General features: G+C 40.6%; 15 protein-coding genes across 41 annotated transcripts; 5 read left to right on the top strand and 10 right to left on the bottom strand.

The window, feature by feature from the left end:
- The first annotated feature begins 9961 nt into the window (after positions 1 to 9961).
- Positions 9962 to 16141, top strand: slc60a1b (solute carrier family 60 member 1b). The gene is made up of 10 exons (XM_085146362.1): positions 9962 to 10754; positions 10853 to 11051; positions 11289 to 11531; positions 11663 to 11823; positions 11978 to 12101; positions 12242 to 12415; positions 12568 to 12715; positions 12811 to 12881; positions 13026 to 13146; positions 13277 to 16141. The coding sequence occupies exons 1-10, from the start codon at positions 10525 to 10527 to the stop codon at positions 13384 to 13386; spliced, it is 1581 nt and encodes a 526-aa protein (XP_085002488.1). The 5' UTR covers positions 9962 to 10524; the 3' UTR covers positions 13387 to 16141.
- Positions 16142 to 20874: 4733 nt separating this feature from the next.
- Positions 20875 to 27402, top strand: LOC146494432 (CMRF35-like molecule 3). Its single transcript, XM_085146361.1, has 4 exons — positions 20875 to 25670; positions 25765 to 26133; positions 26918 to 26969; positions 27122 to 27402. The coding sequence occupies exons 1-4, from the start codon at positions 25634 to 25636 to the stop codon at positions 27222 to 27224; spliced, it is 561 nt and encodes a 186-aa protein (XP_085002487.1). The 5' UTR covers positions 20875 to 25633; the 3' UTR covers positions 27225 to 27402.
- Positions 27403 to 31363: 3961 nt separating this feature from the next.
- Positions 31364 to 36218, top strand: LOC146494431 (cell division control protein 42 homolog). Of its 2 annotated transcripts, none has more exons than XM_085146360.1 (6): positions 31364 to 31572; positions 32107 to 32256; positions 32345 to 32417; positions 32506 to 32615; positions 34045 to 34242; positions 35098 to 36218. In XM_085146360.1, the coding sequence occupies exons 2-6, from the start codon at positions 32152 to 32154 to the stop codon at positions 35185 to 35187; spliced, it is 576 nt and encodes a 191-aa protein (XP_085002486.1). In that variant the 5' UTR covers positions 31364 to 31572; positions 32107 to 32151; the 3' UTR covers positions 35188 to 36218. The 2 variants fall into 2 exon arrangements, with proteins under 2 accessions (XP_085002486.1, XP_085002485.1); XM_085146359.1 differs by lacking the exon at positions 35098 to 36218 and adding an exon at positions 34413 to 35016 and having other exon boundaries at positions 31406 to 31572.
- On the bottom strand, positions 35738 to 39777 carry LOC146494430 (F-box only protein 6-like; the record flags this gene model as incomplete). Its single annotated transcript, XM_085146363.1, is given in 5 exon segments — positions 35738 to 38562; positions 38632 to 38764; positions 39280 to 39375; positions 39477 to 39591; positions 39705 to 39777. Coding segments are annotated over 5 exon segments (609 nt in total), but the record flags the coding sequence as incomplete, so codon positions are not given.
- Positions 39778 to 40179: 402 nt separating this feature from the next.
- Positions 40180 to 46980, bottom strand: LOC146494429 (F-box only protein 6-like). Of its 2 annotated transcripts, none has more exons than XM_085146354.1 (7): positions 46541 to 46980; positions 46186 to 46302; positions 44489 to 44738; positions 44276 to 44390; positions 44062 to 44157; positions 42633 to 42768; positions 40180 to 42548 (listed from the first exon to the last, which is right to left on the bottom strand). In XM_085146354.1, the coding sequence occupies exons 2-7, from the start codon at positions 46297 to 46299 to the stop codon at positions 42402 to 42404; spliced, it is 858 nt and encodes a 285-aa protein (XP_085002480.1). In that variant the 5' UTR covers positions 46300 to 46302; positions 46541 to 46980; the 3' UTR covers positions 40180 to 42401. The 2 variants fall into 2 exon arrangements, with proteins under 2 accessions (XP_085002480.1, XP_085002481.1); XM_085146355.1 differs by having other exon boundaries at positions 46604 to 46980.
- Positions 46981 to 52028: 5048 nt separating this feature from the next.
- dnajc11a (DnaJ (Hsp40) homolog, subfamily C, member 11a) lies at positions 52029 to 60589 on the bottom strand. Of its 2 annotated transcripts, XM_085146344.1 has the most exons (16): positions 60456 to 60589; positions 59525 to 59654; positions 59322 to 59395; positions 57789 to 57890; positions 57546 to 57674; positions 57296 to 57418; positions 57077 to 57150; positions 56788 to 56977; positions 56618 to 56703; positions 56301 to 56417; positions 55769 to 55924; positions 55573 to 55642; positions 55311 to 55368; positions 54157 to 54299; positions 53828 to 53957; positions 52029 to 52477 (listed from the first exon to the last, which is right to left on the bottom strand). In XM_085146344.1, exons 1-16 carry the CDS (start codon positions 60525 to 60527, stop codon positions 52452 to 52454), a joined length of 1680 nt encoding a protein of 559 aa, XP_085002470.1. In that variant the 5' UTR covers positions 60528 to 60589; the 3' UTR covers positions 52029 to 52451. The 2 variants fall into 2 exon arrangements, with proteins under 2 accessions (XP_085002470.1, XP_085002468.1); XM_085146342.1 differs by having other exon boundaries at positions 52029 to 53957.
- Positions 60590 to 62211: 1622 nt separating this feature from the next.
- camta1a (calmodulin binding transcription activator 1a) lies at positions 62212 to 340910 on the top strand. Its single transcript, XM_085146299.1, is given in 25 exon segments — positions 62212 to 62362; positions 66097 to 66198; positions 74862 to 74950; positions 74952 to 74966; positions 184157 to 184224; positions 216519 to 216654; positions 277195 to 277266; positions 304322 to 304475; positions 309111 to 309251; positions 309861 to 312178; positions 316102 to 316228; positions 316675 to 316809; positions 328044 to 328249; positions 328377 to 328573; positions 328680 to 328758; positions 328881 to 329229; positions 329613 to 330091; positions 330889 to 331067; positions 331556 to 331799; positions 332651 to 332722; positions 332833 to 332853; positions 332976 to 333175; positions 333506 to 333580; positions 333943 to 333973; positions 335712 to 340910. Coding segments are annotated over 25 exon segments (5547 nt in total). The 5' UTR covers positions 62212 to 62337; the 3' UTR covers positions 335745 to 340910.
- Positions 340911 to 341310: 400 nt separating this feature from the next.
- LOC146494426 (urotensin-2-like) lies at positions 341311 to 343489 on the bottom strand. The gene is made up of 4 exons (XM_085146365.1): positions 342704 to 343489; positions 342237 to 342347; positions 341578 to 341621; positions 341311 to 341483 (listed from the first exon to the last, which is right to left on the bottom strand). The coding sequence occupies exons 1-4, from the start codon at positions 342807 to 342809 to the stop codon at positions 341370 to 341372; spliced, it is 375 nt and encodes a 124-aa protein (XP_085002491.1). The 5' UTR covers positions 342810 to 343489; the 3' UTR covers positions 341311 to 341369.
- A 2576-nt stretch (positions 343490 to 346065) lies between these two features.
- Positions 346066 to 365786, top strand: ccdc187 (coiled-coil domain containing 187). 6 transcript variants are annotated; one of them, XM_085146307.1, is made up of 14 exons: positions 346320 to 346692; positions 346986 to 347081; positions 353792 to 353854; positions 354629 to 354767; positions 354953 to 355043; positions 355578 to 355610; positions 360810 to 360888; positions 361406 to 362725; positions 363210 to 363331; positions 363436 to 363507; positions 363591 to 363725; positions 363870 to 363964; positions 364034 to 364143; positions 364224 to 365786. In XM_085146307.1, exons 2-14 carry the CDS (start codon positions 347033 to 347035, stop codon positions 364370 to 364372), a joined length of 2457 nt encoding a protein of 818 aa, XP_085002433.1. In that variant the 5' UTR covers positions 346320 to 346692; positions 346986 to 347032; the 3' UTR covers positions 364373 to 365786. The 6 variants fall into 6 exon arrangements, with proteins under 6 accessions (XP_085002435.1, XP_085002434.1, XP_085002433.1 ...); XM_085146304.1 differs by lacking the exons at positions 346320 to 346692; positions 346986 to 347081 and adding exons at positions 347088 to 351116; positions 351681 to 351745 and having other exon boundaries at positions 364049 to 364143; XM_085146309.1 differs by lacking the exons at positions 346320 to 346692; positions 355578 to 355610 and adding an exon at positions 346066 to 346224 and having other exon boundaries at positions 364049 to 364143.
- On the bottom strand, positions 365419 to 371262 carry tnfrsf9a (tumor necrosis factor receptor superfamily, member 9a). Its single transcript, XM_085146357.1, has 7 exons — positions 370121 to 371262; positions 369421 to 369540; positions 369160 to 369297; positions 368992 to 369064; positions 368766 to 368878; positions 368528 to 368686; positions 365419 to 368429 (listed from the first exon to the last, which is right to left on the bottom strand). Exons 1-7 carry the CDS (start codon positions 370239 to 370241, stop codon positions 368308 to 368310), a joined length of 846 nt encoding a protein of 281 aa, XP_085002483.1. The 5' UTR covers positions 370242 to 371262; the 3' UTR covers positions 365419 to 368307.
- A 112-nt stretch (positions 371263 to 371374) lies between these two features.
- On the bottom strand, positions 371375 to 396254 carry LOC146494423 (segment polarity protein dishevelled homolog DVL-1-like). Of its 3 annotated transcripts, XM_085146335.1 has the most exons (16): positions 395140 to 396254; positions 390405 to 390474; positions 386593 to 386714; positions 383928 to 384046; positions 380375 to 380513; positions 379914 to 380007; positions 379697 to 379766; positions 379440 to 379579; positions 378912 to 378988; positions 378406 to 378473; positions 378203 to 378280; positions 377959 to 378093; positions 377224 to 377391; positions 376894 to 377109; positions 374442 to 374936; positions 371375 to 374333 (listed from the first exon to the last, which is right to left on the bottom strand). In XM_085146335.1, exons 1-16 carry the CDS (start codon positions 395307 to 395309, stop codon positions 374326 to 374328), a joined length of 2169 nt encoding a protein of 722 aa, XP_085002461.1. In that variant the 5' UTR covers positions 395310 to 396254; the 3' UTR covers positions 371375 to 374325. The 3 variants fall into 3 exon arrangements, with proteins under 3 accessions (XP_085002461.1, XP_085002460.1, XP_085002462.1); XM_085146334.1 differs by having other exon boundaries at positions 371375 to 374936; XM_085146336.1 differs by lacking the exons at positions 383928 to 384046; positions 386593 to 386714; positions 390405 to 390474; positions 395140 to 396254 and adding an exon at positions 380915 to 383680 and having other exon boundaries at positions 371375 to 374936.
- A 1031-nt stretch (positions 396255 to 397285) lies between these two features.
- Positions 397286 to 405553, bottom strand: LOC146494422 (matrix remodeling-associated protein 8-like). Its single transcript, XM_085146353.1, has 10 exons — positions 404995 to 405553; positions 401896 to 401922; positions 401486 to 401791; positions 401270 to 401371; positions 400707 to 401168; positions 398103 to 398258; positions 397926 to 397956; positions 397773 to 397852; positions 397630 to 397683; positions 397286 to 397530 (listed from the first exon to the last, which is right to left on the bottom strand). Exons 1-10 carry the CDS (start codon positions 405008 to 405010, stop codon positions 397505 to 397507), a joined length of 1260 nt encoding a protein of 419 aa, XP_085002479.1. The 5' UTR covers positions 405011 to 405553; the 3' UTR covers positions 397286 to 397504.
- A 136-nt stretch (positions 405554 to 405689) lies between these two features.
- On the bottom strand, positions 405690 to 409815 carry aurkaip1 (aurora kinase A interacting protein 1). Its single transcript, XM_085146358.1, has 4 exons — positions 409704 to 409815; positions 406752 to 406857; positions 406188 to 406651; positions 405690 to 405977 (listed from the first exon to the last, which is right to left on the bottom strand). Exons 2-4 carry the CDS (start codon positions 406801 to 406803, stop codon positions 405861 to 405863), a joined length of 633 nt encoding a protein of 210 aa, XP_085002484.1. The 5' UTR covers positions 406804 to 406857; positions 409704 to 409815; the 3' UTR covers positions 405690 to 405860.
- Positions 409816 to 410813: 998 nt separating this feature from the next.
- rap1gapa (RAP1 GTPase activating protein a) lies at positions 410814 to 467948 on the bottom strand. 17 transcript variants are annotated; one of them, XM_085146329.1, is made up of 26 exons: positions 467854 to 467948; positions 442899 to 442934; positions 430138 to 430231; positions 425573 to 425608; positions 424511 to 424558; positions 424025 to 424063; positions 423515 to 423706; positions 422610 to 422713; positions 422065 to 422143; positions 421913 to 421966; positions 421450 to 421533; positions 420400 to 420500; positions 420113 to 420242; positions 419064 to 419219; positions 418916 to 418987; positions 418746 to 418832; positions 418473 to 418613; positions 417097 to 417228; positions 415390 to 415467; positions 414312 to 414421; positions 414094 to 414216; positions 413782 to 413917; positions 413533 to 413644; positions 413018 to 413085; positions 412747 to 412794; positions 410814 to 412441 (listed from the first exon to the last, which is right to left on the bottom strand). In XM_085146329.1, exons 4-25 carry the CDS (start codon positions 425588 to 425590, stop codon positions 412786 to 412788), a joined length of 2073 nt encoding a protein of 690 aa, XP_085002455.1. In that variant the 5' UTR covers positions 425591 to 425608; positions 430138 to 430231; positions 442899 to 442934; positions 467854 to 467948; the 3' UTR covers positions 410814 to 412441; positions 412747 to 412785. The 17 variants fall into 17 exon arrangements, with proteins under 17 accessions (XP_085002455.1, XP_085002439.1, XP_085002441.1 ...); XM_085146313.1 differs by lacking the exon at positions 467854 to 467948 and adding an exon at positions 454168 to 454545; XM_085146315.1 differs by lacking the exons at positions 425573 to 425608; positions 467854 to 467948 and adding an exon at positions 454168 to 454544.
- Positions 467949 to 469927: 1979 nt separating this feature from the next.
- Positions 469928 to 480187, bottom strand: nt5dc2 (5'-nucleotidase domain containing 2). The gene is made up of 14 exons (XM_085146341.1): positions 479718 to 480187; positions 477647 to 477831; positions 477479 to 477553; positions 477320 to 477375; positions 477143 to 477236; positions 473752 to 473880; positions 473145 to 473205; positions 472949 to 473051; positions 472743 to 472844; positions 472541 to 472622; positions 472373 to 472459; positions 471305 to 471445; positions 470883 to 470947; positions 469928 to 470532 (listed from the first exon to the last, which is right to left on the bottom strand). Exons 1-14 carry the CDS (start codon positions 480091 to 480093, stop codon positions 470271 to 470273), a joined length of 1818 nt encoding a protein of 605 aa, XP_085002467.1. The 5' UTR covers positions 480094 to 480187; the 3' UTR covers positions 469928 to 470270.
- Positions 480188 to 482890: the final 2703 nt, after the last annotated feature.

Here is a 482890-nt window from a genome sequence, read left to right as displayed (position 1 = left end):
TGCACCTGCTTTATGTTTTACAGTACTAGCAAGAGCATAAAATACTTTATAAGACATTTTGTCTCATGATTTTTCGGCATTTGACTTTGCTTTCTATGTGTTCGTAAGGCCAAACTTCCATACAAGGCAACTTTATTCCACAGAGATAACAAAATGAAGCACAAGCCCAGCAGGATTTCTTGAGGTTCCAGTCATCTGACTGTTTGCACACTTAGATCAATATCTCACTGGTATTGCATATGCTGGATATTCACATGACCTCTGACAGAGAGCATTAGCTACTTATTGGAGGAAAGTGTTTACTCAATCAGCCATTTCCAGGTTCAAAAAAAGACCATTGGCACCGAGCTTCAGGGAGCCTGTGCTCGTGCATGTCTCAGCATAAATTAGTAAAGCCCCTGTGTCAGTCTCTGTCCAGACGGGAAGGTGAATCTCAGCCACAGGCAGGATTAGCTTTAATCCCTAAACATCGTACGTGGTCCTTCTCAGCTGGGAGCCAATTCAGGCAATCATCATTGTCCAGATGTTTTTAAAGGCTCTTGATTATGGCTATGTTTTATCATTTTTAATGCATTTCCCTGTTTTGTAGCAGAGAGGTATGGGCAGTAAGCAAACTTTCTCCAAAATATATAGGTGCAAAGATACAAAAGCACAGCAAATGACTAATATTGAACGAATTGACATCTGGACGCTGATTTTGACTGTTTATAAAAGCTGTGGAGGTATGTTATCCTATGCTTAATTGTAATTAACCAAAAACACATGCATTTCACTGACAGACAAGACAGCCAAAACACGCTGAAGTACTGCATACAACATATGAAAGCGCTAGAACATTACTGAAGCTGCTTCTTTTCCTCACTGTCAGCCTTGATGAAAACAAACGTCTATTTTGGCCGGCACACTTCTTAAAGTGATGGTGACCTGCATTCATAGTGCCCGATGCATTCCTGCGCTATAAATCTGACTCTTACCTCCTTCTCCCTCTCCTGCGTCCCTCGCTGGACCAAGTATGGCATCCCCTCAGCCTAATACTGTATGGAGAGACAATGGGTAGTGGGGGGGAGGAGTTACTATGTGAGCAGGAGCTAGAGTGGGGAGACAGAGGGAGTAAAAGCAGAATGAAAACTGGGAGAGAGAGAGAGGTAGAGGGAGGAGGGGGGGGGGGCGCTCAGGAGGGAGATCGTTCGCTCACAATACTCTCAAAACACGAATGTGATGAAACGTTACATGAATGGCAATTCACCCCCCACACCACCCCCTGCCCCCCACCGCCACCCCCTTCCCACCACTCCTCAAATACGGTAAAAACAGCAATCCAAAATCTGTCCTCATGTGGGAAATGTAAGGAAAAACAAGAGACCAAAAGAGAATGGGTCCTGATTTTAAACAAGTCCCTTTCTTTGGCTTTCTTTGAATGAGTTCTTAAGATTCGTAGTTGGCAGAGTGCCCATGGGTCCTGGATGGAAAAGGATAAAAGAGGGGCTGAGGTAGGGGGGCTGTCTATTGTGTTTGTTCCCTTCCTTTCAGTCTTGGCACTCCAGTTGATCTTTGCAGCCAGTTTGCTGAATATTCCACTCATTTATTCCTTGGTGGTATACGGAAGATTACATTTTTTCTTATTCACAATGCCCGTGTCTTCTCCCACTGATGACACAAACTTTGTCTTTTGTCGTTCTCCACGTACAGCGTTGACGGTCTGGGTTTAAAATTTTAAGGCTTTAAGCCAGTGCTGCTCTGAAGAGCCTGGTGTCTTTAGAGTTTGTCAAGCTTTGTTTGGGCCTCTTTTCTCCCTCCTTTGTCTTCCTTATAGTCTATCACTAGTAGAGGGAGACTGCTGTTTTGCCTCGTGAATCTGAGCTGAAGACAGCAGGTGCTGTTGCCCCTCTCTGAGCCACACTCAATCACAGCTTTCTCCCCCTTCATCCATTTCCTCTACTAATACCCCCCTCCCCTGCCCCACATCGACAGGGGGAGGAGGGTGGGTTTGGATAAGGAGAATGGGCTACTGTATAATGAAACACACCCTGTGAAAAGATGCAGTTTGCTGAAGGTTTTAATTGAGTGACGTCACATTGGTGTGGTTAGAATGGCTTTATGAGCCATGTGGCACAGAAGCGAAGTCGATCATGTAAACAGCGTAAAGGATTAATGCAACTGTATTGCTTGTCAGTCACCACTACTGCTTGTGCTGCATCAGTGCCGCAAGAAAAGCCCTGTTTTCACTCAGTCTACACCCCCCACCCCTCTTCCTCCTTACCCACAAACCCTTCGTTCCCTCTCGCTGTCTTTCTCTCGCTTCCCCTCAAATAGACACACAGGCTTGGTTCATTACTATTCACCAGGTTTCACTAAGACACGCATCATTGCTCTGCTCTCTACAACTGTGTCGGGAGAGGCGTGGGGGGTGGGATAGGAGGACAGGGAGAAGAAGGGAAAAGCAAGAGATATCTTATGATAGAAAAGCATAAATCTCTATTGTTTTCTGTCTTTGGACATGTGTACAAACATATATTACCAGACATCTGTATGTATGCATGAGTTGTTCTCTCCTCTGGCTGACAGAAAAATCTTCAGGGGGAATACAGCTGGTTCAGTCCTCAGTGAAGAAATCTGTTATCCTTTGTGTGGTTTTGAATTCATCCCTTGCCTTTCATTGACTCTGCTGAGATCATACACTCTGTCACAGCATTCAAATTATTATCTGCACTGATATACTGACAAATTATTTCATCCATGAAAATGGGCACAGTGCTTGATTTTCTTTCTGTGTGTTAGCTCAGTCTAAGGCATCTATAGTCTAGAGCACTTCACTGTGAAACTAATCCTTTGTTATGCTGCTTTTAATTGCATTCTTTACTCAGCTGCTGTCGCTAGATTACAATTATTCACAGGGAAATGCAAAACCATAAGACAGGAGGAAGCTATGGAACAGTGCTAAGTGGATTTACTGTTAAGTGGCGCTGCAGCGACTCGTTAGTCCTCAAAAAAAGGTATGACAATCCTATGATTTGATGCTATGACCAGAAGTTCCCTGATATTAGCTTAACAGCATTAGTATTTGAATAGTGTATCTTTACTGTTTATTGCTGAAATAGCCTTTTTGTGAACAGCCTTTTAAAGATGTAATAGGCATTTTCTTATTTGCACGACCAATTAGTCAGTACTGAAGCCACAGTCACTTTAGCCCCTACCATATTTCTCATGAGCTGAGCCTGAGTGGCATCTGATGAGTAATATATTTAAAGATTAAATGTACTATTGCAAATTAGAGCCCATCAAAGACAGTAAAATTACTCTAAGAGGTTTTAATGTGGGGCAGCATGGTGGCTAAGACTGTTGCTTTACAGCAAGAAGTTCCATGGATTTAAATTCACCATCTGCCAAAGCCTTTCTGTAAGGAGTTTGCATGTTCTCTCCATAACTGTGTGGGGCTCCCCAGAGTTCATAGACATGCAGTTAGTAGGGTTTAGCTAATTTATGATTCTAAATTGGTCCTATCTCTAAATGGCTGTCTGTCTCTCTGTGTTAGCCCTGAGACAGACAAACTGTCCTGGGTATACCCTGCCTCTTGCCCTATGGCAGCTGGGACGGCCTCCAGCTCTCCCATGACCCTGAATTGGATAAGTGGAAGAAAATGGATGGATGAGTGATTTTAATGCCAACATTAAAGCATTAGATGAAAAAAAAATCCAAACAGAGAAAAACCTAAAAATAAATGTTTAAAAGTGAACGTGAATTAGAAATGCATTTTTCAAATGTTTTTGAATTATCTGTCAAAAACAGATGTCATACTAGAGCAAGAAGTGGCATAATTAGCTATTAAACAGCTATCAACAGAAGTAGCGCTGCTCTACTGATCTGAACTACACAAGCTCCAGATGTGGGATCAGCAGCTGTGCTTTGAGCTGTCCTTGGTGTGGAATCCTGACTGAAGTCTTTGGATAATCATCAATGGTCCACTGAACTTAAACATCAATTGACATATTATTAAAGCCTCAACTATTAGAGGAAAAGGGTATTACTCAGTCCAGTTCTTTACAAAACCCGAGTGACATCCTCAAAGACGATTTATACTCATTAGAACACAAGAAAAGCCTTTTTTAAAGATTCATGATAAACTCTGGAGCTACATTAAAACAAAACTCCCACAAGGCCAGGCCTTATTTCTCTTGCTTTCTTCTTTTTACTAATATGTATATACTACTTGTGCAACCCAAAATGTTTTGTTTGAAGTTTTTTTCTGTTTCTTTGTTATCATAATTAGAAAACTCTTTTAATTAGTATACCTGCTAAATGTTTACTGAGGATATATTGCATCCATTTCTTCTGCAATATATACAAGAAGCAACTAAAAATAAATGGGTTTTTTTTGTTTGTTTGTTTGTTTTTTACAGGATATGATTATCCATTTTAATTCAATTCAGTTCAATGAAATTTTATTTATATGCCACCAAATCACCAAAACTGTTGCCTCATTGGACAATAGCCAGTTATTGTTGCCATTAATGTTGCCATAATAGTTACTGTCAAGATCCCAAAAGGGATGTTATGCAGGGTGGGATAGAAAATACACAGAACTGCAATGATGTGTAAATATCTACCCCTAAATTCAGACTAATCTAGCTTTTCAAAATGTATTTTCTAATGTTATAGAGAAAGATCATTATTTTGTTTAATAGTTCACAAGTCATGTTTGATCACAACAGTCGTTTGACTCAACATATTTACTTTTTTCACACTGGCAAATATTGGAATTTTCTTCCACGGTTGTCTGTGTCACAAAAGTTGTTCTCACTTTACTTGATTAAATCACTGTGGTTACTCATAATGAACACGACTTTGTTTGAAGCCAATTATGTTCAGAGTTTCAGTCTAAGATCAGCTGAAAGTTCTAGTTTAAGTGCTGTATACGTTCTCTGCTGGGGGAATTATAGTTCTTCTCTCATTTGTATTACTCTATTACTTATCTGTATTCTTTATTACTTATTTGTATTATTTTATTGCTATTTGGTACTATTTTATTACTTGTCATTCTGTTGTTTTTATGGAAAACAACCTCGCCTCATGTAAACATGCGATGAGAATGACAGTAAATCTTCCTTGAATCATTGAATCCTTTTTGACATTGATTTCTGGTGCATCAATCTATTGTCTCATTTGCAATACTTTTGCATTTAGGTTTTTTATGAGCATTTTGTCACGATCATTTGATAATAACTGATTGGAGCAGGCAGTGCTCAAATGTGTGAAGAAGAAGAGTCATACAATGCATGAAACACCCCTTTTTGCATGAGTGTACAAAGATCCTGAAGCAGGGAAGCCTGTGGTAACAGAGACTGGTGATAAACATTGTCGTGATACCAGTTATCAGTGACTGGGGTTTTTTAGGTTTTGTCATTCCAGCTAACACAAAGAAAACTTGGCTATGTTGAACTTCCTTTCTTCCTTAGTATAGCCCTCTTCGTAGTGCACCTCTCTGTAATGAAAAGTGTTAATTAGTGTAAACCCTGTAATCACTTTCAAATAACCTAATTTATTAAAGCATCATTTAAAGTCCTGTAAATAATTATAATTACACTAGATTGGTATATTCAAGCACAAAGGGGGTTCACAAGGGGGCGAGATCTTAACTGCATCACCAAATGCTAGGTTGAAAGCACAGAGCTTCAGAGAATGGCACTGTTTTGGCCTGCACTCATTTCTGTTTGCATACCACATTTCCCTGGCTCTATTTTGAGCCTGAGGAGATGTGAGGGGGTGCACTGCAGGGCATTTCCATCCAGGGCTACAGGGACTGTGGGAGAAATGTGGATAGGTGACCGATGTATTTCTTATTGCCTCAGAAGGAGACTGTGCCATGGCTACTTTAGCTTATCACTTATAGCTTTGTTAATGCATGATTTATGTATGCCTGCCTGAGTCGATAATTGTATACTATGTCATTGTGGCTTCTTTCTTATCATACTCATTAAAGTAATAGTTTTACGTGATTATTTTTAATGTGTATAGAATTTTGAAGATGTATTTGAGAGTAGCATAGAATTAAAAGGGGTTTCTCTTCTATTACAAAACATTTGGTCCTTTGCTGCGCAGGCTTTTTGGATCCTAAATGAATGGTATATAGTATAAATAAGCAAATACTAGAGGTGAGAGTGAGGAGAGAAGAAGGAAAACTAGCATTCATCTCATGATTCCTGTCACACTTTCCTGGCACTGTCTCTGGCCTCTGATTGAAGATTGGATAAATGTCAGCTTATGGAGATGAGAGAGAAGAGCAAGATAATGCTATTTTGGACCTTTATATAGCAGCCATCAGCAACTATGTACTCAACTAAAAAAAAATGCTGTTCTGGAAAGGTAGACAGTAAAACAGTAAATGGACTTCATAAATATATAGTGCTTTCTGAACACTCTCTGTTCTCTGCATTCCTTTACAAGTAAGGGGGAGAATAAAGAGGACAACTGCTTAAAAGGTATCATTTTATACATTTAGTTATCTCTGAATTTGTTCATCGTCATATTTTTTCATTCTAAAGAGTCAATTGAGTGTTTACATGTTTTTTTCAGAGGCAAACCAAACTGAGTTTACCTTGAATGGGATGAAGGCAATGCTTTTACACCATCTAGTGTTGAAAGGTTGAAGACAAGCCTGCTGTTCTTGAGTCACTTTGTTCTTGCACTGGAATGTTTGAGTTTCACTTTGCAGAATTTAAACCATCTGTTTAAGAGGGTTTCAGCAAGTGAAATTAAACCAAACAATGGTGGATTCTAGTTTAGATTGTTATCTTTCATCTATTTTCTGCTGAAAATGTTCCTGTGTCATTTCTGAAATTTTTATATAGTCACGTGAAAATCAAAGTAGACCCTCTTTTAATCAATTTTAAATCATGCTTTTTATTTGTTTTTGTTTCTAATGTCTCTGTAAAGCACTTTGAATCACCTTGTTGTTGAATTGTGCTATACAAATAAACTTGCCTTGCCTTGCCTCTTTTGATTCATCTGGTAATTAGGTTGTATTTACTTCATTTTAAGACAAGCTAACACCACGTGTCACTTTTTATTTAACAAAACGAATCCTAAATTTGCAAGTAGTGTACATCCTTACTGCTTCCAAAGGAATAAAGAGGAGAAGTAGCAGATGGGTGATGGTAATCAAATGCACTTAAATAACTGATCGTGTTTTGGCATTTTGTTCATTTGGTGCATTCAAATGGGTGATAACACAATGCCAAAGAGGAAAGATATCAGCAATGATCTTAAAAGAACTATTATTGCTGCCCATCTATCTAGGAAAGATTATAAGGTGATTTTCAAACTATTTAAAGTCTATAACTCTACTATGAGAATGATTATTTACCAGTGGAAAACATTCAAGACAATTGACAGTCTTCGCATCAGGACCTGCGATGCTCAAAGAAACTGCAAAAACCCAAGGGTTATCTTAGGATACAGGCTTGAGTTGGCATGGACAGACACGACCAAAGTCGAGATATCTGCTCATAATGCACAGTGCAACAGCATAAAACACAGCATATCTGCACAAATGCCTCATACCAGCTGTCAAGCACAGTAATGGAAGGGTGATGATTTCAGCTTATTTTGCAGCCACAAGACCTGGGTAACTTGCAGTCATTGATTTAACAATGAAGTCCTCTAAACACCAAAGTATTCTACTGTCAAATGTGAGGCCATCTTTCCAAGAGGGAAAGTTGGCCCTAATTGGGTCATGCAACAGGACAAAGACTCCAAGTACAAATCTACAACAGAATGGCTGAAAAAGAAAAAAAAAATCAAGGTGTTGCAATGAGCGGTCAATGTCCAGACCGCAAGCGGCTTGAAACGCTGTGGCAACACCTTGAGACAGCTGTGCATAAACGAATCCCAGCAAACCTCAATGAATGGAAGCAACACTGTAAAGAACACTGGGCCAAAATCCTTCCCCAATAATACAAGGGACTGAAAGTCATACAGAAAGCACTTGCTTCAAGTTATTGCTGTTAAAAATGGATGTACAATGTTTCACACACTGCTTCTACATGTCGTTAAATTAATATTAAACAAGTAATTTAAGTAATTTTAAAACCTGGCATAAAGCAGATGATTTTTTATTGACCCTACATGCAATGCAATACAAAAAAATAAAACAATATACGATTGAAATGAGCCATTCTGCACTGCTGATTCCTTTTAAAGTATATTCCAGTGCAAATAGAAATGAACTTTACATCTTTTTTAAATGTTGGCATTTCTTCTAGTACTTGTCTGAGATTTTTAATTAGAAGATCTGATACCTTTTTTGCCACAGGCAATGTGAAAACTTGAAGGCTGCAGTCAAAATACACTCACAAGAGACTTTTCAGTGAAGTGGGAGAGATCTTATGTTTGGCAGTCTAATGTTAATTAGATGGGATTAGGTTGCAGTTTAAAAGCTCATAAAAATATATATTTTTGTGGTTAAAAAAATGTATTAAAAGCAATTTTAAACCAAGAGAACGTGCATGTGAACCGGCTACACAAGTATACATTTTTAAGGCAATATAAAGGCAGATGAAGTATCTCTTCCTAAACTAACCAGGGTAAATAATAATTTAATTCAAAAGTAGATGTCATGCTTCAGTAACCAGAAACTGCTGTTTATTTTTAACACTCCCTGACATGCCTCTAAGATAATGTTAGTTGACAATTACCAAAAGAAGCTGCTGTATCTCCAGAAGAGGAAATGGATGTTAATGAATGCCTGCACGTATTTCTTATTTTAAAGTAACTGACCTTCATCTCCATGTCGAAGACAAATCAGTTACACATCTTACAGGGGCTAACTGTGAATCTTAATTACAACACTGTGCAGAAAGGTACAGCTACAGAAAAATGTGACTGTTTGTGAATGTTCTATATAAGAGGTGCAAAGACAACAAACACAAAGAAAAGAATCAAGATTTATTTTTTTTGAAGATGAAGACATCTTCAAAAAATGACTGAAATGACTGAAATAATGCATGCATCACAGTTTTGTGTTCATGGGGAAATGCAGTCACTGTAGATGAAAATAAACATTCAAATGATATACCAGATGATGTGCTGATTACTGATTGAATAAAATTGGACTAAAAAATACTACAAATAAATACATTTTTAAAAAAAGTTTTTAGTATGTGAATATATAGTTCAGTAAAGTACTCCTAGTATCTTTTACTGCACCAGTGCCTGTTATAAAACCCACGATTAAAGTTGAACAGAGTCAGTTTTAATGAAAAACCAGTGTTAAATTTGCCTTCGCATTTTACAACCTTGCCGGAAGCCCATATTTGGTCACAACTAGTAGAGATTTGCTTCTTTTATGCAATCATTATAGGGATTAGCTATTAACTCCATTCATCCCTCCATTCATTTTCTTTCGCTTATCCAAATGTATTAAGTCCTTTATTTTATTCATACACCTCAAGGTTAAGTACTTCAACAGCTGACTCATCGCACTTCATTACTGAATTCAGATTGGGGTTTTTTTTTTAAATCCCAAAAAACTCTCCCAAAAATCGAAATCTTGTTGGAGCCTAAAAGTGCAATTTGTCTGCTAGTTTCTCTGCAGGTTGACATTAGTTCATTAGTGGAGGCCAAGGTAAAGACTGCACACATTAACTATCCCTACTTGCCATCCTGAACGTTATACTGGGCCGGCACTACTGCCAATATGTTCAAAGTGCTGCACAAAAAAGGGGCAATGATTAAATTAACAGTCAAAAATATTTCATACTGGAATGAAAGAAAAAGTAAGTAAGCTTCAGTATCCTGTGACAATGAATGTCTGAAAAAATCCATCAGACTAGACAAAGTGTGCCAGTGAACTAATAGTTATAGGCATATTTATATAATATTGCTATAGACTATATATTGACTTTTTTTTTTTTTACTCAATTCTAAACAAAAATTATGTTTCTTAAAGATTTACAATACAATTTAGAAGCCTGAATGGATGGAGAGTGACATTGTCTTATTAATTATAGATACAGAGATTTTATAACCAACAAATACTATAGGCCTATTTGCAGTGGGCAAAAATGACAGTTGGCCAAAACACAATTTTTGTTTTGTTAACATTTTATATCATATTGTGATGTTTTTATTACACAAACTTCTTTTGTAATGTGTCTGAGGTTTCCAGGTGTCAAACAAAAGACAACTTGTCAGTGAGACACACATGTATAATTGCTTCCTGAGTGACACATTTTCGTCCGTTTTCAATGCTAATCATTGACACAATTCAAGTGGGGGATATTTTTGTCGGAAGAATCTCCACTTCATCCATTAACTCGAGAGGACATCCTTTCCTGTTAAGCAATACAAAGTGGTTAGGGCTTAAAGCTTTAAAAAGGATCAAGAAACTCATTATGTTGCAGCAAGTATCCACGGAAACTCTGTGAAGCTGCTTTCCCATAACGCGTATGCAAAACTTGGTTCTAAAAGGAAAAAAAAAAATCTTCTTGAAAGTGTCACTGAGCTACATCAATTTTTATTGAGCCCAAGATGTTTCTGGATGAGCGGATTGTAACTCTGTTCAAAAGGAATGCCCATCACACACTCACTTACTGGAGTGTTTTCTTCAGCTTTGGACTCTGCATTGCTTTTCTTGGACCCACGATTTTAGACTTGCAATGTCAAACAAACTCAACACTTAGTCAGATCACCTGGGTGTTTTTTGCCCAACAGTTCTGCTTATTGATTGGCAGCTCTGTCGGTGGTATTTTCAAGAGAACGTAAGTATCGCAATCTCGCATCTAGAGTCTGTGCTGTCTTATAAAAGTCTTGAAGGCCTGCATAAATGACCTCTCGTTCTCTCTTTTCTTTTTTAAAGGTTGTTGACCGCTCTTGCGGCCTTATTTTTTTCTGCTCTTGTCATCTCTGTAATATTTGCCATCATCCCTCTGTGCAATAATGTCCTTGTTTTGGCCATTGCCATGGCTGTGTCTGGTTTGGCAATGGGTGTCATTGACACTATCGCTAACATCCAACTGGTGACCATATATCAGAAGGAATCTGCCGTTTTCCTACAGGTGAAAAAGTACCGACATGATCAAAATACTGAAATTCAATGAGCCAATTCAGATGTGTTTGCTTTGTCTGTCAAGTATTATCGAGATATTATATAGAGACAATGAGAGAATATTTGCAATAGAATATTTGCAATAGATTCTCAATAGGAGTGCACTGTGAAGTTAGGTGCTAGTAATATACTGTGTTCTTCAAAAACTGCAGTAAGTAATGTCCTTGGCCTTTCTACTTTTTTGCAGGCTCTTCATTTTTTCATTGGGTTTGGTGCCCTAGTGAGCCCACTGATTGCAGATCCTTTCCTCTCAGAGACAGGCTGTGGGAATCACACAGGGAATGAGACTGAGGTCATACATCATTTCAGAAGCATGCTGAGAAACAGTCCAATCGTAGAGCACAGCATACCTCTGAGCAACCTGTCCCATGGGGTAGAGAAAGAGGAGTCCAGTGTGCACTATGCTTTCTGGATCATGGCACTTCTTAATGTAAGAAGCTGAACAGATGTACATTGAATGAGAGGAGCAGGGTTTTGTTTGTTTGTTTGATTGTTTGTTATTGTATGATTATTGTTTCTTGAAATAAGGGGGAAAAAAGTTGTATATTTTTGTACTTTCAGCTGCCTGTGCCCATTGCAGTCCTATATCTGATGTATCGAGAGCAGCTGATCCCATGTTGCCCCAGTGGCACGCCACGTCTTTTGGACAAGGATGAACTAGCAATGGAGAGCCAGCAGGGGGCCGAGGGCCCAGCTGTGGAACAGAATGAACATGAAGCTGGGGGTAAGGATATAGACGGAAAGATTTTTGCACTGGGACTATTTTAAAGTGGAAAAATACACAATTTTCATGATTTTCCAACCAGTTTGGATAAAAAACAAAGGAATGAATTGCACTTTGTGTGCACCAATCTGTCATTTTGTGACTTTTTGCCCTGTTACAGGTCATGGGAGTATCTTTAGCTGCTGTCAGAATGATAACCTGCGCGAGCTGCCTTTATCCTTCTTTATGATTCATATTCTTGGTGGGATGGTGCTTTTTATGACTGATGGTATTGTGGTGAGTGAGGAGTGCAGATAAATGACATGGTGTTCATTTCACCTAATATTTTACACATAGTTTTATGTGTGCTTACAAAAATTGCTCCACATAAATCCCAGAGAGTAGAGCACATGAAAGAACATCGATTTTCATTGCAGGGTGCATATGCCGGCTTTGTGTACACCTACGCTGTGGCACCACCGATGTCCTTGCCTCATAAGACGGCTGGTTACCTGGCCAGTATCTTTTGGGCAGCTATTACTGCTGGACGTTTGCTGTCCATACCACTCTCATATCGTTTCCAGCCTGTGAAACTACTCATATTCAACCTGGTAAGGCCAATAAAAAATTTAGAGGGCCATCATCACATCGTATTGCATACATAATAGAAATAAAATACGCTGTAAATATCAAACACTTGGTGATATATTAATGCTAAATGGAGCATATTTCCTCTTCTTTGTTTTTTGTTTGTCTTTTACAGGCAGGAGCTATTGTTACTGTGTTGATGCTGCTCATTTTCTACACCAGCAGCATCTTTCTGTTTGTCGGGACCTGTTTATGTGGCCTCTTTCTGAGCAGCATATTCCCTTGTATGCTTGCCTACACTGAAGACATCCTTGACTACCAAGGTAAGATGAAGTGTTATCTGCGCATTAAGAATAACTCAGCAGTAGAATGAGTGCAAGAGGCGAAGTAATAAACTATGCATGCATTTTTTTTACAGGTTGTGCAACTTCTGTCCTTGTGACAAGTGCAGGGATGGGAGAGATGGTAATGCAAGTTCTTGTTGGCTCAGTAAGTGTGATGACTATCTTCATTATTAAAGAGAGAATGTGCAGAAGTTGAAAAATGGGCTTTTAATTGCAAAGAAAGAAAAACAAGCCCAGTCGAGATTTAAGATTCATGTTCAGGAGTTAAATTTTGCTGTCTCATCTGCAGATTATTCAGACTGAAGGCAGCTACAGCTTCCTGCTGTGTGGAATGATAATTGCCTGCATTGGTTTTATCCTCTTTATTGGTCTCTTGCTGTTCCATCGAATGCACAGAAATTACCTCACAGGTACAGCATCAGCCAGAATCCTCAGACACTCCTTTGAAATAAATAATTGTGGGTGTGCTGAAAGTTTGTTTGTTTGTTTGTTTTTCTTTGCTCATCAACCCCCTCTCCAAACCCTATGCCATCCAAACAGGAACCTCAAAAAAGTCAGCCATGGTGGAGGAGCCAGCAACAGAGCAGAACGGGGCAGTCAAAACAGAACAGATAGACAACGAAGAGAATATTCAAGAGAGCTCGAACTGATGTGTATTTAACCGCCGACTGGTAGAGACTGAGTATTGCGGTACAAAAAGTTCATCAAACAGTGTGTGCAAGTGTATCTTTTTTTGTGTGTTTTTGCAAAGCAGTACTGTTTTAGATGACAGTCTGGTCTCTTAGATTGTCTTTATAAATTACAACCTGCATTCAGCAAATTGTGTTTTATTCTGTTTATATTGCATTTACAATGCAAGAATTATGAATACAATTTTTTTTTTTAAATCTGACAAGTACACAAGTTATTTTGATGCAGTTAACTGACTCTAAATGTTTATTTTTGTTTGCCCTTAAAACACCAGCCCCAGGTTTTATATTGTTTAACATCCATCCAACATGAGGACTAGTGACCAAATGTCAAATTGAGTCATCCAGCCTTTGAACAGTTAGTCAATCTGTAACAAACCAGAACAGAAGCAGCAGCAAGAGCTTGGTCTTTCTACTGCTGCAGTTGGCAAACAGTTCGACAAGTCCCAAGTACATGTTATTAACCTTACTGATCCAGAACCCACTGTCCACGCCACTGATCAACATCAGAAGAGCTTCCACCACTGGCTCCATTAGCTGTGTTCATTCTGATTATTAGTGAAGGGGACTTGACTGGGGTCAACAGGCTGGAAAACTTCACAAATAAATAGTTATTGTTAAGATAGTTCTGCTTATGCCTCTGGATTTGTAGGGTGAGAGAGCGAGGAAAACCAAACCCAGCTTACACTTTAACAGAGCAAAGTACATCCTGCACAGATCAACACAAGTTCCTATAGACATTGATTCCGTAATATATTTTCTTCCACATTTGGGCTGTTTTTGAGGAGATTAATTGTTGTGTACTTTCCTTAGCTATTAAAATTGAGTTATGGGGTTTGTAGTCATCCATAAAAGTAGTTCATACTATGGCATCTCCAAACTTGCTCTTTGTCAGCAAGTCAACCTTCAGGTGACCAGCAGGGAGCGATATAGACAGCATCATTATCATGATTAAAAACTTTATCTGGAAAATGTGAGATGAAATACAGCTAATCAAAAACATTTGTTCTTCCTTCCTATTGCAAAATGACCCTATTGCAAAATGGCCCTTCCTATTGCAAAATGGGAAGCAGATTTATGAGTCAGCTTAGACCAAAACGTCCTGTTTCAAATATGCTTAAAAACTTTTAAATTGATTAGAAATCCCAGTCTACAATTAATACAAAAAAAAATACTACATAGAGCGCACTATACAGGTCAACGGATGTTCAAGATGGGCTTTACGTCTACCAGCAACTGCCCACACTGTCAAGGCAATACACTAGACAACTACATCCACGCTTTTTGGTTCTGTCCACCAGTTCAGAAGTTTTGGCACGGGATATGTGAAGACTTACCAAAGTGTCTGAAATGTAACATTCCAACCTCCCCTCCAGTGTGCTTGTTGGGCAACTTGGATGATGTCACTACAGAAATGAATACAGTCCGCATGGTTTTCACTGCGGTATGCATTGCTAAGAAAATGAACTGGAAATGAACTTGAAAAAGAAAAATAATACTAATTCTGACCAATATAGAGACCATCTAATAGATCACATGAGTCTTGATATAGCTTCTGCCACCACATTAGATCAGTACCTCTGGGCTCCTTTTATCAGCTCCATCCCCTAGTAGGGGTGGGGGGTTGTAGTTTCGTCCCACCTTTGCTATTGTGGTTGATGTGGGGAGTAGGGAAGGCCTTAGGGCTTGTGGGGCTGTGGTCACGACCTGGTTAGGGGCACTAGTGGCTCTTGGATGGTGTTTTTCTGGTGGCTGCATGCAGCAGGGCTGGGGGAGGGTCTGTGCTGGCGGACATAAGTTACTGGCCTGGTAGTCTGGCTGCCCCTGGGTGGGTCTTTGGCGGGCATGGGGCCTTTGGAGTTCTGGGGGTGCTCCGCCTCCGGTCTGGGGCTTTGGCTGGGTCTTGGGGGCTTGGGTCCTAGTTGTTGTGTCACCAAGGTTGCGTGCAGGTGTGTGCACGGGGGCTCAGCCCTGGCGCAGGGGGCCTCTGGTGCATCGGGCGAACTGGGGACCTCTTCAACTGGCAGGGAGGTTATTACATCCTTGCATGAGTTCTCTACTCTCCAGGAGTTCACCCTGCAGGTGGGGGAAAGATATAGGAGAGGTGGTCCTCCGTTGGTCCTCCTTGGGCTCTCGCGCTCTGGGGGCCTCTGGATCTTATCCATGCCTGCTTCATGCCCTGGGGGACGGCGCTATGGCTCTCCACAACCTCTAGCAGATCGTAACATGCAGAAACCTTTTAAATACAAGCACGCCTGTCCACACAACTATGCACACAGGTGTACACACAGGTGCTCACAGACACAAACTACACCTTTCTTGGCTGCTGTCTCAAAGCACATTGTGCGCTGTTGGTCTTGGGTGCTGCACAACAACATTCAAAATGTAGTATTTACTCTTACTTACATTTATTTAGGTTATTGCAGTGATGTTGTGTGTATTGTGTTGCTCTCTTTTTGGTTGTTTTCTCTTTTTTCTCTCTCAACAGGTGATCCAGGTGATTTTTTTTCTGATTTTTTTTAAGTGCCGTCTCTCGCTCATCTTCCCCTCTGTTTTTCTTTCCCTCCCTCTCTTTCTTTCTCCCTTTACTATCCCCCAGTCATGTTTGTCCCATCTGTAATAACTTAAAATAAAATAAAACAAAATACAATAAATAAATAATATTAACAAAGGTCAATCAAATGGACCAATGCAGCAAGGCCGTGATGATCCACTTGGTAAATCCGTTGGGCATCTTTCTTGGCCTTCAGACAACAATTTTGATGGCTAAAGAACCAAATGGGACAGGCAAGAGAATTTCCTCCTATATGGCAAAGATAAATTCTTCACACTTAATATATGAATATCCTGAATACGTATAGGTTATGGAGATTAGACCATTTTAAGTTAGTTCAGTAACTCATCACAGCCAAAAACTGCCCTGACAAATGAAAAATAAGTATTCTCTGTGTGTCTGTACTCTTGATCTGGAAGTTCTTGATGATGTCATAGCCTATGGATATGCTATGGTTTTTCTTTGTAGTCATATGGCAAATCCCGAGGCTGACTCCATACTTCAGTTACTTCATCTGTCAAAGACTCACAGATTCGTGCTGTCACAAAGCAGGGCATCAGTGACAGCATGAAATGTCATTAGTTATTTAATCAGGAGTGTGTCTTACTTTAAACAACCAACTTATTCTGAGGCCGTGCATGTGCTTTTGTATATATAACTGCAACTATATCTTACAGATACTGTGTGTGTGTGTGCGCGTGCGTGCGCTTTACAAAACACCCATTTTCAATGAAGATTTTCGAATACTCACCACAGCTAAATAGCCACTCTTATCCTAGGAGCATTTGAAGTTACTGTACTCACAAACCATAAAATTCATATGTCATAATATTAATATCCAGGGCCTTAGTGGTGAAAAACAAGACCTTACAATGGCAACAGGTTTAGGTTAATTATTTCAGGGTCCAGGAGTTCATTTTTAGAGCCATTTCATTCAACTACAATCCATTATAATGCTTCAAATGCATACTGGCCACGCTTGTCAATATGAGAAGCAGAATCAATGGTGTCCTTTCCAGCCAACACAGCAGCAGACATAAGAAGACAAGCCTTGTTGCACTGCTTGGTCTCATTCTAAAAGTCAGGTTTCATCTCCCATTGAATGTCAGCAGATATCAAATATTTAGTGCTGAACTTCAGATTTCATGATTTTTAATATGTTCAGGTGGTGAGCTGGACACCCCGTGGGGTTTTATTGTGGCATTTTGTCACACTGCTATCAGGTACAGAATTATTTAAAGCTTACTGACACTAAAAGTACAAGTGGAGTTGAAGACTAGACACTCCAAATAAACAGATAAATAAATAATGTTATAATAACTCCAGGAAAACTGCTTGTCCTCAGGAGGGCATTGTCTGAATGCTGGCTAGTCTCAGTCAATGTCAAACGCATACTTCCTCAGGAATTAAATAATTGAATTAATGATGGTCTGATGGTTGGAAGAACTCATGCTGGGGTGGAGGTGGACGTCAAAGCAAGTGGCAGGCAGGCTAAAGCAGCTTAAACAAAGAGAGCTGCCAATTAGTATCAGCTATTTGTGCATTTTCTTATCCTAGCCAAAATCTTATCCAGAGAGAAAAGACTTGCTTGCTGTTTCTGCCACTGAATCCAATACTTTGCACTGCAGTGACAACTAAACCACTCCCATACACCTAACTGTGTAAAATATTGTTCCTTCCTAATTCCAAACAAATTATTTTATGTACTCCCTCATTCTTCTGGCCATTGATCTGACTTTAAAGCACCATGTTTTTTAAACTCCCCCAAAAAAATAATAGCAAAGGCATATAGAAGATAAGTTCAGGCTTAAGTGGGTGTCCACCTAAGTTAAAGACTGGATGGTTACCTTGGAGTGGAAAACTACTTAACTAGGGAGATGAAACACATATGTGAATCTTAAACAATAATTACCAGGAGCACCTACTGGACTGAAACAACAAGATACTTTTACTTGCAAAGAAAAGCGTCTGGACTTCTTTAAGTTGCTTGAAGACGTTTCACCTCTCATCCGAGAAGCTTCTTCAGTTCAGAACTGAAGCAACTTAAAGAAGTCCAGACGTTTTTCTTTGCAAGCTCCTTTGACTACAATGACCTGGATGACTGAGAACCTTCACAGACAAGATACTTTTACATACAACCACAATTCCCAGCCAGTACTTTGCAAATGAATATCTCCTACTAGGAGTCAACAGGCTGACTCACTTTTATAGACACCTAATTTAACAAAACATTACAAAATGCTACATCTGGGAAATGGGTTTATTTGCAGAAGATTTAACAAAAACATGTGACTGCTTATCAGGATTTCAGGCACAGTCTCTACAGGCATGGTTAGTCCTTGTGTGAAGGACTCTTCTATTCAAGGAAAACACAATTACAAAAGTAGTTCAGCAGCAAATAGCGAGCTGATATAAAATATTATACAAAAACCTCAAAAGACCATTGATAAATTTGTCAAACCTGTTTGTTTAGAATGCAAAACTACAGTTAATACTCTCATCTAAGAGCTTTTTACTTTTTAAATTTCTAAAGTGTGGAATAAATGACAAACCAATGCCAAGAGACAGACCAAAACAAGATGAAAGATGGATGTTTATGATTTTGCGAAAGTGCAGGGATTAATGATATGAAATATGCCTTTGTGTCATGCTGTAAATTTTATGTCGCTGTTGAGCAGTGACATAGAACATTAAGAGTCAACTCACACAAACAACAGACAAAATTGCCTTTGAAAACCTATTTAGGTTGCAGATATGTGATGATAAATATGTTTGACAACTCTAATCACGCCTAAAGAAGGGTCATGATATGTCATAAAGAATGATTTGCATTCAATCCAGTGCATTCCCAGGGTAAATGGAGACCTTATCTAGTCATTTCAGCTTCTATTATAATAACCCTCTATATCTTTAACTGTTTATATAATTTTAAAGAGCTGCTGTCAGTGGAAAGCACCTTGGCTGAAACAAGAGCCTCAAAGCAGAAGTAGTCCCACTTGAATTTGCAAAACAATTTGCTGATGTGGCTGCAAAAAGCCAAAGGTCAAATAAATGTCAAGCAGGCTGAGAGTAGGATGTTTCATTTATATACTGATTTTTTGGTTACAAGTGAAAAACAATCCAGTTTAAGCTGTCACTAAGGGCATTTTGTCAATTCAGAAGAGTTAATTTAGTAGTCTACTTGAGAATTCTTACCTTGGGGTATAAGTCAAAGACCAATTTGTCATATATTATACACATACATTATACATTTCTTCACAAAAATATAACTCAAATATCTTAAACATTCACAAACCTGAAATGAGTTTCTTTGTATCTGGTAGAAATGATTCGCTATGTGTTATACATGAAATTTATGTAGCTAAGGGTTTTCAGAAACAGATGTGCACATGGGTGTTGCAACCACATTGCTAATTTAGTCACAGGCACATGCATGCAATGGGATAGTTCTGTTTTTTGTAGGCTGACTATCTAAGTGTTAACACCAAATAGCATCATTAAAGGTTCCTCTCAAAAAGTTTTGTATTAACGGTTTTTTTATTATGAGGCATAATATACAATGTGATATATCAGTTTTTAGCATGTTGTCACATTTGTCTTATGTTGAGATCGGGGCTCTGAAGAAGTTAGTTTGTGTGAGCAAAGCTCTAAACTGAAAAAATAGCTCTGTAAATTTTTCATACCTTTAAATACTATTGAAAGGCAATTTGTTATTTGCTACACGTGGAATACATAATAACAAATCAAAATATTAAAATGATTTTCCCTTTAACATGAATAATCAAACTATCAAGTCTACTAAAGTTCTACAGTACAAATGTAATGGGTACATAAAATATTGAAGCCCATAAAAGGAAACTGTAAGTGTGATTTTTTATTATAATACTGGCATCCGTTCCATCATTACTGAGCCATTAGAATGTATAATGGTACAAAATGGCATAGAATCAAATTAGAGGAATAAAAGCCTGAGGAAAACCATACAAATGCAATATATGTGAAGCAATGGGAGAACTTTGTTTGTCCCACAGCTATTCATATCTTCAAAATAATTTTAAAGATTTGAGAAAGTCTGATGAGGCTATGCAGCAGACTGTTGTTAGAGACGAAGAAAACAACTGGATTAGGAAATCAGTCTGTACATTATGTGGTGTGACAGGCTGATATTTAGTGCCACCTACTGTTGGAATAAATCAGCTTAAAGTACCCCTTCTGAATTTCTCAGAAAAAGGATGAAATGTTAGACAGTCATTCCAAAGAGATGACAAAGAATAAAAGGCAGATTTCTGATGCTTTAGATGAACATAAAAATCATTAAGAGCAAGACAGACAGATGGATGGATCTGGTCACTCCCAACAAAAAACTTAGCATTTTCATCTCTGCCACCTCTGACTCAGCCTCCTATCTTTTTGTTAGTGCCAGCATCTCCAAATCGTCGGATAAATCGTATCAGATCTCACTGACACCTTTTAAACTTCGCTGTTTGTACTTGCTGCTATCCTTCTATTACAAATCACCCTTAATATTCGTCTCCACCCACTCCACCCTGCCTGCACTCTCTTGTTCAACTCTCTTGTGCTCTGTCCATTGCTTTGCATGGTTTACCCCAGGTAATTTAACTTACATATGGAAATAAAGCAACAGAAATTATTCACAGCACTTTTATTTATTTTTTTTATTTTAAATCAACAGAACGACCGAGTTTATATGCAGAGGCCACGGTTCTTCTCTTTTGTTTCCATAAAGTATAAAGTCCCAGAAAACTGAATCTCACAAACAATTAATATACAGCACTCTGAAAACAGTTCACACTGTAAGCATCTAGATAAATGTATTTCTTTTTCTTTTAGTAGAAGGCTTTTGAGTAGGTGTATCTTATTTTTGTAGAAAGTAGAAGAACATTTGGTTACTAAGCTGTTACTTCATATAAAAGAAACTCAGTAAATTTTAAAAATGCTGGAGACAATAATGAGGAAAGCATTAATCAATCACAGGGTTATCAAGGTGAGCTGTTTGGCCAAAAGAAACAGCTGAGTGTGTTCTAAAAAAAACAAAAAAACACACATAAACCTCCCACAAAACATTGGAAAATGGTAAATAAGCTGGTAAACCATGGAGCACAAAATATTGGACAACTGAAATACGTTTTGATGGTGAAGGAAAAAAAACTTTTAACCACTTTTAAGAGACAAAAATTCTGATACAACTGAGGTTATTGTACTTGGCCATAGAAATCTTAGAAATATTTATCTTAGAACAGTGTGATGAATCTTGGAGTCATTTCTGAAGAGGATATTTCCTTCAGTGCACATGTTAAAGACATATGTAGGACTTCTTTGTTCCATTTGTGCAATATCTCTGCAATGAGTAACATCCTGTCTCGGAGTGACGCCAATAATTAGTTCATGCATTTATTACTTCAAAGCTGGACTACTGTAATTTGTTATTGTCGGGATGTCCTAAAAACTCCCTGAAAAGCCCTTTCATTTGATCCAAAATGCTTACCAGATTCCCAATTTGAATTCGGGAGACAGACACCGTCTCTATTTCTATGATTAACCTTAAAACTTTCCTTTTTGCTAAAGCATATAGGTAGGGCTGGATCACATGACCTTGAATCCTCCCTTAGTTACGCTGCAATAAGTGTAGTCTCCTGGGAGATTCCCATGATGCACTAAGTATTTTCTTCAGCCACTTTTTCCAGTTATAATGTGTTATACAGCTCTCTTCATTTAATCATTAGTTATTATTAATCTAGTCTAGTCTTTTGTCCTGTCTTCCTCCCCTCACCCCAACCGGTCACAGCAGATGACCGCCCCTCCCTGAGCCTGGTTCTGTTGGAGTTTTTTCTTCACACTTGCTCATAGGGGGTCATATGATTGCTGGGTTTTTCTCTGTTGTACTATTTTATTGTCTACCTTAGAATATACAGTGCATTGCAGTATAAATAAAACTAAATTGAATTGAATTGAAAATGATCAGGACAATGGAGAGGGTAAAAAAAACACACACACACAAAATACCTCATGGCCCAAAGCATACTCTGTTATCTGTCAAACACGGTCGAATTTCTGTTAGGGTTTGGCCATATGGCTGCCAATGTAGCTGGCCCCCACTGGCATTTATTGATGATCTCACTGCTGACAGAAGCAACAGGATGAATGCAGAATTATATGAGAGCAGTCTGTGTGCTCAGATTCAGCCAAACACATAAAACATATTGGACAGCAGTTCATCATTCAGCAGGACAAGGATACTAAACAAACAACTAAAGCAAATGAAGAATATACAACTACTTACTGGCAGGAGAATACACAGCAGTGACAAAATCTTTCTTTACTTGACTGTCAAACAAAAATCTCTTCCTCATACATTGCAAAATGAAGGCTTTTCTCACTGTTACATTCTGTTTCCATGTTTTCTTATTTACTTGCCATGTCCTACAGCAGCTGTGACTCAGTAGTTAGAGCCTTCCAGCCACCAACCTGATGGTTGTTGGTTTGATCCTAAAAGTGTGAGTGTGTGCATGATAGATAGAGAGCCCTTAAAGGCATAGAGTAAAGCAGTGAATCAATGTGTAGGTCTCTAGAAATAAGGGTGCTATAAGAGGAACTATGGTACTGCATGACATTAGGATATTGAGACAACTATATGAGGACAGTGTTAGGCTGTGTGGTCAGAGCGACAGATGGGTTTAAAGCGGTGGTGCGATTACATTAGGAAACCATCAGGAAGCCCATTCATGTTTGTGAGGTTGCCAGATTAACAGATGAGGTTAGAGAGGAGTTTGTGGACTATAATGTTTGCAGATGACACTGTATTTATGGATGTAGTGAAGAAAGACATGCAGAGGGTTGGTGTTGTGACACAGGAAATTACTGGGGATTCGTATTATTGTATTATGTTTGTATTATTGTAGGGTCTTTATCCTACAATGCTAATATAAAGCACTTCAAGGCAACTCTTGTTGTGATTTAGCACTTTAGACATAAAATTAAATTGAACTGAAAATTGAGATGGTGAGACGGAGTGAGATGGTAAATGGTAAATGGCCTGTATTTGTATAGCACTTTACTAGTCCCTAAGGACCCCAAAGCGCTTTACACGTTCAGTCATCCACCCATTCACACACTGGTGATGGCAAGCTACATTGTAGCCACAGCTGCCCTGGGGCGCACTGACAGAGGCGAGGCTGCCGGACACTGGCGCCACCGGGCCCTCTGACCACCACCAGTAGGCAACGGGTAAAGTGTCTTGCCCAAGGACACAACGACCGAGACTGTCCAAGACAGGGCTCGAACCGCAGATCATCTGCTGTGGCCATTCCTAAAGGGAGCGGCCAGATGAAGAAGATCGAGAAGGTATATTCTTTATCTACCTTCTCGATCTACCTAAGATTCCTACCTAACCTAGCTAAGATTCCTAATTAAATTATCTATACTAAAAAGTTATGTATTGTAAGTATATATGGTGATGATGACCCCTCATTCTTCCACACTATTTTTAGTGAACACCTAGATTGCTCATTTGTTCTTGGGGGCCACCTCAACTTTGGACTAAATGAAGAAATGGACAGGCTCAATACAGCAGGAACTCAGCACAACTGGCTGTTCACAAATATAGTTAAACAGTACATGAGGCATTCCGGACTTTGCGACACATGGCGTTCCCTTTACCCCAGCCGTGTATGTCCATGACTCCTACTCTTGTCTGGATTATTTCCAAGTCAGCAGCTCACTGTTGAATGACACTTCAGACACTGAGATACACCCGATAGCTGTCAGTGATCATGCTCCTGTATCTTTAATTCTAATACATAAGAAGATCATTCCGCCAAGTAAAAGCTAGAGATTTAATACATCATTGCTTAAAGATGAAGATTTTATTAAATATTTTTAAAAAGAGTTTACTTTAGATTTAGACTGTAGTGACCTGCCTGGAACATCAGCATCTGTTCTCTGGGAAGCAGAGAAAGCTGTGATGAGAGGTAAAATTATTTAATTCTCATCACATAAAAAGAGAAAACAAACATATTCAGAAATTATACGAAATCATCAAATCTTTAGAAGAAGCCTATGTGTCCTTCCAGGAATGAGAAATATTTAAGAAAATATGACAAACAAAACTAGAATTCAATGAAATTATTAATTAAAAAACACACACACACACAATTCTTAGTACAAAGACCTAACTTACTTAATTTGATAGACCATTCACATAGTAAAAACACTGGAAATTTTTATTTACAGCTTTCAAAAATTTGGTTTTGGAAAGTTTTTTTTAAATAAACTGGTTAAAAGTATTATATAATTCTCCAACAGCATGTGTCAGGACAAATGACCAAACATCCTCCAGCTTCAGTCACCAGAGAGGCACAAGGCAGGGACGCCCACTCTCCCCTTCACTGTTTGCAGTTTTTAATCGAACCACTAGGAGCAGCAAATCAGAAGGAAATAGTGATTAAGGGCATAAAATGATCTGGCTAGATGGAAATCGGTACCCATATCACTCATGGGAAGGGTTGCTTCAATGAAAATGATGGTCTTGCCAAGAATCAATTATTCATTCTCAATGATCCTGAGTAAGCCACCACCAGACTGATTTTGATCTCTGGAATCTTCTATTTTTAAATTCCTTTGGAAAGATAAACCCCCACGCATCAGCTTAAAAACTCTACAAGGACCAAGGATAAAGGAGGACTGGATCTGCCTAACTTAAACGGTACTTCTTAGCCAACAGGCTACAAGTCATCTCAGGATGGTTAAAACATGCCCTGTCAGATGAGCCCTAGCTAGACGTAGAACAGGCACCATGCAATATTATAGAGATTTCTGACCTACAATTCATTAGTTCAAACATCAAACAACATATATGCTTTAAAAGTATCAATATCAGCTCCTCTCTGACAGTGTGGTGGGTGTTTCTAAAAATGACTGGGTCTTCATTAATCACATCCAAACCTACACCCATTTGGAACAACCCTGACATACAACAGAACAATAATATGATTAACTTCCCAGATTGGAGTTGTAAAGGAATTAAATAGTTGAAACATATATTTGAAGGAACAGACTTTATTCCATTTGACAGATTAATTATACAGTATGGGATTAACAACCTTTCCTCCCCATCCTCAATTGAACCCCTCCTCCCACACCATCCCACCATCACACATGCAAGGCCTTTAGGTACAGGTGCATCACTGAGGTGCAGGAGAGGCATTTCTCCTTTGTCCCCTCCTGCCCCTCTGTACCTCAGTTTTATTCTACAACTTAGACACTCACATTGCTAAAACTCTCATACATATTGGGTATGGGCACACTAAAAAGCATTTTCCAGCAGGATAAAAAATGTATTATAAGATGAAGGTGATTACTTTAATCAACTTTGACTTTTTCTTCAGTGACACTTCCATTTATGGGACTAATACAGATGAAAACTCGCCCTTCATTCAAACATTCTTTCTTTTGCATTGTTGCCTGTTGTTGCCTAGTCCTGTGTCCTTGTTTATCGTGATGTCAAGAATTTCCTGTCATTTGGCTGTGGTATTTTGAGCAATGGGAGAGTATGACACAGTATGACATTATTGCGCAAGACCAAAGGAGAAGTTGCCTAGCTGGTGTTTTCTTACCCTTTAACTTTTCATAACGACCATGAGGACCTCTGGAACATTTGTCTGCCTATTTAATGGTAATCTATCAAAAGTACTTGCCTTGCCATTTTTTTCTTCAATTGCAAACTTATCTGATTAACATGTGATGTTAAATGGTTTGGGATTTTGCAGGTCCAGCTTTCTGTTTGTTGTTGTGGATAATACAGCATGCAGCGGAATCACTTCTGCTTTCAGCTCCAGAGGTGGTAAAAGCAACAAACAAGGGGTCTGTAACGGTGCCTTGTCAGTATGACCTTCAGTACAACGAAAACACAAAGTACTGGTGCAAAGGAAAGATATATGAGTTTTGCAGGATAGTGGTAAAGACACCAAAGAAGCGTTCTACCAACAGAACCTTCATTGCTGATGATAAGGAAGCCGGAGTGTTCAGTGTGACTATGACATCTATCAGACAAAGTGACAAAGATAAGTACTGGTGTGTCATCGCCACTTCTGGAAGAAATATCTTTACTGGTGTTAGCCTCCTCGTCTCCCAAGCAGGTAAACTTCAGATTAAGACACTTTATCATCAGATGTGCTATTTCTGATTCAGTAGTTTCTTTCTTTGATTACACAGAATAATCACCAAACTTTAAAGTTGTAAATGTAATCTATTACTACTCTAGAAAGGCCAGCTCGAGTGTTGTCTGAACCTTTTGGCTAAACAAGTTAAACAACACATTGTTTGCCTCACAATCATGTTGTTTGTGATCTGAACGACCAAGTAAGTTTCTGAGTAAGATTCTTATAATTTTCAAATCTAGATGACCATCTATATTCATCTGAGACACTGACAATTTATCAACATCTTAATCAAAGACTGATCATAATTGTGGTGGGGGTTTTTTAATGTTGCTCTACCACAGCGAAATATAACCCAACCACAAGTTGTACCTTTGATTTGACCTTCTAACTATTAGCATATGAGTCTGAGAACACCTAAATTACACTGCTTGTCATCTAGTAGGTAGTATGGAGCAGAAAATGCCATAAACTTGTATATAAAAGATGATTAAACTTTAAGAAAAGCTACATTGTAAAAATGGTCATTTCTAATATTTGAATTTTTCCACTTTCAAATTTAATTGTTATTTCTCATTATTTCCATTAGCTTATAAGATATTATGTTATTATTAGATATCAGATTATTTCTTGCTCTCAACATCTGTTGAAAACACCTGATAACACTCTGAACTGCTTTCTAATGCAATTATAAGGGGAAAGTCAGTATTAATATCATGAATATCATTTACTGACTTTTAATGCAAAGTCTTCTTATCCACAGTGACAACCCCAACTACCAGCACACAAATTACTCCAATTCAAGATGAAAAAAGGTGAGAAGAGTCTAAGGCTATTAAACTGTTTACTATATCACCATCAACTGTTTATATGTAGTAGTAAACATTAGAATAATCATCTGTCCAGTACAAAAATAGTAACAGATTGTAGTACATATAATTTATTTATTTATTTATTTTAAATCTAGTTCGTGGGTGACTCTACGTTGGATTTTCTTTATTTTGATGCTGTGTTGTTTGGCATCAACACATATCGCTATATGGAGAATAAAGACTGCAAGGAAAATATGACTATGACAACCATTTTACCCTCAGAACTTATACATTAATAGATTAAGTCTTACACTGTCATCATTTTCAAAAGGAAACATGGGTAAATTGGTATTAACAAAATCCTACTAAAACTATTCTTCCAGTGGATGTTCATTCAATGTGTGACCTGAGCTGAAAATAAACCAAATGAAAAAGAGGCTTTCAGACTCTTTTGTTTTTTCTAAGTATTTAAATGATTTAAATGTCATTCATTTTAATGTCAGTGCCTAAGATAACTTTAGGCTCAACTATTGAATATCCTATTAGCTTAAAATTAACAGCCCCAAATCCTAGAGGGCCCTTGGCTTTCACTTAATTTATTTGCAGATCTCATATGGGCGAACACGATGATTGTTATTCTCTTTGCGATGAATCTCTGATATCTAAGATTTCTGTCAATATTGCACTCCAGAGATCTGAAAACCATGTGGAATAAAATTTTCTTCATATTCAAACACAGGGTGAACTATTGTGAGGAGCTCCTTCTAAAAGTCAAAACACTCACAATAAGTAGGTTGGATCATTAGGATCTCTCTAAAGTTATTTGAGGATTGCAATAATAGTTTCACGCTTGCTTGACTTTTGCTTCTTGCCCTCAGTAATACATAATAGTCTAACAGGTTACCTGGAGCTGAAATGTAGAGTTACTATCCAAGTTAATTTATGTAAACTTGTTAAAGTGATAATCAAAAGTGGATTACACTGAAATTCCTCAAAATTTTTCCATATTATGCACACAAAGAGAAGCAGTGATGATTAGTGATCATTGTCAAGCAGATTTGATTACCCTGGTAGTAATGGCTGTAAGACGTTGAACATCCATGACTGTTGTTCATTGCCATTACACCCCTATACAATCTAATTCAATAACCCTGCATTTAATCTTATTTTATAGAAAAATATAATGTTCAGTTTATCTCAGAGGCATTGAATCATTTATTCTCTCGCTGTGCTGCAATATGTGTTGCCTTTGATATTGTGTCCCTCGTGCAGGTGGGGGTGGACAACAACATCTCTGAAACCTTTTTAACTGCAGATATCAGGTATTTGTCACACGTTCCAGTAGCTATGTCAATGTAAAAGTAAGTCAGTATTCAAAATATCAGCACCATAGCACTAAAGCTGTCTGACTAATATCATTATTCACACCTGTGCTCTTCCAGCTGTTTGTGTAAAATAATTTCTGTCATGAGAGAAGAAAAAACACCATTACCTTCATATGTAAAAACGGACTATAAGGTTTAGGTGAAACATTTAATTTTAGTCTTCTAGGAGGTATAACCCAGACCAGACAAGAAATACATTGTTTAATGCAGTGGTTCTCAAACTTTCACAATGAGTATCACCTTATAAAATATATGGCTCTTAAAGTACCACCCTTATGACCCACATTATAGTACAGTAGTATAGGCCTATTTAACACCATATACAGTTTACATGAGACAATTTTATTTCTTATATGTTATTTATTTTAATCGTCATAAACAGGATGTGATAAGTGATAATAATAACAACTGTACTGCATTAAAACATTCACAGCAGGTGGGATATCCGGTCTTTAAGTGATGACGTGACAAACCCGGCTTCCTGTTTTTAGCATGTTTTAATGCTTTGTATCTTGTTCCATTTATTCTGAACAAGCCCCTAAAAAGTTAGTGATCATTGTCGGCCTCTCTCAGTTTTTATCACCACTATTCAATTAAAGCTCAGTTTTTAAAACCTTACGTAACTAACTAACTACTGCCCAGCCCATGCAGCAATATATTAATGACTAACCTCGTATTGTAGTTTGATTATCTCAGTTTTTCTCTGACTGAAGTTTGGTCGTTTACAGCATCCTGCCATGTGATTACATTTGTCCCTAACCATCGGGAACCATTGCGTTAACTTTATCAAGTGGAAAAAAGTTAGCATTCATCCTCTGGCTTCACTCTGTTTATATTATGCTAACCACAGCTGTGTAGTGAGCCACCACGTAGCACATCATTATATAACAGCTAGCCCAACTTCAGTAACCGTAAAAAACGGTTTCGTTTTCTGTCTTAATTTATGTTGGAAGTGATAGCAGAACTGTACATTTTAATTTTTCAGAAATCCCTCAATCAGAACATGGTATATTATTTAATCTTACAATTTTGGGAGAGACTTCTTGCATACCACTAGAGGGAACCCATGTACCACCAGTGGTACGCATACCATAGCTTGAGAATTACTGGTTTAATACAACACATCTACAGTACTGTACACAAGTTTTCAGCCACCCCTTGTTACATTTTATTCAGTTTCCAAGGACCCATTTTCTCCTTTTTTTTTTTTATTCCATGCTATTGCTTAAAGTCTTAACCAACAGCAAAAGTCAGGCTTTCCAAGAGTCTTTCAAAGTTCCAATTCAGAAATTAGCTGTTTTTTTCACTTATTTTAGGAGGAAACTTTTTCTGTTTGATAAGCCACTTAAACACTGACATATGGCTCATTCAAGAATAAAAAAGACTTTGAACTCAAGGGCTGAACCAGTGTTGGGTCTACACATAACCAGAGGTGTGAAGCAACAAAGTACAAATACTTTGTTATTGTGCTTAAGTAGAATTTTCAAGTATCTGTACATTACTTGAGTATTGATTTTACTAACAACTTTTTACTTTTACTCCCTACATTTTAAACAAATATCTGTACTTTATACTCTTAACATTGGTTTAACGCATTTGAGAGGAGTTATTATTTTACAACACTGCAAGCCTTCAAACTTCAAACTGATTTGAGCCTGAACAGTAACATGTGAAAGGCAATTATGTTTGCATTTAGTCACCAAGGAGATGCGGCATAAAAAAAGATGAAAGATACAAAAATCTGTGTGTGGCATAGTCCGGGGTTGAAGGGGGATGGTGTTTTTATTCATTTATTTTTTGGCACAACATCCCATAAACTGCAGCTGCAGTACTTCAGCATAAGACAGGCGAGCATAAAGGCGGTAACATCTTTTAAGTGACAGAATCCGCAGTTCAACTCATACTGGAGTACTGTTAACACTAGTATCTGTACTTTTCCCACCTCTGCACATAACAGACAACATAGCAAAGAACCAATTTTTGGTTGCATTGCTAGATACTTAGTTACTAGTAACTAAAATAAGTTACTTAGTTACCAGTAGCCTGGTAAGTAATTTATTCAAATATCTTTGCTTTGCTCATTTTAAAAGGCATAACATTGTAACTTGGCAAATTTGTTAACTGTGTCTTAAAAGCAAACAAAAAAACAACAGCAGATGAACAGTATCTGAGATTATTTTTCTTACAAAATGAGAAAAAAGAAAAGAAAAAAAAACATTGCAAAGACTTGGTACAGGACCTGAGTAATGCATCTGGACTTTCAGCCTCATCAGAAATGTTCTCAGTGGAAGGGTTTGTGTCAAGGAGTCATTCTTGTCGAAGGAAAAAAAAGGCTGAGGTCTAACAAACTGCACAAGAACTGGGCACCAAAGCATCTGATTGGCAACAGCCAACAAAAGGCAGCCAATATCCAAAGAATCCAAAGAAGAGCTTTATATGTCATTCAACAAGCCTGGAAAACTATTTATGAAGGCTGGTTAAAGAAACCGTAAGAATGCTTGCCTTAAAGAGTTGATGCTGTGTTGAATAATAAAGGTGGATATATCAAATATTGACTTTCAAGCTCACTGGTGTTGCAAAACCTCTGTTTTGCCATTATTTCTGTATTTTCATGTATGTTTCAAGACATTTCAATAAATCACTGCTCTGATTTCCAATTTTCCTAGAAAATGGATGCTAAATAAATATAATAATCTTCTTATTCATACGCATATCACAATCGCATGTAAATTTTATGAAGTCATTCGGATACTGTGTCGTGTTTACCTCCAGGAGGGGATACAAGGTGAGAGGACTTTAAGAAGATGACATCATAACTTCTGCAGCATGAACCTCGCGCTTAACCTCGTCTCGAGATACTACGTATTTTATAACAACGTGAGAGGAAGTCACCTTTCAGTCTAAAAGCAAAGAAAGGAACGTTTGAAGCGTCATGCAAAAGAGTTTGTGCATCATATTAAACCTATATACAAAGAAAACGCCTTAGAATAAAAAAAATTACTTTCAGGTTTAGAGAACTAGGTTTTACAATGAATGGGTTTTGTAGCAACATGTAAATGTTTTACTTTGAAACTGTTGTCCGGTATTATTCCGTCTCGCTTGAAAGTCGTAGTGGAAGTCGCTACTCGCATACTGGCTGTACCAAGTTTTTGCTCGCTGGTGCCAACGCCCGGCGAAACAGACTGCTTACGTTAGCTAGCAGTGACACAAGAGGGACACGGGTACGTAGCTAAAACATGTAACTGGCATATTGGGAAGTTGTGCAGTCGTCTGATTTTGTTTGTGAACTACGCTTTTCTATAGTGATCTCATAGAAACTAATGGAGCGTTTGTTTACACCCTTACGTTATCCGACTGGCTGCTAAACTAGCTAACAAGTTAGCATTGCGTTAGCAGAGTTTGCTAAATGATGCGCAAACATGATTCAGTTGCCAGTAATTATTTAAGTTGTTATCGCCACATTTTGTGACTAATCTAAAAGAATGTTTACATACACTAAACGTGGGAAGGTAATTAAATGAGTAAGCAAGTCATTAGCTAACGTTAGCCATCAGACAATGTTTTTGATAGCTGGGTGTGACTCTTAGCTGTTTAATTCTAGAAAACTCCGCTGTTCCACTTGGGTTCCATCGTCTCATTGAGAAGTTATTCGCAGTGGATACGACAGAACATTTTAATAGCTTAACTTTGTCTCTAGGTGTCTAAAATATTGAATATTGGCCTAACCCTCGTCAGTTGTCACCTCCTCCTTGCAGGTAACGTGATAAACGTGATTGCCAGCAGCTTCAGAAAGCACAGAGATGCAGACTATCAAGTGTGTGGTGGTGGGTGATGGAGCAGTGGGAAAAACCTGTCTGCTGATTTCATACACCACCAATAAATTCCCCTCAGAATATGTACCAACAGTAAGTTTTCAACAAAAAAAAAAAATGTTTTCACTTCAATGTGCATCGTGGTTTAAAATATTCTGACATGTAACTTATTCTATTGCAGGTGTTTGACAACTATGCAGTAACTGTAATGATTGGGGGTGAACCATACACCCTTGGCTTATTTGACACTGCAGGTACAATTCATTTTAGTTAAATGTGTTAGTCTTATTTAGTCTATCTCTTGATAAATTATTTATGTGTATGTGTGTGGTCTCTCCTTAGGTCAGGAGGATTATGACCGGTTACGACCTCTAAGCTACCCGCAGACTGATGTCTTCTTAGTGTGTTTCTCAGTTGTTTCACCTTCCTCGTTTGAGAATGTTAAAGAAAAGGTATATGATTTTATTCTAAATACAGATTCTTTTTTTTGTTATTGAAACCCCGTAACCTGAGAAATTCCAAAATGGTCAAAATAGTAAAGAACATGAAATAGTGGTAATGAAGACAAAGGTTCTAAATACAATTTGGGTTTATGAGTTCTTTTATTGAGTTAAGTTACTTTAAAAAATGAAGGAAAAAGGTTGTTATTGTCTGTGTTGCCTCACTCTAAAAGCAGATCAGGTTACCACAGATAATGGTCCTAATAAAAGAAGTTGGGGGAAGTTTGTTTTTTGTTTGTTTCGAGACCCAGATAACTCTTGCTGCTCCCTCCCATTTCTTTCTTTCTCTCTTTCTTTCTTTTCTCAGTTGCTGGATAATTTATACTTTGATCACTTTGGAACAGGTTTTGTGGGGAGAAATGCCAAGTCACTGATATGGATTCACCAATAACCCACTAGACCAATACCTCTAACCCTCATGTAGTGGCCTCCCACTATAGGATAGCCGCCCAAAACAACTTTAACTGGTCTAGATAAGTAGAATTGTAAACAATATGCAATAACTTTAGAGATAAAAGAAAAATGTATTGCATACAGAGCAGAAACACTGCTTGACCCTGGCCATTATTGACCCTTTCTGAGCCACCATGGCTACTTCTAATGAGGATCATCCTGAGCCATCCGTGGTGTCCAAGGTTATGACGAGCATAGTTTAGCAATAGTAGTGATGGTTCTAGTTTTATTATTGTGACTTTTTTCCCCCCTATCGCTCTATCCTGTAAATAATATCAATTTGGACTGAATAGAGCCTCACAATTCCACATAACCTCACAACACGTTCATACACATGTAGCTCACTCACACGCACTAATTTTAATGAAATGTGAAATATGCAAATATATACCCAATGTATGCATGTTTTGTTTGTTTTTTTTGTTTCACATGTTCTCCTTCGTTTTTTTTCTGTCAGTGAACTAGGTTACAATGTTGTGTTGTGATTTCAAGACTGTATTTTATTTTATTTTTTATCTTTTACAATCTATTGTAGTATGTAATTCAGCCATACATGTTATGTGAAAATTAAGATAATATGGTTTGGTTAACACATTCTCTTCTGAAGACACAAAACCCAGCCTTAGGGGGTCTAAAACTACTGTACTCTTACCGCTGGTTCTAAGACTGGATAAATGGGACTTTAACAGCAGGTGTAAAATCTATGCTAAGTCAATTTTGGACCAAATTAAAATGTGACAACCCCTTGTAAAAATAATGGAGAAATTGAAAGTGCCTATTTTAATTTTAGAATTTTAGGAATTGTAGAAATATCTGGTTAGTTTGTGGGTTTCTTTTTCTCTGTGGTCCTCCAATAATAGAAAAGTTTATGAAAATGCAGATACAGATCCCTGTTTTTGATGAGTTTGTTTTGTTTTTTCCCCACCAGTGGGTTCCTGAGATAACTCACCACTGTCCCAAGACCCCTTTCCTGTTGGTAGGCACTCAGATTGACTTGCGTGATGACCCGTCTACAGTGGAGAAGTTAGCCAAGAACAAACAAAAGCCAATCACTCCTGAGACAGCAGAAAAGCTGGCTCGTGACCTTAAGGCAGTCAAATATGTTGAGTGCTCTGCTCTAACACAGGTAAGATCTCTCATTACACAATACACTAAAAACTGCTGTAACAAGCATGTTTCTGAATGCAATCTCTTAACATGGGTAGAAGTGCTTATGTTTTGCTAACACCACTTACCTAAAAACTCCCATCTAACACTGTGTACCTGTCTTTCTTCCTCCTTTTCCTCTTGCTGTAGCGGGGATTGAAGAACGTATTTGATGAGGCTATCCTAGCTGCTTTAGAGCCCCCCGAAACTCAGAGAAAGAGAAAATGCTGCTTGTTCTGATGTCTTCTTGAATCTTGCTTTGCCTCTCGATCGTATGCTGCTCATTCATTGTAAACAAATGTCTGTTACTAAAATAACCCCCATGCTCTTTCAAACTTTAAACCTCTGTACCCATTAACCTTTTTCCTTTGTTTCATGTGTGCTTTCTTTTCAACTAATCTCAATAATTGTCCATGCTGCCTAATGACGTTGGTGCCAATCTTTAGTTCTTCACCTTGCGGACAAGTCTGTGTAACCTGACATGTCTTTGAGGGGTGGTGGGTTGTTTTTGTTTTTGTTGGGGGGTTTTGTTGTTGTTGTTTTTTTTTAAGCAAACATTCCCTTACATCAGCATTGAGCTCATCCGTTGTACCCTATTTAAGCATCAGTGCTACTGTCTTTGACAGTAATATCTTTTTTTTTTTCTACTGCAGCATCAAAATTTTCACAGGCTTTTGTCTTTAAGACAACTTGATCACGAGGAGAGACTTGTATAATGTTATTTCAATAAATGAAAATTTTGATTGCCATGCTCCATTTTTACTCAGCTTTCTTTTGCGCTCGCATATTTCCAGAAAATGGCTCTGTTTTGAATATTAATGTTTTGTTTCCACAGAAAGGATTAAAGAATGTGTTTGATGAGGCAATACTGGCTGCCCTGGAGCCACCTGAACCTAAGAAAAGACGTAAATGTGTTCTGCTCTAAGTTTCGCAGCAGTCTTCACACCAGTTTCCAAATCTAGGTTAACATACTGAAGAGGTTTTCTGCACAAGCACATTCCACTATAAGTAGAGATATTTTTAAATATTAGCCTTCTCACATACTTAACCTTAAAACATATTTTGTGTAAGGCTGATACACTTTGTCATAATTTGATGCCATTGAAATTTTGTACACAATGTGAACACTGAATGCTGACACTTAAGAAAATTCTAAGGAACACTTAGAAGTAATGTTTTGGTTTGGCCACGTTATCTTTGCAGAGCTTCTCTTGCAAAAGAAGTAATTATGCAAAGATATTTTTATAGAGCTCCTGTTTCAAGAGTCCTATAAAATAGAGCTTTAATAAAATCCCTTAAAGTTATAAATTTGCATTGACTTACTACTTAGGTGTCTGTAGTTGCAACATACTGTAAATCCTGCTGTCATAAAATGCTTGTTTAGGGAAAGCTCCACTTAATCTTCTCAACATAGTCTTAAGGTAAATGTAAGAAACCTAAAGAAATATGGAACTTCTGGGTATGTTTTTATCTTCGGTCTGATAAAAGTGGAAAATCTATTTCACTGTTACTATGAGTTTGAGTACAACTATATCCCAGTCATTTGCTTTTTCTGACAAGCATCAAGGAGACAATGTATGTCCTCAGTGATCATCAACAGATGGTAAAGTTAAACTTTGTGGAATGCTTGGCCAGTGACCTATATTGTAAACTGCAGCACCATTAACAGGTTGAGATCCCGTGGAAGTTATTAAATTACTTAACTGATAATTATTGCCTTTGACTATCCATTCCTAGATTGTGGGCTTGAATTTAATTTGTAAATATAGTGAAAGTAACTCGTAACTTATTGACTGAAAATTTGTATGTCACTAATGAAAGACTGAAAGAACCTTAGCTGAAATAACATTAACCAGAATATATTTCTCTCTTATTTTTTATTCAATTTCACAAAGTTGGGACTGTATTTTTGTTTGTAATAAAGGTTCACAATAAAGCAGTATTATGATTATTAAATCCTACTTTCAATATTTCATTTTGTCATGTTATTAGATGGTTCAAACTTGAGAACCTGCCTATAGTTACACATACATGCGTTTGAACTACCAAAGACATCAAAACAGATTATTCAGTCATTTTTTGATACAAATTTTTTATTATCAATAAGGCACAACAGGTCAATGCAAACATAGTTCTATTGTTCGTGAGCCAAATAACACTTCTAAAGTATTACAATAGAATTCAGATAAACCCAGGATAATCTCATTATTTGAGGCATTATTGCCTCAAATAATGAGATCACCCACTGACGCCTTCATGCAACTACAAATATGTTCTCACCCAAGTTTTAAAGTATATGAAGGAAAAGTCAGACACAACGTTCAAAAAGCCTGAGAGCAAAGCTGTATTTTTTTTTTCAGGAATTGCAATAGCTCTTTGGTATTTAACCAACCTTAGCACAAAAATATGGTGATGTTAGAGATCCCCCATTGTGGAGTTTGTAGTCACTGTGGCTACATTACATGAAGAATGTTTCAAATGTTTTCTACAAGCCTGTTTAGATTTATACATGTGCACTGGTGGGTGAATAAAAGACATAGTACAAAGTAACTGTAAAGCACAACAATACACTTTCATGAATACAGTATATGGTTTAATGTGTTAACATTTAAGCTCACATTATCATTTCCAGTTCTCACGGAAAGTACAAAAGGCAGGTATCTTTAAGGCAAATGCATAGGTTTGGTTTAGGGCTGTAGCAATAATGTAAACAAAGTCACACCGCCAGACAAGCAAGTCAAGGTACACATTAACCCTTTCATACATGAATTATGACCTCAATCATCATCCTCATTTTTTCATAAGTATTTTTATTCATCTTTAGGCCTGAAAAGATGAATAAAATACTTAAGAAAAAAAATCCTGATTGAGGTTATCATAATTCATGCATGACAGGGGGAAATAATAATTACAATGAAACATGTCATACAGGTATAGCAACATTAAACAACCAGTGGGTGGCAGGGTATGGAGTGACACATCACTGTCCAATGTAGTGGTGTATGTGCAAGTATACAAACAACACTGACACAAATACAAGAAAACAGCCTTTGAATAGCTGCAGTGACCACTATACGTGAAAGGGTTAAATCACTGGATACTCAGTCATCTCACGGAATACAAACATAAATTGTATAGAAATCATATTTTCACATTATTTGACAGAAACCTCATATAAATCCAAAAGGACAGGTTTTGTCCCCAATAACTGTGTAGACAGTCTAAAGCAAACCAATCACTCAGTGGAAGTAACTGGCTCCTGGTTCAGTAAAACTCAGGTGCTTGTGTCTGAATTAGTAGATGTTTTCATAAATGCCTGAAATTTTCAGGTGTCCCATTACATCTGGCATAAATGTAATACAGCATTTCCATAAAGAAACAACAAGAAATCACACCGGAAAAACAACACGAAAATACAGTGGTGGTAGTTTAATGGTGTGGGGCTGTTTAGCTGCCTCAGGACCTGGAAGGCTTGGTGTGGTAAATGGAACCATGAATTTACCAAAACATCTATTTCCCAAAACATCCTGAAACAGAATCTCCTGCCATCCATTCATGACCTTAACCTAAAGCACACTTGGGTTCTGCAGCAGGACAACGATCCAAAATACACCAGCAAGTTCACCTCAGAATGGCTTAAAAAACACAACAACAACAACAAAATGAACACTTTGGAGGGGCCTAGTTAAAGTATTGATTTAAATCCGGTTGTGGCATAACCTTAAAAAGGTGGTTCATGCTCAATCAGGAAGGGGCAAACACTTTCTCAAACAGGGTATACAGGTAATAGCTTTTCAGATCTACATTAAGTCATGCTTCTCATTGCACCATAACGTCTCAGGATGATATACACACACATATACAAAACTTTCTATTCCAAACCTTGTGCACATATATTAATCATAGCTCCAGAAACATGAATGGATGATAAGTAAGATGTAAGAAGATAATGTACAATTGTAGGCAAACTGTCAAAATATGATGCTAACTGTCAATATAAAACAGTCAAAAAACTGTTTTATCCATTTTGTTGGTTTAAGATGCAAAAACATCTAAATTAAAAGCAGGTTAAATAAGTTAAACATGATTAGTATAATTTCAGAGAAAGTTAGTAAGCACATGTTAAATGAATCCCACCGACTACATATGTAGTCTGTGTGTCCAGTGTTGGAAATAACTCAACAGAGCTGCCAGTAATGTGAATTCCGAAATGTCCTTTCCACCACCTTAAATCCTTCCCTCCATGTGTAAATCAAATGCATCTCACTCATGGTCCATATTTATGAAACACATAGGTAATCTGAAAAACAAATAATCAGTCAGACAAAAGTTGTCCTTGGGTTTTCATGCAAGCGTATTGTTGTCATACATGTTTCCATTCTTCACGTCCCGCGCCACGGTAAATAGTCTCAGGTAAAAAGATCTCAATAAGCTGCTTCTTTTGATCTAGCAACTCTACCCAGATATCATAACTGCCCCCACAGTCGAAACGTGTAAGAATCCTAAATAAATAACACAATACAATGAAAAACAATCAAGAATACTTTTTTTTTTAATCTACACCATATTTGATACACAAACATGTATCAATAATCAGTTCGTCTTAGACTGAACTTTATGAGTACAAACTGTGCCTGGTGAGTCATATGTTTAATATTTAAACCTCAAAAACCTCTAATGACACAAAAACGTCTAATTACATAGTACTTAGGTTGGGAAATAGATTTTTTTGTAATTTTTTTTAACATTAGTGTTATTTTCATGTGCTTTTCATTTTTATCCAATGACATTTCCCATTTTATATGGAACATGGCCTTACTTATGAACAGTTACACTCACTGGCCATTCAGAAATGCCTCAATTTTTCATGGCATAATTTCAACAAGGGACTGGAAAGATTCCTCGCGGACTGTATTCAAATGGTCTCCACAGTCAATCATTTTGCTTACATCTACTTTTCTTTAATACGATTAGTTATTAATAAGCAGTCTGTTAAAGACCTCATGTTTATTCTCACCAATCAGATATTTTGATATGTGGTTGGGCATGATCCATAACAGATGGACTGTAACCTTCCTTCTCCAAGTCAATCAGCTGTGACTTTATGCACATTCTGTGGGAAACAAAAATGGTTTTCATGCTACGTAATGTACACACACACATTAATAAAGCAGGATTAATTGTTCAGATGCATCAGTACTGTTAAATACTCACTCAAAAGAGGTCACAAAGTTTGCTTTGATTGTTTCATCTGGATGTGGTTGCCTAATTTCCTTAGCAACCCATCTATCACCACCATTTCTCAAGATCTCCCAGCTGCTTAGTCTTTCTACAAAATAAGTAAATAAATAAAATAAGCCGTAACGAGAGTTTAACGGTTTTGCATTTATTAAGATTGATCATGCCACCTTGTTAAGTAAAACTTGTTTTGTGGGTTCTTACCTGCTCCGTTTGGATTTTTGAGGAGATTTCTTCTCTTCTTGGACAAGAAGTAAAACAACTTCCAGTCTTGTTTTTTGTTTTGTTTTTAAATGAATTTAAACGGTCTGGTTCTGTGGTTAATTCATAAGCTGGAATGGAAGATTGCTGCCACTCTCCCTTCTTGGCCTGTGCACTGAGAATTCTGACAGTTCATATGACTCAGTATATCAGGTATGACTCAGTTAAACTAAATTTGTAAGCCAGAAAAAATCAATATGTTGATCAATTCTTAAATAAGCTCGACTTAGAAGAAAGAGACCTAATGTTTAATAATCTAAATTATTAAATTTAGGGGGGGGGGCATCATGTCATCCATTTATTAAAAATGTGATAAACAGCAGATTCTAAACTTTTCTTTTCTTTCTTTTCTTTCTTTTTTTAAAATTTATTTAAGATATGTATTGGAATGTTTCATTCCAAGACTGTAACATAACACATTATTCATTTATACTGCAAGTATATACGAATTGAACATTTTATTTGATGGGATTTGCAGTCGTGTCAGCATAGACTTAAGGTAGATGCAAGAAGCCTCATAGAATATGGCGTTTCAACGTTATGTTTATCACAGCTCTGACAATATCATAGAAACACAGTAAAAGTCTGTAAAAGAGTCTGTTTCTGACCATATGAGCAGACACATACACATTTGTGGCCTGCTAGAGGTCATTTTGCAGGGCTCTGGCAGTGCTCCTCCTGTTCCTCCATGCAAAGGCGGAGGTAGTAGTCCTGCTGCTGGGTTGTTGCCCTGCTACGGCCTCCTCCACGTCTCCCGATGTACTCGCCTGCCTCCTAGTCGCGACTCCATGCTCTGGATGCTACGCTGAAAGACACATCAAACCTTCTTGCCACAGCTCACATTGATGTGCTATCCTGGATAAGCTGAGCCACATGTCTGGGTTGTAGACTCCGTCTCATGCTACCACTAGAATGAAATCACCGCCAGGATTCAAAAGTGACCAAAACATCAGCCAGAAAGCATAGGTACTGAGAAGTGGTCTGTGGTCACCACCTGAAGTACCACTCCTTTATTGGGTATGTCTTGCTAATTGCCTATAATTTCCACCTGTTGTCTATTCCATTTGCACAACAGCATGTGAAACTATTTGTCAGTGTTGGTGGACAGTGGACAGTTTGATTTCTCAGAAGTGTGATTGATTCATCTTCTTCTTCATCACTCACTGTCACTTTTAAGTATATGAAGGAAAAGGAAAAGTGAAATAAACCCTTCAAAAGTGCTTGAGAGCAAAGTTGTAGTTTGTTTTTATCCCGGGATTACAATGGCTCTTTGGTATTAAACAAAACAAGAACATCAACAAAAGGTGATGTTAGACGTTTGTAGTCACGAGGAAGGATATAAATGTTTCATGTTGTATGCAAGCATGCATTGATTTACACATTTACACTTGGTCTCTATATGGTGTCAAGACCAGGAAATAAAAAATATAGAAACAAAGTAACCGTAAAGCCCAAAACACTTTAATTTTTGTTTTCAAATTTCACATAGTGCTATATAGTATATGGCTTTCAAGTTTCCCTCTTAAGCATGTGTTAACATTTAAGCTTACATAATTATATCCAGTTCTCACGCTACAAAATGGAAAGTAAAGGCAAGTATGTGTAAGGCAAATATGGATTAAGTCACATGCTGGCTTCCAGACAAACAGGTCAAGGTGCACAAGAAATCACTGAATACTCATTCATCCTACATCAACAACAGAATGCAAATATAAATCACACTTGCATATTATTTGACAAAAACTCAAAACTAGAAGGACAGGTTTTATCTCCAATAATCACAGTTAAACTAGCAGACAAATTAAACAAGTCAATCACTCAATGGAAATAATTGGCTTCTGACAAGATCTTATACATCCAGTTCAATGAAACTGAAGGGGTTCTTATGTCTAAAGCAGTAGCTGTTCTCACAAATACCTGAAATTTTCCAGATAAAAATTTAACAAATTTACAGGACAACACAAAATGTTTAATTTAATCAAATTATACAAATGCATCTTACAAATCATTACAAAGTATATTTTTCCAAAGATTTTTTGTTTTAATGTTGATAAACATTGACTCATGAAAAGTTGTGGAATTAGGTTAATTGGTAACTCTAAATTGCCCACAAGTGTGAATGTGAGTGAAAAATGGTTGTCTGTCTCTGTGTTAGCCCTGCAAAAGACTGACGACCTTTCTAGGGTCTACTCTGCCTCTCGCACTAAGACAGCTAGGATAGACTCCAGCCCCCCCCCCACAAACCTGAAAAGTATAAGTGGAAGAGAATGGATGGATGGATGGATGGGCTCATGAAAACCGGAAATCCAGCTACAAATTAGTGATCATTTCATTTTGAATTTGGGTAAACTTTGACATGTATTTGTACATGAAATAGTACTTAGCCTGTCAAATTAAATAATACTCAGTAATCTTCAATATTGACATCACAATGACAATCGCACAAAGCAAGTGAACAGACTTTTGTTTATTTAAGGTGTTCTGTGTGAAACATTAAAGAAAATGACTTTTCACTGGAAAACTTGTAACATACAGAGATTATAGCTCTGGAAACATGAATAGATGGTCAGTGAGATGTAAGAAGATAATGTGCAATTGCAGGCAAACGCAGGATGGAAGAACTGGACAAATTCCAACAAGCTATGTGTCCACTGCTGGACATATTTCAACGCTGCTGTCTGTGACACGTATTCCATACCATCCAGCCCAGAACTGTGTGTCCTTGCCACCATGGCTAAAACGAATGTATCTCACTCCCCGTTTATAGTCCCGGAATACATGGATTTTCTGAAAAATAAATATCGGTAGACCAAATATGCTGGTGGGTTCTGCACTGTTACTAAACTTTATTAAATTTCACTTTGTACATACCTGTTTCCACTCCTGATCATTCCACTGATCAAAGAAAACAGTATCGGGAGTATACGACTGGACAACATTCTGCTTTGCATCCAGCAACTGCACAAGGATTGAATATTCACATCCACAATCCCATCGTGGTGCATACCTGTAACGAGGATGTATTTGTACAAAGATTAGGGATCACCAATCATATCAAGCTACGTTTTTCTCTCTTATTATTCAAGCCTTAAAAGGGATATATTCCTATATGTTATCAGTAAGTTTTGTTTAGTTCCACTGTTTCAAAAACTAAAAAACTTTTTACTTTGGGCATGACCTAAAGGTTTTTGTTAAGTGCAAATTTTTTGCACAAAGTAGGGTTTTCAAACTTGATCTCAACACCATTTTCAATATCAACAGGAAAATTCTGACCGATTGCCACAACAACAGAACTATTTGCAAAGAAGTCATGTCTCAAAAAATGTAATTTAGCAAAGCAAGTTTAGAGATATTATTTGTTTTACAAACTATTTAGATAATTTCATTACAGATCGAGAAATATTTAAGAATGTATTAATAAACCAAAGGCCACAACAAACATGACAATACTTAACATCTAAATAATTTAATTATTGTATAGAAAAACTATATTGAAAATTTAAAAATTAACTTTTCTACTATTGCAAAAGTAGAAGTGTATATCATCTTGTCCACATCTGCCTGCAGTCTATCTCTCATTCAATGTTCACACAGCTCCGCTTCTGTCTGCAGTTCTTTACATCCTCAGTGCTGCTCTTCAAGCCCAAACTTGTATGATTCGGCTGCTCTGCTCCAGGTTTCACTCTTTTTGCTCAGATTAGTTCTGCACACTCTGTGATCAGTTCAACTACAGTTTCCCCGCTCCTCTGCACAGACAGCAACCTGCCCGGTTCTCTATGTGTCCGTAATCCGCATTGTCACATCTCAATTTTCCATCCGCGACACATTCAGCCTGCAGTCATTTTTCATCCTTTATCTAACTACAGTCCGCTAGCAGCTAGGTTAATAATAACCAATGGCAAATGTAGCTATCAGTTAATTGCTGATAGAGAAATGGTTAATGTTAACGTATGCATTTATAACAACGGGAACCTCTCGAAATTCTTGAAAAGTTTTGTTCAGTGTTATGAGGATTTACTATTTCATCTATCAGCGAGAGGAGGAGCTATGTGCCTGACTGTCTGCATTGGTCCTGTTTAAAGTTGTGTGTCAGCTAGAGAAGGCCCAGAGGGCTCTGTTGGTACCAGTGCTGTTGCAAATAAATACCTTAATTTTATATATTTTTTTTTTCATATTGATTATAATCAAAGTATGATTTGAACAAATCTAATGTACATTTGAAATGCTTTTAAAAAGTGTACCCAAATCCTTTTTGCAACAAACTAAAAAACTGTCAGTATGTCATGTGTATTCATCTTACCAATCAGATATTTTGATGTCTGGTTTGAACTTATCCATAAAGGTCGGGCTGTAGCCCTCCTTTTCCAAATCAATTACCTGCTCCTTTGTGCACATTCTGCAAAAACAGACATGATTTTAAAATAGTTTAACATTTAATACTAGTACATCATTTGAATTAAGCATATAAAAATAATTGCCATTTATTTTTTGGAGGACTACTGGTAAATACTCACTGAAAAGAGGTCACAAAGTTTTTCTTGACTACTTCATTTGGATGTGGCACCATAACGTCCTCTAATTTCCACCCATCACCACCATTCTCCTTTATCATCCAACCTGTCATTTTTCCTAGAAAACAAAAACCCACAAAGGTTTGCATCTCATTTTATTTTTAAACACACAAAAACTGTTTTTCATATCAGTTGTTGAGCTTCAAGGATTCTGACCTTCTCCTCTTGGATTCTTGAGAAGATTTCTTCTTTTCTTGCATAAGAAGTAAAATAACCTCCAGTCTTCAGGTGTTTTGGAAGAATCACGAAGGTTGTATCCTTCTCTTCTACATCTTACTCTCCATAAAGATTCACTGTCAGCCACTTCTTTCCACTGTGAGCACACCAACCGACAAACATGAACCACCTGGTCGGCCGGAACATGTAGGAAGATTTCCTCCAGGATCTCCAGAGGAACAGGGAAGAACTAGATTTTAAAAAAAAAAAAGCACTCATAAGAAGGAGCTTTAAAAAAATAAGTTCAGTTTTCCATCACTGCACCTGGATCAATAGTCCCAGCTGTTTACATAATCTCACCATTTGAACTACATCAGCATTTTACAATATTATTGATTTCCACAGACAACACAAAAAAAAAGAAAAAGAACAAAACAAAAGCTTTTAAAAAATTAACTTTTCCAGCACTTCATGAACTTTCATTCACAGGGTGGCTATAAAGCACATTTGAATTCCTTCTAAATGAGGTTCCTTTGTGCTTGCACTGAAATAGTAACTATTTAAACTGTTTTAATCACAAAACCTAGAAACCAAAGATGTGTATGTCTGGCAGACAAAACCCTGCCTCTGAATGTATTTTTCTTTCTACATAAGGATTCTTGCTAGACTGGAATTATAAAAAAGGAAATGTTCTGTTGTGCTACGATTGTTTTCTTTTTCTTCTGATGACAGGCAGCTACTGATGACTTAAGCATTAGAAAAGGTTCCCCAGATGGTAAAAAATGTCAAGTTGGCCATGTTGCTTGTTTAAGTGACACAAATCTCCCTTTATTTGTTATGATGCAAGTTCAACCATCCAGCTAACAAAATCCCAGTTAATTCTCTTCATCTGGATGTATTGTTTTTTTTTTTATTGGGACAATAATTTCATCACTCAAAGTGACTTTTTCCATTCTCCAAATCTGAAGATGTTTCTGAGTCACAGTCATTATGTGATGATGATCACATCAGTGTGATGCATAATCCTCTCTGCAAAAGTTTTACATTTGTGCCAATAGATGCAAAACCTTTGCACCTCTTTACCCACAAGATTCCAAAACCATTTTAGCTTAAAACCTGTGATTGTTCAGGGAATATAAAAGATTAAATAAAAAGACATCAAAGGCTCCCATCTGACCCACTGGATGGGCCAGTTTCACCAATATTTCATTATATTTTGTATTCTTTCTCCTTAATGCAGATTTATGCTTCAGCAGGAATTATAAAAAGGAATTGCAAACCCATTTGAAACTCGGTAACCTGGCGTTCACGTCTCTAGGGGGCAACCCCAAAACACTGTGATTGGTCTGTTGAGTACCCCTGTTTCCTCTCATGTACTTGGAAAGTGTTTTTGTGTAAGTCTTTTTTTTCCTTCTAAATTTAAAGGGGGGTTTCCCTTCCCGCTGTCACAAAGTGCTTCCTTAAGAGGAGTCGCGTGATTTTATGGGGGTTTCTCCAGTACTGCTGCGTCTTTACCTGACAATATAAAGCGCAATGAGGCAACTATTTGTTGTAAACTGACACTATATAAGTAAACCTGAACTGAACTTTATCACTTTGCTCTTTTCCGTTGCTGGCTGATGGACAACAAACAGCACATGCAGAGACAAAGCTCATTCAGCAGTTACCTTGTGTTTAAAGTCCAGTAAGGCACTCACCTCTTGAGCCGAGGACGAGGTTGCCTGCTGTGCTACAACGTAGCTTGTGCCAGACTTTGAACTCGCAGTACCATGGCTGTGACTTGCACCCATGACTTTCGTTTTCCTCTTCATGCCCTGCGACGAACCAAGGGCTGTAAAGTAGCCTGATGTTACTGTACCCCCTCTCTGTCTTCTCCAAAAACAAGTCTTTTCTAACGTCGTTGGTGTTGACCCACTTGTAGCCGACAACGCGGAAGTGCAGCTACAGATAAGGTCCAACTGCTTTATAGATTAGAACTCATAATGTTACAAGACTAAATTTAACCAACGACAAGTGACTCATTTAATTTCTACAGTCAAAGTAATCACTTACGGGAATACATGGTTTGTACTCTCATGTTACGTTGCCCTTCCTGTCAGTTGCGGTGGTATTTACCTCGAGACATTCGAGCCGCCCTTCATAGGCGGGGATATGCTCTAAAATGCTACATAGGTAGTTCGTCCACAACAGTCACTCCCACTGGGATTGCACTCTCTAGCACGCAGTAACTGAAGAACACAGACTGATTATGTTAATACCGTAAAACACCGGGGATACTCCGGAAAACATTCCTAGCTAACACTCTTCTAAGCCTTCTTGACGGAGACTTCCGCTATGGGTCATCCGGGGATTTTCCCCCTTTTTTAAATGAACAATTTCGAACAGCAAATAGGCACTATTCATCAAATCGTTTCTATCAAATAATTTACGCAGCTTATTTCATATATAGTGTAAGAAAGTTTTAAGGTATTTCTTTTTTCCAGCTTTCAAACAACTTGGAATAGTTTTTTAAATATAATTTTTAATGCTAGAAAAGTAAATAATGAATGATAAAAAATAATAACAACAATTAATAATAATTAAAATGTTGTATTATACAAGTCTTGATGCATGCTCAAATATCCAGGTAAGGAAATTCCAGGATTTCACTTCACTGGGAGAGAAATCACTCATTCAAATGACTTCTCTCCCACTGAAAAGCGCAACGTCCAGATGAACAGATTCAACATTCTGGGTTATTATCCAACATTTCACATGTCTGCATTGCATAAAATCACGCAGAGATCAAATTTTCATTTTCATCTCTACGTCTATGGGTTTAGAGGATCAGTTAAATTTGTATATCCGCTAGGGTTAAATACTCACTCAAAGAGGTTGCAAGTTTGTTTTGACTGCTTCATCTGGATGTGGTCTCCTAATTCCCCAAGCAACCCACTGATCGCCACCATTTCTCAAGATCTTCCAGCCATTCAGTCCTTCTAGAAAATAAACAAATAAATAAATAATAGTAATAGTAATGGTGTTTTAAATGTTTTGGATTCATTTGAAAATGAATCATACTACTATGTTAAGTAAAGTTCATTTTATGGTTACTTACCTTCTCCATTTGGATTCTTGAGATTTCTTTTCTTTTTGGACAAGAAATAAAACAACTTCCAGTCCTGTTTTTTTTTAACTACAGATGGGATGCCCTTCTCTTCTGCACCTTTTTCTCCACAAAGATTTGCTGTCAATCACTTCCTTCCACTGATGACATACTAATTGACAAACACAAACCACCTGACAGGCAGGGACATTTAGGAAGATCTCCTCCAGGAGCTTAAAATAGAGAACAAAAACAGAAAGACAAAGAGAGCACACGGACACAAGGACAAAATATAAACTGGTAGAAAGAAGTCAGTGATGTACACTAGTAAATGCATAAGGACTGAAATGTTAAGTGCATCATGTGCCGTTCCCAGCAGCCCGAGTTTATAACAAAACAACTAAGAATGTTTCAAGGTCACTGGATTCTGCCCTAACTGGGTTTTATTAAAAAGGACATTTTTAAACCTAATTTGAGGAGATGTCTGTAAATCAAATCGAAACTGGGAGCTGCTTACAAGGGAGAGAAGCTTGATAGCTGACTGCTCTGACTCACAATTTGCTTTTGGAACCACAAGCAAACCTAGAGTAGAAAGACCTCCACTGGGATGATATGATATTATAATGAGGCCTGGTCCCAGTAAGTATTGCTGTTGAACAATTTTGGATTCAATGGAGGTCTTTCATGGAGCTTTTTAAACAGCCTAATAATAAGGAATTACAACACAAAAAGACTACAGTAGTGCAGATTACTACTATTTACAAACCATGTTGGGTGTGACTGCTATCAGAACTGAAATCTGATATTGCAAAGAGAAGTCGAAGCGACAACAGTCTGACACATTTTAGACTCCTTAAAAACATGAATCATACGAATCTTGGTGCACTATATCTACTCCACCCAGCAAAGCGGGGGTGAGATATATCATAATTGTACCCAAGGCCAATGTTCGCTTGTATGAAATATTATCCTAGCAATGTTTATATTTAGTTAGAAACAAACTTTCTGGGGTCATTGGGGGGTTTGAGGCATTACTTTCCCAGCCAAAATACAGGAAGCGCATTTATTTCCAACTAAGAAGTTGTTTTTGTTTTTATTAAGTGCATATTTTTCCTTTTTAAAGAGTGGTGTCTTGGGCAAAATGTTTGGCATTTACATTCAATCAAATGTAAAACCACTATATCTCCAACAACCAACTAAAGAACGGCTGACTTGGGTAGGAGTGGTTGCATTACTCTTCCAGCCAGCAGCTGACTGTGGCCTAACAGTAAGTGCTGGTGAAAGCACAATAGAAGTAATTAAGGTGCATATTTTTATTCTTCACTCTAATCTCAGTAGTGGGGCACTATAACAATGCGTTTACATCACTACATAAAAAAAAGTTTGTTTTCTGTAAATGAAAAATAACAAATTTTAAGATCATTCGAAATTTCGACCTAACTTTTTTAAGAAACAAGCTTCCGCATGAGGCAGCCCCTTCGATTTGACATAAATAACTGAAGAGGGAAAATGTTATTACTTGTGGACAAATATGGACTTTTTGTATCAAAATGTGCGAAACAGCAGAAATATTCTAAGTTGTAAGTTCTGAAGCAAACAAAACTAAAAATGTTACAATTATGCACGATCGTAGGATCTACTGCATTGCTATGTTTTGTCTGTCCCTCCTTATGAGGATCGTCTTTTCACCTTCATTGCGGTTTGATGAGAAGTTCTTCTTTCCTACAGGACGTTAATATCCAATCGAAGCAGGTTGCTGTCAGATTTCGTGTATTTGTGGATAAACTGCCATGATCGATTTCCGGTGTATTGGCTATTTTGCGCGAGGAGGATAAGGTGACTAAAAATGCAATTAACGCGGTTTATTTTGTTTCTATTAACCTGATCGGTTCTACATTTCAAGTAACTTTTAGGGACTCTTACATCTGCATTGAGAGATGAGGCTGACGCTGTTGCAGCTGCTGAAGACTTCTTAGGCGGACTTTGGTCCGGGTCGGAGCTGCTGCTTTCATCCATAGTGCTCCTCATGTCTTCGATCTATGGAACGCCAGGACTGCCATAATGAATTAATTAAATACACCATTAAATGATTAATTAAATGTGTCAATAATTAATTAAAATGGGAAATAATTAATTAAATAAATAGTTATGACACATGTAATTAATTAATTATTGACACATTTAATTAATTATTTATGTATTTCACATTTTAATTAATTATTGACACATTTAATTAATTATTTAATGATATATTTATTTATTTCATTTTGGCAGTCCTGGCACCTGGCTCTCATCATGAAATAATTTTATCTGTCAACCTCACCCATCAAACTCAGGGGGCGGGGTTAACGCTGATCGACTCAAAACCATTGCTTTGGCCTGGTGGCCATTGTTTTTAGCACACAACAACCAGCATGTGGAAACTAACAGAACTGAACTTTGAAAAACCCTGTTTGTGTGTGTCACCAAATACAGTTTTAATATTTTTTAACCGAGAATGTAGTGGTTTAATCTTCATGTGTCTGGTCGGTTTCTCAAGATACAGCCTCTTTGCAAAAGTGCTTCGATGATTTCGGAGATGTCTGCCCAGTCTCACGGCAAAGCGGGGGATAGACCCGCTCACCTCGCAAGCAATCGAGCTGTTATTACCACCGACAAAGCGCAGGCCCCGGTACACCTGTAATAATCCCCGCTGACACGGACTTCTTTTACTGAGGTTATATTTATGAGGGTTTTATTTCCTGATGTTCTTATGTGTCCTACGTGTTTCACTCGCCAATTCTAAATTATAACTAACATTAAAAACATGTTTAAGGAGGAGAGAGAGCAAATAAATTCGATTAACAGCTGATCTTTGGGTTTTTGTTCAGTAATCAGCGTGACCTGTGTATAAACGCATAAAAGAGATAACGTTGGTGTTTCCGTCATGTAGTAACTGCTGGCTTTAACTGTACAAAGGTTGTTCGAAACTATGACACACATACAGACTTCATGATGTTCGGCTAATATTTTTATTGTGAATATTAATCATGAGGGTAAACGGCCCTGTACACCACGGAGCAAGATCAGCATATCCACGATATCTTCAGCTCTCTGAGGTAACACAGAGTTTCCCAGCTGACTAATCTAACTGTCATCTACGAATAATTCACGGGTCATATCAATATGATTTTACAGAAAAGCATCCTTAATACTGCCAACTATTCCAGAGACGTGAAAATCTACAGCATAAAGAACACAAAAATATAGCAGTCTAACGCAACACTGTAACAGAGATGAACCGTCAGTTTGTCAAAGTGGAATGAAAGCGATTGGTTGAACAGGTGTTCGTGATCTGTGTTTTCTGCATTTTCATCAGCGTAAGAGACTCAGCAGCAGATTAGAATAACAGTTATACATTTAATAAATTACCAAATGAACGCAAGAAACAAGCAAACTTGTTCCGACAATTTGAGTTTGTGTTCCCTCAGCTGCAGACTCGCTGCTGTTTAAATGTTTGAGAGGAAGATTAGATATAAAGCAAACGTCAAACATAGACTCAGTCTGCGTTCACATTTGATATGAGGCCAGGACGGATAATGGTTGTGTCCTGTTTTAAGATCATACATGTAAAATTGTTGTCTGACCTCCGTCGATCCAGCCGCTCAGAGTTAACTGAAGTTAACCTGGATAAATTATAGTTAAGGAGTATCACAGATAACACCCACGTGAGCTGTGTGACTGTTCACCACTACACTGAAATCAGTAGGCTATTACTGAAATACACGTGCTATTTCATAAACTATGATATAAATCATACATAAATAATTAAATGTGTCAATAATTAATTCATTACATGTGTCATAACTATTTATTTAATTAATTAATTCCAATTTTAATTAATTATTGCCACATTTAATTAATTATTTAATGGTGTATTTAATTAATTCATTATGGCAGTCCTGGCGTTCCATATTCGACAACCAGTCCAGTCCATGCTCGGTCCTCTGCCGAAAGAGCCTTAAGTAAAGGAAAACTGAAGTGAAACAGACGCCTAGATTTCAGGAAGTCAACTGACGTGGTTTCCAGTAAATTTCACGTGTCATCCCAGAGCCCGTTAGTCATCCCGAGCAGGCAGAGATCATGCTGTGACTCAGGGTTCCAGTATCTTTTACATTCATCCAGAAAGTGAAAGAACTGCGTTTGTTCACGGAGCGACATACAAATGCCTTCGGGGTTGTGGCAGGAGGGTCATCCAGTATGAATATCTGGCTAATCAAACATGCTGAAATACCCGCACGTGTGAGTCAGGGCCAAAAGAAGGCGATTCTTCTATTTCTGGTAAAAACGAAAGCAAGTTGACTATTTTCTTGGCTACAACAAAGTAAAGACAGTTCATACCAAAAGCATGACAAAAAAAGGTGTTTTGGTTGTTTTTGTGTTTTTAAATAAAGGGGCAATAATAGTTCAACAATATGAGAGAGATAGATTTTAATCATATGGCAATTAAACAGAGGTGCATTCATGTCTTCAGTCACACAGGCACTGCAGTTTTTGTACAATACAGTACACAGAACTCTGTTATAAATTACAAGCAATACCAAAAATAAATGGATACCACAGAGCCGGGGACACCCGGGAATTAAGATGGTAGCCATTGATTTTGGTGTCACATCAGAATTTTAAGCAGGCCGCGACCCAGTCCATAGACACAGATTAATCCAGTCTGTGATGATTTTATTCCTCTCTGCATATTTAAATGAATATAAACACAAAAAAGTAAATTCACAATTTCTGCGTAACAGAGACTTGAATCCATGTCGTATCTAAAACAGAGTTTTATCCATCTTCTGTTAAACAGTCAAGAGGTGAGTCTTTTTGGTCAGTGGGAGAGTGCTCCTATGTGTCTGCATCAATCCTGTGAGCTGTAAAGTAGAAATAACGTCCACAAAGTCAGATCGGGCACGCCCAGATGGCAGATAGCCTAGCACGGTATATCTTAACAGACATTTTCAAATAAATAAAAAACAAAGAAACAAACAAAGAAAAATCTGATGTTTAACATATCAAAAGACTTTTAGATTTACCGTAAATTTACCCTGCAGTCTAAAACTAGGACGGGTAAGACAGAAAACAAAAGTATGAATCTGCAAGTATGTTAACACTATAGAAATTGTGGAAATGCTGGTACTGTACTCACTTCCGGCCACTTCGTTTGGTACATCTTGCCAGTACTGGGCTGGACCCTATTTTGCCTTCTGAGCTGCCTCGATTCTTTGTTGCATAGATTCAATAAAGTTCTGGAAACGCTGCTCAAAGATTTCGGTGCATACTGATGGCATTACATTTAAAGATGCTGTTAAATATTTGCTGGCTTCGTATTCATCCATGATGCGCATTTGGTGTTCGACAACATCTCAAAGATGCTCTACTGAATTGAGATCTAATAACTGTTGAGGCTGCAGAGTATAGGAACCTCATTTCCATGTTCAAGAAACCGGTTTGAGGCAATGTGAGATCTGTGACATGACACACTATCCTGCTGGAAGCAGCCATTAGAAGACTGGTATAATGTGGTCATAAAGGAATGGCCATGGTCACCAACAATACTCAGGTAGGCTGTGGTGAAAATCCAAATCATGGGAAATACCTACAAGTTTATAAACTCAGCAACAGATTCGTACCAGAGTAAACAAACTATAGGTTTGAAAACATCCTAAAACTCTTTAGACCAGGCAAGTTTTTCCAGTCTTCCTTTGTCCAATTTTGGGCTGGTCTGAATTGAAGACTCAGTTCTCTGTTCTTAGTGGACAGGAGTGACACCCAGTGTGGTCTTTTGCTGCTGCTTCAAGTTTCAAAGAGCTGTGCATTCAGAGATGCTCTTCTCCATACCTTGCTTGTAAGCACTGCTCAATTTGAGTTGCCACTGCCTTCCTATTAGCTTGAATCAGCCTGACTATTCACGTCAACATGCCATTTTCACCTAGAGAACTCACTCTCACTTATCTTTTTTTAAACCCCAGAGATGGCTGTGTGGGGAAAATCCCAGTGGATCAGCAGTTTCGGGAACACTCAGTTCAGTCAATTTGGCACAAATAAATATGCCACCTTTCTCCCACCGATTCTCCTCAGCAGGTCATCGTCTACATGTCCGAATGAGTCGAATTCCTGATATGTGACTGACTGTTAAGATATTTTGCATTTAAAAATGACTGAAGAGGTGTACCTAAAAAAGTGGCCAGTGAGTGCATAAGCATACTGTCCAAAGGACTTACATTGCTTTGGTATCCTGAGTGACTCCGTATCTCCCGACAGGACTTGATGCATGACCCCGCGGAATTGATAGAGCACCTTCAGGCTCTTCTCCTCCCCCACACAGGGGTCATAAAAGCCAGGGAGTCCTGACTGGAAAGGGAACACAAAGTCATGCAGCACTGCCAAGAGACTAAATAACGTAGCGAGCCGTGGACGTCAACTTGTGAGGCTACTCTATTTTTCTGCAGGAAAACACTTAATTCTTAAAAAATTATTGGAATAAACACTATACTTGTAAAACTGACTTTTCATGTGTTACATTTTGAGTTTGGAAGTCTTGACTTATTACCTTGGTAGCCTCAGTGAGGATGAGTTTTGAGTCTTTCACCAGACACTGCAGTGGCACGGTCACATCAATGACCTTTGCCCTCTCGTGTTTTCTGCTGTTGTCTGTGACGAACTTGCCGTACCAAGCGTTGAGGATAATGAGACCTGTTTAAGTAAGCAGCATCAACATTAAAACCTTTCTTCTGCAATAAAACATCAATAAAACACCCGTTTAGTATTAAGAGTTCAGAAAACCAAGGTTGACTATTAAACACAAATCTCTATTTTCACAGTTCGAACGTTATGTGCCAGCAGTTGCAGCTAAAGAGTCTATGAAGAGACCAGTGAACTTTTTTTTCGTCATTTGTAAAAGTAATTTTGCAAGTGCGCAATAAAAAGACATAAAAACACCATAATTCATTTTAATCACAGGCTGCATAAACAACACTGTAACCATTTACGAGTGTGGTCAATTAACTAGAAAAGAGCAGCTGCATGCCTGTCACTACACGCACACACACACACTGTTATTAACTGTTACTTTATAGGCCTGAAGTCTAAAGGACCGCCGATGATACTAAAAATCAAACAATCTCAACTGTGACAGGTGTCATAAGGCAATTATCGCTCGTCAAACTCCCATAGGTGAAAATTGTGCTGTCTGCTCAAAGCTTTTTGTTCCTCTGCTTATCAAAGACAAACTGAAAAAGAAGACTAATTATCACCAGTTGAAAAGAAAGTAGCAGGGTCACAAAAATCCACTAAAAACTACAGTTCTTTATTAACTGTTTTAGCTTAATTTAAAAAGAAATTGGTGTGAACAATGCAAGTTACCTGATACTCAAAGGAAAGTCGGTTTTAGTGAACCTCTGAAGACGATGATTACAGTGTTTTCTATGTTTTTTTAAGTGTGTGGTAGGATTTATCAACAAGTAAAAACAAAGACTTTTTTCCTTTTGCTAATAAAGGATTATTTTTATTTTGATGTAGCCAAACGCTGCAATATGTGAGAATTTACACTTTGTACTGAGCAACATTCAAGCCGACATCAATAGATTTCGCTCAAAACGTACAAAAACAGCTCTGAATCCAAAATAATTATGTTTTTTCTTAACAATCGGCTAAAAATAACATTATTTTCAGGATACCGCTTTCTTTAAATATTACTAATCTTACCCATCCGAGACTCCTCAGCTTCAATAATCCTGCGCACTGACTCCTGCATGAGCAAGACCTTTAGATATGAAAAGAGACACAAATAATGAGGTTTTACATTGTGTGGATTAAACTAATGAATTTGACTAATGCTCTGCATTTTATCTAATCCCATCTCTCTCTACTGGCAAGAATAATACTGCTTGACAGACACAACACCTGCATCGCTTATCTAACGTTGACAACAACGCAGGATCAGCACCGCAGCTTGTAAAATACTCACAGCAGCTTCTGCCTCCTGTTTCTTTTTGGCTATATCAGAGGCCGAGCTCTCCCTTTGCTTCTCCAACTCTCTGTTGAGTTCAAAGATAAATGGAGAAATAAAATGAGCTCATAAAATCTGCCCATAATAATACATGTGGCGCTACTTCCAATAACACCGCTTGCGTGAAACAACTAAGGTAAAGAAAGTTTCTTACTGTTCCTTCTGGGCCCGCACATATGGCCGAATAATAAGCTGCTGCATGGCGAGGTAGAATACCAGTGGTCCCACTGTGGCGTAAAATACAGCACTAGGCAGGAGTTGGTCAGTCAGGTGAATAGGGAAGAAATACGTCTGGCTGGCTCTGTTAAGTCTGTGGATAGAGAGTTGGTTTTAATATTTCTATCTATAGTCGTATGCCTGAGGTTGAAAACACAGCAAAGTGAAAACACTGCAGAACTCCAGGTCAAGTGGGAGAGTGAGCTGTGCGCTGTTTCTCAGATGATTAATTTATGTGATATGCTCTCCTTAAGTCTGTCTGTGTCTAAAAATAAAATGTAAGCTGTACATACACTTGCTTTTAAATCATACCCCAGGAACACCTAACATCATATTGTATTGAATCCTGTGTTAACATGTGCAGATACACACTCCCAATTTGTGAAAAAAAGGAGAAATGGCAACAAGAAATTGAGGGAAACTCGGTAACCTCCAATGAATGGGAAATTGGAACAACGAGTTACACTTACTTAATCTTGAGGGAGACACCTTGGGGCACTCCCACGCTGACTGTGGCCCCCAGGACACTGTGTCGACTGATCTTCCTTTCGGCACCGTATTCTACCACAGTCCCAAAAAACCCTGATCTGCACCAAAAGCGCAAAGTTACAACCACTCTACCCATCATTTACTTTAACAGGCCAGTTCCCTGCACAACAATTATCCCAGCCAAACTTCATTTAATAGAAACATTAATCACTCTAGAGTTTTACACCACAAAAGCAACGTTAATATGACCTACAACAGGGGTTCCATTATGAACACATATTGCTCGTTAACAACATACTTTACTGAGCCCTTAATCTTCGTCTGGTCTTCATCCTGAAACTTGTACTGGTAGCTCATCATCATAAAAGTGTGAGGAATGCCAAGCTGCAGAGATAAAATGTGCGTGTTAATCTTGGTGATACTGAACCGGCTGTGATTTTCAGTTAAATATCACTCCTGGCTCCTAACCTGCATTGCGAAGGTGAAGTGGCTGCTCTTAGTGTCCCTCACTATGCTGGTGTTCATAGAAGACTGGATCCCCCAGCGCCACTGCAGGTACCCCATAGTGTTCTTGTCTAGGTGACGGGCCAGCACCGTGGTGAACCCAGGACGCACGCCTCGAGATGAAAACTGGAGCCCGCACTGAGCAGTCACAAAGCTGAGACAACACGCAAAATAAAGAAATCGGTGAAATTGTTCACGTTGTTGCAAAAATATTGAGGATTGACTTATTTTTCTCTAGCACTGTTAAGCATACAATCGAGGCGTCAAGTTGCGGAATATCTTCATTCCGAGGAAAGGTCCATGAGTGTCTCCGGCTCCCAACTCTACCTGTTTAAACACAGACAGCAAAAACGTCTCACATCTTAAAATGTCAGAGTGTGTTATTAAAAACACACACACGCCTGTTTTGTGACAAATCCCAGCAATTTAAAGTACTAGGGAGTGTGCAATGCCCACTGAAAACACAGCATACCTCTCCCCACCCCTTAGCTGATGTGACTCTTCTCAAAGCCAGGTTAATAGAGCCGCCTCCGTTTCCATTGTGTGTTGACAAGGACCCAGACAGAATGGCTGTGTCTTTTGTAGTGAGAGGAGCCTGCAATAGAATACATAAAACTGTGAGTCCTGTTATTAGCATCAAGTCAAACATCTTTTCCAAAAGCCATCACAGATTCACTTAATCCAATATATAGAAGAGCAAGAATCCTGGGGCAACCAGTTACCTCTATAGATTGTGATATGTGCATTTTGTTGATTTCCACATGTGGGACTCCACCTCCAACCATATCTTCAAAGTCCTCTTCATACCGGTCAAAAAGGTCTGTGGCGTCAATACCCACACTAATCGTTCCCTGCAAAATTATCACGAATCGATACAGTGTTTATTGAAAATTCATAAACTATGCACACCATTCCTGGGTTTTATTCACTTCAATGCGAGGTTTGTTATCTTCCCTTGAACATACCTTTGGGTTGGTCCTTTGCTGAAGTCTTCTCTCCTCTCGCTCTTTCTGAAGACGCTCATACTCTTCTCGAATCTCTGCAGGGGTTCTTTTCCTTTCCACCACCTGCAGGCAGAAGATATGTTATTTGAATGTAAACTGAGCAGAACTGACTGGTTGCAGATACAGGTTTACACTTGGAAACATAAATAAATAAAAATAAATATATAAATCACTCTCCCATATATTCTTCCTCTGTAAATATTTGTTCTTTCTGCATCATACTTTGTACAGTCCAGCATTATTAGATGAAGGCAAAGGTAGAACAGTTTCACACAAAGGCACCAATGCTACATTTTTTAAGGATGTTATTTTTTAATGCGTGCCTCTTGATGTTTTCATCAGCTTTCTCAAGATGTCGATATCCAGCTAAGAGATATTTGAACACTAACAAAGACAGGAGGCTTTTTCTTTTTGAATTTCTGAATACTGTTTTGCCAACTTGCAATGAATATGGTCAGACGTTACAAGGTACTTTTGACTGCTCCCTTATTGCCCATGGGGTTACCACTGCAGATGGATCCACATATTTGATTTGGAACAGATAAGACTGGCACTGGAATTACACTAGCTTGTGAACCCCTGAAGACTGAGTTTGTGTTTTGGACCATGCATCTTTTCTATGAAAGACAAAGACAAACCACAACACCACAGAGTTCTGAAAATTTAATTACAAAATCTACTCTACGCTTGGTTTCGACTAACAATGCATGTCATATTTATCATGAATTCAATATACAGTATTTTAAGAATGAATAAGTTGACTCTTGTAATCGGTATTGTCAAAATTCAGAACGCTACAGAGCTGGTATTGAAGTTTGCCGCACGTGCAAAGGAAGTTATAGGTGTGTCAGTGTATATTACTTAATAGCAAACAATAGTTCAACACAACGACCATTCTTTCTAACTATGAATGTGATGTATGCTTCAGTGGGAAATCAACCATGTAGGTACATTGTAACCGCAAACCCCTCTGAAACCCTACGATGTAAAGACAATCACAACCTGACATGCACTTCCCTCCCCGTAATTACATGCCACGTCCACACAGCCCATAACTAGTGATTATCATTGATTCTTTCTATTCATTTCTAGCTACTTTTTCACAACAATTTATTTATTTATAAGTGAGAGGATAACAACCATTGCCTCAATATAAGGAATAATAATCACAGTATCAGATTATTAGGAATCTCAAATGTCAGCAATTTCCTGGAATGAGACTGCAGAAACTATTTTAACTGAATGTGAAAAAATTAAGGGATAAATATGTTTGAAGACACCAGACATTGTGGACCCAAGGGAGAAAAAAGTCCCAGCATTTTATTTGTTTCTATCGTTGCTGACACTGGATGTAAAACATGACCACAAGGCACTCAATCAATCAATGGATCACACAGAACAATAAATGCTGGCAGCGACATCAGCCACTCAACATAGGATATGTCATAGGCACTGAAGACGTCTAAACAAGTCACAAGTCACTGAGAGACTCACCTCCCATCCTTCAACATCAAGTCCTCGCTTGCCATAGATATCATAGATGGCACGTGCCTGAGGGTCACTGAGCACTAGAAAGAGATTCAAAATGTAAACCATCAGTATGGTTTCTTTACGTCAAAACATACTCAAGAGCATCAGCAGTTCAACACAGGGTTGAGAAGGGAATCAAAAGGAAATGGGATCAATGCTCTTCTTACCTTCATAAGCTTCGTGTACAAGGTTAAAAAGGTGCTCTGCTTGTCTCTTTAGTTCAGGATCCCGGTGTTTGTCTGGGTGATAGAGCATGCATAATCGTCTGTATGCCGCCTTCAGTTCCTCCTGCGTAGCCTGAAGGGAAAAAAGACAGCACAGCATAGTTACAACATAACATAACGTATTAAACATATTAAATATGTTTAATAACATATTAACGTTATTAAACATAACGGATTAAAATTTGTTTTTAAAAATGTAATCTAGCCTACCATTACCCCCAGCATATTTTATGTTTTAAAATCACTCGGAGTGATATTTTTATAACAGATTCGGAATCAAAGTTTTTACCTTCCTTGCTTAAGAATGTGGAACTTATAATAACACTTATAGTTCAGTATACTTATACACTTTAGCCTGCCAGCAAATTGTTTTCTTTTGCATAACGAATTTTCAGATAAACACGATGCTTTTTGCTGCTACAAGTAAATAATCACGACCAAAAACGTCCGATTCCTGCAGACTTAAAAAGTCCATTTATACTATAATCAGCACTGCGTGTTGCATGCTGCAGCTCCGAAGTTACATTAGCTACTTAGCACTCTCCAAAGTACATGACATACATGTGAAATTGAGAAAAAAACAAAACAATTGCCAGTCCGGAAACATCAACTCTTAGATTGCCACATAAACACACCGGTTCTCTGTTCTACACAAGCAACATATTACGCTGCCAAAGCTGTCACCCCACGACTCTTCTGTGCTCACTGAAACAACCGAAGAGTTAATCAATGTCGAGGGTCACTAGTTAGCTGCCTAGCTAATGTTTCATCTATGTTTGGGAGCAACGCTTTAATAACAGCAGTATAAAGTTTTTAGGACGACCGATGCTGAATCCGCACACGCAATCATTCAGATCCCAGCTGCATATTGTACCTCTCTTCTGACATTTAGCAGGGAATAATAATCATCACTGGCGAGCTCATCATCGTCTAAGGGAGACGCCATGTTCACACCCGGTCATCTCTTCTTTGTGTCACTTGTGTCGTTCCAAGTCTCCTCTTCGCGCTCTGTCGCCCCCTGGTGTTGGGATGAGCGACAACTCCGCGGCCGTTTCCTAAATGCTGACACATTGCTACGCGGTCCTGTGCATATTTAAGTTTGAATTCATTAATTGCAGTTGATGTGCTTATGAGGAATAATGCGTAGGAAAGAAGTATGAAGTAACCCGGCTTTTTTTTGCTTTTGTTTTGTTGTTGTTGTTTTTGCACTGCAGCCATCCGCGAATTTACTTTAAAGTTACTTTAGTGTTCATTCAAGCTGATTTATTTTATTTCAGTTTTACAAATGATACTATATAATGGCTAAATAACGTGCAGGGGAGAAATATTATGTATATACACCGAATGTTCTTTTTTATGTGAGAGAAAATGAATATTGCTCATATTTAGAGGGAACGTGTATGCCTTAATTCTAAAGGGATATTGCCTGCATCACATTCAGCTATAGAAGCAATTAAGGCAGGGGGTGAAGAAAATCACATTAGGTCTTTCATTAATTACTCTCCTCGCAATAACAACAAGCCGTTGACTGCACGAGGCGCAGCAGCAGGCAGCAGAGGAGCTGTTCTTTCAGCACCACCTCAAACTATACACTGCATTTCAACGCTGACGGCCAGCAGCCTGTTAAAGGCTGTCCTTGAGTGGAGTACCGCAGTTGAAGCGATTAAGCACAGTGATCTGTAATTAGATTGCCTCTAGCCATTTAACGTATATTGTCAAGCATGTGTGATTGCGCCATAATGATAGCAGTTACAAGAAAATCCTGCGTGGCATATAGCGGGTAGAGTTAAAAGTTAACTCTGGACCAGAAACAGCTGTTTACACGGACTCCACCGCCGGCAGCCTCCCTCATGGTGGAACAAGAGGTGGTATCCACATCTCCTGGAAATCAATGCGGTTTTCAGTATTGTGGTGAAATCATTTAGACAGGCCTACAGGGGGAAAAGTAGTCTGCAGGCTCCCCAATGTAAACGGACACATGATTGACAGACTGCGCAGAGTACTGTCCAATATGTCTCAAATGCTTTATCATTTGTTTCTTTACAGGGCTGCATATTTGTCTTCAACTCAAACTCGGTGTCTTAAACACGGGGAAATGAAACTAAAAACAAAGTGCTCCATGATGGATGATTATGGAAAATTCTCTCTTTTTTTTTCTTTTCTGAGGCTGAACCTCCAGTTATTAGTTGTACGAACCAGCTCGTATCTCCAGTATCAGATTAGATAAGCAGACTTTGATTAAAAAACAATTAATGAAGAACATTAAGCACTTAATTTCTTCTAATAACTGGTTTTGCGTCACTCGGAAATGCCAGTGTAAAACAACTTGGGTGGGGTGGCTCAAAAGGGAAGCATTTAATATTCACAATCTAATCAGTTTCTTAAAAAAAATAAATAAAGAAGGAAAATTATGAAAGCAACCTGCCAGACATTAAAGTTTTCTTTCCCTTTTTATAATACCGTCTTTTAAAGACCAGCATTGCCTGTGAGCTGTAAAAATATATTAAATAAAAATATTTTGATTTAAAAAAAACCCCAAACAAAATACGGCTGGTGGTGCCAAGGTGAGGTGAGATGTGTTGTTTTTCATCCCGGAGCCTCTCTGTCAGTCACCGCCTCACAGCCAATGATAAGTTCGCCTCGGTCGGACCGACTCTCCGCTTGCTCCTCCGGTCCCTCCTCGTGCTGTCCTCGCCGTGCACGCGCGTGGTACCCACGGTCGTGAGGAGGAGGAGGATGTTGCGCGTGAAGGGGAAATGGCTGCCGAAAACAAGCCGGAAGGTAAGAGAAATATAATGGGATTAATTTACTAGTATGACCGCGGTGTGGGTTTTGGAAGAGCTGCAACTCCGTGCGGAAATGACACACGCGTGAAGCCGAGCGGAGAAATTTTCGGTAGAAAGCGGCTCCGCTATTTTCCTCCGAATAGGCTGCTAAAACGTGGAGACATCACCTAGCCAGCTAATATTAGCTTGCATTCTAGCCAAGCTACTATTCCCATCGTAGCCCACATTTAAAAGCACGCCACTGGGACGAATAGCGTGGCAAAAGTGCCGTGTTTACCGTTTATTGTGCTCGGGTTCCTTGTCAAATGACGAGCAATTCAAGTTGTTAACAACAAGGCTAAGTTAATGACAACATGTCATTGGCATCGACCAACTTCTTCCCTTATTACCCAGCTTTAAAAGCGGCTTGGTTGTGTTAGTTTATATGTCAATACGGCTCTGTTTTCGAGCCGCTTTTTGCAGCTTGTTTTGACGGCATTGCAATAGGCTAATTATTAAGACATGTCTGATTTAAAATGTAGCCTGTAAGTCTTGTTTTTTATCTCTCTTTCTTTCTTTCTCCTCTTGGAGAGGGTCGTTTAGTCCCCCACCTCTTGAAGCGCGAGAAATTTCTTCGGCTTTCAGCGGATAGTGTTTATGAGCCAGAAGTGATGTATTGTTTTTAAACGAGCGAATATTAGCCTCCGTTTTCCAAATGCCAATTAATACTACTTGGCCTATATTTGGTCCGAAACACGGGCATCAAAGCGTTGTGATGCCTACTCCGCTCGCAATGCCCTATCGCACTTGAAATGCCATCACACCGGAGGAAGCAGGGAGGATGGAGAGTAGGATTTCCAGCAGCCTGCCTGCCCATTACACTACTTTACACATAGGACAAAACGAAGACTTCCCTCCCCTCCTCAGCTGACTTCACACGGCTTGCTAACTTGAAATGAAATGCACTAGACTTAATTATTTTCCTTCTTAGTGGAATATTTTATTACAACCCATATGCATAAGAGATTTGATCTCATTCAGACAGGCCCATGGATTTTTTGGGTGAGTAATTAAACAACGCCTGCATGAAAATAAAGATGTGATCCATGATTTTTAAACGGACCGGTTTTCCTGGCGCCTTTTCACCGATAATGGTATTTGAAGCTGGCTGGAACCAGTTACTTATTTACAATCTCAGTGTTTTTGATAAAGATGAAATGTGTATATGTTAAAATATATATTTTCAACAATAATCTTAGAATTAAACGTGTGATTATTTACATGTTATAGTTTTTGTGTATTCATACGTTTTTGCTATTGTTACTTTAATTGATTTATTGATAATTATCTAACTTTTTTATTGAACAGAATACAGTGGTAGATGATTCAAATCATATGTTCTTGTTTTTTTTATATATATTTGCTGATTTATATAGAGCTTTAGGGTGCAGAAAAGAGTCTTTCTAGGTTTTTCTTTTTCTTTTTAAAACTGGCTGCTTGAATTGAGAAAGACAACATTTTTTAATTTAAAAAAAATGGTCCAGCTGTTTCTGAGCTGTTCTTTATGTTTTTTTGCAGGGTTTAAAATTAAACAGGCGTCTGTCAGTCTTTGGTGTCAGTAACCTCAAACACAAATTCTTTTTGATGTAGAATTACTATAATGTTTCAAATTGTCTCGGTCCATGTGAGGAGAGATGATAAAACGCTGGGATTTTAGTTGTTTGGATGTCAGTGTGCCAACCACTAAAGCGAGTCCCACCAGGGGGTGGTATTGAGCTACAGAAGCACACTTACATGAGGGATCAGTCTGCGGCTATGACAAAAAAAAAATGAAGACATCTGGTTTTGTGATAGTAATGACTTCACTATGGTGTATAGTCCTAATGAATTCATCTACATAGCTGAACTTAACAAATAGACTGTAGCTGATAATCACGATGTCTCCCCCAACACGAGGAGCTCTCACTGCAAACCTTGACTTGAAAGTCCCATTGCTGAGCCGGTCAAGTTATTTTCAGAGTTCCTATGAGGCCGGTCAGTGGAAAAAGGAGGAGGAAGGGGGGCATAAAGAGACAGAGAGTGCTCCATACCTTCATGTAAACGCTATATACTCTCATGCATACCTGGCCGTTAAAGCTTTTACATAAGGCTGTCGTGAATCATTCCACTTGAACCAAGTCTTTTTGGCTTTTCAGCAGGAATGTAAAACGTTTAAACGAACACAGCTTTTACAGTTTTTACATGACGTGTTCCTGAATGTCTGGCAGCCACTAAGAGAGCTCAACAGTGTTTCCTTAACCTTTTGTCCTTGTGGTATGCGGGCAGCACCGATTGCTCTTAGCTGTTTGGCAGGTCTTATGATGGCCCATAACAACTGAGGGTTACATCTTGTGTTAAACCCAGGGGCCATGACCCAGCCTCACGTCGTGGTGTAATGTTTACATCCTGGGGTATTTCTCTCGAGCCTAACTGATCGTCTATCCCCTTGGGGTTATTTTTTTCCCCCCTTCACACTCATAAAAAGCTCTGTGTGTCCGTTACTTTAAGTACAAAGCCTGGAGGGCACTGAAAGGACATGCTTGATATGTCTCACACTGACACTGGTCTGGATAAAACTACAGCCAGTGGTCTTATGAATCCGCTAGAGCAGAAATTCCATATAGATATTTCAGTACTACAGCCAAATGTGAGAAATAAAACATGGAGGGTTGTAAAGAAAAGAAAACACAATGTGAAAATGCAATCAAGATATTAACCCCTGAATTGAAATCTTATGTTATTTTTCCCAGCCTAGCAGAATCATGTAGCACACTTTGATTAATATAAAATCAGGTAATTGCAAATCCAATGATGAAGGGAGTGTTTACTCACACTTAAAGTTCATACAGGTGTGTTAACCTGCATAAATCCAAGACTAATCCAAACAATCAATAAAGGTTGCTTTTTGAAATGTAGTAAATAAGACCTGCGGTTTCTGCCCGTGTAGGAAGGGCTTTTTCTCATTTTTTTAACGCAGGCACAGTTTGAAAAGTTTCACGATCTTATCATTTCACTCAAAGTTCAGGGTGAAGCAGCAGGAAAACATCAAGCAAACACGCAGTCAGCCATTAACTTACAAAAGTGCTTGTGCAGCAATGGCATAAATATTTTGCTGCTGTTTTGTAAAGAAGGATGAATTTAACCTCCTCGTGATGCCAGACGACTTGCTCTGCCAGTTTCGTGTGGAATCAGGATATAGCTACATTTTTCCCAGGCTTTTAATTGAATCAGTGAAGTATGGATGGGTGGGACCCAGATCCAGTCTGTGGTCGCTGAGACGTCTGCATGTAATAGACCTTTACCGACAGCTTTGCAGGGTCTCCACTGATTGATTGTATTGATTCTTCCAGCTCACCAATGACACAATAAGAAGTGTTACTGACCCATATCAAAACAGGCCAGAGCTATACTAACCTATATCAAGGGGCATTTTCCTTGTAGAGAGAAAAAGATTGAGTTGATGGAAAGCTTCACTGTTTTAAACAACCAATAGACAAATTCAATATGTATTATTACCCTGATTATTGTTGGTGTTATTATTATTCCCATCACATTTTTCCCAACAGCTCTTGTGTGTTTTAAATGCATTTCAAAAAACTGTGTATAGTTTCTGTTGATGTTGCTTGCATGGGGGAGTTTGCTTAGGTATCACAGGCTGGGAGAATGCTTCTTTTCCTCGATTTTCTCTACTTTTCTCTTTGCCTCCTGAAGGACTGAAGAAAGTTCGTAATCCGGATCGAATGTACAGATCAGCAGTGTGTTATGCTGGCCATGGTCCACCTAAGAATATCAGTGATGACACAGAGACGAACAGTAAGAGTCAGTTATTAATACTGCATTGCTGCTGCAAGAGGCCACTAGCTGGCCAATCTATTATTCATCCATCAATTCATTTATTTACTTCTTGATTTCATCCGTCCCCATGCCCCCTCCCTCTTTTATTCTTCTCCAACACAACACCACCTCCGGCTGTTCTGTTGATTGAAGTGTCTGCTTTACAGGATCACGCTGTCAATAGTTGAAGTGTTGTCGTTAACTAAGAGTGATTTCAGGTTGAGGCCAGGGGATCAGGACCTGAGCAGACCCTCAGAGAGAAAGCTTACGCTTTGATCCATCAATTATGACCCAGGACTTGCTTTTTCTTTGCTTTTCTTAAACCTGTATTTGATGGAGGGGTATCAACTCAGGTTAACGGTATGTTGTAAAAATGCTGGAAAAATAAATAGTGTATGACCAAATATAAAAGAAATAGCATCCTATATATTTTCCCTTTATGGGTTAATATTCGTCTCTGTCTCCCTCTCATTTCATTTGCACTCGATCAGAACTCTAGATCAGACATCATAGAGGAGGTTTTTATGACTTGTAAAAGCCAGCTTCTGTAGGGATTGGTTCAGTGCGCTTACAAGTCTGTGCACAAGTGTTATTTTCTGTCATGACCAAAACAAGTCAATCAGAAATATAGGCCAAAGTGTTGACTTTATTTGTGGTGATTTTCCCTTCATTCCTCTTTAGAGAACGTGCCTGAATTTTAGCCTCTGTCTTTTTCCATTGAAAAAACTGTCCCCTCTAAAGCAGATTGTTCCTCTGCAAAAAGGAGTGCCTTCATTGTTAATGAATACAGCAGTGTCTTCACTGCTGGGAGACTCTGTTGATCTAGGCTAGAGACTGGGTAATTAAGTGTGCTCATGTATTGTCATTTCTAAATAGTAAGTCTGAAATCACCCCCAACCCCTTGTTAGACTCTTCACTCGATATGTGTCACTGGAAGAGCTTTGCTGCACCAGATCTTTTTGGTATTTTTAACAGAGAATGTTTTGAAAGATTTAATGCCAAGGGAGTGCCAGTGCAGATCTATGAAACAGTGATGCAGACTGTAACGGGAACATTTTTGATAGACTTTTGCGTTACCCTTTCATGTGTGACAACTGTGACTGACAATACGTTTTGCCAGTGTTGCTGTTTTCCCTCATGTTATTGCATGGTATTACAGTATCCTGTTCCCATGTCAGACACCCCGTTTAATGTGTTCAGCCTGGAGGGTTTTCTGCCTACCAGGACACTCTGTAGCAGAATACAGGAGCTCAAACAAGCAGGTAAACCATTGATCTGAGTAATCGTCTGAGTAATTGTGGGAGTAGTTATGATACAGAAAGAAGGCTTTTGTTTGTGTGCATGTGTAAGCTAGAGGGAAAAAACTGAAAGAGAACAAGAGCAAGAGAGAGGGAGTGAGAGTGAGAGAGAGACCTCACCTCTGCTCTCCTTGAGATGGGATTTTTATGGATGGGTGAGCGTGGTGAGGGCTGAGAACACATAAAGAGTCATTTTCAGTTTGTTGCAGGCAGTTAACCATGTGTACATGTTTGTTGAACTTTCAGTAATAGGCGCAGGCTTTTTTTTTTGAGCTGTTTGACTTTTTGACAGTCTTTGCTTATTATGCTACATTATAGTATACTATTAACTACACAGAGACAAAGTGTGTCCAGCATATGGCCATTGAGGTAATGTAAACAGTGTAAATGTAAATAGTGAAAGCTGCAATACTGCACATGTTGCATCTTGTAGCACAACAGCATAAGAAAATGTTCCCAGTGAGATTCAGTCCTATTCAGATCTCTCACTGGCATGCAGATGCTTTCTCCCTTTCCCAGCGGGGAAAAAAAAACCTTTAGCGTTTTTTACAACAGCTGTTGTGTGCATTCCCGGTCAAACAATCATCCTTGATTCTTTCACTAGACGCCGTATAATGGTCTCTTTGCTTTACGTTTATAGTACCATAGCTGTGCTATAGTGAAGTTCACCAGTTCACTTTTTTTGCTCGTGGGCAGTTTGTAATTTCACTAGATGTAAGAGTGTTATCGAACAGGCTATGGGCCAAATGATAAAGATAATTGGTTTCCCCGTCCTACACTAAAACATGGCTATTTTAAGTCTGCGTCTACATACTCCTCTCTGTGTTCCCATCAAGAGCCATCAGGCTGTGGGGAGACCAGCCCCTGGACGATAGGCATTATTGTCGTTATTGCCAGGGAAATTTGACACTACTTAAATTGTCCTGTGTTGTTTTAAAGCTCAGCTCAGGATCTCCCACAAGTACTAGGCTATAGACTCCCGTCTAATCAAGTGTTTGGTTCACTACTGGACAAGAGCAACCACTTTTTCTTTTAGGTACAGCCTAATCAGTGATATAGATTAAAGGTCTGCATGAATTAAATAGTGTTTTTGTAATATTTGGAAACATTTCAAGCCCGTTAAGATTAGAGATTTCAAATCAGTTTAATTAGTGAATTTAGACTTTCTGTGTGGAAATAAAAGAGAAACTTGAGAAAATCGTTTTTGTTGTTGTGTGATATATTTAAAGCTGTATCAAGTTAATTAAAGATCAGCAGTCGATTAATTTTTTTTAAAGAAACAAGCCATTTTAGCTGTCAGAATTGTTAAACGAATGTGGAAATCACAGCTTTTGACCAAAAATAGTTTGTGCAAGGATTTGGGGGATTAGATGGATCACAGAAATGTGTACACATCTTTAGGCTACTGAAACCAATATCCCGTTACAGTAAATGCATTGGCCATAGACTCATGCAGGTTAAGCCCACTTTTTCTCTTTCCTCTTCATTTTTTTCACATCTCACAACTAGATTAATTGGTTTTAGTTTCCAGCGTGTTATCAGTTGACCATTTCCCCCTGGCTGCATAAGTTCATCTCTGCTTCACATTTGAACACACTTTGTCTGGATTTTCATCAAGCTAACATGTTCCCCGTTTCTACCCATGGTGTGAGCTGTAGGTCCACTCTGTCACCTTCTGTATGTCTGGTTATTATATCTACTGCATGAGACATACAACACATTATACATTTCGCTACGCATTTCATGAATTTTCTTACTGTCTGTGCATGCATTAACTGCATGTGTGCTCTAGTATTTGTCTGCATGCTACAGATAGAAAGCATATATATCTTATACTTTTCTTCCTTCCTGTCTATTTTAGCAGGCCTATGCTTTTATGTTTTCATAGCCCATGGATATCTTACCTACAAACTGAAACATAATGCAGTTAATTTTTTATATTCCTTTACAAGCAGTTGGAAAATTAGCTGCTTTAGGAAAAAACCATCACTGCTAGTTTCAAAAGATGCAACAAATGAAAGCACCACACATTAAATGGTGTTCAGGAAGTCTTGAGAAATGTCCCTTTACTTAATAAAAAGTCACAATAAATGCACGTATTTCTTCAAAGATGTTTAAGTGATCAAGATGTGACCATCATTGCAATTTTCATGTGGAAGTCTGCATCAAGGCAAAACCTCTTTGCATATGTTGTTTTTTGTTTTCAGTACAGCACTACTAATTTGTTTTTTGAATACAGCGCTTTGTAGTGGATAAAAAAAGCACATTTTTGCCTCTGTTCGCTTGACATTTTGTCACCTCAGTTGATGAAATGTGTCTGAACTTATCTCATTTGCCTAACCACACTAATTTCTAAGCTAAAGTCTTTTTTCAATTTTTGGTCCAGCCCAGTGGATGGCTGTCATACAACATAATGATAACAGACACTGCCATAGACCTAATTCAGTTTCAGAGCACTTCTTACTGCACAGAGACGAGGGCCAAATATTTATCCACAGGACTGTTTGTTCTTCTCTGATTCACCTCCCATGTGTTCTAGGTATAGCTACAAAAGAACAGTTAGACTCCTCTTCACATCCATAAGCCATATTAGCCACTGAGCTGTTGTGGAAAATGTTTGCATTCAAAGTTACTTTGGGTATGCACCACCAGCAGCGATTTGTTGAATGATCTATAGCCAAAACATTAGCTTGCTATTTCTCTACAATGTGGGCACAGATTAAAAAGAAAAACTGTCACTCCCAGTGCGCTCTGAGACAGAGACGGAAGAGAGAGGGTTTTGCGTTCAGGGCTCAGATATTGATTAAAGATTTGTTTTTGTCAGCCTTTCCAGTCTCATGACCCTCGCTCTCATCTCTAGGGTGGGGCTGGAGCAAGCTAGCATGACAGATACCCTTAAATTTGGCCCAAGTGTTTGCTTAGCAGCCAGGATCAGCGGTAATCCAAACATCATCACAGAGAAATATATATATCTTTATACCCATTTGTCAAAGGGTGATGTAAATTATACAGCAGCATGCACAGACTGCCACTGTTCAGCTCATACATGGCCTGTGGTGGCAACATGAAAGCTGCAGACCTCTAGTCTCTATATTGAAAAGCATTCCTCTCCCCGTTTAGCCTTTTGTATGTGAGCTCACTCATCAAGACCTAGAATGTAATTGGCTCCAGTGTGCCAGCTCAGCTCAGCACATCCTCTCGTGTAACAAGCTCTGGTATCAGCCTGTCTTGCACTTTAGTGTTTTACAACCAAATAGTAGTTTTCTGTGGATCCTTCTCTTGGCTAATGTACAGGCAGTCATTAAGGCTGCTGTTTAAACTCCAAAATAAATATTAAACCTTACAGGGGGGTCCATGGGAAAAGCAAAGAAGTAGAGTTGTTTATAGACTTTGATCAACTTCTGGTTAAGAAAAAAGAGCTACATTTACATTTTCAAAGCCAAATTTTAGTGGGTAAGTTCCTGTTTATCCACTGATCAAATCAGGCAATTTGATTAAGAAGAGCTTGTCTATATTCTCTAAACCTGCTAGGCCCCCTCAGGGCTGTTTTTGTATCACACACAAACTACGGGATATATACAAGATATCCATTCCACATTCCACAATGGACAGATTTTTAATTAGTAAACAATACTTTGTAGGAACGCTCACAGTTTCTCCTTTGCATCAGTGGAAATGCCCGGTGGAAGAAAGACATACTGTAGCTGAAATATTGTTAGTTCTGATAAATAGCAGGTGACAGAACAAAAAGAGTTTAGAGTTATTAGAGTGCTGTAAAAGGAAACCTCAGTAATGAAGAGTTCACTTTTGTGTGTTTAAGAGCCTTGTAAGAAATGTTTTTTAAAAGACCCCATTCAAGTTAGACAAGGACTCCCAGATTAGAGAAGACCAAAACTGAGCATCTGAGGAAGTGCCACATCTAAAAAAAACATGGTTTATTTAACAGCAAAAAGCACAGAACGCTGTTTGAAACATGACAGTAGTTAACCTGTTCGTCAAAGAATTGCAGTCATTCAAAACCCAGAGACAATAGCCCTATATATAATCTGATGTTTTGGTACTGTAAGGTCTCTGGTGTTTTTGTACCTGGTGTTAATAATAGCTTCCATAGTAAATGCCTTGTTTCTCTACAGTTTTATATTAAAATGGAAGGAAAAAAAACATTATCGCCGGTCCACTGAATGAATGATGTTAATGTCAAATACTAAATAAAAGCAGCAGAATTTCTTTGTGCTTTCTGTCTAGCTTAATTTGGACATTATGAAGATTTAGTATTAAAGTTAATAAAGCTTAACCTATATGTTTTCTCATAGATCAGTTAGTACTACTGTTAAAGGTTTAGTTGCAAATCCTTTGCTGTCAATGAATAACTGAAATCCACGATCCGTAGACATAAACAGATACTTGGCAAATTCCCTGGAGATGCTCTGCCAGGTCTGTATTGCAGCCATACTCGTTTCTTGCTTGTTTTGGGGACATTTTGCCTTCAGTCTGGTCTTCAGCAAGTATAACACATGCTCACTTGGATTGAGGTCAGCTGACTGAATCGGCCAGTCAAAAACATTACGCTGACTGAAAAATAGTGAAAGTCAGCAGTTAAAGCCCACAGAGTGTGTCTCATTCAAATGCATTGTCCCAGGGAAACTGTTCTAAATGCACTGCATGTATGATATATTGATTTAAAATTAAATACAGAGGATTGAAAGTATACTTTTTTCAGTATAAAATTAAGATTTGTTAACACCAAAATAAAAATAGCAAAATGCTTTTAACATTCAGAATGTTTACATGTAGCACATTAGTAATCTAATCATTCTCCAGTTTGGTGGTAACCTGATTTCAGAGGCATCCTTGTAAGGTTAAGGGATTAGGAGAGATCCAGTTAACACCTTGTTAGTCTTGCAGGGTTTACATAGGTTGCTTTGACGCTTGGGGGGTTGTTAGCTGACAAATACAAGACTGGCATTTTCAAAGTAGAAAGCAGTTATGTTGCAGTTGTGTCACCCTTTTCATGTGCGCGGCATACTGAGCCGAGATGCTTTTTGCATAATTCAGTGGTCTCTGGCAAAGTTGTAGAACCAAAGGTGCTTTGCTCGAAAACACATTGTGCAATGACCGGTGTGATTTTAAGGTTATGAAATGATTAAAACCAAGTGGGAGATTTTATTACATCTGTCAAGGTCCTCTATGCTGTTCTCATCCAAAATATTTCAGCCTGCTGGCAGGTTGAGCAGACATATCCTCTTACAGTAGATTTCTATCACAACTCTCTCGGTGAGGAAATCCTCGACATACTTGAGCCTGGTGTTGATGGTGTCATACGAGGGTGTGCCAGAGGGGAGCATTAACTCCCGAATAATCTGAGGAGAGACAGACTCTTCGTATGTACGGATGTGAGCTTTAAACAGCAAATCTTTTAGGAAGGGTGATGGCTAAGACTTTCTACTGACCTGTGAGGTATCAGAGTGTGGATTTAATGTGTTTTTTTTAGATCTGTTTCTTGCTCACATTTGAAGTTGTTGCTCCGAGAACGAGTATCCACATAAAACAGCTTCTTTTCATCTTTTGTCTCTGCCTCTGATCATTCACTTGCAGCATGTTATCTAGTTTTGACAGTGAAACTACTCTGGTGGTACCTAGGAGCAGATGCTGTGTGCGATTCTTAATTGGGTGAAAAAAATCATTACAGATACCTGTGAAGCTCACATAAAACAGGGTCTACATGAGTCTACATGTAAAATAATAGGTACAGACGGATATAGCAGATACCACAGATATGCTTGCATTCCTTTGGGAGCGATGACGTTCCACCTTATGGATTATGGTATTCTTGGGATCCATCTCTATGGATCAGCTGAGTTGAATTTTCTCTATGGATGTTTCTGGGCAGTTGCACTGTACTCTTTCAGAGATATACAGCAAGCAGGCTGCAGACACTTTTGGTATAGTCTCATAATGAAGTGCACTACTGGATTATTTGTATTGGCTTTATAGTGGTGTTTTGCTTTGGTTGAACTTTTTCTCTATTTGTCTGATATCAGCTACCCCAGGGATCCATAGTCAGCACTCATATTCAGGCTTTTTTTTTTTCGGTCTCCCCCTTTACTTGCCCATTACGCCTAACATACAGTTATATAAATGTGAAAAAATGCAGCTCAGTCTGTGATGTTTGCTTCTTGTTCTTCTATATTTTCAGACTATATTGCATTACGGATAAATGCTGTATTTTGCATTACATTTAGTGAATGTATTTACATTTAATTTGAACTCATAAGCACTGAATAACAGATTTATTTGCACATGCTGGGACATTACCTGGATTAAACAGCTCAACATCCAAGGTTTACAGTGTAACAGACTTTAAATCCATTAGAAAAAAAGAGAGAAGAAGCTTAAAGTCTATATGAATAGAGGACAGGAATAATGCAAACTTTACTGGCAGCTACAGATACTAGACACTTCTTATTTTGCCCTTTCTTGATTGTAGACTATTCTCTCAGACTTATACAAATCCCCATCCACACAAATGAACTGTTCCCTTTTCCCACATAGACTGTTCCGATTTTATTCCATCTAATTGTACATTATTGTTACTGATACAAATGGATACACTGACAATTTCTCCTGTTTTTGTTTAAACTTGTTATCACTTGTAATATCCGTGCTTAGAATATTCTTATCTTTATGTAATTTACCATTTCTAACATATAGCTGTTTATATTAGATTTCTTTATGATATTGTTAATTTAATCTGTTTTGTTTTTTTTCGTTCCCTAAGCAAATATAATTTGTCCACGCTTAAGTTATCTGCATATTTAAGCAAGAAAACAGCGATGGAATGAAATGAACATTTGAATGCATCCATGCAAAAGGGTCTACTGTTTCCTAATTCTTGTGAACTGATTGTGAGAAGTAAATTGAACAACATACATTATGATGTAAGCATTGGGCCTGGTAATTGTAATTATTTCCCTGAGTAATATACCACATTATTTGTGCAGCACACAGATTCCCAAAATCCCCATACACTATGAAATCACTCAAGGGTGTTTATTGTGTCTAAATAATGAATAGATACAGCCTTTACAAGTTGACACTGAAAAATTTCTGGTGAGCTCCCCTGATAGAATGCATTTCACAGTAAAATAATTTAGTCAACCGCAAAATAAAATGTATGCAATACTCTATCCTTAGATTAATTTCCTAATTCAGTTGGGGATAGTTGTTTTACTGTCAGCGTTTTGCTGCAGAGAGACTTGCAGACTGATAAAGAGGGATATGAGCAAGTCAATAAGGTAGGTGAGCTTGTGCTAAATATTCTTTTTTATCATGCTCTTTTTGTAGATGAACATGGACATTTGAAAATATACCTGCCCAAGAAGCTGCTTGAATGTCTACCAAAATGCACGTCGCTGCCAAAGGAGAGACACCGGTTGGAACACTAATGAGGTACGGACAGCACTGCTAATCATACCTCTTCCACTAAATCCATCTCTCTTCAAAGATAGCCGTACATAAGACACTGTTCTCTCGGGCCCTTTCCAGACATATAAATCATATGAAATCTCTCTGAAATAACAACTGCTACCTGTGATGTTCACTTTTACACCAAAATACACTGAACAATGCTGGTATACGTTACATGCTTAAATATGACATATGAAGACAGTGAAAGTGTGATTTTAAATGTACCTATTAGGGTTTATTTCTAGCTCTTGTGCTCCCACTTCACATTACACCTGTTTCAGCATGTATCATAACTTTGCAAGAATTTGTATTTGCATTAATAACTATATTTTAAATTTAAAGTCCATCTTCATCTTATATTGACACACAGTTTCCTCTGATATTTTTTTTTTTAGATGTACAGCAAAGATAATTCAATGGTTTCAGTTGCAGTATGTTGTGCAGTTGATTTTCTTTTTATTTAACCTCACTTTTAAACTGAAACATGTCTCCGAGCCTGTAATTTGTGTTTACTAGAGATTTGGCAGCGCTCATCGTGCATGAAAACCCTGTTTGTTAATGTCACTTGTAAGTTTTATTCACAAAACTTCACCCAGCGAGTTCAGCAAGCAGCGAACACGTAAATAGTGTTTTGCACTGGCAGAATGAAAGTGTTTCATGTTTGCATCACATTAGGTAAGGATGACATACCACATTGTACTTTTTTCCCATATAAATGTTTTGCTTTTTAAGATGTTAGAGATGGCCTTTGTTTTCCTTATCCTTTACCAAGAGATCAGACAGTTTTGGTCATCATTTATTTATGGTACTAGACATTAAAAAAAATATCATTATACAGGAATTTGAAGTCTCTCTGGAAAGTAATCAGTGTTTACCACAAGACTTTTTTTCCAGATCCAGACCCACGTAGACACATCCCAAATTAAAAAAATAAAGCATGCTAAAATGTTGAAAACAATAATAAATGTAATTTTCAGCAATCTTTATGATCCATTATCCACAGCGTAATTGATTTGCTCTATGGCAGTATTTTAGAGCGTAGACCAACGTCTACACAAGTCTTAAACACGAGTCCCTAACAGGGACTCGTGTTGCTTCATTTGCCTCGGAACTCATTGTCAGCCTGCTTCTTTCTCAGGGGATACGTTGATGAATTTATCGCTTTCATTTTCACTATTGATACATGAAAAACTTTCTTCTTTACAGAGAATAACTGGTAGCAATTAGATTTAAATACACTCCATGACAAATCTTAAAACCAATATGCAAAAATCAACCATCCATGCTCTTGATTAACAAATTGTGACCACATAAATACAGTCATCTGCAATGATGAAAGTTAATTGACTGAAAAACAACCAGATGATAAGGTACCAGACAGGCCCGTTTTGTAGAAAAAGGATATTTAAAAAGACAATCTGTCAGTAACATACAATTAAATATTATTTCACAGTGACTTTGTGGAGTCAGTCTTTTCAGAAAACACTTATGAGGGTATTAAGATATCTTACGGCGCTGATTAATACAGTAAGACCAAAGCATCTTTCCTTGTACTCATCACTTCCATACTCGTGACTTTTCTTATACCTCTCTTCCAGTCTTCATTAAGTTCTCTATCATATCTTTCTCAATAGCCCAGCTGTAGTTATAAAAAATGTACAATGTGTGTGTGTTTCTAATTGGCTGGTGTTGTAACTTGTTTGCCCTGTTTGACCTGCATTGTGCTGTAAGCATTCTAAATTAATTAACATGGCTTTGAAATTGATCTCAAAGTGTAAGTCTAAGCATTTGCTCATGAACGCTGTCGGCCACAATTGTTAGCATGTCTTGTCATTTATTACCAAATTAAATCATAACAGACATATTTGAGAGAAAAAGGACCATGTTGTGTTACTGGCTTGCATATTCCTCCGTGGATTCTTGGCAGGATGATAGAAAATTGTGGGGGGAAAAAGAAATTAGCAAAAAAGATGGTTCTCTTGGTGTTATGGTATGCATGCCAATAGTGTTTTCCAGGGCTGAAAAGAGCAAGGCAACCTTTCCTTAAATCAAGGACATTTCTTTATTGTGCAGACCATGCAAATCAGAGTGTTTGGGCCTCACTGGTGGCAGACAGGCAGGAAGGGAGGGATCAGAGAGGCTCTTGTCGGTGCAATTGTGTGACTCTTAGTGAAAGTGACACCTCATCAATTCTGTGCATATTTTTGGCACCGGCTCAGCATGCTTAATGCACTAATTTCCCACATTTTATGTTTAAGGAATATGAGCAGTTTGGTAGCTTGGCTTCTAATGTTCATTTGAGCCATTATTGTGCAACGTACCCCACAGTTATTTTTCTTTCATAGCGCTCTTTAGGCTGGAAAGTTTGGCCTCTTGTGGGAAAACTACAGCTATAGTGGGTTATAGCTATAGCCCACTATAGCTGTAGTTTAACATGGATGGATAACTTGGATGTGTATGTCATTTTTAAGCAAAAAACCTTCTTGTTCCTTGACTTTTAGGGTTCTTGTTTTATGCTATAATTACATGGATAAGTTTAGTTTGTTGAAAATGGACAAAACAAGATATTTAAATTCATTTAAATGCACTAATAAATAAACATCCTAGTTTTGGGATTTTAGTCTGTTGTTAGGTGTCTATGAGTATATATTATAATTATAATATAATATATATAATGCTTAAATAAAGTTTCATGGTATAATTTAAATGTTATTATTGTGAAACTATGGGTGTTCCCATGATATGGGATATGATATGATGCTTTAGGTGCTTTAGGTGTAAATGCTACAAATAGGTCATTTTGATCCATTGATGTTTGGTTCTTTGACAACATGGTGATGTTATAATATCTGATATAGATAAGAACCTGCAGGAACCTTAGCTGCACCTGTGTGCCAATTTCAGTTGTTCAGCTCCTGATTGTTTCGAGTTTGCAAACAAACGATTAGAGATTTTTATGTAAGCTAATAAAATGTATGCAAAGATTCATCTGTTTCCAGATTTTTAGGGTTTTTCTTGTTTCATCATAGAATTACATGGGACAACTTTGGATTGTTTTGTCCACTGTCTAAATAACGAGATTAAAGAAATGTGGATTTTTGTTCTGCTTTTGTAACAACACAGAACATTAATTTGATATAAATCACGTAATTTGCTATTAAATCATATCAGCTGTAATTTGCATAACAGAATTTATTTAGCATTTTGTAGTACATTAATCGTGTCTCTTATTTATGCACATCCAAACATCTGGTGAACCCCTGATTTTGATTTATTTCCATTCCTAACATGTCTTAATAACTACTTATAAGTTGCACCTAACATAAAAAGGATTTTTTATAAAGAAATTGGTTGCTTATCCTTCTTGCAGCCCACATCTCATTAGAGTTTTGCTGTTGTTTAAGTCTAGGATTATTCTGTTTTCACTGTTTCAGAAGCTCACTTCACACATCTCTTTTTTTTTGTGAAAGTGAATGAGGATACAACTTGCTGGTTGAAAACTTTAATCTGAAAAGAGAGCAAGTGGGGGCTCTGGTGTTGCCAGTGAGGTGAAGTGAAGCTAATGTAGAACTATTCATTTCTATCATTCTCATGATTCCCTTGTGTATTTTCATGAGAAGAAGGTGTGTAGGAATTCATTTCAAGCATTTACTGGAAAATTAGATAAACCAATCAAATCAAAATTCAAGGCAGAGGATGGAAGTTTAGAAGGTTGAATGGTACCCTTGTCAGTAAATCACGAGTAGCGTGCAAGGTATGGATATGCTATCAGCCTTTAAAATTATCAATGGAAAGAAGTACCTGGCTGCTCAAGAGAAAAACATGTTTTTACTGAAGAAATGGAAAAGGAGGTTGTGATTGAAGTAACACTTTTTGTGTTGCAATAATCAGTGACATTTCTGTGATTTCTCATCTGTCAAAAATGATTCAAGATCTTAGCACACTTTATAGTGAGCAAGTTGCAAAAGAAAACAGAAAGACTCCCATGAGTCTATGCTTACTTTATTTGAGCAACTGCTTTTGAGGCTCTCGGGTTAGACAGAGGAGCGAATCTTCACAGAATTCATCTCAGGTCTACAGCCAGCTGCTATTGTCTGTTTTGCTGCTCTGGCACGATGACCCCTATTTTGCTAGACATTTCTGTTGAGATTAGAATCTTTTTAAAGAAGGACATCTTGCACAGGAAGGGCTTTAGGCTTATATCCTTTTCAAGATCAAACAGAGTCAGCCTGATGTTTGGTTATGCCGGCATGGAGGTTTCAGTACTTGAGTTTGTGTTGGGAGAATTGCTATTTTACTAGGGCTATTTCCCAGATGGACTTTTTGGGGTTTTTTTTAGGTTCACTTTAGACTTCTGAATCAGGCTGTATATCATTATAGGTTTCAAAGCAAGTGTCCATGGGAGCTACCAGTAAAAGAAAGGAGCTGATTTATTTAGGATTGACTTTTCTGCTATACTGTCTGACTTTTTGGTCTAAATGGCAACATTTATGATGTGCTATTGGAGTCTTAAAGACAAGAGTGAGTAATATTTTCTACACCAAAACACGTTGGATTAGATCTCTCAGTGTTAGCCTCCTTGGAGAGATTCTGACTTTTAATAAGTAGTTCAAGTGTGACATTATGAAGCATTGACAAACAGAATAAATTTGCCAATTGTAGAAAGAGTGGACTATATTCCTTGTCACTCCAACGTTGAAAAGACGATGCAGAGGAGTACGGCATGAAGCCTTGGTTGAGGGAGGACACTGGGCCTAAGCTGGTGTGACACCCTTAGCCTTTAATGAACGGCACAACGCTCTGAGTACTGTGAGCTTCCTCTCAGCTTAGAGGGGACTGCTTCTGAACTGGTGCTGAACCAAAACAGACAAGAGAGCATCAGCTCAGGCCTCCACCGGCCTGCTACACATTTAATGCCCCTGTCGTCAGGAATAATCCTCTCTGCCTCACGCCGCTGCCAGCAGCAGCGCAGCGTGGTGCCTACATGCAATATGCCACCGCTCAGGACAGAGCAGGAGAACCAGTAGAAACACTTAGTGGACTCACCGGGCAGCGGGCGTAGCAAGCAGGGAAACAGTGATCACAAACCACAATAAATGAAATTAACTGCGATATCAGATACACTGTCAGTAACACTATAAGATAGGTACAATAATGACAAGCACAATTGGATGCAGTGTGGCGTAATCATTCACTCCTTATCTCCGACTAAAACATAATTTCTGTTAACCCACTCCCTGCCACTGTGGTATCTTGGAACCTGCTGTTTTGATTTTACACAACAATGCCCTTGCTTGAATACAATTACAGAGGGGAAATGAATCATTCTTTATGAATTCATTTGTTCTTTGAGAACTGTAATGATTCTTTTTCAGTGCTTTTTAAAAAAAATTTCATTTAAAATATGAAAGGATAGCACAGCGATAGCTCTGAATCTCACAGATGTATTATTGTTATCTTTTCCAGCAAAAGGGTCATTTTAGCTTTTAAAATCCTCCATAATTTCATGCTTGTTTCCCTAGTCTGTTGGAAATAAATACCACAACCACCCAGCTTTGTGGCTTTCTCACTCCAACGTTATGCCCTAAAACAAAATTAATTTCAGGAAGTTTAGTTTGTGTGGGCTGGTGTCAGGTTCATGACCAAAACAAAAGTTTTGGCTTCACTTGCTGTGCTATGTGCAGGCGTGTCAACTTTTTGCAGTTTTTGCGTGCATTTATTGTTCAGTGTTGCTACACTCACATCAACAAATGGTCAAAAAAAATGAATGTTGCTCATGCATTTTTATTAATGTAAGTCCTTTGGGCCACCTTCTTCTCTGACTGTGCTGTGTTCCAGCATGCAGCAGGGTTTCCTCCAGGAAATTGGTTAGCGCAGGTGGTAAGTGCTGTCCCCATCTAATCGCACCCGTAGGTGATACAAGTCCAGCTGGTCAATAAAAACTTTAAACTAAGCAGCAAAGTGCTGTGCAGATTATTTATTACAAAGGAAATGTATGGTGCTGAGCTGAATCAAACAGCTCTTGAAGCGACTCGTTCTGTTATTAGTGTAGTTACTAGATGACAGCTGAAAACATTGTTTGCTTGATTTCCCTGCATTTTTAATAAGAATGATTTAACGTTTTGTAAGAATAGATCAGTTTCTCCTGACATGAGTGAAGGCACTCTTTATTTTAGATGATATGAGATGCTTGATTTAACAAAAACACTACGGGGAAAAACACCATGTGCCTAACATTATTTTGTAGATATATTAAGCAGACAGAACTCAAGTTATAACTACTGCTTTCAATACTAGCTCAGCCAAACAAAACAAAATAAATTGAGATTTTACTAAAAGCTTCAGAATTGAACTTAAAAAACATGTTAAAAGGCTTGAGCATCCCTTTCAGAATATCCCAGCCTCTTTGAACACTGTGTGAATGAAAGCTTTCTGTTATGAAATAGACTTATTTGCATTAGAGTGATCTGGTTAAGAGTTATTTCATTCTTCATTCCTGGTTCTGATACATTTCAACCATTACACAGACCTGACCTCAGCCGTCGGTGTTTTCTATGGCCGCTCACCTAATAGAACACAAGGTTACGCTTGATTAAATGTTTATTTTTATTTGAGCTCCTTGCCATGCAAGGCTTTCTCTGTGGAGAGTAATTAAAATGACTCCCACCAATTGCAAATGTTTACAGAAATGTTCATTAGCTACTCTGGGGCAATCAGTGAAAATTAAAGGTCATGCTTTTCCATCTATCTGTTTGTTTGTGGTTGCCTTTCTTTTCTTTGATTCTACTTTCTGGGTTAGATCCAATGTTATGTTTTGTTTTTTTTCCCAGGGAGAGGTACCGATAACATGTCAGCGTGTCTAGGTGAGAATCTTTTTAAAGTAAGGTTCAGGTTTTATTTATATCAGCTCGTCATTGAACTACTCAGTTGAGGTTTAGATGGCAAAATGCCTCCGCAGTTTATTCCGGCTGCTCGGGGAGCACATTTATTTAGCCACTATGCTGCAGTGTGTCAACTTTTCACTTTTCTTTTCAAAGGGTTTTTAATGGGAACACCCAGGATAATTTATGTCTGTATGTGGCGTGGAATGATTCTATACTTTCATCTGCTGTAGTTTCCACTCAATTACAGTTTACTAAATAATATATTTTGCTGTGCTTTTTTCATCACATTTGGCTTGCGAAAGTAGACGACAGGAAGATAAGGAACTGGTGGAGTTTCTTTGGATGGCTGACTTCATAGTAACTTCCTGTGAGCTTGATAGCTTTACTGATTGCTAGTGTTGTAGCGTACTGTGAAGTGTCAATTGCGAGGCCACGATGTAGTGAGGCTGTTGTAATAGGAACCCACCAGTCAGGTCATCCAGGGGGTCCTGTATGCTACAGGAACCCTTTGCTTTTTCCTCTGGATGTGCACATCAAGGCAGGGGTCCTCAGTATCCTCTGAAGACAGGGGTATCCACTCAAAATTGCATGACCTCTATTGTAGCAGATACAGGTCACTCCACCTCCTGTGGGAAGCCTCTAAATTGAACCCAGCTTGTGTCTTCGATTTCTTTCTATTTCTCTCTTCCTCTGGTTTCCCTCCTTTACTCTTATCTTCTGTCTCTTTCCCTTTTCCCTCATGTGTTCACTGAGCTGCAAAGCTATTCAGGCATAGACAGAAAGATTTCTACCTTTCTCTCCGAATTGCTTGGTCAGGATTTTTCTGTGCAGAACCGTTTTGTAATGGAGTTTAACTTTATTTACTAGATAAAGGAAAATGAGTTCTGCATTTGATGTGCACATCTATGCTTCAATAAACTGTTATATTGTTCTATATACAGTAGATGTTCACCTACCTACCTGGCAGCCATGACTGGAATTGCATTGTATTATTATATTCAATACCATGATATTTTCAGTAATCTAAACATTTATTCTTGGAACTTTTTGAGTGTATGTTTTTGTTACTGAATCTGAATAATAAGCATAACTGAATAATACATTTTTCTACCGTGGCCGCAGGGTTATTGAACATGTCTATGCTCATCAGCAGATAAGGAGGTTGCCCATACTGTGAATGATTGGGAAGGTGATTCAGTGGAGTCTAAAAAGTTTTATTTACATAGACTGTAGGCAAGTATCTTGTCTTTTCTTTCGAATTTAGAAGCTGTAACCAATTAAAGGAACAATGTTTCGTTACATTTCTCAGATATATATTCAGAAAAAAGATAGTGTATGAAAACAACATAATTTCCCTGATTTCAAATATCTCCAGCACCAATTAACTGATATGAAATTAACAACAAGCAGCTGCTTGTTATTTAAATTGGGGAGAAATTACAGGGATTTGGCCAAAATGGAAACAAAAAGAAAAACCTAGACTCAAGTGAAGCTTGAAGAAAACGCTGCTGCTCACAAAGCGAGTACATCAGAGAAAACAAGTAATGAAAGGGACATTTGGTAACACATTGACAAGAGTAGATAAATAAGATGTATGGAAAGAGACGGCAAACAAAATTAATGCCAGCTTTACTCTTACCATTGGTACTCTGTGGAATACAAAAAATGTGGTTTAACATCCTTTGAGAAGTGTGTCAGGAGATTGCTGCATACAAGAAGGCCGCTGCTGCTAGTGTACGCTATGAAATTACTATGTTTTGAATAATGCATAGTGCTTCAGATAAAGTATTGTTCATGACCAGTGCAATATTGTTCAGTGTGTGTACTTGATGCTTTGGGACCACCGCCTGAACAATTAAGTACAATACATGCTGACATTATAGTCTAAGAAAACAAGAGAAAGACACGGTTTGATTTTTTTGTATCGCAGGTTATAGAGAATAAGGTTTTCTACTTCAGCCTCAGACTATAAGGCAATAACAATATGAACAACTGAACAATAGACCAAACAACTCTTTTTTTTTGGACTTCGGCCGCTTTTTCATTCATTCATTTGTTTCATTTTTAGTCCAGTCCTCGTACCTAACCATGACAATAAGGTGGCAGTGGTGGTACATTTAAGTAAGATACAACTGAAAACTGTACTTACCCAGACTGGCTGACTGGTTATTCGAGTAAAAGCTTCTCCACGAATTCATGCTCTCATAAAAACTAATGAGAGACATGCATATGTTTTCACATTCATTTCAGAATAATAGATGACTTTCACTCCCCTACTGTCTCTTTTCAAGTCGTATTTTTTTTTCTGTACTTACGAGCAACCTGATTAGTCAAACATCTCTTTACACATAATGCTGCCAGAGCAGAAAGAAGCAGCTTTGCTCCAAAAGAGGCTCTTACTGTGATTAAAGTGGCACCTATAATTCTAGCATGTGTATGTAAACACTGACATCACACATTTAAGTTTGCTGAGATGTGTAAATCTACTCTGTATCACACACACATTGTGCTCCCCGTGTGGATTGCTAGATCTACCATATGTTCTAACTGTGCATACTGTAAGCAGAAGTGTGGATGATCATTCAAGTAAAGTTTGCTTTATTTAAACTAGGCCACACTTAGAATACTTTCTGTTTTGACACCACACAACCTAGTTTTTCTAGAGCTGACACTGGCTTTACGATATAAAACTATTTGTGATGTGTAACATCCTATCCAATAAGTGGACAGATAGTAAAGTAGTAGCAATCATTTGAAGTTGTTTTCTTTGGACATTGGCTGCTTTTTCATCCATTCATTTGTTTCATTTTCAGTCCAGTCCTCAAACCTAACCATTTTAACACTGACATATGAATTATTCAAGCATAAAAATGGCACCATACTAAAGGAATGAGCCAGTGTTGTGTCTACACAGGCAAGCTGAATTTGTTGAATTTAAAAAAAAGGCCCATGCTAGCACAGTTTGGCAGGCATAAAATAGTATTTTTGCCCCAATAAGGTGATTCCCAAAGAGCTATTAGCTGAAAACTTGACATGTCTTGGCATAGTGTATACTGTATTCTTAAAAAAAAACTGAGAAAGCTTACCTTTCAGTTGATATACTGTTCGCTCGTCAGAAATGGTCTCAGTGGAAGGGTTTCTGTCAAGAAGCCTTTCTTAAGGAAGGGAAATGGGAAGAAAAGGTTGAGGTGTCAAATTACACAAGAACGGGCCTTAAAATCAGTGGTAGAAGGTCATTTCATATTGTTATCAGGGTGTACTGAAGAGGCTAGGAGAGAGGTCCGGCAGTGATTGTCTATAGCCGTCTGTAAAACATGGTGGAGGCTCTGTCATGGTTTGTGTCTGTACTTCCAACAGCAGTGTAATCTTGTAAGAATTGATGGAATTGGGAGTGCAGAAAAGTCAGATTTCGAACCATAATACAATACCATCTGATTGGCAACAGCTTAATTTTTCAGCATAACAGTGATCCCAAACACACTCTTAAAACCGTACCAGGGTAGAAAAGCACACAGTGGAATATATCAGTCATGGATTTGCCTCCCCCCAACAGCAGTGTGAGATCATCTTGACAGAGAATGGAACAAAAGGCAGTCAACATCCAAAGAAGAGCTTTCAATATTCTTCAAGAAGCCTGGAGAACTATTCCTTAAGACTACTTGAAGAGAATAAAACTTGCTTCACAGAGTTCAGGCTCTGTTAAAGATTAAAGGTGGTCCTATCAAGTACTGACTTTCAAGTTAGTTAGAAATGTACAACCACTATTTTTGCCTCACTTACTTCCTTTTATATTGGCATGTTTTAATAAATTTTCACACCTATTTCCCATTTTCCTAGTTCAGACACCTCATTTTATCACAAACTATAGGAGCCAATTGTTAAAATGCAGACTTAACCAGACGTTGTTTTATAACTCAGTCATGTCTTTGATAGAGCATCAATCTACTGAAACATCGTCTGCAAAAACAATTCAAATCAAATATTATTCAAATTAAAGGTAGTTATGCATAATATTATTATTGAACTGAACCAGACTTTCTGAGTGTGTTTACTATACAACTCCATAAATTCATGAGCAAGTTCTTTACATGACCTCTTACCAGTTCTGCAAAAGTTTTTCAAGGCTTAATTATATGATTAATATAGCTAATTACTAAACGTATCTAGACACTATATTTATTTCAGTTTTATAATATTCTTGGTATTTTATACATCTTTTATTGTGACAGCACTGTTTATACATTTTAAGCTCACCAGAATCTCTCTGATGGAGCACATTCCTCCGAACAAACACTAACTCCTTGTGGAAATCTCCAGTAAAATTGTGCCTTTGCTAGGCTGAGGTTTAGTTGAGCTCACATTTGGAAGGCTTGCCCTTTCAGTTATATTTTTGTTGTCCATTTTTAGATGTTCTAAGTTGTTTCGTAACGCTTCATGTAGCGCAGTATTTGTTCGGCTCTATTGCTTGTCCCATTTTGTATTTCACCAAGGTTAAACAACAGTGCTGGCCGGCAGAAGCACACCATGTATCTTTTTATTTTCGTTGAGAGAGTGAACGCAGAGAGAGAGGCTACTTCAGCTATTCCTCAGAGGAAAGAGGATCTTTTTTTAGAGTATCAAAGGAGCACATCATTTCCACACAACAAAATGTAACATGTTCAGATGGAACTGAGGTCGGAAGATACTTCATCTGGCACCGGAACGAGGAGGCTGCCCTGACTCAGAGTGTATGTTTCACAGACGTTCTCCAGGAAATCCCTTTGATTGTTCTTTGGACTCAGTAGGAGGCCGGGTGTTTGGGTAATCAGTAGAAGGCCACATGGGTTCTTCCGATTCATGGCATCCTTCCTGCTTACCCTGCTCACTTTTTGGTCCATCTCTTTCTATCTCCGTCTCTCTCTTGCTGTCTCTCTTGTTGTGTGTTGGTCTTTGATCTCTAAAGGTCCTTGAGAATAAGGAGCCAGCAACAACAGCAGGATGGGATTCTCTGTGGGCCGGTTTGGATCCAAGCCCATCATGCCCTTTTCTATCTGATGGACAGCTCCAGGCATGACTATGCCTCTATACCCTACTACAATAGTCCTTCATCTGATTAAATCCTTGCTCATTGTCAAAGGAGAACTAGAACTAAGGCTATCATTAACTTTGTTTGTAAGCAGCAGGGACAACTTTAAAATGTAAGCATTTATAAATCATTATATGTCTTAATAATTATTATTTTTTGCTTAAACAGAAGGGGTGTTACGCTGATGCTTGCAGTTCTGAAGAAACCTGTTTAATGGCACTAGACATTGTCTATCTAAATTTTTATTTTTAGATCTCCTATTGCATGTGAGGCATTTATAGAATTAACAGACAAGGAATCTGAGCATTTGGCAGGCTGACATGACTGTGAATAGACAGCTGCTATTTGCTCCTGTCTAAAATCTGGCTATTTCATCCAAAGGCCATGTTGACTAACTTGTTTATGAGTCCAGTCTCAGATCTTAAAATGAGAGTGCTGTCAAATCACATCTATCCTATTTTAAATGAATATACTGGACTGAACAACATATTGATATTTTATGGCACAATTCTCTTGTACTCAAGTGAAATAACAAATAAACAAATTTAATACAAATAGTTGTCAAGCATGTCTGCAGACCTGAAAATACAATGAATAACTATTTTCTGAGTCTTCGGAGTATAAGGTTCTACTTTATTTTCACTGCTACTGTTGAAATATATCTTACTTTGTATCATTATTCCTACACAGGTCACCCTGACCTTTTGGATTATATATTTGTATTTCAGTGACTCACAATAGTAAAGGTTATTCCCTATAAGTTCATTGTTTTTTCTTATCAAAGCTGCCCATTCAGGCACCTTGTAGAATCCTGGTCCAGTAGGATTCAGACGTTTTTCGTTGGAAGTCCTTGAGCCCTTTTGTTCATCTGGGCAGTATGTGAAGTCCCTTTTCTCTTTGAGATGTTTACACATCAATAAAACTGTCTGAATTTGAAAAATAAAGCTGACAAGGACATAATGATCTGTCCCACAGGTCCCAGATCCAGGACTGAGCAAGTTCTCAGAAACCTTTTTAGCACAAATAAAGTTGCAGAATAAGGAAACTCTCAGTGGGTTTTTGTGATAGATCATTTATTCTCTTTTTTTTCCAATGGTCCATTTTGTAAAGTCATACGTAGGACACAAGTGAAAGAATCAACTTTGTGCGCTTGCTCTGTGTGTGTGTGTGTGTGTGTGTGTATATATGTATGTGTGTGTATATATATATATATATATATATACATATAAAGCAGTTTTCCAGTGAAGAATGAATTATACTAAACTTTGAGGAAAGTGTACACTGAAGTGATGAGTGACAGCAAAGTGAGGTGTTTATTTTATTATCTTTCTTTTGATTGAATTCCATTCTCCTTCATTGTTCTATATTCTGTGAATGAGCTGTATTTGAAAAATATATCTGTCAGAGAAAGCTTATGGAATTGCAGCAGAGGAGTTGATTGTGAGCTTCTCTGTCACAGGCTCTGTGGTGAAACGTTGCAGTATATGGTTTCTGCTGCTACTGGTGCTACAAAGAGGGGAACAACTTTAAACTGATCAGATACACCTTCCATTTAATATAAAAGTCTTAATTAAAAAACTGTATAAATAAGGATTTTTACCTAAAATATTTCCAGTGCTCTACTTGAAGCTACGCAGCATATTTAATCCCTCATATGTCAGAACTTGTAAAGCACTGAACCTGAAACTTACTTGAATGAATGTACCTTACAGATAGCCAATGTGGCTAACACAGCACTCTTATTCTTGCTTAGCTGTGGCTTTTACGTACTTTGACCAGTGACAGAAGTGGGAGCTGTCTTTTTCATCTTTTCATTTTACAACACTGAATGTCTTGGCTTAATATTTAGATATCGAGGTCAGAATAGTTTGTAGCTTTTTTATGATGATGTATACAGGGGTCGTTGTTTGACTCTACCATGCTGGTTGGTGTTGATTGTTTTGGTGAAAGACAGCAACGTTTGCAGCGTTTGCTTTCCAGCTTGAGCCTAAAAGGTTGAGGTGTCAACACAGTGTATAGCTAGAGTCCATAATAACCCTGTCCCCCTCCCCTCCCCTTGCTTCCACTCCCCTAGCCTGTCCTTTAGCAGAACCTTGAGGCACCATTGAATATTCTGCACTGCCTTTTTAAATCTCTGTTGATGAGGCAACATAGACCCACAGTGGCTCTACTGTTCTCCCCACCGCAGGGTATTTTTCAAAGTCATGTTTATATACTATAACTAGAAAGCAGAGAGAAGTGCTTTGATGGTATGTAACAATGAAAATGCTTAGAAATCTCTCCCTGGAATGGAGGCAATGGACGCTTCCGTTGGGCTGTGCTTCCCGTATGACATGTGCACTTTTCTCAATAGGGCATGCTGGCAACTGTATTTCATGCAGTGACTCTTGGGTCATATTATGTGTATCCAATTGTGCGTGGCACACTGAAAAATGTTAATTGCAAATTCAGAATGCTACAGTGAGCTAATATATGTCTGAGCAGTCCTGTCTGTACGTAGTATATAATTATATGTAATGGCAGAATTATGTAGCTTCTCAGTCTTGAGGAATTCCATTGTCTGAGTTTTGAAAAACATATATTTTACTTTATTTTATTTACTAGGCAGTATTTTTGTGAGATGTATTTTTTCCCACAAAGTGATTTTCTTGAATCTGGGAGAGAATTTTTTTTCTCTTCTGCTTGACTGAGGAGTGATTTATGTTTATATTTGTTTTCTTGTGAAATTTCAAGTGCTTTATACATATCTCAGATTCTGTCAGATGAAAAAGGAATCTTCAAATGCAAATCTGATTGTGTTTTAACTCTGCACTTTGCTGCTTTGCAGCTTATCTTTGAGAGATGATTGTACTTTACTATAAAGTCAGCTGCATACACATCTTCATTAAATGCGGGTTGATAAACCATGAATTCCTTCAACCACTGTTTTTTCACATTTATTCTTCTTTGCCTGCAAAGTACAGCAAAAACACCCAAAACTAATCCTGAGTATTTATCAACCAAAAACAGTGTTATCACATGACTCTGATGTCTGATGGTGTCTCTGTGTCTCTGGCGACCTTTAAAAAGACAATCTACTGTATTGAGTTTCCAAGTATCGTGTATAGTATGTGTAATTGATCATTAGAGGATGAGATATGTTCCAGTAAGACATTCCACAATGTGTTTTTGTGTGGTTTTGTGCGCATCCATCTGTGTGTGTTAAACTGTGCCTCTATTGCCATTCATGTAGTGTTGGGGTTAGGTCATAATTTATATTAGCACCGCCATTGCATTTCCACAGCCCATGAATAATGTAAAAGTTAGATATCCCTTCATACAAATACAAGCCCATTATCGCTCCTGTATCCTTGGTAGACGTAAGACGTTTCATAGTTTCTTCCTACAGATTTGATTAACCTTATTGCATGGCATCAGCATATGGTGGCCTAAAGTTGAGATAGACCCCTTTCAGTGGAGAAAGAGACCTTACTGTGACCTTGTTGGAAACAATCAATGGCCTTTATCTCCCCCAATGCATAATAAATCCTACCAAAGGGATGGTCCACACATCCCTGTAATGTATTGACCTACACCACCAACATTTATCAACCGGACTTGCTGGCTAAATAATTTAGCTTTTGAGCTTAGACTGTACTTAGTGGCGCCTAGAACAAGTTTGGCCTGCCAAGTTAGATTGATGTTTTCCACATAAAGTAAATAAATGGAGGAATGGAACTTTATTAATCCTATCAAGCAGAGAAACTGCAGTCCAACTTTTCATATCTTCTTGCTACACTGAAAATACAAAAACAGCATTCACAGGCAGGACCTGTTTTATTGAAAAGTTCAAACTGCAAGGTCAGCACCTGGGCATGTTTGATTCCACTAGCTCACCTCACGGACACTACCGCTAATAAAACACCTACGCAGTTAGTGTTTGGAAAAGTCAAACTACTTTGTGCCCAGAATGTAACCTTTCATCTTCTTCTGATTAGCCATTTTATCTCAAACTTCTTTCCTTTGAAAAACACAATATATTCCAGTCTACTCGAAGACAAACGAAACATGACCCATGGCAGTATGTCTTTTATTAATTTTCTACACTGTACAATAATGTCATGTTTACACAGTTTTTAACTGTCACATCAGGCCCTCAGGTCATACATCCTTGAATCAACATAACAGCTTAGCAGAGTAAACCTGCTTTCTTTTAGAGCATAAACTACAGCTCAAGGCAGGAAAACACCCCAAATCTAGATTTTTTTCTTGAATACACCCTCATGTTCTCTTTTAGTGCTTGGCAATTTTTAGAAATATTGAATATTTTTTGTTAAAATTAGTAAAGCTGGTGATGCAGGCATTTATTTATCAAATCTTTCTGAATTATCATTAGATGTACAAGGGCATCGCGTTCTTAAAAAAACAATAAAACAAAGCTTTGAATTCTGAGTCGTTAGAGGAGAACAGAAAATTCATATTCATATTTTTCAGTGTTATTTCTTTGCTTCTTTTCCCAAAATCCCCACTTTTCTGCTTTGCTCATGCTCCACTCCCTCCCCTTGAGTATTTGCACTCTGTATTAATAAGAAATTGATGTTGCCGATGACTTTTAGTAAAGCAACCCCAGACTACCATACTCAGCATGAATACTAAACAAGAGAAAGGGACATGTTGAACCTTGATCCAAAACCTGCCTTTAACCAAATCATATTTTCCAAGATGAAAGAGGGAATTGTTCTGATAGGCTGATCAAAGCAGTGAATTTCAGTGTACAATAAAGGAACACCTGGAAACCTAATGAAGAATTCTGTTAGAGTAGTGAGGGCACTAGGCAATACATAATGCATTTGTACATAATGTTTATGTAAACATCTGCTTGGGGGTGTTCTTAACTTATTTATTTTATTTATTTCATTTGCCCTGCTGAAGATGTGCCGATCCTAATGGCCAAGTCCAGAGACACGAAGACTTATTTCAACCAGTGCTTGGTAGAGTAAGCGTACCGCACTGGTTTGAATGTGGCTGTATTAGTGATGGTTGAGGGTGCTCAGGTGGACCCAGATTTCTTTCCATCCTCCTCTTTTTGAGATTGCTGGATTATTAAATACAGAAATATCTGTTTAAATGTTGCTGGAAACACGAAGAGGAGAAACAGTCAAATGGTCAATGGTCACACTGAGATAGAGTAAATAGATACTGGGTCTTTGTGGGGAATGTTTTGCTGTCATTGTTTGGGTATCCATGTTCCCTTAGAGGGAAGGGTCTCTGCAAATCAATACAAAGTACTTCCAGCATGTTTATCCTTTAATGAAAACTTTCTTTTCTGATGGGAGCGGTCTCTTCCAGGATAACAGTGTGTGTTGTAGCCATGGACATTGTTAAACCAATTTGAGCACCTGTGGGAGATTTCTGCTCAACAAAATCTTAAAGAAGTTAATCAAATATCAATTAAATTAAATACTAGAATCACAGACAAAAGAGAAGATCTAATGGTACATGGTGCTCACTTTATGTTGGTTTTTATCAAGGTTTAAAAGAATAAAATATTTGAATTTGAGTATTTGATTTTTGTCATACAGTGATGCGAGCAATACTGTTAGGAAAACATAATTTTCACAGGACTCTTTTCTGAAAATTCATACCAAAGTCAGACAATGCAACGTTCAGAGACGCAGTGAACTGCATCTCAGACTCTACAGCCCTCAGTGGGCATGTTAAATGTTAAAGTTCATGAAAGTACAATTAAAAAAGGACTGAAAAAAGTGAGGCTTGTTTGGAAGGATTGCAAGAAGAAAAAAGAACTGGGCAGTGTGGCTTAGCTTGCAAAGCTGCATCTAAAAAACATAAAACTTCTAGAACAATGTCCTTAAGACAGACATGACCAAAATAGAGATGTTTGGTCAGCACTACGTTTGGTGAAAATGCAAAAACACCTCATACCAACTGTCACGGTGGTGGAGAGGTGATGATTTGAGTTTGCTTTGCAACCACTCGACCAGGGCACAAGAAAATTATCCCAAGCACCCCAGCAAATGTGCAACATAATGACTGAAAAAGAAAAGAATCAAGGGGTTTCAATGGCCCTGTCAAAGCCCAGAACTCATGCTGTGATTGGCATGCTGCGTGGGACCTTAAGAGAGCTGTGCATAAACAAAAACCCACAAACCTCAATGAACTGAAACGGGGTTGTAAAGAATAGATGGCCAACATCCTGCTGCAATGATGTGAGAGACTGATAAAGTCAAACAGAAACAGTTACTTCAAGTTATTGCTGCTAAAAGTAATTCTAAAATCTATTGAATCATGGGGTGTACTTAGTGTTTCACAGCATTGCACGGAGTCCTGTGAAAACTTTCCTTTTCACATGACTGTACATTTGATCTGTATGCTAGTTTAAAGACACACACAACCACTTAGAAAAGTCCAACTCCATTGTAATGTCGTGGGCAATCATACAGTTGTACATTCATTCATGAAATATCTTTATTTAAAATGAAGGAGGCCCAAACAAAATTATGCATATACATAGTAATTTACGCCACTACTTCTTCAGTGTTTCTCAAGATTGATCACTAGTATAAGCCAATAATTCCAGCTATGCTGATGTAAGCTTAAGATATGACACTGTGGCTGAAAGCTAATGTCTGTATTAGATTGCGAAGAAAACAAAACAAAACAAAAACAGTGACATTTTCAGACAGATTGTCTTGGTGGTGTGCAATAACGCATCAAAGGAAGGAATGTATATTGTCACTTGCATAATGAACTGCATGGGCTTCTTCTTCCAAACCTGTTAGCTCGACATGCTATCTTCTGCCAGTGTGCTGACATGATGGCTTTTCCAGTGAGTGAGCAGGACTGCCAATAGTGTCTGGGCTGGAATGGGCTCATGGTGTAGAAACGAGAGTGAGGCTCTGTGCTGCTCTATAAATACCCCTGTCAGGCTAATATCAAATCAGCCCCGCTCACGAAAGGGCTGGCGTGAGTGTTCGGGCTTTTTTTCAAACACGTCTTCAGAGGTCCGGAGGGTCTTGAAAGGTCAGTGTCACGCTCAATAGCACATTCGTATGAGTAGGTTTGTGCAATGATGTTCATTGTGATGGGTGTCGGAGATAAAAAATGTGTGAGAAAATAAAATTGTCATTAGAATTAATTATCCATGGGGTTATGGGACAAAGCTGTGAAACTGCGGCTCCCAACCGCTTGTGTCGTTGCCAGATGAACAACTGATTTAGACATTCACCGTACATGTGCTCTTAACATACACTGCTTTCCAAACACTGCCAAAAATGTCTTATTTGATGCCCAACACGTCCACAAATTCTAATTCGATTTAGAGCACACGCAGCCTGCTCTTTTTTGTTATTTTACTTGAATTATAGCTTTAAGCCAAGCTGCTTAAATGACAAAATGTCTTCTTTGTCTGTTCCCTCCAGAATGCCACTTTTCTCTACTGATGCCACTATTGACAGGGCATTGCATGTGTGTCTTACACAACTGTTACGAAGCACAAATCAGAATTGATCTTTCGTTTTTTATTATTGTGGTTAAGGTTTGGTTAGATTTCAGCATAAAAGTGACTTGGTTAGTTTTAGGAAAAGATTATGGCTTGGGTTAATATAAATAATGTATAAAGAAACCACCACTACTGACATTTTGTTGTCCCACACACACTCACTCAGCCTTCTCTCTCTTTGGGCTTTGTGGTATTTTAACACACCACATTACTTTCTTCTTTGCTCCTAATGGACCAGAATCCTAATTCAGCTTGTTGCCAGATTTTAATCATGTGTCATTTGTGGTGTACGGCGGCTCCACGGTGTTGGTGTTTACATATTGACTTAACAAGCAAAAATTCCCTGGTTTGACTCCAGAAGGAGACACTGCTTTAGTGACCCCTTGTGAATAAGGGAGCAGCTGAAAGTAGCTGCTTCTTCTCCTTTTCATTTTCATGGTACATATGGGGAACTATCCTCAGCACTGCTCTTAATCAGTCCTGTTTGTTAGCCTCATTACGTTCTGATTTGTTTCTAAGTTGTTTTCCAAAAAATGGGTCTCGCGTGGCTCTAGTGTTGGGGAACCCCTGATTTAAAAGGCAAACACACCTGCCTGACGCCACTGCCACAGCTGCTGGTGCCAGTGATGAAGAAGTTTCCAGGGAACGGATGATAATCCTGACACTACATCCTCCTAAGTCAGTGAGGCATGCAGTATAGATATGGATGTGTCGCTGGCAGATTGGGAGGTAGATTTCCCATCTACACCTCCTGTGGTGGCTGGTGCCTCTGGGGAGCTGCTATGTAAATAATGAATGCCTGTGGGTGTGAAACATGCACAGATAACCTTCAAGACAGGCGCGGATCAGTGCCTTCACATTAGCTTATAGGATTAAGGTTAAAATCTACAGAAACCTCTCCATAAGAAAACACAAATCTAGCTCACTGAATAGCAGGTTACATCAGTACGTTGTGTTCAGTGATAAGGAAAGGTGGAGGTAATCATGAGGGACTGGTAATAGTTCAGCAATCTGATGATGGAAATGACAGAGCGCCACAAGTCTGCCTCTCTCCACCTAAAAAAAGATTTAGCAGTCTGACAAGTTCTAGAATATGTTTTGAGTTAAAATCAAGCTCAACTTGTTTAACAAAATGCAAAATTCATGAGTCGATGGTTGACAAGTCACTAGTGTATTTACACGACTGCTGAACTTCTCATATAAAATAAATACACAAACTTTAAGTCGACATGCAGTGCACTTCCTTTGTCTTGTCATAAGTTACCGGTCCCAGTGTTCAAATAGATGGCAAATGTAATCTTAGAGAGAACCTCCTGTTTCGATGCTCTGTTAAGAGATGAACATATGTTCCATAAGAAAGGAAAATACTAAAGGAACAAAACCATTGCCTCTGTTGTCCCATCTGTCTGCAGAAGGACATTGTGCACCCAACAGTGGCCTGTTAACTTCTCTTTCTCACAAGTCAGCTCTTGCTGAGCAGCCAAAGATGTCCCACAATTTCCCCATCTCCATGCTCCCAAATTGCTTTAGGTATAGTGACAATGTCTAGTGCGTATTCCTGAGAAGAAAACCCACAATGGATGACCCTCAAGTCAAAATGAGGAAGCCTTGTTTGGCAGTGATGCACACGTATTATGAAAACTAATTTTGTTAGCTGGGGATGGTGAATTTGAACATGTGTCCTTGTTTCTTATTATTTTGCTGTGTGGAAGAACTGTACCTGCTGGTAGAACTCATTAAACCAGAGTAATTAGCATCCACAGCTGTAACACAATGACGCCTATTTATCAAAGATATTGGTACCTTCGTGCTTCATAATGTGTTTTTGTTGGTCTGTCTGTACTTTCCGTCTGTCCCTCTGTTCATTTGACCATCAGTACAACTCTACTTTTAACAACACAACATATTTTCTTGCATGTTCAGCTGGCATTGCCTGAAGGTCAAGGATGGATGATGTCCATCTGTCTTTGATTCTTTCCCCCTCCAGTGAAACGTTTATGGTCATAGTTGGAATGAGGAAATAGAGGGTGAGTGAAAGAAAGACTGCAGCAGTGATGAAGGGTTTGGGCATCATTGTTAAGCTGTGCTCCAGGCTGGTCTTGAAGGACGGTTAAACCTGAAGTCCAAACCCAGCATGGAGAGAGGGTTGGAAGCTAATCCCTCATCCTCAGGCAGGTGTATCACAAAGGCTAAACATATACATAGAAAGACCGACCAGGGGAGAAAGTTGGGATAATTGAAGTCCGCTAAGAAATGAGCATTTGGACCCTAAGGGGGAGTCAGCTCTGCTTTGTGGTATTACTTCTTAATGTTATCAAGGTAAAAGAGATGGGGGATTCATTCCCAACCTTTTTAACATTGTTTATTGCTACCCTATTTGGGAATTTAAGGGCGTATTGGGGTGGGAGTCCTTACAGCACTAGTGGGTGAACTGTATTTCCTCCATGTTTACATTTTTCTAAAGCTGCTTCAGGCAGAAATGTGGCTACTGGTACAACTTGTTTGCCATCAGTTGCAGTAAAACTGAATCTTAAGATGAAATGAAAAGTTTCCACGAATCCATGTGTTCTGATAAAAAGACACGTTAACAATTCGAGCCTTCACTGACCCAAAGAGAGGGAGGATGGGTGATTATTTCTGTTACACGAGCCCTAATCATTCATGACACTACCTTGTCTCTACAAGGTGTCTTTGTCTTTGACTGTCCTGATTCCCCTCAGCAGCAAAACAGCCAAAGTCAAATTGAATCCAGAAAGGAGGATTTTAAACGGAAAGATAAGGGGGCAGATATGCCTTAATCATCATTTGCTCTTGATTAGAAAATCAATGGCCTTTGATGCCAGAGTGCATGTCTGCCTTTGGAGTTAAGAGTGTGACAATGACAATGTGGACTGGAAAATTGGCCTTTTAAACAGCTACTATCTCTTTGTTGTTTGGAGCCCCATTCTTTAATGCAGTGAAAAGTCTCCTCTATCACATAATGTCTGCCTGTCAAAGAAATTACTTTTTCTTTCGCTCCTGTGTGAAACTTTGTTAAGAAATCCTTTCGAAGCTTAGAAAGCACAGGGAATTTCTTAGTTTGTAGAGCTGACTTTCACAGTATTTCCTTGATTTATGTAACAGATGAGAAATAAAGTTGTCACTCAATTCTCTGTGGCAGTTTTGAGATATGCCAAAGAGAGAAAATCTTTGATGCCTTCCCGGTTTACCTGTCAGAAAGGTTTAAAGGCACTGTGTCCCAAGTTATAGTATTGCTAGGCGGTTGCAGTCAAAAAGTCTTTGCACCTATGAACTGCATAACGGTTTTTGCTCTGTGTTGATATAAAACAGAAATATACAGTACCTAAAGCATTAACTTACTATTGCTGTATTTTTCAATACGCCTTCTGGCAAAGTGGTGAATCTTTGCCTTCGTACCTTCATAGCACCTCGAAAATGAATATTTGTAACTCTAAAACAGCTGGTAAAGAAGTTGAGCAAACCGTCTATCCCATGAATAGAATATTATCTGTATCGTATCTCAGCCTACAGTGAATTTTATGTATATTTCATGCCTTATTTAACTACAACAGTCGTGTTTTCACCTCTTATTAATATGCTGTGAAGGATTTTTTTTAAACTCCTCTTACCAGGTATCTTTCATTCCCTTGTCCTCTCCAGTCTTTGCCTTTGTGCCATGCTGTTGTACTTGCTGTGTTTTTACCAGCTCTGCATATCGATCCTGCTTTATCGCCAGCCGCTCCCTTTGCAATAAGCCTGCAGGAATATGGATGAGGTCTGGTTGGCAGGGGATGCACAGCTGATTAATATGCTCTGCGTGAGGATATGATGAAAATTCACATTTATATGTCTATATGAACACTGTGATGTCTGTGCACGGAAGGTCTGTGGTGGTGTACGAGGTATGTTAGAGCTTTGCTTCAATCCCAATTCCTACATGTGGATGCTTACTAAAAACCCCTTGCCATCATATTTAGCTTTTTAATGTACAGGGCTAATATTGTGAGTGGGCTTTATTTTTTTATTACCAAAACCATGGCTGTCAAATGGCTGCTGGCATTGGTGGCTAAACAAAACACCTTATGAAAACAAAAGTAGCCTGTGAGTGAATATGAGGTTAAAGAAAGTGCAAAAACAAAACTCTCTCTTATGATTTACGCCACAACCAACCGTGCTGCTTCCTAATGATTTTGTTGCACTTTCACATCTTCGCTCGTGGCACCCTGAAGTAGCTGGTGTGTCACAACCAGCAGTTTTTACATAAAGTGTCAACGATACGACGATATGAGTATGGGTATTTCTGAGAAATCTCAAAATACTAGATGCATTATCTTATAGTTTGCCCCTGACGATCATGTACACCGTGCACTAGTGTACACAATATATTGATTGCAGTTCAAACAGAGAGCTGACAGCTTCTAATCGGTGTAAAGGTATTAGCCTTTGCTATCTGTAAATGGAAATGTCAGTATTCAGCCCCTGATCCGTTCTTCCCAGACCTAAGGTAATCTCTGGAAGATGTACAAACCAAGATGTATGACAGCAGTTTACTAAAAAGTAACTGCTGTCAATTTAAAATGTGGATGCCATACCATTTAGACTTGAAAGACCTAAAAATAAAGTGAGAATTGTTAATAAATAAATAATGAACTAATAAATATATTAATAAGATACACTGCAAAAACGTCCCAATTGAATCCCAAATCTGATTTTCTAAGAGTTGCAGTTAAGCTTTGTTTAAGCAAATTTGCAGAGTTTAGTTAGTTGTTGTTTTTTCTTTTTCAATTTGACGTCAGTTTAACAGCCTGTGTTTACTGTAATGAATACCTTAGTGAGTTGAAGGTATGTGTCACTGTGGGAAGAGTGCAGTAAAGGTGTTTGGTAAAATTAAAAGAAAAAAAAGTCATTAAGTATTTGTAACCAAAGCTAGAACAGCAATTACTTAATCTCTAACAGTTTGAAGCATTTATAGGTGTATTCTTGATTTTTATGCTGCAGTAGTAACTTCTGTTATCTTACTAAGTGTTGCAATCTTGGGGAGATAAACAGAGGAAAGTTAAAAATGTGAAATTCCCTCTTTCTTTGTTGTTGGCAATACTTCATGAATATTATTGAGGGAGGCATGTTGCCATCTGCATCCTCTCCAGGCCATAATTGGGTGTAAGGCGCAGCACTGTGACAACGCTGCAAAGGGAATTGATCATTCACCATGCAGTTAAGAAAATAAGACAATCTACCTGTAACTGGGATAAAAGTACATTTGAGTTTAGTAAGCAAAAATGCCCAATATTTTCTTGCGCTAGTTTCTTAACATATAGATGGATTTTCTGCATGTAACATCAACAAGAGCAAAAATTTAAGATGTCACCTTGAAAGTTTGAGTTGTACTCTTTACCCTGATTTGCTTAATTTTATACACCCATTTCCTTGTAATAACAATTTCAAGCTAAAAAGAAAGAATCTCAAGCCAAACAGTAATGTGCTCTCATCATAGCTGTATTTAAAAAAAAATATATATATATAGGCGGGAGAACATGGATAAAGCTGATATTTGTCAGAGCAGTGCAGGTAACTGCTTTTGCAGTTTTGCCCTTGACTTGCTTCAGTTGGTTTTGCACTGAATAAAAGCCTCATTTTAAGAGAATTACGTAGCCATAACAACCATCTCAGGTACAGCGTATTGTGTCAGGCACAGTTGTTGAAAGTGAAGTAGAGGCTTATTCTCCCTGGGGAATGGCCGCATCAATCAGACAGTAGTGATATGTCTTTCATTTTTACCTTTAATAGGCCTGTTTCCTGTTATGCCTTCCTGATCAGATTAGTGATTGAACACATAAGAAGAGTGGATCACCTCCAAGTAAGCCACTCAAGTACCTCCAGTGATGAAAGTTACCTTAAAGCCTGCTCTACCGTAAAAGAACAGGTTTTAACAGAATGTGACTTTTACAGAAGTGACTTTATTTGACACTTTAATTTTTAATGTTTTAATTTTGGGCTTTATTCCCTTGTTTTAGTCATTGTATTCCCTGAGTCCAAAAAGTTTTAGAGTAAACATGTTAACATATTAAGCATGCATTGGTTATACTTAATATGCATATATATATTCTTTATTTGTGATAAAGTTATTCATGTAGATACATTTTTTCTTTAGTCTATCTTCATTTACTTTTTGTTTTTCGAGAGGATACGTTGTAGCTCTCTACTCTTATCCATCCAGCACTCTGTGCTCACAGCATTGCTACGTGTTCCACTGAAGCAACCCTGCTGTCTGACGGTAATGATTGCAGGTGTGTATGGAAACCACTTGTTAGCTTAACAAGATGCAAGTTACAGACAAACAAACATTATGATTTTATTCTGAGTGAGGAGTCTGTCACACCCTCCCAGAGTGTGATTGTTCAAATCCCACCTGCACTGACGTTTCACCTCAGTGACACGTTGCCATTCAGATGTTGCCTCGTACCCATACGTAAATTCCATATGGGCCAGTGTTTGTTTTGTTTTTGATATCTGATTTTGGGTTTGACTTTTTCCAATTTATGGTGCATATTGCATTATTCAGTGTAAAATATTTTCCTTGAAATGGCTAGGAAACACAAATATTAGGTATATACAGTGCTCACAGAATTTAGCACTGGCCCCCTGGTAGATAGATAGATAGCTAGGTTGCACTTTAACTGGGTTGTGTTTAAACAAGAATTCCTGCATTAAGGCCACCATCTCGGATTCCACAGCTGAATATAAATAGCAGATGCATTATGTGCTCTGTGTGTTTCTGAGCCCTTCTTGGCACGACTGTTTAATATGAGTACTTCTGTGACCAGAGATAAGGCCGTTATGGCCATGACAAGGCCTTGTCTTGCTCTGCCATGATGCTTCTATTGCTCCTAGTGGCGGTTTGCTCCCAGGGCCAAAAACAATATGCTGTAAATTGAGCTACGGACTCTCCAGGTTGATGTGCTGCCTGCAAACGTGATGTGATTGGGTATCGATTCACACCACAACGCTAAAATTGCCTGCCTCATGGCCCCAGACACCAATAGTGACAGCTTCAGTACAGGACAGGAAGAATGCCATGGCATGGGTCTGTGTCTGGGCGAAGATACCTTCTCTCTGCTCTCTGATCCACGCCCTCTTCTCCTCCCTCAAGAGGAAAGGATTAGAGATTAAAAGGACAGAGCTCCCCTACTGTGTTGCATGAACATATCACAGCTAGATATACGGCAATTTAACATGCCTCAGAAGCAATTTTTGTTGGCATTTTGCAATCCCTTTATATAAAAGAAAAAAAACATGTAAACATCTTCCTTTCATTAAAATGCCAGTGATATTTGCACATGAGCAGTTTTTTAATCTGTTCAAGTTTTAACATTTGCAACACTGAACAAAGATGGGGTAGTTTTCTGCTGGCTTTTCATTCCAAAGTAGTGACACAGCACTGTCAATCTGCATTCAGCATGATTAAAACATGCCTCGGATCCTGTTGGAAGATGAATAATGCAAGAGAAATTGCTTGTGTAATGAATAAATGGCAAATAATCCTACTACAATTAACTCTTCTACGTACAGTATGCAAACCAGTCATGCTCCATCTACTAGGACAAGGTGTCCAGCTAAGGAAAATCCACAGTAGCCTTGTACACTTGAATAAATATTGTTGAAGGTTTAGATGAGTTGAACATGTCTATGCTGTCAGCTTTAATGGAGGCATTGTAGTTTCAGTTTTTTGAGGTACTGACAGATGAAATATTTACAAAACAATAATTAAATGATGAATTGGAAACTAGAGTCCAAATATTTGAATTATTTGAATGCAGTTTTTGGTAGCTGTTTTCACTGCAGCTCACTAAACAGTTATCCAGCAGTTATCCTAATGTACTTACAGAAGAGACATTATAGGTGGGTGGCGTGCATCCCCTTATAATAACATTTCTGAACTAAACCTTGGCAATCACTGGGATCTTTTTTCATGGACTGTTTCTCCTTAGTTGGCAGTTAGCATTAAGAGATTCCTGTGGTAGATTTCTTAAATCACAGCGATACTCATTTTGTTTATATCTTTGCATGTATTATAATGAAATCTGATATCACCTACAAACTGTCAAAGCAAGAAAATGCTTGAGGATGAAACCCTGTGAAAAAGCTGCAGAGGACACAACAGCTTCAACCAGCTGCAAGCTGTTTAGATAGACTCACTTATGATAATATCTACACTGAACACAGTCATTAAACTCCTGGATTGAATTGGAATTGCTTCTTTTCCAAATGAGACTTTATCTCAGCGGAGTTTAAAAAAAAAAGAAGCTGAAAATCCAGTATTTTGTGTCATCCTTTGCACAAACACTAAATATTACAAATTTTAAAAATGAGAAGAGTATCACTTTAATTATTTAAGATATTGAATTTGTAAACATATTGCACTGTAAATGCTTTTGAATTTCAGTTGTGCAATGCAAAACACTGAGTCTCTCCACCTACACCCTACTCCTTTGGTATAGTAGGTGTTGATGTCAAAAGCTGAGGCAGTTTTCTTTACACACAGCAGAACAAAGCGTGATTTAGGGAAGTGGGAGGGCAGCTGTGGTTGATATATGTGTGTTTGGCTTCATAGGTGAGAAGGATGATGAATGGATGAAGTCCACAGCCACCATAATGGTACCCTTGTGTACCATGGCAGAGGGAAAAGAGGAAGGGTGTACTTGAGAGAATAAAAGTCAGCCTCTTTCAATCAGGACTACCTAAAAGTAAAATTCTTGACAATATATCCTTGTTGTGCTTTCATGATAAGCCTTATGCTTGGGGATGGGGGAGTAGGAGTATGAGAACTTAGGGGTGGAGGGTGTCGGGGGGGCATCAAATAAGGTGTAAGTAAGGGGTTTTTCTATTGAAGAACTGAAGGAATAAAAATCTGTTTACCTGGCCACAGCTGCCTTAAATAAAGTAGGCTGCCTTGGGTGAAAGTCACTAAGGAGTTTGGTTATATTTCACAACAAGATACTGTTAATGGAGGAGCCTTTGAAACACAGAAACATGGGTATTCATAAATGTTATTATCTCGCACATGTTTTCACCAGTGACATGCACACAGTACTCTATGGGTATACTGTCTTCCTACAGCCATTTTCATATTAAAAAAGAAACATTACCCTGTGGTTGAGTATGACAGAATATATGTATGTGAATGTATCGTGGCATTTGTGTGTGTGTGTGTGTATGTTTTCCAGCCTCTTTGTCTGTCTGTGTGTTTGCAGTTGTCCTGTCAGGTCATTTGTTGCTGGAGCTATTAATTCCCCCCAGTCCTCTGCCCCTGTTGTGCACTCATTTGCTGATATACTTGGTCTGTCATTAGTCTATATGCCTACTCTGCATGTTGGAGAGAAATATTGACATTGTCAAAGCACCGCTCATTGCTTCTGAACATAAGCCGTGCTTTTACATATCAGGTGTCAAACATAAAGGGTAAATTCATCAACACATTCACTTCAGTGATGTGGCAATTGTACTCCCCTTGGACACTGATTGGGAGAAGAGGCACTTAGAGGGAGAGAACGGAATGAGCAGCAAGAGACTAGAGCTGACCCAGCCATTTTGATGCATATGTTGCACAGAAATATTGACCAGCTCTTTAGTCTGTGACTCCCTCAGGACTAGGTAATTGTCTGTCTGTGTTTCTATTGTTTAAACTAACTGCATTTTGGCAGTCTTCCTCCTCAAATCAAGATGGAAACCTTTGCAGAACAATGATGTGAGACAATGTGCACACACTGATCATTGGAGGGAGCTTCAAAAATAATTGTATTTTGTTGTCATACAATCTTAAAAAACCTATACTATAGTGCTATTAAATATCAAATTTATCTTAACATCCTGCAACCTAAACAAACCTAAACATTTTATTGCTTTCAGATGTATTTAGAAATAGAACATTTTTGGATTCCTCATAAGAAAAAGTAAAATTGAAGCAGATGCTGAATAAATTTTTATAATCATCATGATACATTGTTCCGCCTGTGATGTATTATCACAAAATATTGTGTATTATCACAAGCAATTAGTTTTAAATGAGATATTCTTTGTTTTCTTGCTAAATATGATTCTGTCTTCATCAGCCTTTTCTTTATTCTTCTGTTCTTTATAGGAAGAAAACATCTCTCTCTACTTATTTCTGTTAGACTATACATTGTGTGACATGTAAACAATTGTTCTGCTAATGATGCAGTGTTAATGTTAATTATTGACTATTTTATTTATATAAATAGCACGCTGACAACATCCTAAACCAAGCAAAGATCACCAAGCGAGTGGATGGACATTTACATATAGACATTGGAAAAACAGTTAACAAAATTACTGCCCACTTGGCAGAGTAACACAAGAACTGACTACAAAATGAAAGCAGACTGTGTTGTGAACAATAAAACAAAAGGCTGGACTCATAACTTGCGAGTTTTTACTCACAGATGTAAATTTTCACATCAACTAATGAAAAAAGAGGGATAAAAAAAAAAAGTCACCCTTTTATTTTTCATTACCAATTACCAAGGGCAGGTCTTTTACTAAAAATTCATCTATGCAAAAATGCCAAATAAATCTTTTTGTTTGTGTTGGGTTTTAATGTATATGCATGCCGTGGGCTTGGATGGGACTCGTGTTTTTCTTTTCTTTCTATATTGGTATTAAAACCTGTTCTGAAAGCAGACATTTTCAATTTGTAGATGCAAAATATTGCAACGCTGATCTTTTGATGACTTGCATCTAATTTGGAATTAGCATATCCCAGTGAAGTGTACTGTAATTTGTCTTTGATGATTGGTTCGTCTGTAATAGATGGGGGATTGCCTGAGCTCCCTACTGCCCTGTATCTCTCTCTCGCCTTCCCTCTGCTGGAGAGGCACACAGAATCTTTGAAATGTGATTTGACCATCAGAGCAGTGAGAAAGCACTAATATTTTACTGACCTGAAATGAAAGGGATTAGGTGCAAAAACCTTTTGCAAAAGGCTATCTCGATTTACAGGTGATGTTTTGTTTGTTTCTTTTTTTTCATCCTTTAAAAAGAAGAGACTTGGATATAATCAAAAGATGTGTTCTAAAGCATAAAGCTTTGGCTTTGAAGCTTTTCAAATGTTTTGCTGGGGAGGCGAGGCGCTGGAACAGCATGTCTGCATTCAGAGTATCCATGAATCCCTGTCATCAGCTTCCTTCCATCTCCCTTTTCCTCACTTTTGCAAAATCTGGCTTTCACCACAGAGCAGATACAAATGCTAGATAATGAACAACTAGATGGCAGGGACTTTGGAAATGGGACTGTTTCAATTTCACAGCCAAGAGCAACATAGATTGCTTTTGTTTTATTGTGGGTATACGTGGCAAAAGAACTTTGCAATTATTTGCACAATTAGTTGTAATTATGGTATAAGCATTTATCTTGTGCACCCAAGAAATTCCAGTGTGTATTCTGCAGGGTAGGATAGGAAGAATTAGTATAGATTCTTTTCTCCAGAAACTGCTGGTTGTTTGGTTGACGGCAATTAGCAGCTAATACCTGTGGGATCTCCTGTCTGCTCAAACCTGTGCTGTTTTCTGTTCCACAATGATCAGACAATTACTTACGGGCTGAGAACACTTGCAGGACTACAGTTTACACTAGGCATTGTCACAGTGGTAGACTACACTGTACAGCAGTTATTGTTGTTTTCTGGTTGAGTGTTCCCCTGCCTTCGTGACACACAGATTATGATGAGGTTACATTTGCTCTGCATGCTTTATCTTAGGTAGTGGAACTAATCACACACAGATGCAGACGCTTCCGAAGTGTCTCCCCAGCCCTTGGGCTTTCTTTCCTGTATTTCATTGCACTGCCGAAGGATCTCAAAAGACATTTATTTGTGAGTTTGTGCATGGTCTTCCTGAAGTGCTAGACACTAATAAAACCTAGTTTTGTTTTGAAAGGTATTTTCGTTCTTGTTTCAGTGCTGATACGCTGCCTCGGGGCTTAATGTGTACGGAGTGTTGTCTTACATCTAATGTTGTTTGGTTTTCATGCTCTGGCTCGGTTGAGGACCTGGAAACATGTTTCTCTTTTGTAGAACCATTTATATTGTGCCTTTTTGCCTACTAAGGGTGACATCTGTTCCCTTGAATGCTCCTTTAGATTTTGTTATTTGAGATTAAGTTTCTTATGTTTTAATTAAGAAAATGAGTCATCGGCCAGTTGCAGTAAAGATGAGATGATGTTTTAGTGGGCGTTGTGTTGGACTCCAGTCTAAAATTGGCAGTTTTTGTTGCTGGCATTTTTCTGTGCATGGACAATATCTTTCTTTTGCAATGTTAGGATCTGCATTGCTTTTGTTTCCTCTAATGAATTACAAAGGCTACATGTTAAAATGCTCTGCTGCTGACCCCATGGTAGTGCGGGGATCACGTAAACAGTATCAAGAGAGGAAAAGTGTAGAAATACTTTTAGAGACTGAAGATTTTGTTCAAGCACAACATGTTGAAAAACCCCAGAGTCGCATATTTGAATAATATTTGAAAGAATATGTTTTATTTGGTCTATTTTCTATCCACTTCACACAAACAATATCAAATAAATAAATGTGAACCATTTTATGCATAACAAAATGTGGAGACTTAAATAGATGAATAGTCTCTGCTTCCACTGCACAGCCATTTGTGTAGTTTTTCTTTATTTGGCAAAGAGTAATGCCTTTGTTGTCTTCAGTGTGCGGGAGCCTCACAGACTGTTTTCTAAGCCGGTATAGGAATCTTTCTCTGTTTTTTTTTTTTTTGGGGGGGGTGTTGAGCAAAAAATCAAACACACTCTTTGTCTTACTAGTGTCTACACTGTGGTAGAATTTGCTTTGTGTGTTACCGTAGGAGATGGGGCAGCCATGAAAGCATGAAACATAGAGCATGAGTGATGCTGGCGGTGCACTGGTGCTTTGCTTAGTCTACCTAATTTTGCTGAGAGGTTTTGAAACAAGCAAACCCTTAATTTACGGTCTCGACACGGTTATAGGATGATAAAAAGATGCCTTCAATTGTTTTAAAGGGCTGGAATAAGTGTGTCTGCGATTCACTAAACTCTGAAATTGCCCTCCACCACTTAAGGAAACTGAGCACTTCTGGTTTGTACATTGCTGTGAATCAGTGCTTACTACAGCATTGTGTCACATTAATATTTGAGTGCTACATATTGTCAAATAGATGTAGGGCTTAAACAGCACTTACAGTGAAGTGTACTTACTTCAACTCCTTGTTTATTTCTTCCAGAGACATCCATGCAGACGCCATAATGGTTTCCGTGTTTAAATTGAACTTGACCTCTGACCCCTGACCTCCTGCATAAGCTTGGTAATCATTTCACTTTTTTTTTGGTGCATTATGATTGATTTTAACCTTTTGCCATTATGTATCATGAACATTGCCATTATTTCTCACGGACTTGTTTTGTTCAACTTGCTTCTGTCTACTTGCCTTATTTTGCTTCCATCTGGTTAACTGTTATAATTGTTTCAATTTGTAAAATTATAACTGTTCCGTTACCCTGATTTATTTGTGTTCCATTTATTTCACACTTGTCTCTCTCTGTAGTTTGTTATTTCCACTGTCCTTGAGCCATTAGTGTGGGACAAATAAATTGTCAGTTGTGTTTGCTAATATCTTTAATTTCTTTCTTATATTCTATCATTTCATTTCATCATCTTTATATGATGAACCATCCAACCATGTTTTCATTGATTTCTTTAATCTATTACCAAGGATTACAACTCCCTATTTCACACATTGTGTACCGCAGTAAGTCTCTGTCAGTATCTCTCTCTTCCCTCCTCTTTTTCTCATATGTGTGTGGGTGGAGGCAATGTTTGAAAGTGACAACGCAAAGAAACTAAAGACAAAAAGGAGGAAATACGGCACAGCAGCGTATTGCAGTATCACATCCCTTGTGTGCATTATGCTATTATTTCCTGAAATATCAACCGAACACCCACCAGTCAGACAATATGCACAGAATTGCATCGTTGTTTTTTGCCAGACGCAATCCAAAAACTTAGTGCTGGTAGACGGCAAGCATTCAGCAACAGCGATGGGCCAGTGGGCCGATGGTGTGGCAGGCCTGGCCCAGACGTAAGGAGAGCTGGCAGCAGGAGGGAGAAGAGAGTCACAAGGTTGCAACCCAGAGCAGTAGACTTGCTTGTCTCAGCAGAGTAAACATCACCCCTCGTCTGCACACAGTAATGACTAACAGAGGGGGACGTGCACAGAAATACTATCAGGACTACTGCCTTGTCCTGCTAGACCCCACACATGCCATTCCTATCATCTCCCAGCCTTTGCATTCTGAAAACAAGCAGAGTGCTACAAGTATCATTAAAGGTGCGGCATGTCTTTTTACCTTTGCTCTTGTTTGGTTAAGGAAACATGGTCATGCTCTGTGGGCCGCCCATCTTACCCACAGGAAAGACAGATAGTAGAGAGTTTTGATGTAGTACTCTGGGTTGAGACAGTTGCATATATGTCGTACTGACCAGCATGCACATTGATTTATCAGACTCCAATCAGGAGCAGTCAAACACAGCATAACAACAGGAAATTATGACTGATTGGGAGCATCTTGAGATCTGACCCCAAGTTGTTTGACTGATTTTTTTTTAATTGGTTGTCGTCTCCCACTTGACACCATCAAAGCTTCGCGCTGGAGGTGAGGCAGACGGAGTGGTTCTATAATAATACAGCAAGTATGATAAGACGCACTGCCTTAGAAACATTTTAAAATTTGATTGCAATCACAAACTAGTCACCAGATTATTGTCCTGATGCTAATGAAGAAATGACAAGATACTGTATGATTGCGCCAGCTGAAACAGGTATCTGCCAATGTTTTTCCCATACATTTATACCTTAGTCATCTAAATTGTGAGGATCTCTGATGCTAAACAGACAATAAAATAACAATAAACTGTTCAAATGTCAGCAGTTAATTTATGGACTTTGTTGTGTGGTTATATTTTTTAATTGCCACACCTCTTTTAGTGGTGTGGTGCAAATTTTCTATATCGGAGCCATCTGCTGTCCTAATGTTTTTACTGTTTGCTACTTTCACTTTCAAGCTTTAACTTTACTGTGCCCAAAGGGAAATTTGTCTCAAAATGCACAGAGTCTCAAGCATACGATACATAAAACATAAAACAGGAATACATAAAACATATGACATCAATATGTAGACCATATGCTAAAATTGTCTCCCTTCCATTATTAAAAGTACAGAGTAGTTGGAGACTTTAGTAGTTGGAGTAGTTGTACTTTAAAGAGCAAACGCTCTTTAAAGTACAAGGCTGTGAGCTGATCAAATTCAGTATTGTTACCAGTAAGTGTGAGCTAAACTTTGAACCTCCAACCCTAGGAGCATCCATCTAACGTGCTTCCAATTAAGAGCTTTCTTTGCACTCCTGCACATAGTGGAATATATAAACACTGACAAATTTCACTTGGGTTGCATTTTATTTATCCAGCACATTTTTACTGCAGAAACATTTGTTATATCCTGCTCAACAAAAGCAAGCTGTACTTTTTTTTGTAGTAAGGGCACACTCGCTCGTGTAGCGGGGCATTTGTTTAGGAGATACATTTTGAGAGCTTTAGAATGTATCTTATTGCAATCGAAAGCCATAAAAAGTCCATTTGAAAGTTGTTTACAACTCAAAGGTTTATCAAAGCACAATCCTCTATGAGAATTAAGGTGTGTTTCAAGCCATTCGTGCGCACTGTTTTTTATCATCCAGATGCATGAAGGGTAGTGACTGGAAAAGGTTGAGGACATAGTTGTAATACAAAGGAGGGGCACAGCTCTGAAATTTGCATGGTGAGGAGAAGCTGATGCTGCCTGAGACTCAGTGAAGACAAGTGTTTGCTATGCCTAGTGATGTGCGAGACAGAGCTAGTGGAAGATTATTGTTAGCATACTGAGAAAAGATCATGAATTCCAATGATTCCCCAAAGCGCAGGCAGACAATTTACTGAGACTGTGCTTTTACCCCCTCTATCTATGTATGTCACTACAGAGTGCCGTCACCACAGATGATTTTAGGTTGAGGGGAGCTGATGGTGTCCCCCTGTGCACTGATTCAACATCTGATAATGAGGAGGAAATGCTATTGCAGTTAAAAACACAAGTAATGTTTGAGGAAGGAAATAAGAGACGGCAAAGCCTTGCTCACCATGCAACACGATGAAGAAAAGTAAAATACAGATGACGGTGAAAAATTCATCCTTTAGAGCCTGTTTAATATGTGTTAAGGCATAGCATGTGAGACCTCTTAGCTCCAGTAATTTCACTACATCAAAGGCATTCCTCCTCCCCAAGCTCGTGTAGTCCTAAGAAGGGCTCATCATATCCAATCACACATTCACCCAAGGATCTTGCGAAGAATACCTCCAACCCTGTAATTTTGATCATCAAAACCGGACTAATACATGTTAGTCAACACCAAAACCGAGTGTTGCGCTGTGACGTCGATTGCAGCTGGTAGTCCTTGTCCCTCGTTGACCTGTTTTGTTAACTCTACTGCTGTATTTCACTGCCTGATTAGATGTCACTCAATTAAAAGCACATTTCTGCAGGGAGAGCAGGCTCTCTAGTTGCCATGGATGCTGTTGGAAAGGTAGCAGAACTGCTTAATGTGTGTCCCAGAGCACCGTAATGAAATATCCACTCTCTTAAAGCAGAAATACACAGACAAACCAAACTTTCACACCCAATCAATGAAAGTTGTGTGGCAGGCTTTTTTTTTTATGTTGAAAAATTAAAAAGGATGTGCCTAGTAAGTCACAGAGGACTCACCCATTTTATAGTCAGCTATGAGGAGCACGAGGATTAATAGACCTCTTCTAATATGCCTCGCATTGGTGGTCCCTGAACACCCTGATCAGGTAAGGCCCAGCGAAGCAAAGATCATTTATAAGTGGTTCATTATTTTACCTTCAGATTCCTCTGTCTGGCATTGATTTAATAAACACTGATGTATCTCCTTGTAGAAGAGAAGTGCCATTTTTCATTTCCCAGATTTGCTATCTTTGTTATCGCAGTTATCTGTTGAGCGCTGGCATTTCAGCGGTAATACGCTCCCAATCTCAGCTGTGTGCGGGAAGTGGGAAATAGTGCAATTCTTCTAGGGCAGATATTCCTTTTAATGTTTACTGAAAGATTCTTTAAAAGAAAATATTGTCTTTTATCTCTTCAACTCTGCGCCTGCACGTCCAGACTTGGCTTTGTAAATGAACAGTTTGTTTAATGAAGTTCCACTAAAGTGCTCTGATTATCTGTGAAAGGATTCAACAACGTGTGACATCAACAGTGAGGTACAATAATTAATGATCTATCAATGTGTTCTGATGATTAATGTATTTGTTTTTGCAGTTTGATGGACCCAAACTGTGTGAAATAGACAATGAGCTCCGCCATTGTGTATTCCCTGTGGTGGATGGAGGAAACAGCACTGAGGCACACTATAAAAAGCACAGAGAAGTGATGAAAGGGAAGGGAAATGCAGCCTCTTTATTATTAAGGTTAACTGTCAGTAAAGGCTCACACTCCTACCCTATCGTTTTTGTAACTGAGAAGCTTGTTGAGCTTGTTGTATTTTTTTTTCTGCTCAAAGGATTCTCCTCTGAAGTGTTAAAAGCAGTTTGTGGTCAGATTAGGTGTGTATGGCTCGCACATCAAATCAGGATGAAAATGAAATGGAATGATCAATTTGCCCTGCATTAATCCCTCCTCTCCAGCTGCATCCTATTGATTTTCTTGTTCGGCTTCCCTGATAACAAGAATCATTTAAAGGTCACATTTTGATGTCTGTCAAAAAGAAAACATTCTTAATGCATTGTGAGTGGCCTTTGAGGCTTATGTTTGTCAGAAAGCACAGGCTGAATCTTGGCACCTCAGACAGATTATAGAGAAAACACAGCTAAATGGGCTAAGTTGCACTGGTTAAAGGTTTGTGAATGCGATATCGCTTATAAGTCAACTTTGAAAGTTTTACGATCATTCTTAGAAGCAATCCTTTTCTTTAAAAGCAGCGTAATAATTATGATGTACTAAAATTATTCACGTATACATTTATAATTCATCAGAGGATTGCAGACGGTGCAAAACTCACTGGTGATGCATTGCTTAAAATAGCTTGCTGGATGCTGTCCTGATGGACATAGGAAAACAGTAGTAATGAGAGGCCTGTGTTGAACTGTGTGTTTATTTTACCTTACTTTTATCTTAGGTAGCATAGATAGGTTGATGTTGGTTCTAGTTTTCTTTTCTGTTTTGAAAATCAGTGTTAACCCCTGGTGCAAGATGGTACACATTCACTGTATGATACAATAACTGTTCAGAGACAGGCACCCTTCCTGATTTTCACAAACATCCAGTGCTGACCTTTACTTGCTCCAGCTCCAGGATATAGAGCCATGCATCATGGACCCCTGCCTCGGGCACTTAGGATTCTGGGAGGGGGATGTCTTCAGGGAGAGTTTGATCAAACAGAAAGCACACGCAGTTATCAAAGCAGCTGCACTTTTTGTTTGTACAGTCTTATATAAATGCTAGCAACTGCAGTCAGTTAATTTACACGAAATAAAACTGCAGCAAAAAAATGTTTTAAAATATTTTACTCCTACCCAAATAAAATGTTATATGTTTTATTCTCTGTTATAAAAATTAAATGGTATTCCTGTAATTTCTCAGGGGTGGCCACAAGCCTTGTACAAATTTTGATTACCATAAGCATGGGCGCAATTCTGGTGCAATGGAAAAGAAAAAGAGGATTAAGCTGAAATAATCCATTAATACGAAACATATTAGCAGGTTGTAGAGGGGTATTTTCAGCAGGTGCGGTCGGCGCAGGCTTCAGTAATGGCTAATCACATCAACTTTTCTCACCTTCATTAAAACCAGCAGACAGTTTAATGGGCGGGGAGGAACGTCTAGACTGGCTTCTCTGAAGAGAAGCAGGCTTTCTCTGGAGGCACCGGCTCTCTACTTCAAAATACAAACATGAATGTAAAAGAACCGAAAATAACTTCTTTTCATCCGTTTACAGGAAAATTTTAACTGTTGCAAATGAGTTACTGTTATTATAGTGGATGATAATTTTGTGTACAAGTGCTTTGTTTAGTGGCACAGTAGGTTTTGTATGTTCTATTAGATGGTGTGCTCAGGAGACTTTAAAACATTGACTCTGGGCTGCATGTAACATTTATTTTTATTAATTCAACAAAAGAAAATCAGAGAATTGACAATTTGGATTAAACTGATAATTGTCTGGTAAAGTCAACAGAAACACTTTGGTTTCAAATGATTTAAATCGAGAAACGTGACCGCGGTGCACGCTGCACAGGCTGCAGCAGCCGGAAGGATTGGCATTTATATCCAGACAAAACAACTAACAATCAATTAACAAAACAGTGAGCAATTAATCTTCTTTTCTAATTAATTGATGCACACTGTTTGAGCCTGCCTTGCGACAGACAGGCGACCTGTCCAGGGTTTATCCCTCCTCTTGTCCTATGACAGTTGCAATATGCTCCACACCCACCCACCCAACCCCAACCCTGACTTGCAGAAGTGGAGGAAAATGGATGGATGGAATGAATATATGAACCAACTGTATTTTATGGCACATCTCAGATAACTCAGTGTCCATGGATTGCATCTTTACAATAATAAAAACGGCATTTTATTGAGCTTTTACATTTCTACTGGATAAAATAAATAATATTCAAAGCAAAGCAAAGCAGAATGAACATGAAACGGCAGAGGTGATATGATGTAAATATTTGTTCCCTCTAAAGCCTCTAAAATTGATGTTAGCGCTCAAGCAGTTGTGATGGTATGAAAAAGAAAAAAGTTTATTCTGTGCCAAAAAAAAGAAAATCTTTTAGTTTCCTCACAGTTTAAGGAACTCAGCAACAGAACGAAGATGTGAGTATATGACGCGTGCCACGTGTGTAGTTGTGTGTTGTACCTCTGAGCCCATGCTGATTTTTGTATCCTACAGGGGCCCCAAATAGAGGTTGAGGAGAGCTGACTGGGTTTAGGAGAAGAGGAGCAGAGAGCCCTTCCACTCAACGCCTGGGTCAATATAAAACCTCATTACTGGGGTGTCATAGAAAATTTGTGCACTTTCTGCTCCATCTAGCAGCAATTTTGCTGGATAAGCACTGCTCTCGTTTGGCCCGTTTTAAGCATTTTCACTAAAAAAAGGCTTGCAAACAGGAAGCCATCGCTTCCCCACAGGGGCCCTGGCAGTCCATATCCCCCAGTGCTGCCTGTGCTCTTATATATATGTGGTGCTATGTTTTTATATATATGTGTGTGTGCACTCCCGCTCCTATATGCATACATTATATAGACAGTCATCTTATGACTTTTCCCTACCGATACAGTGTAGTATGGTGGCAGTGCAGGTACAGAGCGTGAAGGGTATGGATTCCACATTTCCATCTTAAGTTGTTTTCTTAGTTTGTTGTTAGTTGGACCTAAATCTGTTGTTAAGACAGCATTGTGCTTTTTCCCTTACTCTAAAGCTTGATGTTTTCCTGCTTTTTTCCTGTCGTGTGTTATGGGAACCTTACATTTTAACCACGTTGTCTCTCATCTCCTCCCTGGTGTGAAAAAGAACATATCAAAGGAAAAATTACAGTTTCTTTTATTTCCACGGAGAAGCCGATGGGGTCAAGGAAAGGTATTCATATGTTGTTTGAATGTTTATTTTCTCATCTGTGCAAAATTGAATTTTATGAAAGCAAACAGAATGACACGTTTATAAATATGGATGCCTGAATTCGAGACAAGCCTCTCAGCCAGTGCCACACTGGCCCCATTGCTTTATGGTGGGACATTGTAATTTCTGAAAGTGGAGAGGAAAAAAGAATGAATCAAAGGAAAATGATAAAGGATAGAAGTACCATTTGGCCATCCCTAAAGTGTTGTTCCTTTTTCTATTCTTTTTTTCCGTTTGTATACGAGCAGAGACAGTGTCTGGACAAAATGCACACAACAAAGATCCTGAATAAAACATGATCTGATAAAAGCCAAACATGCAGAAAATACTGGAAAGGTCAGAAAGAACCAAGGCCGTAATTATGGCAGGAGTATTTGCCAGGAATGCACTAATTAAACCACAGACAAATCTCCAGTTTCAACCTCCCCCCCTCACCCTACACCTCCACAGTAGGCCCACATATTAATCATTTGGAGGGGGGTTGCTGGTGCTGCTGTACTAACGTAGTGTACTTTAAAACAAACACAAATACAATACACAGACACTCTCATAACAGACCTATTATACTTGAGACCAAACAAGAAGTAGGGCAAGAGGAAGATCTAGATTGGTTCACGGAGTGTAAAGTTGGACTGAGCTGAAGGTTGAGTAGCTTCCTGCTGAAATAAGGACTGGTACCAATCAGCGTCTCTAATTGAAGTAGGGTGGGAGGCCTTTTTTAACACTGGGGACTCTTGGCTCAGAGTAAAGGAAACAAAGGTAATGGAGGTGGGCTGTGTTGTTGCGAGTATCTTAGGCAGCACCACACAGGTTAAAGCTAAGACTGGATCGTGTTGTTTCCCACCTGCAGATTTCCCTGTTAGTGCGTGTGTGTGTACATCTGTGTGTGTGCAGGACTGACTGTGTCATGCTGTTCACCTCCAGTGGCGTGTCTGTAGGTGTCTTTCTCGTTAATGCCGGATGACTGGTGATAATCCAAGTGTTACCCCCTCTACTTTTGAGTTTACAATAGGTTACCACATACTGCCTGTGGGGAGAAGGGGGGGGGGGGGGGGGAGCAAACAAACGTTTGAGTATCTTAAAAATTACCGAATATCAAACCACAATACACAGGTTTTATTTTAACGTTTTGCTTATCACGTAGAAATAATATGAATTTTGTTATTGTATTCATTCGTGTGACAGAGCTCTAGTTGCGCAGAAACACCACACGTTCGCCTCTCTCTCTCTCAGCTGCTCCTTACAGTCTGGTATGGGGGAAAATGTTTAACAGGCCCCTGTGATCCAGATGGCTAACTGTACACGACCTCCAGCACTGAATGATAAATGGCAAAAAAGCGCATTTCATCCATTGCCCAGCTTACCTCCCGACTGCACACTGATATTCCTGCCGAAAGTGTGGCGAAAAGCACAGTTGGATGTATGGATGTGGGCTGCACAGGAGAGGGTTTGATATAGAATAATTCCATTTCTACAGCTATTCTGCTGACAGAAGCTACTTCAACTTTTGTGTTCCCAGGTAAGGGGTTCAAGTCGAAACTACCAGCTGATCAAATAAAATGCTGTCGAGGAAGATTAGAGCCTTCTGTAATATTCTGATTGTGAGCTTATGGGAAGCTTTGGCTACATTTTGTCCTTCTACTGGAGAAGAAGAATTGCCAACTGTAAGGGTCTGTTTTCTGGTTGTTCTGAAGAACAGGTGTGTTCCCTCAACACATCAGTGCGATAAGCATTGTTCAAGGAATTTCTAATGTTAATTGTGTGCTATACCACACCCTGTGGGGTGCTCTATAAAAGCAAGCCATCCAGTGAATTAGATTGTACGTATTACAACACAGCCTGAATGCAGTATCTGAAGATTGCGCTGTGTTTTTTGTTGTGTTCTGTTGTGTTGGGCTCTCCAGTTGCCTGTTCTGAGAGTGGAGACCTGGGGCTCACTGAGCCACATAACGGCCCCTGTCAGAGGAGGCCTGCTGGCTGGCTGGAGTAGCCATAGAGAGTATGTGGCCTTCACAGTTAATCATAACGCCAACTCACTCTTGCCTGATTGTACTGGCGGCTCCAGGGATCTGCCATAATTGGATCCTTGTAAGTGGGATGGAGGAGCTAAACAACCAGATTGCTGTTTGTTTATACCTTTTCATATATTAGTAACGTGCCGAGACTTCTCAAGCAGTCTGGGACTTGTCTCGCTGCTTGCCGCTCTAATTAGTAATTCATTCTTAACATATGCCTCAATTGTGGCCCTATCCAGCTATTTGTGATTAACTCCACTTTAATTAGAGTTGCTCATGCAGACTTTGGCTCTGCGTGGATGTGTAGTGGGCACTTAAAAACCACCAGCATGGGTTCATGTGGCAAAAAAGGTGCTGTTGATGGGTAGGCAGCGTTGTTAGAGCTAGAAATTTAAAATAGCATATGGTGCCAACGCCCGGGGGGAAAAAAAGGTGGGGAAATAGTGTGGGGATAGTAGAGACATGTATCGTAAAGAACACAGAAACAGGAAACAAACAAATAAATCAATCAAATGAATGAAAGGTGAAATACATAAATATCTTTACATTGTTGCCACCGGCAAGCTTTCCAAAGCAATGTATTATAGCTATTGTTGAAGGCTGTGAAGGTGGCAGGTAGCGGAGTGTGATACAACTGGGATTATGCTTGATTTCAATGCATGAAAATACAAACATGGTATGAAATTGTCACTTCCAGGCCACTGGCTCTGTCTTGAATTGCATGATTTATTAACTTATACATTACACATACCAGTTCTTAAATATCAAAGCTTGATATGAATCTGTGATGGATTTTATTGTGCGCTGTGATCCCTCGACAGGCTAGAAAGACACACACTGAATTTCATCTAACGGTTTCTCACCTCTCTAATACTTGTCACCGCCCACTGGTTTAACAGCCTAACTTAATTAACTAGGATTACATATTTCTTTTATCAGTTTCTTTGCAGTAATTAAGTGACACATTTGTCAGACAGCCCCTAAGTCACCTTGGGGAGCGTGTGTGTAATGAGCGTATATGTACATTTTCGTGATATCTCAAATGGCAAACACGCAAGCTGCCCTACTGATATTATATAAGTTTGCAAAAATAAATCAAAAAACGGTTAACACATTGGAACACTTCAATACCAAAAGCCAGTAATTAAAAGGCGACAGCTTTGCAGATTAACTGCGGAATTGGGTTTGTGGGGAAACTCATGCAGCGAAGGGGGCATTTAGTCACATGGCCCCAAGTTCCCCCACAGATAAAGCTCATTTTCTCTAGCAGTGGGGTAGAAAGAGTGGAGAACACAGCCCATTTGGTTTTGGCCTCACATGGGGCCCACAGGGGTAGCCAGCATTTTATTTAAGGTCACCAGGAATAAATGGAATTCAGACTGTGTCTGGCAGGTTGCAGTGGACAGGGCCCAGACTGGGGCCTTCCACCTCTGCTGCCCCCAGGCGCCCTCTCCATCTCTTCTCGCAGGAGAGCGCAGTCCTTTTCCTGCCTTCCATTTCACTGTCTGTAGCCCCAGCTAAATAGCTCACAACTCTCCTACTTCTAATACCAGCACTGTGTCAGAGGGTAATAGCATGTTAAAATCCCCCTCAGGTTGTTCAAAAGGGCGAATGCAGAAAAAAGGATCCCAGTAGAAAAGCTCTTAATTCCATTTAGCTCAATAATGAGAAACAAAGAGAAGGGGAGGCATGGGGAGGGCCTGCATTGTTGGGCCTGCAGTGTGTAACACATGAAACACAGACACCCCATGGTAGACCACATGAGATGATCCTCTGTGGGGCGACACTATACTAGAGCCACTCTGTAATAAAACTCACAATACACTGTCAGGGGAATGAGTGGCCATCACAGTTTAAGGGCTTTTCTCTCAGGTGGAGGCAACAAAAAGCTGCAGAGATGGATCTGGCTGCCAGTCAAGCTTTGTATCAGTGACTGTGCTTTTGAGGAAATATGAGAGGCTGGACTGCTGTCCCATCACAGCATGATTCAGAGTGAGAGGGATTGGAGCTCATGCTGAAGCCAAGCTGCTCTGCAGAGCTGTGACTATTTGAGTGGGCCATGTGTTGTGCTGAGATGGGGGAGGGCCCTGCTTGCTCTACCTTCAGACCGAGGCATACTGTACAAGTGCTAAACAGGGACTAACAGCGTTTTCCATATCTGTCAAGTGCTCTGCCTAATCACTTCTCACCATTTCCAACTTGTTATCTCCTAATATCTTATAAATGTCTGAAATGTGTGAAAAGAAAAAGCTTAGTATGCATTTCAGGAGCATATGGAGTATAATTGGTATACAGTGTGTAGCGGATCCCTTGCAAGCTGTTTCAGTGCATTAAAAAAATCGGAGCTAAACACAGAAGAATAATCTCTTTTTAATAACTGGTTATTTGTGAATTGTATTAGTATTTATTATTATTATTTCCATTATAATATCATTAAAAACACACACAGAAGGATTTCTAAGGTGGTACATTTTTACTTATGTTAACTTGGCTTATGATAAAAAGATAAGTAAGTAAAGTTTTTGAACCTGGTCTGCACACACGTTAATGCCGCTACCTAATGGTCACTTTCTGTGTGAAGTTTTTTTCCAGCTGCTTTTTTCCTGTTTGCACAATGGGTTTTAAAAGGCACTTAATTGGAGAAGAAATGTGGCAAAAGTGTAATAGAAACAGTGACTTCATCCCTCTATCCAGTCATCTTCTATTGCTTATGTTGGTCTGAGTCATGGGGGCAGCATTCTCTGGAGAGATGTCCAGAACTCGCTCTCCCCAGTCACCTCATTCAGCTCTGCCGGGGGACAACGAGGCATTCCCAAGTCAGCCAAGAGATATAACCTCGAGGTCCTGCCTTTGCCTCAGGACCTCTTCCCAGTGTCACATGTCCAAAATACCTCACCTAGGAGGTGTCCAAGAGGCATCCTAGTTAGATGCCCAAGCCACCTCAATTGGCTCCTTTTAGTGGCTGTACTCAGAGACCCTCCCAAATGGCCAAACTCCTTTTTCAGTTTTCTCCGTGAATTGACACTCCTCTATGAATTGCCACCTTATGGTTTGTGGAGAACTTTGCTTCTCCCTGTGATTTCAGGAGCTATGGTCAATGGTCAATTTTGATCCTGGTAGAGTCTCCCGAGACAAATTGGTTTTTGGTGAGGGACCAGACACAGAGTGATGGAAAAAAAGAACAGGGGGTCAGTTTGGCGAGCCCTGCCCTGGAGCCAGGCCTAGGGAGGGGCTCGAGGGAGTCTGCCTGGTGGCTACGCCTTAGGCCATGTCTGAAGAAGCAATCTAGGCCCAAACCCCTGTATAGGGTCCAGGGTTATGTGACTGGGGCATCTATTGTAGGTGCAGGTCCTATTGGTCAAATCCTACAGCTACTGAAACTAGCTATTGGGAGAAAAAGTAAATCAATAAAGAATTACACCAACATTTTGATTATTAGTATAGATCATAAATAAATGTAGTAAGTGGAAAGGCTTTTTTTAAGAAAGAAAAAACAACTTCTGGTTTGCATTTTGAATATCATCCATTAATCTTTGACATGATCATTGTTGAAATTTTTTTACCCTTCTTTCTTTCAAAATTCCTTCAAATACACAATGTTTGAGATTTTCCATGTGTTACTTTTTTCAAATTCCTGTAAAAAAGAGGCTGAGATTTGAAATGAGATTCAAAACTGGGCTTTGACAAGGCCATTCCATAAACCCCCCCCCCCCCCCCTTCGCCTTTTGGAGTCATTCCTTGGTGAATTTGCAAGTATGAATGTGATCATGATCCGTTGAAAGATCCACTTTCATATCAGCTTCAAATTTTAGACAGATGGCCTAATATTATCTTCAAGCACACTTTGATATGATGCTGATTCATAGTAGAATCAATGACTGCAAGCTGCTCAATCCCTGAGGCAGAGAAGCAGCCCCAGACCATAACATTCCTATTATGGGGCTTCACAGCTGCTGTGAGGTTCTTCTCCTAAAAAGCTTTCTTTGCTTGGCTCTAAACATGTCCACTGTTACTGTGGTCAAATAACTCTAGTTTTCATTTATCTGGCCAGAGCACATTATTCTAAAAGCCCTGATCTTTGCCTTTGTGTTCACTGTCAAACTGTGTTTTTGTTCTAATGTTCTTTTTGGACCAAAAAACCCAAACTTTTTTCCTAGCAGTCCTCCCTTGCAGGTCAAATTTGTCAAATCTCTTTCTGATTATAGATAAATGCACTTTGACACCAAAAGTTGCAACAGCTTGGGGTGTTTAGACTCCTTTTTCGTGGATGAACTTGATGGTGCATCATGTCCAGTAACAGTAATAGGTACTTTTCCTTTCAGTGGCATGATTTGTTTAAAATCATTGCATATTTAAAATTATTTCTCTTTTTATCCATATCCACATTTTTTGGGAGGAGGGGGTGGCCTTAAAGAATCCTTTAGAACTTGCTATTATAGCACCAGATTGTTCAAGAAGACAGGAGCCGGGTTTAAATGAAACACCTGTGACTTCTCAAAGGGTTTACAGTCATTGTTTGAACTGATTTAAAGGTTTTGGATTTGAAGGTGTGTTAAATTTAGGGGTAGTTGTTACAAGCACTTATCTGTTTATTTATTAATGCTATCAAATATACAAATGTTTATATGTAAACTCTGTTTCAAAGATGAAATGTTTCTTTTTAAAAAAGATATGCCCAAAAAGACAATTTGAATTAGTCTTTTAATGTGATTATGAGGAAAAACTGTTGTAGACTAATAAGGAGGTTCCTCTTATGTTCCTCTAAAAAATACTTAAATCAGCCATAAATGTCGCATTTCCATCTGTGACCTGACAGCTGCTTTATTTGTGATATTATTCTCTTTTATAATTAAATATATAGCAGTTAAACTTGTAGTCGATCCTCTGGCATTTAGAGTATCTGACTAAATCTTACAAACATATTTATCTCTCACTCCTATTTGCTGCTGCTTATTTTATCTTTGTTGTTACGGTTTCTCCCACTTCAACTCTGGCAAACAATGGCAATGTTACCCCAGTCACATTTTGAAAATGCAAAATAGAGATATTTTGCTGGTGCTGATAGGCATAATTACCATTTTGTGAACTTGGTTGGCAAGTGCTTGAATTTAATAGATGTTAATTGTACGTGGAAAATTCCTTTACTCCAGCTTTAAACCTGTTGCGTTTTCAGCAAAGATGTGTCAATTTGCCAGGTCATTGAGGACCTATAATTAATGACACAATACAACGGCCTTGACTCCCATGTTGTGTCGTCCTATGTTTGGTAGATTTTTGTAAATAAAGCTAAGAGTCTAACAGTGTTCATCCAAAAAGGATGTGAACACCCACAAAGTGTGAGAATATAGTCAACGCTTCATTTGAATGGCAAAACAATGAAAAACCTGCCATGCACTAATGCTCATGGGCAAATGCATTTGTACAGCAGTGGCCTGGAAATGATCCATAGTATTGAAATGTCTTTTGAGAAAGTCCAATATAAGGGAGATGCAGTATTGTTGTCTATTGCTGCACCTAATCTTAGTACATGAAAGTATTTAAAAAAAAATTTTTTTTTCATGTACTATTCAAGTAAAGTATATGATCATTACTGAGAGCCTTTATGCTCCGTCATGGGTCATATTTACAGCCTTTGTACATCAAAGGTGATGAGTACTGTACAATACCCAAAAGGTCTTAGCACAGCCTTTGATACTGGTGGTGTATGGTTCAGAGCGAAAAAAGTATGCTTAAGGATATAACTAATTATTTTTTATTCATGTCTTTTTTTTAGACTGATTATTTTTTGATGAATCAATTAAACATTTAGTCCACTTTTAACCCATTTCCCAAACTGGAGGGCATAGAGTGTCTCCAGGGAGGTATGGATGACCAAAGAATGTTGAATTGACTTAAACGAACGTGATGCATGTGATAGAATAAAGTGTTCTAGTGCTGTCACCAGAGCCTTGGTAATAACCTTTCTCTCTTTCTTTTTTAAAATTTCAATATAGCGTTGCTTTTTTCATCTCTCGAGATGAAAAATAAGTCCAGTTTTCAGGGAATGGAGGCAAGAACAACGACTGAAGGGAGAAATTAATTAAAAGTTTTGCTAATCACTGTTTTACTTTAAGAAATGTCATTTAAGACAAAAAATAATACCTATCTCAGACTTCAACATCCTATCAAATGTTCATAACCCAAAGCTGTTCTGTATGTAACGATAAGAAAAGAAGACCAGTAAAATTGCTTGTTTAAAAGAAGTTGGACCCAGAAAATGTTAGGCATTTTTCACCCACTGCTGTAGAAAGCTTTAAAATGTGTATTTTAACATTAAAGGTTAGTAAGATGTTCGCTGTTGCTAATCTGTATATCGACCAATTGATTACTATAATAATTCTTTCAGCACTATTGTGTATTCTTTGGTACCTATACCTATCTAGCCCACACCACAATGCAAAATATTCAGCCTCATTTTTTTCCAAACATATGCATGGAAATTAGGTAGGAATGTGATTATGCAGATTGGGAGAAGAGCCATGGGTACCAAATGTCAGATGTCAGGTATGCATTTTCAGACCCTTGTGGGATGGAGATGATTATCATGGTAATTATTCAGCATTTGAACAATCCGTTTTCTGTGCGAAACACTGGGAAGCACATCTGCCCAGGGACCTGATGTTGGTGTTTGTCTGCTACCATAAACAAGAGTGTGTTAGTCAAAGATATAGGAGGAGACAGGAAGGCGAAGCGGGGTAAAGTGATGAAGAGAGTGCGGTGTCTGCAATTCAACTGAGCTAAACTTGGTTGAGGGTAAAAGAGTTGCTGTTCCTTGTGCCCAATTCCCTCCTCTTTCTCTTAGCTCCTATCCTCAGCTCCTTTTAGCATTAAAGAGATTGGGCTGGAAGTGGAGCAGATATCAGTCATCTTTATCTCCCAGCTGGGGGAGGGCTGGCTTGGACCCAGGTTTTCCTCTCTTTATGGTTTCTTCCCCTCTTTTTGTTTTCCCACCACGTCCTGTGCATCATTTTATACACTGTATATTCTGAGGCCAGTCTTGTGGTTTAATATGCATGATAAATTTTACTCCTGTGTTCATACCCATTATCCGTTGGACTGAACACCCCGTTCCCAGACTCTGCCGTGCTGACAGGGAAATGTCATGCTATAGATGGCCTCCCCCATCCTGCTAGTCATTAACCCTGTGACTGGAAAGTGACCCCCAACACCTACACACCAACAGACACACACACACACGCAAACTACTTCAGGGCTTTGTTGTCGCTCTTTGATGTCCCTGTCAGTTCTGATGTACTCTGCTGAGCACACGGACATAGCTCAGTTCCCTTATGGCTTCCTACTCACACAACACACGCCATACAATGCGCTTGTACTCTGAACAGACATCCATTAACTGCCAAAGGCATTGGTTAATATAATAGATAATAGACTTTAACTTGTTTTGTAAAGTGATCTGTCATGCAGTATTTAACCTCGCAAAGTCTTGTGCTCGAGAAGCTTAGGAAGAAATACATTTAATGGCTGTACTAAGACACAGCTGCGTAATATTTTCTGCTGATGTAATAGTGCAAGATTCAAATTGCATACACGTTCATCCTTCCTTGTTGAGGCCACTTGACTTGTTCTAATGATTAGGGGCAGCTTTGGCTTGAAAACTCAGTGTTCCATATCTGTGGCACTATAACCTTGACCTTCAGGTCTCCAGTACAAGGCAGACACAGAAGGAGGAGGCGGAGATGAAGAGGATACAAGGAACAGACAGCTTAAAAGGGGGTTGAGTGAGTGCACAGAGACAGGCCGGACACCTATTGGCTCCAGATGCATTTTGTGCCGAGTACTAGCTGAAAGATACAGAAATTTCCACCATGAATTGTTAACTAGGGTCGACCCAGGACAAGTCAAGCATGTAAACAGTCCAACTGGCCTTCTAACAAGCTTGACTCTTAATTTACATTCTTCCCCATTTTCTCTGGCTTCCATTATACATGAAATGCCTTATGAAAAAGTTATAAATGCTTGAATGCATCCGGGAAATGGCAAACAGATTAATGACTGACAATCTTGTATATACTGTATTTAGGAAGGCTGCTGAACTATACCGCTATTTTATCTGTAGTTAGCTGTGAGGACTGTAGAACTTTATTATGCTGTACTGTTAATATTGGCAGCGACAACAGTGCAACATAGAGATGAAACTGTGTCTTGAAGAGACTGCTGTCATTGGGCAAGAGACCTGGTTGCCAGTCGATAGCAGGGCTAAAACACCTTCTTGCCTTGTTTGTGATTTTACTGAATATATATTTGAATGCGTTATTGGAAAATCCAGTGTCATCTACCCAAATGATTCTTGGGCTTTTATTGGACAGTTATTGGAGAGTTTTAAAATAAAAGAGACCACAGTTCAGTATTTTGATGTTACACTTATCTTTTGTCTTTTAGTTAGCTAAACATGCCTAGAGGCTATGTAGTGTACTGATTTGCACATTAGTTTGCCAAGTGAAAGGTTGCTGGTTTGATTCCAGCCAACTCCAAATTCCCTTTGGAGTTTTGCATCAGGAAGGGCATCTGGAGTAAAACTCTGCCAAATCAAATGTGGAGGTACCCGCTGTGGCAACCCCAGCCGAAAGTAGCTTTCTTTAGTTGGCTAAATGCTAAATATGCCTAAAACATTTTAGCACGGTTCTATATCGTTTCAGTTAGAAGGTCCTATAGGTTCCTTCAGCTTTTTAAATAAATATTTAAATAAATAAATAAAAATGTATTTTAAATACATCTATGGACTACCGTATTGGGCCACACCTCTTAATCTTTGAATTCAGGTGTTTTCAGTCCCATTGCTACAGGTGTATTAAGTACCTAGCCATTTGGTCTGAAGTCTTCTCTGACCCTCAGGTGCTGTTTACTGAAGTCTGCAAGTTTGGATTTAGGATGGTAAATGTTGAGCTAGTAGCCCGATAGTGCCTATAGTTTTAAGTAATTTCTGTTTTGCTGACTGTGCATGAGGAGAATGAAAGACACTTTCTAATGTATTAACTTCAAGGGGCTTTGCATCAAATCTTTTTGTGACAGCAACATTTCATTCCAGCTGCTTCCCTCTGCTTTATCTAATTTCTTTTGTTTTGGTGTAAATAAGGAATTTTTGTGAAAATTAAATTACCGGGGCCACTGGAGATTCTGCAAACACAGATGTATCGAGTGTGCATCTCCCTCTCCCACAGTCTCAAAAGTGGATAGCCAGTGAAGTTTTTAATTTATTCAATCAAAACTTTGCTACTTCTGTTAATCATGCAGAGTGGGCTGGAAGGCCCAGATCAGCGCATACAGGCACATCCTGAAATACACAAGCCTTATTTATTGAGGTTTGTGTTTTTGTATTCTGGAGTTGTGTAATGCATTCAAATAAGGGTGCCACAAGCCAAAGTCACAGCAAGTTGCTGAGGGAGTATGTCAAGCATTGTGGCAATGTTTTTATTCCTGTCTCCTTCCCTCTTCACTGCTCACCCTGCCATCAATAGATCTCATTCAGCTGAGGCTTTTCTTTCAGCCTGTGTTGGATTGTGGCAACAACTGCCTCTTGACGGAGGAGAAAGGATGGCTTGTCAAGGTCAGAACTGTGCGCTAATTAGCGTTCACCACTGAACTGCTGGGTTGACTCCCGCGCCCTTCACCCCTGAGGCCTCGTGGCATTATGTGTCTGTATGAGTGTTGTGTTTTCTATCATGTTTCCCCCTGCCCTTTCTCATCCATTGTAAAGGCTGGACATCTGAGACTCCCTATACAACATATACGTACTCTGTCATGCCCCTCATTGACTCAGATGGGGCAGTCATATAACAGACAGAGGGAAAAGAGAGGCAGATGAGGGGGTGAGTTGGAGGGTGGTACTGAGCATTAGCATCCCACTGGGCTTTGTGTGCTTGTTATAGCCTGAGATCACACAGACAGGAGAGGGCAAACGAGAGAAGGTGAGCAAGAGAGCCAGAGAACGTTTTCACAATTGCCGTAGCAGGCAATGAGAATCCAGATGATACCAACACAAACAGGAGGGATTGCTGAATAATGATGGCAACAGAGAATGCAGTGGCCAAAGTTCAGCCGTATCCTAAGGGATAATTTTAGGCCCTTCACATGGGAACAGCAATTTCCTGCAGCTCTGTGCCTAAGCAATACTACTGTGAAATCATTAGACTAATTCATCATCCTTGACTTCTTCATGTTTTCTGGTACACTATTGGGGGGGAAAATGGTTGTTCTAATTGCAAGCCTTAGAAAGCAAATGTATGCTCTGAGTCCTCCTCATTGCTTCTTCCCCACTCTACTCAGAACAGTTTCAGAATTAGTCGTGAGCAGCTGTTACTGAATAATACACTGTCTTTGACAGCCACGGGATTCATTCTGATTGTCAAATGATCAGAATGTTTGTATTGCACAGTAAATTTAAATATTTTCCTCTATACCCCTCTTATTGAGATCTTACTGCATAGCGTATGTAGCCCTACGACACATTAAAATGAGTGATTTGCACTACATAACATTTGGCTAAAGATATTGATCCCATTTTGCATAAACATTATGCTTGGCAGGAAGATTTTTGCTTTATCATATTTTGTTGCTTTTTTTAATCCCTCCTACGTAGACTTGTATTGTTGTTTTTAAATGTGGCTGATATGTATTCCATCTATGTAACGCTTTGCTAGGCATAGTGAAGGAGATATGTTAACAAGTTTGCTCTCTAAGCAGCATCCATATGGATGCCTCTGCCCTGCTCCAGTCACTGTAGTGGTAACTCACAGGCCGATGAAACACATGCATGGCGCTCGCCTCCATTAATTTTTGTTTATTATGTATTTATGCTCTAAGCCCGAGATTTGCTGTGATCAAATGCATCTGTTTCGGCATGGATCAGTGGATAACTTTGGCACACCACCATCTCCATCACATCCTGCTTTCCATCTACACCTCTCCTCTGTTTCTGCTTTGCAAGCTCTCTCTCTTTTCCCCTTTTCCTCCACGCTCTCTCATCTTTCCCATTTCCCTTCCTACATTTCTTTTCTTTTTAGCCCCTAAAGTATTTGAGCCTGCATACCATGCAAAGCACTACTGTTTCTCTGAAAATAAGATCAGTTCACTTAATGGTCAAAGGGCGTTTTCAGCTTTATTAACCAAATCCAGAGACTTAAATAAGCAGGTCTTGCAAGGGACAAAGCGCATTCTTCTCTCTTACTATTTCACATACTACTTGTGAGAAGAGCCCTTATTTATATCTAGAAATTCCCTCTCCTTTGAACTCAAATTAACTCACTGGCTGTATATGCTATGCAAACACAGAGGCTCAAAGATAAGGGCTAATTGTTAAAATTGTCATTATAACTATTACAGTAATAACTATTTGTTAGGATATATATTTAAAAAAAAACATGCACTTGAAAAATCCCAATATGATAAAATATATTCAGGGAGCAATGTGTGAATATTATTTATAAAGAATAACTTAATAGTTTTTTTTCCTTGGGATACTAATTGTATCTTTGTAAAATTCTAGTGAAACTGGGGGAAAACTGTAGCATTTATTTCATTTTAAAATCTTCTTCTTCTTCTGTTAACTAACTACTACATTAGTTACAAGGAAATATGTCCTGAGCATTTGCTGTCTACCGAATGGATTTGAGATTCAGTCTAGCATGAAAATCCCATCAGCTTCTTAGCTTGATGTAAGAGAGACATTTCTAACTCATTATGTCCTAATGCCATCTCTTTAATACTCTCAGTGCATTCTAGTAAAAGAAAGGTTTGTCCTCTCAGCACTTCTTCCATGAAAAACTACCTGTAAGTGTCTGCTACTATGAACAGTTTCCGGTATTTTTTGTAGGACTCTGTAAACACCTAATCCAGGCAGAATGACTGTTGAGTACAATAGTGAGTTATAGTGTCATATAATATGGTATACATGTATTGAGACACAGTGTTGTATAGAAAAGTTTGGAAAACGTGAAAAGAATTTAAAAAAATCAAACATATATCAATCATTTTACTCAATCATACATTTAATTCATAAATTTAAAGTAACGAATCCACATTCACTTGCTGGGCTTTAATTGATTCTTTTAGAGTGGAAAAGGGCGAGAATTGTCATTAGAACCTGTCATGTGATGAAATGCCAAACTTTGATATATTCTTTGACTCTCAACTGAGTGAGGATTTAAAAAAGGACCTAACTGCCTACAAAGAATAAGGAAATATCAAAAGAAATATCAAAGCATACCCAGTGTGCAATTCTAGTGTTTGAAATGTCATTAAAAATAGAAGTTGTTGTGGAAATCAAGATAGAATGTGGAAGGTCGAGAAAACTTTCAGATAAAACTGCTGGAAGGCTGAACTGATGTACTTCACACTGCACAAAGGATCTACGCACATATCCTTTGTGCAGTGTTGCTTGCACACAAAAGCTTTACATCACATATGTGCAAAATGTGACCCAAGAACTTGAACTGTCCGCCAGACCATCTTAATCAAGGCCCTGATGACCAAAATATGACTATTGTTAGGTCTATATAGTGAAACTGGATTTCAACAGAGGGTGCTAAGCTCGTTTGGGCAAATAAACTTTTTCCGTGAACACTTTTTGCTCCAACAGTAAATAAATAATAAGAATAAATAGAAAGAAAGAAATTAACAATAGGCTTCACGTGGATTTAGTACGAAATGTTAGCTAAAAAAACTGAAAAAAACAAGAATCCGCTCTTACCTGTTACATCTGCCAAAATTGATGTGATTCAGTGCTATACGCATTGTGTTTCAGTTCAGTTTGGCCCTTCAAATAATTTAGACAGCACGGTCCTCTGAGAAAAACCATTGCACAGCCCTGGTCGACATAGAAGAATCATCACCTCATCACAGAAGTAAATTGCTGTGAACAGATGAAGTCAAGATTGAGCTCTCTGGCCACAATCACCAGAGGTATATTTGGAGGAGAAAAGTAGCAGCAACACCTTGTCAACTATTGGGGTTATGTTGCTGCCAGCGGCACAGGAAACACGACAGAAGACATGTAAAATACCGGATGAAAAGGCGTGCGGTCAGGCAAGAAACTGAAACTGAAAAGAGCTTTTACAAGAGGTCAGCGATCCTTAAAAGCATGCCTTAAAATCCACCATGAACTGCTTTTAAAAAGCTAAACCTTTTTAAAAGGCCCTCACAGTCCCCTGGCTTGATTTTAAATATGCCCTGAGCGCTACACTGCCTTAAAATTATCAGAACTTGAACGTGAGCTGCAAATAAGAGTTTGTGAAAATTACAAAATCAATAACGGAAAGACTAGACACAAAGCTGCACAGAAAAATAATTAGTAAAATGTGATATCTTGGTGTGTGCGTTTCTTTTCTTCAGAAATCACAAAAGAATGTTGCTACTGTTTGTTGTGTGTAATCATTTTATTTGGAAGATGTTCTTCTGCTTGTATAAATTAGCGTAAATCTTAACTGTAGGAACACACAATACAGATACAACATCTTAGTTTAAGAAGGAAAGATAAAGTTTGTCTCTGCTTAGGGAAGCAGCTACTTAACCAAACTCTTTTAGTACAGTCAGCGATTGTGTGGTGCTTGAGCTCCACATGTCTTTTTAATCTCTTTGTTAGGTGAGGATGAAACTCAGATCACTTCTGCCCCGCTCATTATTTCAAACAGTTGCTTAAAGGTCTTTTTAGGTTCAGATAATGTGTTTTCTGTAAAGCATACTCAAGTAAGCTTGTCACATTATTAGCGAGGAATTAACTAGTTTTTCACAGAGAGTGTAAACGGTCAAACCTCTTAGTAAACAGAGGAACATTTGTATTTTTCCGCTAATATGTAAAGCTTTTAAAGAAAGTTAAGCTATGTGAAAGTTGAGTTTTAATCAAAAAGACGTACTTCTGTTCAGCCACTATCCTATGCTCAGCTTTCCATAATCATCTGTCTCGAGGCTCCAGTATATGGCATGCATTTGTTTTATTCCGCTAGCGTATGACATCATTAATTGACTTAGGATACTGAATAGAATGGCTGAAAAATTGAACCCCAGTAGAAGACATTTGTTTTGAATTGATGATGAGAGCCTGGCCTGCTGTTTAAACAGCCTCGCAGGCTTTGGGCAGGTGGAGGAAGAAAGCTCTTATCCGTCTTCATCGTAATATCAAGGTCATGGATGGGTAGCTGAGCTAATCTCCTTCTTCTCATATCTCTTACGGAGCGAAAGAGCTGGCAGGCCTGCCGTGTATTAAGCCCTCTCCAGCCCAAGACAGAATACGATGTTCCACACAGGGAAATATGATAAACTACATTGAAACGAAATTCAGGAATGCGGAGGTCCCAGCATTCGTAAGTGATATACTGTACACATCTACACCCAGACAGCTGCTAAATCAAATAGGAGATAATCTATGCATATTCAAATTCTGTGCCAAACTATATAATCTTCGGCATCTGCTTCATTATGCATGGAAGACACCATTTTGAGCGTATATTTCCACCCAAACATCATAGCTGTGTAAGTGTACATGACTGTTAAATATTGTGCCAGCTCTATTCGGGGTCTTGATCAAAGCACAAAGCTTGTACGTGTGAGCCTAATAATGATAGACTCGTGTTGACAGATGAGATGGGCTAAAGGCTCTGAAGTACTGTATCTGAAAGAGAATTGGCTCCTCCTCTCCCACAAATAGATTTGCCCTGCACAATGTTTTATCCCCATTGTTCATTAGACTTCAGAAGGAATAATTAACAAGGCTTTAAAACACAGCTTTTATGGATCACCTGCTGTCCCCCCAATATCATTTTTGTGATTGCGCAGCAGAATACAGCAAGAGGCATTGATGCTAGCGTCTGGCACCCAAATGCCTTGCAGGATCAGTAACTCGCCAATTAAAGCAATATCTCTCAGTCTTGTGCCTGCCGCAGGAGCACTGAACTCGCCACGGGATTCGCCCATAGACAACCACCAAACTTTTTGATTACAAGACCGTGGCCTCAAGATAAGAATGAACTGGCTAAATGCAGTAATGCAACATGCAGATACATGGTGTTTTATGAAGCTGAACTGTATTGTATAATGGTACAGCAAGAACATGGCAGACTAATGGGAGACAAGGACATTGTTCATTTAAAAGTAAGAAAGGGGAAACCGGAATATTCTTTCATTTTAAAGTTTGAGATTAGGGCTAAGAATATTACCCCTTATCACAGAGTGAAGCTGCAGAGAGCATTGTCTCCTTTCAGCAGCACCCAGTTTTACATGAATCACCGTGCCTTCTCAAAATGCACAAATATATTTGTCATGTCTGGGGCCGCCAAATCATCAGGTAAATATTATCATCCGACAAGCAAACAAACAGTCTTTTGTGTGGTAGATAAAGGTGAGGCGTGCGGCGAGGTTAATGGGACCGGCCTATTAGCGTTGTCACTCAGTCTGCCAGGTCTGACAGTGTAGCTCAGTCTGAGGGCCTCTCCTCCCCATGTCCACCTGCTTATCACCCAGATAAATTAACTCCGGCAGACTGGAGAGGCAGGTGGAGCGAAGGGGTGGGGGTACAGATCCTCACCTATCACAAGACAGGAACACCAGGCACAGATCGGCGCTCTGTTGACTCTAGTTAATAGCGTGGGGTCCGCGGTGTGTGTCAGATTTTTAGGGGTCCATGAGATTGACGTGTGGGGCAGCAGAGTAAACACTTGATAATTAAACACAACCGCATGTTTGTCAGAGGTGATGACAATGCCCACCGACACCCCCTCGTCCTCACTCGATCCTCCCAACTTTGTACGAAGCAACAGTTCTGTTCAGCTCAGCAGGAGTTCCTCAGACCTTAATGATAAAATGATAAATATGCCATTTGTCATTGCCTTCCAAATGATCGGCATGAAATGTTTATCTGATGCTTGTCAGTTTCACAACTCCCTCTCCTATGGTTAAGATTTGGTTAGATTTTAGCAGATGCAGTTGTTTGATTATGGTATAAAACTATGTAATAATGGACACGATTTAAAAGGAAAACTGACAGACACAGTCAAGATTTTTGTCTGTTGTTATAAAATATATGTATGTAAACTCCAGTAGTTGAATAGAGACCAACTTTATCATCACACCACACCTGTGGCCTTCATCAGGTTGATCTGACAATAACGCTGTTCTTCCCGCCTTAGACATCGCTGGAATTTTAATCTCTCGTAACCTTCTCTGTGCAACTTAGAAGTACATGAAATTGTGCCTGAAATCCCCACTCTTTTTCTGGCTTTTTAAGAATGACAGACTATGAGAGACAACAGTAATCATTTTTCATAGTCATTTTTCACAGCACCCAGAGGTTACATGTCAGGAAAACCTGCTCATGGCCTTTTTTAATTAAGTTAGACATTGTTTGAAATGTGCTGGTTGTGTTGAGTTGCTAGTTTTCTTGCTAAGAATGAAAAGAGTGAATTTATACCAATACATAGTCTGTACTGTTGATATGAAGCTGTTAGCAGCACCATACTTCAAAAGTCAGGATTCGTAGATGTTTTCATGGAAAAACAAAAGACAGAAGATTATAAATATGTGATGAAATCTATGGATTTGTGTTGCAGTAAATGACCGCTGCTCTATCTGTAGACTTTTCACACCCCACAGGGCAGGATGGAGACGTGTTTTTTTGTAGAGTCTTTGCTGGAAACATGGATTGTTAATTCAAGACTTCAGAGAGACTTTAAGAAGAAACTGTGTCAATTGGAAAGCATACAGTTGGCTTTATTGGGCCTGGTTTGCCTTGTGGGTGCTCTCTGTTTAATTGAACACTCATTAGAGAGTACACTGTTATACCCTCACAGTTTATAGTGACATTCCCCCCAAATGTAACGTAATTAGGTTTAGGCAAATGGTGGGCTGAATGGATCGAGATCTGTGCTATAACTGTATCCAGTTTATTCTCTCACTGGCTGGTCATAAAAGAAATAATTTTGGGTAAAGTGTGTGACACTGGCTGGCACCCAGAGCATATGACTGGAACAGGAAGATTACAGGCACGGCTAAAAACGATCAGTAATTGAATTCCAGAGATCCTGACGCACATTACACCAGACCAAGAGACAAGAGAAAGCTTTTTTGCTCGATGAGGGAAACTGGAGGGTAGAGAGAGGTGAGTCCTCTCAATACACAGCCCCTCCCCCTGTTAGTGCCACTCAGCAATGCTGGAGCCATTGCTGTGTTAACAGTTTCTGTTCTCACGGGACAGGAGAGCCCTAACTGTCGCCCACCTCCAGTTGGCTGAGAATGGTGAAAACCACTCCACTGTGTCTACTTTATATTGGTGGTTAGACGACGCAGCTCTGCCAAGGATTGTCTTTTCTGCTGGTGAACATTTAATGCAACCAAACTATCCATGAAAGACAAGCCAAAGGCCTTTATTAAACTGCCTGCAAATCTGCAAGAAGGAAAATCCATCACAGTGTCCAAGGGTAACAAATTGTTAAGTAATTGCTGGAAAATATTAGAATATCAGTATGTGCATCAACGTTTTGCTGCACAGAAAATTGCAAGCTTGTTATTGAGTGTTGAAATAGTTTGAAACGTAAGACATGCTGCTGTATAGCAAGAAAACATTCCTACTGAGCCCTGCATTGCAACACATTTGCAACAAAAGCCAGACAGTTAATTTCTCGCGTTTTCTTGGTTTTCTTTGTAGTCAAATGATTCCCAGACTTCATGAAAGACCTGGCAGTTTAAATATTTTGCATGTGTAGACACGATGCATTTATTGATTGTTGAAAGAACAGTGAATGCTTTAGTACAACAGCAACACCAATTTTAGGAAAAAACTTGAGTTTTTAATTGTCTTACTGATTGAAATCAAATTGAAGACCTGTTACATTAACTAACTTATTGAATAGTTTTCCATCACATCTGTATTTATTTTTCTGTTTTGTTTACACCACCAAAATAACACCATAATGATTTAGTTCAATTTGAACAGCGGTATGCATAAATAAGACTCCCGTAGACATCAAACATGCTTCAAGTCACACTCGTGACAAATCCTCCAAATGTAGGTATCACGGGAAAGAAATTTCACAGGTGTCTAACATCTCTTTGAATAAAAGAAGCCACAAACCCTTCTGCAATTTCGACTTCTTGTGTAGTAATTGGAGCAAAGTGGGGGGAAGGGGAAAGTCAGGCGGAGAGGTTTAATATAGGTATAACAATTGTGGAAAAAAGGAGGAGATTGAATCTGTTAATAGAGGGTGTTGCTGAAATCTCACTTGGTTCCCTGGGTCTCATTAGGCCTCAACTGATGCTGCCGGAGCCCTGTTAATTGGCCGAAGCCAAAGAAATCACGTAAAGAGCAAACTGTGCTGCTTTTTCCTTTGATAGACCAAGACAAAAAAAAAAAAAAACTAATACCAGTGCAGAGAAATGGAAACAGATAAACAGGCAGAAAATGTGATAATTTGGTGGTAAATGGTGCTATCAAACCACTGACCTAGTAATTTACAAGCTCACAACAGCCCAGCCACCTTCCGTCTTGCAGCATAACTAAAGATGACTGGTGCTGAGGAAAAAAGTTCCTCTGCCCTCCTTCTAAAGTTTTCTAAGAGTGAGGAAGCTCATAGTGTGGATATTGAGGTGGATGAGTGTGGTGCAGGTTGTGGGGTGCTTGAACTCTCTGTGGTGCAGGCAGTAACAGTCTTTACATTCAAGAGGGAGAAGATCAAAGAGTGCAAGTTTAAAGGGAGGAGGGGCAGTTTTAGAGTCTCTCCTCTGTTTGGGAGGCATCCAGGTATCTGTGGTGTGTATTGATGTGGAGCACCTTCGCGAGACACACTTTCCCATCCTTATTTCCTCTTGTCCTGTTGAAGCTAAACGGGCTGTGCTTCAAAAACACTGCTTTATCAAAGACACCACTTAAATTGTCTCTCCCTTTTTTCTGTGCAGCCTCTCTTTTCTTCTGATAAATATTATGTGTCTTTCTGGCTGAAGCACTGCAGAGGAGCCTTCAGAGAGTGACTGGTTAAAAGTAATCCCAGAGAGAGGTTGAAAAAAGAAAAGATGCTGGTTAGCATTTCTTCAGAGATGCGGCACAGAATCATGAACAGAAGTCAGATGCTATTTCAGCATGCATTGTGTGCTTTTCCCACAGTGTTTCTTTGTCTGACCCACAGGGTCTAATAAGAGATGAAGTTCTTTCAAGCTGCTCTACAAATGACTTTGCTTTGCTGTTCCACCTGTGTCCTCCTCTGGCCTGCAAAATAATCAAATCAAGAAGTGGTTTGTCATTCAGATCAACAGAATGTGTGAAGCTTGGAGAGGCCTGTCTGTGAAAAGGGCAGAGCTCCCTCTAGAAAATACATTGTGTTTTCAAAAGCTTGTACAATGTTTACTCCAGCTGAACAGCTACATGCTCGCTAGAATATGACACTGATGTTTAACTGCGCATATTATTTTATTAGCTATCCCTCTCCATATTTATAGTTTTGTCGCTATAATTATTGCACATGTCTTGCAAATGCATGGCCCTTCATGAGACCCTATTAAAAACCTGCAGTCACAGGGATTAGTGTCTGTATTCTACACAGATTGGCACAACGTCAAAATAAAGAAACCGAACTAGAGCAGGGGTAAATAGGGTCTGGCAGAGATTATAACAGTGGATATAATAATGCCGGTTTCCACTCTAATTGTGACACCAAGCCAAAGCTTTGCAATTGCCGTGCAACGAGCTGTACTCTAAGTCCACACAGCAGCGGTGGGATCAGAAATCCTCAACAACTTTAAGCTATAGTATCAGATTATGTCACTATTAATTAGGCGCTGTATGAGAACAATCCTGTACCGTGTCCTCTCCTCCCCACATGTAGCCAAGCAGCAAGTAAACTTAGATCAATAATTACACGAGGACTGTCCTAGCTCCTCCACGGTTCTGTCACCAAATTTCACACTAATTGGCCACACCAGTGGAGAAACCCAGAAACAGATTTTTATTGAGTCAGGGTATGACCGAGCATAGTCTGGAGGGACACCTGCATTACCTAAAGTGGGTGCCTCAGAAACCGAAGCTATCAATACAGATGCAGCTATAATGTTCATTTTAAATAAGGCTTGTCTGTGCATTAGGTATGCAAGCAAAAAAAGCATTGATCTGTTCATGCATAAATGCACTGCACAGTCTAGCATAATCATGTGATATATTCCCAACCAGCCAAGCATATATTTTCCAAGTCAACCTTAGCCATATGGCAGCATGCATGTGTAAGTTTTGTCTGTGTTTATTCGTATGTCCTCATTTGCCTCCTGATGCTGGCCGCTGTTATCCTGCCTATTGATTGACAAGAGTAAGAAGCCCAGGAGTACTCCAGTTTCATCTTTGTAACATCCTTTCCTTAATTCTCCTCTGCGGGTTTAATACCGAACACACAGGTCCCTCTTGACAAAAGCCTGATCGAGTGAAATGTTGAGCTACCGAAACAAAAGAGGTGAGAAACAACAACTCCTGGAAACAAAGGAGCAGTGAGACAGAGACTGAAAGGCTCTTGGCTTTCAACTGTCACAGATTGACTTGAGATTGCCATCCCAGCCCTTCCTGATCCTTGTATTAAATGACATGATGAGGGAGAGTTAGAAGGAGTAGTGTTTATATTTTCTTATGGTTGGGGAGTTCTTTTCAGTATGTCCTTGTGCTTGTAAAGAGAGATATTTTATGGGTGCAAAACCATCCTAGAGACTCCAAGATTCTCACCAGAGTAGTCTGTCTTTGATTCACTGAGTGGCAGATAGTGGCTGTTTAAATATGGTTGGTGGGGGGGTTCGGGGGTCTGGCTAGGCGCAGACAGACAGCCATCACATAAAAGTTTGCTTTCTATGCCTGACAGGTTTGGGTTTTCTTTAGTGCGTTTTTCAAGCAGGTCTTATCCAGGTAAATGAAAAGATCAAAAGCAGGGTCTCGAGCTAGCAGCACTTCCATCTGTGATGTAAGGCCTTCAGTTCTTAGATCTCGGGCATTTCTTTTGCCTCCATCCCTGTGCCATATCTCTGATGGAATTTTAATGATAACACTGAATTGTTATCTTGAATGCACTATCACTACATCCCAAACATTTCACACCCACACACAAACCCACCCACAAATCCCCGAGACCTGAATGAATGTATCCCTCCTGAAAAGTTTCCATTTGGCGAGCTATCTCTTTTGACATACTCTGCAAACACTGCATTTCTGTTTGCTGGCTAGGTTTTGATTAGTGGCAGCACTGATGCCTTTAATATTGAAAAAAAAAACAACAACTCTGGATGTACTGAGTGTTGATGAAGTGTCTTTTTTTAAGATCGGGTGAAGTGCTGTAAAAACCACCGTCTTCTCCCTGAGGGGACACACCCACTCAGCTAGGGTGAGAAAGAGAGTGCTAGTGTGATGATTGGAGAAGCAGACATCTCTGGTGTTGAAATTGAATGTGGTCCCAAGTTTGTTGTGGAAAAGCTAAAGTGACAGAATAGTAGATAATAGGTTTGCTGTAACGTCACGCCTGAGTGTATGGCCACACTTGGGCATTTCTGGAACAGTCCAGTTTCTGACGTCCTCGTGACAGGCCTCATCCTATTTCTTTTCCCGTTACACGGCTGTGTGGCGAGAGCCCATTTTACTTCCACACTTTTTGCATGCTCCGTGGATTGCTCTGTTGCCTATTACTTTGAATGCTGAGCTATCAAAAATGTCTGATTTGTTATTGATAAAGTAATGTTAAAATGGCCATAAAAATGAAACAAAGCCCATTTGTGTGTTTGCCCAGTAGGAAATAGTGCCGGCCTACTTTATTCTCTGCTTATTATTCTCTAGCTGCTTTGTTTTATTATTGTAAAGCCCATGTAATCCTCTGCACTTAAAAAGATAAGTGAACTGTGAAAATAAAAGAATTATTTAGGAACTATTATATCATAATTCTATGTTGTTTGCCTCAGTGTTTTAGTGTGCAGCAAAACAAAGGGTGGAAAAGTTTTCCGTTTTTATTTCCTCTTCGAGCCCAAATTTCTGGCCTCATCATCACTTCACCCATCTCTTTAGTGTTCCTCTATCCCCTTCACTTTCTCTCTTTCTCTTTTTTTCTCTGAAAGTGACCTTGACGATATTCCTCCTGTGTTTGTTCAGACACAGAACTCTCTTTTTTTTTCTCCTTTTTTGTCTCCCTTCCCTTCCTCTGTTTTCATTAGCGGGCTCGGTCTGCCTGCCTAGGGACAGCCCTGTGCTGTGCTCACGTTACAGGCCTATTGACTTCGGAAGAGAGAGAAAATACTGTGGACATGATTCATCATCCATGAACCTCATGATACCAGTTTTATCTGTAACTTATTTTCAATAGAGGAGCACAGATAAACCACACTGCACTTTTATCACCCTCACTTTAGGCATGTCAGTAATCAGATACACAGACAAGACTAATTAACATTTTGAGATACTGCCATGTAACACAAGCACTGCTCAAAAATAACAAAGAGTTGATACAAAGTGTGTGAGCCTAAGATTGACTGAAGACTCTTAGCTGTTCACTGCATTTTGCAATCGTATTTGCACGCTACCTACTACCTGAAATACTGATTGGGCAATTATTTTCAAGGTGGTAATCAATATTCTTTTTCAAAGGTGAAAAATTGCCACAACTGACGCGATGATAGAATAATGGGGGGGAAAAATGTGCAAATTAATTTCTTTTTCATTCATTATGCATGCTGAATTCTCATACTGATGACAAAGCTTTTGAATGAAAACTGAGGTGGGTGTTCAGTCCTTGTTAACTTCCATGGACCAATCTGGCACCATATTGGGGATTAACCTTTGATAACATTTGTAGTATAGTATAGGCATTTTACATCGGCTTGTTGCATCCAGTAGTTATGTATCTGCATATTCTTATGAGCTCTGAAACAATGAAGAAGGTATTGGCAGGAAGTAATAGCCCGCAGAGGTGGATGGGTGTTTTATCACACTTGTATCCCTGTAATTAACCAGGACTGCCCTGCAATTCACTGTCTGTTCTCCTATCGCTCCTTCTTCTTTTATTCCTGTCTCCTAATAGAAGAATGGGTTGGGGGTTGTCTCTGCTCATATCTGCAGCTGTAAAATTCAAGCTTTGAACTCTGCCATTGTGGCATTATGGTAATCAAAAATGGAATATATTTTGAGGAACTGTTTAATGCACAAGCACACTGTGCTCTATATACACACAGTTTTTGACCCCATGTTTCTGGAAGGAGTTGGAGATAAATTTTGTGGTGTGCTTATCAGTCCACATTTCAGTGATGATGCACCTGATAGGTTGGCAGCCATGCAGCAATCAGTTAAATGACAGACAGACAGGCTCAGTGCACAGCTGCACAGTGCAGTCTAAGCCAATTGTGTGACAATCAGAGGCTGCTATTTTAGGTTTCCCTCCCCCTACAGAGAACAGATTTCAGTGAATCAGTTGGCCCTCAGGCATCATAATTATGCAAAAGGCTGAGCAGAGAAAAGTTGTTTGTTCCACTATTGTTTTGACTTTCTTTCTTATCACTTAATCATCTGAGGAAAGTGGCTGTGGTAATATATAGAGAGGTGCGCGCTTTTGTTGACTATAAACATTAGGCCTGAAAGCTATCTGAAAGTTAGATTAGAAATACATGTATATTTACTGAATCTAGAGGCATGCAAATGACTCAAATTTTGCATTTCGAATCAATTTTTTTAGGGCTGCTATTTTGAAAAATAGAAACATTGGAAAACATGATGTGGATCTTGCACATGTAGATTTAATATGTCAGATCTTCAAGATAAGAATTGATGGCCAGATTTAGACAGAAACTACTTTTTAAGGTATAATATAAGACTGGAGCAGTGGTGCTCAAATGTTGCTCATACGCAGGCATTACTTTGAAGGGCAGGTTGGCTTGAGGTCTGCCCATTTGAAAGGGACCTGTGAGAGGAAAGGGCACAGGCTGCCACTCGTTTTACTGGTTCTCCCCCGTGGTGAAAAACAGTGCTAAAACAATTACAGGGCACTGTGAGGTCTTTCGCGTAGTCTGAAAATGTTATACACACATAAACACCCAGGCTCGCACGGTGAAGCCAAACTTATTAAAACTAATTAACTTGAATTAACATTTAAAAAACTTCTCGGTGCCCTTTAGAGATTTAGGTTGACTGCTGTAAGTAACATAAATCCATCCAGACCTCCAGGACGTGTGAGTTAAGCCTCTGGTCAGTCTATCAATGCAAAGTGAGAAAAGCTGTTTCACTCCCTGGGCTGCACTCCCCCTTCAGCTGCACAGAGCACTACAAGTGCTCTTCGCACCCATGAAGGTGGAAGACTTATGTGTTAATCCTGAAGCCCCCACCTAAGCCCCTGTAATAAAGCACGCTCTCAATCAGGACCTGTCCCCTCCCTCCAGGCAAGGCAGCTTAGGCCTCTGCAATCACTAGCTGGTGAGCCACAGGAAAGCTAATGAGCCCCTTGTCTAGACGCCCAGCACCTGCATTCGTAGCTGTTCTAATGGGAGCGCTCTGGGATGTAGACAGACTGCAGGTGGAGATGATGGAGGTCTGCAAAAGGCCAGCAGCAAGCCCCCACCAGGGGGATCATCTGGTGACCATGCCATTTGCTTTTCTGAATACATAGTAGTCAAACAGACTGCTGTCACGGCCCCGATGGACGCCTTGAACTCACAGCTTACTTGAAGCTGAGCACTCACTCAACGGAGAGGCTTCTGGACTTCTGTGTAAAATAATTAATGAACTCTAATTCCATGCAAAGGTCCAGTTGTTGTTCAGTTTGTGCTTTCTACATAAAACATGCTCTGTGAACAGTTTCCTGCTCCCTGTGGATGACTATTGCACAAGATGCAGAATTGCTTTTTTAATGTGTTAAAGTGCACAGTTCGGAAGTCCTGTTTAGAAATTAGGCATCTGCTGACAATTTGGGAATGTGCCTGTGGGTGGATTCGCGTGCTACCTTGGCTTTTTCATCCATTAAATTTGGAGGAAAGGATATTTATTAGAGATTCACTCTCTTTTTGTTCTTTTTGTATGTTTGTGATACTTGTTGTTACTTTAGTAAAGAAAGAAAGTATTGTAAATAATCATGATTTGTTAAATTCCAAAATCTTTAGTTTTCACACTCTATTTTAGATAATTCCAAACCCCAGCTCTGCATATTATTAACTAACTGTTTGTTTGTTTTTTGCCACAAGTAAAATATGTCAACACATGAACACTGATTGAGGGACCAACTAACAGATCTGAGCTGGTGTCCTAGATGTTTTCAGAATCCTGTTCAGGAGAGTAGAACACTTGTGTAAGTGTTTGTTATTCAGGTTTAATTATGTCCACGGGGCCTGGGAGTGTAGGCCAATCTACGCGGCGCCTCTTTAGCCTGAGCCACAGTGGACTGGCTTGATGTCTTCCTCTTCTTTCCTGCACTGAATGAGCAATTAAAGGTCATATCAATTAGAGCATGTTGTGGTCTCCAGACTCATTTTGAAACAGCTTGCTCCTGTTGCGCTGTCAAGAAGGAATAAGTTTACAAATGTTCAGCTTGGCCTTCTTTGCTTAAATGTTATTTTTTAAAATATATTTTGAATAAATCTCTGCTCCAACATTTCTAAGTTATAAGTTGCCTGGCTTGGGCCTCGTTCCCCATGAAGCATAAGATGTATGCTGTACAGTGTATAACGCATTCATTTATCAGTTAATTTAACCTAAAGCAAAGCAGTGTGGAACTATGAGAAAACTACACTTCAATCATTCACTGGTCAGATATATTACAGTCGCTGGTGTCACACAAGCAGAACAAAAATCTATTTAGACTAAATATGGAGGGTCTATATTTTCATCTCCCTCATATTGGTTTGGAAACAATCATTCACATGGTGCCAAATGAGTGACAAAAAATTGTTTTCATTGATGATCCATGAATTCTAATGAAGAAGCATGCACAAAGAGACATATTGCAAAAGGTGATACGTGCCGTTGCCATAGCGAGGCCCCCCCACACCCACCCCTCTTCCCCTTTGTGTACTCCAAGATTAAATGTGTTTGTTTGCAAGTGGAACTACTGACGGAGGTTCCTCGGCAGTCTAGCAGTGAGGGTATGTGTAAAGGATGGTTGTGGTTGGGTGGGGGAGATTCCTGAAGTATGATTAGATGAATTTTAATTCATTCATTTATTCATGAAATTCAATGGGTCTCCTGTCTTGCGAGAACAAGAAAACCAAATGCCCTTGCTAGTTTCATCATCACTCTTTCTATTATATGTAAAGAAGAAATAAATTGTTTCCATCTCACACAAATAAGAAAAAGGACGAACCAAAGAAAGCAATACCAGCGCAGAGTACAAACATGATCATTGTGAGACAAGTTGTTTTGCATCAGTAGCCTACATTAATGGTGTGACACAGTTTTTAGTTTGTTTTTGTTGATAGCAGGATGTTTGTGTTGATGACAGGTGGTGTTCCGTCTGCAGACCCATTTTACACAGAATGTAAAAATCTCAACTGCTGTAATGCGAACGTTGTCATAGATTGCAACTAACTGCAGAGGGTCTCGAGGATAAGCGGTATTCTGGCGGGAGCACGGTATGAATAAAACAAGCGATGCCATGAAATATACTTTTCTTAATGCCGATGAGTAAAGTCATTTGGAACGGCAGCTCATCGGGGGCTTTCTTGGTGATTATCATAACCAGACCAGTGTTAGAAAGGGACCAGAACCTTCCACCGACCATCACCCACAGACCGAGTGAAGCATATTTGTGGAACATGTTTAGCAGCCACATACATCGCTATTATAAGGAGACATTTTAGGAATGTTTGGCACTTTCTAAAATTATTTTATTTTGGATTAAATATAATTTTATGTTGCATAGTTTTTCAGTCCCTAGCTCAAGAAGTGCTGGGCTGCCCTTCTGATTTATACACTATAAGAGTGTAGTTGTGGGAAGTGCATGCATATATCAATATGTGTCAGCAGTCTCATACAGTAAAGTGGGTGTCTTGATCCAGCCTGCCTCACTGTGGTTTCCAGTCCTTAGGCAGGTAAAACCAAGGTCAGCACAGTGATGATGGGCAATGTTATAAGATATTTTACGTAAAGAATATAAAAACATGTAAAACTACAACTGAAGTTGAATTCCTGAAATCCGTCACCTGTTGTTTTCTTCTGATCTAATTTTGCAACAAATGGCAAGTTGCAAAAGTCTGTTGTGCAGGGGAACTCTGTCTCACTCATCTCCACATCAAACAGCTACACAAGCAACAGCTAAAAAAGGAAAACCACAAAATAATAGAGTTGCTTCAAAGAACGAAGTTTCATAAGCATTCTCCATTCAAAACGCTTCTTTTTTAAATCCCTTTGGAAATAGTCAATTTATGTCTTGTGTATAATCTTATTCATGCATGGGGCTTAATGCCTCCTCAAGAACACATAAATCTCGCAAACTAATGGTTTTCTCTCTTTTTTATGTCTTTGGATCCTCCTGCGCTGTCACTGTCGTCACCAGGTAAAAAAAATAACTTTTTTTTCTCCCCTACTTTGATATATGTTGTGTTATACAAAGATTATAAAATACGGCGAGCACATGTAATGGTCAGATTATTTTCCTGTCAAACTCCCGTTTACATCCCTTGACCAATCATATTTGATGTTTGGCACTGAGTGCCGGAGTGCCGATGGGGTCCCCTGCTGTCTAAACAAGCCCCCACCTACTGACTGTGCAGCCCTTTCCTGAGCGCTGTAGTGGAGAGAAAAGGGCAAGAGAGCAGCGTTCAGGCGAAACAATAGCACCGCGAGGAGATGTCAGGCCCTGGGAGCTGTGAGGTGGATGATGATATGAGCCCACTGGTGTTGTTGTTTCTCACTCTGCTGAATGCTAACACATGGACCCCTGTGGCTGGGCGTCGACCCACTGTGTGGTCAGGACCCTGGCGGTAGTGGTGGGAAGGGGTGCGTGGGATGTAATGAGCCCAGTCTGGACTGCTGGGCTGTGGTCTGGTGGAGCTGTTTTTATGTGTGTGTGTGTGTGTGTGTGTGTGTGTGTGTGTGTGAGCTTGCATGTATTCTTTAGTATGCCACCATTGATGCAGAGTGCCCTCCTCCTGTGTTCCCTCTTGTTGGATATCAAAGGCCTGTTGTAGTGTGACTCCACTCATCTGCAGTTGCCTGCTGCTTGCCTTTGACACTGTCCATAAAATTTAAGGCTTGATTTCACTGCCACCGTTTCACTCAAAAATTGTGAATTGACATTTTGCCAACTCATTTTTACGCCCAAGTCGCCACAGACTGACACCCGGTCAAGACCTGTGGACCTCACATTGTAGCACGCTAGGTAACCGTTCCTAATGACTTTCCTGCATATAGTCATTAGAAGTCCCTTAGCGTCTTGAATAGATGCCGTGACACCATAGGCAAAGGTAATATGCCGGTGGTAACCAAGGAATAGTCTCACAATCTTGTTGCAGATGGGGACATTTTGCCTTTTATCTTTTATTAAGGCTGTGTAAGGCTCTATTTTAACTAAAAACCATGATTTCATGACAGGAAGTGATGCCTGGCCAAGCGTCAATGTGTAACCAGTTGGGAGTCTGAAATTGCCCATGGTCAAACAATTTAGTTTTCCTTGTTTTTAATTCAAGAAAACAATATAGGAGGACATAAATCCACAGAAATGACCTGTCTTGTAATGGGATCAGACCAGCTACAATGCCCATCAACATAATAACTTTACAACCCATGAGTATTAAGCAGTCATTACTACATTAATTCCTTTTTTTTTACATCATTGCTCAGCACCATAAGGGTTCAGACAGCACCAAAATTTCAAATAAACCCTTGTAAAGTTTTGTGGCTGCATTAACATACGGACCTATAAACACTTACCAAAATGATCACTAGCACTACAGTAAGGATTTCAAACAGTTTTCCTTGTTTTAGTGGAAGACTAAAGGGGAGCATATTTTAAGAAAATCAGGGTATAAAAGCAAGGATCTTCAACGATCTTAAATAAATGACCTATGTGTTGATTTAAGATATGCAATCTTGACATAATATTTGAATAAATTCAGTCTGAATATCAATATCACATTGCATCGTGAGTAAAGGATTTAGATCATGGTAATTGCGTCTCAAAGTTTGTTTTACGGAGATGAGTAATAGCAGTGATATAATGTCGAGGTGGGTCGTCATCGTGTCTTCGCAGTGTACATTCGGCAGCCCGTTTTTTTTTTTCGTCTGTTTCATTCTTTTTTAAGTGTGCCTGGAGGACAGCCTGCTGGCAGGCAGGGATGCAGAGAGGTTTTCTCTAGCAGTACATGAGTGAGGGAGACAGATGGAGCATGCCAGACAGTGGTTTGTGGATTTATCCAGATTTATGATGGGAGGAAGTGAGGCTGGATGTGAACAGGGAGACTCGGGGAGGAAAGGAGGCGACGGGAGGCAGGAGGGCCAGCTTTCAGTTTCATTCTGAAACATTGGAAGCCCCTGGATGGCGGGGGAGGGTCCCAGCACAGTGGTGTTGTTGTTTGAATTGATTGTGTTTTATTTCAGCGCGTTGCTCTGTGTATTACTGCTTTGTCGTCTACAGAGGAAGGCGTCCTTGCCTTCACATTGAACTCCATTACATCCCTCCCAGGACACAGAGCTGTCTTTCAGATTGCTTGATTGGCATCTGCTGAGATTTCGCTAACACAAAGGCATCTTGTTTTATTTCCCACCAATTTGGCTTCACTGGTCTCTCCACTAATATTAACAATACAAGGTTGTTAACGCTTCCTCCCTTTGTCATGTCATTTAAATCGCTGAAAATCATGAGTAACATCAAAACAATTGCCAGAATTTGATAAACATCAGTGCCTGTCAAGATAGCAGCGTAATAAAATAGAGGAAAATGGGTGTAGTCACAAAGAAGAAAACTGCTGTATGAATTGATCAAGAGATAAAAGATGATGATAACTTATCATAGCAGATGTTTGTTTTCATGGGAAATATCACTTTGATAATTTACTTTTTTATTCCACGTACCATTGATGTTTACAAAGCTTCAAGGTTGTTAACTCCTCCTCAGGGGAGAGGAAAAAATAACAACCATTCTGGGATACAGGATTAAAAAATAGAGATGTTTTTCCTTTTTCAAAACACTGAAAAGGTTGAGCACATTCTTTTTAAAGGAACTCTGTTATGCTATGCTCTCGCAACATTTCACAGGTTAATAAAGGAGTCTATTATGAGGGAGGGGGCTGGGGGGATGGGGACTGAAATCCAATTTAAAGAATATTGAGGGGGATAAAAAAAAAGCAAAATCGTGTTTCTTGCCCCAAAAAGTTTGCCCAATTTTTCAGTGTAGTAGCTGCAGTTCTGAAGCGAAAAGATGACACATAACTGTGGCGTGTACATACGGGATTTTTATCCACGTTCACAAACAGCTTCTGTTCTCTTGAGTGGACCAGTGGGTTTCTGACGAATGATACCTTTCATCCTTCATCCATTGGTTGAGAATACATGGGGTTTGTTGGATCGGTAAGAATAAATCAATTTTCAAACAGCTAAAAAACATTGGGCAAGGCTCTCTCTGTAAGCCTGCCATTATTCCACTTCCCTGCATCCTCTGCTGTCTAGGATAACCCTTTTCAGACTGGTATCCCTGCTTTTAGCCAATCGAGGGGAGGCTTCTGTTTGAGTCAACCAAGGTATAATGGAGCGTCTCCCTGTAGAAGAGTCACGTACCAATGGTTTTCATTCATTTCATTTGTAAACGTCAGGAGGGAATGGCCCTCTCAGAAAGCCCTGAGCAAGAAAGCGCTTGAGAGCGAGTGAGGAAAACCAAAAAAGCGCCATGTAGAAAAGAGTGAAAAGGATCACAGCCAAAAAAGACAAGAGCAGAGAATAATAAAGGAAGATACGTTCAATAGGTCCAGAGAACAACTGACAAAGAGAGGAAAACAGTGATAACAAAGAACAGAGAATAGCTAAGTAACAACAGTTGCATTAATTTTTTATTTGAGCTTTTACAACGCAGCAGTGATTGCAGGACTTTCTCTAGCACACACAGAGTGACCTCATCTGAGTTCAACAGGGGGCTGCGACTGCCCAAAGGGCACGTTGAGGGGCAGTTTTAACAACTCATTTTGTAGGCAAGGCCTAACCAGTAATGCTCAAAGCTACTGCGCAGTAGTTGGATGAAGGTCAAAGTCAAGGATATGATTCGGGAACTAAGTGTATGTGTCAGTGACTGTCCCCTGGAAACAGCCTGAGCTGTCATGGATCATATAGATAGGGAGGAGGCTGCACTCTGTATTATCTTACAGTAGAGTGACCCCGAAGTGAATTTTGGGATAGGTCGTGACGCAGACCAGTGGGATTTGGCAGTATCTAGGATGCTTTACTTTGTCAACGTCTTGATTAATATACTGACTTCCATCTTACAGTCGCTGTATGGTCCAAACCATCAGGGACGGCATAAGCAGCACACCGATGAAAGAGAGAAAACAAATCACCTCATTCTTTATTATAACGTGTGCGCCCCAGAGTATCGCCGCTAAAGAAATTAACCAGCAAATAAATAAATGACACTCATCAGTGCCTGAACAGGGGAAAAAAAATGCAGGTGCAAATGTGAGGAGCAGATAGTTCCTCATTAAGTTTACATCAAAAGATTTATGCAGTGTAGTCCCCCTCTTCTTCTTTTTTTTCACACTTGACTCATCTCTTTTGATTCCATTTTTGCAATGCAATTATGACAATCACAGTCTGGAGGATTGGCAAACAAGAGACCTTCTGAAAACTGTGAATGGAAAAACAAAGAAGCTTGATGAGAGAAAGGGAATCTTAATTACAAATCTGCATTAGGATGGTTGGATCCTAGTAGCCTTAGGCAGGAATGTCAAAAAAAATGTGATAAAACAAGGCCTGTTTGAAACTTCTACTGCCATCCATTCTTGTTACGTGAGCAAAAAGTTTTTATAGGTCCTGCTTGTATCGTCACAGTTCTATCTCTGTGAGAAAACAGCTTGTGCTCTGGAGCGGCACACTGCTTGATGAGCAGTGCTGCTGGTGAGAGGAGCTTTATTGTCAAAGCCCCCTCTGTCACAGCACCTCCCTGTGGCCTCTGCCTGCACCAACAGCCTGGCAGCCTGAGCATAGTGAGGATGGTTCCCTGGGTAAGGATTATTCTATCAAAGTTATACTTCACACGGTTCTTCATGCCGTTACTCTTAATTTCCCTCTTTCATAGACAAAGAGGCTCAAACAGAATTTCTCTCTCTCTCTGTCGCTCGCTCTCCCCCTCTTTTCATTCCACTTCCTTCTCCCTCGTTCACCCACTCCTCTACCCTCACAGGCAGATTGACTTTCTTCATCTTGCCTCCTTCATAACACCGGCCATTTTCAATTCTCCTCGTTCTCCTTCAGAAGAGCCCCCCTCTGTCTTTTCCCCACACTTGTCCCTCCCCAACCTCTCCCCACCCCACGCCTGTCTCTCTGGGGAGTTTGGAAGGGAGAAAGGGGCAGTCATAAAAGATAAAGATGAAAGCGAACAGAGAGAAACAAACAGGCAAACAAATAAGACCCCTAAGTAAAGTAGCTTTTTCCATCTCAGTCGCGGCGGGAAAGACGCTGATAGGGAAACTCTGCTGACATGGGAGGGAATCAAAGCTTATTACGGGAGGGGGGATAGTGGTGGTGTGTGCATATGAGCGTGCGCATGAGTCCTTAGTAGACCCATTAAAGGACTAACCACCTAGATGTGGAGTGGATGAGTCACTACCATAACACCTGGGTAAGAAGAAAAACGTGCATTTCCATATTGTTTACCCGTCGTAAGTAAGGGTGTTAAAAGACTAATGTGTGTTAGGTGAACCCTAAGATTTGTGCTTCTGTGATCTATTTTCTCATGTTTTATGATCTGTCTCAGCCTTCTTGCTAACCCATTAGTGTGTGATGGTGTCTAGTAGTGTGTGCATGTTGCTGAAGTCAGAGGGACTCTGTAGGATCTAATGAGGCTAGGCTCCCAGCCATCTCAGCAGCCCAGCCTTACTTACTGGAGAGGGCTGGGTGAACACAGGGCCAGGGCAGGGAGGTAATTAGGCAGGGAGTGGTGGTCAATGACGGGCTGCCCTGCACCCCGGGCCTCCAACCTCCAGCTGCTTTGTGCGTTGTGTGGCCCACACAAAAGGGCTGATGAGGAGGCACGTTGACCTTCAGGCCTGGCACACACTTCCAAGTGTGTGTACAAAAAAACCTGCTGAGCCATTGGAGTTTCAGCTTCCCTGTACACTTCCCGTACACGTCTTTTTGCAGCAGTATGTATTGTGGGCAATTCTCCTAAACTTTTAAAATCTTTCAACCCCAAAGCTCCTTGTGGAGAATTCGTGGACTGAGGAGTGAATACAAATGAGGCATCACCAATTCGCCTCAGCTGCTGGTGAAGTTTTTCCCGAATCCTTCTCGTGCTGCTTTTTTGTTCCTGTTTTAAACTTTCATCCGCCCAATCTATTCTCTGCATTTGCTACACAACAGGCTATGTTAGCAAATGGCTATGTCAACTTTGCGTCCCTGTGTGTGAAGTCCAATGCTGCACAGATACAGAGTAATCTTCGCATGGAGAAGCAGAAGATTTATTACACTGCTGTTTGTATTGTTGTTGCCTAAAAGTAAATTCTCATGCACAATTGCGGAATGAATCATTTGATCTTTAGCATCAAATAAGTCGTTGTTGGCTGTGGCTGTGACATTGGAAAATTTATTTCCTCTTCGGCTATAAAGCTGGCCATGGGCGGACAAGCATCTCTCTTAGATGGGCCACATAAAGGCACAAGACCCAATAAAAGGAATGTCACAGGAAGTGCACTGAATGTCATTAATAATAAATCACAATTGTCTGAAACTGACCTAGCACCAAGTATGGACGTAGTGGAAAACCTCGAAGTGGAGGGAGAGCACCTCTATTTATGTCAATCACAGTCTTGAATCTGGCCTTTTATTACTACAAGAAGCAATTAACCTTTCAGAAAACAGTGTCACTCAAGCACAGACAAAAGAGCATTTTGGAGATGTTCAACAAATCCTGAGACAAATGACTTTGATAAGGTTGACATTAATGGTCAGCCTGCAAAAATAAGAGTACAATTCACTTCCCTTTTACATTGTTCTTTAAATATCCTCTCAGTCTTCACAATTGACTCAGTCATGGTGGCTCCTTCTTTATTTATACACGCTTTTTTACAAGGTTGGCAATCTTAATTAGTTGAATAGTTATGACTATGTTTTCAGTTACAAATGACTAAATAATGTGATAGGTAATAATTTTGGTTGCTTGGGAGGTGTTTAGTGAAGCATGAACTCGGCACAGTACCAATAAAGCAGCAAATGGTATTGTAGCTCAGCAGGAACTCCGCTCTTACCTCTATTTTTAAGTTGGCACGATAAGCATAACTGCCTGGATCAGAGGCAGTACACGGTCTTTGAAGGGGAGAAAGATTTGAAGTACACGTGCATACGTATAAACACAAATCACATGCAAATACACAGCCATAAAAAGATACAATATAGATACTCATTTTCGAAAAGAACCAAACAAATACTTTTTTCCCTCTTCTTCTTTTTCTTTTTTTTTTTTACTGAACAGCTGGACCCAGATGAAATTGGGTTTATTACACAGCTCATGTAAATAGATTTAAAACTATGCTGGGCGGAGCAGCAGGAGGGACAGCTCAGAGAAGCAGGCAGCGAGCGTGTTTTCGTTGAAGTGAATGTTTGCTGGCGAGGTCAGTGTGGAGGAATGTTTTTGGTTCTATGTGTCTTAATTGGAAGGCTTCCGGACCCCGGGGTTAGCACACCTGCTCATCTATCTGTGGCTGCAGTGGGAGTCTCCTTTATAAAAATTCAAAATGAGCCTAGAGGGTATTCAGGAAGTGTGTGTGTGTGTGTGCATGTGTGTGCCTGGGGGGGTGGGTGTGCATAGGCAAACGTTCCAAACATTCAAAGCAGCAAAGCAATTTGGATGCGACTGTTGTGTTTGGCTGGGGATCAAAAGATAAGAAAAGGTCCTGCACGCTGTTTGATGCTGAACTAGATGAAATACAACATTTTTTTTAGTAAAAAGACACCATTTAAATCCCACAAGTACTTTCTTCAAGTCTGTAAACCAAAATGTTTGCTTCTTTAAATACCACAGGTCATTCGATTTGTAGGCAGCAACAGATCAACCACTGGAATGATTGAAAAGACGATTTTTAATGCCTCTGAGTTTTGAACAGGATACATTTAAAAATCAAAATCAAATGTATGACTTTAGTGATAACTCGAGTAAAATAGATCAATCTAAAAAAGGGTGACTATTGAAACCGATAAAGTAAGGGCTAAACTGTATTAGTTGTGTTTTTGCTGCGTTCAATGTGCTGATTGTGTGGTTGGTTATAAATATATATGTCCAAAATATCAAGAGCATTTTCAGGGTGAATCATTTTATTAAAAATACCCTAGTTATTGTTAACATATATTATTCTTAATCATATTGAAATCAATCACTTTTCTGTTTGAGCCAGCGCAGGTTTCCTTCCACAATCCCGAGACATCCACGTTTGGTTAATTGGTGATTCTAAATTTGGATGTGTGAATGTGAGCATGAATGGTTGCCTCTCTCTCTCTCTCTGTTTATACTGTGACAGACTGGCAACCTGATCAGGGTGTACCGAGCCCCAAATGACAGCTGAAACAGGCTCCAGGCCCCCTACAAACTTTGTGAATGACTTAAGAACGTAGGTACATTCATAAACATAGTATGACCTTTGAGTAGTGCTTAATTTTGCAGAATTCCATACAATACCACGAATATAATACAATATAAAAAATCAGTTCACTTTTTATATATTGTATGTGGTCTATCAGAACATTATAATTATAAAATAATTTCAAACCTCTTAAAAAGTTTTAACTTGGAGCCAGTGATGCAGAATGAGAGGAAACTCTAACTGTACTGTGAAAAACGGATTTATTGGCTGTAATAAAGATTTAATAGCAAATCTTAACATGTGATTCTTAGTTAATGTATCTAAATATTGTCGTTTTATAGGATACAAGAGACACAAAACACAGGATCAATTTAACAGAGTTGTGGTTTATTATATTGTAATTGGTATTTATTTTTGCTATATCAGCTATTCATGGTTACAAATGAAGTGACCTTAGCTTTTTATTTCTTTTTTTTTTCTTTTTTTCAAAAATGCACCTTCCACTCAAGGCTGTTAGATTGTAGGCCATCTTCTAAATGTTAATCTCCTGCAGATGGTTTTAAGATGAACTGTTGAGTTTTTTGCTTTCAATTCTGACCCTGGCTTTGGAAATCCTGGGTAGATTTATTGTTTTTGCCCGTGTTTTCTGTAGTGCTGTAGTGCAGGACCAACATGCTCTGATGCGATAGCTGTTGCCTGCAGGTTTATGGATGTTTTGGCCCTGCAGTCACCACTCCCTTAAAGAGGCTCTACTCTGAGAGATTAAGACTGCCAAACCTCCACCTCTGCCTTTCCTTTTAGAGTAATTACGCAATTCTGCCTCTCTGAGCGAAGAAGGAAAAAAGGCACTCAGATTCATTGAATGCTAATTCAAGCAGGAAATTCAAAGAAGATCTGCATTTTTTCCCCCACAATATACGTACAAGGACAGGGTAAAATGCAATAATAGCTAAATATTCTCAAGCAAAATATTGTTTAGCTCTCACAAGGGCTTCTCCCCAACAAAACAAACCACTGCAAATAGGGTAGGTCTTTGAGGTCGGAGGAGACAACATGTCACGAGGCCTAGTTTTATTCTATTCTATTTATAATGGATGAGAGAGAGAGAGAGAGAGAGAGAGAGAGAGAGAAAAGCGCTGCACGGTCTGGCTGAGCCCTGGCAAATATTTTGGCATCTGGATGCTTAATATTTTATGAGATAAGTTGATGGAGTCTAGGTAGATGATGGACACCATGCAGAGTGCCACTGGTATTTATGTCTGGTAGTTATATATATCCTGATTTACTCCATGTTCTGTGGCATGAGCTTGTCATAAGACAGTTCTCTACTCCTTTTTGAGATGCATAGAGGGGCAGAGAAAGCTAGTGGGCTGACTGAGGCAATTAGGTCTATTATTAGTACGACAGTGGAAGGATTGATGCGCACAATAGTCAGTGTGTAAGCAGAAAGACTGGCTACGTGAAGGAAATTCTAATGGTGAGAATTTCCTAGATTATATGGGCCTTCATTAACATTTTCACACATGGCTGCCTAACAAATGAGAAAAGAGCCCTGGCGTACCAGCAGATTTATCACGTGCGCACAACAGCCCAGCTAGTTCCTTCTTCCTCTATACAGTGTAGACCAGACTCTGTAATGCTCTCACAGCAACATTAGCCGTGGGCACTTTGGGTTTTCTTAGCTTTTGAATAATTGGGGTGCAGGATCATGATATTGTCCCATGCTACATAAAACATAAAGGTACACAGTGTATACTAGGCCATTATTTCTATGGTAGGAGCTTCAGATAAACCGGCATTGTTCCTCACTGACAGGTTGCCCTGTCAGTGATGTCTGTCAGATTTTCCCAAATGAGGGAAGCAGGGACTTCACAACATTCTGGACTTATTCCTGTATATTCTCTTACTCCCTTAATTTGGCATGAATTGTCCCTGTTACGAACTGATACACAGGCAGGCCTCTTGCCAGCAGGGCAGGCCCACTTGAATTAACTGTGTTGCACACTTTACATTCTCTGCTCCCTGACATCTTGAGAAATGTTCCCTGGGATTTTTTTTCCCACAGAGAAGTTCATTAGAATGACAAATAGCATCCTGCCATAAAGTGGAAAACATCAACACGGCACAACAGAAACTGCGATCTGAGGAAAGTGACATGCGGGGAGGGAAATGAATTAGACTCCATTTGATTCTATGTGATATCAGTAGCCACGGCTTTGCCAGCCCATCGTTTCAAAGATTCTGCTGAATCACTCCTGTTTTCTGTAGTCGTTCTGCTTTTTCCATAGATTGGAGTTGCAGCGTTTTGTGCTTCTTCAACTTGGAAAGCCTGTGGGGCCTTTTCCTTTAGCTTAGATCTAACATATTTGATTTAAGTTGATCATCTGGATAATATTGAGAGTTTCTCTTTGAAGAGTTGAGCCCAGCACTCTTAGAGTGGTTTAATCTCCTCAATCTTGCGGCAGGTGCCATGTCAGCAGCAGCTCGGGTTGGAGGTTGAGCAAAAAGGTCAAAGCTGTTGTCTCCACTCAGCTTGTATTGAGGATCGTTGTATGAACAACCTGTTGCTATGAAAAAGCCAGCAGCTTAGAGGGCTCTTCTGCACTTCATCCTCTTCATGGTTGCCCTGGCCCTCTGCCAGCGCAGCCCATCGTTTCAATAATGAACGTTTTAAAGAACAGCTTAGGCAAGTGCAAACCTACCTTATGTCCTTAAGACAAAAGGAGATATTGCCATGGACAGGGGGGCTAGAAATCAATTTCCCATTTGCCGCTTTAATTTCAGCAAGATGGGCGGAGAGATTAGGGCCGAAGGCACCTGTAAACCCACTCTCTGATGAGCTTTACCTGGGCCTGCTGCACTGCATGCCCTTACCCCCTGGCTAATTAAAGTTCTCAAATTGATCCACAAACAGCATGATACAGATCTGTCCTTAACCACCCTCTGCAACATGTCTCGTTGCGAAAAGTGTCCCATGACGGCCTCGTAAAAGCACAGTTTTGGTCGTTTCCTGACATCTTTGCTACTCTCCATTAGATTGCCCATTTGCCATAATAATGAACTTTTTTCTTAAGACTGGACTAACTTAATGCAATTTTCTAAGCTTAAGTATATGATTTTTTTTTAGAATTTTACTGTCTGTCCACAACACACAACAAACACAATTTCTGCTATAGCTCCATGTAACATATGTTGTAGACATTTAAACATGGTTGTATGCAGAGATGCTTTTCATATCACCTCTCCTGTTCCTCCATCCCTCTCTGCAGAATGAGGGCCCTGTGAGAGCTATGCTGAGGTAGCACTACTATCACACTACTATAGACCTCTACACATTGTCGGGCAATGTATGAATCTGGCACAGCCCTGTCCGCTATTTGTTTGATTTAGAGCTACAGGAATTGAGCACAGTTCAAAGAGCAGAATTTTCTGCTGTTTTTCACCGTCTTACTTTACAAAAGTTATCACGGACTTTAGTTGGTCTAGTTTCCTAGCTAGTGAAATTACATAATGGCCCATCTTAGTAGTCATGTGCTGAGTTATTTTTAGAAACCTGCATGTTGCCCTTCCCTCTTCTACAATGGTTGCCGGCTCCATTGTGGTGAATTTTTAACAAGAGCCTTTTCCTAAGCCCCTCGGAGGAGTTAATTAAAGTGATAGAGGCTAGAGCTGATGAGCCACACCACCCTGACCTTGAGGCTCTGGTTTCTCCACCTCTCCACAATTATACCTGCATAATCAGGATACACTTGTGCACACACACTCTCATGTATGTACGCACACATAGACATAATTGAGTCAACCCAGAGGACCCCTACTCTTAATCCTGCCAGTCCCAGAGCTATGTGAATCACCGTGGAAAAGCAACAGTTTTACCATGTAAAGGCAATATCACAAGGGGCAGTTACACTATTTTGTAAAGACAATTTTTTGTATTTTCCAGCAGTGTCCAGTATTTGTATGCATGTGTTCAGATTTTCTGTTCTCTCCATGTCTGGCTTTTCTTCTTTCTACCTCTCGCTCACCTTTTCCCCGACTTTACTCAGCCTTTCTCTGTGTCTGACTGTCTACGGCAGACAGTATGGCCTCTGTGCAAAACAGGAGACGACTCGGTATTTGGTGATGGGGTGCATGCAAATGATCCCTCTGTCAAGGCTGCTTATTCTAATATGACAGCGTAGTGAGTTATCTGGTCCGCTCTATATTGGCAACCAGATCTGCAGCTGCCAACTAGAGGGTAGAGGAGCTCAAATGTTTGTGTGTGTGTGTGTGTGTGTGTGTGTGTGTGTGTGTGTGTGTGTGTGTGTGTGTGTGGTGTGTGTGTGTGTGTGTGTGTGTGTGTGTGTGTGTGTGTGTGTGTGCCATCAAGCCAGACAGTCCGAGACAGGGAATAGATGAAGACATGCAAGAGAGAGAAGCCAGCCAAGACAGGCATCATATAAGCAAAGGATAGGAAGATGACTATGAGCGAGAGACAGTGTCTTCCCAGCCCTGTCCCCTCCCCACCCGTCCTACTCCTCCAGTGTTAGTGCTGTTTAGTAGAGCTGTCTCTTTCAAGAACGCCATCGAGACATGAATAAAGAGAAAATGAGGAAAAAAATGTTTTGGCGAGAATGGGGTGTCACAGCAGATAAGCATCACGAGCTGCTCCATATTTATTATGTGCAACAATTTGACTTACCAGAGAATTTAGATTAATAACATTGGGCCCCGGGAAGTAATTTCCTTTTTGCGAAAGTGATTTACATGGCGCATCGCTAAGAGAACAGCTCTCGCAGGCCTTTTTGTTGTGTCAGCTAAAAATAATGACATTTAAAGTACCAACCAAGGTTAATAGGCTTCCTCTATGGTTATGAACTTTTTGTGCCTGGCCCTCCCTTTGTTCTCCCTATGAATCAACCCACTGCTTTTATAGTTACAACATTCACACTCACAGTAAACCACCCATCTCCTCTTTTCCATCACCTCCCTTGGACACTGTTCTGCCCCTACAGCCATCCCCTTTTCAAAATGGATGTTCCTCTAAATCGTAAGGGAGTTACTTTTACTGTACAGTTACGGCTTAGCTTTGCAACAGACACTGGAAAGACTTTTGGACCATTACCTGCGATATTGGTGTAATCACTGTGCCGTGGTCCAGTTGAGCAAATGATTACTCGTTTTCTGGGAAGAAAACTGCTAAACTAAATATTTCTACAAGCAGGTGCCAAAATGGTTTATTTAAATAACACCTTTTCTTGGTAAAACACAACTTTTACAGAGGTTTGGTGCAATTATTAGATGTGGGTATATGTAAGCTCTTCTTTGCCTTTTCAAGGTTTGCTATCTCTCTGGCCATTTCTGACTCAAAGCCTCAAAGAAGCGTATGTAGTATGCTGTACAGATGGAAGCTCTGGAAATGTACTATGTGTAGTGGATGCAACTCCTACATCACTTTAGGCTGTATTCGTGGTTGGATTGGGGTAGTGGGCGGTCAGGTGCTGGGGGCTGCTAAACCTCTCTATCTCCGGTGGTAAAGCTGTTGCTTGGGCAAGACCTGCCCACTCCTGTACTCTCCCATATTTTGTATAGATCTATTTTTGATGTCAGGTCCCTCCCCATGTTGGGCAGGTGTTTTTAATGAGGTGCGCCCAACATCCTAGGCAGTCTGCAGGAGGGTAGAGTTATTGATAAATCATTAACGTTGGTAGAGGAGGTGTGGAGGAGTTGCAGCTTGCTCTCCTCTGGAGAGCTGTCTTACTCCTGAATATTTCATCGACACACAGATGTGCTGCTGTCTGTGTAACTGCTCATGACTCCTCAGCTCTGTGCGATTACATAGCATTGGATAGTAATCCCCTCTCCTCATCCACTAGATAAATCAAAAGCCAGTTTGATAAAGGAATTTCTGCCCACATCTTGTCCCAGCAGCCACCTCTGCTATCCTCAGAACCCCTCCCACACTTTGCTATAGTGTATGTGAAGAAGGGCAGCTGCCTACAACACATGCCCCACGATAGGGAGAAAAACCAAACAAGTCTGTGTCTCATAACAGAAAGAGGTGTATTGCAAGTTTTACCCAGCTGTGGCTATGCAGTACTTCTAATGCTGCAATTCCATTAAACTTATCTCCAGTGGGGGAGACAGAGAAATGACTGCTGAGTCAGACCAAAAGGGGCCAGGGATTACTTATTCCCCATGTCATCTGTACAGAAGCGTGTAGTTCATATGCTGTCCTTATCCCCTGCTTCCCTCTCACAAGTGCTTACTCTCCTGTGATGCCATCCTCAGTACACCCATTTGTCTCGACTGTGTAACACTGCCACCTCCTGTCTGGGAGCTCTGGGGTGCCAGCAGGCATGGCCAAAGCACCCGCAGCTTACATCCAATGTGGGCGGAGGAAAAGAGAAAATAGAAGGAGGGTTAGAACTGATAGAAAAGGAACGAGAAGGATAGGATGGAAACAGAGAGCAATAAGGGAGAGAAAGAGAGAAGAAGAGATCCCAGAGCTCACCCAGCCCTGATCAAAGAGCCGTCTCCCTAATCCTCCAGATTCAGCAGTCAGCCAGTTTCTGAGCATTTCCAGTTGCCGACAGAAAGTAAAGGAAAAACACTTGCGGCTAAAGTGCCCTGGAGTGATGCTATTTTTAATTTTTCAAAAAGGCAAAAAGTGGGACCCCCTACTGGGGGTATGCGCAACGACCAGGCAAAATTAGAAGAACAAAGTACATGAAAGCAGCAAAAAGGGTATTCTTATAAATACCAAACTGTCTCAGTGTACAGCTGTAGGTTTAAAGCAGCAGTTACTAAGTGTATTTAAAAGCAATATGGGCATGGTTTTGTGTTGCCAAAACTTGCTGTAAAGATATACTGTTATGGGCGGTTATACAGCTCTGAAAAGTGTCACTGTAACAAGGTTGTGCATTTCAATAAATCCACCTCTCATGAACTTGGAGACTGGTTTCAGTGGACATATTGTCAATCGACATACTCCTATACTAAAGCACAAAGCTAAACATAATGACCTTCCAAAAGTATGATATACTTAGGGACAGGTGTGCCTAATGAACTGACAACTAAGTGCTTTTGATTATGTGTAAATCATATATCCAGTGGAAATGTATTTCCTATGACCCCTTTACCTACAAATAATCTGTTCTGGTGCGTCAGCCTTCCAAAGACTATAAATGAGAATCTCCAAGGCTGTAACACTGTATTCAGTAGAATTATAATGGCAAAGAGTTAATGGAAAAAAGACGAGAACTGGATGAATGCATTCTCGGATGGAGATGGAAAAAAAAGTGAGACTGGGTGGAAGGAAATAATGAATGAACCAAGGAAAGGGGCAAGGAAAAGAACGAGGAATGGGCTGAACAGGAGGCTGTAAATCAAGAGAGGGACTCGGGATGGAGGGAGAGGTGAGGTCAGTCAGATGGAGAAAGAGGGAGGAGATTTGGCCAGCAGCAGTAGAGGAGGAAGGGATAAAAATGCGTGGTGAGGTAATGGCAGTGATGAATAGCCCACGGCTGATCAGTAGAAGCCAGGTTTACGTTTGAAGATTAGATTTTAATACAGCGCTTTGGCTTCACTCTGGTTGCAAAATAATCACAGGGGATAAAAGCAAATGAGGAATTATTTCATACAACACAAACAAATGATTTTAGACAGGTGATTGTGTTAGTTTGCCCCTGATGAGAAGAGCCTTCAGACCCTCACCGTGTTTAGGTTACAGGAAATAATTTGAGAGCGAGTTAGTTTGACATCTAAAAAATAAGGGGCCACTGAAGTCCCATGAAGTAATTTTATTTATTAATCTTGCGTTTATAACTTGTTCTCACAGGGAGGAAACTTTTTTACATAGGATAAATCATTGCTTTCCTCCCCACGCTCCCCAACCAGTTGAAGCAGGTGGCTGGGACTTCTTGCTAAATGGGAGTTTTTCCTTCTCACTGTCACCAAGTGCTTGCACATAGGGGGGCTAGGGAGTCTGATCGTTGGGGTTTTCCCTCTCTTTACCTTAAAGACCTTACAGAGAGCCTTGAGGCAACAGTTTTTGAACTGAACTGAATTGCACAATAACTAAAGATACTACCTTATGGGACTTTAAAGACTCAATTATGTCAAGTACCTCATAGCTATGAAAACCTAATCATTATTTTGAATCCCATCCATGTTCAAAGTGGAGAACTCAAATTAAATGGATCATTTTAATAAGTTAACAGTAACATGATCAGCAGATTGACAGCCATTTCAAGAATTGTATTGTTTGTGTTTATTGGCTTTGTTATGTCTTAATGTTTCAGTTTGGTTGCTTAGGAATAGACATGGCCATTAATGGGCTTGTTACCATGGCTGAAAGCAACTGATACAGAAGCTGCTGCATGTGTAGACATGAGACTAGACTGCAATTATGTGAATGAGATGTTCATGAATGGATTACTCTTGCGTGCTCAGGACGGAATTGCCATTGTCTATCATTTTGCTTGTGTCTAGCTAGATTTGCTGAGGTGCCCAAAATGTAAATGCATGCAGATATTCGTATCAGAGGCCTGATAAGATATGTAACGTGATTCTTAGTTACTGCATGTAAGCCTGCCTTGCATATGCATGCGCGTGCCTGTGTGTGTCTGATTGTGAATGTGTGTGTCTGTGTGTAATCCTGACCATTAGCGGTGAAGATTCAGCTCGTCGTCTTACCAGCCGTCCCGGTGGCCAGTGGGGGGACTAAAATAGTACCCTGTCTGTTGCCAAGGTTACAACATTGACAACATGATGTGGCCATTCATTCTCAATACTGTATCTCGCTGGCCTTCTGTGAGAAAGTGGCTGCTAATCTTAGCCCTCAATCTACCCGCCTGTCAATGTGAAGAGAGCAGCAGCCGAGGTATGGGATGAAGGGAGTTGGGTCAGCACCGTCGCCTCACATTGCGTTCCACTCATCAGCGGCCCCCCTCCGCCATGCACCGCCACCACGCAGCTTCTCTCCAGGCGGTGCGTGTTCCCTCAGCTTGCAGATAAAAGCCATTGGTCTCCCTCTCCTGCCAGTGTGTGATGGGTGAAAATCAGAGCTGTTTCTATGCAGACCCATGTGTCACTTTTCCTCATTGCAGGTACGCTGTGGCTTGAGGAGGAAAGAAGGGTTGAATGGCAACCAGATGGTAGTCACAATAAAACTCTAATTGAAAGATATGTTATCGTGACTACTTCAAGCTGAGGAAAGTGGTATCAAAGAGACATTCGTGCTAAGGAAAAAAAGAGAGAAGAAAGGGAACCTCTTTTAATTAAAAAACAGTGCTCAAAGGGGCGACCAAAAGTTGAAACTGGAGGCATGTTTGGCATGAATAAGTTGGCCCTCTCCTTTGTGTGGTGACACTGACAAATAGAGCTCCGTGTGTGAAAAGGAGACTTATCTTTGATGGGTAAGGAATTCAAAGTCATGGAAATGAACGTGCTCTTTGAGGTTCAGAAGGCTTTAGTTGAAGACATATTATCTCACTCCGACAAATGGAAGTGGCACTGTCGCATGGCGCCATCCCCGCGACTTGATTCGTCAAAGGGAGAGTGTGATGTCTCTCTAGGCATAGCTGTACTGCAGTTGGTTCTGAGGTATTGTTATTGTGATAGCAGTTTATTTGTACATGCTGGTCATCCGAACTTGTGTTCTTTATGGTCAAGTTGTGTAATAGCCTGTGTAGCACACCTACGAGTCCCAGGCAGACAGAGAATTGATTTTTGTTGTATACACATTTCTGAGGCAAACTTACAATACAGTGAGTATGCTGCTGATGTTGTTCCAAGTCAACAGTTGCCCTAGCTGAGGACACCTGCAGGCTACTAGTGGCCAGATGCATGGATATTTAACCAGTTCTTTGTGCTGAACCTTTGTGTTTTTATGACAGACACAGTTTTCAAGATGTGCACAAACCCATTTCTGCTCAATTGCTCCCAGCGGCGGCTCCAAATAGATTTAGCAATGATACTGCGAGAGGGGAGACGGGGAGATGGCGTGAGAGAGGAGAGAGAGACATAGAGAACAATAAGAAAGCAGGAAGGGAGAGTGAAAACGAAAAGGGGGGGGGGGGGTCTGAAAATGAGCTAGAATGGGATTTTTGCAGTTCAGTTAAGAAAGGCTTTGAATGTATTTGAATCACAGACTTGATCTGCCAGCAGCCTATTTTTATTAGCTGCTTGACAGTGCAGCATAGTGTTGGGATTACAACCAGTGCCTGTGTTATTCAGGGTTCCTCACAGCTAAATTTGTATTTGAGCATTCCTAGCACGTCTAGGCACCCTCCTAGAACACTTTAATGCCTCTCTCGAATCTTTTTTTGTTGTTGTTTATTTTCAAACTGCATAATTTTAGTGTCATGGGTCACATATTAGGAAACAAACATGGCGGCAATTAGAAATGCTTATCTTGTTCTGTTTCTTCTCCTCATTTTAAAAGAGTCATTCCTCATCCTAATATCTTGAGAGAATGGAGCAAAAATTCAAATGAGTTCTTTTATTACTGGCAATTTTAAAGCTAGGATTTGACATTGTTCAAACTCGTAATTGAAAAGAAACGTATCACATCCTCTTGAGTGGTGTACATCATATCCTTCCTCCATCCCCTGTGCGCTAGTTTATGTTATCTGTGGCTAATTTATGCCACACTTAATTTGGCCTTGATTGTAAATGTCCGGGGTGAGATGAGAGGCTTGTCGCTATTGTGCCTGTGCCTGAGCCGTACATGGTCTCGCAGGATTAGATGATTTTAAATTTCAACTGCGGTTCTCAAATGAGCATCTCTCTCATCAGATGAAAACCTCTTTATCATTGTGACAGTTTTTCCCATCTGCCTCTTCTCCCTCTGAGTAGAATCAGAGACAAGGATTTTAGTGTTTACACCCAGAGTGAAACATAAAATATTTTACAGGAAGTCAGAGATGTGTCCCCTCTGCCATTATTGTTGACAGCAGTTGCTTTGAGCAGTTTTTTTTAAGCATTCCTTATTACTGGCATTTGGTGAACAAATGCGGTGGATTTGTTGTAATTAAACCAGGGCTTGGCTTGGACTTGGAGAAAGATGCAGTAAAGACAACAGTTTATTTAGAATAAACCCCCCAGCTCCTGGGAGCTTCACAGGGGAACCTCCACACTCTAAATCTAGTTGCACGAACATATGAGGGGATAAAGTGGCTCTATTAAATTTGTTGACTCCTAAGATCCTCTCTGAAGCTGCAGCGTATTGCATTTGTTGGCGCTTCCATCCCTGCTAGGCTTCTCCACAGCTTCTGGGATTGAATCAGACAGTGCCCAGATCCTCACCATTGCATGAGATGAACACTATTGAATTGCTTGGCTTGTAGATCCACAATTCTAACTTCTTTAGACTATATTGAATTTACCATCCTGTGCAATCAATAATACTAAGTTTTGCAGGCAGTATTGAACTCTATCCTCACACATCTACTTGGTGGTTGGTTTCTCCCCGATTGCTCTGGAATCTGCAGGCTGTCACGTACAGAAGAACTGATTCAGAGTTGGCTTTTTAAAACAAGCTTCATAAAGCCACAGGAACAGTGCAGACTTAGCCACACAGTAAAACAAAAGGAGTGTGCCCCTGCTTAGCTTGTAGTTCAAAAAAATAAAAGTAGTCACATTCTGGCTTTAGCAAGAATGAGGGTAGGATGATATTTATCAAGGTTTGTTGCAGTGCAGATATCGAGAACAAATGTACTTTTTTTCTATATGTAAAATAACTTAATTACTTTGATAATCCAATATGGCTTCCGGTGTCAAAAAAGACACTTTCTGGAACATTATTCTGTCCTCTGAAAGTCTGTCCATGATAGCAGTAGGCCTAGAGGGCAACAACAGCATAGCTGTGCAATGCTGTGGCATTCAGTGCATTGCGATTCACCATTGCCCCCTTGGGTAATGAAAGGCCTAATAAATGAATCCATCAGAGTGTCTGTGTGTTGCTCTCTGTGTGTATCTGGGATGCAGTCAGGCCCAGACGTGCCCAGTCTCCGGGCACACAGAGGAAAGGGATGCCATTGCTGGCAGAACTGATGAATGGGTGGCCTGCCGCGCCATGACAAAGACGAATGTGACAGCCCCCATCTCCCAAAAGGGAGGCGGTACTCAACTACCAAGGGGAGATCATGTGATGCTGACCACCTCCCTTTCCTAGTTACATTCCCTACTGGCTGTGCCCAAGGTGGGGGAAGAACCAGAGTAAAGACGAATATCAAACTGAATCCTACCAAATGACTTCTTCCCTTATGTTCTTCTTATCAAGCATGGTGTACAAAAGTAATCATAAAGTCAAAAGATGTGGGCCAAGATACAGTGTATTCATTACTTTCTGTCAAGCAAATGATGGAAATAACAAACACTTCTTTAAACTATAAGTGCAGCATTTAATCATGGCTCTCGACAAAACAACAGGCTTAAACAAACACAAGGGAATTCATCAATAAATCTTCCTCGACCAGAATTGATGCCACAATCTGTGCGAGATAGTAAACAGTGGAAGGCCCGAAGCTCTATTTGGTTTTCAGCATTATTAGAGGTGGGAGGAAATTAAAGACTGCTGATCAATATCAATATTTGTTTTATATTACTCAGGTGTCCTTTGATTGCCTGCATGAGTGAGCGACTTGGAGTCTGATTTTGGTGTCTCTATCCGATAACTACTACGGTCTATTAGGCGGATCACTTATACTTAAAATGAAGAGGTTCTCGTACTTGTCCAAGTGCTTTTCAGTAATCACTTCTGTTAGAGGGCAGCTTATTATCATCAGATCTCAATGTGGGAAAAGGGTTATTGTAAAAAAAAAAATCTTCAGTGTTAATTGTAATTGCAAGTCAGTTTAAGATGCCATAATAGTCTAGTGTCCTACACAAGCATATGCATATATCTACCTAAATATATGGAGAGAGAATTATCCAAACAAAAGTGTTGCACTTTAATTGAGGAAAACCTCCTTGACCTCACTTCCAAACTCCTTAATAGATAGAGTCATTTTCCTTGTGGCAAGGAAGGGATGTGGGGGTCGGTTAACTATCCCCCTAAGATGGACCTTTGGTAAGAGAGAGAGAAGCAGTAAGTCAATGGGAAACTGAGATGATTAAGAGGCTTTCACTGTTAACAGAAGAGCAAGGATTGGTTTCTATTGCACCCTCCTCTTTTCATGGCCTGGTCTAGTGGACAGGCTGGTGCTACACGCTGAACAGAGCCAAGACTTGCCTATTAATAGACTATTGAGTGCTATTGATCCTTGGCTCGTGTGACACACAAGATACAATGAGCCATAGATCCCAGTAAAGAGCCGTGCCTTTCTTTTCACTTTACCACAATTGCATATGATTATAGGAGTCTGAAGATCAGTCAGAGAGGCCTATCTCTCTGTAACGACGACCAGAAGTGTGATGGTACCCTTGCTAAAAGCCGACTGCAATTTGGAAACTTTTGTCACAAATACAAAAGCTCTTGAACAAAATGGCCACAATCGAGACCCGGCTTTGCCTAGAGTGAATGCTGCCTCTCCATAATTTAATGGATATTTTGTGTGTGTGTGTGTGTTTTGGGGTTGTTGGTTTTTTTTTGTATAAACCACTCAAACATGGGATATGTTTCACAAAGTGAAGATGCTTTCTCTTTGCATTCAAGGTGAGAACAACTCCAAAAAGCTGCTATACAATTACGGATAAATTAGAGGGATAATGATGAGGGGGAATGGTGGTTATATCAATAACCCCTCTAATGGTCAATTCCAGAATGCTGTCTGCTGTGTGCTAGATTTAGTGTAATGGATAAGGTGCCTGTTTAGCAGAGGCTTACTTGTCGCCAAACGAGGGAACAAACCTCAAATAGCCAAATTAAAAACTGAATAATAGATGAGCGATGCCAGGATGAGAGAGAGAAGAGGAGACAGCTGTAATTTCTACACCTGGAAAAAAGAGAAGCGTTGGCATGCAATTGTTGATAATTTATAAGGGCACAGAAGAGAAATAGAGAGAACAGGAGATATACAAAGTGATGTAAGAATCACCTTTACTGAAAGGCACTTAACAGTTGTTATAACACGTAGAAACACTGGCAATTCTTCCAAACATTGTAAATACTGTTTTGATTAACATTGATTGCCACTTTGTGTGAAAGACGGCCTCTTTTTGTGGGTTTTATCATTTTTTGCAGCAGCAGCAGTCTTGAATTGATGCAAACTTTTATTCTTTGTTGAAAAAACAAGGCGCAATATTGTTTTGGCAAATATTTGTGCCAAATTGTTGAGTGAATGATTAACAAAAATGTGCAAATTGTTTGCTGTTCACAGGGTATCATTTTCAATCTGCATATGAAAGGCAAGAGCCTTTGAGTGCAAGAACTGTTCAATACTCTCATTCGCTTCCCAGAACACTGTGCCTGAGTGAAATTTTGACCTCTGTTCAAAGGCACTCCCAGTACCTGTGGAGTGGGCTGAAAATGCAAGAGGGATGCCACAAATTGTACCAACTATGAGTAATGCATACAAAAAATTGTTTCCAGTATAAGAAAATGTTGCACCTAGTACAAGTAGTATACAGTAGCATTAAAAAAGAAGGGACTGTGCACTACTACATAGTTGCCATCAAGACTTTTAATATCAGGAACTGGATTTATGTAACTCATGTTCCAGGTGTGTTTCACCTTGCTGGTTTTCCAATAATCACGATTTTTTCTGTGCACCCGCGAGGAGGAAGAAAGCAGGATTTCCCTGCTTGCCGACTGGTGATGCAAGCTGATATGAGTGGGGGCTTTGTGATCACAGAATAGCCTCTGTGGTGAAGAGGTGAAACTATTACTGCACCATTGAGTGCAGGTCATTTGCCACAGCCACCTGGCCCTCTGATCACTCCTTGGAAAGGGCTATTCATAGTTTTCTGTGACATGTGACTGCTCGGAGACCCTGGAGGGCAAAACACTGTTCCAATAGGCCGGCTGGCCAACACTGGACACTCCAAAGAACAGACACAGGCCTGTCAATTTTCCATCTGTTTGAGGCTGGGAATACTTAGATCATCTTTCAAGAAAAGAAAAGAAAAGCTGGAAGTTCTGGGCAGTTGTGATCCACATACAGCCCTACGTATAATATTCCAATCACTAAAAATAGCATCCCTGCTACAGATCCCCTTAAGGCACCTACAGGACTGTAAGATTTTAGCAATCATAAGTTTATTGCAACCCACACTGGATCTAATAAACTTGTCTACAACATCAAGTTTGATATACATTGCACAATGACAAAACCTTATAAATCACTGGCTAGAACACATGGCTTCAATTCCACCGCTATGTGTTTCAGTGCTGGGTCCCACTGGAGCGGTCATAATAACAGCTGAAGGATGCGTTCAAACAAACAAGACGTCTGCTGCCACAACTAGATTTTCTCCTTTGTTGAAATCTCAAATATTTATTTTGCATACTTTATCTCCATCTTTGCATTTGTCTGTGGGTTTTGATCACTGTGTCATTTCATGCATTTGTTAATAGACTTAGGACAGTCCGGTAGTCATATACTGAAATTGTGATTCCAATATTATTTGGTCTTTATATATTAATCATTGTTTATATTCTATGGCCAAAAATCACGCAATATATACATGTAGGAAAGATGAAGTCGAAATTGTTGTTGTTTTTTTATTAACAAGGCCATTAGATTTGCCACAAAACTTTTGCTGCTCACTGTTGTGTAACAATTTGCAGTGATATTTTTCTTTAAAATGAAGCCAGTGTGGTAGTCCTAAAAAAACTTGGATCCAAAGGAGTCCTTCCCTGTAGACTCCCATGTTAAAATGACTAGTTTTACATCAGAAATAATGAAGTTCATAGCCTAATACAAACACATAGTCCTAAGCTTTAGGGCTTCAGAACAAACCAATGGGGGATGTCAAGCTGACTACATCAGTCTTTTCTGTACAGTGTATGGTGGAAATGTGTGAAATGCTCTGGAGAAGGAACTGTCAGTACAGTTTTGCGCTGCATTTTTCTTGCAGGGTTTACAGATATGTGTTTGCATTCACTTTAGCTGTGAACAATACAAGTAAAAATAACCACTGCCACAACTAGAAATAACTTGTGAGCACTGGAAAAAGCTGACTAGCCGTTCATTTAAGGATGTGATGTGATGAAAACAATAAATACAAGATGGACTAGTCACATCCCCTGATTCTCAGATATTCAGAAAATATTTTGTAAAATTAAACGTTAAAATAATTTTAAAAAACCTTCTAATGTCGGTTTTTATCCTCAAAACTCTGAATATTTTCCAAGTCAAATCATTCTCATATATTCGGACTTTTTTTTAAAAGTAGGAGGTCATGTTTTACAACAGGAATTTCAGGCTTCTATCCCAGACCTAGACCTTCTGTTTGAGAGCCCTGCCTTCATGTAACTTCCCCTCTCAAGTTAGAGGAAGTATTTCAGATTCTTTGTGCTGATGGTAGAAAGCTGGCTACCGCTACAAAGGAGTATAAAATCAGAAATACCTTCAACTGATGATTGGATTCGTGAGTTTTGACACTGTACAGTGAAGCACCATGTTTTTTTTAAGGGGAACATCAAACTTGCACTCGCCTGTACAAATATTCCATAACTCTTTCACAAGTTGCACGTTGTAAACCACAGAACAAAGAAAGGAGTGTGTAATATATGATTCAAGGATGGTAATGTTGTTTTCAGTCCCGTGTAAAATTTATTTGAATTGGTTTATATAGTACATCGATCCATGTTCTTGTTTTTATACTTTTATGTTCTGTACATGTTTACATCATGTCATGTTTAAATGGGACGCTATCTCATCAAAGTTTCAGTGCTGTTCCAAGAGCTTGAGAGGAAAGGTTTGTAATGGAGAGGCACTGAGATGGGATCTCAGCAGCATGTTGGTGAAGAAGGCCTGCTGGCTTGCCAGCTCATACACACAGATGGACGGTGTGTCAAGGGAATCTCACACACACTGATCAGAGGCTCCCCTCCCGTCCCGCAATGGGAGGAAATGGGACTGAACGAGAGGAGGAAGAGCGAGAAAAGGAGTTAATCACCGCACTAATGCTGCACTTCATCATCGTTTCCTGAGCCCGCCTGCTCACCCTCACTGCCAGCGCTTGACTGTCTACACAGCGCCCCCTGGTTTGACTTTTAACTATGGCAGTGTTTAATCCCACAGTTTGCTCATCACTTAGAGTGAGTGGAGCTCAAGTAGGATAGCATGTTTATGGAAGAGACACGCAAAGCACCAAATGAAAGTTGTTGATCCTTGAAGGTGATTCAAGTGGACGCCGATAGGGAGAGGATTTGGACAGACCTTGGCTGTTGTGCATCTGATATTTATGCAGGGCAGAATACTTTTCGTGCTTTTCCATGCATGCATTTGACACTGGTCCTTTGAGAAAGAATATTTATTTTTGAAAAGGCCCACATGTGGTGTGCTGACCCTGTGCTATGCACCAGCCTGTGTGACAAGTATGTGTGCACAAGTACAGACATATATTTTTAGAAGTGTACTTGTCTTAGTGTGTGTTTAAGTGCATGTAATATGCATGCTGTGCCCAGAGATGAATCTGAGGCCGACAGTGAAGGTGAGTAAGTTTAAGCAGGCTGCTCCTTTGGGTTTTTGTTCCATTGACAGTTGCAAACAGGATCTTAAGAAGTGCTGCTGCGCATGCCCGACTACAGGGTTGGCCACTAAAACATACGGCCAAGTGCAATGTGCATAACTCATAGTCTTGCTGCCACATCCGTCCCACTGCCCCAGCAGGCACTCTCAGACTATATCAACCACCACAGCCTCTTAAACCCATTTAAGTCTGCTGGATAAAACACTGTAAGTTGCCATTCATGCCCAAGGTAATGCACAAATCCTGTCTTTGTCTTTGACAAATGCAACTACTTACATATACCTCAGTTGAGATCTTTGCGAAACTTGTGTGCTGTATAACTAACGCTATCAATCTGTCTTTTATTTTGCTTTAAAAGCCAAAATGTTTGCTGTTATTTTCACAGTTTGTGATAAAATAGCCTCCAAAGAAAAACAACTGTCATAAACCTCTATTACTTTCAGTTATTCCAAAACAAAGTTTTGTCTTGTGTTTACTTGGCTTTTCGGCACATCAGCTTACCTGACTGGTTCTAATCTACTACATTGCATATGTGCAGAAGGGTAACAGTCTGCTTTTTTAAATTTTAAAGCTAACATGCCATACAAGTGACAGTATAAAGGAACAAAGACTGTCTTTTAAGATGTGTCCATACAGTAGGCGTTAGCACGGCTGCACCGTGGTATGTTGTGACGGTGTTGTGCGTGTGTGTATGTGTGTGACTTTGAGTGATAGAGTGACAGCCACATGACAGGACTGAGCTGTGATCACAGCTCTGTTGAGGAGGCACCGTTGGCAGTGCTTGGCTGGATGCCTGTCAGTTTGTCTATCTGTCTGCTTTCTGGTCATACCGTAGGTACACATAGACAATGACACACTTTAACATACCTGGATTTGGGCTTAATGGGCTCCTGTCTTTCATACCCACATTTCCACACAAACACAGTCAACAGACTCGTGGTGAAGATGCCACGGTGCAATGATTTCAGCTTTGGTTCCACATCACCTCCTGCTGATGGTGGTAATTAATTGATGAATGAGGTCAGATCGGAGATATCCAGGCACATCTCTATTCGGTTACAACCCCATCTCATCCCTGAGCTCACCTCTCTGCCACCCCCAAGTTGTTTTCTTAATGCGCAGTGCACCACATTCCCTCTGTGCTCATCTGCATAAGACCTTGGGATGAATGTTAACGATGTTTAATTAGACAAGACGTGGGATGGATGAGTGGATGGAGGCAGTGAGGCCAGGGTGGTGCTGCCCCCCGTTGGGGGGAGAGAACACATAAAACTCGCATAGAAACCGGTAAGCATGTACACACACATGCACTTGATGAACAATAAATGACCATTAAAAGGCCAAAAGCTACAGCTGAACATGACCTTACATGCGATTGGTGCATTCTAAGTTGTGCTACGAGCTCCCCATTCCATATTTCACTAACATCAAGGACATAGACCCCTCGTTGTTTAATGCAATATAAATGAAGCATTTCTAAATGCAGTATATTTCGAGGATATTATGTCGTGGGTAGTAACTGCCATTTATAGCAAATCTAATTAACCAAACTTTTATTTCTCACAGGGTTTGTGTTTGGAGTCAACTCTTTTCTTGTAAAATGAATTAGCCCAACAGTCAGTATTTCTGGAAATTTCTTCCTGAATTCCCTGACTCTGTTTAGAGACTTTCTAAAGTAATGTATAATTACTTAAACAGAGGGTTAATTGACAGAGTAGTGATACCATACAAAATGTTATTAGCTTTACCTTTTTGGGACTAATTAAACTCCAGCTTATTAAAATTTCTGGTCCACAATTGCTTGACTGAACATTGGGATCAATGCTAGGTGAGAGCACTGCGATCCATGCCTGAGGCCAGGAGGCTGGCTTCTCATGCTTATCTAAGACACTGAGAAAACGTTCCTGTCCCAGCTCACTCTGTATAAACATTTCCACTACACTGATCTGTGAAAGAACATCAGGAAGCAGCTTACTGTAAGGTAATCCAGTAAATGATCGGCGTGTCATTTCGACTGTACAGCCATTGCTGAGATAAGGGGATGCAGATGTTTTCTCGCTAGCTGTTCCCCAATGAGGTGTCATTATCCAAGCTTGGTCTCAGATCTGCTGTTTTCAGCCCATCTCCTCAACTGGGTGACTGACTGTGGACTGGATGCAAAGGCACACTCACACGTGCACTTTGTGTCTATTGCTCTCTGCTGTCTCCTCCAGGCTTGTGCTTATCTTGTGGTCACGGCCAGACAGAGACACCTGCGAATGCTGTGGATTAGCATGCTGCCTGGGGTAAAGCATTTAATGTGTGCCCCAAGGATCTTGGGCTGAAGGCAGGCTGACTTGTGAGGCTGACGCAAACTCAACGGAGGCATCTTAGGGTCTAGGCAAGGATCGATGACTTCTCAAAGCTGCGACATAAAGCATTCGATGAAACGGCCATTTGAGAGACATGAGTAAACACGCTTTGATTACAACAGAGAAAAGGAGAAATTGTGTTTGTTCTCTTAAAAGTCGTGCTTAAACAACAACAAGACTGCTTGTTCTCCTTTGTGTTGGAGATGCCATGTTAAATCTCCACTCTTAATTAATTTGGAGAGCACAGAGAGGGAGCGTTTGTCACCCCTGCTCTTGCCTGTTAGTGCTATTTGTCTCCGGGTGACCTTTGATTTCACACTGCATTGGTTTTCTCCTGTTATGGACAAGATGCGGTTTTTGCTGACAACAGAGGAAACCTTATCTTTTAAATAAGTAATTCCTCAACTGCTCAGTGAGTCCACCAGCAGCAAAATATTGGGATTGCGGAAAAGGCGAGCACAGAAGCTCACTGGGGAAAAGATCTCCTTTCTGTGTATGCTGTATATATACCTTTGCCTTACTCATTAAAAATTCCACAACAACAAAGTGTTTGCAAAAGGCTTTCTACACAATAGTATATAGGTTTCTGTGTGAGAGTGTATGAACAGCCTTTGGCTTGGCATCTGCTCTGTATGCGAGAGGGGCAGGTTTATCGTTGTATTGTTGAGGGGTTTAGGCAGTGACACAATAGCCCCAGCCAGGCCTTCTTGGCACCAGCTGTGGCCCAAAGCTTTAGGCTTTTGGGAAGAGAACATTGATTGGGGTGATGGTTGGAGTGACTGAGAGGTGGGACGGATGAGGGAATTGCAAGGGGATGGATGTGTTGGCACTTGGCTCTGTGGGTTCTGGCTGGGTGCTGGAGCAGTCTCCAGTAACATTGATGCATGGCCATGAATTATATTATGCCTTGGCAGCTGCTTACTCCCAGATTCATCTCAGCAGTCATTGGGTTATTTATTTATTTGTTTCCACAATTTGTCAAAGAATTCCCATGCAAGAGAAAAAAACTACCTAACAAGATTTAAAAACGAGGCAGATTTAGAGTATTTAATGAATAGGTACTTTTTCAGATACACACATTATGACAGTAATGTAAGTTTAGGCGTGGTACCTAAATTCTGACAGAATACCTAGTTTCTAACTTGATGCCATAGATTTTTTAAAAAGTGCAGCGACGTACATGACAGTTTTCTCAGAACCTCTCATGAACACCTGCTTGGAAACCTGCCTGGATAACACCTCATTCAGTAGCTGCCTGCACACTGTTTGAGATAGAAGTGATGCTTTCGGCCCTTTGTGTGACTCTGACATGGCTGTTCGGACACCTTTGTTCTGTGAGGAGAGGCCCATTCACAGTGTGCCCAGGGAACAAATTGAATCTGGTTGACAATTAATAGCCAAGCGGCATGTTTAATTAAGAGCATGTAGCCAGCGAGAGACATGAGGGAGATAAACAGAGGAGAGTTGCACAGAGCCAGACTGGGCTCACAAAGGAGCAGGCCATTGGAGCGGCTGGTTGATCGATTCCCTACCGTCTGCGAAGGCAGCCTTCACAAAGAGCATTCTGTGCCTCCCTTCTCAACGGGCTGAACTTTTAGAGGGGAGAGATGTGAGACTGATAATGCACACGAGGCAGATGGGAGTATGCAGATATAGGCGAAAAAGTTGAGGAAAAGTTTGCTTGGTGAAAACATCTACAAGTGAAAATCTATACAGCTGCACAGACCCACTTCAGCATTTGATAGCTTCACTTTGGGTAAAATCACCTTGAACATGATTATTACTGGTGTTGAGTAGTCACTGGCTGTGTCTCATGTGGATGGATAGTGTTACATACATGTCTGGCGCTGGAGTCTGCTGTTAGGAGACAAAACATTCATGCCAGCAAGCTGGTTTGACTTCAGGCATCTGTGACCTTCACAGTCCTACATTCCCGTTATTGTAACGTGAACACAAAGCGGCAGAGAGCCAGGAGAGAGAGAGTGGGGGAGAGAGAGGGGAAGAACACTTGACAGCTTGTCTGATAGGCCAAACAATACCGGCTATGGCCAGGCGATGCTTTGGACAGATAGCTACACACACGCGCGCGCGCACTCACACCCACTTCAATTAAAGGGAGCCCTCCTCTAGAACTAACAATCACATCATTGTCAGTGAGATGTCAGGAGCTGAGAGGAGATAAAATGATAGCAGTTCACGTGAGGATTTGACTGGTGCTATATGTGCACTTGCCTTTGCATTCAGTGTTCTTATACGTGTTTTTTTTCGCCTGGATGTGTGCGCGCCGAGAGGCGAACAGAGAGATGACAAGAACAGAAAAGGAAGTTGCAGGAATGTAACTGCTTCGTGAAAGAATTAAATGTGTGTATGTGTTTGCGTGCTTTGCCGACAGTGTACACCAAGTAGCAAAAGAAGATAAAGGCATGGGTCTGACAGACAAAGGGTGATCCTTCCATGCTGATTAGTAGTTGGGTGGGGGGAGTTTCTTCTGGCTAATTGGCCTGAGCTGGAGATCTGACCGTTCGCCTTGGTAAAATTTCCAAACTGTCTTGTCTTCGTGTCTTTTCTCATTGTCTCTAAAGCAGAACATGTCACTTTCTGTGGATGGACGTGACAATTGGGCTCAGTCTTGTAGTCTTTTTCTTTTCAAAGCATTCACAGCAGTCAGATTAAACACATCACATTTTGCCCTTTTACAAAATCTTTTGCTTCATTCTCTCCTCCATCTCTTTCTCCTTCTTGTCCTTCACCTCTTCTCTTCCCGCTTGTAACACGGTGAGCAAGGTCGACTTTATTGTCACATGTTGCCCTCGTATCAGAACTTTCTGCATTCAGTCCATTTCACTATGTAGTTGAACAATAATTTTTACTTTTGACAAAGCCAACAACCTTCTCTGCACAGCAAACGGCTACTTTAAACAAATGTGAACCACACGCTCAAAGGCAAACATGGAAGATGCTGCCAAAGGAAAACTGCAGTTCTGGAGGAAGACCTGTAGGTGGTTCTGGGAGGCATCAAGGATTGAAAGTTAAAATTGGTTTCATGCAAGGGTGCACCAGTCATTTGGCTGCACTGAATAGTGGAATTCAGAGGATAATGTGGGCATTAATTGATTTTGGAGCTGAAATAAATAGGCTCTCAGGATCACATGAGACAGAATTCTGCTCATTTGTGCCTTTGAGGAAGACGTGAGAATCTCTCAGCCGCTTTCTGCTCGTCTTTCTGGTCCTACAGTTACCCTAAAATGAAAGCTGACATCATTTGATTGATATGAAGTAAATGGCAACCTTCTAGATTCCTCTCTCACTTCTTTTATGCATGATTCCATTGCTTCTTGACTTTTGTAGGGAGGGGGGAAATTTATGATATTTAAGAATATAATGCTCAGATTCTTACAATGTTTCCACCGGGAGAACTCACACCTCAATTATATTTAGATGACATTTAATGCCCTCTCAGTGGATTTTCACTAGAATATTTTTCTCTCCCAAAGCATAGAAATGCAACAAATGTAACATTTATGTCTGCTCGCGATCAAATCGTGAAATTATATTAGAAATCACACAGACCTGCTGGCTGTTGGCTCACACGGCACTTCCAATATCTGCTGTCTACCAAAGCTGGAGCATCTGTCAAATGGGGGGAAACAAGAATAAGAAAGAGAGAAGACACAGAGAGAACCCTCTTGTCTAGTAAGTTTGACTGCTCCTGCAGTTTTTTTTTTTTTTTTTTACTTTTGTTGGCAAGAAGTTGGGTTTTGAGGAGGAGGATAAAAGTTCGCCAACAGAATGGGGTAACAGCCTGGAGTCTCTGCAGTGGGGCTGGGGTAAGGTCAGCATCACGGAGACTACGCGACTCTCCGTTCTCCTTGGTTGGGCTGTCAGCGGGAGGGAACAGACATCCTGCTGCATAGCTGATGAAGAGGACATGCAGCGCGGACGCCAGAGGTCAGACAGCCATGGGGTGTCAGGAAGTGAACCTGGCCACTTCCCGCCGCGCCCTGAAGCGAACCACCACAATGCATCTGCGTTTTTGCCCTGTTTACCAAGGTAGCGCTCCACATTTCCACCAAGCCTCAAACATATCTTAGAGTCTTGCCAGAAGTTAGAGCCTGAAGGGAAAGAGGGGGAGCAATAGATAAAAGAAGAAAGAGGTATAATAGAATTATTACACAAGACACATCTCTCAAGGGTACAGCAGTAGGTGGTCCCATATGGGCTTTACATCAGCAGGCACACACATCCATAGCAACAGCCACTGGGTCACAACGCACACAAATTGTGGCTGGCAAAGATGGATGTATTTCATCTCAGTCAACTTTATGTCCAGTTCACTTTTTGTCAGACACCACATGCTGCAAATCCATTCCCATGCCAGCTATTTTTTTTTTACTCTTCTAGGTTTGTCTTGTGCTTAGCTGTACACCAGTGTCTCTGCTTTCCTCCTTCATTTGTCTTTTGTGGTGATGTAGCCTCCTGTGGGAGGCGGTGGCTGACCATTGTAGTCCTTCAAGGCCAAATAATTACATCCTCTCAATGAACATCCAAGACAGCAGCTCTAGCACCAAAGCCAAAACAATCCTGCCTTCTGCCAGCTCCTTCTTGGTCCTGGTCTTCTTCTTTCTGTCACACTTTCCCTTCATGTTATAGCTGCTCGGATGCACAGAATTGAGAATAGCTGCTTGACTGTGGAATGAATATAATCATAATTGTTTGGGTTGATATAAAGATCATTTATCACAATCACTCATCAACTTTAAAATCATAATATATTCTGTTAAATTAAAAGTTTTTTATGGGTTCATTCCCTTCAGCTCTAATAACAGTCAGCTGCAGAGGTAAACAATGAGAGGCCCAGGTGGCAACTGACTTGCGGGCATCAGGAGACCTGGAGTGAAGCCACTGAGGGAGACTTATAGGGCTGAGCCTCCTCTGGTTCCACTGGCAATACCTTGTTACGACTTTTACTTCCTTCTTATTGATCTTGAACAGCTTGTCTAATAGATGCAGGCTAAATAAAGGTTCTCTACCTACCTTGGTTGGAGGTGCATTAAACGATTAAAATTGGGACTTTTAGGGATAGCACGTGACTAAAATGTAGTAATATTAAAGCATCCTTATTTTTTGTCTTGTCAAAGTCTGTCATAGTTTCTCAAATAACGTAGTGAACTGAGCTAGTATATTTATATTTAGGTAGTATAGCTTTTTTCTTTGCTTTCTTTGAATTCTGGTTAAGTGTTGCTGGTTCTGTGTTTTCTGCAATGGCTTTTTGCAAAATTACTCCTTAATTCTGAAAACTTTTGTGGTACCGATCAGCCTTGATTGCAAACACCTGTTCGGTCTTTGCGATATACAGATACTGACTGACATATTAAAGGAAAAGGGAAACATTAAGCCACCTCATCACCTTACATACACACACACATTTCCCCTGAGGAAAGACTCGTCTTTCTCCGCTGTTGTCACTTATGCTCAGTCTCTTTCTTGTGCATAACTACAATATAGTGTACAAAAGTGATACAGTAAACAAAAAAGAGAGTGCTGGCAGAGCAGCTGCTGTAGGTAACATTGATTGTGGGAGCAGGGAGGCGTTGAGGAGTGAGTCTCCCCAGGAGAATGCCTCCTATTTCAGAACAGTCTTATGACCAGCATGCCGAGCAGAAATGTGAAGAGAGGCATTGACCAACTACTGGAAAACATCTAAGCTATCCAGGATCAATGTCAAATTGATTCCAGAACTATGTATAATGTAGGCCAGTGGACAGCTTGTCTCGCTCTTTCCACCTCCTGTATGGCTGCGCTTCAGGAGCTGAGATGGTACAGAGCAAGCTAGATGGACAAACTGAACAAAATCGCCTGAGGTGTGTTTTAAACACATTGTAAGCCCTTTTGTGGTAAAGGTGTTCATGTGTGCTAAGCAGCTATTCCTCACAGAAATGTGTTGTGCCATGGTCATGCACCTTTTGCCTTAAATCAGTCCGTTACATCAGTTGCCAAAGTTTCAGGATAGTTTGAGGTTGTGGGTACAGCCACTGCAGAACAACTAATTTGCTCGTCACAGTGGATTAACAGAGTGGACACAGTGTGACTTCCACCCTTCCCTTTCAGAAGGGAAGCCCCATGCAGGTTCTAATGAGCAGTATGCTGGAGAGGGGATTTTTTTAAACCTAACACAGTACTCATAGGACAGCCTCACCCCTCTTCAACAGATGCCAAGTGCAGCTGTCAACAGCGTCATACCCTATTGTTGTTTTTGCTTTCTGAACTCTCTCATATCGGTCTCTCGTACTGACCATTTGTCTTGATAGCAGATCAACTGCATCCTATTATGGAACATGCTCAGAAAATCTTAAAGGCAGCTGGAGGTTAAAGTTGGCTCAGATGGATTCACTCTACCTTACCACTTTTCCTCTTTTAAAAGAGAAATGTGGCAGCATGAGATTACATGGATACAGTGTGTAATACGTTATTGCCAGTGCATTAAGAATTCATGAATTATAAATTTTAAAAAAAGCTCAAAATTATTTAGCTAAGGTATGTTTGCTTGCAGAATTGAACCAAATCACACTTTTTTAATCACCGATATACCTTTAATCCATTTAAACTTCAAACTTTTTACTCTGTCCTTTTTAGTCTGTTTGTACTATCTAAATTTTCAGTAACTCCACTTTCTCTTTTCTATTATCTAGTGCTCATCTCTGTCTGTCTGTAACTAATTGCATTTTTTGAATTTATTTTCATTTTTTTGAGTCTAAACTTGTGATAGCTGGTACTTTGGCAAACTCCTTCCACCCTCCCCAAACACCAGCCAGTGCATTTGTGCCTAGACCTGGACAGGTTGGTTTCCTGGGCTGCCCTGGAGGAAATATCAGATGACCTGGCACTCCACAGTAAAACCCAGGTCATCAGGGAGGGCTCCTCTAACCATATCTCTCCCATGCCCCCCCTTTCATTCACTTCCTGCTTTCAAGTGTAGGGCAAGGTCAAAGCTTTGAGGATGCATTCCCCAGACTTCACCATGAGGCAGGCTGGAGGCGCTGTGCTCTGCTCTCTAACCAGACTTTTCTCCGTCTATTCTTTCACATCCTCTTGCTCTCACATATTCATTTCATTGGCTCGGGCTTTTACTGCAATCAATACTGTTGCTAAAGTTAGTTTTTCTAATACAGCTATTCATTAAGTGCATTTTCATTAGTGTCAGTAGAGAACCAATGTAACTGGAATAATGGATAAACATATGCTGTAATTGTTGAATCCTATTTTTGGGGTGATGAAGTCTGGTTTTAAATAACAGAGCTCACCCAAAAGAAAAATAAGTCATTACTCTGTTTTTACATAATGCCTAGTAAATTGTGGGTTTTAAAAACTAAGACTCAATTCTCAGACAATGATGTAACTAAGGGTATTTTAATGCAGGAGTTGCACAGAATAAAATGCACTTAGAGTTTTGTCCTCCCAGCTTTGTATTGTTCCCAGCCCTCAATTTTTCTCTCGGCACAAATGCTCTGTGGATGCGGAAACAAGAGCGAAGCATTATGAATGGTGTTTAGAGACAGGTGTCTGATCTGTCCTGAGATAATGCCAAAAGACTCCTATCTCCCCTTCTAATGGAACAGCGACAGTTGTTTCAAGTAATCAGGCCTGTCATCCAAATGTTGAAGCGCTGGTCCTCTCAACACCTCTCTTTTCTTTCCATAAATCAAAGTTGGTGGCAATGCAGGAAATCAGAGGATGCAGCAAAAACAATCTGGCAACGAGTTCTTCCAGAATAGGGAATCCTCTCTGAATATCTCCATCAAACAAAGGGGTCATCTTTGTCTGACTTTTGTGGAAATAAGAAAGGGCAAGGGTGAAATCCATCTAATCAGCTCTACAAACAGTTCCCATAAGATTATCACTGCATCTAATTTTAACATCATATTCAAATAAGGGATGAGCCAAAGAGTGAATACTTTTTTCTGAGAGTTTACTGCTCCCGCTCCCCTTTCTTGGTCCAAAGAAGTGAAATGGGATGAATATGTTAGTGTCATCTCCAATTTCAAATAGGTAGACATTTCAAAAGATGATTCTCTCTGGAGAAAATGTTATACCTCTAGAGTGAAAAATATCATTTGAAAAGCAAGACAGTAAAAGCCAGTCATCTCAAAATGAAAATTTTCTCATGGTGGCTTTCCTTTTCACCTCAACGGTAATGGGAAAGGAAAAAAAAGGACAGGGGGTGAGGTAGGAGAGGGTGGGTGGATGCTATAAGAAGAGAGAAAATAAAGGGGAGACACACTGATGAGTACAGGAGTGACACCGCTTGAGGAGCATGTTAATAACGTGTCAGGCACAGACAGGTAACCAGTAATCAGGCCTTGTGACTGTAACAGGGTAGACAGAAACACACACACGCACGCACACACACGCACACATAAACACCCTCCTCTCCATCTCCATCAGCCCCGAAACTGTTAGACTGCTCGGTCATGTTCTGGGGCAGCCCCCTCTGCTAACAGTGTGTCGCAGCTTTTACAGAGACAAAAGAAACAAATGAGATGGCTGGGTTACAACAAACAGCTCCGGGTTGTTCTTTCCCCTTGAAAATGAAAGACCCTCTTTTTTGCAAGTACAGTGTCAATTAGAGGTGGTTTTGCTCCTGCTCACTCTCCAGTTCTCAGCTTTTGCTGATTGGCATTTATTTAGATCAGGCTCAGAAAAAAAAATTGCCTTAATTCAGGATATGGCAAATACAGGCGTACAGTACGGTATATTTTAACGACACCAGGAGGTAAAACGACAGCAAAGATCATGTCAGTAGGGAGGGTGAGGCATAAACCCCATGCGAGTACAAACAACCTTGCACGAGGTGGATTCTGACCTAAGCGGGAGAGTGTGGATGGAGCTGTGTGTACAGAGAGCCTCCTCTGAATATTTCCCTAGTGAGAGAGCGTAGGCCAGAGGCAGTAAGGTCAGCAGATAGAGTCCAGAGCCAATTGACAGCTGCTGGTTTGACTTTGATACACCATCAGTGCTCAGCACAGCGCTTGCCCATTTCCCCCTCCACCCCTCTTGCACTAACCCGCAAGTGTGTTTGCTCAACCTGAACGCATGCTAGCCTCTCATTATGCCGCCCATGCAAACTTTGTCTCCTTGCAGCTGTTTAATGGCTGCACGTCTGTTTTTGTTTGTTTCCTCACCATAAGATTATTGCACCTTTATGGCTGGTCGGGGGGTTGGAATAATCCCTGGCATCTGTTCAGAGAGGGAGGGGTGAGAAAGAGCCAGAGGAAGGGCCATGCTTCTTTCTTTCTTTCTTTCTTGTTTGTTTAAATTTTTCTAAATATGGGACCATGTGGCCCTCTATTTCATCCTCTGCGACTGAGACTGGAGCTGTGGCTGGATTTTAAAGGCAAGAATGATGGAAAGGGCTTCGTGCTAACAGGCACAAAGGTCACTGAAAGAGCTTCTTGTTGCCGTTTATAACTCCCAGAATGAACACAAAATAACATCACAGGCACGTTAGTCCAATTTAATGGATGCAGAACAGTAATGCCTTTTGATACCTGGTTAGTTTGTGTTTTTTCTTTGAATATTGTAATTGTTGCTGTTGGCTCAGCACACATTCTTTATATGTTTTGGTGTCTATATAACAAGATTATTTGCTCATTAAATCAGCAAGGTTGTTACTGTCTGCTTTATACTTTCAATGCTGTTTTATTTTTCTGTTGCATAGCAAAAGTTGCCTGAGCTCCTTTAGAAAAGCCTCATCTCCTTTCTGTTATTTTATTAATTCAAGATGCCATCTTGTCATGGCTTCTGTGCCTCCGGTCATTATGGCAGGAGAACAAGAACTTAATCAACAGGGCATTATCTCCCAGTGTGCACCTGGAGGCAACAGTGCCAGTCATGCTACCATCCCTTTTTTGTTGGTAACCCTGACAGCCTGGAAACCCCTCACACCACACACCCTGCAGCATCCCCATGGGCTATTGCCAGTGTCTGTGCCAGGTCACACTTGTGACACGGCCTTGAAGGCCCAGTTGGTGCCTTCTTGCAGTGGTGCATATTTTAGAATTTTTATGAATTTGAAGAGAAAATGATGGAAGAAATAAAGAAATGGTCCTTGTTTATGTGCTTGCTTTATGCTGCCACACACTGGATGTGTCATATTTTTCCAGTTTGCACTTTTGAAACAGCTGCTGCTTTTGTTGACATTATTGCCCCGTGTGGGCAGGTGAAGTAACAGCATGAAGTCCCAAAGGAAGCTATTTTCAAACCCTATCCTCACAAACCAAAGAAGACAATATCTTAGAAACACATTTACTCTTAAAGGTTTGTTGACACTCCAACATGAGGTGAGACATGCATCCTTATAAACTGAAAAGACAGTGTTTTTGTGGAAGATGGCAGCAGCTCTGTCCTTGTGTCTAGCTCTCTCTAGTCTGACAAATGTTCTTGCTGAAGAGTGAATTACTGGCTGTCGCTGGTAATCATTAGGTTGTCTACCAGCATCCAAAGTGCTTTTTATTTCTGCCCATTAGTTTGGTGAGAAAATGGCCGGGTATGGTCCAGTGTGTTCTCCCTTACACTCAGACTGATGCAGTAGGCAGGGCAAGCATGGGAAACATGAAAGTGTTTGAAGTATCTCTATTTATGCCAGTGGCAGTTTGGGCTTTTTTTTTTTAAAAAGCATGGTGTCTATAGCATCTCTGTACACAACTGACTCCAAAGGATCTACTGCCTTTTCTGAAGAAGCAATACACACACATGTCAATATTGTGAGACTGGCGTGTAATTATCATTCAAAGGTTAAAGAGTGGATTGATCCATAGAGAAGTGTCAAGGGCAGATCAAAGGGATTTGGGGGAGGATCGGACCAAAAATGTTAAAAGCTGCTCACTCTCAAACACAGAGACGTCAATCTTTCAGAAAGCACCTTGATGTCCTCTGAGGAGAACCTGATCAAAGCTTTTGTAACAAAGATAGTCTCAGAAGATGATCTGACCTCAGTTGCATTCCACTTCTGTCTTTCATTTTACTTTTAGCAGTCTGCATTTACCTGGCTGAACTCCCCAGCACTGCCCCGGTTTCCGTCTTTCCTGTGTTTGCACTGCTGGTTAAACTGTCTGAATATCAATGAGGCAGTCTCACCGATGTATAACAAACACAAGAGAACAGTGATTAAAGATGACATATCTAAGCCTCACTCACTTCCTTCTCCTCTCGTCTCTTTTTCACAGGAGATTGCAGCTTACTTGATAACATTTGAAAAGCATGAAGAATGGCTAACGACATCCCCTAAAACAAGGTAAGACAATTACACTCACTGCCCTCTTTAAAACATAGGGTTTTTAAGATTTATAGTCCTGCAAGTATTACACTCAATGAGTCAAAATTTACATTTTTGTTTTTTCTTTTTTTTTTCTTTCCAAGGCAATTTCCCTTATGCGCGGCTCAAAATTACCTTCAAGTTTACTGTAGGATGTTTAATATTACAGGGTGCTGATGGCTGTTCAGAAAAGTTTACAGTTTGCAGATAAATTATAGAATATTAATAATGACTAATAACTGCCTTTTAGCACTCCAATTAACACAACATGCACTGCTGCAGCATCTGCTGTGAATGTTATGTTAATGTGCCTCTATCTGTCTGCACATTCGCCACTCCACTGTCTAGGTCAGATGTTACACCCCCATGTTGAACAAAATGCCAAGAGCTAGTGCTATATTTGAAATAGAATAGTTTTTCCAGCATGGGACCTAATTTATTTTATTAATATATGCAGATACATATAGTGCCAATTTGCATGTCCTCCTCAGTTTTTCAGCAAATTTCAGCAAAAGCAGTTTAATGTCAGAGAATGTGTCTGTGGCAGCACTGGCTGTGATGCCATTATTTAACATACATGGTATAATGACTATTAAAGAATGCAACCTTTTACATTTAACAGCATTAGATACATTTCAGTTTGAGTGTATTTGGATAATATTTTTCGTATTATACAGCTTTAGAGTTGGCATCTTTGGCCTCTGTTGGACTATCAAACAGACGTGTCGCATTGTAAGACCACAAAATCTTTTCTTAGCTCCAGCATATACAGCCTATTTAAACATGATCCCTTTTGCTTAAGTTTACATGTTCATGCATTTAGAATAAGCTAATCAATGTTAAACCTTTCTTTATCTTTTTTTTTTCTTTGAGTTTGAATTGCTGTGTTGGCATTATTAGCAAACCTCATCCGTGCGTAAGTGGACTCTGAGCTTACTGACACAGAACCGATTGCTCGCATCCCCTCCTCTCTTCCACTGCCTCGGAGGGACATTGATAATAGTCCTGCATTAAAACACTACCAATTAAAATATGTTCTCCGGTGTAATTCTAGGCCAAAAGAGCATCAGGCACACCCTTTTTTAAAAAAAAAAAAAAAATCAAGAATCCTTCCTTCTTCCCAAGCCACTCCTGTCTAATTTACCAAAATGAATCCAAAATCACACTTTTTTCTTTCGTGTGACCTGTGTAGTTGGCTTTACAGTCACCTTTATTTCCTCTTCAGTGTATACGCATTCTTTTATCATGCTCTAGTACCTTAAGTGACCTTAAGGAATAAAAAAGGGACCGTAATCCAAAAAAGGCCACGTTTTGGGGTCCTGGAGAGCTACAAATGTCACAGTACTGGCATCATCGTGCACAAGACAGGCTAAAACTGACTCTTGTGTGAGATGTGAGAGACTTGTGATCCAGTGACTTTCTATACAAATGGTCCTCAGGATAGTGATGGCCACAGTCTGTCACCACTTGCTGTATGTGATGCAGTGGTCTTAGTGTGCTCAGGGATTTCAGCCCCATGTCATCTCGTAGCACAGGTGCTGATATCTCAGATATGTCATCGGGGAGCAGTTCCTAGTGTACATCTACAGATCACCTGACAACACAATAACACATCTCATGTTTTAGAGGACCTGTCTTTTCAGCACAAGATTTGTGTGTGTTTTCTCTGTATGTGTGTTTGCCACCAGGAGAGTCAGCGAGAAAGCTTGTGAAGTGTTTGTATTTTTCCAGATGTCAGTGGAAGAGTAGGGTGTAGTGATGGATGTCGGGGCCAGGAAAGGTTGGCGAGAGTCAAAGGATGAGGCGTATATGTGTGATTGATGGTAGCTGATTGATGGCTAGGCTCTACATAAAAATTTTCTGTTCAAGGTCACGGGTGAAAGGTCATGCTTGGAACACCTGTGCTTAAGTGATACCTTATCATTTGTCATCACAAATCTTCAGGTGCGTTTCGGCGGGTGTATATGCATCTGATTGTGGGTGCATGCCTGTGTGTGGGTTGACCTCTGTGGGGAATAGGCTAAGTAGGCTAATTCTCCCCCAGCCAGGGCTTTTACTCCAGGTTAGTGGGGCATGATGGGAGGCAAAGATGAGCAGCAGGGTCATACACAGAGAAGCACAGCACTACATGGCTGCACCGCATGCATGCAACAACTCTGACACATGCAGGTCATAAAGATGGGAGTGGGCCACAGTCAGAGCTCAAGGAGCTGACACCAGCTGTTTGACCAAGGTGTCACGCGATGCTGTACATGCCTTGAATAGAGATGGCATCCTGTCAACACAAGGAAGATAAAACGAAGTGGACCTGTTTCATACATGCATAGACGTATCTCTGGGTTCATGCTGATGCGCATACAGTAACAGTACAGCCAGTGTTATCTTTTGCTTGGGTCTGTTTCTGTTTGTTTATCGTTTCAAAATCTGAAGCATGCCAGGGGAGAATGGTGGAATGCTGAGTGATTGATGTGCTTAGCTCTAGTAATACACATTCCCTTTCAGATAGGAAGTGCAACAGTGCTTAAAATCAATACCAGTGTTCTCCCACTGACTACTTGAACAGCACTACAGCTAATTCAGGCCGCACCTGTCAGAGCTGGGGAAATCTTTCCCTACTCGGGCCTTACACTTTAATTTACACCCACAGCCTCGCTGGCTTCCATTTCCATTAAAGGGAGAGCCTGGCATTATGGCTTTAATGAAGGCCACGGCCAGGCTGTGATTTAAGATGGCCGTTACCCCGCACCTTCACTCCACAGGAGGGAACACACTTAAAGGGACAATTAGGATTTTCCTCTACTGCATCCTTCCGGAGAGCCATACTCATTCTTTCCTTTTGGCTTTTTAAAGATGTGACCGTACTGCTTCAGTTGATGGGATCTGAAGGTGCCTGTGGGAGAAAGGTAGAAACAGAAGGAAGGGAAAAGAATTGTGGTTCCAAATCTAGACAATAACATTTGATGTGACCTCATCATGGGCATAACATTGCGCTCCTGTTGAGAACAGGCATTCATTATCCATCATAAATGACACAAATATCTCCTTAAGGGGCTGTTTAGAGGTGTTTGAATGCTGACAGATGGAGTAACTATTGACTAGATGGTGTCACAGATTGGTCAGCCCAAAGAGCTAATGGACACCTGTGTGTAGTACAGAGAGAGCTCGTTATCGTGAGTGTCCCCTGAACATCACATGGTTTCATGTTGAAGCAGTTGCACATTAGTGCTTCTTGTCTTCACTGTTTGTTTTATTGAACCGGTTAAAAGCAATCCGTTGCAAAACACAGCACAGAGGCCGCTTTTACACCTGCTAGTCTACTGTATGCAGCGATACAGTAGACTAGCTGTAGCTGTTAGAAAGTTGAAGTGGTGGGTTGTGTCAGCTATTTGCTTTGACTTTTGCACTAGTTTGGAGCGCATACATTTACACATGTGCTTACATGACCACAGAACACACTCCTTCTCTCTTACTCACGCACACACACATACACGAACGCACACACACACGCACCCACACATTGTATATTGAAACTATCAAACAATAAGCACCAGTCCTTGGAGGGCCCTGCATTGACACTGAACCTAGCCGCCCCCACGTCCCAGCGCAATAGCCCTCTCTCCTCCCACATCCACAGCAACAGAAACAGCAGCAGCAGCACTCCAAAATGAAACCAAGTCCCTTTAGACAGCTTCCAAAGACAATGCTTTTATTAAAACCTACAGTAGTGGCGCCACCCCAGAGGCGCGGGTACACCAACAACAGAGTAGAGCAGAACTGAGAGGCAGCCTGAGATCTGCTAATGACTGTTTGTTTTCGATTGTGTATGGTGTTTGCTATTGTGTAGGGTGCCTATGAATGTGAATTTCTGTCTGTGACAGTGGGAAAGACATAGATAGAGGGGATTGCATTTAATGCTTATGCGTGAATTTACTCACGTAAAGTTGAGAGTTCATGACTGTGCAATTATGCAGGTGTTTATGAGTATATGGAGCTACCATGTGTACATAATTACAGCTGAAACTGTGTGTGTTTTGAATAAAAACCACGCTAGTCCTGTATACCATGTGTGTGTCAATTTTGGAAGAGACTTGGTATCTGGGTGAGTCTGTCATTGTGAATAAAACCTCCATAGCCCTATGTGTAAGCTGTGTTTCTGTCATCAAGTTTGGCAAATGGTGTGAGGAAGTGCTGGACCTTCAGTGACTGTGTGCGTGTGTATAAGTGTTGGGGGGAGATGTGTAGGATGTGCCTGAGAAGGGCGTCTGATAGTGTTTGGTCCTAATGCTTTGTGGCACTCGTTGGCTGGCAGAGTTTCAGAGGAGAGTGGAAAAGGACAGGAGCAGCAGGAGCAAGAGAGAGAGAGAAAGAGAAAGGAAGAGGGTGAGGAGACAGCTCAAAGAGAGATACATAAAGAAACAAAGGCATAGAAGATGAGGGGGTATTTCATTAGCTAACACTGAAATTAAGACTCTAAGACTGCGATATCGTCCTAAATCAAGCTGGGGCTATTAAAAAAACAGCCCGCCTGACATGTAACTGGAGAAAATGTTTAGTGAGCCACTGTAGTGGGATCACCCTCTTCTTTTTATCTGCATTTTCCGCTTCTCTTATGTTATTTTCATCCCAAATCATCATGGGAAAAACCGAGCTGTTTGCATAGTGACACTTGGTTGTCCCATTGTGTCGGGACAACACAATGGGTCATTGTACCCCACTGCTTCCACCCAGTCAACAGCACTGACAAGGACAGGCCTTGCAGACTGGGTGAAATAAGGCCCACCTGGGAAAGCTGGGAGGACAGGAGTCAGGTGAACCCTGATAGCATAACGTAAGGGTGAATGAAAGTGAGAAAATGAAAAATGGTCATTGAAGGAAGAGTGAATATGATTGAGCGAGAGCAGTTTAGAAAATGGAAACATGTCGATAAGAGAAGCGAACAGACGAGATGGAGATGGGAGGAATAGTGATGGATGTGGTGAAGAGAAAGGGGGGGGGGGGCATACGCAAACAGACGAAAGAGCAGGAGAAAGATGGAATGGAGGGGGATTAAGCTGACATTGGACGAGAGAGAGAGAAAAAAGAAAAATAGAGTGGGTAAACAGCAGATAGAGATGGAGGGAGGTGAGCAATGGAATCAACTGACAGATAGAGAAAAGTCCTGTGGTTTTGGGGCATGGGAGGGAGAATGCAAACGGTCAATAGATTACAGCTAGTGTTGTGCCAAGTGCCAGGGCCTCAGACTCCAAGCCAACTTAATAGCGCCTCTTGTTGTCTGTCCTTTAAAGTAATGCCCAAGCCAAACCCAGGGAAGCAGCCTGAGCCCGAGGCTAGTGGAAATGGACAGGGGACTAGATATATGTTAGTTTGCATCCCAGCTGCTGTTTATTGCCCTGGCCAGCTTGCTCACTAGAGACCATTCAAAAGAACATAGAACATCATCTAGTTTTATTGCCTTTATTCCCCCTACATGCAACAGGGCTGCTGCTGCTGAAGGCCAGGAAGGGCATGATCTGTCTTTGAAATTAATCCTTTTTATTATGTGCCACTTTCTGTATGGTAATAGACATTAAAGATTAGTACATTAAAGTTTAGGACTGTGGTAGAGGGCTCCAAGTTAGTCTATACAAGTTGAGGATTATTGTGTAGGACAGCTAGACAAAAGCAGTATGAAAAATAAGCATGCCTAGCCTTGCTTGTTATGCCAATATGAGAAAGAGGTGGAGAGGAGGAAGGAATGCAGCCAGTAGCTGGCCACAGGAGAGAAGGGATAAATAAATAGAGGAGGAAGTTGATGTCAAGCAGGTGTTCAAGGAGAAAGTGTCAGCCAAGCGGGCCGAGATGGGGAGAAGTGCTGCCTCTGCAGCCTGATAATAAAGACTTAATTCAATTAGCGCTTCTGCACCGGTGAGCAGCGTGCAGGCTGGCTGTCGTGGAGCAGGCCATAGACACAGCTGAGCTCGCCCTCAGCCACCCAGACACATAGATGTCCAGCCCTACACCGACCCAGCACTTTGCTGTGCTCTCTCTCCCCCTGGGTCTCTCTCTCGCTCACATACACACAAAGAAGACCCAACATTATTCACACCTGAGTCACTGAGAAGTCCAGTGACTAAACCCTGCATACACATCTCTCCTACACAGACCCTGTAACTCACAACACATACACACATAGTATTCTTCACCCTCATCCCTCCCCATAAAGCAAACTCCCTTCAGCTCCTCTCCCTTTTCTGCCTTCATACTCTCTTTTGAACCCCTCTTTGCTCTCCACCTTCTTTTGTACTTTTCGCTTTCACGTTGTCACACTGCAGCGTTGGTGCCGAATCGCCGTATGTTGGCCAGTACGGTGAGGATTGTGACTGCAAGTCCCTATTTTCAGCCCATCATACCCTGGTGCCCAGTTGGGTGCTGTCCTGTAGGCATATGGTGTAGCGGATAGCAGATCCTGGGCCTTTCGAAAACCCTTGGGGGTATTTTAAACAGCTTTCCATCCCACGCACCTCTCTATGCCATTCCCTGGAATCTGGTCTGCCACTCTCTGCTTTGGGTGCGGTCTGTGAAAGTCTGTTCATGACTTGTCACTTTATGATCCTATTGGGGTACAGTAGTAGCACCAACGAGCAGAATGCAGTCATGTCTTAAAAGCTCCCACACATACAGGAAGGTGGAGGATGGGGAAAGGAAGTGGCAGAGGACTGTGAAGAGGAGGAGGTGGAGGAGGAGGAGGAAAAGAAAGGACAGGACACACTGCTTCGATGATACTTTTCGCTGTTATGTAAAGAGAAGGAGAAAATAGGTCCTGGGCCGTTGCCAGAGAGCATGGTGAATCACCAGCAAAGAACAGGCACGACATGAGTGTGCATAAACACACGCGCGCACACACACTGGCACACATTCTGTCCCATTTCTTCACCCCAACTGAGCTTTGCAGTACAGGAAGTACAGCAGATGATGAGTTGCCTTTTGGCACCATTAAAATGTGTAAAAACGTCAAATGGCAGGACTGACCCTTTGCACCTTCTCCTCTTTTTGCAACCACGAAAGAGCAGTGACCTGACTTGCTGTGTGCCTTACACATCAAGGCCACTAATACACAGCGCATTCAGGTTCATAGCTCCTTTATTTACTTAAACTTTGACCTTCACCGACCAGGCTGACCTCCACAGTTTGCTTTCATCCCTTTTTTGCTTGACTATTGATTTTTATTCCTTCATTTATTTATTTGATGTCAGTTGTTACCTAACCATGCAGAAAGCTGTTCCCCGGTGCACATGCCTCACTCACCATGAAATACTCAGGTTGTTCTTACCTGTCTTAGTCTGACTGAGACACTGTTGATTCTAATGAAACATCGTTACATTTGTAGTAGGTGGACATTCCTGCCCGCTTCGTCAGTCAGTACTTTACTCAAGGCAAGACCCTTACTTCTTTAACTACTTCATAAAAGACGAGACAGAGTGTCGGGGATGGAATGTACTGGATAACCATGTATTAATTTTGCATTAGTGAATTAATCAATTCGAATATAAGTCAACTGATAAATTATTCAAATCTTCTTGTCATGCACATTTGAGAGGAGTGGGCAGAAGGAAAGGTGAGAACCATTTCAGATTGGATTAATTAATATTCATGACATTTTTAAAATGAAGTAAGAAAAATAGCCATCAATTCAGTTAAACAGTCATATAATTAGGAGTGTTTGATAGAGACAATTCCCACTATGATACAATTCCCTACAATACAAAGCAAAGGGTTTGATTTGTCTTGTCTCCCTCATCTTATCATAATTTCTACAACCTTTCAAATCTTGCCGTCTTTTTAAACTGCAGCTTGACTGATAGAACTCAGAGAGAGATAAATAAATGAGAAGATGATGAATCTTCCTTATGCACATCATAAGCAAAAATAATTAACAAGCCAGTGCAGAATTCCCGCCCTCCACCTGCAACCCACGGCTGGCTTGCTGAGAAGTCAGGTATTTGTTTGCTGTATTTTTAATTTTTCATCGTTCCTCGGTGTAGTCAATCATCGTCATTTTTTCTGTTTCCTAGAGGTTAGTGCTGCGCTCTGGAGAGTTATGGAGACAGGTCAGCCAAGATTTAAAGCAGTCCCGCGCCTGACCCAAAGGAAAGCACTGCTGGATACATTAGCATGATAGCGATATGATTATGTCGGAACGGACATGAAGGGTTTCAATTATTTACAGGTGATGTGCCCGTTGAATTGGCAATGAAGTGGCTCGTAAATTATCCCCTCTGTCTAATCAAGCCTCCAGCGGAATAATGGAGCAAGTACTGATGTGGAAGAAGCTCTTTCTCGTTTCCTTTCTCTCTTCAGTATTTTGGGTGTGGATTGGCTACTTTCACAGTGGGATGATAACACTGTCCAGATGACATTGGTAGAAAGGCAAGAAAACCTTTTAAAACACCTCCATTTCATCACTGCTCAGTGCTTTACTGGGCTTTATGTCACCAGACAATGATACAGTGACAGCCAAGCATCAAATGTGCAGCACCAGCACCTAATGTGTACCTTGGTTTTGTGCCTGAAAGAGAGAGTATGAAAGACAGACATATAGACACACTGAAGACAGACAGGTAGAAAACCAGACAGGAAAATAGAGTGATGCTGTAATGGTTGGCATGGCTCTGCTCCAATGCAGACCTCCAAACAGAGCAACACTGTTCAGACAAAACACAGCCAGGCACCAGTCACTGGCTCATTTCTAGCATCTTCTTCAGAGGCCCGTGGCATCGAGTTCTGTTCAGCTGAATGATGGTGTATTTGATTAAAAGATATTCAATATGAGTTTATTACTCAGTTTTATGTGTCCCCAGTGAATGTGTTTGATTTCTTGTGTACCCTGCTGATATGCCGACACGCTGCGATTGATGCAACCTACAAGCTCTAACCACAATGTTAATCTCACAGAGGTTCTCAACTGTATTGAGTAATAATAAACCTATTTTAAGGAAACAAAGACAAGGATTCGCCTTCCCCACCCACCACCATCGCAATCCATAATCACCTTAGGCGGTTTACAGTATAAGAAGAAGAGTGAGAAAAAGTAGAAACGAAAGGAGGATGGAGAGGCAAAGGGGAAGTGAGATAAAAGCGAAATGTAATGGTGAGAGAGTACCACCTACCGTTCTGGTGTCTTCTGGCAGAAGACTCATTTTGAAGGGAAGATCGGGTGGTCTGTTCACAGCTAGAGCCATAGCTGTGTTTTCCCCCTTTGTCCTTCAAGAAGTGAATAAGGGGTGACTGCACCCACAATTTGGCGATGAGAGGATTAGTGGCAAGTAGGAAGGTGGTTGGGGGCTGTTTTTTGTTTGTGTGTGCTTACTATTCCCTGCTATGCATTGTGGCAGTGGATCTGGATCTTTTTCAATCCCATGTTCTCAAAAATAGAAACATCACAAACAACATAACAAGCCAATGTGCAAGAGGAGAAGAGGGCAAAATAAGAAGCCCAATGTGTGCTGTGCTCCTGTATGTGTTCACAGTTTTATCCCAGCCTTTCTCAGACTTTCCCTGTCACCACATAACACATCCTTGGAGTCTGTTTATTCTCTGTTCCCTTTTTAATGCCTTTACAGACGGCAAATCCCCAGCAACCTCCAAAATGTCTGAACATCCCCATCTTTGCTGCTATTTCGATCGCATTTCATTTTCCTACGAACAAACACAAAGCTCACAGGGGGAGACAAAGCATTAGGGTTATTATGGGTTTAAAGCACTTAAAAGCTTCTGGCCATCCTGACACTAGGCAATGCAAGGGTCCAGAGGAGCAGGGAAACATTACGCTACAATTTTTAAAGAGAATCGAGTCCCAGATGTGTTTTCTGAAGTGTTTAGAAGGGAGCCTATGCAGGTTTATACTTTGTATGCACACGTAATAAATTTCATGCTTGCATGCAATGATTTTCCTATCTCTAGAAGCTGTATGCCATGCACGTGGAACTTGTCAGTGTTGCTTGTGGCTGACAGTATTAGCTCATTGCTGTGCAACAGTCAGATTCTGTATCACAGCATCTTAGGCTGACTCTTTAGAGCTCTCTCCCCTAGGTCACACATGGAATTTAAGAGCTTTTCTGAGGCAAAGAGGTGTGACTCGCCCTGAGACTCCCCTCTTGCTCTTTCTCTGCATCTGCGTCTCCCTTCTCTCTCTCTCTTACTTATTTCTCCACACTTTATTTCCCCCTGCTTTGCTGCTCCACTCAAGAGTCATGGGGCGCACACTCAGTGGTAAACCAGTTTCATTTAGTATGTTTTCACATTTTTATCCAATCATAGCATGCTCAGAGGTTTCAAAAGCCGCATGACACTTTTATTGGGGCCTAATTAAGGATCTGTGATTTAATCCATGTAATTTAATAGAGATCAGTCATGGGTATGAGGCTCTGGCTTTGTGAAAAGGAAAGCTGATACATTGCAACCCCATGCATTCTGCTACAGCGCATTAGGGTTAAAGGGCTTTTCATTAGGGCTATTATTAATGCGTGGTATGTATACGCCACCTGTTGGACAATGAGGGTGCAAAGGTCTTCGTCCTTTACACACACCCTGTGGCTTCTCTGACAGTTGTAGCTACAGAGCACAGCCTCTCGGGTGGTTTTACCGCTACCAGTAGATCAGTCTGTACTCGAAGCCATCGGTAATTGCCTCTTAGCTTTCTCGTTGTTCACATGAAGCATTTTCACTTGTTACTTTTGTTTTTCAGAGGTGTGTCCACATCACAGAATGATTGGGGCTGACTGCCTTGTTATAATTGTTCAAACTACGTGTATAGTCAACACTTGAGACTATGATAAACTTTATCTTAGATTGTTATAATATCAGTTGCTCTCATAGAAGGACTGAAATGCAATGCTGAGAAGTGCTTTCTAAGCCTTGCAGGGAGTGGTTTGAAAAAGATCAAGAGAGACAACTGCCTGGCATTGTTCTGTCCTTTTCAGTAGCCCTTCACAGCACTCAAGCAGCCAGTTTTGTGACACAGTGTTGAGAAGGGAGAAAGCAGAAGAGCTAAGAACGGCCCGGGTTGGCTGGGGTGAGGGACTGCGTGCTGGGAGGTGTCTAGACGGTCTGGGATAAGAGGCTAGACAGAGGGAGGAGAGGAGAATGGCAGAGTAGTCTGGGCCAGAGGGAGGCCATGTCGAGGGCATGGCTGGATGGGTGCCTTATCTAAAATCAGGTCTAGTCACCGTGGACCTCAGCTTCTGGACATTAACGGCACTGACAGTTGACAGGGAGAGCAGCCACTTCCTGGCCCAACACACCATCACTCACTTGGGCTTCAGTCAGAGACGTCTCTCTCTGTTTCCACCCCGATCTGCCATTTGACTCTATGTTGTGATCCATGTAGAAAGCAGCCCAACGGCTGAACCAGCTGAACATTTCTTTCTGCTGAATTTTTAGTGTGTACATTTAAATGTATCTGCAAGATCTCGCATTGTTTTATAAAACAAACGTCCGGCAGTCAGCCTAGATATTCTCTGGGTCTTGAAGAGTTCCAATCTGGCTCTGTCATGCTGAAGTCACGAATTTATGGGATCTCTCGACGCTTATATGAACCAAGTTGTCTAGTTGATCCTTGGTAAATGAGGAAAAAAATTCGATGACTAACGTTTCCTATGTGTAGGACTTGGTCTCATCTCTACCACTCATTATGCCTGAGCCCTACGACAGTTTGGAGGACGTTGGAGGCATTGCCACGTTGGCCATATGCTTTCCACGGCTCCTATCTGTCAGAATGTCAGGACATGGCGGGGGTGCGCTTTTCTGCACCAACAGAGGAGTGCAGCGCAACACTACAGGAGGCCCTCATTACCAACACACCCCACCAAAAGAGACTCAGGGATGGGCGAGAAGACATACTGAGCGATGTGTTTAGAACCAGAGGGTGAGCCATTTAAAAAGCACTCAACCCAAGCAACTGCCCCTCCCTCTCAGCAACTCCATTATCACAGCAGAAAATGTGACACAGGATTTTTTTTTTAAGTAGATGCTTCAACAGATTAACAAAGCAATTAAGGCAAACAAATTGATTCGCTCAACATTTTAATTGAACTTTTGCCTTTGTGTCTCCATCTGGCCAATCCCCTCTTACCCACAGCCAAACACCTCACATGTTTATCTGAACTGCCATTAGGGAACCTATATTGTGCCCCTCACCTCTTGGGTAACAAATGATGCGGAAGCTATGATTTTCACAACTTATTTTACACATTATAGTGTTTGCACTATCCTTGACATGCAGCATGTTTACTTTCTAGGTTGCATATATGTCATTTGGCTTTTAGTAAGGCTTTATGTCCCTCACCATTCCCAGCCCTCCATCACCACCGAGCCATTAAATTTATATTGGGATCCTGCTTTCAGATGGTCAAGGTAAAAATCAAACTTCAGGCATGAGAATCTGTAATCTATATATCTTGAGTTAGGGTGCATTAGTGGTCTGGTTGCTTCTCACGCAGGCAGTTGAAACGCTCAGTGGAGGAAGGATCCATTAGAAATCAGGCAAACTTTAAGGGACACTTTCTTTAAGACTTTTCAAGGGAGACATTATTCAAAAAGTTATCTCTGCAGGGGTAAAGCCACTTCTCAGTTGACTAATAACTATCAAAGCAACTCATCTAAATCTCTACTTTATTTTCAAAATGTTTCGGTATGGTTTTACGTAGAATTGCTCTAGCCTTTGAATAGGTTTATTTCCGATACGTATTCATGTAGAAAATTTCAGTTTAAGTTAAATGAAATGCCGTATTCCACACAGCCAAGACGACTGGATGGTCACAAATATCTCAATATGAGTATACTTTGCATTCAGCAACAGTGTTGTGTTATAATAGATCATTAGCAACCACAAGTAGACATAAATCTGTCCTACTAGTGCTATTTAGAAATGGAAACTTGATGGCTGATACAAACAAACTGCTCATCTGTATAAAGGCATTCAGGCAAAGATTTTGTGTCACAATGGTGTGACTGGTGTCTGACTGCATACTGGATAACGGAGTTTAGCATGCACCCTGCTCTTTTAGAGATGACCACAAGTTTAGGAGGTATTAGGTCCAGATAGAGAGGGTGGAGCTCATTGCAGCGCTACACAATGTCCCCTAATTAAATTGCTCAGTCCCATGTACTGTGGAAGCTAGCGGCTCGGCAGATGTAGCGCCATGTTAAACTTTATGTTGCTTGAAAATGGCTTCCGCTCCAAGTGCATTTGAGACAGAGATGGTTTGACTGTAAAATGATGTGTTTTATGGCACCGTTATCATGGCGATATTCCTTAAAGATGCAGCGCTGCACACTGTGGCATTCTCTGTCTGCAGGAAGGAGCAAATTGATATGAACAGATCAACAGAGCTATGCCCTTCTGGACGTCCTTGGCACCATACTTGGCCCTAAAATTGATTTCTCTCCATATCTCCTATGCCAAAAAACTCTCATTCAGAGATTTTATACTCCCACTGCTGACACATTTTGTTCAGGTTTGGAGAGGATGTACTGTTGGAATGTCATTCATTTCCTCCCACATTTTTTTTCCACACTTTTGAAGTAACCTAATAGTCTCACAGTGTATTTGATAGTGGTATTCATCAGTTTTGTGTATGTGTATGTTCATGTTCATGCATGTGTGAGAACTCTCAGTATAAATTGCCAGGAGCAAAGAGATTGCTTTTGATTTAATGGCTATTGTGCTTGACTTTGTGTGTGTTCCACTGTAGTAGTGTGTCCTTCCTTTGCCTGTGTTGTAGCAGGTAAACTCTCTCTGCCCAACATTATTTACACATACACGTACTTACGTCGAAGTGGCACACACACACACACACACGCACACGCACAGGCACGGACAAATACACATACTGCCTTGGCTATGCTCCATTAAGTGGCCAGTGTCTTAAACAGGATGCTGACGTAAATGCCGGGGTTGGGAATATAGGACAGATTGTGTATATGTGTGTGTGTTTGAGTGTGTGTGTGTGTCTATGTTTGTGTGTCTCTGGTCTCACTTTTATTCTCAGTGTCCTTATTGTCTCTCCCAGTGGACCCCTTCCACACACACCCTCTTCTCTGTGTTTGTGGCCTGCTGAAATCTATTGATCAGGCTGTGAAAGCTTGAATGGCTAAAGAGGAGAACAGAGAGAGGCAGAGTAAATGGTCTTTTGGAGCCCATGTGTGTTCTTCAAATGATGTGTGTATATGGTTATAGATTTAATTGGTGAGCCAATTAAAAGAAAAGATACAACAAATATTCCAAAGTAGCAGAGATATTTGTTTTCTTTATTATCATTGGTGATTTACTACTAGTGTTGCTATGGACACTTGGACTTGTGTAAACTGCCTCTACGGATTGCTCTTTTTACTGAAGAACTGAATGGAGATTTCTAACCAGACCATATGGCATTAAGACCTATTTCATAAACTTTCCAGTCAACTAACAGGTTCTAACAGAGGCACGCACTGCATGAACACAACAAGCTTAAATAACTGCAGGTGAAACTGCAGGAGAAAGGTCACCTGTCGTTGTTGTTACAGATGGCCAACTACAGTTGAATTTTACAGTTTGAGCAGCTTTGCTGTTTTGTTTGCTTTTTAAAGGTTGAAAAACGGAAAAGCAGAAGTGTAAATGCAAGCGGTTGGCATGTTCATGCAGTGGGAAGTGTGAATGGAGGTTTCCTACCACAGAGAAAAACTGCTACTGTTCAGACCCTCCCTCAGGGCCACAGCATCGTCGACTTCTAGCTTCTCGTATCACAACACAATAGAAAAATTTGTACTATCAGCATGGTTTATTGGTTTATTGGTTGTTGTTGCTGAGAGGCTGAAATTCCTCAGACAGATCCAATGAACCGCTTTAATCTGAAGTCTCAGACCATCAGAATATTTGTTCTTTTAAATAAAATAGTCGAACAAAAGATAGTTATAGGCATGAATTAACTTTAAATTGTGTTACGCTGTCTTGGTGTGCTATGATGATTGAATAAGACCAAATTTATTTCTGTTACTGAATTTGGTAGCCTGTCCTTAATTTGCGGATGCTTCTGCTGGCATTATTTCCGGCAATTCCCCTGTTAGGGGGCAAGGTCAATGCTAATCAGTGCTTATATAATGTATTTGCATGATCATATGGGCTTTCCATCTTAATGACACTAACGTAAAATGCTATCTCATACTTCGCTTCGAATATCCAATCAATGCACAAATGGCATCCTCTGTAGTAATTAAGAAAGCCTTGACACATGGCTAATGTTGTTATCACGCTGTTTAAACCACTGGGTGACCATTTGTGTCTTGTTGATAGGAACATTGACATCCTGGAAGGCACTGTTCCCATCAAGAAAGAAATGCATTATGGGACAATCGCTAAAGATTCATTAATTAATAGCATAGATTTTGTCTAGATGAAAAACTAGCTGAGAAATGCTAGAATCTAAATCATGGCAAAAAAAAAACGTACCCCAGACTCAGAGACAGTTTGTGTGCTTGTCATGTAATATACACGGCATGTAACGAGCAGCAATGACCATAATCTGACTCAGTCTTGACTCTCGTGTTTGTTATGTGTAACACAGGCGTCTTCTTCTCACTTTTTTAAATTAAAAAAAAAAAAAGCCACACTTTCTTTTTTTCGTCTCCCTTCTACCCTAAGGTCCAACAAATGGTGAATGAGGTGCAAAACAAAGAGTTCTTTGAAGAACAAAGTGAACCTGCCACATACAACGACTGCCTGGAGACAAATCCTATCCCCTAGATTGCATGCTTTCAAGACAGGAGAGAGAAAAGCATCCCTAACAACAAAATGATATAAATTACCACTGTTATGGTCTATACGGTTCAATTTAATGTGCTTGTAATGATAAATTATTTTGGTTATGAATCTAAAGTGGACCTGAGTGCAGTCGGAGCAGCAGGACTGTTAGAACAATTGCAGCTGTCTCCCAGGGCTGTGGCCATTAGTCAATAAATTAGAAAGTAATTAGTTTCTGCTTCTGTGGCTCTATTTGAAGCGCTTCACACAGGTGTAATGAAAATTTATTGGAGCTGTTGATCCGGAGGAGAAAAGAAAAGTAGGGGATTTGTAGCGTGTGATTGTAATGTAGGATTTCCATCTGCCTTTCTTATTTTTTGCTTGCAGTGTGACTGGTAAGGTTAGCCTTGATGACCAGTACAGTAACATTTTGTCAACTTGACAATAGGCTAGCAACTATAAAAACTTTTTAGAATATTTTGAGTTTGAGATTTTAAATTAGTCGAGTTTTGGTTAAAAAACAACAACAAAAAACTGCCCTTCTGCTTAACATAGCAAAGTAAAAGACATTTGTTCTTTGCTGGAATCTAACAATTTGTACTATGCTCACACAAGCCTATGAGGAAGACAGCTATATCACTGGGATATCTGTTTCATTTGAATTCTCTGTGCTTTCTGGCCAGCAGGCGTCTCATCACCCTTTGTTGTTCGCACAGCACTTTCATTTTTTCCAGTGTCATCTGACGCACTGTCTCTGTCCTCTTACTCGCTCATAAAAAGAGGGAGAAAGTCAGGCTTCAGCCATCAGGTTTACCCTAATTGAACAGCTTCGCATTTCTCTTTCATGCCATTGTGTGTGGATCAAGGCAGTCACATGAAGCTTTTTGTTGGCAGACAACATCAAGGCTATTTGTTTTGTCTGGTGGAATGTAAGGTCAACAGGAGAGGGAGAACAGAAATTGGAAAACATTCGCACAAGTAACGATGTCAATGAATGGCATTAAAGACAGTGGGAGGGAGCTGCCGCAGCAGCATATGGGTAAAAAGAAAAATTAGAGGTGAAAGAGAGATGAGGCAGAGAGAGGAGGTAGTGACGAGACGAAGAAACAGGCGTGAAGTTTTGAAGGCAGCAAAGAGAGAGAGAGAGAGACAGAATGAAAAAGAACAGAGAGGACAAGGAGTGGAACAGAGACAGGGATGGACGGATGGATAAGGACAATCAGGCAGATTGGTCCCAGCCCAGGCTATGGCCAATTAGAATAAAATTAGCTGGACCTTGGCAAAGGCTAGGGCGCACAGTAGGGCATGGAGGGAAGGGAGGGGAAGTGGGGGAGGGGCAAAGGGGGAGAATATCCCGGTGATTAAAACCAAATGATTAGTGGTGTGCAAGGCAGAGGGCTCGAGAACCAGGGTCACCTGAGCCTGGAGGGAGAGAGAAGGTCTAATAGTAATGAGACCAACCTTCTCTCTCCTCGTCCTCCTCTCACCACCCCTTACCTTCTTTTTTCTTGTTCACACTCCCATTTCTCTCCCGTAACCATTTTTTGTTCATCCTAAACTACTCTGGATTTACACATCCTACCGTTTTCTGTCTCCCAGTGTCCCTTCCCCTGTCTGCACCTCACAGTCTTCCTGTAGTAAACCCTGTTACTATCTATCACTGTCTCTTGCCTTTAGCCAAAGCATGCACTAATGCAATTGTAGCAAGACGCAATTTAGCTTTCTGTGATAAGCAAAGATTTATGAGTAGTTTACCTTTTTTAATCACTATTGCAGATCTGCAGACATATGGTAATAGAAGACTTGAGCTACTACATAAACTCAACACAATAATGGCGTTTATTAGAGATTATATATGTGCTGCTGCTTTAGTTTGAAACAACAGTTGGGCCCAAATGCAAAGCAGGAATCCTGTTTGTGTATTTTGGCTCACTATTCTGTTTTCGACTCTGTATAACAGTAATTTTAGGAATCCCCAAAAATGTGACCATCAGGGTGTGAGACACCTCACATAAAAGGAGTAGCTGCAACGACTGGATGCTAATATTTTTTTACCCGTTAGAAAAGATTAATGGTTTTTTACCACATGACTAAGACTTTAGTATAAACACCAAGCTTAAGACCAGTTTGGTGAGTGTTTTAAAGTGTAGTAAGCTTCAGGATCAGCTTTTTTAAAACAGTCTTTATACTAAACAAAGTGGAGAAACTCTTGTCATGACAGTTAGAGGTTTAGAAATTATTACCATCATAATTATTATTATGTGATTATAATAAGTCTTCTCTTGGAGGACTTTAGACAGCCTCTCATGTCTTTCTCAGTTTTTTCCCACTGAGGAAACCTTTGCAAGAGAAAACTCTAGAGAAGCAGCAGAGCACTTAATCAGCTTCTTATTGTGACATGTGCCATGGCAGAGATATCATTGTGTCTATTTCCAACAAGGCAGCCAAGGTAACATCAATACGCTATGAGTCAACAGGTAATCATGCAGAACGTGCAGCGAGGTCTGCAGATGAGATGAGAGAAACCCAGCTCCTAGATGCTGTTTTAAGCTCCAACTTGCCTTAATTACAAACCTACTTGCAACCTCCTCTAAATTGCATTTGCTTTACAGTGAGCATATTCGTATCTTGCAGAGACTTTTTGTCAAGAGCAAAGAGCTAATGTTTCAGTTTAACTTAAGTATCATCTGCCCTCCTCACACCCTTCACTTTTTAAATCTTTTCCCTTTTTGTTCATTCACAATCAATTTCTGTACTTTCTGTATCTTTCTCAGTCTCCGTTGTAGTAGATATCCCTCTGCAGAGAGGGCGAGTACAGTAGGTCTGTCAGCCCTGGAGGACTGAGAGAGATCAGAAGACATGTCAGAAGTCTGGTGGTTCTTTTCCACCTAGACCCCACTCAGGTATGTGGATAAAACCTAAAGAGAAAACGCAAATACAGCCCGAGGTCCACACCACAGGTCTGTAGCCAGGGGAGACAGGAATGCCCCCTGACTGCAGTCAGACAGACATCCTTGAATAAAGAGCGATATCCACAGGGTGGATTGCCATGTAGAAAGAATGTAATTCTGTGTGTGTTCCACACTACTATGCGAAGAAACACGGGTAGCTGTATGCACAGTGGGAGAGAGAGAGAGGTGATAAATGGACAGTGTGCTATATGTGACCATTGTTTGAGTTGCCAAAGTGCTTTGTTGTTGGCCAGTGATTATCTGTGCTACAGAACACTATGATGAGTTTTCAGTTTGAAGAAGATGGTAGAGGAGGAAAAGTGGGCAAATAAAGGTCTTTCCTGTTGGCTACGTGTGATGACTTAGCCAAGCCAGAAGACTTATAGCACAGTCTCACACATATGGCCGGGGGACATGGATCACTTTGAAACCAAAAAAGTAGAAGTAGAATAAAACAACTGGTGGCTGCGCCAGAGCCCCCAATGTATTGTACTGTATTACAGTGCCCCTGAATGGCCTCCGGTCGGAGGTGAGCAGTGGCAATTTTAGCTGGCTCCTGACAGTGGACAGAAGGCCTGGTGAACTGGACGACAGTGAGGGTCACAGGTTCCCCTGGGGAGGAGATATCCCAAAGGGGGTGGGCAGATGGGGTCTGGAATGAGAGTGTTCTCAGACAGGTGGATGGTTGTCACCCTTATTTTGCCACCGCCAGCAAGCAGGTGGCCTCTCCCTCCTCCTCTTCCACTCAAGGGTCACCTTGACATGGCACTGCTTCCCCATGGGTCCCATCCCTTCATATACACTCTATACACAGACACACACACACACACACACACACTTGTGCTCACACAGACACGCCAATGGTTCTCTGCTCCTCTCAGTCAACCCCAGCACCTGGGGACTGGGAGTGTAAACAGTCGCTCTCAAGGTTGAACCCAGGTGTTTCATTTCCATTAAGGCCCTCATCACATTCACAGCCTCCTCCCTCTGACTTTGGTCATAACACAGACGAAATAGTCATTAAATTTTAGATTACCTTCTCTTTGCCTTTGTAGATGTTGAGATGCACAGGGTCTATTTTAAATGTCTTTCTATGAAATAATTATCTCCCAACTCTTTGCACTCGACGCCTTCAAAAGAGGATGTTCCATTGATGATTTTTGCCCTACATCATAGCTTTGCTCTTGCCGCAACTCTAAAACCCAATATAGCGTAATTAAACTAACACAGTGACATCAATAAAGACAGAAGTGCTCTGTAATTACAGTCTGTGCTAGGACATCATAAGCAGGCAGTGTCATCACCCTAACGAAGGAAATAAATCGATGGCAGACGGACAAAGCCCCGCTTTACAATCCCCTTCTCCTCTGACACACAAAGCCAACCATAAACACGAGTAAGGCAAGAGTTTAATGGCAATCTTAAAGTTGCGGAGGCCACTAGCTTGTCTTTACTGCTCCTGCCCTGCAATACAATGGGTGCCTTGACACTTTAACCACTCCCTTACTCTCCTTCATTAGCTGGGCTTCTCTCTGTTTCTCCTCTAAGCCTGCCTTTTCCCTTTCCCTCCTCTTCTCTATGGTGTCTAGTCTCCTCATCCTCTGGAGACACATGAGTGGCAGGCCTTCTCCTTAATAACTGTGTATTCCAATTCTGACACAGTTGCACACAAACAGACACACAGATATAAATACACACAAACACGCATTAAAAAAAAAGTTGCACAATTCAAGATTGGCATTCCCACGTTGCTGCTTCCCGCAGAGAACCATGTGGACAGCAAGGCTAAATGTCAGAGAAAGATAGTCCACACGCACACACACATGCGCACAGGGTCGCTCCCACAATCCGTACAGACAAGACGCCGCACACCGATAGTGTTTGGAGTGTGAGGCTAAATGTCAAGGGATGATGTAAATTCTCATGATTGCTTCCAGAAGTAGTTTATCACAATGCCAACGATGGCAAGATCAGTGTCTCATTGTCCTCGAAGAGCAGGACAGTAGCACTCCAGCACAAGTAGTAGACAGTGTTTGTGTTTCTGCAATCAGTAGCACTTTACAGCTTGGTCATATCATGATTACTGAGTAGTGACAGTTTGATAACGGAGTTTTAAAGAAAATGATTAATACCCTGTAAATAATAAAGTAACCAGGAATTAGCAAAAGGGTATACCTGGCTAATATAGAAAGAAACTGATCTAACAGGGTGGTAAGGGGCCAGAAATAAAGACTGAACATCTAATCATGTCAGAAAACATTTAAATAAAGTGTTGAAGCATACAAGTATAGCAGTATTTTTGAAACAACTACTAACTATAAAAATAATGCTAGTTAAAGATTGAGATTTGAATGTTTTGATATATCATGCCACAATACAACCTTCCAAAACACATAAAAATCATATCAAAATCATCAGTCTAAGGAAGAAATTACTATCATATATAATATAACGTGGCTTTCTTTATATTCCAAACATCTGCTTTTTGTTAAAAAGTAATACTGCTGTATTTGTTTAGTGATGTAAGTTTTTGTTATTTTGTTACTTGTTTCTCATTCTTTTTACTTTCTGTGTAATAACCACAAATCAGAGCTGCAGAATGCTAGCTGTTGCTTTCTGTTAATGTTAGTGTTTTATACTAACATTGCTTTCTTATTATTACTTTGGTAATTGCATGGGTTAACCTAACTATTACCTCTTTATTATCAGTCTATCGCTATAGTATTTCAGTTCTATTACCAAGCTGTAGTGTCAAGTGTTGCCCAGAAATCTATAATAATATTTCTTCTCTGCATCAAGGTTTCCAGCTGAGATTAGTCTGGGCTATATCCAAGCGTGTTACATGCAAACACGAGGGAGTGTATGGACCCGACCCAAGACTCAAATCAGAAATAGGGATACCTGCCATAGTTGAGTTTGTATAAAAATTCTTTAAACATCCAGAGTAGTCTCAGGGCGACAGCAGTGCATCTTCCTTAGCCTTCTTTCCCCCTACACATCATTTGTTAAAATGAACCAATGCTAAATATGCCACTTACAAGAAATACGAGTAACTAGTGAGTTGTAAAGTTGTGTATACCACTAAATGTACGTATCACATCAATTAGTAAAACATATTTAATTCAGGAGTGTGTCTCCCTGCTGCCTTGCATTATATGCAGCACGCAGCCAGAAACAAACTCTAGTCATTCTGGGCTGTTGCCTGGACTCCCCACCCTAACTTGCTGCCTACTTGCTGAGGTGACTGATGAGCAGACTCACTGGTGTGTCAAATATGTGGGAAATAGTCAATCAGCTAGGCCGGTGTGACAAGCCTGTGTATTTCTGTGGTTTGGAAATGCTGTTTCAAAAAAGTGTGTGAAAGTCATGCTCGGTGCCAGACTGAGGATAAACATTTTATGGTTTTGGAATAGGACAGTTACGCCTCTTCCTTCTCTGAAAGGTATGGTTAGATGCTAATTTTATCTATAGTTAGTTGACCCCAACCTGCGAGGTATTTATTGCGCACTTGTACTACTAGGGCAGCCGTGCTCGAGTGTATTTCTGTCTGTCTTTAAATTTGTGTGTGTGCATTGTGTAGCTGATTTTATTTTATTTTTTACATAAATGAGAAAAAGATGGAAAGAAAGGAAAAAGATTATGTTTTGGACTGGATAATTTATGGAGGAGATACTGTTGATGTGATTTAGTGTGTGGGTGCTCCATGAGCCACTGAACATGGAAAATGAGAAGGCAGAGGTGGCCATGATTAGAGGTGTGCCTTGTTGACTACTTTATGAGTGTATTCAGATGTGTGTGTACTTGTGCACATCGATGGCTGTAGGAACTTATAGTTGAACGGCCAAAGGTAAACATAGCAGGACACGCACAGTCCATCATCTTCATTGTCTGGGTAATAACTGTCAGTGTTGGTGTGTATTACCAGGAGCAGCTAAGTTGACTTTTCTCGTGCTTTGCTCAGTCATACTGTGTGTGTTTGTATTTATGTGATTATGTGTGAGGTCCTCACCCCAGCTGATGTATCTGAGTGATCTCAGACATGTGTTAGGGGCCAAGATGAAGGGTCATCATATATAAACACACCCAGGGAAATAGAGTGTGAGAGAGCGTCGGGGCCCGTGAGACCACTTGACTAACACTCTCACCCATGAAATCATATAGTACCCAACATGTTTCTTCTGTTTGCCTCCATTCAGCTACTGGAAAAACTGATTTTTTGGTCTTTGAATAACATCAACAGAACATGTCAGAAATAAAATTGCAAAGAGTCCACAGGATAACAGTGGCAGTAGACAAGAATAAGAATCAAAACGCCAGGGTTCATTTATCCATCTCCTTAAGCCGCTTAGTTCAATCAGGGTTGCAGCGGCAAAGCAGAGGATCCCAGACATCTATGTTCCCCACAACTTCTTCAATCTCCTCCTCGTTTTATGTTTTGGCTTGTCATCTATGATGATAGGTGTGGGAAGGGTACATGGAAAGCATATAGACTAACCAAGTACACAGATACGTGGCTTCAGGTTTTCTAGTCATGTATATATTTTCACCAACCCACAGATAATTCTGTTCTGCATTTTCATTACTAGTTTTTCCTTAGTGTTACATTTTAGTTTCCTATTCAGTTTAGTTTGAGTTAGTATCCAGAGTGTATTTGCTTGTTTCAGTTCTTATTGTTTAAAAAAATATTTAGCTTCAGTTTAGTTTGTGTTAGTTTAAAGAGTTTTTTCATTGTTATTCGAATGGCACTTTCAGTGGCAATTTTGCATTTTTTACTGTCATTAGTAAAGAATAGTACAAGATATTAGTTCATTAGGGCTTTTTTCAGAAGTTTATTTTTCATTTTTATTTCAGTTAACTAAAGTGTTTTTCATACATAGATTTTTAGTTTATTTGTATTTAACCAACCAGAACATTTTTGACATGGGAGAACCTGCTAAAAAACACGGTGCTCTGGAGAATATATTTATTAGAATATTATAATGTCTATTCAATTTGTGTTCAAGTATATCTCTTTGTTTTGACTTTGAGAGAAGAATATGGTCAATCTGTTTAAGCCGGATCCTCTACTTGCACATTTTTATAGTCTGCAAAATGAATGTTGACACACTCTGAAATCCAGTGTGGATTTCTACTCTTCACAATCATTAGTGTTTAGTTATGCATTTCCATGAGGATTGTCTGCCATGCCTGGACAGCAGTCCAACTACAGCAGACCTGTTTACAGTGCTGGTTTGTTTTTCGTGATAGACATTTTAACAGCGTAGCATCCTTAGTATCAGTAGGAATATAAATGCTAAGGATTATAGGCATCTCAAACTATTTTTTTTTCTTTGTCTAAAAGCAGAATCGGCTAGCAATTGTCCTACTTATGTCTATTTTTTCCTTTACTTTGTTTAACCAACCAAGGTGCAGTACAATCACTGAGCACAAATGCTCTTTTTTTATGCTACACACAGTTGCACACATTCACAGTTGGAGGCTTCCCAATGCAACTGCAGTTTGATCTCATGGCCAGCTAAGCAGCTTTAATCTGTTTTGTACAAAGTTGGATCGTACTGATTGTCCCACACACTGCTCTCCTGCAGCTGTGCAAAGGCTAGTCAAAGCTCAGTTTGATGATCAATACATTAGGTGATTGCAGAGCATTTGTTACGTTTATGGGAAAAAAAAATCAGTGAAAATTACTTGTAATTGCCAACAAGTAAACAAGAGCAACCAGCATGTATTATCTTTCAGTTTGGCTGTCGTGAGGAGAAATCATGTTGGAATTTTCATTCAGGTTGACATGCAGTACACTCTTACCACAGTTCTTTATGTTATGGCTCAAAGAATTTAATCATAGACATTTGCTTTTTAAAAAAAAAAAATAAGTAGCTTATCTTTATGTTTTTAATCTTTTTGTGGACAACAGCTCTCCCTGCTTAGTTAAAAAGCACAACAGTTCCATTCAATATTCACTGAAGCTCTTAGTTTGACCACTGAATTTGCTGGGAATCATGACTCTGTATTTACCCATTTATACTTGTCATTTTCTGTTTTGTCTCATATAAAGATTAGACTCCCTTGATGCTTTGTATACTCAACATTCTGGCACAGTTTGTGTTTATGGAGGCGAATCACAGTGTGTCCGTGTCCGTGTAAAATCCCTATACCATACACAGGGATCAGAGAAGAAAGCCAGCGCCTTACTTCATGCTGGAATCCAATCCAAGTGTTTCTATGAAGGGGGCTTGGTCTCAAATATGTTTAGTGTTACCTTGAGAACGTGAGCCCTGCAATGCAAGCAATGCCTGAAATTCGATTTGATCTGCATGGCCACCATCACTTGACCATGGCTGATGTCTGTCCTTCTCCCCCTCACTCTATCTGTGCCTGAGCCGCCGTTGAGCCCAGGGCTCCAATTAAACCCATGATGCCTGGCTCTGGTTGGTATGGTGACCAGACAGGGCAGAGAGAGAGCTGTGATTCCCAGGTGAAAGGTGGGATAGACTTTCTGATTCGCTCCAGCACCCAGATAGAGTTACAGCTCAATTTCAACCTCTCACCCTCATCGGTCTATCCTCATGACTAAAATAGGACCAAGGAATGGAAGGGAAAGGAAGAATAGCTTCTTCTTCTTTTCCTACTCAGCTTTCCTGTCTGTCTCTCTTCCTTTACACTTTTTTTTTTTTATCACTCCCTCTTTTCAACCACCTCCAGCCCCCACCATAGCACTGTGCTGACGTTTTTTGTGACAGAAGGGACTCTGAGATGTGCTTTATAGCTTGGTCAGCTTGTAAAGCAGCACTTCTAAGTCTGTAGTTCTGTCTCACTTTAAAAAGTTGAGTTTTTTGACCTCCCTGGTGCTTTATCCTTCTCTTTTTTCCAGTCGCGCTTGCTGCTTGTACTTTGTTCTTTTACCTTTTTGTGGACAAGGCAGGATTTGTGAATTAATCATAAGTGGTTCAATAACTGGCCTTAGCTGTGCTCCGTCACTGAGGGATCAATAGGGGAAGTTCAGTGGCACTGACTGCTCTGGAGGAGAGACAAGGAGGGCCACGTCCAGGTGATCCATTAGCCTGGTCTGGCATTAGGCAAGATGTAGAGGAGAGCCTGTTCTCAGCCCATCTTGTATCTGTAGAGGCGTCTAGAAAGACATACAGTAACCCTAATTTCAACTGGACTTCAAGGTCTTCTTGTGATGCCCATATTATCTGAAAAAATATGAATACAAGATCTATTTCACAGCAGGAGGTTTTATACTCACAATCAAAACGAATAACTTAATATATCTTCATAAAACTGCTGCCAATACGCACAGACTTAAGCTCTCAGTGTTTTACAGTTTGTTCTGCAGCTTTAAAATCCAGGGTTTGAGTCTCTACCTTTTGCTTCTTTTTTTTCCCCTTTCATGATGTCGTTTATATTTTTCTGTTTAGGACAATCGCAGAAGTTTATATTGCTTGTTGAATGTGGCTTTAGGAGATTGACATGGAGGAATAAAAATCTCTGATCTTTCCCCCTAAATTGGGCTCTTAAAAATACATGACCACATCATTAAGTTGGTGTCTGAATCCCCCCTGCTTCTCATATGAAAGGAAGATTGTTGTTACTAATAATAAAAACCTGACCTTTTCTTGCTGCAGTCTAGTTCGACTTAGATTTAATTGCATTAGTATTTTCCTACCAGGGGAGAACATAAGCTGCTAAAACAGCAACTTTACTCCATGACATAAAATAAGGCTGTACGCAATTCCCTGCTGGCCATGCATTATTGAAAATACAAAAGCATCCTCTTTACAAAGTGTCATAATAAGGCAGTGCTACAGGACTTAAGTTTACACTTGCACGATGCACACAGCATGTAGTTGTCAGCAAGAGCTGGGATGTAGAGAAACTTCATTCTGATGGCACCTTCATTTACAACGTACTGAGACACACCATGGATGATTTGTGAAGATTAGCGGAAAGCATGTGAGGTATGAATCATCGTCTCTGTAGTCGCTTTTTTCCAAGTAAGCATATGCATACAGTACTGACTAAAGACTGGAAATAGCATTCGCCACAAACATGATGTGGAAGCCTTTTGAGCATGCATTTGAAAGTCATCAACATTCCAACCCAGTTTAACACATTATATGCACTCTCTCTCACACAGGTACACACAAACATGCAGTGACAGTGTGCATTTCAAGTGAATAAAAAATGTCTTCACAGCCAAAACCTTACAAGCACTAAAATTCAGATTCCGTGTCACCTAAGCTGTACATCAAAGCTGCACATTAGTCGCTAATGCTATGTGTGTATGTGTTGACACAGAGAATGGAGAGGTGTAACCAGTGTATGACATGGCTATTTGTAAATAACATCCAAACCTCATCCACTGGCAGCAGCTGAGAGCTTTAACTCTGAGCAGTGATGGCAGCCTCCCTGAAATGTGCATGAAACCAGCTTAGTGCTATCAGTAAAGCATCACCGCCAATCACCAGCCACCCTCTCATTCCGCCGGGCTGCTGTGGACCAGATAAGAGCCACGCCACCCTCCTCCCCTACTGCTTCCATCCGCTTTATGTTGTCCCCCAACAATTCACCCACCCTCCCACAGCAATTCACCCTTATCCTCTTTACAAGGTCTTATAGGGACAGAGACACTGATGTGCAGCTACAACAGTAATTTATATTCTTTGTAAATTGTCTGTGATTTTTTCATTGAGATAAGTGTGGGGGAAACATCTGTTTTGTGCTGGAAGGCAGTGGGCCGGAGCTTGAGTTCTGTGGCAATCACCGGCAGTATAGATAGAGAGGAAGAGGGGAGGCACACGATCTGTCTCCCTATCCTGAATTACAACTCCAGGGGCCTAGCTACCCTCTCATTATTACTGTTGTATTTAGCTGAACACTGGGTAAATAAACATTGAGCTCCATCTGTACAGCCTTGGAGATCAGTATCTGACGCCATGTTTGGAAAACTTAACTTCCATCATTTACTTCAGTCTAATTCGTGTCAACCATTGTTTTATACTCTTAAATCATTTTTTTTATTAAAAATATTTAGAATAAAATTAAAATGTGTTTCAAAAAGTCTGCAGAGGTGAGAAAATAACACCCTAGGAAAAATAATAGATCATGAGATATGATTAAAAAGATGCATGACTTGTTCCAGCTGACTAACCCACCACACAGCCCTCATTGTCTTAATTATCAGAATGGTTGAGGGCTGTAGTCCTGAGCCACTCAGGACTACAGCAGTAAGGCATTACAGTGACCAGGTGCTAAGGCCTCATTGGCAGTCAAAGAGGAACGCGACCTGCGGCATCTCGACATACGCACGCTAGCGGGGGAGTTGGAGGGTTTCAGAGCAGTACAGACGATGAATCTCAATCATGAGGCCATGGCAGATTTACATTTAAAGTAGTTTTAGTGTACGCCCCACTTCCTGATGCATTCGTTGGCAGGTCTGAAAGGAGCAGCTTATCTGCGAGTCATCAATTGCACGTGATGCGTCCAGATAGGGGCTCCTGACGCCAGCACCTTTCTGTTCACACATCTAGCTCAAAGATCATGTGCTGTCTAATAGAGCACCATTGCTCGCCATGTAATTACATTACATGCGAAAAAAAACGCTGCAAAGTTTTGACAGCTCCAAGTGTGCGCATGTGCTCTCAATCGCATGTGTATGAACACGTGATTTATGTTTTAACTGTGATTGACAGAAACTGTAATGACAAGCATCAGTGTGTTATTGATGGTCTGTCACTCTTCGTGTTAATAATGTTATCCCCATATGGAGCAATGGGGTTACTGTGTGCTGTGCTTCTGTTCGAGTGCCCAGGGGCATATTTATCCCTCATATTTATTCTTAATAGGATTGGTTTTTTGTGTAACACAAAATACAGGTGTGTGTATGTGGATGTGTTTAGATGAGTAGTAGGTAGAAGTGTGGTTGTTGACACAGTGGGGTAAAGGCTGTGATGGCTGAAGGCTCCGATGGGTAATTGAGAACAGCAGGTGTCGCCTCCCTCCTGAGCCACTTCAGGCCCCAACCAGCTCACCCTCCGATCTTCAAAGCCTCTCCAGCCCAGCTCTTCTCTCCTCTCCAATGTCAGTCGAGCTTGCTAGGGAGAAAAACAGCATGCATTGCAGCATGGTATTAATCAAACCTAGAGCATCACAGGGAATGTGGCGATGTGGGCTACGCCAGTTCACCAAGACTGAGATATTTCATTCTTGTAAGCCTTTTGACAAAAATACATTCAGAAAGAAGCATAACCTTTACTATTATAACCTGGACTACCAATTTAGTATTCTTGTCTTACACTTGAGCACACCTGCTACATTTGAGTAGTTTTAAGTCCAGTAAAAAAGTAATAACTTATACCATGTATTATGAATAATGTATGGCCTACATGTTGTGTCTTTTTTCATTTTAATCCAAGGCGATTCACCAGAGCTGTGGAGAACAGAAGAATCTCTTGTTCTCACTCAGATTTCGCTTTTTGTGTGCATGTAGCTTTTCCCTTTCTGTATCTGTTTGTGCCGACAGGCCTTTAGACAGTAAAGCTGAGAATGTGAGCAGTTTTTTTTCTTCCTTACCTGCCTTTGGGCCCAGGTTTCCCTGCTTTGGCTTTGTTACCCATGCCGATCACGTCACCAGCCTCATAAAACCTCCACCCTCCCCTGACTTTTTCAAATCAACAGATCTGATTGAGTGAATGCCATTACCTGGGTAAATGAGTGATTCCTAAAGGACTGGACAAGGCCTAACACCACCCTGAGGGTAAAGCTTATTATCGCTGCAAACTCCAAAGAAGAGAGAGGCAGCTGTGGAGCTTGTGTGCACTTTTTTAGAAGCCTGTATTTCCATATTAATCTGCCACATTTAGGCATCTGAGACAGAGGGCCTCCTGTCACGCTTCTTTGATAACGGAGCAGTTAGCTTTTTCCCCTCATGTATAAATATGTGTAATTCTGATAAGATTAATTGAAGCGCCTAAGTATACAGTAGTAAAAGATGAGGGGGAGAGAGAGAGTGGGAGACAGCAGGAGGGAAAGGAGACACATTATGCCAAAGCATGCATTTTAGACTAGTTTTTGCCTAAGACCTACCCCAGAATGGGTGCCTAGCCTCTCTCTTCTGGGCCCTAAGTGCCTTGAATTGAAAATAGCATCTACCTAACAGTCCCTCAAAAATAGCTGAGCGAATACGTTTTTGCGCCGAGCCGATAAATACGGCGTGGAGCCTCTGACACCGAAGCCTCACCCCAATTTCCAGTGCTCTGGAGGAGATCAGATAGCCCTGTGTCATTTGATTTTCTGCCTTATCTCATCCGCGCCCATCTTTTTGTCTCACGCAGAGCTACATTTTAAGAAGCACACACTCCTTGTATCTTTTGAAGGACAAAACCCAGAATGATATTGAAGCGAATAATAGCATCAAACTTTTAGAGGGCCATTTCTTGTTTGATTGCTACCAAAAACAGGAATGGCATCTCAGATGAGCGTCCTTCAAGTGATATTTGGTATGCAGATCTGGAGGAGTACATGATGAGATTACAGCAATCTGCAAAGTTCTTAGCTCCAGAGTGCCATTTATGATCGCATCTCAACGATGGGTGACGTTATGGATGCTGTAAAATACAAAACAATTTATGCTTTGTGTATATTGCATACAGCCATCGAGGAGTTCCACTTCTCAAGCTGACCAATAAACACGTCTGTTTAATAGTTGTTTTCTGCAAAGCATGCAAAGTACCGAACAAGACAGGGGAGTGAGTAAGGAGAAGACAATAGGAGAGAAGGAGGTGTGGGAGGGTGTAGGTGAGGGATCCTGAGACAGATATGAAACAAGAGGGAGAGAGTGAGCAGGGAGCGAGGGAGGAGACAAAGACATTCCCTGGTGAACAGCTTGAATTGACTGACGGCGAGAAGAGCAGGCTTCAGCGAGGGAAAGGGAGGAGGAAAGGGAGGAAGGGAGATCAGGAAGGAGTGAGCACATCAGTGTGTGAGTGGCGTCTCTCATTAGAAGGTGCTGTCAGGGGCCACAGAGGGGGGACTGCAGGGACCCCAGTTCCCCTCTTCTCCTCCCTCTTTACTGGCCCCTGAGATCCAGCAAGGAAAAATGATTGATGAGTGATACCAAGATAAACACACGCCCTGGCCCCTAAAGGCAGCCCTGCAAAATGATGCATGCAGCTTTATAAATAAATCTTGTGGAAATTTTTTTTAACAATAAACAACAAAACAATGCAAAACAACCATTGGTTTTTCGTATTTTGGTTATTGCTACAGAAGCCACAAATCAACCCGACTTTTTCCCCCCTTCGCTTTGATGAGAGTTTTTCCTCTTTTTTGTGTTTCTAGTTTTACATATCTGTGCCTGTGTGTGTTGTGCATGTTTTATGTGTGGAGCAATGAGCAAAACACTAACAAGGTTCACCAGCTGACTGGATGGTTAAGCCCCCTTCAGTTACACTGCCTCCTCAGCATCCTGGGCAGGCGGCTTTCCCACTCATTCACTGTGAGGCAACAAACACGGATGCAAACCTGTTCTCATTTGGGAGTGCTCCAAATCATAGCAGCTGTGTGTGATGTGTTTATACTTGTATTACTTATGTTGTGGGGACCTAACCACATTTACATTCACTTTGTGGGGACTGTCTCTGCTTCTGGGGATAAAATGCAAGTCCCCATACCACTAATCATTATAATTTCGACTGGACTCCTGGAAGACTTGGTTCAAGGTTGAGATAAGTTTAGGGTGAGGGGATGTTGCCAGGAAATGAATTTAAGTCAAAGTCATGTCCAGTGATGGAAACCCACCACTGCACTGTGGAGGTATGGACAAGTGTGTGGGAATCTGTGGAGAGTGAGCACTATGTATGGATTCATACTGATGATTTGTAACCACTGCACAATACACATAAATACTAATACATATACACGTAACTGTGTCTAACTGCTTCCTAATTGTTGAGAAAGTCATAAATGTTTTATGCTACACTTTCTGTTAATGTTTAACACTGAGCGGCAAATGCCTCTGTTACAAATCGAAATGGAAAGGCAGATTATCATCAAATAGTACATTATATCATTATGAGCCTACAGGCTGTGGTCTGGTGGAGGGAGAATGAATTATGAATGGAGTGTGAAGGAAGATCTTCTCTTTCCCCTAGGGACTTCCAACACCACAACTCATTTAAGTTGGATGAATGAGAGATAAGGAAGAAACCCACTCACCCCCCATGCCGCTTTCCTTACAAACTGGCCTTCATGTAATTTACTCTGAGAGAAGGAGTGTCACTTTAATTCCTCACAGCACACAAACTTCTCATTGGAAGAAATGTATGCTGAAGGGTGCTTTGTTCATTGTCAAACTGTGCATACCAATGCTGAAAAACACCATAAAGAAGTCTTGTCATCTAAGTCACTGGTGCATTTTCTGCCTGGCGTAGACTCGTGTCAGGCTTCTTTGTACATCTCTAAAATGAGTCCCTGAGCTGTGCTGTAGCTTTGCCTAAAAATTCTTCTCATCTTATCTTATCTTTCTCTCTTTTGCTCTTCCTCTGTCTCTGCTGTCTCGACGGGTCCAGGCCGCAGAATGGGTCGATGATACTGTACAATAGGAAGAAGGTGAAGTACAGAAAGGATGGCTACTGCTGGAAGAAGAGGAAAGATGGGAAGACCACACGGGAGGATCACATGAAGTTGAAAGTGCAGGGAGTTGAGGTGAGTGGGCTGACAAGAGTTTGGATTTAGAGGGAGTAAATGGGAAGAGAGGTGGGATAGGGGTGGGCACGGGGGTGGCTACGGGGGCGGGTGTGGGGTGGACGAGAGCCAGCCTTCATCCTGACACAGACAAACAGAGGTCTACAGTGAGCTCTCCCTTGGCTGTAATGGAGACAGCCACATGCAGCAGCCAGCCTGTGTCTCCAAGGAACTTCACCAAGAAACAATGCAGCACAACAATAGTTTTCCCTGGGAAGCCAGTCGAGTGGAACCGATTGTTTGTACCTTATTAAAGCTCTGGATGTTGCCTTTGCTCCAGAGAGCCTACATTAATCTTGCTGGCTCAAAGCAGTACTGTGAAACTAGTGTTCCCTCACCTCACTCCAAGTCACTACCCATACCAGCTGCTGCCATAAAAGCCCACTTGCATCAGTGCTTGGCTCACCTAGCCTCTCAGTAGACTTAAGTTGGTGACAGTGTTGCTACCCTGGCTGATCTATTAGCAGTCATGTTAATGAGTCATGGCAAGACTCATCCAAAGACTCAAAGAAAGTTCCTCAGCATTTGATTATTGCTCACGTTTTAGTTCTGGTCTCTTTCTCACATTGACCACAAGCAATAATGCTAAAAGTACAGGAGTTGAGATCAATGATAAGGGTGGGAGATTCTGAGCTTTCTTATGTGAATGTGCTCTCATACACACACAAACCCAAGCACACAATTTACACATACATACACCTAACCGCACACCTCGGGGAGTGGTGCTGTGCATCTGTGTCACACTGTGTGACAAAGACAAAGCTCAGGCATTCTCCCAACAGGGGCTCTACTCTGTGTTTCTACTCCTCTAGATATTTGTCACTCCAAGAAAATGGCCTCTTCCCTCGCTTAGCCAGCTCAGTGTCATCTCTGGTCCTACAGTGGTCTGATAACCCATTGAGACTACACACATCAGTCCTTTTGAAGCATTAAATATGATTCCAGTTTGCGGCAGTTTTGGCAGTAAAGAAGGTTTAGTAAGCTAAACCTGTATTGCTCTTTTTCAATTAATGTGTGAGTTCAGGCTATGTTTAGACACTATTTTGTGTCTGAGCTCTGACTTTATCAGTAGCCACTGCATATATAAACCAGTACAGAGAGGAACTCAGAAATCCTTCGTCCCTTTGTGGTTTAGTTTCTTAGGGGGAAAAAATGCACAGCAGCCAAGTGACATCTGTCAGAGTTATATGGTGATAGGAAGGCAAAGTGCGTGCACTTCCACTGGATATAAAAACGAAGTTGACTGTAGAATCCCAAACTCGTAGAACACCTTTCATCATGCCTGTGTGGCACAATTCCTTACAGTCCAAAGACATGCAGGTTAACTGGTGATTGCAAATTGGCTGTAGAGCGAAAATTTGTCGCTCTGTATGTGGTACGCCGTGATGCACCTTTGACAGGTCTAGGGTTTAAGTCCCATCTCTTTCTCAATGATTACTAGGTCCAAATGATACTACGCTCAAATAGTAGTTAAGAAAACTGAGGAATGGTGCATGAGAAAAGTGTAAACATGACCACTCTTATAAGTAAATCATAGTACGAGACTTTAAATATAAACAAACCTGCTTTATATCTAAAGCAGAATATTTACTGCAAAGCAACAACTGATATTAGTTGAAAGTGAGCTTATGTCTTACTCTTTCCTGATGTCTGCTATCATCTGTACCCACATCAGCATCCACTGAGGCAGTGCCTCCTCAGAATACTGCATTATATTTTATATTTTCCAGCATCTATCCTGCTCAGTGCTTCAGAAAAGCAGCTGTTTTTCTTTGGAATAACTTCCTCAATTTGAATATCACTGTCACAGCTCAACTCACAACAATTCTGAAATACAAAAAAACCCAAAATAAAATCCCTAAAGTTAAACCAGTTCTTCTTTATTAAATTCATTGCAGGGAGAATTAGTCAAACATAAATGGCAAGATGTAAAGTCAGCAGGCTTTCTAATAGAGTACACAATTAACAACTGCTTCTCAACTGCTTAACATAAAATACATATAACCTGGTTTTAAGACCAAGAACAATGAAAACATTTATGGCATGTTGTTGGATTCAGCAGTAACATTTTTGTCATTGTCCAAATAATACACAGTGATGGCTAAACACTGACAGAGATGTCAAGCATACTGAGTATTTGGCAATCACATAATAACTATCAGTCACTGGGAGAAAAAGTAAGTATCTGATCAGTTGGTCAGTTGGTGAGTGGCTGTGAGAGGTTACTGGCAATTGTTAGGAGTAAATGGGCGCAAAAAGGTGTACGGTACTGCACCGAAAACCTCCTTTTGATCGCTTTGGCCGCTAGCAGATTGCTGTGGTCACCCATAGTTTGAATGGAAGATGTTGACTTGTCTGCAAGTATGTGCCAACCACTTGTTGAATGGTAGTAAAACTGTGACGGCTTAAACACAAACCAAAAACACAGACCATTCCCCGTCCAAGTTCTGCCTTTTGAAACTTGTTGGTTTCTGCAGTAAGGCACAGCTTTTATTTGGAAGCTGAATGTTCTCTGTTTCTAGTTTGAAATGCTCATTTCCAAGTTTCACTATTGCAAAGTCATTGGTTAACTGATATTTGCAAACAAATCAGCGTCTTCCTTGGAAACTACCAATGACCATGACAATCTGGTAGCACCGTCTTTTTGATTGATTTCTACAAGTGACAGCCAGCAACCTCCAGAAACCACTCATCAACTGGTCTGGGTTACGCATTCTTCTCTATGGTGATGGGAGGTTGCCAGTATATCACTGACCAGTCTCTAGGCCTTCGTCACTGAGCCCAGTGTTTTTTGTTGTATTCTTCTACTCATTCACCTAACTGTACCTGTATCTTTTTTTTAATCCTACTGTTTAGTTCCAACAACAAGCACTTGGGCAATTACCAGAAATGCATCATGCATCAGAGAAGGGAAATTCTTTAGCAGACACTATTTAGCTTGTGTCCATCAGTCCAAAAAGACTGTCATGGGCTGAAAAATTATAGTACAGTTGCTGAATATTCAACAATATGAGATAAAGAACATACTGAACTGAAATCATTATGAGTCACATGCCATGGCCGATGGCTCTTGTTGGCACACTTGTCAGTTACTTGGAAAGTGTGTAACTCACCTTCTTGTGATTTTGTCTGCAAGGCCCTATGCCTTCTAACAAGTCTAATTTACTAGAGCTAATTGCTGTATTAGCAGCAGAGGTGGCGAATACTATGAACGTGAGCTTGGTGCAGAGGGAAAGCAGAGGAAGAAAATGACTTAGGACTGCAAGGCCACATGAGAGCTTATAGAAATTGGCCCATAACTGCTGTTTCATATTGTGTATATAGAAATACAGTGCGGGTCTCATCTGTGCGTTGTGAGTTATGTTGCTTGGACTCTGCTGTGTCTTTCTCCATGTGCACGCCACCTCTTGCAGCCTTGAAAGACCTGGGTCATGTCCTTTAAACACCTCACACCTCAAGAATGGCAGATGAGAAAGGTGATCCATCACTGCTGTAACTACACTATGATGGATGTGATGTTTACTGTAAGCACATGCTTGACATAAATGACTTGACTTTTGCCCTCCGTTCAGTGAATGTAGGATGGGATAAAGAGCTAGCAATTTCTTCCCAGTACTTTGCTTCAGAACAGAAGAGAATAATGTTTTTATGCATAATTCATATTACACATTCACAAGCCAGAACACAAAGAATTGGCATAACTTGAGCACATTCTCACTTGTTTTACAGGAGATTCTTTACACCGTTCACACTGTGCTGTAGATGCTCTGATTCTCTAGCCATGCAGTGCTTAATGGAGGTTCTGTGGTTATTACATGGGCCAAGTTTAGTGCACACTGAGGACAAATGTTGTGGGTGGGTCAGGCTAGTGATGTTCAGGAGCTCTGGCAAGGGAAAGGCTGTAAGCCTGGGAGCGAGGAGCCTTCTGGGGCCTGCGAGAAGCAGCCTAGCATGGCAGAAGTGGATGTCAGTGTGCTGCTGTCCTGTCTGCTCCACAGTGCTTGCTCAGCAGCCTGTGTAAAAAGATTCCACTTGTTTCTGCTTTTTACTGTTTTGTGAGCTTTTCTCTGTTTGTTTTATTTCTGTCTTTTAATTCATTCACAAGACATCTCATCATTCTCCTCTACTCCCACCTCTTTTTCTTCTTGCTAACCCCATCCCTTCACTACTGTCCAAGTCCACAGTCCAGACGGACAGAACCTTGAGTTGGGCGGTAATGCTCCCTGTTCCCTAAAATTGGAGCGCAGGGCATGTTGCGGCATTAGCGCTTAACAGGCCGTGAAATAGCAGCCTGCCTTCCTGACGTCTCCCCCATCACTCCAGGTGAGTTGGCCAGACGGCTGGATAAATGAGCAAGCAGCACCCACATCAACCAGCATGCATTTGGGGAACCTGAGGAGAAATGTCCATCAGTGATTATCTCACCACACCCGGTGCTTACCAAGCTCAAGTTATTCACCCAACGTCCAAAAAGACCCTTTCAAGCACTTCCAGTGACTATCTATCAGTCCGAATCCTCTTTTGCAACAGGCCTTGATAAACTATGTTTAAAAAAAGAAAAAAATATCTCATCTTTATATTCAGCATGTATGTCTCACATGTCCATAGCTCTCACGTCCTATGGCTTCCCCCTGTGAAATAGCACAGACCTTAAACGCTTTTATTTTGGGAAACTCCAGCTGATCTCTGTTCTGCTTCTTGTCAAGCTTCTACCCCAATGCTACCACCTTTTCTTTCTGATTAGCTGTTAATGTGCGCTCAACCTCCATCACCTCCACTCCTCCACCCCTTCTATCCTATCTTCCCATTATTCCTAAGCTTTAATAAACTCCCTCAAACACAGATCGATTTTCTCTTAAGTGAAGGTGGCAGTGCCTCTGACTTATTTCATTACCACAGGCTAATTATACCGATTGAAATGAGCTTCTCTTCTTAAGGTGTGCTGTGCTGCTCTGTGCCCCCGTGCTCCTTACACTTTAATGCTGGTACAGTTCGCTACCAATTCCCAAAATCCCTTGCCTGCATCTCTTCCACCCCACCATGCCTTCACCTAACTCTCTCATCCTCCACCACCTAAATAATCAGCTGGTAGTCCTTAGGTCCCGTAACTTGTCATTTTATGTTGGATCCACCCTAATGTGTGATTTCAACTGTGCAACTGTGCAATGAAGGAAGGTAATGGAGCATGCTGGTGGCTCAATCGCCTCTGTTCATTGATAATAATGAAGACAAATGTCAAAACATTAGTTGCTAATGTTGTAATGGAGTGGATGCTACTGGATGAGCACTGGATGCTACACTGCATTGGCTTTCAAAATCACATGACCTTCAGTATTTAACTCCTGCTTGCAAGTATTCTTGCCCTTCTGTTTGTACCAAATCAAACATATATTTAAATTTGTAGCACTGTATTATTCCCCCGAATTCCACTTTTAAAATCCAGTCTGTCTGTTCATTTTTTGCCAGCTGGTTAAAACTAACATTTCACTATTTCATGGCCAAATGAGTGGGTAGAGTTGGTAAGTTATAGTGAAACTGGCTGCATATCTGTGAAATAGGGTTGCTGTGGGTGACTGTATGCGTTTAGTAGCAGTAGTAACACTGATTTACAGATGCAGTAGCTGATATCACCAGATTTTGAGGCCAGATGTGAGAGGGCACTAAACAAAACCCCTTTTTCTGTGAGGAGGTGACACAATGCGTGCTTTCCCTCCTGTCCCTGCTCCAAGTCAACTGTGAAATTAAGATCACATTACTGATACAAGCAATGCCCAAAGCAAAAAAGTTTGTATTTTACATTTTTATTCTAACTTACAGGCTGTCTGCTAGACAACAGTCAGTTGCCTGCTCTGTAAAGGCACTAAATTGATTACTTTTTCCATCGTATTCGCACTTCTCCTGGAGTCGACTTTGTTATTCACTCTTTTTTTTTCCGCTTGCCTGAGAGCACACTAGCTCTTCCCTTTTGAATTACCTGATTGTGGAGGAGTTAAAGGCAATCTATGAGCAATATTTTAAAGAACTGTTTCCATGGTTATAACCTTAGGCTCTCACATATAGTAAAACTGAGTGGCTACATGGGCATGTGAAAGCAGTTAAGTTACCGGTCTTCTCATTTCAGGCTCAGGTATAGGGTAAACCTAAGCTTATGAAGAGAGAATATAAAAAAGCTTCATGGCATATTAATGAACAAAGTCAAAATCAATCAATACAAATAAATTATTAAGGTCCTTAAATGTTGCCATGGACATTAGAGTGCTAGAGCCTAAAATCTAAAATAGAAAACTATTTTGTTGTTGTTTTTCTGGCACATTTAATTATCCTCTCTCTTCTCCATAAGGGCTCAACTGTGTTTGTTATGCTGTTATTAGCGACTGAATCAAAGCCTTCTGACATGAACGTGTTACCCTTAAGCCTTAGGAACCTGCACTTTACTCATGATTTTCCTTCAAGCTCACCGTAATTAGTTTTTGTCCCTTTTATCAAACAGTTTCCAAATCACTCTGGAAACATTAAGCTCTGTATTTCATGCTGACCCAGCTATCATTGGACCATTTCGGTCCATCAGCCTATTTTGGGTTGGCTCAACATTAGAAAGGTTGTTGTATGGAGTGATGATATAAAGAGTGTAATATAAAGCTGTATATTATCAATACCTTCCTTAATTTAATTTACAACTGTTGCAAAATGTTGTGGTGTAGTCATGCTGAGGCATCTCCACAGGGGTATTTTTCTGTGTTGCGTTGAGGAGGGAGAAACTCCCCTCACAAAACCAGACACAGACATATTTTAATTTGTTGTTGAACTTAAGGACATTGTCTCTTATTAGACTGAATTTGGCTACCCACAGTAGTTCCTCAAAGCCCTCCGAGGTCTCATGGAAAGGAAGAACTATCTGGCAGCTTCAATTCTTTCATTCTCCTGTGGTAAAAACAATTAGGAAAGAATAACATGTATAAAGATGACCTAAAGCAATATGACACAACAAAATGAAAAAAAAAAAGATTTTGAACAGAAAAGAGAATGCTTAATAGTAGCAGAGCTGAATGTTAACAGGCAACATTTCTGTTTTCTACCTTTTCAGCGGCTCAGGCCAGAATGCTCTTCAAAGACACACACTCAAGAGAAAATACTAAGTCTTGTAGTGAGTTGTGTTATGTTTTAAAGGTCAACTCTAGTCCGGGCCTCAGATCATTCCTGGCAATGATTTGCTTAAATCATAGGTGGGAGAAAAAGAAAAGCAGGCGGTACCAGCTTTTGCCTAATTTATACACTTTTGTAACATTTTTGTGTAGAGGCAGGGACACAACGATCACCTTATTTATGTTTGAAGAGTAGTTTTATTATCTTGAAAACCTATTAAATGCACTATAATGTGTACTGTAAATTGCTTGGAATGCTTTATTTTCTTCAGGATATGGAGGATAGGCACCAGAGCACACAAACTGTTTGGGGAACCAACTTTGACAGGGAAACATTTGGCTAAGTTCGTTCGATTGAAATAAAATAAAATAAATAAATAACATTTAAATGGGCAATACAAGACAAATTCATAAATAAATAAATAAAATCCTAAATAAACCATGAATATACACTGGGCCACCTTTACAGTCCATACCACTATTTATCCATTTAAGGATAAATAGACTATTTTAAACAACATAAACCAGTATGCTTAATTACAAGAGTGGGGTCACACTCTAAAGCTACAATATATGGATAAAAGTTACACCTAGTGCTCAGCCATGGTTATCCATGCCATGAAGCTCCCAGTAAACTATTTTATGCTAATGTTAAGACCAGAGGAGGCTGCAGTTAATAGATTAAGAGTGAAGTTAAGAGTGATGGCATCTTTTGTAGACTGTGCACCACAGTACTGCATGACCCCACTGTAACTGTACAGGATTTGCTGCTAATAATAACTATTCCAATTTTGTTGTATGCTTGTGTCAGTGTCAAAGTCTTGCTGGTCACATGATTGCTGCAGAAATGCTAAATTATTGTTAACAGAATAATTAACTTGAGCTCTATCTGCTGTAACTAGGTGTTTAACTTTTTTATTGCCAAACTGTATGACTTAATTTAGCATTTGTAATGCCGATGCTAAGGGTATGCCTTTACCTAAGCCACAAGTTTCCATTTTTACCCCTCTGTCTTCATCATGTTCCTTTAACCTTCTGTGTGTGTGTGTGTAATTTTTTTTGCTCCATCTGCTTCTCTCTTTTGAAAAAGCCACTTAGGTCTCTGTTGTTATGAAGCCATTATTACAGTGAAAACCAGCCCCTATGTCAAGAACAGCAGTTTTCCTCCGATCCCTTATGGCCTTGGCAGAACCGTGTCTGCTTTCCTCAACGTGGCTATTTTAATTTCTCTCAGATAGGGCGTGCAACACTGGAGTTAGTGTTTAGGACACTACTGGGGGCCAGCAAAGGTGTTAAGGAAGAGTCATCCAGTGAGGCTATCTTCTCTTAACTCAAAAAGCAAGTACAGCATCACAGTTTGTGCTTAATATGCAAAAAAAAAATTGATATGTTAACAGTTAAACTGAGATGAATTTGCTAAACTCAAGCATCTCGCTTGCTGGCTTCCTTTATCTTTCTTGTTGCTTGGCTATTTATTCTGCTGGCTTCTGCACATGGCCTATGTATTATTAACCAGCAAAACAGAGGTTTAAATGTAATTTGCTGCTGTGTTGCATTTAATAACTTCAAAATCAAAATGTACCAATGCTCCAACATTCACTCTTCAAAGGAGGTATAATGAGTGGAACTGCAAAGTTCAAAGAGAATACTTAAGTGTTTGTATAGAAACATACAGTGTGAGCAACTGTGCTTCCCTCAGAGTGATATTGAAAGGTTTGATATTTTACATGAAAGAGTGCTTAAATAGTAGTTTAACACAGGAAACAGGTTTAACCCTTTGCTTTGGGCAACGGAGGAACTATAATAGCAGATAAAAGTCTCTTCATTAGCGTTTTGTTCATTTGTGTTATCCATCTTTTTCTCTGCTTTCTATTATCTTCTCTGTTTGTGTGTGTTGCTCTGTGCATCCCTCTCTTTTTCTGTATGCTGACACATCAGCGTGTGCCAATGCTGTTTTTTTTTTTTAACAGTGATCTGATTAGATGTTAGCTTCATCATGCAATGCAGCGCATGCATCTTTGTCTCCACTCCGTCTTTGTTTTGTGTTGATTTTAAGGATGTCTCTTGTTTAGCTTTTTGTTGCTGTTTTGATAGTTTTTTTGGATTAGCAGCAGACTTCTGAGAAATTTATTGCACATTTTAATGTGAAGAGAAAATGAGTCATTTGTTTAAGCCCAAGGGGTGCTAAGCTTGTTCTGCACAGTGTGTCAACACTGTGCAGAACTCCCCTGTTCCTGTCACTACCGAATAAAGACGCATGCATGTAGAGCGATTCACCTACAGAATTCATTGTAGGTGTATAGCTTTACTATTAGGGCGTTAAATTTGTCTTACAATATGTATGTATATATTCCATAAATGTGAGGGAATTTCCACACTGAACACACACACATAAGCAAATTCGGTAAAACCCTCATTTCATAAATGGTGCCTGTTATTGCTAGAAAACGTTTAAAGACAGCAAAAAAAAAATCTCCTGTGTGATAGATGAAAATGGGAGAGATAAAAATGAATCAAAAAGACTGTAGACTGTGGAAAATAAAAGACTGATGAAAAAGAGAGGAGGGAGCAAGAGAGGCTTAGAAGGTGGATGGATGGTAAGGGAGGAAGGAGGGTGGGGAGGGGGAGAGGCCAGTGTTGAGCGGGGAGAAGAGAGAAAGCCGGAATGAACGATATATAGCCCCTGGCAAACAGAAAACAATTGTTACACTGCCTCCCATAACCCACTTCAACCTTAAACAGCAGATTTTTTTCACTCAATTAATTTCTACACATTGGAGCAGGAGCCTTGGCTGAAGCTAGGCTTTTATGTGCTTCTGCTGCTGCAAGGCCTTTGCACATCTCTGTCTCTCTCTCCCTCTGCCCCTTCTCTCTCTCCCGCTGTATCTCTAGGTTTTTTTTTGCTTTTTATTTTGCTTTTTTCATCAGAAAATGAACATTCTGAATTGGAACGGCCTTGAACACTTTGAGAAATGACATCTGAATATATTTTTATATATTTTTAAATTGCATATAGGACACAAAAAAATGCCAAAAACTTTTCTTTGAATCCCTGCTAGGACAAGAAATGACATTTAACCTAATCAATATCATAAAGCACAGCAATGCAGAGCTATGAAAACTGCTCTTCCTGCACCATGAAGTGCATGTGAAGCTTGATGGGAAGAAAGAACTTCAAAAGAGGCAGCTTTCAGCATTGATTCCAATCATCTGTTAAGAAGAAATACAAAGAGATTCATATTGAAAGATGACGAGCTTCATACAAAGAGCTAATAGAGATAAAAACACAAATAATGAGAAGCAATAATAATTACACCCAGGCCATGCCGGGTCATGGTGGCCCTATATGAATAGCAGGTTGACTTGCCTGAGGGCAGAAAGAGGGAGAGCAGGCAGAGACAGATGGACAGATAGATAGCGAAGGGCATGACTGAGCTGTGTCTGTGTGTGGTGAGTGAGGGCCAGTCGGAACAACATGAATCATGGCTCCAGTTGAGAGAGGAGGAGATCAGATCAATAACAGCCCAGAGGAGAGAGAAGAGCAAGAGAGAGAGCAAGAGGATGAAGGGTTGACACAGGAGGTGTTCATCACTGGACCACCCCGACTCCCAGCTTGCTCACCTTTCTTTTTTTTTTTTTTATCTCAACCTATACAGTTAATGTATTGAGCAAGGCACTGATTCATTTTTTGTGTGGCAAAAAAGTAGAGAGAGAGCCAGTGCGCTGATATCCTAGTATAGCAAAAAAAAAAACATATATGAACACAGGTTGTACAAAAGCATAAGGAGACTTCATTCACTAAAAAAAAAAATCACATCTTGACTATTTAAATGATTATTATCAGCATTTTAATTGTTACCGTAAGTCTTATCATCTGAAGAGGTGCGTTTTTTTGACTTAGTATTAGAGGACAAGAGTCAGCAGTGGTCATTTCTCATCAAATGACCAGTATAGCTCGGGGAAATGCCTTTTTCTAATGTATGTCTCTGTGCCAAAGGGTAGTGGCCAGTGTTGGAGTGGCTGTCTGGATGTTTAAGCGTTCTAGCACATGAGTGTACGATGGCCAAGTCCCATTCTCCACCATTGTGGAACAGGCAAGCAATTTTTCTCATCCCTCCTTTTTTATATAATTTGGTCGATAAAGGTGAAGGACGTTTCATCGCTATTTCTCTCCCTCCCGACTCCCTCCTCCTCGTACTCTCTGCTCTGTCTCAGAGTGAAATCCAGAGATAAAGCTGTGGCGGCGCTCCGTGTTTAATGGAGCTTAATCCCACAGATTTAAGATACGGAGCTGTGAGGCAATTCCCCCATGCCCATCTTCACTAACACAGAATGGTCATGTGACTATCTAATTCTGCCCTTTCAGATGCAGACAGACAGGTGGACAAAAAAGGGCAAAAAAAAAAAAAAGAACATAAGTATAACTTAGCCAAGGACAGATGTGTTACTTTTATTTATCAAACATTTTGGGGGGAAAAAGGTTGGACAGAATACTCACTCACTCATTCGCTCACTCTTTCTTATTTGCTGTAAAACTAGACATTTTTCTGCCACTTTTTCTTCAACTGTCTCTCTGTAAAATGTGGCCATGTTTACTTTGGCTGGTCAGTCAACCTCCCTCTTGATGTGGGATTTATAAATTAATCTGCAACACAGAGAAAAATAGGAGCCAAAGTGATGAGTTTGGGGGGCCATAACTGAAAGCTTAGTGTCCACAGACAGGACTCCGGCCACGGCATCACGTCAGCACGCTTGGAGAAAGTTAAGTGGGGTTGGCTGGCTTGAGACTATTTGGAGAAGCCATGTGCAGGGAAGTATTATACCCACCAACAATCCTCCTTAAGTGATGAGCTGACACTAAGCAATTTAGTATTCACCCTGCCAGTGAAAATATCTTCAATCCAAGTGCATAAAGCTCCCATGACAGGAAATATGCCAAGCGCTCTTCTTCCATCTGACTCTTTTTTGTTTCAGAATAGCCACTGTATGGTTCAATTTACCCCAAGACATGCTTGTCAGGCCTGCTTGACATGAGTTCTGGTGTCAGTGTGTAAAATAGTCCACATGGATGATTGCAGAGCAGCAGTGGTTGTTAGTGGCTGTGAGTAGAGTTTGAGAAAAAGGAAATGTGCATGTTACCAAATATGACTGGTCTTTATATACACAGAAAAGCAGGCTCAAAGCAAAAAACAAGAAACCAAGCAGGCTTGGTTATTTATTCAGGTTTAACATAGATTTCAAAGAAGCATACATTTCCTTGTCTGTTCTTATTCCACCTTTGCTCTTCTTTCCTTTATTTTTTCACTCGATCCTTAACATCCTCGACATTGTTCTCCTGCCTTTTCCCATCTCTTGCCCTCCTTTCTTTGTTGCCTCTCAGGTATAAGACATCTAATTGTCATGGGAGCAGAGGAAACAGTGGAGTGAAAAGCACAGAAACACTGTATAGTTATTGTCCAAAACAAAAAGCGGGCTTGAGCACTCAGAAAAGCCACATACACAGTGGCATCCGGGTGTCAGAGTAGTACGGCACAAGCTGAGTGTTTCAAACTCTGTCTGTGGTTGTTTATGTACGCGTGAGTGTATGTTTTTGGCAGGTGAGGGGGCACATCGTCCTTTATAGCTGCACTCTCACTGGCACTGTCACTTCAAGGTCTCAATCGCTTGCCATTCTGGGTCCCAAACACTGCCAACGCAGCCGATCCACCTCTGCCAAGGTCCTCTTCATCCCTGTGCTACTGCTCTTCTCTCTCCTCCTTTGCATAATTACCCAGGTAATTGTGGAGTAATTGACTGCATCACCTGCTCCTAGGAAGCTCTGGCATTGTTTAATAAACAGCTGGAATATGCGCCACATGTTGTTGGAGAGAAAGGGGAAGAACATATTGGGGCAGAGGGGGACAGGAGGAGGACTGAAAAAAAAAGTAGTGGAGCTTATTCTAAAAAGCAGACAGTGCTAATTTCCCAAACATAGAAATATAGATATAACATTTTCTCAGTTAAGGCTGAAGTTGCTATCAATGGCAACCATATAATTACCTATCGAAAGATGGGTGAGGAAGGCAGTAACGTGAATGGGAGATGGATAGATTTATAGGCACGTGGAGGAGAAGAGGCAACAGAAAATGAGAGAGAAAGTTTGAGGCATAAGAGAATAAGATTCGGGGGTGGAGGGGTGGGGGTTAAGCGAGCCTCTCAGGGCTAATGACATTAAGGAGGTTTGATGAATCGACACCCGCTGAGTGTTATTGACGTCCCCTGAGCCTGCCCAGGCAGAGCCAGCCTCCTAGGCCTGTTATTGGCTAGCACTGCTCCTCAATTAGACTGCCTGATTAGATTCCCTCGGTTGTGCCCTCTCATGGGGTGAGCAGGGTGGCATGATGGATGTGATGGGCAGGATTATCAGAGGGGGGTGTCACCCGTGCCCCGCCTTGGGGGCACCAGACGATGGGTTTGACCAGTTGTCACAGGGGCATGTAGGCGGAGGGCACGGGGCGCGGTGCGAGTCTCTTATTGAGGCTGTCAATCATTGCTGCTTACAAGACAGAGGCTGTGTCTCTGCACACAGATGCGCAGGAGTAATTACTATTCCATCTCCCTTGGCATCTAGATATATGAGGCTGTTCGCAACCACTGACCTCATGTGGCAACCCTTCGCCATCTTTGAAATAGTTTGAAAATGCTCAGTTTTACATATCCTGTCCTTCATTCACTAATCCTTCAAAAAGGGACCCTAGATGTAGTCGTGCTTCGATGCCGCAGGCCCGGAGTATTAAATTAGTGTGCAATTCTTTTACCTAAATGAGTAAGTGCTGCTGTCTTCTGTGTTTCTGCATTAGTCCCTCATGTTAAAGACTTTGGCTAGGATATGTCCTTAACCCTATTTTCTCTATTTCCTGGTAGTGACAGTTTCATACATCCATTCATCAACATCTTGGCTCTTATGGTGCAAAAAATGGGGCAAGTCAGGTAAGTGTCCCAATTCAGCAGTTTTGAAAGGCAGTAACTAATGATATCTCAGGAACGGGGCTGCTGCTGTTTCCCTGAGAACTTTCCTTCCTGTTCCATTGTGTGTTTGTGTGGCTGGATAGCTAGCTAATGGCCTGTCTCTGATGAATTAGAGGGTCTGACACCCAGCAAACACACTCTCTCAAGGTCAGATTACCATATCTGGGGGGTTTAACAATTTAACACAGCCCCAAGTCAGACAAGTTGGCTCCAAAGGAAGAAATTGCTTTTAAAGCAGAGAAAACATACAGTGATATCTGCTACTGATGTCCCCAGCAGTGGCTGTGATGTCAAGTGTCCATTTAATCATCTCTCTCAGTTAAGGCACTCTTGCAGTTGTGCACTCGGCAATGTTATCCATTTTCTTTATTGAAAACTGCTATTCAACTCTCCAGCCTGTGTTAGAGTCCTCTAACACCCCACAAAGTGCTTAGTGAATGCGCTCTGCTGAAACATTTCCATATTTCTTCACAATTGCATCAAGCTGTTTTCAAATACAGGGACTATTATGTTCCATTATGGAGTCTAACATATTGTTTAATGCATTGTATTGATTTATCACTGATTGTGGTCAGTGTATCAGCCTAGTTGTCAGGTGGACACTTTCACACAGATGTACACTCCGGTCTGTGTGTGTTTGACAAATTAAAAAATTTTTGCACTTCAATAAGTTCAGTTTGAAAGAAAGTAATTGATACTACATTTAAGTGCCAAGAGTGAGCTTTTTCTTTAGGTAGATTAAAGTCAATATAAGAACAACTGTGTAGCTAGTGTAGCACTTTTTACAGCATTGTAACTACGTGCTTTTTTGGACAGCTGTATAATGTTTATTTATGGACAAAAGAGGTCAAAATACACTGAAATTAGAGAAGTTCAGTAATTCTACTGAGACTGTTGGAGGTCATTCAATATGAAGAGTAAAGAGCTGTGTATTCAAGTGAGAATAATAGAGCTGAATAAAGCAAAAAAATCTATATAAAGTTATATCAAAGGTAGTTGGTATGACAAAATCCACACTTGAGTACACTTAAAAGCAGTTGCACAGTGGCTGGTAGACTGGATCATGAGTCTTGAATAGAATAATTTGAATAATATGCATGCAGAGGATTGCAAATCTCAGAGGATTTATTAAACATTGGGAAAAATTCAAAAACAAGAAGGTCAGGTTGCGTTTCGGACAAGTTCTGGAGCAAATTTCTAAAGAGTGATGAAAGAAAAAGTAACCTCTATCAAAATGATGAAGAAAGTGGGCAGAAAAAAGTACAAGCTCATTAACCAAAATATACTACCTCATCTGTTAAACATGGTGGAGGTTCTGTTATTGCTTGGGCATGGCTGCCAGTGAAACTAGCAGACTGGCATTTATTTATGATTTCACTGATGGCAGAGGATGAATGCTTACATTCTGTGTCTTCAGATTCCGTCAAATGCAACAGAATCGTTGGTTGGCATTTCATCATACATCATTTGGACAACGATCCAAAGCTTACAGCCAGAGCGACCAGAGAGCCTTTAAGGGGGGAAAAGGTGCTATTTGACTGGCAAATCTAACTGAGCTGTGTTTGACTTGCTGAAGGCCAAAATCAAGCTGAAAGTGGCTGCAATGAAGAGCTGGGAGAGGATCACCAGGGAAGATAGAAAGCATGTGCTTGAAGTATATTCCTCAAAATATAATGAATTGGGATTTGCTTTGGCTCTGTATGTTTCTGCCCAAACCATTTGTGTCACTCTAAATGTACTAAAAGGGACCATATTTCTTTCTGTATTGATACAACTTACTCAAATTAAAAAGAACCGTCATATTATTTTCAATCCCAATGTGCTGAAACAGCGAGCCTAAAGAACAAAATGTCTTTAACCGTGTAACAACTGTGCAGGGTGTGTTGTCAGGAAAACAATCAAAGAGACACTTTGCAAGCGTGAAAATTACATAAATATGGAAACTAAAAATGAGAAGACATGAACTCTTATATCTAAACCAAAAATATGGACAGGCACGCATGTGTGCTCATAGAAGCAGAATGTTATACGTAAATGCATACACACATCCACCCACACACCTGCCATATGTGTCTGCAGGGAGCTGGCTAAAATGTTAAGCTATGTGCATGGCTGCCTCACGTCGACGCCTCTCTCCTTATTTCACAGCAGCACCTGGTGGTGACAAAGAGCACAGAGGAGAAAGTCTCCCCAGGAGAGGGGAGGAGAGGAGAGTCTGTCCATTCCTGAGACAACAGACTATCCCTATCCTATCATGTACTACCTGCCTGTCAATCCAACTCAGGGCAGCTTAATTTCACTTTGAATTGACGATGTTCGAGCCCATGCCAAAGTTTGAGGGATTTTAGACGTACTACCTAAGCCAAGGAGCATAATGAATGAAAAGCCCCTTCCCAAATTGATTTCAAACTAAATCAAACCCTGGTATTCAATTATCTGCCAGAGCTGCCACTGAGGAACTTTAAAAGTTGTATAGGCGGAGAAAAAGGAGAGAAAGTGAGGAGAGGGAAGGAGGACTGTCGGAGCAGAATGCAAATGACTCCATCCCTGCATAGTGTCAGAACAGGTGGCCCAGTGGTAGCGCTGGGGCTGATGAATGAGCTGTTGAAGTGGAGCCCATTGCTACCTCTAGCTAGTGGCAGCTCCAATTCTGCCTAGTTAAGCATTTGGCCTCCTCTGCCAGGAAGGCTTAATTGAAGAAATCATCACAGGGACAGGGACAGATTTGGTGTTACGGGGACCAAATTGTCTGTCTGCCTAACCAGACTGTAACATCATAATAGTTTGAAAATATCCATCCACTAATCACAGGAAAAGTATTCCATTACAGGATTCAGACCAGGAAAAATTCCCTTTGAATTATGTTGCACCCTTGTGATTTGCTTTGGTCCAAGCCTTGTAGAAATGTCCCCCATTTTGGCAGTTTTACCTGTTAAACTCTAAACCTAACAACGCATTTGCTGCAGTCAGAAGTCTATTGGTGTATTACAGGCTCCCACTGTTGCTTAAAAACCCCCAATAAACACAGTTAACAGAGACATACTGCTGCTTTGACTAATGTAATACATCATGTTGAACAGTACGTGTTTCGCCGCTTTTTCCAACATGCTTTTATCACTCAGTTAATTACTGCTTTAGCATGGTTTAATACAGGATTACAAGTGCTACGGGAAGACATGTGTGGCATCTGCTTTTGTTTTTTCTTGATTTGTTATATTTGTTTTAGTTGAACACTGCCTGGTGGGCATTATTCACACCAGACAAGCAGACCGTGAGGCAGGGAGCAGTGGGAGCACACTCGATTGGTTTATCTTAGCAGAGACCAGTGACTTTTTTTTATTGTATCAGGGAGTGAGGGTAATTATTGGTAAATTACAAAAACCTGTCCTGTCAGCGATATCAAGCAGAAACCAATCAAGTCATTGACACCGCAATAGCGATCCAAAAAACAAGTAGCCTTTGGCCCCCTGCCGCACCTGCGTGCAGTGTATCAAATGTTTGGCCTAACTAATGAATGACTGAATGCAATTATAATGTACTTTTTCTAAAATCGGCCCTGCCATAGTGTTAATTACATAATTACTGAAGATGTCAGCTCCATGCGGGAGGGTGGAGTATCAGTACAGAGAGTGGAGCTCACAGGGAGGCAAGTTGCTTTGCTTTCAGAGATGAACTATAGACGCTTCTTTGATTCATGATGCCGGCTTTGTGGAAAATATCGCCTTTGCCAAGTTAATTTTGAAAAGGCCAGCATATTTGGGCAGAGACAATCAGCCTGACCTTTCTGAGAACAGCCCCAGTTTTCACTCTTTCACCTCTTTTGTGTTCAAGTCCCCCTTTCTCTCTTTCTTTCTTGCTTTGTTTCTTTCTCTGTTTTTCGTTCATTTCCTCTTTTCTTTTCTTTACTTTCTTTCCTTCCCTTCATTCGCATCTTTCCTGTCTCTGTTTGTTGTTGTTGACGTGCAAATGCGTGACAGTAGCATCTGCTAATAGACACAACAGTTGTTTATCAACGCATTCCACTGTTAGAACAGCCTTCCTGCTTCTGTTGGAATATTTGTACAAATTTATTGGAGGCTGCCTCTATTAGACGCGGGCCTTTGCTGGGAAACGAGTATGCCTCTAGTTTAGACAGACAATTGTATTCTCCTGCGTGTGTACTTCACTAATCAAGGCAACGCAGATGACTTTGCCGTTGTTCTGTGTGCTGTTATATCATGCAGATGATTGGAATATCAATTCATTCCACATTTGCAGCCTTGTGGCTAATTTGCAATGGCTGTATATCAAATGTGTCATGAGGATGGGGCACCATATTTCCCTTACAGAGAATATAGAACAGAATTTATCATTTGCCATTCAATGCGTGGCTCTCCCTGGTGTCATTTGCAATGAAAACTGAGGCAGTATGTGTGTGTATGAGAGTGAGTCAGAGAGATAGACTGTAAGTAAGTGTTAATGTATTTATATTGAGTGCGTTTGGGAGTATTTGACGCTGGGTCTGGGGCTGCAGAGAGACCAGGTATAATGGGACCAAGGCACCCAAAACAAGATGCTGATGAGGAGCCATGCTGAATAATCATGTACCATCACCTCTATTCTACAGACAGGAAGGGTGCTCCATCACAGACACAACCCCACCTTCATCCCACACCGCTTTCCCCATTCAACCGTCCCTAGGGATGGATCAATCAAGCTATTCCTATTTATGTTCCAGTGCGATACCTGTTGACATCTGCCGATGCTGAGGACCGAACTGGTACCAGTGTTAAATTTGTACGCTGAATTAGTCATGACAAAAAGATGGGGAATTATTCTTTTATGTGAGAGGAAAGATCAGGCTCAAATTAAGAGGCTTGCTTAACTTTGCAAAAATAAATAGATTCAAGAAATTAATTTACTTTGGTATTTATTAGCAACATATTAAATGAAAAGAGGCCCAGGATGTGAAAAAGTAAAGCTTGATTTATTTGCAGTGGTCTCATTCCAGTTCAAAGTCAGAATTATTAGGCTGCTGCACACTGCTGCCATTTACGGTTTACATTTACAGCTGCTTTCTCCTTTTTCCTCTTCACACACAATCGTGTAGAGCAGAAAAGAGACAGCTGAGGTAAAATGCTGTTGATCGAGGTGACAACAATATATTATGTTACCGTAAGTATAATAAAAGCTTCCCAAATGTTACACTGAACCAGCATCCATGTAGGTAATTGTCAGATTTGTTCAGTCAGCTCACTTTGACCATGGTCTGCAGTTAAGTAAAAAGCTTTTGCAAACTCACAAATGGAAGCTGTTGGTGTAGTTGGCGTGAAATACCTTCAAACTGCTGACCCTTTGCTGTTAGCTTCCTCCATGGTACATTAGCTCTGTTGCTAGCTGCTGCTGTTCCGTGTTGAAGTAAACACAGAACAACATAAAGCAGAATTGAACTGATCGGACCGCGGATCAGCTCATTGTCACCAATATCCGATTCACATATTGGATTGTTGTATCTCTGCGTGTCTCCTGAAACAAATCCAACTAGTCAACATGTCAAATCTTAAAATTGAAAAAATCTTCATTTTGAATTTCAAGTAAGAAAGATGTTTAGAAGAAGAAACAGAAGACTGGAAAGGTTTTGGAAAGAATAAAAAGCTTGAAAATCTCATAAATAATTTGGTCTATATTGCATATATTGATTATACGTCATGTATGAAAAGAAGTAAAAATGGGTGGGGGTTCACAGCTCTGTAGAAGACTACATGATCAAGCTGTTTAAAAATTTAAGTTTCTTGATTTGAAATTCCAAAGAACCTTTGGAGCTCATCATCTATTGTACTTATTACCATTAAAGATTTAGAGAATCTAGAAAAATCTTTGTATACAAGGGGCAAGGCTGAAAATCAATCTCGGTCTCTATTTATTCAATTCCACAGTGGGGAAATTCACTTATTACAGGTGAACAGCTGAAGGATGGTAACTTAAAGATATATTACAAAAAAAATAAAAGAGATATATAAGAAAAATTGTGTACAAAAAAGCCAAAATACTACACTCTTCTGTTCTTTTTTTAAATTATATGTACTAAACTTGTCTGAAATAGATAAAGGTATGTACAGTTACTCTACTCTACAGTTACTTTACATACTTTTTCATATGTACATAAAGTGCAGTAGGATCGATAATAATATACATGGATTTTTAAAAAAATCTATTGTTCCGTTCATGGGTATGGTACAGCACTAATGTTTAGCTACACATTTGTTAAGGCAATATTAATGCTGAATGACTTGCACCAATTTTGGAGCAACATATGCTGCTATTGAGGTGTTTGGGATTTGTTGGTGGTGGGTTTTCTTTTTTTTATCAAAACAGTGCAGAATCATATTTTACACATATTTCAACAGCATGGCTCAGAAGTAATCTGGGTGCTTTGCTGCCTCCAGCCCAGACCTGCCAGCAGTAGAAAACATTTGGTACATTATGAGCTAAGATATATACCAAAAGAAGCCCCAAACCTTTGTACGGTTCAAACCCTATATCAACCAAGAACTGCAAAAAAACATTTCACTTTGAGAACTGCAGTAATTGGTCTCCCCAGTTCCCAAATGCTTTTTCTTTTTAAAAGAAATGATACGTTACAGTGGTCAACGCGCCTCTGTCCTCGCAAATATTTTTAAATTAAAATTGAAAATATTATTCCGTTTCAACATTTGTGCTATTTTCTATTAAATGTTAAAGTGATTTCTAAATTATTGTTTTCTTTTTTTCTTTTTTTAAAATTTGCTTTTTTTTTCTTTTCTTTTTTTGCATTTTTTTACATCATCCCAATGGGGGGAAACAGGGTTGCGCGTACTGCCAACAGGACAAACTCTAGGAAAACTTTTCTAAGATTGGAAAATAATTTACCTTCTCCCTGTTCTCTTTTATACTTCCACCACTGCTTCCTGCCTCGGTAGTCTGCTGTTTTCACAGGAAATTAGCCAGATGTCCCCTGAGGTGGATCTCGTGCGCAGCAAGATATCTGCCTGTCAAGGTGTTCTACGGCTTGTGCATTCATTTGCTGCATGGAGTCTCTCACACTCTATTCCCCCTTCTTTTACCTGATGCCTGCATCTGCTCCATCATCTAAGGCTAATTCTATATGCTTTCTCACTCCAGTGAACATCTAAGGCATTGATACACATTCATCAAGACCTGACCAACAATCTTTTATAAATAGTTTATTGTTCTTGTCTTCTGTGAAGGTTTGGACAATCACTATGCTAGAGTACTACCTTGAATTTCGACCTATATTCCAGGTGTTATAACCCTGGGTAAACAAGACTTGAGATCACTCTTTTGAAGAATAATTGTTCCGCTATAAGAAGGTCTAGCCCGGTCCCTGGCCACAGTGGGTATAAGAGCTTAAATACTCCTTGACCTGAAGCACTGTATTTATCACATTTTGTTTTATGACCCCATAAAACGGTCCCCTGATGAATTTGATAGGTTATGAAAACATTTCCATCCAGTAACAGTAACAGTTTCAGAGGGACAAACCTGTACGGTAACTTTTTCCGGTTGCCATATTCTACCTCAGGCTAGTAAACCAGTCGCAGTGTTTTATTCTGTTCTTGTTTTGCAAATCTTTTTCCTTTCCCAGTTGAGGAACATGGTGACGAGCGACTGATAAGGAAAGAAATTATTAAGTGAATGGCCCTTTTACACAAGAGATATAAAAAGAAAATAAACCAAACATAGTAGGAGAACACGATAACTGTATGGTTGTTTTTATTTTATTTTAATTTTTTGGTGGTAATAACTTTCTTTATGTAACTTCTTTTTAGACCATCTTGTGTTCACACTTTCGTGGTTATCATCACTTCAGGCTTTTAGCTAAAGTTGGGTTCAAGTCATTGAAATGGGTCAGATTGTGGCCCATTTTTGCCCCTCTCCATGAGAACAGAAGGTGGATGTCATTCACAGTGGGGGAGCCCAGGGAGGAGCAGCACCTCTCGGGATCTGTCCTCAGTAAAGAATCGCTGAAACAGGGAATTCAGTGGCCCAAGACTTCTGCAACACAAAGGACTGTCCTCTTGCTCTGGCACAGAGGGGATGCAGTCAGCAAAGTACCTCTTATAGCCAACACCAGAGCACTGGATTCATTGTGTCTTTTGTAGTCTTTGAGCCACTGTGCTGTTTTTTTTTTCTTTTTTTAAAATTCTATTATTATTTTGCTTAACTCATCCAGACACCTTGGTGTGCCAATGAAGGATGGAATTTTTTATTATTTTTTTTTTAAAAGAAGCCATTTGGGGATGTCTGACACAGCACGTTGTAATTGCCAATTAAATGCTAACTAGCTCTGAGGAAAAAAAAAATCTGTTCTCTTGTTTTGCTGCAGTGGAAAAAGGACTGAAAGGACAGGTCTGTGGGATCGAGGCTTTAAATATATAAATATTGCGTTTGTACAAATGCTTGGGTTTTTTGCCAAACATGATTAAGGAAAACATCTTTTAATTAAAGATACTGTGGTGCTCTTAATAGGTTCGATTTTTACTCAGTTATGTTATAAGTTATTTAGCAGTGAAATGGTAGATCACATTGCTATCATCACTAATCCACTGAATAGGTGTTTTGACAACCCAGCTGTTTTCTTCAGTGCATGAAACCTGCATTGTAAAAGAAAAAAAAGAGAGAGTCACGTTCACACATGCTAATACACGTACAACACAAACACACAATGCAACACACTATATTTATGCAATAGGACACATTTGAGACTTGACTGCCAGAGCAAGGGGGAACGTGACAGGGGCTTAGGGGTCTCCCGTGAGCTTACACCTCCTTATTTTGTTGATTGCCCCATGAAATATTAACAGTGGCTGCCTCCCCTCTGAATAAGTCAGTAGAGTAGTAAGGGGTGAGGCCTCACACAGTGTTTAATATGTGCCCCTTAAGGCCACTGTTTGGTCTTAAAAATAGTTATTATTTCTAATACCTCTTATTTACTTTACAAAAAAAATTGTCTAAGCCTCTCCTTAATTTCTTTATGTCTTTTTCATTCATTTTCTATTGTGTATTAGCTTAAAAATTACACTATTTTTTTTACACGTTCTCTTCTTCTCTCATCGGCTAAAAAGAGTAAGACAAAAAGTGAGATAGAATACAGAAGAGAGTTTTGTGGGCATTACATTATCAGATGGCCATAGCCAGTGCTTTGGCTTCTTTGCCTCAGCCTGTTGTTGTCCGTATTTTTTTTTTTACCCGTGCTAAAGGGAAATGGTTGTTGAATGGCAATCTGTTTTATGAGGCATGCAGGCGTTTTCTCATCCGTTTGTTCTGTTTCATCCGACACCATCACAGACTTTCCCTCTCCAGACCAGACCAACCATTTAAAGGTGACTACAAGACAAAACAGCAAATACCTGAATAAATTAATCAGATGCTTAGATGTTTATTTTTATGTAGATTTGGTAGCGTTTGGGTTGTTGTGCAACCTTTAGAGGAACCGTATTGGTGAAGAGGACATATCAATGCTCTATTAGATGAGTCTTTGCTATTCCTTTTATAGAAAGTCTGACAGTGACAGTAATAAACCCTATTTGCTTCCCTGTTTCCATTCAACCCACGTGAATTTGCACACCAACTATTTCCTAATCCACAGCCATCTGGCTGTAGATGATTGAGCGCCTTTCCAGAGCATCTTGCAGTACGTTCACTTGGCATCAGAGAGTAAAAAAAAAAAAAAAAAAAAAAATCTAATTTAATTAAACTGAAAGAATATCATTAAGGTTCTTAATGATGATTAATGTCTAAATAATAAAAAACATTTATGAAGTATTAGGTTATTATAGTTCTCGCTGGATGTGAAATTATTCTTTCAGGTGCAGAACTTTGTTATAACAAATAGCAACCCTCATTACTCATATCATTGGCTTCTGGGTTAGAGATTCAGACAGATCGGGAATCCATTTTATCTCTCCACTGGATACTTTCTTCTCTGTAAACTATAGAACATTTGGCCATCTACTCAGCTCTGAAACCCGCTGACAACCGGCTCTTTGTAGTTTTCTTCCTGTTGACTTATTTTCGTACTTTCCATTCCCTGTGTTAAAACAAATGGCAACGGCAGGAAAGAAAAAAGAGCTGAAAAGTTGACATTTAGCTTAAATGGAGGTGGAATGGGGCACAGGGATGCGGCTGTAACGATGCAGGGGAGGCTAGGGCTTCTTTTCTCTTGTCGTCCTGCTAAAACAAGATTTATGACCTCACGAATACCACCATATTTTAGCAGCTGATGTACACTGTGGGTGGTTTATCTGGGATTGAGGGCTCTGCCGTTGAGCCTATCACTGTGGGGTGTCTATGAGTTACAATGGCAACATGCAACAAAAAGGACAGCGTATTATTGGTCTGTGGTGTCTCCCATATCTTTTGAGTCCAACGTATGACACATTTTCACCACAGAGCACTAAGCATTTGTTCTTCTGTTTGTTTGTTTTTTGCTCTTTTTTTCTTACCAAATCAAAACTCAGAGTCAAAGAGAAAAATTCACGGCTCGAGAAGAAAAAGAACAAAATAAAACCCTATAAGTCAACCTCTTTTATTCTCCAACTAAAATTCCTTCTATCCATTCTTCTGGAGGAGCATGGGGAGTCATGGAGCACTGAATGAAAGAGCTTATATTCATCTGTGCTCCCTGTTTTGTGTGTCATTGCCATACCCTTTTGCTCTTCCCTCACCACTTTCCTCTGGCAGTGTAATTGACAGGCTTCAGCAGTTAAGACCTCCAACAGCTCTTTCTTCATTTGGAGACACTTTGTCGGTTTTAATCAGGGCTTTAATTGGCAGTCTGGCAGTGGGTGAGTGGCACCAGGGGCTGGGGCAAAGAGGGGACACTGACTTTCCTGAGATAGTCATTTGTGCTCCCCACCCCCCCTTCCTTCTTGTCCTTCTCTCAGTACTGCTCCCTTTTTCTTCCAACACTTTTTCTCCCACCTGATTCTGACTCTTATTTACTCCTGGTTCCACAAATATTTAGTCATAAATCAATATGTTTATTCTTCTACTCTGTGTTTTTATTTTATACCTTTGTACTATCTGTTATCCCACAGAAACACACTGTTACACACAGATAAAAGAGTGTGCTGATGGCATTACTGATATAACACACACAATCCAAAATATAACACATTCCAGTCGCTTTATCATCATCTGTAAGAGTGTGTGTGTGAACAGTAGCTGAGGGTCCTGTGGGCTCTCGGTATTGTTTTTAAACTGGGCTGCTATGTGTAGCTGATTTCTGAGCCCTATATGGCAGCTTGTAGGACAGGCCAGTATGTGCTTCGCTCCTGCCAGTGGTGCTGAATCTAGGACACCAGGACTCTTGTCTGTGATTCTCCCTCCCGCTGAGGTGTTAGTAATGCCAGGGGACAAACTAGAACGGATTGAAAAAGCGTGAAAAATAGGTGGTGGGAGGTAGAGAGAAGTATAGATAGGCTGAATAAAGAGAATATGTCCCAGAATTCTTTGTCAGAATCTTTTGTTGGCAATTGAAGTCCTGCTTTTGAACCAGGCGCAGCAAAGCCATGAATTGTCTGTCATTTTGATGACATGACAGTTATCGTCAGCGCTGCCCGCGCTAAAGCGTGCCTCTGTTCTAGTTTGGTTGTATCTTGCTGTTTATAGACTTTGCGTATTTGTGCATCTGTGTCGAAGCACAATCGCAGGCTGAAAAAACACCCTATAATCAACAAGCATCCTGTGTATTTGCCAGGCCAATTAAGAGTCATTCATTTGCTAATGAAGGCCCTGTCGAGGTCTAAACTGCTCCTAGGGGCATGCAGACATGCAGTCAGCACACACACGCAGCCCTCAGCGAAAGCTCAGCGCCACCAACATAGTCATCAGCCTGTGCCCGCTGCTGTGTGTGTGCCTCGCGTTGCCCACTCAGCACATCTCACCAGCAGCCGCTAAACACTAAAAAGTATAATTGAATTCATTATTTCCTGTTTTATGACTTGTTCCGCTGTGGTTTTAATTCGTCCTGTAAAAGATGAGGCAGGCAGGCAGGCAGTTCTTCTGTATTGAATTCCCTCCAGTTCCCCTCTCCCAGGCTCCCTTGTTCTGCTACCGAGCCCAGGATTTTATGAGGTGGGGCTCTCCTGTGTCGTGGGAGCCGTCTCTACCGCTAATCAACTCCTCAAGGTTGTTACCTCCATGCCATGCAGGAGGAGGTGGAGATGTGCTGCCAAATTGCGCGCCTAGCTGCCTCTTTAATGGGCTAACTGCTTGACCTTCACAATGACTCCATCCTAACTCCGCTCTGAAGAGACGGTTCATCTGTGTATTGATTTAGTCATGAGAATATAATCTAAAAACATTTCTGTCGATATTTCTTCCCTGCCTTCAGCATTTTTTTTTGCAATAAGAAGCCTTTATTTTAGACTTTCTTAGACGCGTACTTGGCGGCGCCGTTGAACAGTCAGTACCTCTGGGCTCTTCACTTCAGCCCAGCGACTGAAGATGACTGCAGTGCTTCCAGCAGTGGCTGCCTTATTGGTTACTCTGACTCCAGAGACATTTTCCACTCTCTTCCCCCTTTTCAAGCTTCCTTTTCTGTCTTATTTTTTGTCCATACATCAATCCTGTAATCATTGCTTTATGGTCAGAGTCTCTGCAGGGTTGCTGACCTCCTAAATGCTGACCAAAATGGATTCAATGCATTCCTGGACTGAGGACAGTATCCCATGCTGTTATCAAATAACAAAAAAAATAGGTCTGTGAAGCACCTCTTGGTGACAGAACATTGATTGACAGCTAATAAGACTTTGGCTGTCTTTGTTATAACTCTATTCGGTGTTGTTTCTTTGGTTTTTACAACTGTCGCCATATTTCTCCTTTCTGTTCCCGGACTGGACTGACTCCTGCTCCATGCAGCAAATATGGCTTGTATTTTACTATTGGTGTGATCTAACAGTTTTATTTCATGGTGTCAACATGAAATTGGAATCAGATCATAAAGCATTATGGTGCTTATACAGAGATGAACAGCAGTGTAAATCAGCAAAGTGCACTTCTGGCTCAGGTAGAATTTAAATCTATTGTGAATTTTTAGTACATATGTATTTAGTGGTTGGGACGAGCGTCAGTGATGACGATAATGATCATAACAGGCAATGTACCATGTATTCATCTGTTTGTTTTAAGACCTCAATTTGGCACACCTGCCTGTGAGACATTTTGCTGTGCATGAGAAGCAGCAGACGAATAAGAGAGGATCCTGTCTCTTATGCAATTTGGAAATGTAGGCCACCTGGTTGGTTTAGGGGTAAATGTGGGTCTTCTTTTGTTCCTGCCATGAGTGGGTCTTGCTCTGATGATGTCATGTGTAGTTGTTTCTATAGCGGGATCCACTGTGGGCGGCTGAGCCTGGCACAGAGGTACAGGGGGGGATTTGGTAAGTGTCATGATTTCACTGAGATTCAGCAAAGCTCTAAATACAGGCTGAGATAAGCTATGTGTCAGAACACAAAGTGAAGAAAATCTGGAGATAATAAATAAGCAGAAATTTAGAAACAGAGAAAAAAATGCAGGAAAAGAAATCATAAGTGTGGGTTTATATGTGATATAGATGGGATATGCAACAAGACCCCCTACACGGAAGTCCTCAGTACCTTAGGACAAAGTTTATTAAGAGATAGTAAAATAAAAAAATAAGACAGGTTGTATGTGATATGCATTTGAGTAGTTTAGGGAGGAGGGGGGTATTTTCAACACATGCCTGGCACGTACAGCTCAGCCGAGCAAAGGAGCTTTGTATCCTCCTCACCGGGGGAAATAAAGAGAAGGTGAGACAAAAAACTTTTCCATTGCTCCAGGCTACTGTTACCTGGCAGCCGCCAAGGAATTTAAAATATCATTCTGCCGCTGCATATTTTCTAGAAATCTGTGACAGACACACTTCTCTGTTAAATGTTTTCTCTCTCACACACACACACAGATTGCCAAACCTTCACGCATAACCTAGAGTGGGGAGAGAGGGAGACTCCCTGGCCTCAGGCAACAGGAGGTGGTGGCTTTTGTTTTGGACGTTGCTCCTGTCGATGTCTAAAAAATTATGATGTTGGTTTCTCACTGTCAAATAAGCTGCTTCTTTGACTCCCAGCCATTTGCATAGGTAGCGTTATTCCACCAGGAAATATGGGGCAGCTTCAAGAAAACTCCACTTTGGAGAAGCGGGTGGAGTAAAGGCGGGTGGAGGAGAGTAAGTGATAGTGATGGACGGTGTGATATAAATAGAAGTGGTGATGGCAGGATAATGCATGGCTCTTTCTGCTGGGCCGAGGTTTAGGCCTGTCAGTGAGACAAGGAAGAAGGGAGGAGGTGAGGGGAGAGAAAGAGAGAGAGAGAGAGAGAGAGAGGAAAAATGGGGGAAAGGAGGTCTGGGTGTCTTTTCCAGGTCACCGTTGGCTCCTAGAGGTGCGGAAGAGCCCTTGATTAATTATGATCATTATTATTATCATCTTGGCCAGTGGCATTAATCACCGCCATGTCAGAGTGAGAACTGGACAGGGGGCAAGGGGAGAGTAGGAGTGGGGCATTGTGGACATAGATTGTTGAGATGCTAGACACACCTCTATCCCAGTGCCTCTCACGTGTCGGTGCTCAGCATCCATATGTCGACTGTCAGTGCAGCATCTATCAAGGTAGGCCTGTTGTCAATCCCACAGCTCCAAAGCAAACTGACTAAACGCAGGGTGATCAATGGCGGCTCTTTACTTGAACCAGATGCCAATAAAGTCAGCCAAGTATGAATTGACTGCTAACCTGACAGCCAGCCATCCAACTGAAAAGACTGTTTGCGAGGTCATCCATCGTTGAACTGTAATGAGTGGCTATGACAAGTTGTGTTAGTGTCAGCACACAGAGATTTGCAATGAAGCAGTTTATCTCAAATGAGTGCCTGGTTCAGGTATTGTCATCAAAAATCATCTCGAAATAGAAGCTTTGATTCCACCTCCTCATTGATACTTTGCAGACTTACAGACTTTGTAAGCTTTTAAACAGATTTCATTTGTGCGTTTGATTTTTTTAAAATAAGTTTATAATGAAATCATTCTAACCGTCTTTTGGATGTTGTCAGTATTGTGATAGCTTAATACAGATGCAAATTCTTCATCATATTTAGCCTTTCACTTTCTTCATCAATTTTCTTTAACGGATTATGTTGTCTATTTTTCACCTTCACATCTCCCCTGCCCTCCATGTGTGCTACGCGTAATGATAGACAGCTCCACGCAGCCGTGACAACATGAGCTGGGTGTTCGTTGCCAGCCAGCCGGCAATACTGGGCACTCCACTCTGTCGAGACGTCTCCCTGACTTTTATGAATACATGTACACAGCTCAGAGCGGCGGTGGATTTGTCTTTATAAGTCTGGGTGACACGTCCGCAGCGGCCCCACTTCATTTATTCCACTTGCGTAGATTAAGGCTGGCATTACAAGTAAGGTCACACCATGCATCAATGTTACCGCGACACCACAGCGCTGCTGAGCATGCTCAGGCGTTGCCATTACTCCGCCCCAGTTTCTCCACAGGAAATTTCGATTAATTGCTCGTTTTTTTCATCTTCCTCATACTCTGATTTTCCTTATCCTCGACCCTCATATTTCTCCCCATCACAGTGTGTTGCTCTGAAGTTTGAACAGGTGTAAACATTGCTCCAGGAATGGCTTTGAGCCTCATACTGTGTCAGAACAGGTGCGCTTCTGGACAGGAGGTGTGAGGCAGGTGTTAGATGAAGCCTCGGCTCACGAGTGTAACTGTCAAAATGTCTGTGTTCCCCCTTCTGTGATGACATGTTAATCCCTAACACTTGGTCTCTGTTGGGAGCTTCTGCATCGCTAAGTTTGAAAATAAACAGCAAGACGAGAAACATCCTCCACTGACACCTGAAAACTCACTCGTTTTAATTAATTCCATATATCGTGCCCCACAATCACCCCCCCCCCCCTTTTTTTTTTTAACCATTTCACTTCTTCTGTCTAAAAAAGCCCCTAGATGTTAAAAATCCTGAATGATGCTACGTTGTAAAGTAGGTTATCTCAGGCTAGAAACACATTCTTGGTTAGGTTTCTCATGAGAGGAGAAGTTTGACTTTGTAAATGCAGCTCATTGGTAGCTGGTGGGGCCGAGGTCCTCTCAACCTTAACCTGGCCTCTTTTAGCGCAGGGACTCAGGGACAGCAACAGGGACGGTCATTTGTCCTTGCAGGTCTGAGTCCTTGTGAGGCAGAGAGGAGCTCTTAGCTGTGTTGGTATTTATATCAGCCTGCTCCTTGTTTATCCAGGACTTTACACGAGCTCCCTTGGCCTCTTAAGTAGGGACTATCTCCTTGAAACATAAACTTGACAAAGTGGAGGGTGGCAGTTGTCAAGGGCTACTCTTTGCCTGTTTTCAGTGCTGTGGGTAAAATATAAAAGTGTGCGGAGGGAAAAAAAAAGCTGAAGTGGCATAGCAGTTTGATGTGTATTGTTTTGTTGTTTACTATATCTATCTTATCTTGTATACTATATGTGGTGCTGATTTGTGGTTAGATTTTCTGGCATACTGTATGCGTGTCAGATGCCAGTGTCTCAGTCTTCTGCCTGTTGTCTTGTGTGAATCTCTATCACAAGCCCGCAGTTGTATTTTTTTTCACAGGCTGTTTGGAGGATTTATTCATCTTTTACTACTTCACTGAAACAGACTCGTAACTCACGAATGAACTCCATTCCACTCCAACGCCCTGGCTCGCTGTGCTTCGAGCTCCATCCTTAGCATCTTATAGCCGTCAATCAGGCTAATCTGCTCCTGCTCACGTAGCCACAAAAGGCTTTGACATCAAAGAACGGCAGGCCTGCCGTCGAACCGTACTCCCCAGCTCTAAGCTGTCCACACAACATCTGCTCCGTCTAACACAGTCCCAAAGAAGGGTCACGGGCAATTTACAAGCAGATATAACTAAATATGATATCCTCAGTTTAATATGTCGTTGGAAGAGGTGTTTGTAAATAGTAACAGATAGGTTGTTATCATCGTTAAATAAAAGAGTTTTTCATTATTACGGTTGGCTTGTTCGTGAATGTTTACAAAGAACACTCGCTTCATATTTTATAGGCTCTATTGATTGTCTTGTCACCAAGCTTTTTCCTTTCGTAGTCACTCAGGTGATAAGATTTCTCCGTCGCCAGCCTTTTGTGTCTTGATGGTGGGAGTTTATATGAAGTAAGGGCCATCACTGTCACCCCCGCATATCTAAAAATGACATATGGATGGCTGCATCATGTAAAGGTGGCATTTGAAGTGACACAGACATGTTACATTACCAATGCAATGTTTGCGGTATTGAGATGACCTCCTCTGCTCTCATCCCAGCTCTTATCCTGCCTGCCTCACCTTTGCCAAACGCCAGAGCTGTTTGTCATGGATGATTTGGTAATAAAATGAGAAAGGTGTTGAGTCAGCGACAGAAGTCTCCGTTCCACCTGGCCCTCTGTCATCCTTTTCCCCTTTCTCACACACATGCTCATTCAAGCACGCACAAGCGCGCTCACACAAACTCTCCCCCCCCCATATCCGTTGCACAACTTACACGTGTGCGCATTGGCCTTGACGTCTTTCTCTCACACATACAAGCACAGAAGCAACAAAATAAGTGTAAAGGTATACATGTATCTTAAGCACCATAAAAACCGTACCTTCCTCTTTTATATCCCCTGTTCTCTTTTCTAATACCAGATGTTTCATCTTCCCTTGTGTAAAGTTGGCCCCAAAGACATTTGGTAGTGCTGATTATAGCACACATTAATTTGCTGTTAAACAGTTTTATACAGCCAAATTATGGCGTGTTACATGCTATGCTAAGTGCTGGTGTCTCTGCCAAGTGCAGAAATACATTTGATATTAAAAAATCACAGCGCTGTGTAACCCGATCTGCATTTATCATAACTCACATGACTGGGCTGGGTCAAATGACTCAGCAAGGCAAATAATTGGTCTAATGAAGTGCAAAAAGGAGTCTGTCAGAGTCCTTTTTCTGTGCCAGACACACATAACTTCACCTTATTGTAGCTACCGTTACTGACTGATGAAGAGGAGAGGATGGTAATAGAGAACCCAGGCTTGATGGGCTCTTGGGAGCTTCAGCCAACACAAAAGGGCTTCTTGTCATTGTTCTGGCAACTTAAATATTTATAAGAGAGAAAATTTGTTGTGCATAGTTTGAGTACAGTTACTATGCATGAACTTTGTATGGAGTGCATTAGATACTGCTTACTAAGCTGTTTCTGATTTAAAATTGAATAGTAGATACTTTTGAGTGATATAGTACTGTTAATCTTGTGGTATTCAGAGCTTGTTGTTACATAGTGGACTGACAAAAAGTGGTGACCTAATGATGTTTTGGCTTCAGCTACACAGCAGAATATAGAGAGCTTTATGATAATCTGCACCATTGTAGTAGTTGAGGATCATGCATTATGCAGACTTTATGCTGTAAAGCACCGTTGTAGGATGCTCTGTGGACCTAACCACCGTCTGTTTCTTATGCACCCTTCATGGACACACACACAAATGCATTCAAAATCCTGCTTATTCACATTACTCATATTGCACTTACTGTACCATCCTGCTGTCTTACCTAAGCAGTGCTGATTTTATCCAAGCACATAGAGCAAGTAAACAACAGTTACCAAGCAGCAGCTCCTCAGATGAATATTGTATACACCTAGTCTGGCTAAGCGTTGTTGTTTATGTCAGGGACAGTGTTTATGGTGCTTGGTGGGCCTCTTAGTGCAGTTAAGCTTCTACAGCATCCCACTATGGCCATCAATTTCTGTACAAGATCGTCTGGGTTTGTGGGGGGTTTTTTTTCCTCCCCTTCTCCTCCTCCCTTCTTCCGTGCTCGGCTGGTGTTGCCTGCCTTCTCCCTCGTCTCTGCTTGCCCATCTCACCTTCCTTCCTTCCAGATGGTGCATTTCACAACCTGCTAGGCACGATCAATCAAGCCCAGATGCAGACTGGGCTATTAAGGTCAGTAATGATCGGCCTTTGAGCGTTATGGGCCCGGCTCCTGTTGTAAAGCCATGCATCAAACTCTGTTCCAGCGCTCAGCTCGCCTGCCCTTAACAAGCCAGCTTAAAATATCGGCCGGAGGATACAAAATGAAAAGGGTACAACCTTATCTCTCCAAAGACAGGCCGCTGTAGCCCCAAGGTGTAATAAAACTACAGAACTTGGCCGTCGCCTGGAGTCATCTCTTTTATAAGCAATATCTTTCAAAGATCAGCTAAGCGGTGGGCTATGGGTGCTGGGTAGCGAAATGTAATGCATCACACCATGTTCCCCTGCACAGGAAAACCCTCTGCTCACTATTCAAACCTCTTCAGGAGAGGTAAGTTCTTCCATCCTTGTCTCACACACCACATGGGATTTATATTTAATAGTGTGAGAAACCCTGGAATTGAGAGGGATTTGACAGGGCCCTAAACCCTGCCTCCTCTGACCAAGTACAAATGCACGACAAGGACCAGAACCAAATCACACACCAAGGAAGGAGGCGTTTTGAGGTCCTGGAAGACAGCTGCTTTGTGAGACACAAAACCCCAGTTATTTACTTTTGAAGGCTTTAAAACCTCCTTGTTTAACATATGTTGCAGCTATACTTGTATTTAGACCAATTTATTCTTATTTTACAGTCTTTCGGTCTATGTAATGATTTGAATAGTATCCATGAGGTCCCAAGAAGCATCAACCAAGGCTCCATCTGGGGAAAATGGGTGTTTGTAAGGATTGTGGGATTTTTGGATGATGGATGTTTACGTGAGGAAAGATTCGTTTTTTATTTGGTCTACAATATCCTCATTAACATTTCTAGTCCACACGACATTCATTGATATAGATAATTTAGGGTGGAAAAAACTACAAAGGCAATGACAAAATTGTATAACTCACAGTAATGGCATTAAATAAGGTCTCATTAGTTCCCATGAGAAATATACAACTAAATAATACCTCAATTATATGTCAGTGTTGCAAAGAATAGCCATTTGGTTATAAATATCCATCCAAGATTAAGCCCAAAAAACCACAAAAGCTGTTTTATCTGTCCTTTATTGTTAGAAGTTTAGAATAAAGTAGACCTGGGCTACTCCAGGAGCCTACATTTTCTGACTGTACAGTAGCCATGGTTTACTTATTCCATCCATCTGTCTGTACAGGTAATTACCAGTTTTGAGCCTGATTTAGAAGTGAATTTCATTTCCCTTTCAGATTTGCATAACCCATTTTTGTAGGAACTGGAACAAAAATAAAGACCAGCTAAGACTCTGTGATTGTGCCAGTGAAAATCTGGTTTTTGTACGGAGCAAAGGATGGATCTCATGAAAAGCAGTAATATCTTGGACAAAAGCAACAGTCACCTCAGCCTGGTACAGTGTGTTATGATTAGTCTTTGTATGCAAGAGCGCTGCATGTGCTGCCAGCGTGTGTAAACATGATGCCTTACTGTGTATCAGCGAATGGGGGGTCAGGGTGTTTTGTGGTTGGCTGAAGATGCCACGGGACCCTGTCCCTGGTTGGCCAGTGGCCTTGATGTTACCCTAACCACAACACACGCACCAACGGGCAGGGAGTCCAGGTCAGCCCAGCCAGTCAGTCTGGAACCTTTGCACAGGCTCATAAAACACAGAAGCACAGAGCAGAAAATTGAAAGCATCACTGAGGTGCCATGCCTGTGCTGGGGAGGAAGATAAAAGTCTTTGGCCAGGGTTGGAAGCATCTTAGCTGGAGATGCATGCTGGGGGCTATAGGATTTAATAACCTAAGACCAGGGGTTGTGGGGCTGCAAGCACACAGTTGCAGAGCACAGTAATAGTTTACAGTTGTATGACAGTAAACTGCAAACCCCTATGATTAATAATATAGCTGTAAGGCATGACATGGCTGCAGTGTCCTCTGTATCTGTTACTATTCTGTGTTATATTTTTTTATAGATAGAGTTTGCAAACTGCATCTTGTCATTCACTGTCTTGGACATGAGACAAGTTGTCATGTTACAGCCTGTCATGAGTCTGTCTCCCAAGATCAAATAATGCCTACCCAGAGAGACACGGGTGTTTGTCGTACTGTGTGTGTGTGTGACATTTGGATGAAGTCATCACAGCTGCTGTTTGATTGCCACAGCCCTTTGTGGACATCACTATGACTAAAGCTGTCATAGAAGCAGAGGGAACATGATTTATCCTCAGAGCCACTCCTTCATGCCACCTTTGGCATTCTGTTATAACATAACTAGGCAATAAGCTGATGGATTTTTTTCCAATTTGGTCCAGGTGTAGCTCCTGTTTATCTTCCTTTCTCTGTTCCCTGCAAATTATTTTCTTCCATGCTGTGCTGTCCACCACTCCCCACACGACATACCTCTGTCTTACCAGTATCTGTTATTCTCCATTTTTTTAACTGCGTGCACTCATAAAGCTGATGTGGATTTTATCAGCAGAATAAAAGTGAATGTTAGCCTTAGTGCAGTGAGCCATTTCTTTAACTCCCAGCTTGACAAATGAGTTGTGACCTTGAGTAATCGTTGCCTATTATTCACAAGGCACCCGAGCAGATATAAAGATGGTTTTCCTTTCACAAGGTTGAAGGTATATACAGTATGCATACACATAACAAAAGTTAGAGGTGGAAAAATAATGCTCAGCTTGCATTTATAAATGAACTTTATTCAAACCAAATGAAACTCAAATCAAAGAAATGTTCTAGCATAACCCGCCCCAGTTCTTCTGTGGATTTCAGCTGTCATTATCTCGTTTGCTTCTCATGCAGAATTTCTTCTTCTTCTTATCAATGAAAATAATTCTTTATGACTGTGCCTATGTGATGCATTTGTTGTCAAGCTTCAGAATAAATCTTTTGCACAGTTCTCGACAAAATTCTTTCCTTCTTTCACCTAAAATCGATTCATACGTAGCAAACCTACAGTGCCAGGCAAATCCCCCCACTCCCCTTTCATCATCAGCTATGTGAACAAAGCTTCAGTACCTCGATACCCACATACAGCCTCTAAATCAAGTGCAGAAAATGTGATCTTAGAGTGCTATGTCATTTAAAAGTAAAATAAAGCCCATGTTAGGAACCAGTTTTACTGTAGCACTTGGTTTTCATTTAGTTTTAGGTTTAATACTGCAGTATATTCAAGAGAATATTGGTTCAACCATTTCATTTTTCAAGTTTTAATCTGGTCATGGTTTATTTGAAAACTGGAAAATGCAGTCTAGTCATCAGGATTTTTGTTTTTATCACACTTAAAGCTCCCTACAGACTTATAGAAGATATACAACTGTTTTCAAAGGCAAAGCCTATATATACCTTATATGTAAGCTAAACATATAATGTAGTTAATGGAATGCGACTAATTAATTTCTGTGAAATTCTAATATTTGAAATGCCTAATCACTTCACTTTCTCACACCCACAGTCTGAAGTATAAACAGTCATTCTTTTGCTTTTGTTTTCAACTTACACACATACACAGTCTAGTGTGCACTAAATTTGTTGGGTACTATGAATAGCTACAGCCATGGAAAATGGTCTGCTTTCCTCATTTGAACTGATGAGCTTTTTTTTTGCCTTTCTTTGTATTTTCAAAATATCGTTTAATACCTTTTTTTACACCTGCCAGAGTCTTTTGAACTTGCAGAGTTTCCTTCACTAGTTTTTCTTCTGTTCATGATTCCGGAATTTCAGACCATCAAAAAATTTTGCTCCACCTCCCCAGTTAGAGTCTCACTTGCATTTGCTCTTTGTTTTTGATGTTGCCTTAATTGCCATGTCTAATAACTTGTGGTGCAGACACAGATTTTATATGCAAATGGTGAATTAGAGAATGTATATATCAATTCATGGATTAAAATGGTAGTGCATATCAGGCTTTAGCGTTATAGATCTGATATAAAAAATGTGTATACACAATTCAGTCTTTGTGCATACTCACAGTTTTATGGTCAATACACAAGGCGAAGAAAAAACCTAAAGCCAAGGAAAGCTGTCAAAGCTATGTATTTTATTGACAATGCATGAATAAATTCCTTTCTACAGCAAAGTAGCGGCAAGTTTGTTTGGATGAGAGGCCTAATTCAGAGTGAATTTTGTAAAGGAAAAATGAATGAAATTCTAAAGTTATACACATACAACAAATGAAGCAGCAAAGAGAAAACCAACATTGATTTTGAGAAGAACTGGATCTATGAATAAATAGAGGAAAAATAGGGGAAAATGTGTTTTTCATAATATAAATACAGGTCTGTTTCTATGTAATGCAACCGTAGTGTAAACAGTGGAACTAGAATTCATTGGACTTCTGCATCATTCTAGATTAACCTCTGCTGTTATCAAAACAGTTCAAGCTCTTTCTCCTGGGTTCGTTCGTAGGGAGATGGGTTGCCCGCTACAGAAGTCAGCATGAAATTGTAACATTAAGAAATGAATCTCTTAATGTTGACTTCAGTGGCTTCAGTATTTACTTCTGTACAACAGCAGAATACCTATGACGGTATTATTGTTCACCTCCACTGTGTTGACTGTGATCTGTACACCCTGGAATCTGATATGGGCCATATGGGAATAGTATGACCAGACAAAAAAAAAAACAAAGTAAAAAACAAAAAAAAGCAGTAAATCTGAATTGAGCACTAAGGTTTCATAGCCTAAATCTCCACCATGTAACCCCGACTTGTTTCTGTGACAGTATTACAGGTTCCAAAAACCTTTATTTTTCCCACTATCCTGTCTACCCATCCTCCTGCTCTGTCACCTCTACCCTTCAGCCCACAGAGGGCTCTTTAGCTTCCCAGGGGCCAGAGCATGACCGCTTGACCACTCTGCTGAAAGGCATGATGGGTAATAAGTGGAAATGGCAGTGATCCGGCTCACAGCTCTCGCTACTACTGCTCCCGAGCTCACAAATGCCAGTGAGTGAAGATGGATCCATCCATGGTGTGACCCCAGTAAGGGCTTTGCTGACACACCCTGTCTATCTCCCTCTTTATTGCTCACTCCCACTCTCTTATTCTGACCCTAAAAGACCACCTTACTTTCTCTCCCACTTTTGTTCCATAACCTTATCTCCTTCTTATCACATATCCTCTCTTGTCCTCTTCCCTTACTTTTCCTGCACAGTTCCACATAGCACTGTCGGCCTCTCATTTCCATCTCTATTATATTTTTTTCGGCCACTCCCTCCCTCATTCCGTAGCTTATTACCTGCTATACCTTGCCTGTCCTTTTTGTGTTTTCACTCCCTCCATCTCCTGTTTTCTTTTACCAATGCAAGCGCAGTTTCCTCTCACTCTTACTTTCCTTCTCCCAAGCTTTTTCTTTTCTCTTTCTGTTACTTTTCTATTACTTTTATTCTATAACCCATCTCACCCTTCCCGCACCCTGACCCGCTCTTTTTCTCCCTCCCATTCTCCCCCTTCTCTCGGAGCTGGGTGTGCAGGCAGCTCCTGAGTGGCAAGGTGACATTGTGTGTCATATCAGCATTCCACGGCAGTCCCCTTTCTCTCCAGAGAGTAATTATTTCTTTCAGAGTGAAAGGTTCAATTTGCTATAAAAGAACAAGAGCCTCAGGTATAGAGGGAGTGAGGGTGGCAGTGCGAGGAGGGGAAGGAGGGAGGAGGAAGTGATAGGGTGGCAGAGAAAAGTGGGGGAGAAATCGGACGAAAGCTGGGAGTGGAAAAGAATTAGAGGGTGGGACAAGGAAGCAATGAAAGAGAGGAAGAGAAAAAATAGTCAGTGAGGAGGAAAAGCCAAAAGCTACCCTTTGCGTAATGGACACACTGCTCTCAGACGAGAGCTTGCGTGTGTAATCTAGAGATGAAAGAGAGGTTCTATGAGGTGCTGGGTGACGTCATAGCTCCCTTGTACTTCTGTCTGGTCCAAGATTACGTCACCCAGCTGGAACTGAGCGAGGCTCACAGCACAGCCTGGCACAGACACAGAGGCCAGAGTGCACGAGTAGTGTCCAGAAAAAGAAACTGAACAGTGATTGAAAGCAAAGACATTTGGGCCTTGATGCTATCTTCTGAGCTCTGTGCTGCTCGCTTTTTATTTTCACCAGCTTCATTTTTAGAATTAGAATTTGTGCTCTGGAACCCCTAAAGGATGTATTTTAAGAGGTTGTGGGTGCAGGCACTGAGGTATTTGTAGGTAAGCTGTCTCATTTCCCATCCATGTAAATTCCCTTTCCACTTCTCGACACCCCCCACATGCTCTTTTTGCCTCTCCCTCTATCTCGCCCTGCCGGTGAATCCTGCTTCCCACAGTTACCTGCTGTAAATTGTTCCACTCTCTCTGGTGCAGGAGTGTTTTTTCACCCCAGTGTCTTCCTGTTGGAGTGTCTCTCACCACTGGGATTAAGGAGCCTCTCCAGACAGGCTGAGGCGCTTATTTAAAGCAGCAGGCTTGTCACCAGGACTATTTTAAGTGGGAGCTTGAAAGCAATTGCTGCCGTGTTCCAGCACAATGTTGGCTATGAGTTATTATGCACTGCTTCAGTGGTAAGGAGCAGTAGAACCAAAAAGGCTTACCCTGTTGCTCTGACTGGAGCCTATAGATGAACAGGAGAATGGGGAAATGGGAAATGGTTGAAGAAGACTTTAAGACAAATGTTGCAATTTGTCAGTCTTTGTAATACGACCGGTAGCGGTTTTTGTTTTGTTTTTTCCATATAAATGCAATGACTATCACTTTTAACCTGTTCCGTCAAGTCATTTCCCTTGGGAACAGCAAGAGCCGTTCTAAATTGGTTAGCTGATAATTTCATTTTATGATTTCTAAAAAAAATTACACTGATTGCTCATAAGTACCATGCCCTCAGGCAAGTAACCTTTATATCCTATCCAAAAACCGTTAATATTCTGTCCATATTAAATATTGCCCACCACCAAATAAATTGCATAGACTTTCCTCTGAAAGGAGTTTTTTTGCCTGCTGAATCTTTGGAGTCAGTCCCATCAACAGAAGAAGGAGATTCTTTCTAGGGAAAAGAGCTGCTGGATGCAGCTGCGTCTTGCTCTGTTGACTGAAGCGATTTTAATGTTTTATTGATTTTTTGATTTATTTTTTTCTGCTCCAGCCTCCATATACACACTCTCACTCTGTCTTTGTCATGAGGAACAGCCAAACAAGCGAAAACCTCCAGCAAGCTTTGATCTTGGTCCCCGTGTACTCACATCCGCCTTTTCCAAAACAACAACGCTCAGTCATTTTCAGACGTGCTTGATTTTGACTCACCTTCAGTGGTTCTGAATGATTATTAGTTCTCACTTTTATAGCAACAGGTGTCCAAAACATCCTAGCATGACCATATAGTGTTTCGCTCCCACTCTGCATGAACATAAATTGTAAAATTAATAGGAAAATAAACCAGTATACCGGAGGAACAGAATGACAGAAAGGGGAGATAAAGCTAATCAGCATGCCCCCACCCAGAGGTATCGGAGAAAGTGGGAGGCAGGGATAAAAGAAGATGAAGAGCGTGTGAGGAGTGGAGGGCAAGAACAGAGTGTTTATGAGGCAGCTAAAGCAGCATCTGACACCACTGAATGCAGACTGTTCTCTCACAGGCATTGGAGCAAACTACACCACTCCATCTCTCATACACGCATGCAACAACATCTCCAAGGTTGTATAAATCACACCACTCTTGTTACTGAACCAGCATATCCTGCCCACCACGAACAATTACCACCCCACCCCTTGCTCAGATAACAAAGCAGCCTATCTTAATAAGCATCCACCATGGGGAGCTAATGGTCTCACTGCTCCTTTTAATTTTATTCATACCTAACTATGAGATATTAATAATGAATGCAGAGTAAACAACAGTTTAAGATGCTGGCCACGCCATTGTGGACTAATTGCCTCATTAAATGTAACATTAGGTGGGAGAGGGCCCCTTGATTGGGAGCTGTAGGCCCCAGTCAATGCTAACACTCAAAGATCATTGATCTTTACCCAGCCTGCAATGCTCTGATTAAAGAGCAATAAAGATGGGGCTGGTTCCCTTCGGCTCCATAACATTGCCACGATTCCCTGAAAGTGCCTTTAGACACTGCCCAAATGCAGACTAATATTTTGTCTTTCATGATCCTCCCACTAAACATGGCAGGGTGAAACTGGTGCTGTAGGACCACACAGACACATCTGTGGCTACAGACCCCAGAGTAACAGAGGTGCTAAATGGTCTGAGGAAGAGATCGATGAGAAAGGGACTAGCTGCGTCCATCAGGTCCTAAGCACCCAGCATTTCACCTGACTCCCCAGGTCTTGACGTGACATGTGTGCATGATTGTGTCTGTGAGTGTTTCAGCTAGTCTCCTCTCTCACGCAGCTGCCGAGGTCTCTAAAGTGCTTCTGGTCAGTGCTCTACTTCCCATTTAAAAATTAAAGAAGTCCAAAATAGACAGGGGAGAGAATCCCACAATTATGCACTGCCTACTCTGCCAAGCACTGTATTTGTTGTAGTCAGTTGCTTCTGAATTCGGAGCTGGCAAACAGCCAATATACTTCTGTGTCCTTGCTAATGCATGGCATGCACAGATGTTTATGTACTATATGGTATAATCATTCATTGCTATCTGTATATACTGGTAGAGCTCACATATTACAGTAAACAACACAGACACCTCCTCTGTGTGCATGACTCCTACACCTTTCCAGAACAACCTGGTGGTAATGGTCATTAGGGGACAGAAGTGCTCCTAGCAGCCCAGTGGCATCTGGCCTGAACAGGCTAGCAAAGCAGTTCGCTGCCTCTACTGGCCAGCTATAGAGGGCAGTTTTATAGCAGCGCTCTGGCCCGGGCATTGACTCCAGGTCTAATAAACATCCAATATGTTATCCCACCCTCACACAACAAGCCGAGATGATGCTCTGTAAAAACACAACAAGGCCTTAGATTGGCCTGCAATAAAAACCTTTTTACAAACTTTGTGAACCTATATAAAGGACTTAGATAGCACAGGCAAACAGACCTTGACCAGCTGTATAGGGACTTAAGGGTTGCCAGTAAGAGACTGTGAAACGCCTCTCAGTTCCCGTTCCAATTCAGCAAATTTTTCTATAAGCAATAATGTCGTAGTGCTAAATTATATTATCACCCAGCTTAAAATTTAGGTCATGCAACAGGTCACCGTGGTCTTTTTCACTCAGAGTAAAATTAAGAAAAAAGCAGAGTTAAGATCATTCTCACCTTTGCTATCTGATGTGAAGGTTTTCTTCCATAAAACACAAGGTCACTATGCTATTATGTACAGTAAACATCGTGTTGGTCTTTCATCTTCCTGTTGAAACGTTATTAGCTTTGTAAATGCTGAAAGGTGACCAGATCTGGTTAAAGAAAAGGCCTTGATGGTGTTTTTTCCCCTAGTTTTGTCAGTCCTGTTAAAATGTTGAGATTTACTGATCATAGCTTTTCATATTGGGAAGGCCATCAAGTCACTGTTTATTTCCATTTGCTCATGCTGCAGATATCTCTTTTTTTAATGCGCAGAATAGTTTCCCTCGGGGAGTACTATTTTCCCGTTGCCTTGGATGTTCATTTTGATAAAAATGCTAAAAGCCCAGCACTTGAAAATAAACGTCTTTCCTCCTTTAAATGGCTAATCCTTTTGACTTGCAGCTGCCACGTCCATGTTCACACCCAACAGCCATTACAATGAGCAAAGTATCTGGAGCAGCATAGCAAGAAATCAAACCTTGATAACGAGTGCCTCGAGTCTGGTTAAAGGCATGGGCTGATATCTTCTGTGCACAGCCTTCTTCCTTCCCATCTCTCGTCTGCACCCCCATCTGCCTCTCTTCCCGCTTCAAGCATGCCTGTGCTGCACCCTTCCTTTGCCCTCCACTGCCCCACCTTCCTGATCTCATCTGGAGACAGAGCAGGTGCTATGGAGAGATAGAGAAAGGCTAAGAAAGGCATCTCCACCCAGGCTAATGACGCCTGCTTCTTTCTGAGCTCACTATACTGAAACAGTTTCACTGCAGCAGCCAAGCTGAAGCCAGACGGGAACAGGAAACATCATAGAAGTTGAGGCAGACTGTAGATGGTCTCCTGCAGATGAGAATGAGATTGTTACCAGTGTATGTGATATGGGAAGCTCTCCTCACATCTGCCTACTTGTAGAGTCAATGGTGCTACATATGATTTAGATATGAATGTGTGTGCCTCAAAACAATCATATTGCATCTCCTAACTCATAAAATTCCTGGGATGCCAACACAGGCTCCTAATGAATTGCATATAAGACACAGTTATATCACGCCCATAGTATTACTCAAACATAGAAATGTTTTTTTTTCTATTTCTTTCTATCTTTGTCACTCAGACACTAGTGGGCATGCAACATATACTCTGGACCACACTGTTATTGTGGAAAGGTGGCATTTTTCAGTGACCTTTGTGCTGCCAGACTGTGATATTCAGCCAAGGTCAGCAGCCATCAGCAGGAGGCTTGGAGAAGGCGAGGCAGTTGAAAAGTTCAACCAGCATGCACATGAACACACATAGATGTACAGAGCATGCATTTGGACTTACATGCACAAACTCAAGTACGGGTTATAATAGCCTATGCTTTGAATTAAAAACACTAGGCCACAGTGAGTCTTAAAACACACCTTGTGATTCACTCTTCCGAAAAGTCAGCAACACACACATGCCAGTATAATAAGACGAAATCTAATATGGAATCTAATATGATTTGCAATGTCCCGTATTGAAATATAGGCACGGAAACTATAGATGTGAAATATTTAAATTACTGTGCTTGCTGAGCACGGTTAAACTAACTTTGCATACTTTTTCAAAATTGTAGACACACACATACTTCCCATCAAATGAAATACAAAAAGGGGACGGTGGGATTAACGGATCAGTTCCCAATTTCCCTCAGCCGCCCAGCAGTAATCAGATCATCTTGCACCTGACGTGAGGCCTGAATTCCATTAGGCTTTATTAGCAGTAATTATCCCTTGCCTCCACCCCATGCTGTTCTCTCACTCCCCATCCTCCATCATTCCTTGAGATCCTGACATGCCCTCTTCTCCCTACATCCTCTTTACTCCTCCCCCCATTTTTTCCAGTTGTTTTCCACCTGTACCCTCACTGCGAGTGTCATAATTCTTGTGTGTTGGGCTCTTTGGCCATTGGCCACATGTTAAACCACGTTTTTCTGCTCAAGGTCACATGAATTCATGCACGTACACGTACATTATGCTTTTACTCTTAGTGGAGCTAAAGATAAGGCCTGTACTATCCAATCAACACTCCTCACCACCCCAGTGGTATTGAGGGGCCCAAAGATGAGGTGGACAATGGTGCGCTCTTTCAGATAGTGTTTCTCACTCAAGCAGGAAGGAGCATGAGGACTACAGAAAAGGCAAAATCCTCCTGGGAACAGCTTTTTACTCCCAGTTTGTGTTCATTTGTCCCTCCGCTCCCCTCGGCTGCCTTTGGGAACGAGTCAGCACTTGTTTTATTGGCCGTTACTGTGTGTCAGGGAGCAAATCGGTTTTTACTCACAGGTGTGAGTGGAGGACAAGTGTGAGTGTTCCATTACTTTTTGTATCAGGTTGGAATTATCTGGGTGTGAATAGGTTTGCCTCTCCCTTGCTGTGTTAGTGCAAAAGTTTGCGTTAATAAAAGATGTGGATTTGTCACCAAGCAAGAACAGATTTTATATTTACTTGTTTTTACATGAAAAAATTAGTATATGTGTGTATATATATATATATATGAGGTGTAGCAAAGTAGATGATGGAGCTGATTCCCTCTGTGCTGTTTATTATCACATTTTGTGTAATTATATAATTACTGCTAATCACCCACCTGAGGTGGCAGTGCTCTGCGGCAACACACTATTACAGAACAAACACAGCGACCTCAGCACATCTCACACTCATTAACACACTCCTCCCTCCCTCATTCTCTTCACCACTCTCCTTTTCTCTCGCTCTCTCTTGCTCCCTTTCTCTATGCTCATTATCTCTTGTCTTTATTTACATGCATGAAAACACACATGCGCACACATGCTTGTGCACACGTTCTAATGTAATGAGGATCCCAATCACCGTAATGAGATGAATAGCATTTCAGCAGCAGATAGGGGAAATTTATAGAGAGAAAATCTTCCCAGCAGGTATGTTTCTGATGTGAAACAGAAACAAGAAGAAAGCCTCCCCAAATCACACCCGATGTTCTATCCCTTCGACAGGCAGTTGGGAGAATGGGGTAATAGTGTAGCGCTGCCATATACTGCACATTAGTTAACTGAATGTGCCAGTCTCCAAATGAGAGAGAATGGAGGGGGGGGGGGGGGGGAGCGATTCAGAGGCAAAAGACAAATCTCGCATTTCAGACTCCATTTCAAAGAACATGAAATTCAATATACCACTCCAATCTAGTGCACGCTGTCATTGCTTATGCCAGTAATAGCAATCAGAGATATTGTATTCACTCCTCTCAGCCTCCCAGTGTCAATTTATGTTTATGTTTGCCAGTAAATATATTAAATGTCATTTAAGCCTTTTCAAGAAGCTGATTGTTTTGCTTTTGTTTTGTTCTGTCTGGTTCTCGCTGTTTGTCATCCCGCAGATCTTTGCGCAGGCTTTTATTAATCTGCAGGCTGGATGGCAACTCTCACTAGCACTCCCCAATGCCCCATTGTCATCTGGTTGTGTAAATATCCCTACTAAATTAAATTTTACCCTCTGCAATGGGAACAAATTGGAAAGACACATATACAAATCTAGGTATTGTATTTATACCCGTCAGTTGAAAATTGAGTGACATTTGAGTCGTGCATTAGTGCGGACACTCTCTACATTGTAATGACCACCCCTGTCTGTCCCTTGTTTTTTGAGCTATGTGAGGAGAATTCAGCAGTGGAGAAATGAATTCTTTGGATTAGAAGACCACGCTGACACACATACTGAAAGGCACACAAACAGAAACAAACTGTGTGCTGCAGTAGCTAGGCGCCCACTGAGAGGCATTATGCTAGCTGACAGTACGACAGGATGGCACAGAGAGACCCCCAAACATCTCGCCCACATAATGAGACAGGGCAGGAGCACTGGGGCTTCTTCATAAAGAGGAGGGGTGTTTATGTTGGGAGGAGCTATTGGAATGTGACAGTCCTGCGTGTATCCCACAGAGGACATTCTGGACCCCTCTGTCACTAAGTGTATCTGAAGGATGCCAGCTGCAGACAGAGGCTGACATACACAGATCAACTGGCTCATATCTGCCAGGCAGAATGAATTTATCACAAGACAGAGACAGACAACACAGCCCAACCATGAACATCAGATGGAAAAGGAACTTTAATTAAGTCTGTGTGTGTCAGTGGTGTGTATGTGACAGATAACAACCTCTGTTAGGCTTAAAAAAAGGCTTGAGACAGAGATTCCACTTTGCACATATTTTTTTTTCCCCTTTTTCTCCCATATTCCCCTTTATGAACTCTGTAGCACTGCAATTCTATCCACTTTAAAAGTGCAGGCGCAGCACTTTACTCACCAAAGTCTATTACTGTAAAGCACAACTACTGCTGGAGGCCTGTTTGTAGGTACAGTATACACAGATATATAGCCATCTTCATTCTCATCAAGTATCACTTAGGGATACACCATGTTTTCAATGAGCTAATGTGGTGTAACAACGGCTTTCAAACCGTGCCGTCTTTAGAGTAACTTATACATCTAGAAGGAGACGGTCACTGCCATAAGAAACCAGATGAATCTTCATCTGTAACACTGGCTCCTGTATTCATTCAGGCTCATAAAATCAGCAGGTGTGTAAATTTTAGTGCAAATCTCTTGATTCCTCTGTCTTTTAGTATTCCTCTTTGTGGGTATCTTACTGATCACTGTATCTCGCCACAATGTCTGTGACTGGGCTTCCTTTTGGAAGAGCAAGGGAATGTGTGCACACAGAGATGAGGGAGACTCCAATCCAATCTCATTTAGGCAGGAGAGGGCAGAGTGCCACCAGGAACCTCCACTCAGTTACACCTGAGGGGCCTCAGCTATGGAAGGAGGATATGCAGCTTTGCATACAAATTGCTGCCGGGAGCCATTCTCCTGCCCACCTTACACAGGGGTACAGAAACGCTGGTGCCTGATTAACATGAAGGGTATCAACTCTGCTCTGCAAACATGTGTTAAAGCTTGTGATTTTCTCTTTGAGAATTGTATCCATCGCGTGGGCTCGGGTGTCTAGAAACATAGACATGGCATTCCATGACATTTTATGCGATCCATGTGTCATAAAGCTGACATAAAGGTTGACATACAGCTTACTTGACGATGGATTGGCTGTCATAAACATTGATGGCACTACATAACAAATGATCCTAAATTTTCATGGCACTGTTGTGACATTGAACAATGTCGTCTCTGCAATCGAATCCGGAGCTCATTTTCCAAGCACTGACCTAAATCTTAGTAATGTCACTTCGACCAACATGTTATGATTGAATGACTCTGTGATCGTACGCTATTTGTCATAAGAAGTCATTATACAGCGTAAATATCATAATCAAACTGTTATTTGGGAAGCCTTTATCCATGCTTTGGGGTCTGAGGAAATCAACATCATTCGGTGCCTTTGGGATCCGAATCTGCAGCATAACTTTACATTATTTTTTACTTTAAGACAAAGACACAATAGTCTTTTTGTTTTTGAAAAGGGAAATCTCCTCTCTTTCAAATTGTGCAACAACAGCCCTTTTGCTATTTTCCCTCAATAACCTTTTTGACATATGGTAATCAGTAAACACAAATCTATATTCTGTTGTGTCCCGAAACCTTTTCCAAATTGTTCTCAAATAATAGCCTTCTTTCGCTGAGAAAGATGACATTAGACATCTCAAAATAAGAAACTAAAGCAGTTTTTGTATGCCCTTCTTCTATTTGTTCATGTGCGTGTCTGTAAGCATGTGCATATGTGTATGTGTACTCACAGGACAGCCTAGAAACTTAGGGTGAGCCAAGGAGATTGGTAGATTGGTCCCATCCTCATCCGTATGCATGGCCAGGCATCCTCTAGAACTCTTTTGCTTTTAATGATAACTGGTCCCATGCATTGTTTACTAAGATGACAGGTCTATTTTCCTCTGATTTATAGCACTGTGGCATTCAAGGAGATACTGTACTTATTACTTTAAATGCAGTATGCAAAAACAAGTCAAAGAGACAGGCAGAGGGAGGAAGAAGGGAGGGTGTGGACATAAATTAAGGGTCATTGTTTCCCTTCTGCTCCAGACCGAGCAGCTGTTTGTTGAGGTCTAGACAGAGAGTTGAGAGCCGATCACCTTAGGAGGTCATTGCTGCGCTCAGCCCTGACTCACTTGGCTGCCAGGACTCCAGAGGAGGTGGTGGCATTGTCAAACTACCCTGTCAACAACATCTCTATATTTTTTGTTTGTGCATTTGGGCAAGTGGCCGGGCTTCCTCTCTGGATACTTACATAATAACAGAGGAGGGAAACTCCCTCTGGTGGTTGAACAACAACCTCCCACTCTTTACTGTGATGCAACATGGATCCATCTAGCCCTGACCCTTTCCATCCCCACCTCTGCTACCAAGCAATAGGAAGGAGAGAGTTAAAGAGAAGGAGGTGGGATGTCATTGTTTTGACGGATTTAGTTACAGTAGCACAAAGATCAATTATTCAGCAGAGGCATGCATGGTTGCAGGATTAATGGTGCATGCAGCAGATAAATCAACCATTGGTCTCGAACCTTTCAGGGAGAGGGGAAACAGTACAAGACAAACATAGAAACATGTTTGACGTTGGCATTTTATATCCATCCTTTAGCATTAGTAACCTTGAGATTTCAGGATAGAATGGGAACGGAGAACACATCCTGCCACAAATAACCGTCCAGATTTTAGGATATAATGTCAAAAAATGTCCACATTATATCATCCTCAATGCCGATTTGGCTCAGAAGGACAGAAGTGTCTCTCCGTCCTCAGACTGTGGAAGGATATGAAAAAGGAGGGCTGTAGTTGCTGTTGAGAGATTGAAACGCTGCTATATATTACAACCTCTGGAGACCTGTCGGCACTCCGACTTACCACCACCACCCCCACCACCATCCCCGTGTCTGTCTCTGTCTCTCTCTCTCGTTTTCACTTTGACTTTGCTCAGGGTCCTTTTCCCTTTCTGTTTTACTGTTACATTTCACATCACACCCCCTTTTTGTATTCATACAATGCATCTATCCATGTTCTTGTCTGGCTGGTTGTACTTGTATTTGTATATGTGTGCACACATCTCTCTACCTGATTGAATTTGCTACATTCAGACCCCCTCCTCCATCCTTGTCTGTTTTGGCTGCTAGGTTGTACCTGTCTGGTATTTCAGGTACGTTTTAACCCATCTGAGTGTACCTATAATTCGCTTCCTCTATTTGTCTGCCTCCTTTATCTGTCTGTCTCTTTTATCTGTCTGCTCCCTAGCTGCTGCCCCAGCCCAATACAGCCCTCATGGCCTTTCTTCTCCTACAGTTGAAATCACATACCCTGGTCAGGCTTCTATCTTCAGACACTAAGCTTCACCCAGCCAGAATGTCAAATCATTTCAGTCTCAGTCACATTTTTTTTCTCAACATAATTGTTACAATGGGACTCTCATTCTGGCCCTGCCACTATTTCAGATTTCTTCACTTTTCAGTTTTGTCCAGAGTGTTTCCAAGAGTTTGCATGAAGCCAAAGTTAACCATTGATGTCCAGATTAGAATTTCAGATAATTAAAAGCGGAGGGAATACGGATGCCTTTGGCCATATCAAAGGGCCTTCGCTCCGCAGAAAGACATTTTGCATATGAGCAATGGTGGAGGAGTGAATAAAGGAGGGAGGAAAAGGGGGAGGAAGTCAGGGAGCCATGCAAGTGGGAGGATCAAAGGAGAGATGGTGGCAGAGTGCTGTCCCCTGCTGTGCAGCTCTGATAAAGACAGGTTAGCGCCACAGGTCTCCTCACTGAGAAGGAGCCAGGCACAAGGCCAGGGGAGATGCATGAACAAGCCAGCTTACAAACATCTCATAATAACTCAGGCAGAAGAAGCCCTCTGAATTAAAATGTCACTTTTCATTTGCTTTCCTTTCCCTCATTTTGGCTCACTGGCTGATTTTTTCCTTCGCTCTCATTTTCTTACGCACTCTCTCTTGTCTGCCTTACCTCACCCCCTTAACCAACCAGCTCCCCCACTCACCAGCCACACATATTATGGACCCCTTCCATTGCATTCCCCACTGTCTTCATCACAGGGCTGCCTTGGGGCTCGCAGGCCCTTCCATCTGCCTGCTGTGAATCTGCAGCTCTCCCTGTCTTTCTTTGCCTGTCTATCTGTCTGTTGTTGCAGTCCTCATTTCTCTGAATCTGAGCTCTCCCAACACACACACACACACAGTCACAATTATGATCACTGGCAAAGTAAAAAAAATTACTTACATCAATTACTCACCGATTACTATTACACAAAATAAATGGAATGTTTTGTCAGTGTTAAATGTGCCTCACAATGTCAGTGTGGTTATCTTTTTAGCTGATGGCACTATAATATAATTTTGTTTTCAGTGTGATGCTGTTGACCTTTATTTAAACCTGAAAGTGCCAAACTCAAGGGTATTTGCATTAGCAGAGAAACAACTTCATGTCAAGTGTTATTATTATCATTTTAAATTCAGTTTGTTGGTTTATTATTACAATTCCAGGGGATCTAACGCAGCGGATATAACATAGGAGGCAGCCTATACAGTCAGAACAAGATTGCTGCTGGTTTTATAGCACCTCAATGATCGATGTCATTACTGTCTTTGTTCTCGATCCTTTTAATCCTGCTGCTGAGTCTGGCTGTCCAAATTAGGTGTTCTGCCTTCTGCAGGGACTAAAGAGGGGTGAAGAGACTATAGTTGTAAAAGAAGCACACAGAAGCTGATGAAGGTGGTTTCTATGCTCTGAAGTAGACCACCATCTTACCCAGAGTGTAGGGAATGGAGGGGGCAGCTATCAATCTTTAATTGGGCACTGTGGGCCATAATAAAAACTTGTCAAAGTATGGTGGAACAAAATGAGGGAGAATGAAAGAGACCTACTGAGTGATATGGAAGGCCAAAAAAACAACAAAAAACCCTGGTGAGCCTAGTGCGCTTTAATGCAGTGCATATTGGCAGGTGCCACTCTGCCTAATTTCACGCCTCCGTAAACCAGTGTGCACACAGACGATCGCCACTTCCAAGTCCCCTCACTTCCTCCCTCTAGCTAACCCCATCTCAGTCTCTGCGCTTTAATGTATAATTGGTTGCATTGGCGTGTTTCTCCTTCCACGTGAGGAACAGCTGTGGCTTGGCCCTTGCAGAACCTTTTGTCTCCCTGAAAGCTGGAGGTGCATGCCTGTATGCTCCATGTCAGGCAAAATGTGCAGCTTAAGCACTAAATAGGAGTCTGGTGACAGTTAAGGAAGCACACGGCCCGTCCGTTCCATCTGTTACACCAGCGTCGTTTGATGTCGACTGATTTGCTTGTTCTTTTGCCTCTGTCAGTTGTCCAGCCTGCTGGACTTTAGGCCAGTAGAGATGATGACAAGGGGTGAGCAGTTCAGCCAGCGGTGTGTGTACATATATGTGTGTGTTTGTATGTGACACAGTGGGACTTCCAGAGTTTGACACGAGGACATCCTGTGGCATCAGAGACAGAAACGGGTTCTGATTCCCGATGCTCTCCTGCGACCCTGTGTTGCTCCACAAACCTCTCCTTCCATCCTCACCCTCTTGCCCCCCAACTTTCCTTCCTTCTCGTCCTTTACCCGACACCCCCCCCCCCCCCCCCATCACTGTTCTTCCCTACTCACCCTTTCTCGCCCCTCCTTCCTGTAGTCTGTGTTTGTGTTGGGAAGATTAAGCTGCTCTGACAAAGCTGTGTTTACAAATATGCAGGCAGAGAAACAGGCCAAGCGACGCTGAATAGGAATAGAATACAAATTGCTTTTTTATCTCTCTTAGGGCCAGGGCGAGAGAAAATGTGTTTGCGATTGTTGCTCCTCCGCCTGTGAAGGATAAAGCCTCAGTACTGGGTTTGGGCTCCCTGTTAGCATTCATTCTATCCTCTCCTCTCTCTGTCTCTCTCTCGGTGTCTCTCTCTGTCCTCCCACTCCCTTTCTTCCCCCCATGCTCTTTCTCCTCTTTGTCTACTCCACACACTCTGTCTCTTTCTCCCCGGCAAAAAGATTTTTTCTTGCTGTTTCCTTGGTAATCATATCTCCTCTTCTCTCCTTTCTTCTCTCCTCCCTAACTCTCTCATGCCTCCTTGATCTGTGCTCCTCTCTCCCCTACATGTGCACTAGTCCCTCTCCTCTCACCTCATTCCCTTAATAATTTTCTCCATTCCTCTCCCCCCCTTCATGTTTTCATACAAGCTGAATATTTTTCTCCGTCACTCACGCTCTCTGTCTTTCTCTCCATTCATCTATCCCCTTTTTTCTCCTTCACTCAGTAGGACTCGTGATTTACAGTCTGTCTCAGCTCTTCCTTGCTCACACCGGAGATATTAGAAATTTTGAGTGCCTATAGATCACAGCAGGGCGAGAAGGCGTGAGCCTCTGCTAATCAGCCCTAACAGAAGTGTGCAGCATTACAAATCTGGGCTCTCTCTTACAATCGGGCAGCATGTCTGGCTGGCATAACCCACAGCAGGGAATCAGAGGTCTGTGATGTCATCTTCAGCAGGTCTCCATTGTGTGTGCATTTAGGGGCAAACAGTGGGTTGGATGTTTGCTCTTATTAATGCAGAGGACATAGTCCCCTTTTCTATGCTGTGGTACTTTTATCCTTACCTCAGCTAACATAAGCGAAGGTTAATAGACGGTCACAGAGATTCAAACAATGCCATCTATGCTTAATAAGAGGCATCAGTCTCATACTGTGATTCTGCCATTAATTTGTTATTTAAATAAGGACATGTCAGCTTTTAAGGACATTGTTGAATTTGAGATCTGTTTTGCTTGTATGCTTGCTGCAGCTAAATCTTTACCTGTAATCTTCTTCAGCTTTTCCCTCAAGGTATATGTGAATATATTCATGTTCTGGCTTAATATCTCTTTGGCCAGTCTCCAGCACATGCATTTGTGTTTGACTAAGCGCAATTGAGAGACAGGGTACGGGAAAGCCTTCTTAGACTCAGCTGTTTCCTACCCACTAAAAATGACAGCTAAAACGTGACCTCCAACCTCGTGTCTTTGAGCTGTGGCTTGATAACCTGGCTGCTGTATGCATTACTCCAGTTTTAATGGAATGAAGTGTCTGTCATCATCGAAAGGGCTAGGCATGTAAAGCAAACAGTTCCTCATTACTCTTTTTGCTTTGTGACGTTTTTTCATTTCTATTCAACACCGGCAATCTCGAGGTCAGCTCAAAGGTTAGAGTGATAAGAAAGTGGTGTCTTGAGATAATGACCGGTTTCCATTTACCTTTTCACCTTTTACACATATACTTAGTATCCATTTGTAACCTGCCATCCCCCACGTTTGTATAATTTGCTAACCTCACGCAGACTTCTAACTAAAGCTATTTTGCTTTGTTAAGATGTTCTGGGTTCAAACACAGATTTTGAGGACAGACCATTAGAACTTCAAAAACAAAGACATTACTTGAGGTACAGTTCTAATTTAATATGTAATAGATCTCCAAAGCAAGGCCTCTTTCTGGAGAAAAGTCAGCCTAAGGGAGCGAAAAGATATGAAAAAAGAAAAACCGTGGAGAGAAAAGTGGACAGAGAAAGTTTGTTACCCTTGCATATGTAGGCTTCTTCTTATATTGTGGCTACTATAGAAACACAGTTTGACTTTTGAGAATCTGACAGAAGAGCTGCAAGGTTTACAGAGCTTTCTTTTGTTGACAGCCATCAATGAGTTGACTGCTGTCATAGGCTGAGGTCAAGGCAAGACGTCAGGTGGCTCTTTGTGAAATGTAAAAAAAAACAAAAAAAACTGCTCAGTATATTCACTTGTCCAGTCATTTCACCTCTCTTTTTGTGAAAAGGTTTTCAGCATTTCTGTTTGGCTTACTTTAAGTGAATTGGCCTTTATCCAGTGCTGCAATCAGAAAATATATAGCTGCAGTAACAAAACTGATCAGGGTTTGTTTATTTGATGTGTTTATGTGTATGTTCCTCCATCTGCAGCATGACCGTGTCAACTGAAATGACACAGTAAGTGCAGACCTAAAGAGTTAAGTCATGGGCATTTACTACATCACCCCTTTCTCTTTATATTGATATGTCAAGGCACTTACCATCTAAAAGGCAAAACCAACAACTACCTATTTAAACACAAGCATGAATGTGAGTGTTTTACTTTAGATTTTATCTACTTAGCTGTTATAAGGAATTTCCCTTGATGATTCTATAAGATATTTTACTTGTGGTTGCATTTTTAAGGCTGGTCTGAATGTGTTCCACTAACACAAGCTGCATTTTCTTTATAACTGTACATAGAACGCAACTGGGAAAAACTTTATTTTGCCTCCTGTACGGGCAGTGCAGGTGTAACTTGATATACTTGTGTCTTTGTGTGTTGGAATGTGGTGGCATGCCGTAGGGCCCATGCCACCCCTCCATCCCATTAGCTGAGCCCAGCCCCTGCCTGTCTCTGCTTTAACCTTGGCCAGCAGGCTGGAGGAGAGGGAAAGTAATTCTAACCTTAAAAACCTGCTGATTAAAGCTAGTTTGGTGGAATTCGATTCCACTTAATACCTTTGGCTGTGAGCCCAGCTGGCTAGCATTAGCATCAACAGACACAGTGTCTTCAGTCAGGGAGACAGACGTGCATGGGCATGAGCGTGAGCTTCCTCTCGCATGTGCGAAAGCGTGTCTATAAATCCTATATCCTCTCGTCTGTCTTTTTACCTCTGTATTCTTCTTCCCGTCTCTGATCCTACTATTATTTCTCCCCCAACTCGATATGTAATTCTTGTATTCCAACTTCACTGCCAAGGTTTTTCTCTGGAAAATGTCTTTCTTCGGTTTGGTCTTGAATTTCTAGTTTTCCTCAGCCTCAGGAATGAAGCTAGACAGAGTAAAGGTATTCAGTGTTGCAAGTGGTCAGGGGTTTCTCTCTAACTGCCTCAGTCCTGTTATTGTTTTTCTCTTGAACTTGATGTATAGCTGTGTTTACACGTCCAGCGTGGCTAATTAATTCTCCTCTTCGGGGCCTGTTTATCAACTGTTTGTGTTTATTTTACAATGAGTATGCTATTTTTAGAGACAGTCATTTCCATAACATTTTTCCAGAGCATCATTTGTTTTGCTTTGTTGAGGAATTTAGGTTTGTTTTCCATTTTTCTCCTCAGCTCAGGCGCAGTCTGCCAATTCATTTTGTAGCTCGCTCGGTTTTGACTGATTTAGAAGCAGCAGCTGGTCTAGTGGAGAAGACTGGAGAGATAAATCTAAGCCTCTTTTGATTTATTATGTATAATGTCTCATCAGCCGTTGCTAAGGTCTTCAGATGCACTGAAGAATTATACCGTTACATCTTTACAAGTTGTGGCTTATTTAAAGGCGTATAAAGAAGAAAAACCTAATAAAGAAAACATAGCAGGGATAAAAAACCACTGCCATAGTGCCAGTGCCATACCAGAGCTCTGCATTTTCCCTCTCTCATTTCTTTACAGGCATCTACTGTGTATTATGGCCATTCTGGGCATAGTGCCACCTTACCAGACACTATAGATAATTTGATTCCCACTGAACGATTGGGAGAGAGCAGAGCGGGGAGGCTGACTGTAAAGAAAGCAGGTGAAATGCAGAGCATTACGGTATCAGTCGAAAATGAGCTCATCCTCCAAACTGGAAGTGGCACTTTTCAGCCCTAAGTCATCTAATCACATCTGTATAGAGCCAGAAATCGTTGGTTGATCAATAGTCATCATGGATGCTGTCAATGGCCAGGGTAGTTTGAATTTTGCATGGTCCATGAATCTCTATTGAGTATGGATTTTGTGTTCCCTCCATGGATGGGGTTGTATAGTACTGCCTGATTGGCTGCAGTGTGAGCTCTATTTATGCTGTTGTGCCCCAGGCTGAATCACCTGCCCCAGGCATCCATATGAACAGACATATGCAAACATGCACACAAACAGAAGTACACACACACAAAATGATACATTCCCGCTAATGAAGCAGTGAGCCAGAAGTGGCTTCACTAGGTGGATATCCATGTCAACAACTGTTTAATAGTGCAAAGCAAGTCATTCAATACAGCCAGGCCTAAAAAAAAATTACACAAAATCCAACAGTAGGTTATGCTCATCCGGAGCAATGATCGAGTATGTGCGAACAAATGCCGAGAAGGAAATATTAGAGGATACATGAGTCTTACATAAAAAGATTCTACTTGAAAGAGTTGGCCTGACGTGATAAAAGGGAGCTGGATGGAGGGAAGAAATCATAAACAACAGGGTTTTCTTTTACGAAAATGCCAGGCAAGTTATCCATGTACGTGCACATTCCTGTGTGCCACTAAGTGAATGTGTATGCATGTGCGCTCTTCACAGTGGGACTAACAATCCCACAGAAAGACAAATGTGTGGCAGCTTCTGACAGTAACACGTTTGCATCACGGCAGGAAAACAGCAAATTGCCAACATAAATAAGGTGCCACGCTCTGATTAGGACTGTCTTCACACATCATTATGGTCTAATGAGAGAGTTTCCCCTCTCTCTCAGTCTCTTTATAGCTGCATGTCTGCTTGCCGTATTGCCTTCACAGACTTTGCATTTTACTAGCTCCTCTCTAGCTGCGCTTGACACCTGTCAGACATGATGGATGAATGTAAGTGAGGTGTCGCCAGGGCAACAGGCAGGCCAGGGGCAGTGGTGGCCTCCAGAGGCAAGACAGGTAGCCAGTGGTGGCTCTGCTTTTATATCTGAAGGCTTTATTTAAGACAAACTGTCTGGCCTGATTGCCCCGTGTGAACTGCGGTCCTGCTCTACTTCAGATGACACCCCAATTGGGAGGGGTTTTAGGGGCGAGGGGGTCGACGGGTGTTTGGGGAGGGGTTCAGTCCTATAATACCCTCTCATTGGGTCATGCCAGCATTTCATTGCCTTGGCCGCTTGCTTGAGTGACAACACCAAATGAATTTGCTGCATCAGTGTCTGACTTTGGAGGACACACGTCGCTGTAACTCTTTTTTCTTGCTGTCCGCAGTGACAGCACATGAATACATTATGGACACACTACTTGTGAATTCTTCTATAAATTGCTCTGTGTCATTCTTCCGCTGTGCCTCATATTCGACGCCACACTAATAATACATCCATATTTGCATGGCCGTGTTTGTGAGCACGTATGCAATTATGTGGGGGGGGGGGGGTTTGATGTTTTTGTATCAGTGTGCAAACGCTCTTCAAAATTACACATTGGGAAACTTTAATTTTTATGCGAGGACATGTGTGTATGTGTCTATAATTATGGTTTAATTGCTTGCCCTGCGATGTGCTGTCATCTGTCACAGCTCAAAGACAGCAAATAATGGTTCTGCTGCCATCACTTTGTCACCCAGACACTCAGCATGCAGAAAGCAGCAGAAACACCAGTAACTGATATGCGTCTTGAATTACTGATAAGCGCTCAAGTATGATGAGCTTTGTGTGTATGGGCGTGCTCGTGCTCCCAACATTTTCTTGGTATGCCTTTGTATTGGGGTCTGTTGTGATTTCTTCTGTAAGTATGCATAAAGCTGTGTGCATGAGTGTCAAAGCCTGTGGTGTGTGAAAATGTATGATTCTGAGTGGGTGTCGTTTTGTGCTTGAGAACTCAATGTCTAATTTTGTGAGTTTGTGTGTGTGTGTGCGCAAATGTGTGTGTTTGTAAGAGTGAATTGGTGTTTATGTTGCAGTAGAGTAAGGGTTCGCAGGCTTATGGATGTGTGTGTGTGTGGGAAAATGTGTTTGATGCCTTGTGTATATCGGCAATGACAGGTGCAACAGTTGTGTTATGCTTTAAGCTGCTTGTTTGTCTGGCACGCTGCTTTGTGTGGTTGAGAAATGGAGTAAACAGAGGGAAAGGAAAGCAGCCTGGGGGCTAATTTATTCACTCCCCAGTCGCCCTAGTCACAGAGGCCTGTTGCACCGGCCCACCTGTCAATCCAGAGGAGCATGCCATACCGTTATACCATCCAACTGTACACTGCCACACCACACTCTCAGTGGGCCAAGCGCTTTAGGCTATAGCAGTATTAACCATGATATATTAATAAACGCTCTGTAATCAGAATGAACAAGACAGCAAGTTTTGTTTTGTTTTTTTGAGCGACATCCAGAAGTTTGCAATTTTCTTTGTGCTGTGAAAGTGCAAAGTCGTATCAGTGCTGGCACTGAAATTTAAAGTCAAGCGTTACATAGACAGAAAGTTGGCATTTCTGTTTTTAAGCACCTTTCACAGAACTTTCAACACATGACTGTAGTGAAATGCATAAACAGTTTAATGCCATATAGACCAGTGTCCTTTGTTGCATCACTAATCTCTTGAAAAGGGTCCAAAGTAGAGTTTGTGACATAAATGCTCACGAAACTGCACAGGAGAAATGTGCGAGACGATAGCTGTTGTAGTCGACTGTAGTAATGTGATGTTCAGTTCACTGTGGGTGTGGGAGGAAGTGTCTGCCCATTGCCAGCGTAGAGTAATGGATGGCAGAGCTATGGGAGTGGGAGGAGGCATACATCCTTTTTCAGACAGCTGTAATGGATGAGAGTACAGCAAAAAAATAAGAACAGGAGGCAGTCTGCATGCATTCACCCTCTCAAACTCTCACATGCAGAGTTCAGTAGTATTGAAATGAGTTCACAAAAGATGTGAATGGAACAATGGAACACCTGGTGAAACAGTCAAGGCTAATTTGACTCTTGTTAATTGATCATAAGACTCCTATGGGTGAACATTCTGGATATACGCAGCCTCACACATGAGTTTGTACTTGTGTGTGATGTATTTGTGTTTTAACTGTGTAATGTGCCTTTTTTATCCTTTTGCCCAGTCTGTGTCGCTGTACAGTGCTAGCTGTAATTAACAAGGCAGTTTGATGTTGGCAAGCTACTTTCTACATATACAGGCAAACTTCTTCTGTAGGCCATGCTTAGTTAACCAGGTTAAACAAGACAAACACATAGTACACTTCAAGGTGCCTATTTATCATTAAATAATGTAGTCCTCTTTCTGCCCATTCACAGCTCCCCAGGAAGCCTCCCTTTACTTACTCAACAAGTGTTGAATGATGATGCTGTACCTTCTATGTGCATATGTGCACTTTGACTAACAGTGTATGTATCACCACAGCTGGTAGCTCTCCTAATTTCTCATCAAACATTTATACCAACTTGGATTTGGATGAAGCTCAGCCCTCTCAGCCTTCTCCTCTGCCATATTCCTCTGGGAACCAGGCTTCATGTCTAAAGAGCAATCCATTTTACCCTTGCCTTTTCTAAATATTGTATCACACAAAATCACAGCCTGTGTCCTAGCTGGTGATGGTTATGGAAGGAAAGAGTTTTGTAGACTTTTTTTGTTGCTGCTGTAAACAAGCAAAAGCCCTGCCATCCCTTTAGGTCACCTGGGAGCCACGGCCATGAGTCTCCCAGAGAAGGATTGGGAAGGAGTGGGGATGGAAGGAGGTTAAGTGCTGCCTTGCTGCTGTTCCTCAGTGCGTGGTGCTTCGTTGCGTTTGCCTCTGCTGCCGGCTGGTGAAAAATGTCTCCTGGCCCCTCTGCCAGATATCAGGATGCGTTATCAGCCCCGCCTAGCTCTTTTCACTGTAACGAGCCCCCAGGCACAGTATTATCTGTTTACGATAAGGATATTAATAACACTGTGCTTTAGTTATGTGCAGGGTTGCCCCACGGGGTGATGGGGGGGTTGAAGTAAGAAGCACCTGAATCATTCTGTCAAAGGTACTTTCCAAGGAGGACAGGATATAAGTGGAAGAGAGGGAGAGGGAACCGGGGGAGAAGTCATATGGTTATGTAGGGACAGTGATGAAATGCTGGCTAACCCATCCAGTTTCTCCCATCAGCTCACTGTCTTTGTTTTCAAGAACAATAGCTTGGCCATCTGCCAGCAGGTCCTTGTGGGAGTTATCATACGGAGAGAAGAGGTCAGGGTTTCAAAGGTCACAGCTGCCATGGTTAGCTGAGAGGTCGGTCTATTTCCTGGACTTTACTGTTGTGTAATGTGCTCTTTTTGTCTCCCTTTTCTGTCTTTCTCTGCTACCTCACTTCTGTCCAGTGTCTATATGGCTGCTACGTCCACTCCTCCATCATCCCCACCTTCCACCGTAGGTGCTACTGGCTTCTCCAGGTAAGAACTCCCCTTTGCCTCTTTTACAGTTCACCACGCTTTAGTTTACTGAAGACTCTAACTGCCAATTCACAAGAACTTGAATGAGTTGCGTGATATCACTTTCTATTTAACCGGAGCATTTTCTCGTGACAGCCAGCAGGGACACATCAACCTATCCCTCCACTACCCCCTCTCGGCCTTCTCTTTTCTCTTCCCAGCTTCCATTTTCCTTATCTTTCCCAGTCATTCACTTTTCTGATGGCATTGCCCATACACGCCGTCCAGCACGGCCGGTATCTCAGTCAGCTAAAAGCTTTGCCATCTCCCCTGTCTAACAGCTGCAGTGATGGGCAGTAAAAGCATGATGGAAGAGGTTCCCTGTACAGTATAGTGTGCTTATTGTGGGTCGTCAAGTCTGCAGGCTGAGAGTGGTTGTAAATAGTAGTCCTTTGATCACCTACCCAATACGTCTCATCATTCTCGTTTAGCATGGCAGCTATTATTGTTGGAAGGTGTCTGATACAGCCATTCACACACCAACACACACACACACTGTTTTAAGGGAGCATAAAGCATACACACAGAGGAAAGGAGGATGTGGAGACTGTGTCTGTTTGTCTGTCTGTCTATCGATCAATCCATCTCTGTGTACAAGAAGAAAAAAACATCTGTGGGATAAATATGCTTTGGCTAATGTGCCTCAGTTTAAATTTAAATGTGTGTACTGACTAGACTGAGAAAACATCATCACGTGCCATCGAGCCAATAGCCCTTCCTCCCACAAACCCTACAACCATCCCTCCCCTCCCACATAAAATGACTGATAGTAAAACAGGAGAACAGACCAGTGGGGGCAAAAGACAAAAGAGGAAAAACTAGGCTGAAAAATTGCTTAAATACTCTGGGAATGCTTAAAATAATTTGAGCATTCCCACAGTAAATAAAAGCGTTCACACAAAAACTGTTTGTTTTTCTATTGCTTTATGTTGGCAGTGTGTGTGACAGATGGAAATAATTACTCTAGCAGATAAAAACATGACTCCACCTTCCTATTGGGATTTGAGCAAGCAAACCCACTTTGGTTGACTTCAGCCTAAATAATCTGGTGTTCATCGGATTATTTGCGGTGACGACCACATACTGGAAGTCTTTCATATCACATGCAATAACCCTCTCTGTCCTCTCATGATAACAGTTTATTTTACCCTGCACTGTCCCTCACAACACAAAATGAACATTAAGCAACTTTATTGAACTGCTCTGGCCTCTACTACCTCATCCATTGCATGGTGGTATGAGCAGCACCTCCTAAGGAAATCTTCAAGAAATCTTCAAATATTTTCTCTTACAGCTTTTTTTCAAATGTTTTGCTACATTTCGTGAAACATTGATTAAGGTTCTGCACACTGAACATCAAGAACAGCTCAAAAATGCAGCAAGCCACTGTAGTTATTTCACAAAAAGCTGTAACTCACCCAAGATCTTTAACTCAAAGCGTCAAGATGAAGTTATTGTGTCAATGAATTAGAGATGGCACGATACCACTTTTTTATGTCCGATACCGATACCAATATCATAAATTTGGATATCTGCCGATACCGATATGAATCCGATATAGTGTGTTTTTTAATCAATAAAACTGTTTTTTTAATATCTTGCTGCTTTTTGTATAAGTTCATACTCAAGTAAAAAAAAAAAACACTAAAGCTATTCTGTTATACCTGTATGCAAAAAATACACTGCACCCAAAATATTTCATAGTTCAGCAATACTGATCAATCTAATAAACTTAAACCTACTCCATCCTCCCTATTCTGGTATTTTAAAGAGTAAACAACCTAACTAATAGGGTTCTAAAACTCCCAGCAAAAAAAAAAAAGTAGGGAACCACCCACCCTCCTCCTCATGATGCTTAATCGACGTAATCAACTTTAATTTGATGCAGTGTGAAAAAAAATGCACAGAAATAAATTATTTTCCAAGAATAATTAAATAGATTCAACATCTTTCTTCAACAGAATTGCAGACTGCACAGACGGTAACTTCCCAAAGGAAAAAGTACTATAGCTTACTAGGGTATATTAGACTTAATAGTTACTATATACAGTAATGGACTTCTATTCTTTTTACATCAGATTAAAACTTGGGTGTAAGATTCGGATAATTATTTATTAAAAGCTAGACATTTTAAATGAGAATAAGAAACAAAAGTATGTCTTTGTGCCCCCTTTTCCCTGTTAATGCCCTATCGGCCCCCCTGGCTAAACTTTGCTAGATCCGCCCCTGCACAGTTACCAGCCGTCAGCTACGTAGAAAAGAATCCTGGTGTAGAAAGTAAATAAATTCTAAAAACAGCTTATCAAGCTTAAACGTGCTGCTGTTGTTCAGCCGCTGGTTTCCTCTTTCTGGCGCGAAGTGGGTGAAAAACAAACAAGCGAGACGGACTCGTGACAGAAAAGCCGATCAGCTGATCATTGATCAGTTTCATGATTGAAGTAGCAGCAGGAGAGGGAGGGAGAGAGAAGAGGCAGTCGCTCCATATATCGGTTGTTAAGCTTAACGCGGGAATGCTTTACAAACATTCAGAGATGAACTTACACATTTGCTTTACTTCTCTCTGGGATAACTTCCTCGGAGATGAAATACACAGCCGCTCTATCAGGTGACACGTACTGCTGCGACGTGCTACGGTTATGAGCCGAGTTACGCCATGTTGCAAGTTTTGAGAGGTGCTTTTTTGATATTTAATGGATCGGATTACATTTTTTAATTTTTCTCCGATATCCGATCCAGTAATTTACGTCAGTATCGGACCGATACGTAATATCGGATCGGTCCATCTATACAATGAATAAGTCGTTGCCAGCAAAACGAGAGCTTCTTTTTTCAATTGTGCAAAAACAGTGTGGTCAAAATGTTTAGCTATCTCATTAGAATGACTGGAATTTCTTTGCTCATCTTATAATGTCACGGACATTGAAAGCCTACTGCACCAGTCTATTATTATTCTCATGATAACTGGCTGCTTTTGTGTCAGAGTGAATACTCTTCAGATGTTGATTTCAAGAGCACAAGGTTTTACATTCTACTTTGTGAACCAAGAGAGCACTTACATTTGCATATAATGTGAAGAAAAACAGTTTTCTTTTCCCACAACAGCCACACAAGACAGACCGGTGCAGTAAACATGCAGCGCTGCTATAGATTATCGATACCCAAAAAATAATAAAATAGTAAAATAATTATGGGATGAGTGGACGTCCTGTCATGCCCATCTCATTCACCTCCCACCAAATGCGGTGCCTTGCAGTGGATCAGAAGAAGTGCTGTGTGTATGTGTATTTCACCTTCCTATATTGTGTTTTCTTGTCTTCGCTACACTCTCACACATCCTTATTCCTCTTCCCCTTCCAACAGTGTTCACAAATTGTTGTAACTCTGTTGTGCTCAAGCACTATAAATACAGTATGTTTTACAATACTCATACTAATGACTTGCTCCTGTGTACTCAGCAGAATTTCACATTTAGAGTGGCTATTCTGCATGTGATGAGCTACACAATGAAATAATATCAGCATATTTAGGGGATGGCCTCATGATGGACCCCACCTCTCGCCCACACTCTGCTGGGATAGACGCCAACTGTCACTTATGAATTTATTATATTTCCATATGCATATGCAAGTAGTTACTGGCTGTTGGTATGCTTTTTTTTTCATTTGTGTAATGGCTGAGATCCCCCTTTGGCCATTTTAGTTTAAGTGATTGGGGACAAAACCCACAGTCCTTGTTCTATGCAAAAATACTTTATCAAAACAACAGAATCAAATCATCCAAATCTACATTGTTTTTGGTCTTAAATCACCTTTGTGTGGTTCTACTGTTTCCATTGTGTAGTGGAGGGATACTAAGAGGAAATTTCATACTGAAGACTGTATAACTTTGGAAGACACCACTTGATTTGACTAATTCAGACTGCTGAATCTTCAGATTTTGTTCAGCTGAATTTCAGAATGAATATTAGCACCGAAGGAGAACTGTGGATTTCATCTTCCATCACTGACAAGGAAATGCAGTAGTAAGGAATCTCTGTGGGCCAGTTTAGAGAGGAAGAATTTTTCAGTGATGACAACACCCTTAACTTACATATGGGTATAATGGCATTGTTTTCAGACAGGCCTAGAATGTGAACATGCTCTTTTTTCTATCCTCTCTAGCCGAAGTCAATTTCAGAGCTAGAGGAGCATGACTCGAGGATGAAAAATAGCCACATTTCCAGGGAAAGTCAGGGGAAAGTTGCGCTTGACACATACACAACACAAGGACACATGCAGACTTTCAGAAACATGTAGACACCGAACTGAAAGGGAATAACACAGAGCTGAGGTCAAACTGGGTCACTCGCTTTTCAAAACTGCAACCTTCATTTTAAACCTCGCTTTCTGCCAGCTACAAGATAGACGCACATAATCACTCATGAAATTTTGAGAAGTTCACTGACTCTGCCTTTCTTTCCTTTAACTGTAGAGCATCAGTTAAGAACAACTGGTTAGTGAATCCTTGGCCCCCATCTCTTACACTGCTCAGCAGTTCTTGTTACACCCACGGCTCGAGCTGCGTGTGTGCAGCTAACACATCCACTTGTTCAAAGGAAAAAGCACCTTCTGCTGCCGGATAAAAAGCATTTATTTACAAACGTGCATTTTCTTTGGCACTAAGCATTTCTGGAACCCCAGATTTACATCTCTTTTCAGGCAGTTTATTGCAGACCATCTGGGCTGACAAGAAACCACAGTCACAGTGATACGGTGATACCAGAGGTAAAGGATTACACTTCAGGCCATATCTCTGCAGATGCAGATAGACCTTCAGCACCTCTGTCTTTTCTTGCCACTTTCATTCAGACAACTGACAGTCAGCCTGGTTACAGTCTCTTTCGTATTCTCTTTCTCTCTTTTTCCACCTTCCTCTAGTCTCTGAACTCTCTGTCCCTGACTCCCTGTGTACCATTTGCTGTGTCCATATGAGATTTGCAGGCAGTAGTCTGTCAACAGCAGAGCAGCAAGGAGACTGGAGCTCCCAGAGCGGCAACAGGGAAAGGTCACCAGTGAGTGAAAAATGTAAATATTCAGCCATCCAGCAGCCACAGTCACGGAGAGACAGGGATGAAAATAACTCCTATTACACACCACCGACAGGGAGGGAACACAGAGGACAGAGAGGGTAGAGACAGACTGTGAATGAGAGAGTGAGATGGACACAACTTTTAAAAAGTTGAGCTGAAAAAACCACACTGCAGGGAGAGTTGGAGAAAAAGATGCATTTAAAGATTTTAAGGAAGAAAAAAAACTATAGTAGTATAGAGCGAAAGAAGACATTGTGTCAGTATTTTTGGATATGTGTGTAACAGTGCAAGAAATCCAGAAGGCGAGAAATGAGAATGACAGACGGAGTGAGGTTAGTGAAAGGTGTTTTAGGTAGGGGGTGGGGGGGTTAACCAGTGGGTGTGTGCCTCTTTATCCACTCTTTATCCACTCTTTATTGAGTCAAAGCCTGGGTAATGAGACAGGGGACAGGAATAAAGACCTGCGAGGGGGGTCTTCTCTCATTCCATTCATTTTCATTTGTTCTTTTCACCTCTCACTCTCAATCTGCTCATTCCTGCCACACTACCTCCACCTCTCTATGGCATTAGACCACTTAAGAATGTCTGGCCCATCCCCGCAAATGGCTGAGACTGAAGGAAAGTACCACCACAGTTATCTGGGGTTGCAAACAATGAATCCAAATTGCTGCTGAGACAGATAGCTGCTCAGAGCGGACTGTGTGTGTTTTTAATCCGAAAAAGGTTCTCATTTCAGTGGATTTGGTAAAAAAAGAAATAATATTAAAACTGGTCTCTGTGTGATACCGCGGTGTGTTTTCAACATTGCTAACAAAAAATAGGCACACAATTCTCCATAAATATCCTGGGAATGTCTGGCCACTCTTTAAATGCTGTTAGTTTTTCACAAAAGTGTGCATAATTAGATAATTAGATACACCTTACACAGAGTCTTTCTAGGTACAACGTGTCATGGCACACACATACACACACTCAGTAACACAAAGGATCTTGCCTGTCCTGGTGGCACTGATTGATTCTATTGCTCCGTGTCCCCTTCTCTTGTTTAGTGCTAATCGAATGTAATTCCCTGCTTGTGCCTCTCCATCAAATCAGACAGTGGAGTTTGTGCTGGCCGGCGGGGGCACAGAGGTGGGGATAATTATGATATTAATACGGAGGGGGTCTGAGGGGAAACTTCATTTGTCCCGCTGCCTGCCACGAACACAGAGAGGGGTCAATAGCCTCTCCCGCTTTTCCTACTTTAAAGAGGAGGAGAGAGGAATGAGATAATGAAATGACTAGTAAGGCAGGAGGGAATGCTGACGACCTTGTTTCTTCACAGCTATCACTTTCTCTCTCTTACCTTCCTCAGCTTAGGCCACTCTGCTCTAGTCTCTGTCTCACATGAATACATTATTAATATCATCATTCACTGCAGTTACATTTTTCTTATTACATTAGTCCTTCAGAGTATAATGACTTTGGAACCACTTGAATTAGTGTTATGTAGGAAAATGAGTTGTCACTGTTGTCCCTGTGATCATTCCAGCACTATTAGAAAGTATTTCAGGTATTTTAATTTATGTAATAATTCAAAGGTTACCTAATTGGACAGGCAGAGTGATAACTTTGTGATTAAAGAGAACTCTTAGCGATGTAGACTCTGTGGTGCTGTCCATGGTGCTGAATCCTACCTTCTTCTTCTTTTAATCTTTTCTAACTATTTAACACATCAGAGCCCCCCCCCCCCTTTTTTTTTTTTTTTTTTTTTACACTTTTTCCCCCCCTTTTTGCTCTGTTGATGTATCAAAACCACCCGGTGCTTTTGAACTCCCAAGGTATTCACCTCCTATAACAAGCTCGCCAATCTCTTCAGATCAATACATCTGGGCCAGTTCTGTCAGCACATCATGTTCACGGGCCAACACCTACTCATCAGGCCTCATGCCTCATACTCAGCAGCAGCGAAGACAGAGGCCTTTTTCCAACCTAGTTAACTGAATGGGAAATGTTGAGCAGCTCCTTTGCTGTGCTGATCCGTCGGTTGGTGTGTAAGCAGGATACAGTAGCTCCGGAGTGGACATGCCTGCAGGCTAAAGACAGACAGATGGATTCTTTATATCTACCAGAGTCTTCTATTCATTCGGATCAGTTTAGTTGCCTCTGCGTTGAGCACTGGGAGACAGGTGCCGGATTCGAAGTGGCTCAGGTGATGTGTGATGACGGAGCAGAGTTGTCAGGTCCAGATTCACATCAGATACGTCCAGACTACGCAAAGCTACATAATGAATATTTCACTGAGATAAATCATGGATGAGCCTGGGCATCGTTCTGTTGATTTCACTCAGAGGGTAGAGAGTCAGAAAAACCTGGTGAGGTTTTGACTGGCTGTCTACAACCTCAGGGCAAATGGAGGCAGTAAAAATATAATTGCCTTTAGCTATGCAGTCTGTTGTTTGTATCAAATGGAAATGCACCTCTACAGAGTATTAGCTCAGATTTATAGCATATGAATTTGACTGCAACACCTGACATTACTGTTCAATTCCAAACCTCAACGCCGGACTGGCAGGAGAACAGGTGGCAGAATGTGCTATGGGAGCGCACATCAGTGTCTGCACATGCTTGTCTTTCTAGGTATGTGTGTGTGTGTGTGTGTGTCTCTGTGCAACAGACTTTGCTACTCTGTTACTGCACTATGGTGGGAAACCATGGTGCTCTCGGCAGGATGCTGCTGCTGGCAGGCCCCTACTCTCGCAGCCATGAGGAGAACAGCTGCTTCACGAGCATGTCAGGGTGTGAGCCATGTCCCTGTGGCTCCCCTCATTTTCCTCACTTCTCCTCCTCCCGATGTGCAGTCACACAGACACAGTTCTTTTGACGCTAACCTTCTCTTTTTACAATACTCATAAACATTCAAATAAGTTTCTCCCCCTGCTATCAACTCTCCTTCTTGACCTCTGAGCACATCTGCTACTCCCTGTTTCTACTCAGTGAGAAAATAGTTCAAAGTTTGTCTCTGCCCAGAACAGTAACACTGGGGCTTCTGACCTCTAAACAAATTGAAGGTTATACTGGTGCTTAATTAATGGCCCCTACTGGAGCACAATCTCTCCATATGATGAAAGGGAGAAGTTGAGCTAAACCCTAGAGGCACCGGGCACCTCCTTTCCTCCTGGCAGACTGATCTGTTCCTCAGTGCCTGCGACCTTTTCTCTAGGCCCGTCGCCTAGCCCACCAGCACCGCCAATTATCACAAATCCCCCGCTGCATTTGTCTTGCCATTTTCACTCTGCAGCCAAAGAGGCGTGCGTGACCATAGACTCATGCAGCCTCCTAACCAGTCTGAATCCACACAGAGAAACAGAGGCCCACAACAGGTATGTGGTGCTTAAATAATTCAGTTATCCTGAAAGGTTAAGGCTCCGCCGGTAAGGCGAATTGACATTCATCTTGCTCAAGAGTCATGCACCCGATTTCGGATAAAGTACCCATCGACATGTTTACATTTCGAGACTTCAAGATTGATATTGACACCAGTATTTTACGTTATTCTGCTCTGTTCACTGTCCAGTGCGAGCTAAAACAACTACAAAGCACTGTCCTGCAACCAGAGCCGAAAGCAAATATCTGAGTCTGAGTTAGCGAGTGCAACAAACTCCTGATTTGATAATATCCTCTGTTCCTCTGTAATGAACATTCTCTTCAGCAACCATTTGCTGCCTCTACCATATTAGATAATAAGAAGTCCCTGGGAATTGTGTCACCAGGCAGTCTTATTTGTGTTTACTTTCTGCCTGTGCGTGTGAGAAAGCACAGAACATCAGTGGATTCACAATAAATCTGTGCTGGGCCTATCTCATGTCAAGCCATGCGTCTGCCTTTGTCACTTTGCAGGCTCAGGCGTGATGGCAGAAGTGTGCACGCATCTCCCAGCTTCCCAGAGAACACTGGTCACAGCTAATGACCAGAACTGTCTGATTTGTCCTGCCCTGATTACTCCTCTGAGCCCCAATTAGCCGTGGATGAGGGCTGACATCCCGACACGATCACTTGGACGTGTCATAGTGGGAAAGATGAGCCAGGGAAAGAAAGGAGATAAGGGGGGAAGACAGGGAAAGTGAATGTTACAAACAAAGAGCAGCAAGAGAAGTCAGCGTAAAAGCTCTGGTAGGGCCAGAGTCATTCATTCTGCATTCAGTCAGATATTGATCTCAATTCCCCTTTAACCAGCTACCACTCATCAATGTACAAACCAACAGCTCTGATTGCAATTTCTATAATTGGCAATTTTCATTGTAAAAATCAGTCTCTGTGAGAGTGTTAGCTGTATCTATTCTGAGACAGGTTGATTTCTCTGTGGGTTAGGGATGAAGAGACTAAGGACTGTTTGTGGAAAGGATATAAGACAAAGTATTAGGTCAGTGTGGTCGAATCAATTTACTAGCTAAAGTGAACACTGAAGTCCTGAGAGCCTCAACCATGTTTTATAATGAATTAAAAACAATGCAATTTCTTTTCCTAATTGTCAGTAACAAACTCTGTTATGAGCATTGCCATACAGTATCTGTTGCTTCCAATAAATATTCCTCTTCTTCTTTTCACTCCTGCCATCTTTTCCCGTCCCCTTTTTATTTTTGTGTCTTTATTTTTGTCTGCCACTGTGTCTCCCCAGGATTGCTGAGCTATTGCCCCTCTGCATGTTTTGAGAAAAATCTCTTTTTTTGGCTTCCACTCTCTCCCTCTCAGTAGGGGGCAGTGCAGAAGTAACTACAAGGGCATATAAGCCTTCAGAGTCAAACCAGACTTCTTTTAGTCTTTTTTGATCTGAGTAGATGTCATACTGAACACACACGCACACACACACCCTTCAATGGAACGGCTCTGCTCCTATCCCTGTCTGCTCTCCCATCTCAAAACACACCCACGCAAACCTGAGAGGACACAGAGAATGAGAGGAGGAGGAGGGAAGAAGAGGACGACGAAAGCAAATTGCGGAAGGGAAAGAGAGGCGCAATGGCAGGAGGGGAAGAAAAAAGAGGTGGGAGGGGTGGAGGTGCTTTGAGAATGGGGATTAGAGTTAGGAGATTAGAGGTAGGAGATGATATCATTTGGTAGAGATGAGCGGGAGCAAACGAGCAGTGCAAATCACCTAACGTTAACGAGCTGCCTCATAAATTACTTCAGCCAAGTGTGTGCTTCAAGCTGAATCTGGAGAGGGCTGCATAGTGCAAAGGAGGCATATTGCATGTACTAGTCCCTTCCAATACATAAAGGTGTTTTTTTCCACACAACCCATAGTCAAATCTTGGCTTCCTGGTTTAAGTCAGACTGTGTATCCATTATGTGGCATCCAAACCATCATACAACTTCCATGATATTACTTTATCGTGATCTTTGTGGTTGTTTGTCCTTCAGGCAGTCCACACATAACGTGTGTTGATTCTGTTCTTGTGAACGTTATATATCAGGGATGCCTTAAAGAATGCTAAAACGTTCACAAGGTCTAGATCTGATAGTGGTGATCAAAACTTAGGTCAGTGTCACTGTGATTTCATATTGGTCCTATTTTTGGTAACACAAATATCAATGTCTAGATAGAGCGCAAGAATGCATTCACTAACTTTGACTTCTTCACAAAGACATCATAATTCTCTGCTTAAAACAGGAGAACATCGCAGCTCAGGAGCATGAGACTATGAAATCCCTTAGAAATCACAGGCTATGAAAAGGGTTTCAGTGTTTAATGACTTGTCTTTTAGGAATAAGTCCACTTTCTTCACTTTCACTCTCTGGAAGACAACCAGGACAGCTGGCCTTCTGTCCCTGCACCACAAGTTCATTATTTTGCTGATACAGAGCTTCAGGTGAATGTCCTTGCATCATTTGGTGAAGCTCTTTATCAGCCTTTTTCACCCTATAAGCATATCCTCCACCATAGCAAGTTTTATACTGGAATCATATATGCCAGTGATACCCAAATAAAATAAATTAAACACTTTATGTTATCTAAGTTTCACATATGGGTTTGGGCAGATATTATGTAAACTGCATAATACTTGATCAGCATAGGAATGTGACCACAATGTAATTTTAGTGTTCAAATTCCTTAAACCAAGTCATTTGACAGGAAAATGTATATAAACCTGCATTTTTGTCCTTAAGAGAAGGAAGACAGGCAGAGTAGGGATATAGGGGGGTGAGGTCGTGTAGGTTAGAGGGGGAAATATACATTTCTAGTTTAGCCAGGAACCCAGCAGCAGCAGAATGACTTTCACTGGCTCGATTCTAAATATTACATGACTTCCTGACGGCAGTATGCTGTCTGAGGCTCTGTTTGGCCTGGTATTAACCTGTCCGGATAAATCAGCCATTTACAAAACTCTATGCCTCTATCCAAAGTACTGTTTCTTCCCTCTTGCTTCCCTTATTTCAGTGGCCCTCTAGCTGCTTCACCTGTTTCTTATGCACCATTTCTGCCTTTAGACGGCTTGCTATGGTGCAACCCATTTTGTCTGTGTACAGTGTGTATATGTGGAGTTACTCTGTGGTCCTCTGCCAAGGCCCCTAACGTCATATGCAACCTGGCAGGTGACAAATAGTTTTTTAATTGCTTGCACCAGGAAAATCATTAGTCTCTTCCCTTTCCTTGGTGGGACCGGGCAGGACGTGTGTGCAATAATAATAGCCTCAGTCCGGTTTCCAGTGTGCTATTTTTGGAGCGAGTATTTTAAGGGCCATCTCTGTATATGCCTCTGAACGTGTGTACGTATAGTACGACTGTGTGACTGTTTGTGTGCTTATGTGCAGCTGTGTAAGTGCGTGAATGTACACACACCTAGTAAGGGTGGGCTAAATGGTCCTGAGGTGCTTTTCCTTGGTTGTGAGAGAGGAGAGTGTGTTTGTCAACCCTGTTCCTGCCTCATGAGAGTTTTTCTCATTGCTGTTGCTATTCCCTAGGAGCGTGCTGTTTGTCTCTGTGTATGTGCGTTTTTCTGTCTGCGAGTGTGTGTACCTCTGCGTCTGGCAGACTCTGGCCTAGGCCATTGTGCTATAGTGCATTACAGTAGCAATCCACCGACACAGTGGCCAGCCAGATGAAGCCGTCCAGTTTATGGAGCAACCTGCAAACTCCAGCTGCTTTTGGTTGGGATTGTGCTTAGTGCTGAGATATAGTATTGATTTTCTCTCCTCGGTGCCCTTGCCATCCCTGCGTAGATATGCACCAGTGCTCAGCATCCATTCACTGAGAAAGGGGGGGGAGAGGGGGAGAGAGCAGAGGATGATGTTTATGTGGCGATACTGACCCCATTCGTTCACACAGAAAAGGCGTGGAACGTGAAGTGGCTAGACAGCAGAGGGGAATTGAGTTTGTGAGGCTCAGATTGCAAGATGAACCCTGAATTTGATTTCTCTGTTATACAAGCATTTGTTATTATATAGCTCAACGTCTGAGGGTGTTTGTGTGTCTGGTGTCTTGTATGGGTCTATTACATGTGTGGGTTTGTTTGGATTTATGGGTCTGAAAGGATGCTGGTGTGCGTGCACATGGTATTTTAGCAAGCAGGGTACGTGTGTGGTTGATCTTCTGCATTTTTGCCTTTGCTTTGAATCCCCCATCCTCATCCTCCATTCCTTCAACAACACGGTAAAACCAAAAATCAAAAACACGTTTAGACATTATTTGAAATTTTTCTGTGGAACCCCCCCCCCCACACACACACACACACACACACACACACACACACACACACACACACACCTCTCCCCGGCCGCACTGCAACGTTTTAAGTAATGGCAGTGCCTCGTCTCGCAAAATATTTCATAGATAAATGATTCAACTTAAAAATCCTATCAGGTATTTTATAAAAATAACAGTGTGTGACCTTTCTGTGAATTTTAATCTGGCGCATAAAAAAAAAAATCTTTAAGCAATGAAAACTGAATTGAGCCTTTAGACTGCTAGTGTTAATGATACCTTTAGGTGTAAAGTACGTCAAGCATAAAAGTTCCAGTAACCACAGTGCTCTTGTCTTTGTCTCACATACGCGGGTCACATACACTGAAATGCTAGACAGCCAGTACAGAAAACATTCCTCCCATTCAGCCTTTTTAGCTGTCTTTTACTAAAGGACAGTTTATGTTCTCATGTCTGATAAATTGTATAGTTAAAAGTATCTAAGTATAAGACTACAGTGCTTGTTATGAGTACTATACATACACTGTTCATACTATACATCCTCCTGTGACTGCTAGTGGATTGTTTCTCTGTAATTCTGTATGGCTTTTAACTAATAATATAGGTATACGTGCATTAAGATGACTATTGTTTGACTATTGTTGTGAATTGGCATAATTGGGTACTAATATTTTTATGTTCTATCAACAAAAAGTTTAAGACCCTTTACTACAGTAGTCCTGAATCAAATATATATTTTTTATATTCTTCTTTTTAATTTGTTGCATGAAGAATTTATATTTTGCAGATTCCACCAATCTTTCTTCAGAGTGAAAAAGATTAAGCCCATTAGATGGGCTTAATGACAAACAAAAATGAAATGACAAAATCTGTGTCCTGTTTCACAGTTTATCATAGTGTTATATGGTGGCCCACACAAGAAGAGTCACAAATTTTGGGGGTGACTAGCCAAACAGCTGAAAGCCGTTACTCTGTATATGTATGTGTGTGTGTCTATAATCAGCCTGTGTTATCCAAGCCAAGCAGCCCTACCCTGGCAGAGCTGAGACTGGGGAGACCCGGTCTCTTTCCAGATTCATCTCTCCAGCTTTGTTTGACTAAGTAGTGCCATGGTGTTGGTGTTGGAGAGGGCTGGAGTGGTAACAGCAGCAGCAGTGCAGCGTATGCGTGGGTTGCCTGAGCCAGTGGGGCTTGGCACGGGGAGGCAGCATATGTTCATGGCCAGCTTCCTTCCTCCTCTCCCATACTTATCTGTCTCTCTCGTCTCTTCTGTTTTCCCCCTCTCTCTATAGCTCACTTCTGTTAAACCCCACCTCCACTTTTGGCTTTGAGTGTCTTGGTATCACCTGTGGGAGACAGCACAGAACAGAGATCAAAGGGCACTGGGGATCCCAGTACCCCACCATGTCTGACTAATCCCACAGCCCTCTAACAGAGACACAGACTTACACACTCCTCTTTGTCATCTTTTCATCTGGCATGGGATCAGAGAATATTTGGTGGAGAAGCTAATATGTTGTGCCTGTAATGGGACTCTCTGGTTCATTTTTAATGCCTTTCCAATGGTTGGTCACTCACACCTTGGCCCATCTCTGCCCTACATAAACACTGGCTGTTAGCCAAGCATGTCAGAGGCAACCATATCTGAATTCTGCCAACTACCTGCTAGATATGGACCACCATCCTGCTGCATAGCAGACTTAACTGTGTCCCAGATACCCGCAACCAGCTGTTTCAGCCTTTACACCTTCACTTTTGCTTCCTGCTCTCCTCCTTGCCTCTTGGACCAGTAAATGAACGCTCATTTGCAAGTTAGATAAATCCTTTGAATGTATTATTGATGCAAACAAATTAGCCTGTGGGCCCTAGACAATACCTAATGGAGCCTTGGCTTATGGGTGAAGTAGTTTCCAGCGAGGGCACTGTCGGTGTTCCAGGATTGATGCCTGCTCTTCTGCCCCGTAATTATTTCTCCTACAAATTATTCAGCTGTTCTGATGCAGTTTGGGGTTTAAAGCAGTGCTTCTTATTGCTGGCTATGTATTTCCAGGCCTTAACCCAGCTACATTCATTAGTTTATTAAAGAAAAAAGACGTGAGCAATTAGATAACTGGGATAAAGCCACCTAAATGAGGGGATGTGTTATTATTCAAGTTTATGCATGCTACTCATAGAATTCACTGGGGTTTATGTTGGTGCTGCTTTTTCAAGGATATTCTCTTATCTTGTTGTACACAGACACATTCACACATTTTAACAGTCTCGTATAAGCCTATTCACATATTTACAGAGATTCAAACTGGCTCACTTTTGCAAATATGCATAGAACCACTGTCAGAATATGTGTTCCTAATATAGGAAAAGTGGGGACACATCTGGACGCGTTCATCCTTGATACAAACTCACAGAGAAAAAGCAAGTGCGCATAATTTATGCTAGAAATAGAGGCAGAGGTTGAAAAAGAATGAGAAGAAAAACTCAGAGAGGAGATGAGAGAAAGAGAGGACTGCCATACTGTCCTCAGTGATTAGGACCCAGTATTGATCAGAGGAGGTAAGGGGAAGGCAGGCTGAGAAAGGGTGGGAAAAAACAGGCCCCGGGGCTCAGACCCCAACTCTCTGGTGGCCTCTGCTCTGTTCCGCTTCTGCAAGCTGGCCAGGGCCAGTGGGAAATTCATCAAAGGGTCTTATCCCCCTATCTGTCCCACATGCACACACAAATACACATATCCATGCATAACACTGGCCTTTGAAAAACATTCTATTTGATGACATCGTTTCCCTTTTTTTTTTCCACTGTTAGAGATGGTAAATTAAACCTGATATGTTATTGCCACTGTGGTGAAAAGAGACAGGGTGTCCTATTCTCCCAGTTGTCTGCACAGTGCTAGTCACATCACAAGGATCACGTCAGCACTCGAAAACTTTGTGCCACGTGTGCCATAGATCAAACACAGACACACGCGCATTCACGGATACAGCATCAGTCAGCTGCTCATGATGGGGGATCCATATTCTCCCCAAGTATTCAGTATGTGTACAGGAAGTATTCGATACGCCGTGCTCTCCCAGGGCTAGACCTGTGTTAATGCATTTTCTCCTTTAAGTCTCTCTTTTTTTCCTCCCCCTCTGCTCCCTCTGCCGGCTTTTCAGCTGACTCTGGGTTTTGGCAATCTTATTTGCCTTTCGATCCAGATCAATCTTTGTCTTATCTACAGCTCTTGAATCATAAACATTTGATAGGCTCAACCTTGACACTGACAAACATGGAGTGGTGAGGGTTTGGGGTAAGGTGCCTTTGGAAGACTTTATGCGATCCCTAAAGACTATTGAACTTTGCCGCTAAGTACAACCCCCCCCCAAACACAGATATACGCTCATGTTTTGTGCGCATCTCATCACATAGACACATATACAAAGTTTGTTCCAGATATATTTATGTATACGTGTGTGATGTATTATTCATAAGAAGAAGCATTCATCGCAGTGACACACCTTGAACAATTTGAAGACGTGGTGTGCTTAACAGCTTATTGTAGTTTCTGCAATTTGGCTCACCTCCGGCTGATTAACACTGCCCTCGAGTCCTCACTGTGCTTTATCTTATGATGAATTAGCTGCTATAAGAAACATGGCCTCCAAGGGACTTAATGAATATTTACCTAACATTTTCTAATTTTTTCACAGTGCTTTTTGCTACTTTATACCCTACATTTGTTTTGTTATGTTATGTTATGTTATGTTATGTTATGTTATGTTATGTTATGTTATGTTATGTATTTCTAAGAGTCAGAAGATCAAAATCACGCAAAACACAGTGTGTTACTTGAAACACAGACTAATAGAATTAGTCCTGCAATATTATACAAATGATTATGTGCAGTGTTGTTTCTGTCAGTCATCAGGTGCATTTGTTTTTCATGAGACAAATTGGGTTGAAGTATTTTAAAGCTGTCCAAATATAGGTTACTGATAAATGGCATGTCCATTCTCTTTCATATTATAAATCTGGATTTTTGGGGGGAATCCAAGCTAGTGATTGCTTGAAGGGACCCAACTGGCTCAGTAGACGAACTAGAAGTTGGACACGAAGGTGTGAGATGGTGGTGCACCTTGAAGATGGGGACCCCATCCAGTTTTCACATCTGATTATCTTTGGTGAATCCAGGGTCACATCTGGTCCTGCGTTGAAAGAGATGTGACGTGTTATACCCTAAGTTCTTGATATAGTGCTTCCAGGAGCTGGTTTTCTACTCTTTGTGGGTGTGTTACTGATTTGATCCTACAATATTTGTTTTGTTGGCAAAGCAAAACAAAAGATTTTGGTGAAGTAATTCTTTAAGTTGCAGGGATATTATAATTGAGAATATTTGAACCCAAAACATTGTCTATTCCTAAAACTAATTGAATATTTTTTGGCATCTAAACCAAACCAGTAAGGATAAGTGAACTCCCAAAACCCAAACATGGTCTCTCTGGCAAACAACATTTCAACTTACTCCACCACCAACCCTCCAGCCTCCTAATGTGGACTTTGTAACCGTTCAAAAGAGAAGCACTATCTGTTGCCGTCCAATACCTTGGACCACCACCAAAGGACACCTTGTGCATATCTCTGTGACACCAGCGGGATTTGACAGAATAGCACTGTTTGACGCTCTGGGCCATTCTGGTCCCACTCTCTCTTCTTGTGTTTTAATGGGACTTTCTTTCCCTCATTTTCTTTTTCTCTCTACCTCTCTTTTTGTTCCCACCTACATTTTTTGCAAAACAGCAGATCAAACTTTTACTTTTAAGTGTGTATGTGAGTGCTGCCAACAGCAGAGCAGTCAGCAAAGTGCCACCTCAGCACCTGTTCTTTAATGATTAATACCATATTGATGGTCTCAATTAATTTCCTATTACACCACCAGAAGGTTGCGGTCGCTCTGTCTCTGTCACGGCCCTGCACTTGTTTTGGGAAGCCTCTTTGTGGCAGCTGCTGGATGGAGATAGTATGCCTTTCTCTAGCTCACATGCACAATTTTACAGACAGACATGCGACACATGCACGTACACAATCACGCGCAGAGTAGTATCTTGTGGAAACACACACACACTATTACACGCTGCTTTGCGCCTCACATTTCATATGCTAGCACATAGATAAACAAATAAAATGTAACTCTGGTTTTGTTGTTGTTGTTGTTGTTGTTGTTTAATCATTTTTAAAAGGGAATTGTGTTTTATTTACAATGTTCAGCAGTGGTTGGAAAACGAGATTCATCTGTTTCTCTGTGCAGTGCTCTGTAGCAATTTTATAAACCACTACTCTCACCTGATTGTGTGACTTTGGTACAGCACAACCCCCTGTGTTTTACATTTAAACATGGCGCACTGCATTTTAGGCCATTTCCTGAAGGCATTGCTTTGGTTTGTGCATAATCCCCTTCCCTGCAGTGTTACATATTTGTAACAGTCTGTAAGCTACTGATTTATTCCCATGATGCAATCTTTTTGAACTGTGATTCGACATTACACTACCATGACCTTAACTGTCTGCAGACTTGTTCCTTGGATCAACTCGCAGTCAACACTGCCCCTGTTGAGATACTGGGGAAATGCTGTTTGTCGATTAGAGTGGCAGGTCCCTGATGCAGCTTTTTTTCCCCCCTTTTTTGTTCTTTTCATTACCTTTTCTTATTCAGTGCACAATGTCTCATCTCTGTACTTCAGTCCAAAAACACCTCTATATCTTTCTAATGTGCACTGTTAATCTGAACCTTATTTTTTCATTCTGTCTGACACACACACACAAGTACCCATTCACACACTGTCTTTATTTTTCATTTTTCATGTGGACCCAGTACATACCATTGGTTGCTAGGAAACCATTTGAGCATTTTTGTCCCCCATTGGTAGACATTTGATTACCCATTTGTATGTTTTGTGTGTGTGTGTGTGTGTACTCATGTGCATGTGCAGAGGTTTCTGCGTGTATCTCCAGAGAGAGGTCTTGCCAAGCTGAGCTCAGGGACTGCTCCACTATCCAGCCCAGTAATAACAATGAACCCCTCACCCTGTTTGACAGAGGACACAGGCTCAGCAGTCCTGTGGCTACTGTTGTCAATGTGTGAAAGGCTCCTGATGCTTTGTGGTGTAAGTACATATCTACATATGTGTGCATTCATGTTCACAACACTTTGTGCCTGACTGGGTCAGTTCTGTGATACAACCCCAGCAGTTGTTTCTGATGCTGACCAGTGGTGTTATCTATTGTTCTTCAGCGAGCTATTGCGAAGGAAGATAGTGGCCAGGTTGGACCGTCTTGCAGCTGGGCACACATCAGTCCTCCCTGTGACTCCCTGTTTAGAAATGCACCAGCACATCTCACTCCCCTGGCTGCTCCTGTGAAGTCCTGATTCGCTCACAGACATGGGCAGAGGCACATAAATAGTACGCCTTGTCGACTGGCACAGAGAGAAAGACAACACACGCGCACAAACAAATCAGACTCAGCACTGATATGAAAGAGAGCAAGAGCCAAAGAGAGGGAGTAAAGAGAGGTGGCATTAGCGATGTTTCTTCCTCCAAATGAATTGCAGTATGCCCTAAGAGGAAGAGATGGAAATAAGAGAGCGAGGTGATGAAAAAGACTCAGAGAAAGCCAGGGGTTGTGAGGTTATTGTGAGGTGGAAACAAAAGAAAAGAACCATAAAAAGAGAGAACACGTGGTTAAAGCCCCACTATGTCTGAGAGGGCTCACTAACTTTCTTTCCCTGCTTTTACTCCCATGTTACTTGGTGTCACCTGCTTGGCCACTGAATTTTAGGATAACTGCCATGGGCTCTGCTAAGGCCATTATGGCAGCCAGTTGGGCTCCGGTTGGCCCTTTCTCAGCTTGCCCCTGTGTAGCATTGACTCTCACTTGGGACCACCGCAGCTAATGGAGAGGGTAGTGTGTTCTGTAAGGGCCTTAGGAAGAATAAGTGGGCTGTAAACTGTGAGTTGTGTTGTGGCAGCTAAAGGAGCTTCGATGCCTCACTGCCTGGCTTACTGCCTGACTTACTGCCTGCTTGGCATCCAGAATGCTCCTCCATATTCAGGCTCTGAATACTGGCCTTTTGCACTTTTATTGTAATGCATGCAGATACTTGGCAAGGCAACAAACACACTCCACCTTTTACTGTGGTGCATTGCACAAATAAAATATTTCAAAGCGGGGAGGAGCCACACACAAAAATAGTGGAGCACTCTCTTGGATTCTCGCAGACGTGTAGAATTGCAAAATGCACTCACATATCTCTACAATTACACACACAAGTGCACATACGTGCACACGCATACACACAAACTTGCATTCCCCCACCCAGAGTGAAGCCATTCTGCCCCTCTAAGCTGAGTTATTTAAAGCCCCGCTCTCAACTCCATCGGAGTGATTATGTGCTACTGAATTAAACATCACAGGCTTCAGCCCCTGGCTTCCTCTGAAACACACTCAAACATGCTGGCCTCTTCCTGGTCCTCAAAAGTTCCAAGTTCTGCCTTTCATATCTCCCAGCCAGTACACTAGGTAGTGGAAGTAAAGAGGTGGAGTATGAATCTTCCCTAAATCAGGATCTCCTGCTGTGCCCCCTGCTCTGCTATTCCTCTCACATACCTTGGACACAGGCATTTGATGCAGTTCACATTAAGAAAGCCCCCTGTAAACTGACTCTTACCCTGGATTGATACTCACCCCAGGCATCATTTTAGCTTGGCACTCAGGCAGTGCTGTAATTGATGGAGAGCTAGATGCAGTAGAAGGTGAACTGTAGCAGTTAAGTTGTGCTTTGACTCTAGACACCCCAATTAGAGTGTCTGTATTCTAAACTGGGAACATTTAAACAAAGAGGTTGTCATAGATAACCCAGAGAGAAGCAGGTTCAGATAGGGGTTTGCTCTGCTACCTCGACAGGAGCTTCGGGCTGTTTGCTACCTATTTGGGAGGGTTTGACATAGGGTTTTGTTTACCTCAGTGTGTGTTTGTGAGTTTGCGTGTGTGCTGATGAACTGCGTGCGCATGTCTGTGCTTCTGTGTGCCGGCATGAGGCAAGGCACCAGCCAGCCACCCCCGCATTCCAAAACACACCCTTTGGCAGGGAACGATAAAGGTTCCAAACAAAAGGAAGAAGTCTTGTGACTTGTGAAGGTGAACTTATATCACCACAGAGGCAGTTGACCTTGAAATGAGCGGTGGTGTTTGGGGATGGGCGGGGGAGGGCAGTGTTTAAGAGTGCAACCTCAGTGCCAGAGGCCAGGAGGCTGCCTAATGACTGGCACCCGATGCTATCCATCACCATGCCACTGCCAGGGCAGCTGCCCCCGCATAGCCAAGTGAAGAGAGCCTTAATCACCCCTCGTACTTATTCTGCAGACTGTGAGCACATGACATGCAAGACATACATCCGGTGCACAGGTGTTCCATATTCACATGAAACCGCACAGGCAAATGCAACGATGCAAACAACAAATTCTAATATGCATTGCACATACAGACAGCATGAATATGCAGTCAGTGCACTCAATTCAGACTCACAGCTCATTGCACTCATTCTGCACGCATACTGATGTACATACACCAACTAACATACAGAAATCTGCCTCTAGACGCTCATTCAAATGCTATTTATAATCTAATGTAGGCAGACTCAGATACAAAGGCAGAGACATCCTCACCCATCCCTGCTGTATTTATGCCTTGATGCTGAATGTTTGTGACAAAACAATTGACTGCTTCTGCTTTCTTGATATTTTGTATTGAAATGGATATCCTATAGCCTGCTGGTTCAATTCTTCCACACTGAACTGCCTCAGTTTTTTTTAGTGTTTTGCTTATTTCCCTGAAAGTGGAAAGGGGGGCTTTTCCCATACCTAATTTCCTGTCTGCTCTGCACTTTCCTTCAGTATGACAGACTTTGAATCCCCCCACTTTTTCAGTGTCGGTTATTTTATCAGAGTGGAACAAGGTTTCCCTCCTTCACTCCCTGGCTCATCCTTGTTCCATGAAGCATCCCCTCTCAATTAAGATTCTTTCATGTTAATGGTGTTCTTATCGCTCCTGTGCACGAGTTGTGAAAGCGAGGCCTACTATGGTGGAGTACAATCATGGAGCAGAGCTGCCTGAATGACAATATAAGAGCTGTTACCCTCATTCTTCTTTCTCTCTTCCTCTGTCTTTCCATGTATCTCTGTCTCAAATTCTCTCTTTCCCTTGCCTTTTTTGTCTCTTAATGAGCTATGGTGGACTGTTGGAGGAGCAGCTACATGGAAGAACTCCAAGAGAGTGGCACACTTGTGGCAAGGTCACAGAGACTTAACGAGACAGCCGACACATCACTTGACCACTCACACCAGATTTTACCAACAGATGTAATTTGTGCTCGAGTCTCAGTTCGTTATATCTCTGTGCAGTTATACACGCACATTCACTATTATACATTCAGCACAAAGTAGAAGGTCATTGTATCTGTCTCCACCAACATCTAACTCTGTCTTCAGCTCCATCAGCGAATCTCTCTCCCTTTCTCTCCCTCCTTGTCTTTTGGAGTAGAGCAGGGTGTATGACTTCAGGAGGAGGTAGGCATTCACTGAGAGATCGTAGGAGCACTGGCTGCCTCTAAGTGCGTGGGTGCCAGAGAAACCTGTTGCCTGGCTACAACAGCACCTTTATCCTTTGGTTGCGATGGCGATGTCTTGCATATGCATGCGTGTGCGCGTGAGTGTTGGCACAACACCTTTTTCATGCTTGTCTCGTGCGTTGTATATTAGACTGTAATTGTCTGTGTGTGCGTGACTGTATTATTTTATATGTGCATTCATTTTGTTGTATGTTGGTGTTTTTCACTGTGTTTTTGAGAGAGATTGGTGAAAGGAGGGGCAGGAAGGAGCTCCACCACCCACACAGCAGGCCTTCCGCCCCCATGGCTGACTCCCCAAGACTCCTCTAGTAATTAGCTCAACATCTATCCATCTGTTCTAGGGAGGCGCAGTAAACATTAACACAACACAGCATCGTCAAAATACTAGCTACACATGTTATATTTTATGCATACATGATAAATTCATGCATTAATACATATGAGTGATTGGCACAGATGCTGACAAGCAATGTCAGGCTCATGTAAGACTATAATAATATACAAATACACAGTTGCGTATTGGTCAACGGGCATACAAGGACAAATCCCAGTGAGCCACTGCATGGGTGGAACTGTCAAAAAACCCATTAAGTTTTTACTGCCCGTCTGTCTCTTTACTGGCCAGTTCTCCGTGCTTCCATTCAGAGTGTGCATGAAAGTGTGCTGCGTGCACATTATGTAATCAACCCTCCGACCTAACCTGACCCGAGCAGCCCCTTTTTAGTCTGTTTTACTTTTTCTGTCTTCCCTTATATAATCTCAGACTAATTTAATAATCTTCAGGACAGAACTCTGTGAGGTCAATACATCTGACGTAGGAATCTGTTTTCTAGTTGCCTGTCTCTAGTTGTTTACAATGAATCCAGTTCATCCATGGCGGTGTTGTCTAAAATGCCTAAAATGTTTGCACATGCCAATGCACACCACAGGTTCCTGTAACTCTGTTCTAGTCTTCCCCACCGCTGCAGAGCGGAGGCTGGAGCTCTGCCTTGAGACTTGAATGGGAAATAAGAGGGAAAAAACAACCAAAGACTACATTACACAATTAATCAATAAGTTAATGAGATCTCATTTTCTCTGAAAAAGACTATCCAGGCAAAAAGTCACCCTCAGCCTTTTCCCCCTACACTTGGAAAACCAACTCACTGATATTACACTGTGGAAAAAGAAAGCAGCCAGCAGGAAATTAAATTAAATTACCATCCTGATAGATTTATGTGACGCTTTACACTTTCATTGTGTTGTTTTCCTCTTTGAGTGGAGGTAGGCCTGAGTTGAGAGAGAACTGTTAAATATGTTGTAAAGTAAGAGGAGAGAAAGAAGTAAAACAAGACTGAAAAAAGAGTGAAAGTTCCAGACGTTATATGCCTCTGGCTCTCTTCTTGGTTTACAATAGGTAGCAAATTCCTAATAGTAAAACGCGAACATAAAGATTACTTATATTTGGATGAGCTATAAGACTACCTCATGGTCTCTTCCTTTGTGTTTATCGTGTTATACGTGTGTGTGTGTGCATATTTGTGTAGTTATGTGTAAAAAGGTAGGAAACAGCTGGGAGTGTGGGCGTTGGAGGAAGGAGATTGTGCGTATCCACGTGTATGATTGTGTTCAACTAAGCCTTATGTGTCTTGTGAGTACATGTGTGTCTGTTACACTATGCTAATTAGTTTGTCCTTGCTCAGTCTGTTTTCGTGTGCGCTTGTGTGTTTGCACACACTTATACATGTGCTCTATTTCTGTGCACATTCACTCCCGACTGTGCCCATAGATCCACATACATTTATGTACGCTCGTAATTGAATGAAGCTGTCTACATTCTGCGCTTTCATTCCAAGTAAAGATTGAGGGCATCTCTTGGCTATTGACACAGCTGGTGATGCCATCTGGGGGCATCGCACACCGCCTGTGCCATTTCCATCCAAACAGGGCAGCAGTCATCACCTAGTGTCCATGCCAATGACAGGGGACAAGGAAAGCAGTACGATAACACAAAGCAATGTCTAGATCCAGCTTCTGCTGCTAGTGGTGAGGGAAGGTCATCTGTCTTTCATAGATTGCATTATGTACTGCTGAACCGTGAGTGCCCAAACACATCAGAGATGGTAGTCGTTCGCATGTTGGGACGTTTTCGCAGAAGTAACTGCTTCTGTGTATCTGTGTGTCCCTCCAACCACACCCCTGCCTGATGTAAAAGGAAAATCAGAGGGACGGTGGGAGGCGGTGGAAGGCGGTGGAAGAGATTGTGGTTGGGGATGGAGGGGGGCATAGTCACAGATTAATGATTCACAGTGAGAGGGAGCACAGACCTACAGTAGCAGCACCTTGATTTATTTGCCACTTAGTACTGATGAAGCCTCAAACTGCAGTCACGCACGTGTTGTCACAGCATTTTTCTCGATCAAGGTCTCAGTCGGTTTGTCCATTCTTGCATCTTATTTAGCTGCAATTGCATGCACACATGTAAGTGTGATTTTGTGTGATTTACTTCTGTAAAAGACAAATAAATCTCCTTCTGTTTCTTTCAACCAACAGGAGCACTCCAAGGCCAAACATTCAGAAAAGATTAACAAGCATACCCAGAGACCATGTAATGAGAGCATCTCTTCCTGTGGTTGTACCCATATGTGTGTTTGCACATTTGGCTGTGTATGGGTCAGGTGTATGTGTCAGTATGGGGATATTTTACCTTGTTTGTCTTTGTTGGTTTTAGTGGCAATCAGATGTTGACAGTGAAACAGAAATGATAAAGACTGAAATAAGAGCATTCCTTGTGAGAGCTGGGTAATCAAAGCTTTTCATGATTACAGAAGTGAATGGATGTTATTCACACCTGCACAACATTCCTTTAAATGCTACCTATTATTCATAAGCTGTCAATTTAGAGAATTTGCAGAGGTAACCCAGTAACAATTTGCAGGCGGAAAATTATTGAGTTTTGACTTGGTAAATACTGGCAGAGTTAATTGAGGGCATCATCTCACCATGTGGGAGGACTTGACAAAATGCCATACGTGTGTTACACAAGCACACATTGTAATTAACACACATATGCACGTACAAATACACACATTAATGAGCACACGCACTAGTATACGCATCCAATCACACATTTGGAGATGCAGAGATACAGTCACATAATGAGTGAGATTATTGCAGATTTCTGATCCCAGATTTGTTCTGCTGCCTGGCTATGTTTTGGATTGTGCATTTCCTCTTCTGTTCTTGGGCTTTGTTGTCTGTGTGAGGGATACCATGCAGGGTTTCTAATTCAGCAACATTTACTTCTCACCAACCAGCTGGCTTGTTCCACATAAAAGCCCTCTCATCTGAGACACAGTAGCTACGAGTACTGCATGTGTCACTATCACTCCATTATATCCTTAAGAAACCATGGAACAGATTATCCACTATGCACTGCAAAAAAAATCCTAATCTAACCAAGCCTTGTGATTGTATGTCTAATTGATCTATTTTGAGAATAATATATTATGCAAGAACAGAAAAATGTGTAAGAATGTTCAGAAGATTATGTAAATATGGGTCTTTTTTTTATCTTAACAAATTGTACACTATAAAGGTAATTATAGAAGCTGGTTGCGTTGCATGCACATCACACAGTATGCGGATGTTTGAAGCCCTCTTGTGTCCATCAAGACTGTTATTAGCTGTGCTAACTTGTTTCAAGACTGCCCAGTAATCACACTGGATTTGTTAAGTGAAATTATTACAAATATGTGTGTTTTATCAACATAAACACATTCACACATTTGTTTTTTCAAAGCAGTAACAACTCATTTTAATAATCATTACTAACACTCTACCCTATCGAACCTTATCAACTATCATTATTCATTTTTATTTTTAAGTGCAATTGCATAATCGGGTCTATTTGTTGGCAAAACACAAACTCATTTTGAAATTGTTAACATCTCATCATCTGTGTGAGATTAGTCTGATGAAGCTGATGTTTTAAAAAAAAATGACAGGGACCAGCCTATTTGCTTTGAAAGTCCAAAGACAGGTGCTGACTCACCACTGGTGATTATCGAGGACTTGTTTAGCACTTGTTACAGTTTACTGCATGATGTGTACTATCAGTCCCCAAAGTCTCAATTTTTTCCTGCACTATGCTGAATATCTGTCTCTCTCATGTACAGAAATATATATATATATATATATATATATATATATATATATATTTGTATATATATATATATATATATTTGTATGTATATGTGTGAATGAGAAAACTGAATGAGAAGCTCTTTGTAAAACTGCTGAAGTTGTGGATGTGATTTGTGTATTATTATCTTGTTTGGTAGCTTTGGTTTTGAGAATTTTTCACTAAATATAAGAATTAAATAAAGAGTGTAAGAAAAATTGACAAGCTGGTTTTGAGTTTATTTGACTCAATATAATGCTTGAGCTGAATTATTTTACCACTTATTTCAAAAGTATACTCGCTTTTTTAGAAAGACTGAATATCTCACTTCAACAAATCTTCTGTCCTTGCAGATAAATTGACTTGTTTCTAGTCTTCATCTTTGCAAATCAAGCTTTTATTTCTTGCATTTGTGTAACCATCCTGCTCGCTCTGATTTCCCCACAGAACCCTGATATTGTGCTCGTCCACTATTTGAATGTTCCAGCGATCGAGGATTGTGGGAAACCATGTGGACCTATCCTGTGTTCCATCAATACAGACAAGAAAGAGTGGGCCAAGTGGACCAAGGAGGAACTGATCGGCCAGCTCAAACCCATGTGTGAGTTGAGGAATTTTGAAGCAGGACAGCTTGTTTGACGGAAACATGCACACTTTTAAAATTTAAAATGACTTCTTTACAAACAAGGAAATAGCTTTTAAATCATGTCATGCAGAAAAACAGCCTCATTGGGCAGCTTTTTGTGTCCATTAATCTCAAAATGAACAACAGTACTCCATGTGTGAGAACTTGAGTAATAATGTTTTGGGCTATGCATGCATTAGCTTTTATTCATAGCCTTTAATATGAGCAGAGGCTGTAACAGCAAATTAGGCCTTAATAGTCTCTATGCACACCTGCATGTGCATGCATGGAAAGACTACTGGCAGCTGTTTTTGCCTGATTATTTATGTTCCAGTCTTATTATCTTATAGCTGGTACACTAAGTGCCCTCAGCACCTCAGTCAGAGAACATCTTTGGCTAGTATTTCTGCAATTTTAAATGAGTGCTTGTGCTCTTCCTGGAGCTGTCTCTTACTTAGAGGTCGAAGTTCAGCTCTTCCCCTAGACCTCTGGCACCACTCCGGCCAGACTGAGAGAGTACATCTCCCCTCTGGTCCATGAAGGCAGTCAAAGCAGAGGAGGGCAGCAAGCTGGTTATTGATTCATTTTAGTGCGTGGGAGCAAGAATGTCTGACTCACCAGAAATCCCCCTTCACCCCTTATCTGGCTCTTTCTGTCTCTCTCCCCCCTCAATGGATTGATCCCTGTTGTTAATCAGCTTTACTAATGCTCTGTGAGTTGCATTATGTGTTTTTATGAGTCTCTGGACCTGCTCAAAGATCGAGGCAATGTTTTGGAAAAAAAAAAAGTCAGGGTTCGTCTGCTGATTATAATAGCCAAAAGGGGACCTTGTGGGGGCATTGAAAATCTTTCAGAGAGCTGTTAAGATACCTTTAACAACCAGACTCTAATTTGGGCGTATCTGGCAGGGGCCAGCAGAGCTGTGACTGATATTCCAATGGCCAATTATTGGTGATGTGGCTAGGTAAAGAGGAAGGTGTCAGCAGCTTTACAAGCACACACACACACGTGCTGGCTGCATACTGAATAGGCAGTCCAGGCCATCATCACTGGGGTCTAGGCTGTATTGTTACCCTCATCACAGCATTAGTTTTAGGTCATTTTAACATAAAGCCTTACCTCAGGACAGTCGCTGAGCAACAACAGCCTACTGTATTCATTACATCTGAGGCTTAATGTAAAAATCAAGCACCATTTGCAGTAATGCGTAAAGTCATTAACTTTGGGAGTTGTTGGGACAAAGAGAGTGAGTGTGAGATGCCTTCTAGCTGCCAGGCTACACGAGGGGCTACATAAAGAGCAAAAAAAAATCCCTCTCCTTCTTTCTGTCTCTGCTTTCTGTCTTTCTTCTCCTCTCCATCCTTCTACTCTTTCTCCTGGAGCACAAGACATGTCAACATGAACTCAATGATAGAGCAACATTGCCATCTAGTGGTCATGTGAGATAGCAACCTTAATCTCAACGCAGGGAGCAGAAGCCAAAACTTGTGATGAAGTTGGCCTCTGTGAATCATGCTTTATTTATATCATAAATTAGCTCCCCAAATATAGTCATTTTTATATTTTGTTGTGTTTGTTTCAAGATGTTGGGTTCAAATGTGTGTGTAGTTTTAAGACTCCCCCTTCGTATATAACAGAACGTAGCAGAACTTATGCCTGCCGTTTAGGTTGTATAGTGAAACTATTGGGACAAAATGCATGGGTAACCAGCTGAACAATTTTATTTTCTCACTTTATCAGGAATATACAAAATCTAAATTTAAACTTTAGGGTTTGAGCATCAAATGCAAAGCGCAAAATTTCCACAGTACACATTTCAGTGTTTTCATGTCTGGCTTATGTTTGGAAATTGTTCTTATTTGCTTTCTTAGAAACTGATGATGGTTCCCATTTCACAAGCTGAATTTTGTCAGCACACTCTTAGTTTTAAATCAAATCGTTATTTTTTCCAGATCAATGCCAATTTTTCCAAAATAATTGCCCCCCTTTGTCTTGCTCTTCCCTTTTTGTTGTGCTTTTCACAAAATTTCACTGCACAAACCATTTGACATGTCTAATGATACAAAAAAAACAACAACAAAGGAAAAATGTGGATTTCATGGATCAGTTGAGCTTATTCTGTCTCTCCACAACAAAACACACACACACACACATTCTTGCTCTCAGTCACAAAACCTTTCACATGCACGAATGCTCACACACAGTAGTTCAAATATAAGCCCTGTGAAACATGGCCTTGTCTGACCTCGTCATCCTTAACACCCCGCGGTGTTTGATGAGAAAGAGAAGTAGCAAGAAGATAGGGGGGGCTGAGGGTGGGGGTAAGAGAGGGTGGGGGTAAGAGAGGGGCATCGCTACACAGTCACGCTACAGTTCCATAGACAAGGCAGCCAGCTTGATTCACTCTTTTGGTCTAATGCAATAAACACGCAGCACTCTGCAGCTATGCCCCAAGCCTGCTGACAGATAGCGCATGAGCAGTTTTAACAAACACTCAGACAGACAGAAGGCTTGTCTCCAGGCTAGACAGACAGGGCCAGAGTAGAACAGACCAAGGCAAGACAGGCAGCACTGGCCATCATATAAACTGTTGTACTCTGCTGTCCCATATAATGTCCAGTGGTGCAGAGACAACCGAGTGGGAAATGCCCAGCATCAACTGCTTTTGTCATTAGGGCTGTATGATGCTGCTCATGACAGGATCCAATCATCAGAATGATCATATGAATAGGTCGCCGTTCGGTGCCTGAGCTGTTGCTTCCACTGGGATTAAACCTAGTGGCAGTGCTCCTGTCATGTCTGCTTTAGAATATAACCCTCAGTGAGAAGAGCAGACAGGCAGACACGGTGGTAACTGTACGTCAACAACTCAGAGCCTTCAGGGGTGACACCCGTCTAGATGAACAGGGCTGTGGCAATCTGGCATGAGGGATCGGGGCAGAGGGGAAACAAGATTGTTTGGACAAATAGGCATGGCGCTGCATGGTGGATGTAAGTTGTTGCATTACGCTCTCACTCTTGCTCTGTCACCCTCTCTGAGTTTGATCATCAGCACAGACATTCGTCTGTCCTGAAGCTTCCATGTTGCTTTGCTATGGACGGAAATTCACGACACCATTTTGCCTTGTTATCTTTATTAGCATCATTTCATTAGTACTATTTTGTATATTTACATAATACAACGTCAAGAGGTTAAAGTGGTTTAACCTCCAAACACAATTTGTGCATTAATTGTAGTAACGTTAGATGAAACTTGCCCCTCACATTTGTTATCTGCTTTTTTTCCCTTTTTTTTTTTTAGCTCACCCACAGTAGATTAATGGCTGAATAAATCTGACTTTATTATACATCAAACTGAATCCTATTCATGTTTCTATAACCTGCCACAGTTAGTTTTCTGTGGAGCGTATGATCTTAGCTTAATCACTACAGCTCTGCTGACATCTGCTGGTGACCAGCCTGTAATCTACCAAAGGAATGTAGAGCTTTCAAGTTTGATCCTTATCACAGTCATGCAATCATGTTTCCCAGCTTTTTTCACTTGAATTTAACTAGCTCTGTCTTTAATCTCCATTACCCTCACCCTCCTACGCTGTTTCCATCTCCTTTTATCTCAAGTGCAAACAGACATGCACTAAGCAAATCCTCAGCTTTTTTCATACATGCTCTGAACCTCATTCTCTCTATGTATCTCGCTTGCATATTTAACCAAAGGAGGTACTAGAGTGTAGAGAACTTGAATTAAAGCTGGCTTGATTTTGTTTGATAGTCTAAATATGCCTCACTTCTGAAATATTACCTTTTTCCCCAGTTGAGAGCCTGAGCTCTGCAGCACTCAGTGATGTCTCCTACCACCTTACAGCCACTGAAACCACTATCTGTCTCATCAGAAGTGGTGGCTGCTTGACAAGTGGAGCGATGAAAAGTATTAGGAGGTGCTAGTGAGGTGTGACTGAGGCAAGCGAGTGGAGCCTTACAGGAGAAAACCTCCTTTTTTCCCTTGGTGCAGCAGCCGATCCGGCAGCAGCAGATTGGTGATGTTCTTTCCCAGAAGCTTTTCCCGTCAGAACAGAGTCATAGGTCAGGGTAAGGGTGGCGAGTAGAAAGATTGAGCTTGCTGTCACCTTCATCAGCACTCACAGAGGAGATGCCATGGAGTAGCAGCAGGCACTGACATATAGGAGAAAAAGAAGCACAACAAAAACAAGCAGTCCAATACAAAAGGCTTGACATTATGTTGAAGTGATACGAGGGGAAAGCAACCGATCAATGATGTACTAAGAAAGGAAACAGGGGGTTTAGGGTAAGGGGGAAATTTAGAGCTGTTTCAGTCTAATGGGGAAGAAATGATAGAGACTGAACAAATAATCAAAGGTACTGCCATTTAGATTTTTTATTGAAACTAGTCTGTCTGAGTCGGTGGATTGTTTTATCTTTAGGGAAAACCAGAAATACTAACTGTTTTTATGTGGAAACTTTTTTTGGGAGAGGCGACCAGCATGAGGTGTTCTAGTAGGTAGACAGGGAGGGCAGTGGGTGGGGCGGGGGGTTGGCGTGGCTGGTGGTCTGTTGGGCTGGCTGACATCTCTGTCTCCTCCTCTCTCCCGGCAGTTCATGGCATCAAGTGGACTTGCAGCAATGGGAACAGCAGCTCTGGCTTCTCAGTGGAGCAGCTAGTGCAACAGATTCTGGACAGCCACCAAACTAAGCCACCTCCCCGGACTCACAACTGCCTCTGCACGGGCACCCTGGGTAAGGGCTAGTGGGTGGGGAGGAGTTTATTCTATAAAAGAGAGAACTCAAAAATTCAGCGAGAGGACATAAAGATAATGTTTAGTATGTTGTAAATCAGAGAAGGTTGTTCTTTTATGGGTTGGTGATTTAATAGTGAAATCAAATGTAGGGCCCTATTATTTTTTAAAGTTCCTAATATCTGTGTCAGGGGCATATCTGAAATATCCTTGCGCTTTTCAAATTTTATGCTAATCTCAATAGCATATTTTCAGCTGTGTTATTTCACTGACTTTTTTAATCAGAAAAAGAATGTAGAGAGTGAAGGTTTTCTAATTTAGAGAACAAATTACTCTAAGTAACCCCCACTTCCATTGTTATTTTTAAGATAACAAGGCGTGCAGAGCGTCCCATACACTTACATCGCCTTATGCCTATGAGAGGAGAAGATTATGTTGCACAAAATTATAAATACAAAGACAAACTAATAATCCATCTTTGCCTCAGTTCATTGAATAGTAGATTTGCCTAATTTTTAAGCACTTGGAAATCAATAGAATAAATTTGCCTGTTTTACTCCCTCACACAGCTAAATCCCAAACCTCTTTTGCTCTGTTTGCCCTTGTATAGGTGCAGGAAGCAGTGTGCACCACAAATGCAACAGTGCCAAACACCGCATTATCTCCCCAAAAGTGGACCCCCGCTCAGGGGGATACAGTAGTGCCCACTCAGAGGTACAGAACAACGATGTGTCTGAGGGGAAAACAGAGCACAGTGCCCATGGTGGAGGAAAAAGCTCTGGGGGAGGGACTGGAGGGGGTAGCACCAGGGAGAAACGCAATGGAAAAGTCCACAAGCCTGTCCTGCTACACCAGAACAGCACAGAGGTGTCATCTACAAACCAGGTTGAGGTTCCGGACACCACCCAGAACTCACCTGTCTCCATCAGCAGCGGCCTCAACAGCGATCCGGACATGGCTGATAGCCCTGTGGTGACAGGGATGAGTCATGTGGCCTCTGTCATGTCTGGCCTGTCTCAGAGTGTCTTTATGTCTGAGGTCCCTGGAGACCCTGTCTACAGCATGTCTCCTACTGGGGGTCCAAATACTCACCTCATGGGTGCAGATGCCACTTCACAGGGCCTGGTGCTGTCTGTGACCTCCGATCGTCACAAATTTGCTTTCCCCAGTGGAGGTGTAGGAGAACCTGGGACTACCACTGCAGGAGACAGTCTTTCCATGTTGTCTACAGCTGGGGTGTCTGAGGAACTGGTGCTCTCCAGCAGTCTGGACTCGGGAACCATCAAGATCCCAGAAACTAATATGAACTTTGATCCCGACTGCTTCCTGAACAACCCTAAACAAGGCCAGACCTATGGAGGCAGCGCAATGAAGACAGAGGGAAACTCCTCCTCCACCTCGTCTTCCTCTGGCGGCAGTGCTAGCACCAATGGCAGTCTACAACGCTCCCCCACCATGCCAGATAATACCTACACTTTCAACTCAGCTCTCATAAAGAACATCAAAACAGAAGATACATCATTTGAGCAGCAGCTGGCCAAGGAGAGTGGCTACCAGGTGGGGGCAGTAGTGAATTGTGGGAGTGGCGTATCTGTGTCATCTGGTGCTGGTTCAGGTCAGGGAAGCCTCGGTCTGACAGCCACGGGCTCCCTGCTTCCATCTGGAGGTGGTTTGAGTCCCAGCACTACCTTGGAGCAAATGGATTTCAGTGCCATCGATGCCAAGCAAGACTATACGTCCAGCACTACCACAGTGAGCTATGGTCAAGCCATGTCCAGTCCTCACATGCAACATCAGAATCGTTCACCCAGCTTCTTCCTCCAGGATGCATCTCAGACCAGCCAGACTCAGCAGGGGAGGCCCAGCATGGGCCAGAAAACACATTTGATGGAGCACAACTCCCATGACTCTGGAGCTTATATGGGGTTACAAGTTGTAAAAACAGACTCACCTGGCAGTAATGGCCACCTTCATCACCACCATCAGACCCATCAGACCCAGCACAGAACCAACTGCAATGGAGGCTCACCCACAGAAGGGCCTGGCCAGGCTGGCTCTCTCCAGCTGCTACAATACCAGGCGGCCTTTCCTGGGCTGAGCACTGAGCACGAGGAGGTGGTTGGTCTAGAGCAACCTGGGAATGTGAATTCAGCTCAGACTGGAGCCACTGAGAATGGAGCTGAAAATCTGCTTAAAGCAGGTGATCACATCCAGGGATGTGGGGCAGGAAATGGAGAGAGAGGAGGAACAGAACGTTACCTGCAGCAGGCTTCAGATGGCGGCGAAGGAGGGACAGGAGGTGCGGGTGAAGGGGTAGCAATTCATAATGGAAACAACACCAGTGATAGCAACAACCACCCCCAACAGCAACAGCAGCTGCAGCCTCTTCTCCAAGGCGCGGGCATGGTGCAGGGACTCTACAATGCTGTAGGAACCCACCAGGGTCTGGGTGGAGCAGCCAGTAACGGAGGAGCTGGAGGGACAGGCATGGAGATAAGTCTGGATCACTTTGACATCTCTTTTGGAAACCAGTTTTCTGACCTCATTAATGACTTCATCTCTGTGGATGGTAGTGGAACAGCCATGTCAGCTGGAGGGACCTTATATGCTCACCAGCTTGTCACATCTCACAACTCAGATAACCAGACCACAGCTGGTGGGCCCCCACAGCAGGGCCAGGAAGATGGAGGAGCCAGGGGCTCTGGTTACAGCCCCTCAGAGCTCTGCCTCCAACCCTGCTGCAGTCCCCAGTCTTTAAGTGGAGGGGCCAGTGCAGGAGGAGGCACAGGAGAGACCGGCTCATTGTCCTACATGAATGTAGCAGAGGTGGTTTCTGCAGCTGTAGCCCAGGGTGCTCTGGGGATGCTTCAGGCTACAGGCCGTCTTTTCATGGTCACTGACTACTCGCCTGAGTGGTCCTACCCTGAGGTGAGTTTTTTTCTTTTTGGTCATTTATATACCAGCCTAATTGTTGAAAGAGATTAGAAGGACTCACAATAGTCATATTTGTAATGGTCACTTCTGCACAAGAACAGTCTAACATTTTTTAGAGTAGCCCACTCATCTAAAGTGCTGTCTGAGGTGTTGTTTTTTTATACAAAAAAAATAGAAAATTAAAAAATACAATGTTATGTATGTAAATTAATAATTGACTGAGGATTGATTATTAGAAAAAAACTGATTTTAATTTATTGAATCTGAGTAACAAGCTATTTGGTGATTTGACTCCTATAAAGGAACATGGCAAAGCTGATATGGTAGAAGGTAGAACAGTATGGAGTCCATAGGCTGGTGATGGTGAAAATAAAGCAGACATAGACTTGAAAGAAGCTCTCTGAATGACCAGAATGAGGTGGAGATATGGAGCAAATGGGACATGAATGACAATCTGGAAACAAAAATGCAGAACAGCACTGAGATTTAAAACACAGGCAACAGAAGCTGATTGGCTCACATAAGGCAGGTAAAACATTTTGAGTTTTGAATGTTTGGCAAAGAAACCAAAAGAATAGAACAGCATCCCAAATGCACAGGAATTCAGACAGGACAGTGAACAGAGACCCTTCTTATTTAACTTAAGCAGACGCTTCATATAAGAATAGGCTATCCTTATAAATACCCATTAGACTGACAAATTTATTGCTTAAATTGTATATTTTTGGGGCCCTGTTCATCATGTTCACTTCAAACTAAATTATCTGAATTATCCACAGCAAGATCTGGCCAGCGCAACAACTAATGTGAAATCATAGCAAACCAAAGGTTTTATGTCAGAAAGTTGAATACCTGTAAAGCAACACACGTGATAACACGACAAATATAACAACAGTAACAATAGTAAAAAATGAAGTTGTCAAATTTTAAGTAAACACTCAGAATCACATGCATTATATTAGAAAAGACTTTGCTGTCTTTGCTGATGCGGACCCATAGAAAACAAAAGTCCTATTATCTATTTGTTATTGCTCCAACATACCCAAAAAAAACAACAGCAAAACATACTCTGACCTTTTCTGTGACCCATAATAAAAAACAATATTATATAGTACAAGCTAAGCTCTGTGTGACTGAAACTAAACTGAATTTTCTATGCAGAATTAATAAAGGAGTTAATATAACTAAAGAACAATCCTGGAAAATATGACAACCAGTTTCATCATATTAAATTTATGTAATACTTTGTTTTATTTATACATTTTATAAATAAATTGCACATAACAGCTTTCACTTGCATCTTTAATGTATCCCCTATTTGTATCCCAATAGTAAATTTTACCACAAGAAAATGAAAATGAAATATGAAAATCAGAAAATGTACATTAAAGTTTTTCTGATCCGCAAACAAGGAATGATAGATATCTCTATAAATACATAGATCTATTGCTGTTTCAGACATGACTGTAAATGGCTAAATTTAAATAATTACTTGATACTGATGTGGTCAAAAGTTTAGATACATTAATTATGAGCATGAATGCCATGGTAATTTTAAGCTTTTAATTATTTCTCTGAACAAGAATTGGTTGATTTGGTGCAGTTTTAAAACACAAAGTGTCAAAAATATGCATATAGCTTCAAAGGTATACATACATACCCACTAATATTTAATTAAATGTCCCTTAATTAGTAGTACTTACCCCAGATGCTTTTGGTTGCCATGAACAAGCATAATTCTGGCTGGATATTTAACCACTTTTCTTGGAGGAATTTGTAGAGTTCATTTGAATTAGTTGGTTTCCTTGCACAGACCCAGGTTTTAAGCATACTTAATTGCCTATTTCTAAACAATTGCAGATTTCAGTTTAAACAATTGTATGTATGCACAAGTTAGAATTTGTTAGGATGTTCAAGAATAACCCAGGAACCAACAAGGTTCATGTGTCAGTGTGACTGTCCAGAGTGAAGCAAGTTTATCATGACTTATTTAGAGATTAGAGATGATTTAGAGGGTGCAATCACAATGCATCCTACAGTGACAAGAGGTGTGGTAGAGGAGTAGAACTGAGGCTTTCATACATAAGAACGCTATACAGAATGTTACGTATGGTGTAAGGAGTCTGGGGCTGTTTTGCTATGGTACATTAAAATAATCAAGAAGGAAGACAACTTCCAAATTCTTCAACTTCACCTCAACTAAACAGCTACATGATTGAAACAGGACAATGATCCCAAACACACATCTGACAGAACTGGTTTTGGAATGAATAAAGCAAGCTAACATTCAGCTTCTGACACAGTTTTCTCACAGCCCTGACCTCAGAAAATTTGTGCATTATGCTTAAAAGCTAGGTCTGTGCTTTTAGGGAAATCAGCCAATTTAACCTCCTAGGATCTGGCGTCACATCACATTTCGGGACGTCTAGACCAAAATACTTAATTTTTCTCTACAAGGGCCTGATATCCACTTATGAGGACATTATACCGCCACTGTCCTATCAAAATTTGAAACAAATGTCCTCATATGTGGATCTCATTTTTCTCAAAAACAAAAATTAGCTAAGAAAAAAAAATCAGGTAATTCTTCGTTTTTACATTCTTTAGGTCCCAATGAAAAAATTAAAAAATTAAAAATGCATGCCATGAAAGAGTTCGGGTCTTAAATGAACTCTACCAGTTCTGCCAGGAAGAGTGGTCAAATATGCAGCCATAGTCTTGCCAGAAGCTTTTTGATGATTACGAAAAGTGTCTGGTTGGGATGCAACTTGCCAAGAGACATTTCACCAAATACTAGTGTAGTTTTATGTATATATTTAAACCTGCATGTATACCACTGACCCTGTGTCGATTAGAGAAAATCCAAAATAAAGTCAAACCTATGCACACAATTCTTGATTTTATTTTCAACTTACCGTGATGCCCGTGATGAGCGAATGTAAACTTTGACCACAACTGTGTTTTTCTGTTATAAAACTGACATAATTAGAATTAAGATGTAATGTCAACTTTTTGTTTGTTTGTTTGTTTTTTACTAAAGAAGGAAATATCAAGGTTTATAGAGCCACATCACATCTCTAAAATCAAGGGAAGTGAATGAAGAAAGGATTGGATGATTGCAAAAAGTAATGTAATAACTGATAATAATCGATTGATTAAATATGTTTTAATGTTTTTTTATTGAGTAGGCAATATGGTAATAGGAAAGAGCTTTCCATTATCACCTAGTAATTACAGTCACCCAAGACAGAGTGGTATGATTAGCATTAGTGTTGAGGACTAAGCATTTGTACTGCTTAAATTCCAAATATATATCAGAAAGTACTGAAAACTAGTAAGTAAAAGTAAGTTTATACCCATAATTGCATAATCACATGATTATGGGTATACACATACCTATACCCACTTAATTTCATGCAGCTTTCTTGGAATTAGCCTCTAACATTGTCTTCTAAAATAGTTTTTTAAAGTAAGTTAAAAAAAAAATTAAATATAGATTAAACAAAAATAGCTGCATCCATCTTCATGAATTGCCCAAAGATATGCACACTAATATTTGCTTTTCTTATTTGCTCAAAACATGAGGTCATGATTATCCAATGACTCTGTGCTGTTAATCTTTAGTTATTTCTGTCAGCAGCAATGGTCTACTTCAGCCTCTGGAGGGCAGCAAAATACTTAAACTCAGTGTGGGGTTTTTAATATGTATTTTTAAGAAAATTGGTGTGGGAGGGCGAAATGCCAGCAATCCACATGGTGGCAGCAGAGATTAGTGTTAGGATTGTGTTTGCTTTACCTTGGTGTCATTCTCATCTTTCCACTCTAGGTGGCAGAAGAACAATATATATGATATTCAGCAATCAGGAATGCCGACTTTGAATGTGTTATGAGTTTATCCATTTGTCTTGTTTTTTCAGGGTGGAGTTAAGGTGCTCATCACTGGGCCATGGCAAGAGGCCACCTCAAATTACAGCTGTTTGTTTGACCAGATCTCAGTTCCAGCTTCTCTTATCCAGCCAGGGGTGCTGCGTTGTTACTGCCCAGGTAAGACAGGAGAAAGCTTACATATATACATATAATACACACACATGCACATATATATATATATTTCTTTGGTAAAGGGGCAGTATCATCATATGATTCATAAACCAAAAACAAACAAAACAAATGGTCTGTGTTTTTTTTTTACTTTTTGGCTAATTTCTGAATAAAATATCACTTTTTCATTTTACTGAGATTCATTTTACAATTTTGTAGTGAACTCAACAATGCTAAGTGAGCCACTGTTTACCTCTGCTGTTTTCTGTTTCATTTTGATATTTACTGTATGACAACAGTTGCATTGTAACATGATCCCTAAGTGTTATTTTCGTTTACACTGAGAGAAGAAACCCATGGAAAGTTGAACTCATAAGCAAATCTGTCACATAACCGTGACACCTCTGTGTATTTTGTATGCCCGGATGTCTCATTCCTTTCACCCTCTCCAGCTCATGATACAGGTCTGGTGACGCTACAAGTGGCTGTCAGTAACCAGATCATCTCCAATTCAGTGGTGTTTGAGTATAAGGCCCGCGCACTTCCTTCACTGCCATCATCTCAGCACGACTGGCTTTCTCTGGATGGTACGTTTCCTCTTGTATTGTCTTTGGCTCGTTTATGATGACTGCATCTGTTGCTTTTCACATTTTGCTTTCTGTTTTCTTCACTCTATCATTTTGTTACATAATCCCTCCCCATTTTTACTTATTCTATTTGAGCACCGTCCACTATGACTTTAATAATTTTGTCAGTTTTGATTAATGGTTCATCAAGCAGCTCAAATCATTTCTTTTTCTTGGCTTTTAACAACTTCTTCACTACCTACACATTTATTTTCTTTAACTCACTGGAGCCAAACAACTGTGCAGGAAATTCATTGTGATTTCATACAAATTGAATCCAAATACTCATAACTGTTATATATGGTATTTTCACAGAGCTATTGGCATTTTAAGTGACACATTTTTGGTTGTTCTTAAACGTTTTATTTTTACATGTATCATGCTGGATCAATATTCCCCTTGGAATCAAATCAGGGTATGATTAACACCATTTTTTAAGAGCTTGTACTTGAGAACAGCATGCAGGTTATTTGATCTTTGAAGGTAAATGTCACCAAAAATCTCCGTATTGGCTGCTTTTAATCATTATTTCAGCTATTGCATAATCTTTAGAATCTTACTGTTCCTGGTTTTGAAGAGGGTAACTTTACTGGCAATAAAGTTGTATGGTAATTTGATATTTTAGTAGCTCAGCTACAGTTCCTGAGTGATTAGGGATTATTTTATTGTTTGTTTGTTTGCCTTTGCTATACAAATTTAACTAAAATGAATTATAAGTCTGTACTGTTGTAATTGGCATAATGTTTATGTATTCATTGATATATAAAGTTTTTTTAATAGCCTTTTTAATGGTGCTTTCATACTGCTCAGTACCATTTTGATTTTACTGTGTCTGTCATGCTAAGAAAACTGGAGTTCAACATTTCCACTTTGACTTTGTAGTCTGCCTATCTGATATGCAAATTAAACACCACAACAGATGTGTCAGGGCACATTTTATTTTAAGGTCAGCTGGGTGACAAAATACTGTCTACATTGTCTCATCTTGTCTATATTAAATTTGGCCACTAATGAGGCTATTTGTTTAAACCTTAACAGCAATGTACTTAAAGTCCAGATGCCTTATTTTCAAGCTCCTTAGACTACATGACCTGGATGACTGATAACCTACATAGACTTAAAAGCAATGTGAATTCAGTAATAAATTTGGGCTTGTTTTTATAAGCGTTTGCAAAAGATGGTCAATTGTGAATGCTATGTGTGGGCTCCTTGCAGAAAACAGGGCTTTTGAGCACCATGTAACTAAAACTGCTGCAGGGATGACAGATTTTCATTCTGTTTAAAGTCCAGTCCAGTCTGTGAGTCAGAAGACCTGCTGTACAGTAAGAGTATTTACCAGATTGTAATGAGTATGTGAGTCATTTATGTTTGTTTGTGCATGTGTCTGCTGGGAGAAGTATTGCTGCAGTGGTTGAGCATTGACAGGATAAAGTAGGGCATGGTGAAGCACAGGCTCACAGGACAGCTGCAATGCAGACGGCCCTTGAGGGAGTGGGAGTGAACTGGCAGCTCCCATACATGGCAGAACCAGTGAATCCCTCCGCCATTCATACCCTACTGCCTCACTGGCCCATTCACAGAACCAGTTAAGGAGGAGCTGACTGTCTAAGAGAAAACACAGCCCACCCTATTACCTTACTTAAATTAACCCCTTTCTTGTCTTTATTTAGTGGTTGTCTGTAGTCGATTTTTAAAGAGGACAAAGAAATGAGCACTGGGTGCACTGGAATTTTCAGTTTTTGGTTGGATGTCATCTTTTTAGCTTTCATGCATGATGCAATGATCGATCATTCCTTTTAGAAATTAGTAGAGCGATCAAGCTCATGCAGAACAAAGCATTTGTGTCATGCACCATGTACAGTACACCTTAGTGGTCGTTGTTCCATGTCTCCAAATCATATATGACCGTTTCTGTGCGTACCTCACTGTGGCAGGGAGCGGGGAGAGAAAAGGAAAGGATTGTTTGTGCCATTCGCTGTTGGTCACTCCAAGAAAATGTTGTGCTATGAATTAGTGTTCAAGACTGAGCCGATGCTTTTGGCGAAAGCCTGTGTGACAAAGAGCTGCGGGGTCTGTGTGGACAGCGACTTTGACGCAAAGCGCACTTTAACATCCACGAGGGTTAACGTGAAGATTTTTAAGAAATGTTTTACATTTGTCTAACATCGTTCTCCTCTACAATCAGATAAAAAAAAAACCATCACACTTTTAGCAACTTGTTTCAGAAGTAGGGCAGCGTTTAATTATGTGCGCTCATCACTTGTCCGGTGTCGTCAAGCGCAACAGAGTAAACAAGAAGCGCTGCGCATATACGCGAAACAGTAATAACTAGACACGCTTTATTACCCACTTTCCAAATGTTAATGTAGCAAGATTTATTTTTCATTGTGCAGCTTGGGGGTGAGTCGCCTGATTAACTAGAACTGCTATAGGCTGCTGCCATTAGCTTACGTGCCATACGTGCAGCATTTTGTCTGAATACGCAGCGGTGTGCTGTACAGCGTTCTGAGTTTGTTCTCCCGTGGAAGACTAACTGTGCTATGATGTGCTAATGGCACAGCTGCCTGCCTGCCTTGATTTGTCATAATGCAGAGTGGGGGAAGGGGCGCGCTTTTCTCTGCAGCACTGCAGGTACGGAGCCATGGGCAGGACAGAAAAGCTGTCGGAGATGCAGAACTCTCGTCGTCGCCCCACTAAAGTCCCTGAGCTCAGACCCCACGGAAGAGGTTCGCTAGGCACAGACAAAATTACAGTCCCGCATAGCAGCACCTAGTGACTGTTAGGATTTAAGGGAGCGTATTGACAGTACTGACTCTGAGCCCGACTACACCGGCAAGACAAACGGCAGATCGTGTACACACAATGCAGGAACGGAGAAGTGGGCGTGTTTGGGTAAACATGGTAAACTGTAGTTTGAGTCGGCAGTTAGGGCTGGGAGAAGGCGAAACCCGACCGGATTTGGAGTATTGCGCGGACTCGTCTATATCTGCTTAAATATTATTATTATTATTATTATTATTATTATTATTATTATTATTATTATTATTATTATTATTATTATTGGGAAATATAATAATAACAGTAATAATAATAATAATAAGAGGAGCAAGATTTTATGCGCAGGATCGCGGCGCGCGCAAGAGGCGACAAGCGGGAATTAGGGCGTCTGTTTACCGGCGGCACGTGCGCACAACGTTTCCTCGCTGTGGTATTTGTCATTTTACTGCAGGCTGGGATAGCAGAGGCTACTAGAAACACTAGGAAAGTGTGCATGTGTTTGAGGTGAAACAAGTGTAGAGGAGGAGGGGGCTATTAGAGGAAGAAGAGTAGTGAGTGGTCTCTCTCTCTCTCTCCCCTCTCTCTCCCCACGTCGCTCTCTTCCCTCACTTTGTTCTATTGTTGACGAGTGCACTGTTGAGATTGAGATTCAGTCTACACCAAGGATTTATGAATATTTTTTTATTTTTTTATTCCTCCGTGTTACACCATGCAGTAGCCTGACTGCCAGACTGTCGGGGCAAAACTGCAGTTTGAGTGAAATGCAGCTTTGGTTGGAATTCTTTGGGTCAGGATGCCAGTGAATGATACCTGCATTTCCTAAAAAGACAAAGAGGCTGTATTTTTTGGCTTTGAGGTGGACTTTACCAATGGAAAATAAAATAGAAGGTTAGAAGTGTTAAGCTCAACCTTTGGCTGTAGTGCTGTGCTGTGTTGTGGTTGTGATGTGTTTGGGCTGCTTTTTTATATTCTGTACGTTTCTTGTGTTTGCCCGAAGAAGTTCCACGTTTCTTTGAACACCCCGCATGCAGAGTTATTGTTTGTCACTGTGGTCATCGGTGTGTGTGCTGTAACAGAGTTTTACAGAAACTGCCTCTTTTGGCCACATGCTTCCAGGTGTTTCATGCAATTGTGCAGGGCACTGGAGAGTTGACGCTAATAGTAGCCAACTCCTGACTCACGACTTGTGCTTGGACGTGTTAGACAACTCCAGACACCTTCAGAGACAGTAACAGCATTTGCTTTTGCTCACATTTTGAGGAACAAGGGAAGTTAAGTAGTAGCAGTGACTGTTTTCCAAGCCCTGATGCTTTAAGCATACATGGGCTTTCAGTTTGCACTCTTTCCTGACAGTTTTAGTCAGTTATGTCTGAACTGTGGGATCATTGTGTTTTAAACTGGTGCAAGCACTGTTTCGTGAGTTAGGCTGTTAAACACGGTGTAGTTGCTTTAGTCTAGCACATTAATGGGGTTGTTGCATGTGTGAGTTCTGCTGAGGTTACCGGGGCCAGTGTGTAGCTGGTGAAAATCATTATTCTGTTGTTTCAATTGCATTCAAAGACAATATCAACGGCATGGACACATGAACGTACCTTACTACAGCAGCCTAGTCTATCATTCAGCACCACAGTTTAGGTGGACAGCGACTTCATTTAGTCTTCCAACTTTGCTGTAGCTTAGAGCTCTCCAGACTATTTAAACTGAGAGAATTCCAGGCATGGGGTACATTTATCGACCTGTTGCTCCTCTGTGAAGTTCCTGTTTTCAATGCATAGCACATTATGCAGTGCCCAAACTTTATCCAATGTTAAAAAGCAGTGACAGATACAAGAAAAAAGTTGCAAAGTCTTAGGATGAGTCACCAAAGTGCTTTTTCATGTTTTACACAAGACCTTATGCATATGCATATAGTGTTAATATACTCCAGAAATTTTAATTCCCACTACAATTTTTTTCTTCATAACAAAACAATGTTATGTTGTTTACAGTTTTAGAAAACTCATATTCACTGTTGCTTTAACACAAACACTGATTTTCTTGAATAAATGTGTTCCGAAAATCATGCTGAATAACTGCTTTTTTTTAGTAGGGAAACTAATGCATTTTTGAGGGCGCTCTAGTTTTTGGTGGTTTCTGGTTGGCAGCAGTAAGGACAGACTGAATCTTAGTATAAACGCACTAATCCATGTGTTAAGTATACCAGTGTTAGTGGGGAAGCTGAAGCTATGAGGCTGTAGCAGGAGTGGTAATTTAATTATTAGTTACTTTGTCAGTAGTTTGGTTCCTTTTATCATCAATCTGTCTTATTATTATAAAGTGTGGAACTATGAGTAAATATAAGCAGTGATATTAAAGTAGCAAATGTTGTTTAATTCCTAATATATTGCCCTGTAAACAGCAAAATTGGAGCAATTTTAATGCTAAATTTAATGCTTACTGCAGCCCTTGTACAGCAGGTGTACCTGTAGTATTAACGAAAAGAAGAATAGCATTAGCAGTTCTAGTAACAGGAGTGGTGTGGGAATGCTTACACCTGGAGGTGAGAGATCAGCAAGGACAAGCCATTTTAAACAGATAAGAATGTTTAACTAGAAACAGTCATTTTACCAGAGAACATAATTCCTGGGTGTTCATGTGCTTCAGTTCAAGTTGCACAAATAACTGGGAATGACCTCAATTAAGACACTTTCACTGTCATTGACTGTTATTGACTTTTCTGTAACAATATAATTGCTGGAATGCTTTTTCTTAAAGCACTGACACTAAATTTAGTTAGTCTGTGCCTGAGATATAGTGGGGAGATGATAAAACAGTAACGCCTATCTAGTCTGATGCAATCCAGAATAACAGTTATGCAATGAGGTCTACCTCTGTGAAGCTTTCCATGTGTAGTTTCTTGTGATTGCCATCGTGTTCAGTAAAGTCTAGTTGTGTTTTGAATCTGTACATTGTATTTTCCTGTAGGCTGCTTTATGTTATTAATGGATGAAACATTAGCAGTGATCTGTTAATTATTTATTTGTGTTTTTATCTAATTGTGTTTTAAATTTCACGTTAAAATTGATTGGTTTGGCTCTCTGTCAGCTTTATTTATAAATCATTAAGGATCACATGAATTTAAGTGTGCTCACTCTGCTGTCTGTCAACAGTTGTAACAGCTGACAGAAGACTTAACTATGACTTCAACTACAGTGTTGGATAAGGATTCAGGGAAAGTACAGAACAGGCTGAGAGTCTCTGTTGAGTGCATTCAGCCAAACTCTGTTGTCTTACTATTAATGGAAAGCTTTGGAGAAGTCCTGTCCCTTGGGCTTTGGTGTTTCATAGCAGATTGATTTATCTTTGAAATTATTTCCCCCACTCATCTCTCATTTGCGTTTCTGCCTGCAGCGGATGTGTCAAGCAGTATGTAGTTGTTTATGCAAATAGGAACCTAATGAAATGTACTTGTTAGTGTATCAACTGAACATGTTGAAAAAAAAAATCAAACTATCCTGCTTTCCAAGACATAAAACCAATACTCTATCACTCTATTAGTGGGATAGCAGGTGACAGTAAATTTCAAGGGGTGTGCACTCTTGGCATTTTACCTCCATTGTGGCACAAAGTATCTATTCTTTGTCCAGGCTGTACTCGTATTGACCTGTCTATATATCTGGATGAATGCCAGAATCTTGGGAGCTGTGTTGAAGCACTGTGACCTGAAAAATTGTTTTTTGTTTTAAGACACAGAATTGCCAGGGGATAATAATTGAAAATAATGCGTGACAAAATAAAGTGTGACATTAGAGCTTATTGGCTTGTCTGTGAAGAAATTCAACAGTTTTCTGCAACTGATGTATCCAAGAGGAACATTTGTTTACTTAAAGGAAATTCAAAAGTATATCTTACCCATCCTAGAGGTTTCAGTCAGTTGATTCAGCTTTTCATAGCAGTAAACACTTACATATTAAGTACATTTAAACGTTAGATCACTCTGAAAGCTCATTTGTTGTTTTTGTACATTAGCCTTGTGACTGATTCATGAATTGGCCAGGGTATGCTCTGTCTCTCACTCTGCCCCATGGCCTTTTACAGGCTGAGGATTATAGCAGATGGATGGATTCTCAAATCCTAGTGCTAAAGTAACATAATCTTAAAAGCAAGCTTGTTTCTGTTGCTTTAAGTCTTATGCTTTGCACATTTAAACTGTATGTTATCACTCTTCTAACAGCAGTTTAAAGCAAGGCAAAAATATAGAACAAATCCGAAACCGGTCATTACACTAAGTCAAAGTAGAGTCTGTCTTTGATCAATGCATACCCATGTGTTCCAGCTGTGAGGGCTTTGCCAGATGGCCTGCCTCCCTTGCTTTGCATGGGCACAAATACTAGCTCCTGTCAATCAGTTTACACAGAAACCTTGGGGGAGGCTAGCCTCTGGTCTTTCCACTGGGTTACATGTGAGAATCTGACTGGCTGCAGAAGGATAATGAGGTCCAGCATTTAAACTGAGCGGCACAAACAGAACCCCGAGTTAAAAAGTGAAAATTAAAGATCTCCTCCTGCAGTTTGTCCAAAGCTCACTAAATGAATAACCCTGTAAACCCTGTAGTATTATCTCAATAGGCACATTTTTCTTGAACTGTGTATTTTCGGTTCTAAGGGTGAAATAAAGGTTGTTTTAGTGTGAGCACAAACATTACGGTGCCTCCAAGACACTAAAGCTCTATTAATAGTCTTGCCCTCACCCTCGATATCTCTGACAAGCTGCTTTTCACTTGTCACCCTTCCCTGCCCTCTCATCTCCCTTCACCCTTGTCCTGTCCTTACTGTAATCTCCCCAGCTGTTTTATTCCTCCCTCAAGCCTGTTCTCACTTTCGTTGTGCTCCAGTGTGCCTCCATAAGCAGCCCTGTCCTTCCTTCCCACATGGCCGTGTATATCAAACTATCTCTTGAGGAGCTCTGCCATGTCCCAAAGATGAAATAGATTGAATTAGGCAGGACTTTGATGTTGTGTGGATTAAAACCCAGTTCAGATTTTACAGGTCTGCTGCTCTTTGCTTGTCTCCAAAGATGTAAGTGTCCTTTGAGAGAAGCTAATGCAAAGTCACAGTAGAGCCACATTGACACACAACTTTCATAACACACAAAGGGACACTGTAGACTCTGCAAAGATCAATTTTAACATGAAGAAAGTATACTACACTACTCTTTCAGTGCCTTTTATGAATAAAAGATACTTGAAACTGTCCTTGTGGAACAAGACAGCCACAGTTAAAGTCTGAAGTCTAGAAATGTATTGAGTGAGTACTGGTCCCAAAGTTGACCTGCTGTTCACCATTCTCATTGCTTAACAAGTAAGGAAACGATCCCATCTAAAGACATTTAGTGTCTTTAGATTTTCCCATCCTCTTCAGGCATTCATCCCAAAGGTGATAGGTTTTCCTCTTAGTTCTAACAGGAGACAAGTCAGATCATCACTTGGCAGCAAATTCACTATAATTTCGAAAAGCACTCTGTTGTGTTATGTAACGGACTGTAAAGGGAGAAAAAAGAAAAGGTTCACTCTAGCTGTGTTAGCTAGAGTCATTAAAATAACTCTTATTGAATAACACTTAATATGGCACAGGATAACCAACACCAGAAATGAGTTTAGATGCATAGAAGTGTGAAACAGAGCATAAAAATGTATTCAGAAAAGTGAAGAGGTCTCTGTAGTTTTGTCATTTTTATCTCCAGTTTGGAAAGGAGAGGTTAGCCAGGGTCCAATTCCAGCAGGGGATTACAGTACCAATTTCAAAGTACCAAATACATCAAAAGAGAGAAAATCTGATTCACTCACAGAAACTTAACCTGGAGTTCTTGTCTTTATAGCTTTAAGTTTACACTTCAATAGACTAAACACCATTCATTCAAGTTCTCTAATAAAAAAGGTTGTCTGCCTCGTTTTTGTACCCAGTTATATTATAAAATAGCACGTCACAGTCTGCCCTAAATATGTGAGAGTGACCACGTCTGCTGCCACACACCGTCACAAGGGAGTAAACCAGCAAGAGGGAGGCCGTTAACAACGTCACCGTGTTGTTAAACTGCTGTTTGGCTGCTCACCTTCCCTGTCTCCTCCTTCTCCCCTCCCACTCGTGTCTACCCCCATCCTCCCTCTGCAGTGGACGTGCATCGCATTTGGAGCAGCAGGCAGCAGGTGGAGATGACATCATCTGCACTGCAGCACACTGCAGCACTGGGTCTGAACAAAGACATGTCAGCCCACTGCTAACTAACCCCCTCCCTCTCCATCTATCCATGTCTCCCCTAACATGTCAGACAGTAGCAAAAGGCAGAGCAACCCCCTTACCAAGGAAGGTTATGGTGCTGTGACTTATCTCAACCCCTGACTCCCCCTTCTGACACAGCCACTCCAGAGTCCTGAACAGGCTTGTAACTATTAACCTTACGAGGCTCAACAAGCCCCCATGTGACTAGGTTGACATGAATCTCCAGTTTACATAGAGAATAGGTAAGCATAGACCCTAAAAATAAGCTCTGTTAAAACTCCTGTTTGATATGACTGTTCTGGTCACTGTTCACTTAGGTAGTCTGCAGCACACAGAGCAAAAAACGAAGAGCTTATTGTTGTCCTTTAAGTTCATTATTCTCAGTGCAGTATAATGTCATTTACCATCTAGTGACATTCGTTTCTGTTCAGCGATAGGACTTACTTGACCTCTTTTACAGTGGCTTATAGGAGGTCCCACTGTGACATTAGCTTTCAGTGGAGCCTTGAGCCATGACTGCCAAGATACCGTAAAACGCAAATGTCATCAGGTCGTGCTGTGAAGGCTTCCCACTTAGAGTCATTAGGTCCTTACCTACGGCATCAACACTGAGAGTAGGCCAAGTACACAAGAAAAAGAGGCAAACAATTTTTTCATTGTTCGCCTCTCTCTCCATTTTTTTTGCCGGTGTTCTGAGTCCTTCTCCTCCCCTTCATCAATAAGCCAATAGCACACAGGCAGACCATATACACACAGCCATGTTCCTGTCGCCTAGTTACCAGTCGGCAGCAGGTTGCCACAGAAACGGCCTCATAGTGGCTAAATGGGGAATGCTAATGCAGTCTTCTATACTCCCTGCTGCAGTGGGCTCTCTGTGCACATCCCAATCCACTGTCTGTACCCAACATGCTATGTTAGTGTGTGTATGTGCGTGTGTGTGTGTGCGTGTGCATGTATGTGTGTACAAGCACTTGCTGTTAGTTGGCATGTCAGTTAGTGAGTTTTAACAACGAGTGTGTCTTTTAATCTTGAAGAAACATATGGCACCAGGTTCCAATTCCAGTGGGTTGGCTTTTTATTAATAACTACTGAGATGCATTTTTTGCAGTGATCAAAACCAACCTGACAATATTACAGTCAGCTTAATTTTCCAATTACGCTCTGTTTTATCTTTTGGGTTTGCTTCAGTTTAAATAGTCCTTATAAGTCGTTCGCTCTGTCCTTTCCTGTCTTAGCTCTTGAATTATACAGTGTGTTTCTGACATAGAAAGTGTCTTGTTGCAAGCCTGAAAATATGCACAGGACAACCACGCCATAACAACCAGCCTGTATCAGAAACAGTCTCTAAAAAAGCCTGTAAACATTCTCAAGTCTAATGCACTTCTGTCCATTCAGATTTATGGGGTATTTGTCTTTTAAAGGACTCTGTGCATGGGTGCAAGTTGTGATTGATTCTATACTGTCATTTTCTTAGTTCTCCTGCCATACAAGCTGATGGTAGAGGGGAAGGCTGGGACTTCAGGGCCATAATGGGCTATACTTAATCAGCTGTTGAATGCCAGCTGAACACTCCCCCCCCAGAGCTTGTCTGAATCCCTCTGAGGAAGAGTGGTTCAAATTTAAAATGGCCCTGCTCTCTGGCCAATCTTTCAACCTGTTTTAGTCTGCTGGAGTGGTGTTTGAGTGATGTGAGAAAGATGGCAGCAGGAGTTTAGTGATTTAGCCATTAAGGAGTGATTGATAGGCTTTACAGATTATTTTAGTAAAGCCAATTGTTTTGATGAAGTGAATGATGGATGCACTTGTTTTCACTTACATACTGGAGTGATAAATAATGATCCTAAGGTCTTGCATTATAGCTGAAAGTAATTACCTTTCCCTCAGCTTTACAGCACCTCAAAAGTAGGCATTAGTGCATTCGTTTTTAAATGGTTGATTGTATGCCTGACGATGATTAGCCCCAAGTCACTGCGACAGTTCTAGTGCTCCTCAGAGTAACATACTGGTGCAGCTGTGGTGCATACTGTGTGATCGTTTGTCTTATCAGGATACAGGGTTGTTTGTGCTTGTACGAGCAAACACAAGACATCTTTTTCTTTTTCTCACACCAGATCCTCATTGTATGCCAATGTGCTTTTCTGTGTCTTTCTCTTTGCCCAGATAACCAGTTCAGAATGTCTATCCTGGAGCGCTTGGAGCAGATGGAGAGGAGGATGGCAGAGATGGCCAGCCACCAGCAAACGAGCGGTGCAGGGAGTGGTGGAGCTGGGGGAGGAACCGGGGGAGGAGGGGGAGGGGGAGGAGGAGGTGGTGGTGGAGGAGGTGGTGGAGGAGCTGGCGGTGGAGGCAACAATAACCAGTCACAGGTAAAGAGCCACATCATCGCCCTTGTGTTGTGCTGAATGACAGTCACTGTGCTTGTCACCATGGACAGCAACCGTACAAACAGTATATGCAGCAACCAATAACGATCTGCTGTTTTGTGTCTTTGAGTGTGTATCTGGCCAAACGCAAGCCAGCAGCTCCTTTGAGAGCCGTGTTGTGGTGGTCTGCGAGAAGATGATGAGCAGAGCTTGCTGGGCCAAGTCCAAGCATTTAATCCACTCCAAGACCTTCAGAGGCATGACACTTCTTCATCTGGCTGCAGGCCAGGGCTACGCCACCCTCATCCAGACACTCATCAAGTGGCGGTAAGAACATAATTCTCTAGTACTGGGCAATGGTGCTTTGTTCTGTAATTGATGTGCACATTAAAACAGAAGTGAGATGCTAATTGTTTCCTTTTTTACCAACCAGTACAAAGCATGCTGATAGTATTGATTTGGAGTTAGAAGTGGACCCTCTCAATGTGGATCACTTCTCGTGCACACCTCTGGTAAGGGAACTAAATTTAACATAAGACAATGCAAACAAAAATGAAGAAAATCCTGGCTTGTGGTACAGATTAGCTCATTTATGCTTTTTCTGCTTTTTTGTGTCCATCTGTATTTTATCTAGATGTGGGCCTGTGCGCTGGGTCACCTGGAGGCAGCGGTGGTACTGTACAAATGGGACAGACGTGCCCTAGCTATCCCAGATTCTCTGGGCCGCTTACCCCTGTCAATTGCCCGCTCGCGTGGCCATACCAAATTGGCAGAGTGTCTGGAGCAGTTACAGAGGGAAGAGCAGCAACCGCCAGCCCCTCTACCACCTACAACTCGCATGTCTTTTTCCCCAGCCCCTGATGCCCCCACCACAGACAGCTGGATGGTCAGCTGGGCAAACACCAGTGTAGTAGCACCAAGTGGCAAGAAAGGATGTCCTGCCACCACAACAACCACACCCAGCACTACCAGCCTCAATCCAGGTTAGTAGAATGGAAGAAAAGTCACTGACTGTGAGATGCTTTATTTTCTGATATTCTGTTGCCATTTTCACACATTAATCAGATCAGAGCATTGTCCAAAGTTGCCCCGTCTCATTGTAGCTGAGAACAGGAAATAGTCTACTTGAGATACATTCTCGCTGTCGGACATGCTTTGCTTGGTTTAGTTCGTAGTGATTCCTGGATAAAGTGTGCAGGAGTCAGAAAATATGTTGCCCACTCACTCTTCGCTTAGCATCACACTGACTTTTTACCAGCGAGCTGCAGTGCATGTGTGAAAACAGCTTATAACAAACAAAATGTTTATTAGTGTGCTCTGCAGCTAATTGTTACATGTTGTGTGTGTTTTTTTCTTTTTTTTGCAGACTTGAGAAGGCCAAGGTCAGAACCCTCCAACTACTACAGCAGCGAGGGCCAAAGAGACCTCCCACTAGCTAAAAAACATAAACCCAACCCAGAACTGTTTCAAACTCGGCCTGACAAGGCCATGTCTGTTCCTTTGAGCCTGGAGCAGCAACAGCTGCACAAGCTGTCCTCGAGCACTAAGAGCCTGTCCTCAGAAGTCCTGAGCTCAGACAAGGGACTGTCTACTGGAGGCAGCACAGGGACAACAAGATGGACCTCCAGAGAGAGTTTCTCCAGCAGCAGCAACTTGGGAAGGAAGGCGCTGGGTGTCAGTGGAGGCAGCAGCTTGGGGAAGGAGAAACTGGCCAATCGGTTACGGCAGCGGGAACAGTTAGGGATGCTAGTGATGTCAGAAAGTGAAATGGCTGATTCAGAGCTGCTATCATATCGGGAGGATCTAGAGAACCAGGACTGCCTCACACAGATGGATGACCTGCAGGTGAGAATAATAATAATAATTTAAAAAAAACATTCAATGTGGTCAGCTGATTGTGTAGAGCATGGCAAGTATTACCAGTCAATTGCTATGAGCCAATTGACGGTGCTGCTAAAGATTCTACAGCAGAAATTATGTACCATCTGATACAATATCAAATACAAGGCACATCACATTTAGTAAGTAACATTTGGCAGAAAAGTTTCAGTTCTAGCAGATCTTATGAATTCAGAAAACATTTTAAAATAAAATTTCAAATAAAAGTAAAAAGAACATTTGCAAACTTGCGTAAAACCACGTGTCAGGGTGTGGCACCACTTTGATAGGGTGACATACAATACAGCTACATAATTATCATTAAAGAAAGCGTTGCAGCATTATAACCTACCACTAACAACCACCATTTTTTTTTTTTGTAATTTTTTTTTTCTGGCCTCCTGCATTCAGCAGGCAGAATACACCAGGCCTGGCATTCTGTCGATGCCCGTCACTGCATAATAAACTCTCTTTATTGATCCACTTCAATAGCCAAGGAATTGTTCCAGGGATTCAGTCTAACTACTCCTCTTACAAATGAAGTGTTATTTTTACCCTCCAGAAATATCACTGTCATCATTTTTATCCCTCTCTCCTTTCTGTTACCCCTCTCGAATCCGCATTATTGTCGCAGCACCAAACAATTAAATTTGCATCACTACACCATGGTAAAACATAATAGGTAGTCTCTCAAACTGTATATACAGTAAAAAAAAATACACTGACTCCTCACGGGTTTTCTTTTTTTTTCCTTAATAAAACAGGTAAATATGATGACTCTGGCTGAGCACATAATTGAAGCAACGCCAGAGAGAATCAAAAGGGAGAACTTCACCGCTGCAGACTCTGTGCCCTTAGACACATCAGGGGTCAGCAACACCATGAACTGGCTGGCCAACTACCTGGGAGATGTAGAACAGCTGCCAAGCATCATACATCTACGGTAAGATTCACCGTGGTGCAAGGAATAGATATAAATATAGCCAACTGGATATGCAGTACCCAGTATATTGCATATCTAGTATGCCCTCCCACCTGTTTGAATATTTTCTCTTTTCTTCTGTGCTTTGTCTAAAGGTACCTGATTTAATGTGATTTAATGGATAGACAGCCAAAGAGATTTGTACATATATGGCTTTTAGAATAACTTGCAGTTTAAGTTTAATGTACTAGCTTTAAACATAATACTATAAAGGATTAACCGAAAATGTAAAGGAATGGGATGTCAAGCTAAAGAGAGGCACTGTCTGATTTGAAAGGTGCAGTGTCAGATGTTTGTGTACTGGCTGTGAGTTTGCAAGGAGTTATATTGTTAGTTGTCCAATTTCTGCAAGCTGTAACGCAGTGTAAAAATGGTAAATATTTTCCTTTAATGTAAACTGTAGAATATATAGAATTGAAGAGAAGATATGTGTCATTATCCTTCCTCAGATCTCTGTATAATGAACCCCTGACCCCATCATCTAACCCCAGTTTGAGCCCCGGAGGGTCTCCGTTGAGAGAGGGCCCCTTGGAAAGGTCAACACTTCCTTCCCCAGCTGACTGGAGTGAGTTCATCAATGCCTCCAACAGCAAAGTGGAGCGAGACCTGGCCCAGCTGACTCTGTCGGATCCAGAGCAGAGAGAGCTATATGAGGCGGCCCGCCTAGTCCAAACTGCCTTCCGCAAGTACAAGGTACAGGCCCCGGTGCTCTGGTGCCATAAGCTGTGGACTGGTGTGAAATAGATGAAACTGTTTTTGGTTTCAGGCCAGATGTTGAAGAGTTCACTTTTGTTTTTGTTTGACTCCATATGGTACTTTGTTGTAGTAAAGGACAAGATTTTGATGTGGTTGATTTCATGTATTTTATTTCTTGAGATGTACTGTTTCTAATCATGGTTAATATCTATCTTTGTGTCATTCTCTGTTCTTCTGCTAATATACGCATTACAACATATACAGAAAAATATACAAATATGTCCCTGTGGTTTCAGCATGGGAAAGGTGTGGCTTGAGCAGAGCATGGCCTTGCTTAGAAGAACGACTGCACTGTCCCTTGTGTCCCTGCTGCACTTAGACACAATTACGCTAATGCTCTCCTACTTCCTCTTTGTCTCTGTCTCTCTCTCTAAGTTAGACGTATGGAGCCTGCTACTGCCTGTTTTAAACTAGCTATCAAAACACCAGTCCTTTTCCCCTTGCCCGATCCCATTCCTCAACTCCTTACCCTCCCCATAGCTACTTTTAATAAGTTTTCGTATGACAAACTGTTCACTGTCGTTCACAGTCGTCTGTTGTGCCCATCTGCCAGCTGATGCAGAAGTGGACCTTTGTCTCTCTGTCTTCCTCTCTCTCTCTTTCTCGAAAACCTCCCCAATTTTCACGTGGGTCTGGTCCACCAGGCATGGACTTATTCCAGGGTGGCATTCACATGCTAGTGAACCATGTCACCAGGAGACCTCAGGGACACAGAGCCACTAATATCCTCTGTGGCAAAAATGGGCTCTGTTTAAACTTCTGACCTATACCACTTTACTCTCCAACAGGGGCGGCCGCTCAGAGAGCAACAAGAGGTAGCTGCTGCTGTTATACAACGTTGTTACAAGAAGTACAAACAGGTAGGCACCATAGTGCGTAATGTCTGAAGTTTTCAAAACATAGCCAAATCTACATCAGCGTTTACGTCTCAGTACTTCATTCATTATCTTTCCCTTTTCCCATTTACAAGCTAACATGGATAGCCTTGAAGGTAAAATGTTCTCCTTGCCATCAGCTGATGTAATCGCCACTCTTGTTGGTTGTGTTCTTCCACAGTGTAAAGCCATAGCACTGTTCGTCAGCAGTAACGTATTGCTTTGTTCATGTCGGCAGTATGCACTTTATAAGAAGATGACGCAGGCCGCCATCCTTATCCAGAGTAAATTCCGCAGCTACCACGAACAGAAGAAGTTCCAGCAGAGCAAGAGGGCTGCCGTGCTCATTCAGCAATACTACCGCAGCTACAAGGAGTTTGGCAGGCTGAAGCCACACCACCGCGGGGCTGCTGCTGCTCTGGTGCAGCACAAACTAAGGTAGACGTTCATCCACGTACTGAATTAACTGAATCACTCGAATCTATTCATTCTGAAGTTGAGACATTAATGAAGCGACCGCTTTGTCAAACTACATTATACAAAATGATGTTCTTGATTTATTGGACTTGACTTTGTGAAAATACCCTTTTAATGAGAGAAGTCTAAGCACTTTGGAGATGACTCATAGTCATTTTCAGTTTATTAATTGTAGTGTGTTTTAAATGGGTACCTTTTAGAGTTTCAGTGAAAGATAAAAGTTAAACTGTGGCTCTGCAAAAGATGCTTTTCCGGACAGTGAGACGCTGTTGTCTGTCTGGTGTTTCATAGAAGTAGTCTGCTCACAAAGAGGCAGGATCAGGCTGCCAGGAAGATTATGAGGTTCCTACGACGTTGTCGCCACAGGTAGGCTCTGTCAAAGTCTCAAACACACGATAACATACTCATTTATACATGGGCTAGATAGAGTTCACTGTCAGATTTACTGCAGCGGTTGGCCTAAAAGAATAATATCTCATTGAGATGATCAGTTAGTCATTGTAGAAATTGCTGTCATGTTTTCATCCATCTCTAGATTATTTTTTTTAACTGTGTGTAATGATTTTATTTCTGTGGAAAATAAATGGGTAGTTAGAAATGTCCCCAACACCTAAGCTCCACCTCCCTTCCCCTCACTATACCTGGCCCCCACCCGTTCTCGCCCCCTCCTTCACAGTACCTACTGTGTGCTAATAGCTGTCTGGTATTGTTTTGCTGTTTATGCCAAGCCCCTTGATGGACCATAGACTGTTCAAGCGGGTGAGTGCAGCCTCAGCAACTCAGTTCGTGCCTCTCTTTCTCTCTCTCTCTCGCTCTCTCTCCTTCTCGCTGTTTATTCCGTATGCCTCTTTCTCTCTTACTTCCTGTTATGTCTCACTCTTTAATAATACAATTATCTCCTCCTGAGGTCTCAGCATTCGCATTCTCTCCCTCCTTTCCTCGCTCATTTTCTCTTTTGCTCTTTCTCTCCCACCACCTTACCCACCCTTCCTCATTCTCCATCACTATTGCTTGATGCCTGCTTGCATGAAGGCTGCCGACTGGAGCCACAGGTGGACTGAGAAGCTCAGATTTAGAGCAGAACATATCAAACTAACAACTTGCTTATGAATGACAAAATCACAGAAACACTTAACAGATACTACTTTGACTCTCTTTATCTCTGTCTTTCTCTCCTTGGAAATTACTTTTTGTTTTGTTTTTTGTTTTTTCAGCTTTTTGTGGTTATGCAGTTTGAGAGAACAGGAGGCTTTTTCTCAACCATCTTTTATTCTGCTGCATGACAAGTGGTGACAACTATGGGCCTTGCTTTTATACCTTTAGGCATGCTATGGGCCTGGTGTTTCTCAAGTAGCTATCTGTCTGGCTGGCTGACTGTGTGCAATGTTTCTAGCCACTCGACAGACCGCGAGGGGATTTAACCCCTCTCTAACTTCTGTTTACTAAAACTGTGTGAAGCTGTGTTATGCCCACTGAATCATCAAGACAAACCAATAAATAAGCCAATAGTGTACTAAAAGATTCACCTTAATGGGGAAATGGTGTAAATATTGTATGCATAACTTAACCTCTGATTCTGAGACATTAAGATTACATGTGTTTATTCTTTTTTGGATTAGTTGTATGTTGTTCAAAACTAGGTTACCGTGCTTTTAGAGCAGATTAGATTGTTAATGTTACCACCTGTTATTGCAAGTGTGTCCTCTGTACTGTGATATAGGTTTGAAGCTGTTACAGAAAACAAATAAAAACACACATATAGTATAAAATAGTTTATTTCTAACACCAGGACAACAACACACAACTTTAATGGATCCATACCTCCAGGCAGTATACCAGCTCAGCATGACAAGATCCACCACTGCATCTACTCATGCAGCATCACAGTCTGCTTCTCTTCAATACATACATGTTGTAGTATTGGTCTTCTCAGAGCTAGTCTAAATCCAACCAGAGCTAGTTTAAATCCATTACAAAGTGGTGGTTGTTTACCATAAAGTTAGCCTTTCTGGTAAAGCTAATTGTTGTAACAGGCACTACTTGACTGATAATGAATCAGTCATTTGTGGAAAGTTTAACTTTGTTTAATCTGCTATTGTTCATAAAATCTAGTGTAATAATGCATGGATTTTAAGCATAATGATAATGAGCAATAATTCAATCTGTCAGAATACCACATACTGGTAGATTAGCTGAGAAAAACTGTAATTATTATTAACTATATTGTGATAATACTGTTTATGTATCTGTATTTATTTTGTCACATTTAATCCCACTTCTAAATATTTTGTTTTTACTAGTAATGACTCTGTAATTATGCTATAACAGTTCCTTTTGTTCATTACAAAGTGAAAGCATTCTGACCAGCATTTCCTTTCACAGATGGGCTGTACTTCCTACTACTGGGCTGGTTTGATATTTTTATGTGTGTGTGACTTAGTAAACTCAAATCATGGCTGTTGCATTCATGGACACTTTGTTTTTTTCTGTGTTCCAGGGTGAAAGAATTGAAAAGGGCCAGGGAACATGAGACCCCTCAGAAGAGCTCCCTTGCGATGTGACATCACTCTCCTGACTCCTCTTTTCTTTTTTGTTTGTACCCGAGACATTTTACAAGAGAAACTGAGAGAGAAAAAAAAAAAAAGAAACACCACCAATGCAAGCACTGCAATTATTACTACTACTGCAGTGTTACTGGTTCAACTGCGATTACATATACAACAGCATTTTTTTCACATATCTATTCTTTCCACTGACTTGTTTTTGGTTGGAGAGTGGCAACTTCTACAGGATTATAAACTAAAAGGGTAGGGGTGGGGGTGCAGAACATTAGCTTCTTGGCATTTTTTGCACTTTTTCATGGATTGCTTTGTCTTTTTTTGAATATGAAGAGGATTTGGACAGTGAAGGAAGCAAACGTGGGACAAGAGGTGTAAACTGTGGCTGCTGCAGAGGATCTCAGAGGACAGAGAGACCATGCCGAAATACTCTGAGCTCTAATTGTATTTCATAATTTTTTAAGTGACCAATCAATTCATTTGAAGAAGGGATTTTTTTTACCAAATATATTAATAACCCACACGCCCACTTCTATCCACTGCTGTAGATTAATATTCTGCTTAGCTCAACAATTCCTCCTGTCCCACTGTGCTCTACCCCACCAGTCTACCCACACAGGTGGAGCTACAAATGAATGTAGTTGGGGGTTTACCATACTGAAGCAAATGGGGGATCAAATATTTGTTTTAAGATTTCTTTAAAAAAAAAAAACTATGCTTTATCATATATATATATTGTCACTTTATTACTTGAATTGTTCCACACTGTCCAATGTATTTCTTCCATCATGTCCAATGTATTGGTGATCTGTATCTTCAGGCTATATGTTGTTAAATCCTACCAAGAAAAAAATGCATGACTTCTTGGCAAGAAAAGTCTTTGCTTGTGTGCTTTGGTCTAGTCTTTCAGCCTATCCTCTGGTTTTGGTTTTGTTTCCACTCTATTGGTCCACATATCTGTACTCTTCTCTATGAATTCCTTTGATGAATTTCATTGATGAAGCTATCCCTGTATTGTCTGATTTCTTTGTATTTCATTTTGGTTTGCCTTGTTGGTTTGATTGCTTCTTCAAAACCTACAAAGTGGAAAAAAACCTGGCTTATTTTGTGTTGTAATGGTTATGGTCATGCAGGTTATTACTGTTTTTTTGAAGTGAACTTCAGAGCCTGTGAAGGTTTTTGAGGGGAAGATCACATACATTGCCTTGACGTCTTAGAGATTCTTTGAGGGGTCCCTAAGCTTGTCCCAAAATAGGGGTTTGACAAATCCATATTTTTGACAATTGAGCGATTTCTGTATATAAAGAAGGCTGAAAGTACGTAGGGATTAAAAAAAAAACCATGTACCCAAGGGGGATTGTATTTTAGAAATATATTATTTTATTCATTAAAATGGGTCAAAAACAGGTAAGAGACAAAAACAGAATATTTGTATAGTTTCGTTTGAATGCCTAAGAAGTATGGTTGTATTGTTTGTATATAGTGTAAATACCTGGGATAAAAATGAGCTATGTGCATGAAAAGTATGAACAGAGTCAAAAGGGAAAAAAACAACAAAAGCAGTAGTGGCTATGCTCTGTAAAATTAAAACTATTTCACTATTAGAGTATTTTATTTTATTTTGATTGTTCTTGAGAAGAACATTTTGCTAAAGCATGATATTATTGCAATATGAAAAAGTAAAAAATACTGTATTTAGTGTTAGGAGAAGTCTTCAAAATTATCTTAAAACAAGTATGGTTGTGTTTATTTTATTTTATTTTCATTTCTTTCTTTTGGGCTACCAAGAACCTTTTGCCAATGGTGCCAAGGTATGTGAATGCTATATAGCTTAAGAAGAAAATTAAGTTAATTTTTGCAGAACAGATAATCATCCAGTGAAATACACACTAGCACTGAAGATCATCACGTCAAAACTGGCAGAGGGTCGCAAAAACGTTAAGGTACACAGTTTGCAAAGAAAGTCATATTCGTGCTGAAAGCATTTAAGTCTGTCACGCGTGCACCATTTCTACAGATAAATAGAGCATTTATCAATCACCGAATACACCGTAACAAAGTTGAGTTACTTTTTTTTGTTGTCATTGCAAATGGAATGTGCTGATTTCTCATTGCTGAGGCATTATCTGATCTTTAAGATTGTAAATGGCAGCCTTGCCCGTGGTGGACATATAAAACAATTCACATTGTTACTCTGTCCCTGAAAAAGATGGGAGTAAACATGCAAACTTTAATTTACAATGTGCTGCATCGACCGACACTTGGAGAGTTGTTCCTTGTAGTCGAGTAGTGACGGGTGTTTCTCTGTACAGTGTTTTGGTTAAAAGCACTGGATCAAGGCTGCCAGAGTCTAAATATATATGTTGTATTCCATGTCAGAAAAACGCGTTTAGTTAAAAACCACATGTAGCATTATGTCCATAACCACATTTCTTTGCCAAGCAGCTGAAAACAAGTTTGCAAAATGAACTGTGCCAGCAGTCAAAGGTGCTAAAACGATTCTAAACAGAAGGATGGCACTGAAAGTAGTCACTGTCCTCACTACAGAGTCCAAACAACTGCAGAAACTAAAGTGCAAACCAGTGCACTAGTGCCATTTGTAATTATGAAAGATAAGATGCATTTTGTGCATCGGGTTATTTATAAAATGATAGTATAGCAGAGAAAATGTAATTGGGATGGAGGAACAATTTGAGAGATAACAACAGTAAAGCTGCTGGTTCAGAGGTGCCTGTTGGCTGCTGTTTAATCCCTATTATATATTACCACCATAAAGTCTATCCTGTATCCAATTATTGATACGTGATTATTCAGCCAAGTGCCACTGGAAAACTTGAGTTTTGTTTAGTGAACTGTTGTCATGTTTGTTGAATTATAATTAAGCCAAATGTGTATTTTTCCAATTTATTTACTTGAGTCACTGTTTTTTTTTATTATTTGTTTTTTGCTGTTGTTTTTCCAGTCACCTGATATGTAAACGTAATTTCCAGAGTGTTTATGTAGGAAGTGCCTATATTCATATCCTAAAAACAGTAATCCAGTTTCAGAATACTTGCATTGTATCTGAGGTTGATGTGAGAGAACGCGGTCACCCACAGACAGTGCTCTATCTTCCACATAAATACACACGATCGCCACTGTTATACCATTCCACTCACCAAAGCCACAATTATATGCCTGCACACACACACTTATAATACAGCACTCAAGCTTGTCAACATGCTAGCTTTTTTCTTTCTTTGTTTTTGTCTTCTTTTCCATTTTTTGTTGGAACAGCTTGTTAAAAACCACATTTAGAAATGCCACTACTGGAGTTTGTTGCCTTGCATTCATCCTCTAGTCTGTGGTTAGAATGCGTAGCCAATGCAATGTTGCGGCAAAAAGGAGAAGGATTTATTATGCTTGCATGGGTAAAATAGTTAACTGGGTGACAGAAGTGCACCTAAAGCATGCTTATTTTCCTAGAATCGGTAGTCAGATAGACTTGTTAAAGGACTTACTGTTCTGTAAAGCAATGAACATTGGTTTGAGGTGTCACAGAACTCAGAAAGACAGAGGGCACGTGACTGAAGGGCAAACCTACTAATTGAGCCAGTGATCAATACTCAGTAGCTACTGATGATTTCATGGCAAAGCATGAGGACGGGATTGTTTTTAGACAAGCTCTAACTTTTTTGTTTTTGTTTTTGTTTTTTAAAAATCCTTTTTAATCAGTAGATTCCCAACTTCAAATAAGACAAAAGGACAAGGGTAGAGACATTGTGACAGTATATATAGCAACTAAGTGACACACGGTACACACAAACACACGCACAAGACACTGCACAGCACACATGCAGACATGTCAGGTGTCAATTTCACTTGTACATTGAGTGGTGAAGGCAGCATTGTTATTATTTATTTATTTATTTATTTTTACCCAGACTGAGGGACCGGTTCACCTCCCTTCTGTATTTTACTCAGGGTGCCAAAACGGGGAGGAGGAAACAGAGCAGGACATGTGATTCACAGCAAGAGAAGCTGAAATTCAAAACCCCTTCTGGCAGACAAACAGGTTCAACAGTGCAAGAGTGAAATCTTTAACACGACTTGCTGTAGTGTATGAACAGTTTCCTCAAAATAACCTCAGTACACACAGTACTAGAGCCCTGAAATGATGGTTGTTTATGTATATGTCTTTAAGATAAATGATTTGACGCTTTTTCGTAGAAAGCTGTCATATTATTGTGTAACTTTGGCCACTTCTTTAGGCCTTTATAATTCATTTAGGTGACAGTGTAGAGGGTATTTATGATTGTAGCTGTATGAAAAGCTTAAATCTTGTTTTTACTGCCATTTGTGAATGGGACGGCAGGTTAGCTGACAGTATTACTCATTCCGAGATGTTCTGTGAATTGACCTGAGAATCTGCCTTTCCTCCTCTTCTTTTTCCGAAGCACCCCAACCAGAGAAAGGTAGGCACATCAGGACAACAGAACACAAACAGATTTACAGTATATTCCACTTGTTGACACAGAGCAATAAAGAACTATTTTGTGGAGACCTTATAGACCTAGCAAAGTTTAAAATGATTGGACACATGTAGTCGACTTACTCTTATGCAAATGCCAGTATTGCAAGACAAGCATTCAGTAGTTTATGGACAGCAATTATATGGCACCCTTTACCGAACTGCACGTTTTCATCAATTCCAAACTGAGAAGAAAAAAAAAGGCCCTGCTTTGATAGAAAGTCATGGGTCCTCGACACTTTGCATGTGAACTAGTGTTAGATCTATTTTCCTCTCCTCTATAGCTGTCTTTCTCTCTGTCTTTCCCTGTTATGTGACCCAATTTTTCTCCGCTCCCAACCCCTATCTTTAAAAGTTTCATGTCCTCTTGGTTCTCCTAATGTGTTTTGCTTTCCTCCTTTTTCTCCCCTTCTCTTGTTTGTAAGTTTTATTTTTGTAATTGTGCATGTACAAGCGTCACTGACTCGATGGATATGTTTAAAAAAAAAAAAAAAAAGAGATTTCAGCTGCTGAAGCCATGCAAAACGTTTTGAATTGCCCTTAAAATATGGAAGATGTTTTCTGAATGCTTTATATTCTTTCTGCTGTAAAATAATAAAAAAAGGAAAAAATGAAGAAAACTCGAGAACCAACTTTGCAAAGTCTTTTTGTTTCCTTTTTCTTAATTTACGGAAGGCATAGTGGGTTCACCTTTTACCAAGAAAAGACAAATACACGATATATTTACAGTACCATTTTTTATTTCTGTTCAACAAACAGCGCTATATAATCTTTGACTTTCACGTCTAAAAGAAATTTAGCCATACATTGGACAACCAATGACTTTATATGTGCATTTCACAGTTCTAACTAAACCCTAATATATCATCTTAAAGCCCCTTAGCAATATGTTTCAATCATAGATGGGGCATTTTGTGTATGTCTGTGTGTGTGTGTGTGTGTGAGGGTGTGCGACTGCACATGCGCTTTATGCATGTGAGGTATTTCTTATTTATTTTGGCTGCATGTGCCAGTGTGAGTGTAAGATGTTTGATTTTTTTTTTCTTTCAGTGCAAGCCGTGCCTCGTGCCTGTTTTCAGTCACTGTTTTAGACACAGTACTTCCAGAAACACTCTGAATTTCCTCCTCTCTTCCTGAACTGTTTCCGGATGCCCAGCGCATGGCTGAAAGGATTTAGGAGACTTTGTTTCTCCAACAAGACCTGAAAGACAAGATAAAGCGATTTAGTGAATTATTCACAGGGTGTTGCTCACATTACTTTGATGTTTTAGGAATAACATTCATTGAAAACCTACCTCTCTTTTGAGCCCCCTAGGAAGCAGACCTGTTGTTCTGACACCTGAGAGAAAAGGAAACATGGTAAACATATGCTGATAGCTTAGCTGTGTTTCTGTGAATGTCAGTAGAGTTCATTTAAAACAGATGTACTGTACTTTTTCTACTCTTATGATGATGGTTGCTAACGTTAGACACGGCCATGGTTTGTATGTGCAAATAATTCCTGTGATCCTAAAGTTTAGGCCCTGTGTGCTCATTGTCAGACTATTTTTTCTGCTCTTAGATCTGCATGATGTGAAAAAAGGGGATCTCATAAATGTAAATAGATATGTTAATTTGGTCATCTCAGGCACTCTGTTTGAAAAGGGCAGCGAATCAGAAGACAGTGGGCCTAAATGGAGGAAGAGGAGTTAAAGTTGGGGGTTTTTCAGGCAGTAGATAAATGAAGGGGCTGTACCAAGTGTAAGATTTTTAAACTGTAACTAATGCAAAGCTACTCTAGCAGAACACAGCATATGAAGTACATGAAGCTCAAAATGTGCAAATGAGCTTTAAAAGTAAGTAGTGCTTGATTAAGCATATTACTATGTAACTGTGTATGAATCCACATCTAAAGCACACTTTTCTGCAAAATTATGTCATGTAAAGTCACATTTGGTTAATGGACGTTTCTTACCATCTCTGTTGATCTCACCAGATATTAGAGTGGAATATCTAAGGCCTGTACCATCCTGTTCAGAGAAAGGCAGATCATCCAGACTGCTGATTCCTCGGACCTCCGCTGATACTGAGGAGAACCAAACAAGCCCACACAGTTGGTAGGAACACCATTGAGAGGTACGGATTCGTGCTGTGAACATTTTGTAATCTAATTCTCACTGGTAATCACAATAAAGCATTCGAAATAATTGAACAAAAACTCAATCTCCTCTCCGATGGCAGAACTTTGGCATGTGAACTTTGGCAGAGCAATTATTGTTCAACACTGCAGCTCTAAAGTAATTACTTCAAGGCCCCTGGACATGACTAGCTTGCCATTAATCGTTGCAAATTATGTTTTATTACTAAAAATGCTAATCAAGGGACTGACACAGGGAATTACTTTGTATAACAGCTATAATAAAGATATTACTTTCCACTCACCAGATCCTGGATACGGCATCTCAGCAGATTCTGTAATGGGGTGGGCCAGCAGTGGGCTTGAGGCCACAAGCACAAAGGCCCAGGAGAGAAGATGGTTACACTTCATCAGTGCTGATGGAAGTGGCTCTGATTTGCACAGAGGGTGAAAAGGAGAAATCTACGTGCTCTGCTGATCCTAACGGTGTTATATAGTTGAAGCTGTAGCCTAACCCCTTCCCACCCACTTCCTGCATTATGCACAGCAGACACAGATAGACCTTTTCTTGCTGCTACGGACGACAACATCATCCAGAGTCGCACTCTTGTGATAAATCAACAGGTGACTTATAGTCTCAATAAAAAAAAAGATGTGAGTTGGCCCATTCTTCAAGGGCATAGTCATATTTTACCTGCTCTTAAGGTTGATTGAATGTTTTTTTACTGACTTTGTAAAAGGTATCGAGGCAGGTGTTTAAGATGTCACGTCAGTGTAATCCCACGAGGGAGCAGATGGAGAAACAGGGCAGACAAATGACTAATATTTTTATACTACTAGTTCATTAAACTCTTGGACCATTTGAATCCTCTGGCTGTATCTCTGCAAACAAAGCCCAGCAAACCCCTAATAAATCTGTAATTATTTAGAGAGGTGGAGTGGACATGTTAAAATGTTGAGGGCCATGTTGTCTATAAGCCGTCTGACATTTTAAGACAACAAGAAAATGCTTCCATGGACCACTGAATCAGACTGATTGATGCATTTTATTTAGAAGCCTGGCGGTTTTAAGCTTTTATATCTGTGCTTTCACGTCTTAGTCATGCAGTAAAACGAAACTTTACGAGTACACCAAGCATCACTGCTCAGCCTAACAGAGGCTTGGCTATTGCTTATGAGATGGGTGATGGGGAGGGGGGGGAGGGGGGGCAGTTATTTACAAAGTCATATTTTGCACCTCTCTGTGTAATTTGTATATTTATTAGATGTATGACGTCAGTGTTCAGTCCCTGATAATGACAGCCAATGAAGCAACAGTGACATTTTATTTTATGCTTTGCATGCCAGACACTCCATTAGGTGTTGCTATATATCATGAAATGCAATTAAAATTTATATTCTGAATTAGTCGAGGCCAGTGTGCCAATTCCAAGTTATTTCAGCATCTATAATAGACTATGGCTCCCCCAAACTTGATGTTTTTCCTACTCTATGCAGTCCTTTTGACAATTTAATCAAGAATTTCCTCCAGGCATCTGTGTTTTTAGGAAAACATTTTTAATTGCATTTTATAATAGCATTTTTAATGCAGTGTCGCCTGATCGCCATATTCACTAAATCTTTGAATGATATTATGTACTGTAGATGGTGAGATATTCAAAATCTTTCAAACTTTACATTGAGGAACATTACTCTCAAAGTTTTCCACAATTTTTAGATGCAGTTTTTGTTTTTCGCAGATTGGTGAACTTCTGCTTTACTTCCCAGATACTTTTTATGTCTAATCATGTTACTAACCTGTTTCCAGTTCAGAATGTTTGTCCAGTTGCTTCTTTTTAATACCACTGACCTTTTCAGCCTTTTTTTAGCCTTCTTCCAACTTTTTTCAGACATGTTGTGGCCATCAATTGCAAAATGAGCTATACAATTTTCATAAATCAGTAAAATGTGTCTGTTTACACATTTTTATGTTCTGGTGTGAATAAAATATGAATTTATAAGATGTGCAAAAAAATGATGTTTGGTTTATTCACATTTTACACAGCATCACAACTTTTTGAAATTGAGATTGTACTAAAGTTTATTTGAAGCATGTATAAGATTTTATCTGGCTGAATTAGACAACTGAAATTTCTCAGTAAATCACATGATAGGGTTGGGCTGGCTTCTCTGTGGGTTCACCCAAAACCTTGGCTGATTGTGACCCACACCCGTTTTCACACCTTGGCTCGCGTGATTAGGTAGAGGATCAATAGGGGGTCCACAACCCTCCCATGGGGCTTAAAATCTGGGAAAAAAGACTCAAACTTGTTCTTTCTCTTTGCTATTTGGGCTGATTGGGCAAAATTTAGTATTGTGCTGTAGACAACCCAAAATGTGATGTCTACACACCAGGTCCTAGGAGGTTAAAGAAGTCCAGACACTTTTCTTTCCAAGCTCCTTAGACTACGATGACTTGGATGACTGAGAACCTTTATTGACACAACTGAAAGTTCCATCTCTCCATCTCAGCTCCATAATAAAATACTGAGCAGGAAAACACAAAGAAGGAATTTCATATTTGGACATTGCTAGGTGTGGTATAACAAAGCCATTCATAATCTTGGCGATGCATACAGAGAAAGAGGCTCATAGACACAAGTGACGCCTTTTATTTCATGGTATGGGAATAGCCTCGGGTGACTACTTTTCATGCACCACACAAAGTCTAGAAAGATGTTTTTCGCTGGCTTAACACCTGCTAAAAATGTTGTCACTACCAGGTGGAAACGTCATGTGCTAGTTGAATTGAATGAGACCCCCTCCGGCCCAATCTCTTTCTCTCCATCTGTTTATTTCTTTGATACTCTCAAGTTTAATTCTTCTTCTTCTTGATCTGATTCCCATGTTTGTTTGTTTTTTTGTTTTTTGTTTAATATGCCCTTATTTACCAACCTTTATCCCTGAAAACATCTGACTGTCTAAACCTCCTGAAAATCATGCATCTTAAAACTACGCCTCACATCAACAAGTTATGACAATCCAAACATTGCCATCCGTTTCATCTACGAGACCAGAAATTTCTTTCTAACTTGACAATATTTCAGCGGCACAAACGCAGCCAGCAGAGGGCATCGTTACGTTTAGAAACGTTACGTTTAATATTTGTCATTTTACACATTACAAGTAAATTGGGTTTAAATGTATTTCTAAGGGGGGAATCGTATTCTTCTGGTCAGAGTTGTCTCTCTCCAATATTATCAGTCTTAAAACTGTCAGTCTGGCTTATTATCTGTACACTGCAGGAAATGTTAGTTCTGCCTATTATTTCTGCACAAATCTAGTTTTTTTTTTCTTGAAGATGTTGAGTGAAATTAATTATCAGCTTTGAATTCGACAGATAGATTCCTTCCTTAGCTCCCTCTCTCAAATGTCTTTTCGTTCTTTCCCATCTCCATGCTTTGCAATTAAACCAATAAACACAGCCTACTATATTCAAACTACAGCAATAAAAAGAATACATAGTAAAGTATAGCCTATGCCGCTCTGGAAAATGTGAGCAATTGGAACGTTTGAGATGCCTTCAAAGACTGTTGAAAAATACAAATTCACTCGCTGAACAACTATGTATGCTTAGGCCTGGACAGCATTACTGGAGCTTTAATAGTATACAAGATGGGTGTCACCAACTTCAGTGTCCTGCTACCACGTGTCAAATCAGAATTCATAATCACCTTTGGCCTGAATTGAGCTCTTCTTTCCTTACAGCATTATTTTTTCTACACCGACCTTTCATCCTGCCTCTGCTCCTGCCACCGAAGAAACCTTTCGTGGAATGAAAGAGCTGGTAAACCATTTGGCAATACATTTGAATTTTTCTTAAGATACCATGGCTCGTGATAGACGAGAGCCCGAGCTTCGGTTTGCACGTAAAGGCAGCATCTTTTAACCGCCCACACTGTTGCCGAACAGGAGCTGCGAAGAAGCAGCAGCCGGAGCGACAGACTGTGGGCTAAGTTTGTCCGCCCTGGCTTCCCATCACGAGTCTACGGGTCTTTGTTTCTGTGATGAACAAGTACCTCCGCTTTCGCTTAAAATTCACACCCAAAGTAGAGGCGTTAGAAACGGTCAAGTGCGCTCGTGACATTTTGGATAGTTTGTAGCACAGACAGAGAAACAGGAAAGGAGAGAGGGAGGGAGAAGTGCGAGCGACTCCAAAGTTGACACTTCGCTGTCATGTTTGGTACTTGTTGAATAGGCTGTGTACAAACACAACACTGCAGTGTGTACGTGGGCGGCTGCGTGCTGGGAACAGGTAGGGCTGCTGTTATTTTACTTTGTTCTGCAAGTGGCCTTCAAATTATGTTTACATTACATTCTAACCTTTAGTTAATGGCAACAGTAGCGTTGCTCCTGGTAGCCATTGATCTCAGCTAATTAGTGTATCAGCTCTGTGGGCGACTATTAGTGGGTTAATATCTGTTCAGTATGTTTATTACCAAATGTTTTATTTGAGGTTCGAGTTCCCTATGGTTGTCTAGCGTGGAAATTCATTGTTTCTTAATTTTACTGTATGTTAATTAAGAAACAATTTCTTTCTGTTGCCAGAGTCTTCTGTATCACCATGAGGCTTTAAGGGCACAGGGAGGACAGTGATGGCAGAGCTGGAGATTGACCAGTCCAACCTTCCACGTGTCCAAGAAGGTAGGCTTATACACTCCCACACAGACCCAACTTTAGCAGCTATAGAAAGTTCAAGAGAAAAGTGGTTCTTTGTATGTGCTGGAGAAAAGCTTTGTGTGTGTGCGTGTTTCGCCTCTATACATGCAGGTTAGAGACTTACTGAGCTACAGACATGGAGCCCATAAGAGTTTTTATTGACACTCTAGCTAAGAGCAGACTTGTCTACCCTTCTGTTTGAGAGAGAATGAGAGCGACCACTTTGTATCCTCTCATTTTTGTGTTATGACTAACTTAAATCAGTGCTCTGTATCTACATCGGATAAGAAGTGTCTTGTCGTGTGTTGTGGCTGATGCAGCAGACAGTGCATATTTAAGTGCTGTGCTGTATGGTAACAGGAATAAAGCTGGTACCGAATTGTCTGTTAGGAAAGCTAAAAAACTCTAGTCTGTTTATTGCAGTCAAATTGAACTGCTTTGTATGAAGTCTCGAGAAAAAAAATAAACACACAGGGATCTGATGATATTTCAATCAAGTTTAATAATTGTTCAAATGTACTAAGCATCTAAAAAGAACTGATCATCTTTTATGAATCACTATCTAACAAAGGAAACGTGCGCATCATTAACGCTGTTCAAACAACTGAAGTATGAGCAGGGTTTTTCCCCTGCAACAGGTTGGTCTGGCCTTTCACCAAAGGAAAATCACCAGGACAAAAATATTTTTAACCAGCATTTTCTAAGTAGGGGTTAGTTTGCCCAATCTTAAAAACAAAACCATTTTTGATTATTGCACGGCCAGAAATAACAAGCAAATGCAAGCATTATAAAAGGTAACAAAACCTCTTTGTCCAAGCTTTATTTGAACCAGTCATTTTTATGTGCGCAGTCAATCCCCCAAAAGGCTGAGCCTGGAAAAAACTTGATGAGGGTCCATGCACATGTCCAGCCAGCTTTAGGTTTATTAAGCTGGTTTCCCGTGTAGAGTTTGGGACAGCAACCATACAGGAAAGACTAAAGCCAGGTAAAATAAGGCTGGAGTACAAAGTTGTTGTGTACAAAAGTTCATGTTGCATTGCTTTACAGAGATTGATCTCATGAGTGACAGAACTAGCATGCTGGATGCAGATAAGAGCAAAGAATGAGATAGCTGGGATATGTGAATCCATGGGAAAGAAAGGGGAATTCAGCTCAGATGAAGGTGCTCTGCAAAATACTCACAATTATGTGCTTGTGTTTTTTAGCTTAAGCCCTAATGGTATAAAACATCTGCTTGTGCATTGTTAGTTAGAGATCGATGCTGTCTGCGTACAGTGGTCGTCTCTCCACGCGTGTTCATTAAAATCATCGTTTGACCTAACCCTCCTGGATCAGTATTGTTTCTGTGTCCCTTCTCAATATTTGAACCCGCAACAGTTTAAATGGTGGGACAAAATTGAGCTTATTCATTGTTTGTCTTTGTTGTGTTGTAGCTGTCAGTCTACAACAGTACATTTCAGCCCTTCTACAAACAGCTTTCTGCAAAATAGTTAAAAAGGAAATCAGTGCATTATAATCGTTGTTGAGGTAGGATATATTCCTGTAACAAGCCATACCTACTCTATTCAGATCAAGTATTTTCCCTGCAGTACTTCCAAGCACTTTGCAACTGGTTCTCTAATGTGTGCCGTTCTCTTGTTTTGTATATATTTCTCCTGTTTGCTATTTATTCCTGTTGTCCACTATTTAATTTTTATTCCGACACAGTTGATGCGGAGCACCAACAATTTTGTTGTGCATGTACAGCGACAATAAAGGGCTATTCTATTCTATTCTATTCTATTCTATTCTATTAAACTGGTAACAAAGTGTATAAATTGTCAGTTGAGCATATTCTTATTTGTAGTAACAGTAATATATGATAGCAAATATAAAGCTCAAGATCCGAACTGGGTCAACAGCCTGATCTGAATTTATCTTCAGAGTCATTTTAAGCTATAGATTGAAAATTATTCAGCACAATACATTTGAAATGTTGTAAACAAATATGAATTTATTGTCTAGCATATTCAGTATAGTTAGAGAAGTGTGTATGTATGGAAAGCAGGAATGTGTATTGGCAAGAATATGGTGATACTATGCGTACCACGATACAAGCATAAATATATTTTAAACATGCCAATGTGGGTATTAAATATGAGCAGAAAGAAAAAAGCTAAGCAACGCCACAATATTGTCTCGGTGTTATTAAGATGCAGCGCTAAATTGATTTTTATCTGCTTGCATGTAAGTGTGGAAACATTCACAGGTTAGGAACTTATAAGTTGTCGCCTCAGTGAAGACTCATTCTTTGGCATGTCCAAGCTAATGAATGGGATAGAAGTAGGTCTGTGAGTCTTTTTATCAAGGGAGATAATTCAGCACTCCACTCTTGTTTCCACACACAAAGGGCACACTGTGCAGCTTAGCATTTTCATGCTTTATTGAGCAGGGGCCAGTGCACAAGCAAAGCCAGTAATAGCAACTATAAACTTGTCAATGAGGCAATTGCAGTATGTAAATCATCTGTCTGGTCACTGATTTTTTTTATTTTTTTTATCCATTATCATTTTACCAGACAGACATTTTCTCTTTTTAGCTCTGCGATGGTTTACTTTGTGTTCTTTTGTGGATGCATATGCTTCCTTTTTCCTAAGAGCCAAAGTTTCCCTTGTCCCTTTCCACCTTCACTTTCCTCACCATTTAAGAGCCCTGGCAAAGTCAGCTTTCTTTGTTTCCACTGCACCCCTTATCAGTTCCTGTTTTTTCCCTCCTCTCCTGCTCCTGATATAGCCTGATGTGCTGAGGGAATGCAGCTCCCAGAGGAATTCCCCCCACCTCCCCCTCATTCCTAATTTCACTCTCACCAACTGACCCAGAGTCCCAATACCCCTCACCTCTCTTTGTTCTCCCTGACAAACTGGTCCAGTTCAGGAGTTATTTGGCCCAGTACGCTGCGTTTATAGCACAACACAAAGATCTGCGGGATGGTCAGGCACTTCATGGTGGAATCTTGTGCAGAAAAAGCAGTGAGGAGGAGAGCAGAACAGTCCAGAGAGGAAGGGAGCGAGAGGAGAGAGCATGTGGGCGGTCGGTGGGGGATTTTGGCTGAAAATAGAACCCTTGTCATTTCTCCTTTAGCCGGTTTCTTTGTTTGGCAGGCATTTGCAACTGCTGCTATCCAAGTAGCTGTGAAGATGAAAGTGAAATATCTCTGTCAGTGTTTGAGCGGCTGTTCCTGCGCGCTGGATCATAGACATGATCTGCATAATTTAGTTTTGGAAGATTGGCTGTTAGTGCGCTAATAAAAACACAGTCACCTATGTGTTTCTGTATTATGAGTGAAGGTTGCAGTTGAAAAAAATGCATTTAAATGTGTGGAAAACAGATTTTTCCATACGACTGTCTAGCCGTGGTAGGTTCTTGCTTAAAAATTGGATATTACAAAAGTCAAACTAGTGGGAAGCTCTGTGCTATACAATGATGCTGACTCAGGCTTTTTTTGTTAATTTTTTTGCTTTTTTTACATTATGTTTTTGCTTTGTACTCTTTCTCACTCTCAGTGGATCTTATCCTTGTTTTTTCAAACGTAGCATTATTTTTTTTCCCCTGCTGGATATTTGATTCACTAAACAGACACAACCCTATTAAGGACCTTCATTAAGAAGCTTACACTTGGATTGCCTGCAGTCACACTGAGCATATGTTTTTTTGGGGGGGATTGGTGGCTCTGAGTGTCTCACACCTTGTTTCACAAAACCTGTTTAGAAGTAACAATTGTGAAGTCTCTGTTTCCAACTCCTATAGCAGTGCTGTGGAAAAACAAGTTCGCCCACAATGCAGGCACACCCACATGCACATCCATGCTCATGCCAGAGAAGACTGTCATTTCTTTCATTTTCCCCTCATTTTCCGCTTTTCTCTTCTTTCTTCGTTGGATTCGAAGAGTAAATTGTTTGGACTTGTCATTTTGTACCGTCGGATAAAATCAATCCTTCGACTTAAACCCTCCTCACCGGCAGACTGGACCCATAAGGGCAGGTTAGAGATCCATTTAGCGGATAGTCTCTTAAGCTCAGCGACAGGTGTAAGTGGTAATGCATGTCTGTTATGGTAAAACTCTCAGTGTAGGCTTGTAGGGTCGTTCATGTTGTAAAGAGGCTCCCTTTGGGGCTTTGTGCTGTCTGGGTGATTTTCATGGCCTGTGACAGTTGAGCCTCTCTAGATTGAAACCTACTCCTCAGAGACTTCTTCTTAGCAGTATTTTTTTTTTAGCAGTGTTTCAGGCATTTGGGTCGTGTTTTTTTTTTTTTTTTTTTTTTTACTGTCCTATTTTCAAACAAGGAAGAGCCTTTGATTGTTCATAAAACTTTGGATACAATTGTGTTTTGTATAAATGAAGAAAATCGTTATAAGCATTATAGGATTAGGCGTTAGTGGTCAAGATAAAGTTCAACAAAATGCGAGAGGAATGCATATTTAGATAGGTATGAGTTAGATATGAATGAATGTTTTGAAACATTCTTCAAGCTTGGAATGGATCAAACACCTGATGTTATATTTGTATTCACCTGCTGTCCTGCAATCCTAATATATCCCTATTAGAATGAATGTCGACGCCACCAATTTGTTGTCGTCATCAGTATTACCTTCTAATACATCTCCAGATAGTAAGTACATTTCAGAGATCTTTGTCTGCCTTTTATTTAAAACCTTTTTTTTTTTTTTTTTTTTTTGGAGGGGGTAAATATGTACTTCATTTATCTATACACCTTTAATAATAACACGCTGCTCTCCATTAAGCATCCTCAAGCAAGTGGCAACCTGACCCCTAACAACTTTTTTTTTTTATACTCGCTCATATTGATCATTTTGTGTTGACAGTTATGTGTTTATTTTGAGGCTGTGGTTAAAGGTAACATTTTCCTGGACATCTGTCCATCCACTTATTCAACTTATGGTCACAGCTGCCTAGGTACAGGCTTTACCAATCTGTCACAGGGCTAGAAGGAAGAGCATTAGAAGTGTCTCTCGGTCTAAAAACTTACAAGCATCAGAAATTGAGTAGCTTTAATAGTATGTAAGCTCATGCTGGTGTACCCAATTGTCTAAGCAGTATATATCACTACTAGGTTTTCCTGAAAGTTTAGAAATATTATCTGTCTATATATCCTAATAAAGGCTAAAAGAATAAAAAACAACAACAACAACAATATCAATGTAAAATGTGTTACAGCCTGCATATAAATTTTAAGCTTTCACAAGCTAATCAGGTTATCTTAAACAACTGAAAGCATGTGTGCAACATTTGTGGAGCCATTGTCTCCACAACCGTTACACAGCCCGCTGTGTTGGGCTCAGTGGATGGATTAGCAGAAGGACAGGTGTTTTTAATTGGCCCAGTCTCTGGCTCAGCATGAAAGGTTTTCAGCAGTGAGCTAAATCTCCTCTTAGACACTGTCCTCTGTCGTTCTTTTGCTATTTAGAAGCCTCCATTGTACGAAAAGGCAATTCTCTGGGTTTCCTGATGAAAATCTATTAGGTAGCTAAGCAGTTTTGGCGTGGTCACTGTAAGCTGTGTGTGTGGAGAATTGGAAGAGTTGGAAAAACATCTAAGCCACAATGCTGCTTTATTTTCTCCTGAGTAACGTTTGAGTTTGTTTGACAGATCTTTAAACACAGATAAGAAGCTACTGTGCCTCATTAAGGACTACTGTAAGCACTTGATATATTTATAGTTTAGAATAACAATTGTATAATTATTTCTTATGTTCTTGAGTCTATGTTAAAGTGCTAGTCTTTGCAGTTTGTTTGGTTTTAAATGTGCAAGGGTGAGAGTTCACTAATGACATGAAACTGATATGTTTTATTGCCATATCTAGCAGCAGGTGGCCAGACTACTGGATCACAGGATATGAAAGACTTGTGGCTTGATATGGAGTACCAGACAGAGTTGGAATACAGCAAGCTTCTAGTTAAAGCCTTTGGATTTATGACAGCCTTACAGCTTTCATTCGACACACTGTACATTTGTACCATCTGCAATAACTTAAATGTTTGCAGGCAGCTGCTCTTAAACTTTGCATATTCATTTGGTAGGCATAGTGAGCACATAAGTGAAAGAAAAGCATGCACCTAGGCATCTCTTAGCATCCTTTTAACAATGAGCGAATGACTATGTGTGTTGTACTGCTGTTACTGTTAAAAGCTGCTCACACACACATGTGTAGCACATGAGCATCGCTTAGGACGGTGGAGCTGCTATTTTGCTCTAAAAGTCTGACTGCTAATTTTGGGCACTTGAATCTTTCTCTGAAATGCTGCTACCCTGCTATAAACATTTTATAAGATCCTTTCATGTATTTAACAGTGATGCCAGAGTGGTGGACGGTTGCTTTTTTCAGTTTAAAGGGACACTCCTCTGCTTTTGTCTGTATCGTGTAAACATCCATCATAACACACAGTACTTGTATCCTATTGTTTCCCTTTGGACAGACTGTTGGACCAAAAGCAGCACAGTTCATCCAAAGGCTTAGCTTTTGTTTTTCGATGGAGCCATTGACATCCATTCTTGACTGCTGTCGGTTTTCTGTTGTTTTAGTAATCGTCGGCCTCTGAGAACTCCTCACTTTATTAAACACTTGTATCCCACCCCTTCATTCATTTGTGAGCACTTTGTAACTGTTTGTAAATGTTGCTGTTGTCTATTGTTTCAGTGTGCCAGTGTTTTGCTGTTCTGGAGGATGGAGCGCTGGCACACAACCTGCAAGAGCAGGAGAGTAAGTACAAAGTTAAGCAGCTATTTGACAGCTGCATACTGTGCAAGCGTCTACTAACTTCTATTATGTGAGCTGCACTCCATTCTGTCTCAGTGAACCACCACTGGATGTTGGGTTTATCTTTTCCTGAAGTATTCACAACCACAGTGTTATGCTGCAGACTTGCCAAGGACTTTAGAATTGCACTGGTGTGCCAAATAATGCAAATCCAAAACAACAGCTCCCTCGAGTATTTTAATTACGCAATCAAAATTTTATGAACACTTTTCAATAACTGTCAACTCTCTGAACTGTTAACAGAACCGCACTAAAACCATCTTTATAAAGGTAAAAACGTATGGCATTGCTGTTGGATTGGTTTGCGTTAGATTGGATTTTATTGCAAAAACTTATATTAAATTGACACAAAGAGATAGAAAAGATTATATAACAACCAGATGTATTTGTACTACATAACATATGTATTTCCATGAAATCCTTTTTGGTTGCTGCTGTGGTGTCTTTGTACATCTTTGTAAAAAAACAAAAAAAAAAAAAACAAAACAGCCATACAATTTGGTATGTATTTTTAAGATTCCTCGAAAGTGTCATCACTGAAGAGCTGGCATGCAGCAAACCATGTTTCAGATAATCAAAACATTCATAATGATTTAAAATGAAAACAGATTTAAAGTTCAAATGCAATATAGTAAATATTAATTCATATGTAATAGATCAAATACGGTCCCTTTTGATACTTACTTATCTCCCCTTTCCTCTGCCTTGCACTTACAGTCGAGCAATACTATACCACCAACATTCTGAAGAACCAGCTTGTGCAGAATGACATCCGTGTAGCCAAGAAGCTGCAGGATGAAGAGGAGGAGCAGCAGGCCCAGCAGAGTGCCCTTCAGAGACAGGCCTCCAGACAACTGTAGGTGACTCCTCAAAGCACACTCCTGCAATAACCACACTGTGCTACATGCAACCCTTACGCTACTGCATGTAAATTTATTGCACAAATTTGTGTCTTCTTTTACTTTGCTGCATGTTATGTTGATTATTGTATCCATAAATCACAAATATGAGAAGTAATTTTCTTCTGCGACTGCTTTGTAGAGAGGAGCAGGACTTTGAGTACGCCCGTGTGATTCAGGAAGAACTCCAGAGATGTGCTGAGGAGGCTCAGAGGAGGGAGCTGGATGATGAGGTGAGCTTTTACTCACATCTCTTTGCTTACATAGCATATTTTATTACCAACCTGTGCATAAATTAAAAAAAAAAAAAAAAAAGCAATGTGTATTTAATCTTCTTTTACAGTACCCAACATTCAAAAAAATGAATCTACCTTTATGGGGATAAGAAGAGTCAGGTTGGACCCCTTTGAAATGAGATGATGCATACATCTCAAAGGGTTTACCCAAATATAGGAACTTTATCATAACCTTAAATGGGTTATTTACCTTAGCACCCATGCTCGCTATAGTCTAGGTTAACTGGTGAGCTTAACCATGAGCTGTCATGCATTTAACCAAATAGGGAGAAACCTGTTAGGTTTGGTAACTTTGAACATATTTGATTTTAAAAAAATCTTATCTTTAGCTCAGTTGACTTTGATGGAAAGTGTACTAGTGTTATAATACGACATGGCTGGTAAGCTCATCTTACTATAATATACAAAATCTCTCTCTGTCTTTCTGCATGTTCATTTTTTGTGTGTGTGTGACCGCCAACACCTCCCTAGATGATCAGGAGAGCATCCAAACTTGGCACACAGGTACATCTTAGGCCCATGAAGGTTCTTATCTATATCAGATATTGTGATGTTGTAACTAGCAACGGGATAAAATGATCTGTTTTCAGCATTACTGCCCCTATAACACTTTATGAAAGTATTTTATCATTTTTATGATAGTTTTCATGACAGTAGTATCTAATTTATATCCACCAATTTTCAGTTATATTTATCCTGATGTCATCATAATATATTACCTGGCAGCGACCTGCTAATGTTCTAAAAGGACCTGCTTTTTTTACCTGTTTTCTGTTATTTCAGTTTCAAAATAATTACATCTCATTCATATACATAAAAGCTGAATTATACATGATCTATCGTGTCTTCATGTTGCCTAGTAATCAATCAGCAGTAGGCTAAAATTACCCTTTTTTGCATTTATGCACCTTCAACGCCTTATAATATCATCATTTTAATGTCACAGCGCACACAGGTCAAACAATACAGTAGCATGAGCATGTACTTGTATTTTAAATGTATTTCTTAATCTGTATCTCTTTCTTGTGCAAATATATAGTTTTAAAGTCAAGTTCAAACCACTATAGACTATTCTAGAAGATATAGACGTGCTCCTTGAATGAAAGATGTGCAAAGTAGAAAATCAGTTTTCCTCTACCAGCCACTCATTTTTGTCATTTTTAATTTAAAAGCTCCATGGTATTAACTCCGAACTAAACGGTTCCCCTGATAATAAGATAAAAAACCTTGACAGCAAACTTTGCAAAGTAAAATATTGTGAGGGATTTGTTCCTGAAAGAGGAACAAATCCTTTCCCATGGGCATCAAGTTGCTGGCAGTAACCAGAGCAGAACAGGATACTGTATGAACAAGTTTACCTTCAGCACAAAGTAATACTTGGAGAGATACTCGTTTCTCGTCTGTCCTTGGAAGTATGAGCATTTCTTTCTTTTGTTAAAAGGGATAACACAAATATATTTTTTAACTTTTTTTGTATGATATACATACAAACTTACAAAACAATGTGAAAAAAATCAGGTGAAAAGTAAGGAAAAATCATTTTTTATAGCATTTAGTGATGGTAAAAGGTAAATTAATACCATTGGCATTCCCCTTTAAAGTCAGTGAAATCACACACAGCACAGGGACTCATAGGCATTTATGGCACTTAGGATGTATTTATATATCATTTAATTATGCGCCTGTTACAGGGAGTATCATATGGCTCATTCTGCTCACACTTAGGACTAACTGAGTAAATAATGAATCCCACTGGCAGCAAAGTGCTGCTCTGGGCCTCGGGTGTATCCATCGCTCCAAGAGAGGGCTTTAAAAGCACGGTCAGCTGTGTAGCACAGTCGTTCAAGTGATGATGGCTCAAGCAGTTTCACCGGTGCTTAGCTCCAGACATGGACCAGCAGGTGCTTTATCCAGAATGCATTCATATGTGCGCATTCAGTCATGCAAAACTTGCACACTGTCGTATTCTCAATTTTGTTGTTTAATATTTTAATCTCTAAATAAATCATTTAGATTCTAATAAGCTCTATTACAGAATGATTGCTTGAATGTTTAGCCCCATTAGCACTCAAGCTCTATGTATAGGAATATTACTTCTGACTGAAACTATTTCAACAGAAATTTATTGCTATGAAACTTCGTACTTACATTTATGATCTTGGGAAAAAGAAACCTATGACATCAGCGATCTCCTGATCATTTCGTTAGTGTTGCCATGAAATGAACAACTAACAACTAACTAATGCTATGATCAGGTTCATTTCCTTAGTTTATCAACTAATATTTGCAAAACTAGTGCCATGTCTATTATCCATAGCTGCACTTTGCTTTTAGTGCTTATTAGTTTAACAAATTATGTATATTATGACGTGTCGATGTGAACTCGATAGCATGATGACATTATCATTTAGCTGAATCACTATTTGACCTGAGTATAGCCTCAAAGATGTACAAGGTGTATCTGTTCCTAAAATACAGTATTATGCAAAAGGCTCGACCCGTCCCTCATTTCTTTACATTTTGCTGGGAAATAGATGCTGCAATTTAACATGTGCAAGCATATTTTTGAAATGCAGTGTATAAGGCAAAAACAGATTTTGTGCAGTTTTAAGAAGCTTAAAAGTCAGTTTTTGGTATGACCACCTTTTCTTCAACACATCCTTAACTCTCTTAGGCAAGCTTTCTTGTAATTTCTGTAAGTAGTCTTCAGGAATAGTTCTCCATTGAAGGACATTTAAAGCCCTTCTTTGGATGTTGGCTTCCTGTTGTTCCGTTTTCTGCCACAATGTTTTAATAATGTTGAGATCTGGGTTCTGAGACGCTATTGTCTGTTTTCCCATCTAGCTATGCTTTTATGCACTGTGATTGGCATCAGTGTCATGATTAAAAAAATAATAATAATAAAGCTATCAGATGCTTTCCAGATGGTGTTGCATGCTGGATCAAAAACGAACAGTAATTTTCTGCATTCATAATTACATCAAAACTCTAACCATGACAGCGCATTCACTGTGTTTTAGACACTGTAGACACTCACTGTTATCCTTCTGTCCTGATCTCCTGTAGAACCAAAATATTAAGATTTGGTTTACCTCTCCATAGGACTACCTGCCACTCATTCTTGTGTAATTTGGCATTCTTAAGCCTTTTCCCTTTCTTTATGAATGGCTTTTTGACAGCCACGCTTCCACTGAGACCATTTCTAGGTGGCCTCAGTGAACAGTACACGGATCAACTGAAGGGCCATGCATCAGGTCTTTGCTGGATTTTTTTCCCCCTATTTCTTGAAGACATGTCTTTCAGCTTTTTAGATCAAAGTAGCAGATGTGTAACTTCTCTTGTCTCCACTTTAGTTTTCTCAGTGTGTTTTTTTAAGGACACTTTGCACACCATCCCAAGATACTCCTTGCCCTTGGTAATCAGTACAAAAATATTATTTTATGCTGTCAAACTTTGTTATCTTTGACATTTGTTTTATTATGCTAACAAAATGGCAACAGTTGATGTGTTTTTGTGAGAGGCTGCTAGTAACAAAGTGCCTAAAGATTCAAATTAAAATAAGCTCTTTATTCCTCCCTTCACTTTGGTCTCTTTTTTATGCTTCAGTGATTTACAAGTAAATGTTAAATGGCTTAACAAACAAAAAACATTCCTCTGAAATTGCTCGTGTGACGTTTGTCTCCTTAGACACAAGCTATAAAAGAAATCAGCCGTGGCTCAAGATGCTTACACGGTGCTGTACATCTAGTTTTAATATAAACAAACATGAGCATGACCATCTGGTTCCAAATCCAAGTTTGCAACATAAATATAATGCTTGGATAGCTGTTTTTAAATGTATCTATCTCCTGTTTATGGTAGGGAAGTGAACCTTTACAGAGCTGTAAATACAAAAACAATTCATCTTGCAGCCAAAACAGGGTTGTCCAACCAGATGGTTCTCATCAATCACCACTCCCACAGTGTTTGAATGTTCACACAAATCCCACCCCCCTCAATGATGCTGTCTTGATGCATTTTGTATAACTTGCTTTACCAAAAAGAAATTCATCTGATTCTTTGAATAACATGAATGGTGTTGCTGAGAAACGAGAAGTCTATTGTGCTGGAAAAAGTCATTGACTCAGCCATGAAAACTCTCCAGCTGGCCTGGTTGTCTGTTTCACATGGCTACTACAGCAAAATATTTTCTCTACATGGCAGTTTCCTTTTTGGAGAAGGCTGTGTATAAAAGCTCCTTGTTTGGAGGGTGTGAGGTCATAGAGGGCTGTAAAATTCCTTGATCATTAGTAAAAGGGTTGGGTTTGAACTCTGTGGTTTACACTTTACATTAAATGCAAACCCTAGTTTACTTTTTTGGCTCTGCAGTATTTTCTTTTTATGAGTGTTGACGTGGGGATCAAATGATGAACTATTAGCGCACACGTTAGCTTACCTTCCATAATGACGGGGAGATCAGAGGTGTTGATTAAATATTTGCCTCCCTGTAGATCGTGTCTTTAATTAAGGAACAGAAGGCATCAGGCTGTGCACTTTTAAATGCCAGATCCCTGTGGCACTGCACGCCTAACCTGCCATGGCAAGCTGCTGATTGTCTGCTGATGCTGGCAAAGTGGCTCACACAAATGTCGTGATTGCAAGGCAAAAGCAGCTGTGCTTGCTTTTACTTATGATTTATGTTGTAAATGCTGCCCACAGAGGGAAATCTCATAGAATTCACTGGTTGAATTTTGATGATTTATTGGTAGCACAAAAAAGTAGCACTGAGATACATTGAAGCTGGACTGTAGAGACACAAAGCTGCTCTGGTAAGACCAGACAATCCCCCGTGACAGTGTTACTTCAAGTGGAGCAGTGGCATTGATCTGCTTCTGCTGTAAAAGTTTACTTTTTCTTAATTTTTTTCTTACAGGTTCTATTCAGTCAGAGTTCTAAATCCTGTGGTGTCACTTGCCACCCAGAACAGAATTAGTTAAATGACCGCTATTAAGATGTCACATTACCTCACAGCATAATCAAATCCCCCAACATAACTCTGCATGTCCAATGTAGAAAGATTCCTGTCTTCATGTAAAAATGTGGTCTAAGGTTGTGGTCCATTTTGGTTGTTACCTCACCAATGAGAGCAAATCTAAAGGAGCTGCGCGAGTTTAAAGAGTGGTGTGAGGTTTAAACCGACGAAGGAATATCTGGAGCCCAAGACAGCACTCTGCTACATTGTAAACAAAAGCAAAATCATCCATATGGGATATATTAATTCATGGATAAGATTTTCCTTCATTGTCAAATTGCAGCTGTTGATTTTATCTATGTTACATTGCCCTCTGTTGGTGGAAAAGGGTACAATGTACGTGGAGCCTCATTCTTGCAGTTATGTCGACTCATACTTCCACATCAGTGTAACCCGACCATTTATAGTGTCATTCTTTTAATCGGGGAAGCTCAATTTTTTGTTTTTTGTTTTATAATTTAGTCTTTTATTTGCACTTGTTTTTTTTTTTGTTTTTTTTTACTATGTCATACACTAAAAGATTCTGTCATTCTTCACATTATTTTATAGAAATGCCTTACATGTTGTTGGTGAATCTTGTTGAAAATACTGGAAAATAGAAAAATATCGTTGATTAAGTGCTTATTTGATGGAAGAGATCATTTTATCTGCTGAAAGTCATATTTGTGTACACACTGGCCTTGTTTCCACAGGAAATTGCCAAACGGTTGCAAGAAGAGGAAGAGGAGAGTATCAGGAGACGAAGTAGCGGGTCAGGGAGCCATAGTGAAGGTAAAGCTTTATTGTATATAGTTATGAAGGTTATTTAGAAATTTTCACATTGATTAAATAAAATGTTTTGGGGTTTTTGGATATTTTTAGTGGTTTGCAGAAGGCTTTGTTATACTTCCATAGGACACAACCTGTCATTATTTAGCTTCTTACTAAACATTCTTGGCTCTGCTTGTGATCATTACTGCAGCTGTATTTAAATCACTCACCACAGATACTACAAGGCCATGAACAAAAAAGTTGCTAATTTGTTCATGAATATCTTCATGTTTTTTTGTTCTAACTTGCTTTCATGTTTGTTTTGATATTGTCTTTAACGCATGGAATTACATTTTCAGCATTTGCAGGGCTCATTCTTGTATGTAAATGCATGGAAATACGTCAGTTATATTTCATCCATTTATACTAATTGTAGATGCAGCTGTTTGAATTGCTGTGTTACCTCATCATTAATAATAATCACTAACAGACTCACCCACCCACCCTTTTTTTGTTTGCATGTTTGGCAATACCAAAGGCAGCACGAGTGACCCTGCACTGCTATCCCTACAACAGCACACACACAACAGCGTTTGTCAGTGGGAGGAGCAGTACCCTAGCACCACCAGCAGGTGGCGATCCTCTACTTCTCACTCAGACATAACTGGGCCTCAGACTAACTCCCCAAGGGGGTTAGCAGCTCAGAAAAATACAACTTCATGGTCAAATCAAGGACGCCCCAATTCCATTAGGCAAATTAGGAGTGAATTGAGAGAGCCTTTGAGTGAAAATTCAGATGACTCGGACACAGTTTTCTCTGAACAGCTCTCTGTCTGGTCCCAGAGGCTGAATGAAAGATTCAACACTGCACCTGCTCGACAGCGGGCATCTTTACATCAGCCACAAGAGAGAAATTACAGAAGAGTTTACTCTCGTAGAACATTCTCAGACGAGTTCAGGGAGGAGAGAGAAGAGTGGGACGAGGACTTTTATGAAAATGGTGATCTGAATGAAAGAAGGCCTAGGAATCAGGATAAAGAGAGGAAGTACAGAGATAAGTATGATATTAGAGGTCAGGATACAGGCTCTCAGTTCGTCGAGTTTAGAGAAAAGCGACGCAGTCACAGTGAATCTGTTCGGCTGCATGACAGGGATAGACACAGCCACAGAGACTTTGCAAAGACCTGGAGCTACAAGGACAGCCCTGACAAACACGTCCGTTTTCGAGATGATAAGAGGAGCTCTCGCAGGGAGCAGAGTGAAAGCAGCCAAGTGTGGAAGATGCTGGCCCGTGTCCTCAAAGAGAGGGGTGTGCCTGTGAAGCTTGGTGGCAATGGGGCGCCACTGCAAATAAGGCCTCAAAGCAGAGACAGCCAGGTGTTTCATGGGAGTGAGGTCTCCTGCGGCGACTCCCAACCACATCAGAGAGCCTTCCACAGAGCTGCTTCCACGAGGCACAGTTTCCATGGAGATATTAGGGACAGAAAGAGATTGTCATACCGAGAGAACAGTGGGAGAGATCACAGAGAAGACCGAGACAGGCATCATGATAATGGAGAGATTTATGAGATTAGGAGAAGAGACTCAGACCTTGCTAAAAGAGAAAGACAAGGCAGTAGAAGGTGGAGTAACAATGATGAGAGGGGAGAGAGGAATGTAAATAATTACAAAGTCAGGAGGGCAGCAAGCGAGCGGAGGCATTTACACAGGACCGCAGAAGAAAGCTTAAGCTCAGAGGAGGAGCAAGACGTGGAGAGGAGAGTAAATGTACCCCGCCGAAGAGCCCCAGGGCGTAGCCAAAGTCTCAGCACCAGCAACAGGGCTTCAACCAGGGATAGGTCAAGGCGCACAGCAGCAGGTAACACTTAGACCTGCAGCCAACTCTAATCTGCAGAGGGAAAGCTTCCAGCATGGTGCTGTCCCTCTCTGTGTACATCTGCTCCTCATCTTCCCTTAATCATCCTCTTATCTGGACTTGGGCTTTAGTGGTGTCTTGATTCCTTACTGAAGTGGGACGTTTCCCTGTTTCATATCTACAAAATCAGTGGTCTAAAATAGTCTTTCCTTTGTACTTTAATTCTCTACTTTTTCTTCTTCCAATTCTTTTTTTTTTTCTTTTCATCTTGAGGGTTGTAAGATAATTAATTCCAGGGAGTTGCTTTCATTTTGCATCTTTTCACCTTGTGCTGTCATTTCAAATGTCATTGTAAATAACCTTTCCCAGACTCTTTCAGTAAACTTGAATGATTAATGGGTGATGTTTTTTTAACAAATCATGTGCTCATCATCATCACAGTTGCTCAATTTTCTGTGAATTTGAAACTGTCAAACTTCATCTTTAGGCGCACCACTTCAACCAGAGCTGAGTGAAACTAATCTGAGCCTGGGGGAGCTGCAGCAGGTTTTAGAAGATGAAGAACTGGCCCTCAAGCTACAGGAGGAAGAGGAAAAGCTGTTTAGGAGGGTAACTGATCCAAGAATTTAACATGAAACACTGTAGTTTAGAAGGTTAGCAGAAAAACAAGTTTGGTTTGTTGATCTGAACATTTACTTTCTGTTTCCTCACAGAACTCTCAGCCTTCTCAACGCTGTCCTTATCCAGATGGGGACTTCAGAGTAGCACAAGTGGCACAGGATGAGGTGGAATGATAAACTGACATGTCATCAGTATCCATTTATTTAACATCCAACTGATTAGTAAGATCATGCCTTTTTTTGTGTAGGAAATTGCACGATTCATGCAGAAAGAAGAAATTAAATCAAAGCGTAGATCTCGTGAGCTGGAAGGGCCTGAGTCTTGGCGTGAGCATAGGGCAATGATAAATCATCATGACAGACGAGCTGCAAGAGAGAGACAGGTTTGTTTGAACATGTGGTTAGGAATTCAAGACAAAGACAAACATATACACAGCCCTGTTATGCATATGTCTGAAAGGTCTTTATTGGGCGTTTCTGCCAGCAGAGTTTTTAAACAAGCTGAGAAACCTCTTTGTTCATTTCAGGTCCAACGAGAGAGACTTGACTCAGAGGGACTTCCTTCCCCGACTGAGGACTGCTCTCCAGAGAACCTTCCGCCAAGTCCCACCACCACTACACCGTAATTAACAAGTTAAATCTCTTAATTAATGCTGTATGTCTGATATTTCAAAAATATGGTGACTTACAGCTGCTACATTTATAGATCAGCCCAGCAGATTAGAAACATTGCAGAGGAATTGGATCCAACCTTCCAGGCGAGGAGGCAAGGCACAATGAGCCTCCAAATGGGACGAATGGGTATTTGAACTGAACTGAAATAAAACCACTGTTGAAACTGTTGAAACAATAACTTGACAGTTCCTTTTCCTCCATTGTAGGTCCAGCTACTCAGCCCCTTCCTGTGCCACAGTCAGGTCTAAATGAAATGCTTGAGGAGCCTACATTTATTCCGCCAACAAAGCGTCAAACAGACAAATCAGGACGAAGTAAATCCAAAGAGAAGAAGGAGAACTGCAAGCAACAGTGATCTCCAACACTGTGTTCTGCTGTAGGCCATACACCATTTCTTTTATAACACTTAATCAGTTCAGCTAGAGTTCTCATTGCTTATTATTTTAGGGTTAAAACTGACACGAATAGCATTCACTCAGCTGCACCTACTAGCACTTTTTTAGAGCAGTGGAATAAGGAGACTTTTTAGATTCTTGATTAAGTGAGTAAAGACAACATTTTAAAATCATGGCTTTTATAAATGCTAAAGGGAAATGTTGGGTTTGTTATTGTATTGTATTTTATATGTAGTTAACCAGTATACTGTCAGCTGGATCTCTCAGTCCTCCCCAAGTTGTGCCTACACTTTAACCATCCAAGTAGACTTCTATGTTCTGCCACCTAGTATATAACTCCGTCCCATTGTCTAAATCAGAATCAGAATACTTTAATAATCCCTAAAGAAATTATGTCTAAACTAGGTATAATGTGGGTAAAATAATTATTTGAACCCATGGTGAATTTGTAAGTTTGCTCACTTATGAAGATATGAACAGTTAATAATTTTTATGGTAATTTTATTTTAATGGAGTGAAACAAAATATTAACAAAAATCCAGAAAAAACACATTATATAAAAGTTATAAAATGCTTTGCAACTTGAAGCTTCAGTTCCCTCCACAGATTGGATTGAGGTCTGGAGACTTGTTAGGCCACTCCATGACCTTAATATGCTTCTTCTTTAACCACCCCTTTGTTGCCTTGGCGATATGTTTTGAGTGCTTGTCAAATTGGTAGATCCATTCACAACCCCTCTTCAGTGTTCTGGCTGAGGGAAAGAGGTTCTCATCCAAAACCTTCACAGTACTTGGCCCTGTCCATTTCCCTGTTATTGCAGTCAAGTTGTCTGTACTTTTAGCAGGAAAACAGCCCCAAAGCATAATATTTACACCTCCATTCTTGTTGTAAGTATGGTGTTCTTTGGATCACACTCAGTTTCTTTACCTCCAAACACAGTAGGTCAAGTTGATGCCAAAGAATTTGATTTTGGCTTCATCTGACCGTAGCGCTTTCTCCCATGCCATTTTATTCCACTTCTGAATAGTCGCACAACTGTTTTTACCTTCTCACTAAGCTTCTTGCTGATAGTCTTGTAGTCCATTCCAGCCTTGTGTTAGGTCTACAGTCTGGTCAGTAACTTTCTCTGACAGCTCTTTGGTCTTGTCCATGGTGGTGAAAACTTTGAAATTGATTCTGTGGACAGGTTTGCTTTATACACATCAGATTGCCAGTATCTGTAATTGATTGATGGATTGTAATTGCCTGTATGTGCGTGGATATAGGCAATCTGTGGGAGCCAGAATTCTGGATTGGTTGTAGAGGATCAACCGATCCTCTGTATTTTTGGTTGAGATTCTGTCGCTCTCCATTAAAATGAAGCTACCATAAAAATTAGAGACTTAATTTCCTCTTAAGTGAGTAAATGTACAAATTCAGCAGGGGATCAAATAATTATTTCCTCCACTCTATTTCTTGGGGGAATCACCAAAAGCATGTGAACATTAATCTTTACAAAGAAATAGTGACAAAGTAATCTTGCTTCAGAGCAGTTCTTGTCATGTTTGCTGTTATCCAACGACAATCAAACTAACTTTGTTTACTTTTTATAGATGGAAATCCCAGAAGTTGTAAAACTGGATCACATTAACATAGTGGTAGTGAAAGAAGTCAAAATTAAATGTAATTATTTCCCACTCAAACGAGGAAGTTCATTATACTCTTGCTGACAGCTCATGGAACAAATAAAACTATAGCTCTCTGCAATAGCTACATGAAGCTTAGCTGCTACTATTACCTTTTGGAGCTTACAACTACATTTCGCAATCTCTAAAATCCAACACCAAAGACAGACTCTGAACTAAGACACTTGCATGTTTTACCAGGTCACTTTAACACTATTCCTAATGCCAAACAGGAATCTAACAGAAGTGACTGGAAATAATTTTGATGCATGTATTACTATTTATTGGTCTCTCTTTTTGTTTTGTGTATGTTGTTCTTGCTGCCACATTTAAACTCTTTTCTTTACACAACTGAAATACGACACCATGACTGCAACTATTCTGTACATAATAAATACAATCTTTATTGCGTGTTCAAAAATGTGATGTAAGTACAGTGTAAAAATACATATAATCAGTTTTATACAGTACTATAGACAGCTGAAGACATTTTATAGGAAACCACCGTGAGACAAAATTATACACTCAAACCAAAAGTACATGACATTCATCAGGTAATATTCAGCAGGTATAATAAAGTGCTGCAGTCGTATTAAAATGTCACTGTATGACTGTACTGTAATGTTAACACTTTTTCACTGCGCCACCTGTGAACTTTGAAGTCTTTAACTGATTTTGCTTTGCTGGAGAGGTGACTCATACGCTGCTCTATTACTATAGGCGTGGGTAAACGTTTTCAGGCAAAACCCACACAGTATATTTCTCAAATGTTCCATGAAGAAACACTCGCCTTTTACAGACCAGGGGAGCAATAGAATTAAAAAACAAAACAAAACCGTTTGGTCTAATCTTGCTGCCCACTCTGCTGTTCTAGAAGAAAATAAAAGTAACGCACTCTACAAGACTCTCTCTGGGGGGTTTCCGCTTGTCCCCTGGGTATAGCTTGCATGTCATTTACATCAGTCAAGCATATTTGTTCACAGGATTTCCCAAGACATTCAAGAGTTACAGCGATAATTGGTGGATTTCCCATGTGGCACTTGTGAGGAATACTGAAAGATTTCCGCAATTGTGTTACTAAGCTTTTGAGCATTTAATTTTTGTTTTTATTCTGACCTGTTAAACGCATACTTGATCTGATAAACACTTAGTCATACAGCGTGCCTTAACATGCTCAGTGATTGTCACAGCTGAACAATTTTTACCTTCCTTTTGTGAACCATTCTGTACACAGTATTTCACTAATAGGTCTCCCTAGTGCTTCAGCTTGAATCGTAGCTTTATCTACTTAAAATAGGGAAGTCCCTTCACTGGACTTTTTTGACCAGTTAAGCAACAGTTGGAAAGTCCATATAGTTCCTGGTAAAGTTCAGTGGAGTGGAAGAGGCTACATGCAATAATGAGTCTAGCTACCAATTTTCACAATTTAACAAATAATAATTATAAAAAAAAGACAAACTGTAAATGACCAACAGATAAAACAATTAAAACAACAAAACTGCCATAAACAGCAGGTAGGTTGCTATGTTATGTTGAGGCTTTGAGCATATGTAAAACCATACTACTGGGAGGTAATATAAAGGCTCAGAAAGTAATATGACTAAAATCAATCTGTTACACCCACTTGCGCACTCACCCACATTGTATTTTCAAACTGAGTAATACTTGGCAGTTTTACCACTCAGGCATGCAAATACCAGATTAATTACTCTCTATCATACTCTTACGCACTACAGCTGTTCCACGATGTACTGGGAAGAGTAGACTGAACTTTGAACGCAGTTAAAAACGTAATGGCAAAAAGGCTTGCTTTTGTTCATTGTTATTTCATGACTGCGTTCACATTCCAAGATGGCAAAAAAACAGCCTGCTGTTAGGTTATTCACCATGTAAATTCTATTGTTAAATCCACTTTCTTCTTTCCCCTCTCAGAATTCCCCTTCCTCTTGTTTCAACTGACTATGTTATTGAAGGATCACTGAAACTGTATCCAGTTGTTAAAACTGAGCAAGATGTTACAGTTTGTTTTGACCTCTTAGGCCTTTTTACACAGTAGCTTATGCTGTTCTAAAATAAAGACAGCTGGCCTAAGCAACTTGGTATAACAAAGACATTAAAAAAAAAAAAGTGGTTCAGTATGAAGAAAGAAGAATCCCATTTTAACTGTAAAATCCTGTTTCCTTAAATGAAAAAGCTACTTCCATGCGGCTTTCTAGCCCAGGTCATTCCATTCATGCAATCAGCTGCTCTGAAGAGTCCTTAGAGTCCAGTGACTCTGAGCTGCAAGTGCTGCCCTGTTCCTGCTGAGCCTCATGGAAACTGCACTCTATTGCAATTAATGTCCTGGGATCATCTGAAGGAGAAAAAGAGGGAAAAAGTAAGCAATTAAAATAGTTAATCACTATGATTCAGGTGATATATTACCAAATCATGAAATGCAAGAGAAATTACCTGTAGGGTTTACAATGATTTTTTCATGAATTCTCTTTTTGGTCTTCTTTCTTTTCTGGAGTTTTTTCACAGCCACGATCATGATAATGATGATGGTGACGGGGAACAACACAAGTATGCCAATGATAACAAACAGTGGCCATATCGGGTCTTGAGCATCTGTTTCAAAACAGCACTGTTATAATCAACTTTAGATCAGAACTGAAGCATGATAAGAAGAAAAAGAATCATGACTTACCAGAGTCAGGTTTAACTTTTTGGCCACGTGTTTCCTCAGGTATAACTGGAACACACTTAATGTCATTTAATGCATCTCCTTTGAACACAATCTGCTCATTTGGATTGGAGCACCTGGGAGAAACAAGCGTGACAAAAGATTCCCTGTGACTTTTCTGGGATTTATCAAGTGTTTTATTACAGCAACAGTAAAACATGGTGGTGTTTAGTAAAGGGTATTATCTTACTTGGTACTCCAGGGTTTGCACTTCTGGTGAACTTTGTCGTTAAAAGTTCCATTTGGACATTTTCTGCAGTCACCTGTGGAGAAAGTCAGTGAGTTGATTTGCCATTTAAGCCAACATGTGTAGTGTCTGGGCTAAAGTTAAAAGCTTATTATTTGTACTTTTACTTACGATTAACTGTAGGTTCAAAGCCTTTTTCACACGTCTTCACACAGAAGGAACAACTTTCATCACCACAAGTAAGTCCTTCTCTACAGCCACACTTGGTATCAGTGGTGGGAGTGCAGGCTTGTAGAAGGACCTGAGCACCTAAACATACGAAAAGATTAAAAGCTCTAGTAGTACTACAGATTTCTATATTAGCCCAGAATTTAATACACTACTGATGAAATGTTTTTATATGGTTGTGACTTAATTAATGCACCAGCATACCTACACACTGTGTACAAGGGTAACACCGGTATCTTTTAGGGTGCACTGTATAGGTCCCGGGCTCACAGGGTCTACAAAGTTCTTTTGGGGTTCGACCACACTCCTCGACTAGGAGATTTCCTGCAAAAATAAGCAAGGGAGTAAAATACACATAAATTTCAGTGACACTGGCTCCATCAACGCTATAATGCATCTTAATAAATAAAAAGATTTCCTTTTTAAGGTTCATAAGTTATAGGATTGGGTTTCTAGAAAAGTTTGAACTCTAATAACTATATTTACTGCTCTTTCACTGGATGTACAGGAATGAAACTGACAAATTCTGTCAGTGACATTTCCCAATGATTGGATATATCAGCTGCATCATCCTTGCCTTTGTTGTGGATTAGGTGAAAAACCACTGAAACTATCTTTGGTTGCATGTGGCCACCGCAGAGGAACTCCTCAAAGGTTGGAAAACAATCTCTCACTTTTTTTTTTCAACATCCAAAGATAATAGCTGGGTTTAATAATGTGGAAGAAAAGACTTCTCTTATCTCACTCGTGAGTACAGTAGGCTAAACCTTAAATGCAGTTTCATTCAAAAGAGCGCCGTTAAAAACAAACAAACAAAAAAGCTGCACAGCTGTACAAAAACAAATAAATGTAGAATCTATCTGCAAACTTTTATAAGGTTCTGGATCTTTTTTTTCTTTATTACCTGGGTGACAGCGCTCACAGCAAACATCGCTCCCCTTCTGCGTCCATTGCTGGCAGCCCATCTCCCCAACACTGCACTGGATGCCCAAAAAGAGGACGATCAGCCAGGCGATTACAGCCATACTTCAGCTTCCCAGCCTTGAAGATGATACAGCCACTCCAGGAGAGTTGATTTAATCCAATGGAAGAATTATTCCAGGTATCTCTTCCACACGGCACTAATTCGGCTTTTCTCTTTACCTAAATCTGTGTGAGCATCGTTCTGTGCTCTGTGCTCATATTAAGCAGACTGTATTGTTGCGACTTAAGCAGTCAGAAAGGTTTTTAACCCTCTTGCCAGCTGAGCTCTTATAAAAAGTGTTGTCGCGGGGGACGGGGGGCGTGTCACAACGATCTGACTCAGCATAGTACAATTCATCTACATGTATAGACAATTTTTCGTCTTAGTCATTTTTATACAACTACAAAACTAAATAAATTCATTCAAAATACTCAAAGAGATACCAAGATATAAAGTTGTCGCTGGCTGCAAGAAAAAGAAAAGCGAAACTTTCCTCAGTCAGATTACAATATTCGTTTCTTTTCCTCTACCAGTAACCAAATAAAGCCGTGATAATGTCGTGTTATGCATGCCTTCAAACTTGAACCACCTTTCAAATCTGTTCTGCTCTGTAATTCATAGAAATGTCTGAACTAGGGCTAAACTAGATTTCCTGGAACTCAGATGCAATCGCCGCAATGTGTTTACAACAGCACAGTCTCCACCTGCAAATGTGAAGTTAATTCAAATAGCAGCTTTACTTTCTAGAAGCTTTTGCTTCTATTTGAGTGCACTTACGCAGTATATTGTCTCCCAATAAAGCATTAGACTTAACTACCTGTCGTGGAAATGCTGTGTTATCACGCTACAATAAATGGTAAATGGTAAATGGCCTGCATTTGTATAGCGCTTTTTCTAGTCCTTAAGGACCCCCAAAGCGCTTTACACTACATTCAGTCATTCACCCAATAGAAATAAAAGGGATTTTAACTTCATCGTAACTTTTCTGTTTTGTCTCTAACGGGGAAATAGTCATAAAGGGGGATTTTTTTTTTCTTTTACTTAATCTCCTGGACTTTATTTTGTCTATACGGTTTTATAAACAAAGCTTAAAGATGCCAATACCATTGTCTTCCTCGTGGGAGTCATAGCATCATAGTATACATACAATATACACTGAAGAAATACAAAATTGAGGTGAAATTAAAGAAAATGTACAGCATAAAACCTTTTTTAATTTAAGTAAACAATCGTTAAAATACGATTTTATTCACAACAGAGAACGCGTCATTGTTATTTAACAGATGAGTCATAGGACAAGACATCATGCCCAGAATCACAAGTTTATTTAAAGGGCACTGAAAATGTCTCGAAATTCCCCCCTCACGGACTCTTCAGAAGATCATTGTGTCTGGTGGCTAACCCTTGTATTAGACAACACACGTGGCAAATATTCAGGTAGAAAATGAAATTAAAAGCGTTGTAAGAATATTTCTTCTAAAATGAAAGTGGTGCTGTTAAAAGTGACCTTTATTTTTCTCAGGTGCCTTTGTTCAATTGTGTATAGCGATTCCCAAACTCAGCAGCACTTCCTTTGAAAAAGGAACCGTTTCCTTACAGTAAGTGGTGTGAGTTTGGGAAAACACTGGGAATTTGCTGACAAATGATGAGGTGTCAGGTGATGTTATCTGGGGATCTTCTTGCTCATCTTCATGCTTAAATTCAAACTAACAATTTAAGTGCGAAGGGGGAAAAACGAACCAAATAAATACATGCACATAACGTTTGTCTGCTGAGTCACGATTGTAACATCTCACTATCATATGATACTTCGTGACATTCGCAGACGAGGCCTTTGACTTTCTTAATGCATCACACTCGACCGATAGCGTCGTCACGTCAAAGTGCGCGCGTGTTGTGAGACTGCGTTTGTACCTCATCTGCCAACGCACCCTAAGAAACCCTTCCCACATTTACTCCTCAGCCTCCTCTTTAAAAAATTCAGCAACGAAGCACAGTAAAACCCCATCACAAATTAACATAGTGGCTCGGGAAATACTTCAGGGCTGTTCGGTAAGGAGTTTAGCAACACAATCTGCTGGTAAATGAGTGTGCGCTCATATTTGCATGTAGGCTGACATAAGCTTCAGAGTCACAGTCAACCTGGAACTGTCATGGCAGAAGGCTTTGTTAATGTGGGACTACACGTTTTCACTTTACCCGTTGGCCTGTATTTCAAACAGCACGAAGGCGATTACAGGTCATTGCGCTCTTCTGGGGGCTGCTGTTCTAGTAGAGTAACTTATTCTGCCTACACAGCACTTCCTTCCTGACGAGCATTTTTATTACACACCCACCATAGATGTAGGTGTGTGACGTCACTCAGCAACCGCGGCTGTGGTTGTGGGTCAAGTAGATGGGGGTCTGTACTACAGAGTCGGCTTGTTGTTGTATAGCAGTTTTACAAGTAACACCAGCCCACTGGGAAAGTACACGTAGTTGGTGTACTGGAAACTCCACTCAGGGGTGTTAACTGTCAAGTGTCAAAACCAACATTAAAACTTTGTTGCAACATATTAACCCATCTCGGCTATAATTGGTTTGGTCTATTCTTCAGGCGACTCTGTTTTGTTGACCACAGACCGGTCATGAACACCAACTACCCACGAGATTGTGTCATCCATTTGAAATACATGACACTGCTTTCTAATTAAAACAGGCGACCGCACCTTAAGCACATTTTCAAATCGCATTTTTATCATTTTATCAGTCAAATGTATAGTTTGTACAATAATATACACAAAACAATGTCTCCACCTAGTGGCATTTCACTCAGTCTCCAGGTGAGGTGAAAAATGAAGACAGTGTTTTGAACATATATATTTTTATTCATATATATATAATAAATTTCTATTTACAATTTATTCTTCTTTTTTAGAGAAAATTAAAGAGAAAGCTTTGATTGCAAACAGTGCTTCATACTAAAGGGAGGGAAGGACAAAATGGGAAAGTGCTCATAAAACTAGTGTGTGTGTGTGTTATTTCCCTCTTGTAACTATATTTTAGGTAGATACAACAGGGATTTGCCATTGTTTTGCAAGGAGATCACCATCTGAAAGCCAGGATTCCCCTTGAAGTCGCTCTGAACACAACAACTAGAAGTGACAGCGTCAACAGTATGAAGAGCCATGTCCACCAAACAATGTGAGGCTTTGGCTTTTATCACACTGACTTTTCAACAAAGTCCACAACTGAAGGAGACAAACCTGATGCTTTTGTCAAACTACTTCATCTAATCAACCGTTTTGAGTTTGCTTTCACAGTTTGCTGTGCAAAGCACACCTAGGACATTGAGAAATGGCCACTGTTTCATAAAGAGTGATGCCTGATTGTCGGTCAGTCATTCGTAGTAGACAAAGTATGACACCATCAATGCAAAAGGATCACATAAATAACATCACGAAAATGTTCCAGTGTATGGATTCTTCCTTTAGAACATAGGAAAGAGGTAACCTCCTCCCCCAATAACGGTAATACTTTAAACAAAATGAATGAATACGTTTTCTTTAAAGCAGGTGAGACAGTCATGCAATATGCAGCCTAGTCGAACTAAAGGCTGGCTACAGGGTCTCCCTCATGGAAATCCACGGATTGTGAACTGATCAAGGTTAGCGTTATTAGTAGTTGGCAGGTAAGAGCTTAAATACGCCAGTGGCAGCGCCTTGACATAAGGGGAGTGGGGCCAGAGTAATGTGCTAAACTGTAGCATTATACACAAATATGAGTTAGGTGTTCCAGTCCGAGTTTTATGTCCAGAAAAAGATTCGTAGGTTATTGGCCTGGGTCTGGGGGATTGAGATCCAGGCCCAGCCAGCTTAAAGGCGCAGAACAGAAAATATCCTAGGTAGAGTACACACTCCCAAAAATGTCTGCATGGCATCTTTACAGAAATCAGTACACTGAATACCACTCACGTTTCACAAACTGTACACGTCACGTCAATACAAAAGAGGGTTTTCAGCCAGAGGACCCCTGCTTGTGTGCGAGAGGACTACTCCTGTTGTGCTCTTGCTGCCTGTATTCCTTTGCTTGGACATCAGAGGGACAGACAGCAGGGGGCTGTGGAGAGGGCCAGTCAGTGTCTACATTCTGAAGTTTAGAGATGGTCAAAAGACTGAGAGGAAAAAGGAGAACAGGGTTGAAAGGGATCAGGGAGAGCTGTTTTGTGCTCACTGAGTTTAAAAGGCACTGTTCTGTCACATGATGTCAACAAAGAACTCACAGGGATTGCCCATAGCATGCTGGAAGGACTGGCGACTGGCGGTGAGCTCAGGAGGAACGGCTGCTAACTCTCTCCCAGGTGGGGCTCCAGGAGGCGTGCTACTGTTGAATGAGGTCTTGGGGGCCAGACGGGCCAGACAATAAGGGGGAGGCAAGCCTGGGGGGCCGTAGGAGGAGGCATGGCTTCGCTCGCTCTGGGCACAGGAGCCTGGAGCTGGCTGAGTAAAGGCGGCGTGGCTGTAGGTGAACGGGGGGTGGTTGTTCTGTGTGACAGGGTGGCTCCTGTGTGAATGACTGTGGCTGAGACTTGACCTTGCGTGACTTTGGCTAGAGATGGCGTGGCTGTGATGGCTCATTTGACTGGCAGATCTGTCACCACGCCGCCCTCCGCGGATTCCTGGCTCTGATTCACTGCATGTTGACCTTTGACCCTTTTCCTGTGGGGATGAACGTCTACCTTTGCCTGCGCTGGGGTTGGATCCACTGCTTCGGCTTCCTGTTGATTCGGGGAAAAAAAAAAAGAAAAAAAAGAAACAGAGATTAACAGGTTAAGACTTCAACAGAATATAAACACCCACAAATACACAGTGAGCAGCTGCAAGTCATCAGCTACTGATGATTCACGACCGGCTACCGATAAACAAAGACAAAAGGTCACACATTAAACATCAGCTTAATAAAGACTTCTTGAATTCCACCAGAATTAAGCATAACATGAAAAAGTGCTCGTGTTTGAAACACAGTAAAATGTGTCAATGTTAATAAATACATTACTGCACTTTGTTTAAGGTGTGACCACATTTTTTGTTATGCAGTCTAGCAAAAGTCAGTCAAGGGCAAACATGATTATCTCAGTGATTTCTGCCCCAAATTCGGATGCAGCAACTGATATTATGGCTTTTTCTTATATTCATACAAACACTGAAACAGTCACAGATCATAAATATAAACATGACACACCTGCATCAGAAAGATTACCACACAGCACTTGATGAACAACGCAGAATGGCGTATTTGTTGTGTTGTCAATTTCTCAGTAATAATACGTGTCACAACTCTCAATGCTGTTAATGAACACTGCTGGCATCAGACTAATGGAGGTGTATCACACTGTTGCAAAATCAAACATTCCACGCCTCCCCTTCCACAATGAGCCCAACAGTACTGGGTAAAGTGGTGCATGATTGCCCCCTATCAGCAAGAATGATAGCACAAGCCTCAGAGTGCTCATCCTGCATCATGCACCTCCCAGCGCAGTATGAATGCATGCCTAGAGGTGCAGAGAGGGAGAATCGGCCGTCAGGAGTCACAGACAGGATACACATGGACCAAAGAAAAATTATGGGATGGGCAGAGAGAGAAAAAACCCAACAAAAACCTTAAAGCTACAGTATGAGACGTGGAGAACGTTGAGCACAAGAGAAAGAGAGGAGTGGCAGAATAAGATTGAATGGTAAAATAGAGAGAGCAGCAGAGGAGGAGAGGGGGTTAGCAGGCTTACCGGTTCCCCCAGTGTCCGGGGACTACCTCCTCCTTCAGTCTACCGTTGCCCAGCAGAAACAGAGGGAACAACAGAATTACACACACCTCCCAGCCCAGTCGTTCCTCTACTACCTGTCGTGTCCTAGTGCACTTTTCCTCATTAGCTTCAAACTAACGTAACGCCGGTGGCTGTTACTGATCCTTTATATGCAAATATGCAGAAACTGTCCCCAAGATTTCACACATGCACTCATTAGCATGAATGCTTGCTCTTTTCTGAAAGCTCCCAAAGAAAGAAAACCATGACATTTTTTTGTCACTTGTCTTCCCAAAATTTGCTGATAAACTAAACCAAAACTAACCGAAAGAATGGCAACTGGGCGAAATTAAAATATGGATGAACCACTCAAAACAATGAAAATAAGACAGAGAGATGGTAATATATAGTTTCACATCGTTTCTCTGGGCTACGTAGTAAAAAATATACAGCAACATTACCCCTGCCAGCTACTTATACGTACCGCCCCAGCGCAGACAACAAAAACCATGCAGCACCATCACATTTTGATTCAAAAATCAAAACAAAAGGTCATTCAAGAACTAATGGAGACACATGGACTTAGTGTTGATAATTTCAAGCTGGTGATTGATAATCACATGGTTGATCAGATCTGTTTTGTGTACACACCCAGTACTGCAGAGCTGTCCGCTGCATGACTCAAGATGCTCATGATTGACCTTGACAATACAGGACGCATTTTAGAACACAGATATTTATATTGTATTGAATAATGCAATCCAATGTCCACTTCCTGCCCAGAGAGCCAGTAAAGCTAACATTAGCATGAGCCAGACATTCGTTAATATGCCAGAAAGACGTCATTAATGTCATGTTGCATGTTGCGCGAATATATTATATTAATCAACAATAGGCTGATGGAAAACCCGTCTTGCCCTTCCTTATTGCTTACCCTCACTGTGTTGGCTGCCTGCGCTCCCACTGTGGAAACTGTGGCATGGGTCTGAGTATCCTGGCGGAAAGCTCGGGGGTGCAGTGGGGAAAGGAGGGTAGGGGAATGGCTGCCCGCCCAGAGGCCAGGGGTTGCTAGTGGGAGGTAGTGGTGCCAAAGTGTCCTGCTCAGAACCTCCACCACTGGATCCTTCATTCAAATTGAGTGAGGCCATGTCTTGAGGAGAGAGGAAAAAAAAGCAGCAGAGTTAGTATAATCCTTCTATTTAAAAAGAAAATGCCATAAATGTGTGAGCTGCTTAATTATTGTAGGTGTGAAAAGTGGATGTACTTTGGCAGAGGTCCCCAAAGGTGTAGTAGCACTGTTCAGAGAAGGTGATCTTATTGACAGTGTGTCTCAAGTAACCGTGCTTCAACAGACTGCTCGCGTACTTCCTCGCATCGCGCCTATCCTTGAATCCTTCCACTCTGGAGTACAGCCAGTCCACTACATCAGCACCTAGCATGGCAAAGAATGCACACGTGGACATGAAGTTCATTTCCCTGATGTGTGGAACAGATGCTAAAAATACCACTTATATGCAGCAACCACACATCGACCACAACTGCAATAGTTAGGGCAAGCAGCACAATGCTGCAAAACCTTTGAATAAAGTTAGTGGAGCTAATGCTTTTCAGAAAAAACAAATAACCCCCCCCCCCCCCCCCCCAAAAAAAAAAAAAAAGTCTACATGACTTGGAAAAAAAATACTTCTATGATGTTGTTTGTTGTGTTTAGAAAGAATAAACCACCTAAAAAAATTATATTTCTAGATACCATGCATTTGAATTGATTTCAGTCTTGTAATTTAATATTGTGCTCTCTAGGAAACCTACTGATCTCTTTATTCCCTTTTTTAAAGAAAAAAAAGCCTTACTGAGTTATTTTTATTGCTCACACTCAGCACAGAGGTTTCGATCAGTATGCATGCAATGCATGTCTGCACATTTCCAAGTAACCAGCATTGCTTACAGTAATACAGCCACTGTTTCTATATAAATTTCTGCATTGGGTAGATTTTCTCACCTATAACAGCATTTGCAATGGTGATCTTCAACCACATCCTGTCTCGAATCTCTAGGCCAGAATCAGGCAGCTGCATCACTTTGACAATAGTTGCCATATCTGTTTTACTTACAGATAGAGGCAAGTCATCAAACTCTGTGATGGAAAAAGAGAAACAATTTTGATCATTATGACCTCATTATTTATAGTTCAGTTACTGAGAAGTGTCCTTTTATACTGGAACAAAGCAGCAGGTAACCTTTACCATAGTGAGGGTAAGGTGCTGTTAGGGCTGTGGTGTGTGAAATCCAGGCTGCAGGATCAATGGGTCTCACTGGCTCAGCTGAGAAAATAAAACAAAAACGAGAAACTTTTTATAAATAGGACAAAGTGAACACGGTATGGTTTAAACATTATCAGGTCATCATTTGCGTTGCTCCGAATATTACACCACACTGTCTGTCTTACCACGAGGGATGGTGAAGTAGCTTCGGGGAGATGGGTCCCAACATTTGGCAACAGTAAGACTAATGGGACTGGGGAAATACATAGAAAATAAATGTTACTCTTAGAAAAATCATACACAGAAATATGCTGTACTTGTCCCCTTTTTTAAAAACACCAAAGCTGAATAATCTACTGCGCATTGTCATTCTACTGCGAATAACAATACGTAACATAATCAAACTTGTCAAATGTTTGATTTATAGGAAATGTTTCATTTCCTATAAATCCTTTAATGTCAACTACTCATTCTACTGATGAGCAGTCGACACTGACTAAGAAAGACGAAAGGTCAACTTCCAGGAAAAGTTGCAACAGTGTCCAACGGTCAAGCAGCATTATCAACTAGCTTTTCCTATTTATTTAGATCCTTTGATTTTCTATACAGCCCCATGACTCACCAGCACATCGGTTCTGATATTAATTAAATTTCATCTGATTTTAATAATCTTCCAAGAAAGAGTCCTTACCCAGTTTTGGAAACAATCTCTCTCAGGATCCTCACAGCGTCATCATTGCTCATGTTCTCAAAGTTGACGTCATTCACCTGATTGACAGACAAAACCAACAATGTAATTTCTTTACATTTCTTGACCATGTTTTACTAACTAAAATATTATTTTGAAGTCCTGAAGAGAACTTTGATGCGTTTATGCATTTATACTGTGCACGCATTAATCTCTGCTGTTCTTTTAGGGGGTTCACCTGGCTGCAAATCCTAAGGTCCTTTTGATGGAATAAACCCCCTCAATCATAAAACAACCTATACTGTTTGTATTGGGGCCACAACAAATTGGAAGCGTCTATCGCAAACAGAACAAAGGATGGGGAAGGAAAAGAGAGGCAGGATTCCAAGTTTTACATAAGAGTTTAACAAGGGAACTAAATACAACCGTCATTATTAACATGCAGCAAAACCTCAGAGAGATGTTGTCACTGCAACAGCAAATTCGAGGCACAATTATTACCAGTTCAAATATCTCGTTATGGAAGCGTACCTGTAGTAGCATGTCTCCAGGTTCTATTCTGCCATCAGCAGCTACAGCTCCTCCCTTCATGATAGAGCCGATGTAAATACCGCCGTCCCCCCGGTCATTACTCTGACCAACAATACTGATACCAAGGAAGTTGTATTTCTCTGTTGAGATTAAAGCAGGGGATGAATAAAATTACAAAGACTCGCTTTGGTATTGATATGAATTCTACATTAAATTCTATGACGTAAAAAAAATAGGCATGGATGCAACAGGTTTACCCATGTTTAGTGTGACGGTGATAATATTTAGGCTCATCGTGGAGTCTGTGATACTGCTGAAAGACGACGACTGGTAAAGGAAGAGGAGGTTACAGTGAGCATATTGTGAAGAAAAGTGGCAAAAAGCCAATTTCAAACAATTTATTCATGAGTTTCAAGCACTCAGTGTCAATGTCACTTTCAGCAGGGGCACTGATGTGTTTTAAAAAGTGCATACCCGGTCGATCTTTGCCACTTTGTGCCTCCGTCTGCGCCGTTTGTGTCTGCGCATCAGCTGTGAAGACGAACTCTGTTCTGTGGAACTACTGAGCCTGAAGAAGAAAGTGAAATTAAGGAAAAGATGGAACATTAAATAGGGTATTTGAATAAGGCCAGAGAGAGCAATTTAAGCTATTTAGTATATTCACTGGGAATTTTCCTTAAAACTGTGAAGGTCTATGTACACACATACCGTTTCGACACAATAATAAATTGTTAGCCTTACTATTCCTATTTAAATTAATTTCTAACACACGCTTCTATATCTGATTGTAGTTTAAGTGGTTAAGTCTGAATTATTGTTGCAAATTCTTCACTGTTTTTGCAGCTTTTATGAAAAGAAAAACAACAAATCACATCAGAAAGAAGACAAAGCGACCAAGTTAAGTGTTTCAATGGCAAAACTGGACAAGAAGTTACCTGCTGGCATCCTCATCTTCTTCACTGTCGACAAATGAGCTGGACTCCAGCTCACTGCTCATTACTGAGGCACTGTCGTAACCCATGGCCGAGTCCCTTGCAGTGCGCTCTGATTTGGAGTGACCATTGATGCGAGGGACTGTAGAGAAAAAGTGCACAGCAGCAGTAAGTCAGATGTGGAGAGGGGGGGTCATCATTGCAGGGTGAATTCAGAATAAGAGAGCAACCAGAAGGCGAGGAAGGAAGGAGTTAGTGAGAGTGGCTGGAATACAAAACAAAAATCATCTGCAACAAGCATTAAACTGTGATCTCAGGAAGATGTGGACATTGAACTGAAATATATCTTCAATTAGACCCTCCCGCAGGTGGAATGACATGAATTTAAAAAAAAATGTAGCAATAAAAATGAACAATTAATGCATTTTTTTAAATACAGCACACAGATTTGTAGACTTTGCAGAAAACCAAGAAAAAGTAGTGCCCAATGTATTAAAAAAACTCCCATCAGAGGAAAACTACCAGGTCTGTCTCCATACGTACATTGGCAGTGAGGTGGCGCAGTCTCAGGGTAACAGCGGATTGGCTGAAAAGGTCTCACAAGGCGAAGAGGGCGTGGTAGCCAACGTACTCGCCGAGAGCAATCAAAACATTCCAGCAATGTAGTAGTTCCCATCGCTAGCTCCGCCCACAGGGTGCTCATTTGAAAGACGAGCTACTGCACATAAACACTCAATCAGCAGAGGGACCTGACATCCAGTGTTAAGACTCACTCAAACAGATTTCCTCTCGCACTCTGCTGACTGGCGCCAGAGAAAACAAAAAAACAAACAAACAAAAAGCAAGTGTGCAGGTTCACCAAGCCAGCCTGAAAAATCTGCGTCTTTGTGCTCTGCTCCGTCTGTGCTAGCTGCTCTCTAAAAAGCCTGAGCCCCAGTCAGTCTATGCCCACCAGCTGGCTGTTGACACACTTCACAGCTTATCTACAATAGAGGAAGTGCCAGAAATAGGGAACACACAAAACGACAATCTATCAAGAGTGGCGTGTAGTAAAACAAGAAGCGAGTGCTATGACTCAACAGCAAAGTCACGTTTTGAATGAATATGCGAAACTTTGAACACGGCATTATCGTGACCTTTCCGAAAGCCGTGACACTTCCAGCAATTGACTGTTTTGTGTGAACTCGGATCTTTAAAGAGAGAAACATGCAGTCTAAATAATTCTATAATCAATCGAGCTGCCTTTTGACGAGAATGGTTCATAAACAGAACCAGCCTATAAAAGCTTACACCTATTAAATAAAAATGTCACCTTGCTTCAAAAATCAAGAGCCTTCCTATTTTAACCAACTATCCATAACTCTGGAAAAACAGAAAAATAACACCAGCGTTAAATTAACCACAAAAAATTCCAAAGTCCAACACCATCCCGGGAAATAACACCGCAAATCCCTCTCACCGCGGCTGACAGCACGCCTTCTTCCAATGAACAGAGAAAGTGAGCTGAGAGTGAGGAGAAAGTATTACCTCCTCCCTGACTCTCATGCACGCAACTGTTGAATGACTGTTAATCTGCCTCTGACCAATCAGACAATGGCATCCTCCGAAGCACAGAGAAGATAATATGTGATTTTATACGATGAGCTGTCCTCTCCCCTCCCTTCCTCGGGTGAAAACACTGTCGAGTGATTGAAATCACAAAAGCTTTGCAGCCCCATTACAACAAGAACAGGAAAATGAACTGAAGACACTTTTTCATAACAGAGAGTAGTTTATGTTCACCAGCTGTTTTGCAGGCTTTGTGTAATACTTTAATACAAACATAAGTGCTCAGGCTTAAGTGTGTCTTCTCTGACCTCAGCCTTGAAATCCTGACAGCTCTGTACAGCGTAACATTTAATTTAATGCCACGGGAACGCTCCCCCTCCACCCCCCCACCCCTTTGTTGGCCACAGTCGTCCTCTAATACAACTGGTTAAGATACAGAACACCTGGCAGCCTTAAAACAGATCATATCCCATAACTCCATGAGGTACTCTTGCACCTGTTCTCCCTCTTAAATTTTTTAACTGCTCCATTATTCATCCTCGAATGCTACAGCGCAGGAAAGAAAACTGAGAAAGACGAGAGAGAGGGAGAATAGTTTGAACAAGTCTGAACATTTTAACCGATCTTTGTAAAACAGCGAGGAACGCTCGCATGTGTATAAGGTGACAGGGGAATTCCTGCTGCTGATGATGCTGCAGGCAGTGAGGCACAGAGGTGGGAGGAGGTATCTGTCTTTACGTCTCTCTGTGTCACTCGGTGAAATTAAAGCTGAATTACACTTAATTGGACCTTGTTACACAAATTTATGAACCAGCTCCTCTCCGAGTTTCTCCGGGAAAGTATATGTGCGTCTAGATCGGATAGAAGTCAGTAAACACAGACCACGGGGTGGATAACAATGTATATTTCATTGAGTTTGTGATCCTTCTCACATGCAAAAAACAACAGATGTTCAGTTGGCTGTTAGCAGCAGCGGCAGCAGCAATATGTCTGTGCCAAGTCAAAAGCATCATCATGGAGTGCACCAGCGTGATCACGATGAAATCACTGGCTATGCTCGTGTGCAGATAGTCTGCTAAGATAAATCCGTTCCCCATCTACAGCCCTCCATACAACCCCAACCTGATGCTGTAATCAGTGATACTAATTGCACCACATAAATTAATGAGTATTTGGTTAATGAGCCTGGAGCGCAGGATGCAAAGAGCCAGGCTTGCTGTGAAGAGAGGACAAAGGGGAAGCGAGAGAAAGAAAGCGAGAGAGACGAGCACAGTGATTTTTGCTGTGAGTGAAAACAATGGCAGACTGCGATTGTTTATTACTTGGTGCCAAAAAACCAACTCATTTTGTCAAAAATACCTGTGTGGGACAGAAACCGGATGAAAGCAGGTACCTCTACTGATCACCAATGTGCTTATGTGGGTAACCACTGCAAAACCTTCCTGTTCTCTGTTGTGGATAGCACAGACAGCCTCCCTTACTGAAAACACTGAGCCTGCAAATAGGAGTTCTTGCAAAGGAGCAGGAAAGTGCTGCGCCTCTCCTACCGAAGAGCTTGTAATAGAAATTGCTGTAGTCAAATGTCAGCACAATAAAGCAAATGCATTTGCACTTGATAACAGTTCTCAGGAGCTTTTAAAGTCAAGATCCAATCAATATGTTTTCCAGATGGAATGGAGGCATTTTTTATTTCAACAGTGACTGCAACAGACTCCTGTTATAATCCAGACCTGAGAGCCACAGAAGAAACAGAAAAACTACTGGCCAACTATTCCAAAAACGCTGACATACAGTGAACTTTTTGCTTTAACATAGCTGCAGTTGAACATGTACCACTTGAGCCCCAGGGACCTTCTTTCATACATGTCTACTTCCCGTCCACATTTTTTGGTGATTGACTTGTGCGGAGTATGAGAGTTAAATGGAGAGGGACTGAAAAGTAATAAGTTGGAAATGACAAGATAATTGCGTTTTTGGGATCCATCTGTTCCTGGCTGATAATACTCACGCTCAGTTTCTCGAGCTCTCCTCCGTGCGCGCTCTCTCTCTCGCTCTCTGCGGTGGCTTAGGAGAGACTCTGTACCAGTCTCTGTGTCCAGGCCATCACGACTGCTCACTGCATTGGCACTGCAATACACACATCGGAAAACTTCAGTCAGCTTCATAATGATGTACAAAACACAGAGTATCTCAGTCTGCTTCGCAGAAAGTGTTTCAAATGAATTCTCTAGCCAGCCTGAGACCAACACTCCCGAACATAATCCCCAGCTACAGTATACTTCTGTCTGTTATAATATCTGTATGCCTGCCATCCAGCCTTAGGGGAATATGCAACTCATATCATGACTCTGTTTCAAATTCAGTCCCTCTGGCCAAAATAGCAATTTCATTGTTCGGTGGTATGTGATGTGTTTTTCACTAAGTGTCATTAATGACCAGATACCCTGAGAGGGAGCCATTCTGGACAATACTGGCATTAATGAGACCTATTGAAAGCCCAGATGGTGCCTGGAGCATGATTGGGAGAGAGACAGAGAATGACAGATCGCATAAAAAGTGAGAAGTGGTAGATCAGGTGTGGGCTGAGCAATAAGCCGGCCTGCGTGTACTTGAGGTCTGGAAGGAGTCTGGGGGTCTGGAAGAGCTGGCGGGCAGATTGTTATTCTGTCAGAGGGCTGGAGACGCTGTGGCCTCAGGCACGAGGGTTAAGGGACTCACACTGCCACCGGGCTCCTAGGAAACCTGAACCCGATGAGAACTCTACTCAACCCTGTCAGTCAGTCACACGCACTTAGGCATGTATGCAACATGTATCTGACACCTGAATACCTAAATAATCGCCCCTGCGTAAATGTCAGTGCACGCGCACAAACAGTCAAAATCAAAGTGTATAAACAGAAAAAAGAGGCATAAAACAAACCAAACCTGTGAGCAAACATCATTCCTCGTTTGAAAACAATGTTCTCGCACACCTCAGTGCCTACGTGTGGCTGACCAATGCAAATTAAAATCTCAGGAGCAGACAGGATGCCGTGTCTGCCGTGTTCACTCAGCGGGATGAAGCGCTCAATTGGGCATGCTTACATGCGCGTGCTACAGAGTACTAATGGGTGCACCTGGGCCCGGCTTCACCAGCACAGGTCAGTGCATGTATGCAAAAATCAGTGAAGATGCACACTTCAGGTGCATTTCTAGCGGAACTGATTAGAAAGCTATGTGATGATCGATGCGGTGGCGACTGCCTCGCCGTTAGTCCTGTCAAAACCTGTCAAAGGGCGCTCACCAGCTAGCCGACGGATCTGCTATTCTGGTGGGAGATTATCCGAGGCGCTAGGCTCCAGTTGTGAACAAATGCCACCCCCTTTTCAATCCCCACACCTACCACCCCCTCTCCCTGCTGCCAATAGCCCCCCCACCCCCCACCCCTTCCATTGGGAAATGGAGATGGGTGCTTTTAATGTCTGCTAATCCGGATTACCGAGCAGAAGCACATCAGTGTGTCCATTCTCAGACCAAAACACCTATTCTGTGTGTGCTCATCAAATAGAGCCATTCACGCCGACAAACACGAGACGCATGAATAAAGCACAAAGAGAAAATGATGTGGTAATAATATTCTAGCTATTTGCAGACGGCGGTACAGGGGGGAAGGCTGGATTCATTTCAGAAAGAGGGGAGGTTCGCGATAGGGAATTCACCATGCTGTAAAAAGGCCTGGCTGTCTGACTCAAAGAGCGTAAGAGAAAGAGAGAGCGAGGCACGGAGGGGGCGGGTAAAGGGGCAGGCAGACAGTTTGCTGTTTGTTCCACAAGGTGGCGGTAGTCAAAGCTGGCTGGGAACAATAAAATCATCAGGCCAGATGACAGCCAAACAGGAGTGAGCAGCCCATAGAGGGCAAAAGAGAGCTGAGATGTCAAACAGTAGATAAAGAGATACACTGAGACATGACAGATTGCATGTTCTCAATATAGAGCCTCAGCCATATTGCTCTAGTGCTGTAATGGCAATGACTCTTGGCCTCCACTGCCCCCAGCCCTTTTGGCTATATTTAGGAAGGGACTTCTCCTTAGTGATTACAGTTATATTTTTTAAATCTGCTGGTTTCAAGGCAAAGTCTGGACTCAGGTAGCCATAACGTTGAGAAAATCTAAATTTCTGAGTGCTTAAGCAATAATATGATTCAGGCCACATGTGCTTTTTTTTCAGAGTATGGATGAATGCTCTTAGTGACTGAATACAATGAGCCTCACTTGAGTGCCAGTATTTGCCTGAAGAGGTTTATGCTGTCAAGGCTATTTCAAGAATCAGCCGCCCAAGCAGCATGCGCATCGTGTTTACATAGACGAGCGGAGTAACGCCTTACTCCACGGCTGTGTGGGCCGGAATATATACCCAAGTGGGAAAAATACTCACGCCTATGCATATTCCCGCACTGTAGTGTTAGCACATACTTCATGCTATATTCACACAGTGGCGGAGCGACCGTCTACACTCCCCATGCGAGCCTGTGACGATAAATCTCTCCGTGGCATGTTCCACGTTCTGATTAGCACATATAGCGTGCTGTGAAATGAAAAGGTCAACCGGTACGCAGGGCTGCGTGCTTGAATACATCTGCCTACACGAGTGTGTGTAATTGTGCATACATGACGAGCGGCAATCATCCTACTCACTGGAAGGACGGGGGCCGTGAGTCCCCGATGCCCCCTGTTCTCTCGAGGGGTGGGGGAAGTTCTGGATGGCTCTCCGTGCATTGAGATCCTCCATCAGAGTGTGCACTCTCTGCCAGGACCAACTGAGAAACACAGGTTGGAGGAAACAAAATTATTCATTACAGATTAGACATATTCAGGTCAAAGACAAGCACACGTTATATCGTGCATATTTTATTGTATTCTATAGGCTGCATAGTGTGGACACAGAACTAGAAGAAAGAAACTCTGTAACCACGCAAACTCAAAGATAAACTCAGAGACAGACGTCTCTTATGTGCGAGTCCACTCAGGGGAGGCTGTGAAATTGAGATGTGGCAAAAAGGCCTACCGATGACTTCTGGCTATGCTTATACAACTTGAGAAACACTGCAAGCTACTTAGAAACTTAAAAGACTTCCGCGCTTTTACTCAGCTGAGTGTCGGTACAAAGGATGATGTACAATGACCCATCCTTTCATCTGAGCCAGAATAATGAAAGTTAAAGCAGACAGGCGAGGAAAGCCCAACAACTCTGTGGGCTGTGATTATTCTAATGCAAGCCTGGGGGTTCACAGGCATCGCTATGGTGGTGCCACTCGATTCTCAAATATAGAGTGGGATACTTTTCTTTTCTCCATTACAGAGAATATAAGTGTTACTGCAGTTTCCATCACCTTCTGTGCCTGCCGTGTACTGACTTTCTGGCTTTCTTCTCGAAACATCCTAAGAAGGAGCAGATTTCTCTCTGGTCCTTGGATCTCCAGTTTTATAGAAATTTGTTTCTATTTAAAACAGCGGCTGGTGACCAAAGTGCTGTAATTCTAAAGAAAAATCAATGACATAAAAACACAGGACAAGCTGACAGAATTGAACAAAAGAAACATAAAATGAGAAAAAAGAGAAACCAGAGAATAAAATGTTTTAAACTTCAGGTTTTCAAATGGGTTTTTAAATGTCTAATGTTGGGGGGGGGGGGGGGGGGGGGTGTCCTCCTGTGAACGGGCAGTTTGTTCCAGAGTTTAGGAGCAGCCACAGGAAACGCCCGATCTCCTCTATGCTTTAATCTGGACCTCAGGACAGCTAGGAGCTTCTGGTCCGCAGACCTCAGTGAGCTTGAAGGAGTGTATAACTTTAAAAGATCAGAAAGGTATGAAGGCGCTAACCCATGCAGTGCCTTAAAAATAAATAATAAAATCTTAAAATCAATTTGAAAACCGACTGGCAGCCAGTGTAAAGATGCTAGTATAGGACATATATGGTGGATGCATTTATTACATTATTTTCCTTCTGGCTTTGAGAGAGTTTTTTTATGGTAGACCTTGAAGAGAATTCCTGATATATTTTTTAAAATGTACACACTGGATTATTTTATCTAAGGCCTTAATCAGAATCAGAATCAGAATAATCCCAAAGGAAATGATGTGGTTACAGTTGCTTTAAGACAAGAACAACAGTAACAGATTTAACTAAATTAAATAATACAATATATTACAAAGTCACAAAATATAAGAAAAAGCTCTAATATACAAACAGCTCAATTATAAATATCCAGAATATTGCAGAGATTAAATATATATGATTGAAATTAACTTAATGAACGTAACTAATTTTGGAAACACTGGACTTGCTAATCACACTGACATAAATATGTGGACCAGGTTAATCTTCATATTAAAGCCAGAATCTCTGTCGGCCCAAATACGGCACATATTCCAAAAAGCACATCAGATAAATTACAGAGTATTTCTTTGTTGTGTTTGCACTTCGGTGACAGGAATATGAACCTAAGTGCATGATATATCGTCTAAGTTCAATCTAGCCCAATCTGGTTTGCAAGGACCCTCCCTGGGTATGTCTTTAAATTACATGAAAATCACCAATAAAATAATCAAAAGCACAAACTTCAGCGGCAATGTACATAATAACATCCCAAAACTGTAGCTTTAAAAATTGTTCGAATATGAGTGTAAAATGATTTCAGCCATGTTCCATCTTAGGTTCTGCAGCTCCCCCAGCATGATAGGTAGTATTCTTAATTATTAATGCATTACGATTGATCTGACATTGCCCCACGAGCAAATGTTTATCTTTTCATTTTATACTAAGTTTAAATAATTTCATTCCTTTTCAAATGTTTAAACATGCAAGAAAAATAAGTCTACATCAAACTCAGCGTATATGTAGTCTAGTTAGTGGAATCTAATATATTTTTAATTGATTTATTGTCTGAATAACTATTAGAATAATAAGTCCAGTTAGTATGTGTGGCTAACATACGGTGTGCAGGTGTTTTAAATACAAGAATTTTTTAACAAGGAAGAAATAATGACTGCAGAGGAAATGCTGTGCAGCGACACCACAAATTGTGATTTTCTTTCTAAAACTAATACATCAGTCACTTCACCTGCAAAGTTTAACATTAAAATGATAAACGAGAAAGAAAGAAAACATATCATACAAATCATCAAATCAGTCTGCTGAGAGCTCTTTGAATAGTAACACATATTTGTGAAAACGGGAGCTGGACTTAAATAAAATGTGGCGCAATCATGAGGAAACACGTACATATTAGGACTAACTGTTATATAACAGTCGACTAACTGTGACCACACTTAATCACAAGTGGAGGCTATTGTGAGAGAGTATCGACAACGATTAAATGTTATTGAGCAAGACAGTCGCTAACAAGTACACAAACACCACCATGTGGCTCTCTCTGACCTCTGACCTCCCTAAGCAGAAAGAAAAATAATGAGTTTCCCCATAGGGATCAATAAAGTACAATCTATACAAGACATTGTTAAAAAAAACAAAAAAGACACTGAGCAAATTAAATTACAGCCCTTCAAACTAATTTATAAATCTTTGCTGCTACTTTTGGATCAATATTTAGAGACAGACGTTCTTTGTCCTATATATATATATATATATATATATATATGACTGATTAAGGTGTAAATCCTGCTCTAATAAAGATAGACTGATTTAGTTTGGCATAGTCTATTGTCTCTGTAGACATGGGTTCACAGTGCTGTTTGTCTTCAGTAATTAAAAACACTAGAAATACACAGTGTATGTGGCCAAAGGATTGCAGCAGATTAGGGCTGTCAAACTCATATAGTTCATAAAGAAGCACAAGTAACTGTAAATTACCATCCATGTACAAAACAGATGAATAACTTCAGAAAAACTAAAGCAATTCCAACAATATGTCTCAGATTCTTTCACATTTAGTTACTGTTACTATCATTACATGTGAATGACAACATATTGATCGCCATGCATCTACAAAGGCACCAAAGCTAAACTAAACAACGCTTTTATCATTCAAACAGCTTGTGATCTAGAAATGAGCTAAAATAATAACAAATTTCCACACACAGTAGCATCATCAGCTCTATTCACATGGCTGAGATTTCATTGTAAAACTATAATTAATAATAACTTCTATGCAATTTTTACACTTTGCAAAGACACCCAGCTTGACTGCACCACTGAATGGATTTGGTGGGTGTATGTTTGACCCCCCTGCAGTAAATGGTCATTTTAATGGTCAACCTAAACCAGCTCTTTTGTTAACAGGGCCTGGTTTAATATCTAATGGATTCACTCACACCTTTATAGCACAGATGAACAATAGCTGAAGGTGAAGAGCGTTTGATAACTTTTGCGGAGGCGTTGCATTTTAATATGTACATGATCTATGGGTGCTCCACATATCTTTGCATAGAGCTGAGACTACACAGCCAGGTGAACAGGGGCAACACGGATGAGCCATCCATCTCACTTACCCAGGACACTACTCTCCCGTTGAAGCATGGCAGCTTGGCGTTGTCATCAGAGATCTCTTCTTTGACAACCCTAGGGAGCAGGCAGACAGATACAGTCAGGCTCACTAACCAGTGGTCGGACACAGAGTTGGCTCAACAACACAGCATGGGTCGACCTGCAATGTTGCCCCACGCTGAGTGACATTCAGCCACGTTTTCAACATTGTTTTCGATCAGCTTTGCACCCTTTGTAGCATGAAGCAAGCTCATAGAGTAGCGGTGGTGCTGCATTCAGTCTCTATCCTTGATTTATAAATATCATGGCTATCAGACCACTTACCCTGAGCACATCAATGTAAGCTCTACCTACAAGGGAGAGAACTATAAATCAGAGAAGATAGATAGATAGATAGATAGATAGATAGATAGATAGATAGATAGATAGATAGATAGATAGATAGATAGATAGATATATAGATAGATAGATAGATAGATAGATAGATAGAGTAGGTAGGAAATGCCTCATAACTGCGACAACGAGGCGTCAAGCGTGTATTAATAGAGTGATCCTGTGCGAGCGCCTCCTTCAGTTTGGCTGTAAATTCCCAACAAAAATACCTCCCAGTTACCCTTTGACCCTCTGGGAAACAGTTCAGCAGCAAGCCGTCACCACACCTGCTCAGCTTGTGTCACACAGATCAGGCCTGGAGCTTGCTGAGGGGCAGGAGACGATCTGGCAAAACACACTCTGACACAAGTCACGGGGCTCTAACATCCTAATATATTTACCAGATTCCACTGTAACTCCCTGGATGACTTTATGTGTTGTATGTTGATTGTTTTTTTTGTGAAGGATTTTCCTGGAAAGGCAGCAACTAAGCATTTCTGAGTCTGTGGAGATCTCACGTAAGCTTCTTGGCTTTGAACATGAAAAAGGGAGAGGCATGACTTGAGAGCAGCAGGAAATCCAAAGACGATTTTATGCAGCGGTGTCTCTGACAGCGACCTTACAGCTTTTTTTTTTCTCGTCCTGTTTGCCAGAACGTCCCTGCAACTGAAATGATTAGCCAAGCTAGTTGTGTTTTTGTGTGCACTGCCGCTGTGGGAGCTGTATTGCTGGGAGTGGTGGACAGAGATAACGTAGCCTTGTGGCTGGAACTGACGACCACAGAGTCTGCTGCTGTGGCATGTTCCACCTCAGGGAGGAAAAGGGAGGGAGGTGAGGGCCGACTCTGCCGGCCGCTCGTTAGGTAGGAAGTGTTTGCATCCTCTCTCTCAAGCTGCATGACCAGCTGTACAGTGACTTGTGAGGATGTGGGAGTGGCCTGTATAAATAAAATAGGAATGATTGCTTCTTCCTAAAGTTTGACAAAAATAAGGATTTCCACTCACACATTTGACCTGCGAAAGTGTAGTTTATGCTTTTTGGCATGCAAAATACTTTCGCTTTGTGTTGTAAGATATGAGCTGAGACGCAATTCCAATGATAACAGCTGATGACTTTAACATCTTCCATCTGATATGAGGACCTGCTTTAATTTCACTTCTGAACCCTAAGCACAGACGCACAAATGTACGCACAAACACACACACACACCGTAAACCCTGTTTAGAAAGCAATGTGTCTGGTGTGGGCTGCTGTCAAAGATCTGACTTCTTAGGGCTGACAGCTTAAATAGGTCTTAACAGATTTCACAGGATAATGACAAGATTTACCCCGGTGATCGTGGAATATTCCGCCGCTGGTGATATTTATGTAGCTGGGAAAGATTAGATGTGTTTGTTTATGCTTTGAAAGACAGAGGAGGGCTGGGTTAACTTGCAGCCTAGAACAGAAACCAGAGGTGGGAGAATCCAGCCACCTCAGACCAGCCATCCAAGGACTTTGGTGGGCTCATGCTAATGACACTTTAAACAGGGAAGCAAAATATTTGTAGTCAAACAAGTTTGTGAACAGATTGACTTCAATATGCCTCAGAGTCTCACTCAGTAAACACCTCAATTCGAGTTTAACCATGTGTAAAGCTGGTAATAATAGCAAGTGTACTGTCAATGGCGTGTGGCGCTTAAAATCACAAAGTTCATACGTTTCAGTTCAGTACGTGATTGTTATCGTTGCAGTTGATGCTATGACATCAAATTCCGGTATCACCTTCAAATCTGTCACAATCTGTAAATGATAAAAGCAAGCAAGGAGTGACGGGAGTGCGTTTGTGCAAAAAGCTGCAGATTTTTGTCCTCTAACTACAGCAGGGGAAAGATCCCCTTACCAGCCCCCTATTTTCTGAGGCACAAACAAGACCGTTTCTTTCAGACCTTCAGCTTGGCTGCTTCCTCAGCTCCAGAGCGCCTCTGTGACTTGCATTATAGTGAGGTTTCAAACCCACTCACCACCAGTGGCAATGACAAAACGCCATATCATCACCTTGAAGTCTCCGAAAAAAACCAAGTGGGTTGCTTCAAAACAACCCAGCCAATTAGCTTCCTGTCTTATGAATATGGATGAGCGAATGAATATTACTGACAAAAAAAAACAAAACAAACAAAACAACTGAAGTATGAAATGCGTACACGAAATGTTCATCGCTTAATTTGCTGCGCTCTGTTCTGTGGATGGAAATGCCACATCCCTTAGTTACATGTTTTCCATGCAATTCCAAAGGGACCTGAAACGACGCGTTCACTGCGGTAAGCCGAAGCGGCCGGGGCGCAAACCGTTTATCAAATTTGTGTGGCCATTCCTTAAAGAGCTGATATGGCCAACACAAATGTAGTTCAGCAATCCCATAAGAAAATGGCAGTTTTCTCCCCTGCGCACCAGGGGGTCTACTACAGAGAACCTTGCACTGACTGCTCATTTACATTTCAAACACTGTCTATAACTGCAAGGGATTTGATGTTTTCCCTCTCTGCTCAGCAGTCTTATTCCTCCCTTGCTAATTCTCCAGAAGCCATACTGTCTGTGTGTATGCAGTGCAGCCAGCACGGCTACCACAAAGCGCTGCTTTCCTCTGTGCCTTTGACTGAGTTTGCTTCCATACTGTGCCAGTACCATACGGCACTGCACTCACAGAGTCTGAATATCCAAGCGTAACTCAAAGGCAGGAATGCTTGTAGAAATGCCTTTGTAATATCTACATGGAACTCGACACTGTCCAGTTCACAGTGTAATATGACTGTATGCTTTATGCTTTGCAATGCATATGCGGGAAAAGAATCTATGAGGCTGTGAGTTCAGCAACTTGGAGTCATGTCTCTATGTGGAGAGAGCAAACACGCTTTGTTTGTTTCCATAATCTGCTTGTCGATCACCTGAGGCCCAGTGAGCAGCCCGGCCTGCAGCGCAAGACAGGCAGGAAGCCAGGCCTGGGGACAAAGCGGTGCACCAAGACTAGCCTGCAACCAGGAAGAGCCAGTTTCCCTCACAAGGTCAGGCTGCAGTGGAAATGCATGACGTTCGGCTCTGTAGACACTGCCTGCCTCTGCATTTCCTCAAATCAATTTTTGCGATTACGCTGCTAGATACAAATGTACGTAGGCCCGTGTATGACTCCTCAGATTGGAATGAGAACAGTCACTGACACAAATATGTCATCCTCAGCAGAGGCCTGACACAAGTTGATCTTGCTGACCGAGAGAACTGGAGAGCTTTGTAGACCTCGTGTAACGCCTGAAAAACCAGGATGGGTTGACAATAAGAGGGGCAGAAAAAAAAGAAAAAGAAACAGAAGACTAAAACATGGAGGAAATATTTCTGTTCTGACATTCAGTGAAGGAAGTGAAGGTAACTACATTTTTAGGGTAGGATAAATAACAAAATATTCACATTTAAATCTTTTGCGTACACCGTTATTTTACCCAGCATGCTGTCCCCATCAACATCCCCTATTTTGCTTCTACAGACAATCTACATCATAATTACCATTAGTAAATTAAATTACCCATGTCTCTCTCATAATAACATTAAATGATAAAAGCCAGTGAATTGTAGGATATAACTAGATGGCAGACAACTGCACCACCAGCACGCATTATTTAACTTTGATGTTTTCCTTAGGAGCTCTGTAATAACACAATATATTACAATATTGATCAGAAAATTTAGCGAGACAACTACTTTGAGGACTGAATGCTGTTAGAAGAATTAATCAGAAAGGTGATAAGATGATGCACAGTCACCATCGCTGCCATGTGGTTCCCAAATTGCCTTGGGATCCACCTGCAGTGCACAATATGTGTTAGTAAACAAATACAACCATATAATTCATTAATAAATAAATATTTTTAATGGTTATTTCGAACCCTGCTAAAATTATAACCAGGTACTGGGAAATAGACCATTACGAAATCTGAGAAGTTGAATATTGAGACCTCGCCAGCATTGCTCTGACAGTCATATTCCACATGGTTAATATATTGAGGTTAATATGAGAAGCAGGGGTTGGCTCTGTGTAATGCACGCAGGTCTGCGTCATTAGGGCTCTGGACAGATCTGGTACAACTTCAAACACTCAAGTGTCTCCTCCGCTGAGCACAGGGTAGCCTGTAATAATGAGCAGGTGCCAAGAGCAGACATGGAAACAGACACGGTTCTATATAGTTTTGCGCACATGTAGCAATCTGGCAGTCAGGGATCGTTTGATGTTGTCTATAATGATAGCTGTAATAAAAGGTGTAAATACACACCGCAGCAAATAGCAAATGAGCCACACGAACAGGCTAATAATAATAATGATCGCCGACAGTAGCCACTTACCCAAAATCCTGGTCCATGGATTTGAAGAAGAATTTGTAGCTGTTGACCGGCCGATTGTTGAGGACATTTTTAAAATCCGCTAATGTGACTTTCTCCGGAGGAACAGACAGTTTGACCAGATAAGGAGTCTCCTCCTCGTCAATGTGATATATTATTTTAGTCTCCGCCATGAGAGTGTGAAAAGGGGAGGACAATCATGGGAAAGCAAAAAGGGTTGGCAGCGCAATAAACAGGCCTGCTATGTTACCAGCTACCCGGAGAATAACATAGCAGCGTTCCCTAATATATAACCCTGTATAGCCCGCGACGGAAAATACAACTCCGTGCCTTTGACAAACACAGCGAAAATCCAGGCATAATCGCGTTATGAGTGCCTGTATTCCTGCTCCAGTGTGAGTCGGTACGGTGGCTCTCTCGGCACTAAAACAGGAAGGGACAGTCCACATCCTTGCGATATGGAGTTGGGAATATTGCTATTTTTCACAAGCTAATTGGTTAGACAGTGCTGTCATCTAGCGGTGTATCTGGGGTGTGCGCAGGCCACCTTATACAACACACTCACACAGCTTCATCCACAGTAGCCTACAGTCATGACATAGAACAAAGGAGGATGTGCAGCGGCCCAATGAAGCATGGATACTGCTTTCCTGTTATTATAATTGACTTTATACTGCAGTTCTTATTGCGTAAAGCAGCGTCACTTAAATTCAAGCATTCATCCGATATTTATTCATCAGTTATTTTTATTCTTATGAAAATAAAGGGAAGCCCAAAATATATGAGGCCAAAATTGTCTTATTAGTATATTGTAGAAATAACATACTCACGCAGATTTCTCTTTTACTTATTCGTCATAAGTTTCTTGGTCATCCGTTCACCAGATTAAGTGGGCTAATGTCTTTGGACCCTAGAATGACCAGGTGTCCCACTTGTGGTCCCCATCTCATATACCAAGACAAATACCCAATATTTTGATTAGCTCTTGTTAACTTTGATTTCACAAGAACAGATGTGGAATAATAAGGGATGGATGCACACCTACTGAAAAACTAACAATTGTGAGAGAAAAGGAGAGTACAGGAGTCTTTCAAGTTAGCAGAACTTGTAAGTGCATAGTTTGGGTGCATACATTTCTAAGTTAGACATGTCAAAATTTAAGGTCTAAGACAAATTGACTAATTGGCTCATGTGTGGTTTCTTGGGATTTGGTCATTCTAAGGAAGCCACCTGAAGCAAATGTAGTGTTTGCTGTTGTGAGCAGAAGAAATCTTTATTAGAGGAATTAAAGTGTGCAGGTGAGCCAGAGAAAAATGCAAGAAATAGTTTAAAAAAAAAAAGGCTAATCTACATTTTACAATTTAGCATTACTGATATAGTAGACACTCTTTTTCCTCACTGAAGTACAGCCACACAGTTGATAACAGATTTGTTCCTGTATCACTAACCAGAAGATTCATTCACGAAAATTCAGTGTTTTACAAACCAGGGTACATTATTGTTGTTTGATGCAAACAAGAATGGTTTGAGAATTTTCCTGAGTTTGCACAGACTGAGCCTATAGTCCATTGTCATAAAAGTAACAATATTACTTTTCACCTGATAAATTTTCAGTGAACCAGGTAACTGTACAGTATGTCAGTTTGGGTAACTTATGGGGAGGAGAATTTTAAACTGCCTTTCTGTAAGCAAAATCCACAAAACAGGGTAGTCCCTTTGTCACCACTGTTGAGATCTGTTTTTGTGTAGCTAGAATAATGTCATACTCGTTTCCAAACAACATTTGAAAATGTCTACAACATACAGTAAATTGAATTATGAAACATTATGATTTATGTGATTTACACTACAGCAGAATTTATGCAAAAAAAGAAAAGGAAATATCCAGATTTCAACAATTAAAAAGAGCCGTAAGCTTGCAGCTCCATAAGCACGTGCAGTACATAATAAAACATACCTGAATAAAGAGCATGCATTTAGTTAAAAAACATATTTTAAAAACATTATATAAGAAAATGCTTTGTATTTAATATAAACAAAACACTGAATGCAAAGAGAAAGGATCAAATATAAGTTTAACCATATGGTTATAACAGCTGGTGAGAAGGAAAAAAAAATCTATATATATATATATATATATATATATATATATATATATAATTTTTTAAATCGGGGAAAAAAAAGAAAAAAGAAAAAAAAGAAAGATGATGTCCTTTACTGAAAAAGCTTTGTGTGCTAGGGTTACAGCAGAGGGAGCATTCCTCCTGTCCTCTCCTGGGTTTCCTGTTTTTCTCCTTTTTCTCCATGGTCCTGTATTTCTTCCTGTGTTTGCTCTGGACCTGCCAGCAGCGTCTCAGAAATATCACATTCACTTCCACATCTTCCCATCAAACTCTGCATGAGGAGGTGAGAAAGGGAAATCGTAACACCAAAATCTGCTGAAAAGATGCTAATTGTTGTGTTTACTCACTGAAATACACAGTTTCTGCTCACCCTTATTGCAGTCTTTAGCCATATCGCGCTCTTTCATTATGTTGTTTTTGTACTCTGTCGATTACAGTGGACACACAGAAAATGAGCTGTGAATGGAAAGCGAAGTGTGCGTATTTAATGTGTTTGGGTGACGTTTACTGCACCTGAATTCAAAGGCTCTTGGTTACAGCAATTCAGCTCTGTGCAGTCTAAAGCTACTTCACCTCCAGCGATTGCGGTTCCCCTGTGAAAGAGTTAATGTTAGATTTAATGTAAAGTTAAAGCAGCATAACATTAACCACATGATAATGCATTACCGTTGGGATCGACCCAGCTCATACTCCAGCCCTGTAAAAAACAGAAAAAAAAAGTCAAGCGCACACAATAATAACAAAATGTAAGCCTGATAAATATGCTTTTTATGATGCTAAGAAACACAATCAGGTTGCAATATACAAGTAAAAACCAAGCAGGAATGTTATAATAAAAAATACCTCTCTTTTTGCGCCGTCGAGTCAGCATAATAAGAGCAATGACGATAAACCCCAGCAGTAAGAATGTCGCCAGGAAGTAGCCCAAATGTTGCATGAAATAACTTCGATGCTCGGGGATAAAGACATTAACCACACGTGGAGGCTCGACCCCTTCGCCTGAGAAAAGAACAGGAATAAAATAAAACTCCTTCTTCAATGACCTAATTAAATCTACAAGAATGACTGAATATTACACATGATAAATATTGAGTGAACTCAATAAACCCTAAAATCAAACAATGCAATGTATCCCGGGGATTTCATGCTCATATTTTAAATGAAATTTATTGTATTGCTGCATTGGATTAAACTAATGGCAATAAACAAGGATCAAAATGAAATGTAGTTCCACACAAGTAGAGGTTTTTATTCCTCCAGAGGCTCTTTTTCATTTGTTTCCAAAAGCAAAACACCGGAGCAGGGAGAGCAGAGAGTTAAATGTCAAGACGCTGTTTGGCAGTAATGACTTCCAGACCTGATGTCATGCAGCTGTTATTTTTTTCTCCCCAGAAAAACACAGGCTGACCAGAAAAGTGGAGAAGTGTGAGGGAAGGGAGACAAAGTCTGTAATGTGGTCTGTCTGCATGTCTGAATTACTTTTTCATTTTAAAATTGCTCTTCTAACAAACACAGAAGCCTGGTTTGAGCATGTATGGAAAATAAATCTGTGACACCTTCAGCAGAGTTTAGCAGTGAAGTCTACCATCTGGCAGGCCGCTCTAAACATGGCAGGCAGCAAAGGGTTTCACAGTGACCTGAACTGTCTCAGTGCACCACATTTATACATCTACATAGTTAAACATAATTTCAAAAACATAACAAACAGAGAACTGTTTATATCTTCTTTAATTATTATCTTTATTATAATTATTATCTGTTTATATCTATAATTATTATCTGTTTATATCTTCTTTAATTATTATCTTTAATTATTAATTAATTATTATCTTTAATTATTATTTCAAACCACAATGTGTGTCACGACTACTTCTGCAAAAAGTACGCTTATAGATGTGTTGCTAATATACACCAGTAATTGGTCATAAATTAAAAAGCAGTTTAATCACAGAATATACTAAAATTGTTTAATCTCTAGTCTTTCATTAGCAGCTCAAAAGAACAGTCTAAACTAACAAAGAACTAATGAGGAAAACATGCAATGGTTTTTTCTGTTCTTATGCATTAAAAACCAGCCAGTCAACAGAAAAAATATTTATTCTAACTTAATTACCAACATCCTCTGAGGGGGTCTACGTATACACTGATGGCAAGTAAAGCTGTCATTGCATAATGTGCCTAATATGCATGAAAATGCAAAGACATACCCAAGGTCATTGTCTCTACAGCACAACTGCTGAGAGGAGAGCACCAGCCATGCTGTAGCAGTGGTCTATTACCATTTTCTTAACAGATCAAGTGTGTATGCTTTAATGGCTTTTTTTTTTCAAATGGTGGGATACACATCATTTGCAAGTCAATGAAATAAAAGGAATCATCTTCTTTTCAGAGGCTGATATTTCTCTTGAACTGGTGACAGCTCACAAAATGCTTCCCTCGTGATTACAAGGAATAACTTCTTTTTATTTTTGTTTCATGTCATCAATAACTACGACAACAAAGTGAAAAGCTGTGAAAAGTTCCCATGATGCTTGTAATGTAATGTGGGTGAATAGAAATAGTTGGGGTTTTTTGTCTAACAAGCTCAGTGAGGTGCAGATAAGAGCTAAGTGGGCAGGAAAAAATGCATCACACATGCATTTCTTTCTAGCATAAATTTTAAATTGGCTGTCATTTCTTTAAAGGGGAGGAGAATCTATAGTCTAACACGTACTTTCATACCCTCCCCTTACTTTGCTCTTTCATGTCGCAGCTGGCCCAGATGTTGAACAGATGGGCCAGACTTCCTGTAACTGCTGATAAATATGCCTCTACCAGAGAAACGAAGGAGAGACTGGAAAAAAACAAAACAAAAGTGGAGAAGCAGTATAACAGGTCTAGATGCCTGGTTTAGACTTCTGGAAAAATGAGGAACAAAAAACCAAAAACACAGGATGTGACCATCCACTCCAAAAAGTACTGGATGTTGAAACCCATTCCTCTGCTCAGTCTAGCTAAAATATGTCCAGATAAACAAAGAAAAAAAAGCTCTAAATGAAGCAGTTTGTGAGGAAAATGAGAGCACTTCCATCACACTCGATTTAAAACTGTAGACAGCTTTTTAAGCAAAAGATGCGAATAGATATCTCTAAATCTTCTTCTATCCAATCTGCAAAACCAAATAAACAAGTATATGAAAGAATTTCTTTCTTTCTTTCTCAACTAGCTCCTGCATTCCTTGGCGCCTCCCTCTTCAGCTCAAACACAAAAACAGGGAGGACTGAGGAGAAAGTTGGCAGGAAGAAGAACTGATTTAACTGACCAACTATGCCTATAAATAAAACAAAAAAACCCAGGAGCGGTCTTATTTCTCTGTGAACAGTTCAGCCAAAAAAAACCATACAGGAAAAACCATTTACCATGACTATGTTGTGGGAAAACAAATTTCTAAGGATTTTTGTTACTTACTTGGATCTGGTTCATCATTCTGGAAAATTCTGGGTGCAGGAGTGGAATCAGGCAGGAGTGGAGGTCCCACAGTTAGTCTGAAGATCCGCCTCTCATGGAGACCACAGTAGTGATGGTGCAGGTGGCAGGAGTAAAGGCCTTTATCAGCGGGCCTCAGGTCGGAGATGAACAGTGAGAAGTCTCCTAGTGTAAAAGCATCCTCTGCCACGCTCATCTTGCTCTGGGCAAAGAGAGGTCCGTAATCCCTACGCTCTCCGGAGGCGTACAGGTCCACCAGTCGGTCGGCCTTATCAGGACGCACTCCAGGAGGCTGGAAGTCCCAGTGGGCCACCTGCTGCTGGTCCTCCTGAAGACCCTCTCGCCACAGGGGGCGCCGGTTCACACAAGGCAATACCACTGAGCTGCCCAACAGAACCACAAACACAGTCTTCTCTCCATCCCAGTACCGCTTCTCTTTACGGGCTGGAAACACATTCAGGTGTAATAAATTTTTAGGTGTAATTAAATACATCTGCATCACAATTCAAGAAACAAATATAGTATTTTAGATCAGATAGCCTCACCTGACTTAGTGACGTCAACCTGGATTTGAATAGACTGGTGAATCTGACAGTAGTGATGGTGTAAATTACAAGTATAAACTCCTTTGTCAGTTGCTGCCACGTCTGAAAAAAATAAAATAAAATAATCAAAATGAAATTAACTCAATTATATTAAAATTATAACTCAGCACGAACAACGTTCATAGTGCTACTGCAAAAAAGAACAAAAAGTCTCACTGTTGATAGTAAGGGAGAAGTTGCCATCACTGAAAGCAGAGTCTGGGATGAAAACGCGGCCCTTGTTGAAGGCGTTGTAGACCCTCTGGTTGGCCCCAGGTGACATGTCCAAGACTCGTTCCACAGAATTTTCCGGGCTGCTGCGGACCAAGTCCCAGTGCACCACCCTCTGACGGTCCTTCAGTCTGTCCCGGATCCACACCATGCGGGAGCTGTGACAGGGCAGGATAGCCTTAGATCCCGCGGGAAGAGTGATGTTCTTCGCCTCCACCACTACACCAAGCCGGCTGCTGCTCTGTCCCCAAGCTGACACAGAATATAAACACATGTAGTCACAAATTCAGTGCAGCAAAGATGTAAATGTAAATAATCCAAAATAATATGCTGTGCCTAAAAAAAAAGTCTCTTACCTCCCGGCAGGAAGAGCACAGCAAGAACTGAAAAAAACAAAATCCAGGATGATTAGAGTTTTATCCTACTGATGATTTTAATTCACACAGCCTGCTGATGCTGCGTTATATAGATTTGTCTCCACATATTTCCACTGATTAATTCTTGAGAAACACTTCAAGCGCTTCCACCCACAAATTGGTTGAAGTGCCTGGAGAGTTTAGCTTTGATCTCGTACTGACCCAACACTGAATACTTTCAGAGTCTGAGCAGATGTGGGTTCAGTGAGAGGACAATTTAAAAGAGATAGAGTGAAACTGAAGAAACAAGCACACGGTGAAAAGGTAACGCTTTAAAACAGAAGTTCAGCAAAGGAAGACTAAAGTAGACAAACACACCAGATGTCAATAACCAACTCTTGAAATACATTTCGCTGTTTGTGTTTTCTCGCTCTAGGGATTTTCCGACAGCACATTTGCTATTTCTAATGCATTTTCCCACAGTGCTATTTTCCCGTCTGTTTACTGAAAGGCGGGCAGAGATGTATGCAGCCAAAGCATACAGAGCCCCTATTCATCTCGGCTGCTGCTGGCTTGTCGCAAGGCCGTGATCCTGAGGGGATGAAGAACCAGGCTGTTATTCAGCGCACTCCAGTCACACTACCAAGTGTCAAAAGTCTTGGAACAAGACCAAACACCTGTTTGTTTTCACCATACCGGTACTTGTTATTATAAACTATAGAGACGAGATTTATTTCAGTAATGCAGTGAATCTTCTTTCAAGCTTTGAAATGTTTCATGCAAGTACGGTGGCAAATCAATAAATCGTCACGAGCTCGTCAGCTTTTAAAATCACAGTGATAAAAAAGATAAGAGTAAGAGAACATTAGGTTCCATTTTAAGATGAGATGACTGACTTCCTCTGTGCAGGTCATTTCAGAGGCCGGAGGCACTAACTGTAGAAGCTCTGCCCCCTCTTGTCTTAAACTGGGCCTCAGGAAGAGTTACAAGACCTCAGCCTGGGGATTTTAAGGTATGCTTATACTAAGAGGTCAGAAATATCTCAAGAAATTACACCACGAAGCACTTTCAAAATGTGACGAATAACACTTTAAATATACTGGGAGCCGGTGTTAGTGAGATAACACTGGTATGAACTAGCTCTGGTCAAAAGCCTTGCATTTGAGTTCCACTGAGTCTGTAACCATTAGCAGCATTTTTAAACCGTGTAAAGTATTTAGATTTACTGAATGTTATCCAGAGGAGCAAGTAATGAGTGGAAACTTGCAACAATTATTGCACTGTATTGTTCTTTTTGTATGCATGGTTAAATGCAGGGTTTGAGAATACCTCTGCTACTGTTCTTCGATGCAGTAAACTCAATAACACTTCAAGCTGGACAAAATGACTTCAACACGCACACTGGCATCAGAGAGGAGACCTCATCCTGGAAAACTTTACTGGCTTTTCTACTGTAGGGCAAAAACTTTCCCGCAGATGGTAAAAACAAAGCGTCTCAGCCCCTTTAATTGTCTGTCATCAGACACACACAGGCTGTTGACTCATGAGGCTGTTTTAACAGTAAGACTTAACAAGGGGCTATTGAATTACTAGTGATAATAACAGACATTTGCCAAATAGAGTGCAAAATCACTGCTGTCATTTAACTCCCCAAACTCACACATGTTGAATCACTCATTAAAATCTCAACCTGAAGGTAAAATAGCAAAACGTTTTAGGTATGATTTAACCATAAAGAATGAGTTTACTCAGCATAAAGTCTGTGATTCACCGATGTTGTTCAAGTGTGAAGTTTGCTCACAGCCCCATCACAGGTTGAAAATAAATCAGACAAATCTGTGCAGCTGCAGACTCGGCTAAACATACAAAGATACATTCAGAGGCCTGGAGGGCTTATTGACCGCCCTGTGGAAACAGCGTGTTAGCATTGATTACGTTCAGTAATTACATTCTAAACCACTGCAAACATGCTGGATTATTTGTGTATGGATTGCTTTCTGCAGATTTACATGAGTGTCATCTTCACGTGGAATAATTGGGTGACGTCTGTAATTTTGAGGTCATTTATCATGTTCAGATGATCTGATGGCGCCCAAATGGCACAGCTGCCAAAGCAACATCAGCAACATCTCAGTGTGTGGGCATCTTCTCTAACCTTATGAAGGACAAATTGAGCTCAAAATTTCAGGGGATTGCCTGCTAGGATTTTCCAGAGCATAAATATGCTACCTTATCGTGACCTTGTCATTTTCTGCCATGAATGAGTAGCTACATGTTTACAAACTTGTTTGGGTCAAAACAGCACTTCGAATCTTTTCCATGCCCTGTTGTTTTGTGGCCGTTCATTAACTTGGATCCAACCATCATAAACTGTGTTTATGATGGTTGGATCCCCCTCCTGCTCCCTCTCCTCCACGCCGTCCGGACTCCAAAAGACCCACTCGTGGTGAAACACTCATTACTGACACATATAATGACTGGCTGCTGGATTGTGCTGACTCCTCCACACAGACCGCAGTTAACTGGAAACACATTGGGTTGAAGCCATAAAAAATCCCAGAGTCACAAACTATGGCCTGTCTACTGTATCAACACGCCGGGGCCAGTCTGATTGCATTTGATCTATTTTATTGAATAGATCACTTTGAACAAAAAAGTTAGAAAGTGTACAGGGCCGTAGTTTGAGATTAGATGTTCATACCTACAAGGGGCTTTAAATGTAAAAATAACATAAACAAGGTTAAAATGATGAAGATCATTGGTTATCAATACAAAGCATGAAAACACATTAGATTAATCTTGCATCGGTTAACTGAGTTTGCAAAATGCGTGTACAGCAAAAACAAAACCCAAAAAGCAGTGAAAAATACAGATGCAAGATATTTACAGTTACATATAATAGCTTACAGAGACTCTGTGAGCGAAGAATAATGAAAAGGATCAGAAAAGTATTTAGCTGAGGCAAAGCAAACCTGGCAAAGGAGTCTGCTTTTGTTACCGACTGACCTGGATGCAATTATGGCACAAAGAAAAATTTAGCAAGCGTCTTTTTTTTTTTTTTCTTTTAAAAGTGAGACGACTTAAGAGGACTTCACTTACTCTGAAGGAGAGCCATGTCGAGAAGGAACTATTTATCAAAATTGTCAGATGTTAAAAGCCCGTCAGAGGAGGTGAGTGCAAGAACTGATAAAGGAGCGCCTGAAGTTCACCCAGCAGCAGCAGGACTTTGTTGTGTTCATGCAGACTGAGTCTACACAAGTCCCACCCTCCGCTAGCCAATGAAATCCAACACTGCAATAGTGCTAAACACTTCACAAATATCCGCACTAAATTGCACAATTGCATTTTGTTATAGAACACTGGTATCTTAACAGCATTTCGGATAACTGCGCCCCAAAACACAAATCTCCGTTAAACTAAACACTTTCCAACAATCCCAAAATTCTTTTAATGCGACTGACAGCTGCTAGAAAATCATCTTATAATGAAACAGATGATTTGCAGCTTTTAAATTAAATATTAAGTGATAGCTGCAATGTATGTGGTTACGTTGGCATTTTATTTTGTTCCACGTGTCCCACATGAAGAGTTTTTTTAATGTTGGAAACTTCCACACCACTTTCTTCCTTTGTGAGTTATTTGCGGCATAAACTTCAGTTAGCATTATTAGCACAATACTGCCATCTACAGTACAACAAGAAAAAGAACAGTAGTTGAAGTAGCTGACACTGTGAAAGTCAGCCTGGAGGTGAAAAGAAAAACAAAAATAGAAATTCAGACACATCACACCTTGAGCTTCACAGAGTGAGTTCTTTATTAGACTATCTACACCATTATTTAGCTCATCACTCAAATATGCTTTAATTAAAGTGAAAAGCACACACGCAGGTTGATTGTTAGAACAGTGTGAAGTGTGGAGAGTCATCCAGGGTAAACGTTGGGACGCAGACTTTAATCAGAATTTTTCAGTTCCTTCTGTTTCCATGCTGTCTAATGAAGATCTTAGGTGTGCTCCATCCCTCTGGAGCCTTCTTCAGTCCAGCTCGCATCCAAATCTTCTTCAGGTCCTCCTCAAAGCGTTTCTGTATATGATAAAGACATAAAGCTGGCTGTTTTATATTCATCTAGCTTTGGGAAACTGTAACTAGTGCACATCAGACACACAATGATGAATTGGAAGGAATAAAACAATGATTGCATTTTTTTATCATTACCGTTTCATTATCAAACTTCAAGACATCATAGTGGGAAAAAAAAGAAATGGTCTGATAGATGTGAAAGAAAAGTCCCACCTGCTTCTTCTTTCCTCGGCCCTCCAGCACCCTCTTTCTCAAGAACTTAGTCCGTTTTTGCAGCTTCTTGTATTTATGCCGGTTCATCTTCCGCCGCCGTATCTCTAGAACATTCTTACATCTGAGTGGCGTTACTGTACCCTCCCCGTCTTCCAAAATGGGGACGGAGATAGGCGGCAGCACCTTCTCCTCCAGCAGCTCTACATCCTCCTGTGGCTGAGTGGACTCCAGCAGCGGAGGGAGAGAGTAGCGTAGTGAGAGCCAGCTCTCCAGGGGACTTACTGACAGTTTACGTGGTATGAGAGCCTCGTCCAGCTCCGGCTCAAGCTGGACCCATTGCGGAGGAGACCTGTTGTCTGCCGCTGTTGAGTAGTTTCTCAGTTTCTGATGACGTGAAGAGCAGTAAGCAGAAGCAGCTGGTTGTAGACATCCATTAAAAGTTTCTCCATGGGCTTGAAGTGCACCTTGTCATTAAGGGGAAGAAAAAAAGTCTGATTTTAATGAAATAGAAAACATAGTATTGAACATAGGCAGACAGATATTTGGCTATTTGTTCTTACTCACAAGTTGCTTTGCGTAATAGGCTGAGACGAGGGATGATCTTTGAGGCAAACATTGTCAGTGGTTATCCAAACAAGGTCATCAGGAATGAGCTCACTGGTCCCTGGTCCTGTGGCAATAAAAAAGGACAAAGTATGGTCTTACTCTGCTCTGTCACAGCAATCAAACTGGTAATGTAACAGTAACTTCAGACTATATATACTATAATTTGAAGCATGCGCGGTAACGATATCGCGATATATTCTTTTCTTCTGTATAACGTATTTTACACACTACAAGGCACACTTAAAATCCTTTAATTTTATCAAAAATCAACAGTTTGCCTTATGTATGAATTCTGATTGTGCTTAATGACCTCGAACCGATTTTATGTGGTACATGGCGCACAGAAATCTATCAAAAAATCTTTTAGTATGACTTTGGTAAGCTATGAAGGCGCACTGCTTGATGGATTGCCGGAGCATTACGGCTGCCGTAGTCAGGAGCCTTGCGGAGTGATCCAAAACTGGGTCCAAAACTCCGTCTTCTTCAGGTCCCAAAGTCAAACGAACACTGCGGCATCACTGAGAGTTAAAAACTGTCTAAATTCTTTCATCTTTAATAAAATGATCAGCATTAGCCCGAAGTTAGCTCGCTAGCTTCCAACTAAACATGATATAGCATGTTCTAACTGAGAGATTTCTGAAAAAATTCAAACGTACAGCTCTGCTATCACTTCCAACATAAATGAAGACATGAAACTACATAGCAGTGACGTTTGTAGGGTTACTGAAGTTGGGCTAGCTGGTATATAATGATGTGCTACGTGATCGCTAGCGACACAGCTGTGTTAGCATAACATAAACAGTGAAGCTCGAGGATGAATGCTAACACTTTTCCACTCGATAAAAGTTAATGTTCCTGATGGTTAGAGACAAATGCAATCGCAAGGCAGGATGCTGTAAATGGACCAAACTTTAGTCAGGACAACAACTGAGATAATCCATCCACAATAGAAGGTTAGTCATTAATATACTGCAACAACAAGGGAATAGAGCAGCTGTGATAGAATACAGCATTAATGAATCAATGGTACAGAAGTGGAAGAAGCAAGAAGAATGAGTTGAATAAAGTTTGATTTATCTGACTGCTTTGTTTCGCTTAATGTGCCTTATAATCCCGTGCACCTTATGGTCCGAGAAATACATATTTGACTTTTTTATTTGGCACACTGCAGTATAATATTGCAAAGCGCCTCTTTTTAACTTCAGTGGATATTATACATGGTTATGCTCAGGATATGTCAGCCCATTTCTACTGGAAATGCCTTTTGGTTAAACTTTCAGCAAGGAATTTGCATTTGCACTGTTAAATGTTTATATAGCTTTAATGCATACAAAAACAGCTACTTGTTTAAGTAAAATGAATGAATCAGGGTTTTTTGCGCTAGTAAAGTTGTGGAGTTGTATTTTGTCTCGCAGAAATATTGTCAGTTATATCGTTATTGCAAATTTTCAAATATATATTGTGATATATATTTTGACCATATCGCCCTGCCCTACTATTTAGTCTATAAAACAGGGTTCACTAAAGCACCAGTCACACATGCCTAGAGACTAGACTGTGACCCCCTGGTAACAGTGCAACTACTGGTCACTTATCCATGTGCCAGCCACCTAGTGAAAATTTGTAATTTCAGCCTTTTGGAGGTTTCTTGCAATCTGCAAAGATTGCGGGTTGCTGAATGAAGTCTACGTTCATCTGACCGAAATTTTAGGTTCCAGAGTTTTCAGCAAAACTTGCTGCTGATGAAGACTGAAAGAGGCACCTGAGAGCCCCACAAAAAAACCCCAACATTTAACTTTATGTATACTGTCTTGTCCAACCAAGCCGTCTAAAACTTATTTATGATAAACCAGAAAAAAATATCACATTTCATAGAAAATAGGTCCATGAATTTGTTGGGAGTGTATTCTAAATGACAGACAAATAAAGGGATCCACTATTATTCAAATTGCTGCAGATGAATATTATGTTATTCTAGATGCAGAGTAGCTGATTTATGCTCATTTAAGACATGTTTATGAAAGAATGCTGAGAGTAATGCCAACTATTTTCTAGCCCTTTTCTTGTTTACTAATTTTGTGACTTGTTCCAGAGATAAAAAACAACAACAACAAACATTTGTTTTAGTTCTCCAACCATAGAAATATTAGGTAAGAGCACTTCAGAATCACTTTATCTATTAAGTTCATACATGGAACTAACAAAACAAATGTACTTTTCCTCTGGCATTACACTCACACATAAATACAGTAAAATAACTATTTGCCGTCACATGCATAAAATAACGCATGCTCCTCTGCATTTAACCCATTCACCCAGTGAAGCAGTGGGCAGCCACCAATGCAGCGCCCGGGGAGCAGTGTGTAGGGACGGTACGTTGCTCAGGGGTACCTCAGGGTAGCCGTTCAGTGGAGTCGAACCCGCGACCTTCCGATGATGGGGCTACCACTCTACACTGTTTCACTGTTAGAGTGGTGGCCCTAACTGTTTAACTGTTTCACACTCTAATGTGAAACAGTTACCCTAAGTGCTGGGACACTGTGAAAGGCTTATATAATGACTGTTATCAAAACCCAGAAATAGTGGATGCTAACCTCCCTCCAGGTTTAAATCAGCGGATAATCAGGCGCCCAACAGCGGGTGATTTAAAAATGAAAATAAAAAGTCCAAACGGTAAGATAGTAAATAAATAAATAAATGAAATAACAGAGACCGAAGGAAATTAAAGAATTATGTGATTGCCAGCTGGCTCATCATGGCTAAACAGGCGCGTTGACCAGCAGCCACTTTGGACGAGAAAGCCGCCAAAACGCTCAAATATTAAAAGTTAAGGATATAATTTTTCTGCCTTTAACTACTTGGTGGCATGTTTATAACAACCTCGTTTAATTCAAGAAAGAGTTGAGTTACCTAGTATTACTATGACCCGAGATTCCGTCTTCAATGTGACTTCAACTAACTACTTCCGCTCCGTGCGACACACATTTAAGTCGCTTCCGCTTTCTCCGTGCCGAGAAAGGTTCCGCCTAGTAGATTTTTATTCCTTAAGGCTTTGCTTTGAAACAAAATGCCTATTCTTCTTCTTCTTCTTCTTCTTCTTCTTCTTATCATTATTATTATTATTATTATTATTATTATTATTATTATTATTATTATTATTATTATTATTATTATTATTATTATTATTATTATTATCAGTAGTAGTAGTAGTATTAGTAGCAGTAGTATTACAAATCTATCCCTTAAAACCCAGGACCATGAGAGCACGATAGTTCACTCGATGGATAAAGTAGAGGAGGAGCTGGAGGTCTTTTATCCTGATATTACCAGGGATTTTGTTGGTGTAATTTTTTTTTCATTCAGAGTGAATGTTTCTTTCAGCAGGGATAGAAATGTCTGTTGGTCTGGATTTCTTTATCACTTTCCATTGTCATGTCCCACAGTGTTTATTAGCGTGTTTTTTTATATTAACTAATTAGTATTTTATGCTACTACTAATGTGATGAATCTTCAGGCAATTATCAGTATATAAAACTGAAACATTGAGCATGTTCAAAACTTGGATTTTCCTATTTCTCTTGCAAGTATGTACATTTCTAAAACTCCTGTGGCCGGCACTTATGTGGCTTGCAATTGTTGGGAAATTCGAAAACTAGTTTTGGTTATGGCTCAGTTTTATTTCCCTTTAACTCATTAAATCTGAATATGTGTCTTTCCTCCATGTGGCACAGTTGCATAACCAGGGAATTCTCCACTTTTAGATCGCTCTAGTTTTGAAAGCTTGTGGGCAGCCACATCGAATCATTTATTCATGGGGGTTTCTCGCTCAGCTTTCATTAAGTTTGTGGGAAATGGAACACCTACAGTATGAAGGCATTTCTCCATATGATTTCTACTATCAGGCATTGAGAAAAATAGTATTTGTGTGAGAAGAAAAGGATGGAAAGATGCTACAGCTAAGTAATGAGCTTTCACTAGATGTTGTAATGCAACACAAGGAAAGAAATATGCGATAGATGGTAAAGTTCTCAGGGTATTTATTTACAAAAACCAAAAATAACATCAACGACAAAACATTCATTTCACTGTAAATCCTGCTGCCCATAACTTGTTTGCTTCACTAGCTATGCTTACACCATCAGTGTGCAACATAAGGCAACTGAAATGATCAGCTGGATGTACTGTGAGATTTCCCTTTAACAGAACAGTCTCTGAAATTATCTTAATTTATAAAATCCTCTCAAAATATTTAAAATTTGAGGTTATGGAAAAACAAAATAAAAAATGCAAAAAAAATTAACTTGGCAGTAATTTGTCAATCCTATTTTGAATTATCTGCCTATACATTACACATACAGTCCTCAAACTTAACATCTATTTACAAAATCAGTAGTGGTATTTAGAGTTTTTGTCTTGCTTTAAAAGCAAACAAAGGTTCACTGTTTCATTATATATCTGCATTGCAAATTTACTGCACTCAATGAAACCCCAACCCCTGAAACTGACAGAGCTTTACAGATGACAACAATATAGTTCACACCAAAACAACACAGACAGTACAAGCATATGACTGGCTGTTTGTAGTCTTTGTAGTCACCATAGAGGTACAGCATAAATACTACTTTAAAAGGAACCAAATCAATAAATAAAAAAGTACATTAGAGAGAGAAAAAAACAGCATGTTGAGAGCGATCTCCATGTCAACATTTAAGACAGACAAATCAGTTAAATCACTCATTGATTGGTACAGTATGTTTATACATGAGCAGATTTTAAAGATTTATGCCACAAATTTTTAAAGTAGTGTGCTTAAAATTATTCTAAATGTATTAGTTTCACATTTAATCTAATACTGCTCTCCCGTTATTGGCTGCAGAACATGTGAGTGAAAAAAAGTGAGGTAAAAAAACTGAAGGCCAGGGAAATTGTTTAAATTATAAGGCCATTGCAAGGTATTTACAATACAATGCTATCTTTACCACAAACTATGATGTTAAGTTTGGTAGGTAACAGTGGGCGCTGGAGCAAAGAACACAGTTATTTGCTGCAGTTACACTTGTATTTTACCCGGAAAATAATCACCTTAACAGCAATGTTAGAACTTTTTATCACATTGGATATTTTGTGACAAAATACTCAAATTTGATGTCAAATATTTTGTATAACACGTACACTGGAAATCTTCATTAAGCCAATATCATGGTTGATTTGGTAAAACCATCCAGGCAGTTCACTTGTTGCATCAACAGTCCTTCCCTCAGTCTCAACAGAGAGCACAATGGCACTGTCTTTACCGTGTATAACCAGCACACCTCGGCTTTAACGAGACAACTCAGACAAGGTAATATCTCATACAAATAAAACAATTATATTTGTGCAGTTTGGAACAAAGGTCAGGTTTTAAAAAAAGAGGCAAAGAACAGAGTGGAAGGAAAGAACACTGTGCAAAAGCTGAGCCCCTCTGTGCATCATCCACTCCAGTGTCCTCTAGGTTTCTCTAGATATGCTGAACTTTGACCTCACTGAGCAGTGGACTGGCCAGGCTTTTTCTCTTTTTTTCATCTTCTTTCTCATTTTCCTTCTCATCACTGGTCATGGCGAAATGCATATTGTCTCATCTCCCAGAAGGATTGTGACTTATGGGAATGCTTTTGGAAGAGAGGAAAATTCTGGTCAAAAATTTAATACAAGTATAAGAATGTGTAGTATTCATATAATTAGGGATATTTAAAAATAAATCCAGCTTTGCCAAAACACAGATTTGCTTTCTTTTTGTTTATTCCTCAGTACTGTTGACGAGGATTATGAATAAAACTAAGACAGAAGACTGTTGTATAACAAATGCTCACAAGCAGCATTTTGGTTTAGTGCATGTGGATACTGTGTTTCGGAACCATCTGTGCATAGTAAACCTGTGGATTAAAGCCATAAGTGTGCAGAGAGGAATTCCAACCTGAAGATGGAGATCCAGGACACTACCAGGTGAGTTGAGCTAACAGTTCTGCACACGGAGCAGTGAAAATAAAAAGAACAGTATCAGTAACAAGTCACAGAAATTAGTGCAGCACTGCAGAACAGTAAAGCAGAGACTGTATTGGTCTATAGGAATTGGTCAGTCTTACAGAAGAGTATACATTTGTTGTGACTACAAATTAAAAGAAGAAAGTGCAATGAACACAAATGAAAGCACGAGATCTTAGTTTAGAGCTGGCTGATTGACTCACTGATGAGGACTGCTGATTGTGTGATCGTTCCAGTTTCATCCCCTTTGCTCGATCAGGTTTACCAGGCCCTGAAGGATAGGTTAGCAATGTGTGAAAAGACTCATACCTGATATAGACAGTTATATAAATATTAAATGATACAACATGAATCATTTATGTTTAGAAAAAAAGAAAGCTTTTACTTGTTTTGCAGAAGAAATAGAAAGTCAACTTTATTACACGTTAAAGAGGTTAGATGAAACACTATACTTGCTAATTAATATTCTGAAAAGACAGCTGCATATCAATTTCTCATTATATATTACACTTGTAAAAATATTATTTTTTATTATATGTTAATATCCTCATTACAATCACAAAGCTACATGATTATTTATTAGCTTCTTATTACAATAAGTCATGAATTGAATGCATTAATTATGCATTGCTTAACCACGGGCTTTCTTCACTTTAACCCTTCCCTTTAAACTTTTAATAAGCTGGACCTTGTTCACCAAGCTCTTTGTCTCTCTCACCTGGGGAGCTCCCACGACTGGTGGTAGTAGTGTTACTGTTGTTGTCCTCCAGCCAAGTGTTGTAGGGGAAGGAGTCTCGCTTGTGTGGTGTTCCAGCAGATGACAGACTCTCCTGGAGAATATGGCAAGGTGACCAAGAAAACCAGATTATGTAGATTATAGTGAAAAAACAAAATGACTGTGATAGCTTAAATACAATTTATAATTTGTGTTTCTACATGTAGTACATATACAGGATACACTGCTTACCATGCCTGTGTCGTATTCCTCTGTTGCCTCTGTCTCATTCTCCTCCACCACACTAGCAAAGCTGCTGGCGTTGGAGGACGAGCGGGAAAGGTCGTGAGCCTCAGGGATGGATGCGGCCCTGCTAACAAGATAAGAACTACACCCTGGGTTAACAACTCCAACCTGATTTTATCTTATGTATAGTGATACTACATGTTAACCTAAGGGAGGATTACCCAGCAGTTACACAAATACAGGAATGGCAAAACATGCTTTTTAAATTTTTCAGTGAGTGTCCAGGGGATATGGTAGGAGCCTGTTTATTATATATACCTGTTCTTGGTAGTTGTGAGCACCTCAGGAGAGCTCTGATTGGATGAATTGTCAGATTTGGGATCTTGAGAGGCGTGGCCACTGTCAGGTGTCTTCTGAGTGTTTGGGGAGTTATCTCTACTGCTACAAGTTAAAAATAGAAGAAAAAAAAGTTATTTTATGTAGAAGATGGTCTACAGGTATATGCTATGTAAATGATCACAGGAATCTTCTCCAACCTCTTCTCCTGGACTTCTTGAATGTTTTCAATGCCGATGGCACTGCTCCGCCGGGAGCTGAAAGGGCCAGACTTTTTCCTGGTTGGGCTTTTTCCTGGGATTATCAGAGACTGACAGGGAAAGAGGAAAACCGTTCAGGGACAATGCCAAAATATTTCCAATAATAAACTAGGTTCATTTCAAGAGCTTATCACTTTAGGTATTTATGACTGAGGAGAGCTAATGGTTACTTTGACCACTGAACCATTCATTTGTCGTGTACTGTATCATAGAGAACACTTTGGCAAAATTTCAAAAACATATCACCCTGAATTACCAGGCTGAAGAGTAACACTGCTCCCTCCGAGCTGTCAGTATGATGAAAAAAAAAGTTAAAATATGCTTTTAGCAGCTTAATGACAAGCCCTGGTGGCAGTCTTTCAGCCAGAACAGAGCACACTAAGGCGGGAGATGAAAGATGGGTTTAAAAGCTCCAGAGCCTAACACTAAATATGCTTTCTCAGCATCTGCTTTGTTCGTTCAATCTCCCTTTTAATGCTCTCGAAATGAGAACTTTAAAAAAAAAGAGGCTTTTATTTAGTGTGGCTTCAAAGAGCAGTGGGGGAGGGGGGGGCAGGGGGCATTTTTCACAATTTCTCTGTAAGGGGCTTATTAAATTATAAATATTCATTATTTTTTAACAAATACAGAATTAAGCACACTGGAATGAAACTATAGAGTAAAACTGTAGCAGGTGTGCACATACTGCAGTAAAGCAGAGAAGAAAATAAGAGCAGAAGCAAATACTCTTAACAGTTCATACATTTATTAGTCTAGAAAATATAAAAGATTGGACTTGCTAAAGCAACTAATTCACTGGAAAATGGGCAGGACTATGTTCACAGACTAAAATGATGATGCCTTTTAAATAATATATCCTGTCTGTAGCGCACAGTTTCTGATATACGGAATACACATTAGGGAGCTGAAATGTGCAGAGAAACATGTTTGGCTATGATGCAAAGGAGCCATGCAAACAAGAAAAGGAAACAAAGACGGAAAGCAAGTAGTTGGAGAGTAGTTAGAATTAGACATGAACCTCTTCTACTGTTCCTATCCCTATGGCACTGCCTCGGCGTCCATATTTACTCGGACTTTTGCCTGGGACAAGCAATGACTGATAAAAACAGTGAGAAAGAAAGAGACAGAATAAGAGAGAAGAGACAGAAGAGAGAGTGGTGATGACATATGAAAAAAAACAAAGAGAGGTGGGGAAAAGGGGGGAGGAGGGGAGAGAAAACATGAGATATATACAAATACATATGAGATATCATGCAGTAAGTCATGTTGTCCAAACAAACTACAAAAGGCGTGTTAGCTGGAGAATACAGGGGGAGATATTTTGGTTCCATGGGTGCGACACAGGCAGCTGAATGGGAGAGAGGAATGATACACCAGTTATGTGAGCTGTATGTCTGAAAAAGGAAAAGGAAGGTAAATTCAGCGGAGGAGGGCACACAGCATGTTATACATTAGGAATCAAATCAAGACTGGCTTATGAACAAACAGTAAGCTCGTCAGTCATACACACTGATGAAAGATATTATATAAAAGTCTAATATGTCTAATACAGAGAGAATTAACTTAATCAGTTTATATAAGATACACAGTATCTCTCAACATATACCCCACATATAACAGACAGGCCACCATATGTACAGTCACTACTGATGGAAAACTTGTAACTGTAACTACGGTAACGGTCATATTTTACTTTCAACTGGGAAAAAAAGAAAAGAAAAATAAGTGTCCAAACACAGACTGTATACAAAAGCTAAACCTAGTTTTCAAGGCTTTTTGATTACAAAAAGTTCACTTTCATCAAAGTGTACAAGAAAACAACCCTCGACTCCCTCCATGTACCCACTAAGCATGTTCTGAGTTAGTTTTTGATCTCTGTGTTAGGTTTTTAATCATCGCTTTCAGGTGTTATTGAATACAAATTTATGTTTATTTTGCAAATTATAGCTCCCATGGTTCTCTGGGAAAAATATAAAGCAGGGTGGGCCTTTCAGATTGGGCTACTGAGTGCCCCCAGTTTCATAATGGGAGTTAGTCCATGCTCATGAAACCCAGTTTAAAAAAAAACAACTCAAGGCTTTAAGAAAAAGGGGCACCAACCTCATGGTGGCTGTGTCTGTCTTATATATGCAGCATATATGTGCACAAGTTTAGTTACAGCAGTATTTCTGAATAAATTATTTAAACTGAAAAACACCTGAAAAGATTTACAACTTTTCCTCCTGATGACATAAATATCAATTTCCCCCAAAAATGAATTTAAAATCCTTGCGTGATTATTAAAAGAAGTCCAAAAATGTAAGCATAACCACACATTATACACACTATCACACAAGGACAACTCTGACCCATGTTAGAAATGAAGTGATCGCTCATTAACAATGCAGATGCATGGGCATTTAAATCACGTGAACACAATTAGAAAAAAAGTGCTTTAACCCATTCAGCTTGTGTCCTAAACATATCCACTTTCATGACTGTTAAGTCAATCCGTTTTGGTAGTGGTAGACAATGTGCAACCTTTGCAAAGTGACAGTCAAGTTTAAGACTCAGGCATAATTGCTTCCCATGTCCAAGTGTGGAGTCTCTCTCTCGCTGTGAGAAGTTAGTGCAGCAGGCAAGTGAAAGAGAAGGGGGTATGAACTCTGTTAGATCTGCAGAGGGGGAGGCAGAAGCAGCGAGGCTCACCTCGCCATAAGTACTGGAGGAGTGGGACTGTACTTACTATCCCTGGGAATTTAGGGCTCTCTGCGGGGTTGTGGTTAAAGTTGCCGCTCAGGCTAGTGGAGACTGTGTGCGGCTTCTTGAAAGTAAGACCCATGGCATCCATAGACTGGCTTCTGCTGCGCATCACCCTCTACAGAGAGATGAGGAGGAGGAGATACATTCAGATGGTGCTGACCTCTCTGACCCCTCGGTATCACTTAACAGGCCAAGAGGAGCCTGGGGGCTGTCCCTGAACACTGACCACTACAGGCAGAGAGCACTGGCCAGATTCTAATTCTAACAGACAAGAAAGCGACAGAGAACACTAGTATGCTTTAGTGCCTGAAGGAGGTTCAGATGAGTCATTTTTTATCTAGGTAGGTGATAAGAGAAGAGAGTGGAAAGTAGAAGGGCCAAGTGGCTCACAGATGTCTGACCACACTGAGTCTAATCAGAGCCAGAAGAAGTTTAAAGCCCAGTGCACCTTTTTACAAACGTGAAATAATGTGGAGAGGCAGAGGCGTCTGATGATGAAAGGAAATTATCCGTTCCATCCACATTCCCCAAATTATGACACATGAAGATGATAGGACCATATAGATACGTGAGCGGTGGCACTGAAACGCGGTGAATCACAAAACAGCTATAAAGCATGAAGAAGAAAAGCTGGGAAGCAGAGAGCGGTATGTTCCAGGAGGACAGAGCAGCAGAGCATCTCTTCATTCAGATACAGATTAAGAAAAAGATTCTACAGCTCAGTCTGCATATAGACAAGAACAGAAGAGAAATACTGCCAGAGAGAAGTCACGCTCATGTTCACATAAAAAAAAACATCTCTCGACAGGTAACAATGAATACTAATTAGAGATGCCCCTTTACAGGCTAATAATAAAATGTAATTTAATACTACAAGTTTGACATTTTTGAGAAATATACTGATTGGGAGTTAGATCAGAAAATCAGTATCAGTCTCAAATCTGTCTGCAGTATAAAGTCACAGCTAGCAGTGGGTTATCTCAGATCAGCATAAAGGCTAGAAACAAAGAGCATACAGGCACCTCTAAAACTTACTAATTAATACATTATCCAAGGGCAGAAATCGCTGGTTTTGTAGGGAATAAAATGACTGATTTGTCTGAGAATACTGTTTGCCTCTGAGGCAGGTGGAGCTTCTCTCTTTTATCAGTGTTTTTGCTAAGCTAAGCTGCTGAGCTTGAATTTAAATTATGTAAATAAGAAAGCTCCTTTTGTTTTGCTTGTGCAAGTAAAACATAAAACCCTAGTTCCTAAAACAAGACTTTGAATATGCAAACTAGCTTCAACTTTTTCTTTCTGAGAGTTCCAGTGAAGCTGTCGACCTGAAGCTCCAGCCTCTGCTTCTGCTTTTCCAGTTACCTTAAAAGACTCAAAGAAGCCTCCTCCTCCAGCATTCCCATTTTCCAGCTTGTCGTCCTCTCCTCCAACACCCATTATGGCCTGGCTGTTTAAGTGGAGCTCCTCATAAAGAGTCTCCAACAAGGCCGATCGTGTTCTCTCCTGTCGCATATGCACACACACGCGCGCGCACACACACACACACACACACATAAATGAGGCAGAGGGAAGTAAATAAAATTTTTAAGGCTGTCAAAAGATGTAAAATGTTTTAAGTCTTTCTTAAAAACTTACCTCCAATTTGGCAAATTTCTCAGCTTTGTAGCAGGCATATTCTGCATTGATTAGCTTAGTAAAAAGGAATTCATGGAATTCGGGGCCCTGCATAAAAGGATTAGAGAGGTAAGGCATCTTCTCGGAAACTAAAAGATGATCAGTGAGGTCAAAGATCTTCATCTTCTTACTTTTTTAAAGATAGCAGGGTTTGGGAGGGCGGGGCCAAAGAAAGGTACATCATCCCGTGCTGTAACTGACACCTAGAAAGAAAGATAAAGATGAAGTGCAATAAATGCTTTCAGGAGAAAATGTCAGAAAGGAGAGGAAGCGGGTTACCTTGTAGAGAACATTGTCGGAGCAGGGGTTGACCACTTGGACTACAATGTAAGCGTGGAGAAAGTTGGAGGCGATCATGTCTGGTACAAAGGGAGTATTTTCTTCTTGGAAAACGATGGCGACAATGTCATTTCCTATGTGTCTTTTTCTCTGCAACTGCAACACAACAGCCCAACAGCAACTTAGTTTTATATATAAATATATATACATATTTTAAATAAAAGGGTGTAAATGATTATTTTCTCATAACAACTGGCACAATGAAAGGAGACAAATGCCAAGCATTAGATGAAATGTATGAACAAAGTTAATGCTCCCTGGAACTCCCTCCCTGGAAAAACAACTCACTACAATAGATAGAGATCTATTGTGGTTTTTCTACGGATTACTGTTAATATCATATTACTGATAACACAAAGCTAGCTAACCAGGAATATTTCCAACTGAAAACATCTAAAAGGATTATGTGGGATGACAATTACACAGCATTTGCGTTAAAAAAGAAAAGACTACACAAATGTCTTTAATTTCTAGCACCAAATAAAGGCAAAGTCTGAATCTTTACACTACTAAGTCTATGAAACACCACCAGGGAGTGCTGTTTCCCCGATGACAACCTCCACAGAAACAGTTTGCTCAAAGTAGCCCATATGTAGCACTCACTGCTGCAGGAGATGCTGAACATACAGGCATTGGTCTTATCTCTGTTTGTGGATGGCTTGATAGTAAATGATAGCATTTTTCATCTTGCAATCCTCAGTTTTTGTGTGAGATAAAAGAGAAAAAAAGTTGCTGCGTGAGCTTTAAATCACTTCGAGGGATGAGTGCTGCTCACAGACGCAGACACCAAAGCATTCGCTGAAGTAATATATCTCAAATACCAGGGAGTTGTTGTTTTGGTTTTTTTTTTTTGTAATTTTATACTGCAGGCTTTTTGCACAACAGTGATGCACATATGCAAAATATGGTTCTGTGATGCCCAGAGGGAACCTGCCTAACCATCCTTTGAATCATAAAAGGTGTGTTAGTCTGGTATTGCATTACAGTACCTGCTGGGTGTCCCCCTCTGTGTAAGGCAGCTTTGTGGACACATGAAACATGACCTCTTTGTTGCGGTAGTTGCAGTAGACAGATTCTGTGCCAGTCTGCCCGTGGGTCACATCTAACCCTCCGCGGAAACTGCAAGCACACAGAACCATGTCTAGGAGGATATTCTCCACCATCACTGCAGCAGCGTCACCACCTTTCATGTAGCTAGTCTGATGTAAATTGTAGTGGCATTATGATATGAAATATTAGATGGGGGATATCGAATGCTTTCAAACCAGGACTTTACCCTTTAAAGTTATGCAGCTCAATTTTCTCTCCGAGAAACTCCAGGAATTCTACAAAGGCAGGGCTCTCTTCGTTGTTGCCAAACAGCTCTTCCTCTGAAGTCTGTAACAAATAAAATTAATTTTAAAAATAAATAAACGAGCTAGCTTTTTGCACAACGATGAGAACAGTTTGTATGAGTACTGCATAGTTTGCAGATGGGTGCCTAATGACAATGACGATATCTGAGAAGAAAAGGGAAAACTAATTATGGTAAGGTAAAATTGTTTTTGCTAAATAGTCAGCAGTGGCACAGTGAGAGCTGTATGTTGCAAGTGTTATTTTTTTCTGGAACAGATCACTGGGGTCAGTAACTAGAAGCGAGAGAACGTGTATCCAGTGTGTGTTTTGCACTTTTGTTCAGACACGGTGCATTTGCATTTGAGATAGCAGAGGTTGTACCAATTAATTACAAAAGTAGGTAGAACATTTGAAATAAGGCTTTAGGAAACATTATGATTGTGATGGACTGCTGATTATCAATTGTCAGTAACTAGAGTGATGATCTGAATAAAAATGCCTCCTTTAAAACAAAGGAATGCTAACAATACCTGGGACAAGGTCCCACAGCTCATTTCACTATTTATGATTTGCTTTCTCTGTGCAGTGTGCCTCTCGTGCCTTTCTCCACTTAGCATCCCTCCTGAATGTAAGAGGGTCTTTTCTATCTTTGTGAGAAGGCCAATTAGATCATTTAACATGTTTAACAATACATTTCAATTTCTATAGTATTTGCAAAATCAAAAGAAAAGATTTCTACACAATGATGTCTCGATTTAAAGATATAAAAGCACTCAACACCTCTTTTGCCACCCCACATAGTAAACAAGAGGGCTGTGATTGCCTCAGAAAATGAGAGGGTGTGCTGAAGGCAGCCACAATGACTGGGCTTAAGTGAAAGCCATAATTAAGACCACAGAGGACCAAGTATAATAAGCTTCCTTAAAAATGGATGCAAGTACTTCTACAGCACTACTTTTGCACCTGATCACATCCAGGCTTTATTGCTTACCTGTCCAAACGTTTGATAGATGACTCCAAACTTAAAATTGTTGCTTATCACATGTTCATCGAAAGTGACAATAAGTCTTGAAGCCTGCAAAAATCACAGATATAATGTTAAAGAAGATGTATATGGCTATATTTAATTATATTTATCTGCATATATTATTTATTTCTCCCGTGTATACAAGATGTTTTTTTTTCTTTTCTTTTCTCTCTCTTGTTTTTCTTTTGCTAACATGCTTCAGTGCAAAGGTTGATAAAAACCTCAATCCCATTCAAAGATGTACTGAAAAGTTTGACTGAAGGTAATATGAGACTTGCAGTATATTATTAAATATGAAATTCCATCATTTCCTCTTCAACTGTAGGATATTGCTTAAAGCAGCTGTGAAAAAATCTAACCAGATGCTGAAAGCTCATAGTTCTGGGCCTAGAAAGAAAACCCTGAAAATCTGTGATCCAGAACTTACTTTGGGATAAAGGACAGGATAAAAGCGGTCCACGTTGACCTCTTCGCAGACAAGCTTGAATTTAAAAAAGCCGTGGGAAATAATGTCAGAATGTGCTGGAAGTGTCACAGCAGCTTATCTTTAGACAAAAAAATATAAAAATGGCTTCTTACCTTGGCCATTTGGACCACATTTGGAAACTCTGTCAGACAGGAAATGGGGATCACATCATGGTAGGTTTTCAGCTTGGTCCTGATGAAGCCATAAAGGAATTAGTGTGGGTTTTATAGCCATATAACACGAAGCAGCGTTTCTCAGAATCTATCAGTTGGTGTGGAGATGATCCGGTACGGACCATGATCAAAGCTCCCCACCCTTGCCTCTCTTTGCCTTCTCTCCCTTTCACCATCTCCACCCACTAACTGGCCTAAATAGTCCATCTGTTACTCTTCTGTGGAAATGACAGAGCTGTTGACACTCTTGCTGGCTTTACAACTCTTACGATAACACCCCGGGCGGATGTGTGTGTCCAGTCAATGCTGGGCAATTTAGGGGGAAAAAAATTACTCCGTAGCTAGAGCTTGTTGTTCACAAAAGAGGCAAAATCTTACACATTAATTACTTCAGATTATGAAGTAACCAGGCAGACTTAAATTGTTGATTTTCTCAGACAATTGGGCAACATTGTACTGAACCCTGCATGAAAATTAAGCGTTACCTGAGCATTAGACGCAGATGTTCCTGGTCACCGATCACCTCGTATTTTAGGGAGAACACCAGATGTCCAAGGACACTGTCCACTGAATAGTAATTAAAGTGTTCCTAAGGGCACAGCATACATTAGTACCACCATTAGTATCTGTCATAAAGAGGCACACATGTGCACAACACGGGTAAATGTGCTTCAGTTCATTCATTTCCTGTCTGAGTTCCTTTGTTTACTCGTCCTCTGCTACATGCAACCAATTTTGTATGTGTTTGCAAGAACACTTGCAAAGTGTAATGCATCTTCATTAGCCGTAGTGTGTGAGGTGCCTAATTGTGAGGCAGGCTTACTGTTTGTACTTTATTATGCAGAGATTGGCTTATTTCCTATTTTTCCAATTACTGTAATGAAGAAGAAGTAATGTGAAATATTTCATGACAGCAATGAGACTCATTTGAAGACGAAGGAAGTTGTTATAATGAGAACATGACATGAACATGACTTTGGCAATATCACTGTGGAAGAAAACAAATCTCTGAAAATATTGTAGTAATTTAACTAAGTAACTTACTACAGTTATTAATGTTCTCATTAATTGTAATTTTAACCATGAAATAGAAGAAAATTTGACTAATATAATGGGGGAGCAATGGGGGAGATATTTAAAATGCATTCAGCTAAATATAATCTATCAGGGACATCAAAATGTCACAGATGATATGGTTAAAAACTATGCTAAATATGGTAACTTACTCAGTTAAGTAGGTTTAAAATAGAGCTGCAGAAGAGGCAATACAAGGGGAGCCCTTAGCCAGGACTGCAAATCAGCAAATGCAAAGCTGATTTAACTTAATATGCATACTACAGTTTACTTGTCAGCAGCTCCATGTGTTTCTGTCATGTACAGAGTAGCGAACCTTGCCCAGGAAATGTTTCCTGAAGAGCGTAGCCAGGGTGTTACATTCCAGCTTGGTCCGAGTGTTCGGGGACAGAGGCTGGAGAGGCTCCATGTCTCCAGCCTGGGTAAGCTCATGGTTGGTCCCTTCAATCCAGTAGCCCCCAAACTGTGGCAGGAGGATAAGAGGAAAGGGGCTCTTTCTCCCCAGCACCTGTTTCAATAAAAAATAGCAATGAAACACAAAGTTACGTCTCAGAGATAGACAATGAACTAAAAATTTGACTTGAGAAAAAATTAAAAAATTAAATTTTTTTTAAATTAAAATGAGATTAGATTAGCCTGAGTATTTACTAGTTTAATAAGAATGCTCGTAAAATTTCTGATCACAGCTTGTCTGTTGAGGCTTAAATGAACATTTTATTGAGACTTTGGATGTCTACAACACTGAGTCAACTGCTTTCAATATTTCTATGTTTTTATTGGAATAAAATAATAATAGTAACAATAATACTGCAACACAGCTTCGTACCTCATGGACACTTGGGTACGGTATGTAATCCTCCTCAGTCTGAAAAAAAAAAAAAAGTGCTTTGTTTCCTCATCGAAGAAGGACAATAACAACAAAATAATAACGACTTTACATTCCCAAAGGACACTGTTTCAGAGTAATTGCATAACAGTTATGCAATGAAAATCTGTTTAGCAATGACACAGAAATCAGCCAACAATGCACACCTTAATGAAAGTAATACTATTTGGCACACTGGTGGTATAAAATGCTTCATCACTTTATAATTATAATGTGTTCAAAAGCCCCTTTCAGAACTTTAGTCTACAGAGCTTAGCATCCCACTTGCTTGTTCCTGTATGGAACATGGGTGTTTCAGTGCATTATGAAGAACACATTGTAATACTGAATGCTGAAATAATTGCCATGTCTGTCAGAGTAAGATAAGGTGGAGCAGCCGTGGACAGTGAGAATGAATAATTTGTTTTGCTACATGAAGAGTTATACCTTAAGAGGCGGAGGAAAGGTGCACCTCTGCTCATCCATCCTGTTCCCCTGTAAGAGAAGCAGGTTAGAAAAGGAAACCAAAAAGAGTGGAGGGTCACACAAAGTGGCACGGAAAAGTCCACAAATACCTAAAGTCAAGCACAAAACCAATCTATGAACACAAACTGTGACATAAACAAAAGGCAAAAAAAAGAAGATCAAACTCATTATGTAACAGCTCAGTTTTCCCCAGAGATGTGCAGCAGGCAACAAAGCAAAGTCAAAAAAGGGACAGATGGAAAAATACAGAAAGAGATCCATTACGTTCCTCAGAGTGAGGAGAGTGAAAGACGTTACAGACGTGACAGGGAACTCTATTAAAAACACTGCAGAAACGTGTGAATAAGAGTCTTGGGGTTAAAAAGATTTATAAGTGACAGTCGTACAACTGCACATGGGGTGTGTCTGTACGTGAAAAGAGAGTGAGGAGGATCGATGCAGAAAAAGAGATGCAGTGTTACTAAATCAAGGCTAGATGATGGCGCCGACCATCATGGAAGACGATGCAGTCATCAATACACTGTCCGACAGTGGAAATACACAATCCTGCGTCACGTCCCATGCAAAAGAAGAATTACTGCCAAACATGAAAGATAGTGAAGCACCATTGTGACTGCAATTCATGTTTTTTTAAAAGGAGATAAATGTGCATTTAAAAAAATAATGCACAGATGTTCTATTTTAAAACACGTCTTGTCATTGGGAAAGCATGAATACAGAAAACATCCTTCCAGAGTCTTCGGAAACCAGGAAATAGATTCTGAGGTGAGATAATGAGCTTATAGTTCGGCAAGCCAAAGTTTCAACCAGAACGTTAACAAAGACGCTGAGACAAACACATTGACAACACTCCTCTGAAAATACTCAAAATCTCTCTCATGTTCAGAGAGATTATGAGTACTGCAGCAAAGTAGAGCCAAAGTGTTGCAGAGTTAGGAAGAGACACTGGCTGGTTAGTTGCTTATTGAGCACAGCTTAGTGAGCCAAGACAAAATACAGAGATGCGATCTTTTATCATCTTACCTGCATCTTTTCAATCATTTCAAATAAATCTGGGGTCTGGAGAGAGGAGAGTAAGATTCAATGTTTAGGCTTCTTTGTCTTGAGTGCAGAGGTTAGTTTGCCTTTGACAGGTGTTAGTGAAGGTTCGCTGAGTTCAACACTTTAAAATCATCACACTCCATCCAGTGACAGAAAAAAACATCTCTGGAACACCGCCTTTACATGGTTATTGTTAGGGTGTCAGATCTCACTGCTATATTTGCAATACTGCATGATGGAATTACATTAAGTCAAGATAATGTGTGTGCAACATTCTATGCACTGCTTATTACACATGAAAAAAATCCTGGTATGTGCATTTGTGCCAATACAGAAAGTGATGCTCTTTATGTTTCAGAGCGCTCTATTCACTCTTTACAACTGTTAATAACCCCAAATCTTTCAAAACAAAAATCCAAATAGACTTTTTAAAACTTTTAGAGGGCAGGAGGTTTATATAGTCAACATTTTACGTCTACAGTTAAGGTCTCTGAAAAGCCCTCAAAAAGTATAATAATGCAACAGTCTTCTGAAAGATGCCAGAAATGCCTTAAAATTAACTAATTAGGTGTTATTTGACACAAACCTGACATGGTTAGGAATGTGTTTGAGCTGTTAAAGGCATGAGGACAAACTGACCTTAAAAGAAGCGTTAAAGTTTACATTTAGGAAAGCCTACAGTAGAGCAGATGTCGTAAAGCTGGTAAATTACACATTCTTAGCCAGCTGTTCCCACCACTTTTAAAACAGCCAACGTCTAAGCTCATATTTATTTTAATAAACATGTTACCTTATTGTAGAACATGATCTTGTCACATCTCACCGTCACGTGTGACCGACAGGAAAATGAAAAATCGACCCCTTTCTTTAGAACGAACCACAGTTTGTCTGGGCATCACATTCCAAATTGGCATATGTCATGTGAGCATAATGACAATAAATATTGCAAAAATGATGATGAAACACAATTGTCCGTGGACATATTGGTTTTCGGTAATTAAGTAAAAGGCTGAAAAGTTCAGCCAGTAAAGCCTGACAAAGTCAAACACTTTGTGTACAGAGCAATCGTGTCTTGGCTTTCAGTGTGACTGTGAGTAAAGTCCTCCACCATGTGCAAACAATAGTCTGCCACAAACCCTGAAAGTAAATAGCTCTGGGTTTAGCCAGAGATTCCCATATGGAAAACAAATGCAAATATTATGTCCAATAAGACTTATAAATTTACTATGATTTATTCATAAAAGTGGGACCTTTCGCATTATACTTATGGAACATAAAAATAAGTATAACTTGAATAGGAATTATATTACTTTCAATAAATAGTGTGAGAAGTAAGTGTTATAAGACTCATAAATCTATACACATAAGATTGATTATGAGTATGAGAACAATGGGACCTGCAATGCTTTGCTAGATATTATCTTTGGGCTTGAACAAAAACAAGTGTGCTATAAATGTCTCTCTCTCTCATATATCTATCTATATATATATATATATATATATATATATATATATATATATATATATATGGTAAATGGCCTGTATTTATATAGTGCTTTACTAGTCCCGATTACAAGGCGAACTCCCAACTCTTGAGCCACGATCGCCATATATAGAGAGATATGTCATTAGTTTGGAGTGACTGTCCGTGCCTTAACTTAAAGGTGTCCTCTCCACTTTGTCTGTCATTTGTTGATGTTTTGTATGCAGCATGTTCCTAAAATAAAGCTACTTACATTGCTGGGTTTCTTCCAGTGTGCCTTTGTCACCGTTGGAGCATAGTTGTGTTTGTCAATATTTTTAGCCATTTTTAATTCTCCTTGACAAAAAGTCCTGCAGCTTCAAAGATGTCCCAGTGTCACTGACTTCAGCAGATTTGGATTAAACGCTCCATGACTGCTGTGCCTTTCTGAAATGGCAAAATCCTAGCTGCATCACCGCTGTTTGCAAGCATCACTGACAAAGTGTTGGATCAGACAAAGTTGGTGACAAGATCCACAGACTCTCCCAGTGTGTGCTCTGAGCATACAAGATTATCTGCAAGTTTATGTCTCAGGTTGCAGGCAAACCTGCTATTGCTTAAAGCTGAGAAGTAATCCTCTGACTGAAGCTGGAGGTGTATAGCCTTCTGCTGATCCCTCTTTGTCACTCTCTATCTCTCAAAAGCATTACAGGAAGAACTCCAAATTTTATACCAACCACCTCTGTCTTTACTATTATCTGTATCCTGGCTTAGGCTGACAGGTGGCAAGAGGTGGAGTCCAACCGTTCTACGGTCACAGACAACAGCTGCAACTATGTCCTGTTTACAGATCACCTATTACACTAGAATCAGGATATAGCATAAAGTAGATGTTAGAAAACGAAAAGGAACAATCTTTTGATGAAAAACAAGACATCTAATTTTTGCAGAAATTGACAAAGAGGAGGCGATGAGGGGATCCCCAGGGAGTCAAGCTAGCACACACAGTGCAGGTGTAGAGCTCAGACCTTTCATTATGAGAGCTAATAGGATCGCCATTATGACAAGAGACAAATTAAACACGCATGGCTTCCTCTTGCTCCTCTTGACTTATCAGCTGCAACGCCGTACATCCTCGCAGAGCTCATTAAAACTTCAACCAGCTCCATGAAGTGGATCAGATGGATACACGTGAATGTGAAATTCACATGAAGTCTGGTTCTTTGTTCTGCATTTTCATTTCAGGGCCATTAAAGATATTTCCCGACATCTCAAATTTACAGAGCTCTGTAATAAGTCACCCTGACTGCTGTAACAAATCAGTAAAAAAGGTTGTAAATGACAAGAAACATGTTTTCATTAGAAAGCTCACCCACAATTACTCACGCAACCCTTTCCAAGAGCAGTGGACAACACTTCATGATTATTTCAACACTTGGTTTTGGTATACTAATACACTTATTTCTTTAAGCGCTACGGTTCTGGTGAGTAGGATGTTTCAGTTAGTTTTGTTTTGTTTTTTTTATCGCTGCCATTTCTGCCACCAAAATTTGAAAATTATAATTTTTTGAGTTTTGCATTACATCTCTAAGAAATCTGCAAGATTATTAATAGGACAGTTCAGTTTAAATCAGGCAATGGCCATAGAGCTGATGGGGTTAATTGCAGATTGACCTGCTTTTCGCAGGGCTCTAATTAAAGTGATACACTCCTCGGAGTCTTGCTCCACTGAGCCCTTGTTGTACTACAGCACACCACATTACCACGCTGTCCCTAAAAATCTTTCCATGCTTTCCCTTTTTCTACTTTTTCCTCAATTAAAATGTGCAAAAAGGGGAAAATGACATAAACCAGAGTTGCTATCCTTAAATGTCTAAGTGTCAAACAAAATGTTTGACTAACTGGTAAGTGTGTTTTACCTACAGATGGTGCATGCTGCAAAATAAGGAATGATGGTTTCAGCAATCCAATCTCTGAATTCCTGAATTCTTAATCCCTTTCTCTTCCTACTCTCCCTGCTTTCCCCAGATGAAGGCAGATTGTGAGAACTGTAAGCCCGTTCCAAAGTGTGAGGGATCTTTTGAAAGCAATCCGACACGAGTGACACTGTTCCTGTCGTTTAATCACCGAGGAGCTAGGAGCTATTCAGTTTCTAAGATCCCAAAATATCTCTGCCAGGTTTTCACATCAATCACAGAAGTGCTAAAGGTAAGCATAAAGATTCTGACAGCAAAATAGATTTGCTACGGACGTGACAGTCAAAACAGATTTATTGAAATTATTTCCTCCTATTTCATTTTCACTTTTGGCCCTTTTTCCTACACCTTCAATAACAGCAATTTAGTGTTTCCTCAAACCATTTTTGCTGAAAGAAAGAATATTAGTTCTAGTATAGCTGACTCATGAAGGCAAAAAAATGCTTTAGTGAACAGGAGGCAAGCTGAATGTGGTGAATCTGAAAATGACATGACAGCTAATAAACCGCAGGCATTAAAGAAATGGAAGAGCACAAATCTTCACACTGAAGCTTAGCCTAATGAAAACCCAGAGGAAAATAAGCAAGGCTCAGGAAAGCATAAAACAACTGTGTAATAATTGAGCCCCACTCAGTGTTATCATGCATAATTGACATTCCAATTAGGTTACACCTCATGGATGATGATGGGGCATGAAGAAGCTAGTGTTTTGATTTAAAAATGACTCATTCAGACTTTGATTTGTTTGCTCTGATGGAATCAGGCTTGTTAGGCTTCAATTTAAAAATGGTCAGCATCCGGCTGACAATTTCCTTCTAAAAATAGATTTCTATTAATTGAATCAGTCAAACATAATCATCCAGACACAGAGCTCTGTGTGCTTTAATACCACAAGTTACAGTTAAGGAAGCAAGGACAGAAATCAAAGTAACACGCCATGAAACTGGGTCTAATACATCACAAGAGATTAAATACCGATAGAACACTGAGCAAGTGTGGAGACAAGATCAGCTGAGACATGTTAAAAAGATCAAAGAATGAGGGGGTCACACAGAGGTCTTTAATATAGGTCAGCGGTCAAAGTGCAAACTCAATTTCCCCAGTCCTACCTTTTGAAATGGTGAGGCGGTGAATGGGAGCTTAGGATGGAGCAGCTGGGGCTCTAGAGTTGCAGAAATTCGGGGGTCACTCCCATCTTGTTTCCTAAAATCAGACAGATGGAAGAGAACATTCAGTCAGAAAAGGTCGCCCAGTTTGAGATCAAGCAAGAGGACAACAAAAGGTAATGCCTCAGGAAATGTTGTTGATCTCTTTAGGCAAGAAAAAAAAAGTCGTATGGAGTGTACGAGGTACTTGTAGTGGTGTAAAGTCACCTTTTTGAAATTAGGTTACTGTTACATGTGAAGCACATTCCAACCTGACAACAAAATAAGGTCTAATTTACATAACAAAGTAATAATACATCAGTTTTTAATTGATATTAAATTTCAAAATCCTGTTTTCCAACTGTTTTTTTTGATCTGCAGCGTCATAGTCATCGAGGTTTAAATCTGTTGAACCGTATCAAATTTTATAGCTAAGTTACATCTGACACAAACCCCATGATTTCTTTGCTGTTTATGGTATAAGAAACAATAACTTCCAAAAGACTTCACCTTTTCTTTTATCACACAATCTATCTCACAGACACCTCAGGGGTCTCAGGGAACAAGACCAATACTTTCACATTTATCAAAACAAAAGCATCTCTAATCCAGAAGAACAACACACTGAACAATACTAATGTGACACATCTTTTGTCCTAAACTCAATATCTCTACCAGAACAGTTTTCTCTCAGCATGATGACTGATCAATACCTCTGATGAATATGGTGCTGTATTGACACCGACAACTGGTCAGTTTCCACAGCAGCCTTTTAATTTCTGCAATTTATTTCAGTCGCTTTCATATGCATACAGCGATTAATCATCACAGAAGAACATCTGAACTGATCACGAATCAGCGATAATATCATGAATTATGTGTATGTCTGCCGGCGATTATTAAAGTAGGATACGGCAGCTACGATGAAATATGTTCAGGGTGCGGCGTACCCCTGCAGCCGAAAGGCACGACACTCCGCAAGCAGAGAAGTATTACTCTACACCCTCAACAACTCCAGGGGACAAAATGGAACGCTCTTTAAAAAAATTGTTATTTCTCAAAGAGATAATGTGGCTGACTGTGCTGACAAAGTATTCAGTTATCTGAGTGAATGTATGGAGCTGCAGCGGATGGTCGGATGCTGAGGTCAGAGCTGCTCAAGAGGGACACTGGCTGAGATGGAAATCGGGTTTCACATGCCCTGAGAGCACTCACATTCAAATTTAGGTGAAGAAAACAGAGCATGAATCATTAGTACACCCTGCTGCCGCCCTGCTATTACACAACAAGTGAGTCTTCAATCAAGAAAAGTCCCGCAGCAAATGAAACTGGAATATTTCTAAGCTCTTTCTCAACAGGCTCACACGAAGAGCTCTCCCAAGGGAGAACAATATAGGAAAAGGCATCAGCTGTCCTGAACTCTTAATTAGAACTAATGCTCAATAGATCGTCAGGACACACACACACACACACACACACACACACACACACACACACACACACACTTAATTATGCAAAATGAATGAATGGTTTACGACAGTTTAAAATCTAGGTAATACTAGAAACATATGTCTCCCTATAGGAGTCATGTTGTGCACACATTATTATTCTACAAAAGACAGTGTACTGGGAATTTATAATATGCATACACCACTCCAGAAAAGTATCACAAAAACATGCACGAGGGTAAAGTCCAACAAATGTCCAGTACAAACTTGTCCTTCATCATAAGCATGTGGGGCAGCACAAATAACATGCTGCTGCTCACAGACACCTGCTCGGTTCTATGTAGGACTACCACGTAAGCCGTCCTGCGGATCAGTTTGCAGCATAAAGCCACAGCCTTATCCCAACACCACAACAAATTACATAACACACCCCAGCTGGTTGGCAATGCAGCACAAAAATCAGCCATGTGAAGAAGTCCCTCTGTGTGTCATCTGAGCAAACTGATGTCCTGCATGGAGCAGAGCAGGAAACTTACTCACACAGTGGTGTGGCAGCTGTACACTTGGCGCTCCCCGGGAAGTCAAGCCAGTGACCAGCACTCGGACGGATAACTCACCGTCCACGCTCCTTCCAGAGTTAAGCTTCTCTCTCCCTCGTACTTTTCTCTCTCTCACTCTCTTGCGCTTTTTATTCTTAATTCTCCAGCTCCAGCCCGATCACTCGCTGATTCTCATCAGTCGTTCACCTGCTGGCCTCACGCTCCGCTCTTTAGACTATCGCACACTCCCAGTGAGCATCCTCTCCGATTCTCCTCCCTCACTCTCCCTCCTCCCACCCAGTCACACACACACGTGCACGCTTTAGTTGCCACTTCCTCCATCTCCACCCTCTTTGTCCGCTCTCCAGCTCTCACACACAACCCGATACTCCAAAACCTAAACTCGACACTAACACCCACCAACCCCCCAATCAATACCACTTACAATCTCCCTTATCCCCCTTCCAAAGAAGGAGACCCCCCCCCCCCCCCCCCATTCAGCTGAGAACTACTGAAGTCTGCAGTCAAAAAGAGAAAGCATAGATTGTTAGGGTAAAGGGGGTTGTCTTCAATCCCCACACTGCCTCACAAGCCTGCTCGGGCTGTTGCTGTGGCAACCAACGTAAGCCACACATGAAAAAAACCCACCCACATGCACATTCATGTTCATTATCATAGGACTTGAACAAGGTGATTGTGTTCAACATTAAGCACCCAGAGATGAGCAGACATCGTAGCCTCCCCCAGCACTCATTGTGCAGGATGAGAAAACATGTGTGGAAAGGTTTTTAATTACTGTAATGAGTCTCATTTAATCCCCAGATACATGTGCGTTTCCGTCACTTAGCTGACATCCACAGTTCCCAGCAGACCTCCGACTAATGTCACCAATAGACAGATAAATCCCTGCTAAATAATACTTTAATGCAGAGGAGTGTCAATCTATTGTTCCTTTACTTAGCTTTTCAAAGTGTAAACCTGAACTACCAAACGGTGTGTGCGTGTGTGTGTGTGTCAGACATGAAGAGATAATAAAGGATTACAGCACATTCATCACACTGTGAACCATTAAGAGCTGTGTATTGTGATAAAAACAAATAATCCTCTCAACTCGAAAAGCTTCTTGGGTTAAAAAAAGAGAAAAGAGTGAAGTCTATTATATCATTAATACAAACTTTGAAAAATGTCCAGATTACCAATAATCTGCTGAGATGCTCTTTTGAACTGTGACACTAATGTCTCTTTCTCTTCTTAACGCTTAAGTGAAGAAAATCTGGTTCTTTTTGTTAAAGGTCCCAGTGACCTGGGGTGTAGGTTTAAAAAATATGAAAATGTGGAATGTGACAGCTTTGTTGCGAATTATCCGATAAGAGCAGATACTGCTTAAATGTCCCGCTTAAAATCTGATTACCATGAAGTTAACACAGATTATTCGATCAGATTTCAATCAGATGAAGGGCATATGCATTTACAATGACAGCTTGAGACATAATTGAACACCAAATACTGACAAAGAAAATAGTAGAACTGGAAAAAAATTTACAGCCACAAAGAGCTTTGTTTTAAAAAAAAAATCTGCTGTGGACAATGATAGTTGTTTTTAAATTGACTGCATCTTTTCTGCTTTAGCATCCTCAGCAGAATGAGTAAATACCCTGTAACTGACCCAAACTGCAATGGATTCCCATCCCATTAGCCGCTGAAATGGCCTGTGGTCACTGCTCTCTTACCCCCATATCATATCCTCTGAGAATTGCTGCTGCGCTAAAAAAAATGTCCTCATCTTCCACGCCCTCTCTCTTCCAATCTCACTTTGAGCTATTTTTCAACCAAGAAGAGTTTGATAATAATCCAAAATCCTTTGAGACATAAAATCAAATAATCCCAGAGCTAAGTGAATCCTGTAAATCCCACAGGATGTTCATTATTCCTGATGCACTTTTCATTATTCTATTAATATTTCTATTTATACAACAAAATATTAAACTTCTTATAATTTAAATGTGCATCACCATGCTTAGCAAAGTATGCCCTGCAAGCAGCTAAGAATGTAATCTGTATAATGTGTGTGGGAGGCAACGTGTGACCTGCTAGTGACCTAAAAGGCTAGCTAAAGGTTTAATCACAGAAGCATTTCACATCAGTTACACGTCTGAGGTCTCCGGCAGGCAAGATGGCTGCTCTTCGGAAATTTGAATTAATTGTTATTTATGCATAACAAGTATGTCTCCCACAGGTTGCGATTTAATTAGTGGTGGTCGACTTCAGGGGGGTAGAACAGGAGGGCGGGCAGGGACTGTAAACAGCACTGAGCTGTAAGAAGTACAGCACTGAACGAATGACTGAAGGCATATCTCCAACAGACTGTCTACATAGATATTAATATTAAATATATAATACAGTTCAGTGTGTTCAGTGGTGAATTATGTCAAATGTTTTACTTCATCAGCTGTTTTAACTGGTAAAACAGAAGCGGGCAATGAATTTTCCCAAGCGGCCACATGAGAAACTGGGACTGTTATGGAGGGCTGCAAAGAAATATATTATAATGGTGCGAACCTCCACAATAGTCCTAGTCTCCCATGTGGCGTCTTGTAAGAATCAGTTGTTGTGACATAATATTAAATCCAAAATCTGAGAATCAAAGTCTATCAGAAATCCTTCATCAGAGTTCCTGCGGCACAATGTCGGAGTGTTCTCGTGCTGTTTCTGGATATGTTAAACCCTGCCTCCCATCACTCTTAAACAAATTGGCTGTTTAATCAAGCACATAATTTGTTTGCGAGGCAAAGTAGGAGTGCCAAGTGCAACTCAACTTTGAGGAAACTTTCCATCGCTATAATGATATCTCTGCAGTATACCTCTACAGAACCCTACTGTGACTATGATTGTGACGTGGTTTGATAATTATACAGCATTTTAAGTGGGTAATGAGGTTATATTAGAGGGTGGGGGAATAAAGCTGCTATGAGATGTAAGCTTATTCAAGTTGTTATTCTCTCCTAACATGAAACTCTTTGTGCTTAAGTGTCCCAGTTAGATGCAGAGTAAACAGTAAATATGACCTAATTATAATAATAACATAGTCTTTCAGGTGATGTACGTATACAACATTCAGAGCTGGATGTTTCATTAGAGCACTCCCGTCTTCGGCCAGCGTGAGCCACACCTCCCTACTTCATTTGTCACTCAAAAAACAATAAAAGAAAAACAGCTATTAGCCCTTGCCCTTTTTTGTGAGTTGCAAATGAAGTAGGGAGGTGTTTTTTTGTTTGTTTGTTTTTGTCAAGTATCAGGTTGTTTCCTTTTAGATTATTATTATTGACATCATAAATCATGCTTGTTGAGAAGTATTTTCACTGCACTTCTTAACTCCAACCTTGCCTTTCCTCTACTTCCACACTAAAGGGGTATACTACAAACAAAGTTTAGCTCAGCCAGGCTTTCTCTGTGTTAGCTTGCTCATCAAAACTTAAAACAACAGCTGGAGAACGTGGTTAACAGAACGGTAGCTAACGACTTTGTCTGTTAAGCCGGGCTTTCTGCTTCAGGCTCACAAAAACCATGGGCCCTTTGCAAGGTCGTGTGACTCTTCCACATGAAACGATCCCTGTGAGTGCAGCCTGCTCCAATCAGACATTATCAGATGATGATGATAAGATTAATGCTGCAGAAAATTGTTAATCTTGTACCTTATTGCACAGAGTGGTAAAACAAACATTCTAATTCAAGTTAACAGCTTTATTGCCAAGTTTGGCTCTCTGTGCTGCTGTTTATTTCTAAGCTGTAGGTGCACATTAGAGCTCTGAAACATTACATGTTACTGTACCATAGCCTAATGTTTGAGCCTAAGGACACGTAGAAATTGCTTTAGTTTGTTGTCAAAGCGAAGTTTTGGGCATTTTGTTGCTTGAACAGGTGATTTTGGTGTGCTGTGTTCTGCAACTCTAACAGTGTAAAAGAGAATTAGCGGCAGATTAGAATTAGGAATAATGATAGCTATCCATTTTCTGCTTCATTAAATTAATACATGCAAACTCCTATGATGATGCTTATATAAAATATATTGCCCCAGTAGATAATATATGTTGCAATCAAAACATGCTGTAAAAAAGGTTTTCCAGCTGTTTTTAGATTTAAACACATGTTCAGCATAAGTTACCGCAGTGATAAAGTCAGATAAAAGGAAAGCTACTTTCGTGACACAGGAAACTCTGACTTTAAGCTCAACATAGCCCTCTAAGCCAATAATCTGGTTTCATAATACATCCCTAGGATGGAACAGAGAGCAGAGGAGAATAACAAAACAACAGCAGAAACTCTCACACTAAGCTTTGCTGTTTTATTTTCCAAATGTGCTGTAAGAGGTCAACCTTAGTATCTTTATAAATTTGGTGAATGCCAACACATTTCCAGGTACTCACATTAACTCAGATCCACACATATGGATGAGTCGGCCATAAAAACGTAAAACAGCAAAAAAACAGAACAGTGTGACATCATTTTCTGTGAAAGATGCTCCATTAAGTATCTAATGAGCAAATAGCTGCTTGCTGCTATATTAATGTTGGATTCAGATATTATAGTATCTTTGAATCAACACAGAGCATACTGTGTTGTAAAAAATACTGAGCATGTAAAAAAAAAAAAACCCGTCCTACTCAACAACAAACAGATTTTCTCATGAATTACATTTGTTTGTGATGTTTGACAAAAACATTTCTAGTCAAATTGTCTCATGTGTCATTAACTGTGTGGACGAGTCATCCTGTTAACCCAGAAAATGAAGGAGAATCTTCTAATGTGGTTAATGTTGTAATAAGCTCTACTGTAACAAAACCCCAACTGTTTCTGGGATATAACGAAGTAGTTTGGGGGTACTCAGACTGAAATAAAACTAAAGATATAAAAGTCAAAACCTAAAAGTTAAAGGTCACAAATGAACACAAAAATAAGCGAAGAGAAAACACAGGAGTTACACTCTGTTCCTGAGGCATAATCCTGTACATGGTCCTTAAGTCCTTACGCAGCTCTGCAATTTTAACCTTATGCAATTATAAGTTGTCTTGTTGAAGGACGGTGTGTTTCCCTTGGGTTGGGTTAGGCAGCTGGAGTTCCTCCTTGGATTCTTAAATACATTTCACATGTCGTTCAAAAGGCTTCTTCAGTTCTAAAGCTGAGTCACACCTGCAGTTTAATACTGCTAGAGTCTAAATATCTGGGTATTTTCATCAGTTTTTTAGAAGTGAAGGAGCCTTTTGGGTGAGTGGTGAAATCTAAAAAAGAAAAATCTATTAGCCTTCAACGCCAGAATACCATGACATGGAAGACTGAGAAGCTACTAAGGCTACTAAGACTTTTACTTCAAAATGTAAAGGACACCAATTATTTATTTTAAAAACCTGCTGTTATGCTATATTTTTGGTATTTGCAAAAAGCTTGAGGGAAACATAAGCTCAGTTCTTTTTGATTATATATTCCTGTATCTTCACAAGTTTGCTGAACTGCTGCTAGGTACACAGCAGATAATATACAACGTGTCTTTTTGTGATGACAATAGTTAAAGCCAGAGGTTTGATCTCATTTAATTTGTGCACACAGTTTACAATCTCACAGCACAAGTCATTTATCAACTGCACCATACGTCTTTGTAAATTTATATCCATATAAATGTATGACACAGACCCAACAACCACATTCTGCCGTGATGTTTTGTTTCTTATATATCAATATAACACTGATGATAAAGAAGAGTAGTACAGTACAGAAGTAACTTGACCTGCTCAAATGCACACGCAAGTCCTCCAACAGCCAGAGACACAAGGAATTACAACACAAACAGTCCTTGGAAATGGCTGTGTTCCCAAGGACACCCTACCCAACCTCCTTAAACTGATTTGAACTACTCAAACAAATGGCAGGATGATTATCTCTGGTGTAAAGTCATTTCTCACTCAGAGGCAATTTTTCCAGATGAAAAGATCTGACTTTCTGACTTGCTTGGAAAAAAATATGTTATTTTGCTGGAGGTTATGTTAAAAAAATATGTAACATAATTCAAACGATCTTATGAGTCAGCTTCGTGTCTTAATCTGTGTGCCAGAAGGAAGTAACAAAAATAAACATATGAATTTCCCTAATCTGTTTTGCGAACCAGTTTCTGGTGCCAAGCAAATACTGGGCAAAATCAAAAGCAGATAAGTCTGAGAAGCTTTCCATTCCCCAGGGAACTGTACCTCTAAAAGACCTTTTATACAAAAAGGCAGATAAGGAAATCGTAATCAGCAGTTCCTAATAAGAAACTAGAACACAAATGGTGGTAAATAAATAAATAAATATATATATATATACTGAAAACTTCAAGAGGTTCAAAACCTTTGTTAAATTAAAAGCTACAGACAAAATAAATCTGGAAATAAAATGTCTGTGGAATCTGATGCACGAGGAGGCTCTTTCTCTTGAGTCTACACTTTCCCTCATAGCTAGCCCTATTCAGTTAGCAATAAAAGGCCAGGTATAGCAGGTGGTATTGAATAAAGGATGTTCTCTCTACCAATGAGTCCTGATTTTCAGCTTCCTTATCTCTAACAATGTCACTGTGCAGATTTCCTTAGAAACAAGCCCTCTGGGAAATCACAATCAGGCAGATGTGCCTTTTCTACAACAGGAGGTCACTCTAGTGTCCTTCTATGCTCTTTTGTGCTTGACATATTGGAGTTACTAGTGTAGTCCATGATACCTAACTTCATACGGTTTTATCTGTGTACAAATATCCTATCAATCAGGAATTTGTCCACAAAACTTCCGATCATGCAAGATTTGTTAGGCCTGGGAAAGAAAAGGAAGAAGGAAAGAAGAGAATAGAAAATCCTTGAGTCAGCCTCCTCCTCCCACTGGCTTAGCTCATCATTTCTGCATGACATCTGTCAATAAACAAGCTCCACATCTTTAAAACCTTTCCTGCCATTTTCATACCTAAACTCTTGTCTTACGCAGTGTGACTGCAGCAAAGCAACTTGCAAGCAAATAAGTGAACTTTAAAATCGCTGGAGGAATAACTAAGTACTGAAAATCTCAACGAATCAGATAAAGCAAAACGGGAAATGTCAAGTCAAAGTTGCCTGGGACTCGTCTCAACCTTCAGCAGCCGGCTGCGTTCTGAGCTTTATGTTTTTATAAGACATCTTCTGCTGGGCCTGGATGGTGGATGACATTTTAGGAATTGGATTATTGAGGTGGTTCGAACCAGGGGTGAGGTTGTCACTTCGGTGCTATATTAGGTCAGACAGCAGGAGACATACAGAGAAACAGTCAGGTCTGATCGACCTTGACAGTTTGCTCTCCCAGTATGTCTGCTTTTCCAGACGACTCGGCTTGACATACATGGATGAGCGTGCACAAGCAAGCTGACACCGAGACCGTTTTCACAATGCAGCGGTGAGCGCATGTGCAAAGGAGACAGTCAGACGATGATGAGGAGCGACATCTCTTGGGAAATCAGTGTACACAAACAGAGAAGTGTTTACAATGACACCTCTTAACTGTTTACAAGCTAACCTCCCCCAAAAAGACAGCAGGGATGAAATAGGCCTAGGATTTAGAAAGCATCATAAAAATAGAATAGGAACTCACATCAAACAATTGGAAATATATAGCAAGGTCATTCAGCAGAAAGGAAGAAATGAATAAAATGGTAAAAAGCAAAATTTGATCACCGTGGGGGGAAAACATGCACAGATGCCCATCAAGTACACTTGTTTACCTGACTTACGGGCTCATTAAGTGCCAAAACTATGCACTACTAACTTTGGCCACCAGAGGGCTAACAATAAGGGAACCAAAAGACAACAAACACACAACAAGGCTCCATTGTTTTGTTAAATATGCATATGAAATACTCATATTGAAATGATAATTTAAGTCTAATATAGTTTGCTTACAAAGTAACTTCAACAAACAGGTCAAAAAATACAGAGCATAAAATTATTATATAAAATCCTCAAGCTCGAGAATCAAACTTCTGCAAGTTGCATATCATGTTTCACATACTGAAATAAATCATCTTATACATTTCAAGAGGGCAGCTTGAAATCAAATATATACATTTTTTCTATCTTTAATTTATGCTATTTATTGATCTAGATTGTTTTAGATTAAGTTGCCCTTTTTATAAAATGTTTTATTTTATAAAAATAGTTTTACAACTCAAAATCATCTTGAAACCTTGTTGCAAGTAGTCTCGTGTAGGCACTACTTTATTTCTCCTGAACTACATTATAATTTATCTGAGACTGTTTACATCCCCTCACCCAATGACTACCATGAGCCTCCCATCACATGTACATTTGCACACTGATACAGCTGGCAATTGTAGTACAGGATAGAGAAAATAGTAGTTCCTACATGGAAGTGCTTACAACAAGGTTTATAGATGTTTTTTTAGGAACTAGGTCATAAGACATGGCTGCTGAGTTGTTATTGTTGTTGTTTTTTTATTCTGTATTTTGTTCTCTTGGTGCAATATAAGGGAGGGATGGGAAATGCCATTTAGTTTTACTATATTCAGAGAAGACAGACATCTTTATGGCTAATAGCTCTCACACTGAAACAATCTATATGAATAAACGGCACTGCAAGCCGGAGCAAAAATATGTAAATGTAATTTTATCCCTTTCATGTTCATGTTAAATTCAGATTTATAGACAATGCAGATAAAGCTCTGCCCTATAGCTGATGAGTGTGAAAAGCTTATCAATCTAAGAGAAGTCTAAAAGATGCATTTAAAGACTGTTTTTGCAAGAAACAAAGCTTGTTTAATGGGCAAGAATAAAAGACTCATTTTGTTTCTTTCCACGTTTCAAGCAAAGACCAGTGCTCTCTAGCCTGATTTTTTTTTCTTGCCAGTAAAAGTGGCACCTAAGGGTGGTTCAAAAGTGCAGACCTGTCCAGCATGAAGGTCAGGTGAGCTGAAGCATGGATGAAAGAGTGGGATCTGTGGTTTGTTTTAAAGAATGGGCAGTGAGTTATACAACCCACAGCCTGCTACAATAAGCCATGCTGCTCCAGGGATAGGAGAGCAGAGTGCACTTTTTACTTGGATGTATGTTCACATGTGCTCAGTCGAGAGAGGAGAGATACTCTTATACAACATCTCAGTATAGCCATTATCCACACTAACCCTTCTCTCCCATTGCGTCCCATCGAGGGAGCTTAGCAAGGCAGGATTATCACCAATTACAAGCCTCCCCCGCAGAGTGTGGAAACTGGGTTTGAGGATCATGAGCTTATTGTGTGTGACCCACAATGACCAGATGAAAGATGATCATTTAAGATTTAATCAGCAGCAAGTGTGGAAAGACTTCATCTTAAGAATTAGTGATATTAAATGCATCGGGTCAGCTCTCCTTTTATGAATCACAGAATATTCTACCTAATCATTGGATCTATATTGTAAACAGTATGAATACAACAGAAGGATAATAAAGATAATCCTGTGTATGTATATTAAAATCTGTTTCCCAAACGGCTGGGGAATCATGCAGTTCTTATCAGCATTATCTAAAGTCAAGTCAATCAGAAACTCACCAGAGTTTTCTTGGCCTTCCGATTCGGAAAGGTGAGCACGGCATTTTGCTGAGTTCTGTTCAAGTTTTGCTGCCAGATTTTTTTTACAGTTTACAGTTCAGACTTCCAGTCATGTCCAACATACAGTTGGATGCATGAACTGTCAGCGCTTGTTGATTTAAAAAAAAAAAGATTGTCAGATGGCACTTTCACAGTTGCTTTATCCAGGCAACGCCAATGTTGCTGATAAAAGATGATCTGCCCCGCTGGGTATAACCAGCGATCTTAATGTAAAGTAGCTTTAAACACTGCACCCAATTTTTCAAGCAGTGCTGAATTATTCCCTGATTTGAAGAAGATTGCCAAAAAACGAGTATGACTGATGAACTTGTATTACGTATCTTGGCTTTCTAATGCAGGCCCCACATTTTCTATTTGCAGCGTCACCTCATCCAGTCAGTTGCTTCCCCCTCCTTCCCTCCTCTTCACGCCCAGAAGTCTTTTATCTCCAGTGCTGCTTTTGTGTCCTGTTTTAGATCCTCCTCTTCATCTTTATTTTGGTCCGGAGTTTACTCTTCTTCTTTACAAAGAGGTGCAATCATTCTGTCTCAGGCAGCAGCAGCTGATGGCCGGACGACAGCCTGTGCAAACAAGCTCAGCCACTGCTGAGTAATGCAGGCCTGGCTGGTAAAAGATATCCTCCTGCATTTGTATTCCAGAGGGAAGGCAGGATGATACTATGGTGGAGCACTGTTTAATGTGCTGCATTCAGACAGAGGGGGATGAGGGCCAGACACTCATGCCACCACACCTAAAAGCTTTCAGAAATGGTGTCGTGTATCTGCAGTGGCAGGAGGTGTGCATGCTCAGATCCCTGCATCTCTCCATGTGCCACTAGCAGCAGCACTCCAACCTTGCCAGCACTGCAGAGATGGCAGGGCGGACTGGGTATCTGTTTCCCCGCTGCTGCCCATCTGCTCTAACTTTTACAGGCTCATTCATCTTACTTAACTCTACTCACTGCATTGATTCGCACATTTAAAAATGACAAAGCTGGTGTGAGTCAATGACATTGACCATCAACAGAAGAAAGCTTTAAGATTTCTAACTTTAATTGGCTGTGTTTGCTTATTGAAACGAAAGGAATGTCATTTATTACAGAAGGAACACGTACCATAAGCTTCTGGCCTTGGAGAATGTCTTGTCCACTCTGAAAAACAAAAACAAACAGCAGCTGTTACAGTCCCAAATAAATATGTTTAATTTAATGTGCTTATGTTGGCATTTCCTAAAAACAAGTACATTTGATATATTTTTAAACTTTATATCAAATAATTACTCAAAAGTCTAAAAACAAACAGGAATATAATACCTAGTAACAGGTACATGTAGTTTCCATTCATTTGCCTTCCTGCAAGTTTACTCAGATTAATTTAAAGTGCACTTAAAAAAAAAACGTTCAATGAAGTGAAAGAGGTTGATTATGCATCAAGCTGGGTTACCCTGAAATAACTCCTGCCATCTGTTAAAGCATCATTTCCCAGAATGAAGGAGTGATTATTAGTCTGGTGTTTTCTGAGACAAAGTGAATCATGTTTCAGTTTAAATTGACGCTTTCAGGCTCAGTACACATTGTCACTCCAAAATAAACTATCATCTGTCCTTACATACTCTGGATAAACAGATTTAAGCAGGAGTAATCACTGGAAACAATAACCAGATGACGCAGGGTTGGGAACTCCGGGGATGAGAATGTAGAAACCCGTTTTTGCCAAAAGATGGCACTGTGCGTGCAGCAGAAGGTTAATCCTAACGTGCAATTAATAACAAACTGGGCTTGCTCTGCTCATCAGACAGAAAGATATTCATCATGATAATCAAGTCCATATGGCAAGATTTAAATCACAAGACACACACAAAAAAGACCGATTACTTCTACTCTGAAAACATCACAAACAAAAAATTACAGCTTTTCTCGGGCTGCAGCGTTTAAGTGTCTAAAAGGTGAATATTTGATTCTGGTGAGTAAGCTGCAGATATTCCTCTTGTGTGGTTAGAAAAGAGTAAGAAAGAATACCTTTTTTATATAATATGTTATCTTACATGCTTTCCTGAGCGGTGCTAAAGATGATACACCACCTGACGGTGTAAATTAAATACAAATGAGCCAATAATGCGATTGATTTCCCCCTCCTTGCTGACTGTATCTCTCATGACATAGAAAGGAGACATCCCGAAACCCCAAGCTGGGTCTCTGCCTGCTCGCACTCTGTATCTGCCAATAAGGCCACCATGGTTTAGAACTCTTACTCATCCTTCCGTGGAGATGATTAGTGTGCATGGCACAGCAACACCCGGAGGAGCGAGCAATTCTGGAAAGTGACTCTTGCTCTCTGAAAAACAGAAAAGCACACAGAAAACGACCATGCCACAGTAGCTACCCTTGTGAAGCTTTGGTTGGGCATTTTTAGCATTTTGACCATGTTCGCTCTGATAATGTGTAATGCCTCAGGTTGCCACTTAGCTTTTAACACTAACTACAAACTTCAGCTGAAGGTGAGGAGAATATTAGCGCTGTAGCAGATATTGTTGAATAGCATTAGAAATATACACATTTTGACCAGATGGTGGCACTGTAAAGTCATACATGTGCTATATTAGTTAAAATGTTATATTACTAGATAAGTGCATACATATTACTAGTTTTATTCTTCATATTTAGGAAAAAATGAATGGCTCAGTACAGTATCATAACCATTCAGCAGCATATAGACATGTTGCACTAACAGTAAATTTATGACAATCCATCAGTTTGAGATATTTAAGTCTCGTAAAAAGGGAAAAGACTGATTAAACATGTCATACTAAGAGTCATAGGCCAAAAATCATGAGCATACAGCTCAGAAATCATTCTGGGGAAGGAAGTCCAGTTTCCATTCATATAAAAAGATCTCTTCATTTCATTGATTACCAAAAAATCCCCAATGAGGTAACTTAAGGACCAAGGGTTTAAAAAAAAAATCGTACTTCTTCTTTTGTTTATGAGAAGTTCTCAAAAACTAAATGAAAGCCTAAAGCTTCCTCCTTCTTAGAAAACTGCTTTACTGAGAGGAAACAAGCCCTGGGGGGGGTTGTTTGTTCATTGCACTGTGGAGTCACGAATCAACAGACTTGTGTTGTTACAGTAGGTTCTCGCCTGATTCCCCTCAGTGCAGAAGATCACTCATCATTTTCAGCCCCAGGCCTTCAAGTGACGGATAATGGCACTCAGATGGAATTTGTGGTGCCGTTTTATCTCAAATCTACCACCAGTGTTGATTTCACCGAGCCTAACAGACACGTGTCTGTAGATAAATCAGCGCTCTATCTTAAATGGAATTCATACTGGTCCTTAGGAGAGAAGAATAGGGCTCATGAGCCATCGGCTGTGCTCTTGTGAAGCGGCTAAAGTTGTTTTCGTATGTGCTGCATCACTAAGAATAACATTTTCCTCAACCTCATCCTGTGCTGCTCACCCAGGTTCTCAGGTTTCATGGAATTCCCATAAAATGAAATCAACCAGGGTGTGTCGAGATTATTGGAAAAAGGTTCCGAACCAGAGAGTCCAAAACAAATACAGAACATTTGAAAATCAAACTTCACCTTAGCTCGACCACAAAACATGGCACGCAGCAGCTTAGACCTCCTACAGACGAACCGGGACAGAGGAATGACAGACACGTCAAACCTACTGATTATGAAATTAACATGTTTTTTGCTGCACTGTGCTGGAAAGAATGTGATGGGATAAATTCTGTAGGGATTTTGCTTTACACCAAAGACTCTGAGCTGTTAGGGTTTAGCCAGGAAACAAGAAAAACTGAATCTGATCTTCTTAAGTCTCCAACTGACTGAACATACTAACATTATTACACACATAGCAATTCGAAATGCTATTATTTGTTATGCATACGGTATAACACTATTGAAAATCACATTTCTATTAATTGTACAAGACTGTCTGTAAATAAAATAAAGTAAAGATGTGCCGGGCAAGACAACAGTCAGTGGTGAAAAAAATCCCAGCTGTAACAGCAAAACAAAAAATATTCTGTCACCGTTAGAGAGGACAAAAGTGGACTATAATAAATATGGATGTGCTAATGCATTTTTGTATCATGAGTCATATTTTTCACATTCAAATCTCACTGTGAAAAGACTGTGGATAGCCTTGTTTTGATTTGATTTTCTAAAATAAAGAGAGAGAGAGAGAGAGAGAGAGAGAGAGATTAACTAGTGAATTTCACAGCCCATCACAGCACAGACAGGAATTAAAGCTCAGGTCAGAGCCAGATACAAGCAAATATATATTTTTAATGTTTCCTGTATGCTTTCAGCTAGGTATCATACACACAAATGGGTTACCATGGAAACAAACATCAAGGGGGGATGAAGGAGTCTCAAGGCGGGTCTCAGAAACCCGAGGTCATCACTGTGTCAGCGGCTGTCACACTCAACAATTGGTTAATTCAACTTAATCTGAGTTTAACTACAGCTTGCAATTTCTTCTCATCTCTGGCTAAACTTTTAAACATTTCCTTCACTTCTTTACAAAGAATTATCTTAAGCCAGTGGTGTATGTATGTATATAAAAGTCAGCAACACTGCTGGTGGCAAGTAGGTCAGCAGACAAGGCTCAGGAGTTAGACTGGAGGAAATCCAGCTTAAAGCAAAGAAGTTTGTTGTTCAGCTACAAATCTGCTGCATTAGCATGTTCTTCCAATTTTAATTCTGTACCTTAAATATGAGATGCACTGTAAATTTAACATAATCAAGATAGGGGTCAAGCACAAACATCCCAACGGTAGTTGTCACCAGCAGAAAAACAACAACAACAACATACTGATAGAAAAGAAAATGGAAAATAGCCCTGAGATTAATGTTCTTAGGGAATGAACGCATAATGATAAAGAATAAGACCAGTGCTGTTAGTCTGTACCTTCAAACGCACATTTTAAACAAGAGTCATTTGTACAAACAGATGTTGCTTCAACTAATGCTAGAAAACATGATCCCAGTGATTCCAGCTTACACAGAAATTATTCTAATTCCCTATGGCTGCAGTAAATTCTAATGGAGTCATGGGCAGTGTTACACCCAGTTCACCCTGCAGGAGTTGGGAATAACTGAAGTCCTTTGACAGTATTCGCTTAATATTCTCCAATTAAAACAGAAGTGAAAAGGTCACAAATCTTAACCATCTTAACCTATTATCTGTTGAATAAAGACGACACCTTGCTAACGTGATTGCAGGGTAACATTTGATTAGTTGCAGTAAATACTGAATATAACCACAGACTGTACTAAAGGGTTGATTCCCATTGTGATTAATGTGCTGCTGTTTGACAGTTGCACTCTTGATACTTTGAAACCCAAAGTGATTAGTCAGGTGTGGGTGTGACTAAGAAACCCATGACTACTGTTTGCTCATGTGGTAGCAAAAATAACCCCCCAAAACTTGCTTTTTAAAAGAAAGTCTTGCTATTTGGTTCATTGTGATTCTGACAGGGACCATAGTGATGTAGCTGTATTAAATGAATCTTGCAATTGAAACTCACGAGGACAGAGCTTAGCGAGCTAAGGTTTTATTATCACATAGACTTTTACATAAGCAGATTTCTTATGTATCTAGAAAAATCAGCCTCTTCAGGCCACTGGAAAGAATACATGTTTACAGCACTTCTGCACTAGCTTCACTTTTCAAATGCCCTTTTAGATACAGTCAGCGAATATAACTAAGGCTATATTCGATTAACATTATTTCAGAGAGGAGATTACACCTGGCTGCACAGCCATCTGCAGACATGAGGGGCCTGAAGCAGGGAGAGCAGCTGGAGAGTTACTATTAAAGTGCAGCAACTGGAAGGACTCTAAAGCAACTTAAATAGCGCACTCTATATGAGATTTACCAGTTGGAAGGGTGTCAGCTGAGCAATTGGCTGATTAGGGCTGGTATTGAGGTTAACTGCCATCAGCTGATGTTAACATAAATACTATTTATGCTGAGGGTGTAGCAAATTTCATTTCAGTCCTTTGTTGCCAAGATAAAAAATAAAAGGCTGGGGGCTTACCAAAGGCTTCATAAATAACATCAATGTCTTTTCAAAACTTTGTGAAAATCCATCAAAAAGTTTTGGAGAGATTTCAGTCTGTAGCAAAGTGTGTTCCACTTAAGCAACATGCCACTATTTATCCACCAAAACTAAAGAAACATGAATGACTGGATGAATGCAGAATGTGAGCCTATTCACTTTATTCTGAATAAGGTCTTTCTGCACTTAAAACCTACACAAGGACATACAGTATTCTTATATCCAACTGAAGTGGAAGTATGAAGTGGACTCAAAAATATACTCAGTGAGATGCACAAGGCCTTAAGCAGAAATAACAGCTAGGGTAGTGATGAGAAACACTGTCAAACAATGATGAACGTGACCAGATCTAGACACTGTACTGTATCTCAGCCCAGCGTGGGCTGAATGAGCTCATGTCAATGGGCTCATTCAGCCCACGTTAATAAGCGCAAAGTGGCTGAATGTCCCCATTTAGCTACAGTACAGTTAGATACAGTGTATGTGAAAACAGACACCTTGGTAGCGAAATATTTAGCACAACTACCACACACACAAAACACATGACAAGCCTTTTATTTACCAGTCAAGTATAGCAGACTTGTTCAGTTATCTTTAATTTCATGTAGTTGTAGTGTGGTGTTCTATGTTTCTCTCAGTTATATTTTAGTTGCATCATGTTGGAGTAGCTGTACTGATTACATAAAGAGCGCATAATTATCTATGCCAAAATCACAACAATCGGATTTGGTCAACGACTGTAGCCCTGCATGAACTTCAGATAACCTTTAGGTTCCGATTTAACACGATTTACAGAAAAATTAGATCCTTTCCAGCTGTTTCTTTAATCGACCAGTTCATGACTGATGTTACAGGTTCTTTTTTTAAGCTTATAAAAATTAAGCCTTTTGGGTCCTTTTCCACTATATACACATGTTATTTTATTATGTTCAAAGGTGGTTGTCAGGCAACATAATGGTGTCATAATATATGACATATAATCCAAGTTTTAAGGATATGAATCAGATGTCATTTTCATGAAATGAAAATGGTGCATCAACGGTACAAATGGGTCATCTTAGCCCATTTGCAGCTGGTTGTCAGGCAACATAAGGATGTCATAATATCTGATATGGATAAGAACCTTCAGTGGGCTAAGATGAAGCAGCATACCTGTTTGAACTTGGTCTTTTAATAAGTTGAAGTTTGGTGGTAACGTTGTGAACATTAGTTAATTAACACTGCTTCTGTCAGTCTCTTCCCTCCCACTTGTTCTCCGCAGATGGCTCGTCATTGTGGATGTGAATGAGAATGTCAGAGTAAATATGCAAGGTGATATGAGAATACAGGCACTGAAGAGCCCTCTGGTTGCCTTGCAGCTCCTATTTGTTTTGCCACTGCCCTTTCGGTACTTGAGTGGCCTCCTGCTCTCAAGTATCTCTATCTTGCAGTGTAATCATCTTTTTCATGCAAACATTTGCTTTTGTCAAACAAAATCAGCTCCTCTACATTGTCTTCTCATTGTTCACGGTTAAAATTGAAATAACATGCTTTAGACAATTGATCATCGACAATCAGAGATAAAAGCCGCTGTTTTTTTCTTTCAAGAAGCACAAAGTATGAAAAACAGCTACTTTCATTGAAATAAACCCTTTTTATGTTAAAGCTGAAACAGGAAGAGAAAACAAGATGAGCGGGGAGATCAGCACATGATTCATATCACAGGACTAAAAAAAACTTTAGTAGGTTAAAGATGTCCCGCCACATCTGCATTATTATACTTTACACTGTTTACTTGTTGTTTTTAGAAAAGACATGACTGCTCAATGTTTTCACTCACAGACTAGATCTTCTAAGAACTAAAAACTGACCCCAGATGAGGTGCAGGTGTCTACTTCCCTCTCAGACCACTTCAATAACAATATGCTTGAAGGTTATGGTAGATTCTTTGATGATGCCAGCTCCAGCTTCAACTGCTGAACCAGAACTGATTGCTAATCATGCTGTTATTGTGAAGTATTTTATCTCACACTGTGAAACAACATTTTTTCCAAAGGGTATGTGGGCTTGTTTACTTGAAGAAATGGCAGTTTCAAATCAGCTGACCAGAGAATATGTACTGCAACCGAGGACTGCTCAGATTGCAAAACAGTGCCTGCCTTTCCATTCAGCTGTTTTTGAACAGGATTGAGAAGTATTCTTCCAGTCTTTCAATGGGACACTTCAACATACAGCATCATTGTTTAGGCTGCTGTCAATGGGTTTATTGGGAGAGCATTCAGTTCATTTAACAAGTCACGGCTCTGTGTTTATTCCACAGTTTATCTGCGTGAGATACACTCAGAAACATCTGTATATGTAACATATAACATACGTCCTGTGTGCAACAGTACTAAGGAATACTTCCAAAAACTCACATTAAAAGTCACATTAAAGCATATGAAAGTCTGGTAATTTCTGTATTCAGTAAAAGAAATTTAGAGAAAGAAAGTGGGTGCCATAACCTACCAAAGGTAAATAATCACACCTAAATTAAGTGGCCCCGCCATTTTTTTCTAAAATTATGAGCATGCTGTGTCAAAGAAAGAATAATCTGCTGAAAACTGAGGGATCATGTTCACCTAAGTGAATGTCGACGGGATGCAGGAATGAGAGTGTCTTACATATTACTCCCTAATGTTAGCAATCACCCTGACCTATTGAAATGCCAGTGCATTCAAAGACAACGCTAACCAGAAAAAGCACACGCTTCGCTTTATACCAAGCGCAGGTCTACGTTTCTCACTGCCTTCAATCAATGCTCCACTCTATGAGTGTGACAAACTGGGGATAACGAGTGCAAACATATCAGCCTACTTGTTAAGAACCAGAACTCCTTACAGCAAAAGGTTAGTGTAAACGGTTTGACTTTGTAGTGTTTTATTTTGTACACATGTAGAATGATACAGTGGGGCAAAAAAGTATTTAGTCAGCCACCGATTGTGCAAGTTCCCCCACTTAAAATGATGACAGAGGTCAGTAATTTGCACCAGAGGTACACTTCAACTGTGAGAGACAGAATGTGAAAAAAAAATCCATGAATTCACATTGTAGGATTTGTAAAGAATTTATTCGTAAATCAGGGTGGAAAATAAGTATTTGGTCACCTCAAACAAGGAAAATCCCTGGCTCTCACAGACCTGTAACGTCTTCTGTAAGAAGCTTTTATGAATGGCACCTGTTTGACCTCATCATCTGTATAAAAGACACCTGTCCACAGCCTCAACCAGTCAGACTCCAAACTCCGCCATGGCCAAGACCAAAGAGCTTTCGAAGGACACCAGGAAAAGAATTGTAGACCTGCACCAGACTGGGAAGAGTGAATCTACAATAGGCAAGCAGCTTGGTGTGAAAAAATCAACTGTGGGAGCAATCATCAGAAAATGGAAGACATACAAGACCACTGATAATCTCCCTCGATCTGGGGCTCCACGCAAGATCCCGTGGGGTCAAAATGATCATGAGAACGGTGAGCAAAGATCCCAGAACCACACGGGGGGACCTGGTGAATGACCTGCAGAGAGCTGGGACCAAAGTAACAAAGGTCACCATCAGTAACACACTACAACGGCAGGGAATCAAATCCCGCAGTGCCAGACGTGTTCCGCTGCTGAAGCCAGTGCATGTCCAGGCCCGTCTGAAGTTTGCCAGAGAGCACATGGATGATACAGCAGAGGATTGGGAGAATGTCATGTGGTCAGATGAAACCAAAGTAGAACTTTTTGGTATAAACTCAACTCGTCGTGTTTGGAGGAAGAAGAATACTGAGTTGCATCCCAAGAACACCATACCTACTGTGAAGCATGGGGGTGGAAACATCATGCTATGGGGCTGTTTTTCTGCCAAGGGGACAGGACGACTGATCCGTGTTAAGGACAGAATGAATGGGGCCAAGTATCGTGAGATTTTGAGCCAAAACCTCCTTCCATCAGTGAGAACTTTGAAGATGAAACGAGGCTGGGTCTTCCAACATGACAATGATCCAAAACACACCGCCCGGGCAACAAAGGAGTGGCTCCGTAAGAAGCATTTGAAAGTCCTGGAGTGGCCTAGCCAGTCTCCAGACCTCAACCCCATAGAAAATCTGTGGCGGGAGTTGAAAGTCCGTGTTGCTCGGCGACAGCCCCAAAACATCACTGCTCTTGAGAAGATCTGCATGGAGGAATGGGCCAAAATACCAGCTACTGTGCGTGCAAACCTGGTAAAGACCTATAGTAAACGTTTGACCTCTGTTATTGCCAACAAAGGTTATGTTACAAAGTATTGAGTTGTATTTTTGTTATTGACCAAATACTTATTTTCCACCCTGATTTACGAATAAATTCTTTAAAAATCCTACCATGTGAATTCATGGATTTTTTTTTTTTTCACATTCTGTCTCTCACAGTTGAAGTGTACCTCTGGTGCAAATTACTGACCTCTGTCATCATTTTAAGTGGGGGAACTTGCACAATCGGTGGCTGACTAAATACTTTTTTGCCCCACTGTATATAGACACATTTCACATCTTTATAGGTTTATCTGACCAGCTGTGCGCTCCCTCAAAAAACCCTCCTCTAACTACACTAGCTATTAACTGAAAATAACAAGAGATGCACCAATTAGGGAACAGTTAGACATCCTCTAATGGAGTGGGCAGGGCTACAATTATGCTTTAACACTTAATGAAATATATAGACTAGAATTTGCGATTTTACTCCTATATGAGGTTTTGTTATATTACATTAGGTTTTAGCCTTTTGCCCAAGTTTCATAAAAGAAATTGGGAGAGCTGTGGGACCAAATATTTAAACCAAAAAGTATCTGTTCCTCCTTTAATTTTTTTCTCTTTTGAAAATGAAAAACAGAGATTAAAGCCCAATCTTCACTTCTGTGCTGCTTTTCTACCCCATTACTTTCTCACTGGGATGTGCCAAATCTTAATGTGCTCATTACTGAACACACTAGTGATACTTGACAGCTGGTAAGAACAGCTCTAAACAGCAGCAGTAGCAGACTGTGATGCATAAATGCAAAAACAGACCTAAAAAATCAAAAAACACGAGATTTCTGCTTTATGAGGAGTGTTTTCTAACATTAAAATTAAAATTTGTGTGAAAATTTAAATGAAACTAACTTGTTGGTTTGACAAATACACTGCAAATCTGGCTAACCTCCCCACATCATAGGTCAGCTATCATGTAGCTGAAATTGAAGAAAAAAAAAACCCCAAAACATAACTACAGCTAGTTTAAATATTTACAACTGGTAATATGATATGGTTGTGTGGATCAACACGTTTGACCCTTCCACTAGTAACAGCTCACTTAGAGGAAAATCACAGCTTGCAACTCACTGAACATTCAAATTCAGCAAAAAGCAGTGCTAAGCTACAAAGTATAGGACACCTGGAGAGTGCAGTCCTTGGGGCTCTTGGAGGCCGAGATAAGGCCCTGAAAACATACCTCCTCTGAATGGCCAACAGCCAAACATGCTGATGTTGTCATTGCAGCCACTTGCTAAATTTGATACATTGCTCAGCCTAGCAGCAACTGTCCCAGCTAGTTTTCTACTTTCTTGAAGATACTCAAAACACACACAAAAAACACACATGCACACACACACACAACGCTTTCATTGTCAGGCATCCAGTTGCACTGGGGCACCTGCTCTTTGACCATTAAAAACATTCTTGGCTGACTCTACTGCCCAGTGTCCTGTAAAAGCTCAAGTGGGCCAAATAAATACACTGCGGACATAATTGCCCAGTGACAAACACTCAAGTGTACTGCACATATTTCTTTCCTCATAGACAAACAATAAAATGTCACATCAAAGGCGAACATGAAAATAAATCAGTCTCATACAGAAAAAAAAACATAGTGCACAATTACAACAGCATGGATTCACGGGAATAGATAGAATTAGTAACTTGAATCTTAACATATTGATTTTGTCACCTTATAGCTTTTGTCACCTTATTTTACCTCGCCATTACTGTGAACAGTTTTCCTAATACCTTAATAAATGACCACGAAACAACAACAGCATTAGTATCGGATGGAATAGAAAGATATCAAACTAATAAGCAGGACATTTATGACAAAAGCTGTTTTTTGTTTGCTTTTTTTAAATGAGAGGATTCCAGAGCACCAGCAGCACAGACGTGCAAGCACCAATACAGACACAGAATGTGCAGAGTCATCAAAGCAGGTGCTAGAAACAGACACACAAGCACACATACATTCACACATGATAGCCATCTCTGTGAAGATGAATGACTGATCTAGGAATCAATAGGATTTTCGTTCTTACCCCCCATAGGCTCCAAAAGTGAAACTCCTCTTTCTATGCGGCATGCTGGCTAATGGATAGCTGTGAGTCAGTCTACTCAGTGCTGAATGGAGCCAGCACTTGTGTCACTTACGCTGACTGAGCATGTGTGTGCGTGTGCATGTCAATGTGTGTGTTTGTATTCTTTGCCTGCCGTCTGAGTTCCACTCCCACAGCTGATGTGCCCTGCCTCTTCCTCGCTCACTCGCACTCCTCCTTCGCAAGCGGGGTAGAAACGGCAAGAGGATGCGGGAGGACGAGTGGGAGGGGGCTAGAGGGAGGGCTGCTGACCATGCCAGTCACCTCTGGGAACCAGGGGAAGAGACACAGTTTTGCTGACTTACTGTCTGTATCTGTATTCCTTCTCTTTAGCATCAAGAACATAGACAAGACACTTCATGTCTATTTTTACTTGAAATTGTGTAGTTATAAGCACACAGCTGTGAGAATAATACTGTATATGATGTCAGCAAGGCAAAGATCACAGAGGTGCTCTTGGCATTGTGAAACAAGTCAAGCAACAGTTGTTCTCCCACCTCTTATGTCACTGGAAAAAGAGCTGGTCAAACAAGTACATCAAAAGATAATTCATCATTTTTCACAGATGTCCTATTTTAAGAGTCTTTTCACACCTGCGTAATAACTCTAAACAGGTTTCTTATCTGTTCATTCATCTCATCTCTTGCACACCCATCACCTGCGGTATGCACGCAAAATGAGGGTTAATGAAACACACAGTTCTCCTGCTTCACTATTAGGTGAGTCAATCAAATGACGTGAAAGGCTGGACACAAAAGGAGACTGTCTGTAGACTCTCCTTTGGCAGGCTGCTGCATCTGATAAACTGGCAGGAGTGACAACAATGCTGTCATGGATTACTGAATAAAGAAGGATTGCAGTCACAAGAGTCACCCAGCTATCTGACATAGATTCACTTCCAAAGCATTTGTATTATGCCTGATGAGCACAACAGATGTTTTCATGATTTCTGTTAAGCAGGACATATGTAGCTGTGTTTATGGGAAAAGCAGTGTTTTTAGCTGGCAACAGCTGATTTGAAATGAAACCGTGTAAAATGGAAACTAAGTCAAATCTACCAAACCAGACTTTAATCTCCCAAAGGACCAATGATGTCTTCATTACATTAACTGCAATGCACTCCCAGTAACTGACCAGAGAAGCACGTAATTAATCAACAGGTGTACTAAACAAGCGCAATGAAGCTGTTAGACAATTGCATCATCTCTCCAAAATTACATCACCACTTTCCTCTGCAACAGCAATCACCTAAAAACATTTTACCGCAGTCCTTGGCTGACTTTGTTGGTAGCAGGCTTCACCTTGTCTCTTGGCCATGTGCGAGACAATCTAACTTTATCTTACTGAATAGATCTTTGGCTGATAAAGACTTGATTGAATAATATTGATTGTTGCTGTAATCGATTTTTTTGACAGTCAGACACAGAGTCTCACTCACAGTAAACCCTCTGGGTCTCTAAGGTGGTTGGTCTTTGCACAATTAAGGCTACTTAAACCTGGTTGATCCCGACACTTCCTCTCTAGTGCCACCTTGAGGCTGATATTAATTGTTTTGTGTGGCTACAATCATGCCAGGGTTTCCTCCAGAAAACCTGATAACACCAACAATTTATCGTTGCACTGATTTGCTCTAGTGGTATCAACTATAGCTAACTGTGAAGTGCAGACAAAACAACAAAGCTCTGTTGGTGTAGGTGCATCTCTGGACACTGAGTGGGTGACACGAGAGCAAAAAGCTACTTATTAACAAATTTTGAGTGCTTTCCAATAGCCCCACACAACAAGGTATTCAGCTTCAGAGTGGCACTATGACTGATTCGTAATCTTGCTTATCTTAAAGTGAAGTGATATGCATGTCTTTTCCTGTATTTACCAGGAAATGAAACTCTGGAAATGGATGATATCGTTTTTGTGGCTCTTGGCTCAAAATAAGGCACGATTAACCTTGTAACCTCATATTATTGTAGAGTGTTTACCTTACAGGCAACTGTTGTTATGATTTGATTCTGTGTAAATAAAACTGAATTGAATTGAATAATATGTTTTCCAAAGACATGGGATAACACAGAGCGACAGACAACCCTAACACAGACATTCACACCTATGGGCTATTTACAATCACCAGTTAACCTAATCCCACTAACTGCATCTCTTTGGACCACAGGAGGAAGAGAGGGAAACCAGAGAGAACCCTCGCAGACACCGGGCGAAGATGCGAACTCCACCCGTAAGAAGTGGTTTGGAAAAGGTTTCACAGTAAGGTCCTCTGAGTGAGCTCATAGTGTTAACCACCAAGACACTGTGTGGCCATTCTTCAGCTGTTACCTACAGAAGGGAGCGTTTTTGCTCCTAATGTGTTGGAATCTTATTTAACGTGGCTGAAATAAGTGCAGGGCTATCAGATAAGCAGGTAAAAAAAAAAATTAAGCTTAATTTATGCTTCTTTATATGTTTTTATATATTATTTTGTTTCATGGCAACATTAGGCCAACAACAGAAACACTGCTGCCTTTAACCACCCCAGTGACACACACTCACACATACACACCCACCTCAGCTTTTGTCAGGTTAAAACTTGTGTTTTGTGTAATGCTCACCCAAAGGATAATATGACATTACCTGCCAAACAGCAATGTCTTGGAACATCATTGATCACAGAACAAGGAAACTGCTCTGTGATCAATTAACAGATCATGGACAGATGTTAAAAAGTCAAATCTGTTACAGTAGCTGATAAAATAATAAAGCCCATTTTAAAATGTAATAAAGTAAAACAAACCCAAACAAAAATAAGAAAAACACAGTAAAAATCTGCAAATACAGAACATGAGAGCAGCACAATATTGCATCAATGAGTAGTGAGCTAAAGGACTGATGAATGTGTTTTACATCCTGAAAATCTTTATATCACGTTAAACATAAACATCTACAATTAAATCACAAGTTCAATTACAAACAAACAGCTTTATAATAGTACCGCCACAGCCCAAGTCTATTTAAGTACCACTCTATTGATTTAGCCTGTCAGTCTTGTTGCTACCTTCAGTCTCCTGCCCCGACAATTCAATTAAGTACAGCAGCTGTGGTGTGTGTGATGCATTTGAATGAATGCAGCCCAGACAGAAGCCTTTAATCACATCACCTCAGGAACAAGGCCCAGAGCTCTGAGAAGCACTGGCTCCTCTTTTGTCTTAAAGGATGTGGAGGGGCAGGAAGACAGGCAGGAAAACTCTTAGGAGAACAGAAAAAAAAACAAGGAGATCCTTTCCCGATAGCTTTGTCGTCGCACTTAGAGAAACTACAGACACACCGTCAGCAAAAACAGCTTGTAAAGGACCCTCGGTGTCCCAATGTAAGATGTAGATTTTCTAATTTAGGGCTGAAAAATCTAAATATCCATTATTTGTTCAAATCAGAGTCCTTGTTATTTTAATAAATGACAATGATGAATGTTATTAGTGCTGCAGGTGAAAATGTAGGTTGCATGCTCCCTCTTGCAGTCATTCAGCCCCATAATCTCAATAATTTATTTTCAGTCTGGGCGGTTGAAAGGGTTGCAGTAGTAGGGCAGATGTTGACGTCAAGTTGGTGTGTGGTATAAGAGGGGAGTGGACAGAACAGAGGTAAAGATCGCTCATTCATTTTTATGTGTTTTATGTGTCAGGAAATTTGCTCCCGAGTAAATGCTGAGCCCGTCTAAAGAGAAGCAGATGCTGATTAAACAAGCAACACATGCAAAGGCTTTTGTTCAGTGGGTCATAATTTTTTATTTGATTTCCTTTAATGTATGGCTTTGTTTAAAGCCGAATTAACATTACTAATCTAATCTATTACATACTAGCATGTGGTTTAAGGTGAAGCATATCACTGCTGGCTCAACAAAAACTTTGTTCAAATAAAAAACAAGAAAGCAAACTGTTTATTCGAATGACCTTTTATGGAATTTAAATGTCTCACAATCTACAAGCCTAACAGTTTATTCTTATGGCCTTCTTTTAGTTTAACATGTAACATAAAAGAAGGCATACTTACTTTTAAATTATCTTTTTTTTTTTAATTGATTCAAGGTTGATAAAATTATTGTTTTGGGTGAGAAGGACTAACCAGTAGATGCTAAAGAGCGAACAGCCCCTGAAAGAACGAGGTTAATCATTCCGCAATATTTATACTTCACTGGGATGAACAAACTGCCTATGGCGGCTGTATACATTGTAAATATTTTTCCGTTACTTGGCTTTACAAAGAGCACACATATACGAGGATCTCTGGAGAGGGTGAGTTTGTGGAGGAAATGGGGTACCATACAAATATTTGAAGGAAGTGAATATTTAAAGGGCAGCTTTTGCGCCTTGAGGCGACTTTTGTGTTTGATTTGGCGCTATATAAATAAAATTGAATTGAATTTCTTTGAAGAATAAGCCGTGCTTTATATCTGAGTGTTTCATTTTTACTACATTTTATTTGCTTCACTTAATGAGTCTAAGAGTGCACGGCTGGTGCAGGCGAGGCAGATGTACTTATTTAAGGCCATTTGTTATTTTTGGCTTATTTAAATTACCCGTCAAGTCGCACTGGCCAGAAAAAAGAAGAAGGTTTATGACTCCAATTCACTTTGTCATAATTTCAAGAAACTTTAAGTAGTATTTAATATTATGTTTCACTTTTAATTCAGCTCTCCATCTCACTTCTTCTTCAGTTTCTAAAGATCAGTTTTACATCCTGTGTTCAATATCTGGACATACTTGGTCTCCTCTAGCACGCATTCAAAAATAACAAGAAGTTACAGTAATGATTGCAGACCGTCTGACTGGAAGGAATAGAGCGAGCCCACTGACCCATCCTCCTCCCACTGAGGTCACGTGCCCATCGGGCCTCTGGGAGCGGCTGCAAACAGCCTCACGCGCACACTGTGGCCTTTCATAGCCTCGCTGTTTGGGGGCCAGGATATTATGGTGGAAGGGGCTGAAGAAAAGAGGTGCTGTTGTAGTGTGCTTAAAGTGAATGGGCCCCATATGTTCCACCCTTTATGTGCAGCTCTTTGGTCTGGTTCCACTTCTATTAATTTCATTAGCAGGAGACTGACCATTATCTTTGGTAACAGGAGTCATTATGTGACTTTATCCCACGAAATGGTATTATCTCGAATTTTAAAAGGGATTACCAATAACATCAACATCAATATCATGAGATCAATAAATCATGGCATTGTGTCTTCTTTAGACAATTATAATCTTATAGAGGAAGAGCACAACAGCCCCAGGGACATGTTGCTCATTGATCTTTTTTTTTATTTTTGCCGAGAAAGATTTATTTCACTTAAATTGGTACATATTCAGTGCCGTGCTATCTCTCCACTGTGTCTGGGGCACCTCTGTGATGGATGGTTCCTTGCGACTGAGAAGGACTTTGCCTTCATTCCAGGTGATCAATACATGACTCGCCACAGCAGAGATAGACTCGGCCCAGCTCCAGTCAGCTTTAAATCCCACAGTCGGTGGATAAATGTCAAAAAGCTCAAGGGTAATTTTTAATCCTGTTTCTCTCATGCTGGGAGTAAATTTGATGCCTCACATTTCCACCGGCAACTATTGCGAAATTGACCAGTGTAATATTAGCTGTTTGTATTCAGATAAGGTGGCAACGAAAGGCTCAATAAGAAAGTTGGATAAGACACAGAGTACCTCTACACTGTGGGTGACTTCAAGTGTCTACATGAGCATATATTCATTTCTAAGTGGTGCTTAAGAGAAAGCAAAGTCACAGTGCCCTCTGCTGGAAACCGGAAAGGTTCACGTTAATATGAGATATGCCGCACAATAAATCAAGTATTTATTGGAATACATATTCAAATCAAAATTTTTCATCCAAAAAGACGAATTTGAATTTATTTTAACAGAAAATGTCTGATTTTAATCATTTATTACTAAGTAATTTTCTCAAAAAACATTTTTGATAAATGGAACTTTTTTTATGAAAAAAAGCAAAATAAAGGGTTTGATGCCACCATTTGACTGCAGCCTTTCTTTTTTTTTTTTTTTTTTTTTTTTTTTTTTTTTCCGCCTGTCCCATTTGGTTCTTTAGCCGTCAGAATTGTTGTCTGAAGACCAACAAGGATACCCAATGGATTTATTTTGCCAAATGGATCATCATGGCATTGCCGTATTGGTCCATTTGATCGACCTTTGTTTTTATTATTTATTTTATTTTCAGTTGTTACAGACGGGACAGACATGAGTGAGGGATAGGAAAGGGAGAAAGAAAGAGGAAGGAAAAGAAAAACAGAAGGGGAGAGGGACAGTGAGAAAGGGGGGAAGAAAAAATATCTCCGGGATCACCTGTTGAGAGAAAAAGAATAGAAAACAAGCAAAAAAAAAAACAAAACAATGCAACATACTATACACAACACCATCGCATTAATCTAGCTAAGTGAAAACAGCAGTAAATACTAAATATTGAATGTTGTTGTGCAGCACGCAGGACAGACAGCGCACAATGTGCTTTGAAGTAGCAGCCAAGAAAGGTGTGATTTAAGTCTACGAATAGTGAACACCCATGTGCACACCTGTGTGGATCGGCGCGCTTGTATTCAAATGGTTTCCCCATGTAATGGTCTGCTAGAGGATGTAGAGAGCCATAGCCCCGTCCCCCAGGGCATGAAGCAGGCATGGAGGAGATCCAGGCCCCAGACATCCAGAGGCCCCAGAGTGCAAGAGCCCAAGGAGGACCACCGGAGGGGCATCCGTGCCACCTTCATGGGAAGGGCTGAGGATCCCCAGATGAGGGGTCACCCAGTAGCCACCGGGCAGAAGCTAGAGGGGGCTGCACCGGCGTGCCCGCCGGCTCTGCCGGCAGCCAGCTGTGCCAGAGTGAACCGAGCCGCAGGCACAGAGGCCGGAGGCCCGAGGGCCCCCCGCGCCCCGGAAGAGGCCTGACCGAGCAGCAGGCGCCAGGCCCCGCCAAGTAGTCACCGGGAGTGAGCTGGTACATACCTGAGCGCCCAGCCCCGGACACCAAGAACCACCAACGCACCGACCCCTGAGGGCATCAGTCACCGGCAGGGAGTGTGGTGAGGGGAGATAGGCCTCCACACTTTGGAGGGCCTTGGAGTTCCCAGAGAGGTGAAGTCTAAGACCCGACCTGACATATAGACACAGACAAACAGGCACACACAGACACAGACATGCATTCCCACCCTCATGCACACATATACAAACACTCAGCACTCACCCAACGCAGGAATAAACGTAAATGGACATGTACACACAATCACACTCCCCAAACATACTCTATATCCCGGGTCCAGGTATCCTCACCCCCAGAGATGGAAACGGCACCCAGACCCAAGAGATGTTACCCTTCCCTCCGGGGTGGAGGCAAGCAGACCGCCCCAGGCTCCGCAGCAGCAGGGAGGCCAATCGGACAGCCAGCATCTCTTCCCAGCCCCCCCGCCCCGATGGCTAGCAGAGAACAGGGGTGTGTTAAGACCCCATACCTCCCTCCTCCCGCTCAAGTGTAGTGTTGCTGCGTGTTGCTCTAAAGTGTATTTAAAACAAGGGAGAGCATGGTGCTGCTGCCAGAGAGCAGCAGGTGTTAGCACGGCCCCTCCCGAGAACCCTCAATGTCTACATGGATTTAAAATTGAGAGGTGGGCACCGGCGCCAGAGGCAGGTTTGAATACACAGACCGTCTACTGGACGCCGTTAACGTGCCCACCCTCAAGGCCCTATATATATATATATGTGTGTGTTATGAGAGTGTAAGTAATGTGGATGTCTAAGTTGTGAGATAAAATTGAGGCACAGGTGGCCAGAAGAGGACAGAGGGGGGGGGAATGTCTCCCCTGCACCCTGGTGACACACCCGCACCCCAAAGCCCTACCTGTGTGGGTGGGTGTGGTGGAGCGTGAAGAGGGAGGCAGACGGGGATGGGGAGGAAAAGAAGGGAGGGGAGGGTGTCCCTCCCTAGGGCCAGCTCCCCCGCTGACCCCAATATGCACCCCGTCCTCTGGTATCCACCAAGGCAAGGGAGCCCAGGCCCATCCAGACCGGGGCCTACGGCAGCAACACCGCCAAGCCCCACAGGACCCGGGGCAGCCCACTCTACCCCACCGCAGAGGAAACTGTACCCACCCCAACATTCAATCATCTCCCAGACTACACAAGACACAGACACCCAGGTTAAGTTTATTCTCCACCTCTCCTATGTCTCTCCCCCACCTGCAGAGTGGACTCCTGCAAAGATGGAACAACCTCCCTGCCAGTTCAAGAGCCCCCCGGTTAGGCCGATGCACAAGAGGCCCCCTGCGCCAGGGCTGAGCCCCCGTGCACCCACCCGCCCACAACCTCGGCGACACACCGACGAGGACCGAAGCCCCCAAGGCCCAGCCAGAGCCCCAGCACGGAGGCGAAGCACCCCCGAACCCCAAACCCCCACGCCCGCCCCGGATCCACCCAGGGGCAGCCAGGCCACCAGGCCAGACTGCAGCCTTTCTGTGTGGAGGTTGCATGTTCTCCTTGGGTCTGCATGGGTTAAAATTCTGTCACAGACTTTAAGCTGTTGTGATAGTGAAACAGCTGGCACGTAGCGTGCATTAATGTCATCAAACCTGCCTATTTTAATCGTTGAACATACCTTTCTCCTTCTCTGCATGATTTCGTTGCAATTTTTAGGTCAGACAAATTTGAGGCATTCTTAGAGATAAGGGAAAGACTGCAAAATGGTGTGCAATCTGTAAAAAAGACACTTCAAGTAACTGCACTAATGGGTCTTGAGAGAAATTTCCCTGATTAAGGACTTGCATACAGAGATCCATCAGAGTTTTTTAGGTTTAAATGTGAGTGTGCCGTGCCACAAGAATAAAGACATCTTAATTGTTATTTAAAAGAGATTGCCTTGGAGATTTTTTTAAAAATAATATTTTTTTTTTAAGTCTATTTAAAGCCCTTCCAAAGAATACCTCAAATAATTTGAATCTAATCTAATCCTCAGGTTTAGCATCTATTTTTGTTAAGAGCTCAATAAAAGCCTAAAGGAACTGTGTGGAGGGTCAGAGCCTCTGCAGTGAAACAGCAGGTGTCTCCAAAAATAGAGGTGAACTTCTGCATGTGTCACCTAGAAAACCTTACACTGTGGTGTCACAGAGGGCAGATGTGTTGACGAGTCAGGAAATGTGCTCCCCAGATACAATCTGGTGTGTGGAGTCTTCATAGCAGCTCGCTGGTGCAGAAACAATATTACACGATCAAAGCGAGGAACAGTACATACTATTCATTATTTATGCTGGCTTCATGCTTCAGTGAGAATTACCGTTTCATGCAGACATATCAACATTCATAATTTCTAAAGAAGGATACCAGTTTGTAACAGATAATGAGTGAGATACAGAATAAATTATCAAATTGAATGCCTTAACTTGTAATATCGAAGCCCTTGTGATTCTAGAGTTGTTAGCATTTAACTGTTTTGTACCCAATAAAAGACTTACTGTTAGTCGCATATGTTAAATTCCAGCACAAAGATAATCGGGTTACACAGTTTCATCATCCACAGTAAATGCAGTTACATTATTTACTGAAGCTAATCAGAACTAGCAGAATGAATCAATAGATATCATATGTACCCTGCACTGCAGCAATACTGGAATACAGTGTGCCTGCTTTTTACTGCATTCTGCACCATTTAAAATGCATCAATTCTATAAAATTCTGTAGTAATTCATTTTATCTCAGTGACTTTAAAGATGGTATATGGCACATGATTAAAGACCTTTATTTAAAGGTTTAGCTTCTTGTTGTTGGACTGGATCTATGCAGTAGCGAGGTTAGGCACTTTGAAAATAACCTATCAGAACTCGTTCTTTACAAGATTACTATTTCTCTAGTCACCTCCATCACGCAGGAGAAGGACAATAAGGATTTTCCCAAAAGACTTTAAAAAGAAAAAAGAAGGCCTAAGCCACTGAGCCACAGACTCAAAGTGATGACGGACGCTCCTCTGAATGTTAATGAGGCTGACTTCAAAGAGTGTGACTGTTCAGAACAGCACAGAGTAAACTAATTCAAGTAAAACTCTGTGATTATGGCCATGCACTTTGGCAGGTAATGAAACTGCTGAATTAGAAACAGTGCAAAGGCAACTTGCGATGAAAATCAAGAATAAATATAGATGCAGGGAGACAGTGACTCATTTAAATCCCTTCAAAGAGAGACTATACTTTCAGTCTAATAAGCTGTTTGCACTGGTCCAACTGACATCTTCCTCTGAGTAGAGAATGCACATAAATACAGTCTGCAGATGAATAATTCAGCAGGCAGGGAAATTATCCATCCAGTCTCTTTAAAAAAAGACAGGCTTTTATGCATCAGCATGAAGCTTTAAATATTGTTTGGTTGTGGTTGCAACAGCACTCGGACAGATTTATAATTAGGGTATCTGATTTCAAAGCACAACACAGTGACTTTTAATGAAGAAAGGTGGAAAATTTATGAAAAAAAACCCCCAACATTCAGAATGCCTTTTCTGCTTTTTCATCACATTAACTATCCTTCCCCCATGTTCTCAGAATGAAACAGCACGCCCTCTAATGCATCTTCTCATCCCCTCAGAAATGTTAACGACAAAAGGCTTGTATTTCATACATCACAGGCGGGGCTGTGATTTACAAAAGGGTTCGATAATATACTGGACATCAAACATTAAAAGGGCAAGAGCACAGGAGAGAGAAAAAATGTGCTGTCACAGAGAGCAACTTCACAGAGCTGCATGTGTATATGTCTGACACGGTGCCAACGGGGCTTCTTACATGTATGATGAAAGAATGTCTCAGGAGCAGCCAGTGGCCTCACATGAACCAGCATATAAATAATACACATATAATCTGGCAAAACCTGTGTGGAAACTGACTGAAGGAACAATAAAGAAGAAAAAAGACAATGACTTTAAGTTTATAAGGTTACTATGAGTCAGACATTTAGCAAGCCTGAATATAGGGACATATAAAAAGAGCTCTGTTGACACAGTAATGGATCAGACCGATAATTATAGACCGACAAGTACAGTTTCAATTAAACTTTCAAAACAGTCACTTACAAAACAGATATGTAATAAAGAGGCATAAAAGGAGACGCGTTCTCATGCTTTACAGCCTCGCTGTAGCCTTTTATGATCAGTAAAGCTGAGATAACGCTTTACAAAACATAGCAGTCAAGGTGAGAAGAGATAAGCATGAATATAATCTGTTTTATGTCACTGAAATGGAAATTGTTTTTATTTTTGGCAATGTTCCATAGATGGCGAAAGCGTAAGTGATGTCCCTTCATCTCCACTAAAATGAAGTAAAATGTACACTTTGTCAAAAACATTTTTTTGCAATAGTGACACAAGACGAGACCCGGAATGACTTGTGTCCCCCCACTTTCTTTGATTATAACTAAAGATGTCACAGTGGTACATCCAGTTATTAAAAAATGTATTATCAGTGATAGGAAAATGAAAAAAAAAAAGATATTAATTAAATATTCCACTTAAGACAAAATAGCTACAAAACAATTTGGTCCAACTGTGATTTAACCTCACAGACTCTCTGCTTGCAATGCAAGATTTGATTAAAGATTACACAACAGTGATTTCAAACTTCCCCACCCCGGGACGCTGCCAGGCCCAATTAGGTTGTTACCTTGAGGTCTCCTCCTTTTGCTCATCATCCCATTTTCTTTTTTTTCTTTTTTTTTGAAAGAGAAACCAGTAAATCTAAATGTAGTTCCATTCTTTTATATCTTGCAGACCTCATGAATTAACAAATATATAGTGGTTTTATTATGCATGTGCTGAATGAAAATGAAAATACAGGAAAGCAAGCCGTGTAAGTCTGTTTTCACTGTGGGGCTTCAGGGTTTCTTTTTCTGTTGATTTACTTGATGGAATATCATCTGCGCTGGGAAATCTTTCTACAGTGAGATCTTAAGCTGTGAAAGTAAAGGTCCTGTTACATTTAATAATAGAAAAGGCTGCTGCACGGTGGGACTGGCTGCCAGAGCACACTACTTGAGTGCACAGCTTCCCATGGCCACTGTAGTGACAGACAGAGAGGCACTCAGCTGAGAGCAAAGAAAAAGATTCAATGCAAGGTAGGTGTGAACACGGAAGTGAATGGAGAGAGTTGGAGGTGAGAAGATGTTGCATAGAAAGATAAAAGAAAAAAGGATGAAGAGATGGTGCTGCAAATGGAATCACTGGTGTAGCTAGAAAAATGCGGGATGGAGGCACTGAAGGATGAAGGGATGCAAGGACAGAGCGGGTGAAGCTGATGTGATCTGAAATCTGTGCACCCATTTAATTTTAAATATTGTTATACAGAGGCTTTTCTACCTGTTAAACCACATCTATTTATTAGCATGCGATAATTCTCCAAAATGGATTACTCCCATTGAAACTATATTGCATCACTCCAAACACATCCCAAGTAGAAGAGGTGAACGCCAACAAAAATACAGAGAAAATCTTTTCCTCTGCTCAGATGCAGAATTATTCACCGAAGGCACAGAGCCAGGAAATAGACTAAAACACCAGTCAGCCCCGCAGAAACAATGCAGCATTTATAGCTGCAGCATGTCACTTGTCTTTATGATGTATTTATGTGTTTCTGTCAGTAAACCAGGTGGATCCAGTCTTTACTGGTCTTCCATGCAGTCCACAAAGTTTAGAGATCAAAGCCCTTATCAATCCATCCCTTAAAGCTATGAATTGTCACTTATTCTTAGTTTAATTTTACACACTCTAAAGTAGGTCACATGCTGTGCTTCTTGAAGCGGAAGTGACACTATTGCAGTCTTCCAAAAAGGGTACACAAAGGAGTAAACCATCAAGCCTTGTAGTCTAGCACTCACAATTCACAAATATGCCAAGCGCCAACACACACAGCAAAAAGTGTGTTCAATCCACACACACAAAACACCCAAAGAGACTGAACACTGAATTTAATATGCAGCCTCCAACAAGCAGTCAGCCAAATGAGGTGGTGATGTGCAAGATGTATTCCATTACTCATGCTGGAGGGTCACACAACACACACTCAGGACTTCTCCGACAGGAAAAAAGAAGTTAAATGGATCAAGAGAAAATGTCATTTTCCAACAAATGCCACAAAGATCCATAAACAGAAAAGAACAGAAAAGGTGCTTAAAAATGCATCGTAACTGAAGATACAGCAGCAACAACCCAGAAGAAAGTGATAATAACACATAAATTTCTCTCATACCCACAAAATCAAAGCCTGACTCCTGCTAGGACAGATGATCACATAAACGCTGAACCCCTGCTTGTGTATTCCACATTTTGCTATTACAATTTTACATTTTACTTATTCGTGTTGCATTCAGTGTTTTGAGTCTCTTAAAATTAGTTTTATGCTGTAAATACAGAATATGTATTACTCACACAAACGTACAATGCAGTTCCACGCTAAGTGTCGGCAGTTACACAGCTGATTCCAGGACGGGACAGCGTGACAAAACTTGAACAAGGACCGCTATACTAGCCCTGCCCGGCGGTTTGATATCGGCTATAAGTGTCCTGCACCTCGGCCACACGCTAACGACAGAAACGTGGGTTGTAGCAGACAGAGCACAGTACCTTTGCTGTTGTCTTCTGGCAGACGGCTGGAAGTGAATGAATGTGTGATGCGGACTACACTGAAGATGAATGGATGGTGCGCTGCCTAGCAACCAAACGACCAATGGGCTATTGGGTGCAAGAAAATTTGTAGGAGAAAATACACTCGCGGCACAGTTTACCTACAAGTACACCTTGTAGGTACTGCCTTAATTCACTCCTCAGAGATTTTGGTGCACACTGAATCTCTTCCAGAGTTTCACCACATGCCAAAGGTGCTTTGTTGGATTGAGATCCGGTAATTTGAGCACATCAAACAACTTAACCCGATTTTAGTTGATTGAGTTTTGTGGTATAGTGTGTTTGTCCTGCTGGAAGCAGCCATCAAAGAATGGGTACGCTGTGGTCATCGTTAAAATCACAAATTCTAAACCCTTTCCACCTTCATGACACCAGCATACAGCATGTATCCTGCTCCCTGTCGGTCTGTAGGACACACCCCGAAGTCTATATAACTCCACCTCTTTAGCCTGGTAGACCTCTTACCTCGTTACCACAAGGCTGAGAAGAAAGAGCCTGTAAGTTAAGGAGACTCTGCTGAACCTTTTAAGTGATTACCGTGCAATGTAAAGAGATAGTTTCTCACTTGAATGCATGGCTGTGTTACACTGGATCACGGTACTGTTAATTAAAAAAAAAATTGAATGCATTTGTGGCATAAATGTTCCTCATTTACTGAATCACTTCAGTAGCACGATAGCACTTCTTAGTTGTCATTTTTTGTTTCATTCTTGTTTGAATCAATAGAAAGAATCTATTTGTTAAATCTACCAAATTATAATCTTTGGAACTGCCTTCTGTGTTTAAATGGGCACACTACATTGAATGTTTTCCGTGCCAGTGCAACCAACTTCAATGTTTTTTCAGTCATAAAAGGGTGGACATGCTCAGCAGCTGCACTCGGGTAGGCTGTGTAATTCAAATGATACTCCGTTGGTACTGAGGGCCCAAAAAATGTGCAATAAATAAATAAATAATAATAATCCCCCACACCACTAGCACCAGCTTGAACTTTTACAAGGCAGGATTGAGCCAAGTTTCATGTTTGTGTTTTTTTTTTATATACCAAATTCTGATCCTAGCATCTAAATATTGCAGCAAATTCTTCATACCACACAACATTTTTTTTAATCTTCTATTGTACAATTTTGGTGAGCAGCTATAGCCTATTTTCTTCAAGGCTGGATACTTTAAGTGTTCAAAGATGCTGCATGCTTTGAGCGGAGTAAGTTGTTATCTGAGTTACTGTTACCTTTCGTTCGACGCAGTTTAGGATTTCTTCTCTGACATCAAAAAGCCTTCTTCTGTCAGAGACCTGCCGCTCACTGGATATTTTCTCTATCTGGAACATTCTCTGCAAACCCTGGACATGGTTGTGTGGGAAAATCCTAGTAGTAGTTTCTAAAAGAATCAAACCTTCCTTTCTGGCATCAACAATCATTCAACAATCACTTAAATCGTTTTTCTTCCTTCTTCTGATGCTTGGTTTGAACTTCAGCGAGTCATCTCTTTTTAATAGCTATGCATTATTATTACAATATACAAATTGCATAAAAAGTTCAAAATCAGTAGTTCATTTCCATGTCTACCTATTAAAAAAACTAAATTCATGCAGTTGCAATAGAGTGGAATTTATGCGAGCCTGATACATCAAAGGCGCAATGACGAGCTTAATAGAGAAAGAACTGTTACTTTCATATAGAGCCAACCACCACCGGCGGGCAACCCAACACCTTAATATAACAGTAAAGAGTGCTGAACCTGCATCGGACACAGCAGGAGCATTTGTTGGATTATAGGAAAGTATCTGACAAAGTGAAAGCAACAAGGAGCTTTTAAGTCCACACATGGTAAATGTGCTGTCAAAAGTGTTTTGTATGACAAAAGAGTGAAGAACAAGTCACATGACAGAGTGCTTTGTGTAGAGATAAATACAGGAGTGCTTTGAACTTCTGATTTGCCCCTTTGTGTCCGAAACAAAGCTCGAAACCCACTGGTAGAGAATACAAAGAGCTTAATAAAATAACACCATCAATAAAACTTGTAGTTCTTTATTTGTTTAAATTGTGCGGCGTAGCATTGTATTGAAAGACTTCCACAGTTAGCTACAGGAAGAAACCACAGTGTCTGTTGATCTTTTAAAGCAAGGTATTTACATGCTCTCTGGACATGAGCTACATACACAGCACCCTTCAGGGGATTTACGGGGAAAGTGCTCACTATTTTGAACAAAAGAACTGTGCCCTTCGGAGTGAGCTGTGCAGCCTCTCCTTAGATTAAAAGGAAACCCTGCTAGGTAAGACATCCTCAGGCTATCAAGTGTTTGCCAGGCTTTAAAAAACATAAAATCTTATTAGTCACTTATGAGATTCTGGCTCTCATCGGATGTGAGACATCTCCTCTAGGAAAGGGGTTTTCATGCAGCCTGTGCACAGCTGGTCCATCCACAGAGGAGCTTCATGCTGCAGAGGGGTGCGGCGGGGGTAGAAAGTGTACGAGAGGTCATAATTCAAAAGACAGCTCAGAGACATCATGTAGAGGTCTGAGAAACGACACAGGCGTCTGGAGAAGTAGGTGGGGTTGTGACACGTTCTGAAGATGCTGCCAAACTGAGGGTTGAACAGGTTCTTCGTCATCACCCTAGCATGTAAAAAAGTGGGATAAAAGTTATGACATTGTACATGTATGAATATGTAGTCAAAGTTGTAAAATAACAAGAAGTGGTAGAAGCATGAGAAGTGAAAAGTCCTTAAAAAAGTAACTCTAGCTAAAGCGCTGTCATATCAAATGTTATTATCATATCTGTTCACATTTAAGGTAGGTAGAACTAATATACTTGGATGCTTTAACTGAGATATATCGTACAGCAAAAACTGAAATTTTCCATTTGAGCCAGTGTTTGTACTGTGCAGACTTGTTAAACAACATCACTGAGAACACTGGGACGTGCTTTTAAAGATTAAGACCGGGATTAAGATGATAAGACTCACCTGAGTTCCTCTCTTTCCTTCTGCCATTCCAGAAAAACTTGTTTAGACACGGGATCTCTGTGTGTCTAGGACATTAAAGAACAATATGAATAAATTTAGCTCTTCAAAAACATAAATATGGAGAAGAAACAATAAATTTTGTCCCTTAGATAAGTTGAGTCTGAGTTCAACAGTAGGGACAAACAACAACTAAAGTTCAAAAGTTGTCTTAACTGCAGTTTTTTGCCTCGTTTAAGCTCTTACAAACACTCCAATAACACGTTAATGGGATTGTAAGCACGTGGACTCTCACGCTGGAATCTTTTTTGTTTCTTTTAACATTGTGTTCTGTCAACATGTTATCATTTCAGGTATGTGAGTGTTTGCCATGCGTGAGTGCAAGCAGAATATAATGTCCCAACAGCTCAAGGATTAACTCTCACCTGCAGGCGCTCCATCAAGCCAGTTAAAGCCTGCATCCAGGTGAGGTTCATTCCATACCGGTCTGTGCTCACCACTTTGGTTTCCTGCTCCAGTTCAGGTACGATGGCTGCTGTGCGCCAGCCATGTCTCAACATGAGGTCCTGCAACAAAGGATAAAAGCGTATTGAGAAAATATGCAGCAATTTATTCTTTTTTTCTTCTTCCCCTTAGAAAAACATTTGATATTTAGCGGGATGCGCAACAACTGTGAGCCAACACCAACATAATTAAAGGACTTTATAACTGAAACAACAACAGCGTTTTAAAGTGCCCTGAGCATGGCAGCGCCACCCACCCACTGTTAAAACCTGCTGTTTGTGAGAAGCTGCCTATCAAAAAGACAACTGGCCAAAAGAAAGAAGCTAAAATTGCTCATTTCAAATGGAAAAGGGAACAAGAGCTGCAGTAAAGCCCCAGATATTATAAATAAGCATTGTTGTAAACTATGAACAAGCAGAATAAATGTGTGGAGCTGGAAATGAGCACAATAACTCTCTTTTAATCACTTTGACTGTCTTCTGTTTGGAAGATCCAACAAATGTTGCCATGTTTTACTCTCTTATTTATTAGATACATGATTACAGACATATTCACTGTTAATATGTTTATACAGTGTGCCTTTACTTTGCACAATAACACAAAACAGTCCTCAATTTCTGACGAAAAATTGTGGCGCTCATACTGCCATCTAGTGTTTCAGATTTTCACTGCACAGTCTGCTCTGACCCCACCCAAATGCTCTCAGGACTTTCAGAGTCGTGCAATACGTGGAGACAGATGGCATCTGGCACCGTGCGCATCCCTGCACATACTCTGTACTTGTGTATCTTTCAAATGATGTGAACCATCTAAGCTAAAAAAAAATAAATAAATCTCACTTTGCTAAATTGCACACCATGAATGAAACCATGAAATGAAGTCAACACAGGAAAATTCCGGCTAATCCCTATACCACAAAAGGTTAGTCACCATGCAGAACACTGACTCGACAATTTATCATGATGAGATCACCGTGCTCAGATACTCACAGCCAAGTCGCTATAAAGATGATCTCCAAAGTACAGAACTTTTGATCCTCGCCACCCTGTCAGTCTGAGGAAGTCAAATAGGTTTCCCTGAAACAATAAAATCAACCACATACTCATTAGACACTCAGAACACAACAAGTAAAAACATGCAGACTTTTCATTACAGACCTGTTTGTAAACCTGTCCTTTGTCCAAACTCTTGATTTTTTCCCACCGAAGGTCACCGTTACCATCCAAGCACCTGAAAGGTCTGTAGGAGCAACAATTTTAGAGACTGTTAAACAGGAGCACTGAAATGACTGCGCCTTATCTCATGAGAGGGATGCCGGCGCACATTCGCCACACTGAAAAACTACAAGGAGTTACTCACTTGATACAGTCGGTGAAGAAGTGAGGTTTGTCTGCCTGCACGATGACCACATCAAAAAAGTCTCTCCAGTTTTTTCCCACCATGTGCGTCATTCCTCTGTCGCTGCACACAGACAAGAAGCATAAATGTAACCGAGGTGTTTACCTTTGTATTAGGACAGAGTGCACTACTGCAGACGTGGACTCCATCAAGTCGCTCACACTTACACAAAGCTGAAGGGACTGTTGGTTATGAGGAAAAGTTTCTTTCCGTTGCTGGCCAATCGATGCAAAACAGCATCCGTCTCGTCCCCTCTGAGAATGAATTTATCTGTAAAGAGAAGAAAAACAAAGATTAATTGAACTGCCGGTGTTTTTGTAGCAGAGCGCAGACAAAACCGAAAGACATGAAAGGAATTCTTACCGAGATCTTCCATAATCCATTTGTACATGTATCCTTTGAGGTGAACCATGCCGACTGCTTCCTGTGGATTAAACGCCAATGAATGTTTTTCACAATATGTTCAGAACATTTCTTTGATCCCTACTATGAGATAAGTTTAAATTACAGTGAAAGGAGCTTGCAAAGAAAAGCGTCTGGACTTCTTTAAAGAAGTCCAGACGCTTTTCTTTGCAAGCTCCTTTGACTACAATGACCTGGATGACTGAGAACCTTCACAGACATTTTGAATTACAGTCACTTGGGAAGAAAGACCCCAATTTTTTGGAAATGATTAATGACCTGTCAGTTTGCTTATTTTCAGAGGAGAAATTATGATGAAGTAGTGGGCGTGCTGTATAATTGAAAACATTCCACCCCAGAACCAAGAGGAAAAGCTGTTATTGTTCTTCGCTCTACCAGAGAGAGTCCGTTGCAAACTTTTCCGGAGCTCAGCAAATTCCTGAGCGTGGAGCTGATGAAGCACGCAACATGGATATAGTCAAAAATCCAATCTCCCTATGCTCCCTTGGTATGAGCTACAGAGTGAGGCCAGACTTGGAAACGGACATTAAAACATATCATAACTCACAGAGACATCTTTGAAGAGGTGAACTGGATCATACTCGATGTCGTTTGTGATGAAGAAGTCATTTGCTACAGCCAAGAGAGTCATCTCAGGAATGGAGAAGATATCCATGAACTGCTTCACCTTTGGTCCCTGTGGGGGGGAAAAAAAATGCAAGTTAATGTTTGATTCTCACAAGATGACATTTTAACTTTATTTTGTTTAAAACAAAGCAAACAAACATTTCATGTGCCTTTTAATGTGTTTTGAACAACTTAAAAATTAAATTAAGAGCAGTTTCCAATAGAAGTGGGAATCACCATACATCCCACGATACGATATTATCACAATACTTAATGCACGATACGATATTATTGCAATTTTTTAAATATATTTTGCGATATTCAGATTCTGTACATAAAGGTAAACTTTATCAATATTAATTTTTATCTAATAACAATGTCTCACATTCAGTCTTTCTCTCATTTCAGTCAGTTTTATTGTTGACAAACTGAACGGTGTGTATTACAGTCTAGTCCAACTTAACTGAATGCAACCATCTGGTACAATTATAGCTATTCTGAACTATGCAATTTGTGAAAACTATGCAGCCCCTTCAGCAACTGAAGAATTTGAAAGTAAATTAAAACAAAATATAATTTTACATTAAATAAAAAAGTTTTAAACTTAATTAAAATAAAACACGTCTTAAATTAAAATAAGTAAACTGTCATGTTTATTGCTGCCAAAAAAAAAGTTAAACACATTTAGACAGTGAAGGAATGTCAGGATTCTTGCTCAGAAAAAGGAGCTGATCAACATGCTCTGAAGTCAGAGCATGTTCCAGTCCACGAAAACTTTTTTTGTAACAAAATATCGATTTCTGCTGTCCCTGTATCGATACATTATTAGCAAACAAAATATCACGATACTACACAGTATCGATTTTTTCCCCCACCCCTAGTTTCCAATACGAGCCCTACCCAATGATGCTAAATTTCCTGTGTTTGTGTCCATTTGCGCAAGAGTTTGGCAATGCAGCAGAGTCACACAGCCAGCAGCAAGAAGCCCACCAGCAATGACAATGCAGGGAGAATACTGATTGTTGAGAAGCTGGCTTACACAGGAAAGGGAAGAGCAGCAGAGTCTCTCAAAAAGAGGAAGACACACACAAAAAAAAGTATGCGTAAGAAGAACACAATGTCTGTACAGGACAATTTGCACTGTTTAATGCTCTGTTTCACTTCATTGCGGAGTTCTTCCCTCATTATGACATCTGTCCTAAGCTGTTGTACAATTAACATAACAAATGAGTACAGCCCATGTTACTGGTTGTCCCACATTTTTTGACACCGTCCCCAAGTGACAAACATCTACTCATTTCAATCAATCTATAAATCTCATAAACGCACATTTTATTCACAGGAGAACGCAGAAAACAGCCAAAATGTGCCATTTAAAGAAAGCAAAAGATTTTGTTCATTTTGAATTTGATGGCACCGAACGTCTCAAAAATGTCAAGACAGGGCTGTGTTTACTTCTGCGTAACATCCCCTCTTCTTTTAAACAGTCTGGGAACTGACAAGACCAGTTGCTGGATTTTTGCTGTATCATTCTTGTCTGATATACGAGTCTAGCTGCTCAGAAGTCCTGGGTCTGTGGTGTTTTATTTTTCTTACGATGGTAAGTCAAATGTTTTCAGATGGTAAAAAGTCTGGACTGCAGGTAGGCCAGTTCAGCTCCCAGAGTCTTCTACTACAAAGCCATGCTGGTAAATCGATGGAGTATACATCTTGCTGAATAACGCAAGAATTCAAAATTTTGATGCATCTGAAGAACCCAGAACAGTTTGGCCCGGAAAGGACAGCAATGATTCTGGATCATGTTCACATATGGCTTCTTTTAACCTGCATTTGTGGATGGTACAGTGAACTGAGTTCACCGACAACGATTTCTGGAAGTGTTCACGAGTCCATGCACTGATTTCCAATTATAGAATCATGCCTGTTTTTAATGCATTGCCGCCTGAGGCTCTGAACATCATGGGCATCCGATATTGATTTTTAACCTCGTCCCTCACGCACAAAGACGTATCCATATTCTTTGAATCTTTTGTTGTCATGCACTGTAGATGAAATTGTTACTGACCTGTTGAAAGTTAACCTAATTAACTGCAAAACTAAAGAAACTCTAGCTGTTTCGTTTTAGTAACACTAAGTTTTTCAGCTTTTTGAGATGTGGTGCTGCTATTAAATTCAAAAGGAGACAATTTTAATTTCTTAAAATGGTACATTTTATCAGTTTAAACATTGGATATCACTCTATATTGAAAAAAATATGGGTTTAAAAGTCCTGTGTAGGACCAACTAACTTAGTACCAAGCTGGTACCTTAAGAGAGTCCAACTGCACCAAATGAGATTAGAGACCTATTTTGGGCAGGATTGTTACAGATGGAAAGAGGCACCGTTCCTGCTGCAGGAGACCACTTAAAAGGTTCAATCGGGCGAAAATGATTCGAGTCTGATTCAAAACATTCAGAGCCCAAATTGCTCCTAATGGGCAAACATGTCAGTTTAAAGCTTGGTGACTCCCAGACCCAGCAGAGCTTTCTAATTTCCCTGCCTTAACGAGTACAGAACTAAAAAAAACAATAAAGTGCAGACACAGAGTTCTCATAATCAACTCTTTTGGGACTGGAACATTGCCTTCCAACCGATTCATGACAACAAAGGAAGAAATGAGATTACAAAATTCACCATTTGGTTCTTATGTAATGCTAAAGCCGTACAAAACCCCAACATTTGGTAAATCTGTGTACAGCAACAGATTAAATCCCAAATTCCTTGTTTGAGGAGGTCCAAATAAAACTGTAATATTTTGCTGATCCGGCAGTACTTAGGCTTTCACGTCTATGCCAAAACAAACCCATGTTCCACAGAGAGTAAATGTACAAAAACAAATCTGGAGGCAAAGTGCAAGAACTGTGGTAAATGTAAAACAGCTCTCCACTAAACTCTGCTTTAAAGTTATTGGACTACTGAACTAATGTGATTAATAGGGAGTGTCTAGTTGGAGTGTTTTAACTTTAAAATCAATATATATTCCTTAATCTCCTGAAGCCCAAGCTGTTGTTTTGAGTGCTTTTTAAATTCTCCAAGCTATTAGTTTGACATGACAAGGATCAAAAATAAGCATCAACTTTGAACAGAAAGTCACCAAAAAAAACAAAAAAAAACAAAAAAAAAAGAAACATGTCCTGATTTGGCTTCATTTTACATCATAACACAGCAAAAGTCAAAGCCAGACTGTAATGTCCCCCATATGAGGACGGGGGTCTCAGGAGGTTCAATTTTTTTTTTAGGTTTCTTCTGCAAAATAAAATTTAAAAAAAAAAGAAGAAGAAGAAATTCTTACCTTTCCATAGAAGCCACTGTCCTGCTGCAGGGGGACATGATGGGTCCCACCAAAGAGCTGAAGGACCTCCTCATCTGGCACTGGGCTCAGACCCCTGGGAACATCATACACAAATGAATGTACTGGGGTCTAATAACACTATCCCGCAATTCACTTAAACCATCTTTCATTTCTTACCGGTACACTGTCCCCGGCTCAATGTAATGGAAGGCGTCTATCTTCATTAAAAGACCCTACAGAGGAGCAAAAATAACTGAGTTTCACTTCATGAGCTGCACAGAGAAAATGCACAATTGTGCTCCTGCAATGGTTAAAGTGTAGTTTAAAAGATTTTACCTTTTGGATGTCATAGTGAAGGCCCCGAACAGCAAAGTTAGGAAGGTAGTTGTACTTGCGAATGCCCTCGGGGTACTGTCAAACAGGAGAACCAGCAGGTTAAATAAGCCTGTGTTTAAAAATCAGTTTCAAAGCAAACACGTTTGACACAACTGATGCAAAGCACACCTTGAAGTGTTCAATTAGGAATTCTCTGGCTTTGTTGTAGATCATTGCGTTGAGCGCATTGGAATACTGCGCCAGAGTGTAGTCATAATCGAAGCCATAGATGTCCACTTCAGCCAAGTCGACCTCGTTGTTCGCGTAAATGGTGGAGGAGTTGAGGAGGTTGCACGCACCAGGCGGGATCAGGTCTGGTGCAGGAAAGAAACGGGGAAAGACTCATTTAAATTTGAGAATCACAGATCAAATTAACCAAACAACAATGAATAAGTAAGATTTAAGAGATATGACAGCTCATTACAGCTGACTCATGTTTTAATTTAAAGGGAATGTGTAAACGACCCTTTCTGCAATGAAACTTGATGATTGTGCGCTTCTGCAGAGGAGAAAGAAGTGACTGCTGTTTTCGGTCCAGTTTAGCTGGCAAGCTCACGAGGTTGTGCAACGTGCATTTCTAAGATGTCTTTACTTGACTGAGCTCAGGCCGTCCCAAAAGAACATTTTTTACACTTATACCTTCCACCAACTTAACCTGGAAAAACATAACGGGCAGCACAGCATTCACTGCGCCTTTGAAAATATTCCCATATTTTATCTGCACACTATCTCGAGTACGGTCACACAGCTAACACATGCGCACAGATTAAACACACAGTTTACATTTTGTTGCAGAGATGGACTCCAGCGCTGGCTGCAGCAGGAGCACAGGACTGAGTCACACATGATCTAAAAGTGGGGCATGGCCCCTCTGTAGTGACAGAGTTCAATGAGGGCTGCTGCTGGGAGCAGACAAAATACCTTTCTTTCTATGCCGAGTCACATTTCAAAAGACTGCATCTGACAAACTGCATTTCCAATTGAGAATGCGTGACCAGCTTTAATTAAAACCCACCATGTGGAGAACAAAAAATGTGGTTTAAACAGAGTATGTTGGTAAAAACTTATATACACACACGCGTATATAAAAAAGCTTCTGGTCTTAAACACTTTTGAGTGTTTTCATTTTACACTACTTCATGTTTCTACTCCAGAACACTTCAGAGGGAGATGCTGTGTTACTACAATTATTTGGCTGCTATACTTACTTTGTAAATCAAGATAACATTTGCAGTCAAATCGAGACGCATATTTATAGAATAAACACTCGAGAAATACATAAAAGTACTTTAAATAAACCAAACTGTGCCCACATGCAGCATTACATTGCTGTTTACATCGCTACAACAAGGCTGCATAAGAGTTCCTTTTCTTTTAATACTTTATTTTGCTCATGTACTCTCCCTTCAAATGCACAGCTTCCAGGTCTGCCGCAGACTGACAGTTATTCTGATTATTATTATTATGTTCTGCACATGCAAAGCAGGGCTGGCCCACGTGAACTAAATAAACAAAACCCAAAAAGCAAATATTATGGAGCTAACGTGCATGTCAGTGCATTTGATAACAACACAGACAACTTATACCGACCCTAAATCCCCAAGTTCGTTTTCTCTTTTTCTTTCTTTTTTTCCATACAGTATTTTTCCATGCCTCATTTGCAGGGACCTGCTTAAACGCCCACTTGTGCCTCCTGCATGCCAAAACCGCTAATATAAATAGGCCATAGATCATTTACAGAATGCATCCGATGACATACAATCAAGCTAAGAATTGTGGTTAACCGGCCCTAACCCTAAATAATGGTGAGTGCACATTTGGCTGAATAGCGGAATGCTGAGCGAAAACACATGTTTCACAAGGACACACAAACGCACAGTGTATGCGCAGCGTTCACCAACAGCCGGTTGGGTTGTTTTCAATAACAAATCTTGCCAAACAGAGGAACTGACGCGTGAGCACAAATGCATCTTAAACAAGTTGCTGTGCAAAACTTTATCCTGCATGCGTGTTACACAGGGCATTAAAGCGCCATCTGTGGCTAAATTGGAACGAGGATGAACGAAATCCCTAAAAGAACAAAATGTCTTCGGCGTCAACAGAGAACCATAGCGGCTGCCACGGTGACGTGCGGGATAACCGCGATATGGGGGGCTCCCGTTAGGACAAAAAAGGAGGGGTGGGGGGGCCCTCTGCTTACCGTGAACGAGCCGTTTCATGTCATTGTAGCGAGTCCACAGGTACGAGATCTGATCCACTGGAGCTGCGGTGGACGTGAAAGAGCGTCTCCTCACACCACAGACACCAGGAGCACCCAGCGGCTCCTTGGCTCGCTTCTTGTCCCCAGCCGTGCATCTGTGAAGTGGATCACTGGGTGACGGAGCGTCGCCAGTTGGTCTGTCCGAATCTGAGCCGCAACTTTCCTCTTTTGTCCCGTCGCGGCCCTGCTTTTTTCCTCCAGAGATCCTGCATGTGGTACAAAGTCTGTTCACTCTAGGGGATCTGGCCAGAGGAGGGGTCTTGTTTCCTCTTGCCCATAATGTACGTGTTAATGTGCCCACTGTTTTAAAAGACATTTTTACGACGCGTTATAATTACCATTCCTAAAAACCTCTGCCAGCTTGCCACTGGAAGCTGAAGCTAGCAAACAGATAAACATATACCCTCGTTTTCACTGTGGCCACGCCCCGGGGCGAGAGGCCCTCCATTTAAAGGGGAGGTACTCCGATTCCTGCAGCCAATCAGAAGCGCGGAACTCTCTGTATCAGTGATCAAATTCTCATGAGAAAACATGTCAGCGTGACTTCTGTGTGTTTTTTTTAAGTTGCAGTCACATCTTGTTCTTTTGTTTGTGCTTTGTGGTAAATGGGTGTTCTGCCACACATCCTCTCTGAGAGCTGGGCATTGTCTTTGGACAGTGTGCATTTTAAACTAAACGAGGTTTTGTTGTCTTGGCGGAAATTTAAAAAAAAAAAACAACTAAGTAAAAACACTGCAGGAAAACGTTTTTCCGCACAAATGTGCAGCTCTATGAGTATTTGGTGTATTTTAGTTTCGTGGTGTGCGGGGATATGCCTCAATTGCATGTGCAAATGCTTCATTTATGCTCTTCGAGGGAAGAAAATGTGAGAAACTTTAGTAAAACAAACACAAAAAAAAGTTGCAATACATAGTATTGGATAAATGCGGCATTTATATGTTTTCTTGAAGTTTCCCCCGGACAGTTAACTGCAAAAACAAAATGCATATTTGATTTTTAAAATGCAAACTTTCTCTTCAAAACCAGAGCATTAGAACTAATCGTTTCCAAAGTCTTACATTTTAAAGAAACTTGCAACTGAAGCAATAGGATAAACATGGATACGTGTGAATATTTCCTTCTGTTCTGTTCTAGAGTTTGCAGAGACTTTTAGTGGAGCACAACAAAGAAGGGGAAGGCCCCTCTTGTGCTTGGACTATGATGAGTCACTCTTGGACAAGTATACAGAGGCCTGCTGTAGCTTCTGTAAAGAGTGCTGTAGACCAAAAGGCACAAACGTGAGTTGAACAGTGATGCACGGTGGTTCAGAGCTAAGCCAGAAAAGAAAAAAGGTTGGTGAGGAGCCTTAAGGAAAATTACAGGTTTAGCAAGATAGCGAGAGAGGTTTAGTGAATGTAGATGACAGCTTCTGTCATCGACTTCAAACATAAAGACCTCAAGTCCACTGACAACTTGCCAAATGATCTTAATGTGTTCTGTTATTGGTTTGAAAAACTAAAAAGGCCGTCTTGGCACCACCCTCCGTGACACCCACCATTCTCTCAAGTCCAGCTGCCGTTAATCTGCGCAACTCAGAGGCCCTTCCTCCCCTATCACAATAAAGACTTTCTTCATTCTTACGAGTGACAAGAGCCAGTTCAAAAGGTTAGAACCCCTATAAATACCATAAAGAGACAAGCAGTCTCTGCCTCCAGCTTATGTTGACCTGAACACTACGGTGTAGAGAGTCATGTGCAATACCTCACCAGCGCAAGGCCTCTACTATCACCCCCATCCCCAAAAAACAAAGATCACAAGACTACACCCTGACATCTGGATCAGGGTGTAACTGGAGACTTGCATATCGTTGGCTGTGTTGAGAAGGTGATTGGCTGCAATCTGCCACCGCTGCTTGACCTGTGAGCGCCCAGGACCCCGAGGCAAACAGGAAGGATTGCTGTTTTTCACTCCCACCTTAACATACACTTTCTGAAGACTTCTGCATTCCATCCAGATAAAAACACCACACTGTTCACACATAAGCTGATTTACTGTGCTTGTTACTTTTTACTTTAATGGAAAATGGTAACTGAACACCACAAAAACCAGAACGCAACCCAAAAAACAGTTCATGTGTGGTTTAAAGACACTGTTGCTCCAAAACCAGAGGAATTTCAAAAAAGGGCCACAAAAATGAAGAGAAGCAAAAGCCATTTTGACAACAAGAGAAATCTTGGGAAGCACTTGGATTAAGCAAGTGCAGAAAGTGACAGGATTAAATTTGCGTTCTCTCATTCCTCCATTACATAACCTCTGTGTGTGAGCTTAAGTACTGACATCCTGGACCCTGTTTATCATTTAATCTCTATATTTATTTGCCTTATTTCTCTCTCAGAACACATGCGCTGCTTGCTTTCCTGTATAGATTTTCTATATAAACAGCCTCTTTACTTGTCCTAACTTCTCACACAGAGTTCTGGAAACTTGTTCTGCGGGTGGGCCTTGAATACACACTCCAGCTGAAAATACTGGAAAGTCTGCTGCCATATATGCATCTCCATCCTTGAGGAAATCATCTGTAAGAGATTAGGAAACTTGATTGTCTGTTGTTTCTAATTAGTTCTGATGAGTTCTAGATTTAAATCTGACTTAAGTAACTACAGGACTACAGGTTATCCGAGTCCAAGATACATATAGTTAACTAAACTAAACTAAAATAAGAGGTGAACTTTAGAACTTGAGGAGAAGAAACAACATTATATACTTACAAAACGAATCAAAATATAATGGAAGCATAAATGGAAAATGTGTTTAGGTTTTGTCTTTTTCAGTTTGGTCAAATTTGTCAATATGACAAATATATTTGTGCTGTAATTTCTCTTCAGAACCTCTTAAATCTTACCCTATATATTATGATCCCCCCACTTATCTACTTTACAGTCTAAGGGGCACTGGAGCCTATTGTAGATCTCACAGGGTGAGGCTAACACAGAAAGCCAATCATTTACACCTACTGAAGAATCACCAATTAATCTAACATGCATGTCCTCATGCCTGTGGGAGAAATCCTGAGTACCTGAAGGGATGGGCTCTCTCCAGGTGCAGGTACACGGAGAACACGCAAACTCCACACA

Source organism: Neolamprologus multifasciatus, chromosome 20 (genome assembly GCF_963576455.1).
Source record: "Neolamprologus multifasciatus chromosome 20, fNeoMul1.2, whole genome shotgun sequence".
NCBI lineage: Eukaryota > Metazoa > Chordata > Actinopteri > Cichliformes > Cichlidae > Neolamprologus > Neolamprologus multifasciatus.
Note: the sequence above shows the minus strand (reverse complement) of the source record. Positions and strands in the feature narration are given on the sequence as shown.

Coding starts and splice junctions, on each gene's coding strand:
- slc60a1b (XM_085146362.1), top strand. CDS start 10,525: ATGTTTCTGGATGAGCGGATTGTAACTCTGTTCAAAAGGAATGCCCAT. Junction 12,416..12,567: donor AACTACTCATATTCAACCTG/GTAAGGCCAATA, acceptor TGTCTTTTACAG/GCAGGAGCTATTGTTACTGT. Junction 13,147..13,276: donor GCACAGAAATTACCTCACAG/GTACAGCATCAG, acceptor CCATCCAAACAG/GAACCTCAAAAAAGTCAGCC.
- LOC146494432 (XM_085146361.1), top strand. CDS start 25,634: ATGAGGACCTCTGGAACATTTGTCTGCCTATTTAATG. Junction 25,671..25,764: donor ATTTGTCTGCCTATTTAATG/GTAATCTATCAA, acceptor GGGATTTTGCAG/GTCCAGCTTTCTGTTTGTTG. Junction 26,970..27,121: donor CCAATTCAAGATGAAAAAAG/GTGAGAAGAGTC, acceptor TTTTAAATCTAG/TTCGTGGGTGACTCTACGTT.
- LOC146494431 (XM_085146360.1), top strand. CDS start 32,152: ATGCAGACTATCAAGTGTGTGGTGGTGGGTGATGGAGCAGTGGGAAAA. Junction 32,257..32,344: donor CCTCAGAATATGTACCAACA/GTAAGTTTTCAA, acceptor ATTCTATTGCAG/GTGTTTGACAACTATGCAGT. Junction 34,243..35,097: donor AGTGCTCTGCTCTAACACAG/GTAAGATCTCTC, acceptor TTGTTTCCACAG/AAAGGATTAAAGAATGTGTT.
- LOC146494429 (XM_085146354.1), bottom strand. CDS start 46,299: ATGAAGAGGAAAACGAAAGTCATGGGTGCAAGTCACAGCCATGGTACT. Junction 44,158..44,275: donor AACTTTGTGACCTCTTTTCA/GTGAGTATTTAC, acceptor CTGTTTTTGCAG/AATGTGCACAAAGGAGCAGG. Junction 42,549..42,632: donor ATGATCAGGAGTGGAAACAG/GTATGTACAAAG, acceptor TTTATTTTTCAG/AAAATCCATGTATTCCGGGA.
- dnajc11a (XM_085146342.1), bottom strand. CDS start 60,527: ATGGCGTCTCCCTTAGACGATGATGAGCTCGCCAGTGATGATTATTAT. Junction 57,675..57,788: donor AGCAAAGGACCAACCCAAAG/GTATGTTCAAGG, acceptor ATAATTTTGCAG/GGAACGATTAGTGTGGGTAT. Junction 56,418..56,617: donor AAGATTAAGGGCTCAGTAAA/GTATGTTGTTAA, acceptor CTTTTGGTGCAG/ATCAGGGTTTTTTGGGACTG.
- LOC146494426 (XM_085146365.1), bottom strand. CDS start 342,809: ATGAAGTGTAACCATCTTCTCTCCTGGGCCTTTGTGCTTGTGGCCTCA. Junction 341,622..342,236: donor TGGTGAGATCAACAGAGATG/GTAAGAAACGTC, acceptor CTTTTCTCTCAG/GTGTCAGAACAACAGGTCTG. Junction 341,484..341,577: donor CTAGGGGGCTCAAAAGAGAG/GTAGGTTTTCAA, acceptor CTTGTCTTTCAG/GTCTTGTTGGAGAAACAAAG.
- ccdc187 (XM_085146304.1), top strand. CDS start 350,779: ATGTTTTTTTGGGGGGGATTGGTGGCTCTGAGTGTCTCACACCTTGTT. Junction 355,611..360,809: donor CATCCAAACTTGGCACACAG/GTACATCTTAGG, acceptor TTGTTTCCACAG/GAAATTGCCAAACGGTTGCA. Junction 364,144..364,223: donor CCTCCAAATGGGACGAATGG/GTATTTGAACTG, acceptor CCTCCATTGTAG/GTCCAGCTACTCAGCCCCTT.
- tnfrsf9a (XM_085146357.1), bottom strand. CDS start 370,241: ATGGCTGTAATCGCCTGGCTGATCGTCCTCTTTTTGGGCATCCAGTGC. Junction 368,879..368,991: donor TGCAAACCCTGGAGTACCAA/GTAAGATAATAC, acceptor TGTTTCTCCCAG/GTGCTCCAATCCAAATGAGC. Junction 368,687..368,765: donor AAAAGTTAAACCTGACTCTG/GTAAGTCATGAT, acceptor GTTTTGAAACAG/ATGCTCAAGACCCGATATGG.
- LOC146494423 (XM_085146334.1), bottom strand. CDS start 395,309: ATGGCGGAGACTAAAATAATATATCACATTGACGAGGAGGAGACTCCT. Junction 378,474..378,911: donor GAGATTGTTTCCAAAACTGG/GTAAGGACTCTT, acceptor GTATTTCCCCAG/TCCCATTAGTCTTACTGTTG. Junction 378,094..378,202: donor AGCACCTTACCCTCACTATG/GTAAAGGTTACC, acceptor TTTCCATCACAG/AGTTTGATGACTTGCCTCTA.
- LOC146494422 (XM_085146353.1), bottom strand. Junction 401,169..401,269: donor GGTTGACGTCACTAAGTCAG/GTGAGGCTATCT, acceptor ATGTGTTTCCAG/CCCGTAAAGAGAAGCGGTAC. Junction 397,853..397,925: donor GAGCTGGGTCGATCCCAACG/GTAATGCATTAT, acceptor ACTCTTTCACAG/GGGAACCGCAATCGCTGGAG.
- aurkaip1 (XM_085146358.1), bottom strand. CDS start 406,803: ATGTTTGCCTCAAAGATCATCCCTCGTCTCAGCCTATTACGCAAAGCA. Junction 406,652..406,751: donor CCTATTACGCAAAGCAACTT/GTGAGTAAGAAC, acceptor CTTAATGACAAG/GTGCACTTCAAGCCCATGGA. Junction 405,978..406,187: donor GCCGAGGAAAGAAGAAGCAG/GTGGGACTTTTC, acceptor TATCATATACAG/AAACGCTTTGAGGAGGACCT.
- rap1gapa (XM_085146312.1), bottom strand. CDS start 424,810: ATGGATCTCTTTCTGTATTTTTCCATCTGTCCCTTTTTTGACTTTGCT. Junction 422,144..422,609: donor CATCTGCGTCTAATGCTCAG/GTAACGCTTAAT, acceptor TGGCTTCATCAG/GACCAAGCTGAAAACCTACC. Junction 418,988..419,063: donor CCGACAATGTTCTCTACAAG/GTAACCCGCTTC, acceptor CTTTCTTTCTAG/GTGTCAGTTACAGCACGGGA.
- nt5dc2 (XM_085146341.1), bottom strand. CDS start 480,093: ATGTCTTTTAAAACAGTGGGCACATTAACACGTACATTATGGGCAAGA. Junction 472,845..472,948: donor AACAGTCCCTTCAGCTTTGT/GTAAGTGTGAGC, acceptor GTCTGTGTGCAG/CGACAGAGGAATGACGCACA. Junction 471,446..472,372: donor ATCTTTATAGCGACTTGGCT/GTGAGTATCTGA, acceptor CCTTTGTTGCAG/GACCTCATGTTGAGACATGG.